This window comes from Saccopteryx leptura, chromosome 8, assembly GCF_036850995.1.
Source record: "Saccopteryx leptura isolate mSacLep1 chromosome 8, mSacLep1_pri_phased_curated, whole genome shotgun sequence".
In the NCBI taxonomy this organism is placed as follows: Eukaryota; Metazoa; Chordata; class Mammalia; order Chiroptera; family Emballonuridae; genus Saccopteryx; species Saccopteryx leptura.
The window spans coordinates 16325374-16902089 of record NC_089510.1 but is presented as its reverse complement, the minus strand read 5'-3'; the positions used below and the strand labels follow the sequence as shown (position 1 = coordinate 16902089).

At 39.1% G+C, this 576716-nt stretch overlaps 1 protein-coding gene across 1 annotated transcript; it reads left to right on the top strand.

Moving 5' to 3' along the window:
* The first annotated feature begins 182877 nt into the window (after positions 1-182877).
* GBE1 (1,4-alpha-glucan branching enzyme 1) lies at positions 182878-487051 on the top strand. The gene is made up of 16 exons (XM_066347125.1): positions 182878-184208; positions 237694-237863; positions 280394-280509; positions 331684-331809; positions 332719-332854; positions 335363-335453; positions 339327-339536; positions 395535-395650; positions 397911-398038; positions 403077-403175; positions 409338-409448; positions 413834-414005; positions 448900-449084; positions 450687-450817; positions 475160-475277; positions 486294-487051. The coding sequence occupies exons 1-16, from the start codon at positions 184084-184086 to the stop codon at positions 486348-486350; spliced, it is 2091 nt and encodes a 696-aa protein (XP_066203222.1). The 5' UTR covers positions 182878-184083; the 3' UTR covers positions 486351-487051.
* The last annotated feature ends 89665 nt before the right edge of the window (positions 487052-576716 follow it).

Genomic DNA, 576716 nt, shown 5'->3' with positions numbered 1-576716 from the left:
TATATCATGCCTAGAACCCTCGTTTAGGAGAATCGGTCAATATATACAGCAAACAAATAGGACAAGGTATAAAAGGGAGACAAAAGTTCTAAAAAGAATTACATTGGAGTAGTTTTAAGCGTGAGAGCATCTTAACAAGGGCAGTAACAATAGGAAGAATATTAAGGACAAATAAGATGCCCTTTAGATGCAGGATGGACAAAAAAAAAAATAAGAAAGGAAAATATAAAAGGTGACACTATGTTATTGTCAGCCTGCACAGTAGAATCCCTACAGAACTCCTCTGGCAGTCTCAACACTATTTTCCATGGTGTTTTTTCCAGGGGAACTTCTATGACAGCCCTTGCCACCAAAAGTCTACTGGTGACACTTTCTACTACTAAAAGCAAGTAACCGGAAATTTCACAATGAAAAGATGGTAGTCAAATCATTTTAGAGATGGAATGAGCCTAGAGATACAGTTGAACCGTACAGAGACTAGCACATCACTATTTTGTTTTGGGTTTTAATAAAGCCAAGGCACAGTAATTTCACGTGAACCAGGACTAGAAATACGTGACTGTTGTCTTCTGCTCCATCCTTCTTTCCATTAGTTATTCACGTTTCTAATACACCTGAGAGTCAACTTCTGAGGACAAAGCAGTTGACAGTCAATGTGAGCAAAAAGTAGACACAGAATAAAGTATTTAGGGGAAAGGAAATGCCTAAGAATGGAAACACTGAAAGATGAACAGGGCAAGGGAAATTAGATAGAAAAATAAAATTCTATTTAACGTGTCACATTGGGCCACTTCAGGGCCTGGCTATCAATAAATGTGTGCTGAAACTTTTCTTCAGGGCTTCTAGAAAGCATTTTTTTTTCTTTAAAACTGACTCTTCACTCAGGAAATGTAAGTCTATTTATCTAGTAGTATGGAGAATAATTATTTGAACCCTTCTTAATTTAACCTTTCAAATACAGTATTAAATACCTTCTTGCTCAAGACAATATTGCCATAATTAGTTTATCTGGTCTTACAAGACAAAGAGTTTGTCTTCTCTGTTTCTTTCCCTTATTTGATCTAGTGGAGAAATGATGCCAGGAAATGCAGCTATAATCGGGTGTTATACATGCTGAGAAGAGCCAGTTTACTTCTTGATTTCTCTTTGTCATATCAAGACTCTTTAAACATGTGAGAAAATTTTTGTTGCTAAGTATGTTATTTATGTTTCCTAATCATTTGTCCAGTAAGTCTTTTTTAACCATATTTAAGTCTTGAAAATAACACTTTATTATGTTATTTTAATTTTCCCCCATCTTTTGACTTATCCCTTAATTTTACAATTATAATTAATTTCTAACCATGTCACAATGAAAACAATTATTTGATACCAAACTTCACAGTAGATGAAATATTCTAGCACCAACTCTCACGTTTCCCAAACACAAATTGGGCTATAATGGTATTCACCTTCTTTGTTACTCACTCTATATCAGATTAAAAAAAAATTAAAAGGGAGGTAGATGTATTTTTAAAATAAAAATCATTCATAGATTGATAATAACAAGAATCCTCATGTAGTCAAGCCAATGCTGCTCTTATAAGAGAATGGCTTGATCATTAGAAGCGACTGGAAGAACCACAGGTCATGGATTCTTCTCTATCTCCATGCCTTTTTTAGGTGATTGAATCAACACACAAGACATAACTATGATCTTTAATCTCCCAAATTTCTACCTCCAGCACTTTCTTTTCCCCCTCATTTTTAACTATACATACAAGTACCTTTTTATCATTTCTGTTTTTAAGCAATCTCACAGGCATCAAAACTAATGGAAATTTTTCACTTAGCTGTGTAAGCCTGGTGAGTTACTTAATCTCTCTGAGTCTTAGTTTTCCTCTTTAAAAATTAGAGAGGAATGCTACCTAGTGCCCAGGGTTGGTGTCGGTCTGAAGTGAGTTTATAATGATAAAGTATCTGGTACTGTGTAAGAATTGGCACATGACAGTTCCTCAGTGTCTCTGAATGTCTTCACTGTATTCTCATTGTCTTTCATGGCTTTCATTCACTCCCAGATCATTGTGCTTCCCTTGGTCCTGCCATATGAAGCTATCTCATTTGCTGGTTTCTTATTCCCTCATCACAAGTGCTGCACAACCGCCTCAGTGTCCCAGGTAGTAATAGTGTCACTCATCCTCCCCACTTCCTCACCCGACTCCACTAGCAGCTGTGAGCAAAACAAACAAACGAAAAAAGAGACAGATAGCTATTGTTTTTTAAGAGGTATTTTTTTCTGTTATATTTGTCCCTGCTTTTGCATTCTTTAGAATATGACTCTATTGTTCTGTATGTGCAACACTGATGACGATAACTATGCTTGAAATTTTAGCACTTTCCTGTTATAGCTGAAGAAAACTGCAGAACTTTCGTTTCTACTCTGAAAGATGCATATGTAAATCACTGTAATTGCCTAATCTACATATTTCAATATATCACTTGGTTAGTCCATGACGAGGTTTTTCTACATTACTCGGAGAAACTGAGAATTGACTATTCTTAAATACATATCAATACCATATTTGAATTAAGTAAAATTACTTATTCTAAACATAAAGCACCTTGCCAAATATTAAGATAATAAGTGCTAATGATGAAATCTAGCATTGTAACACAGCAGCTTAAAACCCTTTTAGGGTCACTTTTCAAAAATACCAGTCTTTTACTAAAAAGTGAGGAAAGTTTTACCAACAAGGAACTCTAGACAAGTGGAAATGTCTGCCACTACGCTTGCCAAGGGAAGGAAAGATAATGCCCGAAATGTGCATATTCAAGCTTGTTGAGTAAAAAAATAGATTCCAAATGTGTTTCCAAAAACATTCATTACAAAAAAACAGTCAGTTTTATTTTTTAAATTGTTAGTTACTAAGTCATATAGAAACTTTATATTCTGAAGATTTTTCAGCTTGCTGCGAGCAAAATACTGTGTGTCAATTCACATTTGACACACTAAAATACTTTTTAAAATATTCTGAATTGGCCTTTTAAAAACAATTCAAGCATTCAATTTTATGTATTCACCTCTATTCCTACTTAAATATGAACGCGTGGAAAAGAAGTTCACCAGGAGAGAGATAATATGAAGCAATTCGAAGCAAGGAAACGTGAGTTGACATCTTGTCTAGTTGACAGAAAACCAAATAATAGACAGCTCACAATAGCAAAAACTGATGCTAGAACTGTTTCAAAGGATTATGTCCTGAAAGCATAAGTAACCCTTTGAATCAATTTCGGAGACTGGATACAGCATTCTAAACTGGTGCTTCACATCCAATAGAGACTAGAGGGAAAAAATAATCATTTTTAAAACCTTTTCATGAGCTGTAATCTCCATAATAGATATATGTGAGTCCTGGACTCTGAGAGATAAAATGTCTTCTAGTCTTGCTCTCAGCATTCTGAGTTTGCATGTCTTTAGCCCATAGTTTGCTTTACTAAGAGTCAGATATCTGCATTGCTCTTTCCTGAGTAGTCAGCATGTGTTTATCCCCTAGCATGGCTGATTGTTTTGTCCTACACACCCAATCATGCAATACAACGAGACAATGACAGAGAGATCTTACAATGGCTATATTCTAACTATACAGAGATTTAAATTCAGAGATAGTTGAACATCATAGAATGACTTTATTCATTAAATAGACAATAATAAAGAGCAAATGTATTCTGTGTCCTGGGTCTTCAAAGGTAAGCACAACTCACTCTCTCTTTCTAAAACAAGGTTGTATCTAGCATGAGGACACCTCTGTGGGCTTATATGGTTTCTTGTGGGCTCCCACAAGCCCAGGCCCCCAGTCTTCTCCCTCTTCTGGCTTCAGCAATCCCAGGCAACTACTATGGCATCAGAGTTTGAGCAGGCTTCTGTGAACTCAGAAGGCCTTCCCATCCCAGCTATGGCTGTGGTTTCCCATGACCTGAGGTGGCTTCCATGGCTTCTGGCTCCCAGATGACTCTAACAATTCAAAGATTCATGCAAGAACCTACAACTCAGCCCCCCAGCCAGGTTCACTGTCAGGTCAACTGCTGCAAACTCAGACTTCTGACCCATCCTACCATCAGACTGGTCCCTGCAGCCCCAGGTCCACAACTTATCCTAGTGCCAAGTGGGCCATTGCAAATCTAGATGCCACACCCACTGATCCAGGTTCTCAGCACACCCTAGTGTCAAGCCAGTCCTTATAACCCTAGCCTTAAGATTGGTTCCAATGGACCCAGGATTCTGGCCCACTCCAGCACCAGAAAATTCCCAACAGACTTAACCTCCAGGATGACCCTAGAGGCCCGAGGTTTTAAGTTGACTTATGGTCTCTATTTTCAGGCTCACTCCAGTATCAGTCTGATTCCCATGACCCCAGCCTCCAAGCCAATGACTATGAAACCAGGCTGCCAGTCTATCCTGGGTTCAGTACAGCACATACAGAACCAGATGTCAGGCCCATTTCAAAAGTCTGCAGTACCAGGTTAGTCCCTGTGGACACAGGATTCAGGTCCATACATGCAGATTGAGGTCCCAGACCCATAACCAGAGGTTCAATCGCCAGACCCACCCTAATGAACATAGGCTCCAGGCCTCTCACACAGACTCAGGTTCCAGGCTGAGCCAAGCAACACATGTGCTTACTCACAGATTTTTGCTACAAGCCAAACAGTGGACACCACCAGACAGCTCACTCAGAATCCTTGGATGGCCTGACAGGTGAAGGGCTTTACTTGCTGAGGCAGTGTCTGTAAAGACTGGAAGAATTACTTCCACAAATTGCAGACACCAACATAGAGCCATATGATCCTGAATAAACACCACCAAAGGAAACTGATAAAACTTCAGTGAGTGATTCTATAGAAATAAAAGTTAATAAATTCTCTAACAAATTACTCAGAATAATCCTTTTAAAGAAATTCAGTGAACTATTTGGAAACAGAGATAGACAAGTAAAATTTAGGAAAACAGTGCATGAACAAAATGAGAAGTTCAAAATAATAGAATCCATTTTTTAAAGAAATCCAGAATCCTGCATTTGAAGAAAATAACAACTGAACTGAAGATTTCAATAGAGAGCTCCAACAGCAGACACAACCAAGCAGAATTAAGAATTAGTAAACTAGTATAACAGGTTATTTAAAATCATGCATCCAAAGGAGCAAAAATAAATATTAAAAAAGTATAAACAAAGCCTCTATGAATTATGTAATGTTACTGAAAGATACAATATATACATTATTAGAGTCTCAAAGCTGAAGAGAAAAAAAAAAGGGGGGGGCAGGAAGCTTCTTTAAATATCCAATGGCTGAATACTTCTCAAATTTGGAGTGAGATTTGTACATCTAAAATCATGAAGCCAATAAATCACCCCAAAATTTCAACCAAAATCCGTCTTCTCCAAGACACATTATAATATAACTGAAATCACAGACTGAGAATTTGAAAAGCAGTTAAGAAAAAAAAAATGTCCCACTTTATAAGGGAATCCCTATGGGCTATCAGCAGATATCTCAGCAGAAACCTTGCAGACCAGCATAGAGTTAAGACAATATATTTAAAGCACTGAAAGAAAATCTGTCAGCCATGGATTCTGTACCCAGTAGAGTTTTTCTTTCAGAAATGAGAGAGATAAAAACTTTCTCAAATGAACAAAAGCTGACAGGTATTAAACACCACTAGATCTGCCTTACAAAAAATTCTGAAAGGAATTCTTCTTCAAGTGGAAATAAAGGGATACTAATTAGTAACATGTAACTCTATAAAAATATAAAATGTACTAGTAAAAGTAAGAGTATAGTTTAACTCAGAATATTGAATATTGCAAGATGGTGGTGTGGTAGTGAATTAACTCTAAGATAAAAATTTAAAAGACATAAGTAAGTGTAGCCAAAATAATTTAACAGATACACAATATTTAAAAAGGTAAATTGAGATATTAAAAATGTAACACATGGGAGGACAGTATAAGGGTAGAGTTTTGTAAAAAATTGAAGTTAACTCAATATCAGCTTAAAATAAATTATTATATCTATAGGTAACCAAATGGAAAAAACCTACAGTAGATACACAAAAGATAAAGTCAATGGAATCAAATTATACTTTTATAAAGATAATCAGGCCCTGGCCGGTTGGCTCAGCGGTAGAGCATCGGCCTGGCATGCGGGGGACCCAAGTTCGATTCCCGGCCAGGGCACATAGGAGAAGGGCCCATTTGCTTCTCCACCCCCACCCCCCAGTCCTTCCTCTCTGTCTCTCTCTTCCTCTCCTGCAGCCAAGGCTCCATTGGAGCAAAGATGGCCCAGGCGCTGGGGATGGCTCCTTGGCCTCTGCCCCAGGCGCTAGAGTGGCTCTGGTCGCGGCAGAGCGACGCCCCGGAGGGGCAGAGCATTGCCTCCTGGTGGGCAGAGCATCACCCCTGGTGGGCGTGCCAGGTGGATCCCGGTCGGGCGCATGTGGGAGTCTGTCTGACTGTCTATCCCCGTTTCCAGCTTCAGAAAAAAAAAAAAAAGATAATCAAATCACAAAGAAAGATAGCAAAGAGAGGAAGAAAGAAACAAAGGAATAATAAAACCACCATAAATAAGATGGTAGTAGTATGTCCTTACTTAGCAACAATTACCTTAAATGTAAATGAATTATTCAATCAAAAGGTATAAAACAGGTGGTCTAAATTAAACAAAAACACACTGTATGCAGCCTACAAAAGATTAACTTCAGCTTTAGGACACATGGGGGCTCACAGTAAAAGGACGGAAAAAGATAACTCATGCAAGTAAAAACCTTAAGAGAACAGAGGTAGCTACACTTATATCAGACAAAATAGGCATTAAGTAAAAAATGGTAATGAGACAAAGAAAGTCATACAATAATGATAAAAAGGTCAGTTGAACAAAAGGATAGGGTTATAAATACATATATACACCTAACACTGCAGAACTAAATATTAAGGAAATACTAAAAGATCTGAAAAGAGAAATAGACAATACAATAACAGTAGAAGACATCAATACCCCACTTTCAACAATGAATAGATCATCTAGACAGAAAACCAATAAGAAAATAATACACATCAGCTAAACAACCTAAAGACATATACAGAACATTCTACTCAAACCAGAATATGCATTCTTTTAAAGTGGCCAAGGAAGATATTTTTAGGACAAATTACATGTTAGATTACAAAAGCAGCTTTGGAAAATTCAATAAAATGTAAATCATACTAGGCATCCTTTCTGACCATGATAGTATAAACCTAAAAATCAATAACAGGGGGAAACTTGGAAAATTCACAAATGTATAGAAATTAAACAACACAGTCCTGAACAACCATTGTGTCACAAAACAAATCAAAAGGAACATGTTTTAAAAATCTTTAAACACATGAAAATGGAAACACAATATACCCAAATTTATGGGATTCAACAAAAGCAGTCTAAAAGGGATGTATGTAGTGATAAATACCTACATTAAGAAAATATAGCCTAATAGGTGGTGGTACAGTGGGAAAAGCATTGACCTGGAATGCTGAGGTCACTGGTTGGAAATACAGGGCTTGCTGGGTCAAGGCACATATGAGAAACAAGTTGATGCTTCCTGCTCCTTCCTCCACTCCCACTTTTCTCTCTCTTTCTCCTCTTTCTAAAATCAATAAATAAAATCTTAAAAAAAAAAAAAAAGAATAAAGATCTCAAATAACCTAATTTTACACCTCAAAAAACTAGATAAATAAATGAACAAACAAAGCCAAAGGGTAGCAAAAGAGCGAAATAACAAAGATCAGAGAAGAAATAAATAAAACAGAGACCAGAAAAACAATAGAAAAGATGAATGAAACTGTTAGTTTTTTAATTGACAAACCTTTGTCCAGACTAAGAAAAAAAAAAGAGAAGACAAAATCAGAAATAAGAGACATTGCAACTGATACCACAAACATGCAAAGGATCATGAGACACCATGAACAATTATACACCAAAAAAATTAGATAACCTACAAGAAATAAATTCCTAGAAACATGTAACCTACCAATACTGAATCATAAAGAAATTGGAAATCTGACCAGACCATGAACAAGTAAGATTAAATCTGTAATAAAAAACATCCCAACAACATAGATAATAGTAAAGTGGTTACAGGGGGTAAGGGGTTATAGGAGAGGAGGTGAGAGGAGAGGATTAATGAAGGACAAATATACAGTGATGGAAAATGATTTCACTTTGGATGATGGGTACACAACAAAATCCATAGTTTAAATGCTATAGATATGTTTATCTGAAACCTATGTACTCTTATTGATCAATGTCACCCCATTAAGTTTAATTTTCTAAATCTTTTTTTTTAATCTCCTAACAAAGAAAAATCCAGGACCAAATGGTGTCACTGGTGAATTTTACCAAACATTTAAAGAAGAATTAACACCAATCCTTTTCAAAATGTTTTGATAATCATTTTATAATACAGTGTGTCCATAAAGTCATGGTGCACTTTTGACTGGTCACAGGAAAGCAACAAAAGTTTGGTGGAGAAACCCCGTTCTGGTAGGCCATCAGTCAGTGATGAGTCTGTAGAGGTTATACGGGATAACTACTTAAGGAGCCCTAAAAAATCTGTGCGTGAGCCCACATCAAACTGCACTGAATAGGTATGAAACTAGGAGAGTTTTCCTTTTATTTGGTGCAGATTTCACATTTCTATCGTCTTTTGTTGCTTTCCTGTGATGGGTAAAAAGTGCACCATGACTTCACGGACACACTGTATATATGTGTACCAAATCCTCACATAGTACACCTTTTTTTAAATTTAGAAAATCAAATTTAACAGGCTGACATTGATCGATAAGAGTACATAGGTTTCAGGTAAACATTTGTATAGTCATTGAATTGTTGATAATGTTGTATATGCATCACACAAAGTCAAATCATTTTTTGTTGCCTTATATTTATTTGTCTCTCTTTACATACTTTTCCCCACCCCCTTTTTTTTTTACATTCCTCTCCTTCACATCTACCACTTCACTTTTATCTATGTCCATGAATCTCAGTTTTATATCCCACCTATTGTACACCTTAAGCTTACAAATGCTGTATGTCAATAATGTCTCGCTAAAGCTTGGGGTAAATCATGGCTGTATCCTCAACACAAACACATCATGAATGTTTTCTTTGAAAGAAAGATTAAATACCTTGCACTATCTGCTTTTTTCAAAATTCTAAGAAAAATTTCTTAAATGGAAGAAGTCATTGATTTAGAACTTACTTTAGTGGCCATAAGAATGCATCTTGTTAATGTCCAACTAAGGGAGTGGAATTAGACAAGGGCCATATCTGCCGAGCTCTGTAATCCAGCCTCACATTTTCACTATGGCAGATGTTTTCCATAGGCTTCTCCAAGGTAGGGAGTAAGTGTAGTAGAAACACCAAGGCAGTCTCATTCTGAGAGACTCCTCTGACTGACACCTTTATCTGGACACTCTCCAGCAGCCTTGTGGAACGCTTCTCAGAGAGCATGGCCATCTGACAGTTCTACCCAATCTTCCTCCCTCTCTCCTTCACTCAAAAATCAGACTGGCAACCTTCTAAGTTTAACTTATATTCTAAACCTAGTTATATATCTAGGCAAATTAGTAACTTCTCTAAGAATTTGAATGAAGGGGATATTGTAGTAACATTATTATTTTATAAAAATTTAATTGTGAGTTCCAATATTATGACAAGAAAAATTTAGACTCGATGACAAAGGAAGGCATGTAACATAAAAATTTAGTGTAGCCAATTCACCTAAACCGGGCAAGAATTTTTATTTAGAACTCGTCTTAAGAACAGAAATTTATAAGTCATTTGACTTACTACAGATTTTATTCTATTGACTGTACATTAACTGCCAATATTTCTTCTATTGCTAGCTTATATCTAGCATTCCACAATTAATGTTTGTCCTTTTGACAAAGTTTTCCCGCTTCATATAATACACAGGCATGATATTTTGAATTGAGGTCTCATTTTAAAGTGGTTATATATAATATTAATATATAAAATGTATATGTTAATATAAAGTATATGTTAGATATAATTATTTATTTAACATAAATCTATATTAATATATAATTTATATATACACATACATTAATGTTAAGTGGAAGATAACATTATTTTTAGAGTAAATCTTAATTTAAAAAAAATAATGGATAGAGCAAATGAAGAGACCGGACACTTAATAACTGGTGTTTTCATTGAGAACAGGTTACACTGACGGTAGTGACTCTGAGGAAATTATGCAGTAAAGCAAGGCCAATAGTTTCTAATATTGAAAACTTACTTTAAAATTGGGTACAGAGTTAGAGTTACTAATGATTGATTACTACCGCATCCATAACAGCAAATATCTGAAACTCTGGCCAAATGTAGCTTCAACAAATACTTACTTTTTTCCACATAGAATGAGAAGTGAAGAAATAACAGTCCAGTGTTGGTGCAGTGGTCATCTGGGAATTCATAGATGTTCCCACACTTTAGACATTAGATTGTCCATTTCTATGCACATGGATTCATGTCCACATTGCAGTCGGAAAGGAGGGCGGGCCACGCATGGCAGCCTAGTCTACCCATTTTTATCAGAACAACAAAAACTGATGTGGCAGAATTCTACCTACATCTCGTTTATCATCATTATGTCACATGGTCAATTCTAGCTGGAATACAGCCAAGGAAAGAGCATTGTGGCCCTGGCCGGTTGGCTCAGCAGTAGAGTGTCGGCCTGGAGTGCGGGGGACCCGGGTTCGATTCCCGGCCAGGGCACATAGGAGAAGCGCCCATTTGCTTCTCCACCCCCACCTCCTCCTTCCTCTCTGTCTCTCTCTTCCCTTCCCGCAGCCAGGGCTCCATTGGAGCAAGGATGGCCTGGGCGCTGGGGATGGCTCCTTGGCCTCTGCCCCAGGTGCTAGAGTGGCTCTGGTCGCGGCAGAGCGACGCCCCGGAGGGGCAGAGCGTCGCCCCCTGGTGGGCAGAGCGTAGCCCCTGGTGGGCGTGCCGGGTGGATCCCGGTCGGGCGCATGCGGGAGTCTGTCTGACTGTCTCTCCCCGTTTCCAGCTTCGGAGGAATACAAAGAAAAAAAAAAGAAGAAGAAAGAGCATTGCTTGTCCGTCCTAACTGTATATACAATATGAAAATTATGCCAACTTCTTTGGTCTACCCAGATATTCATTTAGTAAGAACTTTAAAATAAAATTTCTTGGTATAATGTAATAAGCAAAACAGCAACAGCTACCATCTGGCTCTTCCCAGTCTGCGTTCTGCATTGCTATCTCTTTGATAGGTAGCTCTGTCTAGTCATTTTTAGAACTATTGGCTAAGCCCATGAAAAGTATAAAGAATTACTTAGTCAAACCAAGATTATATACTGACCTTGAAAGAACTTATGGTTTTATAGGGTACATACGAAGCAACTATAAAAAAAGAGGATCTTAAACTTTACCTCTCTTATTCATGCATCAATGTAATTGCATTGCTATACTTACCACACAATATATTTCCCAAGTTGTCTTATCAGTTGTGTGCAATGGGTAACTTCCCTTCCTCTTATGTAAATAAGCTATCTTCCTTGTCTTGAGCCACTTAAATAATATCTCTCCTTCACGAGGCTGATAATATTACTTGTGAGTTCTCCAGTACTTTTTTCATTTTTCTGGGTTGCAGAAAGTCTCCTTCCTATACATATCCAGAGCTCTCCTCCACATTACCAAGAATTGTGCAAAGGTTTCTGTTATATATTGTTACGTTTGCTGCTTCCACACATTTGAGACATCAGAACACAGACGTTCTTGGCTCTCAGATATCTCCAGCCCTGTTCCTTGTACAGTTAAACATTTAACAAAACATATTACTTCCTGATTGGTCATTATCCTTAGCATTAGATCAGCCATATTGTATCACTTGCTCTTTTAGCCCTGGACTTCTTCTCCTCTCGGCTAGGCCATCTGGAGTTACCAAAAACCCATAAATTTCACCTCAAAGACCATAACTGAGTAGTGGCAACTTCAGTTCTCTCTAAAATGAAAGATTTGATGGAGATGACAATGGTAGTTTCATGAAATGTGAAGCCCAAAATACCAGAAAGAAGAATATGAAATAACAAGTGTGAATATGTTTTTGGAATACTAAATGCTGTAATTGTCATTAACTTATCAAGTTATAAAAGATAATTCAATATTTCTCATACATAAATCATCTGGAGATATTGTTAATAATACTGATCCATGTCCCACCCCAGACTTAATGAATCCAAACATCAAGGAGGAAACTGGAAATTTCCAGTAACTTTTATGATCAGAATTTTGAAAAACACAGTGGTATTTGAATGTTGTTTGGCAGCACGAAAAAGACCAAGAAAAACTCAAACCGTTAGTCTTAAAAATAGAATTCCATGGCAACCTCGTGTTACTCAAAGAAAATAAAGATAATATAAACAAAAGATAGTAAGTACTGTAGGTAGTCTTCCCCCTGAAATAAGTCTGAAGATGTTTCCTTATTCTTGTATTTTTCATATCATAGCAGATGAAAGATTGATTGGAAGCACAATAGGAGTGAAAGAATTCTTCATAAGGAGTTTCTCAGGAAAGAAGAGAAAACCCAAGAGAAAGAATCGGAGCGTCCTTACACTTGAGTGAGCACACCCCGCTGATCAATCAGCTTGTACCACAGACGACTAAAACTTTCCGCCACGGGATGCCGCTCTGCAGGGGCGGGTACACAGGGCCAAACACACTGGGTGGGGCTTCGCTGAAAGGACCGGAGGTGGGAGACGTGGGGAGTCAAACCTGGAGGAGGAAAATCGCCTCCTTTAATCCTTTTCAAAATACTTTTCAGTTGAAAGAAAACTCAAATCACAATATCCTGATCCTCCTCTCTCTGTCGAAATTAATAATGTTATGTATTATGCCCAATGTGAGAACATCAGTGAGCCCCTTAAATTACTTAAATGAAACTATTCCACTTGATTTGACGCTAATGCGCAAATGGTTTTAAGAAGTAATAATAGCTATTGGGGGGATTTTAAATGCAGAGTTAGAAAGTCTCTGCTGGTACCCTGCTTTCTATTAAACAGAGTTATAGAAGCCTGCTGTCCCATTATAACTGTAACTCACCATGAGACACAGAGCCAGTAATATCAGCTCTGTTCCCTGTGGAAATCTATAAAAAGAAAAAAAAATCAAATATCTCTTATATGACTTTGGTTGATAGACATATACAGATCTTTCTGGGCTCACAGATATAGACGTAGATGAGAAGTAGAAAGATAGATAGGTGATAGATAAGTAAATAGATAGACAGACAGATAATACAATGTAGTTGTTAGTTTGACATTTGACAGACCTTCCTAAAGTACTCCTCTCTCTTGTAAATTCTCCAAATCTATTCACAGCATCTCACAAAGAACAATAATTGTTGTTTGATCAAAGTGTTAACCATGTATCAATGAAGTCTAGAAATAAAACCCAAGGGCAATAACAGCTCAGGACAGTGATTTTAAGGTGCTTTTCTATTTATTATCCGTAATATGAAGTTTAAATATATATACTTATAAAATCTCACGTAACTTTTTTTTTATAAAGGAGGGTTTAAGAACATGGTAAAACTTAACACAGATGTTAATAAACAAGTTTCTGAACCCCTTTATGATTTGTTAAAAGCAGAATAAATACATTTGTTTAAAAATTCTTAGGAAAACAGATAGAAAGCTACCATGAACATGTAAAGTACATTTACAACCTGCTATGATAAAAAAGTAAATAGTAGTGCCTGGAACCCATTTTATCTGTAGTTGGTATTCAATAAACATTTTGTGTGTATGAGTAAAGATGATAATAAGAACTAGTTCAATTTTCCCATATCTTTGCCACAGAATATAACCACCAAATACATTACAAGCAAAAAGCCAGATAACATCATGTGTGCACACTGTGAAAAGATTTAAAAAGAAAAAAAAATATCCCTCTAGATATGTTGATTGTTTGCTTTGCTATACATGTGGCAATATACAGAAATCTATATTTTAGTAAAGATGTTTCCAACATGCTTTCTGGTACCGCTCATCTGATAGCAGCATGCTGGTGTTCCTCGCCGGGTTTCCCTCCCAGGAAGTGGGGTTTGGGCCCCCCACCAGTCGGTAAAGATGGGCACTTGATCCAGGCTCCCAAGCCCCTGTCCACAAACACCGCTAAGAGGTGGTCATGAAATCCTCTGAGGGTCAATGCAAGACTTCTCAAAAGATGGTTTATAAATGCTGGGAGAAAGGAGTCTCTTTTCTTTTTCGACTGGGACTGCCAGTAGCCACCTTTTACATCCTACGGAGACAGATCATTTTTGTCAGGAGAGAATAAAGGCCACACACAGAAACATGCAGACACAAACAAGAAGGGGAAAAAAAATAGGAGGGTGAAGGGGCGGGAGCAGGAGACAATTAGCAAACGGCTGGGGACCCTGAACTGGCATCCTGAAAGACTTCCTGGTTTAAGCCAGTATGAGTTCAGTCTCTTTCACTTATAAGTGAGTGAGTGTTGACTAATACACAAGCACGCATGCGCACGCACACACTAATTTATATCCACAGATCTGTAGACAAATCTATCTGGTTTAATGTATCAGAAGCATTAAGTTTTTATATTCTCAAGACAGAAATTATTATTTTTTCTTTTTTTAAAAAATATTTTTAAGACTTTATTCATTTTAGAGAGGAAGAGAAAGAGAAGGGGGTGAGCAGGAAGTATCAATTCCCATATGTGCCTTGACCGGGCAAGCCCAGGGTTTTGAACCTGCTATCTCTGTGTTCCAGGTTGATGTTTTATCCACTGCGCCACCACAGGTCAGGCCAGAAATTCTTCATAAACCATCTCTTTGAGATTCCATTTCCCCGGTTTCTCCCCTCTTACAAAGAGGATCTCTAGATGCATTGTGTTGGTCTCATTGGGCTCCAACTAACAAAATAAAAATCAGACTCAAAAATATAATATGTTGAAACAAAGAACATGCACTAACTTCTCCAGGGTGGTGCTTCCAACATTACAACGTTACCACAGTTACCAGACTGGAGAAATGCCCGTGTTATCTTCTTAGAAATAAAATATAAAAGAAAAAGAAACGAACACAAAAGAAAATGAAGGCTTTGAGAGAAGTAATTGTCAGGCAAGGAGACATATCACTGAAGATACCTCTGAATTTCTTTTTCTTTTTTCTTTAATCGCTTCTCTACAGATCAGGGGACAGAAAGGACCAAAGAAGTTAACCAAAGACCCAACAAAAGATGAGGTGAGGCTCATAGGATAATTAAGTTCCTGAAGTCATAAAACATTTCCATGATTATACCAAAATTAGTCTTAGTCCTATGAAACACCCTACAGATCTACGTCATAATCCCCCTCGGGTGTCTGACAAACCTTAGGAAGCCGAAGCGACAATTACTGATTTACCTTTCTGTGCTGAAAAAGGGAAGTTGAAAGTTAAGTGGCAACAAAAAGCTAAGCACCTCTGAGACCAAGTTTTAAGTCTGGACTGGACAGAAATGACAGAAAATCATTAAGAACGGAAGGCATAAAAGGTCAGAAACAAATTGTTATCAAGCCCTGTTTGACCATTTTATCAGTCAGAATGTTCTCTTGGCTCTCAAGAATGCCGTAGCATTTCCTTATCTCTGGAGATGAATATGATATTATTAGGGTTGTACAAACACACTGATTTTTAGATTCTGAGAGTGTGTTCTGGAAAAAAAAAAAGGACATTGTGGTGGCAAAACGGGACGATCAAATATTTTTAAAATATATATGTAATTGTCCTGTCTCCATCTGTCAGGAATGCTACTTAGTGTGTGAAAACTGTGAAGTTCATCCTTGGGAGAGAGCGAAGCCAGCAATGTCTTCCTATGTTTCGGTTTGCAGCGTGGTTCTCGGTGTGATAGACCGCTTAGCCCCAAGTCAATCCCAGAACAAGCAAATCTTCCTCTTCCTCTCTCTCCCTCCTCTTCCTTCCCACTCCCTTTCCATCTATTTGGCCGAGAATGATATTTTGCCATCTTAGTTGTAAGAGATCAGGAAAACTAATGCAAATCTCTAAGAAACAAAATTTGATCTTCAGCTAAATGAGCATGGTGGTAGTGAACTAAAATTTGGTTAACCCGTGTTTAAATTAGGAAAGTGGAAAATGATGGGTTAAGAATGGCAAACAGGAGAGAAAGGTCTTAATCATTTTAGCGATTAGCATGCAATGTCCTCAGAGGATCCCCTAATCACTCTGCAGCCAGTACTCTAAAAAAACACAAGATGCAAAGCTTTCCTCAAAGGCCGTAGTCTAGTAGAGCCTGCAGTCCGAGGAGCACGGTAGAAAACACAGGGAAAGGAGAGCCTATAGACTTGCCTCTGAAACATACAGAGACCTGACAGGACTGTCTCAGCAAACTGTGGCTCAATTCACTTTGAATGGTATCGGATGTTATTACAGTTTAATGAAAGCAACTGCAGAGTTTTGCTAGCTTTAAACAGTATAATATTTGGCCAAAAGGAGAGCTTGGACTAAATCTTCAAGGACCTTTTCAAGGGTCTTTTTAGTTCACAATTGAAGAGGTCACTGCAATGTTATTATTCCGGATATATTACATAAAAATCTGTATATGTTACTTAAATAAACAGTCCCATTTGCAGGATTTTCAAGATCACAATTCTTAAGATATCATATGTACCGGTAAAAAAACAACAACAAGGAAGGAAGGAAAGAAGGGAGAGAGGGAGGGAGGGAGGAAAGAAGGAAGGAAGGAAAGAAGGAAGGAAGGGAAGAAGGAAGGGAAGGGAAGGGAAGGGAAGGGAAGGGAAGGGAAGGGAAGGGAAGGGAAGGGAAGGGAAGGGAAGGGAAGGGAAGGGAAGGGGAGGGAAAGAAAAATAACCACCTGAAAATATTATTCTAGTATTACAATGGAGTTTTTGCATAATATAATACAAGACATAATATGCTGTGCAAAAGATAAGAGTTTTTCAGCCAGTAGTAATTTGAACCCACTCAGGTAGCTGATAATGGTGACTTAAAAGCGTTATCTGCCTCTAATTATCCCATGTTTTACTCTTTAAACCCACATAAGGATACGTTTTGCTTTGTTAGACATTCTATGCTAACCCCAGCAGTAGTTTCAACACATTGCTAACCTGTCTGCCTCTCCACCTTACCACAGTGTAATCAAAAAGAAAAATGTTGGCTGGGCAATAGCTATTTGGCTCTGACGCTGCCTTCCTTTAAATTCAGTAAGAAGGTCTTGGGCCATTTCAAGCTGCTTCATTATCAGAATTGATATCCATTTACCTATGATTTGTTCTTGACAGCTATCAAATTCAGAGGGACTGCAGTGGATGTACGAAAAGCTGACAGTCGTCAAGGCTGTTCCTATGACCATCAGTGGCTCCTTTTATTCTACCCAACTGTGGATTATATAACAGATTCAAATTATCCAGAAGCCCTAAGGAGATAACGATGTCCATTTATGGATAGCCTTTATTCAACAATTCAAAGTGCTGTGTGGGAAGTCATTGTGACAAAAGCTTCCTTGCCAAATTATGAAACGTTGTATACATGGACAGCTAAATTCAGGCAGAAAGTAGATAAGTAATAAATTCGAGTGAAGAAATAGAAAATTATATTGATTATGCCTTGATTTGGGGTTCACTGCAGACTATTTTTTTTTCTTAAGCCATGTTTATTTCTAAAAATGATTAACGTGTGTGTTTACCCACACAATTTGCCACGCACAGCTAAGAGTAATTCATGGATGAACATATTCTTATAGTTCAATTAACCTACAACTCATGCACAAGAGTTAACAGGTTCCTATAAATCTTCAGCTAATTTATTCTTCCTGTCATCTGAATAAATACTGTGAGTCGTTCAGGAGAAAGGTAGTTTTTCTCCTTTCTTTTTCTATTTTGCCTGAGGTTGTGTTCGGTGCTTCTGTGTACCTGTCATTGAGAGGAAAGGAGATATTCACTCTTTTATAAATAAGAACACAGAGTCTTTTTATTTATATTAGATTTCTTTTGCAGCTAACCAGATTATTTTGGCCAGGCTACATTTAGTCAGAACCAGAATAGCTTTAAGTTCATTGATCTTTAAGTTACTTCAAAGAAGGAGGGAATGTAAATTCAGAAATAAAGGAGGCAATTCGCCACTCCGTGCACAGAGATGGCAAGAATTGGAGGTGAAGAGGACCCAGCTGCATTTCTTAACTTCTGAATGAAAAGCAATTATGCCAAGAGCCTTCGTTTTAGATTGTCAGCATGGGCTTATGTCATACCAATCCCTACACTCCCAGACTGAAGATTTTAAAGGCCTCCTGCTTTTGTCATTGAGACACCTGTCACCAGCTACACTGAGTCAGCATCTCTAGATGCTGGGAAATACATATTCAACATGAATCATGTAAGAAGCAACAGTAGGGAGGCTGGAATTCTTCAGATCCTTAAAGGGAAAAAAATAAATAAAAGCAAAATTTACGTCTAAAAGAAGAAGCTGAAGTTACGAGGAAATTTTGCATCCCATAAAATATACTTCTGATTTCATTCTAAGTTATTTGTGATTGAAATGATTTAACCCTAATGTCAAGGTAACAAAGTAAATTCCTGCAAAAGTTTTCTAATGTATTAACTACAAATATTACTGGAGGCAAGTTTCAGGGAAAAATATGATTTCTACATGGGATCTGTAAAATGAAGAGCCATTTGGGCACACTGTTACAAGAAATATTTTTAAAGACTGTTTTTTACTTTAAAATAGAATAATTAACAAGGATAAAATAATCAGTAAAATATTTTATTCTTTAAGAAGCATTGCAGAAGAAAACTGTTATCCTTTAGCGTACTGGAAAAATTGTGGCACTCTCTACGTGTTAAATTTCATTTTCAAATGCACTTATTATTCATTCTAACCCTCTTTATCCTTGCCCTCCTGCTTAGGATCACATCTATGAGTCAACTGCAAAAGCAGGGCTCATTTCTCGCTTACTCAAGTATATCAAGATATTCATGATTTCTGAATTCAAAAGAGACATCTCCCAGAACTTCCAATGACACTCAGAAGAACTCAAAATTTTATAGTTCACCAGTTTCAATATCTTTCTGAGGAAAGGGTAATGGTTTCTTTATCCCTTATTAGCTATTTGATGGCACATTTACATGAATGCATTCAATGTTAAAATATTAGTAATTTTATATAACCAATGTGGTAACAAAATCAAAACGTATCATTTAATACTAACCCTTTCAAGAAGCACTAAATCAAATCTTGTAAAAATATGATTTTATATTAAAATTAGAAATATGGCAGTACATATAGTTCTCCAATTGGAGTCTATTTTATCTTGACAAATCATAACCAGTCAAAATATTTTTTAGTAGACAAAATATTCTGGTGGTTGACAAACAATGGCCCCCTGAAGATGTCTACGTTGTAACCCTTGCAAGCTGAGAATCATCACCTTACCTAGCAAAAAGATCTTTGCCTTTACAGGTATGATTAACTTAAAGGCCTTGAGAAAGGAAGGTTGTCCTGGATTATCCAGGTAACCCAATGCAATCATAAGCTTCCTCAGAAGGGGAAAACAGAAATGTCAGACAGGAGAGAAATTCAAAGATGCTACCCTGCTGGCTCTAAAGATAGAAGAATGGGACCATAAGCCAGGAATGTAACCTGCCTGTAGAATTGGATATAGCAAGGAAATTGTTTCTTCCCTGAGATCCTCAAAAAGGAAAACAGCTTTGCTGATACTTTGTAGCCCAGTGTTGGGCAAATGAGTTTGTAAAATATGTTATTTGAGTTTGCTCATTTTTATTGTTAAAAATGGCACTGGGGCCTGACCTGTGGTGGTGCAGTGGATAAAGCGTCGACCTGGAATGCTGAGGTCACCGGTTAAAAACCCTGGGATTACCTGGTCAAGGCACATATGGGAGTTGATGCTTCCTGCTCCTCCCCTCTTCTCTCTCTCTCTCTCCCTCTCCCCCCACCTCCTTCTCTCTTCTCTAAAATGAATAAATAAAGTCTTAAAAAAAATCTTGAAAGAAAAATGGCACTGGGCAGCGCTAGGTATGTGATCTGCTAAATTGCTAATTACCTTCCTGCTTGGGAAGGGCCGTTGTTATGCTAATGTGTGCTGGAGGAGAGGTTTTGGCACCAGAACAGTTTTCAAAGGAAAGAAGGAGAAGGAGCAGAAGAAGGAAGCCATGTTTGCAGAGTGAGAGCAGAGAGAACGCAGAGTGCTGAAGGAGAGAGAAGTCAACATGGCAGAGAAAGGAGAGAAACCAGTTTTTGCAGAATAAGAAACCATGTTGGCAGATGGGGAACCAGAGGTGAGGGGCATTGGGAATGGTGGGGCCTTTGATTCTAGGAAAAACTGGAGAATATTCCCCTGGATGTGGAACTGGAGAAGGTGTCAGGGGCTTTGTGATCCCTGTGTGTGTTTGCTCATCAGCCAGTGTGAGTCTTGAATAAAGGAATGGCCCGCCAATTTTTGGCTTCACTGTTTCTTTACCATCTGTCCAAATCTAATGGGAACCTGCACATGAATGGCCACGATGGCCACAGCTACTGGCCTTACACCAGTAAGACCCATTTTGGATTTTTGGCCTCTAGAACTATCAAATGGTAAATTTGTGTTGCTTTTACTCACTACATTTTTGGAGTATTTTTTTACAGTAGTAATATGAAATACAAGTGATATAGGACTATTCACAGGGCCACTTTCATGTGGTATTAGCAGTGATGAAGCTACAAGCATCATGGTTGGCATTAACACACACATTGAAGATACTGGGAACATCTGATTTATCTAGTTTGGCTCCCGAGGTAGCACCTTACTTGACTCTCCAATGGTCACTCTGCGGAGACCATTTTGTTTATTATAATACCATCTCCAGAAAATTTACAAATTGGAACCAACAGTGTGTCAACTATTTAACAGAAGCCTCAGTTCTCTGTATCTACTTAGATCCAATTAATGAGTCAAAAGAAACCAATAATATCAGTTTTAACTGCTTGGCCTTCAGCCTGGAGCAACTTTCTACTTTTATCCTTTGAAAAGGTCATCATAATTCTACTTTAAAATCCTAAAGATCACAAATTATATAAACCACTTTCTTGAAAATTTTGAAAGCTTCCACAATCCAGTCAGATCAATAACAAAAGTATGATTTAGTATTTATTAAACATCCACAGTCTGGAAACTATCATACCAGACAAAGAAAAAAACCCAAACAGACTAAAATATTATGAGCACTTCTTTTAAAGAAAATAACCCTCACCTGGAGGTCCTGGGAGGAGATAATTATGATTGATCAGAAGTAATGACCCTGCAACTTGATTACAACCAATAAAGCAAGATAAAAACGCCGCACTAATCTCTGCTCCTGGTTAAAATGTCAAGGTCTATGATTAGACTACAGGAGTCAAAGATCTGAGCTATTCTCTGATCATTTTGAGAGAAAGGTCAGTGTATTATGATATGTACTTCAATAATAGCCTTGCAAATTTTGTGAAAATAGTTTTCTCATCCTATGTACTTGTGGCTAATCTCTGAATTATTTTGAACAAAGCACTGTGTTACCTGTAGGAGACAGAATAATTAATAAGGCCATTCTTTCAAGGTTATCGCCACCTAGTGGAAGATAGAAAAATGCATAGGTATGCATTCTATTCTATTCCCACACAGTGCTTAGCAGAACATGCTGAATTAAAGAAGATCCTTTACAGATGACTAATTATGTAACTACAATATAAGGCAAAATGTAGTAAAGAAAAAAAGAAGAAGCAGAAGAATTTAAGGTAGAGGTACAAGCAAAATGTGATCTGTTTAAAGTTTCCCAACATCTGAAGAACTAGCTTGTATGATTGCCTATTTGCTAAATTATAAAACCAAGCTTGGCGTTATATAATTCACCTGAGGTTGAAAACCCTTTTAAGTTGAAACAAGGGCAAAGAAATTTTAAAAGTTTAGTGAACTTCTAGCTTAAATTTAAAGGAAACCCCACATAGATGCAGTGACAGGAATTTGCAACTCCACCCTCTCATATCAGAGAATCTGAACCCCAGGAATTAATTTGGAACTCCTGCCATTCCCCATCCAACAGAGAAGGCAACTATTGAAGCTACTGTGGTTCTCTGTGCAGATGCCAAACCCAAGTGCTCCTTTGCACATCACTGATGACCCACTAGCAGCACAGAACTTTGCTAACAGAGGAAATATTCTTTCCTCAGTAGATGTTTAGATTATGCTGTATTAAAAGCAGGATTGTGTTTTTGAAAATTAGTATTCTAAACAGTTTATCTACCAGTGTGAACACCAGCGTAAAGGGGGAAAGAAACATGAAATTGAAATATTTACTTTAACTTTCATGGGCCTGGGGCCCAGGAGACAAAAGCATTGCAAATATACATGTCCATCAAAATAAAGCAGGGAGCCCCACGGAGACTGTAGGACTTAGAGAGAATACAAGTACTAAGAGTTCAACCTGTTGGAGAAGTTAGCCTTTGCAAGAAGAAGGTAGGCTCACATTATAGACAGAGTAATTTGGAAGGCTAAGGAACATAAACAACAAACCTGAGGAGGGAGTAACCATGGCAATCACCCTTGTGATTAAGATGTACTTGTAAAAATGTGTCTGAACTTTTAGAGCAAGTGTAAAAAGATGTCCCAGTTGGCTAGAACTTTAACTTTTATTCTCCTATGTTGTAATTTCCATATGGAATTTCCCTGACCACATATGCCAGAAGTTTGGTGTGTTAAGACTCTAGAGGCTCAATGATACGGTGCAAAAAATTGAGGAGCTCTGCTCAAGACCAGATCAAAGAAGAGTCATTAGTCCACTGTGTGGACTCTGTCTTACAAGTACAGTGATAATCAACATTATCAAAAAGCAACTCCAAAAAACATGTGTAACCCAGTACCACAGAGGAACATTTTGCAGAGGAGATATGAAAATATATTTAAGCTTAAGTTTTTAAATACCTCAGAGATTTGGAGGAGGATCCACTAGAAGAAGAAAGATGGCACATGAAACCACTGGTTTGTACAAATGTAATATCCGCAGCAGACATTTTGAAATAATAATTCAAAAACAAACCCAAAAGGTTCGCTTGTTTTTGTTCAGTAATGCTTTTTACTGTGGACCATCCACAGTTAAAATTAGACCTTGAGGTGGAGATGTATTAATTTAGAGGAGAGCCAAACAAGAAAACATAGGTTTTTGACTCTCAAAATGGGTCTTAAAAAACAAAATAGAGATAATAGTTTTAAAAGTCTAAAAAGTTGCTTTTGCTTGTTGGCTCAGTGGTAGAGCATCAGCCTGGCATGTGGATGTCCCATGTTTGATTCCTGGTCAGGGCACACAGGAGAAGCACCCATCTGCTTCTCCACCCCTCTCCCTCTCTATTCTCTCTCTCTCTTTTTTCTGCCTGCAGCCATTGGTCAATTGGAGCAAGTTGGCCCCAGGCACTGAGAATGCCTCCATGGTCTCTGCCTCAGGTGCTAAGAAGAGCTCAGTTGTTAAGCAACGAAGCAATGCCCCATATGAGCAGAGCATCATCCTATAGTGGACTTGCTGGATGAATCCTGGCTGGAGTGCATGCAGGAGTCTGTCTCTGCCTCCCCTCCTCTCAATGAATAATAAATAAATAAGTAAATAAATAAATATCCAAAAATTTGATTGGAAGTACCTGTTTTCATACTGAAAAAATTCTTAAGTTATGAATAGCTCAAAAATTAAAATTTATACCATAATTAAGAATATACCCCCCCCCTTCCTCTCTGTCTCTCTCTTCCCCTCCCGCAGCCAAGGCTCCATTGGAGCAAAGATGGCCCGGGCGCTGGGGATGGCTCCTTGGCCTCTGCCCCAGGCGCTAGAGTGGCTCTGGTCGTGGCAGAGCGACGCCCCGGAGGGGCAGAGCATCGCCCCCTGGTGGGCAAAGCGTCGCCCCTGGTGGGCGTGCCGGGTGGATCCCGGTCGGGCGCTTGTGGGAGTTTGTCTGACTGTCTCTTCCTGTTTCCAGCTGCAGAAAAATACCAAAAAAAAAAAAAAAAAAAAAGAATATAAATATTAAATTTTAGTTTAGTATTCTTAAAGGATATAAAGTTCAAACAGACTGAGGAGAAGCAATGATAAATTTAAGTAAGCAGTGATAGCCTAACTAGGCAGTGGCACAGTGGATAGAGCATCAGCCTGAGATGCTGAAGACCCAGGTTTGAAACCCTGAGGTCACTGGCTTGAGTGTGGGCTCATCTGGCTTGAGTACAAGCTTACAACCTTGAGTGCAGTGTCACCTGCTTGAGCATAGGATCATATACATGACCCCATGATTGCTAGTTTGATCTTGAAGGTCACTGGCTTGAAACTCAAGGCCACTGGTTTGAGCAAGGGGTCAGTCGGTCTACTGTAGCCCCCTGGTTAAGGTACATATGAGAAAGCAATCAATGAACAACTAAGGAGCTGCAATGAAGAACTGATGCTTCTCATCTCTCTCCCTTCCTGTCTGTTCTTCTCTCCCTCTCTCTTGCTAGCTCACACACACACACAAAAGCATAATTGTGTTAATAAAAATGCTAAGTAAGCACACAATATTTTTAGTATCCAAGAGATATTTAATAGTATAAATAAGATAAATTACAACTAATATAATAAAGCATAAATAAGAGTTAACTATTATTTTTAAAAATTTTTTGAGATTTAGATTAGGGAGTTTGGGAGTTTTACTTGTAGGCTCTGTTGTTTTCCTCTTCAGAGTAAAAAATATGCATATATTTTGGAAATTTATAAAGAAGGAGAAATCAATGTTCTGGGAGTTAGATGATATATTTGAAAGATAAAAGTTACTGAGAATGCATTATATTTTTGGAGTTATAAGATTCCTGAATACTGCACCTTTACCACATAGTTAGCTAAAAATAATGGGGTTATATTAACCCTATATTAAATCGTGATTCCTGGAATACCTAATTTTTATAACTAAGTTTCTATATCTCAGTTGATATTGAATAGTTTTATTTTCTTCTGGACTTATCGCTGATATGAAGGATCGAAAGCTAAGAAAAAAGGGACATCAGATAACTAATATTCTAAATTGTAGCACAAGTAATTGGGGTTCAGATATCTTGACTGTAGCCTGACTCATTTGCTACTTACATCACTAACTTCCACTTCCCTGTCCCTTCCCTCAAATAAACTGAATAGGAGAAGGAAAAGGGGAAGAAAATCTCTGTAGTCTTATTTTTATCCTAGAAAGAATGTACTGTGGCTTACTCTACTCAAAAGGGGAAGAAACCCTACTAGATTTTTCCAGGAAAATCCTGGTTTATGGCTCCAGTCCCTTTGAGCTTCAAAAGTGACCCAGTTTAGGCAATGAAATATATAGTCACCCTACCCAACAGCCAGGTGAGAAGTAACTCTTTACAGAGGAGGAAATTATCATCTCATTTCCTGGATAAAAGTTTATACCATGAGCTCACTACTCTTCTGGGACCTATATGAACAGGCAGGAAAAGAATTGCCTACAAAAGACAATGAGAAGACACAGGAATGATGGAGCAGTCTGCATATTTCCACGTCTTGAGGTGGTGAGAATGCAGCAGACTTCTATGAGTCAAGGAGACATCAGTGAAGGAGTCCAGTTTGGTGAATCTCCCTGCTCCCCTACTGGGGAAGGCTGGCTACAGAGAGCAGGGAGCCTGTGAGGTTAGAATAGGTCAGGGGCTCTTGGAAATAGAGAGAAGACAGGAAAGGTGGTCAGAAGACTTAGGCCAGTGAATCCCCTGTCTCAGGGATTGTAAGGTGGTGAGGAACATATCATGGCTCCCACAGAATGACACTTGTGTCTCAGATGCTCGCCCCAGAGGGCATCCATTGCTGGCCACTGTTACATACTTAAGTATTCACAGGCGGAAATGTACCAGTGAGGTTAAAAGACAATCACCTGGTTTTGCAATGCTCCCCCACCACCACCACTATCAACAAAGTAATTAGATCCAGAAGGAAGGGCAAAGGGGTGAACTTACAGAAATACGACACTCTGGTCAGCCCTGGGAGAAGAAAAGGTAATAAATTGGAGTGTTAAATTGGACAAAACAAGACTGTACTTTTTAATGACACAAAGTGAGGAGAAGCTAAAATGTCATTATGGGTCAAAAAAAGAAAAGGATAATCAATGAAGCATGGTTGAAGACAATGATTGGAGAGAAGTAAAACTACCTCGGGATTGTATAACACCAAGTTAAGATTGCCAAATCAATTTATTGATTAAAACCTTACCTGTCCTTTCATCTTACTCCCTTCATCATTTCATTGTTGCAAGCCTTATTGGGGTTTGGTGGTTTGGTAGTGTGTGATTTGTTTCATAAGGTTATTTTTTAATTGTGGCTTATTTCACTCAGATTAGAGAGAGGTTGGTGATCAATTATGAACTCTAAATACCTAACTCCCTTTCTGGAGCATCATTTTCAAGCACCAAAAGCAGTAATACCTAGCTCAGAAGGTAGGGACGTACAAGGCTAATACATTAGGAACCTGAGTCTCCATCTTGCCCTGCAGGGCACTAAATAAATGCAGAAGTTTTTACTGTTATCCTTTTTAATTCTCAGATACAGAAGGGCAAGTTGAGTAGGTAACTAAGCTTTTATAGATCTCTCCAAGAGAAACTGAAATGATCAACTTCAGACAGCTAATCTAGCACTGGATCAGAAGCCCTCCGGGAAATATTTATGTTTCACTAGTTTACTCAGAGAAACAGCTCCGGGGATCTGCAGATAGCCTCTGTGATTTTGACTGAAGGAAACACTGATGCCAGAGCTGAAGCTTGTGATTTAATCATCGGAGCAATTCAGCCTTTAGCAATCCTATCTCCTAAGAAATCAATAGCTACACTTTTCAGTTCTATTAAAAGATTTTTTTTTAACTTCTCCACCTGACCAAGATATTAATTTGTGTATGTTCCATTGTCTGCCTATTTGGTTGACACCTTGAAATGTGGACTCATTCAATAATTCAGTTTGAAATACTTTCTCCAAAGGATTTCCTCTGTCATCATCATCATCATCATCATTATTTTAATTATTTATTGATTCACATGTCATTTCAAACACCAAAGTGTTTTAAATAATTATCCACAACTTCCAAAGATAATGTTCCACATCAGTCTCCTAATTATAGTCTTCCAGTGAGTTGACGATGCACAAAACAGCCTTCAGAAACAAATTCTAAAGGATTCTCAGAAATTTCTGTTAAATTAAAAGCAAACTAAAACAAATGCATAAACAAAAATCCAATTGAAGAACTACAGAAATCGAGGCAACTCAAAAAAGATTCTGGCCTATCACAACGCCAAGGGCTTGTGAAATCTGGGATACTCTACCTTGAAGTTCTCAAGAGGTGCACGTAACGAAGCGCGTGATCACGTAAGGCACCACATTTACCGAGGGTACTGGTTTTCTATGGATTAAGAAAACAAAGTCTTCCGGTTCAGATTCGCTTAAATAACTGTTTTTACATCAAGATGTTACATTTTATCTTACAATAATGGTTAAATTAGTTTAACATTTGGATAGATGTACATTTTATTAAATTACAGGTTATGCTGAATAATAGGAGGTTACTCAAGCAGGAATTAAATGGTGAGACAAAAGTTATGGGTTCCCTCATCTGAGGACTCTCCATCAAATGATGTGTCCTTACCTACATAAATGACATTCTTTTTCTTTCTTCCTTTCTTTCTTTCTTTCTTTTGTTCTTTCTTTCTTTCTCTTTCTCTTTGTTCCTTTTCTCTTTCTTCCTTCCTTCCTTCCTTCCTTTCTTTCTCTTCCTTCCTTCCTTCCTTCCTTCCTTCCTTCCTTCCTTCCTTCCTTCCTTTCTTTTTCTCTCTTTCTCTCTTTCTTTCTTTCTTTCTTTCTTTCTTTCTTTCTTTCTTTCTTTCTTTCTTTCTTTCTTTCTTTCTTAGCAAAAGACAAATAGACAGTAAGGGAGAGATATAAGAAGTATCAACTCAGAGTTGTGGCACATTTGTTATTCATTGATTGCTTTCTCTTATGTGCCTTGACCAGGGGGCTCCAGGAGAACAAATGATACTTTGCTCAAGCCAGCAACCTTGGGTTCAAACCAATGGCATTGGGTGTCGAGCCAGCAACTTTTGGGCTCAGGCTGGTGAGCCTGTGCTCAAGCTGGTGACCTCGGGGTTTTGAACCTGGGTCCTCAGCATCCCAGGCTGATGTTCTATCCACTAAATCACTACCTGGCCAGGCATAAATGACTTTCTAATCTCTGAAAATCTCAACTCTAAATGTTAATATTTTTGAATACATATAGATGTTACACACTACTGTTAAAGTGAACAATTTTCTTTGCCTTGAAAGCCCAGAAGACAGCTCAATAAACAACTTGATATTTTTTGTTGTTGTTGACAACATTTCTAATTATTTCCTCTAGAAAAATTTTTATCATTATACTGCAATCAATGTTCAAATTGAGTTATTAGAGGAAATAGGCCAATTTTTATATCAGTTGGCCTCTGGACTTTCATGATAAAAATCAACACTGCTTTATTCACAGGGTCTTGTAATTAGTTTATTTTTATTAAGTACTAGACTGAGAACAGAATGAAAATATTTCTATATTCAGCAGAAAAAAGTGTTTAGTGAAAGTGATTAGAATATGTGTATTAGTGGTTTTCTAGTCACTAAGTATCACCAGCTACCAAACAAGGACCATGTCTTCTGTTTCTATGTATAACTCACCTTGGAAATATACACCAAAAAAATAGTTATTGAGTTTTACTATATGTCAGCCACTGTTATAATTATTGGGGATGTAAGAGTAAAACTAAGAATGTTGTGTGTGCTTATATTAAAGTCTTATTAGAAGAATAATTTCTTTCCATCTCTTTTGTCAACTTTGGTTTTATTATATTTAACAATAAAAAGAACACATACATTTAAAATTCAAAGATATGAGAACAAATATGGAAACAGTAATATGTGTGTCTATATCTGCTCAACTTTGGCTACAATACCCTTTAAAGAGTTCTCAGTCATTACTTCGGGGTAGAAAGTTGTACCTGATATCCTTAACACTTATTCTAGCATAATTGTGTTTGCTTATTTGTTAAAGGTCAAGTAAGGTAAATCTAGAAATACATTCTTATTTTCCAAATGCTTGATTTTTGATGATCTTTTTCCATACTTTTTCTAGGCAATGGTTCATTTAAGTGCAAGTTCACAGAATATTTATATCACAGTTTTTTCCTCATAATGTTTTAACTGTCATTTTTATCAGTTTGCCATTTACATCTTTGTTCTTAGTCATTTCACTCTTAATTTAATCTTCTATTAATAAGTAATAACAAATCATGGCAGAAGCTTTCAGTCAAGATGACAGAGTAGGTAATCAAGGTACTGGCTATGTCCAACAACCACATCAACATTACAACTTAGCCACAGAACAACCATCATTGACAACCACCTACGATGTGGCTAAACAAAATCCTATACTAAGGATACACAAAATAAGCCATGTTGAGACTGATAGGAAGAGCAGAGATGCAGAACAGGCTGGTCTCATATCCACATGTGGTGGTGAAAAATTAAGGGGGATATCACTGATGTGGAGGTCCCCCTGAAAACAAAGGGTTCCAGCCCACCTCAAACCCCTCAGCCCAGGGTTTCAGTGCCAGCAAGAGAAGTCACCATAACCTCTGGCTATAAACCAGTAGAGATTGTGGCTGAGTGAGATGGAGGGCTAGTGTCCCAGGCATTTCTCTTACAGGGCCCACATGAACTTACTCAGACTCACTTACTCATGGTTCCAGAACTGGAATCACAACTCACCAAGTGCCAGGGATATATGGGAACTGAATTGTATGGGTTTGGGTGATACTTGGAGGGGCATCTTTCTCCCAGACAGAGGTGCTAGCAGAAGCTATTACTTCATTGCTGAGCTCTCTCCCTGCAAGGACAGGCCGGGGCAATATCTGACTGTCCATCAAACTGATCAACACAGTTTTCTCTGCTTTAGTGATTCCCTAAGATTCATATCCACCACCCGAACCGCTTTCAGAGGCTTTTCCAAGCAGTCTGTCCTCACTCATGCTGCAGATGTTCCTAATCTCTTAAAGGTTTACAAACCTCAGAGCAAAATCTGGCCTCTGCATACCTCAGACCTCTTCTTAAAGTGGCCCAAGGCCCAGCACTAGCAGTAGCCAAACACAGTTCATAGCTTGGCCTCTCCCAGGATCCTCCAAACACAGCACACATAGCATCATCTGCATATCGCTTCATAGCACATGCTGGCTGGCCCTGGGCAGGCAACAGATGGCAACTGAACTTGGCTAGCATCTCCCAGGAGGCCCCAGAGCCAGCACACCAAGTGGTTAGCTTCAGACCTTGCCAGAGCACTACCCAACCACCTCCACGACCAACACACTGAAAGGGTATAAGGTCAGCAGGCAGTAAAGCTCAGCTGAAGTGATTTCTGTTCTGTGAGGTTGGTCTTTGCATAGCAGCTCCTCTGCTAAAGTTGCAGGTGGTCTTTACAGTTAATCAGCCTGGGATCAATCCCTTTCATGGAGGTGCCAGCAGCAATCAAAGCTCCACTGCAACAGGAAGGTACCTACAGCTCACACAGGGAGCACACCCAGAGCATTAGCTCTGGTCAATGGGAAGGTTACATCACTTTGCCCTATAGGACACCTACTATATTAGATCATCTTACCAAGACTGTAAGACATAGAAGCTCTCCCTAATACATGGATGCAAACTAAGGGAGACAGCCAAAATGGGGAGACAAAGAAACATGGCCCAAATAAAAAAAAAATCTCCAGATAAAGAATAAAATAAAATGAAAATAAGCAAAATATAAAATACAGAATTCAAAACAATGATTATGAGAGTAATAAAAAAACTTGATAACTTCAATAGCATAAAAAAGAACATAGAAATCATTAAAAAAGGGCAGAAATGAAGAACATAATAACTGAAATAAGGAATAGAGTAGAAGGAGTCAATAACAGATTAATGAAGAAGGGGATCAAATCAGTGATTTGTAAGATAAGGAAGCAGAAAACAACACCCAACAGAGCAACAAATTTTTTTTTTTAATGAATCTCTGTTAAGAAATCTTTGAGACAAGATCAAGTGTAAAAACATCTGCATCATAGGGGTACCTGAAGAAGAGAGAGAGCAAGGGACTGATAAACCATTAAAGAAATAACAACTGAAATTTCCATAACTTGGTGAAGAAAAAAATTACAAACAATTCAGTAAATACAATATCCCAAACAAGATGAACCCAAAGAGGCCCACACCGAGACACATCACAATTAGAATGGCAAAGGTTTAAGATAAAAAAAAGAATCTTAAAGGCAGCAGAAGAAATGCAGTTAGTTACCTACAAGAAAACTCCCATAAACTATTGGTTGGTTTCTCAACAGAAACTTTGCAGGCCAGCGGGACCAGCCTGAAGTATTCAAAGTAAGGAAAATCAAAGACCTACAACCAAGATTACTCTACCCAGCAAGGCTATCACTTAGAATCAAAGGACAGACAAGGAGCTTCCTAGAGAAGAGAAAGTTAAAAGAATTCTTCATCACCAAACCAGTGTTTCATGAAATGTTAAAGTGTTTTCTTTAAGGAGAAGAAAATATAAAATACGTGAGCAATAAAATGGCAATAAAAATTTATCTAGCAATAATTACTTGCAATGCAAATGGGTTAAGTGCTCCAATCAAAAGACATATTGAGTAACACAACAAGACCTTTACAAATGCTGTCTACAAAACTCACTTCAGATTGAAAAATGATACTGAAAGAAATGGTAAGAGATATTTCATGAGAATGAAAACCAAGAAAAAGAAAAAGGAATAATCTGGGGTAGCAATTCTTATACCAGACAAATCAGGCTTTTAAACAAAGTGGAACAGGATACGAAGAAGGACCCAACTATTTCAGTTCTACATTATTATGCAAAGAAACCCAAAACACTAAATCAAAAAGACATGCATCTATAGATTCACTGTTCCATTAGTTACAATAGCCAAGATATGGAAGCAACTTACTTGTCAATAGATGAGTGGATAATGAAATGGTGTATATCCGTACTGGAATATGACTCAGCCGTAAAACAGAATGAAATCTTCGCATTTGCAACAACGTGGAACCTAAAGGGTATTGTGCTGAATGAATGAGTCAGATGGAGAAAGGTAAATGCCAGATGATCTCACTTACACCAAAAACCTAAACAACAAAATATATAAATAAGCAGAATGAAAGCAGGCTCAGAAACAAAAAGCATGTTGACAGTTGGCAGGTGGGAGATGGGGTTGGAAGGATGGGTGAGGTGAGGGATAAGACTTACTAATGGGCAGCTACAGAAAGTCACAGGGATATAAAGAAAGGATGGCCTAGGGAATACAGCCAATAATATTTTAATAACTATATTATTGGTGTCAGATAGTTACTAGATTTATTGGAGTGATTACTTCATAAATTACATAAATGTCTAATCAGTGCGTTGTTTACCTGAGACTAATATAATATTGGACATCAAGTATAATTAAAAATAAAAAATTATGTAGATAAATAAATAAGTAAATCATGGAGGGTGTTGGTAGCTGAAAAAAGGAATAGGCATTTCCTAGGTTCACGGTATTATCTGGGCCTCTTTCTGTTTCTAACCCTACAAATATTATTTTCTATGCTTTTATATATGGTTTTAAATGAGGACTGCACGTGGCAGTCACTGAGCTCATTTCTGGGAGTACAGTGGCTGAAATATGGCCCTTGCCCTTGCCAAGAGTACATTTAACACAGAGAAGCAAAAGTGATTAATTAAGCTCTGTTCCAAATAATATAGAATCAGAGCAAAAAAAAAATTATTCAATAAATAGGTGTCAAACCTTCACAACAAAGTTTATTTTTGCTTGCCTCTTTAACAATGAGTAGAATGTCACCAAGAGTGGAAGAAGTTGAGGTAAATATATGCTCGTGTATTAAGATTTTAAAATAAATAGGTAATCATAAATGGTTCAATAAGGCTTAAGTTTAAATTTTAAGTGAACACTAAATGTCATTATTTCCACAAAGAAAAGTTTTATAAGTAGAAACAGGTTACCTGATGAATAATTATTCTATCTAATATCATTTCAGACCTTACTCTCACACAAAGATCTTTATTAATTGATCATTTTTCAAAGATAGCTAGACTCTATAATGTTATCAGTACAACTAAACTATTGGCACCACTCTGTTTTCTTTCAAAACTCTAATTCATTTGACTAAAAAATTATCTATATGACTACAAATTAGGTTAAAATATATATTAAATATGTTCCTGTATATTATATATAATATATCAAAGATATTATATATATATATGCCTCTATATTAGGTTGTCCATCTTTTTTTGTGAAAAAAAATTCATTATATTAAAAATTTAGAATTAGAGTCATTTAGGTCAATATAGTTTATTAATATTTTTGGCATTAAACAATGATATTTAGTTTTATTGACCCAATTCATGTGTGTTCTCCGTCATTCAACCAAAAAAAAAATCTTACATTAATTTATTTTCTTCAAAGAGTTTTGATATTTTTTACCACTTACTTAGAGGAAACCAAAGAAAAGGAGAAGGGACTATAAGGGAAAGGATTGAAAATAAATTCTTATGATGAAAAAAAAAAGTTTTATTTCTCTGTATAATAGTCTCTAAAGCTTCCAAAAAATTCCCACAACCTATCTCCTCAGACAGATCAAGGAGACATTACAAGAAACCTATAGCAGAAAGAAAATGTCAAGAAACATCACAGATATAAAACAGAATTTTCCGTGAACAAATGGTAAGACATATTTTCTATAAATGTCCAGCACTCGCTTTGTACTGGTGCTCTTGACAAATAATTCAGGCACCAAAATCCTAGAATGTTAAAAAGCTGATTTTTAGATATCTATTTCATACAAGTGACTTCTAAATTCAAGTCAGAAATGCTAATAAAATATCTAGTCTTAATGTTTGCTTCTGTCATTTGAAAATGGTGACTTTAAATGTCAATACACAATTTTATAAATACACAATGCTTTGGAAATTACAATGTCTAAAGTTTTCAATGCAAAGAGATGTCAGCACTCCTAAAGATTTTAAAATACGTCATTCACTCGCATTTGTGTTATGTGGTTTTATAATGCCAGTTTTAAGTAGCTAGAGACTGTTACTCTAAATTGAGTTTCTGAGAAAGAGATTTTTTTTTAAACCATAATAACAACAAAGTTATTACTAAAGAGAAAGGATTTATTCCCCAAGTTTCTTAGCAAAAGTCAATCATGCCTGCAGAGGAATTTGATTAATGGTGCATAAACTACAGATGTTATGGAAGCATTGTAGTAAGTGAGCATGTTAATTATCTAACTTTTTAGCAGAAAGATAAGAGTTTAACCTTTAGAGAAAGAAAGACAGGACTAAATAACTCATGGGAATTAATAATGGGGTAGTGAGCTTTTTATATTCACAATGGCAACTGAAATCCATCCCAGGTGACAACTGACAGAAACACACGAACATCAGTTTTTACCAGGGCTGACACATGAAATGTTGGCAGCCTCTTCAGCTTCATCCTAAATAAGAGTCTCTATCTCTAAAGTACTCAGAAATATCAGCCTGCACACCAAAGGAAATTTATTATTATGGGTTACTTGAAGACAATTGAAATTAATAAAGACTCAAGAATGACCAAGCTACTATACTAAGCTCTAACTTTTCAGGCTAATCTGTAATGCAGCTGTTTATGATGAATCATAGCTTGCCCATAAGCTAATGTATGTTTTTGAAGGCTATATTTTGTTTCTGTTTATTCTTCATTTGGATGATAAACAACAATTATTTTTAAATGAAGAAAAAGCTCATTGAAATGTTCATGTATGTCAACAGTCAAATTTCTCATTCCTGCCTAAAGTCAAAATTAGCATAAAACAAAGAATTGCATTAGCTTAATTATGTGAACAAAGAAGGGCGTGCAAGACATTTTATTTTAGCAATATATAATATGTCTCATGAAACCTAGACACATTAGATAATAGCCTTTTTGAATTGAAATGCAAAGCCAGTAATATTAGACCTTCAGGCAAAGGCTACTTCTTCAAAAGGAAGCTTCTCTAAAAATGCCTCCTCGGTAGAGTCTTCTAAGCAATGATGACCCACTGCCATTTATGACAACATGGACGGACTGTGAGAACATTATAATGAGTGAAATAAGTAAATCAGAAAAAGCTAAGAACTGTATAATTTCACACATAGGTCTGATATAAAACTGAGACTGATGGACATAGATAAAAGTGAAGTGGTTATGAGGGAGAAGGGGACATGAGAGGGTTGGGGTGAGGGAGTAAAAAGGGACAAATATCTGGGGACAGAAAATGATTTGACTTGGTTGATGGGTACACAACATAATCAACAGTTCAAATGTCATAGGAATGTTTATGTAAAAGCAATGGTTTTTTTGTTTGTTTGTTTTTTTAGCAAGAGAAACAGAGACAGAATGAGGGACAGATAGGGACAGGCAGACAGGAAGGGAGATAGAGGAGAAGCATCAATTTTTTGTGCCAGCACTTTAGTTGTCCATTGATTGCTTTCTCATATGTGCCTTGATCAGGGGTCTCCAGCGAAGCCAATTACCCCTTGCACAAGCCAGCGACCTTGGGCTTCAAGCCAGTGACCTTTGGGCTCAAGCCACCTACCATGGGGTCATGTCTATGACCTCACGCTCAAGTCAGCAACCTCACACTCAAGCTGGTGAGCTTGCATTCAAGCCTGATGAGTCTGCACTCAAGCCAGTGACCTTGGAGTTTCAACCTGGGTCCACTGCATACCAGACCAACACCCTATCCACTGTGCCATCACCTCATGAAGCAAAACCTATGTACTCTTATTGATCAATGTCATACCATTAAATTTAATTTTCTAAATAAAATAATAATAATAGAAAAAGAATGTCTTCTATTTGTTTGAATGTTGGTGTTCTTTGGACATTTTTTGCCCACAACATTATTTTTTTGTTGTTATTTCTCCACATAAGAGATACCAAGATAATCTGATTCTTGCTACGCTTTCAACCACCACAGATACATTGATGACTTCCAGTTCAATACTTCCAGGTGAGCTTTATCAATTGCATCCTTAGAGCATGTCCAATTGCCTATTATATAGGAGACATGAGTCCCAATCTATAAAACTACACATCCAATAAATACCTTTTCTTTATTTTTCAATAATTGAAAGTGGTTTCCATTTGAGAATCTATTTCACCAGATAATGGATAGTTTTTGATTCTTCGTTTCTCTGTCAACACTAGAATGTGACAAGTAAATCATAGACCATATTGTGTCCTACATGGACCATGTTTGTATTCTAAGTGCCTAACACAGTGCTAAGAATATCGTATATTAGATTAATTAAACTAAAGTGACATCCAACCTCTCCAATCAATATGACTTGCTTGATCTAATTCTGTACTCCCAGTGGGCTTATGCCTTAAAATATATACACTAAGTAGGAGCTTCAGAAAGCACAGTTTATATTTAAACTGCCTTTTTATCCCCTTTGACTTTTTTTTTATCATTTTCAAAAGTTCTCCTTTCACTCTTATTCCTCAAAACATTTTCATTCAGGAAGTTAAGTTGTCTAGTACATGTAACAGCAAAACTCAGAAATTCACTTGGGTAAATTGGAAGTTGTCCTCTGGCTTAGCGCTGGAATCTTTGTGCTAGACCTGACAGTAAGACAATGTGGTTGACTTGTTCTCTATTTTCCCGTCTTTTGCTTCTCCTCTTCTTCTCCCCATCCATCACTTAGCTCCTACAGGAACTGGAAACAGAAAGAGGAAGAGATGGGGAGGGAGCAAGAAAGGTCTTACCCACTAGTTTTCTGGTCCTTCAGGGATCAGGAATTGCTGCTCTCTAGGCTTGATCTGAATTCAAAGATAAATCTTTTCTTTGTAGATTTTTTTAAATGAATTTATTGGGGTGACAGTGGATGATATAATTATACAAGTTTCAGATGCCCAATCTATATACATCTCTGTACTCCGTATTGTATGTTCGCCACCCCAAGTCAGATCTTTGCCTGTCACCATTTATCCCCCTACACTCTCCTCCCCTTTCCCCCAACCCCCTCGCCCCACAATCACCACACTGCTGTGCTTGTCCATGAGTTGTTGTTTCGGTTTTGGTTTTGGTTTTGGTTGTCTCTCGTTCTCCTCTGCCATCCCATCCTGCTCAGCTGCATGGCCTCCCAGTCAAACCTGCGAGCACGAGCTAGCTCTCAAGCCTGCTTCCTGTCTCTAGAGTCCCTGACTTGACAAACGGTTGGAGTGCAGGTGACTTCACTGCAGCTCGTCTCTTCACTGTCCCCTAGAGCCACAGCCCAGCCCCAGCCTCTGCCTTTACAATCCTCTAGAAACAAACCAGGCACCGTCTTTTTGTGCTTAAAGATGCAGGTGGCTGGTTTGAGTTCTCTGAGGCCTCCCGTTAAAGCTCCTCAGATCCAGCATGAGGTGAGAGAGCAGCACTCCATTCCTTTCCAGCCTTGGCGGGGGGGATGCTGCTGGAGGGCGGCAGGGTCCTCCTAAGAAATGTTTCTCCTGATCTCTCCATCTCAGTACCGTGTTCCCCCAAGTGGCGACTGCGCTGACGGTGATAACACCCATTTGGGGCATCTTCTCAGCCGGTTATGAATCAGTGCTCCAGAACCTCACTTTGGAATGGCTGTCCTCCATATTCTCTTTCCTTTTATCCTGGTCCTCAGTCAAACATGAGGCACCAGGAGGCACATGGACACAGCCTCTCCTCCTCTAACTGGCCACCCTTAACAAATCATCTCACTTCCATCAAATGAAAGTGGCCTGTAATGATCTATGGGAGTCTTCTTAGTTCCAAATAAACAAGAGTTCGAGACACAGATAGTATAGAAAGGCTTACATGTGCTTGCACACCAGGCAGAAAGTATTCACGCAAGGATATTTCACTGTAAGGAAGTGTAGAAAATAATTTATTGAGATACATTATATAGATTTTTGTCTTGAATCTTTAATGCTCAATAAAACCAAGCACTGCCTAGAATGTGAAATGATTGGGACACCCGTTCACTGGTGGTGGGATTGTGAGTGGGACAACCCCTTTGAGACACAGTATGGTATTATCATGTAAACATAAACATTTAGGAGGTTTCAGGCCTGTAGTTTCACCCATAGTCATATGTACCAAAGAAACTCTTGCACGTGTGAACCAGAAAACACATACCAAAATGTTCATAGTAATGTATTTATAAGAGTAAAAATGGAAAACAGATAAATATTTATTTAACAAAAGATGGAATACATTGTGTTATTTTATATAGTAGACTACTATACTACAGAGAAAATTAATCAACTGTTGCCTATACAACTAGCATGAATCTCAAAAATGTATTGTTGAAAAAAAGCAAGTCATATAAAAGAACATAGTGTGTGATCCCATTATATAACGTGCAAAACTAACAAAAATTAAAATATATATATATATATAGTGTTTAAATAATCAGAATGGTGAACCCAACCAAAAAAATCAAAAGAATGCTAAAATTAATCATGAGAGCCTGACCAGGTGGTGGCAAAGTGGATGGAGCATCGGACTGGGATGCGGTTGACCCAGGTTTGGGACCTCGAGGTTGCCAGCTTGAGCACGGGCTCATCTGGTTTGAGCAGGGCTCACCAGCTTGGACCCAAGGTCGCTGGCTCGAGCAAGGGGTTACTCGGTCTGCTGTAGCCCCACGGTCAAGGCACATATGAGAAAGCAATCAATGAACAACTAAGGTGTTGCAAGGAAAAACTGATGATTGATGCTTCTCATCTCTCTCCATTCCTATCTGTCTGTCCCTATCTATCCCTCTCTCTGACTCTCTTTAAAAAAAATAAAAAAATAAAAAAATAAAATTAATCATAAGAATGGTTACTTCTAAGGCAAGATAAGAGGTGTGATCAAGGAGGACCACATGAGGCTTTTAAAGTCCATGAATCATGCCTACCAGGTGGTGGCACAGTGGACAGAGCATTGGACTGGGACACAGAGGACCCAGGTTCAAAAACCATAGGTCCCTGGCTTGAGTGTGGGGTTGCTGGCTTGAGAGTGGGCTTTACCAGCTTGAGCGCAGGGTCGCTGGCTTGAGCATGGGATCATAGACATGACCCCATGGTCACTGACTTGAGCCCAAGGTTGCTAACTTGAGCAAGGGGTCACTCGCTCTGCTCTAGCCTTCCGGTCAAGGCACATATGAGAAAGCAATCAATAAATAACTAAGGAGACTAAAGAGAAACAATGAAGAATTGATACTTCTCAGCTCTTCTGTCTGTCCCTATCTGTCTGTCTGTCTCTCTGTCTCTATTACAAAAAGTTTTTTTTTTAAATAAAAAAAAAAAATAAAGCCCATGAGTCAGGATTAAATATGAGAAAAATGATACCACTATAAATATCTGCATCGCAGGAAAATTAATCAGAAATTACTGACATAGGTGATGGAAGAAGAACTAAGTAACCTAATTGGAGACAGTGGGTGAGTCAGAAATTAGAGGCAGAATACACTACTATTTCAGAGATAAAGAGAAAAAGGATAGGTGGCATCGCCTGAACCAAGACCGAGCCACACAGATCAGTCCCAGAGCCCTGGTTAGTACACAGCCATTGTCCAGGAAGCCACCAAGATGGGGGCCGAGGAGAAGATGCCGTGGCTTCTACCTCCCTGCCGCCCTCCAGTCTGCTGTCCCCTGCCATGGCTCACACTGACCTACCAGCAATGGAAGGGAACTGGGCTAAAGCAACCTGCCTCGGCCCTACTGCCTCTGATATGGGGCCCTACTGCCTCTGACATGGGGCCCTACTGCCTCTGACATGGGGCCCTACTGCCTCTGATATGGGGCCCTACTGCCTCTGATATGGGGCCCTACTGCCTCTGACATGGGGCCCTACTGCCTCTGATATGGGGCCCTACTGCCTCTGACATGGGGCCCTACTGCCTCTGATATGGGGCCCTACTGCCTCTGACATGGGGCCCTACTGCCTCTGATATGGGGCCCTACTGCCTCTGACATGGGGCCCTACTGCCTCTGATATGGGGCCCTACTGCCTCTGATATGGGGCCCTACTGCCTCTGACATGGGGCCCTACTGCCTCTGATATGGGGCCCTACTGCCTCTGACATGGGGCCCTACTGCCTCTGATATGGGGCCCTACTGCCTCTGACATGGGGCCCTACTGCCTCTGACATGGGGCCCTACTGCCTCTGATATGGGGCCCTACTGCCTCTGACATGGGGCCCTACTGCCTCTGATATGGGTCCTTACTGCCTCTGATATGGGGCCCTACTGCCTCTGATATGGGGCCCTACTGCCTCTGATATGGGGCCCTACTGCCTCTGACATGGGGCCCTACTGCCTCTGATATGGGGCCCTACTGCTCTGACATGGGGCTCTACTGCTCTGATATGGGGCCCTACTGCCTCTGACATGGGGCCCTACTGCCTCTGACACGGGGCAGTGCATCTGAGGGCCATTCCATCCGGCCCAGGACGAACACATCGAGGTAATGGGGTCTCTTTCTTAAGGGAGGAGCAAGTCCGTGCATATCCATTTTATCATAATTCTTTAAACTAAATACGGTACATTTTCATTTTATGGACAGTATCCTTTGCAATATATATTTTAAAACAATCCTTCTCCTAGCACAGGGAGAGATATTTTGCTTTGGTAGATTGTCTCAGTAATTTCAGTACACTCCACAGACACAAGATACATGAGATTTCCAGTTTGAATATTTTTTAAGGTAAACTCTTTTAAAATTCCAATCAGTTTTTTTTTTTCATAATAATAAACTGAACATAATGATACCTACTGTGTGTGTTGTGTTACCTTGTAAGGGTCCCGGTAGGCCTGAGAGGCCTAACACTCCTCCTGGCGGAAGGTAGAACCTCGCTGAGAGAGGATGGATGGCAAAGCCTTTCCTGACGGAGCTGTGGGAAGCTCAGCGAAGTCTGCTGATCTCGGGACTTACCCAGAAAAGCAGAGATAATCACACACTTCCTTTCATACTCTCAAGGAAGGTAATTAACATTGCTCCATGGATTTTTTTAGTATTGTATTCATGCCTTGCTACTGGCATATTCAAAAGCAGAAGCCAACACGGAAGAATTATCGCAAGAAAAGATGCCTCTGTTCACGTACCCATTGTTCCAAGAGATTCAAGGAGAAAATACGTTAAGTGCATGAAAAAGAGATTGGCTGTCCCTTCCCCAAAGAAAAGATTTAAAATAAAGCAATAGGAACTTAAAATTACTCCCTCTAAACAATGGCAGGAATGTCTAGTTTACCGAGGACTGAAATAATCCCACAGCAGTGCAGTGGATTTTCATTGATATGTAAGCGGTCGCCCCGTTATTTGCAACAATGAAGAGGACTAATTGAACGCAAGAATGTAGAAGGCTAGGCAAAGCCGGCTCAGCAATAGTTTCCTTCTCCGCAGGCATTCCTGTGAGTGAGCGGGGGAACGGAGGACGGTGGCGGCGTGGGCCAGAGAAGGCAGGCCGCGGTGACTGCAAACCCCACGGCATCTTTGCTTAGAAGTCTATTACATGACTCTGCCAAGGAGCAGTTCCAGGGGCCTACTGTGTGAGTCAGAAAGTGTGACTCCAACCTGACAAAGTACAAAAGGTAAAGACTGGGTAAAGCTGACAGACCTCAGGGATCTCTGTTACTGGCTGTTACCTTCAAAGTGTCCTTGGCAGAAGATGAAAGCGGCCCCTGGCGCACACAGCCGCAGGTGCACAGAACTAACGGGGCCCAGAGCAGCAGGGAAGGGAAGGTGTGCCCGTCACTGGAATCCAATTTGTTAAAGGAAACTGTACATTCTGTGAAACTGTTTACTCTGATTTCAAAATTAGTGGTTGCCTTAGCAACACTTGAATCCCAGGAGGCTCTCATACTGCGCTAATTTCAATTCATAGATGAGGAATGCAAACAATAACTCAGCGTCCCATTGGCCTGCCTCTCCTAGGCAATGAGATTTCCTCGGCTTATAGAACAATAACTCTGATTGGTCAATATCTTCTATGCACCAGGTGATACACTACCAGCCTCACCTTTGATTTCATTTGCTGGCCCCAGCAAGCCTGCAAGCTCAGCAGTATTATTCCCATTTTACAGATTAAAAATGAGCTGTAGAGAGGCTACATAATTTTCGTTAAGTTCATGCAATGGTGGTTCGAGGATTTTAATTTAGATTTGGCTGACTCTAAAATACCATGTTCTTTTAGTATGTCTAACTTTTTAAATAATACAATTAAAAAAAAAAACTACAAAATACCTTAGCGACTATCTGCATGATATCCTTATTTAAAACAGAAGACAGTAGAGACACAAGAAGGACAATAGATCTATTTAAAAGTAACATGGCCAGCCTGACCAGGCAGTGGCGCAATGGATAGAATGTCGGACTGAGACGCAGAGGACCCAGGTTCAAAGGCTGAGGTCACCAGATCGAGCACGGGGTCGCTGGCTTGAAGCCCAAAGTCACTGGCTTGAGCCAGAGTTGAGGGGTCACTTGCTCTGTTGTAGTCCCCCTCCCCCAATCAAGGTACATACGAGAAAGCAATTAATGAACAAATAAGGTGCCACAACAAAGAACTGATGTTTCTCATTTCTCTCCCTTCCTGTCTGTCCCTATCTGTCCCTCTCTCTGTCTTTCTCTCTGTTTCTGTAAAAAAATAATAATAATAATAATAATAATAATAATAATAACGTGGTCAATAATGATAGAGTTGAGAACAGAATTCAGGATTCGGTACTCTATTTAAGCACTCATTTATTGCAGGCCACCTCGGAAACATCTAAATTGTGACCTTCTTAATCTTGAATTGTATTTTGTTCATTTTTTTGCACACATTTTTTTTAGATCTAGGTAAATATAGGTAAAACCAAAGCAGAAATAAAAACTGAGAGAATGTCTGTGTTATGTTGTGACAGCACATTAAGAATTTAACATTTTAAACCCAAAACATTAAAGGTGACTGATTCACACAGGCCTTTCCCGGCTGCCTGCAAGCACAGCAGCTCATGTTGTAAAGGACCCTCGTACAATTTTCTTTTTATAGTGCAAAAACTTGCATTTGTGATATTTCTGTCTGTGTCTGCAGCAGTCGTCTTGAACTTGACAGGAATGGGAGTCAAAGGGCAGATTCACTTTGCCCCAGGGTTTTTGCAGAAGATAAGGACTAGTCTAAAATGAAATGGAATAATGAGGGATACCTACGGCGCTTCTTACTGAATTGTTTTCTGTGCTGTTGCTTCTCTTTCATGGGCTGGTACTCGTTCCCCAAGCTACCAGATTTCCAAGGCCATCATACTGTCAGTCTTATCATATTATCATTTGGCTATGCAAAGTCCCCTGCCTTAAAAAACCATTAAGACTCGGCTTTCTCCACAGTAACCTTACGCTTTTATTACCTTTCATTATTCATTATTGTTATAAAAGGATATTTCTGGCCCTGGCCAGTTGGCTCAGTGGTCAACCTGGAGTGTGGATGTCCTGGGTTTGATTGCCAATCAGGGCACATAGGAAAAGCAACCATCTGTTTCTCCACCCCTACCTTCTCTTCCCTTTCTCTCTTTCTTCCTTTCTCACAGCATTTGCTCGAATGGTTGGAGCAAGTTGGCCCCGGGTGCTAAAGATAGCTCTATGGACTCACCTCAGGCACTAAAATAGCTCGGTTGCCGAACAACAAAGTAATGCCCCAGATGGGCAGAGCATAGCCTGATAGAGGGCTTTCTGGGTGGGTCCTAGTCAAGGCACATATGGAAGTCTATCTCTCTGCCTTCCCAACTCCCACTTAATAAAATTTTTAAAAAAAATTTAAAAAGGATATTTCTGGTTGATTCTAAAACAAAACAATAAAGGCAATTTTTACATAAAATTTCTCCTGTGGTTAGGTGATAAAGGTCTTATTTTCCTGATCCACCATCCTCCTATGAAGCTTTGTGCTTAGCCACAGGTGTGTCCTTTTGCAAATACTTTTAATCTATTATTGGTTATAAGCTTACAACACCTAATTAAGTGGTCAACCAAGACATGAGAACCAGAGCCCCAAGGTGCAGGAATGTGTCTAAAGGCAGAACACTAAGGAAGGATACCTTTGAACTGAAAGAAACTGTTTACTATTCATAAAATGATTCAATTGGTTAAGGCTTAGTGATTCCTTCATCTCTAAAACATTTATTATGTGTTTACTATGTGCCAAACACTGGACTAGGTCAAGACATTTAAAACAAAAAAATGGATAAACAATAATAGTATTTTACCTTAAAGAAATCTATAATATAGTTCAGCAAAACGTATGTTCATTACAAAGAATAGCTGTTTTGAAGAGAGGACAATTTGATGAAAAGATGGGTTTAGATTCAGATCAGTTGGGACTTAAACTTTTTCTTTGCTGAGTATTAGCTGTGTAGACCCCAGCAAATCACTTAATCACCATGGACTTTAGCGTCTTTATCTTAGAACTTCAGAAAATACATGTATACTTGGCAAGATTGTTTAGGGAAAGCACTTTTACTAGTACTAGTGTGCCTGGCATAAAAGACATTACATGGCAACTATGATCATTATTTTTTTTATTATTATAATAAAGGTAAGCCCATATTATATTACACAAGGACACACAAATGCTTCAGAATTTATGAATCCAGAGAAATTTATAGAACTCAGCAATGGCTTAAAACGACAGATATAATTTGGTTAGAGAAGGAAGAAAAGAGTGAGAATTCTAACAACTGCATATTCAAAGGTACAGAGAAACATGATAGTTTAGGGACTACTAGTGGATCTGGGTGGCTGCCGCAGAGAACCAGGAAACTAATTACTGAAGTTGGAGATCAGACCACAGACTTTATAACCATAGGAACTATATGTTCCAGTTAACATGGGATAAGGCAAAGTTATGCCTTATGCCTGTTGTCCCAAAGTAATTATTAATAGTGCATACTTTCACTAAGCTTAGATGTTGAATGACCTAATCATTCTACTTACCATCCATTGCAAAAAAGAAATCTTGGTCTAACCTAAAAGCTATAAAGAGTTCCTAAACACAGGTAACCCAGGGAATGACATGAACCACTCTGGTTGTAAAGAGCATATCCTGGCAATTCTGTTGACATTGGTGAAGGATGGGTCTGAGAGCTCACCCTGCAGGCAAGTAAAATACACAAGTGAAGTCTGTACACACTGCACTTTCAATTATTTGGTCTGGATTACAATCATAGCTAACATGCCTCTTCCATCCATTTAGCTCTTCCAGTTGTTGATCACTTACTCTATGACAAATACAGTTCTAAATGTTTGTGTATATTATCTCATTTAAACTTGACCATACCATCACAAGATTGGTATTAACATTATTATTACTTCTACTTTTTTTCTTTCTTTTCTTTTCTTTTTTTTTCTATTTTTTTTTTTGAGAGAGAGATAGTTAAGAAGGAAGGAAAGAGAGGTAGAAGTATCAACTCATAGTTGCTTTCATTTTAGTTGTGCATTGATTACTTTTCATACATGTCTTGACCAGGGCCAAGCCAGTGTCCCCTTGTTCAAACCAGAGACCTTGACCTTTTCATGCCAGCAAATTCTGAGCTTAAGCTAGGATCGTATGGATGATCCCCCATTGAAGCCGGTGACCCCATGCTGACAAGCCCGTACTCGGAGCCGGAGACCTCAGGCTTGCAGCCAGTGAGCACCGCATGCCAGGTTGACACCTTAGCCACTGCCCCCCCTCCAGTGGCGTTATTATCTCTCTTTTCATATGACAAAACTAAGTACCTAGAAAAGTTAAAGTACTTACTAAAGATCAAGAAGAGCTACATTCAAACACACAGATTTTCCCACCAGATCCCATGTTGCTAACCACTAAATTACAGTGTGATTATATAGGATTCAACTAACAAATTGATAACACAATCCTCAACCAGTACCAGCATATGAAGTATGAAGTTCAGTCTTTCTTCAAGTCCTCTCTTTCTTTATATAACCTAGAATCCCCAAAGAATTATTTTTCTTCTTTCTTTTTTTCTTTTTTTTCTTTTCTTACCCACCGAACTAGAATTTGGATTAATCCCCTTGACCTGCAACAGATCAATTGTCCTGGATTCAGGCTGTTCTTCTGCTATGTCAATGCAATCGAGACCACCCCTGAAAATCCCAGGTTCAAGCCTGCCATTCCTAACACAGGGGTGTCAGTAGAATAAGATGTTTACTTTTTAAAAAGCACCTTGACAACTTTTGTACATTTAAGAATGAGACACAGCTGTTCCACCACCACCACTCAGATGCAAGCGGAAAAACTTTCCACACTGGTCTCAGTCTTTGTTCTTACTATCCCATCATGAATCTCCGCAAATGATTAAAGGTTATAATATTTGCTCCTTCTGAGAAAAATGCGTATTTATTATAAAAGCGTATAATGGTATATTTCTTAACGTCAAAGTTATATTCTCCTAATCACAATCACTTGAATACATATAGAAGAATACTGCTGCTGGCATTGGAAACAAGTTGACTGATCTGTGATATTTAGGAAATAAATTAAGAAAACTAAAAGCTAATTGCTTGTAAGAGGTCAGTAAAAGGGAAGAATGAAGGATGATTCTCTAGTTTCTGTCTCATTTTATTCATTAACTAATGCGCGAGTGAGTAGATGGATAGTGATTTCATGAAATTAACTAGAGAGCACAGAGATACCGCATAAGGGTTCATGATGAGTTCAGGAAATATTTGTTGGTATGACTGGATGAATGAATAAATGTAAGAATTAAAGGTAACATAAGTAGAATGAAAACATTATGGAGACATTAATTTAAAACAGAACCGGTTTAACCAAAACTATTTCAAAGTTAAGTCATAAATTTGAGGCAACATTATTTGGATTCCTTTTGCAGGCTGGACTATGTGTAGAACAGTGGGAAATGTAGACATACATGCATGTAATTACAGAAACATACGCTTCATTCTAAAAATATCTGAAAACTGATTACCGTCAACATTCAAAACACCTGCGTGATTCTGTTTCATGTAATAACTTACTATTGTGATTTTAATTAATTAGAAAGATTGGTTACTAGGTGTTTGGTTTTTTTTAATACCTTAGCTAATATTGTATTAGAAAAGGTGTTCCAATTTCCCATAGCGTGATTTACTCTCTTTGGCTCAACTGCCTAAGGTATATTTTATTTATTAACTATGCAAACTCTGCAGTCTTGGGTAGCATTCTCATGAAACTTTTTTCTTTTTTTAATTGGATTTTCCTGTATTCCAAAAGATAAGTCCATCTTTGGTTTAAATGATACAGATAATTTGCCAGGTGGCTTCTAAACTATCTTCTCATTTTTATTTCCCGGGATATCTTTTCACAACTAATGGTAACGTTCTTGCTGACATACTTATATCGTCTGTCTCTGTCCCAAAGGTGATGAGGAACTCTGACAGATAGAGACACTTCAGCAGCCGTGCCAACTGGCTGCCAACGTGGACATATGTACAGGGCAGAGAGCGCGCTCAAGTTCCTTCCGCTGAGAGCCAGCAGCCCACTGACATCCACCAATGACTGAAGAGCGTGTCAGTATCGGTACAGCACAGTCAAGTTTGGAGGGAGCGATGTTCAAGGTTCTGGAAAGGAGAGGATGACCACCTGGGTGGGCACCACTCTGCTCCGTATATGTGCCTCATTTGGCATCCACTTCGCATGTCTGCTGCTGGGCCTCCATCTGTCGAATCTCAATGTAATGTCAGAGATAAAAACTGAAGACTCCGTGGTTTCAAAATGCATTTTTTTCTGCCGGCTGCCTGATAACTGTCTAGGGACATAAAACTTAGAAAGCCATGCTTGTTAATTGACCCTCTTCTATGATATGTGTGCTTTAATTTCACTCAAGAGTTTCTGTTTAATCTAATCAACATGGAACTTCAGAAAGAACTTTGAACATTTAAAGATACAAAGTGAGAGAACAGTCCATCGTCTTACCGTAGAATCAGATCACGTTAAACTTTGAGTTGAATTTTGAAATATTTTCCCTTTTGCCTATATTATATGTGTACCTGGAAAAATAAGGTTATTAACTGGGATGTAATTTAACTGGTAAAACAAGTCTAAATACAACTGGATCACAATACATACCATTTTTTTAAAATAAATAAATCTAGGACCTTGAAAATATTTTTTAATGCATTTAATTAAAACTCCGCAAATTCACCTATAGTATTAGTACCTCTCACCCTTTCTTAACTCTGTTTAGCTATAATTTCTATTGAAAGACCTAACTAATTAAAAACATGTCAATAATTCTAGTCCATTTTGTATTTCCTTCTTTATGATTATAATATAAAATATCTTTTTCATATTTCTTTCCCTTATGTTTATAATTATAAACATTCACCCTTACTTCAGATGTACTGCTGAATTTTTTAAATGTATATTATAAAAGATGATAATAATTGAATCATAGCTTGAGAAAAATAAAAAAAAACAAAGGACCTTCTGAAGAACAGCAGGATTTCTCGGCTAGGCTTGCACTGGCTAATCTTCTCCAGGTAAATAGAACTTCATGTCTGTATCTTCAGAATTTTATTTCTAGAGTTGTACACAATGTAATGTTATGATATTCCTATTGAACAGCTGATATGCTTTCCTTGTTGAATGTGTGAGGGGAGTATCAATATTTCTTATGATTTCTTATTACTAAAAAAAACAACTTTTTTTTTTTTAAGTATTGTGGTCAACTCACCCCAGGGGGATGCCTAGTTAGTACCATCCTTGTACAATTACTTCCACTTGAGTGTGATGGTATATGAATCCCATAATTACCTTCCATGAGGTAAGACTGTCTCAGTAGAATGGCCTGAGGCTCTCTTGCTCGCCTTAATAAAACCCAATCCTGTTGTGAATTGACTATGCTAGTAAAACAAAATCGGGGACTTCGGTCACACAAGCACAAAGAGTAGAATTCTGTCAACAACTTAAATGATCGTGGCAGTAGATTCTTTCCTAGTGGAGCCTTCAGATGAGAACGCAGCCTGGCTGATACCTTGGCTCCACCCTGGTGAGGACCGTAGCAGAGGCTCTGGCTCGCCTGAGCCTGGACCCTGGACTCGCAGAAACTGTCGGATGACATATGTGTGTTGTCTTAAGCTGCTAAATTGTTGTATTTTATTTCATAGCACAGAAGCCTAATACTGGTTCATATATAATTCCCCCTACCTCATATTTCTTTTTTTTTTTTTTTTTTTTTTTGTATTTTTCTGAAGCTGGAAACCGGGAGAGACAGTCAGACAGACTCCCGCATGCGCCTGACCGGGATCCACCTGGCACGCCCACCAGGGGCGACGCTCTGCCCACCAGGGGGCGATGCTCTGCCCCTCCAGGGCATCGCTCTGCCGCCACCAGAGCCACTCTAGCGCCCGAGGCAGAGGCCAAGGAGCCACATCCCCAGTGCCCGGGGCCATCTTTGCTCCAATGGAGCCTTGGCTGTGGGAGGGGAAGAGAGAGACAGAGAGGAAGGAGGGGGGCGGGGTGGAGAAGCAAATGGGCGCTTCTCCTATGTGCCCTGGCCGGGAATCGAACCCGGGTCCCCCGCACGCCAGGCCGACGCTCTACCGCTGAGCCAACCGGCCAGGCATATTTCAATAAATAATCTGGTGTTGCATTAATTGGCTGGGGCTACCATAACAAAGTACTATAAACTGGGTGATAACTTAAACAATGAAACTTTGTTGTCTCACAGTTCCAGAGGCAAGAATTCTGAGATTAAGGTGCCAGCAGTGTTCATTCTTTTTGGAGACTGTGAGGGAGAATCTGTCCCTTGCATCTCTCCCGGATTTTGGTAGTTTGAGGCGATCTTTGGCATGCCTTGGCCTCTGAAAAAATCGCCCCGATCTCCGTCTTCATGTTCACATTGTCTATTCCCTTTTTACCCAAATTTTCCCTTTGATAAAAATGATACCAGTCATTTTGAATTAAGGACCTACTCTAGTAAAATCAGACATTAACTAACTCATATGATTATAGCTATAATAATCATATTTTGAAATATGGTCACATAAAGTGCTGAGAGTTAGGACTTCAGAGTTTTAATTGAGTGGGCAGGGACACAATTCAACCCATACCAGTTGTTTAGTTCTTAGTGTAAAAGAAACTTCTAAGAAAAGAAGAGAATATTGCCATTTTAATACAAGGTATCATTTCTTCAAAATAATGAGCTCTCTTCTCATCCTTCACTTTATCTGTCTTAGCTAGAAGACAGTAGGGACCAAAAGCATACATGTATCCATTTCTTTTTTAAATGTATTTCTTTGAATATTTGCTTTTCAAGGATGGGAACCATGAAAATACATCACATTAAAAAGTTGTGATATCAGTTTCACTCATTAAAATACAGAACAAATATTTGTCTAGACTTATATAATTTGGTGTCCCAAAATATCCAGACTTGGAAGACTGTTGAAAACGTGTATAAATTACTAATATTTCCTTAATGGTAACTTATTTTCTATCACATTTTTAAGACAGAAAATATAAAAATGTATTTGATATTACCCAAGATTGAAGACATTACCATTTTCAAATGATGAAAATCTTTAAATAGTAAAGAGAATTTTTGGTGCTGTAGAAATAGTTTTTAGTCAATTAAATATGTGCTGTCAGGTACTGCAACAAAAAGTTCACATATATCATTATCTTCATAGCAACCATATGAAACAGATATTAATATCTCCACTTTATAAACAAGGAAACTGAGGAAAAGAGAATAAACAATTTGTTCTAAGTTACACAGTTAAAGACTGTGAGACCTGGATTTTAATCAAATTTGCCTTTATTTCAAAGAGACACTCGATTTGGCCATGTCCCAATAATTTAACATGTATAAATTTTACAAAGTCTGGGTTTTAAATTCCTAGAGGCCAGTATTACCTATCATCACTTTATCTTACAAGTAAATACTTATTATTGACAAATACATCATGTCATTTAGAGGTTCATTTTGATGGTGCTATTGAACTCAAGAATCCCAGACACTCAGATTATCTCCCTGATGTAGAGCTGGATGAGTATGAGACACAAGAAAAAGCCTTTAAGGGGTGCACATGACACTAAAATAAAAGGCAGAAACTGCCCTGGCCGGTTGGCTCAGCGGTAGAGCGTCAGCCTAGTGTGCGGAGGACCCAGGTTCGATTCCCGGCCAGGGCACACAGGAGAAGCGCCCATTTGCTTCTCTACCCCTCCGCCGCGCTTTCCTCTCTGTCTCTCTCTTCCCCTCCCGCAGCCAAGGCTCCATTGGAGCAAACATGGCCCGGGCGCTGGGGATGGCTCTGTGGCCTCTGCCTCAGGTGCTAGAGTGGCTCTGGTCGCAACATGGCGACGCCCAGGATGGGCAGAGCATCGCCCCCTGGTGGGCAGAGCGTCGCCCCATAGTGGGCGTGCCGGGTGGATCCTGGTCGGGCGCATGCGGGAGTCTGTCTGTCTCTCCCTGTTTCCAGCTTCAGAAAAATGAAAAAAAAAAAAAAAAAAAAAGGCAGAAACTTACAATTGCACTTATATATCTCAGTCTCATATTCTTCAAAATCTTCTACTCTGATATTCTATTTTCCAATTTTACACTATTAATTGCTTTTCTTATATTGTTTTCAGTGTATCAGAAACTGGTAATTGGTCTAAAACTTGCACAGTTTGGGTTGTATTTGGAGCCCGGAACTTAAAACAAATCATGAGTTATAAGAAAGGTTCTACTCCTGAAATACGCACACATGATCAGAAGTTAGTTACTTGGGAAGGTCTTTCACAATTCTGCATCTGTGGCCCTGTAATCAAATGATCAGATCTGTTTCCTTCATCATCCCAGCATGACCTGAGGAGCGGCAACCCTTCCTTCTCTACTTTCCAGTTTCAGCTATGATCAGTTTGATTGGTATCAAAACCTGTTGCGCCTTTTCTCTGTGCCCTGCCTGAATATTGGCACAATATGATTGCCGTTGGTTGTGTTGTATTCATTTTATCTTGTATTCTAGAACTTTAGGCCGCTTTATTCAACCATGTCCATTTCTGTAATATTAAATGCAAGTGAAGGCCCTGGCCGGTTGGCTCAGTGGTAGAGCATCGGCCCAGCGTGCAGGAGTCCCGGGTTCGATTCCTGGCCAGGGCACCCAGGAGAAGCGCCCATCTGCTTCTCCACCCCTCCCCCTCTCCTTCCTCTCTGTCTCTCTCTTCCCCTCCCGCGGCCGAGGCTCCATTGGAGCAAAGATGGCTCGGGCGCTGGGGATGGCTCCTTGGCCTCTGCCCCAGGTGCAAGAGTGGCTCTGGTTGCGACAGAGCGCTGCCCCGGAGGGGCAGAGCATCGCCCCCTGGTGGGCAGAGCATCGCCCCTGGTGGGCGTGCCGGGTGGATCCCGGTCGGGCGCATGCGGGAGTCTGTCTGACTGTCTCTCCCGGTTTCCAGCTTCAGAAAAAAAAAAAAAAAAAAAATGCAAGTGAACATTTAAGCCACGAGCCCTAGCATTTTGTTGTTGTTGTTAAGACTATGTATCAACTCCTAAATCACCCTGAGACATGTTAACACAGAGCTATTACAAATCACAACATAAAATGACAGGAAACGTAAATGAGTCTTGGGTAATATGTAATCTATGCATTTGGGCCTACCTCATGTCATAATACGTTGATTATAATATCAACGTTGCTCTCCAATTAGCAAAGGTAAAGATGGGGTGGTTTCCTAAGATTACATTACCTAATTAAGTCATATAAATTGAAAAGAGGGTGTGACATCAGAGGAATGATAGCGTGACGGAACCTCTTGGTCTCTACTGTTGAAGTTTCAACAATTTGAACAGCGATAACTCAACAAAGAATGCCCGGCTCCACGCATAAACATGCCTGAGAGGTCTGCACGTAGCGGGCGGGTGGGGGAATCCAGGTAGGTGTGTGATGGAGGTGGGTAGCTGAGATGAGCCAGGGATGCAGCCCTGCAGCCAAACTCGTGCAGGGGCTCAGCCTGGAGAGGGGAAGAGTCAGGTGGTGTCTAGCTCTCTCTTCAGCCATAGGAGCAAAGAGTCACTGGGCATTCTTGCAGAAGCGGGCAGTACAAGCGGGGGCGGAGCCCAGAGACCTGGGCAAGGACGCGGCACAGAGGTGCGAGGCCACAGTTGTCAGGTGGTCCGCAATCTAGACACAGAAACGAAGCCACACGGCCTGGCCCCCTGTAACTTCCCAGACCCCGCCGCCCTTCACCCGAGGTGTCAGGGTGCAGAACACGTTACCTGCAGACCTGAGTCACCTTTTTCCCTGAGCAAAGGGAGCTCTTTGTGACTGGCCTTGGGGTCGGGGTTTAGGGGGACCTCTCCGGGGTCTCAGATCACCATCACTGGGAAGGAAATCAAACACAGAAGTTGGCCGGGTTCCCCTTGACCACCGCCCCTCCAAGCACTGTTGCTACACCGAGGGCAGCATCTGGTTGCAGAGACAGCACTGGGATTTCATGGATCTGCACCCCCACTGCCCACCACATTCCCTGCAGGGTTGGCCCCCTGGGACCTGTGGGACCAGATCACTTACCACCTAACCAGGGAACATGACCCCACAGAGATCTGAAGTGCAGGAAAGAAAAACGAACAGACACCCTTGTGATTCAGCACCACCTAGTGGAGAAGAATAAAAAGACCTGTATTCAACTGCTACAGAAGTGCTTCTGATGCCTAGAGAGAGAGATGGAATCCAACACTATGAATAACCACAGTATCCAGGCAGCTCAAAAAGAAAATAAAAAATGTTAAAGATACACAAATATGTGCTATAAATGACAGAGAATTCAAAATTGAAGTTCTGAAAAAACTCAATTAAAAAATACAGACAAGCAGTATAATGAGCTCAGAAAACAAACAAACTGAAGACTTTACTAAATAGATGGAAACTTAAAAAAAAAAATCTGGAAATGAACTCAGTAAAAGAAATCAAGAATTAACTAGCAAACATAAGAAATAGAGCCAACCAGAGGGAGGAAAAGATTAGTGATATCAAAGAAAGAGTTCTAGAAATCTTGCAGAGGAAGAAGAGAGAGACTTGGGAACTAAAAAAAACAAACAGACAAACAAAAAAACTGAAAGAGCTCTAGGAGAAATAGCTGACTCCATGAGAAAGAGAAATATAAGAATAATAAGCATACTAGAATAAGAAGAGAGGAGGAAGGGAATGAAGAGCCTATTCAAACAAATAGTTGATCAGAACTTTCCAAACGTATGGAAAAAGCCAGACCAGGCAGTGGTGCAGTGGATAGAGCATCGGACTGGGACCCAGAGGACCAAGGTTCAAAACCCCGAGATCACCGGCTTGAGTGAGGGTTCATCTGGTTTGAGCAGAGCTCACCAGCCCGAGCCTAAGGTCGCTGGCTTGAGCAAGGGGTCACTCAGTCGGCTGTAGCCCCCTGGTCAAGGCACATATGAGAAAGCAATCAGCCTGACCAGGTGGTGGTACAGTGGATAGAGCATCGGACTGGGATGCGGAGGACCCAGGTTTCAGACCCCGAGGTCGCCAGCTTGAGTGCAGGCTCATCTGGTTTGAGCAAAGCTCACCAGCTTGGACCCAAGGTCGCTGGCTCGAGCAAGGGGTTACTCGGTCTGCTGTAGCCCCCCGGTCAAGGTACATATGAGAAAGCAATCCATGAACAACTAAGGTGTCTCAACAAAAAACTGTTGATTGATGCTTCTCATCTCTCTCCATTCCTGTCTGTCCCTGTCTATCCCTCTCTCTGACTCTCTCTCTGTCTCTGTAAAAAAAAAAGAAAAAGAAAAAGAAAAGAAAGCAATCTATGAACAACTAAGGTGCTGCAACAAAGAACTGATGCTTTTCATCTCTCCTGTCTGTCCCTATCTGTTCCTCTCTCCCTCTCTCTCTCTCTGTCACACACACAAAAAAACCCAGCAAACTTATGGAAAGAGCTAGATCCTCAAATCCAAGAAGCAAATAGAATACCTAATTACCACAATCTAGAAAGGTCTTCCCCAAGGCACACTGTATTAAAATTATCAAAAATTAATGACAAAAAAGAGTTCTCAAGACAAACAGGCAAAAGAAGACAGTAACCTGCAAAGGAAAGCCCATTAGGCTATCACCAGACTTCTCAGCAGAAACTATACCACCAAGAAGAGAGTAAAACAAATATTCAAAATATTGAAAGAGAGAAAATACCAACTAAAAATAATATATATATCAGAGTTGTCTTTTAGATATAAAGAAAAAATAAAGACCTTTTCCAGACATACAAAAGCTAAGGGAATTTAATATCAGGAGGTTATTCTGCCCAAAACAAAAAACAACAGGTCAAAAAACTACAACTAAGATTACCAACAAATTTACATAACAAAGATAATTTGTGACAACAAAAACACATAAGGGAAAGGGTTAAAGGTCTGAACTTGCAAAGCAGGATGGAAATCAGATTTATTCAAAACAAAAAAAGACTATACTGTGTATATAAAACTTTCTTTTTCACAAACATAATGATAAACACACACACACACACACACACACACACACACACACAAAAGCTCCAAAGATATATAACTTTAAAAAAAAAAGGAGAGGAAAAATGTATGGAATTTTGTCATACAAAAGCTGCAGACAGAAATACAAAGGAAAAGAACCAGTGGAGGCACAGAGCTATCAGAAAATAAGAAATAAGGTCGGACCTGTGGTGGCGCAGTGGATAAAGCATCAACCTGGAATGCTGAGGTCACCGGTTCAAAGTCTTGGGCTTCCCTGGTCAAGGCACATATGGGAGTTGATGCTTTCTGCTCCTCCCCCCTTCTCACTCTCTCTCTCTCTCTCTCTCACTCTCTCTCTCTTTCCCCTCTCTAAAATGAATAAATAAAGTCTTTAAAAATAAAAAAAAGCAAAGAAGAGATAAAATGACTATAGGAAATTCTCATACAGCAATGATTTCCCCTAATGTAAATGAACTGAATTCACCACTAATGAGGCAAAGAGTAGCAGATTGGATCAAAAAACAAAACTCAACCATATGCTGCCTTCAGGAGACACATCTAAGCTACAAAAACAAAGTTAGACTCAAAGTGAAAGGGTAGAAAACAATGCTCCAAGAAAAAGCATCCACAGAAAAGCAAGTGTAGCCATACTTATATTTGACAAAATACAGTTCAAGATAACAAAGCTAACAAGAAATAAGATGGAGATTTCCTAATGACAAAGGGGATACTACATCAAGAAGAAATAACACTTCTAAATATATATATACACCCAATCAGGAAGTACTGGAATCTATAAAGCAAGTCCTAACAGAATTAAAAGAAGAAATAGATAAAAACAAAATAAGAGTTGGGAAACATTAATACTCCATTGAGAGTCTAGATAGATAATCCATACAGATAAATAATAAAGAAATATCAGCCTCAAATGATACATTAGACCAAGTGGACATAATTGACATTTACAGAGCCTTTAATCGGAGAACATCAGATTATACATTCTTCTCTAGTACACATAAAACATTTTCAAGGATAGACCATATGTTGGGTCTATTAACTTGTCTCAACATTGAAATCATACCAAGTATATACTTTGACCACAATGCTTTAACATTAGAAATTAATTTCAAAAATAAGCAAATAAACCCAAAATATGTGGAGGCTAAACAACACACTACTGAAAAATGAGTAAAAGAAATAAAAGGTGAGATCAAAAGATATATAGAGACAAATGCGAGTGACAACATGACACATCAAAACTTCCGTGATGCAGTGAAAGCAGAAATGAGAAGGAAGTTGATGTCGTTACATGCCTATCTCATAAAACAAGAGAAATTTAATGTAAACAACCTAACATTATATCTTAAAGAACTAAAAAAAAAAAGAACAAAAGTAACCTAAGTCAGTAGAAAAAAAAGGAATAACAAAAATTAGAGCAGAATTGGATGACAGAGAGAACAAAAAAACTTACAAAAATTAATACAACAAAGAGCTGGTTTTGTGAAAAAAATTAATAAAACTGACAAACCCCTGGATACCCCCACTATGGAAAAAAAGAGAAAACACTTATATAAATAAAATCAGAAATGAAAGAGAAGTTACCACAGACATCACAGATATATAAAGGATCATTCTAGAATACTAAAATATTATGTGTCACCAAATTAAATAACCTAGGAAAAATGAATATGTTCTTAGAAATATAACCTTCCTAGACTGAACTATGACACATTACAAAATTGTTAAGACATTCAAAAGAATGAAACTAGATTACAGTTTGTCCCTATGTATAAAAATTAATTCAAAGAGGTTCAAAGACCCAAATATAAAATCTGAAACAATAGCTTACATAGAAAAAAACAGAGGTAATAAATTTATGGACCATGATCTTAGAGAATATTTTATGAATTTGATGACAAAGTCAAGGGAAGTTAAGTGAAAAAGAAATGAATGGGACTATATCAAACTAAAAAGGTTTTGCACAACAAAAGAAACCTCCAACAAAACAAAAAGACGACCAACTGAATGGGAGATGATATTTGCAAATAACAGCTCCATCAAGAACTCATACAACTTAACACCAAACAGTTCAGTTTAAAATAAATCAGTCATACTCTGGATGGTCAGGAGGCAAAAGGAAGTACATGAATATTCGTACTACTCAAAGGGTTAAAAATGGTCAGAGGACCTGAACAGACACCTCTCCCAAGAAAACATACCAATGGTAAACAGATATATGAAAAGATATCAATTTCAGTAGCTATTAGGGAAATGCAAATAAAAACTATACCTCATACCTGTTAGAAAAGCTGTTATCTGATCAACAAGTAATGACAAGTGTTGGAGAAGTTGTGAAGAAAAAGAGAAAAAGGAACACTTATTTGCTGCTCATATAGCCACTGTGGAAAACAGTCTGGTGATTCCTCAGAAAATTAAGAGTGGAGTTACCACATGACCCAGCAATCCCTCTACTTGGCATCTACTCAAAAAACTCCAAAACATTTTTCTGCAAAGACATATACACTTCTATGTTCATTGCAGCATTATTCACAGTGGCCAACACATGGAAACCACCAAAGTGTCCTTCAATAGGAGATTGGGTAATGATGGTGTGGTACATTCATACTGTGGAATACTGTCATTTATGACAACATAGATGGACCTTGAGAATATATTATTTTTTCCTGTATTTTTCTGAAGCCGGAAACGGGGAGAGACAGTTAGACTCCCGCATGTGCCCGACCGGGATCCACCCGGCACGCCCACCAGGGGACAACGCTCTGCCCACCAGGGGGCGTTGCTCTGTTGCAACCAGAGTCACTCTAGCGCCTGAGGCAGAGGCCAAGGAGCCATCCCCAGCGCCCGGGCCATCTTTGCTCCAGTGGAGCCTTGGCTGCGGGAGGAGAAGAGAGAGACAGAGAGGAAGGAGAGGGGGAGGGGTGGAGAAGCAGATGGGCGCTTCTCCTGTGTGCCCCAGCCAGGAATCGAACCTGGGACTTCTGCACGCCAGGCCGACGCTCCACCACTGAGCCAACCGGCCAGGGCAAGAATATTTTTTTTTAATTTTTTTGTGACAGAGACAGAGAAAGAGAGACAGAGAGAGAGGGACGGATAAGGACAGACAGACAGGAAGAAAGAGAGATAAGAAGTATCAATTCTTTGTTGCAGTATCTGATTTGTTCATTGATTGCTTTCTCATATGTGCCTTGACTCAGGGGCTACAGCAGACTGAGTGATCCCTTGTTCAAGCCAGCAACTTTGGGCTCAAGCCAGCGACCTTGGGCTTCAAGCCAGCGACCTGTGTGTTCAAGCCAGCGGCCATGGGGTCATGTCTATGATACCATGCTCAAGACAGCAACTCCACACTCAAGCCAATAAAAAAGCACTCAGGCTGGTGACCTCAAGGTTTCAAACTTGGGTCCTCCATGTCCCAGTGCAACACTCTATCTACTGCGCCACCGCCTGGTCGGGCTGAGAATACTTTACTAAGCAAAATAAATTAGAAATATTTATGAACCATATGATTTTACTCAATGTGTGATATAAAACTGAAACTCATAGATACAGATAACAGTATAGTGGTTACCAGAAGGAGAGGGATAGGGGTAGTATAGGGCAGTGGTCCCCAACCTTTTTTGGGCCACGGACCGGTTTAATGTCAGAAAATATTTTCATGAACCAGCCTTTAAGGTGGGACGGATAAATGTATCCCATGACCGAGACAAGCGTCCAGAGTGAGTCTTAGACGGATGTAACAGAGGGAATCTGGTCATTTTTTAAAAATAAAACATCGTTCAGACTTAAATATAAATAAAATGGAAATAATGTAAGTTATTTATTCTTTCTCTGCTGACCGGTACCAAATGGCCTACGGACCGGTACCGGTCCGCAGCCTGGGGGTTGGGGACCACTGGTATAGGGTAAAGAGGGCCAAATTTATTGTGACAGAAGATGATTTGACTTTGGATGATGGGCACACAGTGTAATATACAGATCATGTGTAATAGAAATGTACTCTTTAAGCTTATGTGATCTAATTAACAAATGTTACCTCAATAAATTTATTTTTATAAAAGATACCTATTTATTTAAAAAAAATTATTTACTGCCTATTATATGGTAGTTATTCATGAAAGAGCAGGTGAGAAGTAGATATACTCATAAACCTTACTGTTAAAGAACAAATACTCTAACTAGAAGACTAACTTCCCACAAATTGTTCCGTCCCAAATTTGTCGATATACTTAGATGCCTTATTTAGTTCTCAAGATTACCAGTTATTCCATGTGTCTTTTTGCCAATATTTAAAGAGCAGTTATATTGCCGTATTATTTGAAAATAACTAATCTAGTTTTGGTTTGGGCTAGACTTAATGTATAACTGTGTGTTCTCAGTTAAAACCTTTTGGAAAACAAAACATTCCTTTCAAGGGAGAATAAATAAAACATAACCCAAGTAGCGAGAGTCAAGGCTCATAATTCAATAATTCAATAGTATCTACACACACACACAGACACACACACACACGCACAAAAGATCATTTAATTCCTATTTCATTAGCCAGTTGTGATTCAATCCAATAGCACTTAAGAATATTTTCTAGGTACATTCCTCTGGTGATAACAGACACATATTTGAAGGTAGAGTTATCTTGTCACCTTCTGGTTCTGCTTGCCCTCCCCAAAGTGCAATTTCTTCTTCCTTTGCATTATAGTAAGTTTGTCTGTGTGTGTGTGTGTGTGTGTGTGTGTGTGCATAGATGTTTCCAAAATATGAAATATACAAATTATATAGTTTTGTTTGTCTATTAAGTGCCATTTTTAATATTTTGGTCTTTTCATCTGATTCTTATTTCATAATTGTCTTTTTGAATATTTTTTCATATTTGTTAAATATGTGATAATTATTTTGTATTATCTTTCTCTAATTTTTAAACATTGATATGTCATTGCCAGTATATAAAAATCATAACTGAGAATTTATCATTTCAAAAATAAATGTTATCTAGCCATTTACTTGAAAAATGAATAGTATTTTCAGATAGATGAATTTACATATAATGAGGTAAATTCATTCTACTTTTCCTAAATTTAGACATCTTACTCATACTTAGATTGTATACTTGTTGCAAAGTAAGATGTTTCTATTTTGAATGGTTTTTCGTTACCTTTTATGTGTAGCTGTGAAATTGTCATTTGAGTCTATTGCAGCCAGCTGTAGTAAACAGAAACAATACAATAACATTAAATGCAGATGCTCCGATTTTACAAAACGAGTGAATGACAACTGATGATGGAACAGTGAACATGATTAAGTGAGTACGGCGACTAAAATACAAAAAATAATGGTGTTATCCTGCCATGTCACTCAAAAATGCACAATACATTGACTTTGCTCATCCCCTTATTCCATGTAAGCATTACAGTGTTCTTTGCACAGAAGACAGACAATATGATGCAATCATCTCTCATGTACTCAGAAACAATAGCTATAGTCTCCATATTATGTTTTTTGCAGGCAAAGAGCTATTCTTGTTTGTAACTCAAAATTTTAAATGGTTCTCTACTTCCCTAGAAATTTTTAAATTGCAAAAATAAAAGTAGATTAAAAATACAGTAGCAAATATTAAAGTAATTTACTTTTAGCACTAAACATTGACCCATAGATTATCTTTTATTTTTTACAATGTCATTGAAATTCAGTGATAAAGTTTGTTATGTCACAAATGGAATTAGCAATTTGAAAGCATTATGAGTATCATCAACAGCAAAGCAATTTGCTTTTACCGGGACTATTAGGGTGTTACATGACTTTTTTTTTTTAATTACAAAAAAAAATGAAGAAATTAAAGTTTAACTCTGCTCTTTAAGAACTGATACCAGTGTGCTTGTGAGAATCATACTGTAAGCACTCTATATTAAATTATTTAAACTTTTTCAGCAAGAAGGTAGACTTTAAAAAAAAATGAATTCTGACAAATGTTTCTGAAGCCAACCAAAAAGTAATGTATGATTTCCCCCTGCTGGTTTAGCAGAATAATAAAAATAGGAAACCCCCTGAGAGAATTTCATAAATTATAAAACAGCCAAGTCCTATTAATGTAGAAAATCTAGGAGACATCTTTTGGAAGTTATAAAACAGCTACCAGTCATAGCAACATTTGTTTATGTATCAAAAGCACAGAGTTATTAGCATTTATACAAATTTCCAGTTGCCCCCATTCACTTCTAATTAGTTCTAAATACACGTTAATCCCTTAATCCAAGACCATATATCATGTGCTTACAGGCATATAACACACATATACATATAGGTACACGTCAAAATCCCATTTTCCTCTCGCGCTAGTGTAGGTCTTTGATTTCTTCTCCCTGGAAATCGGCAATCCTTTCTAGTCCCTGCCTGTGTTGGCTGGGTCCCAGCCCCCATCTTCTGCCTGCTGTCTGCTGGACCTTGTAACTAAGCATGTCCCTGAAACCTCGCATGTAACTTGGCAATCATCACTCCTGAGAAACTAGTTCAATATTAAATTATATATTTTAAATCACTTAATTATTTTTGCATCTTATTAAAATTAAAAATAACCTAATCTGATGAACCAAAAATGATAGATGCATATTTTGTATTAATTTGAATAAAATTTGCATGATAATCAACTAATTGCTAAATGCCAAAAAATAACTTTTCCTATTGCCTCTTTTCTGTCTGCCTTGCAGTGGGTATAAAATAAAGATGACCCAAATTAAAAATATAAGACTTTGAGTTACACATAAGAATTAACAGAACCCTGAATACAGCACAGTTATTTGGGCATAATTATTTCTAAAATGCTGCATATGAATTTATCTTCAGTCTAAACTATGTCCGCAGGGCAAACTATTTCATACATTTTGCAACTAAATCAAAAGCTTTGTTAACAATAAATAAGATTCTCTAAGAAGTTATCAAGTCTGGATGTTGAGACTTAAAATAAGCAGACCAACTATTTTGCAATTCTGCAAATGTCCTGTTACATGATTATAATTAGTTAGCAGCTTAGTGACTGGCCTGCTTGTAATGAAGATGGCATTTCATTTTAACCCACCCCCCCAAAAAAAATATACTATATGGTTACTGTTGAAGATTGAATTGTGTTCCCTAAAAATATGTTGAAGTCCTAACTCCTGGTACCTGTGATTGTAAACTTATTTAGAAGTAGGGTCTTTGCAGACATAGATAAATTAAGATAAGGTCACACCGAACTAGGGTGGGCTCTAAAACAGTATTACTATTGTTTTTATGAGAAGAGAAGAAAAAACAGAGACACACAGGAAAGAATACCATGTGAAGACAGAGGCAGAGATCAAAGTAATGTATCTACAAGCCAAGGCATATCAAAGATTACTAAATGCTAGGAAAGACATGTGGAACAGATTCACCATCAGGACCTCTAGGAGAAATCAACTCTGCCAGCAAACTTGTTTTTGGAATTCTAACCTCCAAAACTGCAGAAAATATATTTCTGATTTTTTAAGTCATCCAGTTTGTAGTATTTTCGTTACGGCAGCCCTGGGAAACTCATACATTTATTTAATATAAGCTGTTTTGAAAATCTATTATGGGCCAGACACTAAGTGAGTCTTTGAGCCCACAGCACATAACAAGATTCTGGTCTTTCCATCCAGGACAGTTCAGCGAGTGTGCTAACCATTTCAATTAGGCATGAAAATATCTTCAACGGGCATTGTGTGAGCATGTCGGAGGAGACTTAAAGTTATCTTGGGAAGTCAGAACAATATTCCTACAGAATATGACCTCTCAGGTAAGTTCTAAAGAACACACAAAGTAAGCCAAGAAATATTAGAGGCACTATAAGGAGATGAAAATGGGCAGAAATAATGAAATCATTCCGAGCAGAGGCAACCATGTGGAAAGGCCCAACAGCAAGAAAACAAGTCATACAAAGAGTGTGTTAAATTTCCAGAACCCCGAGTCCACTCATTCACGGCAAAAGTCATACATATTACTTGTAGCAAACCTTACGAGCTAAGCAAGATTTCCTTTTCTTTACATGTTCTGAGTTAATAAGATAGCCTCCCAATAATAAAAATGTCACCTCTCTTGGAGAGGAATTCCTCCAAATAACATATTCATCAAGTGACTGATCCTTTTTCCTTCAAGCCATTGTCTGAAATTCAATCTCCAAGTCCACAGTTACTTAAACAAATATTCCTCCACCACCTCTGTACTGGTCCCAAAGTCTTTTTTAAGATGTTCTAAATTATTTCCACCTTTAAAATTTCCCAAACGTCAGAGGCACTTGGTCTCTGTTATAAACAAATTGTCGAAAAAGACTCCAATTTGTATAATCAGTAAAGAAAGCCTTTTTCTTCGCAGTCTAAAGGGCAAGAGTATATCTGAAATCAGTGCAGCTGGTGGGAGAATGCAGATGAAAAACCACTCTGAATCTCTGAGGTGACGTAAGCAGAGTATTCCGGATAAGCTAGTTACTATGGTAACCTCACTTTTTAATTAGAAAATAGACTTACAGATCTCAAATAATCCATTGATGAGTTAAGGTGAACCATAGTAAAGTTAAGCTATAAATATTTTTTTCAAAAAATATAAAAGAGAAAATAATAACCAGTATTTCTCAGAAGACACAAGCGCTAATATGAAAGTTTAACGGCCTCATTTAGAGAACTGACTTGGAACTCATGATATTATAAATGTCACGGTAATGTATTACTGAACACGGCTTAAATTCATAAATGAAGATTCTCCCACTTTTTGATTCTCCAAATGCAGACTTGTCCGTGTTACTTTTCCTTTAAGAAAAAGAATTTTAATAAGATTGATGGGAGAATGTCAATCCACAAATTGCTGTATTTAAATATATCTATTGATGCCATGACTGTCACTTTCTTAACTTAAATGTCATGACCATATTCTAGATTCTATCTATGCAACATAAACATCCCACCAGAATGTTTATTAAAGTCATATTTAAGCATAAACCAATCATTTGATCCTACATCTATCAGCACTGTTAAACCAAAGATTGAACTTGTAGGTCAATAGGTAAATTGCTCTTGGTCTTTCCCCTCGAGTACTATGATGGGTTTTTGAGGACCTTTTTCATGTGAGTTTGAAATGTCTCCTGCATTTATGTTTCCCAGAAAATGTTCTCAAATCAATAGTTCCCTATTGACTAATGGATTATTCTTTTACCTATCCACCTCCAAATAAGTTTTGGTTCTCGCTTTTTCTCAAAAGTTTTAAAACATCTCCAGGATTTTACTTATCTGCTTACATTATCTTCTAGAGCAAAGGAAACAAGCCTGTGTTAATTTCCTTTGTGGTGGTGCACTGGATAGAACGTTGGACTGGGATGCGGAGGACTCAGGTTCGAAACCCCGAGGTTGCCAGCTTGAGTGCGGGCTCATTCGGCTTAAGCACAGGCTTACCAGCTTGAGTGCAGGTCACTGACTTGGGCATGGGACCATCAAAATGATCCCATAGTCGCTGGCTTGAGCCCAAAGGTCGCTGGCTTGAAGTCCAAGGTCACTGGCTTGAGCCCAAGGTCACTGGCTCAAGCAAGGGGTCACTCACTCTGCTAAAGCCCCCTGGTCAAGGCATATATGAAAAAGCAATCAATGAACAACTTAGGTGCCACAACAAAAAATTGATGCTTCTCATCTCTCTTCTTGTCTATCTATCCCTATCTGTCTCTCCCTCTGTCTCTCTCTTTCTCTGTTTCAGACACAAAAAAATTTTTTTCAAATGTCTTTCTACAACAGCTCACCCTCCTCAAACTTATGTCAATTTTAGTAGTAACACTTAATTCAATAGCCTGCGAGCCCATTTACTGGCATGACAATGTTATAATTACTCTATATAAAATGCACAACCATTGTAAGTTAGGGTAGATAATAACCTTTAGTAAACTTTTAAGTGTATTTTACACACACACACGTTTATGTCACTTAAATAGAAAAAGAAACAATTTCTGCAGTAAACAGGTGGATCTAATTTAAGATCTCAGGAATGCTTTCCTTCTCTCAGCGCAAGCCTGCCTTCTGGCGACCAGGAGCACTTGCTTTTCAATCTGGATCTCTAAGGAAGAGCAGGGAGGGACTGAGTTTGGCTCAAGGTGCAAGTATATGTACTGAAACCCCAAGTTCAGTATTTTGCAGACCAAATCTATTACTGAAACATTCGAAGAGGACACAGGTGAAACTGAAAATCTCAGCAATATCTTTATCTTAACCAAATGGAAAAGGAGGAAATGGTAGCATTCATTATATAACTATTACATATCTCACGTTACTCATAAGAGGTGCTGAAATTCTATTGAGAAAGACAACTCTTTAAGTATTTAATGGGCTGGATATTTTTTGTCCATTTTTTAATACTAGCAGTTGAGGTTTTTCTAAAACATAATACGTTCATGCAACTCCTGATTACCTATTTTATATTGTCATAACTGTCTTCCCTATATCTTTAAAGACGGACTTATGTAGGCTTACACTTACTTATAAGCTCAATGGCTGACTCATTACTCTTTCTGAAATACCCCTCAGTATTAGTTTTTCGTTATCGAACACTTGATATGTGCCACATGATTTACACAAAGTATCCCATTATTTGTCAGAGACGTAAAAAACGTTAACATTTTTTTTTAACTACTAAGAAAACTGAGACCTAGAGATGGTGACCTAGTTTATTTAGTGGGTTGTGAATAACTATTAAATGTTGAAAGCCAGTTAAAAACTAGGTTTGCTTGAGCTCAAATAAAAAGTCTTTCATCTCTATGCCAAGGATTCTCAAATTTTAGCCTGACTCAAGCTTGTTAAAATGCATATTGTTGAGCCCTATTCCTTTAGTTTCTAATTCAAGGTTCTTATACTGCTGACAATCTCTCAGATGAGACTACGGCTATTGTTGATCCTGGACCAGCTTTAAAAACACTACAGTACACTAAATTCTATTCCTTCACACCAACCCCCAACTAAAAGCGCCTTCCCCAGTCCTTCCCCACTTCCACAACGTTGTATAACAATAATTTTCAATCCCAACGACACCTTTGAATAACCTAGGGAATATTACTAAACTAAGAAGAATGCCCACATCTGGGCCGCCTACCAAATAAATTGTCAGGATTATCTAGGGGTATCTGGATAGACAAGATATTTTTGTAAGCTCTGCAGAAGATTCTAATGGACAGATAAGATTTAGAACCACCCAGAAATAGAGAAAGGAGCACAAACTTTGTATTTTAACTACTCTGGGTTCAAATTTCAATCCTGAGTACTGCTAAACCATGTGACCTTGGAGACAACATTAGCACTCAGTTTTCTCCGCTGTTAAGTCTGGATGCTCATGAAATCACTATAGCACCGTAAAGGTGAAATGAAAACAAACAGACAGTGTCCGGCACGCAGGAAGTGCTTGATAAGTATTTTGCTACTACGAAGTTCATGGCAAGAGAAAGAGGTCGTCTTTATCTGGCCTATGCGGTCCCCTAACACAACTCTTGTCTAATGAGACATGGAACAAGGCCTTGTCCTTTGACCAAAGGCTAATGGCCTTGACAGGATATTAGGATTTCTGTATTTCCTCTCTCAGAGCTCTCCTTCATTAGTTTGTCCTTAATTCCAGAATACAAATGAGGACACTCGAATCTTTAGATTTCTCGCACTGCCACCCCTTCCACTCATCCTATCTTCTGTGGTCCCAGACTCTAGTACAGGATAGTACAAAGCCCTCTCTCCTTTCGTCTGACTTGTCTCCCTTTCTGGTTCTTTACAACACCACTGTAAAGCTCAGCCATGCCTCGTTCTTGCCAATATCCATTCTCAGGAAGGCTCTACAGCAGTGGTAGTCAACCTGGTCCCTACCGCCCACTAGTGGAGCAACCAAAGTATAAATAAAAAGATAGATTTAACTTACTGTAGTAAGTTGTTTTATAAAGATTTATTCTGCCAAACTTAGCGAAAATCAACATAAAGTACTTGGTAAGTAATTATTATTATACAGTTATATTATAACTTGCTGTAACTCTGCTTTATAAATTTTATAAAGTAAAGTTACTTCCCCACTTTATAAATTACCGTGACTGTGGAACCGGTGGGCGGTTAGAAAATTTTACTACTAACAGAGATACAAAAGTGGGCGGTAGGTATAAAAAGGTTGACTACCCCTGCTTTACACCCTTTGTATTCCTATGGGCTACTGGTAAGATCTTTCAGCCATGTCCCATTTAACTCCTAATTCACTTCTGCAGTTCTGTCTGCCTCCTTCCACCCACTGCCAGTATTGATAACGTGGAGGATTACAACTTGAAAGGTTGCACTATTGGCGTCTGTGTCTGCCGAGTGCATGTCAGCCTCTTGGGCCTGCTTGAACTAGTTTTGCTGGCCTCTGCTGGACCCTCAGGGAAAGAGTGTCTCAATTCTGACTCCCATTCCTTGTCATTCCTGGATTTCCAGCATCTCTGTTGAAGAAATTAATTGTCCTACTCATCATTAAATGGTGAAGTTGAGTATTCTAAAAGCTGGAACTATATAATATGTTGATAAATAAAACAAATATTGTTTAGTAATTTAAATAAATAAAATGAAATGTTTCCAACCTTCTAAAAAATAAGTATTTATTTTTTCATTCAGTTATTTATTTAACAAGTATCCATCTAATACCTGCTATGTGACAAACATTAATTTATATACTGAGATACAGCCAAAATATTGAAGAAAACCAAAATATTCTTTCCCTCATGGAACTTATACTCTAGTACAGTGATTTTTAACCAGTGTGGGCAAGAACTTTTAAAACATGCAATACCTGATTATTTAATCAGGAACACTGACCTCTCCTCCCTTCAATTGTCAAATAAAAAATGACAACAGCCAACACATTAATACCCCTCCAGTGTGAATGCCCTGTCTGAACCATAAATATATTGGTCATAAGTTTCTATCATATTCATAGCATCGCATAATAAGATTTTGTCAATTAATTTATTATTGGCACCAGAAATTCTTATACACAAGTTCAGGCACCTGATTTTTTAAAAAGCCAGTTTAGAGCAACAATGGTAGGAAATTACAATTATTATTTCTTTTATAAGTCAATCAAAATTATACCTACATTTTTGTCAGATCTGTAAAAAACATAGTATATATCATATATGGGTGTGCCGCAGAATTTTAGAAATTAGTTTAAGTGTGCCATGAGATAAAAAAGGGGGGGCCGAAAATCTCTGCTCTAATAAGAGGGATACAGATACTAAAATGTTAAATTTATAGAAGGTGGTAAGTACTACCGAGAAGAATAAAGTAGAGATAGGGAAAGCAGGAAAGAAGAAAGATGATTGCTAATTTTTTTTTTTTACAGGACATTCAAGGAAATCCTCACTGGTAAAGTGGCATTTAAATAAAGATCAGAGGGAAATCAGAAAGGAGTTGTTAGTCTGTTTGGGACTGGGGCACATTCAAAGCAGAAACAAAGAGCTTCTTTGGCCCAAAGAAAAAGCAAGATTGGAAGTGTGGGTCATCTTAATTGAACATGAGAAAAGATTGGCAAAAGAAGTGTGGTAAGGTGAGAGAGGGTTGGCTTTAGATGACAGGGCCTTTCTAGGAGTCCTTTTAAGCGTGTTGGCTGCTACTCTGACATGGGAAGCCATTGGAGAGTTTGGTCAGAGACATGATATGGTATGGACTAAGCTAACAGAATCACACCTGCTACTGTATGAAGATTAAATTACAAGAAGCCAAGTATGGAAGCAGGGATATCCGTTACAAAGATTTAGCGATAATGCAAATAAGAGATGACACTCCCTTGAACAGTAGTGGAAGTGGTAAAGAAAGGTCAGTGTCGGAATATATGTCAAAGATGCAGACAACAGGACGTTTCAGTAAATTAAATATGTGCCATAGAATGTGAATGTGGGCCTGAGCTCCTGGAAGGGTGGAGCTGCTGTGTTCTAAGATGGAAAAGACTCATAAGGAAATAGACTTTTGCCTGACCAGGCGGTGGTACAGTGGAGAGCGGAGATCCCAGATTCGAAACCCTGAGGTCACAGGCTTAACTAAGCACAGGCTCACCAGCTTGAACGTGGGGTCATTGGCTGGAGCCCAAAAGTCACTGGCTTCAGCCAAGGCCGTTGGCTTGAAGCCCAAGATCACTGGCTTGAACCCAAGGTCGCTGGTTTGAGCAAGGGGTCACTCACTCTGCTGTAGCTCCCCCCCCTCCTTGGTCAAGACACATATGAGAGAGCAATCAATGAACAACTAAGGAGACTAAGGAGCCACAATGAAGAATTGATGCTTCTTATCTCTCTCCTTCCTGTCTGTTTGTCCGTATCTGTTCCTCTGTCTGTCTCTCTCTATGTCTCTGTCACCAAAAAAAAAAAAAAAAAAAAAAAAAAAAGGGAAAAGAAATAGACTTGAGGAATCAAAATCAGGCTTCCATGTTAGAGAGGTTATACTGAGATGCTAGTTAAATGACTAAGTGACAGCTACTGGTTTAATGATACTGATATTTAAGACAGAGGGCCCAAGACACAGATATAAATGTGGATGTCTCGTTGTACAGCATGAGATACCATCGTGAGAGCGGTGATAGGAAACGGATCTTGGAATTAAACCCTAAATCACTCCACTGCTTGATCAAGGCATAAAAACTAAGGTATGAGTTGTCCGAGAAGCCAAGCAATAACAGTGTTTTCAGGGAAAAGGAATAAATAGCCAGTAGTGTCAGATGCAGCTGGTAGGTAAGATATTGGCCACTGCGCTGGCATCGTGGAAACAACCAGAGAACATAAGTACTTTGTCAGGGAAGTGGGGACGAAAGGCCAAGTTGGAGCAGAAAGATACATTTAAAAAAAAAAAAGGTGAATAAGCATTCCTAAATTTATTTTAAATTCAGCATTTTCTAAGTTGGTCAGGCATTGTATCCTACCAAGGAGCAGTAGGCACTGAATATATGATAGTAGCTGAATTCCAGGGCTCCTGATTCTAACACAAATAGTATAGACTCTCCTTACTGCAAATTAAGATCATACAGATTAAGCACTTTTTACATATCATATCTCACTAGTGTTGAGCTCAAAATAAAACAATCTTCTTGGCCATATTAAGTGCTCAACCTATCGCCACGGACAGATCAGACTCTGAGCAGGCTTTGTCAACCAAACCCCTGCTTGTCTTGATTCTTTCTCTTTCTCTCAGCAAACAGAGCTCTCCCTTCCAGCCCTTAAGAGGTTCCTGAACTTAAGTGGAATCATGGGATTTTCTTTCAAGTAATCATTGCCTCCAGCAAGGGCATCCCTCAAAATGGATCAGATCATCTCGCTGTAGGAATTCTTCACTCTTCAACTCTCTAGCTGTCTTTCCTGATAGAGGGCCAGGACAAGGTTAATTGGTAATTTCTCTTTGAATATGAAGCCTACTTAGCTAATTACTTGGCTTTTGATGTTATTTTTAGAAGATTCGTTTAAAAAAATTTTTTTGAGATTCTATTTCTCCCATTTACTTTCAGATACATTTTTAAACTTCAAGGCAAATAAAATAAAGATGACTGGATTCAAAATATTATAATTAAGTGGAGAGCCCAGTATAAGTTTCTGTAAATTAGGCCCTCATTTTGTAGAAGAAAATTAAGTCACTCCCTTTATGAATTGTATATGAGAGGTTTGTGACTAAAAAAATAAGAAACAGGCTATAAAATATCAGCTGTAAAAATTCTGAACCTTTTATGTAACAGAAGTTAAAGTGAACTCAACTAAATGTCACTTTCTTAGTTACCTTCTGTGATCACACTTTCTATCTCGTGTCACCTCCTGTTATTCTATAGCATAAGAGTCACCATGACTCTTTCCCACATAACTTATATCATAACATGAAGTTATTTTTGGCTTGCTACACTTGTTTATGCTTTATCTCATGGATTAGGAATATAAGCTCCATGAAATTAGGAACTATATTTTTCTTCTTCTCCTTGTTACTCCAGCACTTCTTCCAATACTTGGAGAATGTTAAGGATTTAATAAATATTTGTTGAGCAAATGAAAGAATAAATGAAACAGCCAATCAAGTAATTAAGTGGGTAATTCCCCAATTAAAAAAATGGTTTTCAATATTTTTACATGCCACACTGTATGATACACATTTTATATTAGAATAATTTATTACTTGGTTTTAATTATTTTTATAAGTTTTATTTAACTGGGTTTTGAAAGGACTTTTTTAGCCCATTCACAATTTTTCTTTTAATAGAATAATTGGATTTGTTATAATGATTTGTTATAATTTGTAACAAATGTTACACTTGTTATGACTTCAACATTTTTTTTTTTCATTTTACTCCATGTTTATTATTTATTTTACAACATTGTTACCCATTTTCCTATATTTGCTGGTTTGATCAAATGACTATGTATTACTCCTTTTCCTCTTAGGACTATGAAAGTCCTAGTATACTTTTCTTGTGGCTACTTTTTCTGTTCTTATGACCAAACGCCATTTTCCATTAATATTTAGATATGAGATGCACTGAGTTCTCTCCCAAGACTCCTTACTTCTTGATCTCTATTTTTACACTGCTCCCCACACGAAGCTTTTAAGATACTGCACTTCTCCTATTTTTTCCCTCACCCTCAGATGAAACACTTGAAATAATTTCCTAGCCTTCTACTGCCCTACTCATAACTCTTTGGTTTTATTGAGATATTCTAAAACTAAAAGTACAAAACATTATCAGAATTCTTTTTGTTATATGTCCCTTACTAATTATGCTTACTTGACAATTCATCATGAATAAACAATCTAGGTTCACACATTTAAGTTCCATGAAGCAACAATTACCCCACAACATTTTCTACTGATTCTATTGTATTTTTATTTTATTTTTAAATATTAGTCATGCTATCCTTTTTTTTTCTTTTGGTATTTTTCTGAAGCTGGAAATGGGGAGAGACAGTCAGACAGACTCCCGCATGCGCCCGACCAGGATCCACCCGGCACGCCCACCAGGGGCCGGCGATGCTCTGCCCACCAGGGGGCGATGCTCTGCCCCTCCAGGGCGTCGCTCTGCCGCGACCAGAGCCACTCTAGCGCCTGGGGCAGAGGCCAAGGAGCCATCCCCAGTGCCCAGGGCCATCTTTGCTCCAATGGAGCCCTGGCTGCGGGAGGGGAAGAGAGAGACAGAGAGGAAGGAGGGGGGCGGGGGGGGTGGAGAAGCAAATGGGCACTTCTCCTATGTGCCCTGGCCGGGAATCGAACCCGGGTCCCCCGCACGTCAGGCTGACGCTCTACCGCTGAGCCAACCGGCCAGGGCCATTGGTCACGCTATCCTAAATTGATTGCATTACTCACAAAAGAATATGGTTCTTTGCTTTGGTTTCAGCCTCTCCAGAACCCTGCTTTACTATAGAAAAGATCATGCTTTCCGGCTGGGCATGAACACATCAGTAAATCTGGTAAAAGCACGGAGGCCAGCATGACCTGTCAGTTCTATAGCTGCTGGGAATATCTGCCAAGATATTTTTTTTATCTTGGTTCCATCACTGTAATGCCAGCTTTATGCCAGAAGGTAATTCCGGGCACTGTCACTCTGTAGACCTCAGAACTCTTCTTCCAGTTTCCAGTTAGACTCAATGTCTACCCTGGATTTGGGGCTCAGCAGCGCACGGCAACTTTCCCATTCAGTCTGCCCCATTCCCCGGCCATGTCACCTGGCAGACATCTTCCCGCCCCGACTCCAGGTATACCCTAGTCTCCAGCCATATATGACCTGCCAACTGATTCTCCCCTAATTAAAAAGATAAAGTTTCAAGTAACCTTAATAAACAAAAACTCTAGATCGATATATTCAGCCCATCTAGTTTGAATAAAATCAGAAAAGATGATATATTTAGACACCAGAATTAAGTTGATCTTTAAATTCTGTTTTTCAGTGATTAAAAGACTCTGTACAATATTCACAGTGATTTTAAGAATCATTTAATATGATACCAATTACATTCAACTATGTGAAAATAACTCTGCAGCCTTTTTTAAAAAAATGTGCATAAATTAGTGGAGTCATATGCATATTTACCTCTGGGTCTTTAGCCTTCTCTGTCCCCGTTAAAAAATGCAGATGAATCTTTAAAAATCATAGAGACCATCGGGATTTTAGACAATAGTTGTCAACTGGCTACAGAGGAAAAGCACTCAGACTCATTAAATCATAATTCTTGGGAGTATAGTAGTACAACCATTATGGAGGAAAGTATGGTGGTTCCTCAAAAAACTGCAAATAGAACTACCTTATGACCCAGCAATCCCTCTACTGGGTATATACCCCAAAACCTCTGAAACATTGATACGTGAAGACACATGTAGCCCCATGTTCATTGCAGCACTGTTCACAGTGGCCAAGACATGGAAACAACCAAAAAGCCCTTCAATAGAAGACTGGATAAAGAAGATGTGGCACATATACACTATGGAATACTACTCAGCCATAAGAAATGATGACATCAGATCATTTACAGCAAAATGGTGGGATCTTGATAACATTATAAGGAGTGAAATAAGTAAATCAGAAAAAAACAAGAACTACATGATTCCATACATTGGTGGAACATAAAAATGAGACTAAGAGACATGGACAAGTGTGTGGTGGTTACCAGGGGTGGGGGGAGGGAGGACAGGGGGAGAGTTAGGGGGAGGGGGAGGGGCACAGAGAATTAGATAGAGGGTGGCGAAGGACAATCTGACTTTGGGCGAGGGGTATGCAACATAATTTAATGACAAGGTAACCTAGACATGTTTTCTTTGAATATATGTACCCTGATTTATTAATGTCATCCCATTACCATTAATAAAAATTTATTTAAAAAAAAAAATTCTTGGGAGTATAAACCCACTTGAGAAGTTTTAAAATGCTCTTCATGCAGCCACGTGTGAGAACCACTGCTCTTTGCATTAAAATAAAGGAGACCCCCCAACAATGAAGGAGGCCCCAGCATTGGGGGACAAGAGGAGGAGAAAGGCATCAGGAGAACAGAATGAATAAAAGTCACCCTGAGGTAGAAAGCAGGTGGTCACTCAAAGCAGGCTCCTGGCCTGAACCCTGAATTTTTTCTGTGTGTGACAGAGGCAGAGACACACAGAGAGAGAAACAGATAGGGACAGATAAGAAGGGAGAGAGATGAGAAGCACAAATTCTTTGTTGCAGCACCTTAGTTGTTCATTGATTGCTTTCTCATATGTGCCTTGAACGGGGTGGAGGGGGGGTTACAGCAGACTGAGTGACCCCTTGCTCAAGCCAGCGACCTTGGGTCCAAGCTGGTGAGCTTTGCTCAAACCAGAATAGCCTGTGCTCAAGCTGGCGACCTCGGTGTTTCGAACCTGGGTCCTCCGTGCCCCAGACTGACACTCTATCCACTGCGCCACCACCTGCTCAGGCGACCCTGGGAAATTTTATTTGAATTCCTAGGCACAGGAATTCAAATAAACCTTTAAGAGGAACCCTTTGAAAGCCCTTGCCTCATACCACCTAGGTAGTTAGTTACACTAGCAGGGGAGTTAAATGAAGAGGTTATCTCCTATGGCAAAGAGTTTTCCTGTGCTTTTTAAGGGGTTCATAGGTCACGCTATTAACCTTAATAAAGAGAAACAGAACCAAAGCATTGAAATAGATTTCCCTCATTGTCAGGGTCTATGAACCTGCAAGGCCCCTTCCTTGCACAGGTCCCCGTGGGGGCCAGTAGTTGCTGGGAACTGTCAAGGGCCAGGTGAGGTGGAGAAGTCAAGTTGCAATTGTGAAGCATTTCTCCATCAGTATTTCCAATAAATAGCTTTAAAAGATCTAGAAAGAAAGGGGACCTGATTTGCTTTAATCTGTTCTCTCACTTTAAATAAATGTTCATTTTCATACTTATCTTTGTATTTGCACTCTTTTCTTCAAAGAGGCTTCTCCACATTGATTATGCTTCAAACCCCATGAGAGCCAGGTCCAGCCTTGCCCATGGTTGGTGTAGTCCACTAAATAAAAGGTGAAGTAGAAAGCACACATTTTCATCCAGGTTGAGTTTTTTCTCATGTGCTTTCTGAAGCAAAAAATAAAGATCTGTATAATCAGCCAATAAAACGGTAAGTAACATTAGAGTTACTTGAGGAATCTGGGGAAAGGCTACTTTCTTTATCCCAAAGTCAACTCTTATATTTGGGAAAATATAAAGAAAATAGTTGATGTTGTGCTAAAACTGTGGTAGGCAGTTAGCCATGAGCAGAGCACAGAAGGTCGCCAGGGTGGAGCCCCGGGTGCCTAGCAACGGACAGAACCGGGAAAACAAGGACCTCGCCTCCTGGAGGGATCTTTCCTCCCTTAGCTGGTCAGACAGTTTAGACCCCTGATTTCATATCTGTTCTCATGCGATTCAGACCCTCCCTTGACCTTTATCCCCTGGCATCTTGCTAGTCACGTGGTTTTAGACCCCCTTAGAAGAGAAACAAACAAGGGGACTGGAAAAGAAGGCTTCAGCCTTAACCCCTCGAGAACATCTAGGCCTCACTTGTGTGTCAGCTCCAGGCCCAGAAGAGCAGCAAGACCAGACAGAGAAAAGCCTTAGCCGACCTCAGGACCAGCTGCATTGACTAGACCCCCTGCCTTGACACGACCAATCCATGGAGAACACAATTCTAAAAGAGCACACCTGGAAAGTTCATGAATATTCTATTGAGGTTCTCCCCTGGGACCTCCCCTGAAACCCTCACCCTTAAAATCACTTAGAATAGAGGTCCCAGGGCACTCTCCCTTCCAGGAGCACACCTGTACCTTCTTCCTCCCCCTTCTCCAACCCAGGCTCATTTCCTTGCCTCTCTTTGTCCTCAGCTCTAAGGGACCCCCTGAGACTGGCAGCCAGGGGCACAGTGGGCAGTGGTGGCTCATCCCAGGCTCACCCTTGAACCTGTCTCCAAGATCCCCTTTCCTCTGACTTTCTTCCTGCACAGCCAATAAATTTTTTCTTTCCTTGCTGTACTGTCTCTTGATTAAATTTTTCCTCTCAGGAAGACAGGAATTGCGGTCTCATCACGACCTCCATGACAAAACTGAGCTATTCAAAAGTGCCTAGAATGTCATAAAATTCTTTTCACCCGGAATGTTTATGCTTCACAGAAACCACTAGACATCTTGGAATGTTTATTGGAATTCCTCATTTTGCAGAACTGGTTTTCAGACATCCACTAACACCTAGATAGTGCATCGCAATTCACAAAGCACCATTCACACATTATCAGATAGAACTGCCATAACGAGCCCATGAGGTAAGCCTCGCAAGCATTTTTTGTCAGGCCCTGTATTCTCCTGTAGACTGATGAAGAAAGTGAACCTTGAAAGAAGTTAAAGGGATTATGCACAGTTCCTTATAAATAAGGTGCAGAATAAATTTAAACCTGGGGACTCTGACTTTAATTCCAGCATTATTCCCACAACACCACACAGCCTCTCATCTTCCATTGTTCCGTTACTCTCCACTGCCTTCTCCACACCCACCTTTCTGCACTACAGACTGAGACAACTATTCACAAAGTACATGCTGAATAACCTCATTATATGGAAAGGCAGTCATTTTATTCAAGAAAGTGATGAGGACAAAAAAAAAAAAAGTAAACAAAAAATGAATAGTTGAGGCAAGCCAAGGGCCATGAGATAAAAATCCTCGTAGCCTCGCCTGGTTAGCTCATTGGGTTAGAGCATTGTCCCCATCCACAAAGGTTGCAAGTTTGATCCACAGTCAGGGTGCATACAAAGAGATCAATGTCTCTCTCTCTTTCTCTCTCTAAAATCAATCAATCAATCAAAAGACCTCATAGGTGCTAGTCATCTTTTTCCATTAAAACGTCAAATTTATTGACTCTCTGACAAAGAACAATTTTTACTCTTTAGTGAGAAGCTAAAATATATGTTATATACGCTTTAAATATCCCTGAAAGCACAAAATGCCCTTAGAAATCAGAATGAGGGTCTTTTTTTAATGAACTTGGGACCTAACTTTGACACTTTTCATCAATTTAGATGTTTTATGGTAAGACTTCTCTACCTAAAGCACTTTCCACTCTCTTATACTGCTTTTGTTTTACTTTATAATACTAACTCAGATTTTTCTCACTAAAGAAGTATCTCTTCCCCAGACATGATAAATAAATGATTCAGATATGAAGCAACTGATTTTAAATATTGCAATATTACATTTTTAATAAAAAGAAAAGAAGAGAGGAGAAAAATTAACATATAACAAACCTTATGAGGCTTCACCAAAGTCACCATCACACCTAAAAAGCAATATTTTGTTTCTCCTTCCTTCAATTTTCAGAATGTGTTATCTTCAATTATTTCATTTTTTCTTGTGATTGCTTAAAATAAATTTGACATTTCCTTCAAAGTTGATATCCATTTTAACATTCTGAAAAGACTCTTGAACTTTAGAGATGACCTCATATTTCTGCAATATATGCTTGATTTCCAATATTAAAGTGCAATTAAAATTTGGAATCATTTAATAACAAATATGATATCATATGGCCAAACTGTGTTGTATTGTTAGCTTAAAAATATCAAATATATTAACATAGAGAGAAGTTCTATGAGATGTGATTGGACTTAAACAGAATATTTAATTATAGCAGGAGCATTAAGTGTTTTGAAAAATCATCAGCTGGTAAAGATTTTCTTAGTAATAAAATATACAGTATTTTTCTAAGTTTCCTTGACTTTTAATAAGAATTATTATTAATATTATCTTGAGAAAATGTCTTATTTGAGAAAGATAGAAATAATAGTATAAGATATACAGATAGAAACATAATAACTACTGTGCCTATAATTTATAACTGACAAAATGTTTAATTATCATTATCTTTAGGAGATAACAATTAGAAATTTTAAAATTATTCTTCTATGCATGCTGTAAATCTGAAAGTGAATTGCTTATTTAAAACATTATGCCTTGACTATGCCATTATGGCAAACAATTAATGAAACTGTACCTAGGCTTTGAAATATATTAGAATCTCATGGTTTACAGTTCATAAGAAGAGCCAAAGATCAACCATCACTTTAATACACTGTGTTCAAAATTAAGGCACACAGCTTTGTTTAAACAAATTAGATTGTGGAATTCAATTATAAACAGAAGGATACTTCATTCACTTAGTAATTGGTCCTCACTGTTTTGGCACAGGACCATTGGCCTTTAGGCATAAATTATGCATTTATCAAACAAGACCTTAATTATCACCATTTAGATCTAGAGAGATTGACTGGACTTAACCCTGGCTACTTTATATGACTGAGCTAAATATAGGATTTACAAGCAAGGCTTACATAGTTTAACATGTAAAGTAAAAACAAAACAATAATCACAGGATTATAACAATTATAGTAGCATCAATATGAAGTATAGAAAACAAAGTGTTAACAAAGTTGGTCATAAAGCCAAACACTTGAATCTAAAGAAGAGCCTTAGCGTAATCTAAAGAAAGCAACATTGAAGTAAATCAACCCAATCACAACTCCATGAATGTTAAACTCATTATGCCTCTTTAAAATAAATAATGAACTTTAAAAAGAAAATGACTAATCTTGTACTTAAATAATGAACTTTAAAAAGAAAATGACTAATCTTGTACTTAATCTTGTACTTCAAAGTACTTTTATTTATAATAGTCTAATGTGGGGAAAAAACCCAAGTAACCTTCAACTTGTAAATGAATAAATAAATTTTAGTAAACTTTTATGATGGAATTCTACTCAAAATAAAAAGAAACAAATCACTGGTATACACACAGCAGCACAGATAAATATTCAAAACATTATGTTTAGTAAAAAAAAGCCAGACACAAAGAACTACATACCATATAATTCCATTTAAATGAAGTTGTAGAAAAGGAATAACTATAGAGACAAACGTATCAGTGGTCGGTTGCCCAAGGAGAGAAATTAGGAGTTGATTGAGTGATAAGGGCCATGAGCTAAATTTTTAAGGTAGTTGAAATATTCTGTACGTGATATATGTGTATTTATATATATAGTATTTAAAATTTCATCAAATCGGACAGTTAAAATTGGTAAATATGATTGTATATAATTTATGCTTTACAAAATTTATTTATTTATTTATTTATTTATTTATTTATTTATTTATTTATTTAAAGCTGGGCCCTCCCTTGGAGAACCAAGATTTTTTTTTTTTCTTACAGAGACAGAGAGAGTCAGAGAGAGGGATAGATAGGAACAGACAGGAATGGAGAGAGATGAGAAGCATCAATCATCAGTTTTTCGTTATAACACCTTAGTTGTTCATTGATTGCTTTCTCATATGTGCCTTGACCGCGGGCCTTCAGCAGACTGAGTAACCCCTTGCTCAAGCCAGCGACCTTGGGTCCAAGCTGGTGAGCTTTTTGCTCAAACCAGATGAGCCCGCGCTCAAGCTGGCGACCTCGAGGTCTTGAACCTGGGCCTGGGTCTTCTGCATCCCAGTCCGACGCTCTATCCACTGCGTCACCGCCTGGTCAGGCCAAAATTTATTTTTTTAAAATAAAAATAAGAGTATCAACTGTTGTGACTCATGAAAAAGAAAGAATGATAATGTTTCACATTTACTTCTATTATTACATTGTTAAATATTAGCTAATTGTTTTTATCTATTAAAAACAAACACTGTAATCTGTTTTCAGAAATTGCATTCAGGATTTATTAGGTTTTTATAAATGATGAGTCACATGACAAGTACTCTCAAACTTTATAGTTCTTAAGGGTGCAGCCCCTGAGTCACACTGGCTGAGTTATCTGGTCTACAATTTTTTGTCTGTGTGACCCTGAGAACAGTTAGTGACCTTTCTGCATCATAGATTCTTCCTCTGTAAGATAGAGATGATAATATCAATAGTCTCTACTTCATAGGTTGTAGTTAGGAGGATTGTTAAAACTGTTCTTGATTGCCTGACCAGGTGGTAGTGCAGTGGATAGAGCATCGGACTGGGATGCCGAGGACCCAGGTTCGAGACCTCAAGGTCGCCAGCTTGAGTGCAGGTTCATCAGGTTTGAGCAAGGGGTTATCAGTCTGCTGAAGGCCCGTGGTCAAGGCACATATGAGAAAGCAATCAATGAACAACTAAGGTGTTGCAACGCGCAACGAAAAACTAATGATTGATACTTCTCATCTCTCCATTCCTGTCTGTGTCCCTGTCTATCCCTCCCTTTGACTCTCTCTCTCTCTGTAAAAAAAAAAAAAAAACTGTTCTTGACATGTAAGCTTATAATAAATATGATCTATATCTATAGATCATATAGATATAGATATAGATCAAATATGATCTATAGTATCATATACTACTACTCCTGAATATCTATTAAACTGAGTATTTCAGAGATTAGACCAGTAATATCTTCCTAATTATCTACTAATTGAAACATTTACTTGTAAAGTTAAATATCCATAATTTTTACATCATATTCAATCAATACTTTGCAATCTGTCCTTTGGCCTTATTTAGAGAATTAAAGACTAAATGACAAATTAACTGCCATTACAGTGGATATTACCATTTATATAAGTGTGATTTAAAATTTTGTCTTTTTTTTTTTACTATTTGGGACTTTCAAAGACTAGGTAAAGAAATCTACCATGGTTCTTTGTGTGTTAACTGAAGATACAGCTCTTACATTGGGTTCAATAATACTCAACCTATCAGACTCTTGAGGTCAATGAGTGCAGAAGAGATAAGTATTCCTATCACACCCACCCCCTCTCATCTGTCCCTGCATCCTCTTGTAGATGAATAGGTCTATTGAAGCATCTCCTCTAATGCAAATGCAAACCTTATTATCAAAATTGAAGCAACTGGCAATTCAAGTCCCAACTTGCCTCCCTAGCTTCATGTCCAGTTACATTTTCTTCAGCCTTTACTCTCCATTTCCAAAACAGTTGGTGTTGTGGTGCCCTCCTTTCTAGCTTCCATATTTCTCCACCACGTTTTCCTGTCTGCTTAAAATGTTTTCCTTTCCCTGGCTCTAACTGCAAAACATCCACCCACTCTGTGAGGCCCAAGTCAAATGAACATGCTGCATCACCTTGGCCCTGCCCTATTTCTCTCCTTGCCAAGGCAATGTGAAGTACTACCCCAGACAACTGAACTCTCACACCCTACGTTTGCATGGGGTTGATTTCCCACTCTCTGGCATGCATGTGACTTACCATGTATACTGACTACTTATGAGATCCTGCTCACCAAATCCAATAAGTATAATATCATAAAAGTAGCAGGTCAGCATAATATGTACTGTATGAAATAGCAGGAGAAATAAAATTGTGCAAATTACTTTATGACAGAAAACCTGGAAAGTTGACATAGTTTTGAAATTAGAAAAAGTGGCAGTGCTGTTGTTTTTGTCACAGGAAATCAAACCACTTCTGATAGTCTTTACCATCAGGTATAGAAAACAAATCATTTACTAAGTTCACAGTTTCATATAAGTGATTTGCTCCAGTAAAGAAAATACATCTAGAAAAGCAAATGAAATTAAAATTACTAGTGGTTATGTTTATAATAATCCACTGTCATTCTCCAAAATTTATTTGACTTCTGTGCAAGGCAAACAGGCAAGTTAACAGAGATCTTTCAGGTCTTTGGTGGAGGCACAAATACCTTCAGTCTTACTTGGGATATGAAATTTATTTATTATTATTATTTTATTTGATATGTTGTTATTATTATATTGCTCTTTTGGTAGCGAGAGGAAGTTCTATGGTCTAGTGAATTTTTTTATACCCATTCTACTCTTATAACCCCTCTTGCCATTTTTCTGGAAATAAATGTAGTTATTCTGCCAGCATTTGGCAACTGACTGAAGTTTAATATTGGGATTCAGCCTTTTTCACAGTCAGAACACAGAAGTAATACCAGGTGTGATAGCTTTCATTTATTCTTGTTTTGTGTGTGCCACACAGTGATCTGCTCAAGTACTAATATCCTGAATCATTCCATTTCCCATATACCTAAGAACCTATCCTTTAAACACATAGCAACATAATATGATTTGCCTTTCAATTAGACATACACCTGTATAGATATATTAGTCATTCCTTACTTTGCGCGTATATGTTTTTTCATTTGGTTTGGTTTTATTTTTCTCAAAACATAACATAGCAACACAGCACATATAATAATGATGATGATAAGGTGCCATTTTCAACTGATTGCTATGAAATAGGCACTCATATTTCAGCTAAGCATTTCATATATCTTTATTCTTTAGTATGTATATAATGCTACTACTTATAATAGCCAATACTCATATATGTGCCAGACAGTTACATATGCTAATTTATCTGATTCTAAAATAAGCCTTTGAAGTCATATACAAATTATCACTATTTATATAACTATGAAAAGGTAATATATAATAAAAACCTGGTAGAAAGTTCAAGTGACTTGCCCAAAGTCATTCAGATATATATATATGATCATCTACAAAATTAATATATCTAGTTAACCCAATGCCATTATTATATTTCAGTATCTCAATAATTATGTCTTTTAAATTGTTTAATCAGCTGCACTCACCTTGGATTAAATCGGAAAGGTAAGGGCCTGTGTTAATATAGATATTCTTAACAGAAAGAATTACATCAGCTCTGAAAGTTGTTAGGTATTTTTCAAGATCAATCAGTAAATGCCAACTTCCCAACAGGAGACTCCCAAAAAGCACTGTAGTTTAATAGTGGAGACAATGTAATAATGTCAATACTTGAACCAGAAAACAACCTCATTATTTTTTGCCATTTTAAACAAATTAGACTACTTGGGAATCCAATTAAGTGTTTGATCATTAGCTATAATGATAATATCCAAAAAAGGAAAAATTTATCTTAAGTTTGCCTATTCCAAAATACCTATATAATAAGGAAGCAATAGTTAAATGAGTTGAATATGATGGAAAATTTGAGGAAAAAAAAATCAAAAGGCACAATTTTAATTTTATTTAAATATGTATTTATATGTTTTTTAGCATGGTTTACACAAATTTTCAACTATGTAAAACTTTGTCCATAATTTTAAAGTTATTATTATTTCTAATTGAATTCATTGTTAATTAAGTTTATCATATACATTTATGTCAGAAATACTATCTAAAAATACTTGATTGCAATGGTCATCTACTCTAAAGAACAAAATTAAATAGTGGCTGTAGGACTGTATATCAAGCGTCTTATATACACTGCTCAGAAAATTAGGGGATCAGGGAACATGCAGATACTCTCAGCCTTTTGTATAGTGCATTTTCACCAATGAAATAAAAGTTGGTTTTGCATCTCATTTGCATAATTCAACTTTGATTTGTTGTTTGCTTTTCTGATATTCTTGTTTAATAAAAAAAAATCAAATGTTTCTTTTTTTTATTGCTTCATATTCATTTTTAAATATTCTCTAATTTTTGTGAGCACTATATATATAACCCCCAAGGCTCATATGAGGATGAAAAATACAAGTGCTTTAAGCACTAACATCACATTAATCTAAATGAGACATTGATTAATAATAATTTTTAACTTATAAACTGTACTGAATTCAAAAGCTCCAACTAAATAGGATATTTATAGCATTGACATTAGCAATTTATAAGAGATCCAGAGGAAGTAGATAGATTTCTATTTTATATGAGACTTGAAAGTATGTTAGAAGTGTTTGCTTGATGAACCTCCCACATGCAGAATCTATTTTATAACCCATATCAAAACAGAAATTATATTTTTTGTTCTTTGAAGCACAGAAATTTAGCTCGCCACTTCTCTAGACACTAACAGATTGGCACAGCCAATATGATCTTTTGATCAAAATGAAGAAAGGGCTATATTTTGGGCTCAGCCGCTGATTGAAGAATGAATTACACAAAATCCTGATGGTATTAGAGCTTTCTTTTCTTGAGCCGTAGATACAATTAGCAAAGAATGCTGAGAACCTTGGGTGAAAGAAACAAATAGATGCTTTATGATATTATTCTTATTTTCTGTGTTAGTGCATTTACTAGTGTAGTAAAATGAAAGAACACTGATTTAGGGGTCAGTAAACCTATGTCCTTGTTTGCGCTTTACCCTTTGAACTTGCCCTAATAATCTCTCTGAACAGCAGTTTCTTCACATATGAAATAAATGGTTTAGCCCCAGATTTATCTTATAATTATCACTGTGAGGATTTTAAAACATTTTTGTAGTTCAGATTAGACATTAATTATGTATTCTTCCTCACAATAATAATTTTATATGGTACGTATACAAATAAAAATATATAATTATGTATATGTATATATCTGTGAGAAGAGATGAAGAGATTTATAAACAGTTGAGTGCTGTATATTTATATTATTTACTCAGTTCTCCCCTAATATTTCTTCACTGAATCTAGAAATCACTTTTATTTATCCATAGTATATACTTATTTATATATTTATTTTCCCAATTAGTAAGCAAGTCCCTAGAATACAGAGACTTCCTTATTCATTCTTTGCACCTAGTAGAACATATAAATGAATGAAAATTAATAAAAAGTATTCAAGGCTATAGAAGTCCAAAGATGCAATAGTAACAATTAAGACAATTTTCAGTAGGTCATTGTCAGCCTAGTTACTGATGGACCAAAAGAAACCCCTGGTGCCTACAATGTCCCCCAAACCTGAAAGCAAACTAAGCCTATGTGTATGTGTGTGTATGTGCGTTGTACATAGATGGACATACATGTATAAATTGCCAGGTTATTTTTAACTAGGTGAAGGGGGAAGAACACGAGCTTTGAAGGCAAATAAACTCGAGCTGTAATCCAAATGATGTCATATCTTGGGTGAGAGCTCTCAGAACTTTTGTTTCCTATACGGATTTAAATTTAAAATTTGGAAACCAAAGGCTTTTGTTGTCATCTCCTAACAAGGTTTAGCTGAGACAGTGCAAGACTATTGAAATACTACCCACTGTCATTGAAATAACATCTTTTTCATTAATTTTCATAAATAGCGGCATTCAGGACTATTTTTTTTTCAATTGCTGACCTTTCGACTTTTTGTACTACCAAAGCAAAGGCAGCAGTAAATTTGATTACAGTACTTGTATATCCCTAATTTGAGTTATTTGTAAATATAAAACTTTACAAACTGTGCATAATTTCTTAGTAAAGAGAATCGCTGTACCATGAAAACAAGACAATGTAATTCTCAAAATAATATTCATGACATGTTCACGTACATACGTGCCAAGGGAACCCCTCCATTAGGGGATTAAATAAGGTCAAAATGTTCTTATATCTCTTGCATAAGTGCAATGCTAGTCTTTATTGTAAAATTATTGTTTAAAAATAATTATTTGCGCTATAGCTAAAATTACATAGAATATTATTTAATTCAACCAGATACCTAAAAATTTTCCTGATAACTTCACCTACAGTGTTTAAATTCTTTATAGAATTCTTCTAATACTTGAGGTCTATACTACTCATTTAGCTCCTTTATAAATAAACCTTGGTATACAGCCTGTTTCTGTAAATAGATTGTAAATTCTTTGAGGAAAAGTGCCACAAAACATATTCCATATCTAGGACAGGTCTTGCATCCAAATATTTGGTGATAATAATGTTCAGTCACTTTGAAAAACAAAAACTTACAAATTATTCTCTCAAAATTAGTTTCCTCTAAATTGAATTTTCCTTAATATCCTCAAAGTACTGTGCTATATATTTATGACACAAAGAGATAGAATGCATAGTTCTTTCTTTAATGAAAGATGGAAAACTTCATATAAAAGGTAGACTAAGGTGACATATAGTTGTCAAATGAGGGCTTAGAAAGAAAGTTAAACCCAGAAAGGGAACCAAAATGATGTATGTGAAATTTAAGAATGCAGGCTTTCTTTTATTATAACGTAGAAATTAGTACTCAGGTAATTCCAGTTTTACTGAGTCCTTAGCTGACAAAAAGTATTTTTCTCTAAAAATGGCAAATTGCCCTCAATGTAAAACAATGTTAAAATATAAATGATCCTGCAAAAAGTACTTCACCAACTATCTAATCTGATGAATCAATCGACCTGGAGATACAGTAATTAATCTGACTTTGGTAGATCTTATAGGTATATAATTCTTAATATTTTTATTAAAAACTGTAAGATAATCAAATTAATATTAATAATTGAAATTTAGTTATTTTGTAATTTAGCAATTAAATTTAATAGGGTGACATTGGTCCATCGGAATACATTAGTTTCAAGGATCCATCCCCATAGTATGTGAACTATTCGTTGCATTGTGTGTCTATCACCCAAAGTCGAAATGCTTCCCGTCGCCATATATTTGACCACCCTTACTCCCTTTCCCCCTCAATGTGTTGGTCTGTCCAGTAGCCACTTTACTTTTGTCTGTGTCCATAAGTCAGAGCTTTATATTCCACCTATGTGTGAAATCATATGGTTCTTACCCTTTTTCTTATTTATTATTTTGCTTAGTAAAATAATCTCAAGGTCCATCCATATTGTCACAAAATGACAATATGTCATCATTTCTTATCACTGAGTAATATTTCATTGTACACATGTTCCACATTTCTTTATCCAATCCTCTATTGAGGGACACTTTGTTTCCATGTCTTGGCCATCATGAGTAATGCTGTGATGAACATGGTGGTGCATGTGTCTTTGTTTACAAGTGTTTTCAAGTTTTTTTGATAGATACCCATTAAAGGGATTGCTAGGTAATATAATGAGTCTATTTTAATTTTTAAAAGAACTATCATACTGCCTTCCATAGGGGCTGCACCAGTTTACATTCCCACCAGTAGTGAATGAGGGTTCCTTTTTCTCTACAGCCCCTCCAACACTTGTTATAACCTGTCTTGTTAAATAACAGCCAATCTAACAGGCGTGAGGTGTATCTCATTTGTAGTTTTGTTTTGCATTTCTCTAATAGCTAGCGAAGATGAGCATCTTTACATATACCTATCTGTTGTTTGTATGCCTTAATGAGAGATATACAAACTATCCTTGTGCCCCTGGCACTTGATAAAGTGGGCACAATGCCACTTGATCATGATGTAGGTATATTAATTTTTTAATGTATTGTTATATTTAATTTGCTAGTATATATTTTGTTTAGGATTTTTTCATCTGTATTCATTAGAGATATTAGTCTGTAGTTGTGTGTGTGTGTGTGTGTGTGTGTGTGTTGTCCTTACCAGGTTTTGGTATCAGAACTGTGCTGACCTCATAAAATCTGTTAAGAAGTATTCCTTGTTCTTTAATGTTTTGAAAGACTTTGAGAAGGATAGATACCAAATCTTCTTTGAATGTTTACTAGAATTTACTACTAAAGCCATTTGGCCCTGAGCTTTTGTTTTTTAGGAAGTTTTTGATAATTGTTTCTTTTTCCTCACTGTTTCTCAGTCTATTTAAGTTTTTTCTACTTCATGATTCAGTCTAGGCAGATTGTGTAGATCTAAGAACTCATCCATTTTTACTATATTGGTGGCATATGATCTCTCATAGTATTCCAGTCTGAGCTTTGCATGTCTATGAAGTCCTTGGTAAATTTTTCTATTTCAGTACTGATTTTGTTTATATGAGTCATTTCTCTTTTTCCTTTAGTGAATCTAGCCATGGATTTGTCAATTTTATTAGTCTTTTCAAAAAGCCAGTTCTTTCTTTTTTAATAGTGTTTTTGTATTCATTTTTAATAGTGTTTTTGTTTTCTATTTCATTCAGTTCAGTTTTAATATTTATTATTTCCTTCTGCTGAATTTGGGTTGCCTTTGTTCCTTTTTTTCTAGTTTTTTAAGACGCAATGTTAGATTTTTTATTTGGGATCTCTCTTATTTCTTATGATAGGCTTGTAATGCAATGAACTTCCTTTTTTTTGACAGAGACAGAGAGAGAGTCAGAGAGAGGGACAGACAGACAGGAAGATGAGAGGCATCAATTCTTCATTGTAGCTCCTTATTGTTTGTTGATTGCTTTCTCATATGTGCCTTGACCATGGACTACAGCAGAGTGAGTAACACCTTGCTCAAGCCAGAGACCTTGGGAAAGCCAACGACCTTTGGGCTCAAGCCAGCGATCATAGGGTCATGTCTATGATCCTACACTCAAGCCAGCGACCCCCCGCTCAAGCTGGTGAGACTGTGCTCAAGCCAGATGAGCTGGCACTCAAGCCGGCAACCTTGGGGTTTAGAGCCTGGATCCTCCATGTCCCAGTCAGATGCTCTAACCACTGTGCTACCGCTTGGTCAGGCTGAACTTCCTTCTTAATACTGTTTTCACTACGTCCCAGAAGTTTTGATATGTCATGTTATCATTTTCATTTGTCTCTGTATATCTTTTGGTCTCTGCTTTTATTTCTTCTTTGATCCAGTCATTCTTTAAAAAAAAAGTATGTTGTTTAATTTCCACCTTTTTGTGTGCTTCTTCTTTTTGCATTTGAATTCTAATTTCACAATACTATGGTCAGAGCATATACTTTGTATATTTTTAATTTTCTTGAATTTTGTTGAGGCTAATTTGTGGCCCAATATATGGTCTAATTTTGAGAATGTTCCGTGTATGCTGGAGAAAAATTAAAATCTATGTTCTTGGATTAAATGTTCTGTAAATGTCAGTTATGTTCATTTGGTCTAGTGTGTCATTTAGGCTGATATTTTGTAATTGGTTCTCTGTTCAGATTATCTATCTAGAGCTGTGAATGGAATATTAAGTCCCCAACTATAATTATGTTTTACACAATAAGACTATGTTTTTGTCTGTTTTTCCTATTCTGTTAGAAGTTCTTTTATATATTTTTGTGCTCCCTGATTCAGTGCATATATATTAAAAAGTGTTATCTCTTCTTAATGTAATGTTCTCCTTATCATTATGAAATGTCCATCTTTGTCACATCAACTTTGTTATCCTGAAATTATTGTTGTCAGATATAATTTTGTTCACACCTGCTTTTCTTTGGATATTATTTGTTTGGATAATTATTTTTCGTCCTTTCAATCTGAGTCTATTTTTGTCCTTGCCATTTAAATGTGTCTCCTGAAGGCAGCATACGTTTGGGTTTGATTTTTTATCTAATTTGCTACTCTCTACCTCTTTAATGGTGATTTCAATACATTTACATCTGGGTTATTATTGACACAGGAGGATTTCCTGTAGACATTTCGTATTTTGTTTTCTGGTACTTCTGTGTCCCCTTTCATTCTTTTCTTTTGTATTTCTGCCCTTTATTTTTGTTTGGTGGTATTCCATACTTCTTTCCTTTGTTTCCTCTTCTTTTTTTAAGCTATGTATTTCAGTTTTATCTTTTTTGTAGGTAGTTACCAGTAGGCTATTTAAAAAAAAAAATTCATATATATAATAGTTTTTTGTCTTATGAAGGCTTCTGTCCACTGTCTTCCTTTGCTAATTTAGACCTTTATCCCCCACTTTTATGTTGTTGTTATCACAAACTATCCCTGTTTATATTGTAAGCTTGTGGGAGATTTACTTGTAGTTTTATAACATTTTGTTCTTTGTGTCAGGAAGAATGACCTTCTTGAGTATTTCCTGCCATGGGGATTTTATGGTGATAAATTCCCTCAGCTTCTGTATATCTGAAAACTATTTTATTTCTCCTTCATATTTAAAGGATAACTTTGATGGATATAGTATTGTTGATTGGTAATTCCTCTCTTCCAGTACGTTGACTATTTGAGTCTACTCTTTTTTTGTGTGTGTGACAGACACAGAGAGACAGACAGAGAGAGGGACAGACAGACAGGAAGGGAGAGAGACAAGAAGCATCAGTACTTCATTGCAGCCCCTTAGTTCTTCATTGAATGCTTTCTCAAATGTGCCTTGACCAGGGGGCTACAGCAGAGTGAGTGACCCCTTGCTCAAGCCATCAACCTTGAGTTCAAGCTGGTGAGTTATGCTCAAACCAGATAAACCTCCGCTCAAGCCAGCGACCTTGTGGTTTTGAACCTGGGTCTACCGCGTCCCAGTCCGATGCTCAATCCACTGTGCCACCAGCTGGTCAGGCAAGTCTATTCTCTTCTGTCTTGTGAAGTTTATGCTGAGAAGTCTGAAGTTAATCTGATGGGCTTTCCTTTATATGTTACTTTCTTCTTTTCCCTGGCTGCCTTGAAGATTCTTTCTTTGTCACTAATTTTTCACAGTTTTAATACAATGCACCTTGGAGAAGGCCTCTTTGGGTTGAGGTAGCTAGATGTTCTGTTTGCTTCTTGAATTCCAGGATCTAACTCTTTTCATGGATTTGGATGTTCTCATCAATTATTTTTTTTGGATAGGCTTTCTAATCCCCTTCTTCCTCTCTTTATGTTCTGGTATACTTACTATTCTTATATTGCTCTTTCTGATGGAGTTGGATAATTCTTGTAGAGTTCTCTCTTTTTTTTTTAATCCTTGAGTTGTTTTTTTTCTTTTTCCCTCTGCATCATCTCCAGTGGTCCTGCACACCTAGGTGGGGTTGCTTTGCTGAGTGACAGCTGTTCATATTGTTGAAATTTCAAGGGGGAGGGTCAATCCACCATTCTTCTGACGTCACTCCCCGTGAGAAATTTAGTTATTTGAGTGTGACTTTCCACCACTCTAAAGGTTTAAATGTTGTCAACAAAAATGTAAATGACTATAAAATTTAAAGGATGAAGCTCTAATCTCATGAGTTACTTAGAAACTTAACTCTGTCTTACACTTGTAATTTAAATTCTATTATTTCATCAGAGTTTTAAACTGAAGAGCTGCCAACAAAATAACAATACTAGTTAAGATGGTCCTGAAAATGCATGAGAAGATTCATGGATAAAGGACTAGTCTTAATTAAACTCTGAAATCCAAAGAAGTATGTTGTTCTCTAGTCTCTTTCTTATATGCTATTCCTCCCAGAAAATTCTCCCCTCTGGTGTAATTCATTTTACTTCACTGTCTGAGGCATGGAAGAGTGAGGAAGAAGCAGAAAACTAGTTTGATTAGAGCTATGGATACCAAATTCAGTTCTTTAAATTTATTCTATAGCCCAATGGATTTCTAATTATGGTGTGTTAACATGCTATTACATCAGTAATTTGTTAATAGTAGCAGTAAATGGAAGTATAAATTATTCTTTTATGGAAGGTTTATCGGTCTAGCATCTTTTTCACATCTTTGCATTTCAATATGATTTTTTGACTGACTAGAAAGAAAAAAGCACCACAAATAGTTAATAAGACTGAAGTGAAGTATGCCTAAGCTAGATCGTTCCTCATATAAATGCCATATGTCTTATGGGTGAACGCAGAAAAAAATCATTAAGAAATACTCTTCTAGAAAATGGGAAACCAACAGTTTATTTTAAACAAAGGAGAAATGCTAACAGATTTTCATTTAAAAGATAATCTGTAAAAAATAGTGTATGGTCCATGAGAGGAAGTATGGAAAAGAGAAGGTATTTTCAAAATCCAGTTGAAAAATGAAGGTCTGATCTAGACAGTGTAAACAGAAACTGACAGATTAAAAACTAATCTATCTGTCAGTCATTTTTATAAACTCTAGATTAACCCTAGAAATAACTTTGCAAAAGAAGAAAATACAAGTTTTATAAATAAGTATTTTCAAGACTTTATTTACTAAATATTTTCAAGACTTTATTGACTAACCGAAGGTTGTTCAGAACCAATTTTTTGGATACTGTTCTTTGTAGCTCAGGCCTTGCCTGCCTCTTTACTGCTATTGCAAAGTGTCCTCCTTCGTCCTGGGCTTTGCTCTCTAAAGCAGAGAATGGACACTCAGTTTCCTTCTAGGGCAAGACAACTAACTAAATAGAAACAAAGTGCTGTTTCCCAAATTGATTCCAATAAAGTATATCCATTAATTTCATACAAAAAAAGTTGATCTTTGACAAATCATGGCTGAGAAATTTCAGTTTGCTTAAGAATTTACAACCGAAACAACATGTCTGAACTATTAAATGTTTAAGTTCCCATGAATAGATGTCACTTTTTTTTTAATCAAAGTCTGCATCAAAGCCTCAGATGAACAGAATGCTAGAAAGCCTTTCTTTACTAGGCCATCTAGTCAGCCTTCCACTCGATGGTTGTATAACTTTTACTTGAACCATATGGTTTATTTGAACCATTAGAGTATGGCTGCTTCGTCTGCATTCTAATGGAAAAAAAAACATACATATTTCTAATATATATTCCTATTGTCTAACATACATTCCAATTTGTTTCTAACAAATTAAGTAAATCTTAATATAGTTATTATATATAATATAACTTGTCTTTAAATTATTTGGTATGACACTGAATAACTGGTCTTCTAAGTATAATAATAAATAGGTAAATTTTTGGCTTAATATCTTTTAAATAAGGGTGAATTTTTTATTTAACTATTCTTTCTTTGAGGTTTTTTTTTTTCTCCATGAGTTTTAGACTTCTTTTTTTAATTAATTTTAATGGGGTGACATTGATAAATCAGGGTACATATGTTCAGAGAAAACATCTCCAGATTATTTTTTTTAGATTTTATTCATTTTAGAGAGAGGAGAAAGAGAGAGAGACAGAGAAAGAAGGGAGGGAGGAACAGAAAGCATCAACTCTCATATGTGCCTTGACCAGGGAAGCCCGGGGTTTCAAACCCACGACCTCAGTGTTCCAGGTCGATGCCTTTACCCACTGTGCCACCGCAGGTCAGGCCTCCAGATTATTTTGACATTTGATTATGTTGCATACCCCTCACCCAAAGTCAAATTGTCTTCCGTCACCTTCTATCTGGTTTTCTTTGTGCCCCTCCCCTCCTCTCACCGCCTCCCTCTCCTTCCTCCTCCCCTCCCCATTACCAATGAGTTTTTAATTTATATTTTAACTTTAAAAAATAGGTTTGTGTCCAATGATGATTAATTTGATTACTTACAAAATAGTTAAGATGTCCCATTTTTTATCAGTTGCTTCTTAGCTGTTGTTTCTTAGGAAAAAAAAAAGTGATTTTAGACATACAGTTGCTATTTGATAAGTACAACTCATGGGCAAACTGAAAACAAAGCTTTATTGTTGCCTCCCATTTTATTTTATTTTTTTTTCTATTGGTAGTGGTTTTCACCTTATAAAACATGTGGAAGGTTCATGATCCTTCTGTCAGTTTAGATAATTGAAGGCTCTACAGTCCGTTCAAGTCACAAAGAGCCTTATTTCAATAATTATACCATTCAGTCTTCAAAATTTGATTTACATTCCTATTTTCTCCTCTCTTTGCTAGCGCCTGCCTATAGACGGGCCATTTTGGGAGACAGAGGGAATGGGTCTCATTGTCTCACTCATCTCTCCCTATACTCTCTGTCCCTGTAAATACCACTCCAAAGTTAAATAAAGTGGAGGTTAAAGGGGGGCAGGGAAGCGCTTATTTAGACAAATACTGTCACAAGATGGTATTTTCAGTTTAAAGTGGCAGATGTTTAAGGTTTTTGTGGATGTTTGGTGGGTTAGCTTTCTCAGGATACAATACCTGTAACTCCTTTATCAGTAACTTCTCTTCAAACATCTGCTTCCCCTCGCCTCTAATACCTCCAGTGTCTACTTCATGCAGAGACTCTAGCAGTTTGAGTCCTGTTGTCTAATCCGGAAATCTCGTCGAATAGAATTTAAAACGGCGTCAGGATGGCCTTCCATTCTTGTCATCTACACCGGCTCTTATGACTTTTTTGCCTTTGCATTAGTAAGAATGAAGTTATTTTACAGAGGATCTTTTTTGTGTGTGTGACAGAGACAGAGAGAGGGACAGATAGGAACAGATAGGCAGGAAAGGAGAGAGACGAGAAGCATCGATGCTTCATTGCATCTCCTTAGTTGTTCATAGATTGCTTTCTCACATGTGCCTTGACGGGAGGGGAGTGGGGGAGGCTACAGCAGAGTGAGTGACCCCTTGCTCAAGCCAGAAACCTTGGATTCAAGCTGGTGAGCTTTGCTCAAACCAGATGAACCCGCGCTCAAGCCAGCAACCTTGCGGTCTCAACCTGGGTCCTCCATGACCCTGTCCAACACTCTACTCACTGCATCACCGCCTGGTCAGGCTCAAACGAACATTTTTATTCTCTAGACTCTGCCACTTCTGAAAGTCATGACCTTGTTCTGAGTAATGTCAGGGTATCTGCCAGATAACAAACCAGAAAGTCCCCAAAATTATGGGTACATATGGCAACGTCTCCAAAACACTCCCAGTGGAGCCCCTCTGTCTAAGGCAGAGAACGAATGACTTCTACTCCTCCATTACAATGAGTGGTGGGACCTAGAAGCCCCATGTCAGCTCTTATAGGAAATCTCTGCACAAATCTCTCTTCTTACTCCACCTACATTCTCAATCCTTTCCTTATAGGTATCGGAACCTTCTAACCAGTTATGTTTTCTAGCTAATTTCCTTCTTTTCTGGCATCTCATTTTAGAATTTTATCTGTTGAATTATGATGCTTCAGTTAAAATTTCCAATTTTTACGTGCTAGGACACCAATATTACTTATTTGGATGATAAAAATAATGCCAGTTTAATTCCTGTTAAGTAACAAATGAAAATAAAGACACCCCCCCTCTTATTATACAGGCAATACATTTCTTTCAAATTTTGCATGTATTATAAATACTTTTGCAAAGAAATGAATGCACATTTATAGTATGCACGCTGTAATTTTATTCAGATAGAAAAAAAAGATGCAACTTTTCCTCTGTTTTCTCTTCCTCCATACAAACCAGGAATCAATATGCAGATGCTAGATTTATAGACTCTCTTAGGATGACAGATCAATAAAGAATCCTATTGAAAAATGCTTGCCTGGAGGAGAATATGAACTTTTTCCTTAATCTCTGTAAGGCTTTGCTCACAGGACCAAGTAATTCTCATTCAGTGTTAATAGTTCTGAATTTTCTTATTGCTTTTTCATTTCAAAGGCACTCTTCAAATATGTACTTAATTAAGCCCCCATTTTAACAGAGGTGGCCCTGTTCTCATCCATTCACCTCACTCTCCTTTCTCCCCTGTAGAAAGTTCTCTTTGAAGTTCTGCAGGAGAGATGTGCAGGCATGAAGGCGGTGAGAACAGAGCCAAGGGCGTTTGTAATAAACTTTGATGGAAAAAAAGTTCGGATTAATTTAGCTACTCCAGCGACCCTCTACTTAGAATTCTTATAAGAGGAAATAACTAAATTACAGAAAGATAATGAGTCGGATGTTATGTTCCCTCCAAAAGTCTTGCCTTCCAATTGCATTTGTAGGCATCTTGTGGATTCCTGAGGATTTAGAAGTCTGCAAGTATTCAGTTTTATAAGACTTATTTATTTTGCATTATGCTTGGACTCTTTATGTTTATCTCTTAGGATTGCCTTAAAGTTCACAGCTGGAATTTGACTTATTAAAAGGTATCTACTTGTCTGAATACTTCCTGGATTGATTCTTGAAGGAAATCTATGATGATTCATAACTATGTGTATTACCCGTAACTACACTTTTGGAAATAGATGTTGATCATTTGAGAAAGTGTTCTTCTAAGTGCTTACAATTCAGAGGCAATTTCAACAGAAGAATTGAATCGAATGTTACTATATAGTGGCTGCCAAATAATTCATTTTCATTTTTTATCTCATTATCTCAGTCATTTCCAAGAAAATTATTTTTTCAGATTGCTTATTTAAAGGTTTACAGAAAGAGGCAGCAAATATATAAAGCATAAATAACTTAATGGTCCTAAGTTTCATAATTACAGTAATTTTTTTCTTCATTGTATTCTTGTTCAGGCATGCTGAAACTTCTCTGGGACATTAAATTTTATAGCTTGGCTCATGTTGTATTATTGCAAATATTTTTGTTTTTTCATGCATTGCAGACAAGATATAGAAAGTAAAATAAGAGTCATATTCATACTTGATTTCCAATTTACCTGAACTTATTAAACGAACTGCTGAGAGTTATTTTTTTTAATCTTTAAATTGTTTTCCAGGTCACGGATACTCTACTCAACAGTGAAATTGTCCTTATTAGTTTCTTCAAGATGCTGAATACATTTTTTTGTCATATTTTAATAGGTTCTGAGGTTCAGATTTTTGGAGATTTCTCTTTTTTTGTTTGTTCATTTTAGAGAGGTGGGGTGGGGAGAAAGAGAGAGAGAGAAGGTGGGAGGAGCAGGGGCCATCAACTCCCATATGTGCCTTGACCGGGCAAGCCCATGGTTTCAAAACAGTGGCCTCAGCATTCCAGGTTGATGCTTTATCCACTGCGCCACTACAGGTCAGGCAGATTTTTGGAGATTTTTACAGGGAAAATAACATTTTTTTCTATTTCCAGTGTTTTTCAACAATTCTTAATAGGCATTAAACAGAGGGGATTTTCTTCCTTTTGCTAAGTTACTTGATATGTTACTTAATTATTTTTAGGTCTATTAGATTATTCAGCTAAAAACATCAGAATCTTCAACTTTTTATTATTCAATTAATCCAGCCATTTTTTTATACTTTCAATTAAACATTTATGACAATTCATGAGATTTATTTTTATTAGTTAAAGGTAATTACATTCTAATTTAATGGTACCTGCCAAATCACACAAAATGAGTCTTAACAGCAACTAATTTGCATAAAAACAATATAAATAAAATAAACTAGTATGTTTTAAACAAGATCCCTTGTTTGAATCCATTTCACACGGTAATCTTCTGATCATGTGGCATTGCCTACTAAGCCATGTGGAGATAAAACTGTAAATGTTTTAAGAATCAAAACTATCAGTTCCCTTGATCTTTATTTTTATATCACTAGCATACTATTTTTATTATATAATAAATTGATAAAGATGCTATTTATTATCACGTAATGATTAGATAAATAGCATACACAGAGCCTCCAGAAATGAATGTAAATCACCCCCAGGCTTAGCTCCCACTGTTCCCTCTGGTTAAACACCCCCCACCCAGCGTCCCAACGCCTCCTTTCTTCCTCCCAGCCAGGTCTCAGCTTCTAAGGCCTCACAGGAGATTTGGGGCACCCTGGGGGCACTGCCTTCTCCATACTGAGTCACTCTCTATTCTCCAACCTTGTTTTTATTTCCCTTACAGTATTTATAGACATCTACATATTTTTGTTTGTTTGGTTACAGCACTTCTGTGTCTACAGATTAAAACACAGGCTCTATGAGGATGACAACCTTGTCCTTTTTATTCATCATTGAACCTCTAGACAGAATAATGCCTGATCCGTGGTAAACTCTCACTACACATATATTCATTCATTCAGCAAACACACATCTGTTTAAGGAATGGATGCAGACATTAATGAACGCACCTCATACCTGCCTGTTTAAAGTCAGGAAGGAGAGAACCCACACGACTGCCCTGATTCAAGTGGAAGATGGATAGGTAATGTCAGGACTGCGTGGCCTGGTGGCCATCCACAGCCTCTTGGGTAAGTGCAGGAAGGCCATGAAAGTCCCAAGACTCTTCTTGGCTTTCATCTTTTAGTATCACTGGGAGAGGGCAGTGCTGTGGAAAACTGGAACTCACACTGTCCTGCAAGGTGGACTCGGTTTTTGCACAGCACCTGAAAATTGTTAAATACCCTTAATATTTTCTTTTTTTTTTTTTTTAATTTTTTTTTTATTTTTTATTTATTCATTTTAGAGAGGAGAGGGAGAGACAGAGAGAGAGAGAGAGAGAGAGGAGAAACAGAGAGAGAAGGGGGGAGGAGCTAGAAGCATCAACTCCCATATGTGCCTTGACCAGGCAAGCCCAGGGTTTCGAACCAGCGACCTCAGCATTTCCAGGTCAATGCTTTATCCACTGCGTCACCACAGGTCAGGCCCCCTTAATATTTTCATGTCTACTTGGCCTGAGATTCTATCCAGCAGTCATACGAATGAGGATATTGTTTTTATATGGTCTCTGCTTAAATAACCATATCACCTATAATATGATACTCCCACCAGTAGGTAAAATTAGATGTGCTCATTTTCATTTTTAAAGACATGCCAACTTCGTTAAGTTATTGTGCTACAGTTTGGTTTCCTTTCGGATTAGAGTGAGTTAAAATTATGGTTGGGTCCAACTGCATTAATTAGATGAACACTAAGCTGCTGTATAAGACACTCTAAAATATAGAGGCTTAAAATACAAACTTCATTTTCTCTTTTGCAACAGATCCAGGGAAGCAGCGTAGGTTAGCAGTGGTAGCCGTGCCCTATCAGGCCAACCAGACACTCAAGCGTTTCACAGCGTGAGTCCAGCATCATCTAGTTGTTTGCATCTCTACGGCCATAGTTTGATCCCAGAAGTGACCGGGCTTCAATTCATGGGAAGCGGAAGGTATAAAAAATTCATGTGCCTAAATGTTTAGGGTTATAACTGAAAGCATCACTTTCACTTCTAGTCATATTCCATTAGTAAAAATGTAGCCAAAAGACCCTACCTAGCTCTAGGGAACCTGAGAAATACGGTCTCTAGCCAAGCAGCCACATACCCAGCAATGAATCGACTGAGAAAGAGGCAGAGAGGGTTGGTTAGTTAGTTGTTTCTGCAGTCAGGCAAGAAGAGCATGAGGATGGTGGTCCATGAGGGAAAGGATTAGATTGTTACTAAGGGTGTGTGTCAATAAGAAATAAGCAAACCAAAAAATCAAGAATAAGTTTTAAGAAACATAATGCACTGGTGTCCAGCTGGTGTTGCAGTGGACAGAGTGTCGGACTGGGATGAGGAGGACCCAGGTTCAAAACTTCAAGGTCGCCAGCTTGAGCACGGGCTCATCTGGTTTGAGCAAGGTTCACCAGCTTGAACCTAAGGTTGCTGTCTTGAGCAAGGGGTCACTCAGTCTGCTGTAGCCCCCCAGTCAAGGCACATATGAGAAAGCAATCAATGAACAACTAAGGTGCTGCAACAAAGAATTGATGCTTCTCATCTCTCTCCCATCCTGTCTGTCCCTATCTGTCCCTCTCGCTATCTCTCTCTGTCTCTGTCACACACAAAGATAAATAAATCAATAAAAAGAAGCCTAACGTACTGCTGATGCAGTGTAGCTTGCACTAAGAGCTCTGTCAGCTCCAGATCCCCCTCAGGAGACCGGGGTGGAGCTGGCCCCAGGCAGGTGGTTAAGTGGAGTTGGTCAGTGTGCTGGGAGCTGGCCTGGCAGGACCTTGTTCCCTGAGGGTGGGGGCACCTACCCAGGAGGGACCAGAGGTGTGGCCGGGACCTGCTCCATTCCTCAGTCTGAACAGTTCAGTTGTACTCAAACCCTAGACAAGGGGTTTCTATAGCAAACTCTCTCCCTCTCTCTCTCTCTCTCTCTCTCTCTCTCTCTCTCTCTCTCTCTCTCTCACACACACACACACACACACACACACACACGTGATTTTCATTTAGGAGGCAGAGAGTGACTACCAATAAGAATTGGGCCTGAGCTGACATCACTTCTTGTAGTTTGAGGCAGTGCAGTGCAGGGGTCCTGGGTGGGTGTGAACAAGGCTGACTACGCTCCCCACAGGAAAGCATGGGCGTGGCACTCAGGCCGCTCCCACCCTCCCTTCTGCCCTCCCAACCCGGGGCGGGGGAGGGGCGGGGAGGCCACAGTGGCTGGGCATGTATATAAAGAGCAGGTTGATTTTATTTCACATGCTTTTATGTTAATGTTGTAAAACTAATTATAAGCAGTTTCTAAACCAAAAATGACATGTTGTAAAAGGACAATAAACGTTGGATTAAAACAGGAAAAAAAAATTTAAAAATTGAGGTAGAAACTTCTGCACTAGAATACCACTAAAAGCCTTTTTATAACTACACCAGAGAATCGAATTAAGAAACACTGCTCTAGTGTCATGTAAAAAATCATTTTTGTTTGTTCTATATAAAAAGAGGTGCAAGGTAAGTCATGTCAGAGCAAAAAGTCAACTCTCATATGTGAAGTGTGTTCCATAATAAATACCATGTCATGAACTGTCATATTTTAAAGTCTACTTCTAAATATAACTTTCTGTTACTCTATGAATTCAATGACTCTTGCTCTTTTTTTAAAAAAAAATATATAGCTCCCTAACATCTTTTGATTTTTTTGTGACCGTCTCTCTGTTCTCACAAAAGTGAAATATATATAAAACTTTAAGTGAAATAAAATTTTTAGTAAACTTAATTTTGACTTGGTTTTTTTTTATTTAGAACATTATTTAAAACTATTGTGAAGTAGTAAATTATGGTTTATATATTTTTCTACAACCATTGCTATGCACTGCTTTGGAAACAGATGATTAAAATATGACAGGAATCTTTCCTTTAATAAAGAAATCACCACAATCTTTTTAATGGAGAAAGCAAGGTTCATCTATGTTAACATGCCAACTGAAGAAAGAAAAAGTCACCAAAAATTTAGGCTGGCTGGCCTAGGCTGGGTGGCTCAGTAGTGCACTGGTCCTGCATGTGCATGTCCTGGGTCAATTTCAGGTCTGGGCACACAGGACAACAACCATCTGTTTCTCCATCCCTTCTCTCTCTCTCTCTCTCTCTCTCTCTCTCTCTCTCTCTCTATCTTCCCCTCCTGAGTTGGCCAGAGCTGAATTTGGCTGCCTGCCTTCTGTCCCATTTGCTAAAAATAGCTCCTTTGCCAAGCAACAGAACAGCAGTGCCAGATGGGCAGAGCATCGCACCATAGGGAGCTTGCTGGGTGGGTCCCAGTTGGGGCACAAACAGGAGTCTGTCTCTCTGCCTCACCTCCTCTTGCTTAATTAAAAAAAAAAATTTAAGCTGGCTTTATTTTTTATAATTAAGCAAATAATCTATATTTAATAATTCCAAATATACAGGGTAAGGCAAGGTAGGTTTACAGTTCTGAGTATCCAGAACACAGAGTTTATTCTATATTATTATTTATTTATTATTGTATTATTTTCCTTTTGAACACGTGTAAATCTACCTTTGCCCTATTTGGTATTTTATTTAAAGATTCTAAAATTGAGGTGTTCTTTTGTTGTTGTTGACCATTTCTATTTTTCTTAGACAAGAATAAATTTGAAAGCATATCTATATCATTTCCCTTTCTGTGTCACATGTAATCATTTTAAAACCACACCTGATATACGTGCTGGCTGTCATCATCATGGCCACCAGAATACACCATGCGGCAGATGGCTGCGGGATAAAGCAGAGAGACAAAGTGCACTAAAAGCATATGATTTCCTTCTGAAAACTTCCAGTTCTTCATATTGGGAAATACAGTCAGTCATAGCAGTGAAGTCTAAAAAGTCAATCCTCTTATCTCCTTCACATGAAAATAATTCTAGTGGCAATAAAACATCAAAACAAACAAACTAACTAAAAAATAAAAGAATCGGTATGGAGGATTTTTTTTACAGACCTCAGTTTCCAGTTCTGGACTTGAGAAAGGAGTACATCTTAAACATCTAGAACATATTTTGGTGACTACTATATTGTTAAGTATCTGGAGAGATGTTCTTATAGACACCTATCCATTCAAGCTTTTCCTGACTTAAAATCTTCCACATTCCTTTCTTTATCTATCATCCCCTTCTATATCTCGGGGCTAGATATTCCTGATAGGGTAGTTCCAAGTAGAGTCCAAAACTACCCTCACACACCATGACATCACAGGTTAAATTCAGGAACACAGGACTAGCAAGCCGGCTAGTGTCACAATGGTCTCTAAAAAAAGGCATGATAGCATGAGCTTGCTCCATTTTGTTCCAAAATATTTGTTATGAGCAAAAAGGAAAAAAACAAACAAACAAACAAACAAAAACAACCCTGTGATTGTCAATCTATTAACATACTGAAAAGCTCTTGCTAGAGGGACCAACTCTTGTCCCTGAGTAACTCGTGGGAGAATAGCCTAATGAAATATATTTGTTACTAACAGGGAGGAATGAAGGCTTTAAATTTTCACTTCAGTTTCCTCTATGAGAAGTGCCTGTCTGAGTACAGAAGGCTCATGGAAGCAGAGTCTGGGAATGTTCCGGCCAATTTGGCCGTAGAAGTGTATACGGATCCTCCTCCGTCACTGAAGCCGGCAATGTAAACAACTGGTAGTTTACAGACTATATAATCTATTTCAACTTGCAGAAACCTCTTCTGGCTACATTTAGACACCCTCTTAGATAAGGTACTAAAATGTACCGTGTTAAATAAGTTAACACACCTACCAAAATGCCTTTTTATTTCCATGGAGAAAATTAAATTCCCCCTGGCGTTTTGGACTAAAATCTGATATTTCATAAAAATAGCTTTATCTTTTCCCATTTCCAAGTGTTTTTTTTTTTCTCATCTCTATTTCCCTCAACAGTAAAGAATAAAAACCTGAAACTTTTTTTTAATTTTGACTTTTATCTTAGAAGATGGTTTCTTTGCTCTAAGCTGATAGGTAAAAGTTTTTGAATATTTTCTGGCTGGTGAACTGGGTGATAAGTTCATTGAAATGTTTCACCAGCCTTCTTTTTTAGCACTATTACTCTGCATCTTGTCTCTTTTTATGTGTGTCTGGATTGAACTATATTTACCATCTGCTGTTTCAGGCTTTCAAACGATCTGAAACCTTTGAATTTTGTTAAATCAGTCCTCATTATCGCTTTTTTTAGTAGTATCTATAAAGTCTATCGATTTCCCCCCTCACAATTTCTTTATCTCTACCATTTCCATACTCGAGTCTCCGAGATACTAAGGCACCAAACAACCAGTTGCAAATACGATATCCTCGGCCAAACTACAGCTCATCCTCTATCTTGAAGCAGGCTTTCTCCATTACCCAGCTTCTTTTCCACACTTTTTATTTCATTTTCTCACAGCATGCTGACAATAAAGCCCTTCAATGACGTCTTGATAGTTTTAGTGAATTAGATCCTTTGAATTTGTTTTAGCTATTATCTTAGAATCACCTTCTTCCCACAACATAGAAGTTTCACTTTCCGTATATTTTCCTTTATTGCTTTAGTTTTCCTTGTCTCATTTTTATTCAATATTAGGTAGAAATGAATGCGTTTTTTTTTTAACTAATGAGCATGAAATTGCCCAGCAAAAAGACAGAAAAGGAGAACTGTTTCGATCTAAACTTTTGGGGGAAAGCCAATAATGATCTTCCCCCCCCCCCCTTCTCACTGTTTATCTTAGTATATTCAAAGATACAGAACCTCTTCCTAGAACCCTGGTGCCCAGAGGCCATCACAGGTGCAAAGCTTCCAGAAGAAGGCAGGTGGAAGGAAAGAGGAACACGCCTTTGTGACAACACATCGGTAACCCAGGTAACACATTCTACTTCCATTTACAGAGGACTTAGTCCTAACCTGCCATTTATTCCTTCATTCTTTCACTCATTTATCTTTCCATTATCAATTACTGCATAATAAACGACCCTAAAGTTGGTGGCAAAAACAATAACAAAAACAGTAATCTCCATTCTGTGGACTGACTGGGATCAGCTCGGCTGTTTTCCTGCTCCCGCCGGTAGGGGTCACTCTCAGAGCTGCGTTCTGCCTGTGGCTTTGCTGGAGACGGAAATCTCCAAGATGACTTCGTGCCCGTGTCTGCTGGCTGAGAAGTATTACGCTTCTCTCTCCAGCAGAGTGAACAGACACCTTATGTAGCGGTTCAGGACTCCAAGAATGCAAAGTAGGCCAGTGAAGGGCTAGGTCCAACCCAGGCCCAGCATGCTTTCCTCTGCGCTCCATTGATTAAAGGAGATCGCAAGGCAGCCCAGGTTCAAGAATGTTCTCTACTTCTTTATGTATGTCTACGCTTACAAGGATTGTTTCTTGGCCAAAATTCACATTCTTTCTATATATAAAATGCACTCATCTCAAAATAAGACCCCCAGAGTTTTATCCAATTGTGACATTAAGCTCTGGCTTAAAGTGCACAATCTCATCATTTTAATTAGACCCAGATATGAATGAGGTTCATTAGATGCAACTTCTTTTAACCTAAAAACCTATGAACTTAAAAATACAAGTTACCTGATGTGAGGGGTTCCTTACCTGGAGATGTTTGCAGGTGAAAATGCCTGGAGTCCTCACTTCCTGGCTATGGCCTCTTGTGTAGACTCGTTCGTGTCCTTTTCCATGTTTGGAAGCCAGAAGCTCCTAAAGGAAATTATTCAGTCTTCCTTCACGCCTGTTCCCACGGTGACAGGACAGCTGGGCGGTCACAGAGTTTTCAGGCTGGCCGCTGTGGGATGGTCCCGCCTATAGAGAAGCCCGCGCCAGTGGGGAGGGGTCCCGGCTTCCCGCCTTGCTCTCCAGTCCAGGATGGCCACGCCCCCTTGTGGTGCAAGGGAGTAACGCCTGGCGCTGTGGCTGCGCCCACTACACTGGGCTTTTTGGCACCTGCAACGCAAAGCCTTTTAAATTAGAAAGACCTAGACTCCAATAGGAATGAGCCGTGCTGGAGCAGAGCGCAGGCTCCTGGGGCAGGCTGCCTGTGCCTTTAAGAAGTAACCGGTGGGGGAGATTCCAAGATAGCAATAGAATAGGTGGACATTCCAAGTGATTCCTCCCAGGACCAAATTGGATTACAACTTAATTTAAGAACAATCATCTTTAAAAACGAATTTTGGACTAAACAAAGAGGAGCCTATAACTAAGGGTCACCAAAGAAGCCACACTGAGACAGGTAGGAAGGGCAGAGATGGGGAAGGGCTGCTCAGGAGTGAGCACTGGCTGAGGGTCCGGAGGGACTCTCACTGTGGGGAGGGTCTCCTGAGAGATGTGGGTGCTCAGCCTCAGGCCCGGAGCCCCAGCCTAGAGCCCCAGAGCCTAGAGAGGTGCCCACACAGTATTTGGAGGTTAAAAAAAAAGCCAGGTTTCTGTCCACGTGAGACACAGCTCTCTAATGCAGACTCCATTTTAAAGGGCCCGTGCAGAACACCTCATTTACAGCCACTTACCTGGGGCCCTAGTGGGGGAGAGCTGAGAGGACTGGAGTTGCAGGAGGAGAGTGTAAAGTTGGAGGCTCAGGGAGAGACACTGTGGGGAATGGAAACCGGAACCCCTGCGCTGAGTCATCCTCCAGTAAGGCAGTCCCCATCTTTCTTGGGCAGAGCATCCCCTCTGAGTGGCATCAGCCTGGGGAAAAGCAGCTGCTCCGCCCTCGGGAGTCTCTCCTGCCCCAGTCATGGTGACGGGTCATCCTGAGAGGCCAGGAAGCAGGGAGCCCATCAGTGACTCAGTTTTCTGCTGCTGAGGCTGGGGCTTTGCCCTGCAGCCTCTGTCTCTAAGACTGGTGTTAGCGCCTCACGGGAGACTCAGTAGAAACTGTTCAGAAAGTGAGCAGACCACACTTCTGGGTCTCAGAGGCCATATCCACTGGATTCCTGGGGCCACACCCTACTAAGGTCTGTGAAATAAGTGTAGGCAGACTGACACCTGGGGCCAGGGACAGAGCCACACCTACCATCCTTCCTAATCCCTGAATTGCTGCAGGCTCCAGACTACCAGAAGCTTTTTCAGTGGCCAAGACCAACAAGCAGCCAGCAGACAGAAGCTGCAGGAGGCAGGACTCAGGGAACCTTGTCATTTTTTTTTCTTTACAGAGACAGAGAGAGAGAGTCAGAGAGAGGGATAGATAGGAACAGACAGACAGGAACGGAGAGAGATGAGAAGCATCAATCATCAGTTTTTCATTGTGGCACTTTAGTTGTTCATTGATTGCCTTCTCATATGTGCCTTGACCGTGGGGCTACAGCAAACCGAGTAACCCTTTGCTCAAGCCAGCGACTTTGGGTCTAAGCTGGTGAGCTTTGCTCAAACCAGATGAGCCCACGCTCAAGCTGGTGACCTCAGGGTCTCGAACCTGGGTCCTCCACATCCCAGTCCGACGCACTATCCACTGTGCCACCGCCTGGTCAGACAGAACCTTGTCATTTTAAGCAGACCTTCTCCCAGGCCCAGAGTGGGTAAAAGCCAGGCTAGGAATGCAGCTTGGTATTTCCGTGTGCACCTGAGCCCAGCAGAGGCAGCCACAAATTCTGTATTGCTTGTGGCTCCAAGAAGGTTGCTGAGGGTCAGTCACGGGCAGTGTCTCCCACTGGTCTGCACCAGGTTCACTACAGGGAGGCCCGGGACTGGCATATCCAGTGGCTGGCTATGGAGAGCAGGACCTAACAACCCCTGCTAGAGTGGTATCCTTAGGAAGGGCCCCTCATACCTGGCCCAGCTGAGGCGAGTTCCACTCTCTGTGATCAGCACTCACACATTGACTCATGTGCACTGGATAGGGTGGAGCTTCACAGTCGGCCAGTCTAGGTGCTGGATATCCTGCCTGCTGGGCTGGATTCCAAAGGCGGAAAGGAGAGAGGCTTGGAGCACGGACATTTAATGTGTGGGTCCCAGGGAACCTATTAGATCTGATTGAGGGGCTTAGCCACTTTCTAGGGGTACACAGTCAGCCCAGGAGAGGTCTCTATCAGTCTTCATCCTTGACACCAGGATCTCACTAGCTGTAAGAAGTTCTGCAGAAGGGACTGTCAGCCCCAGTCAGTCTGAACCTGTTGCTCACCTTAATGGAAAGAAAAATAATTTGATTATCCAGCAGTGGCAAAGAGATTAGGCTCTGGAGTAGGAGCCACATTCCCCATACTGAGCTTCTGACCAAGAGACCCCTGAAGAGCAGTGTCCCACTAATGTTGTATTCACAACCTTAGCTGCCCTAACTCATCAAGCATATAACCTGTAGAGGGGTTGGTTGGGTGAGGCCAGTCTGAGCCCACACTACAGTCTTACTACCGAAGAGTTCATGGGAAGACCAGGCAGCTACAAGAGGAGAAGGAGCAACTGAAAAGTGGAGACAAATCTTATGGAGCTTGGGGCTTTTATGGAGCTGCTGTCATCTCTAAGCAGGAGGAAGCTGATCCTTATACAAAAGTTGGCCCCTCCCATACTAGCTAAGCACAGAAAACACAGACACAAACAGTGAAAAGTGCAGTAGCAGCAGACAGGTAGCCCACAGCAGGTTACAAACAATAGCTGATGCCAACCCAAGAAGAGTAAACTTAACCAAAGAGGTAAAAGACTTGTCATCAGAAAATTATAAGACATTGAAAAAAAAAATCAAGGAAGATACAAACAAGTGAAAGCGTATACCATGTTCATGGATAGGAAAAATAAACATCATTAAAATGTCTATATTACACAAAGCAAGCTATAAATTCAATGCAATTCCTATTAAAATACCAATAGTATATTTCAAAAATAGAGAAATTCCAAAAATTTATATGGAACCAAAAAGGAACACAAATAACCTCAGCAATCTTGAAAATGAAGAATAATGTGGGAGGTATCACACTTCCTGATATCGTTATACTATAAGGCCATAGTAATCAAAACAGCTTGATACTGACATAAGGACAGGCAGATAGATCAATAGAACAGAACAGAGAACCCAGAATAAACTCACGCCTTTATGGTAAATTGACATTTGACAAAGGAGGTAAGAGAATACAGTGGACTAAAGGCAGTCTCTTTAATAAATGGTGTTGGGAAAATTGGACAGGTACATGAAAAAAAATGAAACTAGACCACCAACTTACACCATTCACAAAAATAAACTCAAAATGGCTAAAATACTTAAATGTAAATCCTGAAACTATAAACATCTTGGAAGAAAACATAGACAGTAAACTCTGATATCTCTCGTAGCAATATTTTTGCCAATTTATCTCCACAGGCAAGTGAAATAAAGGACAAAATAAACAAATGGGACTATATCAAACTAAAAAGATTTTACACAGCAAAAGACACCATGAACAAAATAAAAAGATAACCCATACAATGGGAGAACATATTCTCCAATAGGTCTGATAAGGGGTTAAGAACCAAAATTTATAAAGAACTTGTAAAACTCAACAACAGGAAAGTAAACCATCCATTTAAAAAATGGGCAAAGGAACTGAATAGACATTTCTCCAAAAAGGTCATACAGATGTACAATAGGCATATGAAAAAATGTTCAATGTCACTAATCATCAGAGAAATGCAAATTAAAACCACAATGATATACCACCTCACACCTGTCAGAATGATGCTCATTAACAAATCAACACACAATAAGTGCTGGTGAGGATGTGGAGAAAAGGGAACCCTCCCTGCACTGCTGGTGGGAATGCAGACTGGTGCAGCCACTGTGGAAAACAGTATGGAGATTCCTCAAGAAATTAAAAATGGAACTGCCTTTTGACCCAGCTATCCCACTGTCAGGAATATACCCCAAGAACACCATGGCACTGATTGAAAAGAAGATATGCACCCTCATGTTTATTGCAGCATTGTTTACAACAGAAGATCTGGAAACAGCCCAAGTTTTGTCAGTGGACAAGTGGATTAAAAAGCAGTGCTACATATATACACAATGGAATACTACACAGCTGTGGAAAAGAATAAAATCTTAACTTTTGCGATGGCATGGATTAGATTATTACGCTAAGAGAAATAAGTCAGGCAGAGAAAGGCAAGTATCATACGATCTCACTTATATGTGGAATCTAATGAACAAAGTGAACTGAGGAACGGAATAGAGGCAGAGGAAGGGTCACAGGGACCAGAGGGACAGCTGTTAGAGCGAAAGGGGATGAGGGGATGGAATCAGAGAAAGTGAAGGGGTTAGTGAACGTATGTATACGTAACACATAGATAACAGGACAGCAAATCCTAGAGGGAAGAGGGGAGGGAGTCAGGGGGAGGGGGGCAAAGAGGGTGTAAATAGGGACATGTGGGTGAGGAGTGAAAGAGTTATATTCAGTGGGACACTTGAATCCATGTTAACACAATAAATTAAAATTAATAAAAAAAATTTTAAATACAAATTATCTTATGTTTGCATAATTGGCATTCAATAGTGAGATGGGACAGAACAACTACAATGAATACTTCCGTTCACAAAGGAGGGGAATAGTCATCACAGTCATGAGCCCATAGCATTTATGAAACCACACTGGGAAAATGTAGTAAGGAAGGAAGACGAGATGGAAGAAAAGAAGAGAGGGAGGGAGGGCAGTGGCAGAAAGAGAAGGGGAAGCCAGGGGAGGGGAATGAAGGGGAGGGGAGATGAAGTGAAGGGGAGAGAAGGGAAGGAAAAAGAGAAAAGAATAAAATATAATCCTTTGGGAACATGTGTTCAGGTCCCCCAGTATCCTGGGAGCAGAGAATATTTCTTGATTATTCACAAGTCTGCTTCCTGTCAATGTTTCCCTAATTCTTTATTCTCAACTAGATTCACTCTCAAGTCTTGGCACCTCCCTTTGAGACATCACTTTTTTTTCTCAGAAATAAAAACGAAAGAAAGAAATACCTGTATTGTCATCTCAGAAGCTTAGTGCTTATCACCCGTAGAAATTTGATTCCTCAAGCTCTTTTTCAATGTGAACTGTCTTTTGTGGTCTGACTGAGTTCATGGTGTGTTTTCTAATAAAATTCTCTTAAAAATGTGTGAGTAGGCCCTGGCCGGTTGGCTCAGCAGTAGAGAGTCGGCCTGGCGTGCGGGGGACCCGGATTCGATTCCCGGCCAGGGCACATAGGAGAAGCGCCCATTTGCTTCTCCACACCTCCCCCCCTCCTTCCTCTCTGTCTCTCTCTTCCCCTCCCACAGCCAAGGCTCCATTGGAGCAAAGATGGCCCGGGCGCTGGGGATGGCTCCTTGGCCTCTGCCCCAGGCGCTAGAGTGGCTCTGGTCGCGGCAGGGCGACGCCCAGGAGGGGCAGTGCATCGCCCCCTGATGGGCAGAGCGTAGCCCCTGGTGGGCGTGCCGGGTGGATCCCGGTCGGGCGCATGCGGGAGTATGTCTGACTGTCTCTCCCCGTTTCCAGCTTCAGAAAAATACAAAAAAAAAAAAAAAAAAAAGTGTGAGTTTTTTACAAATATTTTTGGATTTCACTTATTGATCCCAAAGCATCAAGATTTAGATTTTTGTGATGGTAGCATCTACTACCAGGAACAAATTCCTATATCTGTCCACATTCAGTAAAGGAAACAGAACAAATGTAGGCATAGAATAAGGGATTTATTATAGGAATTCGATCTAACACAAATGTAGAAAGGACTGGAGTAGTAAAGAGCCACGAGAGAAAGTTGGTGGGTCAAAAGAATAACCAAGTGATTGATCTGAAACACCAGATGTGTCCAGATGCTGAGAAAGAGATTGTGAAAATGTAGCTAACAGAGAAGTCTATGGGAAGCTCTTGCTTTTCTAAGCACCTATCCAAGAAATTGGTGATGATACTAGAGTAGCTATAGGTTAATAGACCCAACAGTCAGGAAAAGGAATTAGATTGAAAGTGGAGAAGAGAGAGGACAAGCTAGGACCTGCTAACACCTCTGTGACTGTGTCACAACAACTATCCATGACAACCTGTAGAGAGCAATGGCTGCTGCTTCACCGGCACCTACACATTTTATACAAGTTTTCTTTTTGGGCCAATTCTAACCTTGTATAGCAAAGAGTGTCTAAGAAATGCCATTCCGAACTTAATCAAGATGAGGAAAGAATTCTACAGCATGGGCAGGAAGAGTAAGCATTGCTTCCAAAAATTCAAGTGACTACAGAAGGAGCTCATTGAAATTCCTGTGATAGACCAATGTGTGAGCAATTTTATAGCTTGTCATTTCTACATTTCAGAAAGATCATTGGAACTATGTAAAGTAATGGCTCAGAGATCAAATTTTTGAGTAAAATAGTCTGAATTTTAATTCTGGATCTGTTACTGGTAATATGGCTTTGCAAAAGTTATTTAACTTTAAGTTTCTTGCCTTAAACAATAATAGTAGTGGTATTTATGATATAAAATGATGTGTCTAAAGTAATTAACGCAAGACTGGAACACATTAGGCACTTGATTCTTATTAGTTGTTTTTATTATCTTTGATATCATAAAATATCTTAACCTTCTAAAGGAAATTAAAATTTTAAAGTGTTTAGCATCAATTGCCATATTACCTACAGACCTGAAAGAGTGGATATTTCCAAGATATGCATGGCTTTGCCCTTTGTGGTGGTGAATTTCATGTTAATTTGACTGGCTATGCCCAATTTGACATTATTTCTTGGGTGTGTCTGGGAGGGTGTTTCCAAGTGAGATTCGTATTTTGAACCAGAGGGTTCTGTAGACTGTCCTCCCAAATGTGAGTGGGTATCATCTCAGCTATTTAGCTCCTGAATAGAACAAAAGGTAGGAGAGATTTGACTCTTTTTTTCCTGCCTTACTGTCTGAGCAGGAAGGTCACATCTCATTTTCACCTGCCCTGGGGTCTGAAACTGACACCAACTCTCCTGGATCTTAGCTTTTCAGACTCATACTAATTTATACCACTGGCTTTCCTGAATCTCCAGCTTGAAAACTGTGAAACTCCCCAGTCTTAATTTCTCACTCTCTCTTTTATCTCTCCTATTGTTTCTGTGTCTCTGGAGATCTCTAATATACCCTTTGATCACTGCCTAGATTGTTAAGATTTTCTTCATAGCAAGATCAGCTCTAGAGTTTGCACCTGCTTCCCGCCAAATTGTTTCCCTAAAGTCTATAAAAGAACACAGTCCAACCATTGAGCAGGCATACATAAATTTGCATGCCAGTCTCCTTTACTGTGTGAAACTTGGCAATTCACTTGATCACACTTCAGATAAGTTTCCTCATCTATAAAACAGGAAAAGTAATAATGCCTGATTCTCAGGATTAATGCAGATGACTTTATACATTACATCTGGTTCATAGGACCTCAATAAATGTTTTTTTTTTTAATTATTGAATTCTACCATCCTACCAATAAATTAGCAGAGGCTTGAGGCCCTAAAAGCATGAACATGAATATTTTTGCAAAAAAATCTTTTCTGACGTATTTCATGCCCCCAATCGACATCTGATACCAGGTCTGCTCTGATGATTGTAGAATCCTTAATACTGAATCCCCAGTGTTGAGCAAATAAGTTTGTAAAATTTGTGTTATTTGATTTTGCTCACTTTTATTGTTAAAAATGGCTGCCCAGGTATGTGATCTGTGATTACCTTCCTGCTTGGGAAAGGGCTTTGTTATGCTGATGTGTGCTGGAGGAGGGGTTTTCAAGCCAAAAATAGTTTTAAGAAGAAGGAGAAAGGAGAAGAAGAAGGCCATGTTTTTTGCAGAGTGAGAACAGGGAGGAAGAAAGAGTGCTGGAGAGAAAGCAGGCAAGATGGCAGGGTGCTGAAGGAGAAACCAGTTTGTGCAGAGAGGGGAGAAGGTGTGCAGATGGGGAACCAGAGGTGACTGAGCTGGTGGGGGCCCTCTGATTCTAGCAAAACTGAAAAAGATTCTCCTGGTTGTGGAACCAGATAATGTGTAAGTAGGTTTTGGTGCCCCATGTGTTTGTTTTTACTCACTGGCCAGGTGCGAGGCTAGAATAAAGGGATGGCCCACCAGTTTTGGGCTCCGCTGTTTCTTTACCATCTGTCTGAATCTAATGGGAACCTGCACCTGCCTGGCAGCGACTACTAGCCATCATGGCCACGACTACTGGCCATACATCCGGGCTCCTATTCAAGACATGAGCTGATCTCAACACAAAACAGGTCTGAGGGGACATCCCAGGTCTAAAGCTTCCATGAGACCCCCTGAGGCCTTCGTTGTGAATGCCTCTCAGTTCAACGCCCCCTCCTGACCAGTCCTGCTTCATTCTCTCCCCAATAGCTAATTATTTACAGAACATTACCCAGTAAACTTCCTCTATAAATTACTGCATCTCCAAGTCTGTTTCCTAGATAAACCCACCTGGGTCTGATGTTACTTTATAAAGCAGAGAGATGGTAGCGCAGTGGATAAAGAATTGACCTGGAATGCTGAGGTCGCTGGTTGGAAACCCTGGGCTTGCCTGGTCCGGATACATATGGGAGATGATGCTTCCTGCTCCTCCCTCTTCTTTCTCTCTCCTCTTTCTCTTTCTCTCTCCTCTCTAAAATGAATAAATAAAATCTTAAAACAATTATTAAAAAATAAATAAAGTAGGGAGGTGGTTTAGGGGAGAAGAAGAGAGTGGGAGTCAACTTAAATCTATAGAGCATCTCAGGTGTCTATAGAGCGTCTCAGGCTATCCTCAAGATAGAAATATAGCAAGCAGCATTTAAAAAGTAGATTACTTGAAATAATGTTTGGATTAGACTACCCAGTTGTAGAAACAGGTGTCATGATAACATAGAGATTAAAGACAAGTCTTATTACTCTGCTTGCTTGCTTGCTTTCTATGTCCATACCTCTGCACACTGCCATCCTAAATCACGTTTGCTTCATGTTGGACCCAATTGGAACTGGCAGTGGCATGTCGAAGCAGAGATACCAACCTCAGACGTAGGATAATTGACACTAGCCCCCAGAATGTACTCTTCAGCTCCCTCGCTAGCAACAGAAAAGAAGATTAGCAGTGTTCTTGAATGTGCAGCAGACTGTTTATAAGTAAAGAGAGACTGATGATGCAGTGAAATTGTGTCTAGCCAAGAAAAAAGCCAATGTGCTGAGCTACACTTTTTTTTTATAGACAGTGAGCACTATTCTCTGAAACATTTTCCCAAATGCTTGATTATTACAGCAACCTGCTAACACCATTAAAAGCTTAGCCAGAATAGACTGAAGGTGATGCTACTTGAAACGAGGGACAGCAGTCCCATTACTACCCCATGTCAAAAAAGAGTAAGGGTTAAAATACTTTGACTCCTTTGAGAGGTATCTCTACTTCTTGCTCACCCAGTTTTTACTGTGTAATGTACTGAGAAGTGAGGTGATTCAAATAGTAGGGTTTTATTGCTGTGAATCGCATGGAAATATACGGCGAGAAGTTCGAGCAGAAATATATAGTTAAATAATTTTTTAAACTAGTATGTTTACATTTTTAAAATGACTCATCATATTCTATTGTGTAAATACATATTTAGAATAGGAAAACTCTTTAGAAAGCTGTGAATTAAAGCCAAATGTACGTGTTGGAGTTAATCTTTTCAGCCTGCTTTAAGCACCATCTTGAATAAGTGGGGTGAAATTGGACATTGTGTAGGTATAATGATGAAAAATGGTGGGCTACAATAAGGAATAATTCTTTTGATTTCAAGAGCATAATGGCCTATGAATTATGTTTTAAATTAATGAAAGAAGATAAAGAATGATTTGAATCTCATCAGTAGCTATTTTTCTTTTTCTCTGTGGCAGCAATGAGCCATTTTCTAAGGGATTTGAACTTTTGTGAGCAAGTCCCTCTAAGCTTCTAAAAGGTCTTAATTTGAAGCTGAACCTTTTTAATGATGATTTGTTTCACTTGAAAGAGCAAACAAATAAGCAATTGGACTTCCTGAGAGGTTTTCATTGTGCGAAGACAATTTCTTTGCAAATCTAAGTAAGTTTTTAACATTTTGAAGGACATGTACATTCTAGCTTATTCTTTTGCCATGAAAGATCCTTTCTCCTTTCCCCTTTACAGCCATAAAAAGATAGGTTATTTTCCCATGAAAAACAACTTGAATTTAAAAAGCAATGGAAAGTGCTTTGTGAACGTTTTTTTCCTCTAAATAAATAAACCCTAAATAAACAAAACCAATATATTTCAATACAGTTATATCAAATGTAGAACTATTATTTTACGCTGTTGATTTACTTGTTTAGTCTTCTATTGCAACATGCTTTCATTGCTTGTTCAGCGAAAGAGATATTTCAAGAAGACAAAGCTTCCAGTGGTGATGAAAAATTGCTATTAGAGAATTGACTACATAAAATGCAAAATTCAGCAACATGTTTGAGAGGAGAAAGTTACCATCTCCCAGCTGTTCTTATGCAAATATCCAAATTCTAGTTCAAGCATCAGTATGTATTCAATTCTTGTAACTCAAAATTACATCCTCCATCTTCGGTCCTATAGTTGACTTCAAGGACAAGCCAGTGTGGTCAGTCTGCTATATCGGTTGTCCTCTTAATCTAATTCCCTCCCTCCAAATTCAATTCCTTGGGCTGTCATTACATATACAGACTGGCTTTTTCTAGTCCTATATGTCTCAAAATGCATGAACCACTGACTATATAAAATAATTTTCAGTAAATAAATTTAATTAAAAATTAAAGTCAATTTTTTAGGATTATGTAACATTTTCTTACTTAGTATTAGTACTTGCCTATTTATTTAATACTTAGCTTTTATTTATGGTCTTTTTATTTACAATAGAAATACATAGTTCCTTAAAAATAAATTTAGCCCTGGTCAGGTGGCTCAGTAAATGGCATTGTCCCATCACACTGAGTTCACAGGTTCAATCCCCAGTCAAGGCATCCACAAGAGGCAATCATTGAGTGCACACACAACTGGATGGAACAAGTAAGTGGATCCATGAGTTGATGCTTCTCTCTTTCTTTCTCCCTTCCCCTCTCTCTATCTCAATCAATGGGAACATTATTAAAAATAAGTTTAAAAAAGGAATTAATTCCTTTTATTAATTACAATAATGTTGCATATGTATGAATTTTATGCAGTATATTGCTCAAAAGTACATGTCTATATATGCTACTTGGTTTCTCACTTTTGTGTATGTGTGACAGAGACAGAGAGAAGGACAGATAGGGACAGACAGACAGAAAGGAAGAGAGATGAGAAGCATCAATTCTTCATTGCAGCACCTTAGTTGTTCATTGATTGATTTCTCATATGTGCCTTGACCGGAGGGCCACAGTAGACCAAGTGACCCCTTGCCCAAACCAGGGACCTTGGGCTCTCTCTAGCTGAGGAGCCTTGCTCAAACCAGATGAGCCCGCGCTCAAGTTGGCGACCTCCGGTTCTCGAACCTGGGTCCTCCGCATCCCAGTCCAACGCTCTATCCACTGCGCCACTGCCTGGTCAGGTGGTTTCTCACTTTTGACATCTGACATAGTATATCCTCTTCTTGTATTTTGTTTTTCCTCTTTTTTTTCTAAGATTCTGACTACGGTAAAATTTCATTATATAATACTTCTTTGGTCATATTATTTGGTTGTATGGTTGTTTGTTTATTTTTTGATGGTTTCAGTTACCATCATTATACAGATTGCCAAATCTCCAATTGTTCTATTTCAACTTCCACTGGTATTCTTTACAATTTCTATAAAATTTGATCTTGCTATTGCAATGCTATCTTGTAAAACACAATTGTTTTAGATTGCTCAGGTTGTACAAATGGCTTCAGTGACTGCATAAAAAATGTATGTTGTCTAATCTTTAATAACATATAAAGTATTGCTGCTATTCTCTGCTTAATCTACCTTTGTGGCCTAATCCCCCAACACCCAATACCGTCTGTCCTGCCTTCTTCATTTCTGCCTCTGGTTCCGTGCCTCTATTACTCTGTATGTAAAATATTACTCTAGGTTGTTTCACATTACACAATCTCTCCTGATAATATTGCTTTATCATGTATACATACATTTTGTTGTATGCAATCAATACAATGGCACTTTAAGGAATAGGGTTTGATATTTCTTATTCTGCTACAAAAGGTTTGGCTTCCCACGTTTATAAAAGATTGCAGTTTTCTTTTTATCCCTGAAAGCCTCAAGGGTTATTTAAGAATATAAAAATGGAAATTAACCTAAATTTTTAAATATTATGATATCTAAATTATTTTAATTAGTAAAAAATTAAATTATTATAGAACCCATTATCAGTTTTCAGTGTGTGTATTATCTAATTGTGAGATAATCAATAATAATTTTAGTGAATTAACTGAGCATGAAAACAAATATTAGTATTAGTTTTTAAAAAACATAGTTAGAAAACTAAGCCTGTGATAGTATAACAAAATGAAAATCAGAGGCCTTCCTATTCTGGGCACCCTTCTGAGGACTTACCTTAATTTTATTTATGTTGTGATACAAATAAGTTATCAAGACAGAATAATATGCAACATTTATTCTCATCATTGAAGAATGTTATGAAAACATTATTTTCTGTGACCTGTACACTGTCATTATAATTGTTTATATTTCTGAAATACATTATACATTTTTATTCAAATAATTAGAGTCTCATAAAAATTCTGTGTTATAGATGGGACAATTTGTATTTTGTACCTTTTTGTTGTATAAATAATGCTGAATGTTGTTAAAATACAACTATGTTTCTTAGGTCATGTGAAAAATAGTATTCAAATCACTGGTAGAATTCCTTCTATTGGGCATTTAGAATTTTGTGTTAGGTTCTGGGTACTAGAGGGAACTCATGGATATCTGGAGGAAGGTATGCAGGAGAATAGAGATACTTATAAAATCATAGAGAAACACATTCTATGATGCTGTAAAATGATCTAATAAACTGCATAAAATTTTCAGACTGGATCAGAGATGAGGCCATAATGCAATGTAAATGTTTTATAACTAGCTTATCAGAAAAAGAGAGAAAAAAAGCCCTGATTTCTAGCATTTGCTAATTTTTATCATGTAAATACTTCCACTTTGGCTAATTTCAAGCTACCAACATGGCATCACTAAATGCAAGTTTGGCAAGACATACTCAGTAGTACAACAATATGTAGTATTTTTATCATGCAGCTGTAAGTGTAAATAACTTCACATACGTAAGAATAAAACAATTGGGAAGTGATTAGTTTTATTGTCTTTTTTAAATTACTTGTTTGTATAATTTAATTTTTAATAATGGCTAGTTTAAAAACCTGTTTGCAAACCTCCTGAAATTAAAAATTAGCTTTTGAAATCTGGTATAAGCCAGTTTCAGTAAACCACTAGATTAATGGAAGATATGATTCCTTCAACTATTTAAAGATATACACAAAGAATGGCAAGACTTGAGTATTTTATTCCAGATTGTCTATTTGGAAGAATACATTTTTACTGAAAAGAACCAAAGAGACACGTTTTACTGAAAATGTCCAAGAAGAGGCTGAATGATCTTACAGTGATTTTGTGGAAGACATCTATCCAGAACTTCTGCGGTTAGACCTAAATGACATCTTCCAACTCAAAGGTTTAAGTAACTATTCTTTAAATCAGATATTTGCTTTTATTGGTTTTTTTTTCTATTGATTTGACAGAGAGAAAGAGAGAGGCATCAACTCGTTTCACTTAGTTGTTTAAGTTAGTTGGATACTCATTGGTTGCTTCTGACATGTCTGGTATATGCCCTGACCAGGGGTAAATCCACAACTTCTGACATTTCGGGTCAGTGCTTTATCTCCTGAGCCACCAGCCAGGGCCTGATAGGTTCTTGAATCATGATTTCAAACCAAGTGTGCCAGGGGTAGGAGAGTTGGGAAGGATTAGTGTCAGGTTAACAAGGAGGAGCCATATTTACAGATTTCTTTATTTGCAGAATTCTCTAAAATAGACACCACAAATGGAAGAAAAAAAAACCCCACCAAATTGCTGAATTAGACGGCTCTGTGTATCTAGGATTTGATAGAAAATTGGGAGAAATCCATAAATGAAAGTTAATTAAAAATAAAATTATCACTTGAGTAATTTGAATATGCATCCACTTTATACCAAACTTCTTTGTGATTTCCATATTATTTTAGTACTATTTAGAGATTCAGCTTTGAAAGATTTGAGATAATAGCTTAGAGATTTACAACAAAAAAAAATTTTGAGTACAACCAAAATGGAGAAATAGAGTTATGGGTGATAGGCTGGTAGTCAACCATAGATAGCACAACCTATAAAGGTCCTAAGGACAATGCTTGATGCATTTTGACATGTAACTTTCAATCAGATGTCAATGATTTAATTTTTCAAGACAAACATATTGCCTGACCTATGGTGGTGCAGTGGATAAAGCGTCGACCTGGAAATGCTGAGGTCACCGGTTCGAAACCCTGGGCTTGCCTGGTCAAGGCACATATGGGAGTTGATGCTTCCAGCTCCTCCCCCCTTCTCTCTCTCTGTCTCTTCTCTCTCTCTCTCCTTCTGTCTCTCCCTCTCTTCTCTAAAATGAATAATAAATTAAAAAAAGACAAACATATATATGAGAATGGTTTTTAACTCCCTTTTATCAAATCTAAAAAGATTAAGTTCTAATCTGCTAGTCTCAAAGCAAATTTTTCTTGAATGTCTTGATAAATTAACAGTAGGATTTAGAATACATTTTTACTGAAGCTGAAATAATAATCATATAATGAAACCAGTATTTTAGGCCATATGTTTCCACCGACAGAAGGGCCCTGCAACCATTGCCACAAGCATAGCAGAGGTCAGTGACGTTTCCTCCGACGGAAGAGCCCTGCGACCCCGGCCACAAACATAGCAGAGGACAGTGACGTTTCCTCCGACAGAAGAGCCCTGTGACCCCGGCCACAAACATAGCAGAGGACAGTGACGTTTCCTCCCACAAAAGAGCCCTGTGACCCCGGCCACAAACATAGCAGAGGACAGTGACGTTTCCTCCGACGGAAGAGGCCTGCGACCCCGACCACAAACATAGCAGAGGACAGTGACGTTTCCTCCCATAGAAGAGCCCTGTGACCCCGACCACAAACATAGCAGAGGACAGTGACGTTTCCTCCCACAAAAGAGCCCTGCGACCCCGGCCACAAACATAGCAGAGGACAGTGACGTTTCCTCCGACAGAAGAGCCCTGTGACCCCGGCCACAAACATAGCAGAGGACAGTGACATTTCCTCCCACAAAAGAGCCCTGTGACCCCATCACAAAGCACAGCAGAGGACAGTGATGGACAGGCGAGGGAGGCACTGGCGAGACGGTGCGAAGCAGTTCAGAATTATTCTTGTAGACTTGGGTCTTGTGTTTTTAATCAATGCCAAAATATGTTATTTCTACTTTATAATATCTCCATACTTATTATAATAAAAACAAAATTTCAAAATGTTTTTCTCCAATATTTTCGAGATTATTGACAATACAGCAGAACGAACTATGTGTATCCCACAGCTTCGATATACCCCGGCGTGACACTCTGCAGCGCCGGGTTCTGCACGCCCCAGTTTAGGACACAGAGCTCCCGGATCGATGAACCGCCTCTTCTCCTAGCGGAGGGGTGATGCTGGGCGTGGCCCTCCACCTCTCCAGCCGCATGGCGCTATGCAGGAGCCTGACCTCAGGGGGTGAGATAATGCGCAGTCAAACGGAAACTAAGGTTTTACTAAGAACCCTGGAACTGGGTCACCAGATGTGTGCCAAGGAGGGGCAGCACAGAACAGGCACGCACCCTTCCTTCCCCCTATCTTCTGCTGACCTGCTTAGTTTCGCTTGAGTAACATGCACGGCTTAGCTGTGCAAACCGCAACCCCACCCAGCGCGGTTCGGACTCTCAGCCACCTGCCGCCATTGGTACTGCCCTTGTATGTAAGTAACAAAGGCTATGTCCGCTCCGTCTGGCTCTCTCTGTGGTGTCTTTGGGGTCACACGGCAACATCAGATCCATTTTCCATTCTGAACCTCCTGTGTTTCACCTGTATATTGATTTGCATATGCACAGGGCAGCTCGACGTGCGTTTTGACATTTTCACACTTCTCCACTGAAGATGACTAGGCTAAACTACCTGCAGGTGATAAGACAGAAAGGAGCCATAGAAGGTTACTTTGTCTAGTCTCTGGCCTACAAAGATAACCACATTTAAATTAACAAAGATTTGTGAGGACATAGGTTGTCCCAAAAGCTCTGCAGAGAAAGAATTCCATAAACCATCCTGGAAACTTATCCCATTTTAATATTTTTGCCAGAACAAATCAGGGCTCAAGATGCCCATCAACACTGTACCACGAACCAGGGTCGAGTAGCATAAAAGTGTTCTTTATTCAGATCGCCAGCAATCAGAGAAAGCAGGGGACTCACGTTCAAAAGAACTACCTTAACAGTCTTGGCTGACGGGCCAGTTTATACATCTTTGGGGAGGTTAGTGATCTATTACTGGACATGCAGTTAGTCACATAGTAGAATGCAGGTGGTCAGGATCGGCCATCCAGGAATGTCTTACAGGACGCTTCCTTAACACCAGTGATGGCCTTACAAAGTTTCTTTAACTTTGTCTCCAGGGCACTGGCATCTTGAGTCCTTGGGAACCACCTGCAAAACAACTTCCTCCATTCCTTGTAAAGACATAAAGCAAAGATTATATTGTTCGTGAGACAGGTTATTTATTCTTAATAGGAATTATTATTACTGAACTCTTTATCCCCTTACAATATCCGGAAGTTCCTTCTTGAATACAGGCAAAATGCATCTGAACTCTGCATGTCCTGGGAGACCAAAAAATAATGAATACAAATAATTTAATGTATAAGAAAGCACTTGCATTAAAAACTATGGTTATATGCTACCTGGTGTCAATAATTTTATTAGAATGTCTTTAGAATATACGTGCTATTGAGAATGAAATTAAAGTATCAGTCTAATTTTCTGTTGTATTTGAAGCTTAATATTGATTCTTAAATATTCTTTTTTTCAAGTTTGAATAAATATTTTTTTTATCTACACAGAATACGTATTTTTTTAGACTAAAACTAAGATATGCTATGCTAATAGATTAAATAAGAAGGAAGGTAAGGACAGATCTACTCTCATGGGAAAAAATAAAGAGAATCTCCTGTGTTTGCAGAAAAGCAGTGTTAGCTTTGTGCTGCCAAGACTGTGTCTGTATTTCTTTATCACCTCATATCTAAGAGTGCAAATAATCAACTAATGAATCAATGATGCTTACAATGATTTTCATGCAGGCCAATGATCAGCGCACTGCTGAAGCAGGCAATGAAAGCAGAAGAAAGTGTAATCCAGGATGCAGGCAATAATTTTGTCATGAGAATAATTAGAATATTCAGTATCCCTGAAACCATCACAAACGTAAAATTAAAAGAGGCAAAAAGATAGTTTAGAACTTTAAACGCATAACTACCGCAATTTAAATCCCAGTAAAGGAGCTAAGTAAGCATGGGCATAGAGGAGAAGTATGGAAGAAATATTCAAGGAAAGACTCCCGCAGCTTCAGATCTGAAGCGTCGATTGATATGGAAGGGTTTGTAAATTGTGGAGACTGCAGAGCAATTAAGTCGTTTTTCAGGGGCGAGTCCAAGATTTCTCCAGTACTTAAGCTGTTTCTATAATACTCTCATGCATTTTTCTGATATTACTTAAAAAAAAAAAAGGCAAAAAGAACATTAAAATTTTCACACCACTTCAGTTTAAACCATACTAATAAAATTCTAAAGTAAAAATTCCATGAAGGAAGAGAAACAATATCTGGTTATATTTTAAACTAGAAAGCCCGGCGGTCATACGAAATGACCACTGTTCTACATATTATAAATTGTAATTAAAATGATTTGTGCAAAGGTGTCTGCTAATTCAAACTGAATTACCCAGGGCAGGCGGCGAGGACACCCCTTTGCTTACTGCCCCACGGGGTTTCCCCCTTCTACTTGCTTAATTGCTTAAAGTAGAGTGCAATGAAGGAAACCACTGGCGGTACATTTCTTAAGAGCCACCACTAGCTCAATAAATAAAGGTGATTTAAATAATAAAAGTTAATTCACATGTCAAAGATCTCTTTGTACACAACATTTCTTGTGTAGATCTTTCCATCATTTTTAAGCTCGCCTTGCAGAGGACCATCAATTATTTTTAATTTTACTTCCATTCTTTCACGAACTCTTGAACAGGCAACATAAAGTTGACCGTGTCCAAATGCAGGCTCAGGTAAAAAAATGCCAACACGCTTAAGCGTTTGGCCCTGAGACTTATTGATGGTCATAGCAAAGGCAAGTTTTACAGGAAATTGTCTACGTCTCAATTGAAACAGCAATCCTGTTTGAGATGGAGCCAAATCAATTCTTGGAATGACATGTATTTCACCTTTAGAGGAGCCAAAGACTTAGCTATTATGACATTATTTTTCAATTGGAGAACCTATAGTCTTGTACCATTGCAAAGACCCCTTCTAGTGTTAAGATTTCTTAACAGCATAATAGTTGCTCCAATCTTTAACCTCAATTTGTGAGGTGGCATGCCAGAATGCGGGACTATTTGAATGCCGTGGCAACTTCACCCCATTGGCTAGTATAGTTACGCAAGCAACCAATAAGCTATCGGCGACAAACAGACACTTAAGCCGCATATAATAAAGATATGCATCTGAGAGGTATAGTTAAAGTGCTCTGAACCTGTAGACACAAATACATTTTTATTTCTTTTGTTTATTTTTAAATACCTGATATACTAAGTAATATGCTGTCTATCTTATTTTTAAATGTTACTTATAATAGATTAATTTTGAGAATCAGACAAGAAAGTTTTTTAGAAGATATTAATAAAATACAGGTCCTAGATTACTGTCTAGTGTTACATCTAACTTTTAAAAGCTTACATTTGAACAGCACGTCAGAGAATAGAGTAGCCTTTCCCAAAATGTGTTTGTTCCACAGAATATCTTTCCAACAAGAGTGCTTGCTAGGGGTCAAATAAGTTTAGAAAACACAGTGACATACGACTTCTTAGAGAGTCACAAAGCATATTAGCATTTTATAGATCAATAGGTCTTTCAACACCTATTTCCTGGTTTAACTTAATATTTCTCAAATGGAAGCAACAAAGGAAACTTTTTTTCCCCTGGGTAACATCAATTAATATCCACCCAGAAATAGTGGTGGAAAATATTGGTTATCTGATTTCATCCTCAAACAGTTCCTGTGAAAGGGAAATCTCATTCGTACTGTTTTAGAGATCTATTACCAACGTCAGGCTAGTAAGTGTTGGAATCCATGGGAGTCCAAAAGACCAGAGTAACAGGCTTTATTGAAAGGAAGAAAGGAACCCTGCCGGGCACTTCTCCCGGGGAGAAGAGCACCAGTTACACACTAGGGGCGAATTATATAGTGTTTGGGAGAGCCTGAGGGGATACTGAGGCAAAAGTTCTGGTATGTTCTCTTTTATGGTTTTAGGATTTCAGCTTTCTGGAATGCTCCTTCTTGGGGCAGGTTGATCAGCTTTCTGGAATTCCTCTGTCTCAGGGGCGATAGTCCAGTAAGGGTGAGATCTGACAGATAAGCGGAACATCAAGAGGGCAGTTTGGAATTCACGTATCTATCAGTAAGAAGCAGAGCAAGAATTTGCACTCAGATCTTCACACTATGTCCAGAGAGCTTCCTTTCCTCCTCTTTTTCTCTTGGCTACAGTTCTTTTTTATTCCCAGCAGTACCTTCATGCTCCATTTATGCTTAACCCAAGTGTCCATGCTGAAGGAAATTGCCTGAGCCGTCCCTGCCACTTTGCGGAGCACTTTAGGATACTGTTCCAATTTTAAGGAAGAATTCTTGATAAAAGAATTGCTGTGTTAAGTATTTGTTTAAGGCTAAAGCAGAAAACCACTCATGAGTAACACAGGCAGTTAAATGATACCATCTGGAGCAAGAGCCATCTGTAAGTATCCTTATTTAAGAACCAGTTTACAAATAATAACAGACCCCTGGAATTAAGCAGTTAGCTCCTTTGTCATGTATAACAGCATTCAAGGAAAATAGTGTGCTTCATTGCTTTGGAATCTTCAGACAAAAAATACCGGGATAGTTGGACTCTTTCCTTAGAAATACCAAGATGAGGATCTCTTAAATCTCTTAAATATCAAAAGTAACATATAATTTAGTTCTTGTTCTCCAGTTTCATAGGCACAGACAAATAAAGTTTCATGTTTAGAAGAAAAGCAGGGAGATTCAATTTAACTAGGTTGCAGCTCAAGAAAGAACGATGCATACTTTGGCGGGGGCACAAATCAAAGGAGTCACTTTATAATTAGAAACATTTTATAAATATATTTTCATATGTAAATATGTAAACCAAGACTGAATATTAGATTGCTCCTCAGTCTCCTCATCTTAATGAATAAATAATCCAAGTTTCTCTTGTTTTTTTTTTTTCATTTAATAATTAATTTGTAGCCTGACCTGTGGTGGCGCAGTGGATAAAGCGTCAACCTGGAAATGCTGAGGTTGCCGGTTCAAAACCTTGGACTTGTCTGGACAAGGCACATATGGGAGTTGATACTTCCAGCTCCTCCCCTCTTCTCTCTCTCTCTCTCTCTCTCTCTCTCTCTCTCTAAATACCCCCCTCTCTAAAATGAATAAATAAAATCTTTAAAAAATAATTAATTTGTAATACTTAAACATAAAAATATTATGGCAAATAGTCATTTGATTAGAAGTGCATTTTTATGTTAATAATAGCTGTCTGATATTGCTTCTTCCATGATATCTCTTAAATATGTTTTGTGTCTGGATGGTGTGTGCACCCTTGGTGTGTGTAAATTGGAGATTCACTCTACCAACATATCTTCAAATGTACAATGCTTTAGAATGGATATCAATCTAAATCCATTTTCCTTTAAAATTCTTAGAGGAAAGAGCATTCTTTTCCACCTTCAGCTTCCTTTTCATTTCCTCCCTAGTTCCTTGGTCCTCTGAGAACCTCCAGTCCCTCTGCACAAATAGCATAAAGGCCTTTTCATGTCTTTTATTATTGTTATTTTAATTTTACACTTACTAAAGATAGTGGTGAAAGACTACATAGAGACACAGAAACATTTTAGCTTATGTCAAGCTCATCTTTTCCCCACCAGTCCTGTCCTATCACTGGGATTTCCACGTAAAAGCAATTATTTAAATCCAATTAACAGAGTGTAAGGAATGCAAGAGGGAAGGTTAATAGGTCAGTTGCGGTTCAAGATATAGTGACAAAAGAATCTGGACTAGCTCAGCCACTCAGCTTTACCCCATTTTTTCTGCTCTGTTTCTGAACATCTGTTCTATCAAATCTCTCTTGCTCACCTTAGAGGACCCAAGGGAATCTGAAATGCTGACAGTTACTTTGGGAGCAAGAAAGGGTGGGCCTGGGAAAAATCCACCAAAGCCTAGTTTCATCAAACATCCTTCACGCTCAGGAGCGGAGCTTCAATGATTAGCTACCCCCAGGTGACTTTCCGTGAGACGGTTATTGTACTTTTAACTTTTTCAGAGGGTTTTCACTTTTGTTCTTTCATCTCATAGTTTCACATCTCTTTGGGCACCTGGAGTGACTGTACCATATATTGTGCTTATAGCTTACAGAAAAATTTCTATTTTGGTAGCATTTAAGCTGTCCTTTGTATATCGTGATACATTTTGGCAATTTGGGCAAAAAGAAAAAAGAAAAAAAGGAAGAAAAGCATTCACTAATAATATATTTGCAAATAGGTACGGTAAGTTAGCTTTGCATAAGCTACCAAGAATGAAAGGTTTAATTTACGGAATGAATAATTGTATATATAATGCAGTCTTTAAATATCGTGGTGGCAAAGGCCCTCTAAAAATGAAAAGCAACTCGGTCACCATTTTTTTCACATAAATTCATTAGAAGCTTTCATACACTAATCATTCTTACTCAAGGTTACTGCATTTAAAGGAAACCTGCATAAAACTAAATAATTGATCTGTATAGGCTCAAATAGAAACAACTTATACCTGTTCATGAGGTGGAAGGAAGGATTGTAAATATGAAGAAAAATTATTATACCGGGAAGGAAGGTGTTAATGACAGACTTTCTGATATTTATGCAATTTGCTTTTGTAGAACAATTCATACATTACATTATTTAATTTTTGACTGTGGAGGATCATTGAGTTTCACCTGACATTTTTATTTCCAACATCTCAAACTTCAGTATTACGTTGTAAAACAAGAGTTTTAAATTGTAAGATGAAAATTAACTTCCTCAAGATAAATGTCATGATCAGTGCCTGGTTCGTCTAGTAAATATATAATTTCTACAGAAGTGGTGAAATGTGAGAATATACATACACACAAGCAAACACATGCCTGCTTTAAAAATCTTTATGCAATTGTGCGAATGGAGAAGAAGCTAAGTCAGACCACTCAGTTTCTACATTATATCTAGTTTAAACTATACTTAAAATTTATTTGAAAAGCCTGATTTTCTTCATTTATATGAAGAAGATACATTTATATCAGTTAATAGAAATCACTTACTTAACACTTATTATGTGCCTGGCTTTCCTCTAAGAATTTTATATGTAAAAGTTCATTTAATTATTTTAAAAACGGAATGAGATGTGTTCTATCATTGTGCTCATGGTAAAGGTGAGAAACAAAGCCCAGGATGATTAGGGGATTCAAACCTCATCCAGCTCAGAGACCATACCATAAACACTACCCTATATACACACTGACTCTAGGTACACCTTAGAGCAGGGGTCCCCAAACTTTTTACACAGGGGGCCAGCTCACTGTCCATCAGACCGTTGGAGGGCCGGACTATAAAAAAAACTATGAACAAATTCCTATGCACACTGCACATACCTTATTTTAATGTAAAAAAAACAAAATGGGAACAAATACAATATTTAAAATAAAGAACAAGTAAATTTAAATCAACAAACTGACCAGTATTTCAATGGGAACTATGCTCCTCTCACTGACCACCAATGAAAGAGGTGCCCCTTCCGGAAGTGCAGCGGGAGCTAGATAAATGGCCTCAGGGGGCCGCATGTGGCCCGCGGGGCCGTAGTTTGGGGACCCCTGCCTTAGAATTATGTTTAATGGCAGAAGTGTGCTATATTGTTGAGAGATTGAAAACACCTGATTATCTACATGGTAGAGGAAGGCTGGAGTAGCAAGCAGGAGAGCAGAGAGATTGTCTGTCTTACTCCCTCACTTTTTTTTTCTATCACCTAGATCTAGAAGACTATATAGTAAACTAAGCAGGCATTTAATCAATCTGGGTGAATGAACAAATGCCGCCAAATAATAATTGGTGCCTCTTGTTTGAGTAAAAATCCCAAATTTTTAGTTATGGCCATGTTGGTTCCACTGGTGATAGAAATGGAAATTATCAGTTCATTTTATAAATATAAATACCTGGGACAACTAAATAAAAAAGAGCAGCAAAGAGTATGCTTTTGCCTCAATCTACTGATCAAAGTTTCCCTTTAAGGCTAAAATTCTAAAACTCTATGGAGGATAAAATAAGACCAGCTTTTCTCTCCGTTCACTCCGTCTTCTCCCTTTGATCCTCCCGACACCAGCCACGCTTTTTTTTTTGGCCTAAATAACTCAGCTCAACTTGTTTTTCTCTTTTTTGTTGTTGTTTTTGTTGTTGTTTTCCTTAGAAGTGCAAAGCAATAGAACTTCCAACTGAGTGTTCCATTTATTCAGACATGCAACAAAAATAGCTATTTCCTCTTTCTTCAATCTTCCAACAACCCCATTTTTAACTCGATCAAACCAATTCTGTTGAGATGCAATCAGACTACATCAGCTCGCTTTTACAGATTCACCAGTCTATGAATTCACCATGTACTGGGGACACTCCTCCCTGTCTTTCTTCCTGCTGAGGAACCGCCTTTCGCTGTCCTCTGAATTTATCCCTCTTGCCTATTTAAAGACAATTATCCTGAAATTATCCATTGGATCTCCTGCACCATTAATTTCTCCCTCACTCTAAAACCATTTCCATCAGCATACAAACAGGCCTTAATTCTACCCATTTAAAAAATTTAAAAAAAAAAATCTCACTTGACTCTACATTCATTCCTCTATTGCAAAAGATTTCTTAAATGAGTATATCAAGAAGTCTGAACTCTTTTAGCTTCCATTCTTTTGTCACATCACTAGCATGTTTAACACATTAAAGCTTTTAAAGCTTTTTTTTTTTGACAGAGACAGAGAGATACAGAGAGAGGGACAGATAAGGAAAGACAGGAAGGGAGAGAGATGAGAAGCATCAATTCTTCATTGTGGCACCTTAGTTGTTCATTGATTGTTTTCTCATATGTGCCTTGACAGGGGCTACAGCAGACCGAGTGACCCCTTGCTCAAGCCAGCAGCCTTGGGCTCAAGCTGGTGAGCTTTGCTCAAACCAGATGAGCCTGCAGTCAAGCCAACAACCTCGGGGTTTTGAACCTGGGTGCTCTGCATCCCAGTCCGACTCTCTATCCACTGCGCTACCGCCTGGTCAGGTTAAAGCTTTTAAAGCTTTTAAAAACTCCTATTGCACTTAGGAAAAATTCAAATTCCTTACCATGACCTACAACATTTTAAGGAACTTGGCTCCTACATATCTCTCCCCACCTCTTTGTTACCCAACCCCACTCATTATGCGTTGCACACAGACTTTATTCTGTCCCTTAAAGAGCCAAGTTCGTTCGTACCTCAGGGCCACTACCTGCTTCGGTTTTTCATGAAACACTTAACTTCCTATCTGTCAAATAGCTACTTACTACTCATTCAGGTGATACCAAATATCATCGCTTTAGAGAGGCTTTCCTGCACTATATTAGTTATAGCTCTGTGACAAATCACCCCAAAAGGTAGTGGTTTAACATAACAATGATATGCATCAATAATCATGTATTTCTCTTACTATTTCTGTCAGCAATATAGCAAAGGCTGTGTTGGTTGTTTTAGATCAGGATCTTGACATTGCAGTCACAAGTCAGTGGGGGTTACAGTCATCTGAAGTCCTGACTGACGCTGGTGACCCTCCTCTATGGTGGCTCACTCACATGCTAGCAAGTTGATGTAGGCATGTTGCTTCCTTTCCAGATGGATTTCTCCAAGAAACTATTTGTGTGTCTTCACAATGTGCAGGTTGCTTTTCTCCAGAACAAGCTGTCCAAGAGATCATGGCCAAAATGGAAATACTTTTTATGACATAGCTTCAGAAATCACAGCATTTTCTATTGATTTTATTGACTAGCCAAAACAAAACAAAACAAAACAAACAAACAAAAAAATACATGGGAGAGTTGTCTATAAGGATGTAAAAACTGAGAGGTCACTTTGGATCCTGCTTTATTTTGTTGTTGTTGTTTTTTTACTGAAATGCTGTTATACTCTCTTCCATTTGGAACAAGGAGTTTTTGGCAGTCTACTAAATTCAACAGAGGCAGAATGCGGCAGCACATCTTAATCAACACTTGTTGCAATTCTTAGCATACAGAGGCTAGGAAAATAAGAAAAAAACAGTATTTCTCAGATTCTCTTATAGCAAAGTTTCAAGATAAGATTTAGGTTTACCCACCCATGTATACCAGCATAAGTTCCTAATTTAAAACCTGGTCACATGTAAGAACAGGCAGGTAAGATCAATATTAATGATCTGCCGTATTACTGGTATGGTTTCTGACAGACGCGACTATTGTGAAGAAAGTTATAAGAGCAGCTTCCTGATTCAGCAAATTTCTGATTATAACTCAAGCAACAGCTCTCTGGGTACTGCATTTCTATGGTACAGTTCTGGGAGTTGTGAGAGCATTCACATTGAGTCTCTTTTTTTCAGCTTTCCTGATGATTTAGTAGCTGCCATTATCTCTTAATATTAATATATCACTTTCTGCTTTCATTAGCTACACTTCTGTTGTCTGTAACTAAAAACCCTGACCATCGTGAGTTGTATCAGCCAAATAACACCTACAGTCTCAGGTGTGTGTGTGTGTGTGTGTGTGTGTCTTACATAAGAATGGCTGTATCATAACAGCTATCTCATCTTCACAGAGGGATGTTTTCATTCTCTTCGTTTCTCTCTGTTGTGGCTTTGAGATTTCTCTCTTGTTTGTTTGTTTTTTCTGCTCCATTCAACTAATACTTCCCATGACTGTCTTTTACGCCCAATTTTTTTGTTTTCTTTTCCTGTTCCACTCCACTCATACTTCCCATTTTCTCTTACACCCAACTTACCCAACAATAGGAGAGTTAATAGTAGCAAGGAAGACAGCGGTTAAGAACTGTGTCCATTTAAGACAGCCCAGTGGCTCAGTTCTAGTGCACCGTTTTTATCTGGAAAATGATGACATCCCAAGCTGAGACACTGTCCCACTTTCCTTTAATCTCAACCCCTAGATACTGAATTTTTGTCCCTGCTGTAATAAGATTTTCAGGAAGGCATCAGTCAAGACTTTTTTCTGAAATATAAACCCATTTACCTTCTGTACTCAAAAGTTTTCATTAATACTCATATATTCATAGGTAAGTTTAAATAAAGAAAACTAGATCTAAAATTTACCTATCTATAGGTTTTCAGGGAGAGGTGTAAATAGAAAAGAATAATGTAAATAGCAAAGCCGCAAACATTTTTACCCAATTTCTCTTTCTTTCTCTTTCTTCCCTCCTTCCTTTCTTCCTTCCTTCCTTCCTTCCTTCCTTCCTTCCTTCCTTCCTTCCTTCCTTCCTTCTTTCCTTTCTTTCTTCTTTCTTTCTTTCTTTCTTTCTTTCTTTCTTTCTTTCTTTCTTTCTTTCTTCTTTCTTTCTTTCTCTCTTGTATTTATTAGCTGTTAAATGCCCTAGAGAAATCTCAGACGTCTCCTGTGCCTGTGTAACCCACATGATACCGGCACTCTGTTAAAGAATTAAACAGTAACACCTGGAATGACTGCTATAAAGTGCTCCATAGGAAATGCCATGGCCTCCTTGTTCCCTCCCAGTGGGTCAGCTGTTTTCAATTTGGACTTTCCCCAGCAAAGAGACCTTGAAACACTACTCCGACAGCCACAACATGCATAAAGAAAGCAGACAAAGATTTCCAGGGACGGGATGACAGAGGATTGCAGCATCACACGGCTCCTGTCAGCATTTGGCAGAAGATAATGGAGAAGAGGAAAGCCTCCCATAGAACTCCACTGATAAAGACTCGGTGCTTACAGACTGCTTTGAAGACGTGTATAATAAAATACCAGTGTAATGGGGTGCCTGGATGCCTGGCGAGGCAGGGCTTTAATTTGTTTTACTGAGCAGCGTACCAGCTGCTTCCCTGTTTAGGCAGAGGTAAAAAAGTCATCTTGAAGCCATTCTTCTCTACTCTGTACAGTTTACACAGTTATGCAAATGTGAAGGCATAAAGTCCTTCCAAACTGAACCAATCTTCCCTAGATTTAACATGGTTGCACCTAACTCTTGGTAGTCAGAGCCTCCGAAGTGGGTGTACCAATTTGCACAAGGGACCCTTGGTAAATGAAAGAGGCAAACGTTGTTCCCCGAGATTGGAAAGTAAGGAAAACCGTTCAGTGGAAAGAGCAGCCCTGACCACATTTTGCTGACACCAGGCCCCTAAGGGAAGTTCACTGTGAGGAGAGACAGAGACTGCATGAGTGACCCAGGCTCAGTTGGGTTCCTTGAGGACGGAAGGCTATCATTGTCCCGGTTGACGACAGCAGAAGGAGTCACAGAAAGCTCTAGCTTTGGGGCTCAAATATGGAGCACAAGAGTAACTTGCACAAAGATCTGAACCATCCGTAGGCCATTGCTACAGAACCAGCAACGTTCACTAGTAACTCTATGGTGTAAGGATGCAATGAACGGACCGAGCCTTTCGGGATCCCCTTTCTCCACCTGACTTCAGAATAAGGGCTGATCTGTGGCCCCTGACAACACCTTTAGAGCCAGTGTCTACCTGGCAGAGTTTGTATATTGTTGAACTCTGATAGAAAGAGATAATGTTAGTGATGCAGTGAGAAATTGAACCCAAAACTCAGATCTCAAAATTTGTAAAGGCAGGTTTTATAGTCATCTTAAGGCAATTATTTCAGAGGTTTCGAGTATGGTTAGGGTTTAAGAAACTTGGTGTGGTGAGTAGATCCTAGGATGACCCTTGATAATTTCCACCTCCTGGTGTCTCCTTGTGTCCACGCCGTTATGTAACCTCTCTTACTTGAGTGTATGAGGGACCTGTGACTTGCTTCTTTTTTTTTAATTTTTTTTTTTTGTATTTTTCTGAAGTTGGAAACGGGGAGGCAGTCAGACAGACTCCTGCATGCAACCGACTGGGATCCACCTGGCATGCCCACCAGGGGGCGATGCTCTGCCCATCTGGGGCATTGCTCTGTTGCAACCAGAGCCATTCTAGTGCCTGAGGCAGAGGCCAAGGAGCTGTCCCCAATGCCCGGGCCAACTTTGCTCCAGTGGAGCCTCTGCTGCGGGAGGGGAAGAGAGAGACAGAGAGGAAGGAGAGGGGGAGGGGTGGAGAAGCAGATGGGTGCTTTTCCTGTGTGCCTTGGCTGGGAATCGAACCCGGGACTCCTGAACGCCAGGCCAACACTCTACCACTGAGCCAATCGGCCAGGGCTGACTTGCTTCTAACCAGCAAAATACAGCAATGATGATAGGATGTCAGTCTAATGATTATATTACATTACATAAGACTCAGTGTTAGCAGAATAGAGAGAGAGATACAGTCTCCTTCCTAGCTTGATGAAGTAAGCAGCCATATTAAGGAAGTCTCTGTAGCAAGGAACTGGTGGTGGCCTCTAGCGACCACAAATGTCCTCTGGTACCTGAGGGTGGCCTTCAAGTGACAGCCAGCAAAGCCAGCCTCACTCATGCAGCCAAAAGAAAATGAATTCTGCCAACAAGCTAAATGAGCTTCATAGTGGAGTCTTCCCCACCTCAGAGCACAGCCTAACGGACACCTCCATTGCAGCCTTATTCAGTTCTAAGAGAGGACCCATTACACCTTGCCCAGACTCTTTACTCTTTACAGAAATTGTAAATAAGAAATAATTTGTTGCACAGCAATAGAAAACTATTACACTATTGTTATTACCCCCATTGACGACGTCCCTGACCTGGCAGGCTTCACGTTGGACAGGCAGATTCACCTGCTGCATTCCTGATGTTTCCTGTGGGAAAACTGGGACCCTAAAGAAGCCTCGCTGGGGAGCTTCCTCCAGCCTAACATTTTCTCATAAATTTTGATGAGAATGTATTTCGTGAGCTTATCCATCATAGTCAGAATACTCTTTCTTTTTCTTTTTCCTCTTTTATCAGTCTCAAATCTCCAAGGAACTAATTCGTGTCTTTTTCTTGACTGGGAAAGGATACATAGCTCCTGGAGTTATAGGGTATTATATATTGACTGTCTGTGTTCTCCCCCTGAAAATGTATATGTTAAAATTGTACCCTCCCATAGGATGGTATTAGGAGGTGGGGGCCTTTGGAAAGTAACTAGGATTCCATGAGGCATGGGGGTGGGTCACTGAATCCCTCATGGATGGGTAAGTGACCTCATAAGAGTCATGAGAGAGCTTTCTTCTTCTCTTCTGTTCTCTGTTACATAAGGAAACAATGAGACGTTGGTAGCCTGTGATCCAGAAGAAGGCTTTTGCTAGACCTTGATCCTGCTGGCACCCTAATCTTAGACTTTTAGCCTCCAAAACTGTGAGAAACACATTATAGTCACTTATAAGCCACATAGTCAATAGTATTTTTGTTATAGTAGCTTGATTAAACTGAGAAACAGAAGATAGAAATGAAGGATTAAGTGAAGGGGGAAAATGCTATAATAACAAAAGAGGAACTTTTAGCTAAGCCCCACTTCCTACCCTTTGTGTTTATTATCCATTAAAACTCCCAGTCCCAGCCTGTCAGCTCAGTGGGTAGAACGTCAGCCCTGCCTGTGCGTCAGAGCACACAGGAGACACGACCCTCTGCTTCTGGCTCTCTCCCTCTTTCCCTTCTCTCTCTTTTCCTCTCTTGCAGTCAGTGGCTCTATTGGTTCAAGCATCCACCCTTGGGCACTGAGAATGACTGAATTGTTCTGAGCACTGCCCTCAGGTGTTAAAAATAGTTTGGTTGATTCAGCATCGGCCTGAGACAAAAGTTGCTGGGTGGATCCCAGTTAAGGCACAGGTAGGATTCTGTCTCTCTATCTCCCGTCCTCTCACTTAAAAAATAAATAAAAATAAATAAGTAAATAAAAAACAAAAATCCCTAGCAATCCTCAAAGGAATAGTGTGTATAAGAAACCAACATGGTGGTTGGTTATGCATAAAGGAGAATTTAAGTGTAGTATAATAAAAATCATAAAAATCACGCTTATTTTCACAAGGCCTCACTGATGAATTGCAGAAATCAGAGAAATCCACAGATATTAGCAAATACATACTTTTATATGTAATTCTGTGTGGTCAGCTGTATAAATTTTCATTATAATCATTGTAGTTATTTTATTGCCTATCACAAGAAGTAATTCCCACCCCACCCCCGAGTGCCAGTATCACCCCATCGGAGAAACTGACATATCTCAAGAGTTCATGGTAAAGGAATAGGCCCCAGATTCCCGGATTTTTATCATTCCCTGAGAGCTCCCCTTACTTCTCCTCATTAACTTCCTAAGTGTCTGAGGAGAGTGGTGGGAAGTCTCTTTCCTCTCTCCAGTTTGTCTGCCTTCGCCCGCCACATATTTGGGCTTAAAGAGAAACAAACCACAAGAGAGTCGGTTGGGAATAGGAGCTGCCTTTCGGGGTCTGAACCACTTCTCCAGCACTTGCCCTGCCTCAGAGAGGTGGCCACGGACGCTGCGGGGCAAGGAGTTCAGAACTCAGAAGACAGCACCTGGCAGCCTCACTGAGCTTGAACGAGAAGGGCGCAGCACGGCTTCTCAGGTCTCCCAACTTCGCTGGTGAAGACAAGCACAAGTTCATTGAGTATCAGTAGACTGTCTTGCCACTTCATCCCAAGTTGAATACCCCCTCCCCACAGCTATTTTTATGTATAGATACTTTAATTCAGGGGTCCCCAGACTTTTTACACAGAGGGCCAGTTCACTGTCAGACCGTTGGAGGGCCGCCACAGACAGTGCTCCTCACTGACCACCAATGAAAGAGGTGCCCCTTCCGGAAGTGCGGCGGGGGCCAGATAAATGGCCTCAGGCAGTAGTTTGGCGACGCCTGCTATAAGTGCTGGCCAATGTCTCCCCACTTCATGCTTACTGGTAGCATCAACTACCTGGTGTTCAGAGTGAACAAAACCTGGTAAGAAGTGATGTTAGAATAAACATTGCTGGTTCCGCCCGAAATTGCCACAAGTTATGAACGCTTCAGAGGAAAGAGAGGGAGAGGATTGTTTTATTAGAGACAGTAGGTAGCGGCCCAGAAATGGAAATAGTCAGGTAAATTCCTGAAACTAGGGAGTGTGTGTGTTATGGGCGGACATTTAACTGTCCCCCTTGCCAGACTCCTAGTCTGCCTCTGCCTAGCCTTTGAGCTCTCTCGGACAGACTCCCAGGCCACAGATATCATTCACCACTGCCTTTGGGATATGGGTTAATAACACTTCCCAGTGCCCAGGGCTTAAGGGAAAGGAAGTCCTCAGCTTTATTGCAATTGGGGTGATGCTTTTCTGTTTGACAAGCTGGATCTCTGAATTCATTTTTTTGTTGTTGTTATTTTTGTCCCAAAGGAAACATTGTTTTTTAAGGTAATTTAATTCTACTAGGCTGTACAGATTTGTGGCATTATAGGATTAAATAGGCCTTATGGGTTTACCTTGAGAACCTGGACATCATTTATAACATTTCTATGGGAAAATGCATTTCAAGCTCTAAACAACCAGATCTACAAAAAGCTCATTAGTAAACCAGTAACACCTTTTCTTTTCTTTGCCTGTGAGAGAAGCAACCACGCTGATATGAACTGCCTTCTTTTAACTAACTTCTTTTTATCAGTTGGAATGTTTTTGTCTGTAAGTAACAGAAGATGCTGCTAACTGTGGCTTAAACAATAAGGACATTTATTATGACGTTCAGCAAGAAGTCCAGAGAGAAGCAGATCTAAGAACTGGCTCAGCGACGTAATGATGCCTTCAAGTACCTAAGCTCTTTCCAACCTGGATTTACCAGGCTCTGCATGTCATCAACCTCCCTCATCCCCAGACCATAAGCAGCAAGTCTCTGCATTAAACCCCCATAACAACATCCAAAGTCCTGAAAGGAAAGGGGATTGAGGTGTTTTCTCCTCCTGTATACTCATTTCACCAAGAAGAATCCATCTCAAAAGCCTTGCAACGACAGACTTTCTTTTGGCCAGAGCTCAGTTACATACAAAGATTAGGACCTACAGCCTTCATGCTTTATGTCCTGGGCTGGGCATGGGGCTCATCTTCCCTGCGCACAGTTTCCCCAATGTTGAAGAAAATTAGAGTTCGAGTAGGAAAGAAGAGGGGACTGGTTGTTCATAGGCAGCCAATAGCATATGTCATGCTGTCATTTTACTCTTTTTTATCGCCTCTTGCTTAAGAGATTTACTCTGGACTGGTAACATATAGTACTGGGCTACACAAATGAGACTTTGATGGGATACCAAGCACATTAACAAAATGTGTGCTAAATTGCAATGCTGTGGTTGTGTTGCAAGCACAATGCGGTGAAGTCATATTTCCAATCAGACAGTACACTTAGCACAATGGCGTTTTGAATTTAGAGTGATGCACTGAGCTTGAAGACACAAAGTGGGGAAAGATCCCCAGTGCTAACAATGCTCACTTTCACTGACCTGTTTCCAATGACTCAAATATAATTCCATGTACAATTCACGTATAAACAAGAATGTTAGTTAACTTGTAACTTACTATACACCGAAATTGTGGCAGCTTTTCAGTGATCAGTGACTCAGAAAATGTCTGTCCAGGGACTATCAGCAAAGTTTTTATAAAAAGATCGTTCTTTGGATTAGAGTCAATATATAACAAACAACACAATCACCAAAGACACCCTTTTGCAGTAATATTCCCAGATATCCTTTTTAATAAAAATCATTGCAACTCTTTTTGTAAAAGTCATACTTCTTATTACAAAGGTGTGTAAAAATCTTTTACAACTTAGAAAACATACCTTAGGTCACCTTTTTTTCTCTCAACAGGGCATTATAATTCCAACCATAGGTCCCAAAGAGAAAAAAGCTGGTTTCTAATACCAGCTTTTCAGCACAGCGAAGTGATTTAACCTAGACCAGGTTACAACCAGGCTCAATTACCTATATGTAAACCAAAGCTATGACACTTAAATATTCAGAACCTCACCGCAACGTTCTACTAGGAATTTTCCTCCAGGCTCAATGTGGACCATAGAAGAAAGGACATTCCTTCCCTAAACTATATTCCAGTTTGGAACTCTGTGACAATATCAAGGTCTAAGAGAGAGTATATCCTCTGTATCACCTCTCCTCTTTAACTTTGGAAGGTCATGTATTCATGAGAAACGTGTGTCATTATGATTTTCTTTGATTTAGTTCTCTTCCTGTGTGGGGTAAGGAGCAGTGAAAGCTGAGATTCCCATAATTCTTTATTGAACTTCAATAGTTCTTTTTTTCCCAAACTTTAGTTGGAGAGTGAAAATTCAAAGATTGTCAAGAAAAGGCTGTCTCCTCTCTTTTTCAGATTTTAATGCGTATCGGACAGTAAAGAAAGCAATTCTTAAAGAGCATTAACTGTATCTTTTGTTGGTGCACAAATATCAAAGGAAAAGGAGAAGACAGTAAAGAGAAATACAAAGAACACTTAAATGGGAAAGAAATATTTTTGAACTATAGTGAAAATTATCTTACAAATTTTAGTCAATAGTAGGTAAAGCAAACCAAAAACTAGAAATAAACAATATTGTGGTAACCAAAAGCTGTCCATGTCACCACAATTTCAATCCCTAATGTTTGTGTTGCTTTCAATAAATATTCTAGCATTGCATTATCCTACAGAATTTGAAATATGATTTTAATCAGTTTACCAATGATTAGTAATTGGCTGTTCAGCACTAGGCTTGACTGTGTTAAGGAATACAGAGAGATTGTAAAACAGAAAGACCGCTGAAAAGAGTTTACACCATAATTGAGGAGATGACTTTTATACTTGAAGCAACACAGCACAATGCAGGTATATGATAGAAATTAAATGCTAAATTTATAGGTGATCTAAAAAAGTACACACATTCATTCCTAACATTTTATTTCTCATCTGTTTTCCTCTTTTGATTTTCTGTACACGCGGTTCCTCTCCATTACCTTGGCTATTGATCTTTGTAACGCGGGCAAAGCTCCAGACTTAATGTACTGTGAGCTTTGCCTAAAGCTGGTGTGTGTAGCAGCCTCCGCCTGCCTTTAGCAGCTCAAAATAAAACCAAGCTAAAGTATTCGTAAACTTTTAATAATGAGAATAACTTTCTGCTTGCTTAAGAATTGTTTGGAATTCCTTCCCAGGGAAGAACAGACATTGGTAAAGCTGAAGAGCTAATTGGTCTTTGCACACTTCTGTCAGCATGTGGGAAAGCTTCTGTCTGTCCGGACACCTGCCAGAAAATAACAAAAGGTTTTCACTGACATGCGAAGCAGGAGTTCATTTCATTTTTTGGAATTCTATTTTTCAACTCTATGTTTATTAAAGTTTATCATTTTCATCCTGAATTATGTTGTTTTAGGTGCTAAAGTCTTTACTTTTTAAAACTACGTGTAATTACAACATTAGATAAATATTTATGCTTAATTGGAGCATAGATAAAGGTAGCTTGTTAGGATCTTTCAAAAGAAAACCCAAAGTAACTCAGTGTTTACAATTCAAGAGTACTATATAAGTATAACAATGTGAAATACCTAGTTATACTTTTTCCTTTCCCATCCAATATTTAACCAACTAACTAAACATAGGTGTTATGAAAACAGCTCAACTTTAATGTGGAAATATTACCAAAGACCTTTCATTAAGAATTTATTCAAAATATTTTCAAAAAAATATTTCTTCCTGAAATAGAGAGATTAGAATTATGAGTCTAATATGAATTAATAGACAAATATGTAAAAAATAGTTTTAGTTTTATTAAAAATAAATCATATTAATATCCTTGTTTCTTCCCATCTTATTATATTTGTTATCAGATTATAATTGTTATCTTACCTAGGAAAAGAAATAGCCTCTTTTAAAAAGTAGGCTAAATAAAATAGGCCAACTTGTTTATGAGACAAAGTATTTTCATCCACTTACTCATAGTTCTGGGCTTTTAACAAGATGTCTCTGACATCTGAAATGGAAACATTCACTTTATAATTACACAACTTTATACATATATTTTTATATATATTTATGCTAAATATTTTTAGATGAGTTTATTTGAATAGTGTAAGGTATCCATTAAAATTGAGGAACTTATTCAATTGGGCCTGTGACTCATAGGCATAGCCTCATATGACATTGGGACATTTTTCTGGCATACATTTGTACATAGTTTTAAAGTTGCAAAACTTTTATATATAGTTAACATTCTTTTGACCATTTATTCTAAGCCAGTCCCCATTTGAAAAACACAGGTGATTCATGCCTTGAATCATGATCCCTAATAACGAAATAATAGAGACTACAATGTACAGGTGATAAATGATCTACACAGATAAGTAATTTTTAATGCTGTGCTCTACAGTAAGAAGGTGAATTTATAAAATGTTAGTTTGAGGAGTAGAAACTTTCAAATGATTTATAGCTTTTCTATGAAAACTAAGTAACCTAATCTCCTTTCAGTTTGAACTGTCTTGTGACATTCATGAGACTAAAAATGGTTTCCAAAGAAAACTATATTGTCAGTTACCAAAATCCTATAACCATTATCGACGCATATTTATATTGGGATATTTAATCACCATTTAATTCATTACAATAAATCTCATGGTCTTAACACTCCAGTTATTTCTTACATTGTTTGGAAAACATAGCTATCAAAATACAAAATAATATACATAAGTCATGACAGCCACAAAAATTATGCTCAATAATAAGCAACTCCAAAATCTACTGACTTACAAAACAAAAATTATTTTTTTCTCATGCATCAATCTGTGGTTTGGCTACAAATTTTTCTGTCTCAGCGGGGTTCACCAAGGCTTCATTAGGTTAAACTGGACCCCAGGCATAAAGTTGGGTTCAAGTTTGCTCCACCTATCTTCATTGCTCTGGGACCAGAGGCTACTCGGGCATGTTCTCCCTGTGGTGAAGAGCAGAAGTCTAAGAGCTCAAACTTGACCACATCAGTACATTCAAAACCACTGCTTATTTCATGGCTGCTCACATTCCATTGGCTAAAGCAGGTCACATGGCCATGCCCAACATCAATATGGTGGAAAAATATACTTTACCTACCATAGTAAGAGATAATAAAAATTTACTTGACAAAGCTTTTTTGAGTGTATAGTTTTCTAATGGGAAAGGAATGAAAAACTGGGAACAATGGTATTCCATATTTTACAATATAGATTTATTATTTTAAATTCCATAAATACATTTACACAGCTTTTGAGACTAAATACTTGATCTGTAATGTAAAACGATCCACTTGTAATAATAAATTAGAATTGAAAATTTAGGCAGTATTTATATCAGTTTATAGAAGAGTTTAGATTAAACACACATTTAACATATACTTAAATGATTAACATATTAGTGCATTTAGATTTTATCTCTCAGAACCAAATGAATATAATAACATCCAGCATAATTCAAAAATTAAATTATTTAATGACACTGTTAAAATACATACCTTTCTCTCTTGGTGATTGTAAATAACGCGTATTCTAGAATAACTTTAGGGCAAAAAGCAGCCAGTAATAGAAATTTAACATTTTTTTTATGTGTTAAGAAAATATACTTTTCTAATATGATTTATGTGATGCTTTCATATAAATATGTTACATTGGTCTGATTCTTTTTAGTGATAGTAAATCTAATGTCATAGACCCTCAAATACACTGGAATGTGAAGTCTAAAACCATCACCCTAGGCAGCTACTTCCCTGAACACGCCCTTCCATGGCTGAATGAGAAGTTCCATAAACAGTGCATTTGATGCTTGATTCTGCTGCCCAGAGTGCTGACAAACGAAAAGGCTAATACATAATTTTTGGTTTTGGTTTTGGTTTGTGTTTTTAGTACATGACTTTCTAAGCAGTGAAGGTGCTATTGAAGTCACCCTAAGCCATACTAAAGTGTAGTTGCTATAAGAGCAAACAAAGATCTTATGTGATACTTCCCTACTTTAAAATATTTGATGACTCTCAAGTTACATACAGAATGAAGAACTTTTTAGCCATGTACCTGTTTAACTTCATTCTCCACACTCCCTTATCCTACAGCCAAATTAGGCCATTCTCTGTTTCCAAAATGTACTTTAGGCAAGCCTAGCTTTCAGATTTTTTTCTGGGATCACTCTCTCCTGTTATCCACATTTACTCCTATCAAGAATTTAGCTTTAAGGCCCAAATACAACTTTCCCTACAAACTTTTTCAGCTACTCCTAAAACATTGAGTTACCACTCTTTTTTGTATATCTCTGGTAGTATCTATCACAGTCTAAGTTCTGCATTATTTAGTTTATTAACAGTTTCTTTTTTTAATGCCTGCCAGGTGTCAGCCCTTCAGAAACTCAGTCTATATTGCATGCTCGTTGTTTCTTAGCAAATTGTAAGCTGCCTGAGACCTATGGATGTCTTACTTGTCTATCTGCTCTCTGGGGGGGCCTAGCACATTCTTTTTCCCACAGTATGTGCTCAATAAACATTCAAATAAAAAATAGTTTTGTGGGGAAAAGTTTCAGCCATTTTTATTCATTTTGTCTAGGAGTTTTCACAAAATAATGTAAAATTTTACTTCAGGCCTCAGGATAAAAAAACACCTGAATCAAAGACACACAATAAACTGTAACAGGGTCATTAGAGGTAATTGGGTCTATTTTACTTAGGAGAAGACTGTACCATTTGCCTTGAGGTATTTAAATCTAAGACAGAACCTCATTTGTCTGAAATAGTTGGAGTGCAGATCTTTGTAACAGTTGTGATCCCTCCAGACTGTTCTGGTTCTAGTCTAAAGATTTTCAACATTCAAATAGTAAATGATAAACTGACAAATATGAGGATATATCATATATATATGCCCATATTTTACAGATATCTGTAAAATTTTGGATGATTACAGATATCTACATAAACTATTAACTGTGTTTTTATTATATAAGACAGTAAAGTGGCTAAAATTTTATATTTATAAAGTTTTTTATCCTTTTTGATCTTCTTCCAACCCTCCTTAAGCACAGCTGTTATATGCCACTAATTGCTCAAAAACATAGAGTATCCCATTATTTCTTTATAGGCGCAGAATTTTAAAGCTAGAAGAGACTAAAAACCACTGAATCTTATCTGTTAATTTTACAGAATAGCAATTGAGGCCCATAAAAATCATTACTAAAGTCTCATAACCTATCAGAAATTAGCTGTGACGAGTCTCCTGACCCATGCTGGGATATTTTTTCTACTCTGCCATCCCATACTTTTTAAAACTTTTCTGTTTCACAAGATCTCTATGATGAGACTCCATTATAATTACTTGAACTTAATTTCAACTCTACCCTCAACACAAATCTCTCTTCACGATGATTTCCTTTTAGTACATATACATTTTGCCATAAAAATCTTCCTTTAAATTTTCTTCTGCCCAAACTCAAACTGTCCTTTATTATGAAACCAAATCTGCTATTCCAATTCGCGGTAATTTCTTGAGTTTTTTAAAAAAGCATTCTGTAGCCTGAACAGGCGGTGGCGCAGTGGATAGAGCGTCGAACTGGGATGCAGAGAACTCAAGTTCGAGACCCCGAGGTCGCCAGCTTGAGCACAGGCTCATCTGGTTTGAGCAAAAAGCTCACCAGCTTGGACCCAAGGTCACTGGCTTGAGCAAGGGGTTACTTGGTCTGCTGTAGCCCCACAGTCAAGGCACATATGAGAAAGCAATCAATGAACAACTAAAGTGCTACGGTGAAAAACTGATGATTGATGCTTCTCATCTCTCTCCATCCCTGTCTGTCTGTCCCTCTCTCTGACTCTCTCTCTGTCTCTGTAAAAAAATAAAATAAAAAATTAAAATTAAAAAGCATTCTGTATCTACATGTTTAAACTCTGCTACGTAAGGTACTATGTAAAAACTGCTCTCAAGGAGTTTGTAATATGGTGGGGAAGATTAAACATGTTCATATAAACAGAGCAAAAGATTATGAGCATTTTAAAATGGCTGTAGAAACACAAGTAAAAGAGAAGTAAAAGTAATATCTGGCCTAACTATTGAAAGATGATTAAAATTCTAGAAAAAAGAGAGACTAAAGTGAAGCGTTGCTCCAAGACAAGAGGTGGGAAGTGCAGAAAGAAGTCTCACGTATCAAATCTGGCAGGGCCTTAGCGTTTGTTAAGCAGGGTAGTGAGGAGCAACACAGGAGCTAGTCACAGTGTAGCTTAATCACAGACAATATTAATTTCCAATGAAAGGACGCTTGGACATGAATCTCCAAGAAATATGGAATTATTGAAAGTATTTGAACAAGGCAATTTCCTGATCAGAGCTCTACTTGGAAGGTTAAACCAGACGAAGTCTAAAAACCGAATTTAGCACATAACTTGTGCTAAATAGACCAGTTGGTAGTAGAATGCTGCAGCTCAAGGAGGAGTCAGGGAGGGCCTGGGCTGGAACAAGAAAGGAAAGAATGGGTTCAGATGTTCAACAACACTAGGATGGAATCAGTAGAATCTCCTAACTGATTCGCTGTAAGAAAGAGAGAGTGAGAGAAGCCATTAACAGAAATGACCTAACTAGAAAGCTCGTATTGCAGGGGGAAATCACAAAATGTTTTTGAAAAATACTGAGTTTTAAATTAAATTCACAACATGCATTCTGTAACATGTACCTCAAATCAACATATATATTTATATATTATAGCGATTTCATGCTCAATTACACATGGACATATTGTTTAGTATTCCGACCATTTCTATCATTCTTGTCTCTTCAGTAACACCCGGTACTTCTTGAGGAAGGGGGGAGTAAAGAGTGAGCAGGATAAACGGACATGTAATAACTTATTTTCTACACTCAGATGCAGTTCATATCTTGTACATTGTCACACTGACAGTGAGAATGTGTCCCCAATTTTACTGACTTCCAGTGGACCCATGAAAATCCATGGTGGAAATTCCGGGAAGCATATTTTGACCGAATATAAGAAAATAAAACAAAAAGAAAAACTTTTTAACAATTAAAGTTATAAGTTCAAAGAGAGAACTGTAGGAAAATTTTAATATACTTATGTCCATATGCAATCTGCAGGCGAAGGAAGTCATAAAATCTTTTTGCCCCAAATTATCTCCTGATAATAACTGATATGTGAGCAAGAAACATAGCAGCAAAAATTAAATATTATAGCTTTTCCTTCTCCTTTGTGCTAGCATACACAGTTTTAAAATAGCTTCCGTTTGCTTTTTTGCAAACTTAAATGGTTGATTTTTATATAATTTTCCCTTAGATTTAATATCTATGTGTGGGATTATCTGTTCTGGTAGAGTTGCATCTTTTTCTTAAATGTAAAGGCAATGATCAAAGTCAAGAACTGCCTTCTAATTAAGATTCCAGAAAGTAATTCGTTTCTTTGTCAAAATATATAGCCTTACATCCCAGACTACCCGTGGAATGAATAAATGAAAATATGTTCCATATGTGCATTTCACTAGAAAATGAACATTGAAACTTTTTTGACATTAAGGAACAAAGCTCCATTGCACTTGCATACATAAATTCTCCCTGAGCAAGTTATAAAAGATAACGGAAACTAAAATTTAGACTTTGAAAGTAAAGTGTGCATTCAAATCCTGATTTAAAAAACAAAAAAACAAAAACTACCACACCTCCTTGTGAGGACCCGTACACAAATGGTCAACAAGCCTTGTAAAATCTAAACAAAATAAGAAGAAGGAACATAGCAAAATCCAAAAGCAAGTTCTTCTAGCTATCTTCTTCTTAAAATTGTTTGCTTAATACTTCCCAGACCCTCTTCATTAAAAAAATGTTTTTTACATTTTAATTTTTATCTAACTTCATTGTAGTCCACAGAAAAATATGTATGTGAACTCTGTGATTTCCCTGTGGTGCCCCTTTAATGTACATCAGGTTAAATATTAGTAGCTTGACATGGAGAAACGGCCTAGTCCCAGACAGAAGTGGAGCTTTCTGTAAAATAAAGAAAAGCTACTTGGTGTATAACAAGGTAAATTTCAATAGCTAACTCCCTTCCCAAAACCCACAGCACAGTAAGATAAGGTAGAAAGAGCTGAAGTATAAAATATTTAGGATCCACAGATAAATAGGCAGAAGGTTTTGGCCAACATTTAGTTCAACCAAGATTCTAGCAGATATGTTTTTGGGGAAATCTGTAGCTACCCTGAGATTTAGTTAACTTGCCCTTAGCATTTATCACAACAGCTCCAGCTGGGCAGACCGGTGATACAGAACTGGGGATCCTATATCTTTATAAGACCTGGGACCAAGGCCAACTACCTTGAAGATTGAATTGGACGTTGATAGCTGGCTCCAGGAGGAGGTACGGAAGCCAGTTGAGAAACTTCTCATTGCAGCTCCTTAGCAGTCCGCATTAAGGAAGACTGGTATGCACAATGCTGTACAAATTCAATGCTATCCAAAAGCATATTATTACTTTTCGAAGAGAGAAACTGAGACTGAGGGAGGATAAGAAGTTTTCCCAACATTGTGTAAAGTGAGTTAAACCAATATTTGCATTCAGACTCCAAAGTTCACAATCTTTCCACTACATCAAGGGGTTGTAATAGTCCTTGGCAGGTCAGAGTTGTTTCAGAAAAAAAAAAAAGGAAAGAAAAGAAAAACAAATGAAAATATTGTTTCCAAATTAGGATTCATTTTTCAATTTCTCATTTGGTTTAATATTTCAGTTTAGTATATGAGGTCATAAAATAAGTATCTGCATCTTCTCCTATCACTTTAACTTAACCTTTACTTTAGCTTTTCTTCATATCTCTGCCTAAATATAGACAAAACATTCTCTAACAACAATAATACAGCTTTTCCCTGATTGATGCTTTCTCATAAAATCTCAAAAATAGTATACATTTTTTTTAAATTCCCATTCCTCTTGAACATACCTCCAAATAAGAAAAAATAAATCAACTTAGCAAAACTGTTTACATTTTGAAGTTAATGAAACACAAGAAAACACAAAACAACACAGAAATAACAAATAAAGAAGAATTCTCAGGTACCAGACAAGAAAATTGCGTAATAAAGAAATTAAAATGGCCAGTAATTATTTTAAATATTGCTAAACAAATGAAAGAAAAACCTACCTGAGAAGATATTTTGAATTTGTGCGGCTTTCTCATGAATATTTCCAAATTAGCACACCAAAATTAGGAAGGGTGAAATTGATTTGAGACAATCTGGGCACTGTGATCGGCATGGTCTATTTAGAAAAGCATTACCTATTCATTTAGACCAGCGATTTTCAACTAGTTTGCAGCGGCGGGCACATTGGTGAGCTGCAAGAATTTTGAAACCATCCAAAATTACCTGACTATTTAGTCAGGGGTACTAACCTTTTATCCTAGATTATCAAATAAAGGAAATAATAACAGCCAACAAAACTATAGCCATCTGGTGTGAATGAATCAAAATTATACCTATTTCTTTTTGGTGTGCCACAGATTTTAGTAATTGGTTTATGTATGCCATGAGACGAAAAAGGTTGGAAACTGCTGATTTAGACTATTAAACTTCACACACACACACACACACACACACACACACACACACACACACCTAGAAATACATACACAAAATTTAAGTGAAAATTACCATGCTAATATGAAAACAACCACTCCAAATTTTCTAGCATGTGATTCTATATATTTGTATGACTCAGAGAATACTGTACCAGGTATAAACAGACTTGATTCTAGGCTGAATTTTACCCCTTAAAGGCAGGGTGAATGGAGAAGTTAGTGAAAATCCTGCGCCTCGGTTTTTTTATCTTAAAGTAAAAGACTTAGATGCCTTGGCCAGTTAGCTCAGTTCAGTTGGTTAGAAGGTTGTCCCAAACACCGACCTTACGAGTCTGATCCCAGTCAGGGCACATAGGAGATGCAACCAATGAATGCGCAACTAAGTGGACAGACAAGTGAACGCTTCGCTTCTCTATCTCTCTTTCTTCTTCTCTCTGTCTTTCTTAAATCAGTCAATAATAAAAAATAAAAATAAATAAACTTTAAAAATGGAAAAGACTTGGGATGGGTGATTTCTAAAGTAATTTCCAGCCATCTGGTTCCATATGATTCTCAGACAAGTGGGACGAGAAAATCGACGTGACTGTATTGAATTGCCTTTGTCCTTGGTCCTGAGCAGCTTCCGGCTCTCAAGGCTGGTTCACTACAGACAGCAAGAGCGTTGCTATTTCCGTTGCTGAGATGATCATGGCCAGGTTTAATCCTTTCAGATGAAATGTTAATTTTATTATTTCTTCCTAGACTTTTTATTTGTTAGGCCAGGACTTCCCTGTAATTAGAGGTCAGTCTTTGACTACTTCTGTATTTGCTTCAGGAAAGTATCTACTTCTGGCCCCTCGGTTACTTCTGAGGTCTGTGTCTCCCGCCTTCTCTGCACCTGCTCTTGTACTTTTATGCCCTTCGCCTTGCTCGTAACTTTAGCTGATAACTCTTTGAAAAGCCCAGTCTTCCACTTTAAGATTCAGTAGTTCTGTTCCAATAACATACAGAACAATGCCCTTCTAGCTCTTTCCATTTAAACCAGAAACATTTTTTTTTGTGTGTGAAATACAGCAGATCTTCTTCTCATTGCATATTGTTCCAAAATAGGCTCTAGTTTTCCTGAAAATAATAAGGATTAGGATTCCTATCTTAAACTACATTCTAAAGTTGTAATTATAAGATAGGCAAAAGGCATGTTTCACTTACATAACTTAAACAGTTTATTATACCTCGTAACATTAAAAAAGTGTAGAAAATTAACTACTATAAACACACATGAGGCATTTAGGCAAACTGTAAATTCAGGAATGAAGTAACTAAAGTCAAGGTTTCAAATGGCTGACTCAGGTGATAATTTATTAATGTGTTTTATCACTCAAATAAACAGGATCTATAAATTTTTAAGCAGCAAGAGGGATATAAAACTGAGATGAAATACTTTCTATTGTTTTTCTCGTTCTTGTTCTAGAGGTTTTCTTCAGCCTACAGAGGAAAAAAAGGGTGGATTAAATGGTAAGATGTTAGTGTATAAAACCTTAAGCAGGAAATAATTATTCTTAGGAAAAGTCTTTGAATTCTACACTGATTCATTTTAAATCATATTAAAAAAATTCTACCTTTAATTTATTCCATAATGTCTAAGGCAGAGTGCCAAGATACTGGCACTAGGCAAGAACTCAAGTAGAGGATAGAGGATAAGAAACTGTCAGGATATTTGTTTAAATAAATAAAATCATATAAAAGCACATGAACACCAATTATTGCCAGGACAGAAAAGAATGACTCTGTCATTGTATTTCTGCTTTCTACACACCTTCTGAAGCAGTTTTAGTTCTTTTCTGAGTGTTATTACCCTTCAACACTATTCTGTAGGAGTTCAGAGGTATAAAGAAAAAGAAAGTTAATGTCATCAAGAAAACCTTCCCCAGAGTCTCTCAACCAAAGCTTTTGATGAAGCTCTTAAATATTTCATAACTCAATTTTTTTATTTTTATTAATTTTTAATTTATTGTGTTTATGTGGATTAAAGTGTCCCACTGAATATAACTCCCTCACCCCCCCACTCCTGTGTCCCTTTTTATAACCTCTTTGCCCCCCTTCCCCTAGCTCCCTCCCCCCTTCCCTCTAGGATTTGCTGTCCTGTTATTTATATCTCTGTATTATGTATATATAATTTCACTAATCCCTTTACCTTCTCTGATCCCATCCCCTCACCCCCCTTCCCTCTGACAGCTGTCCCTCTGCTCCCTGTGACCAGACCCCTGCCTCTATTCCTTTCCTCAGTTCACTTTGTTCATTAGATTCCACATTTATGTGAGATCATACGACATTTTTCTTTCTCTGCCTGGCTTATTTCACTTAGCATAATAATCTCCAGGTCCATCCATGCTGTCAATTTTTAATTCTATAAAAATTGTCCACCAAATTTTAGTGCTTTCCTAGAGTATAGTGAATAATTTTAAATATTGTTATTTGCTGTTAGAAAATAAAGGCAGATTACAAATGTCCCTAAACAGCTTTTTAAAGTGATATAAACAGTCAAAAATCACCTTTTACTTCCAGCATTCTTTAAGCAAACTATCATTTGCATAGTGTAATTAATATTATAACAATTAGTTAATAGTTTGCAATATATTAGAGTTATATGTAGAGTTGTGATTATTCTGTATATATAGTTTATGCCACATTGAGTCCTTTTTAAATAAATACTGTGTACAGTAAGTATGTTTCTAGTCATATTATGCCCTTTGTAACAAATTATATTTTGTTTCTATAGCGTTTCATGAAGGCTTTGTATGAATTTTTAATTTACTAAAAATATTTATTGAGAATACAATATATGCCAGGCACCTTCCATGTGCCAGTAATATAGCATTGAACATATCCTGATGTGAATACTTATTGTTAGGAAATAATATCCACTCTGTGTTTGACATATTATTCCCTTTAACGTTGTCTATAGAAATGGGCTGCAATAAAACACAGTGACTTTTTGTAATTTAATTATGGTAAAGCAATTTTTAAAATGACAACCCCTTACTAATGCTGAACATTCTCACGACCAATTACCTTTATATCATCCTGTTAGTTAGTTGCATTGAAAATCCAGTTTTCTCATTACTAATAACGCTTTAATTTTATTGCTCTCATTTCATGCATGATGGCAGTGAAAAATTCTACACAAGTTGTTGAATCTTGCACTTCCACAAAACATTTCATCTTTCTACTTTACTGTGGCTGACTAATAGCCTGTCTGCACACGGTGTTCTTGTTGCTTAGCTCATCTCTCTGTTTCCTCGTTCTCTCTCCTCCCCCTTGAGTTTGCTATTATTCTTCTCTATCCCGCAACCTGTAACAAACTTTCCCACCAAACTGGACTCCAGAGTCCCTTTGTGCCATCTGGTAAAAAGAACATTATGTGAAATATGCTTTAACAGCTTATCTTTGCTGAATACAAAGAAACTCTGTAGGTAGAATAACGCTGCATTTTCTTATATATTGCCATATTGTGACATGATTTCCAGAGGACTACACTACATTGTATGTTTCCATGTCCTCACATAATGTATTTAATAGCAAATTATTCTATGAGTATAGAAACTGGAAAAATGTTTATTTTTTAAATTCTTAATAGATTTTTTCAATTACAGTTGACATACAATATTAGTTTCAAGTGTATCATCCAGTAATTAGATATTATGTAACTTACTAAATGATCATCCTGGTAAGTCTTATACCCATCTGATGCCATATATAGTTATTGGAATATTATTGACTGTATTCCCTCTGCTGTACTTTACAACCTCATGACTAGTCTGTAAAAACCAATTTGCACTTCTTAATTCCTTCTATTTTTTCACTCATCCCTCCAATCTTCCTCCCGTGTGGCAACTGTCAAAATGTTCTCTGTATCTATAAGTCTGTTTCTGTTCTACTTATTTATTTTGTGGTTTAGATTCAATTTTTAATAGATATGTATTTATTGCCATTTTATTGTTCACATTTTAATCTTTTTTTTTCTTTAACATTTCTTTTCATGTTAATACTGCTTTGGTGCTGATGAGTCCTTTAGCTTTTTCTTGTCTGAGAAGCTCTTTATCTGTCCTTAGATTCTAAATGATAGTTTTGCTGGGTAGGGTAATTTTGGTTGTAGGCCCTTGCTTTGCATCACTTTGAATATTGCTTTCTGCTCCCTTCTGGCTTGAAATGTTTCTGTTGAGAAATCAGCCAGCAGTCTTACGGGAACTTCCTGTAGGTAACTCACCGCTTTTCTCTTGTCTTAAACCTTTCACATTTTAATTATGATGTGTCTTGGTGTGGACCTATTTGAGTTCATCTTGTTTGGGACTCTGCACTTTCTGAACTTATATGTCTCTTTTCTTCATCAGCTTAGGAAAGGTTTCTGTCATTCTTTTTCAGATAGATTTTCAGTGCCTCACTCTCTCTCTTCTCCTTCCAGCAGTCCCATGATGCAAATGTTGGTATGTTTGAAGTTGTCTCAGAGGTTCATGACACTATCTTCATGATTTTGGATTCTTCCTCCATTTTGCTGTTCTGGTTGGGTGCTCTTTTGCTTCCTTATATTCCTAATCATTGAGAATTGATTCTTGGTTCATCTAATCTACTGTTGATTCCTTATAGATTATTCTTCATTTCAGTTAGTGTACTCTTCATTTTTGGCTGGTTCTTTTATATGATTTCTACATTCTCACTAAGTTGCTTGAGCATCCTTATTACCACTGCTTTGAAATCTGTATCTGATACTTTGCCTCCGTTTTATTTAGTTCTTTTTCTGGAGATTTATTCTGTTCTTTCATTTGAGATATGCTTATTTGTCTCCACATTTTGGTTGCTACCTTATGTTTGTTTTTATGTATTAGTTAGAGCTGCTATATCCTCTAGACTTGGTTGAGGGGACTTGTGGAATATGTGTCGAGTAAGGACAGTCATGTGAGCTGGGTGCCCCAGGTACCCCCACTATGTGGGCTGGGAATACTGATCTGCTGTAATTAAACTTTGGATGCTGTCAGCATCACTGGGAGGTACTGACCCCCAGGCCTATCAGCCACAAAGACAAGTAGTAACTACAGCAGAGTAGTTGCTGTGAAGAAGTCAACTCTAGAGAACAGGATTTGCTTCAGTGGGGATTTGGATCTCATTAGGTCCAACCTGCTGGGTCCACCTGACATGAGCTATAGAGCAATGTGCAGGTGGCTGCTACTTGTGCTAGGCTTAGAGATGCCAGGAGTGGCCAAGCTGTGAACCAGGGATGGCTGCTGCTAGTGCCAGGCCAGGGGCCACTTAGCAAGAGGTAGGCAGAAGCTAGATGCTGCTTGTTTGAGAGATTTTAGAAAATTCCAAACAATGAGGCAAGAGATACCATTTGAATATAAAAGTCACTGGAAATGGCTTGGTTGGTCCTGCAAGTTGGACAGGGCAGAGTCTCAAGTATTCCCCAAGGAAGGGCGACCAGTGTGAGCCAGGTCCATGGGGCTCAGATAAGACACCTGCCTGCTGGCTGTGGTGCAGGGTGTCTCAGAAAGAACCAATCTGCCTGCTGGCTGTGGTGCAGGGTGTCTCAGAAAGGACCAATGGCCTCTGCCAGCACTTTTGTCTGCTGTTCCACCCCCAGTTCTTGCTCTGATACCGGACAATCCAGTTCATCCCCACATGTCCCTGGTGACTTTCAAGCTGTTGCCCTGGTACTGGGGCACAGACTGCATGAGTCTGAGTAAGTCTATGTGCAGACCCTTTAAGTCTACCTGCCAGGGCAGCGAACCGCCTCCGTCTCACTCAGGCACCATCCTCATTACTGTTTACAGCCAGAAGCTATGAGCACTTCTCTTCCTGGCATTGGAAGCCTGGGCTGGGATGCCTGGTGTAGGGCTGGGACCTCTCGCACCTCAGGGGGGACTTCCGCAGCTGAGATGACCCTCCTGGTTTTGAAGCATCACATGTGAGTTTGAGACCAGCCTTTCCATGTATCTGCCCCTCTTATTGGTCTTGATGTGTCTTCTGTAAATACAGTACCTAGTTATAGCACTTCCTTTCAGGTAGATTCCAGGTGCTTCTGAATGATGGTCGTTGTGTAGTTGAGTTGTCATTCTGATGTGGTTTTGGGAGGATTTCAGTAACATGTTTACCTATGCCACCATCTTGACTGGAAGGCCTATATTCTTGATAAACTAGGAATGTTCTTATTATTTAACTCTGAACACTGTGTGCTCAATTACATTTTTCCTTGACTGCCAAGAAACTTGGAGATAGAAACCAATCCAAACTTTTTACAGGACCTTAGGATTATAAAATTTTGGGAGCCCTGTTTCAGAAAAAAATAGTTAAAAATTATGACTACAAAAATAGGTGCAGAACTACGGAAGAGCCTTGACCAAGTTCAAGGGCTTTGAAGTTTATTATTATTTACATTGCAAATCAGCTTCTGCTTGGAACTAAGGTTTATGCCAAACTGTTACTCTTTTCCTTCATCATTATATCTTAATGCCTTAGAAACCATCTTATCATTTTACAATTGGAATCTAATTGGTTGGTTAACTTATTTTTTTGGAAAATATAAAAATTGTAAAAATCTACATGCATATAAACAAATATATTCTTTAAACTTAAAGCCTATGAATATTCATTTGTTTGTCACTCCATTGACTGATATCCAAGGCTTTTTATTCAGGTAAAGAAATATGTGGAAGTTAGTTGATAAAGCCTTTTCTGTTCAATATCCCCCCCATCGTCATATTTTACAATTTTCCTTTTATATTTTAATTTTGGAATAATTGTTTTACATTTATTGCACCTATGCTTTTATTATAAACTACCTCAAAATTGTTTCAAAATAGATGAATTAAAAGTGATCACTCATGACTCTTTGCACATAAAATCTCCGTTTTGTATGTTTTTCATAGTAATATTGTAATACATGTTTGATTACCTTGGACCTTTCTGAATTGCTTTTTTTGTTACATTTGGATATGCTATATAAATAAAATATAATTCATCCCACTCAAAGCATATGATAAAGTTTTTATTTTATATAAATTTGTACTATGTTGTTTTAACTTTCCCAAATCCTAGATACTTGATAACTGAACATATATGAGGTACTATTTCTTATACACATGGATTATTTAAGAATAGTGTAATAAAAATAATGGAGGTTTATAGATATAGGTTTTTGTTTTAATTATCAGGCAAAACTAGAAATGATTCAGTGTTTTAGCATAACATTTGTGTTGTAATTAACATGTGCTTTTAAATTTGTATATGAACAAATTATAGAAATATTAGCTAATGCCAATCTGTTCTGTCATGCAACAATGAACAGCTAATGGTCACTGATGTTTTCATCCAACCTTGCAGCATGAAGTTTTAAGAACTTGCATTAGTGCACAGATGTGTACTATGGTTTGAAATCTGCATCCAGTCATGAAGGCTCAGTTTCAGAATCCAATGTAATCATTTAAAATAAAAATAGGTTGTTCCTTCATTTGTGCAGCATAACAGAAGAATTTTAATCAGAATGCAACACGTATTCTGAAGAAAATCGCTGACTGCCCTTCCATGAAGGAACTAAATTTCATCACTTTACTTCCAATTTTAGTTGTTCAATAAATTAATTTCACATGTCTTATTTGGAGTCAAGTTGGGTGTCACAAGCCACTCTCCGGAATGGTGCCTATCACAGAGGCATCAGGCAAGACAACTCATGAGGGTTTCATTCCGGCAATTACATAGATGCTCGAGTCCCAACGTGATCCATGCTACTTCTTTCTGTTCATGACTCCTTTGGCCAAACCTAGTCACATGGCCTCACCTGCAGAAGCCAAATAAAAATAAAATCCAGAAAGAAAATCCCAGTAGGTAGCCAGAGATCAGAAATAGTTTGTGAACAACACTAATGGTTTTCCACACTGTTCTTACTGCACCCACCTTACTGTCTGAAAGGCAACTCTTATTGAATAACTCATTTAAGTGTTGACCTCTTTGAAACACAATCATGACTAAAAAGTGGTATCAACAGGCCACTTATTCTGGCCTAGCAGAGTAAAAAAAAAAAAAAAAAGCCTTCTTAAGAGCTACCTCTTGCTGGGATGCCTTCCCAAGGTTTCTGTGCACTTCAAAAGTCTTTTACTAATTATAAGCTTGGATAAAACTGCTATTTTGAAAGGTTGAGTAATGTCAGTGACAAAAACACTGCTGCAAAAGTGATCATTCTTGGCCAGCAATATGCCCCACTGGGAAAGGAGGATCTGAAGATGGGAGTAAGAACTACATATTGTTATCACCGTCTTAAACGAAGAATAATCTCAGCCTTAAAAGTTGTTTTCGCCAAGGCTTTGTGAAAAACTCAGCTGTTTTAATAACAAATGTCCGACCAAAATGCCTCTTAACTGGCTCCTACCAGGTAATGTGCACTAATAATTTGAGAAACATACAAAGACTCAAGGACAGAAACATTCTACCAGGTCCATTAAGAAAAAGATTTGGAGAATGGTTTAAAAATTACAGCTGTGTCTAAACCTCTGAACATTATCCACATGGTTGAAACAGCTAAACACACTGTTAGTTTTACACATTGCCTATGTTCAATTTCTCTTCTTGTATGAGATGACAAACACTTTTAATGTGAACTAGTGCTCTGCGGATCAAATATTAAAATTTTTAGTGGATGTTGCTTTTGAAATATCCTTCTCTGTAATCTGCTGATTTTACATAATATGTCATAGTTCCCAGAAATATTAAATTAAATAATACTTTGGATAAAATGTCAAACTTTGCTATTTTAAAGTATTGAGAAGTTAGAATGAAAAGAGATTTTAAAAATTATTTTAGTGCTTTATATTATAGTAGTAAAATAAGATTAAAATATTAAAAAAGTGCTCTATCTTTCAGAATAAAACAGCCTATAATTATTTTTATCATTAAACAAAATATTAATAGCTAATGTTTCTTGAATGTTTACCATATGTCAGGCACTATTATTATAAAAACTTATATATATTCACTAAGTTGACTTTCACAATCCTCCAGTGTAAGTATTATTATTATCAATAGTTCACAAATGAAAACATTATGACAGTCTAATTTCAGAACTTTTCTGCTGACATTCTTTTGAGAATGCGGGTTTTGGAGACAAAAAAGCAGAGGTTAGAATCTTGCTCTGCCATTAAGTAAAAGTGTCAGCTATTTTCAACAATTTATGGAATGTAAATCATTCCTTTGCAAAACTCATAAACTTTTGATGAAAAAAAAAGTATAATCTAGGAATGAAATTTACTTAGCAAACATTCCCCTAATAAGTGTCCAAAAAACATCAGCTCGTATTATTATTCTTATCATTTAATAATTAGATTTAAAGGAAAACATCTAGCACAATCTCGGGAATATAGTTAATACTTAATAAACATTAGTATCCTTTCTTTATATCTTTAAAATTCTTTGAAGAATGAAAAAAAATAAGACTCCCCCCCCCCCCCCGTATGTGATACGGAATCCAACAGGGATGGACTCCCACAGGACTAAGAAAACATCCTGTAAATGACCTTGAAATAAAAACCCAGGTACCATTTTTAACTATGTCTCTAAATTTAACTGTGTCATAGTCTCATATTAGCTCTCTCAGTGCCAGGGAATTTGGTGTTCATTTAAAATGCACTGGATACACTTTTCAAAGTATTGGCTTTCAAGCCCTGGCATAGAACCAGCTTCAGTGACTATTCACATTTCCTACCGAGGCATAGTAGAATGTAATAAAAGATCTGTGGATTGGAAGGGGAGTAAGGTATTGGGATATGAAAGATTTGTGACGGCTCTGATATATCTCTTTCCTCTTTTCAAAAGCAAAAAAAAAAAAAAAATCACAAAGCACTTTAAAATTACTGAGAAAATTACAATTGAATGTTAGCACTTTTTGATTCCAAGCACCACCAACTGACTATTAAAATGAATGTAGTGCTAAAGTGGATTTGAGCTTCAGCCCTCGAAGAAAATTTCCCCGGGAACCAAAGGTAGCTTCTGTACTGTCTGATTAAGGATACCTGTCTGCAAAACTAAACGATGCATCCACATTGTGAGCTCCAATCAATTTAATTGATTTGTGTGCATCATTATACAATCCGTTATGTTTATGTTTTCAATTGTCAAAAGCAGACTCTGCAGATTAAAGGCTGTGTTTACAGACATAGCAGTTAGAGGGTGGAAAGTCCAATCATTAGTCTCGTATCATAGAGAGCTGGCCAAGGACATTTACTCCTTAAAAATGGACAAGTAGTAGCTTAAGGAATAGGTCTGCTGACACATTAGCTCAACAAATTCAGGAGACGAATGTGGAAAGAGTACTACATATAAAGGTCCAGTTTGGTTTACAGAATTCCAAAGAAAATGTCCCAAAAGTTCATTGAAGATAAACTTGGCCCTATTAGGTTAGCATAGCAAGTTACAAAAACATAGTGAGTCACAAAAATTCTATTCTAAATAAGCTTATTTCAAAAGAAAAGGTTTTGACTAATAATTACCATTAAAATTAATTTTAAAAAAACAAAGTATGAATGATCTTGCTTTATTTCTAAAATATAGCCACTCATTCAATAATTTTTGTTTGACATTTCTACTAAGTTTTTGTTAAAAACATCAAACTACCAAATTTAATGGCATTACTTAATCTCTTTATTGATACCGACAGATTTGAAATTAATGATTTCCATCTGTCTAGGGCATTTTAAATCTTGCTGTTTGCTATTATTGATAAAATAAAGGAAAAGAAAAATATATATATCAAGGTATTATGGATTAAAAGAATTTTGATTAAAAAGAAGACAAAGTAATAATCTTGTATTGGATAGCAACTGCTGATTGTCCCCCCAAAAGTTTTATTTCCTAGTATTGCTAAACTTTGGTTCACCGGGTCAAATAAATCAGCTGAGACAGCAAGTAAATTAAAGGCTCCACTTAGAGCATATGCTACTTAATAAAAATGCCAATGAGACGAAATCCTTTCTCCTGCTTCTCACTAAAACATTCTGGGAGAAGAGCAGCTCACTCTTGCCATGAAAACAATGAGGGTTAAAACTAAAGAAAAAGTTAAGTGCTACTAACCTGGTCATTGAAGTGGTCTCTTTACAGGGTGATCCTACTTTTTTAAAAAGTTAGTTAGAAAAAGAAGCAAATTAACTGCAGGCACTCAGCAGATCCAAAGTCCAAGTCAGCACCAGCACGCAGTCAGCAGCCACACCCAGCGGGGCAGAGGACCAGACCTTGAGGGTCTCGTGCATTGGAAACAAGAACGGAGCATTAGGGATAATGGAGAATCGGAACAATCACTCCCTGCTTGGTGTCCTGCCCCCCAAATACAGTCTTTTTAAAGCTTGTGGCCAGAGCTTAATCCGATGTGGTTGGGAAGGAGGAACAAGCTGGTTTCCCCTGCTCTTCAATCCTCTGACTTACTCTGAAGCTTTCTGCAACATGCAAGAAAACTTTTTTTAACGTTTTCTTCACTTTTTTTTTTTTAATACAGGGACAGAGATAGAGTCAGAGAGAGGGATAGATAGGGACAGGCAGACAGGAACGGAGAGAGATGAGAAGCATCAATCATCAGTTTTTCGTTTTGACATTTAGTTGTTCATTGATTGCTTTCTCATATGTGCCTTGACCGCGGGCCTTCAGCAGACTGAGTAACCCCTTGCTCGAGCCAGCGACCTTGGGCTCAGGATAGTGAGCTTTTGCTCAGCCAAATGAGCCCATGCTCAAGTTGGTGACCTCGAGGTCTTGAACCTGGGTCCTCCGCTTCCCAGTCCGACGTTCCATCCACTGCGTCACTGCCTGGTCAGGCTCACTTTTTTTTTTTTTTAGGAAAAAAAAAAAAAAAACAACAGCAAATAACCAAGAGTTCACTGGGGTGAGCCATTTGTCAGTTATAGCCATATCTTACTGAAAGTGCCTTTTTGATTAATAGGAGCTTGTAAAATAATGTGCTGCATTGTAAGGAACATTTATGGAAAGACAATATAGAGGTTTTCTTGTGATTAGTTGTTTATGTGCATGTATACTAAAAGATTATATTTTTAAAAACATAAATTTCTTTTTTCTGTAATTCTTGTGCACCAATGAGCATATTGCAATTATTTTTGATGCCAACAGTCTAATAGGCTTCTAATGTTAGGTAGAACTCCCGACATATGCTGATAAGACAAAAGAATCCACAAGAATTTCCTGAGGAGACATTCATATGTAACATGTTAGATTTTGTATTTGCATTTGGCATTTTCCATCCACTGCGTCACTGCCTGGTCAGGCTCACTTTTTTTTTTTTTAGGATTGGCATTTTCCAACTCAATTAATTATGTTAGCATTTAACGTAAATGTTTATAAAAAAAGTGTTTTTTTAAGTGAGATGAGGGAAGATAGACAGACTCCTGCATTGCCCCTACTGGGATCCACCCAGCAATCCTCATCTAGGGCTGATGCTCTGTCCGTCTGGGGTCACTGATTGCAACCAATCTACTTTACTGCCTGTAGGGGAGGCTCAACAGAGCCATCCTCAGTGCCGGGGTCAACTTGCTTAAACCAATCAAGCCATGGCTGTAGGAGGCAGAGACAGAGAGAGAGGGAGAGAGAGAGAGAGAGAGAGAGAGAGAGAGAGAGGAGAGGAGAGGAGAGGAAGGGAAGGGAGGGGAGGGGAGGGGAAAGGGGAAGGAAAGTGAAACAGAGGGTCACTTCTCCTGAGTGTCTGACCGGAAATTGAACCCAGGACATCCATCCACTAGGTTGATTCTCTTCCACTGAGCCAACCAGCCAGGGCCAAAAATGTTCTAAATATTGGCAAAACAAACAAGAAAACAAAAACAAAAACAAAAAAATCTTGAAGTTATTCCAAAAAAAACCTTGAAGAAATGTCAGGGACATTTCTTTCATCTAGAAAAAAATTATATTGGTTCTTTTACATATCACACATTTTTCTCTCTCGCCTTCTCTCTCCCTCCTTCTTCCCACCCTTCACTCTACATCTCTCTATATTTCTAATGACTTGTTTGTCTAGAATACGGGGTCATTACCAATTCATTCAGATGGTCACTACAGAGTTGACTACTCTTTTCTGGGGTTTTGTTATGTGTGGAGGTTTTGTCAGAACTCTTCATGAAATATACCTATTTCACAAGTTTTTTAGTCTCTTTCTCAGTCTATAACTTTTGTGGAAATTTTTCCAACATAAAGATGAAATGGTCAATAATAATATGAATTGAAAATGTGGCAATGGGCATAGTCTACCAGTACAAATTAACAAGCAAATACTGTATTTCACCAATCTGAGATGACTTTGATTATAAGGCACACAATGACATGCACCACCAAGAAAGAAAACAGATTTGTAACTAAATTTGACAGTTTTATAGATAAAAAATACAGAGGAAGAGGCACCATAAAAATTAATAAAATGTAGTCAGCTTATGCATGCTGACATACCTTTTTCTCTTGTACTACTTCTAGTGTCAACTACCAAGCACATTATATTTTACTTATGTGACTTTCACTTTTTTCAAGTCAAAATGATGTGCAAGTAATTTTGTTGATTTGGCCTTGATTTTAAAAAGCGGTCTAAGGACGGTACTTGAATTCTTTCCAATCTATGTCATGCAACCTGGCATTGTTTACTTCTGAGGAGTTAATTAAATTTATTGTGCCTTCAGTTGGCCAGTGACAAGATATGAGAGAGAGCTGGCATATGGGTCCAATTCATGGGCACTACTCTGTTGTCCGAGATTAAAAGGATTATTTCAAAATACGTATCAATTTTAAAAACACTTAGGCTAATTCTTCTACAAAATTGTGATGGAAGGTAAGTTATTTTTCAGTGTCATTTTTCTGATATCAAAATTTCTTTCTTAGTTTTCCCAAACATAAATGTCACAGGGTACCCTATTATTTTGGGTTAATTTCACAGTCCCTACTAATGGGTGCATGTTCTTTCTCTCATATCTTCAGGGATAAGTTTAGCAATTAACAAACCTAATAATCCTTCCCATTGGCCAAAGAAAGGGAAGTGGGAATATGCTCCCGGGGAAAAATAATGATATGCATTTAACACTGACTTTTTAGAAGGCAGTAAATAGTTTTCATCCTATAATTAGGGATTCCAAATGAGTGTGGGTAGAAGCAAGGCAGTTTTAGTACAAATAGCAAAGAAGAGAACAAAGCTAGAAGGTAAGATATTTTGGGATAGGTGGGCTGTCCTATAAGTATATAGGCATACAATGACATGTGCCTATCCACAGTATATAGTTAAAAAATTAATAAATCATTTTATTATCATAATAAAATAAAATATGGTTTATAAATAGTTACACAGTAAAATCCAGAATAAACCCATTCATTCATTTATTTAACATTTTTTTAGCATCTATTATTTGCCTGGTCTGGGCTAGACGTTAGGGACATAGTGTCAAGGGTAAAGAGTCCATTAGTAATAATTCTAAGCAAGAAAAAATAGCCTGTCTTATGAACAATATAAGAAATAGCCTTTCTTATAAACAATATAATCTTTGCTTTATGTCTTTCCAAGGAATTTAGGGAGCTGTTTCCAGGTGGGTTCCCAAGGACTTAAGATACCAGTACCTTGGAGACAAAGTTAATGAACATTTCTACAGCCATTGCTCACATCAAGCAAGCATCCTGGAGGACATTCCTCCCTACCAGATTCTGACCACTTGTATCCTACTTCGTGACTAACTGTATGCTTAGTAATAAATCACTAGCCTCCCCCCAAATATAGAAACTGACTAGTCAGCCAAGATTATTAAGGCAGTTTTTCAGACCTGAGTCCTCTTGCCTTCTCAAGCTACTGACAACTTGAATTATACCTCCACTTATACCTATTTTGTTCTATTTTCTCATGAATTGGCTAAAAGGGTGACAGGCAACACAAATCTCAGCTTGTTCTGGTAACAATAACAATAAAACAGATTTGACTTTTGCCCTTACGGAGTTTATCATGTAATAACAAATATAGACATAAAACAAATTATGTGTACAATAGATATTAAAGAGAATAAAAATGTTATAAGATCTAACCAAGAGCTTGGCAGGAGTGAAGGGGTGATACCTTATTTGAAATATCAAATGTGGGTGCATACTAACCTGGTGAACATGGGAATGGGATAGGGTTTCCAGGCTCAGAAAAAGACAGTCTATTTGAGGGCCCATAGATCAGAGCACTCATATACAGTTCCTTACTAAAGCCAAAGTAAACCTGAATGTGAATGAAACATAAAGAAGAAATCAAATAAAGGATAAAGTTGAAGATAATAATTGGGGATTATCCGCACTGTGGGAAGCCCTGTAAGCCATTTAAGATGTCTGGACTTGATTCTAAAAGAAATGGAAAACTATTAAAGGGTCTTAAGCAAGAATTGACTCATTTTTGTTTGTTTGTTTGTTCTATTTTTTTTTTTTTTTAACACTCTAGCTGAAAGCAAAGAACAGTTTAGACAAGGGACTAATTGGATGCAAGAGACCGATTAGAAGGGCATTGTAGTGGTTCAGGTGAGACCATAATACCGGGAATCAGAGCAGAGTGATTGGCAGTAGAGCTGGGGAAAAGTGGATAAAACTGAGAGCAATTTGAAGATAGACTCTAAGATTTATAGGGGTGATGAAGAGAAAGAAGCCGTCTAGAATGATTGTACGAGTACCAGTTTTCTCTCTTAAGGAACGGCATTCATGGTAATACCATATCAGGAAAAAGTTAAAACTGGAGGAAAACATAAAACAGAAATAGGGAAGAAATTCCCAGAGAACTCTGATTGTTAGGGATCAAGCAGGCAAGAAAGAGGTGGCAGAAGAGATCAAATAGGCACAGCCTAATCAGCGGAAGAAAACCTAGAAAATTATTTATTAAAGAAACAGAGGATTTTCTATAATAAAGATCAATAGTGCCAAATGGTGCTGAAAAATCAAGTTAGAATAAAACTGGAATTTTATTGGCAACTGTAATAGGACAAGTTTTGCCAGTGTTGCACAAACAGAAACCACTAGAAAAGAACTACAAAGGAGAGCAATGTAATAATAAAATATAAACTTATTTAAGAAGTTCAACAATGAAAGGGAAGATATGAAACACGTTTCTATGCCTATGGGAGAGAAGCCAGATGTGGCCGTGTTAGTCAAAGTGTTTTTGAAAGCAAATAGATTCTGCTGTTCATCACCAATGACAAAGTTCAAGGAGCATTGATGGGCAAAGTTGAGCAATGACTGTTTATTGTACCTTCCGGCAAATCTGCAAAAATAAGTCATTAAAGAGCGAGGGGTTTTTATTTTAAAAAGTAATAGTATCACCTTAAACTAGTTTAAATAAAAAATAAATTTCTTACAGGATTCAAAAGAATCTCAAGACACCCAAGATCAGGCAGGGAACACAACCTACCAGAATTTAATTCACTAACTGATTAATTTACAAATTTTACTTTTTTGATTTTTTGTTTTACTTGGTCAGATTTATTGTGATTACAGAAAGGGTTTGTGAGAATGTTATTTTTTTTTTTTTTGTCTTTGCTCTGTCTATTGCTAGAATTGAAAATTGAGGAGACTGAAGTGCATAAGGTAGTATAATCCCAAAAATAAATGTAGTTTTGAGGGTGGATATAGTCTCCTTAAATCTTTATTTTTTATAAATACAATACAATCTTCTTATGTCCTTTATTCTGTATGCCCTCATTTTAGCAGCTAGCAATTAGAAGAATTAGTGGCATCCATGTGGCAGAAGAGGGTAAGGTTGGAAACATCAGGGCTGGCTATTGGATGAAGCACTTGGAAATCTTGCAAAAGTGGGCTCCTGAGAAATCTCTTCAACTGATCGAGAAGTCAAGGCCAAAAGAAATAAACATGAATGGACTTTAATCTCAATTTAAAATTTTTTTATCTAGAATAAAATACCTGTTATTATAGTAATATAGGTCCTTACTTTTCTCCATAATTGATACGTATCTATCTCCAAAAAAAAGATACGTATCTATTTATCTTCTGCCTTTCATAGCCAAGCTCCGAAATGGATGTGTGGTTTTAATCATGTTTATCAAACACTTACGTGACAACATTTTTATTTTGTCTTTACAACTTATGATGTAGTTATTATTTACTACTCTCATTTGATCAGACAAAAAGATTAAACAATTTGCCCAAAACTGTAGCAGTTTTACAGGATAAAATCAGTATTCAAACCTGGACATTCTGATTCCATAGCTCAGGTTCTTATAAACACTTAACAACCACCCGTACATTGTTACTGCTTCGCCCAGTTTGTCTTCACAGCATCCAGTTCCTATCCCATCACTCTGCTGGTACTATACACATTATTACAGGTCATAAGCGATGATTTGATCATCAATTCTTAATGTCTGCTTGTTGACTTCTTGATAACTTTCAATGAAGTCTGTTTCGAAGCTTTCTCTTCCCTTCATATTTGTAAATATTCTTGTTTTGTTTATTTCTACCTTTTCTAACACTTCAAACCTGAACCCAAACTACATGGAGTACTATAGTTCCTTTCAGAATACGGTCCTTAAAGGAATTTCTCTCAGCTAAGACCTTGCTTGATACCCTAGAACTACACACCATAACCCTCTGCAGGCACAGTCTGGGGTAGGCTGATGAACACACAGATTGGCCACAAGCCACGATGAGCCTCCCAGTGACTTCTCAGTACCACTGTATGTGGAGCCTCCCATGTCCCCTGAATAGTTCCTTTCCTCAGACACATCCAGGACCTGTGTCCCTTTCTCACACACATCCAGGACTATGCTCTGCAACCTACAGTTCCTGTGCCTTGAACAGCCTCATTTTACTGGCTAAAGCTATTTATATGCTTTAACTAGAACACTTTCCCCAATCACACGTGATCCTGGAGATCCTGGATTGCTTTTTCTGCCACCTCCAGTGTTACTTCCTGGTTCCAGCATGCCTTCTGCTTTAACGTGTCGCAGTCTAGTGTCCCTATATACACTTATTACTGCAGCCTAGTAGTTGGTATTGGATGGCTCCATACCACTCTCTGTACTGTTCGGGAAACAGCAGACGAGACGAAAGTGGGCTCAGAAGTTGTTACTTTACTATTGAAAGTTTTGAAGTTTCTTTATATATTCTGAATATAGTCCTGTATCAAGTAAATACTTTGTAAATATTTTCTCCTAACCTGTGTCTTATCATTTCATTCTCTTAAGAGTATCTTTCAAAGAACATAAATATTTAATTTTATTAAGTTAAATTCATCCACATGTTTATTTATGAACTATGCTTTTGGCCTTTGAATAAAAAAATATTTGCCTAAACTCACGGTCTGAAGGGTTTAATCTTACATTATTTTTTCTATGATTTTTATAGTTTTAAGTTTAGTACTGTATCTAGTTCTATGATTTTTTTGATGATTTTTGCATTTGGTGATAGGTATGGATCAAAGTTCATTTCCTTTGCATATGGAAATCCAATTTTTCAGGCATTATTTATTGAAAGGTTATCTTTTCTCCAGTGAATTGGCTTTGAACCTTTGTCAAAAATCACACATTTGTGTGAGATTATTACTGAACTGTCAATTCTGTTCCAATAGTCTACTTATCTGTCTTTGGCCCAGTTCCACATTGTCTATAACTATAACTTTATAGTTAGTATTATAAATCTGGTAGTATTAGCCTCCACATTTATTCTTCTTTTAAAAATTTGTTTTGGCCTGACCTGTGGTGGCGCAGTGGATAAAGCGTCGACCTGGAAATGCTGAGGTCGCCGGTTCAAAACCCTGGGCTTGCCTGGTCAAGGCACATATGGGAGTTGATGCTTCCAGCTCCTCCCCTCTGTCTCTCTCTCTCCCTCTATCTCTCCTCTCTAAAATGAATAAATAAAATAAAAATAAATAAAGAGTATTTTAAAAATTTGTTTTTACGGCCCTGGCCGGTTGGCTCAGTGGTAGAGCATCGGCCTGGCGTGCAGAAGTCCCAGGTTCGATTCCCGGCCAGGGCACAGAGGAGAAGTGCCCATCTGCTTCTCCACCCCTCCCCCCTCCTTCCTCTCTGTCTCTCTCTTCCCCTCCCGCAGCCAAGGCTCCATTGGAGCAAAGATGGCCTGGGCACTGGGGATGGCTCCTTGGCCTCTGTCCCAGGCGCTAGAGTGGCTCTGGTCGCAACAGAGCGACGCCCAGGAGGGGCAGAGCATCGCCCCCTGGTGGGCAGAGCGTCGCCCCCTGGTGGGCGTGCCAGGTGGATCCCAGTCGGGCGCATGCGGGAGTCTGTCTGACTGTCTCTCCCCGTTTCCAGCTTCAGAGAAATACCAAAAAAAAAAAAAAAAATTTGTTTTTATATCCTAAATCTTTTGCATATCCGTATGAATTTTTCTTTTTAGAATCAACTTAGCTATTTGTAAAAAAAATAACTGCTGAGATTGTCATTGTGATTGCATTGATTCTATATATTAGAATCAGATGGGCAGAATTGACATCTTAACATTGATTTTTCTGCCATTGAAAATGATGTGTCTTTACATTTATTTAAGAGTTCCTTTCTTTGTTGAAGCAATATTTTATAAGTTTCAGAGAACAGATTTTGCATATCATTGTCACACTTATCCTTAAGTACTTCATATTTTGATGTTATTGTAGTTTAAACTTTAAAAAGTTTTAATTCCTTCTCTCTAGTTGATAGTCTACAAAAATAAAATTGATTTCTGTGTTTTGATCTTATATTATGGAACTTCACTAAAATCACTTATTAATTTCAGTTGATTTTTTGCATTTTTTATTCAATTTTCTATATAGACAGTCACATCATTTTCACATACAACAGCTTTTTTTTTTTTCCTTTTCAATTTGAACGACTATCTTCCCTGTTTGCACTGTCTAGAACTCTCAGTGCTACACTGAATGGAAGTAATGCGGATAAATATCTCTGTCTTGTCCCTGGTTTTTGAGGGAAAGCATTTAGTCTTTCACCTTCAAGTGTGTTAGCTGAAAAAATTTTGTAGATGGTCTTTATCAGATTGAGTTAGCTCCCTTATCTCTGTACTTTGCTGAGAATTTTTATCAGAAACAGGTGTTGGATTTTGTCAAATGTTTTTTCTTTCTTTATAGAGATGATCACATGACTTTTTATTTTAGAGTGTTAACATGATAAATTATATTGAATAATTTGTAAATGTTAAACCAACCTTACATTCCTTGAGTAGGCCCTTCTTGCTCATGATGTGTTATCCTTTATATATAATATATTGCTGGAATTGATCTGCTTCTTTTCTTTTTTCTTTTCTTTTTTTTTTGACATAGACAGAGAGAGAGAAACAGATAGAGACAGACAGACAGGAAGGGAGAGAGATGAGAAGCATCAATTCTTCATTGCAGCTCCTTAGTTGTCCAGTGATTGCTTTCTCATATGTGCCTTGATGGGGGGGGGGCTACAGCAGAGCAAGTGACCCCTTGCTCAAGCCAGCGACCTTTGGCCTCAAGCCAGTGACCTTGGGCTCAAGCCAGTGACCATGGGATCATGTTTATGATACCAGGCTTAAGCCAGCGACCTTGGGGTTTCGAACCTGGGTCCCCAGTTGGACACTCTATCCACTGCATCACTGCCCGGTCAGACTAATTTTCTAAAAATTACCAATTTTATCAATGTTAATGAATTAGGTTTTGGTTTATTTGATTTCCTCTATTAATTTTTGTTTTCTATTTCATTGACTTCTTTATTGACCTTTTAGTTTCTGCTATTCACTTTGATTTAGTTAGCTTTTCTCTTTCTAATTTCTAAAGTGGAAGCTAAAGTCACTGATGGAAAACATTTCTTTTTCTCTAATACAGGTGTTTAGTGCTATATATTTTCTCCTAAGTACTGCTTTAGTGGCAGCCAAGAAATCTGTTGTTTGTGCTTTCAGTTTCATTTGGTATAAATATTTTATAATTCTATTTTGATCTCTTCTTTAATCTCTTTGTTATTTTAAAATGTGCTATTTATTATCGAACATTTGGGTATTTTTCCAGAAACATTTCCAGATGTTTCTCTCATTTTTTTATTTATTTCCATGAGCATAGTCTTTTTAACTTTAATCATTTCAAAGTCATTGAGACATTTTGTTGTCCATAGTACTGTGTATACTGGCAGATTTTCCATATGCCCTGGAAGAATGTGCATTCTACTTTTGTTAGGTAGAGTGTTATAGAAATTTCCATTAGGTTAAGTGTGTTAATAATAATGTTAAAATATTCTATACTGTTACTGATTTCCATTAGTCTCATATATTCAGAGAAGGATATTCAAATATGCAAGTATAATACTGGGTTTGTCTAAATCTTCTGACAGTTCTATCAGTTTTTGCTTTATGTGTTTTGAAAATCTGTTATTAGATGCAAAATGATTTAGAGTTATTATCTTTTTTATAACTAGATACCTTGAAATTTGTGAAATGGTTTTCTTTGTCCCTGGTAATAGATTTATCTTCAAATATATTTTGTCTGATATTAGTGTGGCTGTTCCAACATTTTTTTAAAAATAGTATTAGTAGTCATATCCTTTGTAGATATGGAATTAAAGTGAATTTATTATAGGCAGTATTGACTTGGGTCTTTTTGTTTTCTCCAATTTGGCAATCTGTTTTGAATTAGAATGTCTGCACCTATTATATTATATTTAATCTGATTTTCAATATGACTAGGTTTAAGTCTATCATATTTGTCTTTTTCTTGTCTTTCTGTTCTTTGTCTTGTTTTCCTCTTTTTTCTGCCTTAGTAATTTTAGAGATTCCATTTTATCTTCTTTGTTGGACTATCAGTTACACCTCTTTGTTTTGGTATTTTACTGACTGCATTAAGGTTTATTGTATACATCTTTAACATATCACAATGAGCCTTCAAGTGATTTTATACTACTATAGGTATAAGTTGACTATAGTTCATTTCCATTTCTACTTCTAATCTTTCTACTATTTTTTATTCATTTTATTTATACATGTTCTAAAACATACAGAAACATTGCAATTATCTTGTTGAAATAGTCAACTATCTCCTGAAGAAATTTAAGGTATAAGAATGAGATCTTATTTTCTTATGCCTATAATTACATTTAGTAGTACTCTTTATTACTTTAAATGCTTATTTACACTTGGTATCATTTCTCATCTGCATGGCAAGTTTCTTTTAAATTTCTTGTATTATAGGTTTCCTCATAATGAGCTTTTTCAGCTTTTTGCATGTCTAAACTACCATTTTTGTGCATTCATGTTTTAACAATATGCTAACTGAATATTAAACTCCAGGTTGTTGACCTTTTCTTTCATATATTTAAAATGTTGCTCCACTGTCTGACTTTTTCCAATAAGAACTCTGTTGTCTTCCTTATTTTTGTTTGTCTGTACACTTTTTCCTTTGACTGCTTTTAAGACATTTCCCTTTATACATGGTTTTAAGCAATTTCATTATGCAGTGTGTTGTGGGAGTTTTTTATTCTTTTCACATTTTCTGTGCTTAAAGCTCATTGAGCTTCTTGCAATGCGGGTGCTTAATCTTTATAAAATTTGGAAGATTTTTGCTACTGTGTCTTCATTCACCTTTACAATGGTTGGTAAAAGTACGTTTACAGTTGTAAGTATGTGAAGCAGTTAAAAGATCTACTGTGTCTTTTTCTATCCACAGAACTGTAAACCAACGTTTGCCCCCTATCCATTTAGATGTCCCTTTCTCTTTACTACGATACTTTAGGGATCCAGTGTCACCTACAAAAGGTTGCTTCACGTTGTTCCACAGTTTGCTGGAGTTCTTTGCATTTTAAAAAATTATTTCTTCTGTTTTAAATTCTGGATAATTTCTATGACTATTTCTTCTTCAATACCCTATATTTTCATTTCAGATATCTTAGTTTTTAATCTCTAGTGGTTTGATGTGGGTGTTTTTCATATCCTCAAAGTTTCTACTTAACTTTTTAGACACATGTGTTCCAGGTAAAACAACTATATTTACGTCTTTGGGTCTGCTAACTTTAACGAGTGTATCAGTTGCAAGTCTGTTTGATTGATTGACTCTTCTTCTCAATATGGGTATTGTTTACCTGCTGTTACATGCATGTCTCCAAATCTTTGACTGGCTGCCAGAACTTGTGGAGTTTACTTGCTGAGGGGATGTTTTCTTATTCCTATAAATATTCATAAGGTTTATTCTCGTATGCCGTTAAGTTACATGGAAACAGATTCTTTTGCGTATTGCTCTTATAATTTATGGCTCCATAAAAGTACCCAGCATAGAATTAATTATCTCTCACTACGGAGACAAGACCTTCTTGAGTGTGCTACCTAACAGTACAGGAATGATAAGTTTTTTAAATTGGCTGTAGGGAACAGGTACTTTTCCTGGCTCTGTGTGAACTTAAGCACTGCTCCCTTTAATTCTTTAGGGTGGTTCTTTCACAGTCTTTGGAAGTTCCCTTTAATGCAAACATGAATCAGTACTCTGGGATACTCAGCATGAAACATCAGCTTGAATTTAGGTGATTTCTTTGTTCAATTCGCTCCTTTATCATTTGACGTGTGAATTCTAGCCTGTGTGTTCTCTCTGGGCCTCGGCTTCCACGTCCTCAGACCAGGTGATTGTGCTTGTGCTCTTCCCTTCACTGTGGCTTCAGAATTCTCTCATGGCTGTTAGCTCGGGCATTTCCAAGGCTCACCCCATTTGTGTTCCATCTCTCAGGGATCACTCTCATTGGTTGCCTGACTCGGTATTTTTATTGTTGTTGTCTCATTCAGGACAGTAAATCCAATCCTTATTACTTCATGTGACCTGAAGCTGAAGTACCAGCTGATCTTAATAATGAAGATGGAACATAAGAAGATTAAGAAACTCTATGCATAATATTTCTGTAGAAAATTCAGTTTATGATAAAATATTAAATCAAAATTTTTTTCTACATACACATGCATGTGTAATTTAAACTTTATTCCCCTACTTTGAAGAAATATCATTTTAATGAGCATGAAATTTGACACCTAATATTGTTCACTTAAAAAAAGAGAAAGGGAAAAAGAAATTTGGGCAGTGCAAGAGCATATGTCATTTTTTAAAAAAAATTATTTATTTATTTATTCATTTTTAGAGAGAGAGAGACAGAGAGAGAGAGAAGGGGGAGGAGCTGGAAGCATCAACTCCCATATGTGCCTTGACCAGGGAAGCCCAGGGTTTCGAACCGGCGACCTCGGCATTTCCAGGTCGATGTTTTATCCACTGCGCCACCACAGGTCAGGCCGCATATGTCATTTTAAATGTTGATAATTTCATAGAAATGTCTACTGCAGATCCAACATCTACAAATTCTTTTATATTGGAGCTATTCTTAGGTCTTAAAGAATTCCCCCACCCAAAAGTGTCACCTTTTCTCTGTCCAACAGCTTTTTAGACCAAAAGTGCAATATATCTAATAGAATATTGAGTTAGATGAAATGATAAACCTTCTCATAAGATAATTTAATATAGTTGGTCAAGGAAATGTGACTTTCCTATATGAGAGTTACTTGAGGAGGTGTTCATGAATGTGGAATATGCAGAAACAGCTGCAAGATTCATTACCGCTGAAGAAGTTCTCAAAAGTAGGGTTGATATCGTTTACCCTGCATTGCTAATTTTATGTAAAGACAGATTATTTAAAAAAATTCATTAGTACCAATAGCAATAACCTAGGTTTCACTGCATTCTGTATGAACACTGTGAGTCTTTTAAAGCTAGAAAGGCATTATTATAAATGCTAATAAAAAGAACAGAGAAGAAAAGAGTATCTTAAAAATAAGAAACATTTCTAGAAAGATAGAAACATTTGAGTAAAAACAGATGGGAGCCAAGACTGGAAGAACTAACTCAGATCAGAAAGCAATTCCAAAGTGTTCAGTGGCTTAAGTGACTCAGTGTTAGGAAAAATTATATTAGTTACTAAAATGAAATGATATAACTAGTTAGAAAGATAGATAAAGTGAAGAATTCCTATTAAAATTCAAATATCTACAGAAAATTATATCAAAATGAGAAAAATAAATTCTTAAAATCTTGGTCATTTACTTGAGATTTCTTCTATTTCCTGCAATTTTATGCTTTCAAACCTCTTGTGCATTACTTTGACAGTCACTTTTTTCTTTTGTTCACTGAAAATCAAGTTATCGGTAAAGTACAAAATGGTAATTAAAAATTTCTAGTTTAGTGCCAGGCACACATTGTCCTTTTAATGAATCAGATTATCTCAACTTTGTAAGGATTAATTAGGTACTTGTCGCAGTTCTTTAAAATTTCTCAGAACACTATGCCACCAGATAACTAAGGAGCGGCCTTCTAAATTCAGAGAGTTAACAGAATCTCAGAAAAACCATTACACTGAATTCCACTAGAGGAGTTTGAAAATTTTGATTAATTGTGATAGTGTTAAAATCTCATCATATATTTACATTTACATTAACTAAGGTTGTGCAAGCAGTAAATATCATTAGGGGAAAAAAAAGAGAAAATTTATTGCAATATTTTTTTCTTTAGAAAAAAAATTTAAATGATAAAATATTATTTTTGAAATCTGCAAGTATTTTGAACTCAAAGTCAGCAAATACTAAGCTTTTATCATAGTTTATATTATGTTTAAAAATAATTGTTTTAGAATAATTTTAGATTTATAGCAAAGTTACAGAGAGAGTACATGTTCCCATACAGTGTATTTCCCTGTGTATAAGACTCACATTTTTTCAAAAAAAATTGGGGGCTAAAAACCAGGTGCGTCTTATACAGTGGTTGTGGCATTTCCAATGCCAGAGATGGAACTGAGGACGACACAACATAGGAAGACGGTGATTTGTCATCAGACACAGATGAGGACAAGCGCATGGATGGGAGTTTAGACAGTGATGAGGAGTTGTAAGAATTTTATGGTGAATAAAACTTGAGTTCAATAACGTTATGTAATACCTTCTTTCCCCAAATTTCAGCCCCCAAATTAAGGTGCATCTTATACATGGGGGCATCCTATACATGGGGAAATATGGGACCTTGACCCAACATCTTATATAAGGACGTTTATCAAAACTGAAACGTTAACAATGGTATACTACTACTAACCAAACTGCAGACTTTACTAATATTTTACCTTTTTCTATTTCAGAATTCATTGCAGGACACCACTTTGCCTTTAGTCGAAGTACATCCTAGTCTTCTTCAGTCTGTGTTTCCCACTCTTTCCTTGCTGTTTATACCCTTGAAAAATTTTGAGTGTATTGATCAGGCATTTTGTAGAATACATTTTGATTTGGTTTTGTCTGGTATTTATTCAGTTAGGAATGCTCAATGGATTTTTGAGAAGAATATTTCAGAGGTGAAGTGTGCTTCTCCTAACATCTATCAAAAGGCATATCATATGAATAATAGCTTATCATTGGAGCTATCAACTTTGATCACTTGGTGAAGGTGGAGTCAGGTTTCTCCACTCTAAAGTTCCTGTTTTTCAAATTTTTTTTTAAAAGATATTATTTATTGATTTTACAGAGAGCAAAGTGAGGGGGAGCAAGAAGTATAGTTGCTTCACTTTAGTTGTTCATTGCTTGTTGTATGTGCCTTGACCAAGCAAGCCAGAGTTTTGAATGGCAACCTCAGTGCTCCAGGTCAACGACCTATCCACTGTGCCACCACAGGCCAGACTCTCTTTTGCATTTTATTATTTGGAAGCTAGTAACTAGAGTTCATCCCACATTCTAGTAGAAGAGAATTAAGCTCCACTTCCCAGAGGAAGGAGGCCCTACATAAATTATTTATCTGAAGGAAGATTATTTCTTTCTCCCCCATTTTTTTATTTGTTCAATCAATTATGTATATTTGGATGTACTTATGGGTATTTATTTTGTTATTTTAAATTATCAATACTATTACTACTAAGAATCCAATACTACTGCTACTTATTCTGTTGCTTAAATGATTTTTACTTTGAGATACCTCCATATTCTTCTTCTTCCTTTTTAAACACTCTCTTACTTTTTCTGGCACTGTACAATGCTCTAGGCTCATCTTGCATTTTCCTTACACAGCCCTAGAATCAGTCATTTCTTCAAAGAGTCCTGGTTCTTTTTATGGGAGAATGGTGTTTATTAACTAAGATATGGGTGTGAAAATCCTGTTGTCACTGCTTCGGTATTCTCTCAGCAGACAGAACTAAGAGATATATGTATTATACAAACCCATGTATACGCTTTTTTAAAAAGTGTGTGTGTGTGTGTGTGTGTGTGTGTGTGTACCTGAGTTCATATTGCTGTCTCTGACTCTAATTCAGCACTGCACAGTTTATTTCACTTGCCCCCACACTCATTTGTAACTGTTATTACTAACAGGGAGAAACCTGGTTCCCATTACCTACAACTTATTTTCTTATTTGTTCAACCAACCCCAGTACACTTGCAGAGCAGCCTCAGGATTTCTAGTCCATACCCCTGTAAAAATTAAATTTGCCAAAGAGAAGATTGTGTTTATGCACAGTTCATTTTATTTTTAAGCCTTACAATATTCAGTCAAAACCATGTTTTCTGAAGTTAAGTTAGGTTAGCTTCTTATTTTTCCTCCAATACTGTAGTTTGAAAGAGAATTTTCTTGAGCAAAAAATTCAATTATATGCTATATGGAATTTAGAATTGTAATGTTGCAAAGGTTCATTTTGAAGATGATTGTCATTAATTTTTACAGAAGCAGTATTCTAAACCATTATAATCCATTGTCATTATAACTCACCCAATATTATCAGAGCTCTATGTCCTTTGAGTGAAGCAATTAAAGCACTACACCAAGTCTTTCTATTGAGGTTAAGGCAGAGTTGGGGAAGGTTACCTGCTGTATTTTTTATTAGATTCAGCCATTAGAGTACAACTCTGCTTCCTCCTACCTTAATTGAATAGCCTTGGGCTAGTACCCTTTTTGTGATGGTTTCGATATTATCGTATTTTAATGTCATATGTTTCCAATACATGCTTTACTATATCTATATTATAAAAGATGAAACTGAGGTTTTGAAAGTGACATACTCAAGGTCATATGGCTCATAAGTATCAGAACTGAGACTAGAATTTAGCTCTGTTCAAAATCCGAAACAGGAAAAATTATCATATTAAGGTTAGAACTTAGTGCCTACAGAGGAATAGAGTGTGGCTGGGTTTATGGTTAAAGTACCTACATTATTTTGCTTTAGTCTCTGAGCATTTTTGTAGCCTTGAGTGCCTACTTCTTTACTGTCAGTGGGCTAAATCTCTGCAGCTCTAAAAACATTTATTATTTTTATTTTATAATTTTTTTTTATTCAGTGAGAGGAGGAGAGGCAGAGAGACAGACTCCTGCACACAGCCCGATCAGGATTCACCTGGCAAGCCCACTAGGGGGCAATCTCTGCCCATATGGGGCTTTGCTCCATTGTTCAGCAACTGAGCTCTTCTTAGCGCCTGAACTGGAGGCCATTGAGCCATTCTCAGTGAAGGGGCCAACTTGCTCCAACAGAGCCATGGCTGCAGAATGGGAAGAGAGAGAGAGAGAGAGAGAGAGAAGAGGAAGAGGGGTGGGTAAGCAGATGGGCCCTTCTCCTGTGTGCCTTGACTGGGAATCTAATTAGAGACATTCACATGCCAGGCTGATTCTCTACCACTGAGCCAACTGACCAGGGCTTCTAAAGATATTTAGACCTAAAGAATATATAACAGGGTCATTCCTAACCAAGTTCCTCATACTTTACAATTTGTCTTTAATTTTCTTCTTAAATAATTTAGCATGGCCATCTCACAGTGCAATTTGAATAGGTTAGATCTACTTGAATAATTTTTCTCTAACCTTGAACATGTAAAATATAAATTTTATTGCTAAAATACTTTAAGTCATTATTCTTTTTTTCCTAAATATGAATTTGAGAGTGTCTAATATGTACTCATGTGGCACTTGCACAGATAATTTCTGAGAAGAGTTCTGGTTTTATCCAATGCAAAGCTTATCAAACTATCAGTGATAAAGAAAAAACGTTTATCTTCCCCTACAATCAGTTTGTATTGATGGCCTTGTAAAATAAAGTAATTTCCTAGAGAAATAAATATTTAAGAATACCAATACAGGCTCCAATTTTTTTATGATTATATTTTTCAAACATATAATTACTCAAATTGACATTAAAATATCTAAATACTTTTTCCTCAATATCTGCATTTTTGTGTGTGTGTTGGTAACAAACATTTGTTCGCTAGCATTGATCTGTGGAATACACTGGTCCCTGATTAGAGAATTCCTTTAGAAAACCTCAGGACAGTGTCAGTGTCTACGGGAGTCCAGGCCACATTTCCCTGGCATAATAGCACTTATTTTCTCCTGAGGGCATGTTAACTATCCTTAACTCTTTAACACCTACTTCCTTTTGTATTAATTTAAATTATTGGAAAGCATTATATGAAACATCTCACTCTTCTTTGCAACATTATTGCCTTTGCAGAAATATAAACTCTAATGGCATATTGAGTGATTATTATATGCGAAGTACATTACATGTATTGTCATTTAGTCTTCTCAATATGAAATGGGTACTTTTTATCATTCCCACTTTACAGAAAGGAAAACTGAGGTACAAAGAGATTGACTTGCTATAATCACAAGGCAAGTGAGTGGCAAAGTTAAGATTCAAATCCAGTAGTCTGGCTCGAACTAAGAGTTGTGTTCTTAAGCACAACATCATAGTACTATCCATTAAAAAAAGAAAGTAGGAAGGTAGGAAGGGAGAGAGAGAGGGATGGGGAGAGAGAGAGAGAGGGAGGGAGGGAGGAAGGAAAGAATGAAAGGAGGGAGGGAGGGAGGGAGGGAGGAAGGAAAGAATGAAAGGAGGGAGGGAGGGAGGGAGGGAGGGAGGGAGGGAGGAAGGAAGGAAGGAAGGAAGGAAGGAAGGAAGGAAGGAGGGAAGGAAGGAAAAGAAAGGAAAAAAGAAAAAGAAGGAAAAGGAAAGAAACTATCTGGAAAAGTATTTGTACTTATTGTAGTTTATTTACAATTGACTTCCTGGTACATGATTCAAAATGTTTCTCAATATCTAGTATTTATGGAGCCATTTCTAACTAGACGGGACAATTCAAAGTTCATATTTATAAATACAATATTTCTCCTTCTTTGCTTTTGCTACTAGACACCTGAAAACTAAGGTCTGAACTCTGTTACCATGGATTTTTCTCTAGTGTATGATTTTTTTTTTTTTTTGCTTTTGTCAAGTATTGTTCTACCCACTACAAGTATTCTTTTTTTTTTTCTTTTTTTTTGTATTTTTCTGAAGCTGGAAACGGGGAGAGACAGTCAGACAGTCTCCCGCATGCGCCCGACCGGGATCCACCGAGCACGACCCCAGGGGGCGACGCTCTGCCCACCAGGGGGCAATGCTCTGCCCCTCCGGGACGTTGCTCTGCTGCGACCAGAGCCACTCTAGCGCCTGGGGCAGAGGCCAAGGAGCCATCCCCAGCACCCGGGCCATCTTTGCTCCAATGGAGCCTCGCTGCGGGAGGGGAAGATAGAGACAGAGAGGAAGGAGAGGGGGAGGGGTGGAGAAGCAAATGGGCGCTTCTCCTGTATGCCCTGGCCAGGAATCGAACCCGGGACTTCTGCATGCCAGGCCGACGCTCTACCACTGAGCCAACTGGCCAGGGCCAAGTATTCTTATTAACTAGTTCAAATCTCTTTTGCTTGACTATATGGCATATAAGTAAGTCAATTAATGTTCTAAAATAGTTCTTCTGTCATGTGATTTGTAACTTCCAATCTGCAATCACTGAGAATCAGTTTTAAAAGACTAAACAGGTATAGTAGTATTCTAAGGCTGCTCAAACAAATTACCATAAACTGGTTGGTCTGAAATCAAAGTACTGGCAGGGTCATGTTTCCTGTGGGGGCTCTAAGGGAGAACCTGTTCATTGCTTCTTCCAGCTTCTGCTGCTTGATGGCATTCTTAACTGGTGGGTATCACTGCAATCTTTGCCTTCCTGATCACATTGCCTCCCCCTCTTCTCTGTGTCTGTCTCCTCTTCCTGTATCTAACCCAGATAATCCAGGATGATCTCATCTGAAGATTCTTAACTTAATTACATCTGGAAGGACCCTTTACCCAGATGAGGTAACATTCACAGGTTCTGAGGATTTGGAAATGGACATATCTTTCTGGGAACCACCATTCAAGCTACTGTAACAGGTAATGCTAGTTGGAGGCATCTTTTTTGTAAGTACTGCATTAGGCTTTCAGTAATACATGGGCGCTGTGACTTAAATGTCATATGCCAAATACCTTTTGTTTTTTGACCATTTCCTGGCTCTTTGTTTTGGGATAGTTAAGTTTGCCAGGGAACTGAGTTTCCTTTGGGTAAAGTTGACAGATGCGCAGTATTTTAAATTTTGTTTGTCCAAGTTTTTGTCTTAAAGTCTAATAAATAAACCTTCCACATTAACCTCCGTATTCATTTTTAACAGAAGCAGTATAAAATAGCTTTTAAAAGTATAGACTGAAATAGTTTTACCTCAATTCAAATTCTGACGGACTCCTACTAGCTACGTTACTTTAAGCAATTTTCTTCATCCTATATGCCTTTATCACAAGATTCACTAAGGGTTTTACACACAAACATATACACACTGCTATACAATAGTTAAAACAGTGCCTAGACTGTGAAAAACAGTATGTTGTTATTATTAGTTATTACTCTGAAGAACAGCTAGTGTTTTTCTTCAGAATAACTCCATTATAATAAGATCAACTATCTGACCCTTTCGTGCAAGATTTTGTGCCTAAAAGTTTGCTAAATTTTCCAATAGTAGCAACTGAGAAATACTGAAAATTTCAGACATAAAAAATAATCACTACAGTTAACATAAAGGCATAAAGGTAGCCTGTAATTTTAAGTGAAACAAAAATGACCATTTTGTTTGGGTAGGTCTGAGACAAAGGGAAATTATGTAAGTTCTGATGGAGAAGACCAGATGTCCAGGTGATTTGTCACAGAAGTTAGAGCCTTTCACCTTTAGGTCACTGATTCTAATCCAGCCTATGAAAAAAGTAATTGAAAATCGTTATCATTTCAAACTACTAAGTACCATCTCCGGAAAAAGTTGTTTGCCTCACTCTGGTTTCCAGGTGATGAAAATTGTCATCATATTGAACACTCACCACTTAGTCATCTAAATAGAGGTTAGAGGGTGAATGTGTCTGAAGGCAGAATGACAGTCGCTTTCTCCAGCTTCGTCTGAGAGGCTTGGCAGGTGGGACAGGGGAAGTCTAACTGGCCAATTCCATTGAATTTAATCCAGAAATAAGTGGATGTCAGTTTAGAGACTGGGATACCAATACTTGCCAGTCATTAGATTCACCTTTCTAATAGAGAGTCTAAGTTACAATGTCATGTAAGAAAAATTGTAAAACTAGCTTTACAAGCTATAATTTACACAAGATAAAATTCAGCTATTTTAAAGGTGTAATTCAATGATTTAGGTAAATGGATAGAATTGTATGATGATTGCCTCATTTAGTTTTAGAACATTTTAATGGAGAACTGACTGAGGGGTCGAGGCGAGAAAGAGCAAGAGAGAAAGAAATAGTGTTTTAACATTTTATTAAACTTTAAAATATAATTTTAATACAATTGTGTAGCATTTTGAGCTCTCACTGTTTAAATTTTCATTTATGAATTATCTAATATTGTGAATATCATAATGGATCATATCAGAGTTTTGGTTGTTTTTTTTTTACCATAATGATGCTTCAACATAGTGCTTTATGGAAGACAGACATTCAAATATTTAACTTGAAAAACAAATAAAATTACCCATCCTTATGTTTTGTTTCCATGTTTAAGTATATATTTCATATTCAGAATCACTAAATAGTGTAAGTTTAAATACTAATATGGAGAGATTTGAGTGTGTTAGGGATATTGGGGTGGAAAGGCCATACCTTTTCTTTCAAAGCAAGTGTATTATTTATTAATAATAACTAACTGTAGAGTGTTTATTTTATGATAAGCAGTATCCTATGAACTCATTAAATGATTACGTATTCTTATTTAATCCTCACCACTCTTTGCAGCTAAGAAAATGACGGCACAGGGAGATGAAGGAACTCGCCGGGGTTACCCACGGAGAAGCTCTGATTAGAACTCGGCAGTCTAGATTCAGAGTCATTGTTATCTGACGAAAAACTGCTATCCTCCTACCAACCATTTTCCTCATTAAATCAATATCCATCACGAAGAAAGATCTCATACTAACTAAATTCTATGGCTGAGCATTTGTGATTTGTGTGACAGGCCACCAGCACAAGTTTATCAGCGCCACTGACCTTCAACTCATTCTGGAAATCTCCATACAAATATTTATTTATTGAGCTCTCACTCAGCTTATTAAGCAATGTCGAACAGAAGCTAATGGTTGGGCCGTGTGACACTATTCCAGCTCTTTGCAATTCAGCCTCCGCTGTGCTCTCACCGTTGTCCAGGGACCTTCCTGACCCTGTTTTCTTTCTTGTATCTCACTGGCTACACATCTCTGTGTATTACTTCAAATTCTGTCACAACCTTCCCTCCTTTTTTATCTCAATAGATGATAAAGATATGACTAGCAGTTCCAAATCTTCAGAGATTAGACAGGACAAGAAGTAAAAACCACCCACTGAGTTTAATAACTAGGTGGGGTTTAGTGTTTTGAAAACAAGTTTCAATATCCAGTTGACTCTTAAAAAACATGGCTTTGAATTGGGCAAGTTCATTTATATATGGATTTTTTCCAGTAAGTATTGTAAATGCATTTTCCATATGATTTTATTTAAAAAAAATTTTATTTATTGATATAAGTGAGAGAGGAAGGGAGGGAGAGAGAGAGAGAGAGAGAGAGAGAGAGAGAGAGAGATATCAACCTGTTCCTGTATATGCCCTGACTGGGGATGGAACTGGCAACCTCTGCACTTGGGAGGACACTCTACTCAATTGAGCTCTCCGGTCAGGGCATGATTTTCTTAATAATATCTACTTTTCTCTAGCTTACCGTAGTGCACGAATAGAGTACATAATACATGTACTATGCAAAATACATGTTGACTGTTTACATTATCAGTAAAACTGTTGGTCAACAGAAGGCTATTAGTGGTTAAATGTTTGGGAGTCAAGTTACATAAAAATACTCAGCCGTGTGGAAGGTCGCTGCCTTGAACCCCCATTGTCCAAGAGTCCGTTTCAGTAGGAACGGAAGCCAGGCCTCAGTGTGTTAAATAGTGAACTGGATAATTTTTCAAGAACTTGACAATGAAGAAAGAGGAGTTATGCTCAGGGAAAGGAAGGGGAAATGAAAAGCAGGGCTACTCATCTATCTATACAGGTATCCCTTGGAGATACTGTGGTTCGGTTTCAGATCACCAAAATAATGCAAATATTGCCATCAAGTGAGTCATATGATTTTTTTTGGTTTCTTTGTACATAGTGAAGTTATGTTTGCACTATACTATAGCCTATTAATTGTGCAGTAGCATTGTCTAAACACAACCATGCACATACCTTAATTTAAAAATACTGCTAAAAATTGCTAATATTCAAGCCTTCAGCTAGTAATAATCTTTCTGCTGGTGGAAGGTCTACTGCAATGTTGGTGTTGACTGATCTGGGTGGTGGCTGTTGAAGTTTGGGGTGGCTGTGGCAATTTCCTAAAATAGGATAATGGAGTTTGCCACATTCCCTCTTCCTTCTACAAATGAGGAAGGTACACTGAGCTGCTCCTGTATGCACCCTGACTGGAGAATTAAACTGGCAACCTATGCGCGCCGAGCCCACGCTCCGGCCAACCGTGTCGTCAGGCCAGGGCTGAATTTTCTTCATTTTTATTTTAGAGACAAATAGGGAAAGGGAGAGGGAAGGGAAACATGCATTTGTTGTTCCACTCTGTCATACATTCACTGGTTGCTTCCCTGTGTGCCCTGATTGGAGACTGAATCTGCAACCTTGTCGCCTCCTGAGGACACTCTTAACCAACTGAGCCAACTGGCAAGGGCCTATAATTCTGTATTCTTTAAATATGACCAACAAGCTAGAAGCAAGTCAGTTAATGGGAATGAAAGGATATAAAGTTTCAAGTGGGGAAGAAGCTATTATTTTTAAGCCAAAAGAGAGAGCAATTTCTTGCATCATCACTTCCTTAATAAGTGGCATAGCTGAATTTCAATTTAAGGTTCTTCCCTACAGCGTTTCTCATCTAGGATAGTTCTGTCAGAAGTTCAGAAATAGCCTAAGCAAAACCATTCATATCAACCTTGGGGACCAGTTTAAGTCTTGCTTACGATTTCCAAACGCCTAGCAAAACAATGACACAAGTCAAGCTGCTCTTTCCATGTAAGCTGGTACAGCAAGCTTTCTTTGGATGACTAAACTGGGTTTGTCTGCTCAGGCCATTTTCAAAGCTAGTCTCCACTTGTTTTGGACTTTAAGTTTGTTACAACTATAATCACTTTTTTTTTTTTCCCCTTTTAAGGCTTAGGGAGTAAAAGTTCTTGTCCTGGCTTCTCAGCCTCTGGCAACCCTGAGGATGTTACCACAGGACTGGGGTGGACGATTCCAGGAGGCTGCGACTTGTGGTTCGATTCCCGAGGCAGGGAGAAGCTGCACTTCCGGTTAGGAGGTGATAACTTTCCCAACGCTATCACCACGTCTGTCCCGGACTGTTTCCTGCACTGGGACGTTGCTAACAATCAAATTCTACGGACTCTGGGAAGAAAGTTTCCCTCCAAGAGAACCGTGTATGCACTGGAAGGGAACGCCGGCAGCGGGGGTCGTTTCAGGAAGAAAAGCGGAGAGTCTGCCCCGGAACCCAGACTGCGTCCGCGTGAGCACAGGTGCGGCTGCGTGAGGTCCCCTCGGCCCGCGTCCTCGGGCATCGCCGGGGGCAGCAGGGCGGGCAGCACCGGGCCCCTCCCCGCCGGCGGACGCTGCCCGGCTATAAAGGGCCTGGCGCCCCGCCGCCCCGCGTCCTGCGGCTCCGCCCCCGCCGCTTCCCCAGCGGCGCCCGTTCCCGCTCAGGCTCCACTCGACTCGCTCGGGCCTCGGCTGCTCGGGCTGTGGCGGAAGATGGCGGCCCCGGCCGACGGCACGGAGGCGGCGCTGGCCTCTGCTCTGGCGGACGTGCCCGAGCTGGCCCGGCTGCTGGAGGCTGACCCGTACCTGCGGCCCTTCGCCCCGGACTTCCAGCGCAGGTACCGCCAGACTCTCCCCCTATCCTCGGGGTTAGCAGCCCGCCGTCCAGGCGCAGAGTCGGGGTTCGGGCCTCCTCTCGGCTCCTCGGCTGTTCGGCGCGTGGCCCCGCCCTCGCCGGCCCGGCCCCGCCCCTCGCTGGGTTAGCCCCGCCCCTAGGCAGGCCGGCCCCGCCCCCTCGCCAGGCTCGCCCCGCCTTTGCCCCGCCCCGGCTCGCCCCCAATCTTGGGGGTGGTGGCACCGTCTGAAGGTGGGCGTCTGGTTCCGTCTGGTATTACAGTCCTGTGGTTTCCCGTGGAGTTGTCATTAGGTTGACAACTCTGGCCTCCTGACTAGACCGAGACGCGCTAAATTAACTCCTCCCCTCCCCCCCTGCAGTCAGTGGGTCTGCGCCTTTGAGTGCGCGCCTTGGCCCCCAGTGCCGGTGTCCTCGGGCGCGGGTGCGCAGGGCGGCATCGCCGCGTAGGTTTCCAGACCGGGACGTGCGCCCGAGAGCGGCTGTGACTTAGCGTGCGCGCCACACCCGGACTGTGTGATTGCGCTTTAAAATTTTTCTAGTTTATTTCATAGCAAATACTGTGATTTTTGTATCTAACAGGGTTCTTCCTGGCAGCTTTTGCGCTTTCCTTGTTTATGTTCCCCACTCTCAGAGAAGGTTAACCCCGTCTTGGTCAACCTCTCCCTCTCCCAACGCTGAGGAGTGAAGCGGCCAGCCGCGTTCTCCGTGTTTGGCATTGCCATCCTGGGGAGGGAGAAAGGCAAACTTCCAGAGGCCGAGTTAGGATGCTTTAGTTTTAGCTTATTTCTAATGCTGGAGCAATAACCAGAATTGGTTTACGACAATTAAGGTGCTGGGAGAATAATGCTAGTAGTCAGCTCTACTTAAAAGTGTAGTGGTTAAGGTTATAGTAGTTGTTATACTAGTAGTTACATTTGTGAAGAAAGCACATTGTGATTTAATGGTTTCTGCCGCTCAGGGAATGTCTTGAGGATAAAAACAATTATGGCAGCAGAATATACATAGTCAAAATTTTAAGAAACAGAGAACATGTAGCTAGTTTTTGGCGAGAAGCAGCATTGGAGGTAATGAAATATGGTTGGAAAGGAGTTTAAAAAAATATCTAAAATTCATGACCTGGCATTGTCACATTAAGGAATCCAAGAGGGACACAAAGTTGAATACATCTCTTTCCAGAGCTGTGTGTCCTAATGAATGAGCCCTCTTCAAATAGTCACCTTGAGATGTTGCTCTGTTAATCAGATGATTGGGCCCTTATATAAGTCAGGCGGGGAGCAGCCTTGCGAAATTGCTTTCAGTATGTATACTATTGCTCTCAAAGAAACAGTTCATAATTTTCATAGTTCGAGAATGGATTTGATTTCAAAATAGTAAAAAAAAATAGAGCAAAGGATGGTGGTCAGACTTTTTTGATGTGCTTATTGATGGCACTATGTTCTGTAAAATAACACTTAAGACATTCATCAGTGTTGTGGAAATATTTTGTCTGTGTTGACAATTGTCCACCTTTAAAAAAAATGATTACAAGTAGACAGACATCCCTTGTTAAGTGTTTTTCTTTCTTTCTCGTAATTCACTTGAACTCCATTAGGAGTGAAGCAATTATATGATCATCTTTCATGGTTTGTCAAAGCTAATGAGAGGTACCAAGGTCAGAATACATAAATGGGGGCAATTTAGTGTTCTTGGTAACAAGGCTGGTCCAATGAGCCCTTGTGCCTCACTTTGACCGGATTCTACTTCTGGCCTTGGTTCTGAGTAATTGCCATTTTCCACACACACGTTCCATTTAGGCATATCAAGCAGTGATTTGGCATTTGGCAGCAGTAACTTTACTGTTGACATTTGAAGAATAAATAGTCCTCCTTCATAAAGTTTGGCCCTGGTTACTTTTCCTATTTTCTGTTTATTTCTGATAACTCATCTGGGTGATGTGCCTTTGACCTAACACAAATATTCAACCAGTCAAACATTTAGGTGCAAATTGTGCTTACTAAGGAGTGAAGAAAAATTGGAGTACAAATAATAGATAAGAATGGTGAAGGGGGAGACAGTTTCTTCTCATTGGTGAATTGTCTCATCTTTCCCCAACCAACGTATCTTCTGGTTCCTTCTCAGCCTCTTTCTGACCATTTAATATAGGAGATTCTTAGGGCCTTCCCAGGGTCGTTGTACCTACTTAATATAGATACTTTCCCTAGCATTCTCATTTATCCCATAGATTTTAGATTTTACTTGTGTACTGAGTCTGCCCATATCTCCCCACCCCCTTTTAAAGATTTTGTTGATTTTAGAGAGAGGAGAGGGAGAGGGTGGGGGAGGAGCATGAAGCATCAACTCCTAGTAGTTCTTCTCACATGCGCCTGGATGCCGCAAACCCGGGGATTTGAATCAGTGACGTCAGCATTCCCAGTCGGTGGATGCTTTATCCACTGCACCACCACAGGTCAGGCTGCCCACATCTGTCTTTACTCCAGATCTTTCTCCTGGTCTCAGGCATAAAAGTATCTTCATTATGATGTCGTATAACACTCAACATGTATAAAACTGAATTTATGGGGTTTTTATACCAAACATGTTTGTCTCTTTATCCTATCTCAGTGTGTGGTATGTTTACCTATCAACCACTCAAGTCTAAAACTTAAGAGTTTTCATTAATTACTCCTTTCCCTTCCTTTTCTCTTATCTCCAGGTATAGTCAGTGTTAGTTAGATCTTGTTTTTCAAGTATGTGCTGCCACTCCATTTCTACTGTTTTCATCTTAAGTTACTAGCATCTCTAGCCTAAATGACAAAAACAGCCTCATAATAAGTTTCCTTTTTTCAAATTTTCTCAACAGTTCCCCGTGGCTCTTAAGGTACAGCACAGACACATTCTCATGACTTACAACCTACTGAGTTATCTGGTCCCTCGCTACATTTTTAGCCTCATCTTTGGATTCTCACTTTCACTGTGTCACCATCTAATCAGGGGGAGATGGAAGGTGGGGAGGTGGAGGGGATGTCTGGGGTGCCATTCTGTAGGGACACTAAACTATCACTAGAACGAATGAGAAACATGATATTCATTTTATAGATGTTTCTTTCCTAAATATCAAAGATTTTCACTTCTCATTTTGTGTAGGTCACAAGACGTTAGGGGCCTAGAAATATCACTGAATGAAAGGTGAGAGAGATCAAGAAATAGAGCATTTTCTGATCTTTATCAGAAGAGTGACTCTCTTAGTTTTATAGAAATGAATTAAGTGAACCCTTTGTTTACTTTTTGTTAATAGAAAATATTTTTTCTCTATCCCATAAAATAGAATTTAGCAAATGTTTCTGGATTATCAGGTTGAAGTGTGTCAGAATGTTATCCTGTCTTGGATGCCTCATCTTTTGTTCAATGTGTAGGTCCAGCTATGCTTTTATAGCTGTTTCTTCCGCTTCTATGTTATACGTTTATATACATGCTGCTGGGCCTGGAAGGCACAGCTTAGAGCAGGGGTCCACAAACTATGGCCCCCTGAGGCCCTTTATCCAGCCCCCTCTGCACTTCCGGAAGGGGCACCTCTTTCATTGGTGGTCAGTGAGAGCACTGTGTATGGTGGTGCTGCAAAGCGCAGCGTCACTCACGTACAGTAGTACTACTTCCGGTGACGCGGGATGCACGCGTCACGGCTCCGGAAGCGCGTCATATCACTTGTTACGGCTAGCAGTGACAAATATGGAACCGGAAGCTAATAATGTTGGAGATGCTGGGATCGGTGGAAAGAGAGAAGCAGTAATTATGAGAAGGTTCTATGACAGTCTAAGGAAAGGGAATGTATGTTCAGATAGCTAAAGATAACCCAAGAAAATCAAGATATCATTATTAATTAGATTCTTCTATACTCCTCAGAGACTAGAGGTTTAATCACTGAAGGAATGCAGTTGGAGAGAGCCTCAGGTCAAATTGAGTGCCCAACAAAGGGAGGAGAGGTTTTTATGTGAGCCCAAGTGTGTTACGTATTATAATTACAGTGAACGTCTCTAGTTTGTTAGAAATAAAAATAGCTTTTACTTTGGTATCTAATCAGAATTGGAAAATAGTTTGGATGTGGTGTTATAAGTAACTACACCAAAATTTTTTTTTTAATTTATTCAGTTTAGAGAGGAGAGAGAGAGAGAGAGAGAGAGAGAGAGAGAGAGAGAGAAAGGTGGGAGGAGCAGGAAGCATCAACTCCCATATGTGCCTTGACCAGACAAGTGCAGGTTTCAAACCGGCGACCTCAGCATTCCAGGTCGACGCTTTATCCACTGTGCCACCACAGGTCAGGCTGCACCAAAAATTGATTCTCACAGCTCCATAGTTTTATATCATAGCTGAACACTATCTTTTTTTTTTTTTTTTTTTTGCAGTGCTTGGCTAAGTTGTGGTCCCCGAAGAAGTCAAATGTCAATGCTTCTAGAAGGCAGGGAACAATACAAATATTGCAAGGTGCAGTTAGCCAGCTCTTTGGTACCAGTCTATTCATTTGCCCTTTGCCGCTGAGATCTGTACTCACTCTGGGGCCACTCCTGAATTCTCTACAGTGCTGGGCAAGGGGCTGGGACCTCTTCTCATTTTAAGAGTGCCTTAAAATGACTTGACGGAGCGTTTTGGTTTCATTTAGGATCTGGCATCTGCTGCACTACCTCCTGAGAAGTGACATTTTATGTCAACGAGTTTCAAGTGGTGTGCCACAAGAATTTTTAAAACATGCAGTACCTTGACCATTTAGTCATGGCACTGACCCCTTTTCCTTTAGATTGCCACATAGAAAAATGACAATGGGCCAACATAACAATAGCCATCTGGGGTGAATGCCCTGTCTTGAACCATAAATATATAGGTCATAGAACAGAGTTGCTTCTATTGGTCATGACTCATAATAAGGTTGTGTCTGATTGATTAAATCTTGGCACCAGAAATCTTGATTATACAAGTATAGGCACCTGATTTTTAACAAGTCACTTGGAAGCAAAAAAGTAGGTACCTACTATTTTTTTTTTGTAAAGGAATGAAAATTGTATCAAATTTTTTTTTTGTCATATCAGCAAAACATGTATTTGTGTGTGTGTGTGTGTGCGTGCCTCAGAATTTTCGCAATTAGTTTTTGTGTGCCATGAAATGGAAAAGGTTGAAAATTGCTGCTTTATGTGGTAACATTTTAGAGAATTCAGTTCCTCTCCCACCTAGCTGGCCCTAGTTTGTCAGTGAGATAATAACAACAGTCTCTGTGAAATGTGCTGTAGTTTTAGACTGAGAACTACATTATGCTACTATTATTTGAAAGCATGTATTACACTTTAATTATACCTCTATAGGTATTAAAGCAAAACATAAAAGTATTTTAATTGGAAAGAATTGCTGCTACCAGATACCTTTCACTCTAAAGTAAGTTTAGTTTTTACCAAAGAGTAGCTTCTTTTCCTGTGGCAATACCTGCTCATCAGCACATACTCGCTCACCATTGCTTTGAACCAGGGTTCTTCTGTGTTTTATCCAAAAGCAGCCCTGTTCTTTTCATGTGTGTTTAGGGTAACAGGAATCCAGTACACTGACAGAAGGTAAACCTGCACCTTACACATGTTATTACACATCTACATTCAGTCATTTATTATACAATTCTATTATAATTTATTTGACATTATGTTATGGTGACTAACTTGTAAAACTCAATTGAGTTTTGATGCTTAAGTGATCGGAATAATTTAGTTTCTTCACATGTAAAATGGAAAAAAGATATATATATATATATAAAATTATTGCTGAATTATGATATTCCAAGTACAAGAACAAGTTAAGGCTTGAATTTCAACTCTCGTGAATGCTAAATAGTTTTGAGTTCAACAGAAAAACCTAATCAACCTCTATGAACCTCAGTTTTTTTTTTTTCCTCTGCAAAATATGGATAGGACTCACCATGGTGTTTTGAGGATTAGGATGCACGTCAAGATGTTCAATAAACAAGTAACAGTCATTTAATGATGATGATAATATTAGCAAACAAACTTTCTATCTTAAATGTTTACTAGAACATTATTTTCAGAAGATTTTCTTATTTTTAGCTTTATAAAAACGGTGTATTCTGAAATTTACGATCAGATAAGTAATGTGACTGGTAATTTCCCTCCACTCTTCATTTCACTAGTTCATGGCATCTTTACTTTAGGGGGTGCCTTCTTTTTTCCAGTAGTGCAGTTTTGTGAATGAGGTGAGGAGGTGGTCATTTTAATCATCATCTAATAGAGAAGGAGAAGTATATGTTTAAACTTTGCTCCTTAATTTGGAGGAAACGATAAGGCAATTGCTGGTTTACTCTGAGCTGAAGGCGAGATGAGCTTGGGATATAATGAGCACGAAGCTCCTTTTATGGAGAGAGGTAAATGCTAGCCTGCAGAAACTCCACATCACTCTGCCCTTGATCTTCCTTTTCTGTCTTTTTCTCTTCTTTCATCCAGGTGTTAAGCGTTCATATTCTTGGGCATCAAACAGCTGTGGGGATTTTCTTCCTCTTGAACTCTAGGTGGTTGGAGGAATGGTAATATTGAGTTTACTAATAGCAGGAATAACTTTGAAAAGAAGAAGAAAAGATACATAACAGCAGCTTAAAAGTTTGCAAACTGAAAGCATTATCCAGTGGAGTCTGAACATATAATCTGTTAACAAGAAAAAAAAATTAAAGCCTATGACTTGCTTTCTCTTTTTTTCATTTGATGAGTTCAGTTATTTTCAAAATGTTTGATTTTGCAAAGAGATGCATAATACAAAGAAATGCAATCTTCATGTGTGTCTTAGTAGGTCCATTGAACAATAAATTACAATGAGACACAATATTTGGGTGTGTACTCTAGGTCTGTAATGTAAAATATGGTAATCAGAAACCAAGTCTACAAATATACTTCTTATACAGGTAGCCTTGAGGTTTGCAAATATTTAGCAAGTGTGAATTAAATATTTTTTTTACTAATGAAATCATGTGTTAAAATATTATCAATCTAATTCATTTTTATTTCTATAAATAATAACTAGCCACAGGTTATATTTAATTATGAATAACTGCCTAAGACAGATGACTTTGTTACAGACATACTGTGAAATCTCTTATGCATTTAAGTCAGAGGAACAGAAACCCAACACACCCTCAATTTACAGACAGACCTACAAACTGAGATATTGAAAATAGAGATTAGCGTTTTCATGAAGAAAGTAACAGCAAGTTATTTAGTTCTTAGTATGGACATGTTGTTCTTTATCTTTCAGCTTTACTGTCTTTAGTTTATGGTCTTTATTCTTATGCTTAGAAGATGGGAGGGCGCATCTAGGAGCATGCGCTAGCACACTGCGTTCGTTTTAGCTGAACACCTGTTAATTTTCCTGGAGACTCCATCTAATTCTTTTGCTTCATAAATTATTGACCGGGACTGTGCCATGGCCATCCTCAGCTGAAAGTGAGCCTGCATAATCAAGTGCTTCGTTGCACACACAGCTTCCTGAGAAATGTCCTCTTGCCTCACTTATCACAGCTTCTCCGGGCTCTTTCTCTTGCTTCAAAGAAGAGAATACAACTGGCTAAAGATGAAAAGTCTAGTGAGACCATGGTGTAGTTTCTCAGCATCCTGAGAGAAGTCTGTGTTCAGCTACATCTCTCAGTATCACCAACCTCTGGGTCATGGCTTTCCTTTTACTAGACCTGACTGTATTTTCCGGGATTCTTTTCTTGGAGACTTTTGGTTGCTTTGTTTCAAAATGAGCTGAACTGGTCTCAGCCACCTGGCTTCACATCTTCTCTGTTTAATTTTGTAGATATATTGATCTTCAAAAATAGGCATGTTTTGAGAGGAAATTAATCACTAATAATTTCTCCCACCCAAGTACTAACCAGGCCCGACCCTGCTTAGCTTCCGAGATCAGACGAGATTGGGCGCGTTCAGGGTGGTATGGCCGTAGACGCCTACTAATAATTTCTTATGGCCTCTGGGTTCATTAAAAAACCATCTGATTAAGTTATTTGGAGAATATAATGTTTGGATTAGAAAGAACAGGTAAACTGCAGATGTCAGTTAATGTGTGCCCGGTTTTTAAAACACTTTTCTGTTATCTGATGACACACAAGCTTATGAGGGCTGTAGCTTTGCACTTTTCTGTGCTCTTCTTCTTAAAGCTTAAGATGTGTAACTGTCATTCTTCACAATATACCTACCACAGCCTTTTCATATTAATAGAGAATTTTGTCATTATAAGCATGTTTACTGTTTTGTTTTCCTCAATAGGAATAAAGAACAATTTGTTGAAGAATACAATTCATGTTTCATCTCAGAATAGAAGATCGATGCTCTGGGTTCATATTTTTTTTCCTTTTCTGAGAGGTTATTGGTGTATTATTCATGACCATTCTCTACTACTATTTGGAGATCATGATTAGCTAATGTCTGAGCTACCACACTTTTGCTTTTTAATTGTTTTTCAGACTTCTCTCAAGAGGATTGGTTATTCTAGATTCTAGAGGTTCAAAAACTAGCTCATATTTTTCAGCTCTTATCTTTGGTACTTTTATTTATTTATTTTAAAAGATACAGGTTTTTCATCCTCTTGACCATTTCAGTTTTTCCAGCTAGCAATGCTGTTCTGTTATTTTAAGTTGTACTGGCTAGTGATTGGACTGTAGTGAAACTAATTGATCTCTTTTTGCTTTTCTTCCATAAAGTACCCTTTATTGAAAACTGTACACTATCCCTGCACATTAGGTAAATGTCTACTCACAAATACAACACAGAAGCAGGGAGTACTGAGAAACAAGAGTGTTATAAAAACTTAGATTTTGTTGTAGTGGGTTCAGAGTACCCTTAAGGTTAGAGAACACTAAAATATATCATGAACTTAGACAATTGTAAGTTTGTGTTAGATTGGATTTTTAAAAGAAAAATTATTTTGAAATAATTTTAAACTCACAGGAAATTGCAAAAATTGTACTGAGAAGGCTTCTGTTCCCTTTGGCCGTCTTGCCTCTGTGGTAATATCTTGCTTAATTCTATATCTGGGGTCCCCAAACTACGGCCCACGGGCCGCATGAGGCCTCCTGAGGCCATTTATCCGGCCCCCACCGCACTTCCAGAAGGGGCACCTCTTTCATTGGTGGTCGGTGAGAGGAGCATAGTTCCCATTGAAATACTGGTCAGTTGGTTGATTTAAATTTACTTGTTCTTTATTTTAAATATTGTATTTGTTCTCATTTTGTTTTTTTACTTTAAAATAAGATATGTGCAGTGTGCATAGGGATTTGTTCATAGTTTTTTTTATAGTCTGGCCCTCCAACGGTCTGAGGGACAGTGAACTGGCCCCCTGTGTAAAAAATTTGGGGACCCCTGTTCTATATATTACAGTATCAAAACCAGGACATTGACATTGCTATAATCTATGGAACTCATTCAGATTTCACTAGTTTTTATATGCTCTTATTTGTTTGTATACCTTTGGCAATCTCTAATCTGTTTACCATCTGTATGACTCTTTTTTTTTTGGAATGTGATATACATTCAATCATATATTTTCACTCAGCCGAGTTCCCTTGAGATCTGTCCAAGTTGCTTGTAGCAAGTTTGTTCCTTTTTGTCACTAAATAGTATTTCATTGTACAGGTATCAAGTGTGTTTATCCATTCACTTGTTGAAGATCATTGGGATTCGTTCTAATTTTTGGCTTTGAAAAATATTCCCATAAAAAGCTAAGATATGAATGATTATGTCTGAGTTTTCTTTTGGGGGGAGAAATGCCTAGAAGTGTGATTAATAGGTTATATGGAAAGTATATGTTTAGTTTTATAAAAAATTGCCAAACTATTTTTCATAGTGTCTGTACCATTTGCATCCTGACCAGAAATGTATGAGGGGTCCAATTTATCTGCATTCTTGCCAGCATTTTGTGGTGTCAGTTTTTTTTTAAACAGAAACCATGCTAGGTATTTTATCTATTTTTAATATTTTGTACTTATTCATTTTAGAGAGGAGAGTGAGATAGAGAAAGAGATAGAGAAAGGGGGGAGGAGCAGGAAGCATCAACTCCCATATGTGGCTTGACCAGGCAAACCCAGGGCTTCGAACCAACGACCCGACCCGAGCATTTCCAGGTCGATGCTTTATCTACTGCACCACTACATGTCAGGCTGTGGCGTCAGCTTTTTAATGGTAGCTGTTCTAATAGGTATGTAGTGATGTATTATCATGATGTTCATTTGCCTTTCTCTAACAGCTAATTTTATTGAAAATATTTTAAAGTGTTATTTGCCACCTACATATCCTTTTTGGTGAAATGTCTGTTCATGTCTTTTGTCCATTTCTTTTTTTTTTTTAAGTAAGAGGCAGGGAAGCAGAGACAGACTCCTGCATGCACCCTGACCAGGATTCTCCCATATGTCCCTACCAGGCAGTGCTCTGCCTGGCTGGGCTGCAGCTCCGTTGCTTGGCAACTGAGCTATTTTAGTGCCCGAGGTGGAGAGGACGGAGCCATTCTCAGTGCCCAGGGCCAACTTGCTCCAACCATTCTAGCCATGGTTTCCATAGTGGAAGAGACAGTAAGAGAGAAGGTGGGGAGGGAAGGGAGTAGAAGCAGATAGGTGCTTCTCCTGTGTGCTCTAGCTGAGAGTTAAACTCCAGGACTTTCACACACTGGACCAACATTCTACCACTGAGCCAACTGGCCAGGGCCCTTTTGTCCATTTTTTAACTGGACTTTTTATTTTTATTTATTTTTTTACCTTTCAGTTTTAAGACTTCTTTGTATATTCTTGTACAGTCCTTTGCCAGACACTAGCTCTGCAAGTATTTTCTTCTAATCCATAGCTTGCCTTTTTCATTTTCTAAACAGGGCCTTTCACAGAACAAAAGTTTTTAATTTTGATGAAGTCCAGCTTATTGATTTTGTTGTTGTACCGATTGTGCTTTTGTTGTCCTGTACAAGAGTTCTTTGTTAGCTCTACGATCTAAGGTTTCCTCCAGTTTTTTTTTTTTCTAGAAGTTTATGTTTGACATTTAAGTCTATGACCTATTTTGAAATAATTTTTGTATACGGTTTGAGATTTAGGTTGATGTTTATTTATTTTTGCTATGGTTAAAGAAGATACATTTATTGAGAAATAATTGACATACATCACTGTGTATATTTAGGGAGTATCAGACGATGGTTTGACTTACATATTTTCAGTAAGTTTAGCTAACATCTGTCTTCTCATGGAGATACAATAAATATAAAAGAAAAAAAGGGGGAAAAATGTCATCCTTCTGATGAGAACTGAGTATTTACTCTTAAAAACTTTCCTAAATGTCACATAGCAGTGTTAGCTAGTCATTATGCTGTACATTATGTCCTTGTGAATTATCCATTTAATTACCGGAAGTTTAATCACTTCTTCTTTAAGATTATGAATTGATAGACTTGCATTGGGAAGACACCTGACTAAAAATAAATGAGTCTTTAGTCAGATCACTGAAATATATGAAGTGACATTTTCATATGTATTATAGATTATTGAAAGACATGAGAACTAATTAACTTGTCAGTTTTCTTATTTCTAAGGTTTTATTTTAACTTTTGGCTGTTATAAGGCAGCCTCAAAACTTGAAGAAGCAGGGAGAAATAGTTTCTGATATGTACACTAGTTTATTGTCAAGTAAGTTACCTCACGTTAGCTTCTCAGGTTTTAATTTTTATATTTCTTTCTTTCATGTCCTAACAGTACTTTATTGATTTACATACAAACATATGTAGATGTTAATCTATATAGATTAAATTTGTAATTTTAATTTGACTTTTTAGTTGTTTCTTATTTCATGTTACAGTTAGAACTCACTTATTTGTCAGTATCATATATTCTTCAGTTCTACATTATAAATAATATTGCTTTTAGCCAGACCAAGCAGTGGCACAGTGGATAGAGTGTCAGACTGGGATGCAGAAGATCTAGGTTTGAAACCCCAGGATCGCCAGCTTGAGCGCGGGCTCCTCCGGCTTGAGTGTGGGCTCACCAGCTTGAGAGCAGGGTTGCTGGCTTGAGCATGGGGTCATAGACATGACCCTGTGGTTGCTGGCTTGAACCCAAAGGTCACTGGCTTGAAGCCCAAGGTCCCTGGCTTGAGCTCAAGGTCACTGGCTTGAGCAAGGGGTCAGGGCACATATGAGAAAGCAATCAAAGAACAACTAAGGTGCCGCAATGAAGAACAGATGCTTCTCATCTCTCTCCCTTCATGTCTGTCTGTTCCTGCCTGTTCTCTCTTTCTCTCTATATGTCTGTCACAAAAAAAGAATAATAATAAAAAAATAATACTGCTTTTAAACATATATACAGGGTGGGGAAAAGTAGGTTTACAGTTGTTCGAATGGAAAATACTGTTTCGAGTACTCAAAATGTAAACCTGTTTTTGCCCCATCCTATCCAATGGGATACTAAAGAAAAGATGAAACACTGCTTTTTTGAGACAACAGAGATCTTGAGACTATTATGGTAAGCGAAACAAGTCAGACAGAAAATGTTAAGAACAATATGATTTCACTATATGTGGACTATAAAACTGAAAACAAGTGAACAAACAAGACAGACACACAGAAACTCATAGACACAGATACAGTATGGTGGTTACCAGAGGACGGGGTGGGAGGGCACAGTGAAGGGTAAATGGGCTCAAGTATATGGTGACGGAAGAAGATTTGACTTTGGGTGGCGAGCACACAGTGCGACATACAGATGAAGCATCGTAGAATTGTACATTGAAACATTTCTTATTAACCTTTGTCATCCCAGTAGATTTACTTAAAAAAAACAATTCTCATTTATTTTGTCTGCTTCCTTGACTTAAATGATAAGTAAGTCTCAAAAAGTTTTTTTTGTTTTGTTTGTGTTTTTTTTTGTATTTTTCTGAAGCTGGAAACGGGGAAAGACAGTCAGACAGACTCCCGCATGCGCCCGACAGGGATCCACCCGGCACGCCCACCAGGGGCAACGCTCTGCCCACCAGGGGGCGATGCTCTGCCCCTCCGGGGCGTCGCTCTGCCGCGACCAGAGCCACTCTAGCGCCTGGGGCAGAGGCCAAGGAGCCATCCCCAGTGCCCGGGCCATCTTTGCTCCAATGGAGCCTTGGCTGCGGGAGGGGAAGAGAGAGACAGAGAGGAAGGAGGGGAGGGGGGTGGAGAAGCAAATGGGCGCTTCTCCTATGTACCCTGGCCGGGAATCGAACCCAGGTTCCCCACACGCCAGGCCTACGCTCTACCGCTGAGCCAACCACCAGGGCCTCAAAAAGTTTTTGTTTTACTCTAATTTGTAGCAATGACTTTATTAAGTCTAACCTAAGGTAATGTTAATTTTTTATCTAACTAAAATTAGCCATTGGTTTATTTCAGTTTTAACATTTACTTTGATGTTTGTCAGGATTCATTCTGCTGTTAATATATTAGAGATCTGAGCACATCAGTTTCCAAACAGAAATTAGTTAGCTGTTTAGAGGTAAAAGGTATTAGCACATTTATTTGGCAAAATTTAGAAAATACATGAATGAGATACTTAAAAATTAACCCATCTTTAAACAGAAAAGTAAAGAGGAGCTTTTGAGGTTTTGTTTATTCTACTGTGATTACTCACCATACTGAATTTGAGATGCTAACATCAAAAAACTTCTGCCAATTTACTGACAATAAATGATCATCATCACAGTAGGAATAATTATTATTACAGTTTGTGCATATGTCATTTTCCATGGGTCTGAGCTATGTGTTTCTAGGGAGCTCCCAGGTGATGCTGTTGTTGCTGTTTCACAGGTAATATTTTAATATTTTCACTAGCAAGGCACGGCATGGTCCCTAACCGCAGTTCAGAACTGAGTTTAGTAATGGACCAAATTTTATTCTGTAAATATTTATGTTATAAATATGTGTCCTGGTTGTTTTTTTTTTTTTTTTAGAACAAGTGATCCACATATACTAATTTAGTTAACTAGAGATTTTTTTTTTTAAGGTCGCAGTGACTTTTCTACTTATTGTAGGTAAAGGGGGTTATTATCAAAACTGTATTTTCTTAACAATTTCATTTATGTCTTATGCTACATGTGGTTCTTTAGGCTAACATACAGAAGTTGACTTTATAGAATTATTTCTCACACCGGTGTTCCAGCAAGTACATGGATATATATCTGAATCATAGGCTTTTTGTTAATTTGCCTTTGTACCTGCATTTAACAACCTTTCTGTCATAGCTATTTTGCTGTGTAGTAATAGGACAAATACGAGTAAGGTAGACTTCCTATCTGAACTCTAATTTGCGAGATGAACAGGTAAACATTGTTGCATAAAATTCAGAGTGAGGCAAATGAAAGCCTACCCTATTGGGTTAGGAAAGGGGAGTGTAAACCACAAAGAAGCTTATTTGAATTGCCTTAAATTCTTAAAATGATTTCTCTTTAAATAGAGGACTGAGTCTTCAAGAATGTAGACAGTGAAAAAATCTTTTTTTTTAACATCAAAGAATATGATAGCTAAGACATTTATCTTCATTAAAACTACAATAGAGGCCCTGGCCGGTTTGCTCAGCGGTAGAGCGTTAGCCTGGCGTGCGGGGGACCCGGGTTCGATTCCCGGCCAGGGCACATAGGAGAAGTGTCCATTTGCTTCTCCACCCCCCCCTCCTTCCTCTCTGTCTCTCTCTTCCCCTCCCGCAGCCAAGGCTCCATTGGAGCAAAGATGGCCCCGGGCGCTGGGGATGGCTCCTTGGCCTCTGCCCCAGGCGCTAGAGTGGCTCTGGTTGCAGCAGAGCGATGCCCAGGAGGGGCAGAGCATCGCCCCCTGGTGGGCAGAGCGTTGCCCCTGGTGGGCGTGCCGGGTGGATCCCGGTTAGGCAAATGCGGGAGTCTATCTGACTGTCTCTCCCCGTTTCCAGCTTCAGAAAAATACAAAAAAAAAACCAAAAAACAAAACTACAATAGAGTTATTATGTGAACTTTACACAGTTTTTGTTGCTCGTAAGTAAAAGTTTACTTGCATAAATGGTTCAGTCGCAGAAATGTGCTTGTGTAAGAATTTCAACACTGTCTTAAGAACGGAGGGCTGGTAGTTTATAAATGGTATTTGATAAAATATCAGAACGTTTCTTTATAACAGATGAGGTCATTTTGGAAGAGATTATTGAACTATTTTTAGAGGCAATGAGGCAATTCCTAAGTAAACTAAGGGCACTTATTCCTGAATAAGTCAGGGGACAGTTTGGTGAGAACCGGTAGGCACCTTCCCAGAAATGCAAATGAATGCTGGCTGCCTCCTCCAGACCCCACCCTCCGTGGACCCCTCCCTCAGTGTTTCACCTAGATCAGCACTGGCCAGTGGAAGAATGATCTGAGCCACATATGTAATTTTAAATTCTCTAGTAGCCACATAAAAAAAAGCAAAAAAGAAACAAAGTGAAATTTTATAATCTAACCCAGTGTTTTCAAAATATCATGAAAACATGTATTAAAAAAAAACAACTGATGAAATAGTTTACATTTTTTTTTTTCATACTAAGCCTCTGGACTTGGATGTGTATTCTGCACATCTCAGTTGGGATCAGCCATATTTCGGGGCTCAGGACCCACATGTGGCACTCCACAGAAAGTGCTGGTTTAGATTATGTATCTGGAAGAGGAAGTTTTTTTTTAATTGATTTTAATTTATTGTGTTTACATAGATTCTAGTGTCCCCCGAATGCATCGCCCCTCTCCCGTATTCTCCTCCACATCCTCCTTGCCCCCTCCCCCCTTCCCTCCAGGATTTGCTTTTCTGCTCTCTATAACGTTGTGTTATGTATATAATTTCATTAATCTCTTTCCCTTGATCCCATCTTCTCTTCTACTTTCCCTCTGACCACTTTCCCTCTGGTCTCTTTGATACCGCCTCTGCCTCTGTTCTGTTGTTCAGTTCACATTGTTTATTAGATTCCTCAAATGAGTGAGGTCATATGATATTTTTCTTTCTCTGCCTGACTTATTTTACTCACCATAATGGTTTCTTTCCATAATGGTTGCGACATCTACGTTGTCGCAAAAGGTAAGATTTCCTTCTTTTTCATGGCCCCATAGTATTCCATTGTGTATATGTACTAAGGCTTTTTAATCCACTCTTCCACTGACGGACACTTGGGCTGTTTCCAGATCTTGGCTATTGTAAACAAGGTGGTCATAAACATGGGGGTGCATTTTGCAAGAGGAACTTTTAGAGAAAGAGGTGTATGACCTGTAAGGACACTGAAAGGGAAGATGAAGGAGGGAGAAAGTTTCCCTCAGCTATGTGTTCAGAGAACAGAAGAAAGTAACTCAGAGAGATTTTGATTTCATCTGACAAAGGGAGTCAGCAGTTATTAATGTGTGACTTTTTTTAATATTTGAAGAAAATGAAATGGATTCCATCTTAAGTGTAAACATGGAGATATGCCACATCCTTAAGTCATTGGGGTTGACGAGGTAGTCACATTTTCCCCAAGTTATTTGGCATGACTTTAGATGATGCTTATTTATGTCATATTTTCATATGCTAATTGTATTGCATCTGTCCCATAAAGTAAAAACAAAAACAAACACATAAAACCCCCCACAACACTGGTTAGCCAAAGTAAATCTGGTCCTTCTTGATAAAATGACTGAGGCCAAGTGGCTATTTGTGCTCTAATAGCCCTAGACCTTTCGGCATGCGCCAGCTTCGCTCTGGCTCAGGCCAAGTAACAGCTGTTCTGAACCTGATTGTCCCCGGGATCTTGTGTGCAGTGACTCATTATGACTTGCGTTATTCCTGAGTTGGTCTCTGCTTGTTAGAGAAGAGGGGTCGAAGGCATTGCCCTTTGATTGCTCTTCAAACTTTCAACAGTGTTGTGTGTGTGTGTATGTGTGTGTGTATGTGTGTGCGCACAAACGGGTGGCTTGTGTTTCATGCACTTTTCTTTATGACTTGCTTTCCTTTCCTCGATGGTAGTTTCTTCACTGTTTATACGTTTTACTCATTTTGTACCTGCTCACTGTGCATGCGGAATAGGTACCCCTTGTACTGTTCATTAAAAACATGACCGTCTATACAAGTACGTGCCCTCCTGAGCTGACGGGAGTCAGAGTCTTCCTACGGAACGCTCTTCACACCGCAGCTGCGCAGGACGCGCCGCCTCACTGAGCATCTCTGGGATGCTGGGGGTGTGTTTTGAATTTAAGAAGAGAAGAATCTCTTTAGGGAACACATTATTGTCTTTTAGGTATTTTACGTAGGGCTTAGACAGAGGTTTGCACTCACGAGGTGCTTTGTGGGTTGATATTGACTGGGGGTTTGGTCCAGCTTGTTCTGTAATAGAAATATAGAAATATTTATTACCATAGTTGTCGGAGAGTCCCTAGAAACGCTTGAAAGTAATTCTTCTATCATGTCTTGGGCTGTGATGGGCAAAACCTCTCTCACGTGCAGCTTAACCTTGTGTCTAATGCTGCTCATGAGGAAGATTGTAATTTGTGCATTGTGCTTTTTATCAGGTTGCTGTTCCCAATGCAGTTAGTGTAATTTTTCATTTTGTAACAGTCCTCAGGCAATTCTGTTTAACAATGCTTTCTATTTCAGAACAGTCTTCCATTAAAAAAACTTTCTTTGCCTCAGGCCCAACATGTTTTTTTGGGTTTTTTTCTCCAGCCAGGCCAGTCGTGATTTCTGTCTTGGCTAGCTTCATTCACCTTCACTATTAAAATTCTATAGCATATGGCTCTCGTGGGAATGTCTTTTTTTTTTTTTTTGTATTTATATCATAGCAAGTGTTAGGATATTTACTTCTATTTGTTGACATCCCTTTGGTTCAAATCTGTCTTAATTTTATAGATTGTAAACCAGACTTGGTTTCCTCATTGAATGAGTGGAATTTTAAGTTTCCACCTGAACTTGTAGTCATGTACAAAATTTGCTTGAACAACAGTATTCACACTAGAATAAGAAACTGTGTTACTGATAAAAAAAAAAATACTCAAGTTCACTTAATAGACAGAACGTATTTCCTTTCTAAGGTGGTATTTTAAAACTGAGTGAAAAAGATTACTTGGATTACCATCCCAAATGATCACGAATTAAGCTAGATTTTGGCTTGCGATAATATAGCATTCTAAATCAAGGCTTTTGAAGCTGCTCTTGGGCCCGAATTCAGGAATAATAACATACGTTAGAGAGATGTATGTTCTTCACGGGGAAAGTCTGATAATCAGAGGCGTATAAGAGAAAGCCTGTGTTCTTTTTATCATTAGCCACTTCTGGATTATATTTTATACTATGGTGCATTTTGAAACATCCTGTATAATATTGAGGTTTACAAGAGATTCTAGGGAATGTATACAGAGGGAGACCCAGGGCTCAATTAAAATTAGAACTCTGATTATACTATAAATATGTATTCTACATTTGTACATATCATACATATCATGTGTGTGTCTGTGTGTGTATAACCGGCTTTCAGATCATGTCTTCTTTAAGTTGGAATAGCTATTTTCCCATTCATTGTGCTGGTATCTGTGTACAAACATTGGAGAAAATGGGGATTTTCTATTCTTTGGGAATAGTCATCATAGTGTTAAAAAAGGAAAAAGGATGAGTAGTTTACTGGGTTCTACTTTGCATTTTAAATTTCATTGCTGTTCCTCTCAACTTCCATCTGTGTTGACATTTGGGAATTGTGAAAGTTGCTCTTTCTTAAGTGGAGGGGAAGAGCTTAAAACAGAATCCACACTTTTAAACACAACTAAGGCTCTAGCACATCATGATTCATTCCCTATCTGACTACTTTTTTTTTTTGGCTTAAAAAATCAGACATTTTGTTGAACGAAATATTTCTCAAGCGCATATAATCTTACTGATTATTATACATTATTCACAACCATTTTTTTTTGAACTAATGGAAATTCAGGTTTAAATACAGTGATAGTACTAAAATTTTAGGTACTTATTATTTTATGGCTTCAAAGAGATGATTTCATAATGTATTGTTAGTTGTGATTTTATTTTATTGTAGGTTTCTTTTAAGTTAAGATTTAGTTATTATCTTGGAAATAGTAAAAATATGGATGAGCCACAAATAAATTGGGTGTTATAAGACTTCTGTTGGCTCTTTGCTCAATTTTATTATTTTTTAACTTTCTAAAAGCCAAGAATGTGGCATTCTCTCTCTCTTCTCTATCTTTCTGTCTGCCTGTGTATCTGTCTGTGTGTGTGTATGTAAAAGTGAGAGTGAGAAAGACAGAGAATGAGAGAGAGAGATCATGGCTGAATAATTAGTTGCCTGGACCTCTGTCCAGTGACTAACTGGTTCAGTCAATTGATTTCAACTTTTTTCAATTTGAACTATAACACGATACCATAGATTGGGTGGCTTAAACAGCAGAAATTAATTTCTCACAGTGCTGGAAGCTGGGAAGGCGCTGACAGATCCAATGTCTGGTGAGAACACACTTCCTGGTTTGCAGATGTCTGACTTTTCCTTATATTTCACCTGGCAGAGAGGGAGGGGAAGGGGAGAAAGAGAGAGAGAGAGAGAGAGAGAGAGAGAGAGAGAAAGCAAGCTCTCTCCAATCTCTTTTTATATTGCCACTGAGGGTCTACTCTTAAACTTAATCACATACCAAAGGTTAGGATTTTAACAGGAACTTTGGACGCACACCAACATTCACTCAATACCAGTTTCCTAAGACTCTTTTCTAGTTTTTAGGGTATGTGATGGATTCTTTTAGGTAAAATTAGTGTTTAGATTTTGAAAAAATTGTGTGTGTGTGTGTGTTTGTGTGCGTGTGTGCACACACGCATGCATGCACTTTCCAACAGTCAGACAATACAGTAGAAACTCATGTAATTTCTTAGTATACTCATCAGACTAGTGATCACTTAATAGAGTAGTAACTTTGAACAATGAAAGCCACATGATTGAAATGAGAGAGTAGTAGATTTGTGGGGCCATTACATTTTAGTACTGTGCAAGGCAAAAAGAAATAGTACAAGTCTCCCCAAATTTGTTACCTTCAAATTGGAAACACTGAGACCACTGTGCATTCCAAGATTCCTGACAAGCAAAACAGAAGCGTGGTTATAGGAAGAGAGAATTCATTCAAGGGATAGCATGGAAAGGAATAGTTAAAATATTTATTTGCTTAATTGGATGTAATTATAATGAAACTCTCTTGCAGAAAAATAACATTGTATGTGAGGTTTTGTAAGAGCTGAGAAAAAAAGATTTTAAGAGTATTTATTACATTTTAGATTTTCTTACAAGAAATAATAAATACAGTGCTAACTCAGGACTGAGCAGAAACAAGTAGCTGTCATACTAACAATTAAGCATTCATTTTAATAATGTTTTGACAAGACTCTAAGCCACTTTTTTTAAATCTTCCTCCCTGCATAGTCATCAGAAATCTGCAGACATACATAACTTACAAGGAATGAAATAATACAAATAATTTATACTAGATTCCTTTGTGTTATATTGTGATGTTTCTGTATAGTGTGATGTAGTGCAATTAGCGAGTTAGAGATGTGTGGTAGATGTTCATGAGTGTACTGTGTAAGGATGGATTTGTTTCTTGAATGAATGCATTGATGATGAGTGGAGACAACTACAGCATAATAGCCGTATATCTTAGCAAAAGCTAACTGATAATTCTGGAGACAAAGGGACATTCAGTGGCTATAAGCCATATTTTTGTGGTAACTGAGCCTTTTATCTTGTCTCCCTTTTTCCTGTTTGCTGACTACGACCTTTAATTAATTTTTCAGCCCTGTCAGCCAATTAGAAGTGATAATAGCTGATAATAACTTAGTGTTATACTCTAACTTATTACACATCTTTAAATGATGGTGTTTGCCGGTTAATTCAAGATAAGCATTTACCCACCCATTTAGAATGCTGGTCCTCTTGAATGCCAAAACAAAACACAAAACAGAAAAAAACATACAATCACGAACTACGTGGGCACCTGATAGAGTCCCCTTCACTTCTAACTGCTCTTTATTTATTCCACTCTTCTAACAGGCGCACTAGGCAGAAGAGAACTTGGTTGAGGGAAATGGCTGCAGTAACTAGACTGAAGGTGGGGAGTATGAGATGATGAGTCTTTGAGGGAGTTTGCCTTCCCTCTAACAATGCAGAGAGCCAGGAATCTTGCCCCTGGATTACCTGTGAGCCTTGTTAAAATGCAGATGCAGGAAGTAGGTCTGGGGTGGGGTCGGTTAATTTGCATTTTAAACAAGTTCCCAGGTGATGCTCTTGGACCACAATTTGAGAAGCAATATCAAAAAGTGAAACCCTGGGCTTGCCTGGTCAAGGCACATATGGGAGTTGATGCTTCCAGCTCCTCCCCCCTTCTCTCTCTCCTATCTGTCTCTCTCTCCCTCTCTCTCTCTCTCCTCTAAAATGAATAAATAAAATTAAAAAAAAAGTGCATGGAGTTTTTGGCTAGATTGTCTACTTTTTTACCCCCAATACTATCTATCACTTTCTTTTTCTTTCTTTCTTTGTGTTTGTGTGTGTGTGTGTGGGGGGGGGATTCATTATCAAAACACACTTACCTATGTTTTCAGTGAAATCAGTCTTTTAATTTTTAATAGAAATCCAAATTTCTTATTTTTAATTTATTACATGTCTGTTTTTCTTTTTTCTTTTAGTGCTAGTAATGAATTAAAATATATCAGTGCCAGTTAAATTCTTTCAAAATTTTCAGCTAAGGTTAATTTTGTGCCTTTATCTCTATTTTACAATAAAGCAGTCTATGCTGTTGCTGTTTTGAGTGGCTTGTCTAAGATGGCAGAATTCGCTGTAGAAGGACTTATCTCAGTTTAGTGGTATTTACATTGTGAGAATGTCCCATGTTAAAACAGATCTTGTAGTGGTCATGTGAGCGTTCCAGTAGCAGTTGCCCTGCTTGCTCCACAGCACATTTCTGATAAAACTTAGAGGTTCTTTGGCTGTGAAACAGAATGAACATGTCAGGATTTCACCACACCTGAATCATGATTGCTGTTTTCAATTAGAAAATCATTCATTTGGCCATATTTTTTCTTAATATAATTCAGCCTCTAATATATACTTATATGTCCACAAATTTTTTCATAATTTGCTGTAGACAATTAATGCAAGAAAATCTGTGTTAGCAAACTTGTTTGGAGCTGTGGTCATTACAGAAGGAGTTGTGTACATTTTACATACGGGAGGAAGTACACATGGAGATTGGGGTGAGGTGAGGTTTGAAGTTTGGCTGTGCCTTGGGACTCTATTCCACTGGGCCTGAATTTCTTCATATGTGAAAATGAGTAAAAAAAGACTTATTTACTAGAGTTGTCTCAAAGAATAACTGTAATGGGAAGATGTATTTAAGACATATTCAGCATGCTCTTTGGCAGATATTAAACATTGAAAAAAGCCGTATTATTTAATATCACATTTTCTTGCAGGTAAAATCAAATTCAGGTATGAGATAAGACAAGAAAAGATATAAGTTCAATAAAAGCACTGTAATATATATTGGCTAATTTTTATTTTTAATTGTTTATTATGGGCTAGAAAATGAATTCTAGAAACTTAAGCCAAGCCATGCCTATTCTATGCAATGTTTGGATATGTATTTGATTAAAACAAAACTAATAAAATTAGCAGAAATATTTTCTAAAATCAGTTCTCCAAGGATGACAAGCTGAGATAAAATTGGCTTCACTTGTTTTGGAAGCATCATGGAAAAGACTCAAGTCAATAATGAAACACTTTCAATAAAATCAATTTAGCTGAAGAATCAGTGTGACCACATTATTGTGTTGCCTGCATTGATGGAGAGAGTGAACTATTTTTCTACTAAGGAAAGTTAGGTTCTTAGTTCTAAATTCTCCAGAAACAGGCATTAGCTTAGTATTTACCAGGCAATATGTTAGGGTCTAGGTGTGCCTCTTTTGTTCCTGGGCAATTACTGACTAGCTGGATGGAGGTAATAAGAATAGTACAATGATTAATGCCAATATTGCAGTCTTCCGTTGATCTGTAGTGTCACTTTCCATGGTTTCAGTTACCTGTGCTCAATTTAGAGCTGAACATATTAAATGGGAAATTCCAGAAATAAACAAATGTATATGTTTTAGATTGTTTGTCCTTCTTTTTTTATAATTTTTATTTTTTTCTGTGTGACAGAGACAGTGAGAGAGACAGAGAGGGGGACAGATAGGGACAGACAGACAAGAAGGGAGAGAGAAGAGAAGCATCAATTCTTCTTTGCTTTTCCTTAGTTGTTCATTGATTGCTTTCTCATGTGTGCCTTGACTGGGGGGCTCCAGCAGAGCAAGTGACCCTTTGCTCAAGCCAGCGACCTTGGGCTGAAAGCCAGTAACTGTGGGGTCATGTCTATGATCCCACACTCAAGCCAACAACTCCATGCTCAAGCTGGTGAGCCCGTGTTCAAGCTGGATGAGCCTGTGCTGAAGCCAGCGACCTTGGAGTTTCGAACCTGAGTCCTCTGCATTCCAGGCCTGTGCTCTATCCACTGTGCCACCACCTGGTCAGGCTAGATTGCTTGCCCTTTTGAGGAGTGTGATGCAATCTCATACAGTTCTGCTTGCGGGACCCTAGGATGTCAGTTATCCCTTTGTCCAGCGTCTGCATGCTGTATACACTCTCTGTCTCTTTGTCACTTAGTAGCCATTCAACAATCTTATTTTACTCAATACTGATGCCTAAGTGCAAGAGTAGTGATGCTGGCAATTCATGTGTGCCAAAGAGAAGCCATAAGGTGCTACCTTTAAGTGAAAAGGTGCAAGTTCTTGACTTAATATCCAATACAAAAAAAAAAAAAATTGTATGCTGAAGTTGCTAAGAGCTACAGTAGGAATGAATCTTCTGTCCATGAGGAAGAAAAAAGAAATTCGTGCTAGTTTTGCTGTTGCACTTCAAACTATAAAAGTTAAGGCCACAATACATGGAAAGTGCTTAGTTAAGCACTTTTCTTTAATGGAAAAGGCATTAAATTTGTAGATGGAAGACATGAGCAGAAAATATGTTTTGATTGACAGTGATGTGGTATTCCAGAAAGCATTGAGCCTACACACAGACTTCAGCGTGAGATCTCCGGAAACAGGTCACACAAAGTCATTTACTGCAGGAGGGGTTTTCACAGATTCAGGAATAGTTTCAACATTTTATTATCTCACGTTATTGCAAGAAAAAAACAGGATGAGTACAGTACAATAAGATTATTCTGCGAGAGAGCACATTGACATAAGCTTTTTTTTGTAGTATATTATATTGTTATAATTGTTCTATTATGTGAGTCTCGAGAGCAGAGTGATTAGGGGGATTAGAAGACTGGACATCAGTGGTCTCCAAGCCCCGGGCCATGGACCGTTACCGGTCCGCAGAGAAAGAATAAATACTTACATTATTTCTGTTTTATTTATATTTAAGTCTGAACAATGTTTTATTTATTTATTTATTTATTTATTTATTTATTTATTTATTTATTTATTTATTTTTACAGAGTCAGAGAGAGGGATAGACAGGGACAGACAGACAGGAACGGAGAGAGATGAGAAGCATCAATCATTAGTTTTTCATTGTGCGTTGCAACACCTTAGTTGTTCATTGATTGCTTTCTCATATGTGTCTTGACCTCGGGCCTTCAGCAGACCGAGTAACCCCTTGTTGGACCCAGCGACCTTGGGTTCAAGCTGGTAGGCTTTTTGCTCAAACCAGTTGAGCCCGTGCTCAAGCTGGCAACCTCGGGGTCTTGAACCTGGGTCCTCCGCATCCCAGTCCGACGCTCTATCCACTGTACCACCGCTTGGTCAGGCCGATGTTTTATTTTTAAAAAATGACCAGGCCCTGGCCAGTTGGCTCAGCGGTAGAGCGTCAGCCTGGCGTGCGGGGGACCCGGGTTCGATTCCCGGCCAGGGCACATAGGAGAAGCGCCCATTTGCTTCTCCACCCCCCCTCCTTCCTCTCTGTCTCTCTCTTCCCCTCCCGCAAACAGGGCTCCATTGGAGCAAAGATGGCCCGGGCGCTGGGGATGGCTCCTTGGCCTCTGCCCCAGGCGCTAGAGTGGCTCTGGTCGCAACAGAGCGACGCCCCGGAGGGGCAGAGCATCGCCCCCTGGTGGGCGTGCCAGGTGGATCCCAGTCGGGCGCATGCAGGAGTCTGTCTGACTGTCTCTCCCCGTTTCCAGCTTCAGAAAAATACAAAAAAAAAAAAAAATGACCAGATTCCCTCTGTTACATCCTTCTAAGACTCACTCTTGATGCTTGTCTCAGTCACGTGATACATTTATCCGTCCCACCCTAAAGGCCGGTCCGTGAAAATATTTTTTGACATTAAACCAGTCCGTGGCCCAGAAAAGGTTGGGGACCACTGCTGTGCATGATAAATCTTCTCTACCGTCCCTGTCTTCCTCTGCCTTCCTTCTTCCTCCACCGCCTAGGAGTGCCCAGCTTCTCATCCTCATTCAGTGGTAGTCACTGTTAGGTGTGTATGAATGTATAGGGAAAAACCTAGTATACAGTAATGGCTCGGTTTTCGTTGACTTCGGTTATCGTCAGTTTCAGATTTTGCCGATTTGTTTTCGGATGGATTATCGACGAAAACCGTGATATCACTGTATATAAGGTTTGGTACTATCTGTGGTTTCAGGCATTTTTTAGGGAGTCTTAGAACATTTCCACATGGCTAAGGGGAGACTCCTGTGTATGAAACTTACCTGATAATCAAGATATAAGCAAATTTGTAGTTCTGGAAGGCATTTATCTACCCAGAAGTTTTTAAAGAGCCTCACATAAAATATTTTGGTTAAAATATGTAAATTTCCTGATCAGTAGGTTGACAACATATGGATGTTACATTAACCAAAAGCAGAGGCATGGATTGGTTAACTTCTCTTCAGATCCCAGCTCCCTGACGTACTAGTTATGTGACATGGATACGTTATTAAACTTCCCTAACCTTTAGTTTTAAAATGCATAACACGGGGATAATAATGCTGGCTTTACTGAGATTTTTTGAAGATTGAGATGATCCAGGAAAAAACTGCCAGGCAGGAAGTGCTCAGTATCTATTATTGATAGTATAGGCGAAATGGACAATAAAGTGATCTTTGGAATTACTTCCCAAGGTATACAATTTTTATGATACCATAAGCTGATGAGGGCAACATGGAACAGAGCTCTAAATCGTACCTAGTCCTTAAATTAGAATTTTTCTGTAGATTTCTCTCTTCAAGTGATTGTATCCATTATCATAGCTGTAAGTCAGTGCTTTCTAACCTATGGCGAAGGGTAAATCATTTTTCTTTTTCTGTTTGAGATTTCTAATCTACCAGTCTGATACATGTATAAAATTTCACAGAAAATAATTCTTAGGAAAAAAATAATTTAAAAAGCCATACAAAATAAAAGCCCGAGTTTTAAAATTATATTCACGAGATACAAAAAACATTCTGCACAGTTGCAATAAAAGATGCTAAATGCTCACTCTCAGTTGCAGTATTCTCGTCAGGGACTGGCGAGAAAGAGCAGCTCAGTAGCTGCCCGTGGATCACACATTTGAGTAGCACTACATTAAATATCGTGTGTCTATTGATTTCATTCAAAATTCATGCATACATCCAGATCCTTTCTCTGTTGGAGGTGACCATTTCTCCTTTTCAGGTAAATGACACAGTTGAAAATACGTTGTTATCGTTGACTCCTCCCTCTAAGCGCCCGTCCCCGCCCCATTCTTTGACGTCTCTAGTGCTAACTAGTCCCGGCACTGTCCTGTCTCCTTCGACTTGCAACTGACCTAACTGCTGCTCCTCTCCACTCCCCCCTCTTTCATTCTCCACCTATCTAAAAGCCTGGTTTCTCTAAAAAAATAAGTCTGTTAATAACCATTGAAGGTCTTCTTGTTGTAAATACAGTTTCCTCGGCTGAATGTTCTGTAACATTGTAACATTTGCATTTTCAGAAGGATTAGGAGGCAAGGCAGCGTGCGGGGTTAAGTGATTACGGTAGCTTAGATTGAGGGGGTGGTTGTGTCAGTGAAAAAATACTGATTCAAGAGATCGCCAGGTGCTAAAATCAGTATGAATTGCCAAGTGTTAAAATCAAAACTACATAGGTTCTACAGGGTAACAGAAAATATTATTTTCCTTATGATCTCTACTTGTGTGCCTCCAAATCCGTTCAAGTCCATAACTGGGTCAGATCCTAGCCTTTCACAGGGATGATTGGCATGCCAGGTAGCAAGCTAATTCTGTCAGCAGCAACCTAGAATACTGTACTGGGTTGTAGCCTAAGGAGGATGGAACATACTGATACGAGTACACTTCATTCAGATTGAGCCAGATTTATCGGTGTGAGTGTTCTTACCAAGAACCCGGAGAGAGTGTGTTAGCCTGAGCATGGCTTCAACAGTTCCCTCAACTACTTGACTGGTACTTGGGCTCAGTCAGCAGTGGGTAGCATGTCATGAGGTTGAGATGCCTAAACATTCCTAGGCTGTGGAGAAAGGAAGAAGGCAAAGAAGGTGGGGATGGTAGAGTGGGTTCATCATGTGCAGTCTTCTTGTCCCCCCATCCGTCTCCTGATGAGCTTCCAGAGGGCACACCTCTGGTTAAGAGTTAAGAAAGGTATTGGCGAGAAGAATAGACCATTGTGGGAGCTGTAGGCTGGGAGATTATCACTGGAATATGGTGCCGTTGTTTTAGCGGGGGTCACAGGAATCTGGAGGGGTCACAAGAGACTATGGCAGTGCTTGGTTTCATTAGCTGCGATTGCCATCAGAAGGCTTCAAGTGGAAAGTGACAGCGGATGTTTTGAAATGCAGGATTCTGTGGGGAGGCTAATTAATCATAGTGTCCTTACGATACTTTGGCCAATTTCTAACTTTTTACTTTATCTCCATAACTGGGGAAACTCTAGATATGGTGAGTATAAACTTGCCTTGTGTTACTTAACTAGGAGCAAGCACATCTTCTCTTGATGAAAAGAGAGGCTGATTTCCCTTGAGAAAGGACATAAGATACTACCACAAACATATACTTTAAATCTTCCAAGGCTTTCCCAAAAGGACCACTCTTTTTTTTTTTTTTAAATTTTATTTATTTATTCATTTTAGAGAGGAGAGAGAAAGGGAGAGAGAGAGACAGAGAGGGAGAGAGAGAGAGGAGAGAGAGACAGAGAGAGAAGGTGGGGAGGAGCTGGAAGCATCAACTCCCATATGTGCCTTGACCAGGCAAGCCCAGGGTTTTGAACCGGCGACCTCAGCATTTCCAGGTTGACGCTTTATCCACTGCGCCACCACAGGTCAGGCCAAAAGGACCACTCTTTACCAGGAAAAAATCCCAGACTTTTGAGAATGAATAGAAATGAGTTCTGTGTTCATCCTGGAGACATAAATGCCATGGTGGCACATTAGTCAGAGTTGAGGCTTTGGAGGTTCCTTGATCTTCACTGCTGTGGGCCCAGTTCTTACCACACTGGTCCTGTGGTGACTGTCCCGTTTCCCCAGTGCCTAGCAGCCCCAGACCTGGGGATTGGCACTGTTTCACATCGACTTCTTAGGGAGTGAGGATTGTTTAGGAAGGACCCGGAGAAGCCTGTGGACAAAGCCCTCAGAAGTACTGCAGCCCTGGACACATCACAGTGAGTAGGGGCACTTGTGGGGACTTGAAAGATGCAGCAGTCGCCCTGGCCGGTTGGCTCAGTGGTAGAGTGTCGGCCTGGCGTGCGGGGGACCCGGGTTCGATTCCCGGCCAGGGCACATAGGAGAGGCGCCCATTTGCTTCTCCACCCCCCCCCCTTCCTCTCTGTCTCTCTCTTCCCCTCCCGCAGCCAAGGCTCCATTGGAGCAAAGATGGCCCGGGCGCTGGGGATGGCTCCTTGGCCTCTGCCCCAGGCGCTAGAGTGGCTCTGGTTGCGGCAGAGCGACGCCCGGGAGGGGCAGAGCATCGCCCCCTGGTGGGCAGAGCTTCGCCCCTGGTGGTGTGCCGGGTGGATCCCGGTCGGGCGCATGCGGGAGTCTGACTGTCTCTCCCCGTTTCCAGCTTCAGAAAAATACAAAAAAAAAAGAAAGATGCAGCAGGGGAGATTCCTATACCTTTCCTTTAAAAAAAAAAATTTAGGTTTTTTTCCTGTCTTAACCAGTTTGGCAATATACATTGCCGTTTGATTTGTTGATGAGATGGATGGATCTTGGAGAACAACTATGGACTAACATAAACAGATTCAGAGAGACTACAGTTGCTTCTCTTTCTAAAATGTAGTTATAAGTATAGTCCCTGATATCTGGTGTGCAGCAATTGATGTGGCTTTTTTTTTTTTTTTCCTATGTCAAGTAGTCAGGACAATCAGAGGCAGATGGGCCTTCAACTCATAGGCAGAGTCAAATACCTTCCTATTTTTCGGGCAGGGCAATGACAATTTTCTTCATCTCTGTCATAATTTGGTCCACAGGAGCCTTAAGATGGTTAATTTTTGGATCAAGTTGACTAGGCCACAGAGTGCCCATCTATTTGGCTAAATATTACTCTAGGAGTGTCCGTGAGGGAAGTTTTGGATGAGAGTAACATTTTAATTGGTAGACTGAGTGAAGCAGAGTGCCCTCCGCAGCGTGGGTGGGCCGAATGTAGCCCGCTGAAGGCCTGACTGCAACCGAAGGCCACGGAGCAAGGAGACTCCCCCCCCTCTCCGTCTGCCTGTGTTTGAGCTGGGACAGCGGTCTTCTTCTGCGTTTGAGCTGGGACAGCGGTGGTCTTCTGCCGTTAGCGAGTCTTGGGCTGAAACTTACCGCACCAGCTCTGCTAGTTCTCAGACCTTTGTACTCTGATTGGGAATGAGATCATCAGCTCTCTGTGTCCTCGGGATCTCAGACTGAACCTGGAACTGAACCATGGACTCTTCCGGGTATCCCGCTTGTCCACGCTAGATCTCGGGATTTCTCAGTCTCCATAACCATGGGAGCCAATTCTTTATAATGAAGATCTTTAATAAATACCTATATATCTCGTTGGTTCTGTGTCTCTGGGAACCCACACTACTATAGATTTTAATCCTTTTCATCCTGGGCCAGTACACTAAAGGCAGTCATTATTTTTTGAATCTGATGAGCAGGGAGTAGCAAGCAACCTAGATGCTTTAGTAGGATTCACATGTGCCAGACGGTCGATGATAGACTCTGTGTTCTATTCTTGTAATCCTGTAGAATTTACGCAATATAGGATTGGAATATTGGTTCAACACTTGCGTCTATAGGTTTTTTTTTTCTTTCCCCAGATGACTGTTGTTTAATGAATAAGGAAAACAAAAACTACGTATCATTTGAAAGGGAGGTACTAATTTTGAGCAACTTGCACAGTATGAAACCTCTGAAATACAAATCTCTTTCTAAATTTTAGACTTGAGCTTTGTTTTTCTTAGCAATTATTTTATTCAACAAAAATAAATTTATAGATTTTAGGGTATTTTACACATACTCACATATAAAAATTAATGTGCTAATTTAAAATAAAACTCTGTAGAGTTTAATGACATAAATAAAAATGAGAATAAATGTTAGTTTGGGAACTTTAAAAATAAACCGGAGTTCCTGTCCTCATGTTTAAAATTGTTTATGCCTATTGCTTCGAAAGAAGTAAAATCTTGTTTATATTTAGTAAAATAACAGAATACTACAGAAAATAAGAGAAGCAAATTTATTCAACTCTCATGCGTTTTTCAAGTAAAGAAACAGAATTTATATCAGTGATTTATGCAGTGTTTATTCAGGTTCAGATATTGTTGTTATAGGCATTTTGAATATATGTGCGAACCAAACAGATAGAAATCTATACATTTGAGAAGCCTACTTTCTAGTAGCAGGAGGCAGATAATACACAATGCAACATAACAAATATTAGATGGTAAGTGCTAAGACAACAATAAAACATGGAAAAGTATAAGTGACACAGCTATGGAGGGGTGATTTTAAATAGATGAATTGTTTTAGGACACTATTGAGAATCTGACATTCATGCAGAAACACAAAAGGTGTCGTTCTGCAGATATCTGTGCAGAGTGCTCCAGGCCATGGCCAGTGCAAAAGCCCCGAGGCAGGATGTGTCTACAGAAATTCAAGAAACTGGAAGTAGAACAGTATGGCACGTGGTGAGTTAGGACAGAATAGTAAGAAATGGCTTAAGAAAAATAAATGACTAAGGCTCAGATTATACAAATACTTGTAGATTACTATAAAGACTGGTTGTTTGGTTTTTACTGTAAAATGGGAAGCCTCTGGAGACTTTTGAGCTGATAAAAGACTTAATTTAACTTATGATTTTAAATGATTACTGTTTAGCTAGCCTTAGCGTGACAGAGGCGATTGTTTCTATAATATATGTATGAAGCAGATTCTTGCTTTGTGAGACATTTTAAATTCAGGAAGTTTTGATACAATCCTTTTCTCCCTGCAGTGCTGTTATAGCTCTTGGTTCATGTGCAATCTTTTATAATGTTTATGATGTAACAGCTAATCTGTAAACATAAAATAAGTACTCTCAGGAAACTAATTTTTTATTAGTAATTCTATGGTAATTAGGGGAATAAATTGATCATTCTACTTTATAATTAGCTATTATGGTTCTAAGTAATTATATGAACATCTTTAAAAAGAATCCTTTGTCTTGACAATTCTGGCTAGGTGTCAGTTTTAGTGAACCAATGCTACATTTAGGAATCTGTTCCTTTGGAGGACATCAGGACAGGCTGGAATTAGGAGAAACCAAATGTCACTTCAATTTATTCAGCATGAATTTCTTTCCAAAAGGAGCTTAAAAGTATACTGCCTACTTTTTCCCTATTTTGGGGGGATCCCCATTTTGTACTGACATTCATATTCTCTTTTGTAGCTTGAAAATTGTTAAACTTTTTCATCAAATGAAGAATTATGCTGGAGATTTTTGGCTTTATCTGTTGTAATCATTGATCAGTGGCAGGTGATTAAAAATTACTTACCTCTAAACATTTAAGTAGAGCAAGTTAACGTGTCCGGATTGATAACTTCATAAAAAGTAGTTTATTGTTCTGGGACTGCCTTGGTCAAATTTCCATATATTGACTTAAAGATTCTGTAACACTAATCACATAATTAATTGATTAATATTTCCCCATTCTCATGATAGATTAGCAATCCGTGACTTTTGTTTGTTCTCAAATAATGATGAGATCCGTGGGTTTCTTTTCAGAAGATGTTTCACTGTTGCATCAAGTGAGGAAAATGTGTGACATTCTGAGTTACTACTGTTTGAAGGGACTTTTGCCCAGGACTAAGCTTCTTCACATTTTCTTCTTTTTTATTGAAAGAATACCAAGTGCCCTGCCAGTTGAATTGTCTCAATTCGCTAACTGGTGGATTTCTATATTACCACAAGTATCATTTCTGCCTTCGGGAAGGGAGCAAAAGGGACCAGAGCCACCACCAATATCCCCATTCCTCCCTTTCTGCCCATCTGTAGTGTCACCAAGGCACAGACACATATCCTAGCCGGGCAACGTCACTTTATTGGTGCCCAAAACTAACTGAGCATCATAATCTCCTGGAAATACCCCTGAGATATCTGTGGCTAGAGGTGGAAATACAAGTCATATAAAGCCCCAGTGTGCTTGGCAACTCCTATATATAACCCTGTGAGTGATCTTTGCCTCTCCATGTCCTGAAATGAACATTTCATTGTTCTTAAAAAGAAACCACAGGCTGAATTTATAGAAGGGCATTTCTCATTTGTTTTCTCAATGCTAATAAGTTAGCTGTAGCAGGGATAACACAGAAACACGCTTTTTGGGAATTTTTAAGTTAAAATGTACTTGGCTCTCTGTGACTCAAGTATCTAAAAGTAGTATTATCATTTGGTTTTAGAGTGTTTGAATATAATGGCATTTTCACTTTTAATTTTTTCAAATTTTAGATTTGTATTTTTTATTTTCATAAAAATTAATTTTTGTTTCTTGAATGAGAATTCAAGTCACTATTTTTTAACCTAGGTATTATAACTACAAAGGGGTGTTGGAACAGTATGAGGCACTGTGGAAACTATATGTAGAATTTTGGAATACTTAACATTTGTTTTAGATAAGAGGAGGGGAGATAGTGAGGCAGACTCCCACATGTGCCCTGACTGGGGTCTACCTGGCAACCCCTGTATGGGGGCGATGCTCAAGTACTGAGCTATTTTTAGCACCTGAGTCTGATGGGCTCCAACAGAGCTATCCTCAACTCCTAGGGCCATGCTCCAGTAATCAAGCCACTGGCTTCAGGAGGGGAAGAGGGAGGGAAGGAAGAGAGAAAGGCAGGAGGAAGCAGATGGTTGCTCCTCTTGTGTACCCTGACCAGGAATTGATCCCTGGGAATCCATACACTGGGCAGATGTTCTGTCCACTGAGCCAGTGTTCAGGGCCAGAATACTTAATTTGTAATTGGTTGATGCTTTTAGGTTTTTATTTTCTCTTGAACAAGAGAAAAGATTGTATCCTATAAAATCTGTGTTTTTCTTTTTTTTAATCAAGAGAGAGACAGAAAGAAATAGGTTTTTTTTTTTTTTTTATCAACTAGGGAGCTCTTGAGAGGAGATTTTGGTTAAAAACTATAGTTGTAAGTTACATCTTGATACCACAGAAGTGTCGGAAGTAATTAGTGCACAGTATCGTAATTTGCTTATTATCATACTTGGAAACATTTTCATCTTTTAAAAGTAGAATTTTAATAAGAGAATGCTGGTGAATACTATTTTTAAAGTGAATTTGGAAACAAATCTAGTTTCATTTCGAGTGAGTTGTATAAAATATTTTATATATATAGATACACATTTCCTGTAGGACGAGTCTTTCCTTGCATTTGGAATTCTTTCAATTATAGCCATCTTCAGCAAACCAGTCCGGAAAATGAAAACGGACTGTTGTAGTGAAAAATGTCAAACATACTTTTCTTAGAAGTTGTTGAGCTGCCCGGTTGTAGATGGGGTATGTTATTGTTTGGGTCTTCATTCTAGTAGTGGGTTAAAGCGGGGGAGGGATTTGAAATCTAGTGTTTTCCAGGGATGAGAAATAAAACAAAAGCAGCAAAACAAGCAAACACGCAACCAGAGCTCAGGCTTGGATTCCGGAGTTGATTTGTGAGACCAAATGACTAATGCCTTTCCTAGCGCTGCCCAGTGTCTGTAAGCAGGAGGCAGGGCAGATAGAGTAGCTGCACAGAGGAAATTGCACGGCTGCTTCGGTCTTCTCTGGGTGTTTTAAAATAGAAATAATGTTACTCTTGAGGGTGCAGAGCTGGACTTTTGTGCTCTGGTGGTAACTAGTCTTATAAGAGAATGAGTATGTCATGCTTCAGTGCCACTGCTTTTAGTATTTATTGTTTGCAAGCGTGGTTTTGAGAGGGTTGCTTGAAGTAAGAGGAGAGCAGGAAAATAGGTATTGCAGCAAACAATAATAAAATAGAGCTATCACTGGAACTCTCTGCAACAGGCAGCGATGTAATTTAAGATGTATTGCAGTGTTTTTTTAAGAAAAAAATATAGCATGAAAGAATTGAATGGTTTATTGCCCTGTGGGTGGTAGTTTCTATTTAAATGTGGCACCTTTGATATCACAGTATTCTTTTTAACGAGTTACTTTTATTTAATGTTGAGCATAGGTGCCAGTTTCTGGTGTAGGCTGTGGTTGATATTTTAAGGGTAAGGAAGTATCTGGAACCTTGCGGAAGGTTGCATCCTTGAGGAAATAAATGATGCTGTAAGCATGTACTACTAAGGAACCTCAAAAACCAAACTGAATTTTTTTTTTCCTTTTTGTATTTTTCTGAAGTTGGAAACGGGAGGCAGTCAGACAGACTCCCGCATGCGCCCGACCGGGATCCACCCGGCACGCCCACCAGGGGGTGATGCTCTGCCCATCTGGGGCCTTGCTCTGTTGCAACCAGAGCCATTCTAGCACCTGAGGCAGAGGCCACAGAGCCATCCTCAGCGCCGGGCCAACTTTGCTCCAATGGAGCCTCGGCTGCGGGAAGGGAAGAGAGAGACAGAGAGGAAGGAGAGGGGGAGGGGTGGAGAAGCAGATGGGCGCTTCTCCTGTATGCCCTGGCTGGGAATTGAACCTGGGACTCCTGCACACCAGGCCAACATTCTACCTCTGAGCCAACCGGCCAGGGCAGCAAACTGGAATTTCTTGAAGACAGGCACTGAATTTTGTTATTTTTTTCCTTCAGTTTAAGAGATATTTTATTCAAGATCGCCTGCTGTTGGTAGGTATCTGATTAGGTATTAGAGACTTAAAGTAGATTATGTGTATGCATGTATTATATATATATAATATGTATATATGAACATTTTTTTAAAGTGAGTAGAGGGGAGATTTTGAGAGGGACTGCCTCATGTGCCCTGACTGGAATCCACTGGGTAACCCTGTCTGGAGCTCATGCTCGAATCAACCGAACAATTTTTAGTGCCTGAGGCTGAAGGCTCAGACCAACCCAGCTATCCTCAGTGCATAAGGCTAACATTTGAACCAAGTGAACCACTGGCTGCAGGAGTGGAAGAGCGAGAGAAGGGGGAGAGAGGGGAAAGAGAAGCAGATGGTCGCTTCTCATGTGTGCCCTGACTGGGAATTGAACCCAGGATGTCCATATACCCGGCGGATGCTGGGCCACCAGCTAGGGCCACATATATGAACATTTTAATGAATGAATCAATGAATTAAAAGGGGTAGGGAAATGTGTGTAGCTAGAATCAATCCGCTTTAAGGCTTTTTTTAAAGTTTAAAATAAAAAAATTTAAATTAAATGTATTGGGGTGACATTGATTAATAAGATGATATAGATCTCAAGTGTACATCATCTGTATATTGCATTGTGTACTTTATGGCTTTAAAAGGCCTTCTGCATTCCATTTCTGTAGAGTGATCAGTTGTAGAAGATCATATTGTTGATTTAGGAGTGTCGTGCCTTCTATTATAGTGATTTGAATAGAATTGTTAATGAGATGTAAGTTTTCATTGTTTGGTTGTCTTCCCTGACCCTCCCTCATTTGCTTTTTAACAAATACTCTTTTGAACCTTTGTTAAAGTAGACAATTGGATTAAATATGCACAGCCTTAGAATGTTTAATTTATTTTTAAACAATAAACTTTAAAGTAATAATAATAATGTAAATAAATTCATAATTTAACTTCATATGCTGTTGTCTTTGCATATTTGTAATGCAAAACTTAAAAAACAGGCAAAAATATAGAAAAATCACTCATAACCTCATTATTCTGAAGATCATGGTTAACATTTTAATGTATAATTTTTGAGATACTTTTCTAAATATTAATACACATTCATAGTTAAACAATAAACCATTTAAACTTGATAATTTTTTATGTAACTGTGTATGTTGTACATCTTTTTAATGCCCATAGAGATTTAACACTTCCTATTATTTCATGTATGAACGTAGCATACATATTCAATAAAATATCTGTGATCTGCATGGGGGGTATATGATAATGTGTATGACTATTAATTCTAAAAGCTAAATGAACTAAATCAGTATTATGATGACTATTTTTAAGGTACCTTAAAAAAGAAAGAGATCTTTAAAAGCTCTTTTTCTGCCAATAACCTGCATAGTGATCTAGGTCAGGTTACTTAACATCTTTAAACCTTGGGTGTCTCATTTTTATGAGAAATACAGATACTCAACACAAAGAGCTGAGAGAATTAAATGAGATATTGTTCATAGAGCACTTAACACAATTCTAAGTACAGGATGAGTGCTCAGTCATAGACAGCAGTGATCATTGAAATCATCCCAGGGTGAGACGTTTTCTATTATAGATGTTCTGTAGTGAGACATACTTATGGAGCCATCTCTTCAGTTTTCATTTCTCCATGGATGTTGTACTAGATGTTGAGGATGTAAATTATACAACAGGCGGTCCTTGGCTTCATGGTACCTATAATCTTGTGGGGTAAAGTGTCAGCAGATAAGTTTATAATATGGTATGGTTATACCTTTGGGACAGTTTGGCCCAGCCTTGGGAAATGGCCCATGAGCCTCTGTGAGCTTACAGTTCCAGTCGTTTTGGTTATGAATAGGCCACGGCATTAGTTATTAGTACCATTGTGGGATCTGGCCGGAGCATTTGGGAGCACTGAATTGGAAAATTGTGGCCTATTAGCAATGAGTCCTCAATGAATTTAAAGTTTCCTTTCTACTGATGTTGAATAGGCTACTAAATTAAGCATCAGGGTAGCATTATTAGCAAACAGATTTGGTTGTACTTGAGCGGAATTTAACCTTGGGTTTTCTTTCAGATTTGCTTTATAGCATTGTGGTCTTGGTGATAGTAGTTTAGTTTGGCGTAGGGACTCTTGATAATATGGTAAGTGAAATTTAGAAAGGTTATTTTACACCCATACTTCTTTATATAACCTACAGAGTAATTGCTAAGTAACATGTAAATACTGTATCTCAATCTCAATTTGAATTCATTTTTACTCAGTTTGGGTAAATATTTAAAAGAATAAAACATGTCATTCATCTAAAATAAACTGAGAGGGCAAGTAATATAGCAGATTACTCTAGTTGCCAAAGTGTACTGTGCTTTCAGACCTATTCTGTTAGGGCTGTGTTAGATCATTGGATATAAAAAAGAGTATTTGTATATTTGTATACACATTTATATATAACATGCTTATATATAAGCATATATGATACACACAATATATCTCCATATACATATACAGATAGACAGATGAATGGATACAGGTAATGTTAGGAGTCACTGTGAAAGCTCTCCGATCTTTTGGTTTTGTAGCTGACAAAACTTTGAAAACTTCTTCTCCCTCAGTAGAGGCAAAGAACTGTCAGGGTGCTTGATGGATCTTTGATATTTCATGGCCATTTAGTCTAAAAGATGGATTTTTTGTTGCATATATATATATATATATATATATATATATATATATATATATATATATATATATACACACACACACACACACACACACACACGCGCATCTTGTATTCTTTGATATACATCAGTATAGTGTGTCCTATATCATTGTCAAAGTGAAAATTGATTCATTTATACTGTTTCTAATATAAAAACATTCACAAGGATAAGATATTTGGCTATCTGGCTATATTTAATAAATTCAAAAAGTGTGACTTGGTTTGCTGATTTTCAAGTGCCAGTATATATATAAGCTTTCTGATCTTTTGATGATATTTTAGGCGAAAAAAAAATCAATGTTTCTTAGGTTTTATCTTACAATGGATATAATAAGCATCCAGCTTGAAGCTATATTATTCATCAGGGGTGTAATTAGTATTTGTTTGTGTGTTTTGCTTTCTCAGGTAATTCAGGTTGATTGTGGCGGGTACACTCACCTTCCAAATAAAATTCTCTCAATTACAGTCAGTACCAATGTGATTTCTGTCCTTTGTCTTTAAAAAAAAAAAAGAAAAAAATGGTTTGTGGATTTATTTAGTATAAATATGGGAGTTTTCTGGTGATTTGATTTTTCACTATTTTATCAGTCTTATATATAGCAAAAGTTCTTCAAAAGTTTACGTAGCTAAAATTATTTAATACATACTCCGTAACAAGTAATTTAAATTTAGAAGTCTAGATCAAGTGGAGAACTATAAACTGGAAAATGTTTTGGGTGGGATTATGCATAATGGTTGAGGCCACTAATCTCGAAGCACAGTCTTGGAATTACATTCCATCTTCACTCACTTAACAGTGGCAATTTTGGGTGAAATTGTTTAACCTGTAGTTTCTCCATCCATAGCAAGAGAATGATAATACCACCCCCCACATTGGGTTATTGTGAGGGTTTAAATAACGATACTTAACAGTGCCTGAAATACAGTAAGCACTCCATGAGATGTTAGTCATTACTTATGATTTGTGATATTTGCCATTTCTTTTTTTTTTTTTTTTTTTTTTCATTTTTCTGAAGCTGGAAACAGGGAGAAACAGTCAGACAGACTCCCGCATGCGCCCGACCGGGATCCACCCGGCACCAGGGGCGATGCTCTGCCCACCAGGGGGCGATGCTCTGCCCATCCTGGGCGTCGCCATGTTGCGACCAGAGCCACTCTAGCGCCTGAGGCAGAGGCCAAGGAGCCATCCCCAGAGCCTGGGCCATCTTTGCTCCAATGGAGCCTTGGCTGCGGGAGGGGAAGGGAGAGACAGAGAGGAAAGCGCGGCGGAGGGGTGGAGAAGCAAATGAGCGCTTCTCCTGTGTGCCCTGGCCGGGAATCGTACCCGGGTCCTTCGCACGCTAGGCCGATATTTGCCATTTCTAATAAATTTTCCTGTTGAGCAACTTTTTTCTTGTTTTATTTGCTATGAATTTTACATTTCATAGTTGAAAGGCAGAAACTGTGGGCCAGACCAATAACATGAGGCTAGTGTGTTCCAAAAGGGAAATTCATTTCACAAACGCCTGGGTGCAAGTGGGTTGAGACCAGCAAAAGGTGCCAGCCCCGAGCTGCAGGAGGGAGTGTTAGGTACAGAGGTGACTGCAGGCATCTGCTGGCATGGGGTCGAGTGCACCTGGACATGCCAGGTGCATACCTTGGTTTGTGGCCTTGGTCACTGACTTGACCGTGAGCAGCAGGAGGGGAATTCAGCTTCAGAAACGCCTCTTGTACATATTCTTCTGATGTAGCACAGGCCTCATCAGGGTGGTCCTATCTGTTGTCCTTAGTAAATCTTAAAGATAGCAGAGGTCCCGGAACAGCTGGGTCCCGGCGCCCCTGGACCTTTGGCTAGGCTTTTACAAACAACCACTGTTATTTCAATTCCCCTAAGTGTCAGAGTCCTCCCCAAAGTCAGCTTTTCCTGATATTCCTGCAAGGGGAAGCCATTGAGAGAGAGAGAGAGAGAGAGAGAGAGAGAGAATAGAAAGCAAATTAACTGCAGCCTCACAGTGGGGGGTGAGGACGTTTTGTTTCAAGCCTTTCCTCCTCCTCAGGCCTGCACTGATGGCAGCTTTGTGATGGCAGCTGAGGAGTCATTTTATCTCTCAATAGGTTGTTTATATGCTGCATTTTATTTTAAGAAAAAAAAAACTTATTTAAAATCATTTTACTTGTAAATATACATTCTTTTGTGCATGTGATAGATGTCAAAAATATCATTTGTATGGGGTGCGTTTTTCTTTCTTGATTGAAACTATTAGGATCCGACTTTGAATCAAAGAAGATTAGAGTTTGGATAACAGGCTCTTAGACTTGGAGGGAATTTTCCAATTCACCTTCTCCATTTTACAGAAGAGGAAGCTAAAGCTTTGGGTGGTTATCTTCCTCAAGTTGACATTACTGGTACCCTGGAGTTGGCCTAGACCTTCTATATTTTGATTTCTTAAACTTCCTCTCTGTTTTGATGAGTATAGAACTTTTGGCAGCGTTTGAGTAAGTGACATTCATATTAAAAGAGGAAAAGACATAACGATGCTTGCTTTAAGTTTGTTTATTGATTCATTGAATCACATTAAGAAGGTGATTCTGGAGATGATTTAAAAGATTGGATTGCTTCTCATCCGGTTTGTTGGCCATCCATTCATGAGTACAGCTATTGTACAGATTTGTGATCCATATCTGGAAGACCTAAAGTCCCTCTCTCTCTAGCACAAACCTCTGGTCTTCGCCACGTAATATTTCCAAAAAAAGAACAGGACCACAGAACAGAGTGTGTTATTTGAGCGAAGAGCTGTTGAAACATTAAGTTAGATTTCTTCCTGGAAATCAGTAGACTAAGACTGTGTTAGGTCGTGTTTCATATTACACAAGAGAAAATAAACTGAAAGGTCAGTTGAACAGTTACAGCGTTGCCCTTTTCCAAGGTAATCAGCAGAGCATGTAGCAAAGACGTGAGCAGGAGTGTGACTGAGAAGAGACTGGCGGATGAAGAGGCTGGCTGCTTCAGGTGCTTGGGACAATGCTGACACTTCCAGGCCTAACCAGATGGGCCATCTCATAGGACTTTCCTTCAGTAATGCTGATTTATTACTTTCAGATGATTTCTTTTTTCCTAGTTAGGCACTCAGGTTTTCACATTGCCAGAAGACCCCAGAAATTTTAATATTGACCATTAATCATACCTTGGTACACTGCAAGGGCAGTATATCATTAATTTGTTTGCTACCAAGAGACAAGACACAGTGATTAAAATTAATTTCTAGCCACGTTTTGTCAACGTATTCTAATTAATTAACCTGTTAAGAAGTCAAAATATGTTTGCATAAATGGCTATACAGTAGGTTCTTTAAGTTATGTCTTGAAATGTCATTTCCATGATTCTTAATGGAGATTTCTAGAAATAAACACTTTACTATTAAAATGAATAGGGAGTTGAATAAGGCTTTCTAAATAATACCGCTAAGTGGAATATTTCTAGTTCTTTATTAATGGATTTAAAACTTGATGTTTTATAGGATTTAGACCTGGAAGGATCTCAGCAATAACTTCCCACAACGTTCTCTCCTCCTTTCCCAGAACTAGGAAAGAACATTTAATGAGTAATAGCCATTATTTACTTTTCAGGACTCTATTTTACATAGTAACAACTCTAACTTTTAAAAGTTCACTTTTTTTTTTTTTTTGTATTTTTCTGAAGCTGTAAACCGGGAGAGACAGTCAGACAGACTCCCGCATGCGCCCGACCGGGATCCACCCGGCATGCCCACCAGGGGGCGACGCTCTGCCCACCAGGGGGCGACGCTCTGCCCACTAGGGGGCGATGCTCTGCCCCTCCGGGGCGTCACTCTGTTGTGACTAGAGCCACTCTAGCGCCTGGGGCAGAGGCCAAAGAGCCATCCCCAGCGCCCCGGCCATCTTTGCTCCAATGGAGCCTCGCTGCGGGAGGGGAGGAGAGAGAGAGGAAGGAGAGGGGGAGGAGTAGAGAGGCAAATGGGCGCCTCTCCTGTGTGCCCTGGCCGGAATCGAACCCGGGACTTCTGCACGCCAGGCGGACGCTCTACCACTGAGCCAACCGGCCAGGGCCTAAAAGTTCACTTTTAACATTTTTGAATTGATATCATTCGCTCCCTCCCTCCATAGAAAGATTAATGATTCCTATATAATTATAATTTCTACATATATCTTATTTGAAACTCAAAGTAGCAAAATTGCATTTAACTTCTGGCCAAGTAAGATCAAAACTATTATTTAAATAGCTTTTATTTTATAACATCAGAAAATAGGAGATTAACTATTTTTTCTTAGATATGATCTGAGGATGTAATTATCAGACTGGCCACAATGCATTTGATTGGGATTTAGAGACAGTACAAAATGAGTAAAATAAAAAAAAAAGTATTAAAATTCCTAACACACTAATGTTTGCTTGTAATTGAATTGATATTTAGATGTTATTGTACTATAATTAGCATGATATAATTATTCCATTTTTTCTAGATTTTATTATTTTTGTTTTTAACTTAGAAATCTGTTAATTTTTTATTTAAGAAGAAAGGTGAGACGTGCCATAAGAGTAATTTATTTTTGGTGGGTGAGTGATATATGTAAACACAGCGACACTTACAGCAGTGGTCTTGTCCTTTTGTTTTATAAATGAGGAAGCTGAAATTCTGGGAGCATTAAGTGAAAAATCCAAAGTTCATTTCCTAATAATGGGCCTAGCAATACAACCCAAGCTTTACTCCTAAAACCTTTCTTTTCTAATGCTTGCCACATGGTAGTTGGTTCATTCTAATTAGTCTTAGAGTAATACATGAAATAACTCATTTAATTAAAATCTACTCTCAAATCTCATGAATCCATAGGCGTTGGTAAAGCTTATAATAGAGAGAAACACCAGCAGACACGCATCTTGCTATCACTTCGGGTAGAGTTGAGATGTTGGTGATAAATTGTCTTTCACTCACTCTCCATCATGTTCTCTGGAGTAGACCTAGACGACAGATCGTTTGCATTCATCTTAAATAGCGCCAACTGCTGAGACGGATGTGTTTTGGCTTCTGGCAGCAGTTGGTGTCCTGACTGGGTCATCACATCTCCCGGCTTGCTCCTCACTTTCGTGGTTCCATATGTTTGATGTTGACACAGCATCCAAGCCGATGAATCAGTTTCTTATGTGTGATAATGTCTTTTCTTACAAAGCTGGTTCTTTGGTCACACAGGACCCGCAGGAGGAAGGATGAGGAATTGATCTGAGGACTCCTTCCCATTTTCTACCCCATATTGGTCAAAGGTCGTCCTCTGGGGCTGAGTCCGTATCATGGAGTCTGACCACTTCCGTAGCCACTCGCAAGCCACAACAACCTCCGCAGGTTCAGTCAGACTGGGGTACAAACGTGGACAGCTTACTGGGACCGAGTGAATCAGGAGTGTAGTGTAGTTACAGTGGATTGTAACTTTCTTACATTTTGAGAGGTTTTTGATTCTTCTGTTTTTCTCAAATTCAGCATCGTATTGAGTACATTTATTGTCCTAATAGTGTGTTCATTCACTGTTTCCTGCAAAAGATATTGTGCGATACATTTTACATATATTATCTCATTTGATTAGTAAAACAGCTTTATGAAGTAGGTTCCGTGATGATTCTCATTTCAGAGTAGAACATGTAGTCTTAGTTACAGCTGATAAGGGGTAGGCTTGGGATTCAAATTCAGGTATAATAATCCTGATCTTAAATCTAACCATTGTATCGCGATTGCTTGCTTAGCCACAGACCTGGCCAGTGATAGGTGCTCACTAAATGTCTGCTGCCAAAAAGACTACGTGTCAGAATTTTAGGTGCTTGGGTCCCTCAGTATGCAGAACAGATATTTTTCTTCTTCTGTGTGTAATTTACATTCTAGCCACTCCGGTCTCCGATTATTAGCCTTATCAGTGCTTTGTGTTATACTTTTCGCGCTCTGCTTTTTGCGCTAGTATCTCCCACTCATAACAAAGAGCGTTTTGAAGGCAAGGACTTCCTATTGTTCACAGTGTCTTGCATTCCATTGGATAAATAATAGATGTTCAGTAACATTTATGGAGTAAATGGATGGAGTTCATCACTTTTTGCTTATTACCTTCACCTAAGTGGTCGCACTGATTGTTTTCTGATAGATGAAATGAATGTATGCTAAATTGGATACCGATTGGAAACGGCACTGAGATTTTAAATGAATTTGCAAACCTCACACATTTATTTGTTGATTAATGACATGAAATATTTAAAAATAGGGAACAGCATTCAAAAATAAAAAAACTACGTGTACTATGATCTCAACCTTTGAATTCTTTTTCTTTATTATCTGCCTGCAAATATTTGTGCTTTTAATATTTGGTCTTTTTAGTAATGACTTCATTAATCTATGGACTGCCTACAAAAACTCATTTTTTAAACTGCTTCCATTAAAACGTGTCTCGGATCATATCAGCTATCTACTCTGTCTTTAAGGGTTTTTATTTTATTTGTGATTTATTATCTAGCTGAAATCATCTTTTCCATTCTAACTGGCCTCTGGATTCCCACCTATCCTCCTGCTCTGAAAAAACATAGCTACTGTCATTTCGACAAGAACCACCTAATTTTTACATATGTATTGCCCTTCTCTGTTTTCTCCAGCTGTCAAAATACACTACTTATTCTTTAAGACAAGGATAGTCAACCTTTTTAAACCTACCGCCCACTTTTGTATCTCTGTTAGAAGTAAAATTTTCTAACCACCCACTGGTTCCACAGTAATGGTGATTTATAAAGTAGGGAAGTAACTTTACTTTATAAAATTTATAAAGCAGAGTTACAGCAAGTTAAAGCATATAATAATTACTTACCAAGTACTTTATGTCAGATTTTTGCTAAGTTTGGCAGAATAAATCTTTATAAAACAGCTTACTATAGTTAAATCTATCTTTTTATTTATACTTTGGTTGCTCCGCTACTGCCCACCATGAAAGTTGGAACGCCCCCTAGTGGGCGGTAGGGACCAGGTTGACTACCACTGCTTTAGGATATAGTACAAATGCCAGCTATCCCCTAAATCCTTCTCTAATCTGCTCTTCTCCCACTAGTTTCTTCTACTGTCTTGCTTATTCTTTTAATAATTGCCTCTCAGCCCTGTCCTGTCATGTGTTTGAACAGACTTCCTTTAGACTGAGGAGCTTCTTAAGGAAGGGAGCTTGTGGTTTTTTATTTATTTATTTTTATTTTTTTCGATTTTAAAGGGTCTTGTTTTCTGTAGCTGAATTATTACAAGAACATTTTTATTCTGTATTAAGCATGTTGTTGCTGTTTTATACTTACCTTTGATTGAGGGACATAAACTTGTCACTTAAAGTCTCTAATATCTACTGTTAATGTAACAGCCTTACTATATAGATAATTGTATAATTTTTGATGCTTTGCTTAAAGAATAAAGTTTCTGTCTGTCACCTTTAAGGTTTTTTAAAGTCCAATTTAAAAAGCTAGCTTTTTCTCTTAAGTTTTTTTGTTCTCCCTTTCTAAAACTTATTTCCTCCTTTTCTAGTTATTAAAAATTCCCACAAGCTTTTGAGCTGTTGAGCTTTTTCCCCCTCAAATCCAAATCTCCCCTAGGAAGCAGATGACAATATACAATCTCGCAAAGTATGCTAGCAAGGAAAGAATTTCCCCCGTGAGTTACTTGGGTGTCAGGCCCTCTCAAAAGTGCTTGAGAAAGAATTCTAAATCTTAGAAATGACCAGGTATGGTATGATACATCTCTCCTGACATCTCTCCTGTGTGTGCAAGCCTGCCTAACATGAGAATCTTAGTACAGATCTAATATGAACTGCCTTCTAAGATAAGAGAGCAAATACATATTTTAGCCTGTACTTTTTTTTTAATGGGCAGTCAAATTGACTTGATTTTCCCCCCAAACTTTACATAATCCATACATTTAAGTCAATATGGAGTACTTAATATTTGCACGTATTAGTATGACCATGTCCCAGGAGAGCCCAAGCTCTACGTTGATCAGGCGTCCCTGATTAGACTTCCACGTGCAGTGGGACACTCTTGCTTAATGAAAGGGCTGGTTGCCCCTTTGAGACAACACTTGAGGCGACTCTGAAGATTCTGCTTACTGGTACCGAGACCAGTTGCCACCAGAGGAAAGACACAACCAACACACAAGTTAGTTGCAAGACTAACAGACAGTTTGTTTCTCACAGGTCCTATGGCGTGCCTGGGTACAGCGTCATGGGGCCCAGTTGGTGTGCTCCTCTCGGCTGTCCTTGGTCAGAGTGGCGTGGAGACAGTCCATGTTCAGTGTTGGTCAGAGTGGCGTGGAGACAGTCCGTGTTCAGTGTTGGTCAGAGTGGCGTGGAGACAGTCCGTGTTCAGTGTTGGTCAGAGTGGCGTGGAGACAGTCCGTGTTCAGTGTTGGTCAGCGTGGCGTGGAGACAGTCCATGTTCAGCGTTGGTCAGAGTGGCGTGGAGACAGTCCGTGTTCAGTGTTGGTCAGCGTGGTGTGGAGACAGTCCGTGTTCAGTGTTGGTCAGAGTGGCGTGGAGACAGTCCGTGTTCAGTGTTGGTCAGAGTGGCGTGGAGACAGTCCGTGTTCAGTGTTGGTCAGAGTGGCGTGGAGACAGTCCGTGTTCAGTGTTGGTCAGAGTGGCGTGGAGACAGTCCGTGTTCAGTGTTGGTCAGCGTGGTGTGGAGACAGTCCGTGTTCAGTGTTGGTCAGAGTGGCGTGGAGACAGTCCGTGTTCAGTGTTGGTCAGAGTGGCGTGGAGACAGTCCGTGTTCAGTGTTGGTCAGAGTGGCGTGGAGACAGTCCGTGTTCAGCGTTGGTCAGAGTGGCGTGGAGACAGTCCACGTTCAGTGTTGGTCAGAGTGGCGTGGAGACAGTCCGTGTTCAGTGTTGGTCAGAGTGGCATGGAGACAGTCCGTGTTCAGTGTTGGTCAGAGTGGCGTGGAGACAGTCCGTGTTCAGTGTTGTGTTGGTCAGAGTGGCGTGGAGACAGTCCATGTTCAGTGTTGGTCAGAGTGGCGTGGAGACAGTCCGTGTTCAGTGTTGGTCAGAGTGGCGTGGAGACAGTCCGTGTTCAGTGTTGTGTTGGTCAGCGTGGCGTGGAGACAGTCCGTGTTCAGTGTTGGTCAGAGTGGCGTGGAGACAGTCCGTGTTCAGTGTTGTGTTGGTCAGAGTGGCGTGGAGACAGTCCATGTTCAGTGTTGGTCAGAGTGGCGTGGAGACAGTCCATGTTCAGTGTTGTGTTGGTCAGAGTGGCGTGGAGACAGTCCATGTTCAGCATTGGTCAGAGTGGCGTGGAGACAGTCCATGTTCAGCGTTGGTCAGAGTGGCGTGGAGACAATCCGTGTTCAGCGTTGGTCAGAGTGGCGTGGAGACAGTCCGTGTTCAGTGTTGGTCAGTGTGGCGTGGAGACAGTCCGTGTTCAGCGTTGGCCAGAGTGGCGTGGAGACAGTCCGTGTTCAGCGTTGGCCAGAGTGGCGTGGAGACAGTCCGTGTTCAGTGTTGGTCAGAGTGGCGTGGAGACAGTCCGTGTTCAGCGTTGGCCAGAGTGGCGTGGAGACAGTCCGTGTTCAGCGTTGGCCAGAGTGGCGTGGAGACAGTCCGTGTTCAGCGTTGGTCAGAGTGGCGTGGAGACAGTCCGTGTTCAGCGTTGGTCAGCGTGGCGTGGAGACAGTCCATGTTCAGTGTTGGTCAGCGTGGTGTGGAGACAGTCCGTGTTCAGTGTTGGAGTGTGAAGGACTGACTACAGCTGGGGCCCCTCAGTTTCAGTACCCTTTCTGGCATACGCCTTCTAACAGGTGTTAATCCACGAGATTATCACATCAAGCCACTTTTAGGGAGTTTCTTGCAGGAAGCTCTTTCTATTTACATATCATTTCACACACACACTGACTGGGCCCAGCGCAGAGGGCGTGGCCTTGCCTATCACATCTCTACACACTAGGTTAGCTGTTGCCCAGAGGGCATAGTCTTATTCACTTGCCTTAATGGCTTTTAATATTATATCCTAATTTATTTCTATGTATTTTCTATATTTTTTTATATTTCTATATATTTGATTACTATAACGTCATATACTGTAACACTATATTTATTATATAATTTCTCATAGCAGGAAAAAAATGGTGATGATTCTCAAACACTTTTGGAATTTGAGGGCCAAAATCTTTAATGTTTGCTAATAACTAACCAGTGTATTGATATCTGAGTAAGTGTTATAAATTTTAAAAATGATAAATTCAAAAGTATACTTTTAATTACCACTCTCTGAGGTCGAGACAAATTGTAGCTGACAATTGAGCATTTGCTGTCTACTGTGGGGATGGCTCCCTGTGTGATTTCATTGATTCCTTAGAACCCTCAGTTTTCCCCACTTCATAAGGGAAGAAATTAAGGAAAAGGGGCATCATTTATTTGTTCAAGGTCACGTTCATTATGTCACAGTTAGGCTTTGAACTTATACTGTTTATTTTTAGAGACTAAGCTGATTATCTCAATTATACCATTAATAGCTTTATGAGAAAGCTTAAAGAGCTTTCTTTAAAAAAAGTCATACTTAATTTGAGATCTTGTCTTTTGACTTAGGAACGTATATGTTTTATGAAGAATGGTGCTAAATCTTTATTGCTTGTTACATTCTTGACCTTGGGAAACTTACATATGTATCTGTGCCTCTATTTTTTTCTTTATAAAAAGAGGATTAAAAACATCAATATAGAGATAAAATTTGATAATATTTATAACATTTTATATCTGTACAAAATGCTAGTTGCTATACCAACTTCATTTTATGTTCTTGGTTACCAAGAATTTGACCTAGTTTTTAAATATCCTATAAATTTTTAGCAAAATATGAAAAGAGACGACTATAGTAGCAGAGGGCACAGGCACGATGAGCTGGCTGTATCCTCAGGCATTTTCTTTTTTTGAGCCACAGTGATTTCAAAGTGGAATATGTATTTCTGTATCAGAAGCTACAGGGCTGACCTTGAGGGAATGAAGATATTTAGTTAAAGTAATATAATGCCATAATCCTGTTTCTGTTGAATTGTAAATGGGACATTTGTACACATCTTATGAAACTGTTCTAAAATGAGTATTTAAAAAATATAAACCTTAAATAAATCTAAAAAAATGTGTTTTTAAGATATTAAACTCACATTAACAATAAAATTATTACCATGTTTATTCAACCTTCCAAAGTTTATATCAGTAATTTTCCTTGTATTATGATGATATATATGTGTATATGTATTTTTTTTTACCCTAAGTCCAAATAAATTTTGATTGTTCCTGTTAGCTCATTTTTAAATTTACTACTTATCTGGTTCTGTACAGATTAGAGTGTTCATATAGCTACTTTCATATGTAGGAAGTAAAAGATTTTTTTTTTTAATTTTTCTAATAGGACTTCAGAGAGTATGAGAAAGTTTGCCTACAATATTTCATTTTATCTGCAGATCAAGTATTTTGAAACAGTAGCCAATGTTTAATTAGGGAGCGCTCATGGAAAAGTCTGAAAGATTTTTGGTTCTTGATTTATTATCTGATTTGGCGCTGGTGCTTGGCAACAATGTGGCGTAGAGGCCGTTACTTTTCCATGGGGTGTTTCTCTCCCTCTCTCCAGAGTTCCTTTCTGCATTGTTTTCTGTACTCGAAGGCCAGTCCCCCTGATCATGTGTTTCAATTATCAGACCTTTACTTTTGAGTTTCTTATGTGGGGACAGCTCCTCCTATTTTAGTTACCTGCCTGGCTTCTGTGGGGAGTTAGGTTTGTGTCTCATTGAATAAGGACTTGTCAATGAGAGCCTGGGAGGCTATCGTTTTATTTAAGGTTAATATGAATAAATAATGAATTGAATATAATTTACATTTTTAAAACCATAGATGTGCATGCATGTGTCTGTGTTTGTATGAATTTGTTACATATATGTACAAAAAGGGGTTGTATATGAAGTGCTTGAAGTGCTGCACTTCCACCTACCACCCCCATAAACCTCTGCACTCTGTTGATGGGATGCTGTGTCTTATTTTTCCCTGAGTATGCAGCAAGCTCATCATGCAAATGTGGTGGGCGTGGTTAGGCTAAGGAAGCTTAAGGTCCCTGCCTGCCCAGGCCATGGAAATTTCCAGGTGCCCAACATGAGGCCCTCTGAAGACTGAATGACATGGGAACTGTAATTATATCTATATTTTCTTTATACAAATATATGCTTTGTGGAAAACTGCTCTGCAACTCCTTAGTTTATGTTAAGCATCTTTCCCTATCAACACATGTCTACTTTGTTCTTAATGGCTTTTGTGTCATTTGTTGTTTGGGTATTCCAGAGCTCAACCAGTCTCCTACTGTTGAGCGGGTAGACTATTTTCCATGTTTTGGTATTATAAATAATGCCATAATGATCGTCATTCTATACATAGATGTCTTTGCTTGCTTATGAAATATAACCAAAGGGTAAATTTGTAAAAATGAATTACTTAGTGAAGAGTATGGTTTTGAAATTTTCATAGCTGTTACAGAATTACTCTGTAATTTATATTTCACTAAAGAGTGTTTGAGAATGTCTTCTCCCCTGCAGTGCGCTGTATCCACAGAGACGGTCATATGTCTATTGGTCTTTTAGGTGGGAAGTAGAAATTGGAAGTTTAAGTTTGCGCTTCTTGTCTATGAATTTGAACATCTTTTCAAATATTTACTAGACATTTTGATTTTGGGGGCACCTCTTGGTTTTATGTATTTTTAATGTTTTATACCTTTGATCCCTTGAAGTTATTTTGATTTTTAGAGATCTGTTTATTTACAATTAACTTACAGGCTTCAGTATTTAATTAGAGAAGCCATCCTTTCATTACTGATACTAAATGCTCTTTTATTTAGTATTTATTTCTATATACGCTCAAAAATATTTTAGTCACAATTAATTGGATCCTAGTCAGCACTCAGTCCTTCGAGTACAAAGGCTTTGCTTGCAGACCCCTGGGCCACGTTGGTGGACTGCTTGCCGATCTCCTCGGCCGGTGGCCATGGCCGTGCAGATTCGCGTTGAGTTTGGGCAGATGGTACAGGAGCTGTGGAGCCGGAGGATGGTGGGCCATTCCATTTGTTAGAACCTCGCAACTGCGCATGAGCAAGCAGGCAAGGAAACCTGCGTCGTTCTCTCACTCAGGACTCACAAGCAAAACAGGCGGGAGTAGGGGGAGACCCCTTCTCTGAAAAACAATAGCAATAAGTGGCCCCTCCCAAGGGCAGCAGGCAATCCGCAATCTACAACCTGCAGCCTTACACAGACTATACACACGAGGCCCCGCCCAGTGCTCATGCACCAAGCAGGCAAAGTGCAGGTGAGCAAGCCTAACACACCTGTTTGCCCAACAGGCCTGTAGGCTTGTTCAGGTTTCCCAGTGCCTGGCACAAAGCTTTTACTTGTATTAATCATTAAGACTATTGATTATAACTAAAACCACTATTACTCAAGCTAAAATTTTAACCTTTGAGTCCCCCCCCCTTTTTTTTTTTTACAGAAACAGAGAGTCAGAGAGAGGGACAGATAGGGACAGACAGACAGGAACGGGGAAAAATGAGAAGCATCAATCATCAGTTTATCATTGTGACACCTTAGTTGTTCATTGATTGCTTTCTCATATGCGCCTTGACCAGGGGGCTACAGCAGGCCAAGTAACCTCTTGCTCAAGACAGCGACCTTGGCTCCAAGCTGGTGAGCGTTGCTCAAACCAGATGAGCCCACACTCAGGCTGGTGACCTTGGGGTCTCGAACCTGGGTCCTCCACATCTTAGTCCGGTTTGCTATCCACTGTGCCACCGCCTGATCAGGCCTTTGAGTTCCTTTTATCAGATCTATTACAGTTCCCCAATTTTTACAAACATAGTTTTATATACCCAGTATAATTCCTATAGAATATTATATAGGATTATAGATGTTATATAGAACTGTACACTGCTTACAAAAATTAGGGGATATTTCAAAATGAACATGAATCAATAAAAAAAGAAGCATTTGTTTTATTAAACAAGAACATCACAGAAGCAAACAAGTCAAAGAACGTTGTTTGATTATACAAATGAGATAATGAGGGAGGCCTGTGGAAGGTAAAAGGATTTGGTGGGCCTGGAGCCATACCTCTGGCCCTGTAAAGACTTAATTTGTAGCCTGACCAGGCGGTGGCGCAGTAGGTAGAGTGTCAGACTGGTACGCGGAAGACTCAGGTTCAAAATCCCGAGGTCACCAGCTTGACTGTGGGCTCATCTGTTTTGAGCAAGGCTTACCAGCTTGAACCCAAGGTCGCTGGCTTGAGCAAGGGGTCACTCTGTCTGCTGTAGCCCCACGCCAAAGGTACATATGAGAAAGCAATCAGTGAACAACTAAGGTGCTGCAACGAAGAATTGATGCTTCTCATCTTTCTCCCTTCTGGTCTATCTGTTCCTATCTGTCCCTCTCTCTGTTTCTCTCTGTCTCTGTCACACACATACACAAAAAAAGACAATTTGTAAAACAGGAAAGATCAGACACAATACAATATACAGATTATATATTATAGACTTGTACACTTAGACCTGTATAATTTTATTAAGCAATGTTACCACAATACATTAATTAAAAATAAAAAAATATAAGGACATTTTTTTAAATAAAAAATATAGTTTTAATGAGAGGTGGGAGGCAGAGACAGACTTCCATGTATGTCCCGACCAGGATACACCTGGCAAGTCCACTAGGGGGCAGTGCTCTGCCCAACTGGGGCCCTTGCTCCTTTTTAACCAGAGCCATATTTTAGCACCTGAGGCAGAGGCCATGGACCACCTTCAGCCTGGGCCAACTTGCTCTAATTAAGCTATAGCTGCAGGAGGAGAGGAGAAGAAAGAGAGAGAGAGAGAGAGAGAGAGAGAGAGAGAATGAGAAAGAGAGAGAGGTGGGAGGGGGAGGGGTGGAGAAGCAGATAGGTGCAGACTTCTAACAGAGACCACCATATGGCTGAGAAAGCCTAAAATATTTACTATCAACACCTTAACAGAAAAACTACCAACACCTGTTGTAGGGTAATTTTATTTTTCTTGCTGTTTTTGACTTTTTTTTCTTTCATTTTATTAGAGATTAGTGGCAAAGGATATAGGATGCTTCTTCATTAAACTGTCTTGATTTGGTAGTTACTATAATGCAGATCTTAAAATTTCATGGAATAAAATAACCACTATTTTTCCTGTCTTATACCAAAGTGCTTGAAATTGTAAAAAAAAAAAAAAAGTTATTGTAATTAGTTAATACCTGAAATAAGAATCATTTTACTTACCAAGTAACCTTTACTAATAAATGAAATTATTCACATTAGTCCTCTTTAATGATTCCTTTTTTCTTTTATCTTTTATTTTTTTCTGAATAAGAATAAAGCGCTTACTTAATTACAATGGCTTTCCTGGAGGAGAATTTAATTTTGTAACTTCCTGCTTTTGCACTTTTCAAAGGTATAAGCGGTTTAACGAGATTTTGAACAACATCGGAGAGAATGAAGGTGGCATTGATAAGTTTTCCAGAGGCTATGAGTCATTTGGAGTCCACAGATGTGCTGACGGCGGTTTGTACTGCAAAGAATGGGCTCCGGGAGCAGAAGGAGTTTTTCTTACTGGAGACTTCAGTAAGTATTTTGAAAGTATTAAAGTCGGTATTAATATTTATTAATCCATTTGAAACATAGACTTCTTGTTTCATATATTTGATGATATAAATGATTATAAAAATTCCACTTTTCAGATAGAGCCATAGAATTTATTCTTTACTTTCATGTAGTAAAGGTGTTTCTGTTATCATGCAATATATGTGTTCCCTAAAAACTTGTTCTATAAAATCATGTACAAGAAAAAAGAGTTTATGAGAAAAATAGTGTCATGCAGACTATGCCAAATTTACTCAACTATGTTAGCAAGCTCTGAAAAAACCAGTTGCAATCAGGTTGAAGGTTGACGTAAGGACCTGGCCAGTTGGCTCAGTGGTGCAGTATCAACCTGGCATGTGGATGTCCCTGGTCAGGGCACATAGGAGAAGTGCCCATCTGCTTCTCTACCCCTCCCCATCTTGCTTTCTCTCTCTCTCTCTCTCTCTTCCTGCAGCCATGGCTCAATTAGAGCAAGTTGGCCCCTGGCGCTGAGGATGGCTCCATGGCCTCCACCTCAGGAGCTAAGAAGAGCTTGGTTACTGAGCAGTGGAGCAATACCCCAGATGGGCTGAGGATTGCCCCCTAGTGGGGTTGCCGGGTGAATCCCGGTCAGGGTGCATGCGGGAGTCTGTCTCTCTGCCTCCCCCTTCCTCTCACTTAATTAAAAAAAAAAATTGGCCCTGGCATGTGGAATTTCTGTGTTCGATTCCCAGTCAGGGCACACAGGAGAAGCGCCCATCTGCTTCTCCACCCTTTCCCCTCTCCCTTCTGTCTTTTTCCCTCTTCCCCTCCCGCAGCCAAGGCTCCATTGGAACAAAGTTGGCTTGGGCGCTGAGGATGGCTCCATGGTCTCTGCCTCAAGCACTAGAATGGCATTGGTTGTAAGGGAGTAATGTCCCAGATGGGCAGAAAATCGCCCCTTACTGGGCTTGCCGGGAGAATTTCGATCTGGTGCATGCAGGAGTCTGTCTCTCTGCCTCCCTACTTCTCACTTCAGAAAAATACACACACAAAAAAAAATTGATGTAAGTTAAATCCCCACTGGTTTTCATTTGGTTAGCTGACATTGGGTCCTGTATAGTCTAATATCTTTTTATGAGACCTCAGTTAAAGTAGATATCTAATCTAGAAGGTAAACTTCATCACTTAATTTATTTTTCCTTCTCCTTTTCTATAACAGAAAGGGAACACTCCTCGGTTTTATGATTGTAACTGAAAGTGGAAGTTCAGGGGAGGCTGCCTGCCACCACAGAAGCCAGTCTCGTGAGGCAGGTGCTGGTGGCAAAGGAAGGGGGCTGTTGGGCCGCTCTCCGGGAAGAGCATCGCCTCTTCCTGCTCCAGCCTGGTCCCATAGGGAGAGGGGGCGGGGCTTGTTCCTCTCCAGTTATCTTGCTGCTGGGGCCCTGTCCATTCATCTGTCTATCTTTTGGTGCCTTGGGCCCTGTTCATTCATCTTCGTAGCTCTTGGCGCCCAGAGTTAGACCTCCAATTTTGACCAATGGAGAGACTCTCCAGCCCTCCCTCCCTCCCCCCTCCTCCCTCCTCCCTCCTTCCCTCCCTCCTTTCCCTCCCTCCCTCCCTTCCTTCCTCTCTCCCTTCCTTCCTTCCTTCCTTCCCAGACAGAGGGACAGATAGGGACAGACAGACAGGAATGGAGAGAGATGAGAAACATCAATTCTTTGTTACGGTTCCTTAGTTGTTCATGATTTCTCATATGTGCCTTGACCGGGGGGGGGGGGGCTACAGCAGACTAAGTAACCCCTTGCTCAAGCCAGCGACCTTGCGCTCAAGCTGGTGATCTTGAGGTCTTGAACCTGGGTCCTCTGCATCCCAATCCAATGCTCTATCTGCTGCGCCACTGCCTGGTCAGGCGCTCCCTGACTTTCTAAGGTAACAATATCTGCACTGTTAATATCACTAGACAACCCTGCGGAAAGCACACTAGTTCTAGAGGTTAGGATTCTGCCATACAATCCAGTGGGAGGAAAGGACCTGTATATTAATAACTACAATGCAGTCTGCTCACTTTTATTCTAGAAGTATAACTATACATACATATAATACTACCATAGTGACAAGGAAGAAAACTCAGTTTTGAAAGTAGAATAACTGGAAAAATAGGCTTGGCAAAATGTTCATACAAGGAAAGGAAATAATAGAATGGTAAAATCCATTAGTACCATAGAGTGATGTAATATTTAAAATTTGATTTTACTGGATTCAAAAGTCTACATGCTATATTATCCTATTTATATGATATTCTGAAAACAGCAACACTCTAGGGACGGAAAACAGGGTTGTCACGTTTTGCAAGCAGAAGGTGTGAATTGATTACAGCGGAGCATAAGGGAATATCTGGGGTGATGCAAATGTATTATGTCTTGATTGTGGTGGTGGTTATGTGACTGTATACATCTGTAATTATTCATAGAACTGTATGTGTAATAGAGTGAGTTTAACTGCATGTAAATTATACCCTACAGAATCTGACTTTACAAAAGTTTATTTGATTTTATATGTACTGTCCAAGGCAGGGGTCGGGAATCTAGGGCTCGTGAGCCAGATGTGGCTCTTTTGATGGCCGCATCTGACTCGCAGACAAATCTTTAATAAAAAAAAAATAATAACATTTAAAATACAAAACATTCTCATGTATTACAATCCATTCATTTCCTACCACTCATGTTCATGGTTGCGGGTGGCTGGAGCCAATCACAGCTGTCCTCTGGGACAACACCAAATCTTTATTGGATAATGCATAATGTACATGGGTCGTTGTATGGCTCTCACAGAATTACATTTTAAAATATGTGGCGTTCATGGCTCTCTCAGCCAAAAAGTTTCCCGACCCCTGGTCCAAGGTAACAAAGTCCAATTGAAATATAATGTAAGCCTGTTATGTAAGTCAAAAATTTTAGTAGCTATGTTAAAAAAGTGAAAGAATAGTTGAATGGATTTTAATAATGGTACATTTTATTTGACCCAGTCTATCAAAATATTTTAACATACAGTCAATATAAAATTTGTTAGCAATATTTTTAGTCTTTTGTATCATATCTTACAAATCTGGCATTTTTTTCATTGGAAATTCTTGATCTATATTTACATTTAATATGATTTTCACTTTAAGTTTTGGCAAACAATTAAAAATTTTAGTCACTAAGTTGAACAATATTTTTAAAATTTAAATGTAATAATGTAATGAAATAAAATTAAAAGTTTGTTTTCTTAGTTCTGTTGATCTCATTTCAAGTGCTCACTCACCACCACTGTCTAGCGGCTTCCTTGTTGGAAAGCACGGGTCTAAGGACTTAAAATACTTCATGAAATCTCCAAAATTAGATGATTTCAGCTCCCTGTGTTTCCTGAGAGTTATTGAAAAGTTCAGAGTGGTTTGAGAAAGATCATATGATCTGCTGACTCATTTTAGCTTGGCCTGTGATAATTATAAAATGCATTTTGAGAATAGGAGATTTTTCACTTAAATTATTATTAAAATAGAAATTATTATTGTTTTTCTTTATGCATAAACATCATTATTTCTCCATCTTCTCTATGCAACTGCCTTGATTACTAGTTTTTTGTTAATAGACAATTTAGACATCATCTTGTGTCTAGGCACATTTTGACATTCTGTTTTATTATCTTTATGGTGATTTTTAAGATTGGGAGATAGTGATTGAGAATGTTCAAGGCAAATTTTTACAGAAAGATAGCCAAACTACTGGAAGAACCTAAGTTTAAATTTGGTACTTGCTTTAGGTTTATCTTTATATTTATCTTTAAATCTACTATGTTTGTTTTAGAGATAAAATATGAGAAATATATAAAAACTAGATTTACTATTATAATGACTAGTATTTATTAAAAGTTGTACTTTACAGTTTTGTTGGGCCATGTGTGGTATTAGAGAATTGCACTTAAAAATTGGCCAAGACATGGAAACAACCAAAAAGCCCTTCAATAGAAGACTGGATAAAGAAGATGTGGCACATATACACTATGGAATACTACTCAGCCATAAGAAATGATGACATCGGGTCATTTACAACAAAATGGTGTGAACTTGATAACATTATATGGAGTGAAATAAGTAAATCAGAAAAAACCAAGAACTACATGATTCCATACATTGGTGGGACATAAAAATGAGACTAAGAGACATGGACAAGAGTGTGGTGGTTACCAGGGGTCGGGGGAGGAGGGAGGGCACGGGAGGGAAGGAGGGCGAGGGGAAGGGGGAGGGGGAGGGGCACAAAGAAAACTAGATAGAGGGTGACGGAGGACAATCTGACTCTGGGTGATGGGTATGCAACATGATTGAATGACAAGATAACCTGGACATGTTTTCTTTGAATATATGTGCCCTGATTTATTAATGTCATCCCATTAAAGTTAATAAAAATTTATTTTAAAAAAAGGCACAAAAATTGTATTTAGGATTTAATTCTTAAATAGTAAAGGAATAATGATTTAAAAGATCTTTTGTAAAGAGAAAGCGAAAAATGACCTAGTCCCTATTTTAATGTAAAAATATCCTCTGTTTACTTTTCTTTTTTTTCAATTTAACTTGATTTTTAAAAACTCTACCTGTTGTGAAGGTGTCTTATTTAAAATCTCTCCCTTGTCCTTGAGATAGCATTCAGTCAGTTATTTTCAATCAACCATGGTTTAATCAGTGGTCCGGTATTGTTACTGGACAGTTTGAAAAGGCTAAGATAAATGAAATTATAATAGAGAATAGTTAAAAACAGGTGGTATGCTGGGCAAGGTTACATGTCTATTTTATTTTCTAATCTAGATGAAAGATGTTTTATTTTCTGCCCCAAGTTGCACGGTCTCGGGGTCTCTTTACACAAAAGCTCTCCATTTTTCTCATTAAAAACTTGGACATTTTGGAATAAAAGCTTGAAATTCAGAGTAGAACCAATATTTTGGGTTAATACTGCATTTAAGAGAATATTCTTTTTAAAGAATATATACCTGAATATTAATTAGTTGACCATGTGTATAGAACTTTCATTGTAAGGACAACATAGCTAAAAATATACCTTTATGTAACTGAACTATGATTTTTTTTTAACCACAATTAAGGGATTCTGAAGTTTGTTTCTCCCTTGTTTACTAAAATCTTTTTTTTTAAAGAAGAGTTGAGTAAAAAGAAAGTCTTTTTTTTTTTAATTTTATTTTTTTAATGGGGTGACATCAATAAATCAGGATACATATATTGAAAGATAACAAGTCCAGGTTATCTTGTCGTTCAATTATGTTGCATACCCATCACCCAAAGTCAGATTGTCCTCTGTCACCTTCTATCTTGTTTTCTTTGTGCCCCTCCCCCTCCCCCTTTCCCTCTCCCATTCCCCCCTTCCCCCCGTAACCACCACACTCTTATCAATGTCTCTTAGTTTTACTTTTATGTCCCACCTACGTATGGAATAATGCAGTTCCTGTTTTTTTCTGATTTACTTATTTCGCTTCATATCATGTTATCAAGATCCCACCATTTTGCTATAATGTTCCGATGTCATCATTTCTTATGGCTGAGTAGTATTCCATAGTGTGTATGTGCCACATCTTCTTTATCCAGTCATCTATTGACGGGCTTTTTGGTTGTTTCCATGTCCTGGCCACTGTGAATAATGCTGCAATAAACATGGGGCTGCATGTGTCTTTACGTATCAATGTTTCTGAATGTTTCTGAGTTTTTGGGGTATATACCCAGTAGAGGGATTGCTGGGTCATAAGGTAGTTCTATTTTCAGTTTTTTGAGGAACCACCATACTTTCTTCCATAATGGTTGTACTACTTTACATTCCCACCAACAGTGTATGAGGGTTCCTTTTTCTCCACAGCCTCTCCAACATTTGCTATTACCTGTCTTGCTAATAATAGCTAATCGAACAGGTGTGAGGTGGTATCTCATTGCTGTTTTGATTTGCATTTCTCTAATAGCTAAAGAAGATGAGCATCTTTTCATATATCTGTTGGCCATTTGTATTTCTTCCTGGGAGAAGTATCTGTTCATATCCTCTTCCCATTTTTTTATTGGATTGTTTGTTTGTTTGTTGTTGAGTTTTATGAGTTCTTTGTATATTTTGGATATTAGGCCCTTATCTGAGCTGTTGTTTGAAAATATCATTTCCCATTTAGTTGGCTTTCTGTTTATTTTGCTATCAGTTTCTCTTGCTGAGCAAAAACTTCTTAGTCTGATGTAGTCCCATTCATTAATTTTTGCCTTCACTTCTCTTGCCTGTGGAGTCAAATTCATAAAATGCTCTTTAAAACCCAGGTCCATGAGTTGAGTACCTATGTCTTCTTCTATGTACTTAATTTTTTCAGGTCTTATGTTTAGATCTTTGATCCATTTTGAGTTAATTTTTGTACAGGGGGAGAGACTCTAGTCACGTTTCATTCTTTTGCATGTGGCTTTCCAGTTTTCCCAGCACCATTTATTGAAGAGGCTTTCTTTTCTCCATTGTGTGTTGTTGGCCCCTTTATCAAAAATTATTTGACTATATATATGTGGTTTTATTTCTGGGTTTTCTATTCTGTTCCATTGGTCTGAGTGTCTATTTTTCTGCCAATACCATGCTGTTTTGATTGTCGTGGCCCTATAATATAGTTTGAAGTCAGATATTGTAATGCCCCCAGCTTCATTCTTTTTCTTTAGGATTGCTTTGGCTATTCGGGGTTTTTTATAGTTCCATATAAATCTGATGATTTTTTGCTCTATTTCTTTAAAAAATGTCATTGGAAGTTTGATGGGAATTGCATTAAATTTGTATATTGCTTTGGGTAATATAGCCATCTTGATTATATTTATTCTTCCTAGCCAAGAACAAGGTATATTCTTCCATCTCATTATATCTTTTTCGATTTCCCTTAACAATGGTTTATAGTTTTCATTATATAAGTCCTTTACATTCTTTGTTATGTTTATTCCTAAGTATTTTATTTTTTTTGTTGCAATCGTGAAGGGGATTATTCTTTTGAGTTCGTTCTCAATTGTTTCATTGTTGGCATATAGAAAGGCTATTGACTTCTGTATGTTAATTTTGTATCCTGCGACCTTACTGTATTGGCTTATTGTTTCTAGTAGTCTTTTTGTGGATTCTTTGAGGTTTTCGATGTATAGGATCATATCATCTGCAAAAAGTGATACCTTTACTTCTTCTTTTCCGATATGGATGCCTTTTATTTCTTTGTCTTGTCTGATTGCTCTGGCTAGAACCTCTAGTACCACATTAAATAAGAGTGGAGAGAGTGGACAACCCTGTCTTGTTCCTGATTTAAAGGGGAAAGCCTTCAGTTTAGTGCCATTTAATATGATGTTAGCTGATGGTTTATCATATATGGCCTTTATCATGTTGAGATATTTTCCTTCTATACCCATTTTGTTGAGAGTCTTAAACATAAAATTGTGTTGTATTTTATCAAAAGCCTTTTCTGCGTCTATTGATAAGATCATGTGGTTTTTGTTCTTTGTTTTGTTGATATGGTGTATTACGTTAACCGTTTTACGTATGTTGAACCATCCTTGAGATTCTGGGATGAATCCCACTTGATCATGATGTATTATTTTTTTAATATGTTGTTGTATTCGATTTGCTAGTATTTTGTTTAGTATTTTAGCATCTGTATTCATTAGAGATATTGGTCTGTAGTTTTCTTTTTTTGTGCCATCCTTGCCTGGTTTTGGTATGAGGGTTATGTTGGCCTCATAAAATGTTTTCGGATGTATTGCTTCTTCTTCAATTTTTTGGAAGACTTTGAGTAGAATAGGAACCAAGTCTTCTTTGAATGTTTGATAAAATTCGCTGGTATAGCCGTCAGGGCCTGGACTTTTATTTTTGGGGAGGTTTTTAATGGTTTTTTCTATTTCTTCTCTACTAATAGGTCTGTTTAGGCTTTCTGCTTCTTCTTGACTCAGTCTAGGAAGGTTGTATTGATCTAGGAATTTATCCATTTCTTCTAGGTTGTTGAATTTAGTGCCATAAAGTTTTTCATAGTATTCTACAATAATTCTTTGTATACCTACGGTTTCCGTGGTGATTTCTCCTCTTTCATTTTGGATTTTGTTTATTTTTCTCTTTTTTCCTTGGTAAGTCTTGCCAAGGGTTTGTCAATTTTGTTGATCTTTTCAAAGAACCAGCTCCTTGTTCTATTAATTTTTTCTATAGTTTTTCTGTTCTCTAATTCATTTATTTCTGCTCTGATTTTTATTATCTCCTTTCTTCGGCTGGTTTTGGGTTTTCTTTGTTCTTCTTTTTCTAGTTCCTTAAGGTGGGAAGTTAAGTGGTTCACTTGGGCTGTCTCTTGTTTGTTCATATATGCCTGAAGGGATATGAACTTCCCTCTTATCACTGCTTTTGCTGCATCCCATAGATTCTGGTATGTCGAATTGTCATTTTCATTAGTCTGTATATATCTTTTGGTCTCTGCACTTATTTCTTCTTTGACCCATTCATTTTTTAAAAGTATGTTGTTTAGTTTCCACATTTTTGTGGGATTTTATTCCTCTTTTTTGCAGTTGAATTCTAGTTTCAAGGCTTTATGATCAGAAAATATGCTTGGTACAACTTCAATTTTTCTGAATTTGCTGATGTTGTTTTTGTGGCCCAACATATGGTCAATTCTTGAGAATGATCCATGTACACTGGAGAAAAATGTATACTCAGTCACTTTGTGATGAAATGTCCTGTAGATGTCTATCATATCCAGGTGCTCTAGTGTTTTGTTTAAGGCCACTATGTCTTTGTTGATTCTCTGTTTGGATGACCGATCTAGAGCCGTCAGCGGTGTATTGAGGTCTCCAAGTATGATTGTATTTTTGTCAGTTTTTGTTTTAAGATCAATAAGTAGCTGTCTTATATATTTTGGTGCTCCTTGGTTTGGTGCATATATATTAAGAATTGTTATGTCTTCTTGATTCAGTGTCCCCTTAGCCATTATGAAATGGCCATTTTTGTCTCTGAGTACTTTTCCTGTCTTGTAGTCAGCATTATCCGATATGAGTATTGCTACACCTGCTTTTTTTTGGATGTTATTTGTTTGGAGTATTGTTTTCCAGCCTTTCACTTTGAATTTGTTTTTATCTTTGTTACTTAGATGAGTTTCCTGTAGGCAGCATACAGTTGGATTTTCTTTTTTAATCCATTCTGCTACTCTGTGCCTTTTTATTGGTGAGTTTAATCCGTTTACATTTAGTGTAATTATTGACACTTGTGAGTTCCCTATTGCCATTTTATAGATTGCTTTCTGTTAGTTTTGTGTCTTGTTTGATTCTTCTCTTTCGTTTTTCTATCTTTTGTTTTTATTTGGTTGTATTCCATACATCTTTCCTCTGTTGCTATCTCTTTTATCTCATGTGCTTCTGTGGTGGTTTTTTCAATGGTGGTTACCTTTGAGTAATGAAAAGGGTCCCTACCCTGTTCATTGTAGTGCACTATTTTGTGAGTACTTTTGCACTCCATCGTCCTTTGCTACTGTTAATCTCCATCTTCTCCCCCACTTTCTTTTTGTTGTTGTCACAGTTTAAATTTGGTTTTATTGTGTTCTTCTTGGAGCTTTTACTTGTGGCTCTGTTTTTTTTTGTTCTTTGTATCTGATTGGAGAACCCCCTTTAGTAATTCCTGGAGTGGGGGTTTTCTGATGATAAATTCCCTCATCTTTTCTGTATCTGTGAATGTTTTTATTTCTCCTTCATATTTGAAGGATAGCTTTGATGGGTATAGTATTCGTGGCTGAAAGTTCCTCTCTTTCAGGACTTTAAATATGGGGGTCCACTCTCTTCTAGCTTGTAGAGTTTCTGCTGAGAAATCTGATGATAATCTAATGGGCCTTCCTTTATATGTTGTATTCTTCTTTTCCCTGGCTGCTTTGAGAATTTTTTCTTTGCTGTTGGTTTGTGTCAATTTCATTATGATATGCCTTGGAGTAGGTTTGTTGGGGTTAAGAAAACTCGGAGTTCTGTTTGCTTCTTGAACTTGAGGCTTTAGTTCTTTCCACAGGCTTGGGAAGTTCTCATCTATTATTTGTTTGAGTATGTTCTCCATTCCATTTTCTCTCTCTTCTCCCTCTGATATACCTATTATTCTTATGTTATTCTTTCTGATGGAGTCAGATAATTCTTGTAGGGCTATCTCATTTTTTTAAATTTTTGAGTCTCTTTCTTCTCTCTGTTGTGCCTCAAGTTGCTTGTCTTCTATTTCACTAATCCTCTCTTCTTTCTGACCTGTTCTATTAGCTAAGCTTGTTACTTTGCTTTTCAGCTCGTGAATTGAGATTTCATCTCTGTTTGATTTGTTTTTATAGTTTCAATTTCCTTGGACATATATTCTTTGTGTTCATTAAGTTGTTTTCCGAGCTCCGTAAATTGCCTTTCTGTGTTTTCTTGTATATCTCGGAGGATTTTTAGGATTTCTATCTTGAATTCTCTGTCATTTAGCTCCAAGGTTTCCAATATATTAAATTTTTTCTCCATAGATTTTTCCTCATCTAGCTGTGTTACCTCTCTTTCTTTTGTATCCATGATATTTGATTTTTTCTTCCTTAATGGCATCTGAGGGTGGTTTTGTTGATAGTATTAATGAGATTTAATAAAGAATAAAAAGTTAAAAAGATAAAAAAAAAAAATCGAAGAGTTGTTTTTTTTAAAAAAATTAATAAGAAATAAAGAAAAATAAAGTAAAATAAAAATTAAAAAAAATGGAAATTATTCCCCCCTCCTTTTTTCCTCTTCTCTCCTCTCCCCTCTTTCTTGAGAAAATCTTGTGGTGAACTGTGAATTATAACAAACAATGCCTGTGATGGAGGGCCTGAATTGGGGAAAAGTAATAAAGGGGCAAAAAAAAGAAAAAAAAAAGAAAAAAAGAAAAGGGGGTATGGACCCACAAAAAGCAAATAAGGAAAAAATTTGGGTCAAGAATAAAATGATTTGCTTTTAGGTGTTGGTTGTCTAAGAGTTATGATGAGAGGAATAAGAGGAAAACAGAAAAATGTGGGGACAAATTAAAAAATTACTATTGTATTTAGTGGAACAAGAACTAGATAAAATGGAGAGCCAGGGATGGGAGCAATGCTAGTGAGTTAAAAAGGTGAAGTAAATACCCCCCAAAATGCCACAAACATAAGTTTGAGTCCCAGATTAGATAATTTGTTTGTTATTGAGGTTTGAATGAGAGGAGATGTAAAGGAGAAAGGAAGAAACTAATATAGAGGGAGAAAAGAAAGAGAGAGAGAGAAAAAAAGATGGAACCACTAAAAGAAGAAAAAAGAAAGGAGAAAGAGAGAGAGAGAGAGAGATAGAGAGAGAGAGTTAAGGGTTTTGGAGTGCAACCCTCATAGAGAGAAAGGAAGAGGAGAGAAAAAATAATGGGAGATGTAACACTTATGGGTAGTGTAGTTCAAGGAGAGGAGAGAGTAAGACCGGTAGAGAGTTAATTGGCCAAATTGGAGGAGGAAAAAAAAAAGTATCAAGAATGAAGATAAGAGAAACAAACGAACAAATATAATAAAATGGGATAGGTTTTCAAGTCTGCAGATTATTCTTGATTTTGAGAGGTTATCTTCTTGCATTTTCTTTTCTCTCCCTCTTCCTGGTCGGTGACTCTGTACCCCGGGTTCTGCCCCTTTGGCACGCTCAGGTAGAGGTTTGCAGTTGATAAGTCTCTATGGCAATGTCATGTATTGTGCTTTAGTCTCGTTGGCAGTCGAGGCTCATTAGCATTTATAGGCTCCGACAGTGAGAGAATCCGTGTTCCTGGAGCCTTTCTCCTAGTCTTTCCTTCCTCAATTAGTAGCCTGATAATCCAGCTATGGGGTTGCTGCTGCCTCTGCCTGGATAGTAAGAGGCTCAAAGAGCTGGCAACTCCCCACTCTATTTCCACTCAGCACAGGGCTCTGGGTAAGTCTCAGTCAGTCAGAGCTGCTAGCATAATCAGGCGGGGTTTCCGCCCACTCAAAGACCTCTGGCTCTGCCACTCTGTCCGGTAACACAGGCAGGCGCCCACTTCCGGGGCGCTTGGAAGAAACTCTCACTCACTGTCTGCGCGCGCAGACCAGGATATCCGGCCAGCTGTCTCACGCTCTGAGTGAAACCCTCAACCACATGGAAAAGTTGCAGCGTTGGAATTGGCTCTCGCTCCGTCCCCATGCGCGGCTTTTGCAAGGCGCTGGGGCAGCCCGAGATTCCGCTTTGGCCCACACAAAGGACCCTGACTCTGCCCCTTTGTGCGATAACACGGGCGCGCACTGCCGAGGCACTCGGAGGAATCGCTCACTCCCTATCTGCGCGTGCAGACCAGGATATGAGGCCGGCCGCGTTTCCCTCTGAGTGAAACCCCCACCAGCATGGAAAATTTCCACTGTTGGAGTTAGTTCTCGCTCCCTCCCGTGCGCGGCTTTCCCAGGGCGCTGGGGCTGCCCAGAGATTCTGCTTTCAGCCCACAGAAAGGCCTCTGACTCTGCCTCTCTGTGGGGTAACACGGGCACCCACTCCCGGGGCTTAGGAAGAAATCTCTCGCCCACTAACTGCGCACCGACCAGGAGATCGGGTAAAATGGCTGCCCCGCTTGTCTTTCTTTGGGTTTGGTGCGAGTGTTAGCTTGTATTGCCCGGGTTGCCACAGGATCAGTTTTTCCTCGGCTTGGATCTCCGTGCCACAGCCTGGTTCGGCCGTTTGTGTCGCGGCCTGGATCTATTCACCCCCTTTGCCCGCCTCAGTTTCTATATTCACAGTTACCAGAGAAAGCCGCCCTGTTTAGGTTAGTGAGGTAGGCGGAGCATTTCTTACTCCCTATTTCCTTTGGGATTTGGTTATATATTTAGCCAATTTTTCACTCGACCATACCTTTGGGTGTATTGCGAAGCATCTGGAGGCTCCAAGTATAGGTTTTTCTGTTTCTGGTTGAAGATCTTGTTGAGTTTTGGGGGAGATTTATCGGTATCGCTTCCTACCCCGCCATTACTCTGACTTCATCTCCTTTTTTTTTTTTTTTTTTACCTGAAATTTTTTCCTGATCAAAAATGTGTTAGGTACAACTGAAACCGGCATAATTTTAACTGGTGTTACCTCAACAACTTCAATAAAAAAGAAAAACAATGTATTAAGTAATTTCATCAGTAAGTGTTATAATGTATACATTTGTGCTAAACCAAAGGAAAAGAAAATGCATGTTAATTGGCTTATAAATTACAGTATATTTTTATTAAAAAATGCAAATGAAGATTAAGATGTTTTTCTTAATGGTTTTGCTGATGAGATAAAATGTTTTAAAAATTGTCTAACTGTATTTGTATAACCTCATTTATCAGCTGGTAAACTTAACAAGAAACTTAAAAGAGTCTATAAAATTCGTATATATAACACTGATCATTTTTAAGAATTCTCTTTCTTACTTTGTCATCTAATGTAACAGTAAGCTTAACATCTGTATATATACTTGAAATATCACTTCAAAGAAATGTTGCTTCTTCACCTCTTGGCAGAGTTTAAAAAAAGTAACCTGATTTTACTTATACTTTATCTTGGCAGAATGTACTGTATTTTTCGCTCCATAAGATGCAGCTGACCATAAGACATACCTATGGTTTTAAGGAGGAAAATAAGAAAAAAAGTATTCTGAACCAAATGGTGTGTTAAAATATTTAATAAAATATTGTATTTTTTGCTCCATAACACACATGGGCATTTTCTTCTCCATTTTTTTGGGAAAAAGTATGTCTTATGGAGCAAAAAATACGTATGTAGTTCAAAACATTGCTTTTGTACGTACTTCTTACTCGACCCCCCAAATAATGTAAAACATGTCTTCTAATCAAACCTGCCCTCTGCCAATATATAAATTGACTATTATTTGTTTATCTGAAAAAGGGAATTTTATTACTTTAGTTTTTATCTAAATGATTAACATTTATTATTCATACTTTTTCAGAAGAAACTAAAATTAAAGAATGTCTAAAATTTAATTTGTTCAAGTGGTTTTTTTTTTTTTTTTTTTTTGCCTACTGACCTGAAGATATTTTAGGTACAGCTACCTAGAATAGTAAAATATATCTGGTTTTCAAGAATGAAATTTCATGAATTAGTATGTTAAAAAAGAAAAAGAAAGGGCTTTAGAATTTGAAACCATAGTTGAGCTCTCTAAACATGATTCTTCATCTGGCTCAGTGGGGGAAAATGTGACTTTACTTGCCTAAACTGGGTTGCTGTAGATGCTAACAAATTATGAATGAATACTATAGAGATATTAATTGACAAAATTGAAAAGAATACTCAGAGTTGTAAAGGTCTTTTTATTTCTTATTTAAAAAATTACTTTTAGTTTTAAAAGACAGCTGAGCTGTGCAAAAGGCAAATGATTTTGTCTTTGGAAAGCCCAAACTGATGTGGCTATGGCTTTTATCATACACATTGTTAAAGCTTGGGCCCTGGCCAGGAAGCTCAGTTGGTTAGAGCATTGTCCTGATATGCGAAGGTTGCAGGTTCGATTCCTGGTCAGGGCATATGCAACCAGTGAATGCATAAATAAGTGGAACAAAAAGTTGATGTTTTTTCTCTCTCACCCTCTCTCGCTTTTTCTCAAAAAAACAAAACAAAGCAAAAATACCTAGAAAGTAACTTTACTTAAAGTATATTGCATATATTCTTTTCTTCATTTGAGAGGATATGAAACAATCATCTCTTTTCTGTTTAGTCATTAAAAAGAAAATAAAAGCTAATTTTTAAAGCAGCTACCAGCTGCTATAGAACTCAGAAAGACAGTGTATATATGTTGACAATCATCGAGTTTGGAGTCATGCCACGCAAAAAAGTATTTCTGGGCAAGTCAAAGTTTATTAAAGGTTCAAGATGAATTTTTAAAACTTTGAATCCTCTGCCGTACAGAAAAGACCTATTCTTTAGAAAATTAAATGTGATTTAAAATATACTTGGAGTTTCAGAACTAAGTCATGTTTATTGCAGGTTTCTAAATAATTGCTGAAAACTAGCTGCTTCCCAGGAGCTGGATGATAATGAGTAGAGAGGAAGGCAGTAAACTACTTATGTCAATATAAAATAATTGGGTTCCTATTTTGCTATAACTGAAAACATTTCATTTAAAATGATCAAGTCTAGGAGCTAGGCACATTTCAAAATAACTTAAATGTCTATCGTTGATAGACTCAAAATGAGGGAAAGGGTAGGAATGCCCCGATTTTTATGCCTAATTGAAAAAAAATAACCACAGAAAGTTTTGTACACTGGGAAGCAATGCTCAGGAGAATTTTACCTTTCTTCTGATGACATTTGTCTATAATTTAATCTCTTGTTATACAATCGTCAAGAAGTTTACGTCCTCAAAGACTTGATTTTTCTTAATTCTACATGCTCTGAAGCAGTGCTACTCAGGCTGGGCTCTGTAGACCATGTGGTTCGGTGCCCTGTAATTGTTCTGCAATGATACGTTGTCAGAAGTTGGGAGTCCGCATTTAAGAACTTTACTGAGATTTTTTTTTTGTATTTTTCTGAAGCTGGAAACGGGGAGAGATAGTCAGACAGACTCCCGCATGCCGCCGACCGGGATCCACCCGGCACGCCCACCAGGGGGCGTCGCTCTGTTGCGACCAGAGCCAGTCTAGCGCCTGGGGCAGAGGCCAAGGAACCATCCCCAGCGCCCGGGCCATCTTTGCTCCAATGGAGCCTCTCTGCGGGAGGGGAAGAGAGAGACAGAGAGGAAGGAGAGGGGGAGGGGTGGAGAAGCAGATGGGCGCTTCTCCTGTGTGCCCTGGCCGGGAATGGAACCCGGGACTTCTGCACGCCAGGCCGACGCTCTACCACTGAGCCAACTGGCCAGGGCCGAACTTTACTGAGATGTTGACAGAGTAGTTTTATTTCAGTTGAATGATAATACAAAGTTCAGGGCTTAAATTTTGAAAGTGGTATTTTATTTTGAATTTTAAAATAATTTTATTATATTTTATGAGTATTAGTTTATAATTGATGGGAACATTTTTTAAAAAATAGTTAAGTGGTCCATTATCATGGCTAGTTTGAGAAACAATGATCTGAAAATTAGTGATAAATATTAATTGGTTTAGAAGTCCTTTGTGGTTTGAAGAGCGTAGTTTTGATAGCAACCTTTTTATTTTTATTTGATGAAAGGCAGGGAGAGGGAGAGACAGGAACTTCGAGCTGCTACTATATGTGCCCAGATCAGGGAATTGAACCCAGCAGCCTCTGCAATCTGAGAGGATGCTCCAACCAGCCGAACTACAGGGCTTTTCTGTGATAGAGAGAGGGAAGGAGAGAGAGGGGAGGAGGAAGAGAAGCATTGATTTGTTGTTCCACTCAGTTGTGCATTCATTGGTTGCTTCTCATGTGTGTGTGTCCTGGCTAGGGATAAAACCTGCAAAATTTTTTGGGGACAGTGCTCTGAACCGACTGAGCTAAATGGCCAGGACCAGCAACGTCTTTTGAATTTTCTTCCTTTAACGAAATCTGTAGTGGCTGTGTTAGTCAGCCTTCTCCGTGGTATGCAGGTGACAGAAAACGCCAACAGTTTAATAGCTTAGTACAATAAAAGCTGATTTCTTGCTCACATTGGCTACACTATCAGCTGTGCCTCTGTCCCCAGTGTCAGGTTCTTTCCAGGATCAAGGTGGAGCAGCCCCTGTGTGTGTGACATGCAGATCTGGTGATGAAGAGGAACAGCAAGGACAGCTTTGTTATGGCTCTAAAAGCTTCAGCTGAGAAGTAGGAAGTGTGAGAGGAGAGGAAATAGAGAAACAGACTACCACAGGCTCTCTGACTGGAATCCACCGGGCAACACGCATCAGGGCCAATGCTCATAACCAGCAGAGCTATCTTCAGCACCTGAGGCCGACTCTTGTCCCAGCTGAGCCACTGGCTGCAGGAAGGGAAGAGAGAGAGAAAGGATAGTGAGGGGCGGGGGTAAGAGAAGCAGATGGTCGCTTCTCATGTGTGTCCTGAGTGGTATAGAACCAGGATGTCCGCACGCCTGGCTGAAACTCTATCCACTGAGCCAACCGACCAGGGCCTGCACTTCCATTTCGATAACCAAATAATTTGGCAAAGTCTTAAGTCAATAGGGTATGGAAGCAGAATCCCCATTTATGGAAGCTTATGAAAAACTGGAATAATAATGTAAACAACCCTGTGGCAAATCTATAGTAATATAATATAATAAATATAGTAAATATAATAAATATAGTAAATATAATAAACATAATATAATATAATAAATATAATATAATATAATATAATAAATATAATATAATATAATAAGTTTCCAGATTTTTTTTAACGTTCTAGGCATCTGGTAGTCTTTTCATTGTGGGAACAGAGGGGAGTTGGTTAGGTAGTATCGTGCTTCCTACTTAGATTGCTGAGAAGGATTTCCACTGACCTCGGGGTTTAGTTGGAACTTGAGAGAATCTTTGTCGGTAGATATTTTCAACACCATGTGGGTTATCTGAGCTCATTTTCCTTATGTGACTTCCCTCCAGTTTGGCTTATCAGTGAACGTGATGTTTCTAGAAAGCCAATTTGTGGGGCAGTTGGCAATTCTTGATATTGTTTATTTTGGCAAGAGGGCAGCAAACTACAAGACAGAGATAGAGGGCTTCGGGACTGTTACCAAACCAGCGCCAGTGCTGAAAAATGGACTCTTTGGATGTATATCAACATAAAATAATCAGTCAGTAGTTGTTCTGTAGAACAGTGGTCCCCAACCCCTGGGCCGTGGACCTCTAGCGGTCCGTGGGCCGTTTGGTACCAGTCCGCAGAGAAAGAATAAATAACTTACATTATTTCCATTTTACTTATATTTAAGTCTGAACGATGTTTTATTTTTAAAAAATGACCAGATTCCCTCTGTTACATCCATCTAAGACTCACTCTTGACGCTTGTCCCGGTCACGTGATACATTTATCCGTCCCACCCTAAAGGCCGGTCTATGAAAATATTGTCTGACATTAAACCGGTCCGTGGCCCAAAAGAGATTGGGGACCACTGCTCTAGAACATTGCCAGGACTTCTCTAGCTTTTCAACTTGATGTTGATTCTCTCACCCCTTTTATCTGTTTTCATTGATGGATTTTTTTAGTTTTCAATGAGTTAGATGTACAGTGGAGGTTTTTACTTAACCAACATTTACTTAACTTACTGAATATGCTTCTGGTTTATAGACTTACTGTAAAGGAGACTGACAGCATCCCACAGGGGACTGCACACGCATGCAGTTCTCAGCACGCACCACATACACATACGCAGTACTGCTCTGCTTGTTACATTGTGTGCTTATAGTGAGCTAGTGTCCCACCTCCTCCGATCCTGTGTCTGTCAATCTCTTCATTATAATTTGGTAAAATAAATTATATAAAGTGATAAACTATGAGTGGGACAGCAAAAAAAAAATTATTAAGTACTGGGGAAATCTAAGTATGGGCAAGTAGGAAAATTACTTTTACTTAAGTATGTACAAGTGAACAAAATGATATAAATCTAAGAGCTTACATGCAGATTATTTTGCACCAACTTTTTAGCTTTAATTCTGTTTTAACTCAAAAGAAATTATAGATGATAAGTGCTTGGTAGGTATAGGTTCCTACAGAAAGATGACACAAAATCTTAGAGGAACGAAACATAAGACATAGCTTTAATCTTAAATCAGGAGATGAGTGAATATCTAGATTTGTGTTTTAAGTTAAAACAAAAACTGTTACTGTTTGTGTATATCTATTTATATTCATTTTTATCATTCCGTGCTTTAACCAATATTTTTTTTTTATAATAATTTTATTTTTTTAATGGGGTGACATCAATAAATCAGGATACATATATTCAAAGATAACAAGTCCAGGTTATCTTGTTGTTCAATTATGTTGCATACCCACCACCCAAAGTCAGATTGTCCTCTGTCACCTTCTATCTTGTTTTCTTTGTGCCCCTCCCTACCCCCTTTCCCTCTCCCATTCCCCCCTCCCCCCCGTAACCACCACACTCTTATCAATGTCTCTTAGTTTCACTATTATGTCCCTCCTACGTATGGAATAATACATTTCCTGGTTTTTTCTGATTTACTTATTTCGCTTCGTATCATTTTATCAAGATCCCACCATTTTGCTGTAAATGTTCCGATGTCATCATTTCTTATGGCTGAGTAGTATTCCATAGTGTATATGTGCCACATCTTCTTTATCCAGTCATCTATTGATGGGCTTTTTGGTTGTTTCCATGTCCTGGCCACTGTGAACAATGCTTCAATAAACATGGGGCTGCATGTGTCTTTACGTATCAATGTTTCTGAGTTTTTGGGATATATACCCAGTAGAGGGATTGCTGGGTCATAAGGTAGTTCTATTTTCAGTTTTTTGAGGAACCACCATACTTTCTTCCATAATGGTTGTACTACTTTATATTCCCACCAACAGTGTATGAGGGTTCCTTTTTCTCCACAGCCTCTCCAACATTTGCTATTACCTGTCTTGCTAATAACAGCTAATCGAACAGATGTGAGGTGGTATCTCATTGCCGTTTTGATTTGCATTTCTCTAATAGCTAAAGAAGATGAGCATCTTTTCATATATCTGTTGGCCATTTGTATTTCTTCCTGGGAGAAGTGTCTGTTCATATCCTCTTCCCATTTTTTTATTGGATTGTTTGTTTGTTTGTTGTTGAGTTTTATGAGTTCTTTGTATATTTTCGATATTAGGCCTTAACCAATATTTTTAATATATGTCCCAACTTCTGGACCCAGTTTGCCGGATCAGAGAGCTTTGTTATAATGCCTAATGGGATTATTTTTATAGGGAAACATTCTGATCTCCTGGGATTTCATGAGATTGCTGTTAGAGACCTTATGCTAGAAAGTAGATTGTGAACTCTGACATAAATAATCATTTTCTAGGCTTGTGATACTTTTTCATAAATATCCTGTTAAAAATGTATGCTGTTTGGATACTATAATATCTTGTGTTGGTTGGTGTTTCACTTGTAGCTAATGTCTGTGAAGGTTTTTGTTTATGGTTCTTCAGCAGTTGTCTTTGGAAATTTTTATAATTCTATTCATTCAAGAGACTTTATTAAGCTCACCATTTACTTACACAAAGACGGTGCATTATTCATATTATTCTCTTATCAAGTTAAGTGTTTTCTTAGAGAAGTGTTCTATTTCATAATAGTCACATCTGCCCCCGAGCGTGGCTGATTATAACATCTATCAACATTCTCTGTCTCTTGATCACAACTAAACTATTCATTTTAAGTTCAAATTGTATTATTCTAAGAAGCTGTCACTTATGATAGACGTTTAAAGCGACTCCAATTTAATTTGTTGATATTTTCTTTCTTATGCCAAGATAACATAATTGAATATCATTTTGTACCGTGGAGGTTACAGAAGTGTAGTCGATTCTGAAAAGGTGCATAAGCAGTGTATCTTATCCAGACGGCGTTTGAAGCGGGTCAACGGGGGTTCCCTGATGAGCCTGGAAGCTTTGTCTGGTGTGTGGTCCAGCCTGGAATCTGCAGCCCTCCCCTCACCGGCTTCCCTTTCTTCCCTATCACCAGCTCGTAGTCTTTACATTTCCAGACCCTGTCCAACTCTTTTATTAGAAAAATATGGAGATACGTTTAAGCTTGAACAGATCTTTGGAAGAAAAAATAAAAAGAAAATTTGCTTTGTTGTGACTTGGCAGCTCCTTATGTTAATACTGTGAAAGTATTAATTTTAATTTTGACAGCCCGACACCCATCTCTTTTGATGGTTCTTGAAAAAATGACTTAGCCATCTTAGTTGCTTGAAAATCAGTGGCAGGTGTAGCTCAAATGTATTATGTAGATAGGAACCTGAATATGATCCCACGTTGTCTCAGCAAGTACCCCTGACCTGCAGAGTGAGTGACTCCATGTGCAGTGTCCCTGCGCAAGAACTCTGGATACTAAAGAATCTTTGGCTTAAATCTTGGAGGCTTATTATTTACTCCCACTTCTTAATTATTTATTTCCTTTATTTTTTTACTTTAACTTTTTTTTGTTTGTTTGTTTTTACAGGGACAGAGATAGAGTCAGAGAGAGGGATAGATAGGGACAGACAGACAGGAATGGAGAGAGATGAGAAGCATCAATCATCAGTTTTTCATTGCGACACCTTAGTTGTTCATTGATTGCCTTCTCATATGTGCCTTGACCGTGGGCCGTCAGCAGATTGAGTAACCCCTTGCTCGAGCCAGCAACCTTGGGTCTCAGCTGGTGAGCTTTTTGCTCAAGCCAGATGAACCCACACTCAAGCTGGCGACCTCTGGGTCTCGAACCTGGGTCCTCTGCATCCCAGTCTGACGCTCTATCTACTGTGCCACTGCTGGTCAGGCTACTTTAACATTTTAAAAGTTGATATAATTTACACGACATAAAACTGGCCATTTCAGAGTGTACACTCCACTGTCTTTGTCTATATTTACTATGTTGTGCACCCATTGCCACTGTCTATATCTAGAACATATCCATAACTACAGAGGGGAAGCTCAGACCTATTAGCAGTCAGTCCCAATTCTCTTCTTCCTCCATTCCTTGGCAACCACTGGTTTAGTTTCTGTGTCCACGTATTTCTCTATTCTGCACATTTTGTATAAATGGAATTGTATGATATGTAGCCTTTTGTTTCTAGCTCCTTTCACTTATAATGTTTTCAAGACCCATTCATTTTGTAGCAGGGAACAATCCTTCATTAATTTTTCTGACTGAATAATAGTTTACTCTGTAGTTATACCACATGTTTACCCATTCTCCGGCAGGTGGACATTTGGATTGTTGCCACTTTTTCCCTATTGTGGATAATGCCTCTGTGAACATTTGTGTTCAAGTTTTATTGTGAATTTGAGCTTTAATTCTCTTGCATTGCCTCAATTATTGATCTTCTGCCAAATTCAGATATTTTGCTGTGATGGTCATTTGCTTATTTGCCTAAGATCCTTTCACCTGTCCTCCCCCCCCTTTTTAGGGAGAGAAATGGACAGACTGGGACAGACAGACAGGTAGAGAGAAGAGAAGTATCAACTCATAGTTGTAGCACCTTAATTGTTCATTGATTGCTTTCTCATATGTGCCTTGATGGGGGGGCTCCAGTGGAGCTGGTGACCCATTACTCAAGCCAGCGACTGTGGGCTCAAACCAACAACCATGGGGTCATGTCTATGATCCCACACTCAAGCCAGTGATCCTGGCTCAAGCTGGTGAACCTGTGTTCAAGCTGGATGAGCCCGCTCTCAAGTCTCAGTGACCTTGAGGTTTTGAACTTGGGTCCTTAGTGTCCCAAGTTGATGCTCTGTCCCCTGCGCCACTGCCTGGTAAGGCTTACCTGCCCCTTTCAACACTGCTCTACATCATGTTCCCCAAACTCCCTTGGCTTCTGTTTCTGTTGAGTTGGTTTAGTGCAGGGGTCGGGAACCTATGGCTCATGAGCCAGCTGTGGCTCTTTTGATGGCTGCATCTGGCTCGCAGACAAATCTTTAATAAAAAAAATAATGTTAAAAATATAAAACATTCTCATGTATTACAATCCATTCATTTCCTACCGCTCATGTTCATGGTTGCAGGTGGCTGGAGCTAATCACAGCTGTCCTCCGGGACAACACCAAATTTTTATTGGATAATGCGTAATGTACATGGGTCGTTGTATGGCTCTCACAGAATTACATTTTAAAATATGTGGCATTCATGGCTCTCTCAGCCAAAAAATGTTCCCGACTCCTGGTTTAGTGGGAGACACAAGTGGAAGACTTGAGGGGGGGGGGGAGAATAAGCCCAGAGGTCGCTGGCTTGATCCTAAGGTCATAGGCTTGAGCAAGGAGTCTCTGAGTCAGCTGGAGCCCCCTGGTCCAGGCACATGGAGAAAGCAATCAATGAGCAACTAAAGTGCCACAACTACAAGTTGTTGCTTCTCATCTCTCCTGTCTTATCTGTCCCTGTCTCTGTTTATCTCTTTAAACAAACATAAAAACAAAACAAACAAAAAACCCCCAATATAATATTTCTTGGTACTTTTTGAAGATTTTTTGATTGTTTATTAATTTTGGTGATAATTTGTGGGTTTTTTTAGACTTAAAGTATTAAAATGAAATTTTTGAGGTGTATTTCTGGAGAATCTATAATTGATTTAAATGATACATGAGACATTTTTTGTCAAACTGAACTGAGCTAGAAAAAAGTCTCTTAGAAAAGCTGTATTTAGATTTTAATGAAACTAGGCAGAAAGGAGACTAAAGTGAATTTCCTTTTTAGTCTTTTAATGAAAAAGTGCATCATTTGTCCTATATATCTTACTCCTCATCAGTCATAGCAAAGCATTCATTCCCATGAGACAGATAATGAATTCGGAGAGCTGAGAGGAACAGAAGATTGTCATTCAATGCAGATGAGTTTTAGTAATATTCTTATCATGAGAAATTGGGTTGCAGAACCTTAAGATTTGAAATTAAGTTGCTATAGATATATTTAATTAAAATGAGATTGCTTTAACCTTTCTTTAAGTTAGAAATTGGTTTAAAATCTTAAATTTATAGTTTGTATTTAACTTGTATTCAGGACTTGCCTTTAATAGGGATTCTTTATGAATGTTAGCCCTAAAAAGGTACATTTTAATTGAACTATTACAGTGCACATATAAAGAAAGTTCCTGGAAGGATTTTGTACCTTAGTATATTGGATCAAAGTATGATTAGTATGATTTTCTTTTCTCCTCATAGAGAAAGTAAGCAAACTTATCAAGTCAAATTAAAACCTGGGAACAAAAATGGGGAATCAGCCTTCTTAACTCTCCTAACACCTCATCAATATAGCTCCTTAATATTATAAATTGTATTTCCTGGTGTTGTAGTGTTATCACCTGATGGGTTTGTTTTTCATTTACAATCGAGTCCAGTAGATAGTGCTGTTCTAAAAGTTAAAGCATGTGAAGAATTAATTTCTCAAAGTAGAAAAGCAAATACAAATGAGAATATATTTTGTCTGTATGTGCTGGCCATATTTACAAATTCTGCTATTATATATTGTATTTTTTTTGCTGCATAAGACGCACTTTTCCCCCTAATGTGGGGGGTAAATGACTGTGCATCTTATGGAGTGAAAAATACAGTATTTTGTTAAATATCTTAACACACCGTTTGGTTCAAAATATTTTTTTTCTTATTTTCCTCCTCAAAACCCTAGGTGTGTCTTATGGTCAGGTGTGTCTTATGGAGCAAAAAATACGGTAATCAGTTTTAGGTTAATTAGAGGAAAACCGAGCGCTTCATGCTCATTCTGTGGTTTGATCTAATTCTGTACTCTTAGCCCACAACATTAAAAATGTACGTTGAATATAGAAGGATGTGTAGTCAACTAGTAATCTTGACCAGATACCTCAGCCGTAGAACTTCATTCCCTGGTTTCAGGACATGAGGGTTCCTTGTTCTCAAAAGATGCAAGATTTGGGCTGTGTTTGGGGCCTTGTCAATTCTCCTGCTTGGGAAAAGCCAGAGGGTGGAGATGGGGGACAGGATTGAGACCAGCTGCTGCTCCAGGCTGTGATCAGACCTGTGGCTTTCATCAATCAACTGGTGCTTTATTTAAAGGGTTACTAAGTCAGAAGAGGGGTTTTAGTTTTTACTGGCTTATTTTCTCCTAAGACCTATTTAGATGAATAGTGATATTACTATAAATGCTTGATAGTTTTATCCATCTTGGGAATTAAAACTTTTCTTTTTTTTTAATGTCTAGGTTATATTGACTAGCACAAAGGTATCTCACGTTAATTGTACATATTAAATAAAAATAAACCCTGTCAAAAGTTTATTTATCATAACTTTGATTTCCTTTTTGAATGAAAAGCTTCTATAGAAAATGATCCAATTTGTTCTCCTTTTTTTCCCCTCAACGCACGGTGAGTTAATCACACACTGAAATCTCCTATAAATATACCACCATTACCCAGAAGGTAATTGCAACATTATAGAGTTGTTAATCTTTTCTCAATGAAGATCAAGATTCATGCACTCTCCGAGGATTAGCACGGCCATGTTAGGCATACAGAGAATGGGAGTTTGTGGTTCCAAACAGATGGATTATCTTCTTTGGAACCCAGTATCCTTTTACACCTTCATCATCATCAGCCATGTAGGGATAGGGAGTCACACCCTACAGAGCCATATAGCAAATAATATCGGGTGGAAGTCTGCATGTGACAGCTCCTAGCACCATGCTTGACATGGAGCACAGTCACAATAAATATTTGTTCACAAGCTTATTTTTTACCTTTTTCCTCATTTTCAAAAATTTAAATGGAGAGTACAAACATTGTCTAGTTTGTCAAAACCTGCCCTTTCTGGGTTACCCTGAGAGGGTGTGGACTCCTGGACTCTCTTGCTAGGATCGTTGGTGGTATTGTCCCAGACTGAGAGCCTAACATGATTTCTCTATGGAATGAATAGAGTGTACCCGGCTAGGTCTACTGGTAACTTTCTCCAGGAGAAAAGATTTCTTTTTATGAATTTTGGTCTCATCTCTTTATTAGATGTTTCAGTATTTTATTTCCAAGCCACTGGAACAATATTAGTGCAGAGTTGAAGACAGAACCATGGAAAGGTCACACTTTGTGATGTCAGATGGGAAAGAGGTGGTGAAAGTTTAAGAGAAGAAATGACGGTAGAAAAATGAGAAAGAGGAGGGGCTTTTCAAGGAATCAAATGATATATATTGTGCCATATATATATATATGTATGTGTGTGTGTGTGTGTGTATATATATATATAAATAATCTAAAATGTCGGGAACTTTTTTTTTCTTTGTTTTTTATTCAGTGAGAGGAGGGGAGGCAGAGACAGACTCCCACATGCACCCTGACTGGGATTAGCAAGCCCACACTAGGAGATGATGCTCTGACTATCTGGGGCCCTTGCTCTGTTGCAACCTGAGCCATTTTTTAGTGCCTGAAGTAGAGCCTATGTAGAGCCATCCTCTGCCCAAGGCCAACTCGCTCCAATTGAGCTATGGCTGCAGGAGGAGAGAAGAGAGAAAGAGAGGCGAGAGGGAAAGGGTTGGAGGAGCAGATGGGCCCTTCTGTGTGCCCTGGCTGGGAATCAAACCCAGGACATCCACATGCCAGACCGACACTCTGCCACTGAGCCACCCAGCCAGGGCTGTTTGGAACATTTTTTAACCGTGTGATAAGAGTTTGCTATGGAGTATTTCAGTAAATCTTCCCTGTGGTCCCATGAGGTAAATACTAATACTGTCCTCATTTTCCAGATGAGCAAAATGAGACTCAGACTCTGGAACACATACTTGCTAACCTGGTGAGAGCCAGGGTTGCCTTTGACGCATCTTGCTTCTGTGCTGTAACCGCTAAGTTGGAGAAGTGGGGAGCCACCATGTTTTTTAAGGAAAGTGAGTTCCAGTTGTAGCTTTTCTTCGAAGTGCTAGGAAGTGTTCTTTAACAGAGAGTCATTTCTACATTTTACAGACTTGGGTATTTAAAATCAAAAAGTTATATAACTACTAAAAGTCACATATCTAGTAAGTAGCCATTGAAAGGTTTTGCTATCGGTATTCGACACTATTTATTCCATTAAGTCTCTGCTTACCAACGTCATGCCAATTTTATATGCTTGAATTACATGTAACTCCTATTTTGTATATCTGAAACTTATGTTTATGCCATGGAAACTGACTCTAGTTTTGTTACATGTAAACTATAAGACCTCAGTGTTGAATGTGTGTATGTAACACTATATCTGTATAATATCCTGAATACATGAGTGATTATATTTTTTACATTTTTAAATTTTGAGTTGTGAGATAGGAGAATTCAAAGATGTGCAATGACCTGAAAGAGAACACATATTTAAGTTGTTTTTATGTTTATAGTATTTCAAGAATCAAACTTTATATAGTTAGGATCACATTGGTTTTTAACCTTGGCTACCACTTTTCAAATCCAAACTTCTTTGGCTGTATCTATTTTTTACAGTTTCACTGGATTGTGTCTATTGCATGAATTTACCCTCTTTTTTTTTTATTTTTTTTTATACATTTATTTATTTATTTATTTATTCATTTTTAGAGAGGAGAGAGAGAGGGCGAGAGAGAGAGAGAGAGAGAGAGAGAGAGAGAGAGAGAGAGAGAGGAGAGACAGAGAGAGAGAGAAGGGGGAGGAGCTGGAAGCATCAACTCCCATATGTGCCTTGACCAGGCAAGCCCAGGGTTTCGAACCGGCGACCTCAGCATTTCCAGGTCGACGCTTTATCCACTGCGCCACCACAGGTCAGGCGAATTTACCCTCTTAAGGTGGATCTAAGGCTAATCTTGAAGGAAGCTTCAAGAGACCTTATTTGTTTTATGACATGACGTGATGATGAATTGTGTACGGTGGGTGAGGGAAAGTTGATAAGCAAGTTGCAGAAATGATATTTAATATGACTTTATGTATTTTAAGACAACTATACACAACACACAACCTTTTGTTTCTAAATAAGGATGAAGATATGGGTAAATATAAATGTGTGTGTGTGAATTTACTGAAGTAGGTATTGAAGGAGAACTGCCTGACTTTGGAGTGGACTGTCTTAGGAACAGAGAGAGGTCTTTAGGATCGACCTTCCATTGAGTTATTTCAGTAGGACTTAATCACGCTTTACAAAAAAAAAATTGCAATGTCTAGTGTAAAAAAGCAGGACAATAAAGGGAATCATAGATAATGTAACTTTAAAAGAAGAACCGAGTTGCCATCATTTGAAATTGTGATTCATGATCATGCTACTCTTATGGAATGGTCTGGAAATACTTATTTTGTTGGAATAAGTAATAATGATAACAGAAATGAGTTATTAGCAAATATTTAGTAATACTTTACGATAAACAATATCACTGTTGTAGGTTTAAAAAATGCATACTAAATGTAACTATACACTAATGAGTAGCTCTGTTATATTTACTTAATGCACACTATTAATTTTCTGCTCTGTACCTGTCCCAGTACTAGAGCTGGAGGGATATCTAACTTACTACTTTTTGGTTGCTATTTTTTTATCTACTTGTTATCATTTCATTTGATCTATAGTGCTACATCTCAGATCTTGCTCATTCATTTCTTTCTTTCCATTTTATTTTTAGTGAGTAAGAGAGAGACAGATAGAGACAGACAGAAAGATAGATAGGAAGGGAGAGAGATGAGAAGCATCATCTTGTAATTGTGTCACTTTCTTTTTTAGTTGTTCACTGATTGCCTTTCATATGTGCCTTGACTGGGGTTCCAGCCAAGCCAGTGACCCCCTTGCTCAAGCCAGTGACCTTGGGCTCAAGCCAGCAACCATAGGCTCATATCTATGATCCCATGCTCAAGCTGGCTACCCTACACTCAAGCTGGTGAACCTGTGCTCAAGCTGGATGATCCCACACTCAAGCTGGTATCTTTGGGGTTTCGAACATGGGTCCTCAGCATCCCAGGTCAACACTTTATCTACTGTGCCACCACCTGGTCAGGCTCTAGTTTGTTCATTTCTTTAAGATCCTTAATAATAGAGTTAGAGATAAAATACGCACAACGTTAGGACAGAAGGAATGTACATGGGAGTTTGGTTGGTGTCAAATGTCAACTTGGTATTAGAGGTCTTGACTCCACATAATCTCAAGTAGGATAACCATTCCGAGAGTTGTGGAGATCTCCCCACTTTGCTCAGTGGAGACCGTATTCCTCTGTCCAGGGTATCCAATTTGAAATGTCTGTGCAGTTGACAGGAGGCTAGTGATCAGGAAAGGATGAGGGAGCTGTGGCCTAGCCCTCCACTGTTGTGAGATGAGAAGGAAGAGCCTTGCAGGCTAAGTGGTTCAAAGTGACACTGGAGTACAATGTCGAGTTTCCTCAAAAGGTTAAAAATGGAGCTGCCTTTCATCCCAGCAATGCCATTTCTTGGAATTTACCCGATCACTAATTTAAAAGGCTACATGCAGCCCTTGTTCATTGCAGCATTATTTACAACAGCCAAGATTTGGAAGCAACTCAAGTGTCCATCAGTAGACACTTAAAAAAGCTGTGACACATTTCACAAAGGAATACTATTCAGCCATAGAAAAGAAAGCAATCTTAACCTTTTGTGACAGCCTGGGTGGACCTGGAGAGTATCATGCTAAGTGAAATAAGCCAGTCAGAGAAAGGCAAATGCCATAGGATCTCACTTATATGTGGAATCTAATGCCCAAAATAAACTGACGAACAAAATAGAAACAGAGGCATGGGCGCATGGAACAGGCTGACAGCTGTCAGAGAGGAAGGAGTTGAGGAGCTGGGTGAATGAAGGTGGAGAGATTAAGCAGAATGACATATACACAGAAAGACTGCTTTGAATGTTGGGCGTATAATGCAGTGTGCAGGTGATGTTTTGTTACCTGTGTGGTTGAACCAATGTCACGCCAATAAAGTCAATAAAAAATGGCAAACATTTTGGTGATTTTATTTATTTACTTATTATTATTATTATTATTTTAGAAAGAGAATGACACAGGAAGAGGAGGGAAGAGAGAGATGAGAAGCATCAACTCGTAGTTGCTTCACTTTAGCTGTTTTTATTGATTGCATCTCATCTGTGCCTTGACTTGGGGCTCAAGCAAGCCTGTGACCTTGGGCTCAACCAGCGATCTTGGGCTTCAAGCCACTGACTTTTGTGCTCAAGCAAGTGATCTTGGGCTTCAAGCCACCCACCTTTGGCTTACATCAGTGACCTGGGAGCCATGTTCATGAACATGTGCTGAAGCCAGCGACCCTGTGTTCAAGCTGGGAAGCCTGTTAGGAGCCTGCGCTCTAGCCAGTGGCCTCAGGGTTTTGAACCAGGGCCCTCAGTGTCCCAGGCCGACACTGAATCCACTGTGCCACCACTGGTGAGGCTTAATGATTTGATTTAGACTTTAGAGTTTGTAATGTGAACAGTACAACATTTAAGAAAAACATAATTATTCCCATTGACTTTATTAACTTAGAATCTAGAAAACCTGATAATAGTAAATGGTTTAAATGTTCTTTATTTTAATATAATTGCCTTAATGGCAGTCAAGTTTATTCTTGAACATGTTAAACTTCCATGTAACTTGTGAGAATTTTCCTGAAATTGGGTCTCTGATTTCTTAAATGGGAGTGGGAAAGATGTGAAAATTGATGGCCTCAAGCTTTTTAAAATCCAAATTGAAACTTGTACTACAAAGAGAGAAGTTTAACCTGAGAGTTTATGCCTATATCAGCATGACATAGAGTAGCAATTGAAGTTTTCTTACACCCCACGAATCTAATAAACACATTGGTTAATTTAAAAGTGATTCAATTTTCTTGGATTTTGGATTTCAGAAAAGAGGATGAATTATGTGTTATAAATGTAGAGATCACATATAAAGGTCAGTTTTAGATGCTACTTGTATTTAGATATGAATACTAAGACATTTTGTGAATCTTAAGTTTTATAGCCCATTGAGCATTTTTAGAAGATGACCTTTCTTTGAGGGGTGATATTTAATTATATATAAATTAATTTTATATTGTTTATAATATATACATAATTTTTTAAATTATAATTTTGTAGCACTTTGTATATTATTAATTTGATATATAATTAAATATCACAACTCAAGATCTAAAATATATTTATTATATTAATGATACATAATAGTTTTGGAGTTTAGAAGAGGAGAAAATGAAGACCTATCTTAAAATACAAGTAAATTCATTTACGTTTTCTTTAATTACAATAATTTTGATGTTAAGCTAAGTCTACATAATATATATATATAGTTACCAGTGCAATTAATTGGAAAGAATAAAAATGAATTACCTAGATATTTGTGCTTTTGAATCATTTATATTATTTGATAGATATAGAGATAACTTTAGGGTATAATGAAGTATTATTAAAATAATTCTATTTATGTTTATTTGAAAAACTAAAAATAAATGTTTTTTTTGTTGTTGTTGTTAATTTTGTTCTTTACTGAATTTCCAAATACTAAGTTAACCTTATGATCTCAATTTGGCATAAAAAAGTTGAAGATTTATTCCTTAAAAAACTGTGGAGTACTTATTATGTGGGAGATTCTATACTACGATGTTGAGATGCAAACATGAATAAAACTTGACCCTGTCTTCAGATAGGTATAATTAAAAACAAACAACTCAGTGTAGATGCAGGTAAAATAAGTGCTGTAAATAAGGCGTAGGCTGCTCGTGGGAAGTTCAGAGGGACAGTGCATTCTTTTGGTGCACAAGTCAGCTATAGCTACAGTAATGCCGTGTAACACGCTATCCCAAGCTCAGTGTGTAACAACGATAAGCTTTTATTTCTTCCTCATGTAGTTATGGATGATACCCTGGCTCTGTGTTTCAGAGGTTTTGATATGCTTAGGGAAAGTAATGAGGTAGCAGTTACTAATTTTTTAAAATCTTTGTGGGGGATCAGGCAGCTGATGAAGGTTGGGGGAATTATTGCAGAGTATTATCACATTTATTCTGTAAATGGTGCAGAGATTATCATAGGAGCATTTTACTCTCTTAGACTCCATGATGCAGTTATTCTAGACTGAACGAGACCTCTAGATCCGGGTACATTCTGACATGCCTGTGTCTCTTGGATGTCTTCTCGAGAACCCTTGGTCTAAACTCTCCAACCACTCTATTTTTCTGTAGGTCTTGTCTCTTTTGAACCGTGTTCTTCTACTAAGGTTGCGTCATAAATTTGTAGTTTTGGTCACATCAAATTGTCTTAATTTCTTTGCTTCAGCATAGCTTGTAGGCACGGTGAGGAAAATTGCGCAGCCATGAGAACTGTGTCTTCTGCTGGTTCACGGGCATTAACCCTCCACAGAAATCACTTGCACATCCGCTGTCAGGTCTTCCGTACATCCTCCACAATCACTTTTTCAGTTTCCCCTGTGCTTGCAGAATCCCCTTTTTACTACCTCCTTATCCTCCGTTAGCATAACACTTGCGCTTACTTTGCAGAGAAGTTAGAACGCTGCAGAAAGGAAAATTTCAACTTCCTAACCATTTCCCTATAAAGATCTCTGTATCTATAGTCGTCTTTCCCAAGTGCTCTCAGAAGTTAGTAGAAACGGCTCATACATCTGTGTACATTGAGTCCCTTTCTTTTCTTCATTGATGTGGTAAATCTGCTTACCTTTTTCCCCTGTCAGCATCTTCCTCTGCTGCTTCCCTGTTCTCTGCATACCGAGTTACTCACATCTTCTCTCCCTTAAGTGTATGGGATAACTAAAGAAAATGCCTCCTTTACTTCTCTGTCAGGTTTCTGGAATGATGTAGATCAGCGATTTACAACCAATATGCTGCAGCGAGAAGTTTATAAACATGCAGCGCCTGACTGTTTCGTCAGGGGCGCTGACCTTTTTTCCCTGAGATTGTCAAATAGAAAGAACGAGAGCGGCCACCACAGCAGTAGCCATCTGGTGTGAATGGATCAAACTCACACCTATTTTTTCTGTCAGATTGGCAGAAAACGTGTCTAATTTAGTGTGCTGCGCAATTTTAGTAGTTAATATGTACCATGATATGAAAAGGGTTGAAAAGGGCTGCTAGATCATTGGTTACCAAACCTACGTGGGCGTAACTGCAGTAAACGGAGCTTTATAAATGTACAGGCCTACGCCTGGATCTGGGTCAAGGACCTGGTGTGGATTCTTCATTTCCAACTTTTTAAAGCAGCCGGACTGGGAAACTACTGTTATTAATGACTATGTACTGACAGGGTAATGCTGACCTTGTAGTATGTGGAAAAGGTAAAAAATTGTAAGTTAAAAATGTGTGTGTAGCCTGGCCTGTGGTGGCACAGTGGGTAAAGTGTTGACCTGGAACGCTGAGGTCACCAGTTCGAAATCCTGGGCTTGCCTGGTCAAGGCATGTATGGGAGTTAATGCTTCCTACTTCTCTCTCTCTCTCTCTCTTCTCTCTAAAATGAATAAATAAAATCTAAAAAGAAAAAAAGTGTGTGTAGACACATACGTTTATCTATAATTCCTATTATGGGAACATTTGTATGTGCATTTAAGTAAGGACATGGTAAAAAATGAGAACAATTACACTAAGGCATTAATCAGATGGCTGGTTGGATTTATGAATGTTTTAGTGTCTTTTACATTATATATTTTTATTTTTATTCTACATGATATACACTTCCCTTGCAATAAGAAAATACTGGTAAAAGAAATTTTGGCATCCACATGCACATGCCCCATTAAAGCTCCTCTTCTCTCAATGTATGTTATCTTTTCCTTGCTTCACCTTCATGCAGTAGTAATAGATGGTGTTGACCACTCCTGGCACCTTTAAATTCTCTCCTCTCTTGCCTCTATTTCCCTTATCCTGTTTTAGTAACCACCCAAGCAAGAAATTATCACCGTCTGTCACCCCTAATAACCAAACACTGCTTCTTATCAATTCTCGATCTGAAATAGCTTTCGAATGCATTTCCTCTGTTTCCTCCTCCACTACACTGCTGTGGTTTCAGAGAACCAGCTGAGATGGTTATTGCTGCTGCCCAAGGAGGAGTTTCAGATGCCACGGAAAGCTCCTGTAAATTGAAGTCTGTAAAGAACAGCTGGGATTGGAGAGTTGGGGCTTGCTGGCAGTCTAGCCCTGGAGCATTTTGGAAATATCGAAGGGGTTGATAAAGGGCTCTGAGTCCGGGGAGCAGTCAGGGAATTAGGCTGTCAATGGCCGGAGAACGTCAGGGTGACTTATATCAAAAGGGAGGTTTTCTTCATCGTTACTGATGTTATTCCATAATTAGCAAATCTATATATCAGTTCACTGTGTTTGAATGCTCAAGGAGAGACCCTGAAGAGAGAATGTTTGAAAATTCCAGAATATGAGAAAATAGTTGAAAACAGACAAAAGAAAAGGATGAACTCTAGGAATTAACCTTGAACGGAGAAAAAAAAAGAAAAGAACTCTGTTTTTTCATAGACCAAAGGGAAGGAGTTAAAAATGGCTGTTGTTACCAGTTTGTAGGTTTGCAAGTAGAAAACTGAGTGAGTTCTTGCTTGATGGCTCTAGTTTTCTCTGAATTACAAGCTTTCTTTTTTGCTGCAAGGAAGGGAGTAACATAAACATATAATGTTTACCTCTCTCTGAATGTCCTGGAAGCTACTTGATAGGAGGGAGTCATTTTTATTATTCATTCTCCTTCCCTCCCACCCATCCTTCCTCACTCCCTTCCTTTCTCTTTCTCTCTGCCTCTTTCACTTTTGTGGTCTGATCTTCTTCCATAAGGCTATATAGACCAAGGCTAATGCTGGACATGCTGTGAATAGTAACCAAACACTTTCTGACAATTAAGGGTTAGTGCCTGAGGACAGCCTGAAGTTCATTCTTGATACTCGCTTGGCTAAGAGCGGTGACTTGTCTGAGCTTTGTGGTCTAGGGTGCCCAACGTTTGTAGCTCTTGCTCTGACGTAACTCACAGACCTGCCTAGCAGAGTCAAGGATTGCCAACACATACTGTTGAGCTTTTCTATTAAGAAAAAAATGTACATGCAAAACTTGTTTCCTAAACCATAAGATTCCAAAACAATAGCTGTCAATGATCGTGCAAGAAAAATTTTTAGTGAAGAACCAAATATGTGCTATGTGCATATCTAGTGTAGACAGATGCTGGACCGAGTCCCTGTTGTTTATTTCTGTAAGGTAAGAGCACACAGAGACAGAAGCAGCAGTCGGGCTGAGGCGAGTTCACATCCTGGCTCTGTCACTGAACAGCTATGGGACTTTGGCTTTTTGCTTTTCCTCTTTGAGTCTGTTTCCTCATTCATCAAATGAAATTTGTACTACTTTATAGGACGTGTGAGAGATTGAATTCGATATGTCAGGCTGTAAGGACAACCCGTAACTGCTGCTGCTGCCATCAGTGTTACCCCGGTGCTAGTTTTTGTTGTTGTAATGACGTTTATTACTACTGTCACAATAAAACTTTCATTAATTTTGAGACAGCCTTTGTACAAACCATTTTTTTTTTCCTAAGGGAGTGGATTATATGATAGTTTGTAGATTTTTTTTTTTTAAGAGGACTCTTGTACGGTAAATTCTAACACTTTCAGAGGCAGCTTGGTGTGTTTATGTTGGTCATTGCCCATAAACCTACTGCTAACCTGGGCTCCCAGGGAGAAGACACACATTTTTTTTTTTTTTTTGTATTTTTCTGAAGCTGGAAACGGGGAGAGACAGTCAGACAGACTTCCACATGCACCCGACCGGGATCCACCCCGCACGCCCACCAGGGGCGACGCTCTGCCCACCAGGGGGCGACGCTCTGCCCCTCCGGGGCATCGCTCTGCTGCGACCAGAGCCACTCTAGCGCCTGGGGCAGAGGCCAAGGAGCCATCCCCAGCGCCCGGGCCATCTTTGCTCCAATGGAGCCTTGGCTGCGGGAGGGGAAGAGAGAGACAGAGAGGAAGGAGAGGGGGTGGAGAAGCAAATGGGTGCCTCTCCTGTGTGCCCTGGCCGGGAATCGAACCCGGGTCCCCCGGGCGCCAGGCCGACGCTCTACCGCTGAGCCAACCGGCCAGGGCAAGACACACATTTTTTTGCTTGGACTTATTTTTCTTAGGTTCTTAACTTGGTCAGGTTGTTCTACCTTTGCAGTCATCCAACCTGGCCCTTGATTCTCCTTATTGACCAAGCTATCGTCTCAGCACGAAATTTTTATGTATGTCTCCCTATGTGGTTCTTTCCTTTACAGTTTCTCTGATAGAACCTGGTTTTAGTCTAGGTCAGTGATTTTCAACCAGTGTGCTGCAAGAAATTTTAAAACATGCAATACCTGACTATTTAGTCACCGGCACTGACCTAACGAGACCCTTAGACTGTCAAATAAAAAAAAAAAAGTTACAACAGCCAACCCAACAATAGCTGTCCGGTGTGAATGAATCAATATTATACATATTTTTTTTGTCAGTTCAGCAAAAATCAGATAATTTTGGTGTGCCGCAGAATATTAGTAATTAGTTTATGTGCCATGAGAAGAAAAAGGTTGAAAATTGCCGGTCTAGGCAAAAGCTCAGTAGAAACAAACAGGTAAAGGCTACCTGACCTTTAAAATATAGTTATTTTTTTAACAGCTTTATTGAGATATAATTTACATAACGTACAACTCAACTGTTTGAAGTGCACAGTGACATGGTTTTTAGTATAGGGAGAGCAGAGTTGTGTCATCTTGACTTGAATCAATTTTAAAACATTTCCATCATCCCCAGAGCAACGCTGTGCCCTGTCACTCTCATCCGACCGTCTTTTCATCCCATCCCTAGCTCTAGGCCACCACTCACCTACTTTCTGTCTCATTGAATTGGCCTATCTTTGGTATTTTATATAAATGCGATCGCCATTAGCATTGTGTTTTCAAGTTTCCGTATTGTAGCTTCTCTCAATATTTCATTCCCTTTCATGGTCAGATAATATTTTATTGTATGAATATGCAAAATGTTACTTATTCATTTATTAGTTGACAGACATGTGCTGTCTTGCCCTTCTGATTATTATGGGTAATGCTACTATGAACATTTACATGCAAGATTTTTTTTTTGTGGACAGGTTTTCATTTCTCTTGAGTATATAGCAAGGAGTGGAATAGTTGTGTCAAAAGGTAATTTTGTCTTCAACTTTTGAGGACGTTACAGACTGTTCCATTCTCACAGCGATGAATGAGGTTTCCAATTTCTATATTTCCTTTCCAACAATTATTTTCTACGTTTTGACTGTTGCTCTCTTCATGAATGAAGTGCTTATCTTATTGTTTTGATCTGCGTTTTCCTAATAGCTAATGAGGTTGAACATTTTTTCATGTGCTTATTGTCTATTTCTATATCTTTGTAGATCAGATCCTTTGCTCGTTTAAAAATTTGCTTGTCCTTTATTATTGAGTTGTAAATGTTTTTTATGTATTCTAGACTTCAGTTCTTCATCAGATAAATGGTTTCTATATGCTGTTTCTCATTCTGTGGATTGTCTTCTGACTTTCTTGATAGTGTCCTTGACACATAGTTCTTTTTTTTTTTAATTTTGAAGAAGTTCAGTGTATTTTTTCTTTTGTTACTGCTACTTGTGGTGCCTTATTTAAGAACTGAGATTACAGTGATTTACCCTATTTTTTTTTCCCTAAGAATTTTATAATTTTAGTTCTTACAATTAAGTCTTGATGCTATTTTGAGTTAGATATTTACAGATGACATCTGATTTATGAAGGTTCGACTAAAATGTTGCGATTGTGTGAAAGAAATATACACTCAGTAGGAACTGAATTTTGAGTTTTGATGTTTTCCCAGGCGAGCAGTATGTGGTAAAATACTCTCCTGCGATGCTGGCCATCGGCGCAGCCAGCTGCAGCCGCCCGACAGCCAGTCCTCACAAGGGTTGACAGTCGCTGCTCTAAGTGGGCTGTGTTGCCAGCATTTTTTGGATATTGGTTTCATTGCCATAGCCAATAAATTACATAAGATATGCAAGACGTCATTATAAAATGGCTTTGTGTTGAAGGATTTCGCCCAGCTGTAGGCTCATAGAAGTGTTTCGAGTGTCTGTAAGATAGGCTACGCTATGCTATGATGATCAATAGGTTAGGGGTACTGAATGCATTTTCACCTTGTGATATTTTCAACTTACAAGTTGAAAATGCATTAGAATGTAACCTCACTGTAAGGAGAGGAGCATCTCTACATATTCTGAGGTAAAGGTCCAAATTTATTCTTTTTTTTTTATCTGGAGATACGGTTGTCAGGACTATTTATTAAAAAGATTATTTTTCCCTATTGAATGGCCACCTTGTTGAAAATCGTTTAGCCAGGGACGCATAGGCTTATTTCTGTTGCATTGTTAGCCGTGTTAGAAAAATATTATTTTGCTTCTATATGTGGCTATAGGGTTAGCAGAGAGACCATATAATTGCTTTCCACATTACTATAGGTATCCCCCATGCTTTCACGCCAGGGACTGGTTCAGGTAGAACATCTTAAGATTAATAGTTGTGTTTTAGGGTATAGAGAAGAGTTCCTGAAGTCAAGTAAAATCTATGACTTCCAGGGAAGTCATAAACAGATTACGCTGCAATCAATAGCGAAACAGCGAATAACAGTGAACTGGAGTTTGCACTCGAAGAGAGCCCTCTCCTCAGCTCCACATGGGTGCTGACATCGAGGGCTATATTCAGTGTACTCGCTGGTTACAGCGTAATTGAGGGCCACTTTTGGCCCACGGGATGCCACAGCTTCCTCTGATCGTTGACCGTATTGCATTCGTACCTCTCTCCCGTTCTTTCATGTGAAGAGTATTTGCCTTGGAAGATTGTTAATGATATTTTCTATATCACAGTCTTTGACCTGCTGATTTAGAAAATTATTTGGTGGTCTGTAAATCTAATTTAATCTGGAAAATTATGAAGCTATGAGTAGAGAACCCCTGAGCATACTGATTGAACCAGGTAGATGTTTCTAAACCATGGTCCCTAAGCCAGTAGCATCAACATTATTTAGGAACTCGTTGGAATTACAGATAACGAGGCCACACCACAGATCTACTGAATGAAAAGCTTCGGGGGGGGGGGGGGTACAGCAGTCTGTTTTAATAAACTCAGGTGATTCTAGCGTGAGCTAAATTTTGAGCACCAATGAAACAGAGGGCTCTCAGTGTGCAGCTCTGTGCTTGATGGAGAAGCAAATAACTGTCACATGTGCTGATGGGATACTTTTGGTTCTCTCTTGAGGCCTACCTAGGGATACAATGATTTGTGTTAAATGCTTAAGATATAATTCACAGAAGATTAAAATGAAAACAAATTGAGTAATCTGGTTCAAAATTATGTTCTTTAGATATATTCTGATAGGGCTTAGAGTCATTCATCATCATTTTTATTAGTATTATTATCACTTTATCCTTAGTTATATTTCAAAATAAAGTCTCATAAATTTCCTTAAAATTTGTTTTTCAACTTTTATTATTTTGACTTTTGTGTTTTTCTAAATAAAATTTTATTTAAAAATAAAACTTCAGTTTTACTATTTTTATACCAGTTATTTGATGTTTAATTTTTGCTTATTTTTATTTTATTTTATTTGTGACAGAGACAGAGAGAGGGACGGACAGGGACAGGCAGACAGGAAGGGAGAGAGATGAGAAGCATCAACTCTTTGCTGCGGCACCTTAGTTGTTCATTGTTCACTTTCTCACATGGGCCTTGACTGGGGGGCTACAGCAGACCAACTGACCCCTTGCTCAAACCAGTGACTTTGTGCTCAAGCTGGTGAGCCTTGCTCAAGCCAGATGAGCCTGCGCTCAAGCTGGCAACCTTGGGCTTCGAACCTGGATCCTCCGCATCCCAGTCTGACATTCCATCCACTGCGCCACTGCCTGGTCAGGCTAATTTTTGTTTATTTCTAATTACGTATTTACCTACTTCTACAGTTGACTCCTGCAATCATACCTAGATATACTTTGATGATATAGTTTCTTTATTAACTGTTTAATATTAAGTTTATAAGACAGGACCAAGTCCAATGATTTTTTTCTAGTAATTTCATTTCTTGCCCTTAGATATGAGTAACCTTTGGAGAAAAACTTATCGTATTAGCTATGTTGGGAAAACCATTTTAGGGAGAATCTGGTTTTATTGGAAAAAAATCTTGCCCTCTGCCATCAGTATGGTAGAAGTGGGTTGTTGTCCATGGTACACTAAGAAAGGAAGGAGAGTGAGGAAAATAAGGGCTGACGAAGGGCTGGAGAAAGAGTCAGGGAGATGAAAGTCTCTGGTGGTGATATGGCTGAGGAGGGATTTATTTGGGGAGAGAACAGTCCTATGCAAAAATCTGAGTGTGTTTCCTGTAACCTTCCTTTTTTTCTCCCATGTGAAGGAAATCTTTAGGATATTCTCCATTACTCTTTAAAAAATTTTTTTTCCCATTGATTTGAGAGAGAATGAGAAAGGAGATTGGGGAGATAGAGAGACAGAGAGAAAGAGAAAAAGAGAGAGAGAGAGAGGAAGTGGGAGCATCAACTTGATCTACATAGTTGAGTTGTGCGGTCATTGGTTGCCTGTCCTGTGTGCCCTGACCAGGGATTGAACCGTGACCTCGGTGTGCTGGGATGACTCTCCTTCCATTGAGCACCTGGCCAGGCCCTCTACATCAGTGGTCCCCAACCTTTTTTGGGCCACGGACCAGTTTAATGTCAGAAAATATTTTCACGGACCGGCCTTTAGGGTGGGACGGATAAATGTATCACGTGACCGAGACAAGCGTCAAGAGTGAGTCTTAGACAGATGTAACAGAGGGAATCTGGTCATTTTTAAAAAATAAAACATCATTCAGCCTTAAATATAAATAAAACGGAAATAATGTAAGTTATTTATTCTTTCTCTGCGGACCGGTACCAAATGGCCCACGGACCGGTACTGGTCTGCTCTACGTTACTCCTGATGGCTAGTAGAATAGAGTTCTTTTATGGACATATGTGAAGATATTCTAAATTTTGGTTTTAAGGTTGGACTTTGGCAAGAAAAATGCAGTGAAAATCAACAGCTGAGTTTCCATTAGGAGGAGAGATGTTGATAAAATGAACTCTTGAAGATGACAAAAAATAATTTATTTTCTCAATGTAGAGCTATAAATAATCAACATATGCTTAAGGAGATATAAATCTCTAAGATTTTATAAAATAAAATAATTCATTAATTTTCTTGGTACAAATACTAATACCTGTTTAAATAAAATTTAAAACTCAAATGACTGTAAGCTGAAAACCTAGTTCAACTGATATTCAAAAATAATTACTCAGAGCATATTTGTTTTTACATACCTGAAAACAGCTTTTAAATAAATCTACACATGTAAATTTTCCATATAATTGAAATTTTACTTTTAAAGTAACAAAATCTTATTTACCATTGCATTTTCAGTGTGTCCTGTATCATAAATTGTACTATTAATCTTGATGTCCTGTTACTTCATCTAACCTCTTTGGAGCTATGACTGTTGTTCTGAACACTAATTTGGGGTTTGGCCTGGAGCGGGGCTTACATTAACGCTCGGTTATATAGTGAGTCAATGAAAGAGCTGATGAACTGTACCCTTCATTTTCATTTCTAACTAACCGGGAAACGATCTGCTGCTTGTCTTATTGTCTTAAGTGATTATCTTAAAAAAAAAAAGTTCAGCAAATTTATAAAGTGTTTCAAGATTCAGACAGTCATAGCTCAAGATTATTTTCTAATTATGCCCTACAGTTTCTGCTTTGGTAAAGGAATGTCTTTTGCCATAAATAGGTGAGATGGATTTGAGGTTTCAGGGACAGGAGAGTACAGTAGCTCAGAGCCGGCAGAGATGCTCCTGAAAATAGAGCAAGTCTTCATGATGGGATGTAGAGAGATATTTAGAAAGACCCTTACTTAAATGTTGTTTCTTAGTCCCATTTCTACCCCCTGAGTGTTGATTGGGGGAGAGTGAAGAGCTGATGGTGTGAAACACTTGGTGTTCAATGGAGGAAATCATGGCACTAAACAAGCTTTCTGATGTTTTCATTATCTCTTCAATTAACAATTTAATGTCACAGCGTGACAGTGTATAGCATCATAGGGCTGCTTAACTTATTTTAAAACCATGAGATATTTTAGGCATAAATAAATAGAGAAAAATGGAATACTCATCTCTGTGTATACCATCTACCTTAAGAAATAAAATATTACAGACATTATTGAAGCATCCTCTGTTCCTTTTTCTCTATTCTGTAGAGATCAATATAGACTTTGGTGTTTAACATTCTCATTTCTCTTTTGATAATTGTATACAGGCATACCTAATGTTATGTGTGCTATTTTGCTTATTTCTTGAACTTGATATACATGGTCTTCTTCCATAACCCTCTAAAATTAACTTTTATGTTTTTGCTATCAGAATATATAGATATATTGGTTCTAATCCATTCTGTTTATACTGTTATGTAGCTTCCTGTTGTTTAATTATACCACAGTATTTTAATTCATTTTGTGGCTGATTTAAATTTTGATAGACTACATTTTTTTTTTTTTTTTTTTTGCTATTTCAAAAAATTCTTCAGTGAACATTTGTGAGTACTTTCCTGTACACATTGTGAGGGTTTCTCTAGGCTGTTACCTTGGAGTAGGATTTGTTGGGCCATAGAATTAACATCTCTTCAACTTTGCTACAGGATGCCTAGTTGCTTTACCAATTTATAGCCTCAGCTGCAATGTTATTTTATGTTCCATGTTACTACTTGTTAATTTTAAACTTTTAAGTTCTGCTAATCCAATGGATGGGAAATGACATCTCATTGTTGTAATTTATGTTTCCTTAATTAACACCTTGTAATAATTAATAATTTTTAGCAGTTTCATTTGGTATAGGTAGGGAGCATATTATGCTTTGCTTGAAGTTCATTAAATATCAGTTCAATCATGCTACCGCTAACTGTTCTTTAATTTTTAGATGATTGGAATCCATATTCATACCCATATAAAAAACTGGATTATGGAAAATGGGAGCTGTATATACCACCAAAGCAGAATAAATCTGTGGTAGTCCCTCATGGATCCAAATTAAAGGTACTTTTTTCCTCCTGTTTGTATTTGAATGGATTTATTTTTAATCCTGTATGCAAAGTTTGATTTAAAACATGAGAATGTAAACCGATGCATGATAATCGTGGGAAAAACAGCATAAATGTTCAAATGGAGGAAATTGAAGAGAGCGTATCCACAAATTGGAACGTGTTAGATTAGAACTGTTTGATTGGAAAGGGGCCAAACTCAGTTGTATTATCAACTTTGGAAACTTTATATAAAGAGTGATTGAGTAATTGTAAAACATAGCTTAGAAAACAGAAAGTTTAATAGAAAATTGAAACCTGTCTTTAAATCAGCAAATGTGGAGAGAATTTTTACCTGTAAGGACATCTTTGGTAAAACTGATTTTGTGATGAGCCATCTGGATGTGGAAGGTGATACGGTTTTGGGGACACATGCATTATGGGACGTGCTCTGTGGCATTTCCCCTTTCTGGTCTTTGACACGAGGTCCTTGTTTCTCTTGCTCTTCTGTGGCGAGGCCACCTGGGTGGAGCTGCCAGAGGCGGGCTGAGCGTCCTCCGCACTCCCCTTGCTGCGGCTGACCATGCGGGCTGAGCGTCCTCCGCACTCCCCTTGCTGTAGCTGACCATGTGGGCTGCAGGGACACTCCGCACTCCCCTTGCTGCGGCTGACCATGCGGGCTGCAGGGACACTCCGCACTCCCCTTGCTGCGGCTGACCATGCGGGCTGCAGGGACACTCCGCACTCCCCTTGCTGCAGCTGACCATGCGGTCTGCAGGGACACTCCGCACTCCCCTTGCTGCAGCTGACCATGTGGGCTGCAGGGACACTCCGCACTCCCCTTGCTGTAGCTGACCATGAGGTCTGCAGGGACACTCCGCACTCCCCTTGCTGTAGCTGACCATGTGGTCTGCAGGGACACTCCGCACTCCCCTTGCTGCAGCTGACCATGCGGTCTGCAGGGACACTCCGCACTCCCCTTGCTGTAGCTGACCATGCGGTCTGCAGGGACACTCCGCACTCCCCTTGCCGCAGCTGACCATGTGGGCTGCAGGGACACTCCGCACTCCCCTTGCTGCAGCTGACCATGCGGTCTGCAGGGACACTCCGCACTCCCCTTGCTGCAGCTGACCATGTGGGCTGCAGGGACACTCCGCACTCCCCTTGCCGCAGCTGACCATGCGGTCTGCAGGGACACTCCGCACTCCCCTTGCTGCAGCTGACCATGCGGGCTGCAGGGACACTCCGCACTCCCCTTGCTGCAGCTGACCATGCGGTCTGCAGGGACACTCCGCACTCCCCTTGCTGCAGCTGACCATGCGGTCTGCAGGGACACTCCGCACTCCCCTTGCTGCAGCTGACCATGCGGTCTGCAGGGACACTCTGCAGAGCCCACTGGGGCTCAAGGGCTGATGGGCCCCGAAGTCTAATTTACAGGGTTAAGGCACTTGATTCTATAACAAGCTATTTAAATCCTTTAACATTTACTTGATTTTGCTCATATAATTATATAATATTTCCATGTTCCTTGCTTCTCTTTCCCTCCCTCAGACATTCAATAGCATTCATAGCATTTATCTTTTTTAACAGTTTATTTATTGATTTTTGAAAAAGCTGAAGGAGAGAGAGAGAGAAACAGGGCCAGAGGGAACGGGAAACATCAACTCACAGTGCAGTAGCTGCTGTCTGTATGTGCCCTGACCAGGCGAGCACGGGGTTCGAACTGGCAACCTCCGAGGTCCAGGTCCACACCCTAGCTACTGCGCCACCACAGGTCAGGTCCTAGCATTTATCTTGATAAGTCACGTGACTGAATTATCATTCTTATGGGTATTTATTATTTAACAACATTTCCTCTGAGTTAAAGAATATTTAAAATCCAAATGGATTGCATATTTGTTTTCCAGGGGCTTTTTCTTTTCTTTTTTTTTTTTAAAACACACAAATAATGAAATTATAAGTGTATCTGGAAATGTCTAAAGTATTGCCACTGAAAATATAGTTACCAGAAGAGCATACTGACTGTAATAAAGAGACATTTTAACATGGCAGGGCAGCCAAGGTTCCTGTTAATCTGTAGTGAAAGAGAGAAAAAGTAGCTACAGTATACAGTAAGAGGGATTTAAATTTAATATAAATAATCCCTTCTCCAAGTCAGTATAAGCTCGCCAAGAGCAGGGCCTTTGCCATTTGTTTGCTAATGTTGTATATTCTCAGTTCTTGGAGCCGTGCCTGGCACAGCGCAGGCACACGAGGAACAGGGACTGAATGGGAAAGCAGTTTTAGGAATAAACCAAACAGCTTGACATTTTTATATTTTTATATTTTTTATGGTTTATTGAGCCCGATTTTATGGAAACTGTGAGGCAAGGCAGGTATTACAGCGCTACTGATCTCATTGTCACTTTAGGTCTTGTGCCCATTTTTGCTTTTTTTTTTTTTTTTCACAGAGACAGAGAGAAAGTCAGAGAGAGGGACAGATAGGGACAGGCAGACAGGAATAGAGAGAGATGAGAAGCATCAATCATCAGTTTTTCGTTGCGACACCTTAGTTGTTCATTGATTGCTTTCTCATATGTGCCTTGACCGTGGGCCTTCAGCAGACCGAGTAACCCCTTGCTCAAGCCAGCGACCTTGGGTCCAAGCTGGTGAGCTTTGCTCAAACCAGATGAGCCTGCGCTCAAGCTGGCGACCTTGGGTCTTGAACCTGGGTCTTCTGCATCCCAGTTCAATGCTCTATCCACTGCGCCAATCAGGCTTGCTTGTTTTTTTTTTAAGAACTAAAACTTACTGATTTTTTAAAGTGCTGAGGATGATATTCTGCCTTCTTTTAAGTTACAGCATTTACTGGTACCATTACTAGCTTTTCCATTAGACAGTGGATGAATGAATTTTGGTATGTTGTTTTACATGGGAAATGATAATTACTAGGAATGAATCATTATTAATATATAGGGAACAATGGTAGGCATTTGTCTCTCCTCTTGGACTGCACATCTTTTGTACTTGTTGTTATCAACTGATGTTTGTCCCCTCCCAAACACCTCAATTTTTTTTTTCTTTTTTTACAGAGACAGAGAGACAGAGAGAGGGATAGATAGACAAGAACGGAGAGATGAGAAGCATTAATCATCAGTTTTTCGTTGTTCACTGCGACACCTTAGTTGTTCATTGATTGCTTTCTCATATGTGCCTTGACCGTGGGCCTTCAGCAGACTGAGTAACCACTTGCTCAAGCCAGTGACCTTGGGCCCAAGTTGGTGAGCTTTTGCTCAAACCAGATGAGCCCACGCTCAAGCTGGCAACCTCGGGGTCTCGAACCTGGGTCCTCAGCATCCCAGTCCGATGCTCTATCCACTGTACTACTGCCTGGTCAGGCAACCCCCCCCCCCCAATTTTTTATGTTGGAGTTCTAGTGCCTGATTTGTGATGGTGCTGGTAGCTGGGGCTTTGGTGGGTGACTGGGCCCTGAGGTGGAAGCCTTCAGAGACGGGTTTTTAGTGTCTGCGAAGGGGCTGCAGAGATCTGTAACCCCTCCCACCACGGGAGGACACGGGGAGAAATCTGTGAACTGGAAGGGGGCCCTCACCTAAGGTACAGGCGCCCAGTCTCAGGCTTCCAGCCCGCAGAACTGTGAGAAAGCAGTTTCAGTGTCCATAAGGACACAGTTTGTGATAGCAGCCCAAACAGACTAATAATGTTGCTTTCCATACTGTGCTATGTACTAGGCTTTCTTTCAAAAATTTATAATATGAAATCAAATAAGCCGATAATAAATAAATGTGGCTTTTCAATTTTCTCTTGGCTTTAAAAGTCTATGGTGAATGGCAAATAAATGTTAAACAAGTATGAACTGAAGTGTTGTGTAATCTATCTTCATTATTATTCTCTAAAAATTTCAGTGAAGATCATTAACTGGAAATTTCGGCCCAAAATATTATTTGCAGTGTTTACATGTTTCAGGTGTTGATGAAACATTCAGATGCTAGTGTAATGTTAATATGGTGATATTTTTCATTTGTAGGAAATGACACATCATATTTTCTTTGGGGAAGGGCTTATATTATCTATAAAAGATAGACTAACTTGAGGTTTCTGGCCTTTCAGTCTGAGGTTGTCCCTAGGTAGACTATCTTGGTAATTAAAAATCTTGTTTTAAATTGAACTTGACAGTTCATTTCAGTCCACAAGGGATTGACCTTTATAACTCACTTGAGAATGTTTCTCTTATGAATTATCTGGTAACTATTAACAAAAAAAGAACTGTTAACATCATTGAAATAATAGCTTTGTTTTCTCTGCAAAACACCTGGTCTTTTCAACTGAACACTTTGAAAGATGATATCTAATTGCTTCTCCGGTTATTTGAGTGTCCCTCTTTTATGTTTTTAAGTGAGTTTACCAAAAAAAAATATTATAAAAATAAAACAATAAGGTAAATTAAACCTTCAAAGCTTTAAAGCTTTAAGGAAGGAATACAAGACTAGGTTTGTGAAGGATAATGAGGCATGTATTACTCATATAATAACCCTTTTTCTTCTGGTTGCATAGCCAAGCTAATTTATGTTAAGGTAATTTTGTGTTCACTGTTTAAAAAAACTGGGTGTGGCAAAAGTGGACTTACTGTTTGAGTACACAAGTGTTTATTCTTGTATTATTATTTATTAATTACTGTATTATTTTCATGTGAACAACTGTAAACCTACTTTTGTCGCTCCCTGTATACACCTTAAAAAAAAACTCAAGTTGCTTCTTAGAAATTTGACGCAATGATTGTATTTGTTAAGCCAGGTGCTTACCCTTGGTATGTGATGCTGCACTAAATTGTCATATATATGTAGAGGGTGTACTTGTTTTAAAAATAAAGTGCTCCTGGCCTGACCAGGCGGTGGCATAGTGGATAGAGCATTGAGCTGGGTAGTTGAGCACCCAGGTTTGAAACCCGGAGATTGCTGACCTGAGCGTGGGCTCCTCGGGCTTGAGGGTGGGCTCTCCAGCTTGAGCACGGGGTCGCTGACTTAAAGTCAAAAGGTGCTGGCTTGAAGCTTAAGGCTCACCAGCTTGAGTCCAAGGATGCTGGCTTGAGCAAGGGGTCACTCGCTCTGCTTGAGCCCCCCCCCCCCATCAAGGCACATATGAGAAAGCAATCAATGAACAACTAAGGTGCCACAATAAAGAATTGATGCTTCTCATCTCTCTCCCTTCCAGCCTGTCTGTCCATCTCTTTCTGGCGCTCTAAAAAAAATAAAAAAATAAAAAATAAAAAAAATAAAGTGCTCCTGGCGGGAAACATGAGTGAGCAGTTTGTTCATTCCCTGATGGCAACGGGAAATAACCGAGGGGCAGCGACATTGCAGCAGGCCTGGTAGCATGTTTATGCAGTGACCAGAGAGGCGGAGGAAAGGAGATTTTAACCTGCGGGCACTGCGTCAGGAAAGTGTGCGTATTGGTCGAAGTTGCAACGGGAAGCAAATGGCACACTGGGAGAAAGGGCAGCTTGAAAAAGTTTGATTTTTGTTTCGTTTTGTTTTTCCAAAAGGCTGTTTTTAAAGTTGAGCATTCAGGGATCCAGACGGAAGTTCAAAGGAGGCCGGGGCAAGTGGGCTTCGTAGCACCCAGATTGTTACCTTTTCCAGCCCACAGGAACGGGAGCAATCGCGAGCACCCGGAGGGAGGGACAGACGTCCTGAGAGGAGCTTTGAGCTTTGGTGAGGGACACAGTCAGGTGATGGGAACCCTCCTGGGAAGGAGCTGAGGAGAACAGGAAATGGACGCTCTCATCTTTCGCCTTCTCCTTGCTCTCTCCGAACTGCACAATCTCAGTGAGAAGTCAGAGCTCTGGGGAATACGGTCCAAGTAGATGCGCTTCCTGCGCCAGAGCGCTGGGTGAGGAGTGGGTCTGTCCTAACTAGGAAAAGATAGCTCAGGGGGTCAGGGAAGACCTCCCGTCAGAAGTAAGAGGTCAGGGGAAACAAACCTGAATGGTGGGTGAGAGAGGCAAACCATGTGAAGAATTCCTTTTTTATTCTTCTGACTCCATTTTCTCTTCTCTCATCATTCTGATTAATACTATTATGTTAAAAAATGATTAAAGAAGACAGTTTAGGTTCTACAAACAAACTTTATCCAACACTTGATGAATTGGACAGACTTTATTTGGAGAACTGTCAAATGGGGCAGAAGGCAGGAAGCTTTTATAGAATAAAGAGTAAAGAACAAGGAAGAGAAAATTAGAAAGTATCTGATTGGCTGAAGCCACATAGCCCGACTTTGTTTGGGGCGGGGTCTGCTGTGTTTCTGGACAGGTGGAGCACGTCCAGGGCCAGTTGTGGTTTGCTGATGTGACATCCTGGGTAGGAGCAGCTCCATCTGGGGCTTGGAAAGGTATTTCAACAGCACTCAGATGACTAGCAATGGCTATTAGAATTGTCTTCGCTTTAGTGCTAGGGTGTTTGTGTACTTGAACTTTGCCTTGCCGTTCAGTAACAAAACAGACTAGAACAGAGGTTTCTTGCTACCAGGCATTTAACATTTTCTAAGGGTCACATTTTAGTGAGCTTGAGCTGCCATAGCAGAATATCATGCGCTGGGTGTCTTAAACCAGTGCTTTTCAACCAGCGTGCCGTGAGAAATGGTCAGGTGTGCCGAGGGGAAATTAAACATGGGTCCCCAAACTAGGGCCTGTGTGCCGGATACGGCCTGTGGAGGCTATTTATATGGCCCGCCACCAGCCGCCTCCATCCGAACATAAACATTCCCCTCACAATCCCTCCAGCTATCAGCGACAGGAAGAGTGGAGGCACAGGGAACGCTCACTGACCAATCACCTTCTAGGATTCATCCCAACCACTAGCGATGAACCAATAGTAGGCCGCCTCTCATCCACACCCAGGAAGGTCCCCATTGGGCTGCCACGCACTTGTCATTGTGTGGCCGCAGCGAGTAGTTGAAGCTGCTACTCCTCCCCACAGTCCCGATTTCTAATTGTGGTCAGGACTGGAGGTAAATGTTGCCACCACTAGATGAAGCCTCAGCCTCAGCTGGTTATGTCTATCCTGATGGTGTTTATAGATATTTGACCTTTTTATTTTTAAAAGAGGCCCCCACAGAGGGTGATATACAGTGCATCACGATGCATCACAATGTTATCTAACTTTAAAGCTAAAGTTTGCTGATCTTCCTTTGGACAGTTTTTGCTTATCTGTTGCCAAGGAGTTCCCCATTCTGGCCAACAAAGCTATTTTGACATTGCTCCCATTTTCAACCACATATCTATGTGAGCTGAGCTTCTCAAGCTTGACTGTGATAAAAACTAAAAACAGAGAGACTGAAAACTGTTGACGAAGAGCTTCGTGTGAGTCTTTCTACCATTCCTGCCAGGATATCCCTTTTGTGTTCATCAAAGCAGGCCCAAGTTTCACACTGAGTATAAATACATTTAGAAACTATATTATTAACTATATTTATAATATGTACTGTGTTAGAGTGTCATTTTATGTCATTTTGGTAGGTGGTGTGCCACAGGATTTTGTAAATGTAAAAAATGTGCCGCGGCTCAAAAAAGGTTGAAAATCACTGTCTTAAACCATAGAAGTTTGCGTTTCCACAGTTCTGAAGGCTGGAAATCTGAGATCCTCCAGCATGGTTGGATTCTGGTGAGAGTTCTTTTCCTGAATTGTAGAAAGCTCGCTTTTTGTGTGTCCTCACATGACAGTAGTCTCATGATCAGGGCTCTACCCTCATAACCTCATTTAAACCTGACTATCTCACAAAGGCCCGATCACCAACTACCATCACATTGGAGTTAGGGCTTCGATATATGAATTTGGGGCTGGAGCATACTTCAGAGCAGATCTGATTGCTTTTCTAAAGTATCAATAAATCAGATCTGATAGCAAACCGATAGCAAAGGGACAGGAAACCTAATACTTGTGTTTGCAGTTTTCTTAGATAAAACATGAAAAAAAAACTAGAGATCACTTTACATTCACATGTAATTTCTCCTTGTGGTAACTCTAGGAGAGGAGGTATTGTTACTGTTCTCATTTCATAGAGGGCTACTCTGAGGTGTAGAGAGGTTAAGTGGAGGGTAGAAGCTGGCCTTGAGTTCAGACTTGTCTGACAGTGAAGGCCGTGCTCTTAACCATACTGCTACATGGTGCTCAGGCTTCACAGGGAAAAGCTGGGGAAGAAGTGATGCCGAGGGAGGAGAGCTGGAGCTTTACCCATATTTATATTGAATACATTGTTTTATACCCTATTTTCTTTCTTTCTTTTTTGTATGGACATCATCATCCCCGTTTTTCAAGGTGCTGCAAAACCAAGTGTCGAAGGTACCTTCCCTGAGAATAGAAAGGAGATACATAATTTGTGGGAAGAGTGGGTTTTACAGGGTTAAAGACCAGATGGAGAGCTGGAGTGAGATTACTGGGCAGAAAGATACTATTGAAAGAGTTTTGAGAAGGGATGGGACATGTTTAAGAATTAGTACCTAAGTATTTGCTTAAGACTAATCTTTTTTTTTTTTTTTTGTATTTTTCTGAAGCTGGAAACGGGGAGAGACAGTCAGACAGACTCCCGCATGCGCCCGACCGGGATCCACCCGGCACGCCCACCAGGGGCGACGCTCTGCCCCTCCGGGGTGTCGCTCTGCCACGACCAGAGCCACTCTAGCACCTGGGGCAGAGGCCAAGGAGCCATCCCAGTGCCCGGGCCATCTTTGCTCCAATGGAGCCTCAGCTGCGGGAGGGGAAGAGAGAGACAGAGAGGAAGGGGGGGGGTGGAGAAACAAATGGGCGCTTCTCCTGTGTGCCCTGGCCGGGAATCGAACCCGGGACTCCTGCACGCCAGGCCAACGCTCTACCGCTGAGCCAACCGGCCAGGGCCTTAAGACTAATCTTATGAGCACTCTATCTTTGTTTCTGGAACACACACACACACACACACACTTTCATGTATACCTACCTGTATACACACAAACGCACACATTTACACATTTTTTTGGTCTGTTTTCTTCTCTCCACATTTTCTGTTCACTGTTTCAGAAATTTCTAATATTTGGATATTGGACCTCCTAAATCTTTTCTTTTTCTCAAGTTGCCCATCGTCTTTCTTTTCTTTTACACTTTGAGAAGTTACTTTATCTTCCAAGTGCTTTTATTTTAGTAATATTTTTAACATTTCTAATAAAATACTTTGTTTTCTTCCTTTCTCAGAGGTTCTGCCCTTGTTAAATGTTCTAGATATTTTTTTTTCTTTTTGAGAATATTAATCATTGATATTTTCCTTTATTTTTTTTTCAACTTTTTTCCCTTACTCCCCTACCCTTGGCTCTGTTTAGATTTTATTTTTCCTGTTTTCTTTTAGTCTCTGTCTTTCATATTGCAGACTTTCTTCAAAAGCCTGGTAATCCTTGGTTATACAGTGATATTTTAGAATGATGTAGAAAAGAAATTGACGATTCAGTGCACACGCACAGGGCTTTGTGCCGGTGAGCTTGAGTGTTAGGTAGTCAGAAAGTCCGCCCGCCTTCAGATTGATGGCAGGAAGGGAAGGTTTTTCTCTGGGGCCATTTATTTTTTCCGAGACAGATCTTTCAGTTTTCTACGAGGCAGAGGCAGAGGCAGAAGGGCTGTGGAGTGAAGGACTTTATACTTGGCTAATAGTGTCCATGGATAAGGGCAGGGAATGTGGATGAGGGTCCCACCTTTCAGTAAAACATTGTCAGTAAAAGTCCTTCTGTTTTCCACAGTATGATTCATCTCCGCCATCTGCTCTGCTCATTGTTTCTGGCTTTGGAGCCTTCTTTGCTTAGTGGTTTTCAGAGAATGAACGTATGAGAAGTTCCTATTTGGGGGCTGGGAACTGTTGTTGTGGAGGGATACTTGTTTGCTTGTCTGTAGAGGGCGGAGGCAAGGCTGTAGAGAGGGCGGAGGCAAGGCTGTAGAGAGGGCGGAGGCAAGGCTGTAGAGGGCGGAGGCAAGAGGGCAGAGGCAAGGCTGTAGAGGGCGGAGGCAAGGCTGTAGAGGGCGGAGGCAAGGCTGTAGAGGGCGGAGGCAAGGCTGTGAGGCAAGGATGCGCTCACCTGGCAGATCGCTGCGTTCACAGTCTTCTGTTGGACTAGGAGGCTGGAGGAGCCGTGTCTCCTTGGCATTCTGGGAGGCAGACTGGCCAGCTCTCAGCAAGTTCCCTTCGCCATGTCAGATCGGAATGTTTCTGTTCTAAGTAGGTCCTTACCCCCCCCCTCCCCCCCCCCCCCCCCCCCCCCCCCCGCCCCAGACCACTTTCTGTTTTGCAAAACTATTGAAATTTCTGGTATCATGTCTGCTTTTCTGTTATTATATTTTATTTTTTTTTCTGTTATTTATTTTAACAGAAATTTGGTAGGTTCGTCATTTTAAATTTGTTCTTTTTAACACCCTTCTTCAAATGGAGGAGGAAAGAAAGTATGTTTACTGGATAGAAGAATATTTTCTAATTCTAGGTCATTTTTGTCATATTCCATGACTATAAGATTTTGATCAAACTGATTATTTCCTGTTTGTCATGTCTTTACATATTATTATATGTGATAAAGAATTTCTTCTCTATGACCCACAGAAAATCCTTTACTCACTTCACTTGTTACCTGGTTCAACTTAATCAGCCTTTCAGACCCTGAAACATCTAATTTGTGGGAGAATGCATAGTGAGAATTAGATGCCCTTTTCCTTATCACAGAGATTGTAATTCTTTGTGTTTGCAAAATACAATATGAATGTTATTGAACATAAATAACATACTAGGAAAGGGTCTTCCTCTGTCCACGAGAATAAAGGCTTGTTAATTGATTCATCTTCCTTCCTTCCTTCCTTCCTTCCTTCCTTCCTTCCTTCCTTCCTTCCTTCCTTCCTTCCCTCCCTCCCTCCCTCCCTCCCTTCCTTTCTCTTTCACTCCCTCCCTCCCTCCCTTCCTTTCTCTTTCCCTCCCTCCCTCCCTCCCTTCCTTTCTCTTTCCCTCCCTCCCTCCCTCCCTCCCTCCCTCTCTCCCTCCCTCCATTCCTTCCTCCCTTCCTTCCTTCCTTCTTTTCTGAAGCTCCTAGAAAGGTGGTAAGAAACACAACATAAATATGTAAATTCCCAAAGCAGTCTGTTTGCCAGTCTGTGAAGTAAATAGCTCTGTTTGCCTGGAAGACGGATGAGATAGAAAATGGGAGAGTTGCCTTATATTTTGACCTTGCTTTACATATATTTTAATTAAAATTTTGCTCCTTTTCTTAATATCCTAATTAACACATATTTTCCATTGCCTGCACTTGGAGCACTGTACTACCCTCCCTGGATTAATGTGATGGAATGGAGATAAAAGACCTGCATTTTGTATTTATTGTCCACTTGGAGAAGCTCCCCAGAAACAAAGGAGTTGCTTTAGCATTCTGTAGCTGGTCAGGGAATAGAAGAAGCAGCTGATATTTTGTGAGAAGTTTATGACGGAAAACAGGAATAAGCAAGTGACGTAGTTAGTTGTTTTTTCAATGCATTTGTTAGTAGTGTAGTTATCTTTGTATTTGACTACACGCTGATGGGCTTAGGGGGAATCCAAGAGAGAAGATGACCGAGAGAAGACAGAATTAGAGAGAAATTACTGAGGGGGTGCAGAGATGGGGCAGTTTAAAGGGGTAGTTTCCATAGTTAGGGAATGATGATCAGAGGAGAAGCATTTTCAACTTGGTTTTGAAGGAGTTAATGGATGTAGGTTAATGAATAGATTGTTAGGGGCCCATTAGGAAATAAAAATATAAAGCAAAGCAAGATTGTACAGATATCAATCAATTTTGTGTGTGAGCTTGTGGTGTGTGGGCTCCAAAAATACTTTTTCTGCCACCGTCGAAGCTCTAGCTGGGCCAATAGTCCAACGAACAAAGACAGATTAATATAGAGAAAAATGTGCAAAGTTTATTACCGAGACATGGGCCAGGGGTCTCATAAGTAGGAGACTCGGAACACATTGGGCAGGTGGGTTTATAGGCCATTTATGGACCAAGAAGACAGGGTCTGAGATTTTGAAGGAACTAGGCAGAGTGTAGGTAGCTGAGGAAGAGAGGAGCACACTGGGGAAGCCAGTTCCTGTTCGGCAGCTCCGAACAGCAGGGCACTGGGGGTCCCTGCCTGGAGCCTTCTGCCTGCGGTGAATCTGCTCCCGGTCCCTCGGGAAGCGGGCCTCCCGGTGAATCCGCTCCCGGTCCCCGGGGGAGCGGGCCTCCCGGTGAATCCGCTCCCGGTCCCTCGGGGAGCGGGCCTCCCGGTGAATCCGCTCCCGGTCCCCCGGGAAGCGGGCCTCCCGGTGAATCCGCTCCCGGTCCCTCGGGAAGCGGCCTCCCGTCTGAGTCTCATAGGCGGCAGAGGGGGAGGGTCAGAGAGTCTTCGAGTTTTTTGTTTCCTTAAACAGCAGCATAAAATCAATTTCTCAGAAGGCACAGTTTTAGGGTAGCAAAACTTTTGGTCCCCCTCAGCAGTCAATTTGATTTCTTTTCATTGATTTATAAAGATATCAGGTATATGAGGAAATTAAAACTGTGGATCTATCAATAGTTCAGGAAACTTTAAGAACATTGTAGGGCAGCAAAATTGCTAAATTTTGACAGAGATTCTTTTTTGCTTTTTCTTAAATCCTGCAATACTTAAAAACTCAGTAATTTTTAATAATGATCACTCTATTTTTTAATCTATGCTTCTTTTTTAAGGATTTTGACCCTTAAATGATCTCATTTTTTAAACTTTTTTTTTTATTGATTTGAGAGAGAGAAGGAGAGAGACATGTTTGCTGTTCACTTATTAATGCACTCATTGGTTCATTCCTGTACGTGCCCTCGTTACTGTGGAAATGACGAGCCCTCGGTTCTTGTCTTCCTGAAGGAAAGAGTTCAGTGAGAAGACGAAGTTCGGCAAGGAAAGGAATAATTTATTGGCTTTGCAGGAGGGAAGGAGGAAAGGAGGCCTCGGGGACAGAGTCAGGGGTTAGCCCCAGACGAGCTGCCGCTGCCCTCTGCTCCCCAGCTGCCAGCCTCACGGGGTCCCTTAGAAGTTAGAGTAAAGAGAGAGGCAAGGAAAACGCCCCTGGAGGCAAGAGGAGGAGGCAGAGTAGGGGGAAGGTGTGCTCCCAGCAAGAGCAGGGTCCTCTGTCTTAAGGGCTTTTAAGGGCAGGGATCTTAAGGGCGGCTGCAGGGGAAGATCTCAATAGAGTATTCATCGGCTTTCCAGGTGTGTCCGTTCACGGTCCTGGTCTCCACTGGCTGTTCAGCACCAGGACGGGGGTCATTAGTCAGTGCAGCCATGGCGTCACTTGTCTGGTTTGGCTGCTGTTCTGGGCATGGACCTGAAACACAAGTGAAGCCTAGATGTATTTGATGTGGGTCAGAGCCACATTCTCCTGGGGGCTTTATGCTTAAGGGCTGTTCTCCAACCCCCTGCTCATTCCCTCCTCTAAGGGACTCTAACCCATATGCCTAGCCACAGGCCAGGGGAAGGGAGGTCAGGGGAGGGCGGAACCACAGGACCAGCGATATGCTAGGGGGGAGCGGTTGCCCTGGCTCAGAGCCCCCCCCTTTTTTTTTTCCCTGAGAGAGATAGAGAGAGGGACAGATAGGGACAGACAGGAAGGGAGAGAGATGAGAAGCGTCAATTCTTCACTGTGGCTCCTTAGTTGTTCATTGATTGCTTTCTCATATGTACCTTGACCTGGGGGCTACAGCAGAGCAAGTGACCCCTTGCTCAAGCCAGCAACCTTGGGCTCAAACTAACAAACTCTGGGTTCAAGCCAGTGACCATGTGCTGAAGCTGGTGAGTCCGCGCTCAAGCCAGTGTCCTTGAGGCCTCGAACCTGGGTCCTCTGCATTCTAGTCTGACACTCTATCCACTGCACCTCCCCCTGGTCAGGCACAGAGTACCTTAAAACGTTGGAATTTCTTAAGTGATGGGAGCTGTAAAGGTGTCTTTGGAAATCACCTAATTTTGGGTGCTATGGAGAACCAGCCACGTGATTGGTGAGTTGGAACTTTTGGTCCCACCCCCTGACTTCAGGGGCTGTTGACAGCCAGTTTCCAAAGGCCAATGATTTATTCATGCATGCCTATGTAATGATGCCTCCATGAAAACCGAAAGGACAGAGTTTGACGGGCTAGCAGACGGTGAACATGTGGAGATGGGAGCACAGCGTGCTTAGAGAAGTTATGTAAGTTCCCCACCCTTACCTATACCTTGTCCTATGCATTTCTTCCATCTGGCTGTTCCTGAGTTATATCCTTTTATAATACACTAGTGATCCGGTAAGTCAAATATCCTCTGAGCTCTGTGAGCCGCTCTAACAGAGTGATGGAACCCAGGGACAGGGGTGCTGTTGGACCTGCCAGTCTCTAGCTATCTTCCAGACGCATGGGAAGATAATGTCAGTATTATGTGAAACCCAGCTGGCTCCCTGAATTGCTTGTTGGTATACACACCCCCAACGGCCACACACTTTCGAATTGGGTCTCAGAGCCTTTTGTATAAAAATGCTGAAGTCATCTATTTTTAATTAACAAAAACCACCCACTGATAATGAACCCCCAATGTGCTCTTTTTCTCTTATTTCGTGAAGATTCCTAGAAGGACCGACTACTTTCAGATTTGGTTTTTCCTTCATCCTCACTTTCCATTCACTGCTTTCTATCCTGCCCTACTCTGATTTAATAAAATAAAGTAATACAAATAATTGGATGATGACAATTTAATTTAAGACCTATGAGTGGAGCAATGTAAATCTCATTTACCATTATGAATCCTCAGAACTACGTATTCTATCAGTATTTCATATACACGCATGAGTTCCACCGTGTCGTAGCCTGGGATAGGGTTTTCAATAGTCCACCGTTCCTGGGTGATTATTGCTAGTTATGCCGTGGGTAAAAATACATCAAAATACATCCTTTTTCTGTGAACCAGCTGCCAATTCACACTTGTCATAAATCACTGTTTTTTTTGCAGCTTACTTTTAGCACTTTGTTTTCCTATGACACATTCTATAGAAATTCTTTTAGCAGCAGCCTGAGATCTTATGTAGTTCACGTTTTGTCTAGGATTGGATTTTACTTATTATCGATGGCTAGATTCAAAGATGTTTACTCTCAGCGTGTTGACGACTTTGCTGCAGTATTCTTATACCCAGTGTTGATGATAAAAGTTCTGATTATTTGATTCTTCTTCTTTGCATGTAGGCAGCCTTTTCTCTCGGTCGTCACTGTATTTCCCCTTTACCCCGATGTCCTAAAACTTTTACAACCCTCTGCCCCGCTACGGGGTTTTATCTCTCACGATTTTCCTACCATGCTCTTATTCTCGTAACTGGTTCTCATGTTTCCCCAGTCCGTTTTCATATTATCACTGTCCTCATGATTTTAAGATTTAAAATCTGCGCATGTTTTTCTTCTGCTGCTCTGAATCCTTCGTGGTGAGCTCTCCCCACCCCTGACTTGATTATAGAGAGCTTTTAAACGGTGTGTTAAGAAGCTGACCTGGTCAATTTTGAGATTCCTCAGCACTCTCTTAAAATAAAGAGTTCTTTTTCTGTTTTATAATTGGGCTCCTGTGTACGATTATGCCTCAGTAATAATTTCTCTGTCTTAAAAGAATTGAACAACGTTGGCCTCCAGGCTGAATTTCATACCCATGAGCTTGTCATACGAAGCTGGCCAGGCCCTGGCCTTTGCTCCTTGCTTGCTTTGTGTTTGTCCTTGCCTCACTCAGTTCAGGCCCTGCGCTTCCCAGGTACTGCAGCCTGGGGGGTGCAGGGGTCGTCAAACTTTTTATAAAAACCGCCCACTTTTGCAGTGCTGGTCAACCTGGTCCCTACCGTGCAACCAAACAGCGCCGCGATTGGCCCATCATGAAAGCTGGAACGCCCACTAGTGGGCGGTAGGGACCAGGTCTACCAGCACTGCAAAAGTGGGCGGTTTTTATAAAAGGTTTGACGACCCCTGGAACAGAAATTGAGGCTCGCAGTTTGGAAGGCTGGAAGTCTGCGATCCGATCCGGAGGCCGGCCTGCTAGGGTTTCACTGACAGTCCTCAGCTGCCTTCCAGACGGCCAGTCTCTCGTTGTGTTCCCGTGTGGCTGAGAGCAGAGAGGGGACACGAGCTTCCTCCTGCCTGGAGTAAGGGTTCCTAATGGCATTCAGAGGGTTCCACCTCCTGTCCTCCTACAATCCCATTCCTTTCTCATAGGCCGCCCCTCTTAGCACACCATCACCATGCTGGTGGTGGGGGGGTCAACATATGCATTTTAGGGGGGGCACAAACATTCAGTCCACAACCATTCAGGATACTGTTCACACTGAACTACTTGCAGCTTCTCCAATAGTTTCAGGTCATATCTCAGCCAACACGAAGGCGCCATTCATTGTGCATGGAAATGCTTTCTGTAGTTTTTTGTAGTCTGGCAAGTTCCAGTCTTGTTAAGAGCTTACGTTTTATTTATTTCTGCTAAAGTTTTCTGTCATTTCAGACTCTACTTTCCACTTACCAACTACCTCTCTAGAGTCTGTTTCCTCCTTACTCTCGGTGATGACGGATGGATGTGTACTTCAGACTGACCTTTTTGAGGATAGGGACAGTGTCTCTGTCATCTTCGTGTCCCTGGGACTTAGTCATTTTAATTCATAGATCTACTCAATAATTGTTCATTTACTGTACATTTGCCTCTATTGGAAATATTTTTGCTTATGAATATTGTACGAAAAGTGAAAGAAATTTGTAAAGTGGTGTGTCCACAATGTTAAATCCGTTCCTTGAGGGTTAGGCATCTTAGACCAATAGGATTGCTGTTTATAAAGGGAATACGTACTGGGCATGTCAGGGTAAAAAGAAAGAAATTGGTCTGGATATTGCAGCTCATTTAATGAGTCGTTAACATTTCCTGCATTACTTTTAATATGAAGATCCTTGTGAGTCACTGTGCAGAGAACTGAATAGTGGAAAGAAGTTTTTTATTCTCAAGAAGATTTGAAATGCTCATTTTTATCTCGCGTATCCCCCTTCTCTCTTGTCAGACAGAAAACCTGCACTCGGGTGGGGCATGCGATCGCAGTGACCACCCTGTGCAGGGTCCCGGGCCAGTGTCTCGTCACCTTGTACTACTCTCCGATCGCAGTGACCACCCTGTGCAGGGTCCCGGGCCAGTGTCTCCTCACCTTGCCCTTCTCTCCGATCGCAGTGACCACCCTGTGCAGGGTCCCGGGCCAGTGTCTCCTCACCTTGCCCTTCTCTCCGATCGCAGTAACCACCCTGTGCGGGGTCCCGGGCCAGTGTCTGCCACCTTGTCCTTCTCTCCGATCGCAGTGACCACCCTGTGCGGGGTCCCGGGCCAGTGTCTCCTCACCTTGCCCTTCTCTCCGATCGCAGTGACCACCCTGTGCGGGGTCCCGGACCAGCGTCTCCTCACCTTGTCCTTCTCTCCGATCGCAGTGACCACCCTGTGCGGGGTCCCGGGCCAGTGTCTCCTCACCTTGCCCTTCTCTCCGATCGCAGTGACCACCCTGTGCAGGGTCCTGGGCCAGTGTCTGCCACCTTGTCCTTCTCTCCGATCTCAGTGACCACCCTGTGCGGGGTCCCGGGCCAGTGTCTCGTCACCTTGCCCTTCTCTCTGATCGCAGTGACCACCCTGTGCAGGGTCCCGGGCCAGTGTCTCCTCACCTTGTCCTTCTCTCCGATCGCAGTGACCACCCTGTGCGGGGTCCCGGGCCAGTGTCTCGTCACCTTGTCCTTCTCTCCGATCGCAGTGACCACCCTGTGCAGAGTCCCCGGCCAGTGTCTCCTCACCTTGTCCTTCTCTCCGATCGCAGTGACCACCCTGTGCAGGGTCCCGGGTCAGTGTCTCATCACCTTGCCCTTCTCTCCGATCGCAGTGACCACCCTGTGCAGGGTCCCGGGTCAATGTCTCGTCACCTTGCCCTCCGGCCCTTCTCTCCTCTGACCATTTTCATTGTAACTGCTGGTTTTTCTCATTTTATTTTAAAATTATTTAATTCTGTTTTTAAAATTGTAAGCTGTCTTTTTTTTTTTTTTGAAAGTAAGAAAAGTAAAAATTAAATGTATGCCAATCCGCAAATCAGGGCCTGTAACTATTTCAAATCCATACTGAAATTTGTTCAACTCTTTCTCTCCATCACCTGTATGTACATGGACGATGCCTCATTCTTTCTCCGTGTAGTTTGGAAGCAGTGAGTTAGGAGACTATGAAATGGGTTCCCTGTGAGCGGAGCCAGAGGTTAGGGCGTTCGTTTAGTCATTTAGATGAGTACTGTGAAGGGGGAAACGGCCAATCATGGGGTGATTTCACCTTATCCTAAATTAATAGATTTTATTTCTCTCTGAGTGAAGCACCTGTCTCCATGTTAGACATTTTCCTCATTGAAAGCTTTCTCTGACTTTGAAGAATCTTCACTTACAATGAAGTAGGAATCTGGGATGTATTGTTGCTACAGGTCTGTCTGTTTTACTGAAGGTACAGTAAACTAGAGCGAACAAGAAATAGTTCCGTTGCCTCCTTTAAATAGAGAGACGGAATGTGATCACGGCTTGTTAGCTAGCATTCAGCCTGATTTCTGTGCACGGGCGTTCTTCACGGCCAGGCTCAGGCTAGCAAAGGCTCGGATTACGGAGTTTTGTTTTCCCTTTTCATTTTCGGCCAGAGCCCTGCAGAGAGTGGGAGGTTGTTGGTGAGAGATCAGTGGCAGTGGAGGAATTGTTTTCTGAAGTCATTATGAATTAATAGCTAATGGGTAGCTTTCTCTGATAGCTTGTTTGTAATTGAGCGCAGATAGATGAAAATCAAACACAGAGGGAACTCGATATCATCATTAATTCTGACTTTGTTTAACGGATGATTTCTGGCCGCGGCCGCTTTCCTAATTCGTCTGTGTGTGATGAAGAAACTAATCATACACAGCTCAGAGCACAAACAACATACGTTTTCCCCAAAAGTCACCTTCAGAGATAAGTACCCAGAGAGAAAAATCCCATGAAACCATTGAGCCTTTCACTTCTCCTGGTTTATTTATTTATTTTTCCTTTGTCGTCCTTCCTTTAAAAATTCAAGTTTGTAAAATAATTATTTCATAATTTGAAATGTGCAGTGATTGACTTTTCAGAATTTATAGCATAAACTAGGCTATAAATACCAGATTTGTTTCTAGGACATGCCTTCTTTATTCCTTTGTTTTTGTACTATTTACTATGGACCATGTACTGTTTTAAACTCTTTATGAATCTTAAGTGATTTGGTCCTCAGTATCCCCTATCTGGAGGGTCCTATTATTATCATCCTCATTTTTCAGATGAGGAAACAGAGGCACAGTGATTATATAACTTGTTTACTAGCAGATAGTTGGTAGAGCTGGGATTCAAACCCAGGACATCTAGCTATAGAGATTGCTTTCTTGACCAGTATGCTATGTTGCTGTAATTAATTAGTATAATTTCAATACTTGTGACTTCTTGATAACTCTATTTAAAAACATCACGAAACCTGACCCTTGGCTAAAGTGATAAACCTTTGCAAATTCTGCTATGTTTTTAGAATAATGTTTTCCTATGAGCAGGTGGCAAAGGCAGTAATAAACTTGAGGGACACAGAAAACAATATGATTATCTCTTAATTGTCAGGACTATTCAATAGAACATATGCAAAAGTGTATATATTTATGTGTATATGTGTAAGTATATACAAACACACATATGCACACATATAAGACATTTCAAGTTCGTCTTTTCTAGAATCACAGTTGCTAGTAGATGCCATCACTCGTCATGACACCAGTGGGAGGAAGGCTTACAATGAGGACCCTCAGAAGAGACTGTGCACATACTGACACGGATTGAACTCATGACATTGCTGACCACTCTGTACCGTATACTGTGTGCAGGCATGTTTCTGTATATATGTAGTTAGCTTATAGCTATATAAGCCAGAGTATTACAGGGCAATGTAGATTTCACTTTTTAAAGCCTCGACTCGTCCCTTTACGTAGTGTGAAAACACATTCACATCCAGCTGTCAGGTTGGGGACAGCTGCAGGGACGAGGTTTAGAAAGCGAGCTGTTATTGGCTAGATGAGACCATATTTAGTACCTGGAAGGACATCAATGTCATTATAGAGTCAAAGAAGTAGAACACTGAAGTATTCACAAAGAAAGCTGAGGATGGACGCTGAAATCAATTGTTTATTAAGCTGGTGTGACTACACTGAGGATGGTGTAGAAGTCAGTAAGAAATGTGGTTAGGAAATCAGAGTGAGGTGTGAGGTAACCCAGGTAAGGCTGATGCTGGGGCCTCAACATGCTTTCCTTATATTTGAATTTTAATGTGTTTTGCTGGCCTGGACCATACCTGGCTGACTTTACAAATTTATTACTCCTTATTAAGGTTGTTTCAGTGGGACACAGGCATCTTTAGTCATGATATTAGGTAAAATATTTGTTATGTTACTTTGACAAGGACCAAAATAAGTGTTTTAAACAAACAGGAAAAATGGTATGTTTCTCTGGGAAGTTACAAGTTCAAGGTGTCAGGTGCTCTGTGGAAAGACTGTATCTGTTCTATGTGTATGTTCAGACCAGTTTCTTTATATTCTATTGGTCTTCTATCATCAAGTTTGTTATCCACAAAATAAACAGTGCTCACCATCTCTCTGTATATCTTGCAGAAAGGAGTACACGAAAATGAGATCAACTCATTCCCTTTTAAGGATGTGAACACATAAGATCGATACACATCCTTTTGGCCGTATGTCAGTCACATTTGCTACATCCTAGCTGCAAGGAATGTTGGGAAATGTGGCTTTAGCTTGGGACCGTTTGTCCTGCTAAAATTTAGCAGATTCTGTGTTACTTAAAGAAAAAAATGGGGGTTTGATCTTGAAATAAAACTAGCATTTATTTTCATAGCAGTTTAAGAGGACATTTTTAAGGAAATAGAAGAATTAACCTTGTGCTAGAAACATTTTTTATGCTTCAGAGATCAACTGTAAATAACGTGTCCTTATTTTATCTGTTGCTCTGCTATAGAAACACATTCTTTTAAAACTCATGCATTCATTCGCTGTAACTTAGAAAAAGTCTAGTGTTCTGCATAGAAAGAAATTTTGAAGGATGTGGCTGTTAATAATATACACTCAGCGACATCACTAGTATAAATAATGTGCCATCACATGGAACAGACTGACAGCTGTCAGAGGGGCGTCGGCTGAGGAGATTGGATGAAAGAAGGTGAAGGCATTAGCCAACAAAACATACGTATGTAACATAAACATGGACAAGAGTGTGACGATGGCCAGAGGGAGAGCGGGTGGGAGCAGCGAGGGGGTGGGCAGAGGTGGGGAAAAAGGGACAGGTCGATGCCAGGGGCAGAGGCACAGGATGTGGTGGGCAGATGCTGGTTTGTTGAGTTACTTAAAGCCTGTATGGTTTTGTCAACCAATGCCACTCTAATACATCCGATAAAAATAAATACATAAATACATATATGCATAAAGTGCAATCAAAATGGCATCCTTTAGAGATCATTGTAAACTCTTAACATTAAACAAATAAAATGAAAGTCAAATCCTAAAGCAATCGGGAATTAATTAGATATTATTATTGCGCAAGGCTTAAAATTTTGCCACTCTTTGGAGAAAGTCCAAATTATCATGAAATGTCAGTCTCACTTTTAATGCTATTTTTACTTTGACAGCCATTTCTGCATAAAATAAGAATAGGATTTGAAGGAAAACATTGCATGTAAATATAGCAATGTGCGATGTGAAAGCACCCTGAGCAGAATCTGCGACTGACAGCACCAGGCGCTCGCCTGGTTTTCCTGAATATCAAAATGGAGCATGTGAATGGCCCTCGCTATAGCAGAGAAGTCAGAGGACAGCCGGATGGCTGCAGTTTAGATTATTTAAATTAGGGCTTAAGAAGAATGACTTTTTTTCCCCCTTCTTAATAAAGCTAAATAGGTATTGGCTCTAATCATTCAATTTTTGTATTGGTGGTGAGCATTTTTAAAAAAAAATAATTCTTTATTCTGTTTTTGATAGGTTTTATAGAAACATCAGATAAAAAGGAAAGGGTGAGAGCTAGCATTTATCTGTAAAGTTATAATAATAATTACTGAAAATAATTAAAAATATATTTATATTTCGAAAAAAGGGCTCTGTTTTAATGCTAGTAAGTTGGTTGAACATTTTTAAGCCAATGATTAGTTAACTGATTCTTACTAAAATGAGAATGATATTCTCAAAATTTATCTCTTCTAAAAATTATTTTAGGGTAAAAGCATAAAATATGGGGAGAAAAAAAGCATTTTTTGAAGTGTTTCACTTGAAACCTTGAGACAATATTTTATTCTTTTTTTTAAAAGACTTTATTCATTTTAGAGAGGAGAGAGAGAGAGAGAAGGGGGGAGGAGCAGGAAGCATCAACTCTCATATGTGCCTTGACCAGGCAAACCCAGGGTTTCGAACCAACAACCTAAGCATTCCAGGTCAATGCTTTATCCACTGCGCCACCACAGGTCAGGCGAGAGAATATTTTAAACCAAAACAGTTTTGGTGATTTCAGTGTCCTCTGCCCTGTTGGTCTTCCAGTCCCCGTGTGTACTCTGCCTCCGTGGTCCTGCCCTTGTCCCAACTCGCTGCTGCTGAGGTCACCCAGCCGTCTGTGGTGGCGATCACACTGTAGACGTTGTCTTTACTCATAAACTCTCTCCGTTCTCCACATCCCTACTGTCCATGTGCACACCCACAAAAACCTGTGTCACAGTCCTAAGACATTGGTTCTGAAACTTGACTGTGTATAGGAATCACCTGGCCGGCTTGTTAACAGCACACTCTGGGGGTCCCAGTCCGATTCAGCAGGGCAGGGTGGGCCTGAGCACCTGCACTTCTGCAGGGAGCTCCAGGGTGCCACTGCTTGTCGCCCAGGGACCACACCCAGAGCGGCTCCAAAGCCCATTCCCAGCACGTACCGTCGGGTAATGATGCTTCACCAAACAGAAGTGTGTCCTCAAATCTTGTTTATTTTTCTTTCTTTCTTAAAAATATATGTAGATATCCAGGCCCTTTGCAAACATATGATGGTTTTATTTTGATTACTTGTATACACCTGTGTTAATTTTACTGTGGCTCAGACGCAATAAACGGATGCTTGAATAAGATTTCATATTGTATTTTTTTGAACAGAGAGATAACTTTAGGCTTGAAAAAATGTTTTTTTTTTTTCTTTCTCGCTACCCAAAATATGCTATTTCATTACCCCACATCAGATAGGCCCACTCAATGGAACTTACACAATCACAGAGTTTCTTAATGTCACGAGACCTACCTCATCCCCTCTCTTCCAAAACAAGATTATACTGCATGAACTTCTGTAGTTACTTTATATTATAACGTTAGTGCTAGGAGTCCAGCTATAGCATTTTTTAACAAGGCAAAGCATTAGCAAGTATTCTAAATCGGAATATCCTAAATTTAGTATTTACTGACTTGGAGTCCGTCTACCATCTTGTTAGCTGGCACACTCGTTTGTGTAGCGGCTTGGATGAAAAAGGCTTTGGAATATGTCCGTTCATTATTTGCCATTTATAAGTTATATGGCTTTGAAAAAGTTACATATCTGAGCCTTTTAAAAGGCATCATGAATATGTCTCAAAAACGTTTCAAAGAAGTAGTATTCAAGCAGACTTCCATGTTTTAATTTTTCATGTCCATAATAAATAAGAAATATAGTGATTGATTTTTCTCTCTCAAGCTGAACAAATTTGAAATTTTGTAGTGTCAAATTCATCTAATAGAACAAACGATACTGCTCACAAAAATTAGGGGATATTTCAAAATAAAGATGAAGCTATAAAATATCTCCTAATTTTTGTGAGCAGTGTATGTTTGAGTTACCTCCCTGGTAAGATTAGTCAATGCAGCGCCATTTCTCACCTGAATATCTGATATGCACTTGATACCGTGTGACATCTTTTCCTGTGCACTCTGCTTTGACTTGATGTCAGTGCCAAAGCTACCTGTCTTTGGGAGGACACATCTTCATGTTCTCTTGAATAGTGAGGAACAGCATAATGTATACAAGTATGGACTACAGCGAGGCTGCCTGTGTCCATTTACCATTTCTAGCACCTGCAAATTGTGTGATCTTTGGCAAATGGGTTGCTTACCTCAGTTTCTTCCTCTAAAGAGGGAATAATAATAGTACAGGCAGTCCCTGGGTTACAAATGAGAACATTTCCCTAAGTTTGTTCTTAAGTTTAATTTGTATGTAAACTGGAACAGGTACATTTATCTGTTAAATGGAACATAGATGTTTGTCTTAACACAGTATTTATTTTCACCTTTTTGTGCATATAAATGCTTACAGATTTTCAAATGCAGCCTGAAGCAATTTAGGATAATGCAGAAGATGAGGTAATTGTTTGAGAGGACGGGACTGGTGTCAGAGAGTCAGGGTTTGATTCTGCTGCTGGAGTCAGTCTCTTGAAGCGGGCATCAGGGAGGTTTGTACAGAGCTTTACTTTCTCTCATCATTAATGGCCCTGTAGCATCTCAGAGCTCCAGTAACCGTATGGTAAACTCTGGGGAACCTATCTGTGTCAGGATCTTGCTCCTCTAACTCTGCCATTCCTGCTTCAATGAGATGAAAAGCATCAGCTAACTCTTTTGCAGAAATCTTTTTCAGTTCTGGGGTTTCTAGGTCCTTGTTTTCTTCCCTCAATGCTGTCACCTGCTGCTCTAGTTCCATAAGGTCTTCATTGGTTAGTTCTTTGCCACAGGAGTCAAGTAACTCTGTGGTAACATTTTCATTGATGCAGTTTCACTGCAGTTGACTACCTATAGCTCTTATGGTGCTCCGTTCATAAGTATGAGTTATGTAAGTTGGGATGGTTGTAACTCGGGAACCTACTCTATTTACACCATAGATTGGCGAGAACATAAATGCATTTATAACAATGCCTAATATTTAGTTAATGGTCCATTATCTTGACTAGTTTTTTTTTATACATGCATATGCTCAGAGCCCAAGTGTGTTATGTGTAATGCCTTCCGTGGTCACATTTTATAGACTCTGTGAGTATGGGCCAGATATTTTACAAATTTGTACAATATAATGAGGCCATATGTGATGATTGCCTAATCAGCATTATCTCACTCTACAGAATGCTCAGTTTCCTGAGCTTCTTTTGGTGTCTTTATGGGATCATTCCAGCAGTGATGGAATATTCACAAGAGTATCTATAGAAATGATAGTGTGCTTTGTCCAGCACTTATTCATTCATGAAAATAATTTTATGTGTTTTTAAACATTCATTTCCTAAACATTTATAATTTAAGAATCTTGAAACTATTTATAAAATCTCTGTACAACTTTAAAAGATGTGTTAGGGAGAGATCAAGGAGACTTTGAGAATGAAACTACCATAGTGAAAATGGATAGAGAATTCTTAATGAAGAAAGAACTGTTGGAAATGAGAAAAGTTGGTTGTTTTAACACTAATCAAATACAAGGACAGGATGTGAATACTCAATAAGATCTAATCAATGTGCATAGGACCTAAAAATGTATTGAACTGTGAGCACAGGAATGAAATTGAGAGTGTTCTTATATTACACACATTTTTGTTCAGTTATAGTCCAGGGAAGACAATTCCTAAGGTCTTTTCAGTTGACCTCGAACAAGTCACAGGAACAAATTAGGCTGTTTCCGCTTAATAATTTCTGAGACCTGTCAACTCTGTATTGACATACCACTTACTACAATTATTTTGTGTTTTTTGTGTAATTGCTTCAGCACACTACACTGAAATTTGCTAAAAAGGATGAGGGGTATTTTAATGTATTATAATTTATAAGAATGTATAGATAAAAAAAATTTCCTAAGGAAATGGGTAATGGGAATGTATTCTAAAAGAAAGATGCCCTTACAAAATTATCCATACCATTAATGCGTTTCAGTCTTACTAGGTGGTAATTCACATATGTACGTTGTGTGCTACCAAGCAGATATTTGCTTTACTTAGATTCAGTGCTTTATATTGTTTATAAATGATCCTTGTTTATGAAGAGAGGCTGGTACTAGATTTCTTTGAGAGGTAATCTGAATAAGACTAAACTTCGAAAGTAACACATATTTGAAAATAAGGACTTTTATAGTTTAGATTTACTAAACAGTTTTGTTTTGCTGGCCTTATTACTGTAGTTTAAAATGAGATATTTTTCTGGAAGAGTGATGAAATTAATATAGTTTAATTTTTTAGCTATGGGTTTCAGTTGTACATGTATTCTGGTGGGTTTGGGGGTGTTGAGGGAAGGTTAGCCTGTATGTAAACGCAAAATATACTCATGAAAGTATGCTCATATACAGTTCTTAATTTGCTTAATTTTAACAAAGACTGTCTGAACACATTGCGAGAAATATGTTTGTCTTGCAGTTATGCGTATGAATCAAAACTTTCTAAGTGAGGTAAATTTGATGATGTTGAAGTGTACATTTAAGATTTAATATGATTGGGCCCTGGTTGGATGGATTGGTTGGTTAGAGTATCATCCTGATGAGCAGATCTCATGGGTTTGATCCCTGGTCATGGCACATTCAGGATCAGATTGCTGTTTCTGTGTCTCCCTCTCTCTGCCTTTCTCTCTCTTTAAAAAAAAAAAAACAACAATCAATATTTTTGAGAAAATAAAATAAATGAATGGAACCATATCAAAGGAAAATTCTTCTGCATAGCAAAAGAAACTGTCTACAAAACAATAAGGCAACCAATTGAAAGGGAGAAGATATTGCAAACAATACCTCAGATATGGGGTTATTATCTAAAACAGATATATAAAGAGCTCATGCAATTCAACAATTAAAAAACCCAATTAAAAATTGGATAGAGAACCTGAACGGACACTCCTTCCAAGAAGGCGTACAAAAGGCCAGCAGATGTATGAAAAAATGCTCAACTTCACTAGCTGTTAGGAAAATGCCAGTTTCTTATTTAGAGATTCTTGTAATCTTCTCAAATCAGGTTTTGTTACTCTCATTGCATTTGTTTCTACTTCAGAATATCTACTTTATTCACTTCCTAGAATGACCCATTTTCCCTGTCTCTGCCTTTCCAAATCCATTTCCTTCTTCAGAGTGTCTTAAAAAGTCCCTTCCTTATTGGAATAGCCTCATAATTAAGCATCTATTTCATGTAGCCTCAGAACTTACATATGCTGTTTTTATTATTCTCTCATTATCCTCTTCTCTTTCTCTCTCTCTGTATATATCTGTACATGTATAAATATGTTTATAACATACACACAGTGATATTCTTTCTAATGAACATTGTAGGGGTTGCAAACATTTGGAATCATCTTTGTCCAATATTCTTGTTTTAATTAAGAAAACTGCATTTCAGGGAAGTTGTAACTTGCCCAATATCATGCATTTCTTCATGTTATTAAGGTCTGAACCTACAAAATATCAATCCATGCTCTTTGTAAGATAAATGATCTATACTTGCTTATAAAAATCAATATTGTCAGCAAAGAAGTTCTGTATGTTTCATGATTGCAAATAGTCCTTCGTGGATATTATTCTCCTTTATGAGTTTAAGTTGTTAGAGCATTTAGTTTGAATTAAAAAAATATCATTTTGATTATTCAGTATATTAAAGCTACTATTTTGTGCTTTTTATTTGCTGAATAGCCTGTACTGGTTTAATCCTTGCTTAACAGTCCTACAATGTATAGATACTGTAATTATTCTCAATTTTAACTGAAGAAAGTGGATGTTGGGTAGATTAAATATTTTGTCCCGTGTCATAAGTGGCTGAAACAATAATCAGACTGAGTTGTTTACCATCTAATCTATTCTTTGAAATAATGTGGAAATTGGGAGAGCTGTAGTAATTAACTACTCCAAACCTTATTATAAATGTGTGGAAACTTGGTGATTTGGCCACATGCTGATGAAGAGAAACAACCAACCGTCTATTTTTAACTGTAATTACATAGAAAGTGGATAAAATAAATAAATATAATAAGTAGCATTCTGAATAAATAGGTGCCCTGTTTTCAACTGTTTTTGTTTGCTTGTATTTTATATTTAATATGTGTGTGTGAGTGTGTGTATTTAACCAAAGACAGTTTCACATTGTTTTTAGAATATATTTTTTCAGAGTGTTACTGTTGCCTTTATCAGGTTGAATTAATATCTGGCATTTGTTGCTAATACCCCTTCTTTCATCATTGGTATGTCTAATTTAGTCCTAATATCACTTAGATATTTCTTTGCTCTGAGCTTTTTAATTTATCGATTATTATTTTTTATTCTTAGTTTAGAAACTGGACTATATCCCCGCTCCCCAAAGATGCAGTATATTTTTTAAAGGTTTGATTTAACTTATTAAGTAAGTTTGTGAATGTTTTCAGCAGGAGACCTTTCAGTACAATATGGAATATTCATACTTTTAATAATCACTGGGAAATGGATAGCGTTCTGTCTCTAGTTCTTTTGAACAGTGCTAAATCTTATTTTCAAATAATAGGAAACAAAAAGTTTTAGTTACAGTAACATCCGTGGTCTCTAAATCTATGTTTTTCTTTTTCCAAAATTTAAACACTGTAAGACTTCTGTTGTATTTTTTATTCTACAATCGAGACTCGCTCCATAAGAGAGTTAGAGTGGCTTCATTATATTATTGTGGATCATGACATTTTTTAATAGATTTAACTGTGATCTTTAGGCAATTAAAATCATAAGTCTAAAATAAACACATAATTTAAAGTTTTTTTCTTAAGATTTTTTTAAGTACCTCAGAAAGTTCTATTTGACTATGTCATTTCTGGATCAAATCGATCCATTTAAGGCAATGGAGCGCTAGCTCCCTCTTTTGGAAAGCCATGGCATGGCATTTTGATTGAAATTCTTTATGAATATACAGATGTAAAAAATAAAATAGTCATGGGGATGTAAAGTACAACATAGAGAATATAGTCAATAATATTGTAACAACCAGGTAAGGTGTCATATGGATAAGGTACATAAATATGTATTCAATAATTGCTATACTGTACTAATATAATATTGTATGTCAACTGTAATTGGGGGATTTTATAGCCTCAATAAAAAATTTAAACGTTTTTATACATCTACACATATGTCTTTGTTTAGGCTTGGGAACTATAGGTCCTTTGATATTTTTCAACCCAGGGAGATTTGATAAACTCAGGACTTACAACAATTTGGAAATACAGAAAGAAAACAGCGAGGTAGCTTTCTCACGATTGTCAACAGCCTGGCTCCTGCCGTTTACTGTTTAAGTATTTTTTGTAGGTATTCTTTCTAATCTATTTCTATGCATTTATAAACTGTCTTTCTCCTTGTCTTTTTGCCTAACTGAATTTATATGCTTTTTATTATCATAAAAATGGGATGAGTCAATGCCTATTGGTTTCCAATTTCCTTTCTACCCACACGCAATATGTCATGCAAATCTCAAAAGGTACATTAGTAATTTATTTGAACCAACTCCATACACATATTAACAAAGTAAAACTTACAAGTCAGAAACTAATATTTATTCCTGCTAAGCATTCTCCCTTGACATAACTATTATAAAAAGAAATAAAAGCTTATTCATATAATTAATGTACATCACATAAATCTGTTTCATTCAATAGCTAAAGTGATTTTATAATAATTTTGTGCTTTCCTGAGGTATTAAAATCAGGTCCCCACTTTCATTATCATTGCTTAAAGAACATTTGCTTTTTCTACCGTCCTTGCTGCCTGTATCTGGGCTCTAAATTTACCTGTAAACTGTTCAATAACGTTGAGTGTCTCGTTAGAAATTATAGTGTACTCTTTTGTAACTTAGCCCACAGAATATGACAGAGTGATTCAGATTTAAAGATTTTCAGTCAGCCATTACCATATTTCAAGAAGATGACTTAAAATGTAATATAAAAAGAAAACGTGTTCCAAAGTCACTCGGTTCTTTTACTTTAAAAAGTCACATTGAGCCTGACCAGGCGGTGGCGCAGTGGATGGAGAGTCAGACTGGATGCGGAGGACCCAGGTTCGAGACCCCAAGGTTGCCAGCTTGAGCACGTGCTCATCTGGCTTGAGCAAAGCTCACCAGCTTGGACCCAAGGTCGCTGGCTCGAGCAAGGGGTTACTTGGTCTGCTGAAGGCCCGTGGGCAAGGCACATATGAGAAAGTAATCAATGAACAACTAAAGTGTCGCAATGAAAAACTGATGATTGATGCTTCTCATCTCTCTCCATTCCTGTCTGTCTGTCCCTATCTATCCCTCTCTCTGACTCTCTGTCTCTGTAAAAAAAAAAAAAAAAAAAAGTCACATTGATCATCTACTTAGTATTTGTTTGCTTAATTTTCATAAATTACTTCCAAAACTTAATTATTTAATTTGTGTTTCTAAGAGGTTGAAACAATACTTCAGTACAGAATCTAACTGGATCTCATACAACAACAATATATGTGAATATACTTGTTTATGGGTTACTGTTATGAAACATTGGTGTTGAAATACCTCTGTATTTATTTATTTGTTTGTATTTTTCTGAAGTGAGAAGCAGGGAGGCAGAGAGACAGACTCTCACATGTGCCCAACTAAGATCCACCGGGAAAGCCCACTAGGGGGCGATATTCTGCCCATCTGGGGCGTTGCTCTGTTGCAACCAGAGCCATTCTAGTGCCTGAGGCAGAGGCCACAGAGCCATCCATCCTCAGCGCCCGGGCCAACTTTGCTCCAATGGAGCCTTGGCTGCGGGAGGGGAAGAGAGAGACAGAGAGGAAGGAGAGGGGGAAGGGTGGAGAAGCAGATGGGCACTTCTCCTGTGTGCCCTGGCCGGGAATCGAACCTGAGATTTCCATACACCAAGCTGACGCTCTACTTCTGAGCCAACTGGCCAGGGCAGAACTGTCTCTGAATTTACAGGAAAAAAAAAATATCAAGAAAGGCTGTGTTTTATATATTAGGATGCAGTGAAATAATATAACTTGAAGAATATACAGGTAATTCCTTTTATTTGTTTCTTTGTATATAATAACATCATTGACATGTGCATGTTTATATGAGACTGGATTTACTCTAGCATTATACTTCATATTATTAATTTACGACGGCCAGTTAATTCTTTGTCATTTACTTAAGAAATTGTATTTACAAACAGTCACTTTTTGAGAAGTTTGAAGTGATAATAATAATAAAATAATCTTTAATGACTTCCACTGGTAATCATAGTAGGTGATTTTTGCAAATATGTTCACGTGAATATTTACACCATTTTTTTCAAATGAATCCGTAAATCAAACAGGAAGGTAACACTTCACTCACCTGTAAATATTGAAATATTATTTCTGGCAAATAGGTCATTGTACTGAGGGTACTTGTAATAAATACTCGGTTGATCGTTGAGGCAATTATCAGCTATCCTATAAGCGTGTCCCATCTTGGAGCGATAGTGGAAGCTGTTTGATAAACAGCTGTTTCTCAGCGAAGCAACAAACATTGCCATTTGTTCCTAAGACAGGAACTCATTTTTAAATTAACTATTTATATCAAAAGTAATTCTACAATCTGAGGATGGTAATCCTGTAGGTGTTTCTTTTCAAAATTTTTTGATCATTTTAAGCCCCAGTTTGGGCATACCTGTACTGTTTTGTCTTCACAGTAGTGCTACTGTTTCGACACCTTTTCAGAGTTTTCAGTTTTTCCCAATTTATTCTTAAAATCTGGTCTATCCTCTTCCAATTCTTTAGGCCTCCAGTTTCCAGATTCTGCCTCTAATTTTCCCATATCTGAACCTATAATATTTATGCCACTTCTTTTTTTCAATCTTACTTTGACTCTGCAGTGTCTCATGTTTCAGATTTCACATGTTCTTTTTATTTTATTTATATATTTTTTAGTATATAAATAAAGAGAGAGAAGTGAGTGAGAGACAGAGACGGACAGGAAGGGAGAGAGATGAGAAGCATCAACTTGTAATTGTGGCACTTTAGTTGTTTATTGATTGCTTTCTCATACGTGTTTTACCAGGGGTGAAGTGGTCCGCAGCCTTGACCCCTTGCTCCAGCCAGCGACCTTGGGCTTTAAGGCAGAGGCCTTTGGGCTCAAGCCATCGACCATGACCATGAGGTCGTGTCTCTGATCTCAAGTTCAAGCCGGTGACTGCACTCAAGCAAGATGAGCCCACTTTCAAGCTGGTGACTTCGGGGTTTTGAACCTGGGTCCTCAGCATCCCAGGCCATAGCTTATTCACTGTGCCACTGCCTGGTCAGGTTCATGGTTTTTTGTTTGCCTGTTTGATTTAAATCATGTCCTATCTGAGGTCAAACATCTTCAAATGCCAGTTTGGATTCAAATTGCCCCTGACTCCAAGTCCTCCCACTGAGAATGCTTGTGTATCGCCAACCTCCGTTTCTTTTTGCATGATAGTCATATCAACTCAGCATGTAAATTTTAAATATGGAAATTTCAATTTTGAAAACAAATTCATGGAAAAAATAATTCTCTGATTATTTCTCGTGAAAATGTTGTATTGTGAACGCATATGTCATTGTGTATGGGGAGCTACAGATGGACAATGTGAGCATAGAGCTAATTAATTGTAACACGTCACTGATTATCTTCGAAGTTTGGGTTGTTCATACCTATGTAGAAAATGACATTTTATTTCATTAAGCATCATTCAAAGTTCTTAGGTAACAATGATTGATCTCCATATGATTTACCGCATTCACTAGTTTCTTCCTCCTATAGCTCACACAGGAGCATCTCTCAGGTGCAGAAACCTAGCTGCAAGGGAGTATAAAAAATGTGATTTTCTGGCCCTGGCCAGTTGGCTCAGTGGTAGAGCGTCGGCCTGGCGTGCAGGAGTCCCAGGTTCGATTCCCGGCCAGGACACACAGGAGAAGCGCCCATCTGCTTCTCCAGCCCTCCTCCTCTCCTTCCTCTCTGTCTCTCTCTTCCCCTCCCGCAGCCAAGGCTCCATTGGAGCAAAGTTGGCCTGGGCGCTGAGGATGGCTCTGTGGTCTCTGCCTCAGTCGGTAGAATGGCTCTGATTGCAACAGAGCAACGCCCCAGATGGGCAGAACATCACCCCTGGTGGGCATGCCTGGTGGATCCCGGTCGGGCACATGCGGGAGTCTGTCTGCCTGACTGCCTCCCTGTTTCAGAAAAATACAAAAATAAATAAATAAATAAAAATGTGATTTTAAGCTTTGTATTCTCTCTTATAAGGAACGCCAGAAAGTGGATTGACTGATTAAAGAGCCAATATCACTTTTTAATTAAAATTATAAATAGAATTCCTAACAGCATAGCATTAAAGAGAAACTTGTCCAATTTTACTCCTGGCATTTAAAGTAGCAATGATAAATCTTGTTTTTGCAAAAAGATTTATAATATAGAAATCGTGAACTATTTTAAGTGACAGGTTAGAACTACATAGTAAGACCAGAAAAGTGAATTGATTCACCATACCTTTTTTTTTTTTTTTTTTTTTTTTTTCATTTTTCTGAAGCTGGAAACAGGGAGAGACAGTCAGACAGACTCCCGCATGCGCCCGACCGGGATCCACCCGGCACGCCCACCAGGGGGCGACGCTCTGCCCATCCTGGGCGTCGCCATATTGCGACCAGAGCCACTCTAGCGCCTGGGGCAGAGGCCACAGAGCCATCCCCAGCGCCCGGGCCATCTTTGCTCCAATGGAGCCTCGGCTGCGGGAGGGGAAGAGAGAGACAGAGAGGAAAGCGCGGCGGAAGGGTGGAGAAGCAAATGGGCGCTTCTCCTGTGTGCCCTGGCCGGGAATCGAACCCGGGTCCTCCGCACGCTAGGCCGACGCTCTACCGCTGAGCCAACCGGCCAGGGCTTCACCATACCTTTTTAGGAAGCATTCCTAACCACAGTGACTTAAGTAAATTTTGTGAGAATGTTCATGGATATACTCAGGACCACAAGTGAATAAATTTTGAGCCAACATGGATGTTTTTAGTGATTGAAGTAAGATTAAGTTGACTAAGTGATTGAAGATAATAAATTAATAGGGGTATCAGACTATGAAGAAATAAAAATAATGGTAATTTTTACCGATTAAGAAATCAGTTAAAAATACAAAGTAGAGATGAAAAAGAAATTTCATTGCAGAACACTCTTGAACATTTTTTAAAATTTTAATTTATTGTGTTTACATAGATTCAAGTCTCCCTCCCCCACCCCAGGTTCCCCTTGATACCCCCTTTGCCCCATCCCCCCAATGCCCCTCCCCTCCCCTCCAGGATTTGCTGTCCTGCTCTCTTTGCCTTTGCGTTATGTATGCATAATTTCACTAATCTCTTTCCCCTCTCTGACCCCATCCTCTCATCCCCTTTTCCTCTGTCTGCCTTCCCTCTGGTCCCTGTGACCCCACCTCTGCCTCTGTTCCACTCCTCAGTTCACATTGTTCATTAGATTCCTAATATGAGTGAGGTCATATGATATTTTTCTTTCTGAGCCTGGTTTGTTTCACTTAGCATAATAGTCTCCAGGTCCATTCATGTTGTTGCAAAAGGTGAGATTTCCTTTTTTTTTTCACAGCTGCATAGTATTCCATTGTGTATATGTACCACAGCTTTTTAATCCACTCATCCACTGATGGACACTTGGGCTGTTTCCAGATCTTGGCTATTCTAAACAATGCTGCAATAAACATGGGTGTGCATGTCTTCTTTTAAATGGTGATTTGCTATTCTTAGGATATATTCTTAAAAGTGGGATAGCTGGCTCAAATGGCAGTCCCATTTGTAATTTTTTGATGAAACTCCATACTGTTTTCCACAGTGGCTGCACCAGTCTGCATTCCCACCAGCAGTGCAGGAGGGTTCCATTTTCTCCACATCCTCGCCAGCACTTATTCTGTGTTGTTTTGTTAATGAGCGCCATTCTGACTGGTGTGAGATGATATCTCATTGTGGTTTTAATGTGCATTTCTCATATGATTAGTGATGTTGAACATTTTTTCATATGCCTATTGAACATCTGTATGTCTTCTTTGGAGAAGTGTCTATTCATTTCTTTTGCCCACTTTTTGATTGGATTGTTTACCTTCCTGGTGTTGATTTTTACAAATCCTTTCTAAATTTTTGTTATTAACCCCTTATCAGACATATTGTCGAACATGTTCTCCCATTGTGTGGTTTGTCTTTTTATTTTGTTCATAGTGTCTTTAGCTGTGCAAAAGCCTTTTAGTTTGATATAGTCCTATTTGTTTATCCTGTCTTTCATTTCACTTGCCCTTGCTATTCACAAAAATAAACTCAAAATGATAAAAAAAACTTAAATGTAAGTCGTGAAACCATAAACATCTTGAAGAAAACTTAGGCAGTAAGCTCTCCGACATCTCTTGCAGCAATATATTTGCCGATTTATCTTCACTCTAATATTTTTAGAGGTATTTGTTATTACCAGGTTTAGAAAACACATTTCCTGTAACTCTGGTATTAGTTTTCTTTCCTTCATGGTCACTTTTTAAAGAAATGTCCTTTTATTCTTGGCACAGGGGTCCCTTCGGCTACTTGGTCACTAGGTTTCTCTGGTCTCGCTTTTATCTCCTGAGGCTCTAGACTGCGGCTGCAGAATCGAGGGACGGCAGGTGGGGTCGAAGTAGTGGAGGCACATAGGGTTCAGGATCTTTATTTTAAAATGTTCCTCCTCTAGTTCTCATTGCACAACCGGGGTTGGAAATGGCTGCCAAAGACACCTGACTATAAAATTCTATTCTCTTTATACTGTTCTCTTTAGTGAGTTCAGGAGGAAACTGTTTATATTCCAAACATGTCACAGTTCAGCGTATACAAATCAATTTCAAGTGTATAATTCCCTCTGTTAAAGCAATGGAGACAGTATAATACATTTTAGAACCATAACTATAAAATATGCCTGTCCTCTCTCTGTTTTGTGCTTATAGAAGTGAATCACAGGTGTCTAGAATATTAGACGGTCCATAAATATCTGTTCCCTGATTGCTCCCTTTATTTGAACATTGATTCTAGAAATATTTTAAATGTAGGAGCAGATCTTTTTTTTTTCTATGTCCATAACTGTGAAATATCTTGCACTTATAATCATTTATTCTTTTGTCCTTCACTGTGGGCACAGTAGCTTTTAAATACGATTATAAAGTCTGGATAATTGAAGACTTTCATTTTTCTTTAGGAGTATTTTTAAATAAAATTATATCATGTGCTTTTTTTTTACTCTAAATTATACAGGCATCCGTTTTGTTTTGCTTTTTTTAAAAGATAGGTTTTATTTAGTATTTGATCTTTTAATGCCATGCCAGAAAAACAAAGAAAATTACACTTTATTACTGTTTAGGTGTTGTTGGTCAAATAAGTTTGTAAATATGATATATAGGTTTGCTCGCTTATAGTTTGCATTGGTGTAGGGGACAGGCTGTAAGCAGGCAGGGTCGTTATAGCCTAAGGTTTAGTTATAAGACTAAGCCTTTCCCACCCTAAGTGACTTTGTAGCAGAAACTTCCTTGTGTGTATATTGGATTAAAGGCTTTGATTTCTACACTATAAAATGGGGCAGACCAGGAGCTTGCTCTCTCTGTTCTTGAGATTAGCATTAGAGGACAGAGCAGAGAAAGGCCACATGGAGGAGAGGAGAAGCAGCCAAGATGGTGGAATGCTGAAGGAGAAGCCAGTTTGTGCAGAGAGAAGGATATTGGGAACAGAGGTGAATAAGGCTGGTGAGGTAGAAACCTTTGATTCTAGGAAACTAGGATAAGTCAAGTGTTTTCCCACTGTGTGTATTTCTTGCCAGCCGGGTGCAAGCTAGGATTAAAGCTAATGACCTACCAGTTCTTGGCTCCAGTGTTTCATTACTGTCTGTCCGAATCAAATGCGAACCTGCACGGGCCAGGCGGCTGTGATGGTGCCGTGGATACTGGCTTTACAGGTGTGTATCTTATATACAGATTTATTTTGGTTATATTTAATGAAAGTACTTGCATTTTGACCAGAGTGCCTTCAGATAATAATGAATGAAAAGTCCAGCTACAAGATATGTTGAAGTATATACTTTAGAAAATTTTTGTGATTTAAATATTTACATTTAACCTGAGTTGTTTTATTGAGTAGCACTGTAAAATGTAGGTTTTCTTTCCTCTCAGAGCAGGAGCTGAGTGCACTGGTTTCCTCTAGGGCTGAGCAGGCTGGGAGCAGATTACAGAGGCACTGGGGTGCATGGACCTGCTGTGGCCTGGAGTCCACCTGCCCGGGTAGTTGTCGTGAACGGGGTGCCAGGTGCACAAGGACTGGGGTGATCTTCCCAGAACCTGGAGAAGGGCCCTTGGGGCGTGGAAGCCACACAACTTGGTACAGTGCAGGAGAAGGGTTATGGTATAAGTATGAAATTGGTATGCTGAGAGTAGATGACCCATGGGGCAGGATGTGTTCGAGTGTCTTAGAGCCAGGGGTAGATTGGGGCATGACATATTGGGGCATTTGGGCCCTAGTTGTTACCTGAGAATGTTAAATGCCAACATTTATGTTTAACCCTCTCCAGTTTAAAGTGTTTTCTTACCCTTCAGTCTGTTCATTTTTACCTGTCCTAATATACCAGTAACAATAATTCCCCTAAGTAGCTCTGCCGTAAGTCTCTGCATCTCACCACGTGGGTATTCTCTGAGTCTTACACACAAGTCAGGCAGGTAATCTCTGACTTGTGCTTTATTAATGACATTGTCAAAATTCCTTTGCTTCTCCAGAGAGCTTGTCAAACTTGGAGATCAAAATTCATTGGTGACCCTGGCTGGTTGGCTCAGCAGTAGAGCATCGGCCTGGCATGTGGAAGTCCCAGGTTTGATTCCCAGACAGAGCACACAGGAGAAGTGCCCATCTGCTTCTCCACCCCTCCCCCTCTCCTTCCTCTCTGTCTCTCTCTTCCCCTCCCACAGCCAAGGCTCCATTGGAGCAAGGTTGGCTCGGGCGCTGAGGATGGCTCTGTGGCCTCTGCCTCAGGCACTAGAATGGCTCTGATTGCAACAGAGCAATGTCCCGGATGGGCAGAGCATCGCCCCCTGGTGGGCATGCCGGGTGGATCCTGGTCGGGCGCATGCGGGAGTCCGTCTCTGTCTCTCTGCCTCCCTGCTTCTCACTTCAGAAAAATAAAAACAAACAAACAAACAAAAAACTCATTGGTTGTTCTCTGCCCGTACTCTCTACATATGATGGGAATATCTGTGTATAATTTAAATACACCTGAAGTAGGAAGGTTTAAAGGAATTAGGTGTATTGTGACGACTCCTATTATATACTACTATCTCTTCCCATCATTGCTGTCTCCGTGGCCAGTGCCTGTGTCCATTATCAGAAGGCTCTCCTTAACTCTTCACCATCTGTTATTACCGATAAGAATACTATGAAAATCAGTTGACCAGAAATTATCCAAATATATATCTTGAGTTACATCTGAACGTGTAGTCATTATTTATTTCCTGTTACATTGTCTCTTTCATTACTTTCTCACTTCTTGACTGTTATACTAATTCCTTATCAATATTATATATACCTATTTGTCATTTTCCTTCGCCTAATACCAATTCTAACTGGCAAAATACCTGTCTTTTGGAATAAAAGAGAAAATACTGATAGCACCGTAATCTGTATCATGAGACCTTAGCTTTTTAAGAATATTTAAATATTAGGAAGAATTATTTTCATCATTAACCGTTATATTCAGTAGCCATTGATTAAATTCTTAGAGCTATCTCGCAATATGTGTTAAATAGATATATAATTGTGTTTTCTCAAAAGATCGTCCGCTTTTTAGAATTATGGATTCTGTATCTCGTCTTGGAAGTTTTTTAGATTTCTGCTAAGAGCTGAAGTATTCCCCCACACACACTCATTTTATAATTTACTTCATTGCAATAGTACTTAGAATGTTTGCTTAGGAATTACATTCTTTTCTTCAAATGATTTATCACAATGTAGACTTTGCTAATGATACTTAATGAAGTATTTTAAAGAGAGCTTTAACTCATCTTGCTACATAGTACCACTCTATCTTAGCAAGTCTGAAGATACTTCTTACATTTTTTATTGACATTATACCAGATTATAACTCTGTTTACTTAATAGAATTTTAGCCTTCACTGCACATGGATGAATCTCTTTGAAGCACACCTTTTTGGTAATGAAAATTCACTGATTTTTCCCCTTTTTTCAGAGCTTTTCTTCTTTTATTACTGTATTGATCTTTCAGTATCTTGGAAGTTTAAATCCTATATTTTTATATTATGTGTAATTCATTTGCTTTCTTGTCTAAGACACCTAATCAATCTTTACCCAATTGTAGTGTTTCAGCATTGTTCCTTTTCTTTACACTTGGAGGAGTTGTTCTCACTTGCTCAGGGATATTGCTTTCAATGCCTGCTTGCTAAACCTTTCATAATCACTTTGAATTTTGTCTTTTTCGTAGTGATCTCACTTTATAAGGTTTTTGTTCAGGTAATGTACTTGAAATGAAGCAAACAGTTTATCAGTTCTACTTAGTTGTTTTTATCTTTTTTTACTTCTTTAAAGATTTGTCTCAGTCAAAAGAGAGTAACAAAAAGTGTTATACTCATATTACTTAGACTAGGAGATTGGAGAAGTAGGGTGGAAACCTTTGGGAGTAAATATTCCTTCTTATAGGTACAGGAACATCTGTTTCTAAATTAGTCTAAATAAAAATCTGCTTTTAGAATACGAAGCAACTACTGATCTTCATTTGTTTCTTTTTGACAATATTCTGCAGTTTCGTCTCTCCCATGTGTAAGAATTACAGAAATTGATGTTTCTCTCTCTGTAATTCTGTAATTAGTGTTAAATTGGGAGCAAAATAGCTATGAGTATTATACCTCATAACAAAATTAGTTTCTTTTTGTTCTGTACATCGGTGTCCTTTATGCCAAAGTTTGGTATGATTTGATCCAGTACTCTTTTTTTCTTACATTACTGATTTATTTTTCATAGTAAAGATGCTTAATCCTTTATTTCAAGGAAAGATTTTTGTTGTTGTTAGTTACTTCATTTATGTTAGAGAAATCCTTTAACTATTCTTACTCAAGTAGTTATTGATGCAACCTTTGAAAATTTTTTGTTCCTTATTAAAAAAAAACCCCGTGAATTGTGATAGCATGTTTTAAAATAAGAAATTCCACACAAATCCAAAATAATGGGAGACAAAATTTACTAATAGATTATTGCTTTTAAATTGAACTGATTTCTATCTTTTTCTTAGTTAAACTACTAGCAAGGATATTACAGGGTCGGTGGATAGAGGGCTGGTCACCTGGGGAACTTAGGCTCCGGGAACTTTGGCTAGGACCGCCCACAGTCAAGCGCGCCAAAAAGAAGCTTCCTAGGACTCCTTGGAAACAAAAGCGATTGACTGTCAGCCAGTAAAATTTCTCTACGTCATATTAGCTCGACTTCTCTAGAGGGACCCCTTTTTAAATATACCCGCGCGGTCTCTCCATGTGCGATTTTTTCCTGACCTCCATCTTGCACGCCAGTGAGTCTCGTCCGGGGAACGCTTTGTACTGAATAAAGCCTTTTGAACTTACCACACTTGGTGGCTCCGAGACCTGTTCCTTCTTTCTCGGCTGGGAAAAATACCTTAGAGATATCACCTTTTCTTTTCTTCTGTCTAGTATCCAGGACTGTGGAACTCAGTGCTCCCGGGGCTTAATCTTATCATTTAATCTCTTTCCCACTTCCCTCAATCCCTGCACATTGTAGATTGGATCACAAGGACCTGGTGATTTTCAGTGTTGGTTCTTATGCACGTGGCTTGTGTAAGTGTATACATGGAACAGACTGACAATGTCAGGGTGGGGTGGCGGGGTAGGGAACTGGATGAACAGGTGACGGGGTTAGTCAGGAAACAAATACAGGCATAGACACAGACAACAGTGTGGTGACAGCCAGAGGGAAAGGAGGGTGGGTGGGTGGAGGTGGGCAAAGGAGGGGAAATGGGATGGAAGGAGTCTTTGATTCCGATGATGGGTACGCAATGCAGTATGCAGATGATGCTTTATTGAGCTGTACACTTGAGACCTGTCTGGTTTCGTGACACACTGTCATTCAAATAAGTTCAATTAAAAAAAGGAAAAAAGAAAGTTAGGCCTTCGGCTGCTGGCTCAGTGGTAGAGCGTTGGCCCGGTGTGTGGATGTCCCTGGTTCAATTCCCAGTCAGGGCACACAGGAGAAGCGACCATCTGCTTACCCACCTCTCCCCCTTCTCTCTTTCTCTCTCTCTCTCTCTCTCTTTCTCTCTCTTTCTCTCCCTTTCTTTCTTCCCACAGCCATGGTTCAAATGGCTCAAGAGAGTTGGCCTTGCACCCTGAGGATGGCTCCATGGCCTCTGCCTCAGGCACTAAGAGGAGCTTGGTTGCTGAGCAGCAGAGCAAAGGCCCCAGATGGGCAGAGCATCATCCCTTAGTAGGTTTGCCAGGTGGATCCCGATCGGGGAACATGTAGATATCTGTCTCTCTGCCTCCTCTCTTATCACTAAAATTTATAAAAATATATGTGAAACAAAGATGCAAATCTTGAAAATATATGGACTTTATTATTCAGATAAAACTTACAGAAAATTTTAAAAATTAAAAAAATTTGATACTTATATAAACAATGTTAATATCAATTATAGCTCATAGATAACCCTAATTTATATAATTTTACTTTTCAATTGTATATAATTCTCTCAAAGTTTATCCACAGAACAGTCATTTACAGATCAGGGCTTTATTATTATTAAAAAATGCTTTACTACTTTTATTGGTGTCTTGGTTTTCTTCCCACATTAATTTAAAAATTAACTCAAAGTTCACAGTGAAATACTTTTTTACCATTAGATAGTTTTCTTGATAGTCCTAATTTGAAAATTTAGGAAATTTCTTCAATAAGCATTAATATAATAATTACTTTTTTCATCAGCTGATCATCTATTTGTGTAAATAGTCTTACTGCTGAATAAAAACGCAAATATCAAATATGTCAGATATTGAAAAGGAAAAGAAATCTCTCAACTGTTTTTATGATAACTTTAAAGCTTCTATTTGTATCCTATAAAGAGTGATTTTTTTTTTTTGCTTAATCTCTGAAAATAATATAGATGTGGGGTAGCAATAAAAATGGCCTTTACAAATTCACTTATTTTGAAGGTTCGCCTGTCAATTCTGAAGGCTCTCCTATTTATTCTAAAGGAGTTTTCTTTTCCTGGGAATCACCAAGGAGGTATATCTGGGTTAGTGAAGGTCACTGAAATGCACAGGAGTGCCTACTTCTGAGGAGCAGGAAGTTCATAAGAGATAAAACGTGTTATTTAGACTACTCATTAAGATAACTTTATCTTTCACCTCTTTCTGCCACTGACAAAGCTGAACTAATTTAAGTACATTCCCTTTCATTCTTAGAGAGTTATTGCCTCCAAGATTTCCCTTTATGGATGTATTAGTTTCCAATGGGTGTGGCATCAATTTGGTGGCTAGGAAGCTGGTTCTCTGACAGTTTTGGAGATCAGAAATTGAACATCAGTGTAACTGGGTTGAAATCAGCATGTTGATAGGGACATGCTTTCTGTAAGCTCTAGGGGACACTCTGTTCCTTATCACTTCTGGCTTCTGGTGGCTCCTGGCGTTACGGAGCTGGTGTCTGTACCCTGGATCCCATTGCTTTTTCCTCTCTGTGTAAACTACCCGTCAGCCTCTCACTTAAAAGGATATATGTGGTCGTCTTCCTGGGTAATATGTATAATTTCCCCATTTTAAGATGCTCACTTTAACATATCTGCAAAGAACCATTTATTTTCCCCAAATGAAGTATTATTAACAGATTCCAGGGAGTAGAATGTAGACAGCTGAGGAACCATTTCTCAGTCTTCCCAAATGACAGCGATTCTTTCTTACATAACTTTACATAATCTTAAGATTGACTCAAGTAGAGATAATAAACAAAACTACAAAAAAATTTATACTCATAGGTCCTTTGATTTTTACAAAGAAAAATAGTAGTCATTTTAGTGGGACTAAAATGAGATTTGAGATTTTTAAAGCCCTGGCCAGTTGGTTTGGAGGTAAGAGTGTTGGCCCAGTGATTAGATGTCCTGGGTTCAATTCCTGGTCTGGGCATACAGGAGAAGCAGCCATCTGCTTCTCTGTCCCTCCTCCTCCTCCTCCTCCTCCTCCTCCTCCTCCTCCTCCTCCTTCTTCTTCTCTCTTTCTCTCTCTCTTCCTCTTCTGTAACCTTGGCTGGATTGGTTCCACTTATCACGTAGTGCTGAGGATGGCTCTGTGGAGCCTCCAGTCAGGTGCTAAAAATACCTCGGTTGCGAGCAAGGCCCCTGATGGGCAGAGCATCGCCCCCAGGTGGGGTTTGCCAGGTGGATCCCGGTCAAGGCACAGGCAGGGGTCTGTCTCTCCATCTCCCCTCCTCTCACTGGTAAAGAAGAAAAAACAAGAGGTTTTTAAAAATTATATTAAGCTGTTTTAAAGTTTTGATTATATTTATACATTTTAAAGTGACATTTACACTGTTATTATAATATGTTATATAAGATATTTGCTAACATAGTATATATTTATATATTATATAAATATATTGTATATATAATATATTGTCTATATAAATATATAAATATATAATAGTATTAATAACATTTATTTTTTCAGGATTCTGGTCATTGGTGGAATCATCAGATTCTCCTCTGGAATATTATAATTTTCTACTTAATTATGAACTTTCGATTTCTTATTCTAACACTACTTTTGTTTTACACACTTCTAAAAATTTCTTGAGAATCAATTACATTATGTTATATATGTATATATGTATGTATATTTCTTTTTCTATATAGATACATTTATGTAGATATAGATATATTTCAGTCACATTTTATATGTACAGATAGAATACTGATATTTGCATTGCACATTGCTATGGCTGTACTCATTGTTTTACATATTATATATCTATATATTGTAAATTATATTTTATATGATTACATTTTTATCTATTTTATATTTAATATCAATTATATTACCTATTATATAAATTAGAGGTAATTTAAAAGAGATTATATTGATCTATAAATTAGAAATGAATTTGCTTGGTTATTTACTCTTACTTCTACGTCATTAAGTAGTTATTTCTTTATTAGTATATTTTTCCAAGCCCTCCATAAGCAGTTGTTTTGAGAAAAGGTTATACCTTTAAAGTAGGTAGTTATGATTTGGGTAGTATAATCTGGGAAAACGGAACTGTGTTATTCAATAGCTGTGGCGTCTCCTTTGATCTTCTATGTTTACTGATGAAACCCCAAGTTTCATTCAACTGCGTTTCCCTGAGTATGCTAACACATCTAACCAGCTGAACACAGCCGCTGTTTTTATATAATGTTGTTGGCCACCTGAGGAGTAGCTTATCTCAGTAATTTTACAGTCCATAGGAACAATATTTTTGTCAAGAAACAGTTCAAAATCTATTGCCAGAACAAGTGAACACACACAAACACACACAGTTTTTTTCTGTCTTCACTGTTTTATCAAACCATTTCTTATAGTGTATATTTGAATTCTAAATCAGTGGTCCCCCCAACCCCCGGGCCGCGGACAGGTACCGATCTGTGGGCCATTTGGTACCTGTCCACAGAGAAAGAATAGATAACTTACATTATTTCCGTTTTATTTATATTTGTCTGAACAATGTTTTATTTTTAAAAAATGACCAGATTCCCTCTGTTACATTCATCTAAGACTCACTCTTGACGCTTGTCTCAGTCACGTGATACATATATCCGTCCCAACCTAAAGACCAGTCCGTGAAAATATTTTCTGACATTAAACCGGTCCATGGCCAAAGAAAGGTTGGGGACCACTGTTCTAAATGACATTTCTAAATAGAATTTGACTTCATATAGTTCCCTCAGTCAATTTTGCATAATTAGTTTTCTTTCATATATTTATTTAATTTAATAATGTCTTTTGCTAGTGATGTAGTGATATCCCATTAACATACAAATTGTTACAGTTTGGTTTTTTTTTGTGTGACAAGAGACAGAGAAAGACAGAGAGAGGGACAGATAGGGACAGACAGGAAGCAGAGAGATGAGAAGCATCAATTCTTTGTTGCAGCACCTTAGTTGTTCATTGATTGCTTTCTAATATGTGCCTTGATGAGGGTGGGGGGATACAGCAGACCGAGTAACCCCTTGCTCAAGCCAGCGACCTTGCGCTCAAGCCCGTGAGCCTTGTTCAAACCAGATTAGCCTGCGCTCAAGCTGGAGACATCGGGGTTTCGAACCAGGGTCTTCTGTGTCCCAGTCCGGTGCTCTATCCACTGTGCAACTGCCTGGTCGGGCCAAGTTGTTAGTTTTAAAAAGTATTTATTTGTCCTATAAGAAGTTTATCATATTATTTTCATTTGTATATTCCTTTAAAGTGATTTAATATATTGTTAAACTTCTATTTTTAACATTGTCAACATATTTCAGATGCACAATATATGTAACTTGCTTGCATACCTCCACAAATGTGTGTGCAATTATATAATTTGCAATTCTTACTAAAACACTTTCTTCTGATTATATAGAAGCTCTACAAGCAAAATAAAGTGATAAAAACATAGAAGCATACAACTGGAAAATAAAAGCTACTAAAGTCTTTCTATCCATAGCCTAGCACAGGCACGCCCAGCATACGGCCCGCAGGCCAAATCCGTCCCCGTAATGAGATTATGCGGCCCGCGATTACGTTTTTAATATTCTCCGCTACTTTATAATCTCAGCTACTCAGAAGCGGAAGCGTCTTTGATTATTGGAAATTGAGATATTTAAGAAGATAGTGATATGAGGAAAAGAGTTCCCTGTGTGACTAATCTAGGGTTAACTTCCAATAATTGGTCCAATGGATTAGTGATACTTCTTTATTTTTTAAAAAAATTCCATAAATAAAGATTTACAACTTTTTTACTCGTCTGTACTCTATATGAAGTGTGTGATATTTAGCGGCAATGTGAGACTCCCATTCTTTTAGACGGAGTTAGCCAGTGGGCGCCCAAGGTCAAACAATTCGTTGTGGTCAAGTGTGCTGAATCAAGTGGCACTGTAGCATAGACAATAGCTGCAGTTGATAACTGAAAATGTGTCCAGGCTGTTTGTAAAACGAAATAATTGTTTTATTTGCGATATAACCCTTTCAAGATCATTCTATTAATTAATTAAATATTGTTTTGATTGATTGTGATAGTTTGGATATTTATACGGTATGTAATTATATTTTTATTAAAATAATATTGTATATTAAATTTTTTCACTCATGTTTATTCATAAACAAATTACATAATAAAATTTTTTTTACTTAAATGAATTGTTTTTGTATTTAACATTTTTAAATTTTAATATTTTGTCTGGCTCATGAATAAAGTTTTCTTTCTAATCTGGCCCCGGGACAAAAACTGTTGGCCACGCCTGGCCTAGCAGCTCAGTATTTTTCTATCTTTTCAAATACTCAGTCTGTGAGTTTGTGTGCAATTAAAACAGGAAGATGCTGCACAGTATTTTTTATAACTTGGAAAATTTTTCTGGCAACCTTCAATACAAGGTGGGGCAGAAGTAGGTTTACAGCTGTTGGTCTGTAAAGTGACAGTAATAATAAGAAGTAATACAAGAATAAACTGCACTTTCTTGTACTCCCAACTGTAAGTCTACTTTTGGCCCACATTGTATTATTCAGTAGTATAATTTTTAATAGCTGTTCATTATTTAGTCATTTCCTTTTTCTAATAAAATAATACTAAAATTAATAGACAAAGATACAGTATTTTTGGCTCATTTCTTATTATTTCAACAGGGTAAACTTTTATAATTCAAGTTGCTAAGTCATTGAGAATGACTATTTTTTTATTATTTGATGCAGAGTGCCAATTGCTATTCAGAACTATTATATATACTATTTTTACTGATACTGAGACTTTCAATCTGGTATTTTCAGGTGAATTCTTTTACCCAGCAGATATTAGCCTTATTATGGTTGATAGATCAAGCAAGTTAACTCTTCTGTTTTTGTAACTTTAAAGATATTTTTGTCATTTTCCAATTACAGTTGACACACGATATTTATTAGTTTCATTTGTGCAACCCAGTGATTAGTCATTATGTAACTAAGTGATCACTTTGATAAATCTAGTACCCATCTGATATCACCCAGAGTTATAACGATATTGTTGACTATATTCCCTGTGCTGTACTTGACACCCTTTGTACTATGACTATGCTGTAGCTACCGATGTGTACCTCTAAGTCCCTTCACCTTTTTCTTCCTACCCAAAAGTCCACCCCCATCTGGCACCCATAAAATGTTCTCTGTATCTGTGAGTCTGTTTCTGTTTGGCTAGTTTATTTATTTATGTCTTTAGATTCCACATATAAGTGAATCGCATGGCATTCACCCTCCTCTGTCTGACTTTATTTCACTCAACACAGTACCCTCTGGGACCGTCGTGCAGTTGCAGATAGCAGGGCTTCATTCCCTTTCATGGCTGAGTCATATTCCATTGTATGTATGCACCACTTCCTTATTCATCTATTAATGGACACTTACGCTGTTTCCATATATAGATGGAAACCGCTATTGTAAATACTACTGCAATGATCATGTCTTTTCAACATTTGGGTGTATATGTCGTTTTGATTTAGTGTTTTGGTTTTCTTTAGATAAATACCCTAGCTCTTTTTTCTTTCTTTCTGCTATATAGCATGTGCTATTCTGAAGTTCTAAATTAAATCACAGAATGTCTTAAAATCTGAAAATCTTTCTTCTGAATTTGAACTCAAGAGAGTAAAAATCCAGGAAGTATCCTCTTCTCATACTCCACCCCGCAAAAAAAAAAATTGGGGGGGGGGAATTTTGTCCAGAGAGGTTATATTTTTTAGTCATTGGGATGTATCTCATGTTTAATTTATTTAGATTTATTGTAACACTCTTAGTTGGTTATCACAACTATCTAGGAATAGTACATCAAAACAGGAGGAAGTGTCTACTCTAGGAAAGTATATTAGTTAGAAAAGTCTGAACTATGTTAACAAACGTAGCTTTGAAATTTAGGGGCCTGGAGAACAGAGACATTATTTAACTTTTATATAATGACCGAAGATAAGTTGTCCTGATTTTATGGGAAGCTTTGTTCTATATATTTCAGGACCTATGCTATAATTTCATTACTAAGTATGAAGGAGGAAATTGGATAATTAAAGGTCCACCCCAAGAAGCAAAAACTAATAGATATATCTAATAGAAAACACTAATTGATTAATAGTAGATGATCGCCAGAGGGGAGAGGGTTTGGAGGACTCAGAGAAAATGGTGAAGGAATTAAGAACTATAAGATGATAGCTACAGAGTAGTTATGGGAATAGAAAGTACAGCAATATTGTAATAACTCTGTGCGGTGCCCAGTGGGTACTGGAAATATCAGCAGGAACACTTTGTAAAGTATACAGTTGTCAAACTATACAGTATACCTGAAACTAAAAATAATACTGAACGCAAGCTGTAATTGAGAAATAATTTGAAAAAAGAATAAAATACTAATAGAAATAGAGAAACAGAACTTTTGGAAACAAATATCTTAAAGTTTCTCAATAAATGAAACTTACCTACAAGCTTATGTTAACTTGTTACTGTTTCATGGATTGTGTTAGAAAACACAGGACTCCTGAGTTTGAAACAAATGATTTTATTACTTGCAGCACAGGAAGCAATATGGGCATCATTCTTTTCCAAATGAGAGGGGACATAGAGAGACAGACTACTGCATGAGCACCTACTGGGATTCACCCGGCAACCCTCATCTGAGGCCGATGCTCTGCCCTTCTGGGGCCATGCTCACAACCAAGCTATTTTTAGCATCTGAGGTGAAGACTCCAGGAAGCCATCCTCAGTGCCTGAAGCTGATGCTCTTGAACAATTGAGCCATGGCTGTGGGTGAGAAGAGATAGAGAAAGAAGGAAAGGGAGGGATGAAGAAGCAGATGGTCACTTCTGTGTGCTCTGCCTGGGAATTGAACCCAGGACATCCACATGCTGTACCACTGAGCCAACCAGCCAGGGCCCAAAATCCATTCTTTTATAGCAAGTAGTAATCATTCTTCTGTGTCACCAAGGAAGACAAGTAATTTCTCAGGATTGTTTGCTACACGCCACACTGAGAACTGGCCTCTGTCAAGAATAGTCACGGAGGGCCTTGCATTCTTGGTATACCCAGCACAATATACAGGCGTGGAGGAGACCCATCGGAGGACAGTTTTTTCCAACCCCCACCACTCGTAATTTCTGAAGACATTTTATATGTACAGCAAAATAAATGAACGTTCTAAAGAATGGGGAAATTATTTACAACGTGAAGAGTTTCTTCATGTTCTTAAAGTTCCAAATATTTTCCTGCCAACAGATATATTGAAAAATATTTATTCATTTACGTTTATCCTTAGGAGGAGTTGTAGAGTCATTTGCAAAAGAGAGAAAAGATAGATGAATGGGTTAAGCAGAAGGCTATTCGTTGAAAACTGATTTCTAGTGTTTTATTTCTCCATTGCCTATTCTGGGTTCATGAGTGAGCTAGAGGTCCTTTCCTCAAGCCTGTCACTGCTGGGTATCACACTAGACATTCAAGTGGCTGAAGGGACATATTTTTGAGAGGTAAAATTCTCCAGAAGTGGGTTAAATATGTTTATTTATGTTCTTTGTGGTAATGACTTGAATGATAGCACCCATTGGCTATGACTGGCCTCAATAGAGTGGTCGGCATAACAAAGGAGAAAGAATTGATATCATGTAAATTAGACATTCCTTCCTCACCACAGAGTTGCTCCCTCCATCATAAATGAGGATTTATTTTCTCTATCAGAGAGAAGTGCCGTGGTATTCTGGGAAGAATAAGAAGTGACTATCAGAAATTCAGTGTTCAGCTTTTGGCCCTGACACTCGGTGACTTTGGGATTTTGGCAACTCACACCATCTTACTTAATACTTGTTCCATAACGATTCGCTGGAATCAAGTGTGATATGAATCTGAAAGTCTTTACTAAATTGTAAAACAATATACAAATATTGAATTACCAAGAATTACTCAAACTAGAGCTTTTTTCTCTTTTAAAGGAAACTGAAGAAATATATCCTCTTGCAATGCTGAGAATATAGTATATCTCCTAATCTGAATATTTTTTAGTTATATTCTACCTACTTTTGGAAGGTTTAATTAAAAATAACTTTTTTGAAAAGCTCTAATTTTAATCATTTGGACAATTAGTTCATGTCGTTTACTTTTTTATCTAACCACGCAGATAAATTCAGTCTTCCATTCTATGCTTCTGTGCCTTACTAAGCCTGAAATGGTAGGTTGAGTAAAAATTTATATTTGCATTTTATTCTTATTTTTATTTTTGATAACAATAGTGGTACTATTGGCAAATATAGGAGTGGATGGCTAAAATGGAAAATGTTATGTTTTGTATGGTAGAGCATACGTAGAATAGGGTGTAGAAGAAGTGGAGAGGGGTAGAAAATATTTGGGGGGTAGTGTGTATGTGTGTGTGTGTGTTTGTGTTGGGAAATACCAGTATTAACCAAAACCATTTTTCTCTGCTAACTTCTTGAAAATGTTATAATTAATTGCTGTGGGAAAGGAAAGAAAGAGACGGTGACACAAGTCACTTGTCACTTTTTATAACAGAGCAGGATTATTTCCTCCTGATGATTGATTCATTGACTGCAGTTCCCGAATAATGTTCATGTATTTTTATTATCCGCTGTATGCTGACTTTAATTAACCACTCTAATGGTTGATTTGCAATGATGGAAATTTCCAGAGAATCATAAAATATTCTGGCTGGAAGTATCTTGAAGGGTCATATACCCTAGCACACGAGGAAAGCAAGGTCCATAGAATTTAACCATCTTTAAGGTCACACGTGTGGATGGTAGTTTAGATTCTTACAATCATGTCTTCTTTTCCATTTCATAGCAGTGCTCAGAAACTATTATGCAATACCTTAGTTTTGAAGTATGTTAAAGCAATTCCATTTTATTTTTTCTTTCTTTAGGTAGTTATTAAGAGTAAAAGTGGAGAGAATTTGTATCGTATTTCCCCATGGGCGAAGTATGTTGGTCGTGAAGGTGATAATGTGAATTATGATTGGACGCACTGGGACCCAGAGCACACGTATAAAGTGAGAACAACAGCTCTTCTAATAAATGCCTGTCCTAATGTATTTCAGGGAAATTAAGTTTTACTTCTCTAACTTTTATAGTAATGTTCAACTTTTCAGTGCTGGTTTAATATTTCATGGCATACTGTATCTATTTGCTATACATATTGTATATCAAAGTCCATCATCAGTAGCCAATAAAGCATAAAGTTGAGTTTTTTAAAATCATTTGTTTCTGAGGTTGAGCAAGGGAAGAAAACGAAATCTGTAGATAGTGACCTCTGAGGAATACTAGTTAGTGTTATTTTTTTTAAGTCTTAACCACAATTTCTGATTCATTAAAAATCTCTTCGGTGATGTAATATTTCTCACTGTCATTGGTTTGAAGCAGTATCAGAGTCCTGAAGAACAAGGAACAGGGGAGACATTTTATGCACGTATTACTTAGGGTGATTTTTAAAAATAATTTTATTTAGAAAGTTTAATGGGGTGACATTGATCAATAAGAGTTATGGTAATTTTTAAAGCTGTCTTACTCACAAGAGTTATGGGTGTCTTTGAATTCACATTTGTGTCCTTTATGTTGTTGATAAGTGCTTGGGTTTAATAATTATGTATGTATTTCAGAATTGTTTTTGTTTTCTCTAAGGCTTAGGCTCAAAATATATCTTCACTCAATGATGAGCCATGAGCCATGAGCCATTACATGATTGCTTTTTAAAAATGGCTTCATTAACCTGATTATAAAAAGGATTTTTTCTCAAAAGAAAATTAAATGGATAGTCAGTCTTTTTTTTTTTTTTTAAATATATAAACACAGCTCCAGAGTATTTCACTGAATTGATTCACCATTTAATTTAATATGCTTAATTGGCCAGTTTCATATGGGCATTTCTGTTCTAATTGTGTATCTAACTTTATATTTGATAGTTTAAGCATTCCAAACCAAAGAAGCCAAGAAGTCCGAGAATTTATGAATCTCACGTGGGAATTTCTTCCCATGAAGGAAAAGTAGCTTCTTATAAACATTTTACATATAATGTACTACCAAGAATCAAAGACCTTGGTAAGTAATAACTGTGATTTTTAGTCAGATAAATTTTTAATGAATCTGTTCTCTTATTAGAAAAGCTAATTATGAGTATCTCTTTTTTGTGTTAAGAGATTAAATATGTAATAGGAATGCATTTTATTTTAGGCTTTTCAAATTGCTCTGTAATAGTAAAAGCATAGAAAAGAGAAATGGGATGAACATAAGAGTTCAAGATATTCTAATTTCAATTTTAAGTAATGTAAACTAATAGCTTGCGAAATTATAGATAAATATGTAAGCATAATTACTTCTTTACAGAAAGAAATTTTTAACAGTTTAAGTGGTCATTGAGTAAAGCCTGTTCATTTTAGTTTGTTAGGGAAAAAATGAATAAGATGACAGAAACTCATTTTATATCAGAGTCCTTGTGTATATGGCTCGTCGGGATGACATATTTGACAAATATGTATAGTGCGTCTTCTGTGGAAAACACATTGTTGTAGATGTTTGCGTTTGGGACTGTAATGACACACGCCTATTTTCATGGGAAGAACCAGGGGAATAAATAGTGTATGGCTGGATTATCGATTCAGTATGTTTTGAATCTATTTTTTAATAGATATGCTTTTTAATCATTTCACAGCATATTAGCACCTGCTCCACTGGCTAGGCAGGAAGATAAAGTACATTTAATTATTTTGTTTTTGTTAGGCAGTCCAAAATTTTGGCTACAGGAATGTTTTGCAATTCATGGTTAAAGTTTTCATTTATATGTAGATCTTAATTATCTGTGATAATGAATTCAGGTTCCAGAAACCAAAATTCAATAAATGTATGGAAACTTTAATATTGATTGTAATGAATAGATATTCTATTGAAACTCTTATACTTGAGTTCTTGTCATTTTATAATGTAACAAATGATTTATAACTTGCTTCCTGTAGAAGGTTTGGCAGAATAAGGATTCCGTCATCTATCTTTGTGTTTGAATTGGCAGCATTCTGAACATAAATCTAAGATTGGCTGATGCCATAAAATTAAAACTATTATGAGAATAATTATACGATAGAGGAATAAACTGTAAACTTTATATTTTGTTAGAAAATATATAATGCATTTATGTTGTCTGAGCAGTAGTTTATATACATACTTCTATCAAGCCAGTTAATTTGATTTATTTTGCAGTAAAAATGCAAATAGTTATAAACTTTTCAGATGAGTATAAACCAGGGAGTTCATTATTTTTAAACTTAAGAATCCCTAATTCTGCATATGAATTTGCAATTATTAATTATGCACTGAAATATGTGTACACAGCTCCATTGACATGAATTTGCCTTTGAGAATAGAGTGAGAGCATTTTCTATGCGTGTTACAGAAATATAAATATATACCTTATAAACCAAATTATATTTGAAAAATTTTTACCAAATTGTACTTGGAGGAAGAAAACCCTGATTGTTTAATTTTTTAAAGAACAAAAGTTTTTTGCCTGGTGGCGCAGTGGATAGAGTGTGGGACTGGGACACAGAGGACCCAGGTTCGAAACCCCACATCACCAGTTAGAGCGCAGGCTCATCTGGTTTGAGCAAAGCTCACGAGCTTGAACCCAAGGTCACTGGCTTGAGCAAGGGGTAACTCGGTCTGCTGTAGCCCCCTGGTCAAGGCACATATGAGAAAGCAATCAGTGAACAACTAAGGAGCCACAAAAAGCATTGATGCTTCTTATCTCTCTCCCTTCCTGTCTGTTTGTCCCTGTCTGTCCCTCTCTCTGTCTCTCTCTGTCTCTGTCACAAAAAAGATTTTTAAATTAATATAAGAATTATTTGCTTATATTAAACACATTAATAAAAAATACTTTTAGATGTTATAGTTTTTAAAAAAGTGCCTTCTTTTTGAGCCATTTTGTTTTGTGTGAGAGCTAAACATTTTTAGATAGAGAAAGAAAAGTTGTGTGTGTTTATGCATGTGTGTGCACACTAGCAAGTTTTGAGTAGTTTTATAGGTGCAAGAAGCAGTGAGATATAGAAGAATTAATACTGACTTTGTGGAAACATGGACTTGCTGTTCTATCTTATGGTACATGGTAGAATAACTGAAATGTAAAGAGACAGGTAAAATATTATAGAAAGTGTATGGCATACAATTGGTTACTCTTATTTAGCATTCATAATCTTTAGTATGAATATTATGAGTGCAGCTGACGTTTAGCATATTCAGATTGTCATCTTTAATATTCTACATCCAAATTAAGAGCATATTTGCATATAATTTATTACTTGTTGAAATGAAGCCATTTGAAATAGGTAGTTAAGGTATGACTCTCAAGAACTAACTGTCCGATTTTGTGTTAGAAGGTCAGACAAGCAAGAGATAGTAAAGTAGTAGAACTTTGCAAAATGATCAGGTCATTTATATGGAAATGATTATGTATGAAATTTAATGTCTTTAGAAAAAAGATTCTGTGTTTATATATCTTTTATTGTTTTTCTTTTTTTTTAAATCTGGCTTGTAATCTCTCTTCGCCCTTTGCTTATATAGGATACAACTGCATTCAAATGATGGCCATCATGGAGCACGCTTATTACGCCAGTTTTGGTTACCAAATCACAAGCTTCTTTGCAGCTTCAAGGTGAAATGAAAGACTCATTATATTTATTCTTTCTTGAGTAAAAATTAAAAAAATAAAATGAATTGCATTTTACTTGGTTTTAGGGTTAACAGTTAAAAGAAACTTAGCCTTTTTTGCTAAGATCACAGGCTCTCATTGCATCTGACCTTAGAGGTTGGCTTTGATTTGATGTTGCTTTTCATGAAGTGATTTGTAAAGAATATCTGGTTACCTGCTGAAATTTTCATGCATTTGGAGGCCCACACATTCGTCAGGAAACCATGTCTTATGGAAGCCACCAGTGCCAGAGTTCACATCTGTTTATGGAAAAAGATTGACTCATGTAGGAAGGTATTCAATAACTGAGCAGTCCACTGGTAGGACATACACTATCCATGGAAGGACTGTCCTTCTGTCTGTACTGAAGTCTGAGGAGTGTGTCCCTCTGCAATCGAAGAGGTTTGACCTGAATGCCCACAGATGGACAAGTCTAACACTGTCTCTGCCCCGTGGAGATTACACTCTGTGGCATGTTGACATTAATCCAATCATCATGCACATCGTGATTTCTATCTGTAATAGAAGCAAAGACAGAAATGACAGGCTGCTATAATAGCATAGAATCAGAGGTCTGATCAGATTAGATAAGATATGAACTGATGATAGAACTGAGATAGAAAGCATGATTCAAAGTTAACTTGGAGAAGAGTGAAGTGGGGAATAGAGTTCAAGACATAAAAGAAAAATACTACCTATATTCATATACCTGTTTTTCTTGGTAGTATTTCTCCTTGAATAAGTTACCTTTACTTACTCTCTTTAATTCCTCCACTTTTCTTCTTTCCTAAGTTCATTTCAAGGAGCCTCTTCATCTCTTCACTGACATTGCTCTTGTAAAGCAGGGGTTGGGAACCTTTTTGGCTGAGAGAGCCATGAACGCCACATATTTTAAAATGTAATTCCGTGAGAGCCATACAATGACCTGTGTACGTTATGCATTATCCAATAAAAATTTGGTGTTGTCCCGGAGGACAGCTGTGATTGGCTCCAGCCACCCACAACCATGAACATGAGCAGTAGGAAATGAATGGATTGTAATACATGAGAATGTTTTATATTTTTAACGTTATTATTATTTTTATTAAAGAGTTGTCTGCGAGCCAGATGCAGCCATCAAAAGAGCCACATCTGGCTCGTGAGCCATAGGTTCCCGACCCCTGTTGTAAAGGATGCTGATGGCCTCCACACTGTCAAGTCCGAAGACAAATTCTTTCTTACTTCTACTGTCAACAGCATTTGGCACACTTGGTGGCTCCTACCTTCTCAGAACTTTTTGCTCTCTTTGGTTTTCAGAATATTTTACCCTCCTGTTGTTTTTGCCACCTTTCTTATTGTTTCTTCCTTATTTCCTTTCTGTCCAGTAAAGATTGGGTCTCCCAGTGTTGAACCCTGTTTCCATTCTCTTCTGTCTATATGAAGCACCTTGGATTCTCATCAAGTCTCATCCATTCTTATGGCTTACATTCGCTTTATATGCCAGCTCTCGAATTGAACTATTTCAGCCTCTGTTGTGAACTTCAAATAGCATCTCTTTGACTTGGGGATATCTAATACATAACTAATACTTAACATGTCCCAAACTGAATTCCTGATCTTATCTTCTCAGCTCCTCCTCCTGTCATCTTCCCTCGTTCAGTCAATGATATCTACATCTTCCCGTCACTCAAGCCAGAAACCTTTGCAATATATTTGACTCTTCTTTTTTGTCCCTTGAGCTTTCATAAACGCTAAACCACCTGTAACTTCGAAATGTATCCGGTATCTGGCTGCTTCACCTGCTACCGCTCTGGTCCACGTCACCACGTCGCTACGTCGCTGTTATCTCTTACCTTTATTATTTGAGTAGCTCTGTAACTGGGTGCTCTATTTTCTCTTATCCGCCTACTCCTTCCCTCGTCTCCTCTCCCTTCATACACATGGACTACGTTTGGCGCAGTGGCCAGAGTAACCATTTAAAAATAAAATGAGATCATGTCACTCTGTTGCACAATACCCTCTGTGATTCCCTTTCAGGAAAAAAGTCAAAGATCATATATCGATCCATAAGACCCCATGTGATTTATTTAGGGCTTGTCCGTCCCTCTGCTCTCTTCTCTTTCTTGCTCATTCCGTTCCAGCCTCACTGGCCTCTTTGCTGTTCCTCGGGTGTCCAGAGCTCCTTTCTGTCCCCAGTGCTCTCTGAGCACTCTTCCCATTAACTCTTCACACACCTCGTTCCCTGCTTCATCGAGGTCTTGGGTCAAATGCTGTTTCATGAGACTTTTACTGGTGTCCCTACTTAAAACAGCAGACCTGCTCTTCTTAGCAGTGACTTTGCTTCATTTTCCTTTGGTAAATCATCGCTCTCTGAGATTCCACATATCTTGCTTATTTATTTGTTGTTTCTCAGCTAAAATGTCAAATCCATAAAGGCAGTGATATTTGTTTTGTTCAGTGCTGAATCCCCAGAGCACCAAAAAGTTTCATGACATGATAAACAATTTATTAAATATTTGTTAAACAGACAAAAGAAATGAATGAAACTTAATGGCTGTTCGTTCACTGAACACACTGTTCAGGGAATTCGAGGCTTGGTGGCTAGGATAAGGAGAGGAAGGGGTGTAGTGTCATCAGTTTGAAGTCCCTGGGAAGAGCCAGATGAAGCAGTGCAGGCGGTCATCATTAGGAACCTGGTACTCACCCCAGGAACAATGGGAGTGCAAATGTGATTTCAGGTGAACTATGACATGATCTTATTTTCATTTAGAAAATACAGCTCTTGCTCTCCAATGGAGTAGACTATTAGGAGACTGTCTATATACTCAGCACCATACTATAGGTGGGAAACAAGGTAGTCCCTGCCCTCAAGGTGCATGTGGTCTAGTGAGAGAGAGACATAGTAAATGACTAATTAGAAGGGTCATTATTTATTTAAAAGAAAAAGATGATATGGAAGATTATAGCGTCAAGATTTTTCATAGGTTAACAAAGGACATCCCTTTGGGTGTGATTTTGTTTTCTCTTCTATGTGAAGGACTAGAAAACTCCTTTTCAAACAAACACATGGGAGTTATATCTTTTCTGCTCCAGTGTTGACATGTATGGCATTTTCTTCTGGCCCGGTGGCACCTGAGCACATTTCAGTTTAACCCTTTGAGTAGTGAGTATTTTTCATGCTTGCTGATCCCCGGGACTGAGTTTCTTTTCTCAAAAAATGAAATTAGTTCCAGTTCCAGTTTTATTAACTTAAAATCATGTTTGTTTGATAACTGACTTAGGGAAACAAGAAGAACATATATTTGTCTTTTTTTTTAACATTACCTTACACATTTTTAAAATAAAAATTATTGTTACGATTGTACTCTGGATGGTCAGGAGGCACGAGGACGTATGTGAACGTTCTTACTACTCAAATAAGAACAAGTAAATGCAGGAGGGATGGTCTAAGGACTTTCAGAGAAAGACTCTGAGTCTTCCTGACCCCACACTATACACATTCAAAAGCATGGCCATGGTTGCGAACAGGGATGGCTGTGTTGCCAAGATTAGACTTGGAAATAGAGATCAGAAGTTCTGCATACAGAGAAGCAGGGTTTCGTTAATTACTCAACTACTCAGAACCTGAAGTTTTGTTGGAATCTACTTTTAATAGCCTGATTGAATGTTTTATTGAATGCTTTTAAATTTGTTCAATAACAAATATGAAGCACCTTTGACTTGAATCCAGGTCTGTATTAAAAGCATTTGCATATTTGAAGACTGTTGAACAGTGCTGGTAAAAACAACTGATTCGCAGTAAATGACTGTGCGTTAAATATAACGTCATCTTGTGTTTGCTGGGTCCCTCACCTTTAGCCGCTATGGAACTCCCGAAGAGCTGAAAGAACTGGTGGACACAGCTCACTCGATGGGCATTACGGTCCTCTTAGATGTGGTCCACAGCCATGCTTCCAAAAACTCAGAAGACGGGCTGAATATGTTTGATGGGACAGATTCCTGTTATTTTCATTCTGGACCCAGAGGAAATCATGATCTTTGGGATAGTCGATTGTTTGCCTACTCTAGGTAGGTACCTTTAATATTGCAATGTCCTTTTTCTTACTGTTTAAAATTAATTTTAAGGAATTTCACTAAATTCATTGCATCTGTGCCCTCTCACTGATATTTAATTTCTTAAAATAAGTTTTTATAATTTTATGAAGAAAACTTAACATACTTATAGCATTTAACTTGTTTTTTATGACCTATGCATAGTGCTTTGCATTAAATTTTAGTTTTATAAATCTTTTGCCATTTTAATTATGTTGATTAAATTTCCATTTAAAGGGATTAATGTGAAGCATCTTCAGCATCAAAAAGACCATTTTATCAGGTTGAATTAACCATTGCAAATCTCCTTTTAATAAAGAAGTGTACATTGTTTTAAGTAGGTTTCTTTTAAAAATCATACTTCCCATTTTGCTATCTTACTATCACCATGTTTTATACTACAGCTAAATAATTATAACTATAATAACGAGTAATATTTATTAGTATGTTATATAATACATCAGGTATGTTGCCAAATGTTTTAGCTATATTAGCAACATATTTTATTTATTCTAAATAGTAACTCTATTTTTACATGGTAAGTACTAGTTTCATAGCCAACCTACAGATAGCAAGCTAAGGCACAGTGTTGAAAGAATCTGTTAAAATGAAACATATCTCTGACTTCTTTTGCCATCTAACTTGAAGGGTGTTTTAGATGATTAAATCTAAATAGCATGATATGGCAAAGAATTTTTAAAAAGCTAAAATACTCTCAACTTGTATTCACTATTTATTATAAGTAAAAAGATAATGAAAATCATTATCAGGCAAATTAAAAGTAGTAGAGTGTCATATAATATATAAATAATTTTTAAGTAAGTGTTTTGAAAAGAATTCAATGAAGATTTTGGATGTTTATATTACATAAACGTTCACATACCTGGAAAATGAGTAGTGTAGAACAATGCTTCAGCAAATAATTAGATAAAATGAAGAATTCTAAATTGTCAGTCCAATGAGATGACTTTTATATGGCCAGCATTGTTTTGCTACACTGTTTTCTGAAGAGCATACAGGAGTGTGTACCTCCTAGCCCTATAGGAACCACTCGTGCCAGATGGAGCAGCATAATGGATGAGAACAGACACAAGAGGCGAACGTGGGTGGCAGGGTTCCAGGCCTGCTTCCCTCTCGGACGAATCAATTAGATCATTCTGGTTCTCAGGGTTTCCTTTTAAGGAGGCAGAGTTTGGGGGCTAATAAAGTTCCCTCTGTAAATTTATTTCGTATTTTGATTCCTTTTTGCATATTGCCTTTTTTTAGGATGGACTTATAATAAGTAAAAAGGATTGAACCTATGCTAATTTTATGATATAACCCCACTAATTAAATTATTGTGAAAATCTTATAAATGTTGAGTTTGGGACAGGAAGTACAATGAAGTGAACTTTCCAGTTTTTATTGGAATTAATAAGAGTTAACTCTATCCTGTAGAACTGTGCCTCATGAAAGAAATACCTTAAATGATAAAATTTGATTATAAAATAATACTTCTTTAGAACTGCATCTTAGAAAAAAATACTTTAAGTGGGTAGATTTTATGCTATAAAATCATAGTTTATTATATTTTTCTGTACCATAAACTCTTGAAGTCCATGTATTTTTTTTTAAGTGACGGAGGGGAGATAATGAAGTAGACTCCCATAAGTGCCCCCACCAGGATCCACCTGGCAACCCCTATCTGGGGATGATGCTCGAATCAACCCAAGCTATTTTTAGCACCTGAGGCTAACACACTTAGACCATCTGAATCCTCCTCAGCACCCTGGCTGATGCCTGTACCAATTGAGGAAGGACAGAGGGAGAGAAGAGGGAGAGTCCTACTCTGTTCTTTTGGTTATCCACTGCTGCTTAATAAATGAGACCAAAATTTAGTGACTGTAGACAATAGCAATTGTTTATTTTGTTTCTGTAGCTACAGTTTGGCCCTAGCTTAGCCTGGACAGATATCTTTTCCATGTGGTGTCAGTTGTATTGACTTCATTAGGGGGTGGGGCATTCACTTGAAAGGTATTTCACTCATGTGACTGATATTTGGTGCTGGCTGTCAGCTAGGAGTTTGGCAGCCAGGGCTGTGGGTTAAAAGGGCCTCAGTTCCTCCCATTTTAGCCCCTCCACTGGTTACCCAACTGTCTCACAAGAGTGAGAAAGAAACAGACACGAATCCTGCTATTTCTTATGATCTGGGCCTAGAAAATGACACTCATTATTCCTGCTATAGACTGTTGGTCAAACATTACAGACTCACAGCATAGGGGACAAAGACACCTCCTTTCAGAGGAAGGAACTTGAATGATTTTTAGGGTTATGTTTTCAAATTTCCACATCTAACAAGCTGACCACACACACTGAATATACCACTTCACAAATTCTAAAAAAATATATTGGCATGCCTGTCAGTGTGGAAATACTATTTTCCCTACCTTTATTTGTGTGGTAGAGAGTTGTACCTGAAATAGGCAGTATTTTTTTAAGAATACATTTTTCTTTTAAAATAATGCTGTTTTCTATAATTAGAAAATATGTGCCTGACCAGGTGGTGGCACAGTGGATAGAGCGTCGGACTGGGATGCGGAGGACCCAGGTTCAAGACCCTGAGGTCGCCAGCTTGAGTGCGGGCTCATCTGGTTTGAGCAAAGCTCACCAGCTTGGACCCAAGGTCACTGGTTTGAGCAAGGGGTTACTTGGTCTGCTGAAGGCCCACGGTCAAGGCACATATGAGAAAGCAATCAATGAACAACTAAGGTGTTGCAACAAAAAACTAATGGTTGATGCTTCTCATCTCTCTCCGTTCCTGTCTGTCTGTCCCTATCTATCCCTCTCTCTTACTCTCCCTCTGTCACTGTAAAAAAAAATATATGTAAAGGCACACAAAATCCAAAAGAAAATTATTATTCTTTATAAATATAAATAATATAAGGTCTACCGGAAAGTTCTGTCCGTTTCTATCACAAGTTTCGACATGTAAGCACATGTTTATTTGGCGCATGTGTGCCTCTCTATTTTTATCACTTAATATATACATACTGACTTAGCAAATTAACTAAAACAAAGTTGATTCACGTTAGTCTTATGTGTGAAGCGATAGTGTACCCATGGCTACTGATAAAGTTCATTTACGCCACTGTAATTTTTACGAATTTCAACAAGGAAGAAATGCTACAGAAGCATGTCTGTCACATCCACCATATTCCCCGGACTTGGCACCCTCCGACTATCATTTGTTTTTGTCCTTACAAAATTTTTTGAAGGGCAAAAAATTCAAAAATAAAGAAGATATCGAACAAGCACTGGTTCAATTTTTCACATCAAAAGATAAAACATTTTTCAAAAATGGGATATACAAATTGCTCTCACGCTGGCAAGAAATCATTAATAATAATGGCAATTATATTATTTAATAAAGTTTATTGACGGTAAGAAAAATTTGTATTTTGTTTTATTCCAAAAATGGACAGAACTTTCCAGTAGACCTTATATATATTGTATGTAAGTGCCTTTAACGACTATTCCTTACAGAAAACCCAAACCTTCACTATAATCCTTCCCTTAGAATAGTTCCTCTGCCTATAATTTTAGGTTTGTTATCCAGGTGAATTCAGAAACTACAATGCATACTTAATATTTTAAAATATGAATTATTTTCCTCCCTTTCCTTTTGGTATGTTGATTAATATTGTACTTCACTAAAAATTATATATGAAAGTGGCACATGGTTTACCTAAGGCCTAAGCCTCCTTTTTTAAAGCTTGAAATAATTTTTGAAATTATTGTATTTCCTGTTTGAAAAAAAAAAAAAGATCTCATATATTTCTATAAAGCCAGTTTCTGTAGAGATATGTTACTGATGCTCCTGTCATCCTATCTGTATGTCACAACCTGTCACCATTTATATAATCTCTGATTCAAGTGCCATCATCAAAGTTATCAGAATTAAATCTCTCGCTCTGAGTAATGCCAGGGATCCTGACTGTGCTATATCATTACCTGCTATGAATAAATTTCCAATCAGGAGCTGCCCATGTTTTAATTTTCTGTCTGTGCGCCTGAACTGCCTTCCAGCTCTGCTAAATTACTAATGACAGTTCATAACCGTATCGGGTTGTCCTTTCTTTAGTTGGTAAAAAAGACTTTCTGACAAATCTGTCAACCCCTAGTTTCTGAAGTTTCTAGAGTAAGAAATAATGGATATGATTTCTTGCTCTTAGTTTTGCATATCCATCTGACACTGTGTACACGCACTTGTTCAAATGGCAAGACAGCTGCAGATTTGTTGAGATTAAACAATTATTCTGCCTTAATCATTACCACGGCTTCAGATGAGTACCTTCTTTTGGAGTATTTCTTCCCAAGGATTAGATATTGAATCTCAAAGGACATAATAGAGCCAATATTTATTTTTTTCCCTGAACTTTTCATTGGAGTACAAAAATATTACAATCACATGCCATGGGTTTATAATGTGACAACTATTAGGCACGAGGATACTCTATTCATTTTTTAACAAATTTTTATTTATTGATTTTAGAGAGAGATGGGGGGAGGGAGAGAGATAGGAGCATTGATCTGTTTCTGTTTGTGCTCTGACCGGGGATCAAACCAGCAACCTCTTTGCTTTGGGGCGATGCTCTAACCAATAGAGCTATCCAGCTAGGGAGAGCATATTCTACTATTACCTTGAATTTTTAGAAGCAAAAATAAATCCATTTCATTTTTCTTCCTTAGGTCATAACCACATCAAATAAAATACCCCTAGCACAGACACTGTATATGGCTTCTTAATCATGCTAAATTTTCCCCTCAAGTTAGAAGGTAGAAGGAAATTCATGGAGGCTTTCCCTGCTCAGACTGAATAGTTGGATCTTATTATATGGTGTATTTTTTGTTGTTGTTTATTAGTATAGTGAATTGCTTTTATTTATTTTGAATACTAAGCCAATCTTGCATTCCTGAGATTAACCCTCAGGAATATAGGTACTAATATTCTAAACAAAATTTTAGCATATTATATATGATATGATATTATATTATGACCAAATCAGTTCTTTTTTTTAAAATTTTTTTATTATTATTTATTCATTTTAGAGAGGAGAGGGAGAGAGAGAGAGAGAGAGGAGAGACAGAGAGAGAGAAGGGGGGAGGAGCTGGAAGCATCAACTCCCATATGTGCCTTGACCAGGCAAGCCCAGGGTTTCGAACCGGTGACCTCGGCATTTCCATGTCGATGTTTTATCCACTGCGCCACCACAGGTCAGGCCAAATCAGTTCTTAATGATGAATTTTAACTTAAGGCTTATTGTGCATTGATGAATTAGCTAATGACTATAATGGCATTGTTATGGTCAGCATCATATTTAAAAACCAAGCTTTCAGGACATGATTGGAAACAACCACAATTATTATTTTTTAAAGAGTTTTAGTCCTATGCTACTTTGTACTTTTTTAAAAGCAAAATCAGAAAGCCATATGGCATCAGGTGAAATGATTGCTCTTTTGGCTATAGTAAAAATGACAACAGCAACACAGAGAAAATGACACGGAAATGGTAAAGGTCTGCAAGCACCTTTGAAAACAGTCTGTTATTATCTGGACAAGTTGTAGATTCATATATCCTAGGATGTATTATATTACTACATATATATATACTTGGAAAACTTCTAAGCATATACTTATTGGAATTTTGGGGAAAAATAAAAATAAAAACTTAGTCCATTAGGGTAACGGTAACATTTTAACAATTAATTTGAAATAACTGCTTTCAGAGAAATTTGGCTTAGAGAAAGCATTTTGGGGAAAATATCAAGAAAAAGTTTCCATCATTGTGATTTTATTGCTACAAATGATTTCAGTCATACATTTAAAAAAAATTTTCAGTACTGAATCTTGCAGCAGTATTTTCCCAAACTTTCAAAATTATTCTAGTTATCATTTATCCTGAGCCCATTGGTTATAAATATAAATATAAATGTTATTATAAATATGAATGAATCACCTGTGGTCACTTGGCAAAACCACCTACCTTTAGGGAAAATGAAAATGTACCGCCTAAATTTCATGAAAGGTGATAGATGGTGGAGAGAGTTGAATAGAAGAGTTTTATAATTTCATAGTCACATGGTCCTCTCCTTTTAATTATAGCTATTTATTTTAGCGCTTTTAAAGCGAGGACAAACATTAAAACCACATATCAGAGCAATTTTAACTTTAGCCAGATCTTCATTATTTTATTTTTTTAATTTATTTAAATTATATTTTTCTTATTAACTGTTAATTATGTTGTAAGTGTATTTTATCTCTATTTTAAAATTGGTTTCTTGTATGTATGAGTTTACAGTATACTTAATAGATTACTGAAGTGGTAAGTATATAAAATTTATTAAGAAATACATATATGGAGGACTATGCTGAAAAGGCTCACAATAAAAAAAGTTTACAGATAATTGAAGTAGACCGTTACTTAGTTAAATTAAGGTTAACATCAATAATGTTTTTTAAAAGAAGAAAAAATTATTTTTTGTGATCAATTTATTTATAAATTTATTGGTTTGTTTATTTTAATAAAGATATTGAGCATCTACTATATGTCATGTCTTTAAAAAAGTAATATTTTTAAAATATTTAAATGAAGCACAAAATCCTAAAGAAAATACCTTTTAATTTGTTTGCATAGATTCCAGAACATTTAATTTTTTTTTAATATTTTTAATTGAAGTTATACAGCATATTTTAGAAAATATCTGTTTTGTTTGCTTTACAGAAAGCAAATGATGCTTTTTTTAAAATAAAGCATTTGCTTTAAAAAAATAATGGAGGTTAAAGAACAATTTTGAATGTAGATTTTGCAAACAGCTAACTATTCCAAAGATAGTTAGACAATTAAATAATAACTTATAGACTATTCATTAGTATAGTTAAGTATAACAGTGAGATTATTAATTAATGCTGGATGTCCCATAAAAAGTCATGCTTTTTTCTTTGTAGTATTTTTCTTTTCCTTTTAGTATTTCTTCCTTGTTTAAACCAGAACCTAATTTCAGATTTAATAAGGAAAAATGGTTAAATCTACTATTTCAAAGAAAGTAGAGTTAGATTCAAATTTCAGACAGACTAATTCTCTTTTGTAAAAGAGATTAAGAAAGTTGCTATATCAATCTAATCAGTCTGGATTTGAGTGTGAATAGTAGAAATATAACTTTTCGTAGAGGGTTTATGAGATTATTCAGCCTAGCAGAAAGGTTTCTATTGATGCAGAGCCCAGCACAGGGGAAGGATTTACAGTCTTTGTATAAACTTTGTTCCTGGTATTACCTGCCTGGTTTATTCCCCTGAAGTCTAAAATTCAGGTGCATGGGGACATCACAACAATATCCTGAGTATTTAAGTCTTACTCACCTATAACATTCACCTTCGCAAATCCTAACTCACTGGAAGGAGGTCAGTTCTACTTGGTAATGTATCTTAAGTTTGAAAATGTTGTGTATTGCTGTAAAAGCAGCTTCTTTCGCTCAAGACAATAGTATATGCTTGTGACACTGTTCTGAAAGTTCCTATTCAAGAATTATTCCTTTAAGTCTTGAAAATTCATGGTACCTTATAAAAATATCTGGGTCTTGTTTATGACCTTTTAAAAATAAGCAGGGAAAGCATTAAAATATAAATTTTTCAGTTTTTATCTGTGTGTAGCAAAGCATATTTAACATGTCTGCTCTTCAGTGTATGGACTAGCGGTGTTGAAGTTAGGAAGAGCTATTTCATGGTTTTCTAGCTGAATGATTTCCTTATTGTTACGCTGCAGATAAATAACCCATGTTATATTGAGACAATTATTTTCAGAAAATGTAGGTATCTCGTAATTTTGGAAGGATACATATTTATAAGTAATACAAAAGTTATTCATTTTTGAGTATTGCATTCCCCAGTCGTTAGATTAGTTGACAGGCAGAATTTCTCTAACTTCTGAATTTCCCATCCACATTTTGTGACGGTGAAATGTTTGTGTTTGGCTGTACCTCAGGTCTTTGATCTTTTTTTCATTTTATTTTATTTTTTGTCATTGTTTTTAAGGGAAGCCATCAGCCTTAGGACTTATTTTATTTTATTCTTTCAGGTTAAAGTATTTCCCCAAGATTAGACCTTTGCCCATGTAGTATTTCAAAATTCTGTGTGCTAAAGACATCCATAAAACTCGGGGTGAGTGATAGTTAACATTTGTTCACAGTGCCTTAGAAAACAAAGAACATATGATCAACTTCTCCAAGACTGAGTCTCTGTTCTCGGTGCTGTGTTAAGGGTAACAAACGAGGCTGACTGGCATTCTCCCCAGTTGTGTTCAGCATGTCCCTGTGAAGTGATGACAGTCATGATGATTGCAGTAATAACCTTTATTAAAGACTACTCCATTTGGAAGCATTAGATGCTTTACATACATCTAAAGTATGTATGTAAATACTGACCACTGAAGTCCCTGCAATTCCCTATTTACTGTCCTTGTCTAATATTTCTCCAATACGTTTATCACGATGTGACTTCCTAAATAAATACGTATTTATTGCTTTATTTTAGTGAGATTTCTATTGTTTGTATTTGATGTTTAGTGATATACTTGTTGTTTATATATTAAATGTGGAAGTAAAGTTACTAATTTATTGTTATGTAGAAGATGTTTTATTTAAAGCAGTCTCTGTCTCTCTTTTTCTCTCTGTCTCATAAACTTTTCAATGTCAAATTTGCTTGCCGGGAAAATGACATGGCAGAGCGTTGATTTGGTGGAGTTACCTGTTCTTTAGAACTGGGTTCAATGAAGAAAGCTACCAAAGATACTTCTAGCCAAAGGATACTAATCTTTTAGTTCTTTAAGAGAAGTCAGGAATCTATATTTCATATGAAATCTCATTTGTAAATATCTGCCGTTAATGAAAGAATTTGAAGTCACTGTGCAGACCAAAGGAACACACGTGTGAAATGAGTGTAATCCCTGAGCCTCTCAGGCTATCTCTGAATTCCCAAGATGTGTCGTGGGGTCAGCGAGTATGAGATCTTACCAGACTTCCCAAATGAAGCAGTAAATTGAGTAATGAGTCCAATGTGATAAGGACAATGATACTTTCTATTGTAATTCAGTTTTGGGGGTATTAGCAACGGAAATTTTATAAACCTAAAATGATAGTCTAATAAATACCAGGCAGCAGAATTATGTTAATATCTTGATTTTAAGTAGCAGATTAATCAACAAAATGAGGGCTTTTTAAGAGCAGGCTCAGTAAAGCAAAATGTACATAGATTGAAGAGGTTGATGTAGTTAAAATTCAGCAACCTTCATTTCTTTTGAAACCTTGTATCTAAGTTGCAAGTGATTTCTTTAAAAAAATTACAAATGTAGTTACTGACCTTTGGAGGTAATATAAAGAATGAGTAGGATCCTTAGCTTTAGTTCTCAGCCTAGGCTCAAATACTTGTGTAGGGACTTTTCTTGTAACCATATCGACATTGGTTAATCTAAAATTAATTAATTCCCCTTCTGTAAAATAAGATTCTAATTATACCTCCCTTTTATGATTGTGACTATGCAGTGACACACTTATTCCAGTGACTCGTAGTCATGATCATGGCCATTGTCAGCATCATTACCACATCATCTCCTGGGCAGATTAACCAGCCAGCCTGGTCCTCTGAAACTAGATACATGAAGGCAAGTAATAATAACATTATTCTTCCTGAGCCAAGATACATGCCATAATGGCTCTGGATCTTCCTTCCTTGTGGTCTCACACTATTTTTGAAAAGCATGTTAAGCTCTTTTCTTGGTGGAAGCACTGAATTAGGAACAGTTGTAGAGATGACAGATCACATCACCATCTAACGGCACCGAGAAGTCACAGCCGAGAGCAGCGGTGGAGAGAGAAAACCCATCAAGGTCAGCAGCCGGCAGTGAAAGCACAGCCGCGGAAGGTCACCGCAGCACGGCGGCAACCAGCCCCACACACTGTTAATTGTCCCGCTGGGCATCATTAGACTACAGTATGGTATAATCATTGATCATAATAAATGTGAGTCATTAAAACACTCTGTCATGTTCAAGTTTTTTTCTTTTTAAGATTCTAGGAAAATGTGCGATGTAATTTCAAAGCGTTTCCGTTATTTATGTTAAATTTTCAAGTGTTGTTCTAAGGACTAAAAATTATCTGTCAACTGTTTTTTAATGAGAATTGCCGGGAGACTTTTATTTCTGCAGATTACTTTGTTTTCCTCCAGTGTGGAACAAGCGGACCGTCCTTCTGTTTATTTATTTTTTATTTTTTGCAAACTTCATGTGTGAAAGGAGGTTCATTAAAGCTATGAATGAGCTATTCTGCTCGTTTTGCATTTTAAATCAAGTTGTTCAAGCTTTCCCAATAAGGGACTCAGGTGACAAACTTTTTAGTATAATGCTAAGCTGTTTTCTATAATAGTACCTGGTTAACTCCGGTGGGAGTGGCCTCGTTAGTTTTACAATCTTCTTTACTTTCTCTTCTGTGTAGCCAGCAGTGCTGCCAGTGTTCATGAGTAGGGAGAGCAGACCCTTATGCTTTACGGTTATTGAATTTGCCTGTGGTTTTAGTGGTTTTTTTTGGACAAAGTGTTATTATTAATGGTTGCCTTATAATAAGCTGGCGCAGGTTTGCTTGACCTACAGTGTGTCCTTGTAGCTACTGCCGTTGTCATGGACCCCTTCTGCACTGGGTGTCTGGCTCTGCCCCAGCACAGTGCGGGGCCTTTTGAGTGTCAGGTGACCTCCCGGTTGTTGACTCACCGGGAAAAATTTCAAGGACTGTTTGGAGTGAGAACAAGCAGGCTTTATTCAGAGAATGAAAAAGAAGGAGGCCAAGGCCCTGGCGCCGCTGAAAGCAGCAAGAACATGTGTCTGAATGGACGTGGGCTGATTCAGAAGGGAGTTATGCACGCGGGCCATTATTTTTTGAGACTATATGTGTTTCCAAGCCGGGAGGGTTGGGTGGCGCGTGGCTTTGTCTCCAGTCTTAGTGGCACCAAATACCAAATTCTGCCTCCACCTTCTGGTCGGGAGGGGGTCTTATTCCTAATGTGGTTCATTCTGGAAGCATCATGGTGTTTGTCCCCTCTGGCCCTCCCTCCACTTGTGGTGTCGATTTTCATTATAATGATGGTATAATGAGCATTGCGGTCCTTCCCTGGTCAGTTTTCCTCCATCTTAGATTAGTCTGGATCCTCCTGCTTTAAGGCACCCTCAGTGAGGGAGGGCGGCCTCTCGTGAGGTGTCAGCTGCAGTCAGAGCTCAGCCGTTCAGACCCGTTGTTGAACCACGTGTTTCAGTTTCTGACGTCGACTTTGCAGGGAATTTTCCTAGTTTCTTGCTAACCTGTCTCACCACGGCTCATGGACTAGCTTAGGTGGTTACATCTGGCAGACTTATCAGAAATAGCCCACCTCACTACCTTTCCCCCAGCCTTTCCAGAAGTAAGGAACCTAACCTCTCCAGTACGAGAAGTGAGTTCAGGGAACGTGGTGATAAAACAAAGCAGCTGAACGGATTAGCGCGTTCAGGTCAGAGGGGTGGTGTGAAAGGAACGGGTGTTTGCCATCCTTCCTGGGCATTGAGACAGGACACTGCTGTGCTGGCTGGCTGGGAGCTGGCAGGGCCACTGGGAGAAATGGGCAGTGTCAGAGGAGATAGACATAGAATAAGTGTGCAAAACAGAGACCCAACCGCCCTGCTGAGGAATGCATAGAACAAGACTGTGCAGAGAAATACAATGCAAGCCACATACGTAATTTTAATATTCTAGGACCCACATTCATCTCGAAAATGGTGATTAGAAAGGAGCCTACCTCATGGAGCTGTTGTGAGATTTCATTGTAAAAGAAAACGTGCCGTTCTCAGAGCAGTTCCTGGCAGAGGAATAACTAGTTACTGTTTCTCAGAACTTGCATGGTTTGTCCCATAGCCACACTTCTCGGTACAGCTCGCAAGTTGTCATCCTACAAACTCGGAACGCGCACCAGTTCTCCTTTATCCGTGCTCTCACGTACCCACAGTCAACTGTGGTCTGGAAATGCTGGCTGGAAAATTCCAGAAATGCTGCATCCGCGATAAATGGTGGCTTGTTTTGAGTAGCATGGTGAGAGCTGCACTATCCACTCTGTCCTGCTGGGGTGTGAACTGTTTGTCTGTCCAGAGTATCCACACCATGTACAGCCCACCTGTTGGTCACTTAGTAGCTGGCTTGGATACCAGGTTGAGTGAGGCGGCGCTGAGTGAGGCGGCGCTGAGTGAGGTGGCATTGCAATGCTTCTTTTCAGAGTGCCCTATTTCACTTAGTAACGGGCCCAAAGCGCAGGAGTTGTGCTGCTGGCACCTCGGATGTGCCAAGGAGAAGCCAGAAGGCACTTCCTTTACGGGTAAAGGTAATACACACACACACACACACACACAAGTGCGCACACACACATACACACAAACATATATGAAAAAATAGTATATATTCAGCTTGGTACCATCTGTAGTCTCAGGCATCCACTGAAGGTCTTGGAACATATCCCTGAGGATAGAGGAGACTACTGTTTCATCAGTCCATGACCAAATATATTCTTCTTAGTATTGATGGAACAAGCTTTCTCAAATACAGATTTGGTGTGTGACTCACAAAGGGAAATCATTCAGTGGTAAACTGTAGCCTATAGCAGTTGTTCTCTGAACAGGAATGCTATTAGCTCTGGTGAAATGGCGATCTCGTGTTCTTTGTAGAGTCTTTCACACTTGACGCTGTCGCCCACTTATAGACTTGGCCATGCTTGATACTTTCTTGACCATATGAGAAAAAGGTACAGTACCCTAAGATATAGAAACAGGGTTTAATGTGCCAGTGATGCCATATCAAATAAAGGTCCCAACTATTTCTCAGATATTAATCGAAAAGGGCATTGAGCACCAAAAATGCTATTGATTACTAGGTGGTTAGAATTGCAGTTAGCAGTAAGTAAAACAAGGGTATTTTCCAATTTGCAGGTATCTCTGGAAAAAACATGGTGGTTGAATATATGTGTGCATATTCCAATATTTCAACTGATTTATGAAGTCCAGTTATTCCAAAGTATGATAATATTTTGTTTGTAAATTTGTAAATGTCTTAATAGTAATGATACTTAATACTATGATCAAAAGTCTTACTCTAAGAGACCTACAAAAAGTAAGTTAAAAAATTAATTTTAAATATAAAATATTTTGTCTTATCACATTAAAGTATATTTAAAAATGTTGAAATAAACATGCAAAGACAAAATTAAATCTCTTGATCATATTTTTTGAAAAGTGATGCCGCTCTCTATCTTAATTAAGTCCCTAAAGAATTTTTAAATGTGAATGCCTCTAAGCTAGAGTATAATTTTCAAACAATTATGTATATAATTATTTGCTTTATATATTTTTTTCACTTTTTTTTCAAATTAATTTTACTAGGATGACATCAATAAATTAGGGTACATATGTTCAAAGAAAACATGTCCAGGTTATCTTCTCAATCAATTATGTTGCATACCCATCACCCAAAGTCAGATTGTCCTCCATCACCTTCTATCTAGTTTTCATTGTGCCCCACCCCTCCCCCTTTTCCTCTCCCCCCCCCCCCCGTAACCACCACACTCTTATTAATGTCTCTTAGTCTTGTTTTTATGTCCCACCTATGTATGGAATAATACAGTTCTTGGTTTTTTTCTGATTTACTTATTTCACTTCGTATCATGTTATCAAGATCCCACCATTTTGTTGTAAATGATCCGATGTCATCATTTCTTATGGCTAAGTAGTATTCCATAGTGTATATGTGCCACATCTTCTTTATCCAGTCTTCTATTGAAGGGCTTTTTGGTTGTTTCCATGTCTTGGCCACTGTGAACAATGCTGCAATGAACATGGGGCTGCATGTGTCCTTACGTATCAATGTTTCTGAGTTTCTGGGGTATATACCCAGTAGAGGGATTGCTGGGTCATAAGGTAGTTCTATTTTCAGTTTTTTGAGGAACCACCATACTTTCTTTCATAATGGTTGTACTACTTTACATCCCCACCAACAGTGTATGAGGGTTCCTTTTTCTCCACAGCCTCTCCAACATTTGCTATTACCTGTCTTGTTGATAATAGCTAATCTAACAGGTGTGAGGTGGTATCTCATTGCAGTTTTGATTTGCATTCCTCTAATAACTATTGAAGATGAACATCTTTTCATATATATCTGTTGGCCATTTGTATTTCTTCCTGAGAGAAGTGTCTGTTCATGTCCTCTTTCCATTTTTTTATTGGATTGTTTGTTTGTTTGTTGTTGAGTTTTATGAGTTCTTTGTATATTTTGGATATTAGGCCCTTGTCTGAGCTGTTGTTTGAAAATATCATTTCCCATTTAGTTGGTTGTCTGTTAATTTTGTTGTCAGTTTCTCTGGCTGAGCAAAAACTTCTTAGTCTGATGTAGTCCCATTCATTAATTTTTGCCTTCACTTCCCTTGCCTTTGGAGTCAAAGTCATAAAATGTTCTTTAAAACCAAGGTCCATGAGTTTAGAACCTATGTCTTCTTCTATGTACTTAATTGTTTCAGGTCTTATGTTTAGATCTTTGATCCATTTTGAGTTAATTTTAGTACAGGGGGACAAACTGTAGTCCAGTTTCATTCTTTTGCATGTGGCTTTCCAGTTTTCCCAGCACCATTTATTGAAGAGGCTTTCTTTTCTCCATTGTGTGTTGTTGGCCCCTTTATCAAAAATTATTTGACCATATATATGTGGTTTTATTTCTGGGTTTTCTATTCTGTTCCATTGGTCTGAGTGTCTATTTTTCTGCCAATACCATGCTGTTTTGATTGTCGTGGCCCTATAATATAGTTTGAAGTCAGGTATTGTAATGCCCCCAGCTTCATTCTTTTTCTTTAGGATTGCTTTGGCTATTCGGGGTTTTTTATAGTTCCATATAAATCTGATGATTTTTTGCTCTATTTCTTTAAAAAATGTCATTGGAATTTTGATGGGAATTGCATTAAATTTGTATATTGCTTTGGGTAATATGGCCATCTTGATTATATTTATTCTTCCTAACCAAGAACAAGGTATATTCTTCCATCTCATTATATCTTTTTCGATTTCCCTTAACAATGGTTTATAGTTTTCATTATATAAGTCCTTTACTTTCTTTGTTATGTTTATTCCTAAGTATTTTATTTTTTTTTGTTGCAATCGTGAAGGGGATTATTCTTTTGAGTTCGTTCTCAAATGTTTCATTGTTGGCATATAGAAAGGCTATTGACTTCTGTATGTTAATTTTGTATCCTGCGACCTTACTGTATTGGCTTATTGTTTCTAGTAGTCTTTTTGTGGATTCTTTGGGGTTTTCGATGTATAGGATTGTATCTTCTGCAAAAAGTGATACCTTTACTTCTTCTTTTCCGATATGGATGCCTTTTATTTCTTTATCTTATCTGATTACTATGGCTAGAACCTCTAGCACAACATTAAATAAGAGTGGAGAGAGTGGACAAGTCTGTCTTGTTCCTGATTTAAGAGGGAAAGCCTTCAGTTTAGTGCCATTTAATATGATGTTAGCTGATGGTTTATCATATATGGCCTTTATCATGTTGAGATCTTTTCCTTCTATTTTGTTGAGAGTCTTAAACATAAAATTGTGTTGTATTTTATCGAAAGCCTTTTCTGCGTCTATTGATAAGATCATGTGGTTTTTTTTGTTTTGTTTTGTTGATATGGTGTATTACGTTAACCGTTTTACGTATGTTGAACCATCCTTGAGATTCTGGGATGAATCCCACTTGATCATGATGTATTATTTTTTTAATATGTTGTTGTATTCGATTTGGTAGTATTTTGTTTAGTATTTTAGCATCTGTATTCCTTAGAGATAGTGGTCTGTAGTTTTCTTTTTTTGTGCCATCCTTGCCTGGTTTTGGTATGAGGGTTATGTTGGCCTCATAAAATGTGTTTGGAAGTATTGCTTCTTCAATTTTTTGGAAGATTTTCAGTAGAATAGGAACCAAGTCTTCTTTGAATGTTTGATAAAATTCGCTGGTATAGCCGTCAGGGCCTGGACTTTTATTTTTGGGGAGGTTTTTAATGGTTTTTTCTATTTCTTCTCTACTAATAGATCTGTTTAGGCTTTCTGCTTCTTCCTGACTCAGTCTAGGAAGGTTGTATTGTTCTAGGAATTTATCTATTTCTTCTAGGTTGTTGAATTTAGTGGCATAAAGTTTTTCATAGTACTCTACAATAATTCTTTGTATATCTACGGTGTCCGTGGTGATTTCTCCTCTTTCATTTTGGATTTTGTTTATATGAGTTCTTTCTCTTTTTTCCTTGGTAAGTCATGCCAAGGGTTTGTCAATTTTGTTGATCTTTTCAGAGAACCAGCTCCTTGTTCTATTAATTTTTTCTATAGTTTTTCTGTTCTCTATTTCATTTATTTCTGCTCTGATTTTTATTATCTCCTTTCTTTGGCTGGTTTTGGGTTGTCTTTGTTCTTCTTTTTCCAGTTCCTTAAGATGTGAAGTTAAGTGGTTCACTTGGACTCTCTCTTGTTTGTTCATATAGGCCTGAAGTGATATGAGCTTCCCTCTTATAACTGCTTTTGTTGCATCCCATAGATTCTGATATGTCATATTGTCATTTTCATTTCTCTGTATATATCTTTTGATCTTTGTGCTTATTTCTTCTTTGACCGATTCATTTTTTAAAAGTATGTTGTTTAGTTTCCACATTTTTATGGGGTTTTTTTTCCTCTTTTTTGCACTTAAATTCTAGTTTCAAGGCTTTATGATCAGAAAATATGCTTGGTACAACTTCAATTTTTCTGAATTTGCTGATGTTGTTTTTGTGGCCCAACATATGGTCAGTTCTTGAGAATGATCCATGTACACTGGAGAAAAATGTATACTCTGTCACTTTGGGATGAAATATCCTGTAGATGTCTATCATATCCAAGTGCTCTAGCGTTTTGTTTAAGGCCAATATATCTTTATTGGTTCTCTGTTTGGATGACCAATCTACAGCCATCAGCGGTGTATTGAGGTCTCCAAGTATGATTGTATTTTTGTCAGTTTTTGTTCTTAGGTCAATAAGTAGCTGTCTTATATATTTTGTTGCTCCTTGGTTTGGTGCATATATACTAAGAATTGTTATGTCTTCTTGATTCAGTGTCCCCTTAATCATTATGTAATAACCATTTTTGTCTCTGAATACTTTTGCTGTCTTGTAGTCAGCATTATCAGATATGAATATTGCTATGCCTGCTTTTTTTACGTTATTTGCTTGGAGTATTGTTTTTTAGCCTTTCACTTTGAATTTGTTTTTATCCTTGTTGCTTAGATGAGTTTCTTGTAGGCAGCATACAGTTGGATTTTCTTTTTTAATCCATACTGCTACTCTGTGCCTTTTTATTGGTGAGTTTAATCCGTTTACATTTAGTGTAATTATTGACACTTGTGAGTTCCCTATTGCCATTTTATAGATTGCTTTCTGTTAGTTTTGTGTCTTGTTTGATTCTTCTCTTTCGTTTTTCTATCTTTTGTTTTTGTTTGTTGTATTCCATACATCTTTCCTCTATTGCTGCCTTTTTTAAATCATGTGCTTCTGTGGTGGTTTTTTCAATGGTGGTTACCATTAAGTAATGAAAAGGGTTTCTACCCTGTTCATTGTAGTGCACTATTTTGTGAGTACTTTTGCACTCCATCTTCCTTTGCTACTGTTAATCTCTGTCCTCTCCCCCTTTTTTGTTGTTGTTGTCACAGTTTAAATTTGGTTTTATTGTGTTCTTCTTGGAGCTTTTACTTGTGGCTTTGTTTTTTTTTTTTTTTTTGTTCTTTGTATCTGATTGGAGAACCCCCTTTAGTAATTCCTGGAGTGGGGGTTTTCTGATGATCAATTCCCTCATCTTTTCTCTAATTGTGAATGTTTTTATTTCTCCTTCTTATTTGAAGGATAGCTTTGATGGGTATAGTATTTGTGGTTGAAAGTTCCTCTCTTTCAGGACTTTAAATATTGGTGTCCACTCTCTTCTAGCTTTTAGAGTTTCTGTTGAGAAATCTGATGATAATCTAATGGGCCTTCCTTTATATGTTGTATTCTTCTTTTCCCTTGAGAATTTTTTCTTTGCCGTTGGTTTGTGCCAATTTCATTATGATGTGCCCTGGAGTAGGTTTGTTGGAGTTAAGAAAACTCGGAGTTCTGTTTGCTTCTTAAATTTGAGGCTTTAGTTTATTCCACAGGCTTCGGAAGTTCTCATCTATTATTTGTTTGAATATGTTCTCCATTCCATTTTCTCTCTCTTCTCCCCCTGATATACCTATTATTCTTATGTTATTTTTGATGGAGTCAGACAATTCCTGTAGGACTTTCTCATTTTTTTTTTTTAATTTTTGAGTCTCTTTCTTCTTCTCTCTGTTGTGCCTCAAGTTGCCTGTCTTCTATTTCACTAATCCTACCTTCTATCTGGCCTGTTCTATTAGCTAAGCTTTTTACCTCATTTTTCAGCTTGTGAATTGGGTTTTTCATCTCTGTTTGATTTGTTTTTATAGTTTCAATTTCCTTGGTAATATACTCTTTGTGTTCATTGAGTTGTTTTCTGAGCTCCCTAAATTGCCTTTCTGTGTTTTCTTGTATATCTCTTGAGTATTTTTAGGATTTCTATTTTAAATTCTCTGTCATTTAGCTCCAAGGTTTCCAATATATTAAATATTTTCTCCATAGATTTTTCTTCATCTATCTGTGCTACCTCTCTGACTTTTGTATCCATGATTTCTTTTTCCTTAATGGCATCTGAGGGTGGTTTTGGTGATAGTTTTGATGAGAATTAATAAAGAATAAAAAGTTAAAATAATAAAAAATTAAAAAGGATAAATAAAATAAAAAAAATATTACCCCCCCCCTTTTTTCCTCTCCTCTCCTCTCCCCTCCTTCTTGAGAAAATCTTGTGGTGAACTGTGAATTATATTGTGCTAAATAGAACAAAAACTACCTATAATGGAGGGCCTGAGTTGGGAAGAAGTGATAAAGGGGCAAAAAAGGGGGTATGGACCCACAAAATGCAAAAAAGGAAAAAGTTTGGGTCAAGAATAAAATGATTTGCTTTTATGTGATGGTTGACTAAGAGATATGATGAGAGGAATAAGAGGTAAACAGGAAAAAGGGGAAAAAATTAAAATATTGCTATTGTATTTAGTGGAGCAAGAACTAGATAAAATGGAGAGCCAGGGTTGGGAGTACTGCTAGTGAGTTAAGAAAGCAAAGTAAAAAAACCCTAAAGTGCCAAAAAGAAAAATTTGAGTCCCAGATAAAGTAATTTGTTTGTGATTGAGAGTTGAATGAGAGGAAAGGTAAAGGAGTAAAGAAGAAACTAATATAGAGGAGAGAAAAAAAAAGAAAGAGGAAAACATAAAAAGAAGAAAAAAGAATAATAGGAGAGAGAGAGTTAAGGGTTTAGGAGTGCAACCCTCATAGAGAGAAAGGAAGAAGGAAGAAAAGATAATGGGATATGTAATACTTATGGGTAGTGTAATTCAAGGAGAGGAGAACGTAAGACCAGCAGAGAATTAAATGACCATATTGGAAGAGAAAGAAAATAATCAAGACAAGAAGATAAGAGAAACAAAGAACAAATATAATAAAATGGGATAGGTTATAAAGTCTGTGGATTATTCTTGATTTTGAGAGGTTATCTTGTTGCTTTTTCTTTTCTCTCCCTCTTCCTGGTCGGTGGCTCTTTACCCTGGGTTCTGCCCTGTGGCATGCTTAGGTAGAGGTTTGCAGTTGATAAGTCTCTATGGCGATGTCATATATTGGGCTTCAGTCTCGTTGGCAGTCGAGGCTCATTAGCATTTGCAGGCTCCGCCAATGAGAGAGTCCATATTTCTGGAGCCTCTTTCCTAATCTTTCCTTCCTGAATTAGTAGACTGATGATCCAGCTATGGGGTTGCTGTTGCCTCTGCCTGGTGAGTAAGAGGCTCAAAGATCTGGCAAATCCCCACTCTATTCCCACTCAGCGCAGGGCTCTGGGTAAGGCTCAATCAATCAGAGCCGCTAGTATAATCAGGTGGGGCTTTGGCCCACACAAAGGCCTCTGACTCTGCCCCTCTGTCCGGTAACACGGGCACCCACTCCCGGGGCTCTAGGAGGAATCTCTCGCCCACTATCTGCATGCACCAACCAGGAGATCAGGGCAGATGGCTGTCCCAAGTGCCTTTCTTTGTCTGGATTTGGCGCAAGTGTCAGCTTGTTTTGACTGGGTTGCCACAAGCACAATTTTTCCTCGGCTTGGATGTCTGTGGCACAGCCTGGTTCGGAGGTTTGTGCCACAGTCTGGTTCTATTCACACCCTATGCCTGCCTTAGTTCCTACACTCTCAGTTACCGGTGAAAGCAGCCCTTATTTAGGTTAGTGAGGAAGGCGGAGTGTTTCTTTCTCCTTATTTCCTTCGTGGTTGATTATATATTTAGTCAATTTTTCGCTCGATTATACCTTCACATTTAGTGTGGAACTTCTGGAGGCTCCAAGGATAGATTTTTCTGTCACTGATTGAAGATCTTGTTGAATTTTGGGGGAGATTTATCGGTATCACTCCTTATGGTGCCATTTCTCTGATGTCATCAGCTTTATACATTTTCTCCATTCCATATAAGGTCATAATTTTGTTAATGTACTTATCTAACACCCATGAAATGTATGTTAAATAATTTGTGTTTGAATCAGACATCTCATATCTGTCACATATCTATCATAGCATATAATTAACTCTCATGTCTCCTTAGATTTACAAACAATTTTATGTAAATATAAAAATACAGATATATGTACCTAGATACAGAAATAAGCAATCTAACTGGTAATTTTATTTAATTAGTATAATGCCTTTAATTTACACTTAAATATGTCAGATATAGGTTTCTCTTTGCTCTGATTTCAACATGCATAGATTTAGCAGAAAACCCTAAAACCTTTGTGTTTATTCTAAATTTAATGAGAAAATGTAGAGTTTCTTAATATATATGTATGTATAGATACTTTTACAAGATAAATTTGAGTTAAGTGCACATAGATGTTGGTAATGTGAAGGATATATATGTTATAGAATAAATATTACAGATATAGTTGAACCAAGGTGCTGAACACGTGCATTCTTGGTTTGTTTGTTTTTTATGACACAGACCAAAGATAGAGAGAGAGTGAGTGAGCAAGAGAGACAGGAAGGGAGAGAGATGAGAAACATCAAATTGCAGTTGCTTCACTTTAGTAGTTAATTGATTGTTTCTCTTAGTGTCTTGCCAGAGGGTGGGGGTTGGGTGGCTCAAGCTGTGCCAGTGAGCCCTTGCTCTAGCTAGCGACCTTGGGATCATGATGATGACCCTGTGCTCAAGCTGGCAGCCCTCCCCTGGAGCCCACGCTCAAGCTGGCAACCTTGGAATTTGAACCAGGGACCTTAGCGTCCTGGGTAGACGCTCTATCCATTGCACCACCACTTTTCAGGCACATTATTAATGGTTTTAACCTTAAGAGATCTCTTTTTTTTAAAATAAATGAATAAAATTACATTTTTTTTAGTATATGACAAAAATATAAATATAATAATGTTTATGTATATTTTCATTATTTTGATGTCATTTAAAGGGTCATCTTTTGAAAAGTATATAAGTTCAGAAATTTCTAAGAGTGTATCAGGAGGTAAGTAAGGTGTTTCTTCAGGGCTGTGAATCAGTTTTGATATGAAAGTGCCTGATGAGTCGACTTAGAAAAAGATTTACTAAAACCATCAATGATGGATTATCAATTTTTCAGGCACTAGTTGTAACTTTTTAAGTAAGTATATAAGTAATTTTAATATCACAAGAATTTATTTTCCAGTTATAGAGCATGGCCTGGCCTAAACTTATTTCTAAGCACTTTATATAAAGGAAAATCCAGTGTAGGATATATACCATCCATAAAATTTCTGAGCTGTTGGGAAAAAGGGAAGTAAAATTGCCATTGTGAGCTGGAGAGGAAGAAAATCGGTATTGATTGACTATGTCAGAGGCAAAAGAAACTTCTGAATGCTATTAAATTTTATTCTTCTTTGCCATTGGGATGATTAATTTTTTGTGTCAACTTGACTAAGTTAATAACTGTCCAGATAGCCTGAAAAATCATTATTTCTGAAATAATTCTGAGACTGTTCTGTAAAGGATTAACATTTGTTTCAGTAGAATAAGTAATGAGATCCACCCTGACCAATGAGGGTATCATCCAATCCATTGAGGACTCTTTAACACAACAAAATGGTGAAGGAGGGGTGGATTCTATCTTTTCTCTTCTTGGGCTGGGAAATGCATCTTCTCCTGCCTTCGGACATTGGAGTTCCTGCTTGTTGGGCCTTAGAACTCCTGGACTTTCTCCCAGTGGTTCTCAGGCCTTAGGCCTTTGATTGAGTTACATCGTTGCATCCCCTTGGATGTCATTATACCACTGACTTTCCTCGTTCTCCAGCTTGCTGAAGGCAGAGTGTGGGATACCTCTGACTCTCTAATGGCACAAACTGACTTCTATGTCTTTATATGTATTGGTTCTGTTTTTCTAAAAAACCCTGACTAATACTCATGTCTAAAAATTAGCATGATAAATTATCCTTCTCAATGGTATCATTGTGGCATTGGAAAGGTCTTGTAAAGCCAACTAATGTATCCTCTCTAGGGTACAGATCACTTATATCCACTATTTTTCTTGGTGTATACTTCTCTGCAATCCTTCTAGAAAACAATTTGTTCCATATGTATGTTTAATATGCTACAGAATGGTTATTGAGTTACTCCATTTAAAGCACTTTATTACAAGCCTGCTATATATTATGAAAAAGTACTTCGTGCATAGAGTTATTTGTCACAAGGTTATTAACTAGAACGCAGTGAAAATATCCTTCAGAAGTAAGGGGCAAATTAAGACAATCTCAGATGAAGAAAAGACTGAGTATATGAGGCCAACAGACCCATCTTAAAAGAAGAGCTAAGGGAAATTTTCTAAACAGTGGGGGGATTTATAAAAGAAACATTAATGAAATATCAGTGAGAAAGAAAGAAAGAAAATGAAAGGGTAAAAATGTGGGTAAATGCAATAAAATTTTATTCCCTTTAATTTTTGTTGTTGTTTTTACAGAGAGAGAGTCAGAGAGAGGGATAGATAGGGACAGACAGACAGGAACGGAGAGAGATGAGAAGCATCAATCATTAGTTTTTCGTTGTGACACCTTAGTTGTTCATTGATTGCTTTCTCATATGTGCCTTGACCGTGGGCCTTCAGTAGACTGAGTAACCCCTGGCTTGAGCCAGCGACCTTGGGTCCAAGCTGGTGAGCTTTGCTCAAACCAGATGAGTTCACACTCAAGCTGGGCACCTTGAGGTCTTGAACCTGGGTCCTCCGCATCCCAGTCTGATGCTCTATCCACTGTGCCACTGCCTGGTCAGGCTCTTCCCTTTAGTTTTTAAGTTATTTTACTCTGAAGACACCAAAATGGTAATAAGGGAAAACTAGAAACAACATTACATACGTAAATCTGATAACTAAAATGAAATGGATCTTTTCTAAAAAACCTCTTTGACAGCTGACCGCATATGATATATATAATTTCAATACTCTGTAACTATTAAGAAATTTGATTTGTAACTTTTAAAATAAGAAATCTATAGGCACAGATATTTTTTATGGATAACTTTCTGATTTTCAAGAATTCACATTAATTTTAGACAATCTTTTCCAGAAAATTAGGAGGAAGAAACAGTTCTCAATTCACTTTATGAAGTCAGTATTGCCCTGAAACCAGGACCAGATACACGGTAATAATAAGAAAAATATAGATCAGTATTCTTCATGAATATTGATCATGAGTATTCTATCATTAATATAGAGAAAATATTCTTAGCAAAATATTAGCAAATACAGTGCAGTGACACATAAAAAGAATCATGCATCATAACCAAATGGAATATATTCCAGAAATGTGAGGTTATTTCTGTATTTTATATCAATTAATATCTATCATATTATCAGACTAAGGAGGAAAAGCATATTAGTTGATGCAGAAAAAATATTTTATAACATTCAATACCCATTTATAATGAAACAGCTCAGAGTGAGAGAAATAGAGGAAAACTTCCTCAACTTGATTAAGAGCATCTGCTAAAATCCTACATCCAATTATACTTAATGGCTAAAGACTGAATGCTCTCCCCCTAAGTTTGGGAATAAGATAATGGTGTCTGTTTTCATCATCCTTATTTAATATTGTGCTTGAAATTTTAGACAATGAAGTAACAAAAAAAAAAGGACACAAATTAGAATAGAATAGTTAAAATTCTCCTATTTATGGATGATGTGATAGTCTATGTGAAAATCCCAAGGAATCCAAGCAAGCGATGAAAACCTAAAATTGAAGTTTGGCAAGCTTGCAAGACTCAACAAACATTTACAGAAACCAATCAATTGAATTTATATATACTGACAGCAATCATGTGATTGCTAAAATAAAAACTATTTCAGCCTTCCTCCCTTCCTTCCTCCCTCTCTTACTCTCTGCTTCTTTCTTCCTCTCTCCATCTTTCTTTCTCTCTCAAAAGAAATATTTAAGTATAAATCTAATAAAATACATACAGGACTGTATGCTGAAAACTATAAAATACCAATAAAGAAATAAAAATATAAAAAAATGAAGGTTCATACTGTTCTTATAGATTACAAGACTCAGCATAGTAAAAATGTCATTTCTCCATAAATAAAATACAATTTAAATCAATTCCTAAAAAGAGTCTGCAAGGAATTTTAAAATATAGACATAGAGAAGATTATTCTAAAATTATATGGAAAGGCAAAGCAGTTGTTTTAGAATAGCTAAAACAATCTTGTAAAAGAGAAAGTGACAGGAATCAGTCTCCCGGATTTTAAGATTTGTTATGTAGCGACAGTAATCAAGTCTGTGTGGTATCATTGGAAGGATAGACACAGATTGATGAAACAGAATAGAGAACCCAGAAATAGACCTACACAGATATGCCCTACTAATTTTTGACAAAAGAACAAAAGCGTTACAGTGGAGGAAGAATAGAATCTGTAGCAGATGGTGTTGGAGCAGTTGGTTATCCATGGGCAAAAAAATAAATAAATAAATTCAACCTAAATTCTGTAACTTATGTAAAAGTTAACTCACAGTAGATCACAAGGTAATTTGTAAAATGTAAAACTGGAAAAATTTTAGGAAAAAAAGAAAGAAAAATCGTATGGCCAGTAGTCACAGCCAGGCAGGTGCAGGTTCCCATTAGATTCCGACAGACGGTAAAGAAACAATGGAGCCAAAAACTGGTGGGCCATTCCTTTATTCTAGCCTCGCACCCGGCAAGTGAGTAAAAACACACAGAGGGAAAACACTTCCCTCTCCAGGCAGGGCTCCCAAAGCCACTGACACATCTGGGTTTTCCTAGAATCAAAGGCCCCCACTAGCTCAGTCACCTCTGGTTCCCCATCTGCACACCTTCTCCCTTCTCCTCTCTGCACAAACCGGCTTCTCCTTCAGCACCCTGCCATCTTGGCTGCTTTTTCTCCTTCTTCCTCACCAACTTTTTTTGGAGCGCAAACCCCTCCTCCAGCACACATTAGCATAACAAAGCCCCTTTCCAAGGAGGAAAATAATTAGCAGTTTCACAGATCACATTCCTGGGCAGTGGCCATTTTTAACAATAAAAGTGAGCAAACGTAAATAACACAAATTTTACAAACTCATTTGCCCAACAAAAATCTACATTATGTAGGTATATATAATCAAAGAACTCTTAGATATCAAAAACACAGTTGATAAAAGTAAAAATTGATAAAGTGAACTTTATCAACATAATGACATAAAGACTGTGTTAAGATGATGAAAAAAAAGCTACAGAGTGGAAACAGATGTGTGAAAACCACATATTCAACACAGGTCTTAAATCTAGAATATCTTAAGATCTGTCTCAATTCCACATTAAGACATACACATACACACAAAACCCAGTTAAAAAATGGTCAGAACATATGAACAGTATATCTAAATATATCAAGATATATTTAGTGTTATTAGGCATTAAAAAAATTAAAACCAAAAGTATAATGAGTTATTGAAACAAATCTATCCAATGGCTAAAATAAATTCTAGAGACTATACCAAATGCTGGTGAGGACGCAGGATGACTGGGTCCCATGTGCTGGGAATGTAAAGTGTTACAGTCTTACATAGTGTGGTAGTTATAAAACTAAATATACCAACTACCATAATACCTAGCAATTACACTTCTAGGTATTTGTCCCAAAGGAATTATATCCCCCCCCTACAAACACATTTATATGAATCTTTACAGCAACTTTATTAATAATAGCTGATACCTGGAAACAGCCCAGATGTGCTTTAGTGGATAAATGGTTAAATAAATTGCGGTACACTTGTGCCATGGAATACTGTTAGCAATGAAAAGGAATGATGTGGATGCACACAATGACTGGATTAATTTCCAGAGGATTATCCTGAGTGGAAATGGCTTAGCTCAAAAGGAGACATGAATACTATTTGATTACATGTACATAACATGCTTATAGTGACAACAAAATATAGAAACAAATTATTGATCACCAGGGGTTAGATGTGGTGAGAAGACAGAAGGAAAAGTCAGGAGGGTTCCTTTTGGTGATGTAATTGTATATCTTGACTCTACCAATGCCAGTACCGTGGCTGTGATATTGTACCATAGCTTTCCAAATGGTACTATTTGATGAAGTCAGGTAAACTGGCCACAGGTTGTCTCTGCATATTTTCTTATAACTGCATGGTAATCTCTATTATCTCAAAGTCAAAACTTGAGTTAATTTTTTAAAGCCTTTTTGCATAAGAATCAAGGTGGCTGGAAACATATGAAAATGTTAATACTTATTTAACTATTATCTCTCATGGGCATTTGACACTAGTCTTTATTTTCAAAAAAGTATTGACAGAGTTAATCACATTTCAAATAGATTTGTCAAAGTAACTCATCTTCAAATTTAGTCAAATAAGGAGACCCACACTTCATGCAGTCTTGAAACATCAATGCCAATTAAAATCATTGTGCTTTGGAGCTGATCCTCAACTTTAGAGCTCAGAATTGTTTTTTTTCCCTAGATTAAAATGAGGTATGAAGGCTCACAGTCACACTAAATCAGGAGAAAGGTACAAATAATGTTGATTTAATAATATTAAGTGGAGTATATGTGTCAAAAGTTGTTGGTGTCCTTGTATTCAGTAAGCAAGTTACCTTTGTTTTGTTCCAAAGTTTTCTAATTGAAATTAACATTAATAATTTTTAAAAGAGCATAGATTTAACACTCTAATAGCCACATAGTTTTAGAAGATACATAAAACTTTGTAAAGTAAATGTCTTACGGACTATTTCTGCCTAACAAGTGTTACTTACCGGTATCATAACTGGAAAGTTTAGATTCGTTAACTAGTGTTTCCTTCTTCCCATCACAACTGGATTTGTATTGACTCCTGCATATTATTATGATTAGTAATAGTGTTTGTTTTTTACTAGGCATAGCACAGCTCATTCATTGCTGTTTTCCCAGATACATTATTTTTGTTAAGATTTTCTCAAATTTCGACAGTATATCTTCTTTTGAAAATTCAAGCTTGTCACCCTGATTGTATTTGGGTGTTCCCTACCTCTTCAGAAAAAAAAAAAAAGCAGTTATAAGCTCTTAGTTATATTTATTTCTGTCCTTAGCTATTGTTGTTCATTGTATAGTGGTATTTTATTTATTTATTTATTTATTAATATTTTTTTGTATTTTTCCAAAGTGAGAAGGGGGGAGGATGTCAGACAGACTTCCACATGCGCCTGATCGGGATCCAGCCGGCATGCCCATCAGGGGGCGATGCTCTGCCCATCTGGGACATTGCTCCATTGTGGCCTGAACCATTCCAGCATCTGAGGCAGAGGTCATGGAGCCCAGTGCCTGGGACAACTTTGCTCTGATGGAGCCTTGGCTGTGGGAGGGGTGGAGAGAGATAGTGAGGAAGGAGAGGGGGAAGGGTGGAGATGCATATGGCCGTCTCTCCTGTGTGCCCTGACCAGGAATCGAACCTGGGACTTCCACCCGCCGGGCCGACGCTCTACTGATGAGCCAACTGGCCGGGGCGCTGGTATTTATTTTACTCTGAGATGTTCTCTTTATTAGTCTGGGAGGTGTCTCATTATAGAAAATTAACAGACTCAAGACTTTGGAAAAGCCTCAACATCTCCTATTCTGCTTGTTCTTAGATGCCTTATATAGTGTTAAACTCATCTCATGAGGTGGCCCATTCCATATTGGGACAGCTCTCCGTTATTTTTGTGTTTTTTGGTTTGTTTGTTTGTTTATTTTTTTTATTGAGTTAAAAATCTGACTGCCAGTCTGTAACCCATGGAAGCTCATGAAACAGATACAGTCACTTCTCTATGTAGTGTGCCTATGAGTATTGTCCCTGGGGATTCTTTATTTTCAGATTATGTAGTTCCATTTCCCCCCAAGTGTTTTTACTATTGTATTATGTGGTTTTGAAGTATTATTTATTAGCAGAGTTGAAGTTACCTATTTCTCTTTTAAATGTGGAATTCTGAATTGAATGTAATATACCAGATGGGCTCTGACTATATCATATAATATTGTAGTCAAAAATTTCTTAACCATTGTCCAATATTGGAATGCATTGTATCCTGTTGTTTGCTATATATTTTATACCCTAAGCATGCAATGTGTCAAATATGTCTAGCTGCTAAGATTTAGTTCTATTTCTCTCTTCCAGACTCCTAAATAATCTGTATACAAAGTTACAGGAAAATCACTCTTTTAATGACAATGTTGTTTTCTTTTTCTTAACTTAAGTATATTGTAAAAATTACTTTTTTTAAAGTTTCAATAGATGTCAACAGTCTTAAAATCAATTGTTTACATTTAAATGGAATTTTAAATATTGTCGATAGATTAGATCTCCCAGTACACTTTGTGAATGGAAGTGTAGGTTAAAGGAGGAAAAGAACACTATTATGTTTTGAACAGGCTAAATTGAGAATTTGGCAGCCTTCCCAATCCAGTTCTTCAGAATTATAACACTGAACTTGAAAACACCCTGCTCATCTCTGACCCACTGCAGAACACAGTGGTCACCACTGAAGAGGGAGATGGTGCATTTCCTTTGAAGAGCCACCTGCAATCACAGGTGTTATCAATGAGCCTTACAGCTTCAGAGAGCTATTGTGATTTTCTTCAACCAGCCATTGTGATGACGGCACTTCAGAGGATGCTGGGCCATTTTCAAACTTTAGTCTCTTAAAAAGCCGTGGTGGAAATATATAGGCCATCCCGGTTTATCAAATCGTTTTTCTGTCTTGTTAGAATAAGACTATAAACCTTTAAAGAGGTCATGGAAAGTATTTAGGAATTATGAAAAACAAATTAGGCCTTTTACCCTATGAAAGCTATAATTTTTTTTTTTTTTTTTTGTATTTTTCTGAAGCTGGAAACGGGGAGGCAGTCAGACAGACTCCCACAGACTCCCGCATGTGCCCGACCGGGATCCACCCAGCACACCCACCAGGGGGCGATGCTCTGCCCATCCGGGGCATCGCTCTGTCGTGACCAGAGCCACTCTAGCACCTGGGGCAGAGGGCAAGGAGCCATCCCCAGCGCCCCGGCCATCTTTGCTCCAATGGAGCCTTGGCTGCGGGAGGGGAAGAGAGAAACAGAGAGGAAGGATAGGGGGAGGGGTGGAGAAGCAGATGGGCGCTTCTCCTGTGTGCCTTGGCCGGGAATCGAACCCGGGACTTCTGCACGCCAGGCCGATGCTCTACCACTGAGCCAACCGGCCAGGGCCAAAAGCTATAAATGTTTTATTCACAAACATGCACTTGTCTTCAATCAGATACTTCTTGTATCATTAAAAGAGACACACCTTTCATAAAATGTACTATTGCCAAAGACTAACAAGTATTTGTAAAACAAAAGGTCTTTGAAATTAGTTTTAGATTAGCTTGCTATAGCTAAAGTCAGGGACTTGTATCTTGGTTGATGATGGAGAGATGTGGAAGCATCGTGTGGGCTTGCTTACTACTTCTGTTGCTTTAGCAGAAGAAAAGACAAGGGTTGGACCAATGGACCAGGCAGGTAAAATGAGACATCATAATAACTGAAAAAAAAATTGTAAAATTCTGATGAGTATTTATACTTCAGAGTAATATTACTTTTTGTATGTAGCCATTATTTTCTTCACAGTTCTACTTGTTGATGTGCCTATTTTATTTCTCACATTTACATATCTTGATTTTTTTACATCCTTTTTCTTTTTTTCTTTTTCCTGTTGAATCATATTTTTATATTAGTGACAGGTGTCAAATTTGAGCTCTTTGAGACTATTAGGAACAACTTATATCTTAGTAATCTCTAATATCTACAATAAAATATTCTAATATTATATATTTTTTCAAAGTAGTATTGACCATTAGCAATCAAGAATGACATATGTTATGATGGTCATTATTATTATTATATATATTTTTTTCCATGAAAGGAGAGGAGGCAGAGACAGAATTTTGCATGCACCCCTACTGGAATCCACCTTGCAAGCCCACTAGGGGGCAATGCTCTGCCCATCTGGGATGTTGCTCTGTTGTTCAGCAACTGAGCTCTTCTTAGCGCCTGAGGCAGAGACCATTGAGCAATCCTCAGCGCTCAGGACCAACTTGCTCCAGTCAAGTCATAGCTGCAGGAGGGGAAGAGAGAGAGAGAGAGATAGAGAGAAAAGAGAGGGGGAGGGGTGGAGAAGCAGATGGGCTCTTCTCCTGTACACTCTGATCGAGAATTGAACCTAGTAGGACATCCACATGCCAGGCCGATGCTCTACCACTGAGCAAACTACCCAGGGCCAATAGTCATTATTAACAACAACAACAACAAAAAAAGCATTTGTGAGTAAAGGGGCTCAAGAAAGGGCAAGGTTACATAGTGAAGTAAAATGGCGCATTGCAAAAGGTCATTGAGCTTCCTGTGAGCCATGTGAGAAAGTAACTTAGGAGGCATGGGAATGTGTCTAGGCTAGTATCATTGGGCACTCTGTCTAGGAATATAATCTCAGTTGAAAGCTTTGGCCTTGAACAATGTTTGGGATTTGGGGCAAGCGTCAGACAGATCTGACCAGTGTCCCAGTAAGTCTCTTCTCTGTCAGGTGATTTTAGAACACCACGTAACATCTGTGTTTGTTTCCTCAGCTGTAGTTAGAAGATGCTAACCCCTACTGTAAGTGTAGTGAGAAAATTAAATATGAGTTCTATGAATAAAGCATTTGACCAATTACAGATTTCACTGAAGGGTAATTTTCTGTTATTTATCTCCCCAGCATGCAAACTGCCAGCAGCCAAAGGGAAGCAGTAATTGTCACCAGGAGTTAACAGATACATTGTGACTGAACATTATGTTGCTCAATGTTTGAGGGTCACTGAGTTTTTAGGTGGAACTGTTGAGAGTGACAGTTCTATATGCCGGTGAAAAAGCAGATATCACAAACCAGTCCAGGTTGAAAAAGAAAAGTATTGAAATGTTGTTTGGAAGGGCTTTTCTGAAAGGAAGAGAGATTAGTTCAAATAATCAGCTTTCCTGTATGCCTGATGTCATCAAACTGCAGAATTTAAAATTTATGTTTCTTAAATAAAATTTCTCTCAAGAGTGTATTTAGTGGAAGAAGCACAGCAGAATGAACTACCTAGTGAGTCCTTACTGTCCTTCTGCCTCACATAACGGAGGTGCATGGCATAGCCCACACCCGGTAATTATATATAGAAGAGGAGCCCATGGGGGTGGTTGTGCGCTCTCTCTCTCTCTCTCTCTCTCTCTTGTGATACAGACAGAGAGAGGGACAGATAGGGACAGACAGACAGGAAGGGAGAAAGATGAAAAGCATCAATTGATTCTTTGTTATGTTACCTTAGTTGTTCATTGATTGCTTTCTCATGTGCCTTGACTGGGGGCTACTGTAGACCCAGTAACCCCTTGCTCAAGCCAGCGACCTTGGGCTCAAGCTGGTCAGTCTTGCTCAAACCAGATGAGTCCGTGCTCAAGCTGGCGACCTCAGGGTCTCAAACCTGGGTTCTCTGCATCCCAATCCCATCGTCTATCCACTGCGCCACTGCCTGATCAGGCGCACATTCTCTCAAAATGAAGATAAATTGTTTGTTATGGGAAGGTTGACCACTGACCCAAAAAACTATTGATGGCTGGTTATCTGAGTAGTGACATTTTGATATTCAAAAAGTGTCCAATTTAGTGATCTTAAGCAAAAAGGATTAATTTTGGTAAATGTAGCAGACACGAGGGGCCAATACAAAACTTAGATAAACAGTATTACAACATCTCTTGCTTAAGATAGTTTCCTCATATATGTTTTTCATTTATCTATACTCTCTATACTGTCCTGTCATAAGCTAAAAATGGTAACAAACAAAATAACAATAAATGATAAGTATAATGTAAAAGATGAATGAATTAAAACAAAGTTTAAGTTTTGTGAAATTTAATTACAAAGGGTTAAAAATAGTTATAGATTACATAAACGATGACATTTTCTTGACTAAGAGTAATTCTAAATAATTGAAAATATAAGCAGGTTGGGGCAAAGATAGATTTACAATTGTGAGTATGTGAAACAGAGTTTACTCTTGAATTATTAATTGTATTTTTCATATGAAGAACTATAAACCTACTTTTGCCCTACCTTGTACAATGATTTTTAAACTGGACTAACATTTTGAATATGAAAATTATATAAAGAAGGTACCATGCAAAAGAAATTAAAAGTAAAATTATATAGATATTAATAAAATAAAATGTCAATTGAGACAATGAATAAAATAGCAGTATGAATTACCATTTATTTTATATTTTAAATTTAAATCATTTTTTTATTTTTCAATTACACTTGACATACAAAATTGTATTAGATTCAGGTGTACACCCCAGGGACTAGACATTATATAACCTACTCGGTGATCTTCCTGATAAACTGGTACTCATCGGAATTCATACATAGTTGTTATAATTTAGTTGACTGTATTCCCTATGCTGTACTTTACATCCCTCTGACTCTTCTGTAACCACCAATTTGTATTTCTTAACCCCTCACCTTTTGCACCCATCTCCCCAACCTCCCCCCGTCCGGCCTCTGTCACAATGTTTTCTGTATCTATGATTCTGTTTCTGTTCAGCTTCTGTGTTGTTTGTTCTGCCTCTTAATTTTTTTTGGAGCATTTGTTGATTGATATGCACTTATTGCTCATATTTTTCATCCTTTTCTTTTCTTCTTCTTTCAAGAAGACCCTTTACCATTTCTTGCAATACTGGGTTGTGGTGATGAATTCCTTCTGCTTTTCCTTGTCTGGGAAGCTCTTTATCTGTCCTTTTCCTTGTCTGGGAAGCTCTTTATCTGTCCTTCTCCTTGTCTGGGAAGCTCTTTATCTGTCCTTCTCCTTGTCTGGGAAGCTCTTTATCTGTCCTTCTCCTTGTCTGGGAAGCTCTTTATCTGTCCTTCTCCTTGTCTGGGAAGCTCTTTATCTGTCCTTCTCCTTGTCTGGGAAGCTCTTTATCTGTCCTTCTCCTTGTCTGGGAAGCTCTTTATCTGTCCTTCTCCTTGCCTGGGAAGCTCGTTATCTGTCCTTCTCCTTGTCTGGGAAGCTCTTTATCTGTCCTTCTCCTTGTCTGGGAAGCTCTTTATCTGTCCTTTTCCTTGTCTGGGAAGCTCTTTATCTGTCCTTCTCCTTGTCTGGGAAGCTCTTTATCTGTCCTTCTCCTTGTCTGGGAAGCTCTTTATCTGTCCTTCTCCTTGTCTGGGAAGCTCTTTATCTGTCCTTCTCCTTGTCTGGGAAGCTCTTTATCTGTCCTTTTCCTTGTCTGGGAAGCTCTTTATCTGTCCTTCTCCTTGTCTGGGAAGCTCTTTATCTGTCCTTCTCCTTGTCTGGGAAGCTCTTTATCTGTCCTTTGATTCTAAGTGATAGCTTTGTTGGGTAGAGTAATCTTGGTTGTAAGTGCTTGCTTTCATCACTTCGAATATTTCTTACCACTCCATTCTGGTCGCCAAAGTTTCTCTTGAATAAGTAGCTGACAGTCTTATGGGAGCTCCCTTGTAGGTAACTAGCTTTTCTTTTGATGCTTTTAAGATTTTCTCCTTGGCGTCGGCCTAGCGTGCGGAGGACCCGGGTTCGATTCCTGGCCAGGGCACACAGGAGAGGCGCCCATTTGCTTCTCCACCCCTCCGCCGCACTTTCCTCTCTGTCTCTCTCTTCCCCTCCCGCAGCCAAGGCTCCATTGGAGCAAAGATGGCCCGGGCGCTGGGGATGGCTCTGTGGCCTCTGCCCCAGGCGCTAGAGTGGCTCTGGTCGCAATATGGCGACGCCCAGGATGGGCAGAGCATCGCCCCCTGATGGGCAGAGCATCGCCCCATGGTGGGCGTGCCGGGTGGATCCCGGTCGGGCGCATGCGGGAGTCTGTCTGACTATCTCTCCCCGTTTCCAGCTTCACAAAATTTAAAAAAAAAAAAAAAAAAAAAAGATTTTCTCCTTGACTTTAACCTTTTGTATTTTAATTGTGATGTGCATGGGTATGGGCCTATTTGGCTTCATTTTGTTTCATACTGTCTGTGCTGCCTGGACTTGTATGTCTGTTTCCTTCAGCATTAGGGAAGTTTCTGGCATTACATTTTTTCATGTAGGTTTTCAGTTTCTTGCTCACTCTCATCTTCCAGCACCACCATGATGTGAATGTTTGATATGCTTGAAGTTGTCCCAGATGATCCTTACAATATCTTTATTTGGGGGGGGGGTGTTGTTTTTTCTTTTAGCTGTTCTGATTGGATGTTTTTTGTTTTCTTATTTTTCAAAATTGCTGATTTCATTTTTGGCTTCATCTCTACTGTTGATTCCCTGTAAATTATTCTTCATTTCTGTTAGTTCATTTATACATCATTTCTGGGTTGTTGTTTTTTTATAGTTTCCATGTCCTTTTTTATGCTGTTTAAGCTCTCTATGAGATCAACTTCTTTCTCCTAAGTTCTTTAAGCATCTTTATACCCAGTTTTTGGAACTCTGCATCTAGTAGATTGTTTGTCTCCATTTTGTTTAGTTCTTTTTCTGGAATTTTGTTTCCTTTTTTTCATTTGGAACATGTTTCTTTGGCTCCTCATTTTGGAAGCCTCCTTGTGTTTTTTTTTGTTTGTTTTGTTTGTTTTTGTATTTTTCCGAAGCTGGAAACGGGGAGGCAGTCAGACAGACTCCCGCATGCACCCGACTGGGATCCACCCAGCATGCCCACCAGGGGGGGATGCTCTGCCCATCTGGGGCATCACTCTGTTGCAACCAGAGCCATTCTAGTGCCTGAGGCAGAGGCCACAGAGCCATCCTCAGCGCCCAGGCAAACTTTGGCTGCGGTAGGGGAAGAGAGAGAGGAAGGAGAGGGGGAGGGGTGGAGAAGCAGATGGGCACCTCTCCTGTGTGCCCTGGCCGGGAATCGAACCTGGGACTCCTGCACGCCAGGCCGATACTCTACCACTGAGCCAACCGGCCAGGGCCAGTGTGTTTGTTTTTATGTATTAGGTAAGTAGAGCTTCTACATTAACTGAGCTTGGTTGAGTGGCGTTATATACAGTGTGTCCGTAAAGTCATGGTGCACTTTGACCGGTCACAGGAAAGCAACAAAAGACAATAGAAATGTGAAATCTGCACCAAATAAAAGGAAACTCTCCCAGTTTCATACCTATTCAGTGCAGTTTGATGTGGGCTCATGCACAGATTTTTTAGGGCTCCTTAGGTAGCGATCCCGTATAGCCTCTACAGACTCGTCACTGACTGATGGCCTACCAGAATGGGGTTTCTCCACCAAACTGCCGGTTTCCTTCAACTGCTTATCCCACCGAGTAATGTTATTCCTATGTGGTGGTGCTTCATTATAAACGCACTGATATTCATGTTGCACTTTGGTCACGGATTCGAATTTAGCGAGCCACAGAACACACTGAACTTTCCTCTGTACCATTCACGTCTCAACTAGCATGGCTGTGGGCTGCTCCGCTGTATACACGTAGTTACGTCTTTGTCTGCGCATGCGCACATGCTGCTACATCATCCTACAGAAACTGGGCGGGTTTTCCTTTTATTTGGTGCAGATTTCACATTTCTGTCATCTTTTGTTGCTTTCCTGTGACCAGTCAAAAGTGCACCACGATTTTATGTACACACTGTAGTAGGTGTCCTGTAGGGGCCAGTGACACAGCTTCCCTGCTGACCTCCCAGGCCGGCACTTCAGTTGTGGCACCCTCCCTGTGGGTTCTGTACACCTGCCTGTGGCAGTTGAAACTCGATTGCTGTTGGCACGGCAGTGGGCGGGGTTCACTCCCAGGTCTCTCTGCTGCAAGGACTGGCTATGACCAGTGACCTCCATGGAGGATCCGCTGTGAGGGGCCCACACTGTGGCACAGAACTCACTTCAGTGGGGCTCTGGTGCTTGTTGTGTCCATCACTTCAGTGTGTTGCTGTGGAGGTAGTGGGTAGTTTTTTATGAGGAGAAGATATGTTTAGGGTGCCCTGGCTCTGGGGCTTCCTAGGAGTTGCAAGCCAGTATGTTCTTCCCAGGGCCACCTGGCACGAGCTAGAAAGTGATCTGCAGCTGGCTGCTGCTGTTGCTGGTCTCGGTGGTACCCAGGAGAGGCCCAGCAGTGGACCAGAGTCAGCTGCTGCTCGTGCTGGGCCTGGGGAGGCTTGGGAAGGGGTCTGGGTGTGTGGGCACTAGATGATGCTTGTTTGAGAGATTTCAGGAAAGTCTGAAGCGTGAGCCAAGACAGGCCATTTGTATGGGAAAAGGCAGTGGAAACAGCTTCAGTGGATCCTTACATTTGTGGGCTGGAGTCTCAGGAGATCACCAGGGTGAGCAAACGGCGATAGCCAGGTTGATGGAGTCTCAGATATGGTGTCGCCTGGCCATTCTGTGAGGGCTAAGGGCCCATCACAGGTACTAAGGCCTCTGCCAGCACCGCCCCTGCCCCCGATGTCTCATCCTGATGCCAGACACTTAAGTTCCTTCCCACGTGTTTCTGGTGCTGCTGTCCCAGCACTGGAGCTCAGAGGGAGCAAGTCTGAGGAAGTCCGTGTGCGGGCCCTTTAAGAACAATCCCACTGGTTTTTACACAGCTGGAGGTTACGGTACCTTCTCTTCCTGGTGCTGGGACCCTGGGCTTAGGGTTCTGGTGTGCGGCCGGGACTCCTCTCTCCCCAGGGAAAACCTCTGCATCCCAGGTGCCAACTCCTGATGTTTCTCTGCCACGTATGCATGTGGGCCAGCCCGTTCCATGTTCTTGCCCTCCTTACCCGTCTCAGTGTGGCTCCGTGCCCTCGCCCTCCTCGCCCGTCTCAGTGTGGCTCCGTGTCCTCGCCCTCCTCGCCCGTCTCAGTGTGGCTCCGTGTCCTCGCCCTCCTCACCTGTCTCAGGCTCCGTGTCCTCGCCCTCCTCACCTGTCTCAGTGTGGCTCCGTATCCTCGCCCTCCTTACCTGTCTCAGGCTCCGTGTCCTCGCCCTCCTCGCCCGTCTCAGTGTGGCTCCGTGTCCTCGCCCTCCTTACCTGTCTCAGGCTCCGTGTCCTCGCCCTCCTCGCCCGTCTCAGTGTGGCTCCGTGTCCTCGCCCTCCTCGCCCGTCTCAGTGTGGCTCCGTGTCCTCGCCCTCCTCGCCCGTCTCAGTGTGGCTCCGTGTCCTCTCCCTCCTCACCTGTCTCAGTGTGGCTCCGTGTCCTCTCCCTCCTCGCCCGTCTCAGTGTGGCTCCGTGTCCTCTCCCTCCTCACCTGTCTCAGTGTGGCTCCGTGTCCTCGCCCTCCTCGCCCGTCTCAGTGTGGCTCCGTGTCCTCTCCCTCCTCACCTGTCTCAGTGTGGCTCCGTGTCCTCGCCCTCCTCACCTGTCTCAGTGTGGCTCCGTGTCCTCGCCCTCCTCACCCGTCTCAGTGTGGCTCCGTGTCCTCTCCCTCCTCACCTGTCTCAGTGTGGCTCCGTGTCCTCTCCCTCCTCACCTGTCTCAGTGTGGCTCCGTGTCCTCTCCCTCCTCGCCCGTCTCAGTGTGGCTCCGTGTCCTCTCCCTCCTCGCCCGTCTCAGTGTGGCTCCGTGTCCTCGCCCTCCTCACCCGTCTCAGTGTGGCTCCGTGTCCTCTCCCTCCTCGCCCGTCTCAGTGTGGCTCCGTGTCCTCTCCCTCCTCGCCCGTCTCAGTGTGGCTCCGTGTCCTCGCCCTCCTTACCTGTCTCAGGCTCCGTGTCCTCGCCCTCCTCGCCCGTCTCAGTGTGGCTCCGTGTCCTCGCCCTCCTCACCTGTCTCAGGCTCCGTGTCCTCTCCCTCCTCGCCCGTCTCAGTGTGGCTCCGTGTCCTCGCCCTCCTTACCTGTCTCAGGCTCCGTGTCCTCTCCCTCCTTGCCCGTCTCAGTGTGGCTCCGTGTCCTCGCCCTCCTCGCCCGTCTCAGTGTGGCTCCGTGCCCTCCCCCCCCTCGCCCGTCTCAGTGTGGCTCCGTGCCCTCCCCCCCCTCGCCCGTCTCAGTGTGGCTCCGTGCCCTCGCCCTCCTCACCTGTCTCAGTGTGGCTCCGTGTCCTCGCCCTCCTCGCCCGTCTCAGTGTGGCTCCGTGTCCTCGCCCTCCTCGCCCGTCTCAGTGTGGCTCCGTGTCCTCTCCCTCCTCGCCCGTCTCAGTGTGGCTCCGTGCCCTCGCCCTCCTCGCCCGTCTCAGTGTGGCTCCGTGTCCTCTCCCTCCTCGCCCGTCTCCGTGTGGCTCCGTGTCCTCGCCCTCCTCGCCCGTCTCAGTGTGGCTCCGTGCCCTCGCCCTCCTCGCCCGTCTCAGTGTGGCTCCGTGCCCTCGCCCTCCTCGCCCGTCTCAGTGTGGCTCCGTGTCCTCTCCCTCCTCGCCCGTCTCCGTGTGGCTCCGTGTCCTCTCCCTCCTCGCCCGTCTCAGTGTGGCTCCGTGCCCTCGCCCTCCTCGCCCGTCTCAGTGTGGCTCCGTGCCCTCTCCCTCCTCGCCCGTCTCAGTGTGGCTCCGTGCCCTCGCCCTCCTCGCCCGTCTCAGTGTGGCTCCGTGCCCTCGCCCTCCTCACCTGTCTCAGGCTCCGTGCCCTCGCCCTCCTCGCCCGTCTCAGTGTGGCTCCGTGTCCTCGCCCTCCTTACCTGTCTCAGGCTCCGTGTCCTCTCCCTCCTCGCCCGTCTCAGTGTGGCTCCGTGTCCTCGCCCTCCTTACCTGTCTCAGGCTCCGTGTCCTCTCCCTCCTTGCCCGTCTCAGTGTAGCTCCATGTCCTCGGCCTCCTCGCCCGACTCAGTGTGGCTCCGTGCCCTCCCCCCCCTCGCCCGTCTCAGTGTGGCTCCGTGCCCTCCCCCCCCTCGCCCGTCTCAGTGTGGCTCCGTGCCCTCGCCCTCCTCACCTGTCTCAGTGTGGCTCCGTGTCCTCGCCCTCCTCGCCCGTCTCAGTGTGGCTCCGTGTCCTCGCCCTCCTCGCCCGTCTCAGTGTGGCTCCGTGTCCTCTCCCTCCTCGCCCGTCTCAGTGTGGCTCCGTGCCCTCGCCCTCCTCGCCCGTCTCAGTGTGGCTCCGTGTCCTCTCCCTCCTCGCCCGTCTCCGTGTGGCTCTGTGTCCTCGCCCTCCTCGCCCGTCTCAGTGTGGCTCCGTGCCCTCGCCCTCCTCGCCCGTCTCAGTGTGGCTCCGTGCCCTCGCCCTCCTCGCCCGTCTCAGTGTGGCTCCGTGTCCTCTCCCTCCTCGCCCGTCTCAGTGTGGCTCCGTGTCCTGTCCCCCCTCGCCCGTCTCAGTGTGGCTCCGTGCCCTCTCCCCCCTCGCCCGTCTCAGTGTGGCTCCGTGTCCTCTCCCCCCTCGCCCGTCTCAGTGTGGCTCCGTGTCCTCTCCCTCCTCGCCCGTCTCAGTGTGGCTCCGTGCCCTCGCCCTCCTCGCCCGTCTCAGTGTGGCTCCGTGCCCTCTCCCTCCTCGCCCGTCTCAGTGTGGCTCCGTGCCCTCGCCCTCCTCGCCCGTCTCAGTGTGGCTCCGTGCCCTCGCCCTCCTCACCTGTCTCAGGCTCCGTGCCCTCGCCCTCCTCGCCCGTCTCAGTGTGGCTCCGTGTCCTCGCCCTCCTTACCTGTCTCAGGCTCCGTGTCCTCTCCCTCCTCGCCCGTCTCAGTGTGGCTCCGTGTCCTCGCCCTCCTTACCTGTCTCAGGCTCCGTGTCCTCTCCCTCCTTGCCCGTCTCAGTGTAGCTCCATGTCCTCGGCCTCCTCGCCCGACTCAGTGTGGCTCCGTGCCCTCCCCCCCCTCGCCCGTCTCAGTGTGGCTCCGTGCCCTCCCCCCCCTCGCCCGTCTCAGTGTGGCTCCGTGTCCTCGCCCTCCTCACCTGTCTCAGTGTGGCTCCGTGTCCTCGCCCTCCTCGCCCGTCTCAGTGTGGCTCCGTGTCCTCGCCCTCCTCGCCCGTCTCAGTGTGGCTCCGTGTCCTCTCCCTCCTCGCCCGTCTCAGTGTGGCTCCGTGTCCTCGCCCTCCTCGCCCGTCTCAGTGTGGCTCCGTGTCCTCTCCCTCCTCGCCCGTCTCAGTGTGGCTCCGTGTCCTCGCCCTCCTCGCCCGTCTCAGTGTGGCTCCGTGTCCTCGCCCTCCTCGCCCGTCTCCGTGTGGCTCCGTGTCCTCGCCCTCCTCGCCCGTCTCAGTGTGGCTCCGTGTCCTCTCCCTCCTCGCCCGTCTCAGTGTGGCTCCGTGCCCTCGCCCTCCTCGCCCGTCTCAGTGTGGCTCCGTGTCCTCGCCCTCCTCACCTGTCTCAGTGTGGCTCCGTGCCCTCGCCCTCCTCGCCCGTCTCAGTGTGGCTCCGTGTCCTTGCCCTCCTCGCCCGTCTCAGTGTGGCTCCGTGTCCTTGCCCTCCTCACCCGTCTCAGTGTGGCTCCGTATCCTCGCCCTCCTCGCCCGTCTCAGTGTGGCTCCATGTCCTCATCCTCCTCACCTGTCTCAGTGTGGCTCCGTGTCCTCATCCTCCTCACCTGTCTCAGTGTGGCCTCTTCATAGCCTTCACCGTAGGACCTCCATTCCCAGGTTTCGGGCGGTTCCGATGGTGGTGGCTCTGTAGTTTAGTTGTGATCTTGATACGGTTGTGGGAGGCATGTTTACCTCAACCATTTTTTTTAATCAGTCTTTTATAAAGAGGGAGACAACATTTTTCTCCCTCTCACTCTTAGACAGTAAGAGTTATCCAGGGAAACTTTAAAAAAATATTTTTTATTTTCAATATAGTTATAAGACTCTGAATTTTAAGAGCTTTTTTAATATCTATGAATCTGGACACCTTTTTTCCCTCTTTTTGCGCATGGTGTTCCAAAGTAAATTGAATAATGAGGGCCACATGGTGCAATGTGCAGGACAACAGACTCAGAGCTTCGGTTTTTGAGTCAGAGCTTCCCGTCACCTTTCTCGTTTGTCTCTTCATTTTACATGGGTTTACTGAGTGGCCTCGAGTGCCCCGTTCTGGGCTAGGCTTGGGGGATTGAGCAGCAAGAAAAGAAACAGGATATCTACACTGCAGACGCACAGATAGACTGTGTTGAATAAGACTATTATCAAATGATTTAAAAACTGCTACAGTGTTAACACTGTTATGTTACGTATATAGTAGCTATGTAGAAAATGAAGAAGAAAAAAATTAAATACTAAACCAAAAAAAAAAAACCCCACAAAAATAAAAAAAACATAGATCCCAGTATTACATAAGTGGTAATGAAAATGTAAATGAGGATGATGTGGTTGGTAGAGCAACAGGGTGTCAACATGAGGCTTCTCAGAAGTCATATTTCAGTGAAATTTGTTTGACATTTAAGCGAGGGGTGGGAGAGGCAGAGAATTCCAGACAGAGGCATGGAGTCCTGGTGCCTGAGATGAGCTTGACTGTGCTTAAAAACACAAAGAAGGTTTCCAGGGCTGATGCTTCGTGGAGAAGAGAAAGTCACAGGATTAAACAGATGGCAGATCGTATGAGACTTTGTAAGCAGGACTGCAGACTGGGTTTTATTCCAAGTGAACACGGACTTTGTTTATTAGGGTGAGGTCACTGGGCAGGGTTTGGGGCTGACTTTAGAGCACTGGTTCCACCTGGCTGCACCCTGTCCATTGTCAGAGCTTGGGCATTTTCATTCTATGTATATGAAATTCCAGGTGGGTGGCTTCAGCAATTTATCCTATGTCATTATATATAAAAAAAGAATCCTAAAGCATATTATGAGACTTTAAGATAATTTTTGTATTTTTTTCTCAAAAAAGTTATTTTGTAAGCATCTGCTAAATTCTTCTCAAACTTTTCATCAGATATCCTGATATTCTGAGGAGCATAAGTTTTAATTTCTCAGGCCTGCATCCATTGCAAATGCAGTTTCATTTTCTCCCTTCCCTTCCCTTCCCTTCCCTTCCCTTCCCTTCCCTTCCCTTCCCTTCCCTTCCCTTCCCTTCCCTTCCCTTCCCTTCTTTCCTTCCTTTCTTTCTCTCTCTCTCTTCCTCCCTCCCTCCTTACCTCCCTCCCTGCTTCCTTTCTTCCTTTTTTCTTTCTTTTTGAGACAGAAAGAGAGACAGAGAGAAGGACAGATAGGGACAGTCAGACAGGAAGGGAGAGAGATAAGAAGCATCAATTCTTTGCTGCACCACCTTAGTTGTTCATTAATTGTATTCTCATATGTACCTTGACCTAGGGGCTACAGCAGAGTGAATGACCCCTTGCGCAAACCAGTGACCTTGGGCTCAAGCCAGCAACCTTGGGCTTCAAGCCGGTGACTTCTGGGCTCAAGCCAGTGACCATGGGATCGTGTATATGATCCCACGCTCAAGCCAGAGACCCTGCGCTCAAGCTTGTGAGCCTGCACTCAAACCGGTGACCTCAAGGTTTCAAACCTGGGTCCTCTGAATCCCAGATCAACGCTCTATCCACTGTGCCACTGCCTAGTCAGGGTAGAATATATTTGTGCTTATTTTACTCTTAAATAGCTGTTTGCAGTACTGTCAAGAGCCAGAAATGCATAGTAGTCTGTTACTTGATTCTACGATGAGAGACCGGATTTCAAATTCTAACTTCATCACTGGTAGCTAGCTATGTGGCTATGGGAAAATTACATTAGTATCACTGATAAAATGTACGTTTCAATTGTAAGGGTCAGCAAACTATGGCCAAATTTATTCAAATCTGCTTCCTGTTTTGGTCAAGTTTTACTGAATTGCAGGCACGCCCACTCCCTTATTTTCTGTGACTTCTTTTACCCAATCACCACAGAGTTATTTTGACAGAGACTGGGACCAAATAAAGCTCATAAGGCCTAAAATGTTTGTGTCTAGCTTAAAAAAGAAAGTTTGCCGAACCCGGTTATAGTGCATATCTCTGAGGGTTGTGGGCATTTTCATGCAATAATTCATGCAAAGCCCTTCGTATAAGATCTGGCATTTAGTAAGCATCCAGTATATATTTGCAATTATTAGAATTTTTAAAAATTCATTTTGTTTCCTTCCAAATCATCAGGTTAAAATGGACTCTTCTGAAGAGGCACCATGATTTATGTGTCTCTCTGGGGATAAAGCACCCAAGCTCAAGAAGTCTGGATTTCAGTAGTCATAGTTTGGTGACACCCACCTATGTCTGCATTAATAATACTCCTGGATGTTGAGAGTTCTATTTTGCCTACTAATCTGTCCCTGCTATGGATATTATAAATTATATATGTAACAGTTCTTGGCTATATTACAGCAATATGGGTAGATTGTTAAATTAATCATTGCAGAACCCTTTGAAAATCTAGGCAGCAATGTGCAAATGCAAAATTTATTACTGGAGCAAACAAAAAGCTGATGATCCCTTAAGGATACTGATATTTTTGTGGTTTCTTTTGTTGTCATCACCAGAGATTTCGATAACATTTGGAAAAATTTTTAATATTTAATCATAAGCATTTTTATTCCAATGTAAGATATACATACAGGCCAATCTAACTAGAGGCCAGATATGTAACTTTTTTTTCTTCAAAGGGTTATATGCTTGCATGAATGCCCACATGTGTTATAACTTCTATTAAGCATTGCAAAATAAATAAATAAATAAATAGATAGATAGATAGATAGATAGATAGATAGATAAACAAACAAGCAAGCATTAATTTTTACCCGGTCATGCTGAAAATGGTGGTAGAAATTTATATTTAAGAGTTGAGGTTTCAGACTCAAAAGGTTGAGTCCCACCTTTACCTCTTACCTGAATGACCCTGAACATTTTAACTTTTGTAAAGCTCAGTTTTTCAAACCATAAAATAATCCCCGCTACCACAGCCTTGTTAACTGAAACGATATAATACATGGAGTCTGGTGACCGGTAAACACGCGCTGAATACAACTCCTTTTTCGTTCGTCTGCAGTATCACATTTCCCCGTTCTGTTCAACTCCAGCCAGCCTACTCAAGACTAGCTCCTTTTGTTTGTGGGATTATACACAGAGATATATTGGAGGGCTGTGTCTTATTTAGTAAATGCGCTGCAGATTTTAAAACTGCTGAAGAAGTAATGGTTGAAATAGAAGTATTATTAATAGAGGCCCCTATCTTAATTCCCACAAGATCCCACTCCAAAACAGACACGTGCGAGCACATGCGTGCACCCCGCCCACCACACACATAGACCCCGCCCACCACACACATACACCCCCTCATGAGGGACTGGGTGCCTCGCTTTTTTTCAGCCTGCCCTCCCTCTGTCCCCTTGTGAATGGCATTGCCCAGTCATTTTCTCTCTGCAGTGTTTATCCATTTGGGGTCTCAGGGTATACTGTTACTTGTTAAAAAAACAACCCCCTTAGTATCTATATCTTGAGATAGATAGAGTACAGCAGTATTTTCCTTGAATGTTGCCCTAAAATATTCATTATTTGGGGCTGATAGTCAAGGAACAGCCTCCTCTTGCTAATATAGTTCATAAAATCAAAATTATTTTAGACTGGAAAATAAAATTAATTCTCAGATGCTTTATTCTTGTATATCTGCAAGATCTTTCTTTTTCTCCACCCGTATTTTTCTCATCTATGTTTGTCCCTCATTGATTTTTGATGCACTGTGGATGTATTTATCTCTGACTTGTCTCGAGTCATCTTTTGAAATGAAACTGGCTAAATAAATATAAGTAAATCAATACCATATACCTAATTATACATTTTAATAAGATAGTGGAAAATTATCAAGTTCAGGAATATATTTTCTATAATAGAAGTATTATAATAGTTTATATAAAAATCAAAGTTAGTTTGTTACAAATAAATCAGGAAGGAAAACAAAAGGAAATGAATATGAATAGTTAATGCTTCCAAACTTTTACAATTTAGACAAGTTTTTAATACCTGATTGCCAATTTAGGTTTACTATATATTAATGGTATATATCTTTATAGGTGCGACTCACTGTCAGTTGTTTTGATCTGGAATAATTACCTTCATTCTATAAGGAAGTTGGGCTTTTGATGTTGTTTGTATTGTTGACTATCTCTGTTTTCTGCTTCTTCCATGGAACAGGATCTTAGAAATATGGGATATTGTTAATCATGTAAGGAAAAATTACATAAAACTTTACAATGGTAATAAAGATGTTACTGGGTACCCTATAGCATCCTAGATCTTGTCTAGCATACTTATCTGGATTCTATGATTTTATACTGGTCTGATTCCCGTTTTCTTTAACCCTTTGAATAGTGAGTTTTTTTCATGCTCACTGACCCCCGGGATTGAGTTTTGTTTTGTTTTTTCAAAAAATAAAATTAGTTACATTTCCAGTTTTATTAACTTAAAATCATGTTTGTTTGATTATCGGTTGATGGAAACAAGAAGAACATTATATTTGCCTTTTTTTAATGTTGCGTTATACATTTTTAAAATAAAAGTTTTTGTACGATTGTACTCTGGATGGACAGGAGGCACAAGCATTATGTACTCTGGATGGACCTGCATTCCGTACATGAAAGTTTTTTTTTTTTTTAATTTTTTTAAATTTTATTTTATTTATTCATTTTAGAGAGGAGAGAGAAAGGAAGAGAGAGAGACAGAGAGGGAGAGAGAGACAGAGAGAGAAGGTGGGGAGGAGCTGGAAGCATCAACTCCCATATGTGCCTTGACCAGGCAAGCCCAGGGTTTCGAACCGGCGACCTCAGCATTTCCAGGTCGATGCTTTATCCACTGCGCCATCACAGGTCAGGCATAAATGTTTGTTCTACTCAAAGGGTTAATAATGTTATTTAATCTGCAACTTGTAGAACTCTAAGTATAACACAAATGATTCCTGTTTGTAAAAATTCAGATAAAATTTGTCCCATAAAATGTAAGTGATTATTGCCATGTGGATGTTGACCCCATCTATTTGTAAATATTTATACAAATCTATGTGTTCTTTGATTTCTCCATTCAATTCATTGTATCATTGTTCTAGTTTCCTCATTACTTAATGATTTAAATAAAATATTTGACACGTTTAGTTAAAAAAAAAAGAAAAAAAAAGAATGTGTGCTTTTACAATATATACCTATGTCTATAGACATGTTGATTGTAAATGGCTGACATAGTGATTTATTCTGGAGAAGAACACTGCCTTGTTCAGATGAGACATGTGAATATTTTACCTGTACTATCTCACCCATGTTTTATTACAAGTGATAACTTTGACTTGATTTTCTGCTTTCTGATCCTTGGGCTACACAGTTTTTGGGGTATCTACTTTGAAAAAGATGGATATTTTATAAGCATTAATGCTTTGAAAAATTGCCTTTGATGGCAATTTTTGTGAGATTAACAGAGAAATGTGAACCGATTTAAAAGCAAACAATATGAAAATTACTTCATTTCTTAATCATGCAGGCAGGTAGTTGTTGCCACATTGATTGGGTTATATGTTGTTTTCGATTTGTCTCTTTTGTATCAGACTGAAACCTTCCACGTTTGCTCTTCCTGTGGGTCCCTCCCTACTCCTACTCCACATGCACACGCACACACGCACACACATGTGCACACACACACACACACGCACACAAGCACAGACACATTCTCTTTCAAGTTTGCCTTTCTCTGATCTACTTGAGCAGGTAAACAAGCTTGTCAAGGATATAGATTAAATTAGAGAAAAAAGAGATTTGAAAATTCCCCAAATCTAGTTCAGGAAGTCCTTACTTTTACATCATTGAAAGGTTCTTGGAAACTGCAACTTTAGTGAAACATATCACGAAACCAGCTTTACCACAGGCTAACTGATATAAAACAAGAGTTAAGTTGCTACAGTGTATTTCTGGTCACAAAAATATTGTCAAGCTTCTAAATAACGTCCCAAAACACTTCTAATAGGAAACATTAAAAAATGTCAGTGAGCGTCGGCCTGGCGTGCGGGGGACCCGGGTTCGATTCCTGGCCAGGGCACATAGGAGAAGCGCCCATTTGCTTCTCCATCCCCCCCCCTTCCTCTCTGTCTCTCTCTTCCCCTCCTGCAGCCAAGGCTCCATTGGAGCAAAGATGGCCCGGGCGCTGGGGATGGCTCCTTGGCCTCTGCCCCAGGCGCTAGAGTGGCTCTGGTCACAACAGAGCGACGCCCCGGAGGGGCAGAGCATCGCCCCCTGGTGGGCAGAGCTTCGCCCCTGGTGGGCGTGCCGGGTGGATCCCGGTCGGGCGCATGCGGGAGTCTGTCTGTCTCTCCCCGTTTCCGGCTTCAGAAAAATAAAAAAAAAAAAAACAAAAAAAAAACAAAATAAAATGAATGTCAGTTATTTATACATTTTATAAAGATGATAAAAACATAACAAGAATAAAAAAAAAGAATAAGATTATTATTCTGGAAACAGCTTATTTAAGTTGAAGGTTATGGTGGGCGGAGCCTAACCCTGCAGCTCGGATGCCAGGGAGGAAGCCACCCTGGACAGCCCGCCCTTCGATCGCAGGGACAGTGACACACACCCACACTCACTCAGACTGGGACGGCGCAGAGCTGCCAGTCACCTCAGTGCAGGCTCTGGGATGGGGGAGAAAACGGAGGTCCCTGGGAGAAGCCCACTTAGGCACGGAGAGAATGTGCAAATCCACAGGAATCAATTTTGCTTTTCTTCATTGAATGTTATAAAGAACTGATGTTGAAGGAAATAACGTTAGGGACGACCTGCTGTATTTTTTTTTTAAGTAAAAGTATAATTGGAAGCATTTAGCATGTAAAGATACAATATGCGTTTCTTTCCTACTGATTTCCTAAAGGGTACCTGAATAGACTTATAGATAATACAAATAAAAGTCATTTTAATACAAGATTTAATAAGCTAAGTACAATTGGGGCCTTAAAGGAAAGAAAATGATTTACTGTAATAATGTATATGGATAACTAGGGCTCCATGGATATAATTTGATTAAGTAAATTAATTTATATAAAATAAAGTTGTGCAGGTAGAAATCCAGAGAGTCATATAATGTTGAAAACAAATTTGAAATAATTTTATAACTACCTACATTCCAAAGTTTGTATAATTACAGATATTTAGTAGTTGAATTAATAATTTGTCTCACTAGAGTATGTGGTGCTTGCTCCCTAATTTTATTTGAATTTAATACATGCAGTAGTTTATTATCAATGATACTTCTATCTACTGTTAGATATGAATAATCACTTTTTTATTGTCTTAAGTTTTTCTCTAAAATTCTGTTAAAGTATGATATCCATTGAAAAGTATGAGCAAAAATATGACATTTTTAAATTATTGGTTAATTTAATTAAAATTAAATTTATAGGTATTTATAATTTTTTAAAACAAAGAGTTTGTTAGATATTACTTGCTTTTCAATAGTGGCATTTCATAGCATCTTCCTTGAAAATTTTTTGTTTTATTATAACTTAAGATTGTTTTTTTTTTTGGCATACTATACAACTTTTATAAAAAAAATGTTTGAATATCTTCTTTGCTCACTGTCAATCAGTTGAGATACTGAGTTCAAAAAATGTGGTTTTTACTTATTGGTTTTATGATGTAATATTTTTTTTCCCTGAAGTTGGAAACGGGGAGGCAGTCAGACAGACTCCCACATGTGCCCGACCAGGATCCATCCGGCATGCCCACCAGGGACCGATGCTCTGCCCATCTGGGGCGCCTGAGGCAGAGGCCACAGACCATCCTCAGCGCCCGGGCCAACTTTGCTCCAATGGAGCCTTGGCTGCGGGAGGGGAAGAGAGAGACAGAGAGGAAGGAGAGGGGGAGGGGTGGAGAAGCAGATGGGCGCTTCTCCTGTGTGCCCTGGCTGGGAATCGAACCTGGGACTCCTGCATGCCAGGCCAACGCTCTACCACTGAGCCAACCGGCCAGGGCCTGATGTACTATTTAATAACCATCTTCAAATATTGTTGACTAGCTAAGAGGAATATATAAGTTGCCTTTGTATTTGTTATATTTACCACTGTTTAATCATCACCTATTTATTAATATACAATATTAATAGATGTGTTGTTGGACTAAGTTGCTTATTTTTGAAAATGTCAGGAGTTATTAAGGACCACAAATAAATAAATACAACATTAAATAGGTTTAAAGTAAAAAAATATAACTTTATTTAATAAAGGTTGTTGTATCTGATAATACTTGCGTGTCAAGAAAATATGACTATCTTTTGTTTAATTATAAAATTCATTGGAAGGTTGTGAGACAGTCAACAGTGTTTTTATCTTAGAAATAGTGTCCTAAAAACCTTATTATTGGAATTATCTGTATGTGACAAAATTTCTTTAATAAAATCCTTATTACTTGATTACAGGCTAAATATTTCAGACATCTAAACCAATTAGAATACTGATTATTTTGATTACCAGAAATGCTTAAATGTATATATATTCATTAATATATTCAGTTTCTTTATCAGACACCAGTGATTTAAATATTTTTAATGATTTCTGATTCACAGGAATGTCAGCTAGCTGCATTTCATTATCTTTTTACTGGATTTTAGGGATTTGCTCTTGCTTTCATAAAACATGCGAGTAAGCTAAGATGGTATTAGTTTCTAATTTACTGTTAATTAGTTTAAGATATAACATTAATAATTAAAATAGGTTACTTCTCATACACATTCATGCTGGCCATATATATATATATGTATATAAGTTTAATTTTCTCATCACCTTCTAAAAGTCAACATGGAGCTCTTCCAATTGTTTGAAAATAGGCTGCCCTATAGACTTATCGACTCTGAGGATAGGCTTCTGTGATATTTTGAATTGAATTTAATTTTTTAATTACTGTTGACATTCAATATTACATTCGTTTCAGATGTATAAGATAGTTGTTAAACATTTATATAACTTATGAAGTGATTCCCCATGAGTCTAGTACCACCGGGGCCCCGTACACAAGTATTACAATCTTACCGATGGTATTCCCTGTTCTACTTCACAGCCTGGGACTGTTCTGTATCTGCCAACCTCTACTTAGTCCTTTCACCTCCTCCACTCAGTCCCCACGCCCTCTAATCTGGCACCCCTCTGTGTGGTTCTCTGTAGTTACGAGTCTTTTTCATTCCTATTTGTGTGTTTATTTTTTAGATAGATTCTAGGTATAAGTGAAGTCGTGTGGCCTTTGTCTTTCTCTGTCTGTGGAGTCATTGTAAAATCAAAGTCCTGCCTTGTCTGCTAGAACACACTGAAGTCACACTATGCTTGTAAACTCGACTTTATGTTTTTATGAGACTCTAATCAACTGGCTATATCAACTCGGTCATGGACTGTTTGATGACATTTTGGGATAGAAAAAGTAAATTGCCTTTTTTGTTGTACACCCTTTTGCCGGACATTTTTATACTTTGACTCAAGGCAGAACGTACAGTTGAGACGATTCATTTCATGAATTCCTCAGAGGATGTTTAAACTATTTCTAATTAAGGCATAATTTGGAATACATCATAACTCTTCTTTTTTTCCAGTGCCCTACCCCAAAAAAAGGAAAAATGGTACTGATGGGTGCTGAATTTGAAAATTATGATAGTAGAAATAGTAACAGACCTCTTTCATATTTTCTTTTTTTACTGGTACGTTTTCCTTAACTTTGTTCTAGTGTTCTATATAAAAGGCAAATTTTAGATTCAGTGAACTATTTTATTTTTGTACAAACTGTAAGAATGTTACTGCCCTTGTGGCTGCTGGAACACAGACTGCAGAACCATAGAATACATGTATTTAGGTTTTTAATGTGTATTTAAGTCCCCTTGGTTTTGAAATCTGAGTAGCTCTGAGATAATGTGAGGAAGTTTTGGGGTTTTTTTTTTTCCAGTAACCTATAGTATTTTTTAATTATATAAATGTTTGAAAGTTTTTTGTTTATTTGTTTGTTTGTTTGTTGCTACAAAAGAGTTAATGTAGCATGATTAAGACTGCTATCTTGCTCGCAAAAAAGGGTCCTTGCCTGGCATCAGGGAACTACGATTTCGGGAGGGCTCTCACCTCGACGAGAACTGAAAATAGAATAGCGGTTGTGCCTGAACTCCTCATAGAAGCAACGCGTCCCATGCGGAATGCCCGTTTTACTTCTGGGGGTCTGGGTTCTGTCAAATTCACTAGGAGCAGATCTCTAAGGAGTGTCCTTGGTGGACAACATTTAACAAGGGGTATGATCATTTGTTGCGGGAGGAATGAAGTGGGCCTCCATCGGGAGACAACTGTTGGAAGCTTGTGCCTAGACTGCCCCTAACTGTGCCCCCTGCGCCTTTCCCTTCGCTGATTCTGCTTGGAATCTTTTTGCTGGAAAAAACAGCGATGGGCGCTACTATGTGCAGAGTCCGGTGAGTGCTCCTGGTGAGTCCCTGAACCTGAACCGGGGTTGGAGGACCCCGACACAGCGCGCCTTGTGGTAATTCAAATGACCTTGGAAAAAATAGGTGTACACAGTAATTAAATATTGTCCTCATTAAGTTGGATGCTTACGTAGTGTAAGAAAAAGAGAAAAGGAAGCTATATTTTTATTCCAGTGATGCCATAAATGCTCTATGATCTTCTATTTTCCAACTTTGAGTCTGGATTGTGGTCACGTAGATACTCGTGTGTGTCCTGGTTATTTTATAATCTCAGACCTCAGTCCTCCTGGGTCTCTAAGGTCTTGATTTTATGACCTGAGCACAAGAACTCTGTTTTTACAATTTGTTTTATCTGAACACTGAATTTACTAACAGTATATTAGCCTGTTTAGATTTATCATGCTATAAGAGATGCAAAATTTTAACCACAGAAATACTAGGAACATATGTATGAGTCTTTCCCTGTTTCTTGAACTGGTAGTTTACTTTTTTTCTTAAACAAAGGCTAATTTTTTTTTTTTCTGTATTTTTCCGAAGCTGGAAATGGGGAGAGACAGTCAGACAGACTCCCGCATGCGCCCAACCGGGATCCACCCGGCACGCCCACCAGGGGGTGATGCTCTGCCCACCAGGGGGCGATACTCTGCCCACCAGGGGGCGATGCTCTGCCCCTCCGGGGCGTCGCTCAGCCGCGACCAGAGCCACTCTAGCGCCTGGGGCAGAGGCCGAGGAGCCATCCCCAGCGCCCGGGCCATCTTTGCTCCAATGGAGCCTCGGCTGCGGGAGGGGAAGAGAGAGACAGAGAGAAAAGAGGAGGGGTGGAGAAGCAGATGGGTGCTTCTCCTGTGTGCCCTGGCCGGGAATCGAACCTGGGACTTCTGCATGCCAGGCCGACACTCTACCACTGAGCCAACCGGCCAGGGCCTAAAGGCTAATTTTTATAAGATGTTACATATTACCCTTATTAAAACTATTTTTTAACTTCACTCCTCTCATTAATCTAATTTTAGAAAATGTATATAACCAAAGAATTAATATTTTTAACTTTTGCTTGCCATTTGCTCTTACTAACTTAAATTTTAGGTCTGATATTCTCTAAATGTATTTCTTGAGATTTTGTTAAAAGTACAACATTCTAGATTTTGTTTCTTTATTAATTTTATTGTAGATTTGCTCCTCTGTAGCATTTTGTGTATCTCGTGTCTGATGCTATAGACAACACATCAATTTTTTTATGTTTCATTAGTGATTCATAAAATAGTATTTTAAAAGCACCACAAGTTTGATATATTCCTATCAGTTAAATCTTGTGATATTTTTAAAAAGAATTGTTTATGTTGTTTAGTCATTGTTTCAGGTTAAGAGAATTTAAGAGGTCTAAAGAGTATAATTTTGTATTTTTTAACCTATTAGAAGTTTTTAATTCGATGGTCTATTGTCATTGTTTCTTTTCTGATTGTCATAGGAAATTCTTTTTCTATTTATCCATGCCAAGAATCTGTCTACTCATGTAGTAACACTTAAATATGTCTTTTTCTTTTAATATTTTAAATGCAGTTGTGTTACTCCTTTAGGTCAAAAGGAGAATATATTAAATATTCTAGAAATAGGAATCAGAAGAAGATTTAATAACTTTGCCCTTAATCAACACTGATGCTGGGGAATATTTTCTTTTCAATTATTAAATTCATATTATCTTTCTTTTCTGGTTTTCATTAAATTGCAATGTCATTGGCTCTTTTTCTTTTTTTCCCCCTTTTATCTTTGTAGTTATTAAGACACAATTTTTACATTTCAACCTGTTTCTACCTGGAAAACATTCAGTCCAAGATAGTTTATGTCAGAACTGGACAGCTAATGTCTATAAGCCCAACTGGTGATGTAAATGAGCACATAGGGTTGGTATAAGAAAATGTGGAGTGACAGGAACTTAGAAAGAGCTAGAAAATAAGTTTCATCTATAGAAATGCCTTTTTTTTAAGTGAGAGGAGGGGAGGCAGAAAGACAGACTCCCACATACACCCCACCTGACAAGCCCACTAGTGGGGATGCTCTGGCTGTCTGGGGCCCTTGTTCCGTGGCTCAGGAAGGAAGACATTTCTTTTTATCATCACTTGAGGCAGAGGCCATGGAGCCATCCTCAGCTCCCGAGGCCAACTTTGCTAGAACCAATGGAGCCACAGCTGCAGTAGGGGGAGAGAGATGTAGAGAAGGTGGAGGGGTGGAGAAGCAGATGGTCACTTCTCCTTGTGTCCTGACCAGGAATCGAACCCAGGACATCCACATGCCAGGCTGACACTCTACCACTGAGGTGCAGGCCAGGGCCATCTATAGAAATTCAAAAAGAAAAATTTGAAGTACTCTGTAAAGTAAACAAAACAATGGTTCAGGCCTAGGGCAATTTGTGATCTCTGGTTTAAATTTTCATCTCTTCATATGTCTGCCCAAGATGTTGAGTATAAAAATGTTCTTTTCCAACTGTTCTGTGTTTTTGGCTAAAATTATCTTTTAGAAGTAAAATATACATTAGTAGTCAAATGGCCAAATTAGAAAGGCATGTGTTGTTGGTTTTTTTAATTTGCTTACAAAGGATTACTGATATTTAAATTTCATTTCTTCTTTCTGGGACTTCATATAGCCATCTTGTTAAGAAGTACAGAAATGCTTCCTTTCAATTTTGCTGTGAAAATAAAACTGTTCTAAAAATATTTAGTTTATTAATTGAAACAATTTGATTATTAGAAATTCCTACTCAAAATAAGTACTTTTCATCTTGATCATTTGTAGAATACCTTTGTTTTTATTCATTTTTTAAAACATTTTTTTTCCCGAAACTCTAAATGAATATGCAAGAATAGAAACTTAAGAATTTCTTTTTCATTGTGTTTTGGATATAACAATCTAGAACTTTCTCGCTCCCTTTCTTGTCTAGTGGACTTCCTGGATCTTTGTTTTTCATTTCTTTTTAACTTTTAGTTAATTTTCAAAGCATAAAGTAACTTATTTAATTACAAAAGTTTAGATTTATAATTCCGAAGTTGATTGAGATGAGTTAATCTCCACTTATGTCAGATTGCTCTTTAATATATTGAAGGTTTAAAAAGTATGCAAATTTGAACTGGCTTAAAGATTTGTGTACACTATTACTGCTTTGTCATTAAACTAAATGAGGTATTAAAGTCTTAAAACCCCAGTTATAATAAGATAGAGAACTCAACCATAACTGTGTGACTAAAGAAAATACTAATTGATGATGTCTTTTTTTAAATAATTCGAAATAGGCTTGTTTCAAGCAGTGTTTCTAATTGAGTTATAACAGTTTGTTGGTATTCTTTTCCTCTTTTTATAGATGTAGGACTCTTAAATTTGTAACTTTGTACTATATTAAACATGTGGGTTTTTTTTTTAGTAATTTGGCCTTTTTTTTGTCCCTACACGATAATAGTCTAGTAAATATAATATTGCTTATTATGTGATTGACACTATTTTTTTTTCTTCTCTTTTTCTTCTGAATTGTATTTGTTTGAAATTGTAGAATGGGGAAATATTTTAAGCAGACGAACATTGAAGGCAGTATTTCTATGGATAGTGGAATCATATTTTCCAAAAGGAAAAACTATGAACCTATGGTTATATTACATAAAAAAGGCTTGTGGAAAATTCAGAGACAAGTCGCAGTGTTCTGTTGCTGCTGCTGCTTTGTTTAGTTTTCTGTGTGTGAGCACTATTGTGCAGGTATTCCTTTGCTGACAACACAGCGCTGAACTCGACAGAGTGCTCACACTTTGGACCTGACCCACACACATTTTCTCAGTTTTTCTTAAATAGTAAGTGATTTTGTGGCAAAAAACAAATTTAATAATTTCCCATTAGAATGAGTTTCATCAAACAAATGAGATGCTAGTAGTTTCCTGGGGTTTTATAGGATATATTTCTTGACCGTCATACTTCTTCAGGTAGAGATTTATAGTTTTAATTCATATTCTTAGCAAGCGATGTCTACTCGTTAAGGAGAACACTGGTGCATAATTATATATTTCTCTAATATTTTAGCTGGGAAGTGTTAAGATTTCTTCTGTCGAATATAAGATGGTGGTTGGAAGAATATAGCTTCGATGGATTTCGTTTTGATGGTATTACATCCATGCTCTACCATCACCATGGGATGGGTAAGCAATCTGACCTATTACGATACAACTTATGATTTTATGTTAAGTTTTTACTGGCTGATTACAACCAGGTTTGGGGTTTGGTTATGGAAGCTGCAGTAACTGTTATTGTTCTCTTGATTTTTATTATTTCCATTGTATGTATTTTCTCTGGTCATTTCTGATTCCTTTTTGGCAAGAGGTTGTGTATAAATAAAAGATAATGATTTTCTTTTAAATATATTGATTTAATAATATGTTTTTTTTAATATGTAGGTTCTTCTAAAACTGCATTTTAAGGAAACCAGGATGTGAACATAACACCATTTACAGTGAAACATATGTAACAAAAATAATAAATGAGCACATTTTTTGAGTGTGTGAGTTCCTGCATATTAAACATTGATGAAAATATGCACATTTTAAATACATATTCTCAGATTAAACTAAATTGTAAACTAATGTGTAGTAAAAATATTGATCAGAACTCTTCAATTTAAAAATTGTATAAAGAAGCAGGATCACAGAATCTAATTCTTAAGTAGATAACTTATTAAACAATTATATTTTAATGGTCAAATATTTTCTAGCAACAGCCAACCCCATGATGGGGACCTTAGACTATAAGTTTTGGAAGGTGGCTTCCAAGGAAGGGGGCTGTGTCCAGAGGGTGCTGCTGCTTGCCAATCGTGCAGCGCAGTCATGGAGATATTCCCAGGAAATGTTCCTGGGCACAAAGGTGAATCTATGCAACATGACAGGTTACACTAATATCATCCTGTTTGGAGAGTAGCTTATTTAAGGGATGAAAAAGGCAAGTATGGAAAGGTTCAAGAAAGATCTGCCAGGTTAAACATCTGTATACCCCTGTAGAACTTCCCTCTGCTGAGGATTAGGAATTTTCCAAGGAATTTTGGAGTTGGGGTAATAAACTAAAATCCATGAATATGGGATATGCTTTTTATGTGTAGAAATGGTAAATAAAAATATTCTGACTTGTGTAAGGTGTTTCTCCTCTTTGAATGATGAGAAAAAAATGAAGGAAAGGAAGGGAGAGAGGGAGGAAGGAAGGAAGGAAAGGGAGGAAGGAAAGGGAGGGATGGAGGAAAGGGAAAGAGAAGGAAGGAAGGGAGGGAGGGAGGGAGGGAGGGAGGGAGGAAGGAGGGAAAGGGAGGAAGGAAAGGGAGGGATGGAGGAAAGGGAAAGGGAAGGAAGGAAGGGAGGGAGGGAGGGAGGGAGGGAGGGAGGGAGGGAGGAAGGAAGGAAGGAAGGAAGGAAGGAAGGAAGGAAGGAAGGAAGGAAGGAAGGAAGGAAGGAAGACCAGAACTTATGCTGCAAAAGAACACATACCAGAAAAAAGAAAGGAAATTAAACAATTAATATTAAGACACACAGTGCTTAAGTCATATAATTCAGTGCTATGGAGAAATTCATTAAGTGACAACTAGGAAGAAAAATCAACCTACCTGCATGGATGAAAAAAATATGGCTAAAATTTGATAATTAAATTGCCATCGAGGTATAAATTTGAAAGACCCTGAGGAATAAAATTGTCATAATTATACTTGAAAATATCCTTCACTGATGAAATCCTATAAAAAAAAGTGAGTCAAAATAAAGAACTTAGATACAGAGAACCAAGGGGGTGAAGGTTGGTAAGCACTGATTTGACTGAACTAAAATAAGAACAAACAACCGAAGGAATAGAAAGTAAATTGTATAACCAGAATAAGTGAGATATATTATAAGCAACCAAATGAGGAGCTGAGGAAGAGGAGGCTGAAGGATGTTAGAGGATGTTAAAATCTTTTTGTCATCATTGGATAAATTGAAGCACATATTTAAAATAATATCAATATTATGTGTTTATGGAAGTTTTCATATTTGCTTTTCTTTACTTAAGTGGGGTCTAATAGAAGCTAACTATCATTAACATCAGACATGACAAAAAATGTATCTAAGAGTGGAAAGTTAGAATTCCTTTTAGTGTTATTTCTCTTTATATTTGTTATAAAATTCAATAAAAATTTAATTTAAACTTTTAAATCATGGTGTTTTGTTTGTTTTTGTAAAACAAAAATAGAATTGCAAGATTGTTGATATGGAATACTAATTTATGTTAGATCGTATATGTGCTGATGATTACATTATGTGGTATTGAGACTTCAGTTTGCTATGATAACAAAACTGATATTAACATACTAATTGGTGGGGGAAATTTGTGCAGAGTTATGACTTGTATGTTAACATAATGAATTCATAATGATTTTCTGTTTTCTAGGTCAAGGTTTTTCAGGTGATTATCATGAATATTTTGGACTACAAGTTGATGAAGATGCCTTGGTTTATCTTATGTTGGCTAATCATTTGGTTCATTCTTTGTATCCAGATTCTATAACAATAGCTGAGGTAAAGCCATGATGACCTCTATACTCTGACCCCCTTTACTATAGAACCTTTTGGCAGCATAGCGTTTGAATAGTTAATCTCAGATCGTCAATAACTGCATACTGAAATTGTACCGTGACTACAGTGCAGCTACATTGTATGGGTGGCACATTATTTAGAATTCACTGTTTTCCTTCTAGGAAATTGTTTACACTAATTATTTGTCGTCATTCCATCGTTAAAAGAGAAAATGCCAATGGTTAAAAAGAAAACTATCCTAATCAGTGGACAGGTCCTTCTGCCATGTGTAACCTTCAGCAGATAAAAGAATCGAGCATTCCTGGGCTTCTGTCTCATTGTTTGTGCATTTATTTATCTATTTATTTATTATTTTCCGGTTGAATCATTAGAGATGGCATGGATCACTGCCTACCAGCCCTCTGAAGCCTCTCTTGTTCTGATGAGATTACCTTTCTTGTTTACGTTCCTGCTCTGCAGTTGCCAAATGTTCACTAGTTATTCATGATTACTGAACGTTCATGATTAACTGTCCCAAAGCTGCACTGTAATGATATAATTCGGTATATGCGTAATTGACAATTCCCCTCTTGGTGATAAATGTGATAAATTAAGAAGTTGGTTAAATGCTTATGCTAATTTCGATTTAGTACTCAACTCCCTCTGATTCCTAGTCCTCTGACTAGGAATTAGTATTAAAATTGAAGTCAGTCTGTTAATACTGTCCCGTACAAAGTGCAGTGGTCCACATACGAAAATATAATAATAGTAAGAGCTGTTAAAAGAATCGGCGTTGAGGTGTGTTTTCACATTGTTGGTCTTCAGTTCATTGGAATGAAAGGTAGTAGTGACCATCTCCTTTCTGTAGTATTAATTATTTGCATAGCCTTTTAAAAATATTTATTATGTCTCCATATTCCAAATCTCCAAAGAGATGGTATGATTTCTGGATAGAAAAAGTGACTCTCTTTAGGCTTTTGCCTTCTAAATACCTTCTAAGAATAAAGTTATGGATCAAAAATTTCTGGAACAAATTTTTATATAGAATTTTTAAAAACTGAACAATTTTCATACCATTTGGTACCTAGTATTATTTCACACCCTTTACCTTCCCACATTTGACCACAGCTTATAAATCTTGCTAATACTTGTACTAATACTTTGTGCTGACCATCTTAGACCATCAATCACAGTGTGTTTTAAACTTTTATTTTGTCTTTAATATATTTTAATTTTTATCTGTCTAACATCAAAACTTTAATGATTTTGTCAATTACATTTATGAAAATTCAAACCAGAGATATCGCATATGACAATTATTATAAACAATTAATGGTAGCGCAAATCAAAAGTGTGTAATGAGAAAAGAAGCAATTATTTAATACGTGAAACTTAAAATTGTTACATTGATCTTTTTATTCATTTCAAATGGAGTAGTTTCATCATCTGATTGACCCTTGTCTGATTATCAGTGTTTCTACCAATAAAACTTTGAGAATTCAGCCTCCTTTATATTACTTGGTTTTAGACATTTTTTAAACAAGACGTGTCTTCAATTTCTACTTAAATTGAAAACTGCTTCAATTTCAATACATCACTTTTCTGTCTAGTGGGAGTCTCTTCTAAATGTGGAATTGATCCTCATGAACTTTTTTAGAGACAGGATTGTGGTATAACGAATAAGTAATGAAGTTCTACATAAAGTCCACTAGTAGATATTTGAATTTATTTATAATGACTTTTATTAAAATAGAAACCCTTTTTCTAAAATAATCTACCACTCCACATGGTTATATTTGATATATTAATTAAAAATATTTTAATTAAGATTTTTCCCCTTGTGGAATAGTCGTGTCATTTAGATATTAAAGAATGAAGACTACTTTAAATTTATTTGAAACATATGATTATTTTAATATGCTATCAACATCTTATATTCAAAATGTATTTATTTTAGTGATCTTTATGTTTATTTTTCTTAAAAATATTTTAAAAGGATAGTCATTACCTCTCCACTTTCAAAAGGGAGCTATAAATATCTTACATGCATTAACCGGGAAGCTTTCTAGGATTCAGATTTATGAGTCAAGACCAGTCGGTGTCCAAATCATTTTTTTCTCAGACTCTATTTTCTTTCAAACTGTATATTTCCTAATGCTACCTTTGAACCTAATAGGGAATGTACCTTAATGTTTTCTTGAGGAAAATTATCTTGGTCTCTAATACCAGTCTGTTACATGTTATCAAAACTCCTGGTCTTATAGAAACTGTTCTTGGGCGGCCTTGTCTCTCATCTCTGTGTCTCTCCGGGTTCTTGATAGTTAATACCTATCAAGCCAATGCTTATATGGAATTAAACTAGACAACTATCCTATCTGTGAAAAGGTGGCATATTTTGATTATATTACTTTTTTTTCTAAATGGCTTCTTTTCTGTTAACTATCTTGACTTATTTTTTCAATCATCTTTTTTTTCCACTTTTATAAAGTACTATGTAGAAATAAGATATAATTGACACATGTTTCATTTCTTATGGATGTATTACACCATGTACTATATTTACCTAGAGCTCCCATCCATAAGAAAAAACAATTAATAAATTATTTTGGGAGTCCAGAGAGGTTGTATATATTTTTTTCCAGCTTTTTCTGTGGGAACAGTTTGGGGATGGTATTGTGGAAGAAGAAGCATTTGAGTCTCAGAGAGCTCATAGTATGTGATATGCTATTATAGGAAGAGTTTAGGAAATGTTGTAAATTGAAAAGCTTATGAGGCCCTGGCCGGTTGGCTCAGTGGTAGAGCGTCGGCCTGGTGTGCAGGACTCCCGGGTTTGATTCCCGGCCAGGGCACACAGGAGAAGCGCCCATCTGCTTCTCCACCCTTCCCCCTCTCCTTCCTCTCTGTCTCTCTCTTCCCCTCCCGCAGCCAAGGCTCCATTGGAACAAAATTGGCCCAGGCACTGAGGATGGCTTCATGGCCTTTGCCTCAGGTGCTAGAATGGCTCTGGTTGCAACAGAGCAGTGCCCCAGATGGGCAGAGCATCGCCCCCTGGGAGGCATGCCAGGTGTATCCTGGTCAGGCACATGCGGGAGTCTGTCTAACTGCCTCCCCGTTTCCAACTTCAGAAAAATACAAAAATAAAAAATAAAAAAAAACAGAAAGAAAGAAGAAAGCTTATGAAATAAATAGGGAAAAGGAAATACTTCAAAGTGGATAAAGTATGTATTTAGAACTTGAGGTAAAACAGTATAAAATAACAGTAGAGCGTTGTAGGTTTCTCCATTGCACATTCTGTGTACTTAAGATTACAATATCACAGCTGTTTTACTTTGCCTCTTTATGATAAGTGTGTATATATGTATTTAATGCACCCAAATATATTGTAGTTTATGCACCCCTGAAGGTTCAATGGGGTGTGTTATCTGTCTTTAAATCCTGACAACACCTGTATTCATTCACTCAGCAAATATGTATTTTGTACTTATACTATTCTAGATTCTTATCACATATCAGTTAACAGCAACAACAACAGAAAACTTCTGCCCCATGAAGCTTACGTTCTAACAGTGAGTTAGAAAACATAATCAAACAGTATATCGTCAATGCAATGTGTGTTGAATTTGAGTTTTTGATTGTAGGCTACTGGAAACTATTGATGGGGATGGGCCATAATGGGATCTGACCATTTCATCAGATGTTAATTTGGTGGCAGTTAGTGTGAAGAGAAACTGGCGATGATGAATTCCATTTGGACACATAATGGTCTAAGCAAAAAATAATGAAGGTTAAATAAGATAGTGGTTGAGTAAAGGAAAAGGATTTACACTTGAAAGATATTGTGGAGTTAGAATTGCTATACATGGCTCATATTCTGCCTCTGTTGTTACAATAATATGTTTTGTTATGTGTAGGTCTTTATACCATTAAATTTCTTTTCACTTATTTATTTGATTCATTATTTATTTGATTATCAGTAATCTAGTGGTAACATGACAAAATGGAAGGAGAGTGTTGAAAGGCATGACATCTGATACTCACTCTACTGTTTTTGTTTTTTTGTTTTTTTTTACAGAGACAGAGGGAGAGTCAGAAAGAGGGATAGGTAGGGACAGACAGACAGGAATGGAGAGAGATGAGAAAGCATCAATCATTAGTTTTTTGTTGCGACACCTTAGTTGTTCATTGATTGCTTTCTCATATGTGCCTTGACTGGGGGGCTACAGCAGACTGAGTGACCCCTTGCTCAAGCCAACGACCTTGGGTCTAAGCTGGTGAGCTTTGCTCAAACCAGATGAGCCCACGCTCAAACTTCCTACCTCGGGGTCTCGAACCTGGGTCCTCCACATCCCAGTCCAACGCTCTATCCACTGCGCCACCACCCGGTCAGGCATGATCCTCTCTCTACTGTTGAGAAGCATATATCTTTAGAGATCCCTTCACCTCAGTAAGCCCCAATTTCTGTATCTTCTGAATTAAGGGCATCCACTAGATAACCTCGAGATACTTTTCAGTATAACCAACTATACTGAAAACCACGTTATTGCTTCACTGTTCACGGACTAACTCTGCTTTCCATTTCATCAGAAGTGAGCCGAGTGAGCTAAGCACTCACAAAGTACACTCCATGCCTGACAGCAAGTACAACAGACACATGCTACGTGAATATTTGTGTTTCCTGAAAGCAGTGACTAATAAAAACGGTTCTCAGAATAGCTCAAAAACCAGTCTACGAAATCATGTTTTAGCAATACTACTTGTACTAGTTTGTGTTCTCTATGTGATAACAAGGAAATGAACCCTACAACCTCATGAAATCAAAGTTGTTCTTCAGTGAAGAGTATTACATGAAATTTTAGTGGAAAATAGATATGCTATCACAGTTTTACCTGCTTTTACAATTATGCTACGAAAACACTGAAAATATATATATATGCCTATTTATTTAGTATTTTTATTCATTGGCCTGACTGTTACTGTCTGGAGAATATTTAGTAAATATTTGAGGAGTATGAACCGATAATGTGGATGTTCTTTGTTTTAGGATGTATCAGGAATGCCGGCTCTGTGTTCTCCGATTTCCCAGGGAGGGTGTGGCTTTGACTATCGATTAGCCATGGCAATTCCAGATAAGTGGATCCAGGTAAGATTTCCCCTAAATATATATATTTTTTGTGATTACTATGTATTATGTTGGCTTACTTATTATTTCTTTTTAGTCATGATTATTAGTTACAGATACTATAATTGAAATACTAAATTCTCCCGTAAGTGTTGATTCTTGTGCTTCTCAAACTTCTAAATGTCTAATTTAAAGTATTTACTTTTGCACTATTCAGGCAAGGGGGGGCATACAATTAATATAATATTAACTGTGGAAGTGGCATTTTACATTATCAATGTAATTGTACAAAACTTCAGTGCTCTATATGTAAAACATGTTAAACTTCGTCAAAACATCTACTTCTGCCTGCAAATTATCAGTTAATGTAGAAGTTACTCCTCAGTTTCCAGGACTTGCTTCGTGGTATGGTCTTTACTCAACGTTTTTGGAATCATCCAGTCCTTCATGTAGCATTTCAAAGTCTTTAGCATGTGTCAGTAACTAGGAATGCGTAATTGTACATTACACCTTACACATAATTCCTAATACAATTGTATTACATATAATGATAATTAAAGTTGTTTGGATTGTATTTTGTTTCATTTAATGTTTTCCTACAGGACTGAAGTTGTAATATACAATCAGATTTGATACAGAACATTTTTGAATGGCCAGCTCCATAATCAAAGGCTGAATATGTGTAAGGGGTCTAAGACCTATCAAATAATAGCTTTCTGATTAGCACTTTAGTGTATACATGAACTGGTACCATGAGATACAGTGTTAGAAGTACTTAACTTTGTAGAAAAAGCATAAAGCCTATTCTAGGGGTCCCCAAACTTTTTATACAGGGGGCCAGTTCACTGTCCCTCAGACCGTTGGAGGGCTAGACTATAAAAAAAAAAAACTATGAACAAATCCCTATGCACACTGCATATATCTTATTTTAAAGTAAAAAAACAAAACAGGAACAAATACAACATTTAAAATAAAGAACAAATAAATTTAAATCAACCAAACTGACCAGTATTTCAATGGGAACTATGCTCCTCTCACTGACCACCAATGAAAGAGGTGCCCCTTCCGGAAGTGCGGCGGGGGCCTGATAAATGGCCTCAGGGGGCCGCATGCAGCCCGTGGGCTGTAGTTAGGGGACCCGTGGCCTATGCTGAAGGAAGGGGCCATTGTAATCATGTCTTAGCTGTTCTTCTTGCAGCCCCAGGCTACTTGTGCAGTCCACAGCTGTGACATTAAGACTCAACCAACAGGACTCCTGCTTCTCCATTGTCAACCCAAAAGGAAGAGTTTTTCACAACGATTAATCTTAGCAATCAAACAAACAAATGAGTGTCTTGCTTAAATACTTGGGAAAGTCGCCTTATGTTTGTTATTTTAAAACTGCTATGGTCCTCAAGTTTCTCACCTGGGTTTAAGGCTCTTTTTCCACTCACAAGTCCTAATCTTTCACAGGGACATTTTGCCTAGCAAATGCCAAACTGTATGTTGTTAATCCCCCTTTGAAAAGCCTTCCCCATTCACCAGTCTCGAATCATGCCGAGTCAAGAATATTTCAAGGTGTACATCAACCTAGAATTCTTTTCCCAATCAATCATAGCTCACTGCTGGATTATTTTTATTTTCTGAAAGAAAATACTTACTCAGTGTTTCAGCACCTTGTATGCTGAAGGCATGGTACATTATACAAATCAAAAATGTCTTGTCCTATGTTTAGAATATGACCATGCTGTCTGTTTAGACTGTAAGTGCTCTGAGGCAGGTGTTGTCTTCTGTTTTATGTAGTTATTTAAAAAATTTTGGACCCCCAAAATGGGGCCCTTAGTTAATAAGACTAGAGAGAGTTAAAATAATAATATTTTTTAACTCAGGTGAAGGGATAGAGCAAAAAAAGACAAGAAAACCCTCTTGGACACAGACAGCAGTGTGGTGATTGGCCGGCCGGGTGTGGAGGAGGGTGTAGGGCGGATCAATGGGGCGGGACAAAGACGAGACCTGAGCCTGAGGGGGTGAGCTCAGTGTACAGAGACACGCTGCAGAACTGGGCACTGACACCTGTGTCATTGTGTTAACAAGTGTCACCCCAATAACTTCAGTTTTACAACAACTCAGTCATTTCCCCCACTTTTATAAGTTGTACACTTTATAAAATACCGTGCAAGAGTGTTAACCCAAATGACCACTGTCCCTAGAATCCTGGTGGCCTTTGTTTTCTTCCCATAGGGTGTGAGATTGCAGTGCTAGATTCCATTTATAATTTTTATTCAAAAGCAAATGATTTACTATTTTCTATGTATAATTTCAAAATCAGTAGTTTGGAATATCATATTAGTGTAATCATTTACTGAACAAATATTTGCCTATCCAAAAGAGGCCAAATTTAGTGTAGCTCCTTTAATTTTATTTGCTCATTTTATTATCTAATTGTTTATGTGTAGTTTATGATCTAATTGTTTATGAATAAATGAATGAATTCAATAGTTTAGAGTTCCACTAAATACTGATTGTGCACCTCCATTTTTTATTATATGTAAATAGATTTTTAATTAAACTTTTTTTATATTAAGAAAATTATAGGTTCACATGCAGTTATAAAATGTAAAATAGTAAGATCTGCTATCCTCTTAACTAGTACCCCCCAGTGGTAATACCTTGCAAAGCCTAGTCTAGTATCACAACCAGGATGCTGACATTGATACACTCAAGATGCAGAATGCTTCCGTCCCCACAGGTCCCCTCCAGTTTCCTGTCTAGCCACACCTACAGCCCACTTTCCCTCGACCACTCCCTAAGCTGTGGCAGCCACTCATCGCCTATCTGGTTCTATAATTCTGTCATTTCAAGACTGTTATTAAATGGAATCATACAGTCTGTGACCATTTGGGGTGGTTATATGTTACTCAGCAAAGTTCTCTGGAGATTAATCCATGTTGCTGCATGTGTCAGTAGTGCATTGTGTCTTTCAACTGAACAATATTTCCTAATATGGATATACCAAAGTTTGTTTAATCATTTGCCCATTAAAAGACATCTGGATTATTTCTAGGTTTTGGCTATTATTTTTTTTAAAGCTGCTATAAACATTTATATATAGGTTTTTCTAGGACTATAAGTCATACTCCAGGAAAAATGCCCATTTATTTTCAAGACTATATTGTACAATTACTGGATCATATAGTAATTGGATGTTTAATTTTCTAAGAAACTGCCAGACTATTTTCAGAGTAGCGGTACCATTTTAAATTCTTACCAGCAGCTCTGGAGAGATTCAGCTATGCATCTTCACACAATAGCCCTTGTGGGGTTGCTTTTATTTATTTCTGTCACTCTATTAGGTGTGTAGTGATATCTCACCATGGTTTTAATTTGCCTTTCCTTAATGGCTTATAATGGTGAACATCATTCCATTTGCTTATTTGCCTTTTGTGTATTCCCTTTGATGAAACATCTGTTCTTGTCATTTGATCCTTTTCTAATTGGACCTTTTGTTTATTGTAAAATTTTGAGAATTTTCCATATACTCTAGAATCGACTCTTTTGTTGGGTATGGGATTGACAAATATTTTATCTCGCTCTGTTTACTTGTCTCTTCATCCTCTCCCTGTAGGTTTTCACAGAACAAAAGTTCTTTATTTATTTTAAATTTCTTGAAGGCCAATTTATCCTGGAGATTTTTTTTATTTGTATCTAGACAAAGAATTCTTTGACTTTTCTGTTTTGTGTTAAACATTTTATCATTTTACTTTTATGCTTAAATTCGTGATCCATTTTTAATTAATTTTTTGTGCAATGTGAAAACTTAATCTAGGTGTTTTTGTTTGTTTGTTTGTTTGTTGTTTCCTATTGATGCCCTACTCTTTCAGCATGATTTATTTAAAAAAAATACAGGGATAGGAAAAAATCGGGTAACAGTTGTACTGTGACATTCTTTTGAGTTAATAAGTTATTGCAGTAATAAAGCTATTGAGTTAATAAAGCTATTGCAATAATTATAACATGCATGTCTTTTTCCATACAAATAACTGTAAACCTACTTTTGCCCACCCTGTGTACCTACCTTCTATTGAATTGTTTTTGTTCATTTGTCAAAAATAATTGTGAAATTTGTGTTGGTCTATTAGTTTCAAAGTGTTGTTGTATCTAATTACCACAAACTTAGTGACTTAAAACAACACAAATTTACAATCATATAATTCTTACATCTCTTTAGATCACAAATCAGAATGGGTCTTAAAAGGCTAAAGTCAAGGCATTGGCAAGACTACATTCCTTTTCTAGCTCCTAAAAGCCACCTATATTCCTTGGCTTGTGGCCCCTTCTTTCATCTTCAAAGCCAAGTCTCTTTCATTCAAGTCTCTCTCTCTTACTCTCATAAGTCATGCCTTCTTTTTTTTAGAAAGATCTCTAATTACATTGGTATTCAGATTCAGGACATTAGGATAGGAACACCTATGGGTGACCATTTTTCTGCCTAACACAGTCTGTCTTCTTGTGTCCGTCAATTCACAAAGCAATTAAGAGGGATGGCGAAGCGTGTCTTAATTCCATAGGGGGGAAGAAGTCAGCAAAGGAGGGTACGAGCAGACTGAACCCAATTTCTGGCACCAGAATCTGAGTTAGGGTTTCTCTTTCTGCGTAACACATTACTACAGACTTCGCATATTGAAACATCAGCCAGTTCTTATCTCCCAGTTTCTTCAGAGGACACCCATCTTATTCAAAAACCCCACCCACACTGGAGGTAAAGGGTCACACAAAGGTGTGACTAGGCAGGAGCAGGACGAGTTGGGGCCACGCTAGAATTCTGCCTATCACAGAATGCATTTGACACTTTGAACAGAGAAATAAGCCCATGTGTAAAATAAAGGAGTGTAAAATAAAAGAGGCCATGTTGAGAATGTAACTTTGAGGAGCACCAGCTTTTTTTTTAAATCTTATTTTTATTAATTTTAATGCAGTGACATTGATAAATCAGGGAACATATGTTTAGAGAAAACATCTCCAGATTATTTTGACATTTGATTATGTTGCATACCCCACACCCAAAGTCAAATTGTCTTCTGTCACCTTCTATCTGGTTTTCTTTGTGCCCCTCCCCTCCCCTCACCCCCCCTCTCTCCTTCCTCGCCCCCTTCCCACCCCCCACCCCACCCCTCCATTACCATCACATTCTTGTCCATGTCTCTGAGTCTCATTTTTATGTCCCAAATATGTATGGATTCATATAGTTCTTAGTTTTTTCTTATTTACTTGTTTCACTCCGTATAATGTTATCAAGGAAAAAGCTTTGGTACATATATACTATAGAATACTACTCAGCCATAAGAAATGATGACATCGGATCATTTACAGTAACATGGAGGAGCACAGCTTTTATAGGATCGGCAGAGGAAGAGACTTTTCAGGATACCTAGAATGGTGTGAAAAAAAAAACAATCGGAGTGTTACAGTGGTAGACTGAGAAAGAAAGCATTTGGAGAAAGGGTCAGAGGTATCATCACATAAAGCTAAATAGTTAACGATTTTCCCCAGAAAGGGCAAGTACTGACCTGAGAGACAGTCATCTGAGGTCTTGACAAGACCATTGATATTGAAGTTGGGTTAGAGGGGTGGAGGGCGGGTTGAACACTGAATGTCAAATGATGTGCAGACAAAAAATGTGTGGTCCGTTAAGATGATAATTATTTCATAATAGTCTTTAAACTTTTAAAGAGTAGTGGGTTTTTAATTATCATTTTTTAAAGGAGTAAAACAAGACACTATTCCTGCTAATTATTTTTATGCATCCTAAAAATGTAGCAAGTATATATCTCTGCCTTGTGAAAGTTACAGAAAGGTATATTGCACAATAACACTTTTCTGTAGCTATTAGTCAAGAGGTGGCAGTTGTTACAGGAAGAAAACAGGTGCAAAAATTCTAAAGTGCAATGATTATACCATCTACACAAAAGTAAAAATATGTCAGTGCACACACACACACACACACACACTACACCACTGCCATTGGAACAGTCTGCTTAGAAGCTGTGATTTCAGGAAAAGTTTCAACAAAGATATCTTTGTTATGTGGGTGTGACTGTATCTGTGAGTCAAATAATAAGGATTGATACGATGTATTCCCTAAGGTTGGGATTTAATGTAGGAACAGTAATGGTTTATGCAAATTCTATTCTCTCTTGCATTTAGCTCCTTAAAGAGTTTAAAGACGAAGACTGGAACATGGGCAATATAGTGTACACACTCACAAACAGACGCTACCTTGAGAAGTGCATCGCTTACGCAGAAAGCCACGATCAGGTAAATGGATATTCATGTACGTGCGTCTCTCTCTCTCTCTCTTTCTCTCTGTGTGTATTTATTAACATATTTAAACCCAAAGTTCTGTGGCTTAATAGTTATATAAGTTAAATCTATATCTATATATGTATATGAAAACTACATATCCTTGAAAAACCTTTTAGAATTATTTTGTAGATCTATAAATTCCAGCTTCAAGATGCAGTGCCATTTTTATCCTGCCAAACTCTAATTAAAAGATTGTAAATGACAGTTGTGTTATCTCACAGGTTTTGCTTTGTTGTAATGAGGGGAACACTGGTAGTGATCCAGGTTAATTTTAATTTCTATTTTAGGTTTCCTTCTAAAGGTTCTCTTTTATGCCTTTTGACAGGCTTTCATCATTTTTTCCCTCAATCACTAAAATCTGCTGATTGATCAGGGGCCCCTTGGCTTCAGGCTGCCTTCTCTATTGCATCCCGAGGTATTTTCCCAAGAGTGGAGCTTAGTTGGCCAACCCAGTTCTTTCAGTGAAGCTTGTCATCCGAGGCCACGCATAACGCCGCACAACGCTGCACGTGGCAGGAGCCAGAGTTTCTACCTTCGTTCTCCCCGCCCCTCTGTTCTTCGATCCTGCCGAAGCCCCGCCCACTCCTGAACAGGTTACCCTCATTCCAGTCGTTCGCCCACTCAGCTGCAGATGCCTACTTCACCTGGGAACCTCTCATGGGAGACCCAGTGCCCTCGCTAGGATGTTACATTCTCTCTGAAGCCTTCTGGTCTAGTTGTCTAGGGTCAGAAGAGTTACTCCAGCACCCATGTGCTCATCATGATTTAGGGAGAAAATTTGTTCTTATACCTTTGTATTTCCAGCCTTAGTACTGTGACTGCTCCTAGTAGTTACTTAATAAACATAAATAAATGGGGAGAAATAGCCGTTTAATCATTTAAAGCTATATAAATCCTCCAAAACATAATACATCCTATACATTAAAAATGAGACAGTAAAAAGTTATGAATTATTTGCCATATATGCACTAAGAAACCTGTAGCTTAAACAATAAGCTTCTCTGTAGTTTCAGCAGAAATTGACAGACGGTTTTTCAGGTCTTTTCTTTAATTATTGAGAAAGTAGAAGTGGACCCGAGGTCAGCTGCTAAGGCCCATGGGCCAGATTCTGCTTGCTTCCTATTTTTGTAAAGTTAATTGGAGCACAGCCATGCTCATGCGTTTTCATTATGGGTATAGCTGCTTTTAAGTTTCTGAGACAGAGAAGGTAGCCCATAATACTTAAAATATGTACAATTTGGCCTGTGCAGAACGTTTCCTGACTCATGAACTGGACATATGCTAAATTTTGCATCTTCCAAATCCAGAACGCTGCTGTTTTTTCAAACTTAAATTGGCCCTAGAATAGATTAAGTAAATATGAAAAAACCATAACCAAAATATAACAGAATAATAAATGAATAGTAGGAATTTAAGGATGGGGCAACAATAACCAAATGCATAACAAGATGAAAGCTAAAATGCATGCATAAATTTCTACTGCAAACCCCTAGCGGTTAGAGCACATTTTAAGCTTCCAATATGTACTTATTTTATGTAAATGAATAAAGAATAAATAAATGAATGGAATAAAGAAATTGAAGATGACAGGGATAGGTTATAATCATACTTTACCCCCAAAATATGTAGAAACATTATAGATTTACCAAGAATTGTTTTATACTTTAAAAATTCAGGTAATTATGCCTTGTATTACAAATTGTCAGGAATGTATATATATATGCAAGTTACCTAATTCTTTCTGAAAGCATATGTTCAAATATATCTAATAAAAACTATAAATATACAGGGTGGGTGAGAAGTAGGTTTATAGTTCTGAGTACATGAAACAGTTTATTCTTATATTATTATTTATCAATTATGTTATTTTCCATATGAACAACTATAAGGCTACTTTTGCTCCACTCTGCATATTTATAAAATGAATTACATAAAAATATATTTATCATAGTAAAAATCTAACAAAATTTATCAAAATGATTTTATAACAGAATCAGATATTATAGAAGTAAACACAGGTACACATAAAAATATAATTAAACCAAAATAAGTAGAAAGGACAAATTGTTTAAGAAATAATGCTGTCTAATCCTAATTTAACAAATATATTTATATCATATATATTGTTTTTAAACTTTTTTCTTTTGGCCCTGGCCGGTTGGCCCAGTGGTAGAGCATCGGCCTGGCGTGCAGGAGTCCCAGGTTCGATTTCCGGCCAGGGCACACAGGAGAAGCGCCCATCTGCTTCTCCACCCCTCCCCCTCTCCTTCCTCTCTGTCTCTCTCTTCCCCTCCCGCAGCCACAGCTCCATTGGAGCAAAAGATGGCCCAGGCGCTGAGGATGGCTCTATGGCAGCGGTTCTCAACCTGTGGGTCGCGACCCCGGTGGGGGTCGAATGACCAAAACACAGGGGTCGCCTAAAGCCATCGGAAATACATATTTTATTTAAAAATTTATTGTATAATAAATATGTATTTTCCGATGGCTTTAGGCTACCCATGTTTTGGTCGTTCGACCCCCACCGGGGTCGCGACCCACAGGTTGAGAACCGCTGCTCTATGGCTTCTGCCTCAGGCACTAGAATGGCTCTGGTTGCAACAGAGCAACGCCCCCTGGTGGGTGTTCCGGGTGGATCCCAGTCGGGCGCATGCGGGGGTCTGTCTGACTGCCTCCCTGTTTCCAACTTCAGAAAAATACAAAAAAAAAAACCAACAAAAAAAACACTTTTTTTTTTTTTTTTTTTACCATTTGAGCCTATTTTTAAACTATACTTATATGGAACGCTGTGTTGTTATGTGTCAAATTGAAGCTGCATTCTGTTGGTACATATGTTAGTCCGCTAAGGCGGTAACCGATACCACAGGCAGGGTGGCTGCAATAACAAATTTGTTTCTCATAGTCCTGGAAGCCAGAAGTACAAGATCAGGTTGTCAGCATGTTTCATTTCTCCTGAGGCCTCTCTCCTAGGTTTGCCGGTGACATTTTCTCTGTGTTTTCTCAAGTGGCCTTTGTCTATGCACTGTCATCCCTGCTGCTTTTACCTCTTTGTATAAGGACACAGTCACTGGATTAGGACACTACCTTTATGACCTCATTTAACCTGGATTAGGACATTGCTCTATCTCTAAATAAAGTCACACTGGCTGTGGGGACTTTAGTGGGAATTTTGGGGAGAAGGGGGGAAACCATAACACTGCTCATTTTTTGTATGTTTAGATTAAAATATTTGCCTAGAAGTCAAAGAACAAAGACATTGCTTTGATAAAGGAGAAAAAAAATTGAACTCAAGTAATACAGATGACAATGACCATTTAAACAAACTGAAAATTCTTGTGGCAACAACTATATTCTGAGTTCATTTTTTCGTGGCCCACAAAATAACAACAAGACCAATAGAATGAGTAGATCTTCTTGTAACAGTATTATGAAGACAAGTCATTTTAATCAAAATAAATTAGTATAACAGGTTTGTAAGTAAAATATTTTTTCTAAAAATGAAAACAGTTGTACAGGGGTAATGGGATCATGGTTCAATCTCTATCATATGTTTCATGGTACATATGTATAAATACATATAATTTCTTTTGTCAGTGAAGAACACTTTGCATTAGTTAGCTGTTTTCAACCTTGAATAATCAGATTGTTAACAGGCCTCTCTTCTACTCAAATGTTTCTGGCTAACCTGCCCCTTTTATCAATTATTGTATTTTCATGTAAAACCAAAAAAATTATTGATAGTTTAAATGATGAATATGATGAGAAAGTAAACCTTACATTTTAAGAAAATGTTGCCAGCCTTCTGCTGAAGGAGAGGAGTGTTCATTGTAATATGTTTATATACCTTTTATTTATTTAATTTATTCATGTATTATTTTATATATACATATAAATACATATATTTATATAAGTACATATATACATCTATAAATATATACATATAGAAGACTTTATAGAAACTTACATTCTTTCAAAACAAATAAATCCATGATATATAAACTATTTCAAAACCTATTTAGTATTCTCAACATTATAATAAGTATTTATCACAATTTCTGAAAATCAGAAGCATTTTGGTAACAAATCAGGCAGCTCAGTGGTAATAATCAGGCAGCTTATCATGAGTTTTTCACCAAGTTATTTAAAAAGAAAAATCAGTCCTGAAAACACGTGTGTGAATCTCTAACATGTTTTACGAGAATAGACAGTAGCTATTGGGATACGTGTTCATACTAATCCACGCATCTCTCTATTGTTTTCCCTGCTGTGTTATTCCCGTGTGAACACAGCTGCTTTGTTTCTGTTCTCTGCATTCACCTCACTGACTTGTCCTTCTTCAGGCCCTGGTTGGGGATAAGACGCTGGCATTTTGGTTGATGGATGCGGAAATGTATACCAACATGAGTGTTCTGACCCCTTTCACTCCAGTCATTGATCGTGGCATACAGCTTCATAAAATGATCCGCCTCATCACTCATGCACTCGGTGGGGAAGGCTATCTCAATTTCATGGGTAAGTGTTAAATGATCACCTAATCCCACCTATGTTTAAAACGTTAACTAGTACTACATATGCATAAATCATGTTGAACACTTAGATTTGGCTGTTTAGATTTAAAATAGAAAATTGCAATTTTATGTCTTTAATATACTGTTATGTGTAAATTGCAAAAGTTAAATGACTATACGACTGTTATAACTAATACATGATATAAAGGTAGTCTAGGGAGCTCGTGTTTTATTTAATACCATTGACAAGTTGAGTGAACTACTTTTAAAGCTTAGAATGATTCTGAATTTATTCTGAGTTTCTTTTATTGTAGTGTTTGCACATAAAACATAAAGTCATAACTGTCATGTCATAACATGTGACACTAGTGTTACTGGTTTTCTTGAGCTAATTATATTCCAGTGTATTTTATTATATATGTGAAGGCCATGGCCTAGGATATAATGATGGGGAAAAAATGTTTTTAGATAAAGAAAATAACGAGTATTCAAAGTTATTATTGTCAGAAGGTTCTTGATTGATAAAATACAGAAATCAACTAATAACAAGTTTTCTGTTCTATTTGCTTAACAATGACCATTTAAACATTTGAGTTTTAGGAGATTTTACCAGCTTTGAGGCCAGAGAGTGGCAGAAAGATTGGTAAATGTATACGGGAGGCTGACTGACTTTTCTACAGTAAAGCCTTTGTGCTTCAGACTAAACTCATTTCCTTCTGAAAGTTTTTATAAGAATCTTAGATTGAACTTTGATAAAAGCTTCTATTTTCTTGCTAGCTTGAGATTGGAAAGCCAAGCCCAATATCCCATGCACTAAATTCCACCTGCATGACTGTACCTTTGGGGGCAGTCCTCTTTTCTCGGGATGATCAGAATCTGTTAAAATTCTACCCCTTGAGGAAGCGTCCTTGCTGGCCTGTGGGACTGCATGCACCATGCTAGCAAGCAGCAGACCGCATTTCCTGAGGGAATTAGCAGCTTCATACCCGTACGTGAAATCAGCCTCTGTTCCTTAAAAGCAACTGGTTTTCCCTGACTCAATGAACATCACTCATAAATATGGCCAATCGGCCACTCTAGTCAGATTGAGTCATGCCGTCGTTCTGTGAACCTATTTAACTCTGTCTCCATGTAAAGTAAGGACAGCTAGGGGGTAGTGAGAGCTTCATAAATGCTTTACTTCATTTACAAAAGCAGAGTTTATTAGATTGTAATAATCGATAGGTAGCATAAGAAAATAATGAAATGGGCTATCTTATAACCTGGAAACTACAACAGTTTCCCAAACAGAACCAAAGACTTTTGAGTTTATGCAGTCAGTCCCGTATAATTAATTCTTGATGCTCACTGCCTCTGAAAATATTAGGAATCCTGACTTAGTCCATTACTTTAGTCCTGGAGTTATGAAAAACTACCAAATACAGTGTGTCCGTAAAGTCATGGTGCACTTTTGACCGCTCACAGGAAAGCAACAAAAGATGATAGAAATGTGAAATCTGCACCAAATAAAAGGAAAACCCTCCCAGTTTCTGTAGGATGATATGGCAGCATGTGCGCATGCGCAGACGATGACGTAACACCATGTATACAGCGGAGCAGCCCACGGCCATGCTAGTTGAGATGTGGATGGTACAGAGGAAAGTTCAGTGTGTTCTGTGGCTCGCTAAATTCGAATCCGTGACCAAAGTGCAACGTGAATATCAGCGCGTTTATAACAAAGCGCCACCACATAGGAATAACATTACTTGGTGGGATAAGCAGTTGAAGGAACCGGCAGTTTGGTGGAGAAACTCCGTTCTGGTAGGCCGTCAGTCAGTGAGGAGTCTGTAGAGGCTATACGGGATAGCTACCTAAGGAGCCCTAAAAAATCTGTGCGTGACCCACATTGAACTGCACTGAATCGGTATGAAACTGGGAGAGTTTTCCTTTTATTTGGTGCAGATTTCACATTTCTGTCATCTTTTGTTGCTTTCCTGTGACTGGTCAAAAGTGCACCATGACTTTGTGAACACACTGTATATATATATGACTTGATAAATTTAAAAGTCAGAAACCCATGCCTAAGAGTTGAGAGTGTCAGTAGTTTGAAGTGGCTCATGGCTCCCTTTCCTGGTTAGTCCTCCTTTGTTGAAGATGTTCTCGCCTGTGGCATCAAACAGAACCTCCATCAAAGCAAAACAAAACTATTTGCAGCTGACAGACCTAATGGCCCTCGTGAGTTTAATATTGATAACTTTCAAGAAAGGAGGGTCTGTTATAAGTTCATAATGATAACTGTTTCCTGAGTATTTTTCCAGAGGGTATAAACAGGTCCTGGCAGCTAGGACATTGAAAGATCTCCAGGAACTTCATAAACTCTGTGAAATGTATATATTTATATCACATTAACTATATATATTCAACCTAGGCAGGCCGAACATCTATTCTATTTTGAAAACATTTCTTGGCCCTGTCCAGTTGGCTCAGTGGTAGAGCGTCGGCCTGGCGTGCAGAAGTCCCGGGTTCGATTCCCAGCCAGGGCACACAGGAGAAGCGCCCATCTGCTTCTCCACCCCTCCCCCTCTCCTTCCTCTCTGTCTCTCTCTTCCCCTCCTGCAGCCGAGGCTCCACTGGAGCAAAGATGGCCCGGGCGCTATGGTTGGCTCCTCGGCCTCTGCCCCAGGCGCTAGAGTGGCTCTAGTCACAACAGAGCGACTCCCCCTGGTGGGCAGAGCGTCACCCCCTGGTGGGCTTGCCGGGTGGATCCCGGTCGGGCGCATGCGGGAGTCAGTCTGACTGTCTCTCCCCGTTTCCAGCTTCAGAAAAATAAAAAGAAAAAAAAAAAAGAAAAAAAGAAAACATTTCTCACAGACCTTTCAATAATAGGCCCTGGCTGGCTGCCTTAGTGGTAGAGTGTCAGCCCAGCGTGTGGAAGTCCCAGGTTTGATTCCCGGCAGGGCACACAGGAGAAGCTCCCATCTGCTTCTTCACCCTTCCCCCTCTCCTTTCTCTCTCTCTCTCTTCCCCTCCCGCAGCCAAGGCTCCATGGGAGCAAAGATGGCCCTGGTGCAGGCACTGAGGATGGCTCCATGGCCTCTGCCTCAGGTGCTAGAATGGCTCCTGTTGCAACGGAGCAACGCCCCAGATGGGCAGAGCATTGCCCCCTGGTGGACATGCTGGGAGTCTCATGCTGGGACATCCCAGTTGGGCTCATGCAGGGAGTCTGTCTCTCTGCCTCCCCACTTCTCACTTCAAAAAAAATACAAAAAGATAAATAAATAAATAACAATAGACCTTTTAATAGCAACACAATCAATAAACACATTACCAGCATCTCTTTCTATAATGTCTGTAAATTGACCATCTTTGTGGTCTCAAATATAATTTTGAGGTTATACTTTGATATAATACTCAGACTCCTTTGACGTTTTATTCTTTTGTCTTTGAAATAAATAGCTTCTAATATTTAACTCCAGTATAGCACCTTATTTTTATTCCTTCTGTCTCATTATCTTTTGTAAATCTACGTTTCTCTAACTTTACCGTCAGTAAATTCCAGATGATTATAATTTCTGTTTATTGATGTGTTTTATGGAATTACATATTTTCCGACGAACTGTTATGATTTTAAATATGTACTTTTTTCCCCCGTTTTCTGATCATGGCACTGTTCTGCTTACTGGCTCCAATGATGACGGTGTTCTCCAGCCGAGCTGTGAGCCTCACGTGAATCAGTCCCCTGTGGGCTTCCCCGTTGATCTCTCAGCTGGAGCTTAGCAAGCCTCCTTTCAATTCATTTGATGTACCAACCTGCTTCCACTCTGAACTCTGTTCAGTTTGCTGTTCTCACTCTTGGAGCATCGCCCTCCAACGCTCCCTCCCTTACCTGACCAAATCCTTTTTCTGCAAGCCTCACGTCCTTGGGGAGACCTTTCCTAACGCCTCAAAGCGTGCCGGATTGCCTATTATGCATTCTTATAGTATTGTATACTTCCTGTTCGTGACATTTAACAAAACTACATATGAAAAAAAAAACTATTAAATGGATGATTCCCTGGATAAAATGAGAACTCAGTGAAAATAGAGGCCCTCTGTATCTTACTCATTGTTGCATCTTCAGGAATTGGTAGCAGTTAGAACAGTGATCTCGTACATATAAGACTTTCCCATTTTTCTGAAAAAGAATATCAAATAGATATACAAAATATTGCCTGTATGTCATATTTTAGCAGTGGTTCATTGGCTGTAATCACCAGTTATAGTTTTAAGGAAACTCATCTTCTTTTTCCAAGTGGCATAGAAATCAATTTAAGAAATTCTTCAAGACTGAGGAGCAGTTTGATTGTTTACTCTTGTTTTAGGCATTTTTTAACTTGTTAGCTATCTGGAATTTTAATTTATTTCTCTCTAACAGAGACAGAGTGATTTAAAAGATATAAAATAACAACACATCTTTGTAGTTTTCTAATGAAACCTCTTTAGATAGATTTGGAAGACATTTAAATGTGTGCTCTCTTATCAAAAAATCATTAGACTAAATAATGTATTTGTTCAGAATTATACCAGTTTGTGTTTTGTTTGTTTTTGTCTAATATAATGCAAATTTGGGGTTTTAAAAAAAATTCTTTTACTCTGGTTAAATCAGAGGAACATTTGCTATGGATGTTTTGATTTGCTAAGTTATGTTAATTGGTAATAAATAAATACATTTGTATTTTCTATTCTTCTGTCATACAATCATATAAAAGAGGAATATAATCAAACACAGAAGAGAGAAGCAAGGATGGCCAAATTATTTTTATATTTTCATATCACTGATTGTAAGTTTATATTGATATAGATTCTGTACTTTCTAGAACATTTTATATGTGTCATCTTATTTAAACTTCATAGACTGTTTCTGCTTTTTATACTATGCCTTAGTTCAAAAGAACCCTGAGATGAAAGTGAGAAGAGTAGGGAGGTATGCTGGGTAGATGGTGGAGGCTTCATTTTGCTAAAACTGCAGTAAGGAGAGGGAAGGTAATGTGCTAACTTTGTACAACTAGAAAATGACAGCAGCTGGTTGTTTAGCCTTTTCTGAGAAAATTAAACAAAAAATTATTCTTATACCAATATGTAAATTACCATGGATATTAGTACATATTAATAATGTTAAATATTGCCTGAACAGGTGGTAGCACAGTGGACAGAGCATCGGTCTGGGATGCTGAGGCCCCAGGTTCAAAACTGCTAGGTCGCTGACTTGAGTGCTGGGTCACCAGCTTGAATGTGGGATCATAGACATGATCTCATGATCACTGCTTTGAGCCTTAAGGTCGCTGGCTTGAGCCCAAGGTCGTTGGCTTGAGCCCAAGGTCGTTGGCTTGAGCAAGGGGCCACTGGCTCTGCTAGAGCCCTGCAGTCAAGGCACATATGAGAAAGCAGTCAATGAACAGCTAAGGTGCTGCAACTATGAGTTGAATCTTCTCATTACTTCCTTCCTCTCTGTCAGTCCCTGTCTGTCCCTCCATCTCTCTCTACCAAAAAAATAAATAAATAAATCTCTTTTAGTGAAAAGATAGGACACTGTCTGAGTGGGAATCCTGACTTTCTAGCTGTGTGACCTGGGTAAGAGGTGTCAGTGCTTGAGGCTTCTTCATATGCTCAGCGGTAACGTGGAGGTGATATGGTTACTACGTATAAAACATTCGGAATACTGCCAGGCACAGAGATCATAATTAACTTGTATTTAAATATAAGTTTAATTTAAATAAAGTTTATATTACTATTTTTAATATTATTTGCTATCTTATTAGAGAGTGCTTTTTTTTTTTTTTAATATTGTCTGAGGGCATGTTGTTTAACATAAGAGCATCTTAAAATGTTCTTTAAAATATCAGAAAGGGCCCTGACTGGTGGGCTTAGTGGTAGAGTGGCAGCCCAACATGTGGACGTCCCGGGTTCAATTCCCAGTCAGGACACACAGGAGAAGCACCCATCTGCTTCTCCACCCTTCCCCCTCTCCTTTCTCTCTATCTCCCCCCCCCACCCCCACAGCCAAAACTCCATCGGAGCAAAGTTGGCCCAGGCGCTGAGGATGATGGCTCCATGACCTCCACCTCAGGCTCTGGAATGGCTCTGGATGCAGTGGAGCAATGCCCCAGATGGGCACAGCATCGCCCCCTAGTGGGCTTGCTGGGTGAATCCTGGTCGGGCACATGCGGGAGTCTGTCTCTCTGCCTCCCTGCTTCTCACTGCAGAAAGTAAATAATTAATTAATTAAAGTAAATTAATAAATAAAATATCAAAAGGTAATAATGGTTTGTTAAAAATCAAATAACATTTTCTCAGTTGATATTATGTAAATTAAGTCATTTCGGCAGTCAGTCTTAGTAAAAGTAAATATTACCGTTTTTGTGTTTAATTCATAGTGACATTTACTGAATGTTGCTGTGAAAATACCTTACTTAGCTTTCAAGTACGAAGGATCTGAGCGTTGCCTCAATCAGTTTTCATTTCTAGGATGAGCCCCTATCATCTTGACCAGTTAGTATTTACCAATTTGTCATATTTTATGTTGCCTATGCATGAATCTTCATAAGCATTGGATAAAATTTAACATGTTTTTCTGGCTTACTTGTGCCCAGAATTAAGGAAAAGAGAGCGAGGGAGAGGGAGAATATGCAGATTGACTTAAGGCAAGTGCAATTTTTTAAAAGTCAGTGAGTTACGTATCAATTTAAACTATAAAGGTAATATATTCATAACATATTTTAGAATGTGTTTTAACACAATTTATAAAAGCCCTTCCTGCTTCAGACATTTACATGTTTCTACTGTGTACCAGGTAGTGCTAAGGACTACCGTGGATAGTCTGAGGAGCAGGCAGTCCTGCCCTCAAGGTCTCAATCCAAAAGGAACTACAGACAAGTGAGCAGACAGAGACCTTTAGACTGACTGGCCCGTGCACTGGAGACAGTGTTGAGATCAGCAGAGAGTGTCACGTCACTATGTAGAAACTGGGCGAAGAGCTTGTTGGTGCGATGCACGCACGGATTCAGCCCGCGGAACCGAGAGTAGAAAGGCACAAAAAAGCCGTGCAGTGAAATCAGTAAAACTTTTAGCAGAAGTGGGGCTGAAGAAATAGAGTGAGAGAGATTCAAGTCGGTTAAGAATATTTTACTTCAAATTAAAAACAAACAAACAAAAAAAAAAACTGGGGCCTAAGGGAATTATTTTAGAGATTATTCATCAATTGGCAAGTTTAATGAAAAATGTGGGGTTTTTTAGCCACTTTCAATGATCATGAACTCTGCAGTAAGAAAGACACGATATTAATGGTTAAATGGCTTACGGTTCTGGTTCTCTGTTCTCTATTATGACTGCAAGGAGACAGATTAGAAAAATAAGATGTGCGATTTTTGTTAATCTATATCAGCGGTTCTCAACCTGTGGGTCGATGGCTTTAGGCGACCCCTGTGTTTTGGTTGTTCGACCCTCGCCGGGGTCGCGACCCACAGGTTGAGAACCGCTGATCTATATGGATGCAGCTTTGGTACTTCTTGTAGTCATTGGTTGTTTAAAAATGTTTAATTGATAGTTAAAAATAAGTATAAAATGAAGAACATTTTCTGCTTTATACATAGGGAAACTTCAGTGAATATATGTTAATTGCCTGTAGATGAACCGCCAGAACAATTCAAAGGAGGAATGTGAGAATAGCCGTGTGTCTGTTTAGTCCCGTTTTCTGGTGGCTTCTCTGCTCTAATGAAGTGTTACACTGTCCTGATCCAGTCAGTTGAGGCCAAGTGAGCAGTCCCAGGCTTCATTAACGTGCCCGCTCAGGGACTGTTAAGGTATGTGGTCAGGCAGGCAAATGGGTGGCTATGTCCCGTGATCACAGTTAGTAAGGAAAAACAATTAATACTTAATTTGTAGTATTAATTCCATATAATTCCAAAATAATGGCATCGATAGCATTTTTTATTAAAGATTGCTTAGAATTGTAGGAAAAGAGAAGAAACGAAATATTTAAGTCATTTATAATATAAACATACAAACGCAAACTAAAAGCTAAGTATTGAGCACATATCTTGCTGATTTAAAATCCTGGCAGACAATATAGAATGTAAATTTGAGAGTCAGCTATCCAAAGAAAACCAAAATTTAATCATAAAATTGAAAAGGAAATAATAGTAATACTTTTTTAAAAAATGTAAGTTTAAATAATAAAGTACATTAGTATGTCATCGCTGATTTGCAAATTTCTTTTTGTGAAAAATGTTCTGACTTTTCAAAGAAAGCTCTGTGCAACCCTGTCCTCGGCTGGACAGTGATAAGGAGCAGTCACCCTGGACTGCTGACTCCCGAGTTTGCTTTATTTTCATGTCATCTAGTGTCTTATGCCTTTAAAAGAATTCTTTTGAACAACTTCTGGGTTTTGTTTGGTAAGGACTCCAGTCTTCTTACTGAGAGCGTGCTGCCAGTTTTGTTTCAAAAGTAGTTTTTTGTTTTCCCCTGTGGTTTGACTTCATGTTCTCAGTTTCATCCTATAGAGATGGAGATTCCAAGCCAGAGTGACCCGAATCCCTTTAAACGCTGCTGTGCGTACTCTGCTTGTTCAGAGAGCCTTTGAACTGGAGAAGGTATTGTGCTGGTGAGAGAAGCTTTGCTTTCTCGGCCGTCATTTCCCTCCTTCCTCTTGGGGATTACACTGTCGTAGAAGGAACATTTTCTAAATGAGTATACCTTTATTCGATCTGAAATTTTAATGCTGTGTATAACTCACTGGGTATAGCTCAAACCATAAATGATTTAAATTTCTCATTTAAAATATACTGAACTAGCAGTGGTAACTCGACAAAACTTGTAACTTTTTACTACTACAATATAGCACGGTAGTGCAGAGAACTGAAAACTCATGCTGTCGTCATAAAACGCACACGTGTGCCTCGTGACATCAGGTGTTCATGCATCAACTGAAATGTCAGAAATAATCTAGAGTCAATAGGACTCATTGATTTGTTTGCTCATTCACTCTTTTATTTATTTAAGTTAAGCTCATTGTTGCCAAGTTGGTTTCTGGATCCAGATGCAGGCTGGTGGCAAGCGGAGCTGGGTGAGGAGGAAGATGCTGCATTGCTTTTATGTTGTCAGTGAGGTCATCGTTTGAGAGTAGAAGTTCCGGCTATTTGAGGAAAATAGTAGAAGCATGAAACAGACATCTTCAGGCGGGAAAACCCTGGAGGACCACAGTAGGATAACTAGGTGGTATTGAATGCTTGTTGATTTGTTATCCAGACTAGAAATTCAGTCAGCCTTTTGGTTCTGTGACTTTTTTTTTTTTTCTAGAAGGCGGTGATTGATCAAGGGTTGAAGTGTTGACAGGAATCTGCCAAAAAGAGGGAAAGACGTTTGAAAGTGTGAGGAAACAGCAGAGAGATAACCACTGAGTCGGCGTTTCTCAGAAGGGCCCATTGGCAAGGCCCGGGAGTTCCAGAACACACTGGAAACTGTGATTGAATTGGTCTTGGTCAGAGCGCGGGTTTTGGAATTTTGAAAAATATTTCCAGGTGATCCTGAAGAGTAGGCAGGCAGCAGAGAGAGAACTGCAGAAGGAAGTAGAAGCCACAGGAGACTTCTCTGGTGGCAGCACAGACATGGAAGAGGAGCACTGGGAGCATGCAGGGAGGAGAGGCGGGCAGTGGGGATAGAGAGGCAGTGTGGGGAAGCCCAGGAGACTTCTCTGGTGGCAGCAGACATGGAAGAGGAGCACTGGGAGCATGCGGGGAGGAGAGGCGGGCAGTGGGGATAGAGAGGCAGTGTGGGGAAGCCCAGGAGACTTCTCTGGTGGCAGCACAGACATGGAGGAGGAGCACTGGGAGCCTGCAGGGAGGAGAGGCGGGCAGTGGGGATAGAGAGGCTGTGTGGGGAAGCCCAGGAGACTTCTCTGGTGGCAGCAGACATGGAAGAGGAGCACTGGGAGCCTGCAGGGAGGAGAGGCGGGCAGTGGGGATAGAGAGGCAGTGTGGGGAAGCCCAGCTGTCAGTGAATGAACTTCTCAGCAACCAGGGCAAAGCGGACGGGGCTCCTCCCGGCGTTTTCCTGATGGCTATTGAGAACCATTTTCAAACCATATGTTTATCAATAGGTAAAATTTAAATCAGAAGCCTTTTCTGCCTTTCTTATATTGTTTGCTCTATTTAGAAACAAACTAAAATCATCCCAGAAGAGAGAAAACTATTTTTTTTTTGTTCACAATGTGGGTCATCGAGGTGTGTACATATATTTCACTGCTTTCTGGTTTAGGAACCTCATTACCATGTTGTGATTCTTGTTTCTGTAATGAGTGATACCTGTGGAGAAAGTGGCATAATTACAAACTGGCAATTTTCTCTCTCAGCGGTGTTATGAAATTTCCATTACTAATTTTGAAGGATTTCCTCAATATGCTTATATTGTATTTTGACATTTAAAATTCGGTGGAGCATTCTTTAATGAATAGGTCACGTTCTCCCTAAAGTTACAGGGAAAGTTGGGTGGAGTTTGTCTTGTCCTAGATGTCAGTCTGCGTTCGGTGTTAGCCACTTTCTACTTCATGTCAACGTGGGATCGTACTTCAGTCTTCCATCTGTGATTGTTTAGTGTCAGACCTGCAGATTCCCCTTTTTTTTCTGATAGGTAGGAATACAATAAAAATTTAAATGTCTTCCTGCTAAGTGCTGGAATTGAAGCAGTTGTAGGAAGACAAAATACATTCTCCTGAACAGTAGGAGTGCTAATTTTTGGCATTTTTCTCTTAGCTTGTTGAGGCAAGTTTACTGAATGTAACATGACTAGTAGAAGTCTATAAAACTGAGCTGTGAAAAACTGTAGAATTCTCAATAGGAGCTGTTGTAAATGGCTTGAAGCCCTGTTAAAATGCTCTGAGACACAAATAGCATCTTTTCCTAAATGGCATACACTTAAAAAGTAATGGCCCTGATTTGATTTACTGCCCAGTGATAACCAGTTTTAACTGTCAGTTAATGAGAACCTCCCATGAGTGTGACATTGTGCTGCGAGTGCAGGAAGTGCTGTTGGAATCACCTGGAGGGCTTTAAAATACTCTCCACCAACCCTTCTAGCTAAGGCCGTGATACGTGAGATTATGGCAGTAGTAGTTGCAAACCATCTCACCAGATGATTTTCATTTGTGTAGTTACGGCATGGAGATGCACTTATGGAGGGGTATGCCAGAATGAAGGTCTGGGCCCGCAGTCCACCCTGACTAGGCTGGAGTCACCGGGAGCCAGCTGGTAGAATCTCCTGTCCCTCTCCCCCAGTGGTTTCCTCACTCCAGTCAAAACGGGAAACGCCCTTCCTGCACATTCATTTTCACAAAAGAACCTTCACTTCCTTTCTAATGATTAGAACCTGGGAAAAGAGTCCTATCAGAGAAATTTCAGCGTCACCTATTGGCGAATGTTCCGGGTGTAGCATGTCCACATTTTTCTCTCATATGGACCAGATTGAATACATCACCCTCTTAAATAAGAAAAGGCTGTCCTAATAATCTGGATGTCAAGAGGAGAAAAGCAACTGAATCCGTCTGCCCTTAGTTCTTTAAGCCTCGGTCTTAGGGTAAGATACTTGTATGGTCCCTGCATGTCTTCTTTGGGGTGGTGCGTGTGAATGAATGGCTCCTGAACTACACTTGAGCTGGTCTGACCTCCCACTGAACTTCCAAAGACAGAGCTAAAGCAATAGGATGAGAGCTAGGGCAGCTCCCCTGGCCTGCAGCTATCTAAGCCACGACCTTGCAACCTTTTACTCTTGGGGACCGGTGAAAATAGGAGAGTTATTTCAGAAATGGCTAGGACAGCAGTCACCCTGAGCATAAGCAAGTTCGACAGAGATCGTTGGGCCGCTGATGCTCGTACAGCATCAGGTGGTTAACTCTTCCACAGACTGGCACAGAACGGCGGACCGTCTGCAGTCGGGCAGTTGAAGAACAGGGATCCCTGCGGTCACTGCTCTCTGGTTCGTCGCCTCTAAGCCTTTTCTACCAAAAATGGAAACTTTTCTCTCTTTGATTTATCTCTATAACATTCTGTCACAAAAATGGAGATATTGATTAGAACTATTGGTTCAATCGTTTATTTTCATTAGAGGGATTTTCTGGGAAAATAATCTTGTTTTTCTGTGCAGGGCATGCAGCCCAGTTCAGGGTTATCCCTCATGTGTTATGTATGGATTTTAAACCACAACTGACCATAGGGCATGGGCCTTTGTCCCGGAGATGGCCTCATCATAAAGAAAGAAAACTTCCAGCACAGGAAGGCCCTTGGTTTCTCTTCATCTCTTTCTCTCTCTCTCCCTCTCTGCAAAGTGGTAATCAGAAATAGAAATTGTAACTTGGAGGCTTCATAGAAGTTTTTTAATTTGACCAACCTGTCGAGTAGCTCTGGGTCATAGAATAAGGCTCAGTGAAAAGGGCACAGTGGTTTCTAAAATTAATACATGCATTTCTTGCTCTTAGACCACTACACACACACACACACACACACACACACACACACACACACGAGTATATGAATATATATATATATATATATATATGAAATGTCTTTCTTTGGGTGTGCAAGTTTGGATGAATCTCACAGTGTTATTTTTTTATGCCTTGAAAATGCTCCGAGTTCTCGATTATATATAAGACAGTATAGGCCCTGGCCAGTTGGCTCAGTGGTAGAGCATCGGCCTGGCGTGCAGGAGTCCTGGGTTCGATTCCCGGTCAGGGCACACAGGAGAAGTGCCCATCTGCTTCTCCACCCCTCCCCCTCTCCTTCCTCTCTGTCTCTCTCTTCCCCTCCCGCAGCCGAGGCTCCATTGGAGCAAAGTTTGCCCGGGCACTGAGGATGGCTCTGTGGCCTCTGCCTCAGGTGCTAGAATGGCTCTGGTTGCAACAGAGCGACGTCCCAGATGGGCAGAGCATCGCTCCCTGGTGGGCTTGCCGGGTGGATCCCGGTTGGGCACATGCAGGAGTATGTCTGACTGCCTCCCCGTTTCCGGCTTCAGAAAAATACAAAAAAAAGAAAAAAAAATCATATAAGACAGTATAGGTACAGGTGCTCCTCGCTATCTGAAAGTAGAGTGTTGCTGTGAAATTTTACATAAGCTGAAATGACATAAAGCAAAGAATCAGAAATGGAAAAATTGTTGTGCATCCCCAGACACAAAAGTATAAACTATTGAAGTATACCGCATATGCTCAGTTGCATCCAGTATTACGCTAAATGTAACACCCTTACAATCTCGCTTAGATTTTTCTAATTCCTGAGAACACATCTTGCTCATGGATGCACAAAAGAAATCAGTATTAGGCACACGTCGTCACAGACAGTGTTTCAAAGCTTTGGCAGCTTGACGCCGAGATGCCGAGTGAAGGGGAAGGAGACAGCGGTGCCACTCTCGCTGCTCAGGGCGCATGCTGCTGCCCTGTGGCGGCTAGCTGCAGAACACACGGTGAGCGCCGTTTTCACTTTCGCCTTCTTTGTAAAATAGAAAACCCCCTCTGATTCAGTTTGCAGAAACAGGTAGTAAGGCAGGACTTTCATAAAGTGTAGTGGCAGAACTAGAGATTTTGAAGAGTGGGGAACACTTGTATAACTTGCATTATTTTGCAACTATCATTCGGAAAAGTTTAATTTAGAATTTGTAAAGTTAGTAACTGTTGGTACAATTGAAAATTGCGCTACTTTAAGGAATTCTGTAATATAGGAAAGAATTACCACCAGATTTATATTTTATGAAAACCTTTTCATATAATTAAGTTGCCTAAAGTGAGTTGTACCCTTAGAAACGTAAATAACAAATACAAAAGTATAACTTTTAAAGCATAAACAGTTTATATATTGTAGAAATGCCTAAAATACAATACTTATCTCCCCTGTAAAATACATATAGAAACTCTATTGACAATTAAAAAGCTCACACTATTACCTTTAAAAACATGTCAACTTTCTGCCCTGGCCGGTTGGCTCAGTAATAGAACGTCGGCTTGGTGTGCAGGAGTCCCGGGTTCGATTCCTGGCCAGGGCACACAGGGAAGCACCCATCTGCTTCTCTACCCCTCCACCCTTCCCCCTCTCTTTCCTCTCTGTCTCTCTCTTCCCCTCCCACAGCCAAGGCTCCATTGGAGCAAAGTTGGCCCAGGCGCTAAGGATGGCTCCATGGCCTCTGCCTCAGGCACTAGAATGGCTCTGGTCGCAAAAGAGCAACGCCCCAGATGGGCAGTGCATCGCCCCCTGGTGGGCATGCCGGGTGGATCCTGGTCGGGCGCATGCGGGAGTCTGTCTTGACTGCCTCCCAGTTTCCAACTTCAGAAAAATACAAAAAACAAACAAAAATTAAAACATGTCAACTTTCAGTTTTTATACAAGAATCTTCCAACTCGGGAAAAACCACCAGAGCCAGCTTTGCACCTTGTTTGCACACCATTGTCTCACAGACCCTGATGGAGTACTTTTACTAAACATAAGAAATGGGTCACCAACACACACAAAACCACCATCATTCAGAGTTTTCATTTTGACATATGCTGAGATGACCCTTTTGGGATGAAAAGAGGAGACGACAAAAAGAAATGTCTGAAAACTGAGCTACGCCACTTCTTTTCAATAGTATATACATTATGTTTGATTGTATATGGGTCATGGGGTGCAAGTTCATGTTATACTTGATAACAAATGCATCAGGTGGGCAATAAGAGTGTTGTAAAGTTGTTACACTGAACTATTTTTATAGTCTCTCGACTAGCATAGTCAGTTTTAATAACACCTTTCCACAAACAAGAAAACCTCCGGCTATTTTGGATTATTTTAATATATTTGTACAGTTTACTAAACTTATTAATTATATTATGTCGTTAAGAATTCATTTCACATTTTACATTTTCTTTCCTTTTTTCATTATAATGCCAAAATGCTGTGCACTTAAAAATAATTTTTAAGATCAGCTTATTTTATGCCTATGATAACTTTGCAACTGTAGTGTGCCACAAGAATTTAATTATTACACGTTGAACAAATAAATATTTACAACCCTAGTATGTTTTGAAAAATTCATTCATTGACTTTTAAAAGGAATTTATTTATTTTTATTTATTTATGTTTTAGTGAGAGAGACAGAGACAGAGAGTGGGACAGACAGGCAGGAAGGGAGAGAGATGACAAGCAAAAATTCTTGGTTTCAGCACCTTAATAAAAGGAATTTATTAAAACAGGACTCTTCAGAAAGCTGTGTGAACTAATGGGACTCTTTCTTTCTCTCACTTTTTTTATTAGATGTTTAAATGCTATATGTGTGGGGCGTCTCCTATAAATGAGGCCAAATAAATAAATATTAGCAATATAAATTAAAATAATCAAGTATGTTCTTTTGCTTCCAGAATTGGAAAGAGGCTGGTGTTAGGATATTTGTTAGTCAATCCCAACATTGCTGGAGCCAGACCTTTCTGATAGCTTGTGAAGAGAGCATGATGGGAACGAAACCCAGAGGGCAGGGCAGTGATCACTTGGCCCAGATAGGCTCCCTTTCTAACTCATTGAAGATGTACAATCAAATAATTTCTTGACTAATGTAATGCAGACAGCATGTGACTTCTATACAAAAAGCAAAACATGTGCACCCATTTTTAGCAACACGCACATCTTTATTGTTTCATAAACTGGCCGTATTCGTGCATTGTCAATGGGGGTGATATCACCACCGGCGGGAGTGAAAACAGATTGTTACGGGAGGGCAGAAATAATACTCAGATGTTACCTCAGCTGTTGCTCTCCAGAGCTTAACGGCAGATAAACACCCATGGAGCAGAGCTGTAGCACTTCAACTTCATGGGGTGGAAGCTGTTGGGGGGATCTCAATAGGCTCCTGAGTGGGTGACAATGGGGGAGCATAATGACCAAAAAAAATGAGAATACAATGTGTTATTCATTGTCACTTCTGGAACTTCCACTCAGGTGTTGCCCACTAGACTCTGTTTATCTCAAAATAGTATCTCAAAAATAATCATTTCAGTTCCTGGTTTGATGTGGAGATTGTATTTTGATAAGATTTTCATCCTGGCTTGGCCAATTCCCATGTAACTGAATAAATGTTCTATTCTGTGAAATAAAGCAAAGTTTTTGGCCTCATATCTTTCCTAACAGTGGTACTCATGAGACTTCTTATTCTCTTGGAACAAATTTCTTAAGTAGCTAAAAATGAACAGACTTAGCTTTTAAATGTTTTAAAAGTGAAAAACAGGCTTCAGTGAGCGCCAGCCTACTTCCAACCTAGTTCTTTTCGTCCTTCTTCGTTTTTTCCTTCTTCCCTTGCTGGGATATGCTGCCCTTGACCAAATGAGGCCAAGAGCTGCCTGAGCAAACAGAACATCAAAGGCCAGGCGGCTTAAGATAAAGAGCTGAAACGTTTCAGTTCTAATTTTCTTCCTGTGGATACCCATCATCTTTTGAGTGAAAGGCAAGGCTATTCGTTCATTTTTTAATCAGTTGACTTTAAGGCCACATGTTTAAATTGAAAACGTGTTATATTTTTATAGGATGGTATGCATGGTATGATAGTCATTATTCACATTATCATTTAATATATTGCAATCAGTCCATATGAACAGCTTTGTTTCCTGAAATTATAGCTTTTGTCTATGTAACCTTGGATACACAAAATCCTTCTTTCCTTATGAGTCAGAAATATTTTGATAAGTGATACCTTTTTTTGTCTTGGAAAGATCATTTAGAAGAGGCAGATATACTTCCTTTGACTTGCACATAGAAAACCCGAATTTTTGAATTTTAATAATTAGCAGAGCCCTGGCCAGTTAGCTCAGTGGTAGAGCATCGGTCAGCGTGTGGATGTCCCAGGTTCAATTCCGGTCAGGGGACACAGAAGTAACCGTATGCATCTCCACCCTTAACCCTCCTCCTTCTCTCTCTCTTTTTCTCTCTCTCTCTGTCTCTCTTTCCTGTAGCCTTGACTTGATTGCTTTGAGTAAATTGTCCCATGGGTGCTGAGCATAGCTCCCTGGCCATTGCCTGAAGCCTAAAAATAGCTTGGTTGCCGAGCAACAGAGCAGCAGTCCCAGATGGATTTGCTGGATAGATCCTGGTTGTGCAATGCAAAAGTCTGTCTCTCTTCCTCCCCTGCTCTCACTTAATTAAAAGAAAATGATAATAATAATAATTAGCATAAAATTTGCTGTTTTTTGACCCTTAGTATAAAATATTTTATACCAATCTGTATTTCTTTTGCAACTTGACACTATGTTAGTGATACATAAATTGTTTTGTTTTTAAATTGTTGTTAAATGAAACAATAAGTATCTCCTTTTATTGTGTAACTAAATATGCAGGATCAACAGTAAGCATTGTTGACTAGAAGATAGTTCTTTTCACCATGATTTTGATACACATATGTTAATTATTTTGATAATTATAATGAAATTTTTAGGAAATGAATCTGAGAAAATATTTTAAAATTTTGCTAAAAATGCACATTTTCCAAATTTAGAAATAGTTGATTAACCTGTTACGCCAGTTCTGTTTTATTGATTTTTTCCTATACACTACTCTACCGAACTTCATTTTTTAGTTAACCTGTGCTAAGCCTGCTTTCTTGTACTCGATTCACTGCTTGAACCCTGGAAGCACCCTGCTGCCCTCCTCCCAGCTGGGAGACTCTGCCTGCCAGAGGCCCTCCCTGACCTGCGGGTCTCAGCTCCCACTCCTGGAAGCGCCCTGCTGCCCTCCTCACAGCTGGGAGACTCTGCCTGCCAGAGATCCCCCTTGACCTGCGGGTCTCAGCTCCCGCTCCTGGAAGCACCCTGCTGCCCTCCTCCCAGCTGGGAGACTCTGCCTGCCAGAGGTCCCCCCTGACCTGCGGGTCTCAGCTCCCACTCCTGGAAGCGCCCTGCTGCCTTCCTCACAGCTGGGAGACTCTGCCTGCCAGAGGCCCTCCCTGACTGCGGGTCTCAGCTCCCACTCCTGGAAGCGCCCTGCTGCCCTCCTCACAGCTGGGAGACTCTGCCTGCCAGAGGTCCCCCCTGACCTGCAGGTCTCAGCTCCCACTCCTGGAAGCGCCCTGCTGCCCTGTTCCCAGCTGGGAGACCCTGCCTGCCAGAGATCCCCCTTGACCTGTGGGTCTCAGCTCCCACTCCTGGAAGCGCCCTGCTGCCCTCCTCCCAGCTGGGAGACTCTGCCTGCCAGAGGTCCTCCCTGGCCTGCGGGTCTCAGCTCCCACTCCGGAACGTGCTCAGTCACCGGTGCAGATTGTCCTCGTGTTCCCCTGCCCTCCCTTCCTGTTCTGTCACTCACGATTCTCCTCTTTCCTGCAGCTTCCTTTTCCTCTTCTTTCTCCACAGAGTACGTATTTCCTGGGGTGTTGTCCTGAACCTCTTTGTTTTCTTCCCGACTCTTTCTGTCTCAGAAAGCTAGTCTACTTTTAGACTCTGGCCATCTCTCCAATGTAGCTAATTCCCAAATCAACATCTCCTCACTCCAACCTTTTGCTCTAAATGTCAAACATGAATTTTGAAACTGCCTGCCTGTGATCTCAATGTGGTGTCTTTCTGGCTCCTCAAAGTCACTGAATCCACAGCTGAAATCACCCTCCCTACAAATCGTGATGCTTTTTAAAAATATATTATTTTTGTCCTCCTCTCAATTCCAGTAACCATAAGCTCTGAGTCATTTCAGTTGCTCCTTCCTTTCCATCGTTCTTGACATTTAGCCGATCGCCACGTCACAGCATCCTTCTTATTCGCGTCCTTTTTCCTATACACCTTCCCACGTTTTTCTATGTATAGTACATTTGTTTAGACTTTTCAAGTTTATTAATAAAGCATTTCTGCCTGCATAATTTTATGTATTGCAACAAAGTTAGTATCCTTAATGTAATTTTCATTTTGAGACAGTGTACAGAGTGGGTCAAGGTTCCGGTTGGGGACAGCCTGCCTAACTCTCAAGCCTGGAAGCCTGACTTCCTCACCGTCCCCTCTGGCACATTACTTCCTCTCTCTGTTCCTCTCCTTCATCGTTGGAGAAATGGAGATGATAACGATGCCTATTTACTGGTCACTTGTAAGAATTAAAATATTGAGTGATGTCTTGAGTTTGGAATGATGCTTTGCATGTAACAAGTGTTTGATAAATGTAAGTTCTGACATAGTAAAAAGAAGAGGCCCTGGCCGGTTGGCTGAGTGGTGGAGCGTCGGCCTGGCATGCCGGGGACCTGGGTTCGATTCCCGGCCAGGACACATAGGAGAAGCGCCCATTTGTTTCTCCACCCCCCCCTCCTTCCTCTCTGTCTCTCTCTTCCCCTCCCGCAGCCAAGGCTCCATTGGAGCAAAGATGGCCCGGGCGCTGGGGATGGCTCCTTGGCCTCTGCCCCAGGAGCTAGAGTGGCTCTGGTCGTGGCAGAGCGACCCCCCAGAGGGGCAGAGCATCGCCCCCTGGTGGGCAGAGCGTCGCCCCTGGTGGGCGTGCCGGGTGGATCCCGGTCGGGCGCATGCGGGAGTCTGTCTGACTGTCTCTCCCTGTTTCCAACTTCAGAAAAATACAAAAGAAAAAAAAAAAAGAAGAGAAAGCTGCTGTGCTTGCAGTTACATATTATTGGTGATAAACCGAGCCCTAAAATTCATGTCTTTGTATCTACAGCCCATCCTTCCTCCACTGTGTGACACATAATTTTGCCTATTTTCTATTTTTTTGTGTGTGTGTGTATTTTTCTGAATTTAGAAGCGGGGAGGCAGTCAGATAGACTCCGCATGCGCCTGACTGGGATCCACTCAGCATACCCACGAGGGGCTGATGCTCTGCCCATCTGAGGCATTGCTCCGTTGTGGAAGGAACCCTTCTAGCACCTGAGGCGGAGGCTATGGAGACATCCTCAGTGCCCAGGCCAACTTTGTTCCAATGGAGCCTTGGCTGTGGAAGAGAAAGAGAGAGACAGAGAGGAAGGAGAGGGGGAAGGGTGGAGAAGCAGATGGGCGCTTCTCCTGTGTGCCCTGGCCGGGAATCGAACCCGGGACTTCCACACTCTGGGCTGACGCTCTACCGCGGAGCCAACCGGCCAGGGCCAGCTATTTTCTAATTTCTATAAAAGAAATTATTTACCAAACACTGGACTTGTATATACTCAGGAAATTATATGAAAGTATAAAACTCTGCAATAGATTTTGCAGTTAGATGTCAGTAGAGTTTACCTTCTTAGTATGTTTCCATTCTGTGCTTTCACTAGTCCTATAAAGTGTTATTTTCTTTTTTAAAGGATCCCAGGAATAACGTTAAAGTAAATATGGATGTGTTCCTCGATGCTGGCTTAGAATGTCTGCTAAGTTAAGAATAGTTAGATAGTCATGAGCTTTGACATCTGTCACTTGGAATCTTAGAAGTTTATTTTTTCCTCCCAAATACCTGACACATTCAATGTTTCTTTGTCAAGTTTCAAGAAGTTTGGGGAAAACTTTGACAAATTTGTTTTATACATTCATGCGCCAGTTTGTGAGGGACCCAGATAATGATTGTGTCATAATTCTGGATTCTTATTTTTTTCTTTTTTTAGTGTAATTAGAGTCTCATAAATATACCTTTACTCTTTAGGCAAAATATAGCATTTATTTCTGAAATGGTTTCTTTATACTATTTAAAATTTAATAGATCATGTTCACTTTCGATCAAGTAATTACTTAAGATATTTTCTCTATGATGATAGCATATTTCACATCCTTTCGCTCTCTACTATGCACATACTTTCTAACCTGAAGAGTGGAAGTATACTTAGAATTTCTTATACCTTAGCTTTTCGGTACAATTACATCATATTCACTTAAATATGTACCTACATGTACAAAATATTTCAATATATAAAATAGAAGTCAGAAACCTGAAATGCTGCCCTTCCTACATAGTCAAGATCAAAGTGCCAAAACACTCCCTACATAGGAAGAAGAACAAAAGGTATCTTCCATTTGAGGCAGCTCTTTAAAAAAATAAATCTTCACATAATTCTGCTTGTATTTCACTGGACAAAACAGAGCTATAAAGGGAAGTTAGGAACTATGTCTTTTCTTGAAAGTAATTTTTCTCCTAAAAATATGTTTCGCAGACTCAAAGAGAGTTGTGTCTGACATAGGAGATGATATGTAAGCTGGTTGTTGAAGAATGCACATGATTTCTGGGGGCAGAAATAGACTTTACACGTCAAGGACTACCTGGAGTGTAGATGGAGAAGCAGGAAACAAGCCATGATCCTATCACTGTGTGGCTTGTGGTTTCAATGAAGCAAGGTCTGTTTCCCAGTATAAAGCTCAAAAAAGAACAACGCCACTTTACTTCTCTGGGGTTGAAGAACAGTGATGGGCATGTCCAAATGGCATGGTCTAAAGAAGTGGTTTACAGCAGTGGTCCCCAACCCCTGGGCCGTGGACCGGTACTGGTCCATGGGCCATTTGGTACCGGTCTGCAGAGAAAGAATAAATAACTTACATTATTTTTGTTTTATTTATATTTAAGTCTGAACGATGTTTTATTTTTTAAAAATGACCAGATTCCCTCTGTTACATTCGTCTAAGATTCACCCTTGATGCTTGTCTCGGTCACGTGGTACATTTATCCGTCCCACCCTAAAGGCCGGTCTGTGAAAATATTTTCTGACATTAAACTGGTCCGTGGCCCAAAAAAGGTTGGGGACCACTGGTTTACGTGACAAAAGTTAAACATAAAACTGATTACATTTCTAATTATATCACTTCATTTTTGTGGTCTTATCTTTACTAAACTGTTTCTCTCATTTACGATTTTAACTTCTGTGAACGTGCAGAGAAGGATTTAGCCTAAGGAAGGTGTTATGGTTTACCTATATGGAGAAAGGTTGTGGTGTTCGTTTTTGTTATTCCTGCCCCTCAAGGAGATTTGTGTATGATACTTGAAATGCCATTATTTTAAAGACATTAGAGTGTTCATGTGATTTTTTTTGAATCCCTTTTAAATGCCTTCAGAGCCAGTTGATAGATGAATTCACAACCTTAGCATTACATTTGTTTGAATTCACAATCACTATTAGCTGGTGCAAAGGGAGACATGGAAGCATCCCACCAGCACAGGCACCAAGAACCACTCTTCTTGTTGAGGGAAGAAGTTCACAGTGTTTCTCGCAAGCCATGTGCCGCTCTGCAGCTCGGTCCTCATTTCTTTGGCACCAGTGGCAAAGGAAGCCACAGCTGAGAGCAGGGAGGCAGGCGGGGCTCACTGGCTGTTGGAGGGAACTTGGAGGGATGAGAGCATCATCCAAGGGCTAACCGAAGCCGGCTCTTTGCTGTTACAATGCTGTAACAGCTGGTCTGTACCAGGGGAGTTAGAGTTGCTCACTGCAGAAGGAAGACTGTGGGAGCTTGAAGCCCAGAAAAGCTGTAGCAGGCTGTGCCTTGAAAGAGCCGTGGGTTCTCACAGAACCACTCCCCGGCCCGGGAATCACACGAGGATTGGATTAAACGGTGTCACGGATGGAGCACAGAGCAGGAGAGTGAAGATTTATTTTCCCCCCAATCTTATTTCCGGTGGTTACATGCTTCCCTTTTAAATGGCTGTGCTTAGCTCTTAAAAACGATTCATTGAAGAAGTTTGTTAATCTTTATTACGATATGTTTGACGTGAATGTAAACGGCAAACAGCCCGGATGTTACCACGAGGTTAGACCTTGGTGCTTATGTTTGGTTAAGAAAGAATTCAGAGCCGAGGGCTCAAAGACAAGCAGAAGTGTATTTAGAAAATCACAGAGGTAGAAGAGGGCAGTCGGCTGGGCTGTGTGGGTTCAGGAAAAAGTTACCGAGCAAAAGATGGGCCCTTGGAGCTCAGGATGAAGGAAGCAAAGTACATGCCTCAAGGGAGAAAGGGAGAAGGAAAGGCTTGTGGGGCCTGAGGGAGAGAGAGACAAAGAGAGCATAGATTAGGTCTTTTGTTTTAAGGGGTTTTATCTGTTCTTCAAAGGCAGATATTTTAGGGGAGGTCCTAGGGGAGGATCTCATTAGAATATTCATGAACGTTCCTGGTGTGCCCTTCCTTTCAGGGACATGGTCTCTGCTGATTGGTCAGCACAGGGAACGGGGTCCTCAGTCATTGCAGCCAGTCCTGATGTCAGCCATAACTGCACTTTCTCTGCTTTTGCTGCTTTTCTGGGCCTAGAGCTGAAACACAACTGAGACCTAATGTTATCTCTCGTTTGATCTGAGCTCTGTGACTGCTCCTAAGGTTATTTGATGTTGGTCAGAACCTCATTGTCGGTAGGGTATAATGCCTAAGGGTGTGGTTGTGCCAGGGCTTGTGTGGGAGACACATGGGGATATTCTTGCCCCCTTATTTGTCCTCTAAGGGGTGCTACCCCTTGACTAGTGAGATGCCGAGGAGGAGAGGTCAGGGGAGGGTCCACCCTCATGGCCCTCTGCATGAAAGGTCAGGGGGTCTAAACCACAGGACCAGGGGTATGTTGGGGGGAAGGGCATGGCAGGGCCGGGGTCCCTCCCTGCTGTACTTCTTTCCCAGTTTTGCCTCTTGCTGGGCACCTAGGGCTTTCCACCCTGGCAACCTTCTGTACGTGGCCTACAGTTCTCGGTCTGTGCATGTTTGTCTAACTGCCTACTGTGTCATAGTCACAGGGAGCTGACCCTAACTGGTAGCATATCCTCACTCTAGGAAAATTTTAAGGAAAAAAAACAGCACAATCTGACTCCACTCATAAACTTTTGAGTCTAAGCCTAATGTGAGAATAACCACAAACCCACATGTATACTGTTTTATAATCAGCCAATATATTCTTTGTCTTAGTGTGTCCATTTTCCTGGCTTGTTTTCTACCACCTGAATAGGTGTGCAGTCTTTGAGTTGGTGCCCTATTGGTATACAAAACTTTCTTCCCCCCTGGCCAGTTGGCTCAGCTGTAGAGTGTCAGGCTGGCATGTGGAAGTCCCGGGTTCAATTCCCAGTCAGGGCACACAGGAGAAGCGCCCATCTTTTTCTTCACCCTTCCCCCCTCCTTCCTCTCTGTCTCTCTGTTCCCCTCCCGCAGCCAAGGCTCCATTGGGGCAAAGTTGGCTTAGGCACTGAGGATGGCTCCATGGCCTCCACCTCAGGCACTAGAATGGCTTTGGCAACCATGGAGCATCGCCCCAGATGGGCAGAGCATTGCCCCCTGGTGGGCATGCTGGGTGGATCTTGGTCAGGTGCATGCGGGAGTCTATCTGACTGCCTGCCTCCCTCCCTGCTTCTAACTTTGGAAATAAATGAAAATAAATAAAAACATAAAGATAAAACAAAACAAAATTCTTTTCTTTCTCTCTTGAGCCCCCTGCTTCAAGCAGCATCAAAACAGTTTCAGAAAAAAATGACAAAAGTCTATTACTGTTTTTCTCAATTTTAAGAAAATAATATTGTAGATGAAAAAAAGGGTCATATTCTAAAGCTGAAAAGCTCAGAAGCGGCCTGTGTGGTGGGCCTTACAATTCAGAGATGTAAAATAACCACATGGTGTGGTCTGAAATGAAGACTTTCCAACTAAAAGCGAGTCATGATGGGTAGTCATGTCCTAGGCCTGTATCTTCCCTGACAAAGGTCTGTCTTGACCTTAACTGAGGCCGCCTCTTGTCTTTTTTGCATCTATAGTGACATAACTGTGGAATGTCAGCCAGGGTAATTTTCTTTAAGTAAATGTTGGTATAAAAAGCATCCAAACCTGTACAGAATTTTTATGAGTTTTATTTGAGTCAAACTGACAATTACCAGGAAGCAAAATCTCGACATACTGAAACAATGCTTCAGGAAATGACAGTGTTAGCACTTACTTTATACATCAGAATCACCGGAGATGTGAGGGGTTACGTGGTAGATTAGGGGGATCTCTGAGACCGGATAAGAAGTAGAGTGGATGGACACATACTTCTACATTGGTGGGTACTGGACGGTTACCAGTTAAAGTGACTACGAGAACAGTAACGAGGGCTTCTGTGGTCTGTCTGTGCCCTGGCGCAGACATTGTGCCCTGAGGGGGCTGGAAAAAGATCCACTTGCCATCCACAAATAGTTAACCTGAAACCCACAGCATGGAGACTGTAAGACTATCTTTATTTTATTTTTCTATTTTTCAATTAAAGCTGACATTTAATATTATTTTGTATTAGTTTCAGGTGTACAGCACAGCGGTTAGACAGTCATATACTTTACAGAATGATTGCCCTTATAATTCAGTGACACACCTGGCTCCATACATAGTTATTACAGTATTATTAAATATATTTCCCCGTGCTGTGCTGTGGGTCCCTGGGACTATTTTGTGACTGCCAATTTGTACTTTTTCATCTGTGCACATTTCACCCCAGTTCCGCAGTAATCCTCCCACTTGGTCACCCTCAGTTTTTCTCTGTATTATGAGTCTTTCTGTTTTATTTGTTCATTTATTTTGTTTTTGAGATGCCATATGTAAGTGAAATCACACGATATTCGTCTTTCTATAACTTATGTTACTTAGCACGATACTGTCCAGGTCCATCCATGTTGTCTCCAATGGTAAGATTTCATTCTTTTCATGACTGAGTAATATTTCATTATCTATGTACATCTCTTTTATCTACTCGTCCATTGATGGGCACTGGGGTTGCCTCCATACTTCGGCTATTAAAATAAAGCTTCAGTGAACATAGAGGTGTATGTATCTTTTGGAGTTAGTGTTTTGAATTTCTTCGAATCTATACCCAGGAGTGGAATGGCTGGATCATAATGTAGTTTAATGTTTAATTCTTTGAGGAACTTCCATATTGTTTTCTATAATGGTTTCGCAAATTTGCAGACCCACCAAACGTACACAAATGTTTCCTTTTCCCCACATTTTTCCGAACAGATATTGTTCGTTGATTTATTGATTTTAGCCATTTTGAGAGGTATGAGGTGATATCTCATTGCAGTTTTAATTTGCATTGCTCTGATGATTAGTGATATTGAAGAGCATTTCCTGTCCACTAGCCCTCTGTATGTCCTTTTTGGAGACGTGTCCATTCACATCCTCTGCCCATTTTTAATTGGATTTGGGGGGGGGTATTTTTGCTATTGAGTTGTATAAGGTTTTAAATAAATTTTGGATAGTAACCCCTTATAGGATGTATCATTGACGAATATGTTGTCTCATTCAGTACATTGTCTTTCTGTTTTGTTAATTGTTTCCTTTGCTGTGCAGACATTTATAGTTTAATGTGGTCTCATTTGTTTATTTTTTCTTTGGTTTCCCTTTTCAAGGGAGAGCTATCAGAAATAACATTACAAGGGCGATGTCAGAGCGTGTACTGCCGCTGTGTCTTCTGGGTGTCACGGCTCAGCCCCGCAGCTGCTGAGCTCCCTTCTGCCCACCTTGCTAGTACGCCAGCCTCTGTCATCTTACAGATTTGATCTTGTCTTTTACGTCTGTGCCTCAAAAGGGATGAAATCATACCTTTAATAGTTGTACAGGGAAATACCCAGCCTTAACAAATACTTAACAAATCCCTGTCTTGGTATAGTGCACTGGAGTATGCTGAGAAAAAAATGGGAAAAAACAAACTCATATGAGTTATGGCCCTTGCGAAGAGCCATATTGATCAACATCAAACATGGGATGGGAGGCTGAGCAGCAATTCTGTTTTTCAAAATAGGGAGATAACGGGCCATTTTTAAAAAATATATATTTTATGATACGCCCCCCATTTTGGTGAGTTGAAGACTCACTGATGAACCTGAGGAAGTCTATAAAGCCTTTGATTTTAAAATATATACTGTTTTTTTAAGAGTTAGTCTTCCGTACATTTATAAAGGGTAGGAGCTAAATTTTTTTATATTCTCATCAGGATTGAACCTTATTCTCATATATACATAAACTTGGTGTCCACAAAGAGTTACATAACATCCACACCATGGGAGCTGTGGCAGACTTTAATTAATTCCTAGGTAAAATTAGTATGTATTACAGTTTAGAGAAACAAAACCCAGAAACCCACTAATCAAAATGTTCAGCTTAGCAGAGAGGAGGCTGTGTTCATTAGTTGGACTGTCTCAAATTTCATCGCTGTACCAGCTGGCTTCTTGTCAATTTATAGGTTGGACCTTTACATCAAACCGCAAAAATTTAATTACAGGAAGAGAAATCCCAGTAGGAATTTTGTGCTTAGAGGATTTTCACAATTAACCAGACATGAATGGTGCTATTTACAGAGGAAATGGAAAGGGAGGGAAGGAACTTGGTAGAATTTTCTAGAATCATTAATTAACTATAACGATGTTAGTCACGTGCTTCCCTGTTTTAAAGTTGTTTAGCCAAAGCTTTTAGCCTTCTCATGTCTGGAAGCACCCTTCTGTTACTATATTGAATACAGTGAATCATAGTATGAGCTGTGAATTTTTACACAAAACATCCTAAGTGACAGCTCAAAAGATTACTATCCTCCCTTCATTTTGAAATGAGTAACATTCTATGTGTTACATTAGTGATCACAATCATAATTTAATGAGCAGAAAGATCATGCTTGCTGGTTAATGCCAGGTTACGTGGAATGCATATTTGGGACTTGAAAGTATTGTTCTCAAGTGTCACATTCCTTGCCATGGTGTGCTAGAGTTAGTCTAAATGTGACTTTCTAAGCCTCTTATCTGTTGAATAAACCAGCCAACGGTTTTAAAAATGCCTCCTCAATTCAGGCTCCTACCATTTTTTTTCTTTCTCATACAGCTTAGAAGTTCTCACTTGTGTCCCCTTCTTTTAGTTCCTAATACTCTAATACAGTGAGTGGTTCTTACCCTTTTTACGGCTCAGATGCCTGGCAAATCCGAAGAAAACCTTTCTCCTCAGAATAATGCACAGATTAACATACATACGGCATTTTGCATAAAATATCAGGGAATTGCTGGGAATGCGTGAACCACAAGTTGTATTCATTGAGAAATATATACATATATTATGCATGCATGCATACATGATACATATTTATACATAATTCAGAAATATATAGGCACGTATATATAGTTTTATTTGGTTCAATGAAATACTGATTCGGATCGTGTGCTTACTATTTCATCAAGTTGTTTGTACTGAAACAAATCAATTACCTTCTTTGCCATCACCCAAATAAATGTAGGTTTCTTATCCATCTTTATATACGGCAGCCCTGGGTGGCGAGCTTGTTCGGGTGGCCCTATTTCACTGCACTATCTCAAGTGCTGCCACATTCCCTAAGTAATTTGTAGACCACAGCCAAGAAGAACATTCTTAACTTGTTTTAATGATAGTATTTTTCTTCATTACGTTGGTGAGCTGTGAGCTAGTGTGAGATAACTAACAGGCATTTCCCAGTTTTCACTGTTCAATCTGAGACTGGCTCACTATTATTTCAAGGTCACTCTGAAAGTCTTTCTGTGATTTGCTTCCATTTATTTTATGCTTGTGTTTACAGTTCTGAACCACGTATGAAATTTAATGTTGCGTTTGTCTACATTAAAGTTCATTTGCCCCTTGTCAGCTCATTTACAACAGAGATAACATTCGAAAGCCACTCTGAAGAATGTTGTCTGCAGTCACTAACGTAACTTTTTTTTTTACCTATGTCTTTGTTGAATGCAACTTCCTATATTTCAGTTTAAAAAGAAGGCTCTCCAACAGAAGTTTTACAGAAAAATCTAAATTGGCCTTTGATAGAGATTAATAAAATGATTTTCGAATAGAATAGGGTCTTCATCATGTCTTGAAAAATTTTAATAGTTCTTCTTTCTAACTTAGAAATTCAATTTTATATTGCATTTTATAGAAGTATGCTTATTGGAATGCTCTAAAGTAGTGTCTTTATGCTTGTAAAGGGTAATGAAGTACAATTTAAAATACATACAAAATCCTAAATTGGATTGTGATACCAAACATTTTTCCTGCTTTCATCTTTTTCTTATATTTTCCAAGTACTTAATTTGACTTCATGCAATATAATTTTTTCTTAACAGTTAATAATTTCTAGATATGTTATGGGGAAGATAAATGAATGTTTACATTTGACATACCTTGGAGGGCACTAAAATGAAATCTTAAATAGAAACGATGAAAAATACGTTTAGTATCACAAACATACACGTTGAGGAAAATAATTTGTGCCTTTTGTACAGGAGTTTCAGTTAAAGCGTCCTAACTTGTGCCTTCGTCTTCATAACTGGGAAATGTTTTTTTCTTAGAGTCATGTCTGTTATTTTCCTTTTTGTTTTTAAGTTTTTCAATCGTAGTTTACATTTAATATTATTGTTTTATAGTGGTTTCAAGCGTATGGCGTTGTGGTTAGACAGTCATACACTGTATAAAGTGTCCCCCTGCTAATTCCAGTGTCCACCTGGCACCATGCATAGTTATGTTACATGTATTTCCTATGCTGTTCTTTACATCCCGTTACGGGTTTGTAACTTTCAATCTGTCCTTCTTAATCTCTTCATCTCTTTATTCAGTTTCTAATTCCCCTCCCTTCTGGCAGTCATCAGTTTGTTCTCTGTATCTATGAATCTGTTTTCGTTTTGTTTGTATATTTGTTTTGTTATTTGGATTGCACATAGAAGTGAAATCATGTGACACTTGTCTTTCTCTGAGTGACTTATTTCACTTAGCACAATATCCTCCAGGTCCACCCATGCTGTTGCAAATGTTAAGATTATTGTTTATGGTCGAGTAATATTCCATTGCATGTATGTACCATGTTGTTTACCTTTTGAACAGTTATTTTACTTACTCAGTTTATGTTAAGGAAATATCAGACTAGTGTAAGATGTTTATGGACTGGTCATTTTTATAATACTAAAATATTAGAAAAATCAAAGTGATCAGCACAAGGTGAGTGATTAAATAAAATTGCATTATATGCACATAATGAAATACCATTATGGAGATGTATACTTATTGACATTAGAAATAAATTAAAATTCAAAATAGCATATAATATATATCTTCCTTTCTTCAAAACAAGTCATAGTTAGGTAAATAGATAGGTAGGTATGAAGATGATGGATAGATGGATAGATAGATAGATAGGCAGAGAAAGAAAAATATCAGATGACCTCACTCATTTGAGGAATCCAAGGAACAATGTGAACTGAGGAATGGAATAGAGGCAGAGGCGGGATCAAAGGGACCAGAGGGAAAGCGGACAGAGGGAAAGGGGATGATAGGATGGGATCAGAGAAGGGAAAGAGATTGGTGAAATTATATATCTATATAACACAGCGTTATAGAGAGCAGAAAAGCAAATCCTGGAAGGAAGGGGGGGCGTTGTGGGGAGGAGGGAAAGGAGAATGTTGTGGGGAACACGAGGGAGGGGGAATGCATGCAGCGGAGTACTAGAACCCAGGTAAATACAATACATTAAAATTTAAAAAAAAGAATGCTGAGAAAAATTATTAAGAGATGAGGAGGTCCTCAAGAGCCAGTCATCTGTTCCATCCAGCACAGATCCCTACTTTTAGAAATTGCTGATAATGCTTATTTTAAGTGTGGAATATAATAAAATGTGCCCTATACAATATATACTATATTTTGTCTAATCTATATATAGCACATATCTACATATATACTTAATATACTAAATAAATGTACATGTGTATGTACTATTATATACTACATAAATAATATGCATACAATTATACTACATATATGTTGTATATATGCTCTATATAGTATATATGTTCTATATATTTACATAAAAATATAATACAGGCTATATCATAGTCTATACAACCCCGGAGAGCTTGTTCAGAGGTTTTGCAGGGCGAATGAGCATGTAGGAATAATGAAGAAAGAAAGTGGAGAAGGGATACCTCACATAGCAACCTGACTTATCCTATCCGTCAGGTGTCTTACACCAAAATTATCGCTTTTAATTCTGACTTTTGAGATCTAAAATAGCAGATAACTCAAAAGACATTAATACTTAGCTCAGTAAAATGGGTTGTATTATTAAACATATGAATAAATGCATTAGTATAGAAATTTTGAACTTTAAGGAATAGAAGAACGTATCCTGAAATCTAAGTGAAGAAATCCTGCCTTTCGAATTGCGCCTGGTTGTGTGCATGTCTCTCGCCAAGCAGGGCTGGCCAGTTTCTTCCTCAGAATGATGGGGGCTAGGCATGTTGGCTTCACCAGAACTCTTTTTTTTTTTTTTCTGAAGCTGGAAACGGGGAGAGACAGTCAGACAGACTCCCGCATGCGCCCGACCGGGATCCACCCGGCACACCCACCAGGGGCGACGCTCTGCCCCTCCCGGGCGTCGCTCTGCCGCGACCAGAGCCACTCTAGCGCCTGGGGCAGAGGCCAAGGAGCCATCCCCAGCGCCCGGGCCATCTTTGCTCCAGTGGAGCCTTGGCTGCGGGAGGGGAAGAGAGAGACAGGGGGGGGAGGTGAAGCAAATGGGCGCTTCTCCTATGTGCCCTGGCCGGGAATCAAACTGGGTCCCCTGCACGCCAGGCCGACACTCTACCGCTGAGCCACCGGCCAGGGCCCAGAACTCTTATCTATTGCTGTCACATGTTCTTTCCCGGCCTGCATCAGTAATGAGTGGAAGTGTGGGGCAGGAAGGCTGCCACGCCTAAAAAGCTTCTAACTGCCAGAGCCAGTTCCAAGTACCTCACTCAATTCACTTGAATCTTAAAAGGGCTTTCATGAAACCTATTATCCAATTTATAGGGGAGGAAGCTGCCTGCTGGGGACATAAAACTGCCTAAACTCACGTCACTCAGAAGTGTCTTCGCTGGAAATAAAACCCATTTCTCCAACTTGGAACTCTGTCCGTCGTGTTGTAAAACTGTCATTTATTTAGGCATAACTCTCTCTGCTGTTATTCTTCGGGCTGTGGCCTTTAGCCCCCTCCTTCCAGAATATTACAAGGAGGCTGATGAAAAGGGATCTGCGTGCCCAGGACTCACCCCAAAGGTGGCGAGTCGGAATCACCAGAGCATGAATATTTTTAACAAGCGCTCTAGGTGTCTCTGTTTCCTCCGGAGCATACTAATTGATTGCGAAGCACATCGCTACACTGTCTTATTCCTAGGGATGGTATCACAATTGCTTGTGTTTTTTTTTTCTTTTCTTTTTTTGGTAGCATTTAACTGACCACCGCCATTGGAACTCCTTTTAGCCTTCTGTGTTTTCTCTGTTCTTCCTCTGCGACCTTTGTTCCTCTCTCTTCTCGAATCTGTCTACTTTCTGCTGCATTCCTTGGGTTGCTGCCCGTGGCCCTGTCTCCTCCCTGGACTGTGCCTCCTGTTGTCTGTTGAGTTCTTACCAATGACTCTTGCTCCTCAAACCCAAGTCTTTCCTAAGTTTCAGAGCCTTATGTTTTATCAGTGTTATCCTAAATCCACGGATGCCTGTGTATTCTTTGGTCTTAAATTTAGCATGCCAAAGAGCGAACTCGTTCCCTTCTCCCCACGCACACCCCCTGTCATCATTTCCCCTTGGTCCAGTCAGTGCTGTCACGTTCAGTCTACTGAGCTTGCAACTTCAAAGCTGCATTCAGACTCCCCCTTTCCTCAGAACTCCACCTCTCCTCAGAAACCCGCTCAGCAGGCAGGCCTCAAATCCTGTTGTTTCCGCCTCAGAAATGCCATTTGCATCAACCGTTCCCCATCTCAGTGCGTGTTGTCCTCCACTCCCTAAGCCTGGGATTCAGTTAGACTGTACCTCCGACTCTCCTCACCAAGCAGTGTCTTTCCACACCGCACCAGAGAGGTTTTCATGATAGACGCATTTGAGCTTCTCCTTCCCCTGCTTAAGAAACACCCTTGGGGCCACATTGCCTACAATGTAAGGTGCGAATTTCAGGAAGCTGTTTTCATCTGTCCTCATCTTGTCTGTACCGCCCTTTCTTCTCCCCACAAACCCCGTTTTATGGTTAAACCGGGCTCCTCACGAAGAGTCAGGGTGCCACGACCAGACTGCCTGGGTCCCTAGGCCCCACTACTGAATAACTCTCTGCGCCTCGGTTTTCCTGCCTGTAACAGTGGTGCCTGCCTCCAGGTTGTTGAAGATGGAAAGCGATGGTTCACGAGCATTGCGTGTGCCTGGGGCATCATAAGCAGACATCAGTATTGACTGCGCCTCTGCTGAGATAACCAGCATGGCAGTGAGGGAGCAGTCTCTCCCCTGAGTGACTACAGGGGCTGCCTGTTCATTGCTGAGCGACCTCAGAGACCGGTGGCCAGAGTAAACTAAAAGGATTCTGGCTACAGAGAGCCTGGATCCGGTTTGTAGGCTACTGTACTTACCTCGTGGCATTTCTGGTCTCTTAATATTATTCTCCACTAGTGGAGATCCTGCTAGGATGTGGGCATGTAGTGCTCCCTAGACTGGCAGTGACACCGTTATCTGGCAGGCCTGTGCCTCACTGAAATCCTGCAGGTGCATCATTTTTCCGCTGGAATGGATGGTGGAAAAGGCGATGCCGTGGGTACAGCTCGGGCTGACGAAATCGGGCTCTGGCCCCGCCCAGGACTCCTACGTGTACCGGAAGGAAGTTCCTTGTGTCACCTAAAGGCATGCTCAAGGAAACAGAGGCTCAAGAGTGCACCTGGTTCCCTCCTCCGTCACGCAACGGGCCACATCATAAGATACAATATTTAAACCGGATACTAAAATTTCACAAAGTGTTTGTAGACACTAATTATTATGCAACGGCTGTAGACATATCTGTTTGGATGTCAATTTTAGGTTGATGACTATGGTCCTGGAAAGTGAATTGTAAATTACAGTGTTTCTTCCCAGAGGTTGCCATACAAAGCTCCTCTAAATAAATTATTTCACGTTACGTGCTAGCGTACAAATTTTTATTTTTAGAATGTTAATATACTAGTTTCTTTAAAGTAGAGCACACTTGTATCGGCTACAGCACTTTCTAACTCAAAGGAGAAGTTTGTCTAAGAAGATTGTAATGCTAAAGGGGTAACTGAGAATGAATTTTAGAAAGTGGTGTTTCATTTTCATGGGAAAAAAAGCCGTAGAGGAGAAATCCAACTTGGGGGAAACAAGAGGAGCCAGTCTAGTCAATGACAAACTGTAAATTTGATTATCGAAATGGTTACTATGTGTTATTTTATTTCATTCTGCAACTGCTCTGGGTTTCTGGTTTTCATCATTATAACGAGAAATAATATTTAAACGGACTCCCAAAAAGGCGTCCCAGTTACACACACACACACACACACACACACACACACACACACACACACACTGGAAATTAAAGATACACATCTAGCAACAGCATGCACATCTAAAGCAGAACATGAACAATGAGAGTGATGGCTTGGGCTTCCGTAGCACCTGCAGTTTCCAGCGGACGTGCCTAACGTGGTGAGGTAGAAAGAACTTTGGATTTAATCAGCAGAACTGAATTTCAGGGGTTGCTTTTTCACTTACCATCTGTATTAGGTGGAGGACACCCCTTAGCCACTGGAGCTTTGGATTTCTCATCTGTGAAATGGAGATGATAAAGACTTTCCTTGAGAATCAAAAAAGAATGTACATGTAAAGCCGCTGGAAATAAACCATTCTTGAGATTTCAGAGAGTAGAGAGAGATTTTAGAAATTACTCAGAGATTATTTCAGAGATGAAATAAGTATGAGAGGGATACCTGTTCTCAAAAATGGAAATACACGTCCGGGCTAAAACCGCCCTCTGGGCTTCGGAGTCCCAATATGGTCGGTCCTCTTTGTGTTAGAACATGCTGTTTCTGAACCAGGGCACAGCTCTATTAAATCATAATCTAAACTGATTATACGGACTTCAAAACAATACAATTATTCGAGTTATCTTAGTAAGACATGCCGACATTACTAGGCAAAGTTTATATTTGTTTTTTGGTTTTTGTTTTAATTCAGGTAACGAATTTGGGCATCCAGAATGGTTAGACTTCCCACGGAAAGGAAATAATGAGAGTTACCATTATGCCAGAAGGCAGTTTCATTTAACCGACGATGACCTTCTTCGCTACAAGTTTCTGAATAACTTTGACAGGGATATGAATACGCTGGAAGAAAGATGCGGTTGGCTTTCAGCTCCACAGGTAAGCTCTTGCTCTAAACGTTATGTTTTAGTCACCAACGTTGTACAAGTGCAGAAAGGCAATTGATTTAATTCTGTATGCAGGTGCTCCAGACAGCGCTGTGGTCTTCATTGTGTAGTGCCCTGTAACGTACTTCGGGTTGTCAAAACACGTTATTGAAGTCTCTCCCATAAAGGATGAAAATCTTCAACCTAATGCCCTGCTTACTTTCCTGTTTATTTTGTTGTTGTTGTTTAAATTTAGTCATTTTTATTTCAAATTGGTTAAAATCAATGACAAAAGCTCTGCATGGAATCCATTTTGGAAATTGCTGCTGAAACATTTTAATTGTTTTGACTTTTTTCTTATATATGTAAACAATGATGCTGTCATAAAAAGACTTACCTTGACAACAGGTAGATTTCTTTATTCCTTTTTTTCCCTTCCTTTTCTCGTCTCTAACTTGTCATTTCAATAGATGCTATTATTCCTGTGTGCTGTTTTGTATTTTTCATGAGCTTGCCTCTCCTCTGGAATTAAAGTCTCAGTTTTCAATAAGTTTTCAAAAATGTAATTAACAGGTGCAAATTTATACAGGCTTTTTTTTCCCCCTTGCAAAAATTAGCATGTAGTATGTGTTACTTAGAATCCATTAACTTTTTACTGGTGCTGTTTGAAATTGCTTGTTGATGTGTTTTCACTTTGGTGTCTATGATTTTTTTTTAATGGTTGAACAAAGGTACTTGTCTATTTAGTAAGATTGGCTACATGACATGGACGCCCTTCTCACGTTTATTAGCAATGCTATTTCCCAAAGAGAGAGCACAAGGTGCTTCTTTTCGGCAGGAACAATGTTGAATACCAAAAGGCGTGCTGTTTACTCTAGAGCCTGAGTTCCCATTTCTAAATTACCAGGAGTGGGGGCTGCTGATGTGCATAGAAATCAGTCCTCGCAAGCCTGGGAATGGAGCAAAGTGGTGTTGAAAAAGGCTTCGCACCTGCCCCCGGGACACATGATCTATAATACAAGAAAGTGCATAGATGGGACCTCTATTCAGAACTTATCTTTTCTTAGGAAAATGGGTATTGTAAAGGACTTTGTGTTGCCATCCAATCTGACAGTTATGCAATCACGCAGAGTTTTGAAAGATGACCGTAACTGCAGCAGCCTCAGGATAGTAATGTTACATTATATTTCGCAAAGTACTTTTGTGTATCTTACTTCATTAACCTGGGACGAAGACTAAAACCTTAAAGAAAATGTACTTATAAGTCAATCCAATATGTATAAACAAACACTTTATATATATACCGTGGCTACCCTGTTTTTTCTTAAAACGTAAGCCAGAACAATGATCATCTGTGCTTTGTTTGAAGTTGGCAACAGCTGGTAAGTTATTCTATTCTTTAAACAGTTGTTGAGACCGTTACTGTCTTAGAGCTTAATTTGGGAAAATTACAACATTTTCAAAAAATATAATGTGCTGCCATTTTCATTTTTGGCTTAATAACTAACAAAGCTATTCACAAAGACAAAAACAAGTTGTTGTTTTTTTTATAAATAATTTACTTGTGATAGCACCTAGGTGTTACTAATTCTCATATATCTCCTAATTCTTGAAGGCCTATGTGAGTGAAAAACATGAAGCCAACAAGATCATCGCCTTTGAGAGAGCTGATCTTCTTTTTATCTTCAACTTTCATCCGAGCAAGAGCTACACTGATTACCGCGTGGGAACGAGATTGCCAGGGAAATATCCTTTTTGTTGCCAGTGAATATAACTATCTGCATTCAATCTTTTTATGCGCCATAGAGAATAAGAAAGACTGATACTGATCTTGATGTCTGTAGCTCTCAGTTTCCTTATCTGAAAAATGAGGGCCTTGGAATGGTTGATCAATAAATCTTTGCTCAGCTCAGTAATACTGAATTAATCCTAAATTCCATTCTGGTTCTAAAAAGAGCGATTCCGGACATGGATAAAAATAGTTTGATCCAGTATGCAAATACAAGAAACAATTGTAAGTTGTTGTTGTTTTTTTCTTTTGGAAATCTTTTTTATAAGTGGCCTCTTTCTCCTTCCCTGTTGAGAGAGTGGCAGAGGTACTGTCTTCTTTCTCCTTCCCTGTTGAGAGAGAGGCAGAGGTAAAGAGAGCTTCCTTCCTTCCTTCTCCTCCCCGTCTTCTGGACGCAGGACTTAGGACTTAGCTCACGTTTTTGGGTCTGAATTGGTAACAGATCAGGGCAAGGGAATGTGGAGCGAAGGAAACAGCAGGGGAGATGTTTCTGATAGCCGTATATACTCGTTTACTCATACTCATTGCACAGACAGACACTCACACAGCACCTGTGTGCCGGCCGTGTGCTGGTCGCTGCACACACAGGAATTTTCCTGGCTGATCCAGTCACTGCACTCAACAGAGCTTTTAAATTAGCAAAGAAGAAAAACTTAATCATTGCAAACTGATAAGTTGACAACTGTTACAAAAGGAAAAGTACAGTGTATCTTAAGAGATGATAACTCAGCCAGCCCACGGGGGAGGATGATAGAGCTGGGGCCCGGCAGCAAACAGCGCAGATTTTTAAGTAGTCAGTAGAAAGAATGTCCTTCTCCCCTGGAGCGCTCACAATGATTAATGCCTGCCCTCTGAGCACCATGGCTGACGCCGACGTGAAGTCCTATGTGTCAGGGTCTCTGTAGCTACAAGAAGATAAACCCCCTGTTTGAGTGGCTCAAACAGTAAGGAAAATGTATCTTCCACATAATAAAAGCCCCACGGTAGTGTGACCCCAGCACTGTGACAGTTTCATTAAGTTCCCTGATTCATTCTGTCTTTCTGCTTTCAACTTTCCTGGTGTCAGCAATGCCCAGGCCCAAGGCCTGGTCCTGTTATAGTAGTTGCAAGGTTACAGCCACGTTTCCAGATGTCACCTTCTGACACAACAGACGGCAAATAGGTATTATTTTCTGTGTCTTTCTCAAGAATGAAGTTAACGTTAGCAAATTTTCTTTCATATTGTGTATGTACAAATAGACAGCTAAAGAAAATCAACATGATATTATCTGTACTAAGAAAGACCTGTGCCTGACCAGGCGGTGGTGCAGTGGATAGAGCGTCGGACTGGGATGCGGAGGACCCAGGTTCGAGACCCCGAGGTCACCAGCTTGAGCGCGGGCTCATCTGGTTTGAGCAAAGCTCACCAGCTTGAACCCAGGTTGCTGGCTTGAGCAAGGGGTTACTCCATCTGTTGAAGGCCCACAGTCAAGGCACATATGAGAAAGCAATCAATGAACAACTAAGGTGTTGCAACGAAAAACTAATGATTGATGCTTCTCATCTCTCTCTGTTTCTGTCTGCCTGTCCCTGTCTATCCCTCTCTCTGACTCTCCCTCTGTCCCCGTAAAAAAAAAAAAAAGAAAGAAGGAGCTGTACTGTTTCAGGAAGCAAATGTTTCCACACTTACCATTCCCATGCAGAATGTGAACAAATGTAGACCCTAGCAATTCATACACACACAGGACTCTATGCAGCTCCAAACTGCTAAAGTAATGCCCTTAGACCAGTGTGTTCTAATTGCCGGAAGTTTAATTTCAATCCACGAAAGAGTTAAGCACCCTGATGTTCTGTGAAGATTATAGACAAAATGATCTTAGTCGAATTCACTTATGCTCAGGGTGACTTCTGCCTAAGCAGTCCCCAAAATAATTCTCCTCTTTTTACCTGTCCCTGAGTGTAGAAAAGATTGACAGGCACTGCCCTAGACAAAATCCTTCTCTACCTAGTAATGTAATATAATCAGTATACCATCAAAATATAATATTGATTGGAATCAAGTCAAAATACAATCAACAAAAATACATTCACAGAACAATTACAACCAAATGCAATCTTTATAAAACACTATCCTTGACCCTTAAACGGGGAAGAAGTGATGTATCAAACCAAGCTGTGCTGTAAGGCATGATGCAGTAAGTGGGGAGGGGACAGGATCCTCAAAGGGACAACAGAGAGCCAAGGAAAGAAAAAAAAAGGGAGCTTGATTGGTTGATTGACTTATTGGTTCATTGATTTAAGCCTGGTTGGGGGAAGGAGTTAGGAGGAGAGTGAGAAAGAAAGATTGTTTGAGGAAAATATTTTTAAGCCTGGACCTTAAAAAAAATGGATAAAATTATAGTGGAAAAATTTGAAGAAGGCCATTTCAGCTGTGAGAAGGCGTAAGTATTCTTACATAATGGACAGCACAATACAGTAATTGGGAAATGATGATTATAAAGAGTATACTAGGAACTAGGCCTAATAGTACATCAAGATCACATAATAGAAGATTTCAGTGCCATATTTAGGCTTCCTATTTTTGTTAGTTTATAGTGAGTCACTGCAGGTTTTGAGCTAGGGAGCTCCTTGGTAAGAATGTATGTTTTAGGGAAAAGTCTCATGTACCCAGTGTGTAAGAGAGCTTTCTTGAGGAGTTTGTAAGTACAGATATTAATTATCAGAAATTGCAGTACACAACATAGTGCATTAGCTAAAGTAATAGCGATAGAATAGAAGAGGTATGTGAAGCCCTTTCTTGTCATGATAGAACTCAGCAATTCTTTGGACATGGGGTATAGAAGAGAAAATATAAGGCTTCACTTTAAACAGTTGGAAGAGACCTTGGCCGGTTGGCTCAGTAGAAGACCATCAGCCTGGTGTGTGGAAGTCCTGCGTTCAATTCCCGGACAGGGCACACAGGAAAAGTGCCCATCTGCTTCTCCACCCTTCCCCCTCGCCTTTCTCTCTATCTCTCTATTCCCCTCCCGCAGCCAAGGCTCCATTGGAGCAAAGTTGGCTCGGGTACTGAGGATGGCTCTATGGCCTTCGCCTCAGGTGCTAGAATGGCTTCAATTGAGCAGCACCCCAGATGGGCAGAGCATCGCCCCCTGGTGGGCATACCGGGTGGATCCTGGTTGGGCGCATGCGGGGAGCCTGTCTCTCTGCCTCCCCCCTTCTCACTTCAGAAAAATACTAAAAATACATAAATAAATAAATAAACAAACAGTAGGAAGAATGGTATGTTATTACAGAACATAGCAAAGGAGGAGGAGTAACTAGTCAGGAGAATAGAAAATATGAGTTTAATTCAGGATCATTGACAAAGAAATCTCAATAATGATGTTTAGAAGAAAAAAATCTTGGCCCAAACTGCATTGATTCCTCATCTGGAAACTATGTAACTCTAACAGATATTATTAAGTGAAAACATATAGTTGTTAGTAGAACCCACCCAAAAGTTAATTTTATTTAGTGAAAAAAGTTACGCCGTACATGCAAAACTAGTTTGGTTTTGCAGAAACTTTACATAAATTGAGTCTTCTGAAATTTAGTGATTTGTCTAAATGTCTATAGGCACCCATTATGCAAAAACTATTCACGTTCAAAAAACCCACTGCATGCTTCACATTAGTGACCTTTTTTTTTCCAGAAACTGTACTTACTCAAAGCTCCAATGACATAGACACCTTGGAGAATCGGGCCATGTCTTCTTGGAAGTATTGTAGTAGGGAAAGCCTCAGCCATCTGTTGGATCTCTAGGAGAACTTTGAAGAAATACTGTTAGTTCTTTTCCTACAAGGATTTTATTTTCTAGGGATTTGAGCCCACTTAGACCTTATTTACTCTTGTAGTCTTTCTCATTCTTGTCTTTTTGTCTATGAGCTATAACAAATCCCCATATGCAACTATTCCTCTGGGGACATGTGCATTTTAATAAGTCACTTTTGAATACTCAAAAAGTATGCAAAACCCAATGCGCTAAGACATCTAATGGAATAGATTTTTTATAATGAGGACTTTTGTTTGAGAGGAGAGCATTTGCAGCATACTTTAAACCATGCCTTCTAAATAATTATCTGTTCACAATGCCACCTTAAACTCATAGATAGAAATAATAAAATCTGGATTTTGTGATATTCTATACTCCAGTGACCTACTTCACTGCAGATATTTCATCTATAATCCCTCCACATAATAATAATAACCATCATTACAATACTTTCTAGTTCTAGGAATCTCACTATTGCACAAGATAAACAATTCAAGTTCTTTTTAATGTTTAAAAATATTCTCTTAAATGCAAATGCATTACTTCTGCACCTTGGGGCTAATGCCTGTTCATCTCGCCAGCTGTACAAATCAGAAAGACATTTAACATGCTGTTTACAATGCCATCCCCCCAGAGATTCTTCTTCCACACCAAACAGCTCTAGTTTCTTTTCTTTATTTTTTCCTGTAACAGAGAGAAGGACAGATAGGGACAGACAGACAGGAAGGGAGAGAGATGAGAAGCATCAATTCTTCGTTGTGGCACCTTAGTTGTTCATTGATTGCTTTCTTATATGTAGCCTTGACCAGGGGGCTACAGCAGACAGAGTGACCCCTTGCTCAAGCCAGGGACCATGGGTCGCTATGATCCCACACTCAAGCTAGTAATCCCCCGCCCAAGTTTGTAAACTTGTGCTCAAGCCCAATAAGCCTGCATTCAAGCCGGCGACATTAGGGTATTGAACCTGGGTCCCCCGTGTCCCAGTCCAATGCTCTATTCACTGCGCCACCACCTGGTCAGGCTAGCTCTAGTTTCTTTAAGAGATTTTTCTGATACTTTCCAGGCCTCTTACCATCATGTCTCCCTTCTCACGATACACCCATCGTTGTTCACATTCCTCTTACATTGTGTCTCCGGAACGAACAGCACAGCATTCCTGGTGTGGTCTGGCAAGTATGACATGCAGTGCCCTGTTTCCTCCCAACACTGCACTCGAATTATGAAAGGCAGTCACATTAGCTTCCTGGCAGCCATGACACTTTCTGCTCAGACTCCATTTGCATTCTGATAAAAATCTGTAGTTTTTTAGATACAAATCTTTAGTTTTTCTTTATATGTACTAGTGCTTTATATGTACTCTCCTTTGTTTTTTATTTATTCCATTGATAATTTTAACCTAAAATCCCAGGTTCAAGATGAAAAGTATATATTGTTGTTTTGCCTCTACCCTGTTAATAGAGAAGATACAAGAATACTGACGTAGACCAGTTTTCTGTTATCGATCTGCTAGGATTGCACCGTCAGTAGGCAATGACTCTATTCTTTAAACTTGTTGCTCTACGCTTAACTTTGAGTCCTTTCATTATCTTAGCATTTTACAAGCCTCATTTTTTCTTGGCCTTTCATCTTTCTGACTTTATCCTTATACCTTTAAACAACATTGTAGATCAGCATTATGGAATCATTTTAGATATGAAAATTGAAGAGAGAAAAAAAAAAAGGCTTTCTTTGCTGCATTTTCTGACTTACCAAGCTGTTCTAGTCCATTAGTATTTCCAACTCCTGAACCAGTGAATTAAATACAGATTTTCTCTGTAAAGAATCCACAGTGGCAAGATTGAAGGTATTAATCAAATCAAGAGATTCATCAAATTTTTAATTCCCTGGAAAGCAGGATTTGATGTCAGAACAAATTTAAAGTTTCTCAAATAGTCTTTTGAACTTCTTCTGTCACTGTGAAATATAAACCTGCAATAGGTAATATATCTGACTGAATTCTTGAGTAGTTCTATTTTTTTTTTGAAACCTGTATATTTTGTATATCAAATAGCAGACGTCAGCTTTCACTCAGTCTTTGAAGAATAGGTGGTGACTGTCTTCCCAGGAACCTGTTGTAAGGGAAGCTATTTTGGGGGTAATGCCAGGCAGGGTAGACGAAATACATACTTTAATGATGCTTTTAACTATCACTTCAAACTAAGATGATACATTTGGAAAGCTAAGTGTGAAGTCCAATTTGTATCACTAAGTTTTCGAAAGTGGTCTTCATGGTGACAGATAAAGGACATAGTATTATTTCTGCAAAAGAATTCTACAGCCCCAATAAGTTCAATGAAAAATATTTTTTAAGAAATCTACAGCCAGCCCTGGCTGGTTGGCTCAGTATCGACCTGGCGTGCAGGAGTCCCAGGTTTGATTCCCGTCCAGGGCACACAGGAGAGGCGCCCATCTGCTTCTCCACCCCTCCCCCTCTCCTTCCTCTCTGTCTCTCTCTTCCCTTCCCGCAGCCGAGGCTCCATTGGAGCAAAGTTTGCCCGGGTACTGAGGATGGCTTCATGGCCTCTGCCTCAGGCGCTAGAATGGCTCTGGTTGTAACAGAGCAACGCCCCAGATGGGCAGAGCATCACCCTCTGGTGGGCATGCCTGGTGGATCCCGGTCGGGCATATGCAGGAGTCTGTCTGACTGCCTCCCCATTTCCAACTTCAGAAAAATACAAAAAAAAAAAAAAAGAAAAAAGAAATCTGCCATATTCTAGAAAATAAACAACACCAGCAAAATTTCTTTGTCTATACAATATCTCACAGTGGTCTTTTGGCTGCTGATCTTCAGTGTAATATTCACCAATGTTCTTTAATATGGAAAACAGCAAGGTGGGTTATGCAGACTGAGATTTAAATATAATGGATAAGTAGGCAGGTGATAAGTTTCAGGCTTCGGAAGATAATATATATATATTTTCTGATGTGTTATAGATATTTCATAATGATTTCACGTTGCTTAGCTGTAAAGAGAGAAACAATATGCCCTTAATATTATCAGAAACATTGTATTTTTCCACCATATTTATTCACTTACAAAATTATCAAGTCATCATTGTCTCAAAAGGAAAACTGCTAAGCCCCCAAGGGCAGACTGCTCTTATCTATTCTAAATAATACAAATGGTGTCTCATTTTGACTGATGTGGGAACTTCTTTTGAGGTCCTTCTGCTGAGAGCCATTTTCATTAAGTATCCAGTTTAATATTCTTGGGCACACTATAAGCTAGATCAGTGGTCCCCAACCTTTTTTGGGCCATGGACCGGTTTAATGTCAGAAAATATTTACACAGACCAGCCTTTAAGGTGGGATGGATAAATATATCATGTGGCCGAGACAAGCGTCAAGAGTGAGTCTTAGACAGATGTAACAGAGGGAATCTGATCATTTTTTAAAAATAAAACATGGTTCAGACTTAAAAATAAAACAGAAATAATGTAAGTTATTTATTCTTTCTCTGTGGACCGGTACCAAATGGCTCACGGACCGGTACTGGACCGCAGCCCGGGGGTTGGGGACCACTGAGCTAGATTGTTTAGCCTCATGTGACAGATGAGTAAACCGAGGTCTTTCAGTAACTACCGAACTTCCTCCAGCACTTGGCTGATCCAGTCTGAGCAGAGTATTGCAAAGCCTCTGTTCTTTCTACGACACACCGTGGTGCTTCTGTCTGTTCCTGAATACTGCTGTGTGATTGATGGTGGTAGCATAGAAGTATTACCAATAAAGATTTATTTCTGCAGTGTTCAAAATGACTTTGATCTAGTTCTGGGGGAGTAGGTAGCAAGAGGAGACTTGTACCCAAATTCATGGTACCAGCAAGCTTCCCTCTCATCATCTGACTTCCCTCAGCATCTTACGATCGCTCCTGACAAATTATTCCCCAGAATCTCTTCCTGGTGACCCTTGTCACCGTTCTGCCCAGGGGGGAAAAAAAAATGTAAAACTCAAGTTAATCGTGTTTACCCTAGATTCTAGAGGAGAATGTGTCATGGTCTGTGTTCAGAGTTAAACTCCTCTGAGCATCCCATTAATTTAAGTTGACTGTGTAATAGTCCAGGCAAGTGTGAAGCCCTCACAGCTTTTTAATGAAGTGTGTGTTTTGATATATACGGATTCATATCATTCTGAGAACATAAACGCTATGATCAAAATGTTTTTAAATTATTTGTCAGTCTGCTGTGGAGGTGGGGGTGGACATCAGAGCTCCTCCTTTTCACGTGGTATTTAGAACTGTGACAGTATTGAAATGTGGCTGGTGAAAACTATGAGAATCCAGGCCAAAAATATTTAAAGCTAAGGGAACAGATGAGTAAACCGTTAGGTTTGACCTGAGATCTTTGAAATATTTTCATTTAAACTGCTGCGAGATGTGCTTTTTACAATGTAAATTTAGACTCTGACATTTGCAACCTGTACACAAGACTTTTTAATGAGCAAATAAGGTCACTTGGATGATTCACTGAAATGTGGTCGCTGAAGGCAGAGGAGCTGCTGTGAGTTGCTCAGTTTATGGAAGCCTTTGAAGCCTGGTTATGTAACACTGTGTTTAATAAAATCTGTGTTTTATGCAGCAAATGAAAACAAAGAACTTAATTTAGGATTAGCTAAAAGATACATTCTATCACAATTTTGTATGTGAAGGTAAATTTCTCAACTAAAAAAGTAGAGCATCTCAACTTAACATTCTGGTTTTTCAGCTTGTAGCTGTTTTTGGTAAAAATAAAATACAGGTTTTCTGAAAATACCTGTAACAGTGGGTTTAAACAGGTGCCAGAATATTTCCTTTTCTTGTGTTTCTGTGTGTGTATCATGATGCTTTCACTCTGTGCTGCAGTTTAATGATGATTTTTTTATGTGAGCAGAGACTGTTAATCCTGCTAACAATGTAGTATTAAATATAGTCTTTTTGTTTCTTTAGCTTAAAATGATGTACAGTCATTGCCTCGGTTAGCCTTCTTTTGTTTCAAGATAATGGTAATACTTACGAACATTACCGAGTGGTCATCCTGATCATTTTTCATTGTTAAACACTCTTCCGCAGCCCCTGTGATGGAAGAATAGTGACAGAGGTATACCCCCACCTCCACTGGCAATCAAGAGCCTGTGATTTAGCATCATTTTTCTACCCATGAATTTGAAATGAATCACAAAGCAAAGCATCTTGCATGATTAAAATATTTCATATGTGTAACACTTTTAGATTGACTTTATATATATATAGTCATAAAACTATAGGCAGTAATGAATTATGAGCAAGGACTTACTACACACAAATGGTTTCAGGGTTTTTATGGGATTTTTTTTTTTTTTTGCTTTGTTTTGTGTGAGTAGCTGAATGCTATTCAGTGTTCAGTGCTCTGGGATAGATATTCAGCAGCACTTCCGTCTTTTTTGGGCATAGCTAAGTTGCATAGTGAGGGTCTTCTTTGGTTATAGAAATTCATTTAATAAGTAGCTCAGTCAAGCTTTCTGTCCATTGTTTTTTGTCCTTCTGTGTGAAAAAGAAATCAGAAACATTACCTCTTTGAAAATAGTACCTAATCACTTTATCATTGTATCACTAATGGGGGTAAACCTTTCTGTGCCTAGCGTAATCATTTTTACCAATTTGTAAAAAGTAGTACTAAATACTTGATGGATAGGTGGATGTGTGGACAGATGAACACATGGAGCGATATACTACCTACCTAATTTAAATTAAATAATAAAAAAATAGTTACAAGAATCTGTATTTCCCTTAGAGAACATATTTAATTAAATGGTAGGTAAAATTAATAAAATATTATCCACAAAATACATCAGCATTTTGTAGAATTTGGAATTAATATACTAGAATCTTTTTTTTTTTTCATTTTTCCGCAGCTGGAAACGGGAAGGCAGTCAGACAGACTCCAGCATGTGCCCAACTGGGATCCACCCGGCATGCCCACCAGGGGGCGATGCTCTGCCCATCTGGGGCATTGCTCTGTTGCGTCCAGAGCCATTCTAGCGCCTGAGGCAGAAGCCACAGAGCCATCCCCAGCGCCCGGGCCAGCCTTGCTCCAGTGGAGCCTTGGCTGCGGGAGGGGAAGAGAGAGACAGAGAGGAAGGAGAGGGGGAGGGGTAGAGAAGCAAATGGGCGGCTCTCCTGTGTGCCCTGGCCAGGAATCGAACCCCGACTCCTACACGCCAGGCCGACGCTCTACCGCTGAGCCAACCGGCCAGGGGGCCAGAATCTTTTGTTAGAATACTTGCTGAACAGAGTTTCCTAACAAGACCTACCATCTAATACAAACTTACCGTATGCTTTATACACTGTAAATAGAAAATTACACTCATTTTCTCATTTAGTAAATCTTTTCCTTCACTAGGGAACAGCATTATAAATATGGAAGAAGTAATTCTACAATGAAATCACTGGCCTAAAAAATTTCATATCTAACATTTTTAAAAATTGTTTTTAATCAGTCTAAAACTGATCGGTTTTTTCTGTCTTAAAAAAAAACAAAATTATTGCAGTTGTCACCTTGATACATGATATCTATGTTTTTTAACTAGAGAATTCTTTGTCTAAGATAAATTTCTAATATTTAATGTTAAATTACTTTTTCTTTTTGGATCTCAGTAGAAATTAGCCTTTTTTTTTTTTTTTCAGTGAATATCTCCTGCCAGAAAGCTGTTTTGATCTTCTATTAGTGAGATATCTTTATTTCCATTATTTTCTACTAAGTAGTTCTAAATCAGAATTCCATAGGGTCAAACAAAGTCGTCAGTGTTTCATTTATTTGTGAAAATGGTACCTGAATTCCCCTAGAAGAATTTTTAAAAGTAAGCCCTGATGTAATTACTGGTTCACTATCATAATTTCAGGGCTTCTAAGAGTATGTGGCTGCTACAACCAAAAGAAGGGTTTGTTTCTCCAGAAAAAAGTAGAGTCATGAGCGATGTGTTCTTGGAAACAGTGGCTTCAGTATAACTGTGTGTAAGCATCACCTCCAATTCTACTAATGTACTTTCTATTGGCCTAAAGATTAAAAATGTACAATTAATTCCTATTATATTTGTGAAATTTATTCATGTAAATAATTGATTGTTTTTTGGTAGTTATGTGGCATTCATTGCCGAATAAGGAAAATATTGTGTAGATGCTATCAAGAAAAATTATTTAATTAATTCATAACTTAAGTGCAGCCATATTATCTTGCACTGGGAGACAGTAGGTGCCATATTACAGGAACATTAATTAAAACCAAAAATTGGGCCCTGGCCAGTTGGCTCAGCGGTAGAGCGTCGGCCTGGCGTGTGGGGGACCCGGGTTCTATTCCCAGCCAGGGCACACAGGAGAAGCGCCCATTTGCTTCTCCACCCCCGCCCCCTCCTTCCTCTCTGTCTCTCTCTTCCCCTCCCGCAGCCAAGGCTCCATTGGAGCAAAGATGGCCCGGGCGCTGGGGATGGCTCCTTGGCCTCTGCCCCAGGCGCTAGAGTGGCTCTGGTCGCGGCAGAGCGACGCCCCGGAGGGGCAGAGCATCGCCCCCTGGTGGGCAGAGCGTAGCCCCTGGTGGGCGTGCCGGGTGGATCCCGGTCGGGCGCATGCGGGAGTCTGTCTGACTGTCTCTCCCCGTTTCCAGCTTCAGAAAAATACAAAAAAAAAAAAACCAAAAATTGTTTTCCTAGTAAAATTATAAATATGACTGTGGGTTGTTTTTTTTTCCCCTATGAGCTTTCTACCTTCCCTTCCAACGCTCTTCCTTTTATTCGGCTAAGAAAAACAAAACATAAGTAAGTTTCACTGGTGATAGCATTTCTTTCTGACTCTCTCAGAAATTTTTCCCTAACATTTTCTTCAGTTTGTTTTCTTACTCTAATATTTTTATCTCCCAAAGGCTCGTATACCTTGTCTGGCCTCATGTAGTCATGTGTTTCTGATTCTTCTATTGCAAGCATAGAGAGAGACATGGGCTCTTGTTGCTAGGATAGTGGCTAAGAGCACGGGTTCCGGAATAAAACTGTCTGAAAGTTTTCAGTTCCGTCTGTCCCACGTGTTTATGTTATGAAGATAACCACCTTGTTTCTTAGTATCCTCATCTTTAAAACGCCTCCTTGTAGAATGGTTATCAGAATTAAATGAGTAAATGGGTGTCAAAAGCATAGCAACAGGATCCTGTACAGACTGTAGGCTCAATAAATTTTACCTGCTGTGCTCATCATTACAGTCATTGTCATTCTAAAAAATGCACTAGAAATTGGCAATTAAAGGAAGAAAAGGGAAGGTGAGGCACAGGCATTAACCCTCTCTATTATCTACATTCTCTTATCTTCCTTTTTATATCCTGTTGCCCAGTTCACCACCCTGAGATGATATCTGTTCCTTCTCAGTACCGGTATTAAAAGTCTTCTGGGCCCTGGCCTGTTGGCTCAGCGTTAGAGCGTTGGCCCGGCGTGTGGAAGTCCCATGTTTGATTCCTGGCCAGGGCACACAGGAGAAGCACCCATCTGCTTCTCCACCTTTCCTCCTCTCCTTCCTCTATATCTCTCTCTTCCCCTCCCGCAGCCAAGGCTCCATTGGAACAAAGTTGGCCCCAGCACTGAGGATAGCTCCGTGGCCTCTGCCTCAGGTGCTAGAATGGCTCTGGCTGCAATGGAGCAATGCCCCTGAGGGGCCGATCATCGCCCCCTGGTGGGCGTGCCAGGTGGATCTCGGTCGGGCACATGCAGAAATCTCTCTGCCTCTTCCCTGATTCTCACTTCAGAAAAATACAAACAAAGAAGAAAAGTCCTCTGTTTCCTGGTAAACCCTTTCCTCACTCTTGTACCATTGGCTCACCTTTTTTCCTCACTCCACTGTCTGTATAATCCAGCACTATCTCGATTCCTCTTTTCTGTCTACCTACACTCTGTGTTATCTTTTTCCCTCATATCTAAATCCAATAACTTATTCTCTATCCTTGGTTCTTTTCCACTGAAGAACTCACACATGCTCAGAGCCTCAACTATGAAGATGGTCCCTAATCACCTCTCCTACCTTGATCTGCGCCCTCTTCCTCAAGTGTAATATTGTCATGTTTAGTGACCGTTAGGAAATACTGGGGAGCACACAATCATAGTTTTCTTAGATGTAGAACAACTCTACCATGACCTGGTTCAGCCCAGGTAAATTCAGTAGAATTGGTTAGGTTAGGAGATGCAGTTTAGAGATGGTTTCCACATTAGTTCCAGGAGTTAAATTTGCTTAACATTTACAGAGTATGGATTTTTATTTGCCTTGACTCATCCTATCCTCACATCATCTTAGTGATGTGGGTCAGGCAAGTATTCTGATCCTTAGCCCAAACCTGAGCAGCTAAATGATTTATAGCTTTCACAAGATCATATCCCTAGTAAGTGAATAAATGTGATTTCAATCTAGTTCCTCTAAGTTCCACACAATTTTTCATTTGGACACCAGATGATTCATCTTTTTATTGCCCTATAGAAATGCCTTTAAAACCGGTAAAATGTGTTTCACTAATCACTTATAATTCTACTTGTTTTTTAACAGTGAATGGTGTCTCTGACTAAATGTCATTTTCACACAGTGTTAAACTATCCCGGTTTCTGACCCTCACAAACACAGATCAATTTAAATGGAATGTTTGTTAAACACTGAACATATTCACTTTAAAAGGATAAAATAAGCCTTTTAAGGAAAAGGGTGAGCACTCACTTATTTTTTGTTAAACCAGCATATAAACCTGAGCGTATTTCAGCTTCAGGTGATGAGTGGCAAAGTGTCCTGAGAGGTGCTGAGGGTGTCGGAGGAAAGAGTCTTTGGACTCCACGCACCTCAGAACAGAGGAAAGGACACTTTACAACGAGGTGAAAGATAGAATTCTGTTTACCCCAGGTTTCTGGATAAGCCATTGTCCACGTTGTTTCTTGAGTATGGGAGTTACTGTAAGCGCAGTGGTCCCATGTTATTGGCATAGATTTTACAGCATGGGGGTTATGATTTGTTCTAGCCACACACAAAAGATTCCACCTTGGACAGCTTTCGGGAGAACTTCTCTGTGGTTTTATATTAGAAGCATTTAATTGCTTATATTTCCTTCTCTTGCTATATAATTATATTTCATTCCCCCATTACAAGAGTTCTGTTCAGCTAGCATGTAGGTGGTCCTCAAGGCTGGGGCTTCGATCAGTTAGTTGTAGTTTTGCTGTGCTCGTGGGAAGAGGTAAGCAAAGCATATACCTACTCTGCCATCTTGACTGGCAATCAAACTGTACCAGAATTTTGCTTATTTGAAATACGTAAATTATCACCATTGTTTGACTATGATGGCCAGCCCATTTGTTGATTTTGAGTTGTACAGACATGAACTTCGCAGAAATGACTTAGCAGCTTTACTCTTTCTTTGTATTATTGTTTTCTGTGTCTATTTAGTAAGATGAAACCCATATGATTGTTTGAAAGACTATTGCAAGGAATTAGATTAGATTAGATTTATTATATTCCTGGAAAATAGATGTATTAGCAATCCTGTGTTCGTGTGTGTGTGTGTGTGTGTGTGTGTGTGTATTTAAAGCCCTCTCGGTAATATTTTCTGTGCCTGTGAGGAATTGTTTACTTTGAATCCTTTCCCTCACAATCATCAATATAGGTATAGTTATGATAGTTAGGGGTTCTGTGCCCAGAAGGACTCAGGAATGATTGGGAGTGATGACGCATGTATGTGTGTGCTCTGCACACACACAGACACACATATGCACACCTGCAAGTTTTGCTTTGGATACAAGCTCAGCCTCTTCTCATTCAGCTCTCTGAAGCATGGAATGATGAGCCCTTTAGTGTTAGGATTTTCTTTTTGGTCTTAAATGTTCAAAGAAAAAGAGGCATATACATTACCTTTTCATATTCCTAGTAACTATGAATTTAAATAAAGAAAAAGAATGTCTCAGATAAACAGTGACAGAAAGAGATTTGACTTGGGGTGGTGAACACACACGTACAGTGCACAGATGATGTGCTGTAGAATTGCGCACCTGAAACCTAACATAATTTTGTTAAACAATGTCACCCCAGTAAATTCAATAAAAAGGGGAAAATGGTGTTTCTACTACCAAGGATAAAAAATTAATTTTCAGAGTTGAAGTATTTTAATGTTCATGTACTCTGCAATCTTTTTCTGTCAGATAGTGGTGAGGTGGTAGAAAATATTACACCTATGTGCATGTCCTGGTTCCGCCAGATTATTTTATTTATAGATAAATAATGTATATATGACTTTGACATGTCATTTTGATATTCTGTTCTTAAGCTCAGCCTTTTGTCTAGTCACGTTGATAATGCAAGACCTTACGTATATACTAACTTTAGTAAACACATAATTATTTATCCTCTTCAATTAAAAATTATATAAAATGTCTCTCCCCAGGGTTCAAACTGGTCAGAGTTATTCACCTGAGTATTAACTGTTTCAAACTGACATGCATTAGTTTAATGACTGGGACATCTTAGAAAAGGAGGAAAAAATATTTTTAAATGCCCAGGTAAAATTTTATAAATAATGAAATAGCATTGTGTTAGAATTTATATTTATGGACCTGAAATTTGAACCCTATCAAAAGAAGAAAAATCAAGGTTGGTTTTTTTTTTTTATGGCCAAATGTGTTTCAAATTATTTCTTAAACTTGACCAACACCATGAATAGATCAAACCGCAAGGAGAAGGATGCCAAGAGGGTCCACTCAACAGGACAAATACTAATGTGGGTCCTAGGTAGAGGGGAGGGAGAAACGGGGAGAGACAGAAATCTCTTATCGAAATTGTATATTAATATTGGAAGACAGGCCCTGGCCGGTTGGCTCAGCGGTAGAGCGTCGGCCTGGCGTGCAGGGGACCCGGGTTCGATTCCCGGCCAGAGCACATAGGAGAGGCGCCCATTTGCTTCTCCACTGGTGGGCGTGCGGGGTGGATCCCGGTCGGGCGCATGCGGGAGTCTGTCTGACTGTCTCTCCCCATTTCCAGGTTCAGAAAAATACAAAAAAAAAAATATTGGAAGACAGAAAACAGTCATAATTAAATTTACAGTATGTTCAACGTTGGTGAACTCTGGTGAGAAATCAGGACCAGTAGAGGAGGATGTGGGGAGGTCTTTAATTTTCAGGCAGTGAGCTCCTAATAGCCTTCTCCACATTTTCAGAAGCTTGAGCAGGAACAGCTTAAAATTTAAAAAGGTGTCTAGTCCTCGAAGAGTTCAAGGTACAGTCCAATTAAGCTCTAGTGTTAAAATTTTTATATAACAAGAAAAGTGTTCAGATTTTATTGAGAACAGAGACAGGGGAGAAGGAAATGCAAATGAAGGTCATGAAGGAAGAAGAGGCCAAGTTGGGTGTAAAACATAAGCTAGAGAATAAATAGATTCACTTTTATGTTTTTCATCACTTAAGACAGAAGCTTAAATGAAGCAGGGTCTTTAATAATAATAATATAAACAGCAGCTAATAAGCAGAGGATTCTCTTTTTCAGTGCTAAACATAGCTTTAAGCACTTGATGTATGTTGCTTCACCTAATCCTCACAGCCCTCTGATACAATACCTCTCTTTTACCCACAAGAAGTTGAGCCTTGGCCCTGGCCAGTGGCTCAGTGGATAGAGTGTCAACCTGGAATATGAACCTCCTGGGTTTGATTCCCAGTCAGGGCACACAGGAGAAGCAACCATCTGCTTCTCCTCCCTCTCCCCCTTCTCTCCCTCTTCCCCTCGTGCAGCCAGTGGCTCAGATGGTCCTATGTTGGCCTCAGGCACTGAGGATAGTGCTGTTGGTCTGAGCATTGGCCCTGGGAACTGAGGATAGCCCAGTTGATTTGAGCATCAGCCCCAGTTGGAGTTGCGGGACTGGAATCCAGTTGGGGTGCATACAGGAGTCTTCCTCACTATCTCCAAGAAACTGAGCCTCCATGAGTTTCACTAATCAGAGACACACAGCTGATAATTGGCAGAACTGGGGTTAGAATGTAAATTTTGGACCCCAGAGTTCATCGATGCTCCCACCATAGTTTACTCTTTTAGCATGCTTCTTCATATCCCTGTCTGTCTGCAGGAAATGGCTCAGATGATGCTTACTTACTGCTTATAACTGTTATTATTTTTCAGGGACTTGGAAGAGTTTCCAATTATTTTTTCCTATTTATAGATATTGCATTGGACTACACTGAAGGCTGTATTAGAGTAAATTTGAGGAAAGGTGTTTTTCCATAGCCTAAGTCAAAATTATTTTGAGTTCACAAGCAGCATTTGTATAAAAAAATGTTGAATCTGCATGTTTGAAACTCATTTTGATGACAAAGTATGCGGTTAAAAGGTGAATAACAATCTGTCATTTTTTTTCTTTTGCAGTTCTAAATAATTGCTGTTGCTTCATCAAATAATTGAATTTACAAGTTCTTTGGGTAGTTTTTAATGACACAGAGAGCAACTATTTTCGAGGGAGATTAGGCTAGAAATGTGGGCATGTTTTTTTCATTATTATTCTTTCTTGAGTTATTGAGAAGCCATGACATTTTTAATTCAAGTTTTATAATCTTCTGTGACAAAGAAAAGTTCCTAATTTGGTTAGTCAAAGTATTCTGTAGTATATTTTCTATTTGCATAGAGAAATATGTCCCACTAAATATTTTTTATTATCATTTGATTTACTGACGTGTCATTAAGCATGTCCAAGAATAAACTAATAATTTGCATGAAAATGCATTTCAAAAGGCATGACAATCCATTAATTAATATGCTAGATAATGATATTTGATCCCTTTATTCTTTGAGTTGTTTTTTGTTTGTTTGTTTTTTCTATTGTGCATTGTATAGTTTCTAAAAATTTACAGCCAAGGACATACACTTGCAGAAATAGGAATGAATTTTTCATGTCAAATCAGAAACCTGTTTTTGATGAAACAAGCACATCCTACCTTACACTAGAAGAACAGTTCTCTTTTACACTCAATTAAAATGTGTGGGTGCCGTTTACACTCTCAGTGAAGCAATCTTCACAAACTTGAGTGCATACGTAGCTCACCCAGGAAGATGCTGCTTTTCTCGTGGATGCCAAATTGATAATATGAGCTAAAAAGGGTAAACAGAAGCAAAAACAGAACAACATATTGCCCTTAAAGAGAGATTCCATTTGGCATTCGTTTGATGTTAAAATATAGTTTGACCACATGTAATATGAAATTCTGTTTTTTTATATTATTGTTTGTTTTTATTTTATTTTTAAAATATTATAATATTGGGGCATTTTTTAAACTAAAATTAAGGAGAGAAAAGAAGTTAAATGGATGTTTGTCTTTAAAGTACCACAGTAATAACTGCCACATGGCCATAAAAATAGTTTTGAAAAAAATAATTAAAATGAAATGTCAGTACTTATTTATAGTGATGAGTTTTTATCATATATTCTAGATCACAAAATGATGGAAATGCCTAAAACACACACACACACACACACACACACACACACACACACACACACGCACACACCCCCCTACCTCATACAATCACAGGTATACATTTATAAAATATAGAGCTACATATCACAAGACTCCTGTATTTGGATATAGACCAGGTAGAGCAATTAACTTATAAGTTATATCCTTTTTTGTGGTTTAGAATAATAAACTAGACATAATTTAGCTAGACTTATAGAATAAAGGGACAAATGCAGGAACAACCTAGGTTTTTGTGGATTATAGATGGCAATAGATAAAATTCAACTTATGAAACATCAATAGAGAAGGCTTATATTAGAACATTGTGGCAAGCCCTTGTAGTTATTTTTAGACTGCTTGCAAACATAAAATGCTCCTTGCTTTTCAGTACCACTGCTTACTCTACCAGATGTTTGTTCGCAGTTCCTTAGAATTTCCTATCGAGTGTTCCCTGCGTTTGATATAGGCTCTCTCTGCTGCAGTTTTTCAGCTCCCAGAAGTTACTGCAATCATAGCAATACGGGTGGGATGATGAAAGACTCGGATCTGTAAATAACACATGGATTTCATATATATAACCTTTGGACCTCCTTTACCCATTCAGCGCACCCTCACTCCCACCTCTGACGACCACCAGTTTGTTCTCTGTATGTGACCTTGTTTTTTGTTTGTTTCTAAATATTTAAATAATTTTCAATCCAAATGGATAGACCTATTTGGTCTCCTTTTGGAAAAAAAAAATTTCCATAACAGAATTCCATCATTTTTTTCTGCTGTATTTTCCCAAATTGAGCAAGGTAAATATTTTGTTTTGTATTCACCAGTTTTGTATTCATAGATTCTCAAATGTACATTTTTTAAAACCACATTTTAACATGTCTTGAATTAGGATTTATCTTGAAATGATTGCCATGAGAGTGATTTTATTAGTATATGTATAATTCACCTTAAGATCAGTGATATCTGGGCCCTGGCTGATGGCTCAGTGGATAGAGTGTTAGCCCAGTGAACGGATGTCTGTGTTTAATTCCTGGCCAGGGCAAAAGGAGAAGCAGCCATCTGCTTCTCTCCCTCTCTCCTTCCCCCTTCTCTGCCTCTTCCCTTCCCTCAGCCCCTGGCTCAATTGGTTTGAGCATGGCCCAGGGCATTGAGGATAGCTTGTTGGTCTGATCATCAGCCTCAGGTGCTAAAAATAGCTCAGTACTCAAGCATCCACCCCAGATGGGTTGCCAGGTGGATCCCAGTCAGGGTGCATGCAATAGTCTGCCTCACCATCTCCTCTCCTGTCACCTAAAAAAGAAAAAAAAAAGAAAGAAAAGAAAAAATTAGTGATATTTTACATCTAAAGATACATGGTAATTTACCAGTTTTGCCATCCTTATGGTCATCTTAGTCACTGGAGAACCCCTTTCATTGTAACTTAGTTTGAAATCTCTGAGATTGTACCTTATAATAAATTTTCTTAGCTTCATCATTGGGAGTGAAGTGAGTTTAGTGCAGAATGATATAAATGATAGTACTTCTCACATCAAATCCTTATACTTTGAAGAGACACTTTATAAAGTGGCTGAGCAAACACAGTAGCTTTTGAAGTATTTGAAGAGCCATTGAATTTAAGAGTCTTCATGCCTTCACTGTTCTTTAATCTTATTAATACAGGTCTTCAGAACATGGCTCTTACTTGGTTCAATTTTAAGAACATAGATTATAAAATGATGCTTAAAACTTCTTACCTACTTCAACCTGTTGATAGATACATCAAATACTTAGGAGGCTCTTGAATTTAAAATAAGAACAAATCATAATATTTTAAAATGACATTCAAATGGATAGGGACCTATTAGATCTCTTTATAAAAAAAAATCTACATAAAATAATTCAATCATTCTATTCTTTTTCTACTATATTTTCCCAAAGTGAGCAAGGTAAAGTTTGGGTTCCACATCTTGTATGCACCAATAAAATGATCAAAAGATCCAGAAATGGATCTGGAGTAAATGCAGTAAACTTTATAGTTATTCAGACTCCTTAAGGAATGTAATGAAATCAGTTCTTTAATGTCAGGCTTTTAAATTGTATTACAATACCATTTAGATGAATAGCATTTTATCTGCTTTTCTTCTTATTATTCTCATGCCATGTTCTTTCTGGCCACTTCATTCTTAGATCTCAACTCTAGAATTAAACAAGAAACTTCATAGGAAAACACTTTGCCTGATTAGTCATGAAATAAGTGCCCCCCTGTAGAGAGTAGGGTAATTAGGTCCTCATTTGACTTGTGTGCTCATTTCAGCTCTGCCGCGAAACTGCTTGTATATCTTTGGGCACAGAAAGTCCCATCTTCCACTTTGTCTCCCAAACTAAACATCAGTTACCTTGCCATCTGCACATAGTCAGTTGTACATGCAAAGTCTCTCTGTCTGCACTTGCCAAGTTTTGCCGTGTTACTATCCATTGACTGTACTGTTAGCTCGTGAGCGGTTTTCTGACTATTTCCCTTGTCTATTCTAGTCTACCCCTGACCTGTAGGTTAATTTTCTTGATTGGCATAGCCTTTCTCACAAATCTTCAACGTCCTCATACTTAAATTACCACAATGACTCTTAACTGCCTAACCTAACCTTCAAAGCTTTAATATACAGACCGTCAACCCCGTATTTCCACTTGGCTCTGCCTGTCACTGAATATCATCCTCTGCTTTATTTATAGACATTCGTGTGCATGTCTGATCTTTCCTCGTGGGTTGTACATTGAGTGTAAACTAAGGCCATAGTGCAGATACACTTAGAGTGTATCTAAGTCCCCCCCCTTTTTTATCATGCACAGTGCTTTCATATACATTGTTTAATTTAGGAAGTGAAAGGGGGAGTAAAGACAGTTTATTCTTCTTTAGCATTTAAAAGCTGCGTGATTTGAGCTGTCTTGGTGAATCAGAACTGTCATCTTGAATACCAGTTTCAAACACGGAGTCAGAACTTACATGAGAAGGCTCTCCGCTAGGTGTCGGGAGGCAGCTATGAACCAAGGCGGATGGAGGTGAAGGTGTCCTGCTAAACGTAGTGCACCTGCTCGGCCGCTGGAAACCAGATAAAGGAGCTGGTTTAAACAAGTGTAAATTAGCGTCAAGGTATGTTTTCAGAGAGATGGTTTTTAGCAGAAGACAGGTTTTAAGGGGTTTGGGAGCTGTGTGGGTCCTGTGTCCTCTGTGTATGTGTGTGTGTGTGTGTGTGTGTGTGTGTGTGTGTGTGTGTGTGTGTGTGTGTCTGCATGCACACACACATACACATGCAGGCACACATATTATTAAGAGGGAACAAGGGCCTGCCTAAGTGAGAGAAAAGGGAAAAAAATTCAGTTGCTCAAATAACCTCCTTAAAAAGCTTTTGTTTGAAGTCATGTTCCTAAACGGTGGGGTTTTTCTGATAATGGAATAATATGTCGTAGTAATTTATAACTATGAAGTTCTCTCACAATCTTTCCTTTTAATCAGTCTTTTAAATTTGGGGACTTTTCTGGAGTTTAAAGGTTTCATTTCCTAAAGAAATTACTGTGTTCCCTAGGTAACAGAGAGAGAGGACTGGGTTATTCTAAAAGTGGCCCCAGCAGAGTTCTTTCTTTAAATTATAGATCAGAGAAAGAGGTCTAAACTGATGTTTAGAAACATTCATTATGAGTTTTGTAGGCTTTTCCTTTATGTTACAGATTATATATAGTAAGTTAATAGATTTTAACTATTTTAAATATGATGATCTCTTTCATTGTCGAAAAGAAATGGATTCTTACAGAACAATTGTTCTGAAAGAATCATTTCTCAATCCTTGATTGAGAAACTATCATATATATGCAAATATAATACTTACTATGAGTTCTGTGACTTTTTAAATGAATCACATTTTATTAATAAAAACGGTCACGTTATTTTAAGTACAGTGTCAACTGCATGTATTAACATAATTTAGTCTTTAGACAATGCCTGATGCTCGTGTCGATCCCCCATCCCTCCTAATGACATATTCCCGTGTTTGGTGAGGCCCCTGTGGTAACACGGCCACCAGCATCTAAGCACCCCGCCGACTGGGACCCACTGCTTTCGGGTAACACCCTTGCTTTCTGATACCCTGCTGCCGATAATCTATATTGGTAACCAGTAGTGGTTTTCCTTTTGCTTTTCAATGATTTGAACAAGTATTTAATTACCTAGGGCGAAGAACAAAAGCAAAACTTTTGTTTAAGCAATTCCTTTCATTCCACAGTGCTTCATTTTCACTCTCCATATCTCACCATTCTATAATTTGGTGTGTTCAAATTATTTCTCGCTGTCTTTAGTGACTTTAGAATGTGCCTGTGCCCAGGAGTCACTTGTTGACTCTCAATCTGTGTGTGTGTCTCATTCTCCTTTAAACACACTCATATGTTGCGTGTCAGTTGGAAGTCGAGTCTGAGTTGGCTGACCTGGACTGACAGAAGGGAGCCACCGTGCCCAGCAAGTTTCCCTGAGTCCATGTAAATCTTCTACCCAGGGAGGCTCCCTAGGCATGGAAATGAGGGTCCTTGTTTGTGACCTACACGTACTTTTAATGTGATAATTGTTGTTATGTAACAATGTGCAGAGGCTTCTGAGATTAAGGATTGATATGCCAGAAAAGGAGAATGCAAAGGCTTAAACCTATCTTTTGTCCTCCTTAGGCTAAAGAAATGTAAGGTTTCTCAGAGGGATGGATCTGGAGAGTATTATGCTAAGTGAAATAAGCCAGTCAGAGAAAGACAAATATCGTATGATTTCATTTGTATGGGGAATCTAATAAACAAAATAAACCAACAGACAAAATAGAGACAGACTCAGAGATACAGAGAACAGACTCACAGCTGTCAGAGGGGAGAGGAGGGGAGGGGCTGGTTAAAAAAGGTAAAGAGATTAAGCAAAGACAATAAAACAAAACAAAGGTTCATAAACATGGAAATCAGTCTGGTGATTGTCAGAGGGAAAGGGGTGAGAAGAAGAGTAGATGGGGAATAAATGGTGAAGGAAGGAGACTTGGGGTAGTGAAAACACAATACAGATAATGCATTATAGAATTGTATGCTTGAAATTTATAGAATCTTATGAACCAATAAATTAAACAACAACAAAAAGAAAGTGAAGATTTCTAAGTACAGATGTAATTTTTCTTGTGGAGTTTGTATCAAACTGTCATTTCTAGATATGATGAGCATAATAAATTTGTACATAATAACTATTGCTTCTATTTTACTGTAAACAGGATAATGCTAACATGTCCAATAACTCAGCGAAGAATCAGATGTTAAATTGTAGCAGGACGGCAACATGAGTCCTCCTGTGCACGATGGCCAGTCTGTTTCCATGACCTTGTGTGTTAACAGCCAGCCGCAGGCAGCCCGTAACCACTGTGAGCTCTAAGCCTGCTTGGTCGGCACTGCTCAGACCACATGTGGACACTTGGTTTGCTTCTGTGTTCCTCCCTTTAATAACCAGGATCTGGAAGACTGGAGTGAATGAGTCAGAGATGGGGAAGAAGTAAAAAGCTTTACCAAGTGAGGAATGATCAAAGCTTCTGAGATTCTTTAAAATACGTAGTTTCCAATATATAGAGAGAGGACACATGGAGATACGAATGGTTACTGTATTTTGAACTTACTCTTTATGGATTTTTCTGGATAGAAATAATTCCAAGCCAGGCAAATTGCTGTTTATGGTGGAAATTTCTAACAAAGGAAGTGGGTTGCGTTACGAGAGGTGTAGCTTCTCCGTGAAGAGGTACATTCCATCCCAGACTGGAGGATCCGATGAGCTGGGATAGGATAACAAGGATCTTCTCAGGGTTTGCACTTGACACCTGTAGCGCCCCATTCAAACATGAAAGTCTCCGGAATCCTTCAAGAATGAGTCTTTAGTACAGATTATGATTTCCCAGTGTTCAGAATACTCACCTTTTAAACTGCTGTCCGAGGACATATTTTATAATGTCTCATTCAACCCTGAACCCGTCTGATTCCTTAAGAACCGTACGTACAAGATTGTGCTAGATTCAGACGCAGCGGAATACGGAGGACACCAGAGGTTGGACCACAATACCGATTTCTTTTCTGAGGCTTTTGGACATAATGGGCGTTCCAATTCACTCTTGGTAAGTAAGGATTTTTTAAGACATCTTTATTGCATGTAAATTTAATCCTTTATTTTTATCATGACATTTCTGTCAAAAGAAATAACTTTTCAAAAGAAAGCAATGTGCAGAAATGGGGAGGGGGGGACGAATGGGAAAGGATGAGTGTGTTAAAGAACCCGACACCGATGTAGAGTCCTCGGCGGAACTGGGTTTGGAAAACTGAACGGTGAAGGACATTTGATGGACGATTGGGGGGATTTGAATTAAATAGGATTAAAAATTGTTTCTCAAAAAGTAAGAGGAAGGCATATTTAAGCATTTCCTTCTATTCTGATTATTTCTATTATTAATGCCACAGTATATGTACTTTTTGTACCTGCTTTCTCTATAATATTTAACATTACGCAGATTTCTACACTATTGATTGCCTAACGAAGTTTAGTCTTAAACACCTTAAAAGAATCAAGGAAAACTTATCTCTTTTTTTTTTTTTCATGTAGTCAGTCAATTAAAGACTGAATTCGTTCCAGTTATAAAATTCTCTGGTTTCTTCATATTACCGAGGAAAGCATTAAATTATATAACTAATATGTTGTTTTATTAACACAAATGAAAGATTATTGCTTTAATGTACTAAGTTTAAGTTCTTTATAAAATGTAGAATTTGGGAACTCCAGGTTTGAAAGAGTTCTTCTTTAACTTTATAGCCTGATAATAAACTCAAGTCTACATCGACAGCCTGTATATTTTTTTCTTCCCAGACTAATCATATTCCTGCATCTCTATCTCTCTCTTTTCTTCCTCTCTTCCATTCTTTGTCTCAGGTCTTGTTTTTTGTTATTGTTGTTTTTCCACCGTGGGTGGTCCTGGAGTAAGATTTGCTTTATTTTTATACGGCCAGGATGTATCTCACAAGTGGTTAGGTAGCCTAATTATAGATGTTAAATTCTTTCATTTATTAAAAAGGTTTAGGGGTAACTCATCAAGGGGATCTGGGTGGGATCCTAGCTTCCTCATTTTTCCATGTAGTCCCACCTCTTAAAGTACTGCCTACGTGTCACTTGGTAAATCACTATAATATCGACAATTAATTTTCCAAACACAGAAGCATAAAAATACTGTTCTCAAAATTTAGGGGATATTTCAAAATGGTATGAAGCAATAGAAAAATAGAAGTATTTAATTTTTTAATTATTATTAAACAAGAACATCAGAAAAGCAAACGACAAGTCAGAGAAAGTTGTTGGATTATGCAAATGAGATGCCAAACCAACTTTTACTTCATTGGTGAAAATGCGCTGTACAGAAGGCTAAGAGTACTGGAGTATCTGCACCTTCCCCGATCCCTTAATTTTTGTGAGCAGTAATGGAAAGAGCAAGACTAAGTTGTTCATTATAAACTCTGAAAAAAGTGCAGTGGCCACAGGAGACATAGGTGTCACCTGAAGTGTACGTGTGCGCATGTGGGGGGTGGTGGTGGTGATAGTGACTTAGTGTTAGATATAAACGTAGATACCTGCGCATTTTTCAGAGGGAAGGCTCACAGGTGCTGCCAGATTCTTTCTTCAAGGAGTGATTACTGCAGTGTGTCAGAACGTTTGGTTTTGCCATGTAGACAGAGATTAACAAAAATCGTTTCTGAAAGGAATATGAAAATGATCTAAAGCTCCGAAATACTCAGAGTGAGCGACCCTGGAAGGGTGAGGGAAGATGGGCCAGCTTGTAAAGAGGAGTCCCGGGGAAGCAGCAGCTGACTGTGATAAAACTGAGCTCGAACCAATTAAACCGGACGAAAGGGGGAAAGACTCAGACAGCAACATTTTATATCATTAAATTCTTCTATGAATGAAACACCAGAGAATGTCATGGTAGAGAGCATAGGATGAAGCCCCCAGGCTGCCACTAGTTATGAGAGCTTGAGTATTTTAACCTATTTCTGCCTCAGTTTCCTTCATCTGTAAAATGAGTGTCATTAGTGATAGTATCCTCCCTTAACGAGAGTCTTAAGAGGCATAAATTCATTAGTCTGGCCAATCTTTTTGGAAACTGCAAAATGCTATTGCACATGTATTTTAAAGTTATTATGGTTATTCCATTATTTTTTATGTATTTTAAACATGTCAAGATAACTAGGTGCCTTGCAGACAGGCAATTAAAAAGACCTCTCAACTTTGGGGAAATTATAATCTCAAGTGAGGGCTCATGACCTGTGGGGGTGAGCACAAACTATCTTGGCATGCTTTCATTTTTGTAAGAGCAAAGACATTCCGTCATAATTAAAACAAGCCAGCTAACCAGTGGCGGGCACAGCCAGATTACTTTTCAAGCACTAATTGCATTGATCTTGCAAGTGTGAAATGTGCGATTTTAAATTAGCAGGTAGAATGGAGAATACACACTGCCTCGGTAACAGGTGCAGAAATACGACATTGCAAGCACGTGAGAAATAAAACACAGCTTACCCGCTGCCCGTCCTGGGACTCTGACCCGACGCGGCCAGAAAGGGAGAGGTTTGCTGTGTCTTCCCAACAGCGGCAGCGTCTTGTTCTCAGCAACTACATACAGGTGCTTCGGGATGACTCACATAAGTCTTTAAGCTCTGGGTGAAGTGACTACTGGTTTTCATGTAAGGATAAGGGAGCCCAAAGAGACCAGAGAACATCCAATAAAACAGATTCCTTCTTGCTAGATTTATCCTCCAAAGAGCCCCAGAAAACAGACAGTGCATTAAAGAACATACCTGGTGTAAGAACGCCTCATCCAAACGGAACTCTATTAAATTATCTTGTATGTGTTGGGATCCGATCATCAAGTTTCTTGAATATGACCTGAAGCGTAGTATGCATGTCTCATTTCATCACCAGTGAGGGATCACTTCTGCCTCCCACATGCCTAGAATACATGCCTAGAATGATAGCGGGGAAGGGCAACAAAAATTTAACTGTCCACTTTTTCATGAAAGTTATGTCTATTATAACTACTAGTACACAGTATTGGCTGAAGCAGGGGTCGGGAACCTTCTTGGCTGAGAGAGCCATGAACGCCACATATTTTAAAATGTAATTCCATGAGAGCCATACAATGACCCGTATACATTACGCATTATCCAATAAAAATTTGGTGCTGTCCCGGAGGACAGCTGTGATTGGCTCCAGCCACCCGAAACCATGAACATGAGCGGTAGGAAATGAATGGATTGTAATACATGAGAATGTTTTATATTTTTAACGTTACTATTTTTTTTATTAAAGATTTGTCTGCAAGCCAGATGCAGCCATCAAAAGAGCCACATCTGGCTCACAAGGCATAGGTTCCTGACCTCTGCACGAAAGCTTAATTTGTGAGCTCAGTAATTCAAGGGATCTGCCCAATGAGTGTCAAATCTGTTTTCAAAGATAACAACAGAGCTCGAAAGAAACTTCCAACAGCCATCCAAGCGGCATGAGCAGTTCCGCTGCAGCATTGTCTGTGTGTGCTGCTCCCCCGCTGTCTGCGTGTGCCGCCCCCGCGTTGTCTGCGTGGCATGAGCAGTGCCGCTGCCGCGTTGTCTGTGTGTGCTGCCCCCCTGTTGTCTGCGTGTGCCGCCCCCGCGTTGTCTGCGTGGCATGAGCAGTGCCGCCCCCGCGTTGTCTGCGTGGCATGAGCAGTTCCGCTGCAGCATTGTCTGCGTGTGCCGCCCCCGCGTTGTCTGCGTGGCATGAGCAGTGCCGCTGCCGCGTTGTCTGCGTGTGCTGCCCCCCTGTTGTCCGCGTGTGCCGCCGCTGCGTTGTCCGTGTGTGCCGCTGCAGGGTTGTCTGCGTGTGCCGCTCCCGCGTTGTCTGCGTGTGCCGCTCCCGCGTTGTCTGTATGTGCTGCTCCCGCGTTGTCTGTATGTGCTGCTCCAGCGGTTGAGACTGAAGCCAGGGGAGATCTGCGTGTGTCCTGTGGAGAAGTGTGTGTGCTGAGGTCAGAGGAGCCCACAAATGCCAAGAGCAATAGGGCAGGACATCTCCATTTTGCTTTGCTGGCCATTATTAGAAAGACCATCTTAGCATAATTATTTCTTTTTATTTTGGTTCTTGATATAGGAACTTACATGTTCACCTACATATTAATCAGTGCGCTGGAGGCCAGGAGGAGGGGCAGGACCGTGTTCTCTTCCCTGGTTCATGGATTCCAATTTCATGGCACAAATGGAACAACAGAGATTATTGAACATGAAATGAAGTGAATTTGATTCTTTGATAGTAACTCAAAGAGCCTCAGTGGTGAAAAGTGAAGAAAGCAATAGTTTTAGCATGTATTATTTATAGTAACTCAAAGAGCCTCAATGGTGAAAAGTGAAGAAAGCAATAGTTTTAGCATGTATTATTTTGCAGGGTGGGCTCTAGAACTGTATACAGTCGTCTCCCCTTAATTACAGGTGATTCATTCCACGGCCCCTAGTGGATGCCTGAAACCACAGAGAGTTCCAAAGACGACGTTCTATTTTCTCCTGTCCATACGTAGCTAAGATAAAGTTTAATTTATAAATTTTAGGCTCAGGAAGACTAACAACAATTATTTCTCATTAAATAGAATAGTTATAACAACATACTCTAATAAGTTATGTCACTATGGTCTCTCTCTCTCTCTCAAATATCTTATTGTAGTGTACTCACCTTTTCACTCAAAGGAAGCACTTGACTGCTTCTCGTTGACCTCTCCTAATTACCAGCATCTCCACTCTTGCACTTAAGGGCCATTATCAGTGAAATGAGGGGTACTTAAACACAAGCCCTGTGATGCTGCGACAGTCACACAATAACAAGACAGCTCCATGACTGCCGGGCTGGGGTACAGCATGGGAGCACTGGAAAGGGCTGGTTCAATCGGGGCAAGATGAAGAGGGATGGTGGGAGATTCCATCATCTGTTCAGAATGGCCTGCAGTGTAAAACTCGTGCATTGTTTATTTCTGCAATTTCCCGTTTAATACTTTCGGACCACGGTTGACTGCTGGTAACTGAAACTGTGGAAAATCAAACCATGAATAAGGGAGGACTACTGTTTTCGCATTCTCCATTTGAGGGTTTAAAAGTAGACTCTTGGTTTAAAGATGAGGTTTGGCATAGATGTATATTTTTATTGTCCCTTGACTATCAGTATTGAAAATATAACTTAGCAGGTGGGAAATGTCTTTTTACTCTGTCACAAATTATGAAAATGTTTAGTTCTTGGCCCTCGCCGGTTGGCTCTGCGGTAGAGCGTCGGCCTGGCATGTGGGGGACCCGGGTTCGATTCCCGGCCAGGGCACATAGGAGAAGTGCCCATTTGCTTCTCCACCCCCCCTCCTTCTTCTCTGTCTCTCTCTTCCCCTCCCGCAGCCAAGGCTCCATTGGAGCGGGGTGGCCCGGGCGCTGGGGATGGCTCCTTGGCCTCTGCCCCAGGCGCTAGAGTGGCTCTGGTCGCAGCGCCCCAGAGGGGCAGAGCATCGCCCCCTGGTGGGCAGAGCGTCGCCCCTGGTGGGCGTGCCGGGTGGATCCCGGTCGGGCGCATGCGGGAGTCTGTCTGACTGTCTCTCCCCATTTCCAGCTTTAGAAAAATACAAAAAAAAAAAGAAAATGTTTAGTTCTTTTTTTTCCCAGACAAAAAAGTATCAACTTCTTTATGTTTACTCTTTTTAATATTTCTAACTTAGATACAATACTATATTTCTGTATAGAAATAGTTATTGCATCACTTTTATGTTAACCCTAATACAAAGTAATCAATTAATGTAAGACTTTTTTCTTAGAGCATGTTTTATTAACTAAAGCATACTCATAAAAATTAAAATTCTTTCATGTATCACTGTATTTTTCAAAATAATTTGTAATTTTCTTTTTTCTTACTTTTTTGTAATAAAGTGAGAGGCAGAGAAGCAGAGACAGACTCGCACATGTGCCCAATTAGGATTCACCAGGCAAGGTCCCTACCAGGTGATGCTCTGCCCTTCTGGGCTGCTGCTCTGTTGCTCAACAACCGAACTATTTTAGCACCTGAGGCAAGGCCATGGAACCATCCTCAGCACCCAGGGCCAACTTTGCTTGAACCTTGAGCCATAGCTGCAGGAGGAGGAGAGAGAGAGAGAGAGATAAGGGGAGGGGGAGAGGTGGAGAAGCAGATGGTTGCTTCTCCAGTGTGCCCTGGCTAGGAATCAAACCTGGGACTTCCACACACCAGGCTGATGCTGTACCACTAAGCCAGCCAGGGCCTGTAATTTTCTTATAACAAATATATAAATATAGACTGTTAATGATCTGATGACCTTTTCATTGAATGATGTTCTCATTCTTTAATGATATGCTATTGATAAATTTTAAATTCTAAGAAAAATTTTAAATTAGCCTTTATGGTATTTTTACTTAAAATGATTTTTAAATATTGTTTTCAACTTTGTCATACCGGTTTTCAAAAATTGTGTAAGTTTTGCAACTTAATTATGATCCTAGAAGATAGTACTTTTCCTGATGACATAGTACAGTAGAATATTATGTGACCAGGTTGGTTTTTGTTTTGTTTTTTTTAGCCATAGTAATGATTGGCACAATGACTGAGTCACTAAGGTAGTCAAAAATAACTGGGTAGATTAGTATGCATTTTAACTCTCAATAAATAAATTGGATTATACTGTGACATTCTGATTTCTTTTGAAGAGTGCATTATAAATATAGCTGGAAAAAATTAAATTCTTGGTCATATATTACATTGTCTCTTATGTTCTTAATGTGATTCTAGCTACAAAATGTTTAGGGCTTAGTGGCCAATCAACGGGCATAGCAGACTTGCTTATCAGCATATAGTATCTGTAATGTGCATACTAAGTGGTTTCTACATATATGTACTTAAATATAAATATTTTATATTTTATTATACTTAAGCGTGTATATTTAAATCTTAAGTTGTGCTCATTTTTTCTATTGATATATGAATCAAAACTATTTTTAGAATTAAAATTATAAAATGAGAGTTACAGTGCCAATACTTAGAACAAAATTACAGAGCTCCCAAATTGTTATTGTCTATAGTTGTTGCATCATAGGGATCAGCTCTGATTATCTTAACTCCTTCAGTATACTTGGTCATCGTTTCCTAACCCCTAAGACAACTGATTTACATACTCAGAACCTTAATAAAGAAATCTCAAAATTCCTTCTATAACCACAGTCAAGAAAAATCAGTTGCTTGGGGAAATTCTTCCATGTTGCTCATACTGCAAGGGTTCTAAGGGTTCTAGAGCAACAGAAAGCTCCTTACATGAAATGACCGGCATCATTTAGTGAGAGTCTGTCCCGGGAGAGCCCGAGCTCTACGGCGAACAGGCATCCCCGAGTCGACTTCCCCATGCACTGGGACACGCCTGCTGAATGGCAGGGCTGACGGCGTCTCCGGGACTGCTCTTGAGGCGGCTATGAGGATTCTACTTATCGGTGCTGAGACCGTTTAATTTGCAACTTACTTATGACTGCCACGGGAGGACAGACATGACCACACACAAGTTAGCTGCGAGAATCACACAGGCAGTTGATGACTCACAGAGCCCAGGGCGTGCTTGGACACAGCTTCCCGGGGCCCCGTAGGCGTGCTCCTCTCGGCTGTCCTTGGTCAGAGCAGCATGGAGACAGTCCACGTTCAGTGTTGGAGTCTGGATGAGGGACTGCAGCTGGGGCCCCTCGGCCTCAGTACCTTTCTCTGGCGTACGCTTTCTAACAGGTGTTAATCTACAGGATTATCACCTCAAGCCTCTTTGGGAGTCCCTAGCAGGGAGCCCTTGTTTATGTTAATCTACAGAAATGTCATCTCAAGCCACTTTTTATCTGTATATAACTTCACACACACACACACACACACTAACTGGGCCCTGCGCTAAAGACATAGTCTGCCTGTCATATCTGTACACACTAGATGAATTCCAACCTAGAGGGCATAGTATCCTTATTCACTTGTTTTAATGGCTTTTAGTATTATATCCTAATTTATTTCTGTATATCTTCTATATTTTTCTATATTTCTATATATTTAATTAATGTAATATTATGTTTCTGTAACAGTCCTTGAAGCGTTTGTTTAAAGCAGGGGTAGTCAACCTTTTTATACCTACCGCCACTTTTGTATCTCTGTTAGTAAAATTTTTTAACCGCCCACCGGTTCCACAGTAATGGTGATTTATAAAGTAGGGAAGTAACTTTACTTTATAAAATTTATAAAGCACAGTTACAACAAGTTAAAGCATGTAATAATAATTGCTTACCAAGTACTTTATGTCGGACTTTCACTACGTTTGGCAGAATAAATCTTTATAAAACAACTTACTATAGTTAAATCTATCTTTTTATTTATGCTTTGGTTGCTCCATTACCGCCCACCATGAAAACTGGAGCGCCCCCTAGTGGGCGGGAGGGACCAGGCTGACCACCACTGGTTTAAACCATTAAAAGCTGAAACAGGAAGAGCTCCATGCGTATGTTGCAAACCTTGAATTTCTTAGGTCTTCCCTTTGTTTCACTTGTAAGTTTGGATCAGCTAAAATACCATAGATCACAGAGCACGACTGTTTCTAAATTATCAGTTGATAGTTGTCATTTAATATTATTAAAGAAATCAGTATGAGGTTATGAATCAAACAGATACCAAAACAGCAGAGGTCCAGTCGGAGATCGACAGGACGAGTCCTGCTCGCTTGCTGCCACACGGAGCAGGGACCTGTCATCACTGGTCCTCGGCCTGACTTGTATGTTCCATTGCATCCTTCTTAGGAGACGTGTGCTGATCAGCATCCCTTTCTCTGTACAGGGGACCATATAATACCGGAGAAATGTTTTTAATGTAAAGGGAACTGAAATTCTTCTGTCTAGTTCAGATGCTATTGAGAAATACAGATTGGCCTACGAGTTTCAGCTTGTAACAAAACCATTCAGAACCATTCTGATTATAACCTGCTGTCCCACTAATTAGCCAATCCTAGTATTTCTGATTCACCAGACGAAACATAGAACTGGGTGAGTCCACGGCGAACTCCTTTGGAAGGCAGGACGCTGTTCTTTGATTCATGCCTGTTAATGTAAGACTTGGGAGGGAATTGGTTGAAAATCTGACTGATGGTTTCTTTCATTTCTCCTCCTTTACTCTCCTCTCTGTTGCTTTAATCTGTAGTTTGGTTATGTAAATTTGTTATTGTCTGGATCATTGGTAGCACTCCTCTTTTGCTCATGGGTATCTTCACCTTCCTTTTGTCACGAAGAAAAAATATTGTGCCTGACAATAAATAAATAAAGCATCAACCTGGAGTGCTGAGGTCGCCGGTTCAAACCCCAGGCTTGCCTGCTCAAGGCAGAAACAGGGAGCAACTACTATGAGTTGATGATTCCTGCTCCCCTCTTCTCTCTCTCTCTTTCTCTCTCTGTCTCTCTGTCTCTCTCTCTCTCTCTCTCTGTCCTTGCTCTAAAATGAATAAAAATATAATCTTAAAAATTATATTGAATGGAAAGAATTGCATTAGTAATTAAACGGTGATGTGGTTTAAAAGCTAATGACGTTAAGCATTGTGTGCAAAGTAGAGGGGGCAGATTGTGTCCCTGGAATGTGGTTTCTCCTTACTGAACAGCCGCAACGCTGCAGTGTGTTCCTTTTTAAACACCGGCTTGCAAATCAGACTGGGAGACACGGAGTTCCGCAGTGATTGTTCACACTTGGGAAACTTTTTCTCAGATGATGATGATCATTTCCTTTAATCATCTTGTTTTTAATTGAATATGAGGAAAACTATTCTCCAGTTATTAACTTATATTATAAGTTTCTCAAAATACTATCATTTTAAAACTGCTTTCATCTTTAATTATCAAAACTAACTGACTGTATTGGTTTATTTGATTTCTTAAGAGTGATAAGAGTTCTTCCACACAGAAACCTCAAGGGGAAAACATTGTGTTCATTTGCGGAGCTGAGATGCATGAGACACACGCGAGTCTCATTCAGTGCACCTATTGATTTCACTATTATTTATTTTTCCTTTTCTTTTTTTTGAAGCTGGAAACGGGGAGAGACAGTCAGACAGACTCCCGCATGCGCCCGACCGGGATCCACCCTGCATGATTTCACTATTATTTATTCCTTCCGTCATTATTTTTTCACTCAAGCATCCTTGGCAGCTACTTTGTCCTTTGGCACCTACTCAGATGCCTGTGAGCCATGTGACCTCTGCCCTGGCACATCTCAGAGTCGAGTGGGGAGGATTGATCACGAACTTAAAAAAAAAATCACAGATTGTGTTATATTCAGAAAGAAACAAAAATAGTGCTGTGATAGAAAACAAAATAGAAAATTATCCTATCTAGTGTTACCAGGGACGACCTCTCCGTGGAGCGGGGGTATGAAAGACGAGGAAGAAGCCAGCGGAAGGGAAAGGCAGAGTGGGATGTGTTTAGGAACTGAGAGGGCCCTGGGTCCGGGGCTGGTGAGTAGGGACGAGAGCCTGGGGGACGGATGTGCTTATGCCGAAAACAGCCACGTCAGGACTCTGCAGGGCATCAAAGGAAGGCGTCATGTGTATCTTAAGCGCAGTGGCAAATTTTTGATTGTCTTAAATTGGCCTAAAAAACAAGATCCCTTATGCTACTTCTAAGTTTTTGTTCTTAAAAAGATAGGAGAAAGTAACAAGATGATAAGTAAGTGGCTTGTGTTTAACAGTGTTTTGTATGTTACTTTTATCACCTGCATGGACTCGCATTGTGACCGTTAGGGCAGCCCTCCTTACGACCTCAGGGGTGCGTAAACTGCCGCGAGTGCCATGTGTGTCCCTCGGTTCTGGGGAATGCTGGTGTTTGTAAAGCGTATGGAGCCCTCTAGTGGCGACTGCTTTAAATGAAGATCACTTCGATGCCAGAACTGTTGGAAGGAAAGGTGAAATGGAGTCTCCTCTGAGTGCGTAGAATTGTAAACAAAACTGTAATTCTAAGCAAGTGTGAGAGGGCATTTTACTGAGTGACAGCTCATGCGGTATTTTCTTCCGTCTCACCGACTCTATTGTTTGATGTAGGTTTACATTCCCAGCCGAGTGGCCCTCATCCTTCAGAACGTGGATCTGCCCAACTGAAGAGACTGGATTGCGGCTCCACCAGGGGAAGATGTGTGTATTGTTCTCCTGCTCGTTGTCACGGAACTTCTCATTTATAAGCTTTTCAAACTAGTGTCTAGCCAAGACGTCAGCTATCTGAAATTCAATATTGGTTTATGCAAATGAGTGCCAGGCTTTTGTTTTAGAAGTAGAAGGCAATATTTCTGAAATTTCAGGAGTCTTAGATTTTATTTTCCGGATATGTAAAGCAGCTAGAACTCTCAAAGGAAATATTATATATAATGTCTTTAAACAACATTATTTTCCTGGACAATAATTTGATGATCTTAAGTTCAAATTTGAATTATGTGTCATGTATGCTGATTTCTATTGAATATGTTCAGTATATTTTTTTAGATGAGTATTTTGTGACTTTATTTGTTCTATCTTTGGGTCTAACTTAAGTGGTACCAAGATTGTCACTGTGTTTTTTTTCAAACCATCTTTAGAAATAATGTAATAAATATATATCCATAACAAAGTTAAGAATTGTATTATAGATCGTATAAAAGTCATCATCTAAGAACGCATCCACGCTTTGTTTTCCGTAAGTTCTATTTCGTGATCTCTTGTTCATGGAGTCTCTTGGTAGAGGCTGATATCTCAGTCTTTCTGAAGTCCTGTAACATTTCAGAAGAACGTCTTTCACTTTCAATAAATAAAAAATATTGCCAAGTTGACTTTGCTCATGTTTCTTTTGCTGTCCTGTTGTGGGGACTGATTTAGAGTGAGCGTGAAAATGCCTGGCTCAGCCCTGATACCTCCCTGCCTAGCTGCACGTGTGCACAGTAGCATAGGGGTGGGGGTTAATCATAGTTTTTTCTTCAGGTACTGTTTTCTAAATTGAAATGATATTAACCAACTCAGATATCTAAGCTAATCTCCAGCTATAAACCTGAGCACTTTTAGAAGCTGAATTAACTATCTCAACTCAGTGGGATACTCAGTCATGAAATTACCCCTCAGGTTAGGAAATACTAGGTCACAGGTCTTAACATCATGATGGATAATTCATTCATAACTAAGAAATTGTAATGCATTTATAAGATCATATCTGTCACTTTTTGAAAGATGTGATTATTTTTTCCTTTCCTATAATACTGACTGCTTCTTTATTTGTTGTTGTTTTTAGCCTGATTATGGCTAATTGTTTGTTAACAAGGATTACTTAGAAGTCTTTCTGTGAAAAACTGGTTCAGAAATAGAAGAGATTAGCAAAAGAAACTTTCATAGCAAAAACCTATGTTAACCATCTCCCATGTCACTCTTTTCAGTAAAGCCTTGAGTCGAGGTCTGAAATGTGTTATTTGCTTTAACATCAAAGTAGAATAACAGTTTGACTTTCTGAAAGAACCAGCAATGCTCGCTGATGCTGTTCCATGCTAGGAAACATGGTTTTAAGCCTCCTGTGGTGCCCTTCCAGGGCTGGTATTAATATCTTAGCACTGCCATGCTGTGCACGGTACCTGTTATTGAGGACGATATCCATAAGTTTCCATGTTCTAGTTTATCATTCCTTTTATATTAAGAGAGGTGCTAACTTTCTATTATGGCTCTTTGGAAAATAACAAGAGATTACTTTCTACTTAGAATATGTTTTCTTCCCCTTCTGAATTCTGTAGCAAAGTCAAAAGGAACACAATAATTAGATGCTATATTTCCATTAGGTTGATAAACCTTACTAATATGTTCTTTAGATTTCACATTCTCAGGTTCAAAGTTAACAGTGTAAAGAAAGTTAGGTGCTTGTATCAAGTGTTTGTCCCACCCAGGAAGAACAATAAATGGATGTTGCTAGTTAGGAATTATGAAAATACATGCAATCAAATAAAATAAAGGAACCCAATAATGTTGAGTTCATTATTGTTCCTATCCATCACAGCAGATAGCCTTTATAGAACATTCCCATATTGTAATATATTTCACTTTAGGTCTTCCTTGTTGTATCACTGATTCTGATCATGTAATCTGGTGCGTTCTTTCTTTCTATTGGTTAAACAATTTCAATAATTGCAACAGAGAGATGCAAAAACTTATTCCGAATGCCGTATAACAATGTCTCTTTCCTCTGACGTGTCTATGACCAACATAAAAAATGAGGGTGATCTGTCTTTGTTTACTCTTTTAGAATAACTTTTTAATGTCTTCATTTTTTATGTCTAGAAAACATAAATGACTCTATTTCTTTTTATCATTTGTTAATATTAGCAAGGGAATGCTAGTAAATACTCTATTTTCCAAAATAGAATTTAATTCTAATTCTGGTACACTTGATGTTTTAATTTAAATGTTAGCTTACTCAGAAAATACCATAGTCTTTAATAGTCAAAAATCAAATTCTGAACATTTTTCCTGGAATGTGCCCCACTATCTAACACTTGAACTCCGAGGGTCAACTACTTTCATATTTCTTTTCTGTGCCCTGGATGTTTCTCACCTTGCCTTGTTCTTAGCTGATGTATTCCTCTCCAACCTAACATCAGGCATTTAGCCACCATGTTTCTCAAAGCTCAAAGACTAACCAGTGACAATACACTGACTTTTCTCATCGCAGCTGTAAAAGAATTCAGCTGTTGTCTCCCGTCTCTGGACAGCTCCCCTGAGCAATATACCAACTGAACATTTGTCCCTCGTCCGGGTTAGAGCTGCTGCTCTGCAGATCATTCAGGAGGGTGTCTGAATAAGGCAACTATTCTTCAAATACCACAGAAGACTGAGCAGTAGAAAGAGGGAACCTAGCAATGATGGGTACTGTGTTTTCCTCTTGTGTTCCCCTTTAGCTTTAGAGAGGTATCTTCTCACTATCCCCCGCCCTGCAGCCACTGAACCTGGCGAGAAAAGGAGCGGCACATCGGCGTCCTGTTGCCCTCCCTGTTTAGAACAAGCCAGAGCAGACACACCTGACAGAAAACAAAACGGAGGCAGCTTTCGGACTGGACTCGCACATCTCAGACTCCTTCTTTCTGCCTATATTTGCATCTTGTTCTAAACTGGCTTTCTTTAGAATCGGGGGTTTCCTTAATCTATATATTCTTTATAGGGAGATAAGCACTGAGCCGTGAACTTCGCCAGGTAGACTATTTTGATGAAAGAGAATAGAGAAACCTAGGGCGTAGCAATGTCGTGTCCTTTCTTCAGGAGAGTTCATTTATCATTCACAAGGCGTTAGAATTGAAATGTAGATAAATTTTCCCACTAAAGCCAGCCTTCAGGGGGGAAAAAACTATCTAATGAACTCTCTCCTAATTTTTTCTGCTCTATTATCTTATTAATGGTGATTTGTTGAGAATCGCTGAGAAACATTCATACTTTAGGGCAGAATTTCCTAATTGGTAGTAGTGTGAGGAATGAAGACATTGTAGCTGTAAGTGTTTTCTGTCTCTCTGTAATGGAACACATTAGAACTGGATTTTAACTCGACAAAATGTATGCAGAGAATGCAATGTTTATTTACATGAAAAAAAAAATGTATTTTGTGATAGGTATGCTAAAGGGCACGGCATTCGGAAATTTACTTAGGACTTACGAGTTCTCTTGTTCTTTCTGGAGACCGGAAAGAGGTTATTTGGCTGTTACGGATGCTGCGTAGACCACTTCACCTAGAAGCCTGCACTGTGTTTTAATGGAGCAGTAAAACGATCAGAAAACCTGTCCAGGTTACAGCTTTTTACTCCCACTGCCGCATTTCAGAAAGCAGCCAGTTGACTTGTAGTTCTTATCCAGGGTTATAAGGCAATTAAAGTGAAAGGAAGAAGAAGAAAGTCATTGTCGTAGGTTTTATAAATGCTATTATTTCATCATCAACTACATGGCTGGTGAGTCAGTGTTTGTAGACACCCTTCCGAATGTGCTGTCGGGAGCACAGTGTGCCCGCCACCTGCGTGCCCTTCAGGTCTCCCGCACTAAGTTATCTGCCCTCTGCCAGGCAGGTCTGTGTGGGCGGCTTTCCAAGCAAGAGGATTTGCATTTTCTCTGGCACTGCGGATGACCAAAACATCAATCCTCCTCTTTTTCCCCCGGTTTTAGCTTTTTCCTTTTGTTCACGAGGATGTCACAGTGAATTCCCTCCCCCTGCAATCAGCGTGGCAGCTCCTCTCAGACTCGTGCTACTATATAACCCAGGCTTGTGAATGAAAGTTAACAACCTCTCGATGGTAACCAACCGGGTAATATAAACGCTGTGCGAAGTGAAACCGCCACAGATGCCCGGGGGCAGGCTTTCTGTTTCTTCCCCCTCCTCCCCCTTCTGCTCACAGTCCAGGACAAGCCTTCAGCCAATGAAGAACTTGCAGGGGAAACAGGAATGCAAACACGGCTCACAGGTGAGAAGTAGTCTGGCCTATCATTTTTTTGGATTGAAAGTCTCTAATCAGAGAAAACACATCTTCGTTAAATAATGTTTGCTCAAGTAAATATTAATTCCTTGAGAAAGACAGAGAGAGCTCAACCTTTGAACCTGTGATTCCCCCGCTGTCTAGTCTGGTTACCCTCTGCCGTCAATGGTTCCACATCCACAGATGCGGAGGCCCCACGAAAGGATTGGGCGTCTGTGGGTTTTGATATCGACGGGGCATCTGGAGCCCACCTCTCGCTGATACTTGAGGATAATCCTACTGAAAATAAGACAGCTCTCATGGTAAATCTCTTTGCCACACGAGGCTGTAAATTAAATAAGATGTGTTCACATTGTTTGTGCATATTTATCTGAATCAATAGAGCAAAATAGAAACCTGTAGCCGTATTAAGTCCATTCAACATATATAATATGTATTTATACCATAGGTAGGGGTATGTGAATTCACACAGATCTACATATAAAATTTGTACAAAAAAAATGAAAATCACACAGTTCCCTGATTCCAATATTTATCTTGAGCAGATGAATCACTTGTTCTCTGTGTGTGATACCCATATTCCATGAGCACCACATCTAAACACGTCTTTTTACTTGGGTTTAAATAAGTTTTTCAAATTTGAGAATGAAATGCAGTATATGTTTCAATCTTTTTAGAGCATGTCTCACCTGAAAGTGTTTGGCTGTTAGTGTTTCCTTTTTTTTTTTTTCCTCTGGTAAGAAAACAGGAAAGAAATAAATACCTTTATTACTTCTTTATTTATGTCCACTAGGGATTCTTTGTAACTGAGTTTGTACTGTCACTTTCTATTCACTCCAGTAATATAAATGCTGAAAAACACTGCATGTAATTTCATTCACAAGTGCCTCCAGCCATGTCGTCAACTATTGATTAAAACCAACCATGATAAAGAGGTCCCTCCCTCCACATACAGAGTCACTGTCTCCATTCCTTCTCAGGATAAGTGGGCATCACTCACTATATAGAAACAGCAGTAGAAGGCCTCATTCTTTACTAGCAGAGTTTCTTTTTTTTTTTTTCTTTTCTTTCTTTTTCTGTTAAAGACCCACTGTATTGACTACCACCTATCGAGTGCTTTCTTGTTACCTGTCCTGGCACTTGAAACACACTACCACTAAGTCTCATGAATTCTGCAACCTGGTTATTATTATCCTCGGGCGAGTCTGGGTTCCCACTCATCCGACTGCACTTGGCCGTCTCCCATAGGGATTATAAGCCATCTCCAGATTAGGCGGTCAAATTTGGCTCTCTTATTTGTATTGTTGGGTTTTAATTGGATTTGCCTGTCTTCGGTGGGGAAAAGGGATGACATTGGAAGCCAAACTGGGGCTTGTAAAAATGCTCCGCCCTGTTTTGTGAGATGGTATTCAAGTTCCAGGAGTTATTTTTGTCATTTGTTGCATTTAAAAAAAAAAAAAGTTGAAAGGTCATGAACCCAGCTCCCAGCCCCTGCTTTCTAAGGACACAGGACTCTTTGGAGAAAAGACTGATTCTAGGGCTGGGGCAGGAAATACAAGATGGTGCCAGCAAGCAAGAAGTGCCCCAAATCGAAAGAACGGGAGCTTGTCGAAGGGACGCATGCGCCAACTGAAGGCACTCAACGGCCATACAGTATGGTGAGTTCATCCCGATATAAATAAATGGAGGAAAGACAAATCATCTCTGCAGGAGAATGCTGTCACTGTAGGTGTCACCCCCCCCCCCCCCCCCCGTGGAGGGTGCACCTCTACCCCTCCCCCACTCCCTCCCTGCTTGGGGGCTGCACGCGCTGAATCTCTTCCCAGGAGCAGAGTAGGGAAAGAGGGGAAAGAAACTGCAATGGGAAAACCCGGGAGCCACTTCAGCCAAGTGGTCATGGTTAGCATCCTCAGTAAGTCATGTTGGTGGCGTGGACTCTGGATACATGTGATGAGATGGGCAGAAACACAGTTCCCAACCATAAGCAAAGCATCAGAAAAAGCCCAACAAATTAAGGGGTTATATATACATATGTATGTAGAGAGAGATCACATACTATAGCAGATGATGCATATAAGATTTTACATGTATGTATATCCCTTTATATGATATGGGGACTGAATACAGAGATCTCTATTAAGGCATTGACTCACACAGTTATGAGGACCGGCAAGCCCCCAATCTGTAGGGCAGACTGGAGAACTCGAAACTCGGGCGAGAGCTGGTCCTGCAGTCTCGAGGTACCTTTCTTCACCTGCACCTGGAAAGCCTTCAGTTACGTTGGTGTATTATCCACCATGTCTACAGAACACCTTCACAGCAGCACCTAGACTAGTGTGAAGTTGAAAAATCGGTTCGGTACGCCAGACAAGATAAATCTAAGAATCTGTCGCAGCCCAGAGCTGGCTAAAGAGGCAGGATGACTAAACATAATACAGCATCCAAGATGGGGTTCTGGAACAGAAAAGAAAAACATTAGGGAAAAAAAATAGTAAAATCCAAATAAAATGTAGAATTTTGTTAATATTTTTTTAATTGTGCAGAAGAAGGCAGATGCTGGAACAGACAGTCCTCCTTTCGAGAGGAAATGTTGTTACAACAAATCCCGTCCAATGTGTCAGGGAGACAAACCAAAACTGAGAAGAGACTGAGCTCAGGAGCCTGGAAGCCCAGTTGCAGTTTTCTAAAGTGACAGAAATAATGAGGAGCCGTCATCCTTTCACCATCCTCCTCCCTGGCCAACGAAGCAGAGGTCTGCAATCCTGACTGCATAGAAGTAAATGCCTAAAACTCATGTCTGATTGGTGTGCGTTGTATTACTTCCTCCAAAATATTACACTTTTACTGTTTGGGTAGTGGCCTCCAAGTGAGCAAATAAAACATTCTGAAACCACCTCAGGATTTTTGATAAAACTTCTTCTCCATTTTAACTTACTCATAATCCTATGGGTAAAATAATTCATTCTAGTGTCTGGGCATATATTTTTTAACCATTTATCTTGGAGCAACATCTCATGTTAAGAAATAAGATGGGCCCTGGCCAATTTGCTCGGTGATAGAGTATCCACACAGCATATGGATGCCCTGGGTTTAATTCACAGTCAGGGCACACAGGAAAAGTGACTATCAGCTTCTGCACCTCTCCCCTCTCCTTTCTCTTTCTCTTTCCCTCACATAGCCATGCCTCAGTTGGATCAAGTTGACCCCAGGAACTGAGGATGGCTGCATGGCCTTGCCTCAAGCACTAAAAATGGCTCAGTTGCTGAGCAACGGAGCAATAGCCCCAGATGGGCAGAGCATCACCCCATAGGGCGCTTCCCAGGTGGATCCCAGTTAGAGTGCATGTGAGAGTCTGTCTCTCTCGCTCCCCACTTCTCACTTAAGAAAAAAAGAAATAAAATGTTTTTATATTTCCCCCCAAATTTGGGAGCTTGATTACAAGCAGGCTGGGAGAAGTTTGGCTGAAATTACATATAAGCCCCAAAATCTTCAAAACTGGACAAAAAAGAAGTGTATTTTTCCTTCACATCACCTTTTAGTGTAGACTAGGTGTCCCTTCTCAATCTTGTAGCTATAGTTATCTGGAATATGTGACCTCCAAAGTCATGATGGAAGAAGAGAAAAATGAAGAATCATAAAAATAAGTCCAGGCTGGGGCCCTGGCCGGTTGGCTCAGTGGTAGAGCGTCGGCCTGGCGTGCAGAAGTCCCTGGTTCGATTCCCGGCCAGGGCACACAGGAGAAGCGCCCATCTGCTTCTCCACCCCTCCCCCTCTCCTTCCTCTCTGTCTCTCTCTTCCCCTCCTGCAGCGAGGCTCCATTGGAGCAAAGATGGCCCGGGCACTGGGGATGGCTCTTTGGCCTCTGCCCCAGGCGCTATAGTGGCTCTAGTCACAACAGAGCGACGCCCCGGAGGGGCAGAGCATCGCCCCCTGGTGGGCAGAGCGTCCGCCCTTGGTGGGCGTGCCGGGTGGATCCCAGTTGGGCGCATGCAGGAGTCTGTCTGACTCTCTCTCCCCATTTCCAGCTTCAGAAAAATACAAAAAAAAAAAAAAAAAAGTCCAGGCTGGGAAGTACTTTAGATTCCTTCTGTCTCACCGAATTAGCCAGATTCCAGTCACATTGTCCTGACCTAATTGGAGGAACTCTGGATATTTTTGTATCCAGGAAGAGAAAATAGTGCAATAAAAACATAACATAGCATCTACCATAATTGTCAACTAAGTTTAGGAAATCTTGCACACTCCATAATCTTGCACTCATAATTCATATTAAATATTAAGGACACCAAGAATTCCTATAATAAGGAAACCAGTCTAATATTGTTTAACTCTTTGTTTCCACCTGGGAATTACATGCATGTGTGTGTGTGTTTGTGTGTGTGTGTTTGTGTGTATGTGTGTTTGTATTCAGTTCACTTTCCTTCAAGGTCAACGTATTTAAATTATTTTCATTTCAGAAAAACCATTTATTGACCTCCCAGTTTGACCATCACTGGACAATCTTATTTCCCTAGGTTCAGAATTCTTCTGATTGCTGTATACCTGGACCCTCAAATACTGATCTCTAAGTTCTCTGAAATGAGTTTCCCAAATTATGAGAAATCTTAAAACCAGGTTAAATGGTCAACATCGAGAAAGAAAGTAGTAGGATTTCATAGTATTCAGTTTATTTAATTACCTAATTCCTAGACTGACCTAATACTGTGTTCCTCTAATTTTCCTTTGCTCTGATTATTGTTATCCACGTATTTAAATTTTATAGTTATTTTGCTTATTGTAGTTTATATTTGTAAGCCATTTGAATAATTTTTGGAGTAAGGCAGTAGATAGATGATAGTTTGATCATAGATTAGAGCAGTGTTTGGGAACTTTTGTGGCTGAGAGATCCATGAACACCATGTCTTTTAAAATGTAATTCCATGACAGCCATACAACGACCTGTGTACATTATGCATTATCCAATAAAAATTTGGTGTTGTCCCGGAGGACAGCTGTGATTGGCTCCAGCCACTCACAACCATGAACATGAGTGGTAGGAAATGAATGGATTGTAATACATGAGGATGTTTTGTATTTTTAACATTATTTTTTTTTATTAAAGATTTGTCTGTGAGCCAGATGCAGCCATCAAAAGAGCCACATCTGGCTCACGAGCCATAGGTTCCCGATCCCTGGGTTAGAGAGATGATAGATGATAGATAGATAGATAGATAGATAGATAGATAGATAGATAGACAGAAGTGGTTAACTCTGGTTTTGTGGTGATGACTCGGTCTGTAGCTTTGCCTAACTGTATGTTCCCAGTTGCTGAGCACCCCGTTAGACTTAATGAGAAGCACAAGAGTTTCCTGTGGTATTCCATTAATCTAAAACCTGGCTTTTCTAGGTTCATGCATGCGTCTGCCCTATCTTGTCACAGTAGGAACTTAAATCTCATTATGATATGCTAAACATTTTAAAGGAGATATGAAAAAAAAATGATGAATTTTCCTTGTGTGACCAAAATAATAAATTTTTGCATGTGCTTTATGAAACTTGTGTTCCTTCACACACATATATCATTCAAATGTAAATCAGAAATCTGAGAGTAATACAAAAAGTTAAGATAAAGTCAACATCAGCCAAAACTAAAAATTGGGTAAACAAAATATGTATTTATTAACCGGCAGTTACAGAAATGAAGGTAAGCTTTAGTACCTTTCTTTGCAAAGAGCATTCCCAAATATAAGTCATTCTGGTCCCCGCTGGGCGGTTATTTCTCGTACTTCTCATAGTCCTAGTCCAAGTATGGTGTGGGCCCCTTCTTGATGTTCTGGCTGTCTAGCCAAATGTCAGTTTGCAAAAAGATATAGTTGTGTGTTCATTCATTATTATTCATCCATGTATTGAGATGCGGTGCCAGCTGCCAGGGATGTAAACATAAGTGATAGAATTTTCCAACTGAATATAATGGCTGCAGTCTCAAAGGAGCAAATAGGTTTGTTGTAGCCAATTCTCCTATCCAGTGCATGCTTCTGTCTTCTACAATTATGGAACCAGTATTCAGTTACAAAAGACATCATTTTTCCATCCATGTGACTGAATTCCAAGCAAAAGAAGAAATTGGTTAGAACTTCCAGGAAGAGTCCTTAAAAGGATCAATTAAAAACTGGGACATTTGGCCCTGGCCGGTTGGCTCAGTAGTAGAGTGTCGGCCAGGCGTGCAGAAGTCCGGGGCTCGATTCCCGGCCAGGGCACACAGGAGAAGCGCCCATCTGCTTCTCCACCCCTACCCCCCTCCTTCCTCTCTGTCTCTCTCTTCCCCTCCCGCAGCCGAGGCTCTATTGGAGCAAAGATGGCCCGGGCGCTGGGGATGGCTCCTTGGCCTCTGCCCCAGGAGCTAGAGTGGTTCTGGTCGCAGCAGAGCGACGCCCCGGAGGGGCAGAGCATCGCCCCCTGGTGGGCGTGCCGGGTGGATCCCGGTCGGGCACATGCGGGAGTCTGTCTGACTGTCTCTCCCCGTTTCTAGCTTCAGAAAAATACAAAAAAAGAAAGAAAGAAAAAAAAAACAACTGGGACATTTACTAATAAAAACTTTTATCTTTTTCTCAGCTCTTCGGGATGTGGGCAAGATGGCTGGAAATCTGCATCCCTCTTAGATCATGAGGCAAGTTTACATACTAGGTGGCAGATGGGAAAGATAGAAGATACTAGACTAGACTCCTGATGATTATAGACTGGTCATTCAAGCATGGACTGCCTTTACTTTCGATTTATTTTATATTTAAGAAAAATAAGGCCTTATGTATTTACTCACATATTTAGAATTTTTTTGTTACATGCAGGCAATCTAGTTCTAAATGACTCGCTTATCAATGAAGCTAAATTATTTAACTAATGAAAGAAAATTAAGAACTAAGTCTTGCATGCATAAGGCCCAAATAAGTCTGTGAATGAGGTTGTACATATAGAGAAGGAGGGCGTGTTAGTGGATTAGAAGTAGAAAATGACACTGAATGCTCTCTGAACCCGTATAATTTTGCTCAGCATGAGTCAGTATAGTAGTTCAGTATTTGTGAAGAAAAAGATAAAGATCTTGGTGGAATGGTAAGTAAGAACCAGTTTCTATCAATGTTTAAGCTAAGAAGATTGGATTCTGGTTTACTGATCATTGAAACATTAAGGATTATTTACAAAGTATAAAAAATACTTAGAGCTAAATGGCCCTTAAAATTTACTACTCCAGTAATTTCCAAGATGTACTCTTGGATGGGGCAGGGGTCCCCATCATAACTACTTGGTGGGCATAAGTCTAGGGCAAACACTTTGGAGCTGCTGACCGGGTAGGTTTTCACAGCACACAGATCTCTCGTTCAGAGCAACTACTTTGATGTCTGTAATCCCAGAAACCACTTCTTCGAAAGAAAAAATATCCCAAAGCTAACAAAATGTGAAGTCCTTCATTGTATTTATTGAAAATGTTTGACTCAGAGGAGCCTTTGCCCATGGTCCTGCTGCAAGCGAGGACTTGACAGAGGGCTACAGAACAGCAGTGGCCAAGCTCCCCAGTCACGTTATCGTGCACATAATAGCAGTGCCTCGGGAAGCTGGTCGGAAATGTACTTTGTAATAAATGTTGGCGGAGGGGAAACCAGTTGTAAAACTGAGTGCAATTGCTCCTCCAGAGATGAGGTTGGCCTGAAGACAGAGAAGTGTCAGCAGAACTACCTAGGTAGAGACATCTATCAGTCAACCAAAGTGCGTTCCTGGCCTCTTTCATCAACAGTATAACCAAACTCCTGCTTTTAATTCTCTGCGTTTTAAATTGAGGATTGTTTCTTTTTTTCTTTTTATTTTTTTCTGGTTGCATCCTGACTTATACGCAGATCACTGCTCTACTTTTACTGAAGGGAGTTGGTGAAGTTGGGGATTGAACTTGCATTATATAATACTTTTGCAACATGTAGCCTCAAACTTTGGGGCTGTAAGAGATAGAAGGTTATTTTTGGTTACTTTCCTGATCATGCCTTGAGCTGAGAATTTAAAAACTTGAGACTTCTCTTCCTTTAATCCCAGTGTGTTCAGAAGGAGACACCTGGCCCGCAGATTCTGTGCTCATCTCTGCTCGGCCTTCTTTCCCAGGAGTCCCCTGGACTCCCCATGTTTGCTTTCACTGGACTCTGTGTTCCAGGTAACTACAGATGACAATTTTTAATTTTTTTTTAATTTACTTTTTATTATTTAGGTGAGAGGAGGGGGAGATAGTGGGGCAGACTCCTGCATGTGCCCCAACTGGGATCCACCTGGCAACCCTATCTGGGGCAGGTGCTCCTGTAACCAGCTATTTTTAGTGCCTGTGGTTAATATGCTCCAACTTTCAATGGAGCTATCCTCAACACACTGGGCCATGCTGGAACCAATTGAGCCACTGGCTATGGAAAGGTAAAGAGGTAGAGAAGGAGGAGAGGGAGGAGAGGAGAAGCAGAGAGTCGCTTCTCCTGTGTGCCCTGATCAGCAATCAAACCCAGGACGTCCCTATGCTGGGCTGAAGCTCTATCCACTGAGCCACTGGCCAGGACTGGATGACATTTTAAGTGATTGTTTTGCACTGTGTCTAATGAACTGCTCCATGCTCCACTACTGATGAAGTCGCTGCTGCCAGATCTCACTAGGGAAGATAACCAAGACAAAGACTCATTTTTAGGTGGCTCTTTACTCAGGAAATACTTCTAGTACCAACTATTGTATATCACTCGGGGCAGTCAAGAAAACAGGCATCACTACAGGCATTACAAATACAAAGTGATTTCTTATAGGGTCATGAAAGGGCTGGCAAAGAGAAGGTGAGAAAATTTACTTCCGACTTTCAGAAATTTGAGAAGTATATAGCCTCACAGAGAAACCACTGCTAATCAACTTGGCTATCTGCAGCGCAAAAGCCAGGGACTCTCAGGAGGATGCCTCGGTGGGGCTGGAAGCCGCGGGGGATAATCAGAGCTACTTACGGTGTTGAAGTGGGCAATTCTCAGAGAACGCCCGGAAGCTCTTGGCGAAACGCCTCTTCTGCCATCTGCTGACTCCCTTACTCTGAGCAGAGTAAGGAGGTTTCTGAGCAAGAACACCCAAAAGACTGCTGAAACTGACCCGTAGTGCATCCGATCCTTGCTTTGCACAGTAATGAGGGATCACAACAGTGACTGTGCAAGCTGAGTCCGTGTGAAAGGACCTTAATAACCATGAAGAAAAAGGATAATTGTTTTACAACATTTAAAAAAAGTTGTATGCTCTGGACAGATAATACAGTCGGTTAGAGCATTGTCTCATACGCAAAGGTTGTAGGTTCAATCACCTGTCCGGGCACATATGGGAACAGAGTGATGTCTAAACATTAAAACTTCTCTTAAAGTAGGTTACAGATGTAAAAGGAAATGAAAAAAATAGTGCGACACTTATTTAGTATGCAGTAATTTAACACATTTGTAACACTGGCAATTAACATGTTTGATTTTTTTTTTTTTGTATAAAACATGCCAAAGTTCCTGAAGAAGAGGCCATATAAATAAAAATAATAGCTATTAAAGTTGGTTCATCTGTAAAAAGGATGTCAAAAGTAGTTTCAACAGCTTTTGCCTTTTTGTTACTATATGAAGGGACCTATTTTCTCCGTCTTGTTGAACAGTACTTTTGTCTAAGTTTAGATCAGCTTCTGACATTTTACACATTGAACTTTCAGTGCCACGACACCACTGAGAATTCCCTTCACTGCAGGTTTTGCCAGCATTACTTCCTCTAGAACACCTTTGTCCTGCTCCTTACAACTGCTTTTCTCATTTACATCATGAGCCCACCTTCAGTAGACCGGTGCATATCTGCATAGCTGCACAGCCAGTCTCTTGAGTCTAGATTCCATCACATTCCCAACAATTTTTTTCTATAAAATCATTTACACTTGATTCGGATTTCCCTTTCAGCATCATCACTTGTCATTTCTTTGTTGCACTTTCACCTTTGTTTGCTGATTTTTTCCCCAATTATTTCTTTTTATTAAATGGGTTTATCATGGGAGAAAAGAAGTCAACACAACTACATGTAACTTGTGCATAAACTGAATGACGGACACACAATGAACAATCGTCAACTTACTTTGAAAGAAGTGATGTTATTGACCACTGACTATAATGCACAGCTGCTATTTACATACTGGTTTATACACTGAAGAACTATCAGAAAGTTTATGTTTTATGCAATCACTCGGTAAATATACCATGGCAACTGAAATTTACACCATGTTGTTTAGAATTGGTATTACTTAACTAAAATACAGTGCCTCAAATTCTTGTACACTAGGACCTTGCAAAGAGGGATTATCTGTCTTGGTTACCAGTTGGAGTTCTGTAACAGTGTGGGAAGTGAGAGTCAAGAAGATAATAAAAATCAATGATTACCTTAAAATTTTAAAGAGGATAAAAGAGGAACACAAATAAGTTACATAGAAACAAGTAGTAGAGAAGTTGAGGGAAAATGACGATATTGACTTTGAAACTCTAAGTTGAAGGAGTTGAGGCTAATGCATACAGAAATGTCCAAGCCGGTTGCTCAAATTTCAATCTCCATCTCAAGAAATTTAGGAACCAGAGGTGTAATTTTAATACCATCCACAACGAAATTGTAAATAAAGTTAAGAGATAAAAATTGCTGAACTCATAACTTTCCAAGAACCCACATGCATGTGGTATGTGGAAGATAAACCAAGAGATTGGAAGATGGTGGTATCCTGTGACACCCAAGGAACCTAGAATTGCAACATTATGTAACAAAGGTAAGTTTGCTTTTAGAACAAAAGTAACAACAACAATGACAAAAGACAGGCAATGTTAGTTAGTACATGTTGCTGACAAGACAAATCCTCAGTAACAAGCCATCTTTAAATCTCTCCTTTAGAGTGTCAGTGAGGACTCTGAAAGAGCCAATTCGATAAGATGCAGCAAGAGTTGAGAAGTAGACAGTGGACAATGGAGGACGCTAATATGGGTAATACTTTTGAGATGTTTGCTGGAAAAAGAAAACAGAGCTTGACAATACACTTGGAGGAAAAGGCGTGGCTCCTTGGCTTAGGAAAGGGCAGCAGTATATATTTGATGTCCGAGAAGGAACCAGTAGAAAGAGAAACATGGAAGATGTAGGTTTGGAAGAAGTGGAGAGGGCTGTAATTGAGAAAACAGATTCAGAGGGACTTAGACATGAGTAAGGACAATTCTTTTTTTTTTTTTATTCAGTTTCATTTTGTATTGTTTGCAGGCACACAGCTTAGTGATGGGACAGTCACACACTTCACACAGTGTCCCCTCGATATTTGCCGTTCCCACCTGGCACCAGACGAAGTGTTTGACTATAATTCCTATGCTTTACTGACTTCCTTGTGACCATTTTGTCACTACCAATTTGCGCCTAAGAGAAAAAGTAGAAGGGGATATGAAGATTTTCAGGTGACAAAAAGGGACAGTGGGGTGGAGCCTTCATTATTAGTACCTCTCTTCACCAGAAACCGGAAAACTGCAGTGTCAGGCTGAGAACTCGGGAAGAACTGAGAGTGATTATAATCTCCATGAGAGGAATTGCTAAAACGCATCTAAAAGAATGGGTTGGTCAATGTTTAATTTTGTCTGTTAGGTCAGATCACATGAATATTGACCGAAGGAGAAGCTGAATTTTTATGATTTTTTTCCCCATTTCATTTCTTAGCTATCTGCAATTTGGACTGGAGGAAGGAATCAGAGTATTTCTAGAAGATCGTGACATAGCAGAAATATGAGCGAAAAGCAATCTCTGTTGCTAGAGAAAATTGTTTAAAAGGATGTCTGAGTGACGAGTAAAACCAGGTTGAAAAATTAAGAATATATTGTGACTATAGGATAGGGTGATAGAAAAAATTGAGTTTATTAATGAATAGTAAGAAATTCTTTATTTCCAAAAAAAAAAAAAAGAAAGAAAATGTACTTACAGGTGTTCAGTGAATGTTCACTGAAGTCAAATACTTTATCTTCAAGTAGAAATACATAATTATATTCATATAAGTCTAGAGTGCCTCCTCAGACCCTGCGTGAGTTCATCTGTTTTTCAGAAAACTATGCCAAACTGTTGGATCTTCTGCTTTTTTTTTTTCCTTGTGAAGCTTTATTTCAATGGAATTTATTTTTTATTTAATTATTTTATTTTTTAGGTGAGATGAGGAGAGATAGTGAGGCAGACTCCTGCATGTGCCCCAGTTGGGATCCACCCAGCAACCCCTGCATGGGACTGATGCTAGAATCAACCGAACTATCCTCAGTGCCTGAGGCTGATGAGCATGGACCAGCCAAGCTATCCTCAGTGCCTGGGGCCACACTGGAGTGAATGTAGCCTCTGGCTGTGGGAGGGAATAGTGACAGAAGGGGGAGAGGAAGAGGGTGAGAAGCAGATGGTTGCCTCTCCCACGTGCCCTGACTGTGAACTGAACCGGGATGTCCATATGCCCGGCTGGCATTCTATCCAGTGAGCCACTGCCCAGGGCCAGAATTTATTTCTGATTATTAAATTTTTTTTTCTATCAAATAGGTTTTCCCAGAGCTTAAAAAAACCCAACTTATCATGTGTGAACAGGGAGATTTTGCCCTTTGGTTGTTGTTGTCTTTTTTAAAAGAAATAAAACCTCATAGCTTTGTCTTTTGGGGAAAGAACTGGAAGAAATAAATTACGATGTTATTTTCTTTGACATAATTATTTATAATTGGGCATGGGGCATGGCATAGAACTGCTGAAGTTGTTTTAACAGGAATTTGGGGGACTTAACGACCCTGTTTGTAGAATGCGATCTTTGGCCTATGAATGAAGGAATTAGTTCATAGCACACAGAGCGAGCAATTGGAGAAGAAAAGCGATATATGTGCACTGAGGCATCTACCTCAGCAAGAGACTCCTGGCAGAAATGTTCAGTTAACAAATAAATCTATAGTGAATATGTGCACCCAATACATTTATTTCGATTGGAGCACTAAATCTGTCCTGAATTTACCACTGAAATACACAGCAGTTCACAACTAGACAAACTTTTGGCTGAAAAGTGCTTTCAATGTTTAGTTGCTAGTAGTGTGCTAAATCAAGCCACAAGGAAAAGGCAGTCAATCTGTGAAGATCTTGAAAGAGACGTCTTTAAACAGCAAAGCCGAGGCGCTGGGGAAAGGGGCCCAAGAGCACAATAAGTGGGCTGTGCTGGAAGGGTGGAGAGTATTTACATCTCTGTGGACCCCTCCAAGACAGACTTTCACCCCCCCCCCCACACCCCGACTTCTGAACTGCCCTTTGCTCCTGCTAGTCTGTCCGTGCTCCTGCTAGTCTGTCCGTGCTTCTGCTGTTCCACCTTCAGGCTTCTGCCTCCCGCCCCTCCTGGGCCCGAGGTCTTTCTGCTCAGAACCCAGCACATAGCTAGCTATGGTTGAGTTTTCATACAACACCAGAAATAAATTTGATTCCTTGACCCCTGATGTCCCCGTCCTGAGAACACCTAGCATTTAACATTTCCTAGTGCCTTATATTTTTTATAAGCGGTGTATTTTATTGCTCTAAATACTTCAGTTTGTGTGTTTTGTCTCCCTAACCATATTACTATAAAACCTTGAAGCCCAATTCCTTCTGCACTATGGCTTTCTTTTTTCAAATTTCAGAGGATAGCTCAGTGACACAGAGAATATACTCAATTAATTTTCATGTCAACAAAAATTTTTCTAATAAAAGAGAGAATTTTCACCTAAACATATCATTTATCCCTTTGATATTTTGCCTACAAAAGGCTCACGCAAGGCAGTTCACGGACTTCGATAGCTGAAGCGATGATTTAATTTTTGTTATGCAGTGACTCAAACTGGGAGGGCTGATCAGATTTAGCTATTGTATTTTGCAGGTTAGAAAATAAGAATGTTTACTCAACTGACTTTAACTTTTTGAAGACAATGGAAAGAAAAACAGTAACAATAACCAGGACAAGAGCCACTTAACATTTACGTACGACTGTCATCTTTTTTGCAATATGCTGTTGTCTAACTTTCCATCATGACTGGAGAAATTTCCCTTGGATTTTCTACTTTATAAACTTGAAGCACAGGACTAATTTTATTACTTTTTGAACCTAAGTCACTTTCACACTTAATTCTTCATAAAAATGTTTTCCAGAGTATGAAAAGAATTAAAATTTCTTATGTTTGGACTGTCCTACAGTAAAGAGGTGGAAAATAGAATTAACTGCAACGAAATGGTATGTTATGCTTCACTTTAAATTATTCCTCCTTTTTTTTTTTTCTTTTATTGAGCTTGAATTTTTCCTCATTATTGACCTTCAGATGCCTTGAATATCTTTCCACAACAGAACTGAGTAAATGAGTATCTGGCTTTCTTAGGTTATAAAGTATAAATTGAATGGACTCTCTAGAGACTTACAGCTAAGGCCACTGGAGTGGTCTTTTCATGGAGATTTAAGAATTGAATAGTCAAAACTTGTGCTTTAAAAGTTACCATCCAACTATGACTGGGTAGTGCAATGGATGGAGCATCATCCCTGTGCTGGGAGTTGGATCCTGGTCGGGGTACATATGAAAGGCAACTACTGGGGGCACAAATAAGTAAAATGATGAGCTGATGCTTCTCTCTTTCTTTCCCTCCCTCCTTTCTTTCCCCTTATGTCAATGGGAGGATTAAAAAAAAATTAACATCACCTATAATTAAAGTCCATTTGTGCTTTGGCCTTGATACGTTTAGTAATAACTTTATTATCAACTGATTTTAGTAGTACTTTTGATAGTACGTTTGGTGAATTCTGGTATGGAAAAGAACTAAGCATCATAAAATACATCACCCTAAATCAATGGTTCTCAAAGTGTGTGACAGGGCGCACTGGTGTGCCCTAGAAGATTTCCAAGTGTGCCCTATGGTATTCCAGAGAAATATGTGCTTGTTGGGGACCAAAAAACCAACAGGGTTTTTCGAGTTTCGATTTTGGGGGGACAGAGGTGTGGGGAATTGGTTGTAAGCTGACAGTCTGCCCAACCCCCCACCTCACTTGCCTAATTAGTTTACAAAAGGCTGTTAAGCTGTGGTGCTGGATTGTTTACACTACCCTCTATGTTCCCAGGAAAGACTGGAGGTAAGTTTCTTCTATCCTTGTTTGGTGCAAAGTTAAGATGATATGTTTGGTGGGGGTTTTCTGCACTCAACACAATTAAAACTAAAAAGAGAGGAATTCTTCAATGTATTGACAAGGAAATGAGAGTTTTTGTCTTTCAAATATATGCCTAAACATTGAAGAAATTGCTAGGACACATCAGGCCCATGTTTCTCATAAATACAAGAATGAAAAAACTTAACACATTCGTGCCAGGACCTGCTGAATTTAAAAATCTAAATCTTATTAAGAATGTGTGGATATACCTTTTTTATCATTTTTTAATTTTTTAACCCCTTTTTATGAATTCTAAAAAGCATAACTCAAAAAATATAACATAAGAATGTTTTCTAATGTCAGAATAAATTTAATTTTGTTGTATTTATTTCATTTAATTACCATAAAAGCATGCTTGGACTATATATTTTTATCTTTAATAGTTGACTGAATTATTATAACATATTTCTCAGAAATTTGTGTATAGTGCACCAACAATTATTTGTAGGATTTTAAATGCGCCCTGGCTTCAAAAGTTTGAGAACCACTGCACTAAATAAATTAACCTTTAATGAAATTCTTTAAACACTGTCAAGGCAATCATTTAAGGAACGTATTGTGTTTCTAATAGCATATTGAGAACACAAAAACAGCTCTATGTGATTCACCACAGATCACCAGTGTCATATTCCTGAGCACTGTGGTAGTGGACAAAAGGCGTATAAAATGACACTTTCCTTCAAATAGCTCTTTGAAGAGACAAAAGAAGAAAGTGGTTATATGTATAAAATGGAAAGAAGACAGACATCATGGCAGGCTAGAATATTTAAAATTATATATATATTATATATTATTTATTATATATTATATATTGTTGTTTTGGAAGCTGAATTATAATTTGACCCAAAAGCAAGGCTAAATCTGGACTCAGTGAGTGAAAAAGCAAATTCAGTTGGAAGAGATGAAATAGGCTTAGGAAAAGCACAGTGTGAGCATGAGCTTACTAGGTCAGCGGACAGAGAGAGCATTAGCCAGAGTGGAACAGACCATGCTTGGTGGGGCAAGGTGGGAAGCAAGGTTGAAGATACAGATTTACGAAGGACTTTATACAACTGAACAGCGGAGAATCGATACTGGTTGTGTTCCTGAGCAGTAGAATTAGATAATGACATCATTCGTCTGCAAAGATTAATCAGACTGATGCATTAAAATGATTGAAAGGGGAGAGAGGTGAGAGTTGGAGAAAACCGTGACAGATTTCCAATTCTGAGCGACTGCTGAGAAAAAAGCAAGTGGATTGGAATGTATAAACTGTAAGGGAGATTCTAAGAAGGAAACTATTGCGTATTGTGCCTTAGCAGACAAAAATGGAAGTAGAAATATAGTCAGCGAGATGCCAACCTTAGAAATGACCAAATATCTCTAATGAGTAATAAAATGTTCAGTGTGTGTACTTATCTCTGCCACTCTGACTGTTCAATGAATTTATTCATTAAGAGGTAATGTATCAATGTCAAGCCAGTATGTAGGAGGCTAGCAAATAACAGGATGGTGGCCTCACCTGACAGTGTTCTGAGCCCAGGGAAAGCATAGCATTAGATTGTACAGAACACCTGCCGTGACTGCTAAACAGGGACCATGCCTTTCTCGTGATCCGCAGCACTTCAGTTTCCCAACATCTATTCTACCCTTCTGTAGATTCTTCTTTCTGGGTGCCGCATGCCACACGCTAGCCCTCCTCATCGCTGTCATTGTCCAATCTCATACTACCGTAAAAAAATGTTGAAGCTTGAATGCCTTCATCCTGACTTCCTTTATACTCCGAGATCTGATATGAGGAGCAGCAGCTGACATTTTGAAATCCAACATGCCTTTGTATGACCACATCTCTCATTCTTTCAAGAGCTCTCACACCTATACTCCTGATGCCAATAATGGCTCAATGACTGTTAGCTGCTTTGCCATCACAACAAATAATTAACAAAGTACTTATATCCTTTAACTCCCTTGCAAACCTCACATGACACCAAAAAACAAAACTTCAGTCCTAAATTTCTGCCATAAGTTACTGCCTCCCTTTACCTATTTGAGATACAGTATAGGGATATCTATGTTCTTTAACATCAGTGGATTACTTACATCCAAGAATGCGTCCAGAGAAGAAAATAAAGCCAAATGTTTTCTACTTTTAGTATCTCTGCCCAGTGTCTGAAAACAGCAAACTATCAATGGCCGTTTCTCTAATTAGTATGAGCTCTGTGTGTGCATGCTTGTGTGTACACTGACGTGTGTTTTTTTCCTTTCCAGGGAAGAATTTGAGTTGGGTGAAAGGACAATCAAATTGCTTAATTTACTATAAATCAATTCCTGCACTCGCCCACCTTCTGATTTCCTTTAACACATTTCTCTTTTAAGTTTCTTTCTATGCATCGCTAACTTTATGTAGTATCTGATCGTTTTCCCCCTAGAATTAAAATCTCTGGAAGTTTTCCAGATTATGTGTTGTAGGACAAGTGTTAAGAATTTGGGACTTCAACAAGCTTTGCTCCCCTGTTAAACAAAGTTTTAAATAAATGAAAAAAAAAAAACACCAAAAACCAAATAATAAGTGTGCTAGGTTGTATGTGTGTATATAATAATTGTGGATTATACATGTTACACCCAAACAAAATATAAAAATAAGAAAGAAGGTTTGAATTAAATGCAACATCATATTTACATACATCTCTAACTTTCTAAGTATATATTATAATATTTTTTTACTTAAAAAAAATTCCTACATGGTTCTTCATTTCTCTCATCAGAAGGGATTAGCAGACAAGTTTTCCTGACCTAAAAAGTAACCTTTAGCTGACAAATGCATGTAAGAAAATGAAAAACAGCAGAATTTCTACTTTTATCCATTTTTTCTGGCCTCTCCGGATGTAAAAATACTTCAGCTTTCAAAAAACTATTGTTTTATATCTGCATATGTTCAGGAAAGCCTTAAATAATTAAGGTGCTATCCTGAAGTAAGCATCCATATAAATTTAAAATTTAAGGCTAAGCGATAAAGTATTCCCTTTGAATGAAAGCAAAGTTGCTGAAATGATTCATTAAGTCCTTAAAAATAATTCAAACTTCAAGAATATATACTCAGGAATTTTCTATCTAGCTGGCCAATTAACTTGGTAAAAATTTACAAAGAAATAGCTATCAATACAGGAATGCTGATATATCAGACGAAGTCAATAATTTTACCATAACAGTTCATTAACACAGGAAACTTACAAGGGCAGGGGTTGGGAACCTATGATCCGCGAGCCAGATGTGGCTCTTTTGATGGCTGCATCTGGCTTGCATACAAATCTTTAATAAAAATAATAATAATAATGTTAAAAATATAAAACATTCTCATGTATTACAATCCATTTATTTCCTACCACTCATGTTCATGGTTGTGGGTGGCTGGAGCCAATCACAGCTGTCCTCCAGACAACACCAAATTTTTATTGGATAGTGTATAACGTACACAGGTCATTGTATGGCTCTCATGGAATTACATTTTAAAATATGTGGTGTTTTTGGCTCTCTGAGCCAAAAAGGTTCCTGACCCCTGAATTAGGTAGGGACTTTACAAAGCCAGTGATTTCACACAGCTAGATTTTCTACTTTTCTAAGTGTATACTTAAATCTCCAAAGATATGAATTCATTGTAACAAAGTGTGACCAAAGGAAGCAGAGAATATAAAGATTGAAGATAGCTGTCTCAAAGATACCAAAGCCTTATGTAGTTTTGTTACTTCGGACTAGACTTAATGACACCAGCCAATTTCAGTCAATCTCTTGAATTGTTCAAAGAATGACTGAATAGTATCAAGAAGTTAGAAATTCCATTGTGTAAGTAATGATTCTTAAAATAAGTCTTATTCTTTTTGCTTAGATTTAAATTATTCATGGAAACAACCAAAAAGCCCGTCAATAGAAGACTGGATAAAGAAGATGTGGCACATATACACTATGGAACACTACTCAGCCATAAGAAATGATGACATCGGATCATTTACAGCAAAATGTTGGGATCTTGATAACATTATATGAAGTGAAATAAGTAAATCAGAAAAAAACAGGAACTGCATTATTCCATACGTAGGTGGGACATAAAAGTGAAACTAAGAGACATTGATAAGAGTGTGGTGGTTATGGGGGGAGGGGGAAAAAGGAGAGGGAAAGGGGGAGGGGGAGGGGTACAAAGAAAACTAGATAGAAGGTGACAGAGGACAATCTGACTTTGGGTGATGGGTATGCAACATAATTGAACAACAAGACAACCTGGACTTGTTATCTTTGAATATATGTATCCTGATTTATTGATGTCACCCCATTAAAAAAATAAAATTATTGAAAAAAAATTATTCATGTGTAGTTTGGGTTAAGATATAGCATTATTAAACTGAGAATAAAAAATTAGAGATATTTTTCATTACTTGGTTAATAACTAAGACAATGATATACAGAGATGTGGCCAATATGAGCTCCCTAAGTTAAACTGTGTATGGTTAAATTAATAATAAAATAATAGATCTTTACTTTCCAAGAATAAAGGAAAAGATATGTTTTACATGTTTGGATTAATCATAATCTAGCCAGAGGTGTAGGGAATGATGATGGGCTGTGTTGGGATCAAATGCTTATTTTTTAACTTGTCCTTCAACCAGTCACTGTTGCTGGGAAACAACAGGCATGAAAAATAGTTAAGACTGCTCCATTCAGAACACTTTCCCCAGGAAAAGGGAAGGGTGCTGTCCTGGAAAACAAGGCAGTACATATATTTTACATATTCAAAAATGTTTCCATGTTTGTTTAAACAAATTCAAATGGGTTCTGGCCATTTAAAATATTATATCAAAATATTTCTTATCATGTATGACTAAAGAAGGAATCTAAAGGAAAGAGAAATTTGAATACCTACAATGCCCTTTTAAATGGAATAGTCAATGGTTGTGACTACTAACACTCCATTTCCTTTTCATCCTCATGATAACCCAATTTTCATACAGGTGTTGACTCCTCCACAGTCGAGGTGATGCATCATACCTCCAGGGCTGGGCTTCATGGTTACAGAGAAATCCCATAGTGATTAGTAGTTCAATGACTCAGACCCAAGTCAGCTAAGGACTACCCTGCTGCTGGCCATGGGGCTCAAGGGTCAGGAAGAACATCATCATTCATGAGGGTGAAATTGGAGGGTGTTTTCCTGGAGATGACAGAAAGGACGTCTTCTGAGTCTTTATGAGAGAGAAGTCAGAGGGAAAAGCATACTCTGTTGTGCTACACATCTTGATTTGTGGGACATGTGATGAAACCCATTACTGCTGGGAGAATTTTGCAACCAGGAAGAAATCTGGTCCTGAGACTAAGCCATGCCCCTGGAAGGGCACGGTTGAGGAATCACAGAGAAATAAAACCATCATCATCGTATGAACAGAACTGAAGTTTGTCCTACCTCTATAACCAGCTACCTATACAAACACATAGCTTTCAGATCTAACTTACTTATGGTCTTTTCTCCTGCCACTTATTGTATAACAAAGCATCCTGAGACATGTAGCTTTAATTATGATATCACCACACGCAACATAAATAATCAACCAAAGAGGAATGAAAAATAAATTTTTGAAATATCCGCTCAAAGAAATATTTTGGAGACATTAAACATTATCATCATGAAGGCAGCATAGCAATCAGATACTTTTAAAGTTACAAATAAGTTATTTGTTTTACCTTTTATTGCCTTAGCTACCTACCTTCGGCATCTGACAATCATATTAAATATATTCTGATGTTAATACACTGCTCACAAAAATTAGGAAATATTTTATTGCTTCATATTCATTTGCAATATCCCCTAATTTTTGTGAGCAGTAAAGAATTAGGCCTCAAAGTTCTAACATCATTAGGAATAAGGTATTCTAACAAAAGGGTGTATCCAGAATACTCATGCTTTCTTCTTCTTTTTATATTTTTTAATAAGCTAGGTGTTTTCATGGATATATTTTTTAAATTTTATTTAGAAAATTAAATTTAATGGAGTGACATTGATCAATAAGGGTGCATAGGTTTCAGGTAAATATTTCTATAATATTTGAACTGTTGATTGTGTTGTATGTTCATCACCCGAAGTCAAGTCATTTTCTGTCACCGTATATTTGTCCCTGTTTACTCTCTTCCCCCCACCCCTCCCCACAACTTCTTTCCCCTGATAATCACTTTACTTTTATTTATTTCCATGAGTCTCATTTTCATGTCCCACCCATTTGTGACATCATTATAGGTCTTAGCTTTTTCTGATTTACTTATTTCACTCAGCGTAATGTTCTCAAGGTCTGTCCATGTTGTGGCACCTGGCAATCGGTCATCATTTCTTATGGATGGATAGTGTTCCGCTGTATCTATGTACCACATCTTCTTTCTGCCTTCGTGGGGCAGGGCGTTATAATTTAATGTTTTCTTGATGACTCAGGATGATCATTGTACAAATCAATTGTATTGGGTATATAGTAAAGTAATTATCTGAGAAGACATGAACCTCAGGATACTATGTCTGGTAAATTCTTGGGCCAGTTTGCTGTATTTACTTTTTTTTTTTTTTTTTTTTTTGTATTTTTCTGAAGCTGGAAACGGGGAGAGACAGTCAGACAGACTCCCGCATGCGCCCGACCGGGATCCACCCGGCACGCCCACCAGGGGGCGATGCTCTGCCCACCAGGGGCGATGCTAGCCCCTCCGGGGCATCGCTCTGCTGCGACCAGAGCCACTCTAGCGCCTGGGGCAGAGGCCAAGGAGCCATCCCCAGCGCCCAGGCCATCTTTGCTCCAATGGAGCCTTGGCTGCGGGAGGGGAAGAGAGAGACAGAGAGGAAGGAGGGGGGGGTGGAGAAGCAAATGGGCGCTTCCCCTATGTGCCCTGGCCGGGAATCGAACCCGGGTCCCCCGCACGCCAGGCCGACGCTCTACCCCTGAGCCATGTATTTACTTTTTATAGTTAATTTATCACATCGTTCCTCTGACTGGCTCTCTTTGTCAGGCTATCAGCCATCATTTCTTAATGCTCTTTGATGGCCTGCCAATACGGTCATGTTTCTTCTAATTTTCTGTTTTGAACCTACCCTAGATTAGAAAATCAAATACGCACACTCTTTAGAACTACATCTAAAAAAAGAGACGAGAGTTTTAGTGAGGGATTTGTCTCATTTAACAAGTTCTGGAACAAGGACACTTAGTCATTTCATTTGGTCTCTTCTCTCAATACTTCAGAACAGATAGAATAAGGAAAAATGATGTTGTGATTTGTTAATTACAAAATAAAGAGATCACTGTGTGTGGAAAAAAAAGTTTCTGTTATATCTCTTAAAATTAAAGGGATTGTTTTGAGCAATATTTAGATTGAATTAACTTTGAATTTGCCCTGCAGTAGGCCTGTTGCCAAGTGACATGTACATTTTAGCTCTGTGATGAGTCTCAGGCTAGAAAGCATATTAGTCAAGATGTCATACTTCAATTGACCGAGTGCACACCATGTTTCAGTGTGTCCTTTAGTTGTTCCCAGCTAAGGACAGAGCTGATCCGTTACCAGGACAATGTTTTCATAGTGTGCAGATCTCCCACATAGAAATATCTAAGTAAACATGCTTCTTTTCTTTTTTCACTAAAATTACACATATTTTTTTTCTGCTGAATGAAAGTTTTGGAAACAAACAAGTACTATTGGCTAAATATTCTTTAAATCTGCAGTCTCTTGCATTGACATCTTTAAATTGAGTTTAAGTCTCTATGGCTAGTGTTTACTATGACATCATTTGAAACTCCAGGAAGACCATATGGAAATGATGCCTAAAATGCATATACTTGCTGCTTTATATACAATTATTTTTATAGTTATCTTTAATGTATCTACTTAGTTTGATAGCAGTCATTAGTCATTGTTCTTCTACCAACTGAGGCATAATGTGCTATCTGGTATAACAAAGCATCATTAGAAGCAAAATCTTTAATATCTAATTTGCTAACTTCTGTTTTGCTGTTTCCAATCTAAAATACAGATTTGTAAATTGGGTCCTAGAAAAAAACATTCCACTTCAAGAAATTTTACTAGGAGCATTTAAAATAATATCTTTTCCTTTTTGAAGAATGATAAAACTTTGATTGTTTTTGATAAATCCTGTGGCGTTTGAGCCTCTCAATAAATAATAATAATAATAATAATAATAATAATAATAATAAATAATAATAATGGAAAGATTCTAGAACTCTGGTTTATAAAGTAGGTATTTGCTTTGTGGGAAATCTTCCTCAGACTCAGTCCATATGGATTATCCTTGAAAACATTTTCAACAGTTTTGCTTTTCTGCCTTCAATTGAAATGAGCCTAACCTTTGAATGTTGCTGAATTTATATCTCTGGTAAAACAAACTCTTCTGGCATTTCCTGCACACTATTGGGTTTCTCAGCTGCTCGAAAGATTCAAGCTACAGTAGTTTACTTCATTATTAAAGATATACGATGCCTGTTGTACAGATTTCCCCTTGGGCAACAGAGCTGATAAAAGAATAAAGAATTTCAAGAATCTGTATCTTGAAAATAAGTCCCAAAGTATCATCCTTTTATTTTTAAGTTGTAGGGAAGCTTGCAAAATAATTTCCATTTTTATTTAGCTTTGTACTTATTGTGAAGCTGTGTAAGAACACAGCATTTGCTAGTTGGAATTATTTGTCATATGAAAGAAAAAAAAGTGTTATTTTACATTTTTTGCCCACAGTTAGTGATGTTGATGTAATCATCCCCAAAATGAGAATTTAAAGTCAGTCCTAATCTGAATCCTATCTATCTATCTATCTATCTATCTATCTATCTATCTATCTTCCATTTATCTGTTTTTGTGGCCATAGAATATGAATAGATACAGAGATAAATACAGATATAATCTATGTAAAAACAAACAACTCAATCCCTTTTAGTCAATAAACCAACACAAATGCCTAGAAATTAACCTTAAGCAAAGGTCAATCAAAATGCTAGAGTTAAAACACAGTATCCTCAGAATATATAACACTTTAATTTCAAAACTGTCAAGCAAACAATACGAATGAACACAAGTAACTTAATGCATCACAAGCATTTTAGCAACTATAGACACATTTCTAAAGCTAATTATTAAGGATCTTTATTATACTAAATATATATACATAGTTGTTGATTTTTTAATTGAGTCTGAAAAGCTAAGGTGAGATATAATTTGGGGAAAATGCAAAGTTTGGTAAGATGAAGAAATGTAATAATAGTATTCGATGTGAATGCACAAGAGAATAATAATTACATAGTCACAATGATGTAAACATTAAACACGCCGAATCAAAAGCTGCAATATAACTCCATCTGGTGACTGGGAAGGGGATATGGGAGATGGTAACAGAAGAATGGAATGTTTCTCCCTGGAATGCTGAGGTTGTTGGTTCAAAACCGTGGGCTTGCCTGGTCAAGGCACATAAATCTTAATAACCTTAATAGGCAGGTAGCAGACACTATAAGTAAATTATTAAACAGCCTGAATGCAATGGGGTAAAACCGGGAGGAAAAAATAATTTTTTCCCATCACTGTGTTTAAACCTGCTCTGTGGGTCTCTTTCTCTCATCACTTTCCAGTCTCCGTCATTTACAATAAAAAAAATTTGTGACAAGGTTTTGGTTTTCTAGCCACACCACTTCAATTTAAAACTTCAGTGTTGGCCCCGGTCGGTTCGCTCAGTTGGTTAGAGTGTCATCTAAAACAGTGGTCCCCAACCTTTTTTGGGCCACTGTTGGGCAGATAAAATGTATTATGCTCACTTTGTTAAAGATGCCATCGCCCAGGTGATATTAATATGTGTTGGGGGCAGACAGGATCATTATAGCCTGGGGCTTGGTTTTGGGATTAAGTCTCTCCCACCCGTCTTGATGTGGGGTGGTACAATCCAATCATGCCTCAGAGAAGTGACTGTATTAGAGACTTCCCTGTTCTGTATATTGGATTAAGGGTTTGGATTTCTACACTATAAAATGGGGATGGAACGAGAGTTTGGGCTCTTGGTTCCTGAGGTTAGCATGAGAGAGCAGAGAGAATAGAGCCAGCAGCGGGAGGAGGCCACGTGGAGGAGGCCAGAAAAAGCAGCCAAGATGGCAGAGTGCTGAGTGAGATGCCAGTTTGTGTAGAGTTTGTATCTGGGATAAGGAAGGAGATGGGGAACAGAGGTGAATAAGTCTGGTGAGCTAGAAACCTTTGATTCTAGGAAACTCGGATAAGTCAGTGGCTTTGTGAGCACTGAATGTGACTGGGTTTTGGAGCCCAGTGTGTATTTTTTTACTTGCCCGCCGGGTGCAAGCTAGAATTAAAGACTATGGCCCATCAGATTTTGGCTCCGCTGTTTCTTTACCGACTGTCCGAATCCAGTGGGAACCTGCATGGACTGGGCTGCTGTGGTAGTGGCCCTGGCCGTGGCTCCTGGCTTTACAGCCACGAATCGCTTTAATGTCAGAAAATATTTTCACTGACTGGCCTTTAGGGTAGGACGGATAAATGTATCACGTGACCGAGACAAGCGTCAAGAGTGAGTCTTAGATGGATGTAACAGAGGGAATCTGGTCATTTTTAAAAAAATAAAACATCGTTCAGACTTAAATATAAATAAAACGGAAATAATGTAAGTTATTTATTCTTTCTCTGCAGACCGGTACCAAATGGCCCATGGACCGGTACCGGTACGCGGCCCCTGGGGGTTGGGGACCACTGGTCTAAAACACTAAGGTGGCAGGTCTGATCCTGGGTCAGGGCACATATGGGACACAACCAGTGAATGCACAACTAGCTAGAACACAAACTAATGTTTCTCTCTCTCTCTCTCCCTCCCTCCTTCCCTTCCTCTCTCTGTCTCTCTAGAAGCAATCAATGAAAATTTTAAAAATGAAATAAAAATAAATAAATAAAACTTCAGTGTCACCTCTAATTCACAGTATCCTCCTCCCCCCAGCTCAGAGACTTGCAATGGGGAAGGAGTTATAGGGTTTGACCTTTCCCGTTCCTTCAACTCTCATTCTGCCTCCCTCCCCCACACTTCCCTGCTCCTTCAGGGGACTGGATGGTAGAAGGGGTAAGGTGCTTAAGGGCCAGAGTCATAATGGTCTTATGCCACTGGTGCCTTTACATTCAACCACTGTTATAACTTCTGTGTGGCATCTTGTCACAGACTGGCTTTTTTGAGGATCATAGTAGAGGTTTTCTTGGGGAACTTGTGGTGACCTCTGACTTGCACAGTTGCCTAAACTGAGTAACATGTTATCTGGTGACCTCTATAACTCAACCTCCCCAATTTCCCCAACACACACATATGCAACCTTTTACTTTTGAAGAATTCTCTCCCACGCTCTTCCATCCTGCTCAGTTAAGACTGGACACCTTCTGCATCTGTCATACAATGGCCGTTCGGAGACATCCCTTAATCCTAAGCGAGATCCACATTCTTAAGAGACATGCGGCCCTGGCCTGTTGGCTCAGTGGTAGAGCGTCGGCCTGGCGTGCGGGGGACCCAGGTTTGATTCCTGGCCAGGGCACACAGGAGAAGCGCCCATCTGCTTCTCCACCCCTCCTCCTCTCCTTCCTCTCTGTCTCTCTCTTCCCCTCCTGCAGCCGAGGCTCCATTGGAGCAAAGATGGCCCGGGCGCTGGGGATGGCTCCATGGCCTCTGCCTCAGGTGCTAGAGTGGCTCTGGTCACAACAGAGCGACACCCTGGATGGGCAGAGCATTGCCCCCTGGTGGGTGTGACGGGTGGATCCCGGTCGAGCGCATGCAGGAGTCTGTCTGACTGCCTCCCCGTTTCCAGCTTCAGAAAAATACAAAATAAATAAATAAATAAATAAAAGAGTCATGCTTTCTCGTCTCTTCTTCTACTTCCTTGTTTGCTTGAAGCACATCCTTCAACAGCTTCTTAAGAAAGGACTATTTCGAGCTAAATTGTTTTGAGTTATTTCGTGTAGGAAAATATTTTTATTCTACCCAGTCACACTATTAGCCAGTTTGCTGAGGATAAATTTTAGGTAGAATGTTCTTTCACATCAGAAACGTGAATGTGGTGCTTTACCATCTTCTCTAGAACCAAGGAAACAAAGGAATGGGGATGAAGATTCAAGCTCTGGTTTCTCAATTTCAATATTTTCTTTAACTATTTTATTTATTGATTCTTTTAGAGAGAGGAGAGAAAGAAGGTGGGGGAGGACCAGGAAGCATCAACTAGTAGTGTTTGCTTCTGTTATGTGCCTTGACCAGGCAAGCCCACGGTTTTGAACCAACAACCTCAGCAATCCAGGGCGACACTTTATCGACTGCGCCACCACAGGTCAGGCCTTACTTTCAATCTTATATCCCTCTTTTCTGCTTTTTCAATTCTATACAAGTTGATTACTTGATTTGCAGGGATTATGGGTTATTGGCCACAAACTGCAAGCCATGAACTTAAGGTCCTTTTAGTTTTTCCATATTTAAAAAGTATTATTAAGCTCATCAATCTTCATATTTCACTGAAGGAAAATTTAAACATAAGAAAATGCAAAGATTTTAGTATACAATTCAGTGAGTTCCGAAAATGTATACATCCATACATCCAACACCAGTCAAGGTCAGGAACATTTCCATCACTCCCGAAAGTTCCTTCAGTTCTCTTTAAATTAAACCTTACCTGCCTAGGGAACCACTGTTCTGATGTTATCACCATAGGCTCATACTTTTATAATCTCTCCTTGCCAATTTACCTAATCAGAAAGAGTAAAAGTGTGTTTACTGCTGCTCCTGAAAAAGCCATGTCTACTCAGTACAGAAGGAAGGCTCTTCTTCACTGACTCTTAGCTTATAAACTTAGAGTCAACTAGAGTATATCAACTAAAGTTTTCTGTTCGCTTTCCTCCCTTATCTTCTTTAGGGTAAGACAACTGAGAATTAGTGGAAATGGTGCAGAAGGAAGATCTGAATTTGGGAAAGCAGAAGAACGTCTTTGGATATAGTTGAGCTTCACTGAAAGTGATAGTATTAGGGATAAGGTTGGGGTTGAACGAGGTGTTATGAAGGGTATGCATCATAGCAACAATTTGTTCCCAAACTTCATAGAAATGAAAACATATTGTGGATAGTCTTTTCTGTCTGGGGTTTTGGGGAGTTTTTTTGTGTGTGTGTGGTTTTTTTTGTTTTTTTTTTTGTATTTTTCTGAAGTTGGAAACGAGGAGACAGTCAGACAGACTCCCGCATGCGCCCAACCGGGATCCACCCGGCACGGCCACCAGGACGATGCTCTGCCCATCTGGGGCATCGCTCTGTTGTGACCAGAGCCACTCTAGCGCCCGAGGCAAAGGCCATGAAGCCATCCTCAGCGCCCAGGCCATCTTTGCTGCAATGGAGCCTCGGCTGTGGGAGGGAAAGAGAGAGACAGAGAGAAAGAAGAGGGGGAGGGGTGGAGAAGCAGATGGGCGCTTCTCCTGTGTGCCCTGGCCGGGAATCGAACCCGGGACTCCTGCACCACTGAGCCAACTGGCCAGAGCCTTTGGGGAGTTTTATAGCTCATTAAGCTGCATGTTTCAGCAGTTTATTATTTTCATTACTTATTGTTATTACTGAATAGTATTCCAATGTATTATGATACAACATGTTTTTTTTCTATACTGCTCACAAAAATTAGGGGATATTTCATGGCTTTATATTCACTTTGAAATATCCCTAATTTCTGTGAGCAGTATATATTTTTCCTCAGGGACATTTGAGTTCTTCTGTTTTACCCTTTTGCCAGAGATGTATGAGTGTTCTGGTTGCTACACATTTTTGCCAATATTTTGTGTTATCACCAAAGGCTTGATTTGTTTCTAATTGATGTGATGTGATATTTCAATATGGTTTCAATTTGCATTTCTCTGATGACTAATAATATTAAGTATCTTTTCATGTGTTTATTATCTACTTGAATTTGTTCTTTTGTGTGTCTTTCAATATTCCCCCCCTTTTTTATTAAGTGAGAGGTGGGGAGGTAGAGAGACAGAATCTCACATGCATCTTGACTGAGATCCACCCAGCCAGCCCCCTACCACACAATGCTCTGCCCATCGAGGTCACTGCTCTATTGCTCAACAACCAAACTATTTCAGTGTCTGAGGCAAGGTCATGGTGCCATCCTCAGCACCCGGGGCCAACTTGCTCATACAATTGAGCCAGGGCTGTGGGGGTGGGGAAAAGAAAGAGAGAGAGAGGGAGAGAGGAAGAGGTGGAGAAGCAGATGGTCGCTTGCCTTGTGTGCCCTGACTGGGAATCGAACTGGCAGTTCCACACGCCAGGCCAACACTCTACCACGAAGCCAACTGGCCAACCTTGTTTTCCCAATTATTAGTTTGATTATTTTTTGTATTGAGCTGTAGGAGTTTAGATGCAAGTCCTTGGTTATATATATGTATTAGAAATACTGTTCTAGCATTTTCATTTTCTTGTGTTGTCTTTTGATGAGCAGAGTTTTTAATTTAAAGTTCAACGTGTTACATTGTTTTTCTTTTCCTGTGAATTTTTTGTCTTTTTGCAGAAAACTTTATTTATCCAAGGTTCCCAGAAATGTTAGTCTATGTTTAATTCTAGAAATGTTATGATTTTACTTTAATGTTTTAGCTCTATGATCATCTCAAATTATTTTTTCTATTGTGAGATAGTGAGTAAAGTTAATATTTTTTAATACTTTTATTCCATTTTCCCAAACCATTTGTTGATAAAACTTTCCATTCTCCATTGAATTGCTTGGATGTGCCTTGTGAAAAATCAGAGTCTCTTTGTGGATTTTTCTCTCTTCCATTTATCTGTTCATCTATTGTTTAACCAATACTTGTCCTGATTTCTTAACAAGAAACAAATATATAAATTCAAAATAAAAGACACTGTTTTTTTTTCTCCCTTAAGTGAGAAGCTAGGAGGCAGTGAGATAGACTCCCACATGTGCGCCTACCTTGATCCACCCAGCAAGCCCCCCCCATGGGGCAATGCTCTGCCCATCTGGGGCTGTTGCTCCATTGCTTAGCAACCAAGCTATTTTAGCACCTGAGGTGAGGCCATGGAGCCATATTCAGTACCAGGGGCCAACTTGCTCCAACTGAGACATGGCTGCAGGCAGGGAAGAGACAGAGATAGAGAGGGGGCGGGGAATGGTGGAGAAGCAGATGGCCTCTTCTCCTGTGTGCCCTGATTGGGAATCAAACCTGGGGCATCCACATGCCTGGCCGACACTCTACAACTGACCAACCAGCCAGGGCTTCAGTATTTTTTTCCTTATTTCTGCTTTTAGGTGTGCCACATTTACCCATATGCTTTATATTTTTTTAAGGACATAGGGTAAAATATTTATCTGTCTTTATGACATTTTTATACCCAGTAACCTATAATTCCATTTACCACAGACATGTCTCCAGACTCCTGGAATATAGCAAGATATAATCTAATCAGTTACTCTTTAAGTGTTGAGTGGCAGAATCCAAGGATAACCTTGCTTAAAATAATAATATAACAAACCCAAAAGGGATTATTATTATTATTTTACACAACAGAAAAATTCAGAAATAACAAAGCCAGCTTTAAGAAGCACTATAGTCAAAGAGTATTATCAGCGCTTCAGCAGTCCCGTCCCTCTTCCCCCCCCCCCCTTCTCCCTAACCACTTCTATCCATCTCTTAGCTCTTTTATTCTCTGTGCAGGCTTCATTTTTGCTCAGGCCTTCACCCTCTAGAAGCTCTTGGCAGCTCTTTGCTTACCAATTTAGCATCTCTTTCCAGTGATTTTTAAAAGACTCTTGGACTTAAATCCCTGGCTCAGATAAGGTCATGTGCCTTGTTCTTGGGCTTCTTGTTGCAAATCGGTTTGATTTTATACGGAAACACTGAAGACATATCACGTTTGTCTGGTCAAACTTTCTGATACACGTTGTAGAATAAATATCAAATGCTTATACATTTTCTGACTTTTCAATAGCACTTTTTGACCACTAACAACAGAGGTATGAGCGCATTACTGGGCTATGATCAGTTGTAAGCTGGGTTTTCAGAGTTTATCATGTAATTTTCTCTGAAAGAAATTTTCGATACAATAATTGGCATTCTGATCTCTGCAAGTATGCTTTGTTTTTATAGTGATTAAAAAGTCCGCATGGCTGATTTGTCAGCTTGTAAAACTTGCTGTTAGGAACCCTTCGGAATTCTTTGGAGAAGGACCATTTTACCTGGATGAAAGGGGAGGAGAGTTTAAATCGTTTTGGAGTTCCTTTTTAGTCTCTGATGCAAATCACCCAAAGTCTACATATAAATTAACTCCAATGTCACCTCAAGGTTAAGCAAGCTTGTTTCCACATCACCTTTCGATCTTTGCACAAAATGGCTTTCCAGTTCTGTGATCAGTGCAGCTAGAACGACATCTCCCTGTCCTCAGGATACTTTAAGGGTTATCACTGGCAATTTTAAAACTGCTTAGTAAAAACATGTTAGAAAATGAATCCTTATGCCCTTAATAACACCAACTTGGTTTAGTTTTAAGAACTCACTTTCCTAATTTCACAGCCAGGGCTGAGCGTCCCAGGGTAAATTGGACACCACTCCACATGGTGCCTTAAGCAATCCATTCTACTTGGCCAGCATTCAGCTCAGAGACCAGCAAACGCAATTATCCTTTCCCTACTTGTCCTCATTTCACCTTGGCCCCTTGTAGCTCCAGAACACACTGTGATCTAACAGAACTCTCTGGGAAGCTCATTTCTCTTATGGCCATTAGCATCCGATTTTTCAACTTTCCCTTTGCTTGCTTGCCCTTGGCATCTGCCCGATGCTTTTCTGGTCCCTGTCTTAGCAGCCAATCATATTACAAAGGGCCTTCCTTCCCCCTCCTTTTTATGTATTTTTCCAATATGAGAAGTGGGGTGGGGGAGACAGACTCCCGCATGCACCTGACTGGGATCTACCCGGCATGCCCACCAGGGGGCGATGCTTGGCCCCTCTGGCGCTTTGCTCCACTGCAATCAGAGCCATTCTAGCACCTGAGGCAGAGGCCAGCCTCAGCGCCAGAGCCAACTTTGCTCCAATGGAGCCTTGGTTGCGGGAGGGGACAAGAGATATAGAGAGGAAGGAGAGGGGGAGGGGTGGAGAAGCAGATGGGTGCTTCTCCTGTGTGCCCTGGCCGGGAATCCAACCCAGGACTTCTACACTCCAGGTTGACGCTCAACCGCTGAGCCAACCAGCCAGGACCCCTTTGCCTCCCCTTTGTTGTTGAAAGCATTGTTTTCTACTTTCCTTATCTCTTCTTGTTACTTTTATTTTAACTATATTTCTAAAGATTAAATACATGTAGAAGATCTATTTTTAATGAGATCTTACTGAGAGAGAGAGTGATTTCTCTCTTTCTCTCTCTCTCCCCCCACCCCCATACTCTCGGCTATAGCCTTCCCAGAATATGGAGTTTACATGATGTAGGGAATAAGGAACATTCCATGTTGACAATGCTCCTTCACCCAAGATCTGTTCACCTCTCAGAGAAAAATAAGGGCGGCCTCCCATAGCATACTGGCTGAGACCCTCACAATGTTATTGGGGCATCCTGCAAAGGGAAAGAGGTTCTTGATCACTCTTTGGACCTTGGGACTGTGGATCTCCTGACATCTGTAGTTCTTGCTCTTCAATGGCTGCTTTTGAGGTTTCTTTAGGTTTTATATCAAGAATTAGCCACAAACAGAGGAAAATAGATACCAAGACAATTCAATAGAAGAAGAAGGATTTATTAGTAGCTGGTGGAGCATGTGGAGATAGTAGCACCAAAGCATGTACTCCCCAAAGGTAGATTTCTTTCATCTTATATACCTTTACAGCTTTATCTTTTACGTGACAAGTGCTTGGTGTCTTTGTCTGCAGACTTATATGACTTTTGTGTCTCTGGGAGGGGAGGGGGTAAGAGAGGAGTTTTGGACTATCTGCCTTTGACTGTTCACATGTCTCATTTTCCTTACTGGTGCTACAAGTTCATTTCAGGGAGTTGATAGAGGGCTTCACAGCTAGGGTTTGTTACTTTTCAAACTTTCTCAGCCAGCACTTCGAGTTCTTCTTCCCTCAGTTTCTAACACAAAGATTCTTAAATTGTCCCTCTGATGACTGTTTCTTTGACATCTGGGTTTCCCAGACAACACCATTGACAAAGTGGCCTTGTTCTATTCCTCTTCTATCCGGTATTACTTTCCAGTACCTGCAGCTCTAGTCAACACATTAGACTAGCTATCAAAAATGCAACAAAATATTTGTGTTTGTTTATAAAACACATTTTATCTGTTACATATATGGATTCCATTATTCTACTACTAAACTTGATAATTTCTTTGTTATGTGTTTTTTTTAATTAATTTATTTTTTACAGAGACAGAGAGTGAGTCAGAGAGAGGGATAGACAGGGACAGACAGACAGGAATGGAGAGAGATGAGAAGCACCAATCATTAGTTTTTCATTGCGCATTGCAACACCTTAGTTGTTCATTGATTGTTTTCTCATATGTGCCTTGACTGTGGGCCTTCAGCAGACCGAGTAACCCCTTGCTGGAGCCAGTGACATTGGGTTCAAGCTGGTGGGATTTTGCCCAAACCAGATGAGCCCGCGCTCAAGGGTCTCGACCTGGGTCCTCTGCATGCCAGTCCGACGCTCCATCCACTGCGCCACTGCCTGGTCAGGCTCTTTTTTATGTTTTATCATCCACATAAGAAGCGATAAAACTAATAGGTAGAGACCATAGATTTTGGTGACATACTGCCTAAATTCAGATTGTAACTCCATCCATCACTAACTGTGTGACCTTAGAAAAACTACTTAACCTCTCTGTTCTTCAGCTTCTCAACCACAAAATAAATATAATAATAATACTTAATCAAAGGTTATTGAAAGAACCTACTGTCCGCAACCCTTGTCTAACACTTTTGAGAGTAGCTATATCCTAAAGCTAAGAAAATTTTTATTTTTTAAAGAAAGCTTATATACAATAGATTACTCAATATATGAATGACCAATTGAGTTTGGGCAACATAGGCAAAAAGTTTTTCAGGAAAATATATGAATATTCATACTCAGTGAAACGAAAGAGTAGAAACAGACACATAGCAGTTCATGTCCAACTTTACCATCAAATGAGTTCTTGTTGGGTCAGAGGTTGCTGCCAAATGTGCTATGAAAACCTGTGTGTTTCAGGCTGGGACCACATGAATGTAGTGTTTAGCCAAGTGTTTAACATATAGTGACTTCTCCAAAGTCATTGTGTGTTATTATTAGTATTATTTTTCAATAAAAGCATTTATTGCCTGGCCTGTGGTAGCACAGTGAATAAAGAGACCATTTGGAATGCTGAGGTCACCAGTTCAAAACACTGGAGTTGTCCTGGTCAGGGCACATACGAGAAGCAACCACTACAAATTGATGCATCCCGCTCCTCCCCACCCCTCAAATCAATCAATAAAATCTTTATAAAAAAGCATTTATTGAGTGCCTACCACACACTTTTTATTCTGACATATATGATTGCTTTTTGGATCTCTTGGCTGAGGCCAAGGGGCCCCTTTGTCAGGCTCTTGGTTAATTCTATTTTTTTAAGATTGTGATTAAAAATATTAAAACTAAAGAAGAAGGTATTAGAACAACATCCATTTATTTCCTCCTTTCAATAACTTTACTATTCAGATATAGTCCACACTGGCTACTTTTTAAAATTATTTTTTGAAGTATAATTGACAAATAGAATCGAAAGGTATTTAAAATGTACAATGTGATGATATATGCGTTGCTGTGAAAGGATTTCCCACCTCGAGTTAATTAACACATTCATAACCTCACATATTTACTTTTGTGTGGGTGAAACACTTAAGATCTACTCTCTGTGCAAATTTCAATTATACAATTGTCACCCTTCTTGATAGGGGCTTCATTCCAAGACCCCCCAGTGGATGCCTGAAACTGTGCAGCGTGCTGAACCCTTCATATATTGTTTTTTCCCATGCACACGATAAAGTGTAATTTATAAATTAGGCACAGTAAGGGAGTGACAACAATAGCCAGTAATAAAATAGAACAATATACGGTAATAAAAGTTAGGTGAGTGTGGTTTCTCTCTCCCTGATAACTTGTGATAATGGCAGAAGTGGTTGATAGAGACAGCTACTAAGTGACTAATGGGTGGTCCCTTTACCATGTGGCTATGCTGGACAGAGGGATGTGTTCATGCCGGGCAGGAAGGATAGAGTGTGAGCGGGGGAGAGGTCATTGTGCTACTTAGAACGGGGCACAATTTTAAAAACTTATGAGTTATTTATTTCTGGGATTTTCCATTTATTATTTTCAGACTGTGGTTGAACATACGTAACTGAAACCATGAAACTAAACTATCACCTGACCAGGCGGTGACACAGTAGAAAGAGCATAGGACTGGGACCCCGAGGACCCAGGTTTGAGACCCTAATGTTGCCAGCTTGAGAGCAAGCTCATCTGGTTTGAGCAAGGGTCACCAGTTTGAGCCCAAGGTCGCTGGCTTGAGCAAGGGATCACTTGGTCTGTGGTAGCCCCCTGGTCAAGGCACATATGAGAAAGCAATCAATGAACAACTAAGGTGTCACAACAAAGAATTGATGCTTCTCATCTCACTCCCTTCCTGTCTGCCTGTTCCTATCTGTCCCTCTCTCTGTCTCTCTCTATCTCAGTCACAAAAAAAGAAAAAAGAAAAAAAATCTAAACTGTGGATAAGGTGTGTAGGCTACCTTACTACAGGGTTCTCACCTATAGTTAACATGATAGGCTTTAGATTCTTAGCCTGTGGTGAAAAGCTCCAAGGAGAACTGGACATGGCTGCCACAAAGCACCCAACCTGAGATGATCCACCGCACTCTTTCTATACTTGACATAACAGGTAGCATAGCTATCCTATTACAATATTTTGTTTCCTGTTTGAGTCACCAAGAAGTGGCCATCCTGTATCCTCATCTGCAAAATACATGATAGGAAGTATAGAAAAAATTTTGTGATCAGTTACAAAGTACACAAATTATAGAACACTCATGCTCTTGTTTACTCCCCTACTGAACTTATATAAATTATGCCTTTGGACCAGAGCAAAGGAAGACAAGATACCATTCACTGCTAAGCACTGTGTATTAAATCTTATGTTCGCAGATGAAAGGACCTTCGTTCCAGGCTAACTGTCCCTGCAGGGCCGACCTCACGTATTTCAAACCCATATAAAGTCAGCACCCTGCTTAAATGATAGAAGTCATTGTAATATTTTTATGAAAAATTTCTGTAACTGGAATGGCCCTTAGCTTTCATTTATAATTTTTCCTTTACTGTTTTATAAGTGTAAACCAAGTAAAAGGAATAGCCTACAATTTTGTTGTGTGTAAGTAGATTGACCATTGGTTTTAGTTTTTTATTGTTAAATAACCATATATTGAATATAAGAAATCTCTCTCTCTCTCTCTCTCTCTCTCTCTCTCTCTCACACACACACACACACACACACACACACACACACACACTGCTATTATTGGATATATAGATATAAAAATATCTGTATTAGCCCCAGATAGATCTATAGATACCAATGGACAGACAGAAATATAGGTCTCTCCTTAAAAGGCCATCTAAAGTGTTTGTCCTCCAAACCCTTTTTCAGGACACATCTCCTCTGTCCACTTACTGAAATGTGAAATTCTCTCAGGAGGCCACTTCATTTCCAGCCTAAAATTCCTAGTGATCTAAACACTTACTACAGTGCCCTTCAGGAGGGCAGCTAGTTGAACCCAGACTTCGTGGCCTTTACCCTGAAAAGGACATCAGACAGTGAAACAAGCTCTTAAAGAAAAGGAGATTTTGAAACTATATTATGGTGCTTTTAAAGGGAATAAAAGCCTTAATGAGAAAATGAGTCTCTTGAGACTTCTGGCTCCAAGGTCGGCCGTGTCCACTTGCCCTGCCGCTCGGCAGAGAAGCTGTTCGGGGACGTTTCGGGGAGCCCATTCTGTAAAAGGTCCAGGATGAGATCAAATGACCGCCGGTCCTCTGGAGCCTCTGTCGGGCCACTCTGACATTTTTTCCTCTGACTCTGTTCCCACACCATAATGCCAAGTGACCTGGGCCCTCCCCCGCTCCATACCAACCAAGGAGGGGACACGGGGGTTGCTAAGGAACCTGGTTCCCTAGCTCCGGATGGAACTAACACTTGCCAGCTACTAACAGTTTAGTGTGAATAAATTCATCAGAATCTTCCCGGGTGGATTAATACATTGTCAGCTTCTGGAGGGCTTGGGCCCTATATTTATTTACCTTTATTTCTAGTCCCATGCGGTGCAGTGCTACAAACGTGTTTTTGGAGAGTCAGAGGAAGTCAGCCTACTCGACACTGTTGCCCTGAGCCGGCTCTTCTGCGGGGGGAGGGGCAGGAGGGCGGGGGGGGGGCAGTGAGGGGGGGAGAAAGAGGCTCTGCTTTTAGACGCCGTTCCTTGTTGCTGGAGTCTATTCTGTAAGGAGTACAAAGACGTGGTAGCTTTTAGAGGAGACCTGGAGGTTTACAGAACTTACTTGCATCTTGAAGTGCGATGATCAGGGGAGAAAATGATGCTTCCGATTCAGAGTAATCCACCACATACTAAAATGAGCGCTGTGGATGTTGCTGAATAAAGGAAAATGGGAAATGTCTGCAAATTGCTGCGCGCACACGTCTCTCGAGGTGGCCTCCATTGAGTGGGTGGGGTAATTTGGGCGAGACGGCCCCGCCTCCAGGAGAATGGTTAAATGAAGCTTTGACAATAAGATACAGAAAGAAGGACTGGCATCATTTCGCTCATTCCAGCTTCCGGTACACCCGCATTGAAGACTTCTTGGTGTCCTACAATGAACACTTCTGCATTATGAGAAATGGAGAGGACACTAACAAGTAATTACACTTCATTTGTGGACCACGGAATAATAGCAACCTGTAAACTAGGACAAGTGAGAGAAAGGGAAGCTCTAATCTGGTTTCTGGAGCCCCTTTGCTCTCTCCACGTCTGCGGCCTCAGCCAAGGCTCGCTGTCCCACAAATCATCACAAGGAGACGAAGTCACCGGGCTGGTTCTGTGTTATTTTGCCTTCCCTCCAGAAATGAAATTAAGAAGCAAATCATATTCCGTTGATGACAGAGACAGAGTGTGTCAGAAGTGGCGTTATTACTGCAAAATTACAGGAAACACAGGTTCCATTCCCACTTCTAATTTATCATAATAGTGACCAAAGGTCTAAATGCTACGAAAGGGTGAAATTAAAGAAAAGTTCTTGGAATGAGAGTTATCAGCATTTTGTGACTTACGGGCAGAACTGACTTCTTGTCAGCCTTATGGACTTAATTATATAATTTATGGTGCATTTTGCTTTTTTTTTTTTTCCTGAAGCTGGAAACGGGGAGAGACAGTCAGACAGACTCCCGCATGCGCCCGACCGGGATCCACCCGGCATGCCCACCAGGGGCAACGCTCTGCCCACCAGGGGGCGATGCTCTGCCCCTCCGGGGCGTCACTCTTCCGCGACCAGAGCCACTCTAGTGCATGGGGCAGAGGCCAAGGAGGGTGGAGAAGCAAATGGGCGCTTCTCCTATGTGTCCTGGCTGGGAATCGAACCCTGGTCCCCCGCACGCCAGGCCGACGCTCTACCGCTGAGCCAACCGGCCAGAGCCCATTTTGCTGTTTTTGATTGCAGCTTGTATATAGCAGTAACAATCCTTGGTATTCTATTTGGGAAACCTTTTTTCTTAAGCTCTGATTGGCCTGTGAAGTCACAGACAAACCTTTTAAGTCATCAAAGTGGTAGGCAGTCTTCTTGATGAAAAAACAAAAAATGAGATACAAGTTGTTTAAAAGTTTATAAACTTTATTCAGTTTAAGTTTATGGAGCTCGTACTTCCTCCAGCCGGGTGGGGAGTTAGGAAAACACCAACAGTTTAACTTCACATGCTTCCTCACTCTGGGCCTCTTCACCAATAAAATCACGGGTCTACACTGTCTCACCCGGTTGGGATCTGCTGTCAGATGCGACTTGTTTGTTCTGTTCACACAAGACCCAGTAACCAACACGTGCCTGGAAGAGGCTTGCAGCACGGACATAACTCCTTGTGTGCTGCTTTCGCCTCTGCCAGCCGGCTCAGTGCCCTGGAAACAAATCCCACACTCTGACGGGGCCCCCCGTGAGCAGCGGAGGGGCTTCTTGACCTGACGTGACCTTTCTACGTGATTTCTGTCTTTTCAGAGGAACCACGGTCATTTTAGGAGGTGATTCTCAGCTCCGATATTGTTGTCTCAGGGGCTCTCTTTCTTCTTTAAAGACTTTCCGACATCATTTTCCCTTCCTGACCCTTGCTTTTGCCCGAGGACTTCGGAACAGTGAACTGGTTATTCCAGGAGCTCTGGAGCAGGGGAGAATACAGATGAGAGGTTATAGCGTTCTGTTTTGTTTCAGGGCAAGAGCAAAAAGGAAGACTCAGAGCTAGGAGTGACGGTGTTGAATTTGGCCTTAGCTGTGTGATCCTGGAGCACAGTGGAAGTTTAAGAAGCCCAAAAAAACACCCTTCCCCGTGTGACTATTTCTTTAAGTGAAAGGAGGGGAGATAGTACCATAGACTCCAACATGTGCCCAGACCAGGATCCACCCAGCACCCCCCCCCTCAATGTTTGAATCAGCTGAGCTATCCTCAGCATTTGGGGTCCATGTTCAGACCAACTGAGTCACAGGCTGCAGGAGGGGAAGAGAGAGAGAAGGGGTAGAGGGAAGATGGGAGAAGCAAATGGTTGCTTCTCTTGTGTGCCTTGACTGGAAGCCCAGGATGTCCACAGGCTGGGCTGAAACTATCCACTGAGACAACTGGCCAGGGACCATGTGACTTAGATATAACTCACAAGATGCTCCACTTCACTTAGGACAAGGCCGGACATAGAATCTCCAAATATTCATCCTTTGCCTCATAAATAATTAGCTGAGCCACGTGTCTCCATCGATCAACCAGAACAAAATGCTGGTTGACCAAACTTAAGTTTCTTTCCTTACTCCAGGTCCCTGAATGTTGACCCTCTGTCAGTTGGAGCCCACAGACAATCGCTCTTTAAGAACTTCTGTCTAACATGCAGCCCCATGTTCATTGCAGCATTGTTCACAGTGGCTGGGACATGGAAACAACCAAAAAGCCCGTCAATAGATGACTGGATCAAGAAGATGTGGCACATATACACTATGGAATACTACTCAGCCATAAGAAATGATGACATCGGATCATTTACAGCAAAATGGTGGGATCTTGATAACATGATACGAAGTGAAATAAGTAAATCAGAAAAAACCAGGAACTGCATTATTCCATACGTAGGTGGGACATAAAAGTGAAACTAAGAGACATTGATAAGAGTGTGGTGGTTACGGGGGGGAGGGAGGAAAGGGGGAGGGGGAGGGGCACAAAGAAAACTAGATAGAAGGTGACAGAGGACAATCTGACTTTGGGTGATGGGTATGCAACATAAGTGAACGACAAGATAACATGGAGTTGTTATCTTTGAATATATGTATCCTGATTTATTGATGTCGCCCCATTAAAAATAAAATTATTAAAAAAATAAAAATAAAAAAAAGAACTTCTGTCTAAAGTAGAATGACTTCACAGGAAAACATCCTCTGCTCCGCCGTGCCATCTGGCCACCCTTTATCCCACTTCCCCAACATCTAATGCTTTTCAACCTTGTTCACTTCTCCCTAAAAAAACAAAAACAGCTGTTTTCTGCTTAACCTGAGACACTTGCAGGTCTCAGGTCTCTGGTCAAAGCAACTTCCTATTATAACAGTCTACCTCCCCTATTGCAAGAGCTCCTTTCCCATAATTTTTTTTTTTTTGTATTTTTCTGAAGCTGGAAACCGGGAAAGACAGACAGACTCCCGCATGCGCCCGATCGGGATCCACCCGGCATGCCCACCAGGGGCAACTCTCTGCCCACCAGGGGGCGATGCTCTGCCCCTCCGGGGTGTCGCTCTGCCTCGACCAGAGCCACTCTAGTGCCTGGGGCAGAGGCCAAGGAGCCATCCCCAGCGCCCGGGCCATCTTTGCTCCAATGGAGCCTTGGCTGCGGGAGGGGAAGAGAGAGACAGAGAGGAAGGAGGGGTGGGGGTGAAGAAGCAAATGGGCGATCTGCCCTGGCCGGGAATTGAACCCAGGTCCCCTGCACACCAGGCCGACATTCTACCGCTGAGCCAACCGGCCAGGGCCCTTTCCCATAATTTTACCACTTCTCTGTTCTTTGGCCACTTTCAATATTGACCACTTCTTCCCCCAACAAGTCTCTCTCTCTCTCTCTCTCTCTCTCTCTCTCTCTCTCTCTCTCTCACACACACACACACACACACACACACACACACATATACTTCTTCATAAAGACTGGCTATTTATGTTTCTCCAATAAAAGAACAGGTGTGGCGACTGGGCGAGTTACTGGTAGCTATCACTGAACATAAATTTTTCTTTATCTCTGAATTTCTGTCTACCTTTGATGTTCTCCCAAATTACTTGCCAATCTCAACCCCTTTATTAAGGTCTATGTTTATAATGAAGTATCTTTAAAAATCCATCAGTAAAACCAAACAGTTTAACTCAGAAAACAGAAAAGTGCAGATACTTTTTAATTGTTTCTTTTTTAATTGTTTCTTTTTTCTCTCAGTGAACAGCCTGATTTGCCATATTTGATTGAATTATGAGGATTTTAGATAGAATAAATAATGCATATTCTAACATGGTATTGTATCTTTTCTTATGGGAGAGGATTCATTCATGTGTTTTAAGCTAAAAATAGTACTTATTTTGCTTAGCATTTGTTACTAACCAGGGTCTATGTAGACGTTCATGGTTTAAGACATTGCAAATGAAATTTGAAGGACCACTATTCTTTTCTATCAGAGTAAAACACATTCTAAATCCAATAAGTCTATTTCTTTAATATGCCTCTCGATATATAATGGTGCAAACAACACCCCATAATGGGTTCCTCTTGAGAAAGGAATATGTATTCACTCCTGATGAAAGATCTTTTGATAACACACACTTGGCTTTGCCACTTGATTTATATCATCTTCACACATTAATTTGCTTTTATTTTTTTCTGTCTTTCAAAGTTTTTCTTATTTCAGTCCTATATACATGACAGATGAGGTTGATGAACTACAGAAGTAAAGATTCTAACTCGGAGAAAAAGCTTAAATTATTTTTCAGTCCCATCGAGTCCATGCAAGCGACTGAGAAGTCTGAATTTCCAAGGGCTTGATTATACCATTTTAGAAACCAGTGATGAAATAAACAACAACATAAAACCCACTAAAACAGTTTGTTTCTTTAGTCAACACTGAATGGCTCCCTGAGCGTCTTTTTTCCGGGTCTTTAGCCGATTCAATTGTATATTCTAGAAGGGACAGCAAAGCTATAGGAGCTGTATAAAATCAAGTTTTTATTATAGATCTATATTTCAATAATGTCTTCCTTTCATGGACTTCCTTTTAATTTAGGGAAAAGTCAATCATATATTTAACTATCTTCAGTTAAGGAAGGAAGTGGTCTGGATAACAATGCCTCAAGGCAAAACTCATTGTTATTAAGAAAAATCATGCCCCAATCCCTTCACAATTTCAGCCTGAGTTCTCTCATAGGGAGCTCAACGACTTAGGTCCTATTGTTTCACACCTGTCATGTTAGAAGCTATTGAGTGGAGTGTTTTTTCTTTATTCTGTCTCAATAATAAGAAGTATGTTTTGCTGATTTTTTTTAATCTCTGTGATTATATTGCATGAATGTATTTTATGTATCTCTTGAGTTGTCCTTTAATTTCCATCTATATGCTTTGCAAAGATGGCTGATTGGAGGGTCTGATCCTAGTGAGAACAGGGGCGCCCTGGCACTGCCTCCTAGGGGAAGGGTCATGTATAACAGTTTCCTCAGCTGTGAAAATAAATGCTTGTGGAGATGAAAAAGGATTGTATATTTAAAGAATCAAATACTGGGGATTCATTGGTTGGTTGGTTGGTTGATTGATTGATCAGTTGAGGATGATGTGTTCCATCTATTTAAATTATTCATTTTTCCCTAAAGTACCTGTACATTTTGCACTTGATCCATTAATCTGAATGTATTAGAAATATCTAACCTAACTGATTGTGTACCCCCTGGCTGCTAGGAGTCTCCCATTCCTTTTTTTTTTTTTTTTGGAGTAAGTTTGGAGCATAAAAATAGATAATCAATGCAATTTATTTGTTATTCTTAAAAATACATGTTTCTTTATGCTTTCACGTGCATATACTCCAACTTCATTCTATTAAAGCACTTTTGGGAAGTTAATTATTCAGGAATAGGTAAGAATACTTTTAGATAGTAAAATCCTTAAGAAGAAATCAGTTTGGTTAATTTGTTATTTAATATCCCTGAGCAATCCCTGCCTTCAGTGCCCTGGACTAAATTTTGGCTTATTTTCTTAGATATAAGGATCTTCAAGCTGCAAGGTCTGGCCAAGAATCCTCCTGTTAAATGATGATTATTCCCTCAGCTCCACAACGAACATCTATCACAAGTAAAAATCAGATGGTTATTTCAGCTTACAAGTGGAAGATTCCATATGTTGTGACAGCGTGCAATATCTTCCAACTGTGTGCTTATGGATGAATTTGATCATTTAATTTTTGCATGTAATTTCCACATAGACCCATGTTTTCAAAGCTGTAAGTACTTTAAACTACAGAATTGCTTAGCAACCCACCCACACAACTGACTTATTTACATGTGTTTTTATGAAATTGCATGTGAGATTTCATGAGAAGCACCTCTTCTTTTTTTCTTTTTGGTATTGTTTTTTGTCACCAAGAACTGATATATTTCCCACTGAATGAACAATTATCAGTGTGAATTTTGAAAGAAGTAATTTAGAAACACTGTTTTAATTCTATGCTCTTAATAGAATATTTCTTTTTCTTTTTTTTTTTATATAATTTTATTTTTTTAATGGGGTGACATCAATAAATCAGGATACATATATTCAAAGATAACAAGTCCAGGTTATCTTGTCGTTCAATTATGTTGCATACCCACCACCCAAAGTCAGATTGTCCTCTGTCACCTTCTATCTTGTTTTCTTTGTGCCCCTCCCCACCCCCTATCCCTCTCCCATTCCCCCCTCCCCCCCCCCCCCCCCCCCCGTAACCACCACACTCTTATAAATGTCTCTTAGTTTCACTATTATGTCCCACCTACGTATGGAATAATACAGTTCCTGTTTTTTTCTGATTTACTTATTTCGCTTCGTATCATGTTATCAAGATCCCACCATTTTGCTGTAAATGTTCCGATGTCATCATTTCTTATGGCTGAGTAGTATTCCATAGTGTATATGTGCCACATCTTCTTTATCCAGTCATCTATTGATGGGCTTTTTGGTTGTTTCCATGTCCTGGACACTGTGAACAATGCTGCAATAAACATGGGGCTGCATGTGTCTTTACGTATCAATGTTTCTGAGTTTTTGGGATATATACCCAGTAGAGGGATTGCTGGGTCATAAGGTAGTTCTATTTTCAGTTTTTTGAGGAACCACCATACTTTCTTCCATAATGGTTGTACTACTTTACATTCCCACCAACAGTGTATGAGGGTTCCTTTTTCTCCACAGCCTCTCCAACATTTGCTGTTACCTGACTTGCTAATAACAGCTAATCGAACAGGTGTGAGGTGGTATCTCATTGCCGTTTTGATTTGCATTTCTCTAATAGCTAAAGAAGATGAGCATCTTTTCATATATCTGTTGGCCATTTGTATTTCTTCCTGGGAGAAGTGTCTATTCATATCCTCTTCCCATTTTTTTATTGGATTGTTTGTTTGTTTGTTGTTGAGTTTTATGAGTTCTTTGTATATTTTGGATATTAGGCCCTTATCTGAGCTGTCGTTTGAAAAAATCATTTCCCATTTAGTTGGCTTTCTGTTTATTTTGTTATCAGTTTCTCTTGCTGAGCAAAAACTTCTTAGTCTGATGTAGTCCCATTCATTAATTTTTGCCTTCACTTCTCTTGCCTGTGGAGTCAAATTCATAAAATGCTCTTTAAAACCCAGGTCCCTGAGTTGAGTACCTATGTCTTCTTCTATGTACTTAATTGTTTCAGGTCTTATGTTTAGATCTTTGATCCATTTTGAGTTAATTTTTGTACAGGGGGAGAGACTGTAGTCCAGTTTCATTCTTTTGCATGTGGCTTTCCAGTTTTCCCAGCACCATTTATTGAAGAGGCTTTCTTTTCTCCATTGTGTGTTGTTGGCCCCTTTATCAAAAATTATTTGACTATATATATGTGGTTTTATTTCTGGACTTTCTATTCTGTTCCATTGGTCTGAGTGTCTATTTTTCTGCCAATACCATGCTGTTTTGATTGTCGTGGCCCTATAATAGAGTTTGAAGTCAGGTATTGAAATGCCCCCAGCTTCATTCTTTTTCTTTAGGATTGCTTTGGCTATTCGGGGTTTTTTATAGTTCCATATAAATCTGATGATTTTTTGCTCTATTTCTTTAAAAAATGTCATTGGAAGTTTGATGGGAATTGCATTAAATTTGTATATTGCTTTGGGTAATATAGCCATCTTGATTATATTTATTCTTCCTAGCCAAGAACAAGGTATATTCTTCCATCTCATTATATCTTTTTCGATTTCCCTTAACAATGGTTTATAGTTTTCATTATATAAGTCCTTTACATTCTTTGTTATGTTTATTCCTAAGTATTTTATTTTCTTTGTTGCAATCGTGAAGGGGATTGTTCTTTTGAGTTCCTTCTCAGTTGTTTCATTGTTGGCATATAGAAAGGCTATTGACTTCTGTATGTTAATTTTGTATCCTGCGACCTTACTGTATTGGCTTATTGTTTCTAGTAGTCTTTTTGTGGATTCTTTGGGGTTTTCGATGTATAGGATCATATCATCTGCAAAAAGTGATACCTTTACTTCTTCTTTTCCGATATGGATGCATTTATTTCTTTGTCTTGTCTGATTGCTCTGGCTAGAACCTCTAGTACCACATTAAATAAGAGTGGAGAGAGTGGACAACCCTGTCTTGTTCCTGATTTAAGGGGGAAAGCCTTCAGTTTAGTGCCATTTAATATGATGTTAGCTGATGGTTTATCATATATGGCCTTTATCATGTTGAGATATTTTCCTTCTATACCCATTTTGTTGAGAGTCTTAAACATAAAATTGTGTTGTATTTTATCGAAAGCCTTTTCTGCGTCTATTGATAAGATCATGTGGTTTTTGTTCTTTGTTTTGTTGATATGGTGTATTACATTAACCATTTTACGTATGTTGAACCATCCTTGAGATTCTGGGATGAATCCCACTTGATCATGATGTATTATTTTTTTAATATGTTGTTGTATTCGATTTGCTAGTATTTTGCTTAGTATTTTAGCATCTGTATTCATTAGAGATATTGGTCTGTAGTTTTCTTTTTTTGTGCCATCCTTGCCTGGTTTTGGTATGAGGGTTATGTTGGCTTCGTAAAATGTGTTTGGAAGTATTGCTTCTTCTTCAATTTTTTGGAAGACTTTGAGTAGAATAGGAACCAAGTCTTCTTTGAATGTTTGATAAAATTCGCTGGTATAGCCGTCAGGGCCTGGACTTTTATTTTTGGGGAGGTTTTTAATGGTTTTTTCTATTTCTTCTATTTCTTGACTCAGTCTAGGAAGGTTGTATTTTTCTAGGAATTTATCCATTTCTTCTAGGTTGTTGAATTTAGTGGCATAAAGTTTTTCATAGTATTCTACAATAATTCTTTGTATATCTACGGTGTCCGTGGTGATTTCTCCTCTTTCATTTTGGATTTTGTTTATATGAGTTCTTTCTCTTTTTTCCTTGGTAAGTCTTGCCAAGGGTTTGTCAATTTTGTTGATCTTTTCAAAGAACCAGCTCCTTGTTCTATTAATTTTTTCTATAGTTTTTCTGTTCTCTAATTCATTTATTTCTGCTCTGATTTTTATTATCTCCTTTCTTCGGCTGGTTTTGGGTTGTCTTTGTTCTTCTTTTTCTAGTTCCTTAAGGTGGGAAGTTAAGTGGTTCACTTGGGCTCTCTCTTGTTTGTTCATATATGCCTGAAGTGATATGAACTTCCCTCTTATCACTGCTTTTGCTGCATCCCATAGATTCTGATATGTCGTATTGTCATTTTCATTTGTCTGTATATATCTTTGGATCTCTGCACTTATTTCTTCTTTGACCCATTCATTTTTTAAAAGTATGTTGTTTAGTTTCCACATTTTTGTGGGATTTTTTTCCTCTTTTTTGCAGTTGAATTCTAGTTTCAAGGCTTTATGATCAGAAAATATGCTTGGTACAACTTCAATTTTTCTGAATTTGCTGATGTTGTTTTTGTGGCCCAACATATGGTCAATTCTTGAGAATGATCCATGTACACTGGAGAAAAATGTATACTCAGTCACTTTGGGATGAAATGTCCTGTAGATGTCTATCATATCCAGGTGCTCTAGTGTTTTGTTTAAGGCCACTATGTCTTTGTTGATTCTCTGTTTGGATGACCGATCTAGAGCCGTCAGCGGTGTATTGAGGTCTCCAAGTATGATTGTGTTTTTGTCAATTTTTGTTTTAAGATCAATAAGTAGCTGTCTTATATATTTTGGTGCTCCTTGGTTTGGTGCATATATATTAAGAATTGTTATGTCTTCTTGATTCAGTGTCCCCTTAGCCATTATGAAATGGCCATTTTTGTCTCTGAGTACTTTTTCTGTCTTGTAGTCAGCATTATCCGATATGAGTATTGCTACACCTGCTTTTTTTTGGATGTTATTTGCTTGGAGTATTGTTTTCCAGCCTTTCACTTTGAATTTGTTTTTATCCTTGTTACTTAGATGAGTTTCCTGTAGGCAGCATACAGTTGGATTTTCTTTTTTAATCCATTCTGCTACTCTGTGCCTTTTCATTGGTGAGTTTAATCTGTTTATATTTAGTGTAATTATTGATACTTGTGGGTTCCCTATTGCCATTTTATATCTTGCTTTCTGTTAGTTTTGTGTCTTGTTTGATCCTTCTCTTTTGTTTTTCTATCTTTTGTTTTTATTTGGTTGTATTCCATACATCTTTCCACTGTTGCTATCTTTTTTATCTCATGTGCTTCTGTGGTGGTTTTTTCAATGGTGGTTACCTTTGAATAATGAAAAGGGTCCCTACCCTGTTCATTGTAGCGAACTATTTTGTGAGTACTTTTGCACTCCATCGTCCTTTGCTACTGTTAATCTCCATCTTCTCCCCCTCTTTCTTTTTGTTGTTGTCACAGTTTAAATTTGGTTTTATTGTGTTCTTCTTGGAGCTTTTACTTGTGGCTCTGTTTTTTTTTGTTCTTTGTATCTGATTGGAGAACCCCCTTTAGTAATTCCTGGAGTGGGGGTTTTCTGATGATAAATTCCCTCATCTTTTCTGTATCTGTGAATGTTTTTATTTCTCCTTCATATTTGAAGGATAGCTTTGATGGGTATAGTATTCGTGGCTGAAAGTTCCTCTCTTTCAGGACTTTAAATATTGGGGTCCACTCTCTTCTAGCTTGTAGAGTTTCTGCTGAGAAATCTGATGATAATCTAATGGGCCTTCCTTTATATGTTGTATTCTTCTTTTCCCTGGCTGCCTTGAGAATTTTTTCTTTGCTGTTGGTTTGTGTCAATTTCATTATGATATGCCTCGGAGTAAGTTTGTTGGGGTTAAGAAAACTTGGAGTTCTGTTTGCTTCTTGAACTTGAGGCTTTAGTTCTTTCCACAGGCTTGGGAAGTTCTCATCTATTATTTGTTTGAGTATGTTCTCCATTCCATTTTCTCTCTCTTCTCCCTCTGATATACCTATTATTCTTATGTTATTCTTTTTGATGGAGTCAGATAATTCTTGTAGGGCTATCTCATTTTTTTTAATTTTTGAGTCTCTTTCTTCTTCTCTCTGTTGTGCCTCAAGTTGCTTGTCTTCTATTTCACTAATCCTCTCTTCTATCTGACCTGTTCTATTAGCTAAGCTTGTTACTTCGTTTTTCAGCTCGTGAATTGAGTTTTTCATCTCTGTTTGATTTGTTTTTATAGTTTCAATTTCCTTGGACATATATTCTTTGTGTTCATTGAGTTGTTTTCTGAGCTCCCTAAATTGCCTTTCTGTGTTTTCTTGTATATCTCGGAGGATTTTTAGGATTTCTATCTTGAATTCTCTGTCATTTAGATCCAAGGTTTCCAATATATTAAATTTTTTCTCCATAGATTTTTCCTCATCTAGCTGTGTTACCTCTCTTTCTTTTGTATCCATGATATTTGATTTTCTCTTCCTTAATGGCATCTGAGGGTGGTTTTGTTGATAGTATTAATGAGATTTAATAAAGAATAAAAAGTTTAAAAAAATAATTTAAAAAAAATCGAAAAAAGTTGTTTTTTAAAAAAAAATTAATAATGAAATAAAGAAAAAGAAAATAAAATAAAAATTAAAAAAAAAAAAAAGGAAATTATTCCCCCCCTCCTTTTTTCCTCTCCTCTCCTCTCCCCTCTTTCTTGATAAAATCTTGTGGTGGACTGTGAATTATAACAAACAATGCCTGTGATGGAGGGCCTGAATTGGGGAAAAGTAATAAAGGGGCAAACAAACAAAAAAAAAAGAGCGTATGGACCCACAAAAAGCAAATAAGGAAAAAATTTGGGTCAAGAATAAAATGATTTGCTTTTAGGTGTTGGTTGTCTAAGAGTTATGATGAGAGGATTAAGAGGAAAACGGAAAAATGGGGGGACAAATTAAAAAATTACTATTGTATTTAGTGGAACAAGAACTAGATAATATGGAGAGCCAGGGATGGGAGCACTGCTAGTGAGTTAAAAAGGTGAAGTAAAAACCCCCCAGAATGCCACAAACATAATTTTGAGTCCCAGATAAGATAATTTGTTTGTTATTGAGGTTTGAGTGAGAGGAGATGTAAAGGAGAAAGGAAGAAACTAATATAGAGGGAGAAAAGAAAGAGAGAGAGAGAAAAAAAAAGAGGGAACCACTAAAAGAAGAAAAAAGAAAGGAGAGAGAGTTAAGGGTTTTGGAGTGCAACCCTCATAGAGAGAAAGGAAGAGAAGAGAAAAGATAATGGGAGATGTAACACTTATGGGTAGTGTAGTTCAAGGAGAGGAGAGAGTAAGACCGGTAGAGAGTTAATCGGCCAAATTGGAGGAGGAAAAAAAAAGTATCAAGAATGAAGATAAGAGAAACATACGAACAAATATAATAAAATGGGATAGGTTATAAAGTCTGCAGATTATTCTTGATTTTGAGAGGTTATCTTCTTGCTTTTTCTTTTCTCTCCCTCTTCCTGGTCGGTGACTCTATACCCCGGGTTTTGCCCCTTTGCCACGCTCAGGTGGAGGTTTGCAGTTGACAAGTCTCTATGGCAATGTCATGTATTGTGCTTTAGTCTCGTTGGCAGTCTAGGCTATTAGCATTTATAGGCTCCGACAGTGAGAGAGTCCGTGTTCCTAGAGCCTTTCTCATAGTCTTTCCTTCCTCAATTAGTAGCCTGATAATCCAGCTATGGGGTTGCTGCTGCCTCTGCCTGGATAGTAAGAGGCTCAAAGAGCTGGCAACTCCCCACTCTATTTCCACTCAGCACAGGGCTCTGGGTAAGGCTCAGTCAGTCAGAGCTGCTAGCATAATCAGGCGGGCTTTCCGGCCATTCAAAAACCTCTGGCTCTGCCACTCTGTCCGGTAACACAAGCGGGTGCCCACTTCCGGGGCGCTTGGAGGAAACTCTCACTCACTGGCTGTGCACGCAGACCAGGATATCCGGCCAGCAGTCTCACGCTCTGAGTGAAACCCCCAACCGCAGGGAAAAGTTGCAGCGTTGGAATTGAGTCTCGCTCCGTCCCCGTGTGCGGCTTTTGCAAGGCGCTGGGGCGGCCCGAGATTCCGCTTTGGCCCACACAAAGGCCCCTGACTCTGCTCCTCTGTGCGATAACACGGGTGCGCACTGCCGAGGCACTCGGAGGAATCGCTCACTCCTTATCTGCGCGCGCAAACCAGGATATGAGGCCGGCCGCTTTCCCTCTGAGTGAAACACCCTCGGCAAGGAAAATCTCCACCGTTGGAATTAGTTCTCACTCCCTCCCGTGCGTGGCTTTCCCAGGGCGCTGGGGCTGCCCAGAGACTCTGCCCTCGGCCCACAGAAAGGCCTCTGACCCTGCCTCTCCGTGAGGCAACACGGGCACTGACTCCCGGGGCCTAGGAAGAAATCTCTCGCCCACTAACTGCGCACCAGCCAGGAGACCGGGTAAAATGGCCGCGCCGCTTGTCTTTCTTTCTTTGGGTTTGGCGCGAGTGTTAGCTTGTATTGCCCGGGTTGCCACAGGATCAGATTTTCCTCGGCTTGGATCTCCGTGCCACAGCCTGGTTCGGCCGTTTGTTTCGCGGCCTGGATGTATTCACCCCCTTTGCCCGCCTCAGTTTCTATATTCACAGTTACCAGAGAAAGCCGCCCTGTTTAGGTTAGTGAGGAAGGCGGAGCATTTCTTACTCCCTATTTCCTTCGGGGTTTGGTTATATATTTAGCCAATTTTTCACTCAATCATACCTTTGGGTGTATTGCGAAGCATCTGGAAGTTCCAAGTATAGGTTTTTCTGTTTCTGGTTGAAGATCTTGTTGAGTTTTGGGGGAGATTTATCGGTATCGCTTCCTACCCCGCCATTACTCTGACGTCATCTCCCAATAGAATATTTCAATAAAGGCAACCCTCATGTTTTACCAAGTAGTTTTTTTTTTTAAAAAACTGGTACTAATATTCTTATAATTTATTGCCTGGTCACTTAGGTTTTTGAAATTAAGAACCTATTTATGTGTCTCGATTACCAGAATTCTTTTTTTTCAAGGAAGTGTGATATATAAACAAATTGACTGTAGCCATCATAGTAATGTTAGGTGCTATACTTGTGTTTTCATTAATCCCTGTGACAACCTTACCAGCATTTTTTTTTTATGGTACAAAAAATGTAGCTTAGACAGTATAACTCGTTCATGTCACAGAGGCAGTCAGATGCAGCATGGAGATTTGACCCAGTCATCTAATTCCAAAGCCCATTCTTGCTCTGTGTCCTGTGACCCAGTTCTCTGAGTGTATTGTGTATAACACAGGTTCTGATGCAGGTTCCCAAAACTTATTTGCTGAGAGATGAGTTAATAGTAAGTACTTGATCAATCAGTACAGGTATACATATACAGTGTGTCCATAAAGTCATGGTGCACTTTTGACCAGTCACAGGAAAGCAACAAAAGACGATAGAAATGTGAAATCTGCACCAAATAAAAGGAAAACTCTCCCAGTTTCATACCTATTCAGTGCAGTTCGATGTGGGCTCACGCACAGATTTTTTAGGGCTCCTTAGGTAGCTATCCCATATAGCCTCTACAGACTCGTCACTGACTGATGGCCTACCAGAACGGGGTTTCTCCACCAAACTGCCAGTTTCCTTCAACTGCTTATCCCACCGAGTAATGTTATTCCTATATGGTGGCGCTTCGTTATAAACGTGCCAATATTTCCGTTGCACTTTGGTCATGGATTCGAATTTAGCGAGCCACAGAACACACTGAACTTTCCTGTGTACCGTCCACATCTTGACTGGCATGGCCGTGGGCTGCTCCGCTGTATACACGGTGTTACGTCATTGTCTGCGCATGCGCACATGCTGCCACATCATCCTACAAAAACTGGGCAGGCTTTCCTTTTATTTGGTGCAGATTTCACATTTCTATCGTCTTTTGTTGCTTTCCTGTGACCGGTCAAAAGTGCACCATGAATTTACAGACTGTATTAAATCTCTATATTGTATTTTATATTTCCATAAAAACAAGGGTAAATAGACTCCCACATCCCTGTCCCACAAGGGAAGCATCTATTGAGACTATTCACACAATAACAGAAGTCCAGATATAGGGTTTGTTGTTGCCCATTGTACTTTGGCTGAAATAGATATTAGACTTGGAAGAGAGACCTCAGTGCTTAAGCTGTGGGGTTTTTAAACCATGTGGTCATGAAGAACTAACTTCTCCCTGTCATGATCAGGGGTCTAAACCTTGTGGTTGCAACTCTTTGGTGTATTAGCCAATGGCACGATCTGTCACCTGAGCTGTCTTGGTTCAAGAAGTACTAGCTCCTCCGCTAACTTGATATAGATTCTGTCTCCAGCAAATGTGCTGTGTTAGGTAGGTGATTTATAGCTGACACCTGAGCACTCTACCAGCACAATTTGCCATAAGCACTTGTATTGCAAATTTCCGGGGAAATACGGGGATATTTGCACGGAAATCAGTTTGAATAAGTTTCCTCTTACCTTTGCATATGTTACTGTTGGTATAACTATTTTATTTTATATGTGTTCACAAAATTTGACATTGATACCATGTCTCCTTGATATCATCTGTTTAATCTCTCCCTGTTTTGTTTTCTTTTTCCCTTATGGGGACAATGTATACACTTACAAGAAAAAAAAGATAATTCATGAATGAAAATAACAATAATGGTTACAGTGATAAGGTGGAATTAGTATAAGAATTCCTTTGTTTACTATATTTTGTTTGTTTATTTGTTTTTCTAAACAAAACCTGATTTGCCAGGGAGAGAGATGGAGTGAACAGTTAACTTACCTGGTATAATAAGCGTCATTAGGAAAATTTCTTGTTTCCCAAATATTCCCTTTTCTATTGACTACATTTTGAAAAATCCTGCAGTAAAAGATTTTTCTGTTTAATTAAAGGCTTAAAATGACACTTCTCCTGGGATGGCTTATGCTAAGTAACTAAGCTATCAATCCTTTCTGTGTGAATAAATTTCTGAAAAGTGAGTAAGAAAAATAATTCAGAAGGGGTCAATAGCAAGAAAAGCCTCTATAATCTTACTGAATAATAGAATAGGATGATGAGGGTAGCCACTCAATAAGAAAACATAGTTGCTGTCATTAGGGCCACATTTGTCTTTTCAAAGTTTTTGTGCATAGTGATGCCCTAACTTATGACTTATCAAGTGGTGGTTGCTTATTCTATTTTAAATGTTTACTCTATGTGTGTCCAACATCTGGATAATTGAAAACGTCATTTACACTGTCAATGTATTCAGGTATTTAGAAATAAATGGTGATCATCTTCTGTTCTTGTAGCCATTTCCCAGACGAAAAGTCATAATTCCAGATGAAATTTCAGGATCTGAGCATTCTAGTTTAATCTACTTACCAAAAGAAACACAGGAAAATGAAAAAAATAAATAACATTTTTCTCTATGCTGAGTATTATGGACAAATCGATGGATCCATCTCATACAGCTAAGATTATGTACATAAGATTTTAGCTCTACTGTGTATCCCCAGGGAATATAAAGAAAGACAGCATTTAAATTTACTTACATTCTATTGCTTTTCATTCAGTAAGTAAAAACAAAAGCATTGTTGTATATATTACACTTTAAACAATTTGTTGCTTTTTCTGACTTGGTTTTAGGTTACCTTCTATAGTTTAGGATATTAATCATTTGTTGGCGTATGACAAAATCTTGTCATAATTACCTAGGTAGAACCTGGAACAATCTTAGCATATTTCAGGAAAGCCAATGACAAGAAGTACAGCCAGGCTCCACAAGGGACTGAAACTGAGATTCTCCAAACCAAGGCCATGTAGCCAACTCTAAAACCAAGGTGACCAGCTTCTCCTCATCTCTCCCTTCTTCCCTTCGGCTTCACATGGCTGTTCCTTCCCTTTTTCTGCACTCACTCTGCGGTTAGACTCTCACTGTTTGCCCAACAACACTGGTAGGTAAAAGTGGTTGTCCCTGCCTTGATTTCACGTGCTTTGTGGAGTCCAGTGCTCAAAGCCACTGGAATTGGTTCCAATTTAATATTCTTGAGAAGGGCCTAACTTGGGTCAAGATCTCATGTATTTATAATGTCATTTCACCAACATCACTTGAGCTATTTTTGAATCATCAAATTTTTCAAGTTAGTACTTCATCTTCGTCTGTTTAAATATTCTGAATGGTGAGCTTGGTACATAATGTTACTGCAAGATATTGTATTACAACTCACTAGTAGTCAATTTGATAATAACACAATCACTGGTATTTATTTATATTTATTAGGTGTGTGTTATGATCTCTTCAAAATAAAAGAAATAATATGGATTTTAAAAGTTATCTTTAAGTGGCTTATTTGTCATAACCTCACCCATAAAGTCATGAGGAAAATTTTCTTTTCCCCTTTTTTTTCCCCCTCTGAAACATAGTTGTTCCCAGTGTCTTCTTTTATTTTTGAGAGGGAAAGAGAGAGAAGCAGGAACGTCGAGCTGCTCCTGTATGTGCCCCGACTGGGGAATGCAACGGGCAACCTCTGCACTCCGGCACAAGCTACCTGGCCAGGGCTGGGAAAATTTCAAGACTAAATACACAATTGTCTTGTGACACCAGTTTACTCCATTCTAAGATTTTTACTAGATTCAGTCAGATCCCTTCAGAGTGAAAAATGAATACTTAAAAAAAAAACACACACATTCTTCCTCATAACATAAGATTTAACCCCATTATCACCTCTTGGTGAGGGCACCCCTCCCAATCGCCCCTAAAAGCTCCTTTTGCAGAGCAAAGAAGCACTTCTGGGCCCTGGCCGGTTGGCTCAGCGGTAGAGCGTCGGCCTGGCGTGCGGGGGACCCGGGTTTGATTCCCGGCCAGGGCACATAGGAGAAGCGCCCATTTGCTTCTCCCCCCCCCCTCCTTCCTTTCTGTCTCTCTCTTCCCCTCCCGCAGCCAAGGCTCCATTGGAGCAAAGATGGCCCGGGCGCTGGGGATGGCTCCTTGGCCTCTGCCCCAGGTGCTAGAGTGGCTCTGGTCTCAGCAGAGCTACGCCCCGGAGGGGCAGAGCATCGCCCCCTGGTGGGCAGAGCGTCGCCCCTGGTGGGCGTTCCGGGTGGATCCCAGTCGGGTGCATGCGGGAGTCTGACTGTCTCTCCCCGTTTCCAGCTTCAGAAAAATACAAAAAAAAAAAAAAAAAAAAAAAAAAGAAGCACTTCCGTTTGCCTCTGTAGCACAGGAGACACTCTGCAGTTCCAGTTTTCATGTTTTGCAATTGTTCAATTTTCTCTTTCTTGGATTAGGCAATCAGTCTTGACAGGGCAGGCGTCGTGTCCTGTTCAGTTGATGTCCTTGGTGCCCATCTACCACAGTGATAAGAACACAGGGGCCCATCACTTAGAAGTAGCCAGGTGTTTGTAGCATGGATTGCAATAGCGTTGTGGTGCTCTGTGGCCAAGTAAAGTTCATTCTATTCTCACTTACAAAGTTAGCCAGAAGTGACTTACTATTTATCTTGGGTTTAACCTTTGTTATACATTTATATTTTTATGTATTTTGGAGGACTCCTAAGAATAGATTTTGTATACAGCAGTAATAAACAGTTTTTTATAAATGAGACCTGTGAAAGTTGGTGTGACACTTGTGATACTGACCTGTGGCCTAGAGAGCCTTTTATTATCTTTGGAGTAAAGGGAAGTGAAGAGTTAACTATTGGATTCCAGAAAATATTACCATGGATTACATTGTTTTTTATCCAAGCTTCTTATGACAACCTATATCATATTTTTAGAAATCACTTTATAATTTTCTTAAGCTTTAATGACAAGTCAGAACATTTTAATGGAGAGTGCACATAAAAGTGAAGAATAGTAGTGTCACATTTGAAGTCACAAACTTAGCAAATATATCACAGTCTATTTTAATGAACCATTTATTTATGTCATCTTCAATATCTCTGCAGGACATGTTCAGATGTGGAGGCTTTGTCTGCACCCTTCTCCCTCCACTCCTCTCTCTGGGTGACATTTGGGCACACTGAAAGCACACATCATGCTACCTTATTCTTACCTGCTGGCTTCCGGGTGTCTCCAGTAGAGGTGTCGATCACCTTGCCCAATTTCAGGCCTTGACTTCTATCCTTGTTATATCTCCTGTGAGGTTTTGTTGTCATTTCTCTCTGTGCAAGAAAATTCTGGGATGCTGGCCATCTCCTTCTGTTACTGAAAACACACACCTCAGTCCTAGTGAGGTTTTCTGACACTATGCTAGCAAGGTCTGCGACTTTGGGCTATCCGCCACACACCCACCACGATGGCCCAGGAGTGTCCGGATTTCGTTCGCATTACTCCTAGTCGTGGGGGAATGAAGAGGTCAGGCTCTGTTCTCTGTTCTCTCCCTAACCACACCGTTCCGTCAATAATATAATACTTTGTGGTGGCTGCCTTCATGTCAGGCTACTTCTTCAAAGGGGCTTTGTAATTTAATAAGGTATAACCTTAAACCAAGAAATAAGCCCTCTTTTATTAATACAGATATTTCTAAAAACTAAAGTAGAATTTTGATTCCATCAAAGCTAGGACTTTTGTGTCATATGACTGCCTTTCACTTCCATTTTATTTTCTTTATTTATTACTTGACATAGACAGAGAAATGGATAGACAGGGACAGACAGACAGGAAGGGAGTGAGATGAGAAGCATCAATTTTTTGTTGTGGCACCTTAGTTGTTCATTGATTGCTTTCTCATATGTGCCTCGACGGGGGGGGGGCGCTACAGCAGACCAAGTGACCCCTTGCTCAAGCCAGTGACCTTGGGCTCAAGCTGGTGAGTCTTGTTCAAACCAGATGAGCCCGCGCTCAAGCTGGCGACCTCGAGGTCTTGAACCTGGGTCCTCCACGTTCCAGTCCAATGCTCTATCCACTGCGCCACCACCTGGTCAGGCTCACTTTCATTTTAACTGTGTCTTTCTTTCCATTAGGACTGGAGGACCTTTTCTTTTTGGGGACACTATGTTTTTACTTTAACAGTGAACTGAACTGTGTCTCCTGCCCTAGTCCCACAAATCTATATGAGATCAATGTCCTCATGAGAGGAGATGTCAGATGGCTTCCTTTCTCTGTCCTCTCCACTGAGGACACAGCCAGAACGTGGCTATCTTCTCTTTTTTTTTTTTTTCCTTTTTCCGAAGCTGGAAACGGGGAGGCAGTCAGACAGACTCCCACATGCGCCTGACTGGGATCCACCTGGCATGCCCACCAGGGGGCGACGCTTTGCCCCTCTGGGGCATCGCTCTGTTGTGTCCAGAGCCATTCTAGAGCCTGAGGCAGAGGCCACAGAGCCATCCCCAGTGCCCGGGCCATCTTTGCTCCAATGGAGCCTCGCTGCGGGAGGGGAAGAGAGAGATAAGAGAGGAAGGAGAGGGGGAGGGGTGGAGAAGCAAATGGGTGCCTCTCCTGTGTGCCCTGGCCGGGAATCGAACCCGGGACTCCTGCACACCAGGCCGACACTCTACCGCTGAGCCAACCGGCCAGGGCCAGAACATGGCTATCTTAATGTGAGGAAGAAAGCCCTCAATAGAACTTGTCCATACAGACACCCTGGTCTCTGACATCCATCCTCTGAAATTAAGAGAAAGTATATTTCTGTTGGCTAAGCCACCGAGGCTATTATGTTTTGTTATAGCAGCTCAAACTAAGACACATTATATCCTTCTTCTTACTGGGTGACTTAATCTTAATAAGAAGTACTGTTGAGGGTCCAGATGCAATTTATTATGAAGGAAAACTATACAAGGGGCAATATAAAGTGTATGACTGTTATGGATAGAGGAACACAAGACAAACTTCAGAGTCAGACTAAATCATGAGAAATCAAATGTATACTATTTTTTCAAACTATGGGCTACAACCCATTAAGGGACTATGCAAACAATTAGGCAGGTCATGATCAACCTTTTTTGTAATAATTTAGAGCAGAACAAAATAAAGCAGACAACAGTTTGCTTTGTGTACAGTTTTATTATTTAGTTGCGCACGTGAACAATGTTTGCTTCATGGGTTTGTATACCTGTTGATTTCTTCCTGAAACATTAACTGTTAGTGCTACATTCAGCATGCTCACACATGAGTATATAAGTGAGTGCTCTCATTTTGTGTCTTTACTGCCTTTAACAGAGAAGCACTGGCAACAATGCCTTCTGAACGGGGCCGAGGATGTCTTGGAGACCAGTGTGAGGTTCTGACCGCACAGTCTGTCTGCAAAGCACAGTCTGTCTGCAATTCTTTGCTTTATTTTAGACGCTTGCAGCTATGGACTTTATGACCAGCCTGTCAAGGTCTGAGAGTGTATTCTCAAGGACTAGAAAGTTTTATAATAAGTTGCCATAATTTTGTTTGTTTGTTTGTTTTCTTAGCCTTGGGAACTCAGACACATTTTTCTGGATCAGCAACTTATGCAAGGGTTTGAGAATTTTAAGTTATGACTGGGGCATGTTGTGTTGTACGTGGCGATACAGAATGAAGTGATGTAAGCCCAGGCTGTGTCCTGAGCAGCTTGGAAGCCAAATCAAGAAGTATGAACTTTACCCTGAGATAAATATGTGTATCTGTGGAGTGAGGGTGGGTTGTGGAGACATCTGTGGGAGAAGAGTTTACAAAAAGTATATTCAAAGGAAAGAATTAAACAGGTTTTTGTTTTAGAAACACTGCCAAGGTAAAAAAAAACAAGTTAGATGTGACAAAAATCCGGATCTAATCAGAAAAGCTTTAATGTTATGTATTAGAGTAAGAAATAATATTTGCCTGCACTGCAGGCTTTAATGGACATGTAGAAGGAGAGATATAGAAACGTTGAGAGATATTTTATAAATTAATTATTCAGAACTTGCCCTGGTTGCATAGCTCGATAGGTTAGAGCAGGGGTCCCCAAACTTTTTATACAGGGGGCCAGTTCACTGTCCCTCAGACTGTTGGAGGGCCAGACTATAAAAAAAATATGAACAAATCCCTATGCACACTGCACATATCTTATTTTAAAGTAAAAAACAAAACGGGAACAAATACAATATTTAAAATAAAGAAGAAGTAAATTTAAATCAACAAACTGACCAGTATTTCAATGGGAACTATGCTCCTCTCACTGACCACCAATGAAAGAGGTGCCCCTTCTGGAAGCGCGGTGGGGGCTGGATAAATGGCCTCAGGGGGCCGCATGCAGCCCACGGGCCATAGTTTGGGGACCCCTGGGTTAGAGCATTATTCTGAAGCACAGAGGTTGCCAGTTCGATCCCTGGTCAGGGCACACACAGGGACAGATTCATGTTCCTGTCTCTCTTTCTCCCTTCCTCTCTTACTAACATGAGTAAAAACAAATTTAAAAAGTTAATTAGATCTTAATGTTGGAAGAGATTTGGGGAATGGGGTGGGGTGGAGGGTGGAGGAAGACTTTGACCTGGTCTGTGTGGGTCCGGTTCTGGATGAGAAGGCCATCTTCTGAGAATATGTTAGGAAATGATGGAGTGGGAGGCAGGAAGAAAATGGAAAAAAATATTTAATTGGAAAATGGGGGAAAAAATTTCCCAAACACATTCTGGTACTATCAGGCAGTGTGGAGGACTCAGGTGGAGCCAGACATGATGATTTTGTACATGTTTTCTTTAATAGCATTCAACAGCCAGTAGAAGCTAAGTAGATTTGTTGACGCAGAATTGGGGAGAATACAGATGATAGGTACAAGTTTGGAGGGAATTCTATGCATATTAAAGCACCGTTAAAATGTAAGATAGGTGTTTTAAGTAGATCAGCTTGGGTCTTGTAATACAGGTAGGACCAACAGCTATGGGATAAGGATGGACATAGGGTTGGACAGAGGCAACAGTGAGGCGCAGTGCGATGCTAAATGCCTCAGCCAATTCTACCAGGAGATCGGTAGCTGAGATGACCCTTTAGATTTGTCTCTTTGAGGCAAGGGGTCTCCTTTCATACTCCCAATGGACCTGGGCTGCTCCGGGGGAGGGCGCTGTGACCCTGAGCGAGGCAGCTTCCGGCCACTTAGGGCAGTGATTCCGGAAGTGTGCTTCCCAGAACAGCATCACCAGCATCACCATGGTGTTGGTTCAAAAGGTAGGCTATTGGGGCGGGGCTACATCAGGAATCTGGGGACACAGCCATCTGCTCTGTCAAGTCGCCCAATGATTCCAGTACATGTTAAAGTTTGAGAACCACTGGCTTTGGAAAATTTTGGAGTTGGACTCAGTTGAAGATCGCCTGCAGTTTGGACCCGCAGCAGCTGAGGATGAGAGCCGCACTCAGTTGTGCGCAGGCATGGGGCTCGCACCGCATCTCCATCAGGAGAGGTCAGGAAGCCAAGGCGGAAGGCAGCGCTTTCTATTCCGGATGAGCAATATGGAAGGCAGGTTTAGTAGGAAGGGGGAAGGGGACAAATTGCATCATTTGAATATTACTTACAAAATAGTTTTTCCATTTATTGCCATTTTATTTTTTTACCTTCAGTATTCATCAAACCTACAACATTACGTATCCTTTAATATCAAGAACTTTTCTGATGTCGACTAAGATTATAACAAATAACTTATGATAACGAGTTTTATGTTGGGATTAAGTAATAGACTATCTTTCTAGTTCAGATAGTTAACTAACTTGCAATATGTTCTTTCTTCCCATTTTTACGTACAAGCTGGTAATAGTTAAATGAGGAGCTCTTGAAAGTAGTTAAGTTCTACTATATAAAAGTATTAATCTAAAGCAAATACATCTCTCCTTAGCTGATTAGCAGAAAAGTCAAATTGTATCAGACTATAAAATACCTAATAATTTATTAAAACACTTGTAAGTTTGTGTAAAACTTGATTTTAAACCCACATTGAATCAATTTTTTCCCCTAAAACTGGTGGTTATATATGTACTTTATTGCTGCACTTCTTCATCTTAAATCCTTATAACACCAAGCTTGACTAAGGAACTATTTATTGTCAAAGCACAATTGATTTAATGCACAGAACAGTTTGATGGTTCAGTTCATTGAAGTCTACATGCTATGAAGTGGACAACTTGAAAATTTCCCACCAACGCAGGCTCGGAAGTACCAGGAATATGACAATACATCCTAAAAGAAGATACGGAGGAAAACTGTCAAATCGCTTTACCTTGGTTTTAGATTTCCGTGAAAGAATTTAAGTCAGTATGGTTTTTGCGCCACTTGAAATAGGATAAATGCTCTCTGGAAAATATAAAGAAAACAGGTTTATATAGCCTTAAAGTGGAAAAATCTGACTTTTGGTTTAGTCGCTACCCAAGAATAATTAATCTCTCTCTCTCTCTCTCTCTCTCTCTCTCCTTTTCCCAGTGAGAGGAGGAAAGATAGAGAGACAGACTCCCGTATGGGTCCCGATGGGTATCCAACCAGCAACCTACATCTGGGGCCATTCTTGCAACTGAGCTATTTTTAGCACCTGAGGTGGAGGCTCCATGGAACTATCTCAGTGCCCCGAGACCAATGGGCTTGAACCAATCAAGCTATGGCTGCAGGAGGGGGAGAGAGAGAGAGAAGGGGGAGGAGAGGAGAAGCAGATGATCACTTCTCCTGTGTGCCTTTGACTGGGAATTAAACCTGGGACATCCACAAGCTGGGCTGACACTGTACCACTGAGCCAACCTGCCAAGGCCTTAATACTGCTTTAAAAAGAAAAATCAAATGCAAATTTCTTCATGGGGAAACAAGTTAAAACAAGGTAAAATATGGAGCAAACAGTATTCTAATACAGAAATATATGTCTCAGTTTGCATGTGGTAGATGTTTTCTAGGTTTTAAATGATCAAATCTTGTATCTGAATTGCAAACTCAACTCCTTGGTGTTGGTTGAGCTATTTTTCCTATCAATGACAAGATAGTGTTCCTCTTGCCTTTTTATTATCCATCATTTTACTGGTGTGGAGAAGGATGATGCCAGAAAAAACTGGACAGTGGATTCATGGTTGTTTAGAAGACAAAGGGAAAGCTGAACTTAGTAGTGTGTAACAGTTTTTGATTATCAGTGGTACTTTGGGATAATCTAATGGAAAATGAGAATGGTTACTGAGTTCTGCTGGAGGTGAAGGTAGATATCAATTATTCCAGCTTAGATAAGTAAAGTTCTCTCATTATCCCTATTAATCCTTTTTTACAAGTCAATTATTTTCATTGAAAACTTGATTCAAATGATTTTCTGTGGGTTCTATGCATATTGCCCAAATATCATATATTACGGCAAAGAGGAATAATTTTTACTGTGTATATTTAATGTTAAAGCCAGAATGTGCCGTCATTTACTTGACCTCTAAATTTATTACATTTCTTGGCACACTTCCCAAATTTTAATACACATCTATTCCCTGCTCCCACAAAGACCATGTGCTAGAGGAAGCTGACTCCATCCCCAGGTCCAGAGGGGCATGTGGGCTCCCTGGCCAGGGTGATTTGTTCAGGGGTTGGCCTGTGGGTTAACTGGTCTGCTCAGAATGAATCTCAGGTCATTTACTGGGGTTTTGTGGCAGAAATACTAGTTAGAAACACAGAAGTATGATTTCTTGGGAGCCACTGTCATCCATCTTGGACTATGAGGAAGGAAGCCTCTAATGCCTGAAGGAAACACACAGAAGGTGGAGTTGCAACTTGCAAAAAAATAAGACAAGTTCTGGTAATATTTTTGAACTGTGGGTCAAACTTTACTTGCAAGAATTTTCAGCCACAAAAGTAATCAAATGTATTTACTAATTAAACCTGTTTGAGTTATGCTTTCTACTACTTGAAAACAAAAGCATTCTTACTAATGTGGTAATCCTCTCTTCTTCAATCTGTACATCATATGTTAAAAAAAGAAAAAAGAAACAAAAACAGATAAACATGAATAGCAGAATTTCTACACTGATGAAAAGTTTTCTGAATTTCCTGCATGATTTGTATATCATAATATACCTCATATCTGGGTACATACAATACATTATTTTAGTTGCTTTTCTCATAGCAACATAGTTGAAGCCATAAACACTCGATATTAGTGACCAGTTTGGAGTTTTCTTACTTTAATTCCTTTTACATCTCTCATTGCAATGTAATCAAAGTATTATTCTGGAGTCAGGAGGGTTTCTCAACATTAACAGAAGAGAGTCAGCTATAAACAAAAATCTAGTTTTATGCAAATATTTTCCTCATGGTAATAAAGAACATAGGAAAAGAAAATGGGAAATCAGAGAACAAACAAACAGCTTCTTCTCCTATTTCAAAGATTACCTGGAGGTGTCTGTTGCCCTTTACTATCTAATTAGAAAGATACATTACTTGAAAGTTAAATTTTCCAGTGAATAAAAAACATGTTTTCATGAATATATTGTATTAATCTCAATAACTTAGAGAAACATATGCTTTAATTTCAGGTCAAACTCACCAGTGGAGATCCATCGTAAAATAACCAAAAGTGTCCTGTTTATTATTTAAACTTGACTGCATATGCATGTTCATATAATTGTTGTTGACTGCACATTCTAGTATCCTTGTTTACTTATTTATTTATTTTGTATTAAGAGGCTACAATAATGAGCCCACTAAGAGTGTTGACGATAAAGGAAATAATTGGCTTTCTGGGAGATAAATAATAAATTAATATTAGATCATAGATCAGCAGATTTATGACAGACCAGATGGCTACTGGGTGAAGTATTAACATATTTAAAGAAAAAAGGTGCCACAGTAAAGATGCAAGAGAAGAAGACGTGTCTTTGGGCAAATTATAACAATCATCAATGAAAGAAGAGAGCCTAGTCTTTGGACATCTGGTTATTTATGTCCCACTGTCAAGGCTGGCCCTGGGATTTAGAGCCAGGAAACCCTCAAGTCTTTCCTATCTGAGTGGAAATTCCAAATCAACTGTAACATTGAACAATAGGTACTCTCTCTTGTTGCCATTAAACATTCTTTTTCCCCCCTTCTCTTCCAAGTGAGTGGAGGGGAGGTAGAGAGACAGACTTTGGTATGTGCCCCAACTGGGATTCACCTAGTGATACCTATTGTGGCTATGCTTGTAACCGAGCTATTTTTAGCACCTGAGGTAGAGGCTCCATGAAGATATCCTTAGCACTGGGGGCCAATGTGCTCAAATCAGTCAACAGCTGTGGGAGAGAAGGAGAGAAAGAGAGAGAGAGAAAGAGAGAGAGAGAGAGAGAGAGAGAAGGAGGAGGGAGAGGGTTGGAGGAGCAGATAATGGCTTCTCCTGTGTGCCCTGACTGGGAATCAAACCTGGAACTTCCACATGCCAGGCTGACATTCTACCACTGAGCAAATCAGCCACAGTCACCATTAAACATTCAGTTTCATCTAGCTCCCGTGTTTTTTATTTCACACTCACCAAGAAATCTGATTCTTGTGTCTGTACTTGTCCTGGTGTCCATACCCATTGTTAGATAGCTTTAGAGGGTATATATTTTTATATACCCCCATGCCCTGACTCTCTAACTCTGCCAGGTAACTTCATTGGGCAAAAAAAAAAAAAAAAAAAAAAAAAGTTGATTAAAAATATGCAAGCGGAGACTGGTGGAAAGGCATATAAAGTAGAACTATTTTGTAGAAGAATAAATGAACTCAGTCAGGCACGCTCAGCTATGCTTGATCTGGATCAGCTGAATCCCAGTGATGCATTGTTATAATATAAATGTTCATTGTTATAGGCCACTGAAATTTAGAGTATTTTATCATGCAGCACTGTCACAATACATAGCACATACACGCATGATCATAGGTGATCTTAATTAAGCAATATCCCTGGTAAAAGCAAAGCAATAATTAGTGTTGATCATCGACAATATAGAGTAATAGCTAAAGTTGCATGATCTAATACAGGGGTCCCCAAACTACGGCCCGCGGGCCACATGTGGCCCACTGAGGTCATTTATCCGGCCCCCGCTGCACTTCCAGAAGGGGCACCTCTTTCATTGGTGGTCAATGAAAGGAGCACATTGACCATCTCATTAGCCAAAAGTAGGCCCATAGTTCCCATTGGAATACTGGTCAGTTTCTTGATTTAAATTTACTTGTTTTTTATTTTAAATATTATATTTGTTCCTGTTTTGTTTTTTTACTTTAAAATAAGATATGTGCAGTGTGCATAGGGATTTGTTCATAGTTTTTTTTATAGTCCGGCCCTCCAACGGTCTGAGGGACAGTGAACTGGCCCCCTGTGTAAAAAGTTTGGGGACCCCTGATCTAATACCAAACTGCTTGGCTTTTAACCTCATCGTTGCCAGTTATCAACTACTTAACACTGATCAAATTCTTGATTCACTCCATGCTTCAGTTTGTTCATCTATGAAATGTGGAAAAAATGGCATCTGCCTCATGAGTTTTGTTGTGAGCATTAAATATGTGAATACATATAAGATACTTAGAACTGTGCCTGGCACAAAATAAGTCCTCACAAAACGGTATTGTTCCTATGTATAAATAGAACTTTGTTTAATGAATTTCCTCATTGTTCTTTCCCTTGATGCATTCTGCTATGCTCATCTTAGCTATGATGTATGTTTCTATTTGTCTGTAAAGAATTATAAAATATTAATGGTTCATCACTTCATTCAACAAGATGGCTCTTTTGAACTCAGAAGTAAGCAGAATTCTAAGTTGTAAGCCCACAGTTCTACAACTATAAAAGTGAGAATGACAGATTTCCTGAGAGAGTCACATGAGATTTCCTAATAAACTCTGGAAAATTAGGAGATGAGAGATTCAAGCCTATTTATGACAAACCTAATATTCAATCTCTAACATCTTCAGGTTGCGATTCTTCTCATCTAAGTGTACTTTTTTCAAAGCCATCCTGACAGCAATTCCTCACAGTTCTGACAGACCATCACAGGTTAAAAGAGCTTGGCCTAAACTTTGCACTTCCTGCATTTTGGTCGTTCTGGCTTTTGCCTATTTTCATACACCTCTTTTAGGCTCCCTAATAATTGGTACTGTGGGTTATCTCATGGATCAAATGACAGGGTATGGGTTCTACTCTTTGAAAAAGGAATCCTTGGTAGTAAATACTTATTAATCATCTTAACATCTTCTGCCATTTTGCATAAGGCTTTTGATTACACAGAAAACTCAAGAAGTTGCTAAAGATGATATTCAACTTTGCCAAAAGTTGACAGAGCAGGCAGGTGAAGAATGGCAAAGCCCTTGATCCTTACTGAGGTTTCCTAAACAAGAAGGAACTTCTTAGACATCTCCAAGGTCTCTTCTCACAAAGCACGGGTGGTGCATTTCAGGCTGTGGTGAGCTTGGCATCACCATCTGGAAAGAAGAGTGAAAATGCCCACTGCACAGATTATTGGGACTTGCCCTCGCTCTCCAGCACTAACCCAAACCCTGAAAGGTTTCCTTTCAATTACTTCCTGTGCAGTGGAAATCCGTGTTCCAGCATCACTGGTCATTTTGCTTCCAGGAAGAGCAATATTCTTTTGATAGAAGAGGAATTCAAGGAATTATGTGAATAGTCTGGATACAGGTTTCAACAGTGTGTATGAACTTATTTTCCAATTATCATCAGGTCAGAATGGTGGTACAATAGATGCGGATATGAATAGAATTATTTATAATCCAAACCTGGTACGTGAGGACACGGCCTTGTGGGTGACAGCTGAGGGGCTATCTTCCAGCCATTTCCCATTACCGTTGGTTCTAAAGTATGAATAGCTTGTAGATTGGGCTTCAGGGTCGTCTTTTCCCGAAGGCCCGCTTAGGGGGATGAGAAATGAGACTCATGATATTAGACGATAAATTTGGCTTCTGAAGAAGCGCTTCCAGCTCAAAAAAAATTATGGACATCTTTTAAAACATTCAGCAACCGTTCTGCATGCACAATGTCTCACTGGCAATACGGAGCCAGCCACTCGCAGCAGCAGAAATACTTAGGGGAGTGTCTTCAAGGGACAGCACTGCCTTGTGTGGGGACGGCCATCTGCAGTGCTAAGGAGAGTCCTTGAAAGGGAAAGCTGCCAGTACATTCTGCTGGCTTGTGAGCTTTTTGAAAATGTGGGTAGCAGCAGGAAGTGAAAAAAGGGGGCTGACCCTGAGCTTGAGGGGATGCTAAAATAGTTTGAAAGCCCAAGGAGGGGAATGACTAAGCATTGTCTCCTTCCCAGGACCTCTCATCAATGCGGTCAGAGATGAGGCGACAGAGCAGGTCACGGATGCCAACTTCTCACTCCAGGTGCACATGGGGAAGACATCCAGGGTGGCACTAATTCATTCATCTCCTTTAAACTTTCTGCCGTGACTCACAAGGCTTTCCATGAAATGCTCTGTTTTGTTTTTCTTTCTGGAAACAGCGGCGCTCTGTTTACACCAGAAGGGACCTCTAGGACCACAACAATCACTAAACACGAAACCCTACAGCTCGGCCTGCCAACCAGCACGGGGGAACTGGGCAGCTGCCAGTCAGCGTCACCAGGCTCGTCACGCGCCAGGGACCGAAGACGGCGAGATGCTCAAGCAGCTTGTGGCTCGCAGGAGAGAGGGGGCAGGCTGAGGCCGGCAGGCAACAAAACCTAAAAAGACGGACAAAAGAGGAACCTGTGGGTGAGCCCTTTAGAAACACACAAAAAGAAGAATCACAGCGAGGCCAAGTAGAGTTTGCGAGGGCAGGGCCAGACCCAGAGACAAGACCAGCCCAGAGTGCCTGCAGCTGCGAAGGTGCGGCCAGTGCCATTTGAACCCAGGGTTTCTATATAGAAGGACCCTGAGTCACATATCAAACTTGACAGCTGTATTTGATCCTCTTTTTGTCGCCTGTGTCATTGTTAAATATAAAGGGCAAGAAACGAAAGAGTGGCAGCAGCACCTTAAATATTAAAGCTATACAAATGACACTCTCAACATGAGATCACCGCCATAAACATTTCGGAAAAGGTTGTCTTAATGCTGTCTGTATCTGTTATCTTTATATACTCTGACACCTTCATGTAGGTCGTAAAAACGGGAAAATATATTTCAACTCAGGCTAGCATCTTCCCTTCTCTGCTATTCTATTAGCTTGTTGGCCTCTATTTCCACATGTCTGGGAGACGCCACGCTTAGATACAGTGCAAGTGTGAAGGGTAAAATAATTTCCGTTGGGCTGCACACATGTGCACCCTCATTTTCTAAAATCTAAACCCATCCAAACCTTGTGGGAATTCCCCTCGCTTCTCAAAAGATCTTACAGTACTTAATCTCTATTCATGTGAAACAAGAAACGGTGTCCTTCTCATTTTATTCTAAAGCCATCTTTAATGCCAAAGATGAATGTGGATATTGGGGAACTTGACATTTACTCAGAATTATTATGCAATCAAAGTTCTATTTTCTTCTTATGATGATTTTATTTGTCAGAGTCGTTCTAATGCGAAGCTTGTGATCATTTTTCCCCCCTTTAAACAACTGATGTTACCATCTGTGTCACCTGAGGCTTCTTTTTGTTGATTATTTCACATTGTAGCCTCTTGCAATGTGACACGATGAAAACATAAATAATCTGAGCATTGTTTAGGCCGGGAGAGAACGTTCCAGAGGGTTGCGTGGCGCCCGAGTACTGATAGCAGAGGAGGTGAGGCCATATAATATTCTTTCCACAAAAGCATGCCACTTTTTTTTTTTTTTTTTCATTCTCTCTTTAAAATTCTTTGTTTAGTTTGATTAGAGACCCACATCAGAGGCGTCCTTTAGGTCGCGCGCTCTGCCGCGCGGGCTCTTCCCACTGTGCTGATGAAGCGCCCGTTCACCTGGTTGGAGCCGCTGGAGTTCAGAACAACCCCAGGGCACTTTTGTTTTCTGTTTTAGATCTCCTTTGTTCTTTCCCTTTGTTCTCTTTTATTCTGAGGAAGGTGTGTGCTGATGCCAACTTGTTAGAAGTGTACCCAGCAGGGGGAGGATATCAGCTGTTTGGATTCTTTAGAATAGTTCTTGCTTGTTTGCTCAGTGCTTTACATAACAATGGAGAATAGTCTTTGTGTAGACAGGAGGGGGTTGACTCCTCAAATGACTTAGGTTAGAAATTAATGCTGCTCGGTAAAAACCTAGAGATTATGATGGTTTAAACCCCAACTCTTTCATAATGAGCTTTTAGCCTCCTTCCCCTCTGCCCAGTGGAAATACTTACTGGCTATTTTTTCTTTAACAGAGCTGTCTTCCAAGAAATTAGATACATTGGAGATAGACTTTGAAATGTTACATTCCAGAGAATGTGGGATTCCAGCTTGCGTTGTGTTCTCTGCTATCTTTCCCAAGCAGGCATTCATTCTCTGGCCTGGCTTCGTGGAATAGAGTGGAAACAGAAGAGAGTGCTTAGCTAAATTAATAATGCAGTAGTAATTCTCAGAATATATCATCAGTAGGGGAGTAATAATAAATGAACATCTTTGTAAGAAAAATTTAAGAGCTAGAGTTTTGGATCAAAGCTCATGTTAGGTGATTGACCCATGCACCTTCCAGATTAGTTGCTTGTGATGGATGCCTTTTATTTTTGCATGTTTGTGTTGTCTCAAGTGCACAAATATAGCCTTAGCCTTCTGAAATACTGGTAAGCATTTCGCAGTCATAGAAAGTGGATTCCTCTAATTCTCTCCTAAGCCAGAAAAACCACCTGGGGTCATTCATTTTTCTCCTTCAAATACTCCCCCCTTGATATCGAGAAAGAGCCCAAGTTTAAGTAGCCCAAACTTAGAACCGGTGGATGCTAGGACTTTTGATTTGCTGCATAATTCTTGCTCAGAAAGGTTGACTAAGTATGTTTTACTCAATTAACCACAAATATGCCCTTGTGCACCGCGAGTTGGTAATTGCCCTAATTGATTCTGAGGAAAGATCTTCGGTCCGCGTCAAGCCAGATGGAGGCTTTGTTAGTGATTTTTGATGGAACGACCTTAGGAAGCTTCATTTTTTCAGAGCTTTGATTAAAAGAGGAAATGTCCACGGAGCTTGCCCAGGCTTCTCTGCTTACTTAATTATATTTTTGGTAATTTATTTTACCAGCTGACTTGTAGCCAGGTCAGGTTGCGTTTCCTCTTGATGAGTCTGCACAGACTTGCAGGAGAGGAGGGAATGTCCTAACTCATTCTTTTCTGTGCTTGCTTTATTAGACCCGTTTTCTGCAACTTGTGTGCAAATTCTGATTCTTAGACATTTTCTGTAAAAATTTGTTTCTTCCTTTTTTTTGGTCCCAATTTCTCAATCATTTCGTTAACAAGGAGAATTGTCTGTTTCTTGTTTTCTAATCAATGATTTTGAAGATTTCACCATTAGCCATTCATTCTGCTATCTTATAAGCGTTGTCTTGCCAATCCTACACAAAACCTAATCTATTTTGATAAGGTGAGGCTTTAAGTGGAAGACTGGGTTAAGATAAAGTTCCATCAGATACTACAATCAGATTAATTCACAATTCTCAATTCTTAGAATTTAATAATAAAAGAGCTTAGAAATTAAGGTTTTAAGACAAGACATTAAAATTTTAATATGTGAAGTTTAAGATACTTGAAATAATAAGAAGGTCAACTCTATGCAAGGAAAGTAAAATATGTTTTTGGCTAAGAAAAGGTGTGAGAAATGACGATGTATTTTTCTTAAGGAAAATGAGGGTACTTTTGCCAAAACTAGAACTTCTGGTTATTAAGAAAAAACTAAATGTATACAAAAAGTTGAAGAGAGAGAGAGAGACAGAATTTTACTTCGTGTAATTAAACTGGCTAAAAATTAAATGGTGATTGCTAGGGTTCTAAAAATTAAATTTTAATATCAAGCGTGCCCTTATGCAAAACTAAAACAATTTTCTTTCATCTATTTAAAAGAACTAAGTATTCTTGAACTGTTGATCTACTAATGAGAGACTGTAAAAGGTTTTTCTTTTCAAGTGATCTGCCAAGAAGGCAAAGATACTTTGTTTTATGAAAACAGTTTTCTATGTTTTATGTTGTCTTAATCGGGTCTTTGATTACTTAAGAAATGGAATCTTCTCAATAGTAAGAGCCAACCTTCTGTACATGTCTTTGAAATCTTTTATTGGCACTTTGGTCAAATAGATAATTAAGTATTATTTCATTATTATCTGTGATACTATTTAGTCAAGTGTTTTAAAACCTCTTGATATTTTTTGCTGAACTTCTCAAGAATCAAATTTTAAGTGATATCTTTTGACCATAATCTACCTTTGGAGATTTCTGGTGGATCCCTCGGTCATTTCAAAAGATTTATTCTCTCTCCTTATAAAAAGGGAGATATGAAACTAATTAGACTTATTTGGTATGTTAAATTACATGGGAAGTATTGTCAAATAAGATTTAATAAGCCTCCTTAGGTTATATTGCATGGGTTCATATATTTCTATAAATTATATAAAATTCTAAAAAATCTGATATATCCTGGTATAATGTTTATCACTGGAAATTCTAGTTATTATAGAATATTGTATGTCACAGAAATAACCTTATTTCCTTGTCAATTCTATTTTAGTGGTTTCTCATTAGATCTTTAACAATAGACAAATCTTACTATTCTCTTACTTTCTTAAATTGCTGTTATCAAAATTGAGGCTCAGACTAAAGGGACGGAATTTGAGGATCAGGCAAATGTGTGAGCTGACTGTCAAGCAAGGGCAGAAAACAGAACCTATAAAGGCTGTGGCATGTGGATGCATTCCATTCTGCTGCTGCAGAACCGACCCCTTATTGGCCAGATTTTTGCCGTGCTGATCTTCTTGTAAGACGGGAATAGTCTGCTCCTAAATTAGAGAAATCAACAGAAGTAAACAATGGCTGTAAATTAAACAGATAGTCGTGGAGGTGAGAAATACAAGGTAATACTTGGCTCTTCTTACCTCCCTAAAAAATTCCATTTTTTTTGTGGTTTTTGCATGCCTTCCTCCATCACAGTACATCTAAGAAAATTCATTTTCTCTCTTAAGCTCTTGATTCTCCTCTCTCTAAGCCTGTTGAGCACTTACCTGGACTTCAGCTGCCGCTTAGCATTGGCTATTAATACGTTCTTGTTGTGCTAGATATGTTTTCATGAAGCTTTGCCTTGTCACAGGGGTGATTGATGCCTTCACAGGGGCAAAGAAACTGTTAGAAAATGTGTAGTCACTTTATATGAGGTAGACTAATGCTGATGGGTGTATAACCTGCTGTTGATCCCTTGCTGTCTCATGCTTGTATGACCAGTAACTGTATGTATCTTACGGTCAAGCCTATCATTAACAGGGTTAGAAACTTTCCAGGACCCAATTCCAGGGATCCTGTTTATTAGAACATAGAGTCTGGTTGCTGGTTATAGAAACCTCATTAGAGGAGAACAACCATCAAACCCATTAAGAGGGTCCTTATCAAGTTCTCCTGACCAATTATACTATTGCAAATCTAGCCTTAAATATGTATCTTACAGCTAAAGAAGTCTCTACCTGCTCTACCTGATATCCTGTACAAATGCTAGATATCTTCAAATTGACTAGGGAAAGAATTAGCTGACATTGATGTAGACTGCTTCTAACCAAGTTGCCAGATCAAGATTCCCACCCTGGCCTGTTGGCTCAGTGGTAGAACATCGGTCTGGCATGTGGATGTCCCAGGTTTGATTCCTAGTCATAACACACAGAAGAAGAAATAATCTGCTTCTCCACCCTCCTCTTTTCTCTCTCTCTCTCTCTTCCCCTCCCACAGCCATGGCTCTATTGGTTTAAACGTATTGGCCCAGGGTGCTAAGGATGGCTCCATGAAGCCTCTGCCTCAGGTACTAAAAATAGCTGGGTTGTGAGCATGGCCCCAGATGGGCATTGCTGGGTGGTTCCTGGTCAGGGTGTGTGCAGGAGTCTGTCTCTCTATCTCCCCTCCTCCAACTTGGAAAAGAATTAAAAAAAAAAAAAAAAAGAACTTCCTATTTAAGCTAAACAAGAAACTCTTTATTTGCTCCTTTCTTTCCTTAACTCTGGCATTGGCCTGAAAGGTGATGTTATCATCCATATCTCCCAGGCCTCAGCTAAGGAGAAGGGAAGAAGGGGTTAATATCTGGAATTTAGAACAACAATTTTTTTCAGGCTAGGGAAAGAAATCTCATTGACCCCTGGTTTGAATGGACAGTCATGCCCCAACAGGGTTTTTCTTTGTCTTTGGTGGTTATCATTCTCCTTGGGTCTATAAAAGCCGAGATTGCTGGCACACATCTGGACAATGCCTCTTAAATTGCTTCACTGTGTTCCTCCTTGTTCTAAAAGGGACCTACCAGGATACATTCATGCCTCAGGAGTCACTTCCTTTGTCAGGGTCATAATTTCCCAGGTAGAAATAGATAGGAACGGAAGTATGACTGGAAACCTTTACGTATTGATTAGAGACATTTCAGATTCCATTGCTAAGGCATTAGCTGCCCAGAAAAAATCCTTAGACTTTATAACCAAAGTTGTTCTTGCTGATAGATTAGCACATGGTTGTCTTTATTTATTACTTTGTGGGCATGAATTTTAACTTATTTTTATTTTTAACTAAATTTGTTGAGGTGATATTGTTTAATAAAATTATATAGGTTTCAGGTGTACAATTCTCTAGTACATCATCCATATACTGTACTGTATGGTGACCATCCCAAGTCAAGTCTCCTTCCATCACCATTTATCGCCCTCTACCCTGTCCCACCTCCCACACTCCCCCATTCTCTCTGACAATCACCATGTTATTGTCCATGTCTATGAGGTTCTTTGTTTGTTTGTTGGTTTGATTTTGCTTAATCCCTTCATCTTCTTTACCCAGCCCTGAAATCCCCTCTATCTGACAGCTGTCAGTCTATTTTGTTTGTTAGTTTATTTTGTTCACTAGATTCCATGCATGAGTGAAATCATATGGTATTTTTTTTTCTCTGACCACCTTATTTCACTTACATAATACTCTCCAGGTTCATCCTTGTCATAAAAGGTAAGATTTCCTTCTTTTACACTACTGAGTAGTTTTCTGTTGTATAAATGTACCATAACTATTTTTTTTTTTTTTAGTTATTAGAGAAAATTTATTTAGAAAGTTAGAGAGTTAGAAGTGAAACCTCTGGGTTGTGTAGGCTCAGAACATGAGTTGCAGTGGCAGAAGAAGGGCCCTTGAAACTTAAGAGAGAGAAAGGCAAAAGTAATCCTCCTCTGTAGGGAAGTAGGGGAGAGAACTGTGCGGATGTGCTGCTAAGAGGGAGAGTGTGCTGCTCTTGATCATCATGAGCTGAACAAGAAGGTGGTTGGGCTGTGGCCAACACTACCTGCTATATCTGGATCAATACTTCTGGGGAAGTTGAAACTCAGTTATGTAAGATCATTGGGTAAGCCATTTGGCTTACTAGGGTGACTCCTTCAATAGTGTCTTTGCTTTGGGTCTTGGGACTATGGTTCCAAAGTACTATCTAGAAATTAGAAATAAACTTGTTTCTAGCTATCATAATAATCTTCCCAGAGTGCTGCATCCTCTCAAAAGCTTTAAATGCATGTTTGTAGCTACTGTTCACTAGGCAAATAATCTTCCATAGAATGAATGGTCCAAAACAAAACAAACAAACATAAAAAGAAAAAACAAGCAAGCAAACAGACAAACAGAAAACGAAGGGAAAGACCAAATTTAAAGACCGTGAACCTGAAACGATGACCACTAGGAATCATAATATTCCAGCAAGAGCATTGTAATATGTAAATACTACACAGAGGGTCAGTGAAAGCTGCAAAAACTGCAGAGCTGTAGCTGAGAGTGAAGCTGATGCCTTAATTTTGGTCCCATCTCTCAGTTAAACTGCTAATTTGATTAAAAGGGGAGAATTGTTGAAGAGAAAACCACAGGCCCCAAATAATGTTACTAATGCTAAAGTCCATGAAACAAAAGCTACCTTTAGTACCTAACATAAATGAAGTTTCAATCTCTTCACGAAATTAATCTCAATCAACCAACTGGGACATTTCTGGTCAACACTAATGAGGTAATGTGATAAATGGCACTCTCTGTCACCCATTGGTAGAAGAAGCAATCTGAATGACAGAACCCCTGTCCTTCCTTGCCCCAATTCCTGCCCCCACCTCATCCCTGGCCCAACCTCTAAAAGCAAGATTTTCTGGTTTAAAAATAATCCTTCTTTTCTTTTGCTAGCACTGCCTGCCACACCCTTCTTCCTATAAACACCTATATTGTACAAGCCCTCAGAATGCCCCTCTGTTTGCTAGATGAGATGCCATGCTCTTCGTGAATCACTTAATAAAGCCAATTAGATCTTCAAACTCATTCAGTTGAAATTTGTTCTTTAACAGTATGTCATATACATATGTGTGAGTATACATACTATACAAAAGTGATAGGAAACTTGATAAGACAACTTTTAAAAAAATAAATTAGAGCTGAAGGAATAGTGTAGACTCTAATGGGTGCAACTTTTGGAATGGAATCATGGAGTGATAGAATTGTAGAATTATATATGGGAAAACTTGATCAAACTCCAATTTCTGTAAGTTTCTGTATTATATTGAGTTTTAAATTTCACCAGCCCATTTTTCTTGGTGCTGTTATTTAAAATTCCATTTAATAATAATAATAAAAAAAACTTTATTTTTACACATGATAGTTCTTCAAACATTTGGGGTTAGTTATAGATAATAATGGTAATACTGTCTTATATTTGGGTCTTTTAAAATTTAAAATCCCATTGTGCTCAATATCTTACTTCAAAAAATATATATGAAATTGGAAAAGTTAATCATATGAGGAGTTGTCTTGGCAACAAGTGATCTTATGTTAGATACCAATTTTAAACACAAAGTAAAGAAAGGAAGAATATACTGGCAATTGATTCCACAGAAAAGTTGAACAACCGGGCAACCGGTATTATAAGATAGAGCTGAACTCATAATGACTCAGGCAGCCGAACAATATGACTTCCTCTCCAATTTTTAACTGTCTCGTCTATCTCTCTAACTTACCAGCTTCTTTTTTTATTGCAGGTCACCTTCCTTTCTTTGGTATCAGTAGTAGCTTCGTAGCTGTCATTTTCTATCTGTGGCTATTAATGATCATCTAATCCCTCTCTCTGGTTCACAAATTCCATGAAGAGCCTCATGGAGTAATCAGGATGACATTCCCGACCTGCTACAACCCAGTGTAGTTAGATACATTATAGCAGCTCTCATGTGAATGGTGGGTAGTTTCTAGGAAAGGCTTTTGGGAAGATAGTCACACAATTATCTATTGTGTCAATCGAATTTTGTGGATGAGGAAACTGAGACTTAATGATTTCAGGCAATTTATACAAGACAATTGACAGGTTAAGAAGTTTAAGTTTCCTGACAGTATGTCTTTTTTTTTTTTTTTTGACTTTTAGTAGAGTTTTCTCTTTTCTAACTTGCATTATCCCAGTTTAAAGATAATTCTCCTTATGTAAACATCCAATTACACTTTTCTGCAAATATTTAATTTTTGAATATTTTATTGAGAATCCTTTAATGTTGTTATTCAGCCTGACTACACAATAGCACAGTGGATTGAGCATTGGCCTGGGATGCTGAAGACCCAGGTTCGAATTCCCAAGTTTGCTGGCTTCAACTTGGCCTCATCTGGCTTCAGCAAGGGTCACTGGCTTGAGTGTGGGATCATATACATGAGCCCATGGTTGCTGGCTTGATCCCAAAGGTCACTGGTTTGAGCAAGGGGTCATTGGCTCTGCTGGAGCCTCCCAGTCAAGGCACATATGAGAAAGCAATCAATAATCAAACTAAAGGGCCACAACTATGTGTCGATGCTTTTCATCTCTCTCACTTTCTGTCTGTCTGTCCCTGTCTGTCTCTCTCTCTCACTTAAAAAAAAGAAAAAAAATGTTGTTGTTATTCAGTTAAGTCACATGATCTATTTTGGACATCTCTACAATAATCTAAAATTCCTCTACGTTTCTCACTTGAGAGGATCTGTTAGGTGGTACTCATCAACCATATGTTAAAAATATAAATCTTTTTGATATTTCATGTTTTACGTTTTGACTCACTTCTTTTACTTTCTCAAAGTTTCTGAAGTCCTTATTCTGTCAATTACTATCTGTCAGTTATGTTTTTTTTTAAATTTTTTTAAATTTTATTTATTTATTTTTTACAGAGACAGAGAGAGAGGGATAGACAGGGACAGACAGACAGGAACAGAGAGAGATGAGAAGCATCAATCATTAGTATTTTTTTTTCATTGCGCGGTGCAACACCTTAGTTGTTCATTGATTGCTTTCTCATATGTGCCTTGACTGCAGGCCTTCAGCAGACCGAGTAACCCCTTGCTCGAGCCAGCAACCTTGGGTTCAAGCTGGTGGGTTTTTGCTCAAACCAGATGAGCCCGCGCTCAAGCTGGTGACCTCGGGGTCTCGAACCTGGGTCTTCCACATTCCAGTCCAACGCTCTATCCACTGCGCTACCACCTGGTCAGGCTGTCAGTTATGTTTTTTAAATTCAAATATCTGGATACATGATCTGATGGGTGTGTATGCTGCTTCCCGGTATGGAATTCCACCTAGCCATCCACCTATTAAAGTTGCCTGCCTTAACCTAGAATAATTCTAAAAAGGCAATTAGCCTTCTTTTTCTCTTCTAGCTCTGAATCTGCGTTTTGAAGCAAGAAAATTAAGAGGCTCCATTGTAAAACATGAGTCAGAAAAGGTAGCGTTTGACCGTTTTTTAAGACTCCTTGGTTCCTGGTGAAACCATATTACCCAACTGGTTTGGTGAAAATGAGATGTTCTCAGCTCACATAACTGTGAAGTCCAAGGGCAGGGCTGACTCAGGCACGGCTGGGTGCATGTCCTCAAGTGACATCCCCGCTGCACTGTCTTTCTCTTCAAGTTTTCTGCTTCTCTGTGAATTGTCTTAATTCTTACGAAGGTGTCCCCCTTACAGCAGGGCTTTGAAAGCCCCTAGTGAAATCACCTGCATTTTGCACCATCCAAAACTAAGAGAAAATCCATGAGCATCTAAAAAGCATTTACAAAACAATTTTTAGGGTTTTGTGTTGACCAAGAGAAAGTCCACTTAAAAAAAAAAAAAAGAAGAAGGTGACTCTGAATTATAAACATTTTTTGAAAAGGCAATCACCTTGTGCATAAGATAGCTCAGTCAAGCCAGGACTTTACCTTTATACCTCATTCTGGTTTAATATGCATAATATAAAAATATGCATAGGACTAAATTTTACAAGGTTGTAAAATTTTCCAATCTTTGTTTTTCTTGGATTAAACAAAATATCTTATTTACACTTACAATGGTAAATGAAAAACTATCTTATCATTTTTATTCATTTGAATGTTGTCTACATTTCTATGGTTTACAAAGTCTTCTTTTTATTGAAGTCTTTTAAGTTAAAAAGACAATTCTATTTATTGCCCATAAATACTAATGAATATACCTACTTTTATGAAAAGATATATCTTGCTTCTGTAATATTTTAAAAGATATAGTCATGCCCAGTTAATATTTGCAAAAATAAGAATTAAAAACTTAGCTATTTAACTGAGCTCTAAAATGGTTTGCCTTCATAATACAACTACTATAGAACAAAGAGTATTAATTAAGATGCTGTTAGTTTTAAGTGTTCAGAATAGAACTAGAAAAAGCTTAAGTATAATAAAAATTTAATGAATGGCTTCTAGGCTGTCTACCAGATTAAAATGATAAAAAAAAAACAAACTCAGCTCAGGCCTGACCTGTGGTGGTGCAGTGGATAAAGCGTCAACCTGGAACCCTGAGGTTGCTGTTCAAAACCCTGGGCTTGCCTGGTCAAGGCACAAATGAGAGTTGATGCTTCCTGCCTCTCCCTGCCACTCTCTCTCTCTCTCTCCCCTCTCTAAAATGAATAAATAAAATCTTAAAAAAGAAAAGAGAAAGAAAACAGCTCAGCCTTCCAATTAAGTATAATCAGGAGCCTAATGCTTTCAGAACTCTTATCTACCCATCTATCCCTCCCTCCCTCCCTCCCTCCCTCTTTCGCTTTCCCTTTCCTCCACTTTCCCCTTCTTCTCCTCTACATTCTAAACCAAATGTGATTACCTTTAACTTTATAAACTTTATTATCTTTATATAGATTATAGTTTCAATCACTAGAGAGAGATTTGTTCCCCTTTTCAGTATTATAATCTTTATGGAAAGACTCTTGGATCATCTTGGATCAGGGACCTGTGTTGGCGACCAGAGTTGGAATTTTAGAAGTACTTTGTCCCAACTTTTGTTAGATGCTTAAGCCAACTGAGTCAGATACCTGGCTTAATCAGCAGCTAGTATTATGACATGCTAAAATGTTGTTCCCATAGTTACTATGTGTATAGAGGAGAAGCTCTCTCTCAGAAGTGGGAATCTATAATAAATAATATACTAATTTATTTTGTCTATTCAGTACACTAAGTAATAGACTTTCTCATAGCCAGTGATCATTTTAGGATATTAACTCAAGTCCTCATTGAAAATTCAACATATGCACCCTAGCTCTAACTGGATTTTATACTTCAATATTCTTGCTAGAAATGTTATATGCAAAGTGGACTTGTCCTTTTCAATGCCATTTAAATATATTTTAATTATCAACTCTCTTACTAATTTTATTTCTGGTCATTCCATGATAACTCTTAAATGCAGTTGGCATTGGAAATAAATATTTTTAACTTGACTAAAGGAATAACAGTAATTATAGAATTAAACATGCACAATCTATCACAAAAAGACACATGTTTTGGAAATTTTTCTTGTTAGATATCTGCTTTGTAAAGGGCATGCTTGATATTCTAATGACAGACTCATTTTCTCAAAGAGCTTTTTTATTATTCTATGAGATTGCTGAAATTCCTGTAATAAAAGCTGTAACTAGTCTTTATAATTATAAACAGTTGATTTTAGAAGCCAGTTGAAATCATTTATCAGGTTACTCCTTTCCAGAACATCAATTACACCGAAGAGACATTGCTAGAAGACAGTGGGTCACCATTTTTGATATAAATAGGTTTTCCCAAAGAAAAAGGTTGAATTTTAGAAAAAAAAATACAATTCACTTTTTTTATGCATTATTTCATAAGATCACAAATATATCTGAATAGCTTATTAAGCAGAAAATCATTTCAATAGGTGGATTAGACAGAGTTGGTATGAAACAGAATTCAAGCCAGTCATAAAAATTTACTAAAGTTTGCCATCTAGAGGTCTAAGGTGGTATATTTTGGAAAGTGTTTTCAGATGTGTTTTCTATGATCTAAAGTCCTAATATTAGATATGTTTAATTTATTAGATAAAATAAATAGTAAGGTAAAGGGAGAACAATTTATTATTGAATCTACACAGAACATTCTGCATTTTAGACTTTTAATCTTAAATGACAGCAACTATGCTTCTATTATATACTTACACAATCATTTTGATAGATACATTATAAGAAACCTTTTTAGACAAGAGGACTTACAAATTGCTTTATACTATATGAAACAAAGAAATATATATATTACACGTTGGTAAAGTATCATGGTACATGAAATAATGAACATTTTTGTGACTATCAAGACAGACTTGTCCTAATGTTATTTGTATTCCTGGTGAGTACTGCTGTTTAATGGGTGAAAAAAGAAAGTTGTTTAGGCCCTGGCCGGTTGGCTCAGTGGTAGAACGTCGGCCTGGCGTGCAGGGGTCCCGGGTTCGATTCCGGCCAGGGCACACAGGAGAAGAGCCCATCTGCTTCTCCACCCCTCCCCCTCTCCTTCCTCTCTGTCTCTCTCTTCCCCTCCCACAGCCGAGGCTCCATTGGAGCAGGGATGGCCTGGGCGCTGGGGATGGCTCCTTGGCCTCTGCCCCAGGCACTGGAGTGGCTCTGGTCGCGACAGAGCGACCCCCCGGAGGGGCAGAGCATCGCCCCCTGGTGGGCAGAGCGTCGCCCCCTGGTGGGCGTGCCAGGTGGATCCCGGTCGGGCGCATGCAGGAGTCTGTCTGACTGTCTCTCCCCGTTTCTAGCTTCAGAAAAATACAAAAAAAAAGAAATATGGATAGCAAAATTTCAAATAAAAGAAAAAGGCATCATTCTGAAACTTGATTGTAAGGACCAGTACCACATCCTTATGTGCATGCAGGCATAAACAATGGGTATTTGTGAAGTTTGGAACTTTAAGAAGTAATTGTAATACATAGATCATTGCTGAAATAGATTACTCAGTGGAGGAATTTATCAAGACTGCAGTTGTGTTTTCCTGAATGTTTTACACTTGTCAGTTTATCAATGCTAAAACAGAAGATAATGAGCTTTAAAATGTAGGTCATAGGGCCACAATAGAACTGAAATCTAATGAAAACTTTCCAATCAATTGAGTTGGAAAGGTCAGGAACTTTGAATTCTCGCAACGTCATGAGGTGCTGATTTTGGTGCTACCAGACACAAGATGTTACTCTTGCTGCCACTATTAACACTTGATTTCGTCCGGGGAAAGTGGTGGGCATTCCATGTGATCCAGGCAAACAGGTTCAATTTTTTATTTTTGACAGACAGAGTCAGATAGAGGGACAGATAGGGACAGACAGACAAGAAGGGAGAGAGATGAGAAGCATCAATTCTTCGTTGCGGCACCTTAGTTGTTCATTGATTGCTTTCTTATATGTGCCTTGACCTGGGGGCTACAGCAGACTGAGTGACTCCTTGCTCCAGCCAGTGACCTTGGGCTCAAGCTGGTGAGCCTTGCTCAAACCAGATAAGCCTGAGCTTAAGCTGGCCACCTCGGGGTCTCGAACCTGGGTCTTCCGTGTCCCATTCCGACACTCTATCCCCTGTGCCACCGCCTGGTCAGGCTAACAGGTTCAATTTTTAACAGCAGTGCAAAAACACTTGAAAGGGTTTCTTTAATTTTGAAAAAATTATTTCATGCCGTACCAATAGATCATTTTATTTCTTCTATTTTAAGAAAACCTTTATTGTAGGATGTACCTTAGAATTAAAATGGACATTTAAGGGAGGTTGTCACCTCACTGATTGTACACATTTATATCTGATTTCAGGATATTAAGGTACATTCTGGTGACAGACTTTCTATACAGAGACAAAAGACTTTCTTAGAAATGAGAAGTCGCTGTAATAAAAATGGCTTTATCGAGTAGAAGTAGTAGGTACCTCTGTAATTAAGTATCTCATGTTGTAGTGTAATTACTTGGTGTCCTTACATCGCCCTCCAGGAAAAGAGTGTCTAAATATCACATTATAATTTTAGCATTTGTCTTTTTAAATAATAAAGCTCTTGTGAAATGCAGTGAGTTGTGTTGAAAAAATATCCAAGACAATTTACTGACAAAAGGTTACACCAGAAGCAGTGAGTTTCCGTGGCCTCGTGCCAGAAAACTTTTATATATATTGAAACTGACTTAAAAATAGTAATAAGGTTGAGAAGATAGCACAATCTCTATCCTCATCGGTGTTGGAGGACCATGTGACCGAGGCTACCCGAGGTACGTTTTTCATTATGCACCATTCACAGCCCATTAAAGATGGCCAACATTCTATGTTAACAGAACCAAGATGTGATGATGAGAAAAACTGGTTTGGAGGGTTTCCTGAACCTATAGCAACTTCTCTTACTATGATCCAAACATCATGGCAAGAGTTCCTGTTTACTGGTAAAGTCAATTAGCATAATATCATATAGGATCTTCCTGACACCAGGAGTACATCTTTCTATTGAGATTATAATTTGTGTTCTTGTTTTTGAGGATAATGTGCTGCTTTGTCTTCAAAGATAGAATTGTACATATTTCAATAGGTTTATCATGTACTCAAATTGCCGCCTTATCAAGGGAAGGTAATTCCACTAATGGAATCCACTAATATAGGTCTCATACACTTAGATGCTTATAGGTCTCATCTACAGTGTGTCCGTAAAGTCATGGTGCACTTTTGACCGGTCACAGGAAAGCAACAAAAGACGATAGAAATGTGAAATCTGCACCAAATAAAAGGAAAACTCTCCCAGTTTCATACCTATTCAGTGCAGTTCGATGTGGGCTCACGCACAGATTTTTAGGGTTCCTTAGGTAGCTATCCCGTATAGCCTCTACAGACTCATCACTGACTGATGGCCTACCAGAACGGGGTTTCTCCACTGCCGGTTTCCTTCAACTGCTTATCCCACCGAGTAATGTTATTCCTATGTGGTGGCGCTTCATTATAAACGCGCTGATATTCACGTTGCACTTTGGTCACGGATTCGAATTTAGCAAGCCACAGAACACACTGAACTTTCCTCTGTACTGTCCACATCTCGACTGGCATGGCCGAGAGCTGCTCCGCTGTATACACGGTGTTACGTCATCATCTGCACATGTGCACATGCTGCCACATCATCCCACAGAAACTGGGCAGGTTTTCCTTTTATTTGGTGCAGATTTCACATTTCTATCATCTTTTGTTGCTTTCCTGTGACCATGACTTTACGGACACACTGTATTTGACTCCTTTTAAGATGTTCTTCTCAGTCTGGCATAATGGTGATTATTTGGCTGCAGAATTAGATCACTTAAGTTCATACCCCACCTCCTGCTGAGTTCTGTAACATTGGAAAAATTAATTAAAATCTTTCTATGATATAATTATCTATGCAGTAATGCAAATAGGGAAAATAACTACACATACCCCTATTGTGAGGAAAGAATGACTGAAACAAAGGAGGTAAATAAATATTCACCATTAGAATGATATTTAATCACCTGTCAATAGACTTGAAACCTACTAGTCTCGTTTATTTCTCGATGTGAGCAAAATCTGGATTACTCTTTTTGAGACTCTTAGGTAAAAATTGACAACTGGATTTTACAAGAAGTTTTCGAAGTTATTAAGTGTAAGAGGCAAGCTGAGTTTCAATTTGACAATATTCCACAGTAATTTTAAAGATGCATGATTTTCTAAGGAATTAAATATGCTTTCTTGAATATGCCAGATAATAATAAAAGGCAATATTGTGTTATTACAGTGAGTAATACCATTATACCTGAGTTACAATTATGGGCCTGTCACTTAGTACCTTTAGGTCTTATATTCCTCATCTATAATTTAGAATAATAATGCTTTTATTAAAGTTGTTACGAGGCTTAACTGAGAGAATACAACTAAATCATTTGTAAGGTCTAATAAATAGCAATTTTTTGGTTTCCTTGTTTTTTAAACAGGGAGGAAAGACAATAGGGCTGGAGTTGCTAGATGTGGGAATACTGCTTATACTTTTAACAAATACCGCTTATACTTTCCCTTAACAATCTGATTATTTTCCTCTGTTTGTACAAACCCGTCTTTCCCATGTATAAGATGCTCCTTAATTTGGGGGCCCAAAATTTGATAAAAAATGTATTACATATAGCTATTGAACTCAAGTTTTATTCATCGTAAAATCCATACAACTCCTCATGACTGTCAAAACTCCCATCCATGAGCTTGTCTTTATCTGTATCTGATGGCGAACTGCTGTCTTCAACAATGAGCGCAAAAACAAACGTGAAGAAGGAAAAAAGGCAAGTGAAAAATCTACAACCGCTGTGTAAGACGCAGCCAGTTTTCAGATCCCAAATTTTTCAAAGAGGGTGTGTTTTATGCATGGGGAAATATGCCCTGTTACACTTCTTTCCTACCATTTTCTTTCACTAAATTGTCTACTTGCTTCATGTTCGTTTTCTTTTTACTTCCTCTTTTCTCCTACTTGCTATTTTCCATTAAACCCAAAGTGGCATTTTGATGAAAATATTTTTCTAAATTTGCTGAAAGTGATGCATGGTGCAAATTGCTTATGATGTAGAATATAACATATCTAGCATACATGG

Excerpts from the sequence above, each read along its gene's own strand:
- GBE1 (XM_066347125.1), top strand. The coding sequence starts at position 184,084 with ATGGCGGCCCCGGCCGACGGCACGGAGGCGGCGCTGGCCTCTGCTCTG. Across the intron at positions 339,537-395,534 it reads CGATTGTTTGCCTACTCTAG|CTGGGAAGTGTTAAGATTTC; the intron begins GTAGGTACCTTT and ends CTAATATTTTAG. Across the intron at positions 409,449-413,833 it reads ACGCAGAAAGCCACGATCAG|GCCCTGGTTGGGGATAAGAC; the intron begins GTAAATGGATAT and ends GTCCTTCTTCAG.